The 563,791-nt window shown below is 41.7% G+C and overlaps 2 protein-coding genes and 1 non-coding gene across 4 annotated transcripts; all 3 read left to right on the top strand.

Moving 5' to 3' along the window:
- The first annotated feature begins 89,619 nt into the window (after positions 1-89,619).
- Positions 89,620-103,399, top strand: LOC126267012 (phosphoglycerate mutase 2). Its single transcript, XM_049971783.1, has 4 exons — positions 89,620-90,253; positions 90,517-90,749; positions 102,502-102,766; positions 102,892-103,399. The coding sequence occupies exons 1-4, from the start codon at positions 90,025-90,027 to the stop codon at positions 103,056-103,058; spliced, it is 894 nt and encodes a 297-aa protein (XP_049827740.1). The 5' UTR covers positions 89,620-90,024; the 3' UTR covers positions 103,059-103,399.
- Positions 103,400-168,692: 65,293 nt separating this feature from the next.
- LOC126266688 (M-phase inducer phosphatase-like) lies at positions 168,693-530,821 on the top strand. 2 transcript variants are annotated; one of them, XM_049971117.1, is made up of 11 exons: positions 168,693-168,980; positions 170,191-170,458; positions 299,117-299,159; positions 524,118-524,376; positions 524,785-524,915; positions 525,038-525,218; positions 525,332-525,517; positions 526,005-526,299; positions 526,378-526,543; positions 526,955-527,155; positions 529,107-530,821. In XM_049971117.1, exons 2-11 carry the CDS (start codon positions 170,242-170,244, stop codon positions 529,372-529,374), a joined length of 1,947 nt encoding a protein of 648 aa, XP_049827074.1. In that variant the 5' UTR covers positions 168,693-168,980; positions 170,191-170,241; the 3' UTR covers positions 529,375-530,821. The 2 variants fall into 2 exon arrangements, with proteins under 2 accessions (XP_049827074.1, XP_049827075.1); XM_049971118.1 differs by lacking the exons at positions 168,693-168,980; positions 170,191-170,458; positions 299,117-299,159 and adding an exon at positions 523,435-523,545.
- Trnat-cgu (transfer RNA threonine (anticodon CGU)) lies at positions 219,856-219,930 on the top strand. The gene has a single exon. It is a non-coding gene; the product is annotated as a tRNA-Thr (tRNA).
- Positions 530,822-563,791: the final 32,970 nt, after the last annotated feature.

Here is a 563,791-nt window from a genome sequence, read left to right as displayed (position 1 = left end):
TTTAAAGATTTCAGCTGCTTTTCAGTACCACTGACCCTAATACTTCTACATCTACATTTATGCTCCGCAAGCCAAACATTAAATTGGGACAATTTTCCTGGGTTTTCCTTTGTAAAGGAACACTTGAAAATGGAGTTAAGCATTTCAGCTTTTGATTTGCTACCCTCAATTTCAGTTTCTGTCTCTTTCACTAGGGACTGGACACTAACTTTCGTGCCACTAACACCTTTGAGTTTTATGGAATACCATTCGACAATATTCTGCTACAGTTGTCATTAAAGGTGTCACGCATTGCTCTGGACAGTCAAATGCATTTAATTCGGCATTGTTCTATACACAGGCCTGCACTTTTTTACACCTATAAACAGAAGTTTGTTTACAGTGAGTGTATACCATGGAGATTCCCTCCCATTATGAACTGTTCTACTGGGTACATATCTATACAGTGCATGGCCAACTACTATTTTAAACTTGAGTCATGTTGTTGTTGTGGTCTTCAGTCCAGAGACTGGTTTGATGTAGCTCTCCATGCTACTCTATCCTGTGCAAGCTTCTTCACCTCCCAGTACCTACTGCAACCTACATCCTTCTGAATCTGTTTAGTGTATTCTTCTCTTGGTCTCCCTCTACGATTTTTACCCTCCACGCTGCCCTCCAATACTAGATTGGTAATCCATTGATGTTTCAAAATATGTCCTATCAAACGATCCCTTCTTCTAGTCAAGTTGTGCCACAAATCTCTCTTCTCCCCAATTCTGTTCAATAATACAAATACATTCAGAAACAATTTCCTGACACATAAATCTATACTCGATGTTAACAAATTTCTCTTCTTTGAAACGCTTTCCTTGCCATTGCCAGTCCACATTTTATATCCTCTGTACTTCGACCAACATCAGTTATTTTACTTCATAAATAGCAAAACTCCTTTACTACTTTAAGTGTCTCATTTCCTAATCTAATTCCCTCAGCATCACCCGATTTAATTTGACTACATTCCATTATCCTCATTTTGCTTTTGTTGATGTTCATCTTATATCCTCCTTTCAAGACACTGTCCATTCCGTTCAACTGCTCTTCCAGGTCCTTTGCTGTCTCTGACAGAATTACAATGTCATCGGCGAACCTCAAAGTTTTTACTTCTTCTCCATGAATTTTAATACCTACTCCTAATTTTTCTTTTGTTTCCTTTACTGCTTGTTCAATATACAGATTGAATAACGTCGGGGAGAGGCTACAACCCTGTCTCACTCCTTTCCCAACCACTGCTTCCCTTTCATTCCCCTCGATTCTTAAGACTGCCATCTGGTTTCTGTACAAAATGTAAATAGCCTTTTGCTCCCTGTATTTTACCCCTGCCACCTTCAGAATTTGAAAGAGAGTATTCCAGTCAACATTGCCAAAAGCTTTCTCCAAGTCTAGAAATGCTATAAACGTAGGTTTGCCTCTCCTTAACCTATTTTCCAAGGTAAGTTGTAGCGTCAGTACTGCCTCACGTGTTCCAATATTTCCACGGAATCCAAACTGATCTTCCCCTAGGTCGGTTTCTACTAGTTTTTCCATTCGTCTGTAAAGAATTCGTATTAGTATTTCGCAGTCGTGGCTTGTTAAACTGATAGTTCGGTAATTTTCACATATGTCAGCACCTGCTTTCTTTGGGATTGGAATTATTATATTCTTCTTGAAGTCTGAGGGTATTTTGCCTGTCTCATACATCTTGCTCACCAGATGGTAGAGTTTTGTCAGGTCTGGCTCTCCCAAGGCTATCAGTAGTTCTAATGGAATGTTGTCTACTCCCGGGGCCTTGTTTCGACTTAGGTCTTTCAGTGCTCTGTCAAACTCTTCACGCAGTATTATATCTCCCATTTCATTTTCTTCTACCTCATCTTCCATTTCCATAATATTGTCCTCAAGAACATCGCCCCTGTATAGATCCTCTACATACTCCTTCCACATTTCTGCCTTCCCTCCTTTGCTTTGAACTGGGTTTCCATATGAGCTTTTGATATTCATGCAAGTGATTCTTTCTTATCCAAAGGTCTCTTTAATTTTCCTGTAGGCAGTATCTATCTTATCCCTAGTGATACATGCTTCTACATCCTTACACTTGTCCTCTAGCCAACCCTGCTTAGCCATTTTGCACTTCCTGTCGATCTCATTTTTGAGACGTTTGTATTCCTTTTTGCCTGCTTCATTTACTGCATTTTTGTATTTTCTCCTTTCATCAATTAAATTCAGTATCTCTTCTGCTACCCAAAGATTTCTATTAGCCCTCGTCTTTTTACCTACTTGATTCTCTGCTGCCTTCACTACTTCATCCCTCAGAGCTACCCATTCTTCTTCTACTGTGTTTCTTTCCCCCATTCCTGTCAATTGTTCCCTTATGCTCTCCTTGAAACTCTCTACAACCTCTGGTTCTTTCAGCTTATCCAGATCCCATGTCCTTAAATTCCCACCTTTTTGCAGTTTCTTCAGCTTTAATCTACAGTTCATAACCAATAGATCATGGTCAGAGTCCACATCTGACCCTGGAAATGTCTTACAATTTAAAACCTGATTCCTAAATCTCAGTCTTTCCATTATATAATCTGTCTGACATCTTCCAGTATATCCAGGCTTCTTCCATGTATACAACCTTCTTTTATGATTCCTGAACCAAGTGTTAGCTATGATTAAGTTATGCTCTGTGCAAAATTCTACGAGACAGCTTCTGCTTTCATTCCTTACCCCATTCCATATTCACCTACTACATTTCCTTTTCTTCCTTTTACTACAATCAAATTCCAGTCACCCATGACTATTAAATTTTCGTCTCCCTTCACTATCTGAATAACTTCTTTTATCTCATCATACATTTCATCAATCTCTTCATCATCTGTGGAGCTAGTTGGCATAAAAACTTGCACTACTGTGGTAGGCATGGGATTCGTGTCTATCTTGGCCACAATAATGTGTTCACTATGCTGTTTGTGGTAGCTTACCCGCATTCCTATTTTTTTAATTCATTATTAAACCTACTCCTGCATTACCCCTATTTGATTTTGTACTTATAATCCTGTATTCACCTGATCAGAAGTCTTGTTCCTCCTACCACCAAACTTCACTAATTCCTACTATATCTAACTTTAACCTATCCATTTCCCTTTTTTAAATTTTCGAACCTACCTGCCCAATTAAGGGATCTGACATTCCACACTCTGACCTGTAGAATGCCAGTTTCCTTTCTCCCGATAACGACATCCTCCTGAGTAGTCCCCGCCCGGAGATCAAAATGGGAAACTATTTTACCTCCGGAATATTTTACCCAAGAGGACGCCATCATCATTTAACCATACAGTAAAGCTGCATGCCCTCAGGAAAAATTACACCTGTAGTTTGCCCTTGCTTTCAGCCGTTCGCAGTACCAGCACAGCAAGGCTGTTTTGGTTAGTGTTACAAGGCCAGATCAGTCAATCATCCAGACTGTTGCCTCTGCAACTACTGAAAAGGCTGCTGCCCCTCTTCAGGAACCACACATTTGTCTGGCCTCTCAACAGATTCCCCTCCGTTGTGGTTGCACCTATCTGTATTGCTGAGGCACGCAAGCCTCCCCACCAACGGCAAGGTCCATGGTTCATGGTAGGGTCATATTTCCCCTAAATGCTCCTGCTCTGTGCTGAATGTTTCACGTTCCTCCCTGAGATACGACATTACTGATTTTTTAATCTAGTTTACTGAACATATATATATATATATATATCTTTCTGCTTGTTTTAGTTATCCTTTGTACTTTGGTAACAATTGTTGCCACAAATGCATCCCGGTCACTGACACTAGTTTCAATGTGGAGATCCTCAAACAGGTCAGGTCTGTTTGTTGCCATTAGATCCAACATATTCCCACCATGTGTGGGGTTCCTAAATAACTGTTCTAGGCAGTTTTCAGAGAAGACATTTAATAATGTTTCACAGCATGTCTTATCACACCCATCACTAATAAATCTGTAATTTTCCCAATTAATTGTTGGATGATTAAAGTCTCCACCAACTGTTGGATGATTAAAGTCTCCACCAATAATTTCAGTATGATTTGGGATCTTACGTACAGGTGATTTGAGGTTTTCTCTAAGGCTTTCGGTTACATCACGAGATGAGTCTGGTGGGCGACCAAAGGATCCAGTCATCATTTTATGACTACCCCTGATACTGAAACTTGCCCAAACTATCTCACATGCAGCTCAAATTTCTATCTCAGTGGATTTGAGTTACTTGTCTACTGTGACAAATATACCACATCAGTTTTCCATTTGCCTACCCTTTCTACACTCCTGGAAATTGAAATTAGAACACCGTGAATTCATTGTCCCAGGAAGGGGAAACTTTATTGACACATTCCTGGGGTCAGATACATCACATGATCACACTGACAGAACCACAGGCACATTGACACAGGCAACAGAGCATGCACAATGTCGGCACTAGTACAGTGTATATCCACCTTTCGCAGCAATACAGGCTGCTATTCTCCCATGGAGACGATCGTAGAGATGCTGGATGTAGTCCTGTGGAACGGCTTGCCATGCCATTTCCACCTGGCGCCTCAGTTGGACCAGCGTTCGTGCTGGACATGCAGACCGCGTGAGACGACGCTTCATCCAGTCCCAAACATGCTCAATGGGGGACAGATCCGGAGATCTTGCTGGCCAGGGTAGTTGACTTACACCTTCTAGAGCACGTTGGGTGGCACGGGATACATGCGGACGTGCATTGTCCTGTTGGAACAGCAAGTTCCCTTGCCGGTCTAGGAATGGTAGAACGATGGGTTCGATGACGGTTTGGATGTACCATGCACTATTCAGTGTCCCCTCGACAATCACCAGAGGTGTACGGCCACTGTAGGAGATCGCTCCCCACACCATGATGCCAGGTGTTGGCCCTGTGTGCCTCGGTCATATGCAGTCCTGATTGTGGCACTCACCTGCACGGCGCCAAACACGCATACGACCATCATTGGCACCAAGGCAGAAGCAACTCTCATCGCTGAAGACGACACATCTCCATTCGTCCCTCCATTCACGCCTGTCGCGACACCACTGGAGGCGGGCTGCACGATGTTGGGGCGTGAGCGGAAGACGGCCTAACGGTGTGTGGGACCGTAGCCCAGCTTCATGGAGATGGTTGCGAATGGTCCTCGCCGATACCCCAGGAGCAACAGTGTCCCTAATTTGCTGGGAAGTGGCGGTGCGGTCCCCTACGGCACTGCGTAGGATCCTACGGTCTTGGTGTGCATCCATGCGGTCCCAGGTCGACAGGCAGGTGCACCTTCCGCCAACCACTGGCAACAACATCGATGTACTGTGGAGACCTCACACCCCACGTGTTGAGCAATTCGGCGGTACATCCACCCGGCCTCCCGCATGCCCACTATACGCCCTCGCTCGAAGTCCGTCAACTGCACATACGGTTCACGTCCACGCTGTCGCGGCATGCTACCAGTGTTAAAGACTGCGATGGAGCTCCGTATGCCACGGCAAACTGGCTGACACTGACGGCGTCGGTGCACAAATGCTGCGCAGCTAGCGCCATTCGACAGCCAACACCGTGGTTCCTGGTGTGTCCGCTGTGCCGTGCGTGTGATCATTGCTTGTACAGCCCTCTCGCAGTGTCTGGAGCAAGTATGGTGGGTCTGACACACCGGTGTCAATGTGTTCTTTTTTCCATTTCCAGGAGTGTATATACACTTAAATTTTCCCCAAAATCTCATGCTGTCAATTTCAGGTTTCAACCAGCTTCTTGTACCAGCTTAAGAATGCTTTGGCAGTTTACTATTAGGATGTTAATACTCTCACTTGTGGGAGGCACTTCTTTTGATCTTACACTGATACATCTGGGTTTCCTGCAGCTGTCATTACCTGGATTGGATGGACAGTTGCCAAGTCTAAAAAAAACCACGTGTGCAACCCACACACAGACAGCTACCTGAGTAGCAGCTCTGATGTGTAGTGCAGACATGACCCATTTACAGGTACCCTAAAAGTTCTCAACCCTATAGCGCAAGTGCAGGAAGTCACAGTCGAGCTTGTCACAGAACCTTCTAAGTCTGTGGCTCAGTCCTTCCAATCAACTCAGAACCAGAACCAAAGGGCTACAATCAGTTCTGGATTAGAAGATAGATGTCAATTATTCTGCAAAACCATACCTACAAAGTTTCTGTATTAAGTGAATACTCAGCTTCATAATGTTTCATTCCCTTGGGGTCTGTGAATATGAGATTAGACTCACAGAGGCATTTAAGCAGAAATCTTTCCTGTGTTCCACATGCAACTCGAATATTTGTTACCATGAATATAAGCATACTACTGGTGAAGAGCAAATTGGGTTTTATGGTTGTCAACAACATTGTGAGTGAATGGTACAGGTTTGTTTCCAAGCAAGACATGCAACACATACTGTCATCATTTCCCATGTCGTGAAGATATTTTAAGAATAACTGTATGAGTAATACAGATATACAGATAAATAATGGTAAGAGGTGTAACAGGCCACTAGAGACCAATGGCCTCTCCTACAAAAATGCTCAGAAAATGTCCCTGAACAACCTACAAAATTTTGTCATTGGAGATTGGGTTCACCCTTTAAAAGATCCATATTAAAATAATAAATCTGAAGACAATATTATGGAATGGGAAAAGGAAATGGATAACACAGGGCATGCAGTACTGTGAGAAGAATGTGACAGAGCACTGAGATATCTAAGTTGAGCAGGATGCTTAAGAGAACCAATTATGACAGAACCATTCCACTTTGTATGCAGAATATACAAGTCATGCAAAATATTCTCACACATCACGTAAAATGTAATAATCAGAATTCCACAGAAGGCAGGTGCTGACAAGCATAAGTATATAAGTATTACCAAACCATTCTGTGAGTAACGCTTGCAAAATATTAATATGAAATATCTGCTAAAAATGGAGGTAATGGTAGAAGATGACATGGGAGAATATACATTTTTTTCCCCAAAGAAAGGTAGGAACATGCGAAGTAATATTGGTCCTATGAATTATCGAGTGGAATGCAATCTTTGAAATTGTGAGGTTATCAGGAACGAAATACCCCATATTATTAAATACGTACATAAAGCAAACAGTATATGAAACCAATGAGAAATTTAGAAACAGAATAGCCATTAAGGTGAAATGGTGTCCAAGTTGGCAAAAGACTTATAAGACAGATGAAATAGAACTGATAGTATCTTTGAAAACATTTAAAAAATGAACACCAGCAACAATAAAAAAGGAGGTCATGGTGTAGTCACCAGAAATGCTGAGGCAATTAGATTAGAAAATGGGATCCTGAAAAATGTAGACAAGTTTTGCTATTTAAGACAGCAAAATAACTTAATTATGATGGCAGAAATAAAGAGAATTTGAAAAGCTAACTGGCAACAACACAAAAATCTTTCCTGAAAAAGAGAAATATGTTACAATCCAATATGCTCTACTTCTCTCTTTATGTCCTGTTCTTCACAAAGCAATGACATTTCACTTGGTTCTTCATCAGGTGAATGAAGACTTATTTCACCAGATTCAAAGCGTTTGTGCCACTTAATCACTGTGTCATGTGACGGTGCATTTTTGCCATATACTTCCATTAACTCAGCATAGATTTGTTCAGCACTGTTCCCCTTCAAATATAGAAAGCAAATTAGCACATGATATTCCACTTTATCAATGGTTGGCACCATTTTGTTTTGTTTCCTACCTGCAAACAAATGGAAAGTTATTTACATAACTCTTTTTTTTTTCAGTGGGATGATTAAAACTTCATGACTACCTCTCATAAATAACTGTTAGTAGGTCTTTGCCAAAACTCTTCGGTAATGGAGAGGTACAGTCTGGGGTTGTAGAAATGTAGCAGGAGACCAAGGCAGTAAACAGGTGTAGGTGGACATTGGTTGTCACAGTCCTTCATTATACCTTAGATTTGCTCTTCTACTTCTGCAATTATCCTTTTTATGAATGTTCATGTCTCCTCAACTGAACTATCTGCTGTGGTATTTATTGTCATATTATCTGCAGCCCTAGGTAACTTCCAATGCACATTATTATTCTTCATTTCTCAGTACTCCACTTCATTATATGTTAGTACACCATAATTACAAATACCTGCCGACCTTTCCTAAATTACGATCTTGTTGTGGTTTCCAGTCTGTAGACTGGTTTCATGCAGCTCTCCATGTTAAGTCAGTCCTGAGCAAGCATCTTCATTTCCAAATAACTGCTGCAACCCACATCAGTTTGAACCCACTTGCTGTGATCATTGTGCCATAAACTTCTTTTCTCCCCAGTTTGTATCAGTACCTCCCTATCTGTTATTCAGTCTGCTCATTTCAAAAGTTTCTATTCTCTTTTTGTCTGAACTGCTTATTGCGCACATTTCACTTTCATAGAAGATTACATTCCAGACCAATACCTGCAGAAAAGACTTCTTAACACTTAAATTTAAATTCCATGTAAATAAACACATTTTTTTAAAAAAAGAAGGCCTTCCTTGCTACAGCCAACATGCATTTTATATCCTCTCTAGTTCAGGCATCATCAGCTATTTTGCTGCCCAAATAGCAAAACTCATCTGCTACTTTTAGTGCCCCAGTTTCTACACTACTTTTCTCAGCATGCCTATACATCGTGATAAATATCAACAAAAAACTGAAGAAAGTGCTATACAGAGACAACACACTGCAATTATTTCTATTTCTTCCCAAGAATGGGAGAATGGTACAACATATTTGGATGCAGTTTGATGAATTGTCAACTTACATAAACTGATACACTGTTGTATTTAGTTGAAACAATTTCTATAAATTTAGTGAAATCGGAGTTTGCTATTTCTAAGAAAATTTGTAGTTCACATTTTCAGTAAAGGAAATGGAAGAAAAATTTGGAGTAGGAATTAAAGTTTGGAAAGGAGAAATAAAAACTTTGAAGTTTACCAATGACATTGTAATTCTGTCAGAGACAGCAAAGGACTTTGAAGAGTAGGCAAATGGAATGGACTGTGTCTGGGAAGGAGGATGTAAGATGAACTCAACAAAAGCAAAACCAGGATAGTGGCATATAGTCAAATTAAACAAGGTGATGCTGAGGGAACTAGATTAGGAAATGAGTCACTTACAATTGTAGATGAATTTTTTTATTTGGGCAGCAAAATAACTGATGATGGCCTAAGTAGAGAGGATATAAAATGAAGGCTGGTAATGGCGAAAAAAGAATTTCTGAAGAAGAGAAATTTGTTCATACTGAAGACAGATTTGCATCAAAGTGTAACGTGTATGATAAGCAGACAATAGAAGCTTTGGAAATGTGGTGCTACAGAAGAATGTGGAAGACTAGTTGGGGGGGATCACATAACTGATGAGGTGGTACGGAACAGAATAAAGGAGAAAAGAAATTTGCGGCACACAATCCAACAAGAAGAAGGGATAGGTTGATAAGACATATTCTGAGACATCAACAAGTCACCAATTTAGTATTGGATGGAAGAGAGAGAGAGAGAGAGAGAGAGTGTGTATGTGTGTGTGTGTGTGTGTGTGTGTGTGTGTGTGTGTGTGTGTGTGTGTGTGTGTGTGTGGTAGCAGGGTGGGGGGTAACGAAGAGGTTTTGCACAGGATAGAATTGCATGTAGAGCTGCATCAAACCATCCTTTGGACTGAAAACCACAAACAACATAACTCATTTTCACATTTTTCTTATATTGCTATATCAGCTGACAAACCTGGCATTACCTGGGTATTCATTTTGCAAATTTTCTATTAGGAATGAAAACAAAAAAATGAACAGTTTTTGTAGTGTAATATCTTGTACATTTTCCGTACACTTGCCACAGCTGCTTCACATTTCTACAATGCGATTTTGTAAAGGTCATTACGGCAAAGCCTCATCATAGCTCTATACAGGGTGATTCAAAAAAGCTTTACAGACTGACATGGCACATCAATAATCACATAGGAATGGGAGGTTGCAAACACCCCGAGAGGGTGCTACAGTCACAACAGGGCATTGGTATAAAAACACAGATGGAGTGCACATAGAAATTTGTCATTCATTCTGTGGAAGTGTTGGGGGTAAAATGGCTAGCTACATGTACTAGGAAATAGCTCAGATGCACTTTATTTATGGTATGGCAAGCTGCAATGGATGAGAAGCCATGTGATCGAATCATGCAAAACATCCTGATAGAAAGGTGCCATGCCACACATTATTCTCTACCCTGCATCACCAACTGTGTGAAATCAGCTTGTTCCATGTCACAAGCCAGATGCTGGTCACCTATGTACAAGACAGCCATGGAGTAGAGCACTCTTGAAAGGGTGCAGTGTACACCATCAACAAGCACATGAGTTGTATCCCATGCCACTGATACCGCCAAACCCTCCATCTGGTGCTTGGACATGATGAATGACTGCATCGGTTTTATTTGCAATGGGCCAGGCTTTGCAGTTGGGGGACTACAACAAGCATTTGGGATCAGTGCATCACTTTCTGCAGAAATTCACTGGAGACTGCAGCATCACAGCAAGTATCCTCTTCATTGACAAAGCTGCGTTCTCACTCGAGGGTATGATGAACATTCACAACCTGCATAATTGGGTCGATAAGAACCCATATGCTATGCATTCGCATGCCTCACAATGCAGATTTACCCTTAATGTGTGGTCTGGCATCATCAGTGACCGTTAATTGGTTTGTACATTCTCCCAGTCTGACTTTCACAGTTATCTTGTATTCCTGCAAGACGTTCTGCCGGACATTCTGATGCTGTTCCCATGCCTATTTGTCACCACATTTGATTTCTGCACAACAGAGCTCTTGTGCATTTCAGCCGACAAATGAAGGTACAAACTGCAGGTAACGTTTCCCGGTCACTGGATTGGTTGTGTGTGGGGGGGGTGGGGGGGTGGGGGGGGGGGGGTGCCAGTCATTTGACCGCCACCATCACCCAATCTGCCCCCAATTGATTTTTTCCTGTCCCAGTATCTGAATGGTCTTGTGTATGAAACATGTGTTACTTCACTGGAGGACCTAGTGGGCAGGACTGCTGCAGCACCGGGATGCTTCAATATACACCAGGTATCTTTGAGAGGGTGCACCATTCAATGCAGCATCAATGTCAGGCATGTCTTGATGCATCTAGACACAACTTTAAGCATCTCCTGAAGTGCCAGGAGGAAAGGCGTGCCGGTCCCCAGCACACATCTGGCCGGCAGATTAGTGTCGAGGTCTGGTGTGCCTGCCACTCTGTGGATGGTTTTTAAGATGGTTTTCCATCTGCCTCTACAAATGTAGGCTGGTTCCCCTTATTCCGCCTCAGTTACACTATGTCAGTGATTGTTGCACAAACACTGTCTCCACATACACGTACACCATAATTACTCTACCACGCAAACATTTGGTGTTACACTCGTCTGGTGTGAGACATTTCCGGGGGAGTCCATAGAGGGCCGAACCACACAATAACCCTGGGTTCAGTGTGGGGCGGCAGTGGAGTGAGTGAACTGCTGTAGCCTTTTGTGGGGTTGTAAACCACTGAGAGCTACGGCAGAGACAAAGCCTCTGTCGTTTCTAAGTCCCCAGTTCAATACAATACAATACAATACAATACAATACAATCTCCTGAAGTGGGCATCCATTTGTTTTGTGGAACTAAATAACTGTGATGCCATTTGGTAACCCCATACGGCTTTTGCAACCCTTGGTTCCTATGTGATTACTGACCCCTGTTGTATACCAATGTTTGTAAACTTTTTTAAAATCACTCTGTAGATGGTAGTTGTTTTTACATACAGCTACTTCTGCTTTGCAGTTGAAAGCTGTCAAAAGTGCTGCCATGTGTCAATCATTTTCTTAAGTTGTCTCAACTGTAGGAGTGTCTTAGTAGTAAAGAATACACGTATTAACACTTTGAGCGTGACGTGGCATTTTTTCATGCATCTCGGTGTTTCTGACATCATATCTCTTGAACTACAATATATTTGTGTGTACAATCAGTGGCATGTGTGGATACTATCTGCAAACTGTGTTTCAAACAGAATTAATAGCAAAGAAGTAATAAATTTAAATGTAATGTACAATGTGGCAATTTTTCATGAATATCAGTATTTATGGCATCATATCTCCTGAACAGTGTGTGGTGCAATTATGTAATTTTGTAGGTGTATTTGGGGCTATATGGGGAGCCTGCCTGCAAAATTTATTGCAAGTAGAGTTATCAGCACAGAAGTAACATATTTACACATCATGCATGATGCGGCAGGTTTTCATATATCTAATTGCTTATGACATCGTGTCTCCTGAACTACATTACGTAGGTGGTTCTTACCCTAGCAGCAACTGTTGCTTGACAGTAAGGGATATGTGTACCACGTTTGGTTGAAATTGGTCCAGTAGTTTAGGAGGAGATGTGGAACACGCATTAATTTTTATAACATCTTTGGATGTGATTCATTTAATTTAATGCACAAATATTACTTTAAAAAGTTGCATTAATTCAGTTGACAATTTCTGTTACATCGGTGGTAGCTTCATAGTCAAGAAACATCAAAGAAAAATTTAATGATCTTGTAAAAAACATATAATGCATATGAATATAATAGAGGGAAACATTCCACGTGGGAAAAATATATCTAAAAACAAAGATACTGTAACTTACCAAACGAAAGTGTTGGTATGTTTATAGGAGACAATAAAAAAAAAACAAATTTCAAGCTTTCGCAATCCATGGTTGCTTCATCAGGAAAGAGGAAAGGAGAGGGAAAGACGAAAGGATGTGGATTTTAGGGGAGAGGGTAAGGAGTCATTCCAAAGGCAAAGAGTTTGTGCAGAGATGTCAGTCGAGGCAGAAGTACAGATGCAAACTCTTTGCCTTTAAATATGTCTGCTTGTGTCTGTATATGTGTTGATGGATATGTGTGTGTGTGCGAGTGTATACCTGTCCCTTTTCCCCCTAAGGTAAGTCTTTCCGCTCCCAGGATTGGAATGACTCCCTTAAAACCCACATCCTTTCATCTTTCCCTCTCCTTCCCTCTTTCCTGATGAAGCAACCGTGGGTTGCAAAAGCTTGAAATTTGTGTGTGTGTGTGTGTGTGTTTTATTGTCTCCAATCAACATATCAATGCTTTCATTTGGTAAGTTACAGCATGTATTATGCATATTATGATATAAACTTGGTTAAAAAAGTCATTCCTGGTTCCCCTGTAAAGCATGTTCCAGTTACGAGAAGAACTTCAGTGGTGATTTCAAGAGAACAAGAAAAAGAACAGGGAAAAGAAGAACTTTCCATTTTAATATACAAAGAATATGAAGAGAATCTCAGAATCTCAATAACATTATTTTTGTTCATCTGATATATGTGGCTTCGATCTTAGAACCTGGGAGGCAATTCCTTTTCCAAATCTGCCATCAGCAACATGTGCTATATCTACACTCCAGAAACACTGTATTCTCTTGAAATCACTGGGAACAATGGCTCAGATTTGAATCAGGGCTTTTATAGAGTTGCACACAGCAACAACTCTGACATTCACTTCCACTGAATTAAAGAAATTAGTCATATTTGGGTCTTCCTATAGGGCGTAATCAGAACAGTTAGGTATATATTGAAGGATGACAAGAGTACTGATATCCTGGAACCTCATTTTCATAGAAAAGAGGAGAATTGGAAGTCATCCCATACACCTTTACCTACAACAGTCAAGAGATCTGAAGAAATGCTATGAGACTGTAGCTCTTGTTCTCAGAAAACTACAACTCACAGATCTTTGGTGGTCAACATGGACATTACATAAAATAGTCCTTCTCTTTATGTGAAAAGAACAACAATGGATTAAAAAATAATGTTCTTCCAGAATGAATTTAAAAGCTGGAAGCAAAAATAGTTTGGTTGGACAGAAGGTAGTTGTCCTGTCAGTGTATGGACACAACCCCAGACTTATAGCACAGTTAGAAACATGGTGAATTTTTAAAAAATTGAGTTGTTCAGTTAATTTGAAAGTTCAGTTCACTTCCTCCAGTCACAATTGAACTACTTTTTCTAACACCTTGGTGATGTCAGTGAGGAGCAGAGTGAAGCGTCCATGAGATGGAATACTTACACCATGAAACATGGGACATCAACATAACTGCTGACTATTGTTGGAGTTCCCACAGAAATCAGCTGCATGTTGCAGGAAAGGAGTCCTACAAGAGCTATAAGGAGAAACTAAAAAAGGAAATAATCAATTCTGTTTTCTGAAGAGGTCTCCAGAATGTTACTATTACTGTGCAACCAGTGTTACATAAATCTTGAAATTTAATGCACAATAAGATATCAATAAACTGAAAATAATCAATTTCCACAATTATAATTGGATAGATAAAATATCTGCTCACCACATAGAGGCAGGAGAAAACAGATGAACACATATAAAGGTTAAGGAAATGTGCAAGCTTTCAGGGCCACTGGCTACTTCTTCTGGCAGAAGCACTGAAGAGGGATGAAGGAAAAGGACTGGCAAGGTTTAGGAAATGGGACGACTTTGGAAATGTCTCCCAGAACACCTGATCTAGGGTTCTCCCCCTTTAACCCTGCAATACATTATTACAATTGTTTCAGTGTCTAATAAACACTGAAGAGCCAGAGAAACTGGTACACCTGCTTCATATCAAGTAGGGCCCCACGAGCATGCAGAAGTGCAACAACATGAAGTGGCACGGACTTGACTAGTGTCTGAAGTAGTTCTGGAGAGAAATGACATCATGAATCCTACATGGCTGCCCATAAATCTCTAAGAGTACGAAGGGGTGGAGATCTCTTCTGAACAGTATGTTGCTAGGCATTGCCCATATGCTCCATAATGTTCATGTCTGGGGAGTTTGGTGGCCAGTGGAAGTGTACAAACTCAGAAGTGTTCCTGGAGCCACTCTGTAGCAATTCTGGACATGTGAGGTGTTGCATTGACCTGCTGGAATTTTTCAAGTCCATCAGACTGCACAATGGACATGGATGCAGACGATCAGACAGGATTCTTATGTACATGTCACCTGTTAGAGTCATTTCTAGACGTATCACGGGTCCCACATCACTCCAACTGCACACACTCCACAATGTTACAGAGCATCCACCAGTTTGAACAGTTCCTGCTGACATGCAGGGTCTGTGGACCCATGAGGTTGAAACGAGACTTGTCCAACCAGCCAATATATTTCCAGTCAACAACGGTCCACTGTCAGTGTTGACACACTCAGGCGAGGCATAAAGCCTTGTTGTCATGCAGTCATCAAGGGTACACAAGTGGGCCTTCAACTCCAAAAGCCCATATCGATGATGTTTCATTGAATTGTTCACACACTGACACTTGTTGTTGGCCCAGCACTGAAATCAGCAGCAATTTATGGAAGGGTTGCACTTCTGTCACGTTGAACGATTCTCTTCAGTCGTTGTTGTCCCGTTTTTCCAGGATCTTTTTCTGGCCACAGCAAAGTTGGAGATCTGATGTTTTACTGGATTCCTGATATTAATGGTACACACATGAAATGGTTGTATGGGAAAAATCCCCATTTCATCACTACATCAGAGATGCTGTATCTCAACACTCGTGCGCTGACTATAACACCATATTCAAACTCGCTTAAATCTTGATAACCTGCCATTGTAGCAGCAGTAACCAATCTAACGACAGCGCCAGACACTTGTTGTCTTATGTAGATGTTGACAACTGCAGTGCCATATTCTGCCTGTTTATATATCTCTTCTCTGTATCTGAATACGCCTGTCTTTCTTTGTATATATATATATATATATATATATATATATATATATATATATATATATATATATATATATATATATTAAAAACAAAGATTCCAAGACTTACCAAGCGGGAAAGCGCCGGCAGACAGGCACATGAACAAAACACACAAACACACACACAGAATTACGAGCTTTCGCAACTGGCAGTTGCTTCGTCAGGAAAGAGGGAAGGAGAGGGAAAAATGAAAGGATGTGGGTTTTAAGGGAGAGGGTAAGGAGTCATTCCAATCCCGGGAGCGGAAAGACTTCCCTTAGGGGAAAAAAAGGACAGGTGTACACTCGCACACACACACACATATCCATCCGCACATACACAGACACAAGCTGCTTGTGTCTGTGTATGTGCGGATGGATATGTGTGTGTGTGTGCGAGTGTACACCTGTCCTTTTTTTCCCCTAAGGGAAGTCTTTCCGCTCCCGGGATTGGAATGACTCCTTACCCTCTCCCTTAAAACCCACATCCTTTCATTTTTCCCTCTCCTTCCCTCTTTCCTGACGAAGCAACTGCCAGTTGCGAAAGCTCGTAATTCTGTGTGTGTGTTTGTGTGTTTTGTTCATGTGCCTGTCTGCCGGCGCTTTCCCGCTTGGTAAGTCTTGGAATCTTTGTTTTTAATATATTTTTCCCATGTGGAAGTTTCTTTCTGTTTTATATATATATATATATATATATATATATATATATATATATATGACGATGTAAATAAAACAGAAAGAAACTTCCACATGGGAAAAATATATTAAAAATAAAGATTCCAAGACTTACCAAGCGGGAAAGCGCCGGCAGACAGGCACATGAACAAAACACACAAACACACACACAAAATTACGAGCTTTCGCAACTGGCAGTTGCTTCGTCAGGAAGGAAGGAAGGAGAGGGAAAAATGAAAGGGTGTGGGTTTTAAGGGAGAGGGTAAGGAGTCATTCCAATCCCGGGAGCGGAAAGACTTCCCTTAGGGGAAAAAAGGACAGGTGTACACTCGCACACACACACACACATATCCATCCGCACATACAAATATGTCTGCTTGTGTCTGTGTATGTGCGGATGGATATGTGTGTGTGTGTGTGTGTGTGTGTGTGTGTGTGTGTGTGTGTGTGTGTGATTTGCACTGTACAAGACTATCAGCTTTTCGGAATGTTAAGGCCAGCTTAAAAATAGACAAAAGGAAAATACAGCATATAAGGGAGGCTTACTGTATGTCCAGTATTAGGCCAGACAGTCCTGGTTTTTAATAATCTCTGGGGTAATGTCTGGCATTACAAAAATGTCCAGGGTTTGAGAATTTTATGACTGGTAAGGATTTTCTTTAATTTTAGACATGTTTGACATGCTTTTAAACACTCTCTCAAGGCCCTGCTTCTCTCAGCCAACCTTGGAACAAGAGCTGACATCAGTGGGGGAGAGGGGAGGGGGCATGGCTTCCATTTGCATCATGGCTTTTAATTTAGTCATTTGGCAACATAACAGAGACAGCATGTTTACATTGTTTTTGGGTGGGAAGTATCTTGCCTGCTTATTATTGATTATTTTACCTAAGTCTGTTTTTTGTCTCATTGTTTAGCAATGGGCAAAAGAAAGTGTAAGTTTAATGTAAACCTGCAATGGGAATACAAATTTCTGAAATTGTGTAATGACAGTAACAATGTACATGTCTACTGCACACTAATGTACTGAAGAATTTTCTGTTGCACATAAAGCAAATGGTAATACTACAGACCATTAGAAATTAGTTAAACATAGAAATGCTATTAATGTTACTGCTTCACCTAGTGTAAGACATCTTTTTACAGCCTAAGATGGGAATGGCAGTGACCAAGAGTGTGCTGCTGAAAGAGCTAAATCCTCATACCACACTGCTATACACAGACTTGGTTTCAAAACACCAGATTTCATATCTAAACTGATTTAAAAGTTATATGACCTAAAATTTTCATCTGCTGGAACCAAATTGGAGGCAAAAACATTATTTTGCCCTGCATATTGGATAATGTGATGCATTCTGTGGAAAACATTAATTATGTAACAGTAACATGGACAGCTAAAATGGAAGTGAATTTTCGCGTTTGTTGTAAGATATTTCAGTCTGGAGGAGGGTATTCAAGTTAAAGTTTCAAATTTCAAAGAAGCATCAGCTGAGACTGCTCAAATTTTGACTAGGTATCTTTTGCAGTGTATGAGAAAATACAAACTTGAAGAAAAGTTAGTTTGTTATACTGCACTAATAGCAATTTTGGTGGTGTTTAGAGAAAAGGGAATGAATGTGTTCAGAAAAGTTCAAATTGATATACACGGAGCTATTTAAGGAACTAGTTGCTCAGCCTGCACTGTACACAACTCAGTGCAAGAAGCGTGCACTTCTCTCTACCCATGTACACAGAAGTCTATCTTACAAGAACTATAAATATTTTCATATATACACACTAATGAAACAAAAAGTTCTGTGAGTTTATGGGAACATATTACAAGAAACTATTATCTCATAGCAGTATAAGGTTCCTTGGTTTGTTACCTGCAATAGAAAGAATTCTTTCCCATTTTAATGGTCTAAAATCATTTCTCATATCTTGCTACAAATGTTCAAAATTATTATTTGACTTTTTTGGAAATCTAGAAAATGAACTATTTTCAAATTTTTTATAAATTTTGTCACAGTATCAAAAACATTTCAGACAATTTCCGAATTAATTTGTCAACTTAAGGAAACAAAGAAATCCACACATTTATACCATCTTCTGCCAAAGAATTGCCGTGAACTCAAAAAGAAAATAATGATGTTCAGGAGCAGAAATTCGTCTCAAACATAGGCAGCTTTATAGTTCTAGTATCCAATACTTAAATAGTTGTGATGAACCAGTTTTGATAAAGTCAATAATTTTCAGTGGATTAATATATGAACTGAAATTGTCTGGTCTGATTTAGAAGAGAGTGCACAAGTTGTTAATTAATATGTAAACAGATTCTACAAATATTGATGACTTGTTTGACGAATGTACATTGCTGAAGCAGGTAATTAAAAATCAAAGGGTTTGACTGTGGTACAAGTTCTGAAAAAGTACGAGATAGTATTGAAGAGAAGCAGAAAGCAATTTTTAAGGTGTTTCAAATGATTGACGTTTCATGTTACAGTAATATTTCTAAAATGGTTGAGCTTGCAATGACTTTGCCTGGGACATCTGCACCAGCCAAGTATTTTCAATTACGGGAAACATTTGGTCTGCAGAAAGTGGTAACTTCCAGTATCTAATTTTAACATCTGCTAAATCTTAAAATTAATAATTAGCTAAATCTTAAAATTAATAACTTTCTTGTTGTGTATTTTATGATAAAATTAAAACAAACAAACCATTTCCGAAATTGTCATGCCTAGTGAAAAACATAACTGAATAAGCAGAGTCTATTATTTCAGGAAAACTGTTGAAATTTTTAAGTCATTTCAAAAAAAAAAAACATCCAGGGTTGGTTAAGTCTAATATGAGGTACCACCCACAAAGATGGAATCTACAGCTACAAGGAAAAATGTGATGCAGATTAACACTTTTTCGTGAGTTACCATTAAACTTTTTAATTTGCCAATTTCATGTTCCAACCTGCACTCAGAAGTGTTCATTTACTGTTTGTGTAAAACTTGTTTTTTCCCCCTTTCGCTTGCCTCTTTGTGCGGGCTGGTTAAAAATAAAATAGACGTAAAATTTAAACTTCCTGGCAAATTAAAACTATTCGCTGGACTGGATCTTGAACCAGGTTTAAGTCTCAGTCTGGCTGTTTTGTTATTGTTTGTTCTGCCCTCAATCTTACGTAAACCACTGTCCCCACACACCATCCAACAGTTTTGCCTGCCTTCCTCCATCCGGCAACACCCCCACCCCCTGCCCCCCCCCCCAAAAAAGTCACATCCCCACATAGCTTTCAGCATGTGCACTTCCTACCGGCCATTTCAACTATACCTGCCACCCCTCTCTCCCACATTCTTATCTGGCAAACCAGCCTCCCTCCAAGCCACTAGCCACCCACCCTAAGCACTTCTCCTTACCTCCCTATCTCTCTACTCACCACACCCAGCACTATCCCACCACAACCAGCTCACCAGACATGGAATAGGCGTGTGTGTGTGTTTTGACAAGACTAAATAATTAAGCAGTTTTATCAATGTACTACAGGGAGCGGCAAACAGATCTGACAGTTTTAAAGTAAAAAAACACACACATGTTAAGAGTGACAAAAATGTTTTATTAGTTATTACAGAATGGTATTAATGGAAATTAAAGTAAATCGCATGGGAACAACCGATTTCATCAGTTTAAGATTTGAAGAAGATGACCATTGAAACATGCTCTTCTGTGATGAAGCACTCGTCCAGTCTCACACAAAATCTTTCATCCACCTTCCCTAACATTGCAGGAGACTGGCTGATGATTTCTTGAGTTATGGCCACCTTAAGTTAACCCGATGTGCGGGGCACATTGTGTACACTCTTGATTTCAAGAAACCCCGCAAGACAAAATCACAAATGCTTAGATCAGGGGAGATGCTGGCCATGCAATATCCCCAAAACGTGAGATTACTCAGCCATAAAACTTACTTTTCAAAAAGTCCATCACCTAATTGGTTGTATGGGCAATTACCCCATCCTGCTGGAACCACATTCTACTGCATACTAAGCTTTTTCTCCAAAGTTCAGTGATCAGGAAGTTTTGTAACATCAATAGATAATGTGATTCTTCAATTCCTCCAGGCGTATTTTATGACGAAATAAATCTTGGGTGAACAGCCTCCGACAGGGAAAGTCTCCAACAAGAATCGGACCATCTGAAGACCATGTTTCGGAGGAATGGTTACAAGGAAGGGCAAATTCAGAAGGCTCTACTGCCCACACCTGCAGCACTGGCAGAAACTGAGGATGAACCTCAGGAGGAGGCGGCTTTGGCTATTATTCCGTTTTGTGGGGCCTTATCCAGAAAAATTGGACGCTTTTTATGAAAACACCAAGTGAAAATCATTCTTCTGTCCTCCAAGCAAAACCAAAAGCCTTCTTGGTAGTGTCAAGAACAATCTGATCCCGAGAACATCAACGGCATACTTGACTGCAACAGCCCAGTAAGTTGGCAATTGCTGAGCATTGCCTGTCGTAACTCCACAGCATGGATTATGACCAAACCAAAGTCTTGACGCAGACTTCCAAATACTGGGACTGTGTCATCAAAGAAGCCATAAGATCAAATTAAGGGAGCCACAACTAAATCGTGACAGCAGTTACATCCTTAGCAAGGCATGTGAACCCGCGATCACTCGGATTAAGAAGAAAAAGGATATTTCCCAGAATGTACCGACTTCGGGGGAGGAGGGAAGAATAACAAGAGCTGCACGGGTAGACCCTCCTGAACGAGAAGACCTAGGACGCAGCGCCCAGATGGCAGGAGAATGGACGCTGCACCTGGACCGCACGCGGGGCGTGGACTGCACCAACTCATAGGAAGCTCCCGAGGGAGGAGCGGGAGGGGGACTGTACTATATATACATGGCGCCGTCCCACCACCGGTCAGTACATCAGCGCACCTGATAATGGCAACGTGGTCGATTGCCGAAATATTGTATCCTATGCACACTCATACCAGGCTGTTCACCCGAAATTTATTTCGTCACCAATAGATAATGTTGTGAATTTACTGTAACAGTTTGACCACCCTCTTCCAAGTAATATGGCCCAATGGCACAAGTTTTTGTTACACCACACCACAAAATGACCTTAGGACTATGCAAATGATGTTCATGCAGTTCTTCAGGATTTGTAGCTGACCAATAATGAAAGTTCTGTTTGTTTACATAACAGTCCAGACGAAAATGTGCCTCGTCTCTCATTATGAAAATTTTTTCTGTCATCAACTCAATCATTTGCTCTGAAAATGCTTTTCACTTTGAATAGTCATTGGGATTTTAACTGCTGAACAATAGCCATTTTGTATGGATGGAAATGCATATCGAACCGAAAATTCATCTAACAGGGTGGTCAAATATATGCAAAGCAGCATCTTGTTTAAGGGTCAGCTGCCGAGGCCTGGCTTCCACAGCTTCTCTTACTCTATCGATATTCTCTGGCATCCAGGCTGACCTTGGACAGCCTGTCAACTTCTGTTTCAACAGTGAACCAGTAGCTTTGAAGTTACTCACCCACAGCATAATTGTGTTGCACTTCGGAACTTTTCCTCATGGATCTAAATTAAAATAGCTATGGAACTGCCACTGCACAGCAACACAGGAATCATCATTTTTAAAAACTGCTTCTACAACAAATGCATGATGCTCAATCAACCACTGCTCCATGGGCACTAAAACTGTCCATGTGTAGGCTCTGAAATGCACCTATCCCAACCACCCCTCACCACCTACTCACTGCAAGGACGACTGCTATGAGGCTTACTATGAATATTCATCTTCCCATCTTTGAACATTTCACCCATCCTCTAAAATTGCTGGCACCCATACAGTCATCTCCATAGGCACACTGAAGTCTGAGGCAAATTTCAGCGGTACTTCTTCCTTCTTTAACATGTATTCAATGACAGCAACTGACGAAAAGAGGTATTGATCGGAAGTACTGCCCATGGTCACATGATATACGCTTATGATGTTCAGTATGGCAAAAGGTGGCAGAAAGTTTGTAAATTACAATTCTGCAGTCATTTTTGTTCAGTCTGCAACTGAAATTGTAACCCTTTAACTGCTCTGGCCGTGTTAACGCACACGCCTTTGTACCTGTCCCAAAGGTATGCACGTTAACATGTCCAGAGCAGTTAAAGGGTTAATAATGGGTTGCTCGTAACTTTCTGTATGGTCTTCATAACAAGAAAAAAGTATCCTTAAACCCAGTTTTGGCATTGGAAAGGCTACATATACCACTTTATAATGCTTTTGACAATTTGTGTCAAACTGAAAACACTGGGTGTAAAAACCTACATATCCAAATCTGTAGAATTATTAGAAGAGATAGAAATAACCCTTTTTTAAGTGTCACAAATATGAAGGGTTTGATGCTGAACTTCCCTTAGGCCAACATTCATATCCAATTTGACTATTTCATATGCAATTTGTTGAGAATTGAATCTGATTGGACCACACAGTTAGGTATGTCTTACCGCTAGGGAGTGTAAGTTTTTGTTACTGTTGGGATTTGGTGAATGAAATATTTGTTACGTGTGTTGGCAGTGAGTTAATGTGATAGACGTCTCTGCCTGTAATATTCTTAGGTATCTGTTCTGTGTTATATGCCTTTGTGTAGTATGCCCTTGTAAATTGCCATGAACATATTATGATAGTAAAATATACATTCCTAAATAGCATTTCTCCAACAGTATTATTTTACTGCACAAGTATATAATCCAACAGGTTACGGGTTGATGAAGATTCAATTGAATGAGTTTAACCGGTGGTGGAAAACTTTGTATTGTTTGTGAGCAGTTTATATTTTACAGTAATTGTAACTGCACAAATGGCTTCTGCCCAACAACAAAGACTGAGAAGCTCATTGGTTTAGAGAACTAGGCAACTTGAAAGTTTGTGGTAGAAGTCTATCTACAACTGGATGACCTTTGGGATGCCTCTGATGGAACATTTAGGCCAACAGATTAAGATTCCCAAGAACAAAAATTGTAAAACAAAATCTAAATTAATTCTTGTAGCCCATCCTGTAAGTTACGCTCTTATAGAAAAGGCTGACACAGCGAAGAAAGTTTGGGCAATTTAAGAAGACATTCTGATGATGGAGGTTTAACTAGAAAAGTAGGTTTGCTAAGAGAGCTAATCACCAAACCTTTAGACGAATGTAAAAATATTGATGAACATGTGACAAAATCATCTCCACTTCAAATCATCTAAGAAATATTGGATTTGACATTGCTGAGGACTGGATTGGTACCTGATTACTAGTGTGGCTACCTGATAAGTATCTCCTCATGATCATGGGCTTACAGAGTTCAGAGATACCAATCACAGGTGACAGCAATAAAGTCAAGATATTAGATGATGTTAACAATTCACGAGAATATCCTATCCAGGGCATGTAAACAACTTTATTTTCAAAATACAAAAAGAAAAAACCGGTTCAATGTGATAAATGCGACAGAATGGGAATTTTGCATTCCACTGCACAGGAAAAAAAAGAAAAGAGTCATGTTTCAAAAGGTTCAGAGGAAAGAAAGCAATAAATGCAAAGCACTTACTGCATATTATTCTTATGATAAAACTGAAAGAAAGAGTACAGACTTGTTCTGGATTCTGCGGCATCTACACATATTACCAAGAACCAATCAGTTTTATGTGATGTTTCTCCTAAAACATTTTGGTGTTTTAGGTGCAAATACTTCTCAATTTCAGTGTGAACTGGTAGGAGAGATAAACTTTAATTTGAGCATTAAAAGAGACTGACAAGATATGACAGCACATAATGTACATTATGTGAAGAATGTGGCTACAAATTTACTTTCTGTGAATGAGATACAGTGAATAAGGGCAACAAGGGTGCTGAAATAATTGATATGACTGGCAGTGTGGTAGTCAGAACAACTAAAGAAAGAGATATTTATAAATTAGATGTTCTCCACATTGGAAATAGTTATACAGTGTATTCTGCAAAAAGTTTTTTGTGACATCAAAGATAGCTTAATAGGAAAAGTATGGCCTTGTTAAATGATATGGCCAGGGTACTAGTTGTAACCTACCTTCTAAAATTAGTATAAAAGAAAGCTAGTCAGGTTGCCATTTAAAACAAGTAAAAATAAATCTTTTACAGCTGATAAACAGACCCTTTGTGGGCCTATGGAAAAAGAATCTAGAAGAGGCAGTTGTTATTTCCTTACCTTGATTGACAATTTTTCAAGATGTATCTATGTTTATTTCCAAAGTACCAAGCATAAAGTGAGCAAAATATTTGACAGATTCATGCCACAGATGAAAGACAGACTGGTATGAAGATAAAAGTTCTCTGATCAGACAATGGTATCGAATATGTTAATAAACAGTTTAGGCAACAATCAAGTGAATTTGGAATCAGACACAAAACTACAGTTCTGCTTAAAACAGAGCAGCAGAAAGGGCTAACAGAACAATTGTAGAGGAAGCAAGAAGCATATTAAAGGAAGCACCATTACCAAAATGTTGTTGGGCAGAAGTAGTATCAACTGTAGTGTATCCAAATAACAGATTGCTTAGTAAAGATGAACCAAACAAGATGGCATATGAAATTTGGACTGGAAAGGAGCCTGGTATAGATCTAAGAACATTTGGATGTTATGCCTTGGTACAAGTTCCCAAACAACTTAGAATAAAATGGAACTCTAAATCTGAAACATATGTTTTTAATGGACACTGTGAATATACCAAAGGTTTTGTTGTTGTTGTGGTCTTCAGTCCTGAGACTGGTTCGATGCAGCTCTCCATGATACCCTATTCTGTGCAAGCTTCTTCATCTCCCAGTACTTACTCCCCAAATCTATTCAGTACCTCCTCATTAGTTATGTGATCTACCCATCTAATCTTCAGCATTCTTCTGTAACACCACATTTCAAAAACTTCTATTCTCTTCTTGTCCAGACTATTTATAGGCCATGTTTCACTTCCATACATGGCTACACTCCATACAAATACTTTCAGAAATGTCTTCCTGACAAATCTATACTCGATGTTAACAAATTTCTCTTCTTCAGAAACGCTTTCCTTGCCATTGCCAGTCTACATTTTATATCATCTCTACTTCGATCATCATCAGTTATTTTGCTCCCCAAATAGCAAAATTCCTTTACTACATTAAGTGTCTCATTTCCTAATCTAATTCCCTCAGCATCACCCTACTTAATTCGACTACATTCCATTATCCTCGTTTTGCTTTTGTTGATGTTCATCTTATATCCTCCTTTCAAGACACTGTCCACTGCGTTCAACTGCTCTTCCAAGTCCTTTACTGTCTCTGACAGAATTACAATATCATAGGCGCACCAAAGGTTACAGATTCATAAATCCTAAAAACAAAGAGATAATAACTAGTAGATGTGTAATAATTTTAGAATATGGTGAAAATAAAACAAATGGTGAAAAAGTATGTGTAAATATTAACACTGAAGAACGTGCACAAGAACATACAAAAACACCAGGAAGAAATTGCTCTGGAACAGTGACATATATTTACTGAAGAGGAAATGGATAATGAGGTCCAGGAAACTCCATCAGCAGAGGACATAAATTTATGGAATACATCATGTACACATTACATTCAGATTATGAGATGTACATAATGTTCAGACATTCAACAATGAACCTCTTACAGTTGTCGAGACTTTAGTCAGCCCAAATGCAGATAATTGGGAGAAAGCTACAGAAAAGGAATTTCAGTCTTTTTGCCAAGAACAATACTTACAAATAGGTTGATGCACCACAAAGAAGGAAATTATTGCGAGTAAGATGAGTCTTTACTATTAAAAACCCTGAAGATGCTATATCAAATTTTAAAGCCTGTTTGGTAATTACTGGCTGCTCTTAGATAGAGAGCACAGAATATATAGAAACACACTTTAAGATATCTCCTGTCCCTTGCTGTTGAACAAAATTTATTTATCACTAAGTGGATATAAAGACTGCATATTTCAATGAAAAACTGGAGGAAGAAATTTTTGTGAATCTGCCTCAGGACACCAAGAAAAGAACAAAATTTGGTGTCTGAAATGGAGAATGTAAGGTCTTAAACAGAATGGATGCTGTTGGAATTAACACTTACATAAAGCATTAACATACCATAACATAAAGCATTAACAAGAAAGAGAATGAGTCAGCCAGCAACTGATCATAGTACATATCAGAAAAGAAATGAGGAAGAAACTGTAATTTTGGCCTTATGGGTCGATGATATTTTAATTTTGTCAAAAAGTGAAAGTTAAACGAATAGTTTCAAATACAACTTCAATCTGAATTTGATATGCATCTTTTAAGTGAAGCAAAACTATGTCTTGGTACAAAGATCACAAGAAGTGACAATGGAGAAAAACTGTAGATTGACCAGTCAATTTGCACAAAGAAAATATTAGAGGAATTTGCACAAATAACTGGAAGCCAGTTAGCAACAGAAGATGAAGTGTGTAGAACGCAAGTACCTTATTTGGAGGCAGTGTAAGTTTTTTTATATTTACATCAAACTTCTAGGTCAGGTAGTGCATACTATGAGTAGGTTTCACAAAGACCCTAAAATTAAACTTTGGGTTGCTGTTAAAAGAATATTTAAAAGGAACTGCTGATACAAATTAAGGTACTGTAGGTCACAAAACATTAATGTTATAGCAATGCAAACTGGGGAAATGAACTGTTTAACAGACATTCTATTATAGGTAGTTCTTTCAAGATGGTGAGAGGATTAACACCCTGCTCTTGGAGGAAACAAAGAACAGTTGAGACTGAGTATATGGCACTGCCTTTCAATATAGAAGAGGTGTTATGGTTAAGGACTTTAATAGGTGAAACTGAGGCACATATGATTATTGAGTCGACCAAAGTGTTTTGCAACAACATAGGAGCTATCATGTTAGCTCAGAATCAAATAACAAGTTTGCGATCCAAGCACATTGATATTATGCAAAATTTAATTTTGTACCACTTAAAGCAGAAGAATGTTACTATAAACTATTTGTGTACACAGGAAATGCTGATTTATTGGCCAAGCCTCTCAGTGAAGACAAATTCCAGAAACCAGAAAATTATTTGATTTAACAGCATGAAGTGTCAATCATAGTCCTTTGATATGATGCAGTGTTCAAGGTTATTGCGAGCATATAAAATATTTGTTCAAGAGAAGGTGTTGGCATTTTGGTGAACAAAATATATCTGTTATGTGTGTTGGCAGTGATTCAATGTGTATAGACCTCTCTGCCAATTATGTGTATTCTTAGGTTTCTGTCTTACATGTTCGGTGTATGTCCTTGTGTAATACGCTTTTGTAACTTGCCAAAAACACATTGAATACACTTATGTTCCTACATAGTGTTCCTCCATCAATCATATTTTACTGCACAAATATATAATCCGACAATTAATGTTAGTCATGTCCTTATCCCTGGATAAATAATGAGTGATTATTGTTTATGTTATGTTGTGTTAACATGAAAGTTTCTACTGATGTTTATAGTTTTTTGATGGCTGATTACACTCTAATGAAGTAGACTGACATGCATCTTATTTATGGAGAGGCACAATGCATCATTGAGCAGCAAATCACCTGTATGCAAAACATTTTCCATAGAGGAGGTTACAAGATCATGTCACATTTTGAAGACTTGATGTCATATTTATAAAACAGGATCCCTTAAGCCAGATGGATGGAAAGTGGGTTGATCTTGAAGTATGCAAACTGCTCAGTTTGAGAAAGCTGAGTTACGAGAAATTGAGGACAGTCCCAGCACACAATCCACAGTCAAGGAACAAAATACCTCCAGTGAAAATGAGTGGAACATCCTGCATGAGCCAGATGGGCATCCATTCAAGTATCAGATGGTACAAGCTCTATCACATGATGACTTTCCCCAGTGTCTGGAACTCTGTCAACGGTATCTGCACTGCATTGCAAACATCCATGACTTCCAACTGTGTTTCATTTACTAACTAGGCTCCCTTTACAAGGCCACAACAGTCATGACTGTGAGCTGGAAAATTCTAAGGCAACTTGTGTTTTCCACCATCAACAGATTTATCATAAATGTGTGGGCTAGTATTGTTCAAGACCATCTGATTGCTCTGTATCTTGTGTGTAACATCCTTGGTAGAATAAATTACTGTATCTTTTCCTGTGAAGCACTACTGTAAATGTTAAGAAATGTCCCACTAGCGGTCAGGCAACAGTTACGGTTCCAGTGTGATTGAGTCCCATTATGGATTGGGAGGGGTTAGCCTGTCTGATGGACACAACATTCTCCAGACATCACACCTATACAGTTATTTTTGTGGGGGGTGAATGAGGCATTTGATGTAAGTGACATCAACAGACACTCCAGAAAACCTGGTCTCTGGTTTGATTGAAGCGGCAGCCAGTATTCATGAGACACTTGCTTACTTTGAGAGTGTGAGACGATCATTAGCACACAGATACCAATTGTGCATTCAGATAAATTGACAACATTTTCAGCAACATCTCTACAACAATATTCATCACATGGCAGTTTGCACACACTCTCTGAACATCTCTAAGAGTGGAAACCTCATTGACTTTATTGTCACAAAAAAAAAATCCTTTCATCCCCCCTAAACACTCCAAAATTGTCCATCTGTAGTTTCTTTACACCCTACAAATGCACAAAAAAAGAACACACACACACACCCCAACGGAAGTGTCCAATTCCACCCATCTGCTTTGCCCCGTGACGTATTGGTGGTGTTGTGTGTGATGTCGCTACAACGTGGTGTTTTTTTACTTGATTGTGTTTGTAGATGTAACTTTGTTCTATTTGATGGTGTCCTCTGATGGTGCTTGTGGACATGATGGGTTTAATGTGTGGCAGTAGGTTCATTTGAGTTTTGATTGTCATTGTGCTAGTGTGGTCCTGAGTTTAGGTAGTCAGTGCGGTTACGTGGGTGTTTGTGTATGAATGTGCATGCATGCGTGTGTGTGCGCACATGCGCGTGGTGGCCAACCTAGGTTGTATCGCTGTTAGCTTTTGTTGGTAAGTAATTTTTGTTTTGGTTTTATTCTATAGTAATTGTGATATTTTGTCTGTTGTACATTTATGGTAGGTCGGTTGTGTTTTAATTCATGCAGTGAGTATGGAGCATTCAAGTTTTTGAGTTGTTGGGGTTTTGGTTCCACTTTTCCGAGTTGCAGGTGTTGATTTTTTGGTATCAGTAGCTGCAGTTGAGCTATGTAGGTCAAGGGAAATGTCAGACTCTTCTTTTCGGGGTCGTATGTGATGAGTTTTTGGTTAGTTGCGATTGAGGTATACGGGTCAAGGGAAATGTCTGATTCATGTGGTTTTGTTGGTGTAGAGAAATACTGTGATTTAAATTTTGTTGCTCAGTAAGCTGAACTTGGTATTGGCTTGTGGATTAAGTACTAGCTGCTACAATCTTCTGTTTCCAAAGGAAAGTTCATGAATTTGAAGTTCTTTGAACAGTAATTACTTCATAAATGCTAATATAATTACTTTTTGTGACTACTTGATAAGCAGAGAACACTTGTGTGTGATTGAGATGTTATGCAGAATGCTGCATCGTAAAACTAACTAAATGTGTTCAAATACTTTTTGAAATATGTATATCTACAAGGCAAAAGCTACACTGAATTTCTGTTTTCAGATATTGGTACTAGAAATGCCAAGGTGCTGCAGAGTGGCTTGCTGTTAAAGTAATTACAGATCTCAAAATGAAGCTGTCAGCACATTTTCGTTAACAAGTGATGAGGAACTAAAGAAAAAGTGGCTAGGGGAAGTTCCCACCGATTTCTCAAAGCTAAAGAAACCAGTAATATACATAAAATGTTTTACTGAATAGTGCATAATCAAGACAGAAAAGTCTGTAGTTGATGGAGAAATAAAGACATTTGAAGGAAGGTATCCCAAGCTGAAACCCAAAGCAGTGCCTTCAATTTTTCCAAATTTAACAGAATACTTGACAACATCTGGACCCTCATGTAGAAGATTGTGTGATGTAGAACGTGACATTCTTGGGAAAGCAGTGGCAAGAAGTTTGGAAAATCACAGGCAATATGAAGAACAAATGCTATTAAAAATTTGGGGGACATATGCAATTACTTTTCAAGTGCAAGCCATATCAACAAGAAACAGGAGTGCTGTATCAAGTGTGAACAGAAGGCAATGCTGTGCTTTATTGACATCAGTAATGAATTGCCAACTATTTTAGGCACTGTAAGTGTTAACACTGATTTAAGTGTACTGCTTTCTGTCAGTATATACAAAATTCCCCAGCATAAAGTGCCCCTGAATGTAAGTAATTAAAAACCAAGCATGTATTGATAGATGTTGAGTCAAAAGCGTCTGAAGGAGCCAACTTTGGTGGTTGACAATATAGTGAAAGTGTTAGAAGATAAATTTTCAGGTGACTCATGTTCACAGCTGCAGCTGATAGTTGAGCAGATTCAGTTCCTAACAAGAAATGACAACAGTCGTAGATATTGTGGGAACACATTACTGCCAACTTCTCTGTACGTTCATTCACCGTCAGCATATGCAGTTGTGGACAATATTGGTTACCTATATTTTCCACATCCATGCACTACCAGAAAGCTGACAGATAAGTTCAGTTTAAATAATATAACTGTAGATGACAGTGTAGAGTATTTGAAAGTTAAGAAAACAATTTTGAAAGATCACTTGTGGTAAATGTACTCCTCGATGTAATTTGCATCGAGCCTTGTTTGATCTTTAAAAGAGATACAATTTATGGTGCCAGTACGATTAATAGCAATGATCTTGCCATCTAGCTCAGGTTTTCATGATATCCAGCATATTTTCAAAATTTAAAGATGTTGTGACTGTCATACCATGTAATAATTTAACTGAACAACAGCTAAGAAATATGTTACTAAATATAATTACTGAAGTAGAAAAAGAGGTTTACTGTGTTATCTTCAATTTCAGAAAATAATGCAGTAAATTGGAAAGCTTATGAGTTACTGACCCCTAGTGGTATTTTGCAGCCTTGTGTTCAACATCCTATTGACAGTACTAAAAAGTTGTTCCTAATTTTTGACACAGCACATATACTGAAATGTATCCATAATAACTGGGTTACTAGATTCTTGAAGTTTCCAAATTTTGACAATTTTGAAGTTGTAGTGTCTGCCAACTTTAAGTATTTAGAATTGATGTACAAGAAGGAAATGGTTCATTCGTGAGACACAGTCATTCATTGTCATTTAAGGCCTTCCAATATTCAGCACCAAAACGTTAACCTTGCACTCAAGATTTTTGATGATTGAAATGTTGCTTCTTTAAAGGTCTTAGCTTCACAAGGGACAGATTTTGCAGGCTATGAACATACTTCATCTTTGTAATTGGTGGCACTTTGTTAATGTGAACGGTGCACTTGAAGGTGAAAGGTTTAATGATCAATATAGGCAGCCTATTAGGGTAAACAGCTGGTTACAGTTAGGTTTTTTAAGAAAATGCTTCATGGTTAAAAAACTGGAGGTAGAGTGTTCATAACTCCAATACTTTGAGCTCTTAATCAGTACTTTTGATGGGTTTTTGCTACTGATTCCACATGAATTTGATCATTATAAGCCAGATTAATATATTACTGAGTAAGTTTCAGAATGACAATCTGGAAGATAGTTTTAGTAGTTACCATCAAATGAGTGGGGTAAATTAGTAAGTTACATTCAGATACATGAAAGTGAAAGGAAATTAACCCTTTTACTGAATAAGTTAACACGTGTACCTTTGTACCTGTCCCTGTGTGCTCGAAAATGTTTAAGTGCCACCAGTCCTTCGGCCTGGTACTCTGTACATGTCTGCTCTGGACGTGTTAACTCACGCATCTTGGTACCTGTCCCTGTGTGCTCTTAACGTGTTTACGTGTGCCACCAGTCCTACCTGTTACTCTGAACGTGTCTATGGTTTATGAAACATAGACACATTCAGAGTACCAGGTAGAAGGACTGGTGGTGCACATAAACACGTTCAGAGCACACAGCGACAGGTACAAAGGCGTGCGCGTTAACACGTCCAGAGCAGTTAAAGAGTTAAAGATATGGTACTACTAAATTCTTTGAATAAAAATATTCCTCTGTGTACACTGCCTCCTTGCTCTGGAAGATCCAATAAATATGTGACTGCTGAAAAATATTCTGCAATGTTACGGGAGAATTTTGAAGTGTCACAGGTACCAGAAAATTTCCTGCTGATGCTGATGTACATGTCTGGTTATGCTGTAAAGAAGGAGCTTTTTCTTAAAAATAATATTTAAAAAAAGTGAGGTTTGCATCTCTTTGATGCTTCCTGATAAGGAAGTTGAAATGTCCATCCCAAATTACTTTGTAAGAGAATAAGATCAAGGAAAGTTGAGTGCTGTTACGGTGACTGGCCTTGTTTGATGCATGCTGAAAGCATTTGTATTCAGGTAGTTTCACTGGGGATTCACATCAGCTTCCTGTGTTGCACAAAAAATTTTGCTTAAAGCTGGAGAGCTGTGATCTTGGTGAAGTCGATTTAAGTAATGTTTGCAAATGTCAAAGAACTTTGAAGAACATACCACAAAATATTAACCTCCTATCCTATTAATTAATGATAAACAACCAACTTATAAATGTCAATGATTCTATAAGCAGTAATAAATGTGCCAGGTGGGTAATGAAACTGAGGACAACATAGAGTATTTTAGTGCTGATTTTTTTAAAATTTGTTAACTCACTGCATCAGTGGAGAAGTTTCTACTGTTAATTAATATGTGGTAAAATAAATACAGTTTTCTAACACAGTCATTATACTTTCCACCACAAATGAATTTTACAGTTAGCAAGCTAATGGTGAGCACACTAAGTGGAAAAATGTCAATGACAGGTACAAATAATGTATTATACTACTTTAAAAATCATGGAATGTGTAGTTTTTCAACAAATTACTATGTAAATACTGAATACATTTCTTTTTTAAAATATAATTGATTTCCCCTTCCCTTTACAACAAGTTTTTAGCTCAAATTTTAATGAAGTGTATGTCAAAGAAAGACGGGAGATTTCACTTTAAAGGTTGTATGTTTGACTTATACAGTTTTTGGGGTTAGTTTGTGTAATATTAGGAGCTAAACACTCCATTTCCACAGTGAATGAGTGAAATTTAGTGCTGAGACAGAATATGAAGTACAATGTTTCACATTAAATATGCTATTGTGAAACTGTTATTCTGTTAAGCAACTTGCCACTCTCTCTCTCTCTCTCTCTCTCTCTCTGTGTGTGTGTGTGTCTGTCTGTGTGTGTGAGAGAGAGAGACTATTTAATAAACAAAATGCAATAGTGAAGTATAAAACAATTATTTATGGGTATCACTGTGAATGAGTGCCACGCCTTTTCTTTTTATAAAACGTCGAAACAGTACAGTGTGTTGTTAAATATATTAATCAAACTCTTTTGAAGCCAAAAGTTTGAAGTAATTTAAAGATAATAGTATTAATGACACAAGTATTCCTTTAATATCAAGAGTAAATAATAATCACCAAACAGTAATTTAAAGAAGGAAAAACGACAAACACTCGAGATTCGGTGCATGCAGAGCTGGGTCCCAGAGGCCCGTGTTTCGGCCATAGCACTACAAAGCTGACATGCCTTGGTGTTTATGTATTGACTTCATTGTCACCATATTGTATACGCTGGACCAAGCTGTTTCCGCCAAACTGACGACTTCATGTGTCAAGGCAGAAGGGTGGAACCGGGTGCTTCTGTAATGTCAACAAAGACAAAGAGAGATAGACACACATTCTTTTTCTCTCTGTCTCTCTCTCAAGCACGTGCCCCCCCCCCCCCCCCCCCCACACACACACACACACATGACAAAAGTAATGCACATATACGGATGGCAGTAGTACCACATGCACGATGTATAAAAGGGCAGCACATTAGCGAAGGTGTCACATGAAAAGGTTTCCAACGTCATTATGGCAGCATGACAGGAAACTATCAAAATTGAACATGGAATGGTAGTTGGAGCTGGACGGATGGGACATTCAGTTTGAAAATCGCTACAGAATTCAATATTCCAAGATCCAAAGTGACAAGAGGGTGCCAAAAATACCAATTTTCAGGCATTACCTCTTACCACAGACAATGCAGTGGCCAACGGCCTTCACCTAACAACTGAGAGCAGCCAAATTTGTGTAGAGTTGTCAGTGCTAACACACACGTAGCACTGCACGAAATAACTACAGAAATCAATGTAGGACATACAACGAATGTATCCGTTACGCTACAGTGGCGAAAATTGGCACTAATGGGCTATGGCACAGACCGACCGTTGCGAGTGCCTTTGCTGACAGAATGACAATGCCTGCAGTGCCTCTCCCAGGCTCATGACCATATCGGTTGTACACTAGATGACCACGAAAAACAACTACAGCTACGTTACAGACCAGCCTGATAGGCATCTACGCTCAAATCTGAACGGCATTAGTTCCTACTATCATATTCATACACGATCTCCGCTCGACCTATGTACGTTTGGTAAACAATATGATCTAAACCAGTCCCCCGCAGTAATTAAACCCCAGATAGTAAACAAAACACACGAAAATCCTTTTCGAAACACACAAAACATCGCAGAATCCATCTACGTAATGGACGAAGGCACACTTCCACGAATATTCAGAAGATTCGCATTGTACACTACTAAGAAATTCGGTAACAATGTGATACCCACCAAGTGTGCTTCCATACAAACACTTAAATTGATTTTACATTTTTCCTGTCAGCATCTCAGTATCCAATTTGTCCATTCTTATATTAAAATGAAGTTTTGTAACAATCAGGAAAACAGCAATCTTCACGTACTACAATTCACCAAGACTAATTGGATTACTGGAGAAAGCAACATAGTTTCGACTATTGCTAGAATCTCATATGTCATAAGCTAACCTACTTGTGATATTAAATTCTAAACGCTGAAATTAGTATCTTTCAAATCACACTGGCTATTCGCGCCACCCCCCAGGGGCTCAGCATTCACGTGCTGAGTACAGGCTTGGCGACCCCGGGGTCCTGAGCTGGGGACTGGTTAGCTCCGCCAGTCTCCTGTCACCGTAACCCCCGGACATGCTTCAGCGACCACCATACGGCGCAGCGGTAAAATGTTGTGTGCTGCGGGGAATGGTAATCTTGGCTTGATCGCCTGGATTGCGAGGAAGGCCAACCTCTATAAAAACCCCTCAATCTTTCGGTGTGCTCCGCGCCTAGAAGATGCATGGCTGTTGGGGTGGAACAGTCGCAAGTGGACAACCTCTGGGGCACCTGCCGCACCCCAGTTGTATAAGGCTTACTCAGGCACGTGGGGCTCTGTCTGAGCGGACCTTTAGTTCCCTAGCTGCTCGTGGGACCGCAATGGACCCTTCGACCTCTACATTTCCCCCTACCAGTGGCTTGGGTGGGCCACTGGTAGGAAAACACACCCCATCGAAAAAGCGGCTACACGCTGTGAGTCCTCCAGCGCCTGGTGTTGCTATAGATTTAACAGACTGTCATAACGGAGCACATGCTGATAATCAGAATGTGTTTTTGATTATTAAACGGAAGGAGGGTAGCTTTGAGAGGGTTTCTTCCTTTTACATCCACAAGGGTTTTGAGGGAATTGCAGGAACACTGAAATCTGTGAAGCGACTGCGCAATGGGACTCTGTTACTTGAGACTTCTAGTTCCCGTCAAGTCACTTCCCTTTGGAAAGCAACCTGTCTAGGAGAGTACACTATCAAGACCGAGCTCCACTTCACTTTGAATTATAGTAAGGGTGTTGTGACTTGTAGGGACTTGGTGGATATCCCCATAGACGAGTTAAAATCTGAGTGGGCTGACGAAGGTATTGTTGACGTGCAGCATATTATGAAATGAGTCGATAGGGACCTCGTCAAATCTGACTCATTTATTCTCAGGTTCAGTTGCCCGAGACTCCCAGAGCATGTTAAAGCAGGGTTCTTACGCTTGCCAGTACGGACATATTTCCCCAACCCAATGCACTGTTTTAAATGTCAGCACTTTGGGCATACTACGTTGGGGTGCAATGGGATAGCCACTTGTGGTAAATGTGCTCAACCTGCCCATGACGGAGCCGATTGTTCATCGCCTGTGAAGTGCGTGAATTGCTCTGGGAGTCACCCTGTGTGGAGCCGGATCTGCCCCATCTATCTCGAAGAACGGAAGGTACAGGAGATTAAAACATCTAAGCGCATCCCCTATGGTGAGGCCAAGAAGCTCTTTAAGGCCATACAACCTCCTGTGTTTTCAACATATTTCGCTTCCGCTCTGAAACAACCGGTAAAAATGGCCACTGTTGCTACGCAAACGGAGGTTGCTAGTGTTAGCACTAATACCTGCGTTTGCCAGTGCACTTGTGCTGCTGCGGTTGTTTTGCAACCTGCGGCTCTCCGTGCTACGTCGGACAAGGCCGTGGTTGCTGACATTGGGGTACTTCCTGCCTCTCCCCCTGTGGTGCCTTCTGCCCAGGCGAGTAAAGCTCCAACTGTTGACAAGGCTCTGCATTCTAAGCCCCCCAAGACAAAGCCACAGAAGGTGAAGGTTTTGCCACCTGCGGAGACTAGTCAGCGTCGGTCCGATGATGAGGCCATCATACTGTCTGACATCTCCCGTGGGTCGTCAACGGAGCTTATGGACATTGATGTCGACCGGGGGCAATCTTCTCGCCCCAGGAATAAATCTCCGGCCAGTACGGGCTCTCCTCCAAAGCACAGAGGCAGGGTGCAAGTTCAGCCACCCTGATCACTGGCTCCCATATTACAGTGGAACCTGAATGGGTTCAGGACGCATGTGGCCGAATTACAACTCCTTATATGAGAGTGCCCCCTGTGCTAATGTCTCCAAGAGACACATTTTCGGGCCACTGATGCTCCTTCTTCACGGGGCTATACCATATATCGGAAAGATGATCTGACGGGGGAAAGGGCAAAGGGTGGTGTTGCGGTTTTTGTCTGTGACATGCACCCCTCATCTGAGCTCCCTCTCGTCACCGACTTGCAAGCAGTTGCAGTTGACATTCTTGTGGGTCGGAGGCTCACAGACTGTTCAGTTTATTTACCACCTCAGGATGCAATGGACTCTGAGGCTCTCACAGACCTTATTAGCCAACTTCCCCCCCCCCCATTTCTTCTTCTGGGGGACTTCAATGCTCATAATGTCTTATGGGGCTCTCCGACTACTTGCCCCAGGGGTCGCATCCTGGAAAGCCTCATGATGTCTGAAGAACTGTGCATCCTCAACTCTGGTGCTCCCACTCATTTCTGTACTGCTTCCGGGTCGTCATCGGCTATTGACCTTTCCTTTTGCTCTCCAGCACTCGCGGATTCTGCTCTGTGGGAGGCTGCTGCTGACCTCCATTCTAGTGACCACTTCCCCCTTTGGATTCGCCTCCTGGATGAGGCTGTGGCATTACCAGTGCCGCCCCGGTGGCACCTCTGCAGAGCTGACTGTACATTTTTCAGCCAACTGGCTGTTTTGGAACACCGTGCCAGTGTCCATGAATGGGTAGACCATGTTACAGCCGTGATCTCCCATGCTGCTGAATCGTCAATCCCACGGTCATCCGGTCATCCCAAGAGGCGTTCTGTCCCTTGGTGGACCACTGAGTGCCGCTCAGCCATCCGAGCCCGCCATGCAGCTCTGCGCCGCTTCAAGTGCCGTCCCTCGGCTGACAGTGTTGCGGCCTTTCGGGTGGCAAGGGCCAAAGCGCGGCGAGTGATTAAAGAGAGCAAACGACGGTCATGGCAATCGTTCTTGAACTCCATCTCTCGCTCCACTAGTTCTACGAAAGTATGGGAAGCCATCAGGAGGATTTCTGGGAAACACAGCCAACTACCTGTCACGGCATTGCTGCATCAGGGATGTCTCCTCATGTCGCCGAGAGACATTGCCCAGACATTGGCCATGCATTTTGCGGACTCTACCGCCACTATTAACTGTGATCCAGATTTCTGCCGCTACCGCACTGCCATCAAGAGGGGTCACTTGGACTTCCGGTCTCTAAATTCTGAACCCTATAACTGCCCTTTCACAATGTGGGAACTGGATTCTGCGCTGTCTGTGGCTCATGATACAGCGCCTGGTCATGATCAAATCCAGTACAGCATGCTGCGGCACTTGTTGCTGCAATCCAAGGAAGTTCTCCTGAACTGTTTTAATATGATATGGTTATCCGGGACGTACCCTGACTCGTGGAGGGAGGCGATTCTGATTCCCCTCCTCAAACCAGGGAAGGACCGAATGCATCCCAGTAGTTATCGCAGTATTGCTTTGACGAGCTGTGTTGGGAAGACGTTGGAATGCATGGTCAACCGGCGACTGGTTTGGCTGCTAGAGACCAGGCAGCTCCTTAGCCCCTCTCAGTGTGGCTTTCGGAGATGTCGTTCCACTATAGACAACTTGACCCTGCTTGAGGCCGCCATCCAGCAGGCCTTCCTACGTAACCAGCATTGTCTAGGGGTCTTCTTTGACATTAATAAGGCGTATGACACTACTTGGCGCCACCTTATCCTCAATCAACTCCATGAGTGTGGCTTTCGTGGCCGTCTCCCCATCTTCATTTGGTCCTTTTGAAGCAAAGCAAGCGCTGTATCATGTATAAGATACAGAGGCGAGCGAGTGCACGGGACTTACCCTAGTTCACTGCTAGTAGCGTCACGTCATCGTAACGCGCTTGCATATAGTATTGCACCACATTTAACATAAAAGTAAAAATTAAGATTTGTGTGTAAAACTTTGTTAAAGTATAGTTCTATGTAATAATGTTTCAGGTAGCAAATCTTAATGTTATAAAATTAGTAGTTTACGTAAAATTCACGTTTTGAAAGAAAAATAGGAGGCGCTAAATAATGACGCTAGGAAGCCAAAATTTGGTGAGAAGGTGCAGTAAGAAGTCATTAATGAGTGGTGCTGGTTTCCAAAACCATAAAACTAAAATTGACTCCAGAATCCGCGTTTTTCGGAAAAATCAGAGGCGCGAAATAATAGAGCTACAATATTGAAAATTGGTAGGATGCTTCAGTTCACCCTAATAATAATAATGGAAATACCACAATCAGTTACCTCTTCTAGTTTTTTAGTAATTTAGTAAAAACTACTTTTGTGAGTAAAATGTACATAAGCATTATAGATTAAGTACTTTAAATTTTAATGATAAAACAAATTCTTTAAGACCAATGATCAGATAGGACAATTAACAAAGCTACACCAAGTTTTAGTCTTGTAGCATAATTAACAGCTGATACAAGTCTTGATAAAGCTATGGTTCAGAGGTAACAATCTACCGTTAGTTCCATTGTAAAAATTCTAGAGAGTAAAGTTTTAATTTTAGCGGGCTGAGATTTTCTACGTGCTTCTGTACTGCTCAGATGTATGTATACAAAAATTGAGAAGTTTGTAAAGCTATTATTAAATGTGATATTTAAGATTATGTGCCTGAGATAGCGATCATTTGGAGGCTACAGGCATCTGCATAGGAACGGAAAGAACAGATGCTCTCTTGGCGGTACGCGCCGGAGCTATATAAAAAGAGCGGCAGAGGCAGTAGTAAGCTCACTCCGCATTAGACCAACGCCTAGTCCACGCGAGCTTAACGTCCGATCGCGCCTCGCCTCGGGTGACGTCATAGCGGGCTGTGACATGCGCGTACTTAGCAATGTAAACGGACATTGAAAATCGCGAGGACTGTACACCGTCCTGGATCGTTTAGACTTCGGTAACAAACTGTTATTGTGCCGTCCGTGTGAAGTATAATTCCGCATGGCAAGTGGTGACTAACTCCACTTTTAAGGCGAGCATTAATCTTTTTTTTTAACATTATTGCGAACTATTAATAGAGCACCGTTAGTTAGAGTAATGAACTATTCGGGAGGAACTTGCTGTAGAAGTCGCCTCTGAACTATTAAACGATTGGCTGAATTAACAATATTTAATGTCTTTAGCATTTTCAGAAGTTTCGAGTAATTTGTGTGAGCCTTTAAGATAATAAAATCTTGTTTGGAACTTTAAATTTTATTGAAGCAGCCCTAATCCCGTGAAGAACTATGGATATTTTTCGTTTAGCTGGGCTGTACAGGAATGTGGCCGTGCAGACTGGGAACTAAGGTCAGTAAGTTTCCCTTCGCTTTCTGACTGGCCACCAAATTAGTTGCCAGGCTCGCGTGATTTAAGGTGGCAATGTTCAACTTTCATTCAACATTAAACAACGACTTCTTCGCCGTCCCACATATGTTGCATCGGCAATAGTCTGGTACGTGAAATGAACATTCAAACAACTCATTCGACAACTTCTTCGCCGCCCCACACTTTCTTTCTCACTGCCTCTTTCGGTATCGGGTTGGTAATGTGCTATCTGATTTGTATGTGCAGGAGAATGGTGTTCCTCAGGGCAGCGTTTTAAGTGTCACCCTCTTTGCCGTCGCTATTAACAGTATCACGTCCACTATCCGGAGTCCTGCCCAATGCTCCTTGTTTGTGGACGATTTTGCTGTTTTCTGTTCTTCCTCCAGTCTTGTCACTTCTAGTCGGCAGTTGCAGCTTACGATAAACCGCTTAGAGGCATGGACTGCAAAGACGGGTTTTACCTTTTCTGCAGACAAATCTGTGTGTGTTCATTTTAATCGTTCTCGGTGTCCTTTTACCTCCCCTGAATTGTGTCTGAGGGACACCGTTCTTCCTTTTAGAGACACTGTGAGGTTCCTGGGCCTCACTTTTGATTCCAAGTTGTCGTGGTTGCCTCACCTTAAAGACCTCAAGGTGCGGGCCCTGAAGGCACTGAATATTTTGAAGTGTCTGAGCTATCGGTCCTGGGGAGCAGATCGGGCGCGTCTGCTGCAGTTTTATAGGGCTTTCGTCCAATCGGGTCTTGACTATGCTTGCACCGTGTATGGGTCAGCAAGACCTTCGTATCTGAAGATCCTTGACGCAGTACACCATGAGGGTATCAGGCTGACCACTGGTGCCTTCTGCACCAGTCCCATCCCTAGCCTGTGTGCTGAGGCAGGGGAACCGCCGCTCGCCACCGGGCGGAAACTCCTCATGGTGCAATGGGTGTGTCATTTCCTTGCCTGTCCTACCTACCCTGCGTACGTTACCGTTGCCTGACCGCCTATGGAACGTCTCTTTTTCCAGTCGTCCCAGGGCAACAAGACCATTTGGGATTCGTGCCAAGCATTTGCTTGAGTCCCTTGGTGTGGAGCGTGTGGCCCCCCAATGACAAGGTTTTACTCGCCTGCCTCCCTGGTTGCTCCAGAGGCCCAGCATCCTTCTAGACTTGTCGGAGAACCGGAGGAGCTGCGCTCCAGCATTTGTTTTTACCTCCTTATTTTACGATATTTTAAACCAGCATCTGGACCATGTATCTTTATTCACGGATGGCTATAAACAGGGGGACTCTGTTGGTTGTGCTGTTGTTTTCCCTGATCGAGTCGTCAAGTTACGGCTTCCTGCGGCATTTACCATCTTTGATGCCGAATTGTTTGCAATCTTGCGGGCTTTGAAGCAGATGAGATGTGTTCCCAGTCTTAAGTTCCTCATCTGTTCTGACTCCCTGAGTGCCCTTCAGACCATTCAACACTTGTACCCAGCGGATACGGTCGTCCAGAACATCCATGATGCCCTACTCCACCTGCAACGGCAGAGGAAGGAGGTTTCTTTCTGCTGAGTGCCGGGGCACGTGGGTATTAGGGGAAACGAACTGGCGGATGTGGCTGCCAAAGAAGCATGTTCCTTCCCTCACGTTGTTGAATGTGCCGTCCCCCTCTATGCTCTAACCTCCCTTTTGCATTTTCGTGTTATGCATCAATGGGAAGAGGAGTGGCTGGCAGTTTCTGACAATAAGCTGCGTCTGGTAAAGGCCACTACGCTACCATAGCGTACGTCCTACCAGTCATACAGGCGGGATGAGGTTCTCCTCGCTCGCCTCCGCATCGGGCACAGTCCCTTAACGCATGGTTTTTACTCCGGCGGGAGGACCCCCCAATCTGCAGTGCTTGTGGCGTCCAGATTACTGTCCGCCACATTTTACTTGACTGTCCTTTATTCTCTGACCAGAGGGCGGCGGTTTCTTTGCCACCGGATTTGCCCTCTATTTTGCAAGACGACGCAGCGACTGTGGTTAAGGTCTTACGGTTTTGTGTCCTGTCCAACCTGTTGCCTCCGATTTTAGGGAGAGGGTTTTAATGTGCTGCTGGGGTGACTGGCTCACCCAGGTTTTAGGTAAGAGGTCCGCCAGTCACGATTACCTCTGTGTTTCGCTTCGGTTTCTGTTCTCTTTTCCTTGTGTTTCCTTTCCTTTTTAGTGTGTTCCTTCTCCTCTTGTTTTGCCTCTGTATGTGGGGATTTGGAACTGCATCAGGTCTGCGTCTTTTAGCCATTCTCCTTGATCGCTGTTCGTCTTAGTCCCTTCACTTCATGTGTTCCTGTTTTTATGTGCTTGGACGCTGATGACCACGCTGTTTAGCGCCCGTAACACACACACACACACTATTCGCGCCAGCGGCACTGACAAAGGCGACACTAGTTGAGCTTAAACAGCTATAAGCTATAGATCAATCGATAGTGCAAGCGCTGTTAATATCGCAATGACTATCGATAGTCACATCATTGAAATATGATGCCTCGTAAGTGGCACCACAGTCTAACATAACACTCGCGACACTTTGCTTCGATTTTGTTGCCTACAGCGCCCCAAGTTGCCGGTACTTTGAACTGTGAGTTCGGCGCGTTCGTGAAATGGAATAGTGATTGTTTATTTTGAGTTATACAATGGTTGTTACCATCGGGAGCGTTTGTAGTTCAATAAATTGCAACAGCAAGAGGAAGAAGACACCACAGCTGCCTTTTTCTAGGTTTCCTAAAGATCCTGAGAGGTATATACCATCATGTTACTAAACTGTATCGTCAGGATTCACTTTCAAACTATATGTGAATAAATGATGAATGTTTCGTTTTAGGAGTAGAAAATGGCCAGTTAATAGCAGACGAGAAGACCTTATGGAGAAAGACCCAGTTTACCTACATAATAATATTAGGTTTTGTTCGCTACATTTCGAACAAAACCAGTTCATGAACAAAGACAATAACAAACTCGTGTGGAATGCAGTACCCACACTTTTTGACATTCCAAATAAGCCACCTCAACTGACTATGAAGAGGAAACTTCCACAAAGATTCGACAGTCAATCTAAAGCTGTAAAACAGTCCTATGACACAGAAGCAGCCAGTTCAACTCTCCATGTATCAGTATCAGATTCGTGTGAATCATCAACACAGACCTGCTTTGACGATGAAGTGGTTAGATTAAGTGCAACTGTTCATGTCTTGCAAAAGCGTGGAAAGTGTCAGAATGTGCAGATCGCTAGACTTCGAGCGAAACTATTACAGGACAAAGAAAATGCCTGCAGACAGATTCTTTGAAAATTATTCAAATATTTGATTTTTCGTGAAATGTAATGTAATCAGCTCATTATAATGTTTTCAGCATATTTCTCCTACTATTTGGCAGTTGCTTGTCCCATTTAGAATAATGTAAAGATAAACGTCGTACTTGTGGCAACAGGCGACAATGACAAACACAGTAGGCCTACAGAACGATACGCGAGCTGTCGATCCCTTTTGCATGTAGAGGTACATGTCTGTGCTTCTTACATGTGAATCTGTGTGTTTATATTCTTTTGATATCAACGTGATAAGCTGCAATTCTGTCCAATGTCACAAGTATTTCTTCACGAATGTGTTGTAGCTTGCCACTCGATTCATGGTTTTTGTCCATACTTGCGCTTATTTTAGAATAATACTACACAAGCTGTTGGGAGCAAGAAAATAACTCGAATAATTCGGAAATTACGTAGGAAATGGATGTAAACAAACATTCTGCTTACGACGCGTCTGACGTTCACCTTACCTGCTGCTTGGAGCGCTAGTGTCGCTCCATCTGTCAAACTGCAACAACTTTTACAGCAGTGAGTGTCGCGACTGTTATGTTAGACTGTGGTGGCACGCAAACAGAAACAGTTGTTCTATACGCTTGCCTCCAAGGCGTGAGAGGTACAGAGGGCAAGTGGATAACAAGAAGGTGTTTCATCAATATCAAATTTGGCGGCGCCTCAGGCAGTCTATGGTGTTTTGTTATGTTAGTACATTGGCCGCTGCAGGGGAGGGGATGTGACAAAAGAGATTTTGTTGTTTGCTTCCAGTGCCAGCAACTCACAGGTGTGTGCATCTCGTACCGATTAGTTACTATGGTAAAGATTACACATGTAAATAAAATGGCATAGTAAATGCGCATTATAAACATGGACAACTTCAAATGTATACGCTTACTTATTAGTAGAAAGGAATGACATAGTCGCATCTAAGAAGAATCAGAAATAGCCTCAAAATCCAGCAAATAGCATATTAACACCTAAGAAGAATCGAAAAATCAAGATTTATTCTGACACCCATGCTAGAGGATTAGCAGTTATGGTAACAGAAAGAGGACCTTCTGCGATTAATGAGTGCACAGTAGATGGAATCGTAAAACCAGGGGCAGGTTTTCGATATGTATCAGCATCAATCGAGAAAGACTACAACACCTTGACAGATAAAGACTTAGAAGTTGTAATGGCTGGAGTAAACGACGTCAGTAGAAACGAGAGGGAGACCGCAACACTGAAGAAAACTCTGGAAACATTGACCCACACCAACGTGATTTTGTCAATGTGCCTCATCGACACAACTTGCCTCAGTGGTCCTGTGTTAATAAGGAAGTGGATCAAATCAACCAGGAATACAAAGCTATTTGTAAGTACTTCAAAAAGGTCTCTATAATGAACACTAGTAACTGTCACAGAGATTGTCACACCAAGCATGGCAAAAATTTTAACAAATTATGCAAACGTGTTTGAAGTGACTGAGTTATCAGGATAGTATTACATAAGTTGAGCTGTATTTCAACTGAGATGTCAAAAAACATACAGTGGTAGACCAGGTTAGATACTCCAACATCATTAAGTTGCAACCTGGTAAACTGCTTTATGGTGACAGTATGTTAAGTCAGTCAGGTAAACATGTAAATGAAGTGAAGCGAAAAGAGGAGTTTAAAATAGGTTTCATCAATATACTGGGTATGACAGATACAAACCTAATTGTTAATGAATTTTCCAATGAAAACATGTTTGATATCTAATGTATAAGTGAACACTGGTGCAAAGAGGAAGAACTAGGTTACAATGTACTGGATGATTATACTTAAGTTAATTGCTATAGTAGGAAACACCACTTGAATGGTGGAGTAGCAATATCTGTAAAAGCACCGCCTACACAAAGGTATAGTAAGCGAGATCTCAACATTCCCTGTGAGGAACTGCACTTTGAAACATCGGATATAGTAACTGAGTGCCTTAAACTATTAGTAGTAGTAGTAGTCTACAGGTCACCTAGTGGAGACCCCAGTATCTTTCTTGAAAAATTTGATGACCTATTAATGTCCCTCTGTACACCAAAATGGGAACAATATGCTATTGCCATTGGAGGGAACGTCAACTCAAGTTTTGAAATTCTGTAGGACAAAAAAACTGTGGCAGATTTCAAGAATGTCCTTAGGCAATATTACCTGTACTATACTAACTCCAAACCTACCACGGGCCCTGCTTGTCTTGATAATATATTTCCAAATATTAATAGAACTCGTATGTCTTCAGATGCAGTTAGTTTTCATTTCTCAGACCATAATGCAGTATATATTAGTCTTAGTAATGTAACTCCAGACTGTTCCAGCCCAAAGGCTAAAACTGTAACCACGAGACCAGAGAACAAAGAGAGGACAGATAGATTTAGACTTGCTCTCACTTGCATCAGTTGGGATGCTCTATTTAGTAGACTCTCACATTGTTCCTCCGACATTGTTTTTACTGAGTATTTGTTTTTACTGAGTATTTCTCTATATTTTAAATACATTTGAAAATAATATTCCTTTGAGAAAATGTACTCTAAATATTAAGGATAGTAGTTGTTATAAGAGAAGGAACAACAGGGAATGGTATACTCCACAAGTAGGGAAAATGAAAAACACTGTTATGCTCTATTCTGGTATGTACAACAACAGCAAATCTGAACTACATAAAGAATTATATTCCAGGGCTAAGTGTGATTATTGATGCTAAGAAGCTATATAATATGGCCCCCATTGAAAAGTCTAGAAATAAATGCAAAAAAAGCCTGGAGTATAATTAACTCTGTGGCACACACTAAAGAAAAAGACGTTATTGCCATATCCCCAGATGAATTTAATAAATTCTGCGTCCAATCTATTGAAGAAATATGCAGCTCAATATACAAACCTCCAGAAAAGTCCTTCACTTCATCGATAACTATTTTGAAAGGTCCCGCCAGAGCATTTTCAACTTCACAGAGGTGTGTACCAATACAATCCTGAAAATAGTTAAAAATTTCAAAGACTCAGATAGCGTTGATTACAATGATTTATCATGTAACTTATTGAAAGATATTATTGACCGCATACTTGATCCCTTAATCTACTGTGTAAATAAATGTCTAGCTGAAAACAAGTTTCGTGATGTACTAAAAATATCTAGAGTGGTCCCAATGTTTAAGAAACGTGATAAGAACTGTCTCGCTTGTTACAGACCAATATCGTTAACTCCTGTTTTCTCAAAAATTCTTGAAACAATTATGTATAATCAAGTTAGCACATATTTAGGTAACTTAATAAGTGACAAACAATATGGATTCATGAAAGGTAAATCCACAACACATGCTATAGATTCTCTTGTAAAATTTGTTCTGGATGTGTTTGAGGCTAGGGGATTTGCTCAAGTTACTTTTTGTGAGTGTTTGACTGTGTGGACCATGATGCTTTACTGAATAAGCTATCATATTATGGTTTTGCTAATAGCAGCATAAATATGATTAAATCCTTCCTTGGAAACCGCCAGCAAGTTGTATGCATTAACAAGGAGAAGTCAGATCCGAGTAATGTAATGTCCAACCTGCCACAGGGCTCAGTACTTGGACCTCTATTGTTTTTACTTATTATCTATTTAAAGTTTCACACAATAATGTATGTCGATGACCCAATTTTTTAAAATAAAAGTCCAGATTTAAAAACACTAAAAAATTTAGTTAAAGATACCCTTGCTCAGAGTTCATTATGGTTTAGAGCGAACGATTTTCTACTAAATGAAAGTAAAACCCAGGCACATTCCTTTAGCTTAAGAGAGAACCATGACTTAGAAAGTATAACATTTTTAGGTGTTATAGTAGACAACAACTTGATATGGGAACCACACATCAAACATTTATCTGCTAGACTCTCAAGAGTTACCTATTTAATTAGAAACTTAAAAAGATATGTCCCTAATAGTTATATAAGATCAGCGTATTTTGCTTTCTTTCAAAGTATCGTATCATATGGAATCTTATTGTGCGGCAATAGCAGTCATGTAAAGGGCATTCTACTTTTACAAAAAAAAAGAAAAAAAATTAGCAAGAATAATAACCGACTCAGATAAGTTAGAACACTGTAAACCCTTGTTTGCTAAATTGCAATGCCTGACAGTAATAAACTTGTACATCTATAATTTTCTACTGTATGTTAGGAACATTATTTCAAATATATCATTAAGAAGGGATGTACATAGCCCTAGCACCAGGAACAAATCATGTTTAGATGTACCATATCAATGACTATCCAAGTCACAGAATTCATATTTAGTTCTTGGACTTAAGTTGTACAATAAATTAAGTATAGATTTAAAAGAGTTACCTGTCAATATCTTCAAGGCTAAGTTGTACAGAATATTAGTAAATAGTCCTTTCTACATAGAAGACGAATTTTTTTAAACTGAAAATATTGTCTTTCAACACTGTATCTAGCGGATGGCCTTATGTAATCCAAACTAAATTGTAATTAATGTTAAAAATGAAAGTTATCTTGACATTGTCTATTGCTTTATGAGCTGAAAGAAGAAGAAAAATGACACTTTAAAGATTTGTTAAGCATTTCGGTTTGTAATTGTGTCACATAATGAATGTTAAAATAAATACAATTTTATCATTATTAATTAAGCACACCTACTATCGTTCCCTGTTTCTGAGTCCTCATTGTACTTAAAAGTGTTTTCATTTATACCTTTTAATGCATAAGGTGAATGGACAACACAAAACATCGACACGCTCCTAATGCCAGTATGTCACTTCTGCTTTTGTAGAAGTGCAAATCCCATGCATATATTGGTTGCCTACTCTGTGCTCGAATAACGGAGTTTGTTGCCTCAATGACGCTTCAGTTCCTACAAAACTTAATATTGCAAAGTCATATGATTCCACAACCTGTCAAATTTGTATAGCAACAGGGCATAATCATTAAAATTTACAGCTATATTTACATGCTATCTGCTTTTACAGTATTGCAAAGCATATTCATAAGTAATTCGGATGAAATGCGAATGTTTCAATGGATCTGAGACAAGACTACCTTCTTCTTGCCAGAGGTTGACGGTGAATGTTCGGGAATGTTTTTCAAAATTTCGTAATTATGCAGATAGTTCTTAAGCTCTCGACAGTTATTCAGTTCTCTCCCTTTTTGCTGCAACCCCTTGATGAAACTTGTACAGTGGGTGAATCAACTCACCATTATTTTTATTTTGCAGGTTTGCAGCAGTCTGCGATCGTCACTGGGAAGAATGCTGCCCCTAAAGCTCCTTGCTCTTCGAGTTTTGTAAGAGGTCACTACAGTGTGCCAGTAGTGGCTTCTTCGTCACTCACTTCATTATTTAAAAGCCACACAACAACAGAATTATTCTGCGTCACGCAATTATAGTGCCGCAACTGTTGACTTGCTTGTTTGGCCAGCAGTGAGACAAAGAGCACAGTCGCCATGAAGTGTTTTGAATCATGCCGACATGGAACAATCAGTACTTCTTAGCGAATCGTCGACGCTAGCCAGCTTTTCGAGCGCCACCAACAGTCTCTGTTGACAGAGAACACTCCGCTCTTCCAATATTACTTTGTATATGCGAGAACGCATAATAGAGTTCATTTTGTTATAGTTTTGTAAATTAATCGTAAAAATTAATCACGGGTGTTTTTTTTTCAAGACATTAGATAGTAATAGTTTGTGAAGTGTACTTCTGCAATAACGAATATGAACATTCAGGGAATATGGCTAATTTAAGAGACCGCGTAAAAAGAAAGATTGGGAAAAAAAGTAGAGATCCAAGGATTACTAACAGAAGTGAAAGGCGAGGGATCAACTTACAACTGACATGTAGACAAGTGACAAATGAAAGCATATTGGCCCTGACTCGCCACTTTATAGTGAATATAAAATTTGTTTCACCCATATTAAAGGTGACAAAACACCATCCGAAACAGGTCTTGAAGGAACAATTGCACCGACTGGACACAGAGTCATCCTGAGCCCTTAGGTGTCACCAGATTAGGACACAAAGGGGCATGTGGTCAGCGCACCACTCTCCTGGCCATTGCCAGTTTTTTTTTTTGACAAAAATTGCAGGTAATCACAACATGGAATCTATGGCACATATAAGAAACATTTTTAAAATTTTTCCCTGCTTTAATTTGTCAACGCTATGTCGAGGATTGGTCTCATGCCTCTCATTGGAATATGGTGGTACAGCTTACAAATTGTTCCTTTGCATATTACCCTGCCCCTCCTCCCAAAAATCAGCTGGTTGTGGCGACACAGTTGCTGTGTTGTTGTCTTCCAAGTGTATAAACAATGTCTTGTGGCATACTATTTATGGAGAAGTACGTCCAATTTTGTTTGCGAACTCTAGCAGAATTAAAACAACAGGTGCTTATAAAATGGCGTCGATATTAATGAATTTCCAAAAAAGTGAAGGTCTACTGACCAAACCAAAGTTGTGAATATAGGCTATGTTAACTGAATCACCATGAGACAGATGGGTGACTAAAACTATTGCTAAAAGATATAGGTTTCCGATGGAAAACACTGCATGAATGCAAAGAGGTGTTAGGAAAAGCACACATTGCTATGGTTTGAAGCATTTTCCTGCATAAATATGTGGGTAAATATATTAATTCATATTATACTATCATTAGATAGTGCAACTGATGGTGACTTATTTGACCTCAAAAATCGATTAGTGAAACGATATAAAATTTGTTTACTGTTAACTTAAAAAATTACATCTTCATGGTTTTTCATGCTTTCACTTACTTTCAAACATATCTTTTCCACACTTTGTGATCCATTGCCAGAATGTGTTCTTTATTATGCATAGGTTTATATTATTGCTGTTCAATATATTTGCAGTTATTATGGTAATTGCTGTACATACAATTCATACATACACTATCACTAGCATCCATTGTCATTGATTAGGAAATTGGTATTACTTTTAGCGATATCACTCATCTTCCAACGCTGATTGTCTGTATATCTATGTGCCATTACTTAAAAGTTTCCTTCATTATGCTTTTTAATGCATTATTGCGTGATAGCTTTAATTCGAGAATAAATTCTTATAGATACCTTCATTAATCTACATTTACAAAAGATAATGAAAAACTGTCAGCTAATGTGTAATGGAAGCTGATGCATCGCAACTAGAGTGTAGCCAATGAAATGCTGTCTATAATGATCAGTCAAGTGCAAACTTTGAATGGCCTAGGTACCATATATTATAGTAATACATTGCTATGACCGGTGAAGATGCCAGCACTGCCGTTTCTCTCATACTTTTCTGTAACGTTCACTACCACTGTTTTCTTTCCTCCACTCTGCAAGCTCCCCTTCATGAAACTGCCAAGAAAATTTTGACAAACTGTACACTTTACATAGAAAGCATTACGATCACAAGTGCTGCTGACTTCAACGATCTAGCAGCTGTAGCACTACAATAGAGTGATGACGCTGTCGTTTTGCACTGTATTTTAAATCAACTGAGGATAAATGTAATGCGTGATGAAGCCACTGTTGGTCTCCTTAATGTGCTTATACCAAGCGTCTTACACAATTTCTCCTCAAGGTAGCCCTCTTCTTCTTCCTGGATTCCCCACACTTCTAAGAAGCTGAAGCTCAATTTAGCATCAATAAGTAACATGTTGGCCCGATTTTCATGATAATTAATCTTTTTAGTAATGAAAGTAACTTTTAAGGCCACAACACATTGAGAAAACAGTTCGTCTCTTTTTTAGTGTATAATGCAAGTAGTCGATTTCAACATGACTTTTCTTCAGGTCATGGTCATATCTTATAAGAATACAATATTCATCATAAGAAAGTAGTATCAGCTACAGATAACATTGCAGTTATGAAGAAAGCTGCTGAAATATTAAAGATTCCACATTCACCCTGTTTTGCCCACTGTTTCAACTTTAACAGTACAAGATTTGCTTCAAAGCAGAATCTTTTCCGAAATTTTATTGAAACAAAGGCTATTGTGGCTTTCATTCATATCTCCACACTAGCCAGTAACAAACTGTGCAATGCTCAGAAAAGAAAAAAGGGACTGAAACTGATAAAAGAGGTGTCGTCTAATTGGAACAGCTCATACTACATGCTCAAGATAATTTTGGAAGTTTGCATTGAGATTGTAATTACAATCAATAAAATTTCAAAAGCACTGCCTACATTTGCAGCAGAAAATTACTTAGCTATCCAATAAGTAATAGGTCTTCTTCAACCTTCTGAAGTATCAACAAACAACAATCTCAAGGTAGTCATATGTCATTCCTTCCTTGATGATAACTCCTATATCAGGGACTTCTGAAAGGCTGTCAGACTAGAAAAGCACCTTCACAACTAATAAAGCATGAATTGTTCTGGACTGCTTTTCAAATCAGTCAGCGAGAGACTGAAACCATATAATACATGGACTGTTAATTAAGCTGTTGACATTATTTGATTTAAGGTTCAAAAACTTTGTTTCAGTACTTTTCAAGAGCAAATGATGTTGCACAATTACATCTGTAAGAGTATGCTGCTATCATCACATCGACACCAAGAATAATACCTTAAACAGAAGTATACCTGAGTAATGTTAATATGTCTATTGATATGTCTACCAGTCTGAAATTGTTGATCTTTTGATTTTGCCCAGCCAGCAACAGCGTAACTTGGACTTCTTTGCATTAGTCAGTGATTCTTTAACAGACCTATGTCAGTATTCTGAAAGGCCTGCAATAGATCAGTATGCTTATGTATTTGAATTTTATGCAAAATACGATAGTATGTTTCTTGTAATGGACAGTAAATATTTCTGTTGTCCAGCGGCGTCAGGGCCTGTATAGAAGGTGTTTTCAAAAACAAGAGAAATAATTAATGAAAAACGCGACTGACTCCAAGGACAAGAATTTAAATACATTAGTTTTGATAAAATAAAATTTTGTGGAGCAACGATACAATATAAACATGCACATACCAAAAAGAGACATGCAAGAAAAGATAGATTAACATACATTCGTATTCTAATGTTTTCTTAAGCCAATATCAAAATTTTCATTCTTCAACTATCAATTTCTTTTCTCCGTGACTCTGTGTGAATATATTGCATGTGTACCAGACAAGAATATATATATATATATATATATATATATATATATATATACAATATAACCTCTGCAAAAGGGATGCAATTTCTTTCATTTCTAAATCGCTTCATCCCGAAAATGATGCCTGGATACATCATAGCCTGCAAACTATGGAACACATGGTGGCATTGTTTATGGTTGTACAGATGTATCAAAATGAATCTACCATGAGTAGATGTACAAAACCAGAATTTGGTTGCAATAATTATAAATCTATATTTTGAAACTGGTAAAGAATATTTTATTTAAAATAATCTCCATTGCTATTTATACATTTCTGCCACCTCTCCGGTAGGCTATGAATACCACACAAAAAATCAGTTCTTCTTTTGAAGCAAACCAGTCAGCGAGCCATTTTCGTACATTTTCATATGAACTGAAGCGTTGTTCAGCGAGAGTGTGACCAAGTGTTGCAAACAGATGGTAATGAGACAGAGCCAAGTATGGAGAACAGTAATCGTAGTAGTAGCTTTATTCATCTGTAGATCTCTTTTTACAAGGATATAGGACATGTCAAAGTATTTACAAGTTTAGACGTATTTAAAATAAGCTAATTCGTATTCATATATATTTACAGACTTCTAGTTAGAGACAATCATTGGATTTACTCCTGGTATATAATACTTTTTTACAAATAACTTATTTAATAATTTAATGCCACACTGTTCACTCATATCTCACTATCAGTCACTGCACATACTATACATAGATTGTTTCATAACACTTCACTCGCTACACACACACACACACACACACACACACACACACACACACACACACTGGTGATCTCTGGGCCATTTTCTGTACCGCAACTTCTCATTTGCTATCCTGAAAAAACGAGTCAGCATCCCTCCATAATGAGTGAGATGTTGAGTTCAGAAAGAGGAAGTGGTGTTAGTATTGCACTATGCATAGCTCGGGGGTAAGTATTTCTAGAAAGGAAAAAAGAAGGAAAAAACATAAAGTGGAGGTGTTATGTGGAATGTTGGAATATTTTATATTATTATTTATTTGTATAACATTTTTTATCAACCCTGTACTTTGCTTTATGTAAGTAATCCTTTAATTTATAAAATGTATTGCACAACAGGTACTTTTTAGCTGCCTTTTTAAATAAGTGTATTTTTGGAATTTCTTTAATCTCCTTTGGTAATTTATGGTACAGTTTTATTCCTTGGTAGAAAATGCTGTTTTGAGTTTTTTCTTGGTAACTGTAAGTTGAGTCTATCTCTTGTTGCATGGTCATGGGCAGAGCTGTTTGTACAGTAGTTACCAATATTATTTTTGATGTGTTCAACTGACTGGTAAATGTATTCACATGGAGCAGCTAAAATCCCCAGTGTTTTGAACAGATCCTTACAATGAGTTTGACCAGTATTTTTGGTTATTATTCTTATGGCTCTTTTCTGGAGTTTGAAAGTTGTGTTATTTTGTGTGTTTGTTCCCAAAAAGAGAATGCCATAGCTAAGAATTGAGTGTATATATGAATAGTATGTAACTAAAAGACACTGCATGTTACAGACTGATGATAGGATTCTAAGGGCATAACATGCTGATGACATTCTGTTTGCAGGTACCTTTGTGTGTTCACACCACTTCAACTGAGGATCAATATGCATTCCTAGAAATTTTGCATTTGTTACACAGTCTACAGAGTTGCCATCTACATTTAATTTAAATGGTTATTTTTCCTCTTCAACTGAAATTCATGACATTAGTTTTCCTTATGTTCAATGTCACTTTATTGCTTATTGACCAATCATAAACTTCCCTGAGAGTTTCATTTGCTTTCTCGGTAAGAAGTTCTCTTGTTTTCTCGGTGACTATAATATTGCTGTGTACAGTGAAGAGTATTTTTTCACCATGAGTAATACTAGTGAGAAAGTCATTAATGTATATCAAGAATAGTATTGGTCCTAACATGCTACCTTGCAGAACCCCTATATTAATGTATTTTGGTTCTGATAAGTGTTTTACTAAATGTTTAGATCTATTTGAAGTATGTGTTATCTCTACTCTTTGTACCCTATCTGATAGGTATGATCGAAACCAGTCATTAGCTTCCCCTCTTATACCTAATGCTTCGAATTTATTTAATGGAGTCTTGTGCTCGACTGCATCAAACCCCTTAAAAAGGATCCAAAAATACTCTTGTGACACACTCATCTTTATCAAGAACATCAAGTACAACTTTTGTGAATTCTACTATGGCTGACTCCATACTTTTGCCACTTTGGAATAATAAGTAGCATGTCCTAGTATTTCCCAAATGAACCCCACAGTCGGTTCCCTGACCCGTTTTGCTCTGTGTGATGGGGTGTTATCATGAAGCAATGTGACTTTGTGTTGCCTTCTTCCATATTCCGGTCATTTTTCACGTAATGCTCGATTTCAATCGACCATTTGCTGTTGGTAGCGATCAGTGTCAACGGTTTCACCAGGTTTTAGCAGCTCATATTAGATGACACTCTTCTGATCCCACCAAACACAGAGCATTGTTTTCTTTCCAAAGTGATTTGGTCTCGCAGTGGATTTCGATTGTTTGCCTGGATTCACCCATGATTTACATCGCTTAGGATTCTCAAAAAAATCCATTTTTCATCACATGTCACTATTCGATGGAGAGACGACTTTCTTTTGTATATTGTGAGTAGCATTTCTCAAGCGGTCTTTCGATTTGCTTGCTTTCTTTCATTCAGTTCACGCGAAACCCATTTTTTCACTTTCTGCGCCTTTCCCATAGCTTTCAACCGAAGAGAAACAGCTTTCTGCATCAAATTCGATTGTTCCGCTAGCTCCTGTTGAGTCTGAGTATCATCTTCATCCAATTAGGCCTACAATTTGTTGTCTTCGAACTTTTTCAGTGAATTCCCGCATCAACCATTACTCATGTCAAAATCACCACTTTTGAATTTTTTGAACCACTAGAAACACTGCATTTTCCCAAGAGCATGTTCGCCTAAATTTTCGACAACCATTCGATGCGATTCTGCAGCAGTTTTGTTCAAATGACAGCAGAAAATCAATGCTGTCCGCAAACAATAGCTCGTAGGCACAAAAGCCGACATGTTTACGGATTGCTAACAGATACCGATGTATGGAGCTTCGGTTACTGTATGTTGACAGTCGTCTTCAGCCGTTCCAGGAAGTAGATGGCGCTGCAGACGCAGTCTCACAGGTCCTCCACTTACGGCTAACACCATCTATGGGGAAATTTTGGTTTCATACTTCTACACCTGGTATATTTCTGAAACTAACAGACATTACAATGAATTTTGTTTTCTGATGAATGAGAAACTCTACAAGTTATTTTTCATACCTTTTCAAAGCTGTTCAATACGTCTCCCTTGAGATGTGTGGCATATGTCTATGCAATATTCAAATTGTTCCCACATTGCAGTAAGGTTGTCTTGAGTTACAGCTTCCACAGCTACTGTTATGCGACATCTCAGTTCATTCATTATTGTTGGTAACAGAGGCACATAAACAAAGTATTTTATAAACCCCCACAAGAAATACATACCGTCAGGTTTGATGACCCTGGAGGCCAGTAATGTAAGGCTGAATCATTCGGTCCAGTGCTACCGATCCATCATCCAGTATTCCTTTGATTTAAAAATTCCTGCACTTCCAGATGCCAGTGCTGTGGTGCCCCATTCTGCTAGTAAATGAAGTTGCTCGAATAAGTCTCCAACTGTGGAAAAAAAGAAAGTTCTCAAGGATATCGAGATATGTGTTCCCTGTAACAGTGTTCTTGGCACAGAAAAATGGACCATACACCTTTTCCTGTGAAACTGCACAAAACACATTAAATTTTGGAGAGTTCCTCTCATGTAGTACAACTTCATGTGGTTGTTCTGTATCCCATATTCTCACATTATGATAATTCACCTTTCTATTTCAATGGAATGTTGCCTTGCCACTAAACACTAAGTGTGGAAGAAAACTGTCATCCCCTATCTCGCCAAGAACGAAATTACACACATTGTTATCTGTCACTTTCACAAAGACCTTACGGTAACTGAATTTTGTATGGTTTCACGTTTAAACGTCGACGCAACACATACCAGACAGACATCAGGGGCATGTTGAACTGTCGAGCTGCATGAAGAACGGATTTCTGCAGACTACTTGTGAAACTAAAGCAGATGCGTTCGATGTCTGTATCAGACAATCGGGGACGGCCCGGCGATTTGGTTTTACACAAACAATCTGTTTCTCGGAATTGTTCATGCCATCGTCTAATGCTCTGTGCTGTAGGAGGATCCGCACCATACCTAGTACATAAGTAACACTGAACAGTTATTACTGACCCGCACTGCATAAAACCTAGAATACAAAACTTTTCAGTTATCCCGACACCATTTTTACCAGAACTGAAGTGGGCACCCATTACTGCTACTTAGAGGGAACCGTGTTAGGCTCAAGAGTCTGCTCTTTCCAACAGTACATTGTTCAATCATTTATCTCAAATAACATAATTGTTATGATTTTTTTTAAAAAAATCTTTGTCATGAAGCTGGGCGCTGCATCTTCTTCTTCAAGAAAGAAGAGAGAAATATCACTCTGTTCCAAGGAGAGTTAATATATCATTCAATTTAGATTGTTACAGTGGTAATCATAGCGAGAGACTGTGGAGGTGCGAACTCAGACATGTGAATTGCTGCTGGTGAAAGTATCTGCCAACCACACACTTATAAATAATCCACATTATTCACACCTCCTTATGGCGCCAGTTCTCAAACACCAGTGCAACTGGCGACTGTAAAAAGAATGGTGCCAGGTATAAATAACTAAAGTAATAAAATACATAAAATATATTAAAATTTTCTGTTGTGTTAATTATCTTTTGTTTCCTTGGTTACATGAAACGAATAATATTGCCAAGAGAAAGAGAAGAAGGGTCGCAAAAGAAGTATATGCATGGATAGAAAATAAAATTTGTATGGAAACAACCAGAAAAAAATGTGAAACCCGTCAGAAAGGCAGGAAAATTCTAACTTATAGCTAGTATGGCTGTGTTTAGTAGCGCCTCACTCATACCTAATAGTAGTAATACCTCTTGCCTCCAGTCCTAAAAACTGTAATACTTTAAATTCTAATAATATAGGTACTTAATAAAATTAATTTTTTGGGTGATAATTTTGAGTGAGTGTAGTGCGACAACAATGAATTGAAGTAAATATTCTCAACGCATCAGAGGAAAATTTAGAAAATTTTCTCAGAGTAATTAAGAAATGGATATTCATTTTAAAATTCTGCAATTAATAAATCACAAGAACAGAAATGGATACAGCAGATAAAACCATTGTTGAGTATTTGGTAAATAATGAACAAGAACAAAATGTCGTCGCGACTTATGCGATGACAGATGATATTGAACATGAACATGTAGGCGAGTCAGACGACAATTGCGAGTGTTATTTGAGCTTAACTATGATCAAGGATAGCAATGTTATGATTAATGACATGACTTTACTTGCTGGAGACAAAATGAACTAGCGAATATCATTGGGAAGCATTTTTTTCTTCTGACGCTAGTGAAACGCATGGTAGTGCAGATTGAAGTGGATCTAAAATATCTCTGTCTGGCCGAATGGACCTGAATGTAATGAGATATGGCTCAGTAAGTGTTCAAAATGATACCCCAACATTGATACAATATACGCAAGGGATGATGAAAACTCTTAATGATTTTAGGAATGAACAAACAGAAATGCAGAAGTTTGATCTCCTAAGTAAAACGTTGTTCACTGACCTTTCAAATGATTTAACAAACAAGTTGTCTGAAATGTGAGAAGAATTAAAAGTGGAGTTATTCACAGATTTGTCTTAGGAAATAGGTAAACTAGGTAAAAAGATATCAGATGTTAATCAGGCAGAGGAGGAAATAGCAGGTAAGCTGAAAAACGTGAGAGACTCACTGTTTAAAATAGAGGAGACAGTCAGAAATTAATAACAGTGTAAAGGAGATGTAAGATACCAGTAGCGTGTTGCAAGCTAAATGTAAAGACTTGCCTGGGGAAGTACAGGAACTGCTTGTAGAACGCATTTAAGCATTTTGTGTGGGCCGTTGTACGGCTACTACAAAGCAGAATGCATTGTTTCGTCATACAGAATAACGAAATCACCATTAGTCAATGCTTAAAGATGCAAGGCATCAGTGAAATCCCTGGATGTTGAATCTGCCACGATGCAAGTAAGAAGTAGGGTCTCTACCCACTGCATTTCGCGGTCGACGACCCAAAGAATATATTGATAGCCATCAGACTCTGGGGCAGGTCCTACCAGATCGAAATGTCCTTTTGGGATCTCAAACTGCAAGAGGTGGGTGCATGTAATGTCCCACTTCACTGTTGACAAGGCTTGAACCCATGTGTCCATTCTTCGCATCATTTCATAAAGCCACACAAAGCTATCTGTGATGAGGCATGCCATCGGATGGGCTCCACATTGCCACAAGCTATGCAACTGATTGTAGATGATCATCTGAAGTGACTAAGAGATGAGAGGGTGAGTTTGGTTTTGTGGCGCATCACACAAGATCTCTCTCGTTGCCCCCAGTATCAGGTGATGTTCAATTTTGAGGTTAGTAGAGCGATTGTTTTTACTAGTTCTTCAGCTGTGCCTCCATGAACTTATAGTCGATTCATGTGGAGATAGCATTGATCCATTGATCCGTGAGCCATAGTCCACAACAACCACGTCTGCACCCTTCAGTTGGAGGATGTCAGTCATAAACTGTGCAAAATAGTCCAGATAGCGTAATCACCTGGGGCACATGTCTTTCAATGGGTTTCGGGTTGAGTCCACCAGCGATGGTCCCTATAAATGTGTAGTGGTTTGCCTTCACATCATTTTTGAACCGGTGAACAGCTTCATAAATCGCTATAAGTTGGCAGTCATAGGTGGACCACTTATGCCGTGAAGCTGTCAGTTTATATGAGAAAATTCAAAGTGATTGCTACACACCTTCAGATTCCTGCTGGAGAAGCACCCCAATAGTAAAGTCACTTGCATCATACATAACAGTGACTTGAGCTTCAGGAAATGGATGTGCTAAAGTCATGGCTTGTGCAAAGTAATCTTAAAGTAATCTTTAAGCTAGTCAAAGGTGTGCTGCATGTGTGTGGGGGGGGGGGGGGGGGGGGTGTCCATGCCACCAGCTCTTACGTTTACCAATAATATTCTTGACAATGAGAACCTCCGTGAAAGGAGGCCTGAATTTCCTACATGCGGGTGGTGATGGCGATAGAAATTAGTCATCCCGAACTTTTGGAAGACCAGCACTGGTAGCAGCTGCCAGACAAAAACCTTTCATTGTGGCGTAGGACGAATGTTGTCACCATTGACGACATGTCCGAGAAAGATGACCTCAGTTTGTCATAGTTGGCATTTTTCTTGATAATCACGACACCGTTATAAGCAAGCACATTGAAAACGTGTTTAAGATACAATTAACGTGTGTCCTTGTCTGGGGAGAAAATGAGAATGTCATCTAGGTCGGTGTAGCAGAAAGGGAGCTTGAACAAACTGCTGTCAAAAAATCGCTGCCATGTTTGAGCCGCGTTTTTGTGGCTGTGTAGCATAAACAGGAACTTAAATAAGCCGAAGCGCACGATAATCACTGTCTATGTACGTCTTCCACACTCACTGGTATCTGCAGATACACTTGCTTGCAGTCCAGGGCACTGGAAACAGAAGCACCCACAAGGTATTGGGTGAAATTCTGGATGTTTATTATCAGGTAACTGACTGTTACTATACAAACATTAAGAGTCCTGCAGTCTCTACATAAGCGCACAGTCCCATCTTTCTTGGGAACTGTCTTAATGAGTGAAGCCTACGAGCTGTCTGAGGTTCTCACAACGGTAGCTTTTACGACTTCATTGACCTCTGCTTTAGCGGCACAGGGCTTGTCCAGTAGTAACTTCCACAATCTGTGGCAGGCTAGAGGGTCTACTGTGGTTGTAATCTTCTATACTGTTCTGTTTCTGAAAGCGCACTGCATAAACAACACTCGCTGAGAGACAGAGGGTGCAGAAACACATGGAGTTTCAGTGGAAAAGACATCACCAGAAAGCACGTTACCGATCTACTTGAGGAATGAAGATTGCGTTGAGAGAGGCACTCCCTCGGAGACTGCCATTGCCATGTCAAGACCAGACTGAGATAGAGATACAAAGTGGTCTTGGTTGAGTGGAGGTGACTGCTGTGTCCGATAAATTTGTAGACGCCGCCATGCTGCAGCGAGTTCCTCTGATAAAACATCAGAGGAACTCACTGCAGCACAGTGCCATCTACAAATAGATTCCTCGTCATGTAGCGTCATTTTCCTGCAGTAGGTATAGGGAATCCAGTTGTGTCTCGAAGTGTAGGGTTGGACTTGTTGGATTTTTATGAGTGAAATGACAGGTCTTGCAGTGACAATGATCATCTGTTGGAGTATGACACTGTGTGTTGTCAGAAGGAGACTGTGCTGTGCTGTTGCAAGGACATGGCCAATGACGCTGGCAACAGAGCAGCTGTTGTATCGGTGAGTCAGTGTACTGCTTGCTAAATCCGTTAGTTGTCGGAAATGCCGCCGGCCTTGGTGGCCGAGCGGTTCTAGGCGCCACAGTCTGGAACTGTGCGACCCATAGTGCTCACAGCTATTTGAACCATGTTTTTGTCGGAAATGCCAAAGGGAATCAGTGCCGAATAAAGGTTCACTGATATCCACGATGAAGAAGTTCCATGTGATCGTATCTTTGAGACGTAGATACAGTGTGTGAGACCCAGAACCAAAGAAGGTGATCACAGAGTCGTTTGTCACATAGTGGAACTGCCTAGTGACCCAAGAGGAATGGGAGGAGGTTAGGTACTCACGCTGGAACCTAAATCTATGAGATAATATTGTTGGTGTGAGTGGCTGAGGATTTAAAGTTTGCCATTTTGCAGCAGTGGCATCAGAGACAATTCATTGCTGCGATGTGAGATGACGCGACTTGAATAGCCTCCTTGGTCTGATGCTCCTATTGGTAACTGCATGATTCTTCTGGGTGGTCATACGATGGGCGGTACTTGACGCTCGGTGTTGCTAAAAGTTGTATGAAACCAGCAAAGTCAATTCTGCACAGGTCTGGCTTCGTGACGGGTGTGACTGCCACAGCAAGGGAAGTTGTTGTGTTTGCATGAAGGCCACTGTCCCAGGCTGTGACTGTCACGTCAGATTTGGCAGAAATCAGTTGGGATCCGTTGTACTTGGCTGCAGCGTAGAGGGCGTGCCAAGTTCGGTGCTGCACTCAATGAGCAGTGCTATTATCTTCGATGGTATTAATGCATTGTAGGTGTTGGAGTACTACAAAGATTCTGTCTGCTAATTTGAGCATATTATCCAACGATCCATGTTCACAAGCGATCATGGCGAGTTGCACTTGCGACAATAGTTTGACCATCCATTAGGTCTAAAACATAGGGTCTGGAATCATTTGTGTACGTAAACTACGCCAGAGCTGTGACTGAGTATTGCTCCCTCAATGCTCATTATAAATTACTTGCTGTAGTGCCAGACTCTTTAAGAGCTGTTGCTCGAGAGGCTATTTTACTGTAATGTACTTGTTATCTGCATGGGTGTGAAGATAATATCACTTATCGCACACTTCCTAAGTGACTGAGCACCATAACAAATTTAGCACCATCGCTATTGACATTGTATGTGGTGGAATACCATGGCGCCCTAGACAGCAGGCGCTGAGGACACAGCACTTTTATTGTGCGAGCTGCGGCAAGCTCAGCACCTACAGTTCACACGATGTGTGACTTTGCATGCCTGTAAATCAGCGGCTGGGCCAGCAGAAGGTAACAACAGCACTCCAACCAGGCCACCAGGCGGCGTACACAGTACAGATAGAGGTTGTTGACAAATTGCACTTCTTCATCCATTTGCCATGTCTTATGCCGAAAATAGCCCAAAAGTATCCATCTGCGAGGTGGCTATTTGGGCTGGTGCACAAGCTCTGGACAGCAGTTCCGCTTCAGCCAGCAATTGGAAGACCTTCATCTACACCTTACCAAGCACTCAGCGCCACCTTGGACAGCACACTACCTCCATGGTCACTCCTCTGTGAGCAACATCTGGCCAATACTACCTTCTTTACAAGAGTTCAACAACAAGGTGGAAGTGTTGTCCTGTTACATTGCCTGGTTAGAACAACACTTACCTGTCCATGCCGTCAGAAGTGACACACAGCAATGCGCATTTTTACTAGCCAATGCAGGTCCATCGGTCTGCCAGCTGATCCAGCATTTGCACCCTGAAGCTGAAGCCCGTGCCCTGCTTTACACCACGCTGAGAGCAAGCCTTTTGGTGTATTTTCACTCTCAAGATCATATTACGAACGCCCAGGGCAGGTTTCTCAGTTGTCACAAGTTTTCTTCTGAATCCTATAGGGAATGGAATGTGCGTCTGCAGGGTTTATCTCGGGAGTGTCGATTTTATTGTGGCAACAATCAGTGCAGACAGTCTTATGATCCTCCCTTGTGAGAGATATGCCATTGGTCCACTCCCCCGAGGAAGCTCCGCAGCACAATTTGCTAAAACCCAAAGACCCGTCTTTGGAGGTATACCTCCCTTTTTCCATGTCTTTGAACAGTCCTTACATTCGTCGGGAAGCAGCACAGGGACCGGCACTTGTTTCTGCATCCTAGCTGTCTCACGGTGGTCCTCCCCTGTCCCTACAACCATGGAAGTTAGTCAAAGAGACTCCAGGCCCCCGCCGTTTTCGCTTCCACCATGTAGCCAGTGCATTACTAGCTGTCAAGCTGATGGCGAAATGCACAGAATGTGGGAAATCGAGCCACAAGCAGAGGTCTGTGCGATCTATTTTCCCACATTCGATTAGTTGATGCCGATTACAGTAAAGCTAAAAAAAAGTAGCTCCTGTCGAGTTACAAATTGATATTGGCTCTTCCACTACCATCACAGATGGCCCACTCATCAAAAGTTAGCACTTTGATATGCTCCCAATAAGGACCTCATGGCAGTCACGGGCGCTTTCTCTGCAATAAGGGCCAGTAGCCCTAACTTCCTACATCACTGTGGTCAGTGTGCCCAGCACTTCTAACTTACTTGCCCTCGATCACTTCATTGCCTTGGGTTGGAAAATCACAATACTGGCCTCACCTTCAATACTGTGGACCATGGCCCATACACCTCTGAACCCTTTCCGATGTTTCCATTTACGTTTTCTCACTGGGGTCACTGTCTTGGAGGCACACGTCACCTTATTACCAACGGCTATCTGCAAATTTTCCAAAGCTCGTACAATGCCATTTACTCTTCACAACCATCTCCACCATGAGGCACAGTGACATCGGAATTAAGGTATATTGGTGCCCATCTCCAACAGCTTATGGGCAACCCCCATCACTGTCGTTAGAAAGCCTGACAGAGCCCTATGGATTTTTGATGATTTTAGCACAACGGTGATTTCTCAATCAGTGATAGACTCATACTTAATTTTGAAGGTGGAAAACATTCTGATGTAGCATGCAGGAGACAAATATTTCTGCACAAAATTGACCGGTGTGATGCATATCTTCAACTTACATTTAACGACATGTCCTGTAAAGTTTTAGTCATCAGTACTTCCTTCGGCTTTTGTAGATACAGCTGCTTCCCCTTTGGAATCAAATGTGCACCTGCCATTTTCCAGCAGCACCTTCGACAGTTAATTCGTTTTGTGCCTGACACTGCAAAGTATCTGGACGATATTCTGGTCTCCAGCATATCCTTGCCCATAATTTGGATTAATTATTTTCAATTTTTGATCAAGTGAACTTGAAGTGTAATAAAGATAAGTGTGACCTATTTGTGCACCAAGTGGAATACCTCAGCCACATCTTCAGTGCCTCAGGAATTCACCCAGTTCCACGATATGTTGAGGCAATTCAGAAGCTACCTGTGCTAAGTGATAAGTCCCAATTGAAACTCATCCTTGGGCAACTCAACTATCATCATCTGCTCGTATCTCACGCCATGGCAGTTGCGGAATCTTTATGACATTCTCTGAAAAAATGTTCCCTGGAAGTGATCGCCTAGCTGTGACAAAGCCTTTTGGGACTTAAGGTAAGAGCTGTTGCAACCCAATTGCTTGACTGTATCTGATTCCTCAAAACCCATCGTCTTAGCAGCTGACGCACTAGACTATGGACTGGGGGCAGTGTTATCCCATGTAATTGAAGGTATCGAATGTCCCATTGTTTTTGTGTCCAAGACTCTGATTGGTGCTCAGGGTAATTACAGCCAAATAAAACATGTGGCACTTGCCATTATATTCAGCATCAAGAAATTCCACGAGATAGTCTTTGGCATAAACTTCATCCTTCTTACTGATCACAAATATCTGTTGCCATTATTCAAGTCCTTCACAACCATCACCACTACGATGGCATGCTGCCTGCAACACAAGACATTGTTCCTTTCCTGGTACAGGTGTGATATCAAATATCGACCCATGATGCATCATGCTGACCTGCTGTTGCATCTGCCTCTAGGACAGGATCCCAAATTCGACTTCGTACCAGAAGTTTGCTCCCATATGGATTCCAAGGCAGAAGACACAATGGATTGACATGCATCTTCATCACTCGCACACTTTAGCACTGGGCCCATGATCTATTCCAGGATGCCCACTGGGGTGTGGTCCTTACAAAGAGGCAGGCATGCCAACATGTCTGCTGGTGAGGTATAGACTCCACTATCACAGATATGGTCCACCTACCAGAGCAAGCAGACTACTCCAGCTGGACACTACTCCCAACCAACTCTGTTCCATGGTCACAGCTGCACATAGATTTTGCCAGTCCCTTCACAGAAGCCTCGTGGCTCATGGTCACTGACGACGGAACTGGCTACATCCTCTACCCATACCATCAAAGTCTTTACACCCATTTTTGCCTTGGAGAGCCTCCCTGAGTCCTTTGTCACAGGCAATGGATCCCAGTTTACATCCTGTGAATTCTCTATGTTTCTTGCTACCAACAGAATCTCCTGCATCGACTTGGCATAATTTCATTTAGCCTCCAATGGCCTAGCTGAGCGATTTGTTAGAACATTCAAAAGCCAGCTGGCGAAATTTTGTCGATCACTCTGCGGTTCATGCTCTTACTCTCTTCCTCAACTCTTACCAAGCCACCCTGCAGGATGTCTCTTTGGCCATTGAAAAACTACATGGGCAGTCACACCATTGTCAACTCTCCATTCCCCACCCCCAGATGGCAACCCCCCCCATCCATCACCTCCTTACCGTACAAGATTCTGCTGGGGCGCACACTTTCTGTCAAGGTCACCCCTTGTAGCTTCCTGTTAGCGTTACACACCTCCTCAGCCACACCATAATAAAGGTCGAATTGCAGGATGGCACCTGATGCAGAAAATATATCAAGCAGGTTCGACAGGGTTGTGCTTACATGCCTCATGTGGGAAATCTTGCACAACTCTCTGTTCCAAAAACACAGTCCAGTATGGACCATCCCACCGACACTACGTCTCTGGTACCTACTTTTGCTGACACACATCAGCGCACTGTGGGGTGTTGGATATCACAGTATGACATTCCGTGGTCGCTGACCCATGACCAGTTCAGGATGGAGGACTCATACGTCGCTGAAAATTCCGATGTCTGCTTCTGCCTTTCCTCCTTCACCCATCGTGGGGGAGGAATAGTGTGGCTCCCTAGACAGCAACTGCTAATGACGCCACATAAAACATGTACATCTTGTGGGTTGCAGGAATCTCAGCCCCCACAGTTCAGATGATGTAGGACTCATAAACCCCATAACTTGGTGGCCAGTTCAGTAAAGGGCATCAACAGCGTTCCAGCCAGGCTACCGGATGTCATACACAGTCACCATACTGGTCACTGACATACTGCACCTCTTCATGCATCTGCCATGTCACAGACAAAAAATATCCATTCACGATGCCAGTGCATGCGCTCTGGACAGCAGCCAGCAACCAGAAGACCTTCACCTATGCCATGCAAAGGAATCAGCCACTGCCCTGGACAGCATGGTGCCTCCATGTCCTCCAGACAGCAAGTGTCGGTGAAATGCTCTCTGGGACTTGGTATCATTTGCACTGTTGCTCCACTTACTGACAAGGTAGTGGCAGACTTAAGGTTTTCTGTCCTTGTTGGACTTTTAAGGGGAGTTGGAACACCCTATCATGACAATGTTAAATTTAGTGACTTGGCTACCCTGTATTTCAGGAACCACTGTAGCCATTGACATGACATTTTTACAGGACAGATTCTGAGTCTACTGAACTACAATAATTGCATTTCAGCCACTGCTATTGGAAATACAATTTTGTAATTACACTTAAAATTTTGTGTGCTTTTTTTGTACGTTACCCTAAATAATTTTAAGTATACGTAACTTTATGTTCTTCTTTTAGGTCAGTAGACTCAGGATACGTATGTTATTACTCCCTACTCCATTCTCCTCAGAGTAGTTTCTAAGATTTAGGGAAAATGCAACAGAAAATATTAATTTTCAGGAACGTCTTCTAAAGTTTCAAAAGACAGAAACTCACTTAATATATGCTTAACTTTTTACTTTTAGTCACTCAGAAACACCTTGAATTATACTGTATATCATCCTCTTGATCTTTTTCCAAGTTTTTTTATCTTTCTTTTCTTATTTCTGGACTTTTAGTGGCCAACTGTGCTGCTTACTCTGTTTTATCAATGCGAGCCTTGTCCATCCATTCAAGTTCTCTGATGCAATTTGCTCCAGGATTAATTCCCATATGCTGTAGCACTTTCATACTACCAATGTTGCCATAATTAAAAGCAATAACAGCATCACTGATCCCCCACGTTAGTGTCTTCATTAAAACAAAACCATTTTTTGGTAAATGAGCGCACAAAGATTATTGAACGACTCACTGGGATTTCGAGTCTGACCATGCAGACACTTCTTCACTAATTCTGGATTTGCCAGGTTTCTGTAAATGGGTTTTATGATATACATGACTGCTGCTGGTATGGAATGTTTATGGCTGCATGAACTGTTTGAGTAAGGGCACCATGAATTAGGTCCAAGAGGGCAAAGGTGGTATACTGGCTTTTCATCAGTTGACAGTCTGTGGAAGTAGGTAGCCCATACTGCCTGCCTCATTTTCAAGAAATTCTCAGTATTATTTCTAATGGCCATCCCATAATACTGCTGTAGTTAAAAAATGGTTCAAATGGCTCTGAGCACTATGGGACTTAACTTCTGAGGTCATGAGTTCCCTTTAACTTAGAACTACTTAAACCTAACTAACCTAAGAACATCACACACATCCATGCCCGGGGCAGGATACGAACCTGCGACGTAGCGGTCGTGCGGTTGCAGACTGTAGCGCCTAGAACAGCTCGGTCACTGCGGCCATCTGCTGTAGTTCATCAATCATTTTGTCAGTCAGCCTGCATCTTATGGTTTTTTTTACCATCATAAAGTTTCTTGTCTCTCAAACTTTGTTTCAACTTTCTCACCCTAGTGCCCTTCCTCTTCTGGATATGACCTTCTATGTAAAAAGTTACCGCTTTTATTATCTTGAAGTAATGTGCGTAAAAATTTTAACATATTCAACAGGTGTAGATTATATTTTAAAAAATAAAATATAATACTTCCCATGTGAGTTTATAAGTTACATACATATCATTTTATTAGGAAAACTGCAAATTTTATAATGAGAAAAAATCCGAAATTGTGAAAAAAAATTCCATTCTAATTCCCCTTAAACTTTCCTTACTGTTTCATCATACTTCAGCAAGAGAAGTATCTGTGTACGATTTCGTCAAGTGTTTGTTTTTTCTGTAAACTGAAGTTATCTACAGACCTGTTTACTATATCTGAACTGCGAAAAGCTTTTCTATTCAACTTAAAGTTCTGGATATTGCTTTATTTGGTTACTTAAAGTAATTAAATATTTTAAGTATGGTGAAACTTAATTATTTATTTTGTGAACTTGGTGAAAAAACTTTCAATAAATTTGTTTTTGAGACTTTTATTCTATTCAGACTCACAGGTTCTTGAGAGGTGTCAGATCTGTGTTTATCAATAAATATGTGAGATTGTGACTACCTGTCTTCTTTTGTGGATGTCTCCCTAGTACGGGACACATTAGCGAGGGTGCTTTCGAAAATCTCAAACCAGACAGTGGGATTGTTCAGACAATGTGATGGCATTTTAGGAGAGACAGTAAAGCAGGTGGAGACGAAATCGGTGGGCAGTTCTGCCTACTGCCAGGGCGACATCCATAGGGATATGACGGTAAAATGTTCCATATTCGTTCAAAACACAGTTGAGAGGGGAGAGAGAGAGAGAGAGAGAGAGAGAGAGAGAGGCACAGTAGGAATGTCCAGAGACTGTGAAGACAGTTGCACTAGCACTGGGTAGACCGATTTCACACGCAGCATGAATGACACATCAGCCAGAGCTAACAATCGCAAATCTGACTGGTCGGATTGTTGCGTCTCAGTACGTGTGAGATTTTCATGCGAAGCAGGAGTGGCAACGAAGTTACACAGTAAATCGTTTCCAAAACGCCACTGTCCGACATTATTTTCCACTCTTGAAACACTACAATGATTAGGGTCATTTACACGTTTGCTGAATGTGGGTTGCTGAAGAGTTCAATGAGATACTGAAACCATAGTCTTGTCTTGTGGATAGGGGCGCACAACGGTTGCACAATAGCTACCCTGACGACGAGTAGTATCCGAATCGGAGTGAAAACAGACCAGTACGTGATTGTCATGAATCACTAAGGTAGTGTCCTACCCCAGGTTAGGATCAGGTTGGCAGATAACACTTCTCAATATGACATAGCACTCTCTTTATCATAAGAATTGCCGCAATATAAGATAACGTCCGCGCAAGAGGCAAACATAGAAACCACTCCCTCGCACACAGTTCCAAAGATCACCTGTGCGAGACCACAGGCAATAGTCAGTGAGGTTAATATATTGCAGCATACCAACAAGGTTTTCAATTAAACGAGTGTTTAACAACCACTTGGAGCGTATTGCGTTTAATGCATGACACCAAGATGTCATCACAGATTACATTTGTTGTTGTGGAAAATGGTTTTATATATAAGACAACAAGTGTCTGGCGCAGTTGTTAGATCAGTTACTGCTACTACAATGATAGGTTATCAAGCTTCAAGTGAGGTTGAACGTGGTGTTATAGTCGGCGCATGTGCGATGGGACAGAGCATCTCCGAGGTTGCGATGAAGTGGGGATTTTCCCGTATGACCATTTCATGAGTGTACCATGAATATCAGGAATCTGGTGAAACATCAGGTCTCCGACATCAATGGCGCTGGAAAAAGATCCTGTAAGAACTAAGAAGGAGACCAACAATGACTGAAGAGAATCGTTCAGTGTGGCAGAAGTGTAACCCTTCCTCAAATTGCTGCAGATTTCGATGATGGGCCATCAACAACTGTCAGTGTGCGAAATATTCAACAACACATCATCGATATGGGCTTGGGAGCCGAAGGCCCACTCGTGTACACTTGATGACTGCATGGCACAAAGCTTTACGTCTCGCCTGGGCCCCTCGGCATCTACATTGCACTGTTGCTGAATGGAAACATGTTGCCCGGTCAGACAAGTCTCGTTTCAAATTGCTGTGTACAGATGCGAGCTGAGTTGGCGACCCTACGCTCACAGCCCCAGGCTGCATAGGCTTCTGTCGCACAACTTGAGGCTGCTGCCAAAGGGCATGACTATGGAGGGTCGGACATGGGGACACGAGAGACTTCAAGCACGTCCCATGTGTCTCCACTTTGGGCCACTGCTGTGGCTGCCCCGGGTACTGCCTGCACTGAGGTTGACCCCTCACCCGTGGTCGAGTGGGAGGTGATTCCAAAGTCCGGAAAGCAGCGAAAATCTTTCCTAGGGCCGATTGTAGGGCCTCCCCGGTTCGTTTGACAAATAGGTTTCTGGCGTTATCTGTGACTGACGATGTCTCTGAGCCGGATGCAGTTGTCCACCCTGTTCCAAAGGAAGCGTCTCGGCCTACAAGGTCTGGGTATTCACAGAGGGTGGGTTTGCTGGTAGTTGGGAGCCCCAACATTAGGCACGTAATGAGGCTCCTTAGTAACATGGCTGCCAAGGAGGGGAAGGAAGCCAGTGCGCACTCCGTGCACATACCGGGGGGAGTAATTCCAGATGTGGAAAGGCTGCTTCCAGATGGCATGAAGAGTACAGGCTGCAGGCTGCAGCCAACTGCAGGTGGTGGCTCATGTTAGTACCAACGACACTTGTTGCTTTGGATCAGAGGAGATTCTCTCTGGTTTTGGGCGGCTAGCAGAAATGGTAAAGACTGCCAGTCTTGCTTGCGAGATTGAGGCAGAGCTCATCATCTGCAGCATCGTCGATACAACCGACTGTGGTCCTTTGGTGCAGAGCCTGCTGTGACCGTGTAGGCTGCAGATTCCTTGACTTGCGCCATCGAGTGGTGGGTTTCCGAGTTCCGCTTAATAGGTCAGGAGTCCACTACACACAGGAAGCGGCTACACGGGTAGCGGGGGCTGTGTAGGAGGGACTGGGCGGTTGTTTAGGTTAGAGGATCCCTGGGAACCACAGAAAGTGCGTCTGTCCAAAATGGGGCAGATAAAATACAGCAAGTTAGTTTCAGAAACAATCGGTATTGTAGTTGTAAATTGTCGTAGCTATGCTGGAAAAGGACCAGAGCTCCAAACCGTAATAGAAAGCACTGAAGCTCAAATAGTTATAGGTACAGAAAGCTGGCTAAAGCCGGAAATAAGTTCAGCAGAAAATTTTTCTAACGATCTAACAGTGATCAGAAAGGATAGATTAAATACAATTGGCGGAGGAGTATTTATTGCTGTCAGAAGTAGTTTCCTTATAATGAAATTGAAGTACAATGTTTCTGCAAAATAGTATGGGTAGAGGTTATACTTGACAATCGGACTAAACTATTAACTGGGACGTTTCACCGACACGCCAGCTCAGAAGATATAGTTGCTGAACAGTTCAAAGAAAACTTGAGTCTCATTTCAAATAGGTACCCTAATCATACAATTATAGTCCATGGTGACTTTAATCTATCCTCGATATGCTGGAAAGATTATACGTTTAAAACCACGGCACGCATAAAACGTCATCCAAAATTGTACTGATTGCTTTCTCAGAAAATTATTTTGAACAATTAGTTCACGAGCCCAGTCGAGGCGTAAATGGTTGCGAAAGCATACTTGACCTCTTGGCAACAATTAATCCTGGACAAGTAGTGAGTATCGTGACTAATACAGTGATTAGCGACCACAACCATGAAAAAGAAACGCAAAGTATAGCTGTTTTAAAAAACTGTTAAAAATGCTCTTAACGCCTTTTTAAGAGCCGGCCGCTGTGACTGAGCGGTTCTAGGCGCTTCAATCCAGAACCACGCGGCTGCAACAGTCGCAGGTTCGAATCCTGCCTTGCGTATGGTTGTGTGTGATGTCCTTAGGTTAATTATGTTTAAGTAGTTCTAAGTCCAGGGGACGGATGACCTTAGATTTTAAGTCCCATGGTGCTTAGAGTCATTTGAACCATTTGAACTCTTTTAAGAGACAGTCTGCACTCTTTCCGATATGATCATTTAAGCGCAGAAAAGTTGTGGAATGATTTCAAAGAGGTAGTATCGACACAAGTTGAGAGATATATACCACATAAATTAATAAGTGATGCTATTGATCCCCCATGGTTCACAAAACGGGTCAATTGCTGTTGCAGAAGCAGCGAAAAAAGCATCTCAAGTTTAAAAGAACGCAAAATCCACAAGACTGACAAAGTTTTGCTGAAGTTCAAAATATAGCGCGTACTTCAATGCGACATGCTTGCAGAAGTATCCACAACGAAACTCTGTCTCGAAAACTGGCAGAAAACCCAAAGAGATTCTGGCCATACATAAAGCACACCAGTGGGAAGACACAATCAATACCCTCACTGCGCGGTAACAACGGTGAAATCATTGATGACAGTGCCACTAAAGCAGAGTTATTAAACACGATTTTCCGAAACTCCTTCACCAAAGAAGAAGAAGTGAATATTCCTGAATTCCAATCACGAATAACTGCCAAGACGAGAAACATAGAAACAGATATCCTCGGTGTCGCAAAGCAGCTTATATCACTTAACAAAAGCCAGGCTTCCGGTCCAATCTATATACCGGTCAGGTTCCCCTCAGAGTATGCTGAAACAATAACTCCATATTTAGCAATTGTATACAGTAGCTCTCCCACAGAAATGTCCGTACCTAAAGACTAGAAAATTGCTCAAGTCACACCAATAACCAAAATGGGAATTAGGAGTAATCCGTTGAATTACAGGCCCATATCACTAACGTCGATTTGCAGTAGGTTTTTGGAACATATACTGTATTCCAACATTATGAAGTACTTGAAGAAAACAATTTATTCAAACGTAGTCGGCACAGATTCAGAAAATATCGTTCTTGCGAAACACTTTATTCTCTTGAAGTAATGAGTGCTAACGACAGAGGATATCAAATTGATTCCATATTTTTAAATTTCCAGAAGGCTTTCGACACCGTTCCTCACAAGCGTCTTCTAACCACACCGAGTGCCTATGGAATATCGTCTGAGCTGGGCGACTGGATTCGTGATTTCCTGAAGAAAGGTCACAGTTCGTAGTAATAGACGGAAAGTCATCGAGTAAAACAGAAATGATATCCGCCGTTCCTCAAGGAAGTGTTACAGGCCCTCTATTGTTCCTGATCCATATTAACATCATAGGAGACAATCTCAGTAGCCGTCTTAGATTGTTTGCAGATGATGCTGTCATTTACCGACTTGTAAAGCCATCAGATGACCAAAACGAATGGGAAAATGATTTAGGTAAGATATCTGTATGATGCGAAAAGTGGCAATTGACCCTGAATAAAGAAAAATGTGAAGTTATTCACATGAGTACTAAAAGAAATTAGCTGAATTACGATTACGTGATAAGTCACACAAATCTGAAGGCTGTAAATTCAACTAAATACTTACGGATTGCAATTACAAATAACCTAAATTGAAACTATCACATAGATAATGTTGTGGGTACAGCCAACCAAGACTGCTATTCATTGGCAGAACCCTTAGAAGGTTTCTGGATGAGATATCGAATATATTGCTTCCCCCTACTTATACCTCCCGAGGAGATCACGAATGTAAAATTAGAGAGATTCGAGCGCGCACTGAGGCTTTCAGACAGTCGTTCTTCCAGCGAACCATACGCGACTGGAACAGAAAAGGGAGGTAATGACAGTGGCACGTAAAGTGCCCGCCGCCACACACCGTTGGGTGGCTTGCGGAGTATAAATGTAGATGTAGGTGTAGGTGCAACAGATCTACTTAAGAGACAGCTTACACCACTCTTGTCCGCCCTATTCTGGAGCATTGCTGTGCGGTGTGGGATCCGCATCAGATGGGACTGACGTATGACATCGAAAAAGCACAAAGAAAGGCAGCTCGTTTAGTATTATCGAGAAGTAGGGGAGATAGTGACACAGACATGATACGTGAATTGGAGTGGCAATCATTAAAACAAAGGCGTTTTCGTTGCGACGGGATCTTCTCATGAAATTTCAGTCACCGGTTTTCTCCTCCGATTGCGAAAACATTCTGTTGGCACCCACCAACATAGGGAGAAATGATCATCACGATAAAACAAGAGAAATCAGGGTTCGCACAGAAAAATTTAAGTGCTCGTTTTTCCGGCCCGCCGTTAGAGTGGAACGGTAGAGAGACAGCTTGAAGGAGATTCATTCAACCCTCTGCTAGTCACTTTATTGTGAATAGTAGAGTAATCACGTAGATGTAGATGATGTACTGAGCAGATGGACGCGTACAGGTATGGAGACAACCTCATGAATCCATGGACCCTGCATACTAGCAGGGTACTGTTCAAGCTGGTGGACGCTATGTAATGGTGTGGGGAGTGATATGGACCCCTAATACGTCTAGATACGACTATGACGGGTGGCACATATGTGAACATCCTGTCTGATCACCTACATCCTTTCATGACCATTGTGCATTCCGACGGATTTGTGCAATTCCAGCAGGACAATGCGACACCGCAAACGTACAGAATTGCTACAGAGTGGCTCCAGGAACACTTTCTGAGTTTAAACATTTCCGCTGGCCACCAAACTCTCCAGACATTAACGTTATTGAGCATATCTAGGATGCTTGCAACGTACTGTTCAAAAGAGATCTTCACCCCATCTTACTCTTACTGATTTGTGGACAGCCCTGTAGGATTCATGGTGTCAGTTCCCTCCAGCACTATTTGAGACATTATTAGAATCCATGCCATGTCGTGTTGGGGCACTTCTGCGTGGTCTCGGGGGGACCCTACATGATATTAGGCACGTATACCAGTTTCTTTGTCTCTCCAGTGTGTATATGTGCATACAACATGTCCTGCCATACACTTGGCTCTTTTCACGTTTCTAGTAAATTTGAATTCTGATACATGAATTAACTGTTCTGTTTTTATTTTTGTGTTTAAAAGTGCTGTGTGATGGCGCGCACAAGTAAAAATGCTAAACTTAAGCATAAAACTTTGACTCTTACTGTTAAATGGAAAATTACTAAAAGGTGTAACCGTGTTGATTCTTCGACTTCCATTTCTAAAGCTCTTGATATCGGGTGACCTACTTAGTGTGTGAGATCCTTTTAAGACTTTCAGTTACTGGCCTAAACGTCTCTGAAATAGTATTATCTCACTTCAGCTGTCCTATTTTTAGCAATATATCGCGAATAGTGTAACACACTTCAATGACTTTTCATTCTGTTGACATACTGCATTGTACTTATTTGATGACTGTTAAACATTTTTAAAATTCCGTATTTTTCTTCTACTGAAGGACAGTGGATTCATAATTAATAGCAGCTGTTTAGAAAATCTTTGCTTGAAATCTGATCAATGATCTTTAGTTAACTGCAGATGCCTATTAAGTGACTGTTAATTGTTTTTTAGTTCTTTATTTTCTGTCTACTGAATGTCAGTGGGTTCACAATTAATAATAGCTGCTTAAAACCTGAACAGGAGATTTTGGTTAACTGTAGTTAACTATTTTTTTTAATTCTGTGGCCTTGCTGTCTACTGAAGGACAGGGGCATAATTATTAATGGCAGTTGTTCAGTCATTTAGTTACAAAAATGTTAACTGTAGTTAATTGTTTTTAAAATTTTGTACCTTTGATGTATAGTTAATGGTTTATGGCTCAAAATTAGAGTCAGCTGTTTAAAAGTCATTTTTCTAAAGTCTGCTCACTAATTTTATTGTTGATTGTTTTTGAAATTGGTTTGACTTTAATGAAGACAATATAAGTGGGTATAGTTTGTGTTGTTGCGACAGATGATGATTACACGAATATTTTGTCAGGATTTGTAAGTGGTGGGTCCTTGAGGTATGGCAATAAGCGAACATGAGAAGTAAGTTCAAACAGCTTTATTAACAAAGGCGGATTATAAGACATGCATGCAACACACACCCATCACTGTGTCTGACATCCTAACACCGGCTAATTACGGTCGTATCGAAAGGCTGAGTTAAGAAGAAAGACGTATTCGCGCCTCAGGCCGTGCTAGTTAACACTGCGCGCTACAGACGGGGGCCAATCGCTTACTCCCAAGTTGTAAACCTAATGTGAAGTGAGTTTCACTAAGCAAGTCTAGGGTCAGCCATCTGGGCTCAACAGTATTGTCCTGAATCTCAAATATACCACAGAATGCCCTAGAATCAATGCATCACCTACTCACGAAGATTTTTTCAGAGGATTTGAGATTATAGTATTGAAGCAATGTCAGAAGATCAGTGGAACTGCTTAAAATTCTGTTTAAAAACATTCTCTCTTAAAAGTATACAACATAGTTCTTAGTTGAATGAAGCATGACTGTTGTATGGATATCATCTGTGATCAGACAGCGCTGTTCACTTTTCATTGCACTTGTGAGTAATGATCATAATTTTTCAGATCTTTAATGTGTCTAAACTTTGTGAAATATGTCCCTCCAGTCTATCTTTGTGTGTGTCCAACAGTAGTGTTTCATCTATCGACAAGATGAGGAATTTTGTGCTTATTTCTCGAGTTACGGACTTATTCTCTATCCTGAGATCATCCATCACGGAAGATAGCTTTTATGATGAGTGAAAATTAATTGGCTGTTTTGTCTTTATTTAGCACAGGCTTGTTTTTATTTTTGCCGGCTTACCAGCCTGCAGTTTGTGTCAGAAATTTTGGTGTTGAGTCATTGAGGTTTGTGATTAGAAAACACTATGCTGTGTTCATCAACAAACATTACTGGCCCTCCTTACTCAATGCTTTTGGAGTAAGTCAGGACAGGTATTAGAAATAGAAGTGGACCAAGTGCATAACCTTGAAGAATGCCTTGTTTTAGTACTTACTCCTTTGATTGAATACTTACGCCGTTTTTTGAGTGATTACTACTTTCTGTAATCTATCTCAATAATATGATCTAAATCAGTCATTGTCTTTTCCTCTAATTCCACAACACTGTAGTTTTTCCAAAAGTAATGCAAAAATGAAGATCTGAGTTAGTTCTGCAACTGCTATTGCGTAATAAATCACATTGGTAAAGTGATGTGTTACCCACTGTCTACGTAAATGGAGGAATGCTGTTCACAACTGTTGTGAACAGTTAAAAGTATTTTGACTAATAAAATACTTTGAATTATCAAATTTCCTGGAAGTTTTTATTGTTTGTGGTTGAAAACTGTTATGGATTGACACCACGCATCTTCACGGTGTGACAAAAATAGCAGCTTTACTACACTTCACTATGCCTGCTGGCTTGGCATTATTCAATGCTGCAGTGTCGTAGCTTGGAATATGGGGAGCACCATCGAGAATATGGCATGCCGCAATGATGGAGCTAATATCACATAAGACAAGTGAAGTCTTGCTTGCTCAGACATTAGTATGAACTGTCTTTTATTAACTTCATGCTGAATGCATGTAATGTGGTAGTGAATGTATGTATGTGTATTTTGCATGAAGTATTGAGTTATTGTAGCAGAGGAAGTAATATGACATAGTTTTATTGGAAGTGCTTTCTATTATCTGGCAGAAAGCTGAAGATGATAAAGATGTCCAAGTGAATGCAAGATACACAGTTTATATGTACATTATTTCAAGATGCAGATGCTCAGAACTTAAGAATAACAGTGCTCTTAATCTGAACATAAATATTTCTCACACAAAATCAAGTCAGGTAACAACTCACTGTCAGTGTACCTTTTTGTATTAATTACTTTTTTTGCATAGAGACACAGCAAGGGTAGAATAATCAGTTGTTGAAATAACTTCAAAAAATGGCTCTGAGCACTATGGTGCTTAACATCTATGGTTATCAGTCCCCTAGCACTTAGAACTACTTAAACCTAACTAACCTAAGGACATCACACAACACCCAGTCATGTTGAAATAACCGTTTGGATGGTATTAGTCTTGAACAGTTGATAATTACTGTAACAACTCGTTTTTGTAGAGTGAAGTTGGTTTTCAAGTTTGTCTTACTATGACCCCAGAAGATGAGGTCATAGGTAATAGCAGAATGGATGTGTGCAAAGTAGATAATTCTGCAACACTGTCTACTACAAACAATACTAATTTTATATAATACAAAGCAAGCAGTGCTAAGCTTGTAAGTGAGTTAGATGATGTGAACTTTCCAGTCTAAATTTCTGTTAATATGCACATAAAAAAATTTGATGATTACTCTCTAAATTTTGTCAATAAAATTCTTCTGGGTTCGAGACCGCATTGTCATTTATAAAATTCCAACGTTTCGGCGTCTGTTGCAAGACACCTTCCTCAGGGTATGTTGCTAACTGCTGAATGAGCGCAAGTGTGGGTACATATATACTATGGAAGAGTGTTGTGATTGGATGTGAGGATGAGGAGGAAGGGTACTAGGAGTTCATTTTATTGGCGTTTGCATGGCGTCTTGTTATTGGCGGAAATAGGCGTTTTCCATTGGAGTTTCCTTTACTGCCTGCCATTGGTGGAAATCGGTGAATAGGAGACTTAGCGGCGACTGCAGCGTAGCGTTGTTTACTAACTGCCTAGTATCGACTAGGCCGCGTCAGCGCTCTGTGTACCATCCTCCGCTGTGGCCTACCGCACGCCTGTTGCTTTGCGCGAGCTGTCCTTCCGCAAAGCTGCCACAGCAGGCAGCCAAGACGCTGGAAGTCTGTACCCGTCTTCTCTGTTCGTATTATCGGGTCGCTTGGCTATTTCTATAGCCTCTTTAATCTTCCTCCTCAAACTAAACGGCTGTTTCGCCAGTACTCGGGCCTCTCGAAATTCGATGTTCATCCTGCACTGCTCATGATGATCTGACACCGCTGATTTGCTATATTGTTTGAGGCGGATATATCTCTCATGTTCAGATAGCCTCGTGCTTATTGGACGTCCAGTCTCACCTACATACACCAGTCCACATTCACACTCGATTTCATAAACTCCGGCGGCATGAAACTTGTCAATTGTATCTTTTATCGAGCCCAGAATGTCTTATATTTTGTTGTTGCTACGAAAAATCGGCTTAATACCTGCCCGACGGAGAATTTTGCCCAGACGTTCAGTAACCCCTTGTACATACGGTAGCACGGCGGTGTTCTGTGCTTCGTTTTGTATTTCCCTGTTGCCCTCCTCCTTCGGCGCCATGGTTTTGCGTATCAGACTCATGTCGTAGCCATTAGCTCCAAAAGTGGTCCTGAGGTTCTGCAGTTCAGCTTGCAGGTTATATTCATCGCTGATCCTGTAGGCTCTCTTAGTTAAAGTTCGCAGGGCCGAATTCTTTTGCATAGGATGGTGGTGGGAGGATGCATGCAGGTACCTGTCCGTGTTGGTGGGCTTCCTGTAAACTCTGTTTCCAAGCTTCCCGTCTGGCTTACGATAAACTTCTACGTCGAGAAAAGGCAATACCCCGTTCTTTTCAATCTCCATGGTAAAATGAATTTTGCTTTGCTGCTGGTTAAGATGTTCGTGGAAGTTCTGAAGCTCTTCTTCTCCGTGTGGCCAGATAACAAAGGTGTCATCCACGTATCGTAGCCAGCATTCCGGGCGTAATGGCGCGGACAGGGGTGCTGTTTCTTCGAATGCTTGCATAAAAATGTCTGCTGCAGCTGGCGAAAGAGGGGAACCCATAGCAACACGGTCCGTCTGCTCGTAAAAATCCCCTTTCCACCTAAAATAGGTGGTCGTCAAACAGTGGCGCACTAGCTCGCTGATGTCAGGTGCCATGCGTTCCTCTAAGATGTTCATGGTGTCCATCACGGGTACATTCGTGAACAAAGATTTCACGTCAAAACTGACCATCAAGTCCGTATCAGAGACACGCTTCTCTTTCAAAAGTTGTAGCAACAACAAAATAAAAGACATTCTGGGCTCGACAAAAGATACAATTGACAAGTTTCATGCCGCCGGAGTTTATGAAATCGAGTGTGAATGTGGACTGGTGTATGTAGGTGAGACTGGACGTCCAATAAGCACGAGGCTATCTGAACATGAGAGATATATCCGCCTCAAACAATATAGCAAATCAGCGGTGTCAGAACATCATGAGCAGTGCAGGATGAACATCGAATTTCGAGAGGCCCGAGTACTGGCGAAACAGCCGTTTAGTTTGAGGAGGAAGATTAAAGAGGCTATAGAAATAGCCAAGCGACCCGATAATATGAACAGAGAAGACGGGTACAGACTTCCAGCGTCTTGGCTGCCTGCTGTGGCAGCTTTGCGGAAGGACAGCTCGCGCAAAGCAACAGGCGTGCGGTAGGCCACAGCGGAGGATGGTACACAGAGCGCTGACGCGGCCTAGTCGATACTAGGCAGTTAGTAAACAACGCTACGCTGCAGTCGCCGCTAAGTCTCCTATTCACCGATTTCCACCAATGGCAGGCAGTAAAGGAAACTCCAATGGAAAACGCCTATTTCCGCCAATAACAAGACGCCATGCAAACGCCAATAAAATGAACTCCTAGTACCCTTCCTCCTCATCCTCACATCCAATCACAACACTCTTCCATAGTATATATGTACCCACACTTGCGCTCATTCAGCAGTTAGCAACATACCCTGAGGAAGGCGTCTTGCAACAGACGCCGAAACGTTGGAATTTTATAAATGACAATGCGGTCTCGAACCCAGAAGAATTTTATTGACATTGACAACGGCCGCGGAAGCCTACGGTTACACTCTCTAAATTTGTTTATTTTGAGTTCTGTGGTCCAGGTCATGGTCTGACTCAATTGTTCTGTAATGAATGCAATTAATTTTATAAGATTTGACGTTAACTTTTTCATTTCAAACAGATTTTATATAGTACATTTCAAAATTATGGTTGGAGCTTTTACGAGTACCTGGTTTACAACAGTTGCAACAACATTTGTCTCATTGGCAAACAGAGTAATAGTACTACCATTGATTGGAATCTCTATTTCATTTATATAAATAAGAGGTAAGAGAGGTCCCAGGACACTGCACTGTGGTACCCCTATTGGTGAAGTCTGAATATCAGATTTGTGAACAATATTTTAGTTTTTAATGTTTGTTGAAGTAATTCCTATCGTCTGTCTCCTATTGTGGTGATGTGACTCAAACCATTTCTTCACTGTTTCTCATATAACATAGCTTCTAATTTATTTAGCAAGGTATCATGCTGGACAGTACTGAATGCCTTCAATAAAGTCAAATTTATTCCTATTATCTTGTTGCTTCTGTCTAGTCACAATATTTTCAATGTACTGTATAATAGCTCATTTTGTACTCATGACTCTGCAAATACTCTGTTGATTTACAGACAAAAGACTGAATTTTTTAAGGTAATTTGTAAGGTAATTTGTTACTCTTTGTCTAATGACTGTCTCTATTATTTTTAAAAATATAGATAACAAACAAGGAATAAAAAAGCTAAGTGAAACCATGAAAATTCCAAGTTTAAAGCTAAAAACATGTTACAGTTAGTAGGTCATGTGAGGATCAACAAAAAGACTTATCGTAAATCAACAGCAAAAGCAAAATTACTGTTCAATGACAGATTAATAATGCAGGCTAGGAACAAGTCAAAAATAAAGTGGGAAATTATAAAAAAAGAAACTGGAGTAGAAACAAAAGAACAGGAAATGAATCTCAAAATAATGAAAATATCTCCACAGAAAAAGAAGCTGTGGCAGGGCATGTAAACAATTATTTTGTAGATATTCCTCATATTTTAAATAGTAACTTTAAGCAACAACCAACAGTGATGGCTCCAGTGGTAAATATCAGCTTAATGCAATCCCAGCAGCTGAACAGGAAGTTCTAAAAGTTCTTAAAAGCTTGAAATCCAAAATTTCATATGTGGTGGATGACGTATCTATATTAATATTTAAGAAAACTGCATCATGTTAAACATATAGCGCACATAGCAAACTTGTGTTTTAGTGAAGAGATCTTTCGTGATAACCTTAAAAATCGCCAAAATTATACCACTATACAAAATTAGCAACAGACACAAAATAGAAAATTGCCAACCTATATCTCTTCTCCTGCCTATTTCTAAAATACTTGAGGCATTAATGAAAATCACGATCACAAAATATGTAGAAAAATATAAACTAATGAACAACAGTCAACATGGTTTTCAAGCAGTGTACAGTACAGAAACAGCAATCTTGGACAACACAACAAAGGTAGTAAGCAATCTGGAATTCAATAAGCACTTTGTTGGAATTAGTACAGATCTGTCCAAAGCTTTCGATACTGTGAACCATGAAATAGCAGTAGGCCTACAGAAACGTGAAGCAATATCTGTTAGGGGTAGTGTTTGAATCCTTACTGCAGAACAGGTCATATGTTTTGAGGTGGGGCCATCTCACAATTTTCATCATTTTAAACTTATATCATAACCAAAACAAACTGAAACAGGATGTTCCTCAAGGCAGAATGCTGGGTTCATTATTGTTTCTCATTTATATCAATGATGAACATGTTCCAGACTCATTAGCCAAAATTCTGTTATTCACATATGATACAAGTATCATAATTAGCGATATGAAAGACTTATTGTGTACTACAGCAGAAAAAGTGCTCTCATACTTACAGGTATGGTTTTATTCCAACAAGCTAATTTTAAATACAAAAAAATATCTTTATGGAAGTAAGTGTCAAGAGAAAAATGTGTGCATGACATCGAAAAACAAAAAATATAAAAGACGTTTGCTTCAAAGTTTTGGGGAATACAAATTGAAGAACATTTAAACTGGAACTAATGTGTTGTGTATCTCACTCAGCAATTCTGTTAAAGATGTTTTGCTTCAAGATTAACATACAATGTATGTAGCCCACAATGTACTAGAGCTGTGTACTTTGGTGGTAATTTCCAGTCAGTTGCAAGCTACATAATAAGTGTTTTGGGCAAAACCAAGCCAAGATTAAAAGAGATTTTTTATGCAAAAAGCACTATTTGTATCATGACTCACAGTACACCACAAACACACTGTAGACTCTTATTTAAAGTCACCTAAGGTGACTGGAGCATTGACAAAGTAGTCATTTACATAACTGCTAGAGTTAGATTTCTGGTTAACATTCTATGGCAATCTTTTAAAACATTTTCACCTTAATTTTTAAGATTTTTGTTTATTATTTTTTTTACTGCATTTCATATCGCCTTTGGTTTGTTTCCTCTCACTGTAGTTGTTCTGTTGTTGTGCATTTTCTTATCTTCTCTAATCACTTTCCTATAATTTCTTAATATGTCTTAACATATCCTGCAAAGTGTTGGTCTTTATTGTCTTCCTCGAGTTGATTGGGTTGTGTTAACAGCTTGCATAGATGTTCTGATAGTAGATGATTTCTGCTGACTGCTCTGGTATGACATTGATTTATGTGACACATCTCAAATAAATGTACTAGAAAATGCATTAAATAATTCACCTGTTACTGATTTCGAAAACACATTTCCCCAGTTTCTTTTGCTGAACTTGATCTCATGATGTGTTGCATGCTGATGAGATGCGTGGCTGTTCAGGTGGAAGAGTCATTAGCGGGCAACCTGTGGGGAACCTGCTGCACCTCAGTTGTATAAGGCTTACCTAGGCATGCGGGGCTCTGTCTAGGTGGACTTCTAGGTCCCTAGCTGCTCGTGGGACTGAGATGGATCCTTCGAAATCTTCTTTGCTTCCCCCCAGTGGAAAGGATGGGCCGCTGGTAGGTACCAATATCCAATCCAACAAGAGGGCTCTTGTAGCCATTCCTCCTGATTCAGTCAGTTTCAATAGAATGCATGCTGCTTCGCAGAATGTGTTTTCTGTAGTTAAAAGAAAAGAGGGGAGTTCTGACAAAGTTTCACCATTTTATATACAGAAAGGCTCAGAAGGCACAATGCCTTGGGGAGTTTGCGATAGAAACTGAATTTCGCAACACCTTGAACTACAGCAAAGGTGATGTGACTTTCAAGCATCTCGTTGGCATTCCCCTAGAAGAACTGAAATCTGAATGGTCCCAGGAAGGCATTGTAGACGTGTAATACGTTATGAAACGGGTGGATGGCGCTCTCGTGAAGTCAGACTCGTTTATCCGTACTTTTAACATCACCAAACTACCGGAGCATGTGAAGGCAGGTTTCCTACGACACTGTGTACGGCCTTATTACCCCTATCCAATGCGGTGTTTTACATGCCAGCACTTTGGGCACACTACTCTCAGCTGTCGAGGAGAAGCCACTTGCGGGAAATGCGGCAAAGCCGGCGATGAGGGAGTTGGTTGCTCCTCTCCTCCCAAGTGTGTCAACTGCTCAGGGGAGCACCTTGTGTGGAGCAGGGACTGCTGAGTTTTCCTTGAGGAATGGAAGATTCAGGAGATTAAAAGCACAAAGCGCATTCCGTATGGTGAAGCGAAGAAGCTACACAAGTCCTTGCAGCCACCCACGTTTGCTGCCTCATTTTCTTCCGTTCTGAAACAGCCGGTCCTGAAAACTGGTGCCACTACACAAACGGAGTTTGCTGCTGTCAGCACTAGTACCTGCATGTGTCCCTGCACTTGTGCTGCTGCAGTTTTGTCTAAGCCTGTCTCTCCCCCGAGAACTTCAGAAAAGGCTGTGGTTGCTGGCGTTGTGGAGCAGGCGTTCCATCTGGTACACTGTCAAATGCTGCCACACCCTCAACCGCAGTTGTGGCTGCAAAGTCTACCCAGGGGAAAAAATCCAAGGCAGAACGTCCAACACCGGTGGAATCGGGCAGAAACCAGCCTGATTATGTCGACATCGACCTCTCTGACATCTCAGTCGATTTTTCTTTGGAGGCTGTGGAGCTTGATGTCGGATTGGGGCAACCATCTCGCTCCAAACCTGAGCCTTCACCCATTGCAGACTCCCCTCCCCATCAGAAAGTCAGGATGAAAGTACTACCCCCCTGATAGATGGCTCCCATTACTCAATAGAACATGAATGGATTCAGTACACACATGGAGGAACCGAAACTGCTAGCACAGCAACGCTCTTTGTGCTTCTGTTTGCAAGAAATACATTTCAAAGCATCTGATGCCCCTACACTATGGGGCTATACCCTATATCGAAGGATGACCTGACTGGGGAAAGAGCCAAAGCAGGGGTTTCTGTGTTTGTCAATAATGTGCACCAATCCTCTGCTCTTTCCCTGGATACCGACCTGCAAGCAGTTGCCGTTACAATTTCTTCACGTTAGCGGCTTACAGTTGTTCTCTTTATTTACCTCCACTGGAAGCAGTACAACTCCCCCAACCATTTCTCCTCCTGGGTGCCTTCAATGCCCACCATGTCTTGTGGGGCTCAACGTCTATTTGCTATAGGGGTCGAGTTTTGGGGAGCCTCCTGACATCTCGAGAGCTGTGCCTCCTAAACACAGGTACTCCGACTCATTTCTGTGGTGCTACTGGGTCATTCTCAGCCATCGACCTCTCTCTCTGCTCTCCAGCCCTCACCGACTCCCTTCACTGGGAGGTCACTGACGACCTTCATTCCAGCAACCACTTCCTGATCCGCCTTCAGCTACTCGATGGTGTGTTGCTGGAACAGAAGCCACCAATGTGGATGATTGGCAGGGCTAACTGGATGCTGTTCGGCCAGTTGGCTGTGTTTGAACGCCGAGACAGCATCCAAGAATGGGTGGGTCACATCACGCATGTGATCCATCACGCTGCTGATCTATCCATACCAACGTATTTCGGCCTTCTTCAGAGGCGACCTGTCCCTTGTTGGAGTGGCATTTAGCCACCTGGGACAGGCGTGTGGTTCTTCGACGGTTTAAATGCCACCTGACAGCGGAAAATCTCTCAACCTTTGGAATCGCGAGACTCAAGGCTCGCTGTGTCATTAAAGAGAGCAAAAAGCGGTCATGACATGAGTTCCTGAACTCCATCAATCGTTCCACTTGTTTCTCAAAAGTATGGGAAGCCATCCAGAGGATTTCCAGTAAACACAGCCGTTAACCGATAGCTGCAGTGTTGAACCAGGGGTGCCTCCAAACAAAACCTAGAAACATTCCTCAGATGCTGACCGATCATTTTGCACAAACTACTGCCAATGCAAGCAAGGATCCAGCGTTTCCTCAGTATGTGCTACTGTCGAGAGGGAACAGTTCTGAGGCCTACAACTCCCCTTTCTCGATGTGGGGGCGCGAATCGGCACTGTTTGAGACTTCTGATACTGCACCCAGTCACGACCACATCCGCTACTGCATGCTTCGACAGATGCCAGCGGCGTCAAAGGAAATCTTCCTCGAATGTTTTAATCTAATATGGCAGACATGTGTCTTCCCCTACTCATGGAGGGAGGCAATTCTAATCCCGCTCCTCAAACCAGGAAAGGACTGCACATGTCCCAGTAGTTACTGAATATGGGCTTGACGAGCTGTGTGGGAAAGACTCTAGAACGGATGGTTAACAATCGTCTGGTCTGTCTTTTAGAGACCAGGCAACTCCTTAACCACTCTCAGTGTGGATTCCGAAAGTTTTGGTCCACGGTCGACAACCTGAACCTCGTAGAAGCGGCTATTCAGCAGGCTTTCCTCTGTTCGCTTCACTGTTTTGGCATATTCTTTGATGTCAGTAAGGTGTACGATACTACTTAAAGACACAGTATTCTCGCACAACTGCATCAATGGGACTTCTGTGGCCACCTCAGCATTTTCATTTGGACTTTCCTGTTTCAGCGGTTTTTTCGGACCCGAGTTGGTCATACACTGTCTGATCGATTTGCGCAGGAGAATAGTGTCCCCCAGGGCATGTTTTTAAGTGTTACCCTCTTTGCCATAGCCATCAACAGTATAACATCTGCGGTAAGGAGTTCAGTACAGTGCTCCTTATTTGTAGACGAGTTTGCTGTTTTCTGTTTCTCCTCCAGTGTTGCAATGGCGAGCTGTCAGTTGCAACTTACAGTGTGGTGGTTAGAGGAGTGGGCTGCAAAGACGGGTTTTCAGTTGTGCGTTCATTTTAATCGTTCTCTTCGACCTTTTAAATTGCCTGCCTTGCATATAGGGGACACTATCCTACATTTTAGTGACACAGTGCGGTTTCTGGGCCTCATTATTTACTCTAGATTGTCATGGTTGCCACACCTGCGAGACCTGAAAGCCAGAACCCTGATGGCATTGAACATCCTCAAGTGCCTTAGCCTTAAGTCTTGGGGAGCGGATAGAGCTCGTCTTCTCCAGTTTTATGGGGCTTTTGTGCGTTCGCGGCTGGACTATGTGTGCACGATGTATGGGTCAGTGAGGCTCTCTTCTTTGAAGATCCTTGACGCTGTCCACCATGCAGGGATTCGACTGGCCACAAGCACTTATCAGCCTAGTCCAATACCGAGCCTCTGTGCTGAGGCAGGAGAACCGCCACTTACCATCCGGCGGCAGCTCCTGTTGGTGCGCCAGGCTTGTAAGTTTCTTGCAGCTCCAACCTCACCTATTCACCATACTGTTGCTTGTCCGCCTCAAGAGCACCTTTTTTTCCAACCATCCACGATGCTACTAGGGATCCTTGTGCAGCGCGTGCTGGAGTCCCATGGTGTGTAGCCTGTACAGCCCCAACTCCAGGGTTTTAACCGCCTGCCTTCCTGATTACTGGAGAGGCCCAGAGTGATTTTAGATTTGGTGGATTACAAGAGAGATTGCACTTCTGCCATCCTTTTTAATTCAACATTTTCTATCATTTTGTCTGTGCACGAAGACCATGTAGCTGATTTTACGGATGGGTCGAAACAGGAGGATTCTGTTGGTTGGTGTGTTGTTTATCCAGATCGTGTCCTCAAGGTCCGACTGAATTAAGCATTTACTGTCTTTGATACAGAATAGTCCTTGATCTTGTGGGCCCTAAATTTCTTGTCTGTTCCAATTCACTAAGTACCCTTCACTCATTACAATGTTTATATCCAACAGATAAAATAGTGCAGAACATCCAGGATGCCCTCCTCCAACTACAAGGACTGGGGAAGGAGGTGGTTTTCTGCCGAGTTCCAGGGCACGTCGGCTTTGCTGGGAACGAAAGGGCAGATCTCTCAGCCAAGGAGGCGTGTCTCGATCCGCAAATACTTCAGTGTGCCATCCCCCTGCACTCACTCACCTCGCTATTGAGCTCACGAGTCATGCATCTGTGGGAGGGTGAGTGGTTGGAAATGACTGACAATAAGCTCCGTTTACTCAGGCCCACAACGCCAGTATGGTGTACTTCTTTCCAGCCCTGTCGACAGGATGAGGTTCTCCAAACTCGTCTTCGGATAGGCCACAGTCCTATGATGCATGGCTTCCTACTCCTGTGAGAGGACCCTCCAATGTATAGTACTTGTGGCGTCCAGGTCACTGTGCGACACGTTTTATTGGACTGCGTATTATTTTCTGACCAGCGGGCGCGGCTGACTTGCTGGCAGATATGCCGTCTCTTTTAGAAAATACTGAAACGAATGTGGTTAAAGTTTTAAAGTTCTGTTACTTGTGCAATGTTTTTACCAAGATTTTAGGGAGAGAGTCTTAATTTGTTCACAGGATGACTGGCTCGCCCATATTTTACATAAGTGGCCAGCCAGTGACAATTTCCTATGGCATCCTTGACGCTCCTTTCTCGTTTTCTGTACGTTTTATTTTCTTATACAGCATTTTGCATCTTTTCCCGCTTTCTTTGCGTGTATGCTTCCATTTTACTAAATTAGTCCACATTCTGTTCTTTTAATGTGTGTCTGGACGCTGCTGACCTCGACGTTGAGCGCCCGTAAGCCCCAACACACATATATATGTTTAAGATACTCAAACATTGTCTTTTTCTTTATTTTCGATCGACGGGTTAATATTAATATCTTCATATAATAATAATTTTATTTCATTATTATTAAGAGTATTTAATCGTGCTGCCACTTGTTTAAAAATAAGTTTTTTATCACCCAGTAGTCATCTATGTATGTTAAAACGTTGCTATATCCGTGATTTTGTCAAGGGCAGGAGTAGCCCTCGCACGAAAAGAAAACAAATTATTAAAATACTCTCTTCGGTGTTGAAACACTCCAGATGAAATTATTTAGCATGTTTTTAAAGTTTTACTGAATTATTAATTACGGTATATGTCTGGAAATGTAATTACCTCTGGAGATCACGTTTTATACATGGAATGCCGCAGCGGAAATATACCTGTATAGCATCAATTGTTTCAAGAAATGCTAAGAGGTATTATGATTGTATTTTTTTCCAAAATTATTATTAACGCGCCTTTAATTATATTTTATTGTAGCTTTGAATTGCTATCGAACTATATAATACGTAAATATGGAAGGTGATTCGAAACCTTGAGCATATTTTCGATTCCACCGACTTCGAGTTCAACAATGATAACATTTGCACGGAGGTTCTGTATATGCGATACTTCACGAAGTTCGACCTTGCTCAGTGTCTGCAGAGGTCATTCAAAAAGCAGCAGGATGTCGTGCCCTTGCTCGGGAAAAACCGATCCAAAACAAGCAAAATACACGATTGTTATGGTGAGGCATGGAGAGAGCGAATGGAATCAGAAAAATCTCTTCTGTGGATGGTATGATGCCAACTTGAGTGAGAAAGGTAAGATGCTTCACAAATTGATGTACGTGACACTTGACACTAGCGGCTTTTGAAGTTTTGTGAAGAAGTGAATCAGGTTCATGTAAGTTGCTAATAAGCGAAGAAGTGCTGATGCCACGCGTTGCGCTACGTGGACATTTTAGTAATAGATTCACTGATAAATGTATGTAATTATTGGAATATTGCAGTACTTGTATGGCTTGTCTTCCTGTACATGCAGTGTATGTGTGTGTCCTGTTTATTATTCTTTTGTATTAAATCAGGTCAGCAAGAAGCTGCAAATGCAGGGAAGGCTTTAAAGGATGCTGGTTATAAGTTTGATATCGCCCATACTTCAGTTTTAACCCGAGCGCAAAAGACTCTTGAAGCCATACTGAAAGAAATTGGCCAGACAGATTTGCCGGTGGAAAAGACATGGCGTTTAAATGAGCGGCACTATGGCGGGCTAACGGGGCTCAATAAAGCAGAGACAGCTGCAAAATATGGAGAAGAGCAGGTATGTTGAAAAAAATGCAAATAATGTCCAAATTGATAGTTACATTTGTTACCCACAGGAATCTTAAATTTTCAGAGAGACTTGTCTCTTTTAAAGTACTTTGAACGGTAATGACTTGTCACATGGTAAAGTTTTGGCTTAGTTTCAGTGTATGATATGAAGTGTAATTCCAGCTCGCATCAAATGTTTCATTAAAGGTATATGATACCTCAATATGGCTGCAGGAAAGTATTAGGGGCATAGCTCTGACTGTTTCAACGTGAGGGTTATCATAATGATAGATTCTGCATAGTTAATCATGCGTATGATCGTTGCTGTAATACCTAATCCGTATGTCGATTCCAAAAATATTAATATATTTATTTATTTTATTCTAACTCTGTTTCCCTAATTTATTAAAATTTTATTTTTGCCTCACATTAACTCTGTTAACACTGTTATAAAATTAAAGCAATGTCCCCAAACAGTCTGAGTTTCTCCTTACTCAGCATAAGGTTTTCATCTCCTAAAGTGTCAACAGTGCTGAATACTGAAGGCCTTATTGGTTTATTGTAATGAAAATTGCACAACACTGTGTCAAAACAAAATATCATGCAGCAATTATTTAAACGCAATGTTTCAGCCATGGAATTGAGTTTGCCATTGTCATCCAAAATTGGGCTATTGCACCTATCTAAAACGCATCAATGAATTGTTAGTGATTTTCAGTAAAAAAGGAGTCTCAAGTATAAGTGGTTAATTTTCAACCTACAAATCCAAATATCAGGGTACAATTATTAGTTGGCCATAATATTTTTCACTTATTCCTTCTTTTGTCTCGGACTCATTTTTTCGTACGTGAAAATAAAGTTACTTCACGTTTTCTGAGTCTGTATTAACCTGCTACTCCTTTCATAAGTAGTTAACTCAGTCTGAAGGTTAAACCAACACTAGAGCATACTACCTCCAATAGAACCATGCCTTGGTTGACAGCTGTATCTTCTACCTCATTTAGATATGACAAGTCAGTGAAAATGTCATTTTAATGTTTCTGATATAGGCCTACTGAGAAACTATAGATTGAAAACACACCTGAGAAACAAAATATGGAATTATGAAGGGATGGTGTTAGTGTTCCATGGACCATAAGCACAGCAAGTTGTAATGACATGGAACAAGAGAGTTCAGTTTCCTTTATTTGTAAATGTGGCTACCTGCTGAACATTCATACGTTTTTGTTTATTATTAAGTTTTTGGTCATGAGTTAGTAGTTTCTACCCACCACCTTTCACACATTGCAATAACAGAAATTCTTCTATGGCGTAAGAGTAACTGAGCAGAAACTTTTGCAGTTTGTTTTCAAACTTTAGTTTGCTGTCTGTCAGATATTTTATATAACATGGTAAAGAAAACCATAATGTGGAGTAATGAGTGCCATGTTTTCTTCTGGTATTATTAAAAAATGAATTTTTGTTCCTGTTGAACTGCAGTGGATCATTTACAACAAACTTGACTGAATAAGTGTACTGTGAAGCAGCAATAAAAATGTCGAGCTCCTTATAAATAGGTGTCTACAAGGTAATGGTGGATGGGCACACACATTAATGCACAGTTGTAGGAAAAGAAGGCTTTCTTAAAGTAAAATGATAAGTTTGATATGGTTGAATGAAAATGTACCAATTTAATGATTCATCTTCCCAAGATTTGCAATGATTCTAAGTGCAAATGTGGCTGAACCAAGCTGTTTTAAGAGCTCCAAAATGTGATTTTTACAGTTTAAATTCTCTTTGATGTGGACACCTAAAGTTTCTGCCATAAGAGTAACACTGAAAAGAAAAAATATATTTTAATTTTGCAAGTCTTAGTAATGATATTGAAAGATCAGTGCTAAGTTTGGTGGGGTAAGTTTTCAGTGCTAATAAGCTATAGTTGAAATAACATCATGGTATATTTCTCTGTAACAGTCTTCACCTGTTGTAAAACAAGATTGATTTCACATAACTAAAACTGAAAAGCGGTTACATATCATATTCTATGGTTTCATTTAAGTAGAAGAGCCTCTAGAGCTGTAATGTTAATAGGACAATGAAAGTTACAGTAAACTATTCATGTTATCACATTGCCTGTTTATAGTCTCTGACATTGTTTGACTTGTTACAAGAACAAGATGATTTTGCTTCTTTGTATATTTTGATCACAAGAAAATTTTAAACACGTCCCTCTGATCCGGTGTCTCTCTTTGCGGTGTTTTCAAGAGTTGATGATGATGACTCACCACAGGTGCACTGTGAAGTCCCACTTTCCCTTCTTGTCAGATCAGGGATTTTTTATGAGGAGAGGTGCATACTAAACTTTAAATGTCAACATATTGTTGCGTGAGTGTCTGAATATCCAGCTTTGAGTATATTTCAATGAACACACACATTTAGATACTAGCTCATGATGATCTGTCATGTGAACAGTAAATAGTAGACATTTTTCATGAATGTACTTACCCTTAAACACAACAATGTTCTACTTAATAAGAGGTTGTAATTTTATTATTGCTCAGAACAATTTCGTGGGCAAATTGTGAAGAAAGCTTCTAGAATATGGCCATGGCTATGTCATTGTAGCTTCTGTAAAGGACTGTAGTAAATGTAACGGACAAAACTTCCATGCTCTAATGGTATGTTATAAAGCAGAATACTGCGACTGAGGTGTTTCAGTTGGGAGCATACATCACACTGAAGTTACCTTTCTGAAACATTGCCTCCAATCATTGATGACATTTCCCTGAAGTACATGGTTGTGGTTGGCTCTCAAGAATTGTAACACTCAACATTTCTCTGATCTTTCTTCAGTTGCAACTCTTGAATTAATTGATCTGTAAGTAGCAGTCAAATGAAAATGAGACAGGTGCAAAAAGGCACAAAAACTACATGTAATTTCAAAAGTAATCAGTGTAACTAGTAATTAATGTATCCCACTGTAAGACAAAATGGTTAAAGCCTTCTTGGAAAAATATTAGTGGTTTCTTCCAGAACTTTCATTGCATCCAGGTGCGCCTCTTTGTTCATAGCAAATCTCTGGCCACAAATGTTTTTCTTCAGGGCTCAAAAAATGGGGAAATTGCGTGGTGAGGGATTATGAATTTATGGAGGATGTATAAGGGCTATCCAGCAAAACTTCTGCAGTGTAATAGAAACAACCTTGGCAACAAGTGGACCCACCCACACTTGCCAAGGTTGTTCAATCTCTCCACAAGCGATTTCCATATTTTTGGTTCCATGAAGAGACTTGTTTTGGTTGGAAAGGTACACAGTTGGATACAGTGACAGTTCCATAGGCAACTGCAAATAATATTGTGTGTAGGAATTGAACATCTTGCCTCTCTGTGGGATATTGGTATTAAAAGTTGTGGTGATTGCTTTTGAAATATCAGTTAATTTTTTTCCATCTCTCATTTTCACTTGACTACTGGCGCAGTGGCTGGCACACTGGAATCGCATTTGGGAGGAAGAGTGTTCAATTCCGCGTCTGGCCATCATGATTAGGTTTTCCATGATTTCTCTAAAGTGCTCCAGGCAAATGCCGGGATGGTTCCTTTCAAAGGGCATGGCAGACTTCCTTCGCCATCCTTCCCTAATTCGATGACACCAGTGACCTCACTGTTTGGTCTCCTCCCCAAAACAAGCCAACCCAACCCACTTCACTACTACTTTTACCATGGCAAAGCAGAGTGGGAGGACTACAGTGCATTCATGGACAGGTGGAAATATATTTAAAAGTGAGAGGCGATTTTTCCCTGAGGCCTTGTATTGCAAGACTTCACTAGTGTCTGTTACATGTCCGCATTTTATTCTTTGTATAAATAAGCTGACATTTCGATCAAAAAGCCTTATTTTCTATTAACCAAACTCTCCTACTATCTATTACCTAGTAATTCAAACTCATAAAATTTAATATGATAGATCTGACTACTGTAAAGGAAATTAAAGCAGCAGGTGTGTGGTCTTATTGTTTTTCTGGCAAAAAGACTTGTTTTAATTATGACTCCACAATCTGGCACTTGAAGGAAAGTGCAGTTGAATGAAAAATGGTGTGTATTGGTGATGTAAAAGTTACTTCATTGTAGTTCAAGACTAAGTAGCTATCTCTTGTTTTCAGTGATAAACATGGAGTAATGTAGGGAATAACCAAAATCAAGACATTCGTCATCTCCAACAAAATGACAATTAATCGACAAACCTCAAAGTTTTGATCCCATTCCTCAAGAGTTTATTTTACAGTCAGTCAGTTTATGAATAAAATAACATTAGGTTACAATCTCGTCTCATTCCCTTTTCGACTTGAGCTTCCTTTATGTACTTTGTCTCTTATAACGGTAGTCTGTTTTATGGAAAAGATGCAGATAGCCTTTTTTCCTTATCCCTGCTAGCTCCAGATTTTTGCAAGAAGTGTATTCCAGTAAAAACTATAAAACACCTAGAAGATACCATCTGCAGAGAGATGAAGTAGAAAGACCACAAAAACTTACAGGAAAAAGCATGTGTCGGGTTGAAATTCATTGGAAGAATTTCAAGGAAATGCAGTTCCTCCACAAGACATTTGACTGATTACCATGTTGCAATAATGGGAGAGAAGGTACATTGAAGAACAGCTGGGCTAGTCATAGGATTTTTTCGCGAATGTGAGAGCATTACACAGATGATCTGTAAAATATAGTGTCAAAATATACTGCATAGGAGTAGTGAATTGTAGAACGATTTATGATTGAAATTCATAGAAGAATTGCAAAATAACAATGATGATAAAAATGGATATTGGATCTCGCATAGAGGCTTCGCGTCTGCAATGAGGGAAGGGGGAAATGATAGCTCTAGATGTACCCTCAACACACAATGTGGTAGCTTAGAGTATAAATGTAGATGTTTGTGACAATGCCCTTTGATCACCTTCTTTTCATTTTCATAAGTGCTCAGTTCATTTTTGGGAGTGTGTTTGAATTTTTCATGCTCATTGAAAAACTTCTGACAACTGGATGGTGGTAGTACAGAACTCGTGTTAACAGATTTTTGAGATTTGCAAAGAATGTGCTTACCTGTACTGAAGTGCTGTCAGGAACAAGAACTGTACAAATATGTAGTCAGTTCTTAAAATTTTGGTTTAACACATCTAGTGAAGTAGTGGCATTTTGTCTCAGGAGTAGCTGAATTGCATTTGAACTAAATACATATGCCAGCGAAAGAATGACTGCTAACACACACAGCCAAAATAATTGAGATAATAGTTTCTCTCTCTCTCTCTCTCTCTCTCTCTCTCTCTCTCTCTCTCTCTCTCTCATATCTGAACAAGAAGATTTATTCTGCTTGTCAGTAACAGGAAACTACATACACACTAAATGAAATCTCTTAAATCTAGGGTACTGAGGTAAAGGTGCACTTATGGTGTCTGTGGCTTGTTCGTTTAGTGTTGCTGTTTGTAACAGTTGGGCAGTTCATGGCAAATCAACACAATAAATCAGCAATCAGATGTAGGTAGCCCATCAAAATGCTCATTCATAATTTCTTGTACCTTGACAATAAAGTTAGCTGGTAATCTGTTCAGTTCGGTCAAAGTTTAACCATGTTACCAGAATTGTCAGCTAAATCGGAAGGACGATATATAAGCAGGTTATCGCAAAGACAAACATGTCTGCCTGCATTACATGTCAACTTATGACAATCTTTTGTCAGACTTCATTGGCTTTACCAACACTAAAGTAATTTCATATGGGCTTTGGGCTATGCTGCATCAGCACATCTTGTTTCTTCAGCCACCACAGAAATTCCAGATAAACAGATCACTAGAAGTTGTTCTGGTGCTTTATATATCGAAAACAAATATAATTAGTTCATATCTCCTGCCGGAAAATCATTAGTCAGAGATTGATATCAGCTACTGTATACTATCGTCTGATTAACTATTGCCAATGTCAAGGAACTACCATCATCACATGCAGTACAAGAGCTGCTAACATCATAAGTATACTTCAGCTGAAGTCTGACCTAATAAAGGAATCATACCAAACCATCAAGTATTTGTAGCTGGAATTCTTCAATTTTCACTTGCTTGCAAGAAAAGAAAATTAATAATTACTGTCAATAAGCAATAGATTGGGGACACAGTCTGTAATTAATAGGCTGTGGTGATTTATTAATAACATACGGCTTTTCATTTATTAATATTGAGGTCATAGAAAGAAAAAGGAATGAGGCAATTTTTTATTTGGAAGTAATCGTATACCTAAATCACACTAGTAATCACAAATCTTGTCTTTTCCTCATATGAGACCATACTTCTAATTGCTGTAATTACTCACTTCAGACATTGTTGATGTCCCTGCAAATTTGTTGTGGCTTGTGAAATCAAAGAACTCTATTGTGAATCCTTTCTCACATTCTAATTCTTATGTGGTCTCTCTTAATGGTTTCAGTAAATGTATAATTCATCGTGCAATAATATTACCATGTCCCTGCACTCTGTAAGTGGAATAATTGTCCATCATTAAAATAGCAACTGAGAGAGCAAGGACTCTAGAATAGTTTTACAGTATGGTGGAACTCACACTCATAGATTTTAGATATGAATGCTAAGATGAGAACATGTACTTTGTGTACTATTCAATGAATTTAGCAATATTTATTGTTGCTGCAATGTTTGAGCTGTCTGTAACCCAAAGTTACCTACATTGAAAGTGTGTGCGTGCGCTCGCTGTGTTAATACAGTAAGCAGCACAAGGAGTCTATTCATTGTTTTCCAAAGCTTCAGTTACAGTAATACACTAGTCAGACAAAAACCATTACACAACACATCTGGCGATACATTCCTATGAGTCTTTCTCTATGCCATTTTTTCCATTAATATTAACTACTCTCCTTAATCTCTGGATTTGATTGTAAATAAAAAATTATTCTCGAGAGAAATCTATTTACTTAATGTGCTGTAAGTGTCAAATAGTGTACCTGATTGTACAAATGAAACTCTCAAAGCACACGTCTTACTAATCGTCTTCATTCTTTGACTTAGTATTAATCCCACCTTACTGAAGATTTGGCAAATTTACTGTATTGAACTTTGCAGCCGAAAACCCTTCCTGTTTATGAGGTCTTCAGTTACCTGAGGGAGGGGAGTTGTGTACATGACGTGTCTGTGAATTGTGTAAACTCTGATCTCTGTGTGATGGTATTTTAACTGTTTGGAAAATGTTTAACAGCAGAGGTAGTATATGAAAATAGACTACTAGTTTAAAGTATTTCTGATCATCGTCATATATGAAAGAAGCTGAAATGAAGGGTAACAAGACAGGAACTGCCTAACACCAATAGTATTTACAAAATATTCTAAACAACATATTGAACTGTACATACTAAAACATAAAAAGCCATGTGTAAGATATAGTGATATTTTGCCAGTTGGCTCTTAACAATGCAACGGAATGTCAGCAATGAAGCATATATACATCAGCTATCAAAATTTGACATAAAATTGATGTAGACATGTCATAATGTAAGCCAGTCACACCATGAATCAAAAGATAATAGCTTGAAAGTTACATGAAAAACATTAAAGGCGTACCTCTGAACTTGTGCTTGTAACATGAGCATACTGGAAATATAGAGAGGTATTGTTCGACATTCAAAGTGAGAGCGATAATAGCCATGCGGTATGGTGACAGTAATGGCTTCCGTGAGCTGGTCATAAACAGACTGATTGACATTAAGGTGAGGAAAGTGACAGCAAAGTATAATAAAATTTCGAGTAGTATAATTGTTAATATACAATTAAGTCATAAAATGAAAACAAAAAAGGTTAAAATTGCAATGCACCAAATGCTTGCCTTATTACAACCTTCTTTTATGTGTTTGTTCTGTCACTGCTTGGTGAGTAGACTTTTAATCTATCCAGTTTAATTATTGTGTCAAAAATAGTTTTTGTTGGTGTAATGGTTTAACAATTTACATAGACCTGCATAAAAAGTATTTTATATGTGCATAGGTAAAAGAAATCTTATTAGTATTGACTGCCATAAAAATTACACGAAATATTAAGATGGCTAATGTATGCGCTCGTTATCAATAAGCAGTGTCAACCTACATCTCTACGATGTTACAGATGGAAAACTAATAAACAAAAATAGTGGCAATTGCCATGATGTGTATAACAGCCAAAATCAATGGCTATTATAAAAATCTATATATGTTTGTACATTCCACATTTCCTCCTAAACCACTGGACTGATTTCAGCCAAACATGGTACATTGTATCCCATTCTGTCGGGCAATTATCACTGTGGGAATAACAACATCTGCGTATCATAGTTCAGGAGATAAGACTTCATAAACACTGAGATGTGTGGAAAACTGCTGCATTGTGCTTTTGCTATTACTAACACTATTTGCAGATAGTATCCACATATGCCACTAAGTGTACCTGCTAAATTGTTATTGTACGGCACAAAGATCCAGAGAGCTCTTAAACACTGAAATCTGTTAAAAAATGCCGCATCATGTTGCAGTTTTAATACATCCGTTTTTTACTACTAAGAAAGCCCTAGTGTCAGGTCACTATAAGGAAATCTCTGAAGCCCGGCAACACTTCTGACAGCTTTCAGTTGTGAAGTGCAAATCTATATGTGAAAATAATAGCCATTGATAGTGGTGCCATGGAGATGCATACAGAATCGCATTGTAATCAAGCAAAGCATGTGCACTCAGTGTACAGAAGCTGTGTGCAAGTGTATCACATAGTGCACTACATTATTTCAAAGATGTTCCCAGAGCTAAATAGAAATGAGTTTTCCAAATACTGTTTAATTATGTTTTTGTTTCTAATAGAAAATTGGTGAAATTAATACCCGGGCACTGCCAGGTTTGTCAGCTAGTGTAAAATATGACTGAGACAAAATGTCCCAGCAAAAGTGAAGTTCGTATGATATAAGGCTCTGGTTTAAAAAGTTTCTGTAGCAGACAATAGTGTGCATTGCAGAATATGAGTAGATTATCAGAATTTTTACGTCAACTTCAGAATTTCATTATACCATACAACTTGATGCATTGATCCATTACAATGGAGTAAAGAAAAGCAATCAGTTAAGTGACATTTCTAAAATATAAGAAAGCCTGTTGTTCTTGTGGTCTTCAGTCCTGAGACTGGTTTGATGCAGATCTCCTTGCTACTCTATGCTGTGCAAGCTTCATCTCCCAGTACCTACTGCAGCCTACATCCTTCTGAATCTGCTTAGTGTATTCATCTCTTGGTCTCCCTCTACGATTTTTTACCCTCCACACTGCCCTCCAATAGTAAATTGGTGATCTCTCGATGTCTCGGAACATGTCCTACCAACTGATCCTTCTAGTCAAGTTGTGCCACAAGCTCCTCTTCTCCCCAATTCTGTTCAATACCTCCTCATTAGTTATGTGATCTACCCATCTAATTTCAAACGTTCTTCTGTAGCACCACATTTTGAAAGCTCCTATTCTCTTCTTGTCTAAACTGTTTATCGTCCACATTTCACTTCCATACAGGGCTACACTCCATACAAATACTTTCAGAAACAACTTCGTGACATTTAAATCTATACTTGATGTTAACAAATTTTTCTTCTTCAGAAACGCTTTCCTTGCCATTGCCAGTCTAAATTTTATATCATCTCTACTTCAATCATCATCAGTTATTTTGCTCCCCAAATAGCAAAATTCCTTTACTACTTTAAGTGTCTCATTTCCTAATCTAATTCCCTCAGCATCACCTGACTTAATTCGACTACATTCCATTATCCTCGTTTTGCTTTTGTTGATGTTCATCTTATATTCTCCTTTCAAGACACTGTCCATTGCATTCAACTGCTCTTCCAAGTCCTTTGCTGTCTCTGACAGAACTACAATGTCATCGGCGAACCTCAAAATTTTTGTTTCTTATTCATGGATTTTAATACATACTCCAAATTTTTCTTTTGTTTCCTTTATTGCTTGCTCAATATACAGATTGAATAACATTGGGGAGAGGCTACAACCCTGTCTCACTCGCTTCCCAACCACTGCTTCCCTTTCATGCCCCTCGACTCTCATGACTGCCATCTGCTTTCTGCACAAATTGTACATAGCCTTTTGCTCCCTGTATTTTACCCCTGCCACCTTCAGTATTTGAAAGAGAGTTTTCCAGTCAGCATTGTGAAAAGCTTTCTCTGAATCTACAAATGCTAGAAACATAGGTTTGCCTTTTCTTAATCTAGCTTCTAAGATAAGTCATAGGGACAGTATTGCCACACGTGTTCCAATATTTCTATGGAATCCAAACTGATCTTCCTCGAGGTCGGCTTCTACCAGTTTTTCCATTCGTCTGTAAAGAATTTGCGTTAGTATTTTGCAGCCGTTACTTATTAAACTGATAGTTCGGTAATTTCCACATGTGTGAACACCTGCTTTCTTTGGGATTGGAATTATTATATTCTTCATGAAGTCTGAGGGTATTTCGCCTGTCTTGTACAACTTGCTTACCGATGTCCAGGTTAATGTATGCACCCAGTCAGTGTGTGATGTGCATACTGCGGTCAAAAAAACTATGTAATACTGCTAGTCAGTATAAAAAATACTGGAATGCGTAAGTTTTGTAGAAGTTAAAGAATCATAAAATATGTAAAACAGTGTGTGCATGGCAGAGGCCAGTGACTTACATTGAAACTGACATATATTTATAATTTAACAGTGTAGTATATATTATATTGCTCAAAATTGTATTTGTTGAATTATCTTTTTTCCTATATGCAATCTTACAAAAATAAACATTCATTGAAATAATGCATCACTGTCTGTACACAGACAGTGTTGGGTAACTACAATGTATTTCATCTCTGTTCTTTTCCTTGAGGTGGAAAAGACCCCAGCATTTGCCTTAACGAATGGGGGAGACTGTCAAAAACAACTCTCAGGCTGGCTGGTTATTTGCAATTGTCATGAATTTGCTATGTGGATTCATTATTGGTCTGGCCCACCTTCCTGTCTCTCAAGCTAGTGTGCTGCTTATTATGCTGTTTAAAGTTACTTCGGGCTGTTCTTTGACATCTGTACTTACAGTAGACAGATGTTACATGGCATATGAAATGCTGACCCCTCCATAACATTCCCCAGATCTATTAATTGTTGGCCTAGTTCTTTGTAGCCTCTAACAGAAACAGCATTGGAAAGGTCTCATATCTTGAGTGCACACCGCAGTACATTTTACTGAAATACTACCTTTTATTACTGCGCTGTTATCACTGAAGGAGCAGACTGGGAACATAATAATGTAGAGCAGTTGAAGCATGATACATACCCAGTAGACTTCTTGTCATCTACAACCAACAAATTTATTCCAAATGACACTTTGGACCCCTTCCATTTCTACAGTGTGTACACATTTTGTTTTACTTCTTACAGTGGTGTCTCCTTCTCACTCCATAGTGACCAATAAAAACCACAAATAAGAAGCCTGTGTTGGTTGTAATCACACATTGAAGTGTTTAGATTCAAACATTACCCACAATTTGGCCAGGACTTCTGTCCTTGGCCATCTTTACTTGTGTGGGCAGCCTGTATAGTTATGCTGTTCTCACCCCATCTCATATTTCATGCTTGCTTATTTGGACACACAGCACTTTACTGTGTATACTGTTCATCACCATGAATTTCACTTCACCTCCATGTGAGAGTTGTGTAGTGTCTTGTTATCACTATTAACACTCAGGTCTGCAGTACTAATTATGTTACTACAGGTGCAGATATGGCGGCGAAGCTTTGATGTTCCTCCCCCTCCAATGGATGAAGAAAATCCGTATTACAAGACAATATTGGAAGATCCTCGATATGCGAATGGTCCTAAGAAGGAAGAGTTTCCTATGTTTGAATCTTTGAAGCTGACAATTCAAAGAACATTGCCATACTGGAATGATGTTATAGTGCCACAGCTTAAAGCTGGGAAAAGAATATTGATTGCTGCTCATGGAAATAGTTTAAGAGGAATTGTAAAACATTTGGATGGTGAGTGTAAATATCCCATTTAAATTTGTCTTCCTCAAATTTTGCTGCTTAAATGGTACTGTTGTTGTTGCTACTTGTTTGTACCATCAGTTTGATTTCAAAATATCTTCTTTTTATTTTTATAGAAATGTCAGATGAAGCAATCATGGGTCTGAATCTGCCAACTGGAATACCATTTGTATATGAATTAGATGCCAATTTAAAACCAGTTGTTTCAATGAAGTTTTTGGGAGATGAAGCTACAGTGAAAGCAGCAATGGAAGCAGTTGCAGCTCAAGGAAAATCGAAATAAAATCTATTAACTCATGTAAATTATAAAAGGTAACTTATTTATTTTATTGTATGTATGTGAAATGTGATTGTAAATTAGGAATTTTGAAGGCATAATTAAAACCTGTTGCTGAGCTACTGTCTCATAATTGATATTTATGAAAAAAAGGATTGTTGAGAATAAATTTGATACCATTTTTATGCTCTTCAGGCCACACCTACTAAAACCTTTGTCATGTGAAATATATGCTACCAGATATGTTTTGGTAGATAGAGAAATTGTAAGACCAGAATAGTGAGAGGTAAAATAAATGTTACCTGTTGAAATATTAATTTTAATTACATAATAAAGAGGTCACAATACTTGTGGTTTCATTCTATCTACTATTTTGCCCTTGTTCAAGTAATCTGTTTCTGATTTGATAATGAGATTTCAGATCGAACATGACTCATGCATACAATATTTAAGCATCTGTGTAGTAGGCTTACACATTAATTAAAGGTGCAGTTATTGGGGCTTTCATATACAAGATTCCTTAAACACACACTGAGCAGTGTTTGACTAATTGTTCTGTGGGTAGTCCAGCTTCCTCGAACATTTCTCTCTTCCATGTCCTCTTTTCTTGGCAGTAAAGTTTATCTAAGTATTGAAATTTTGATATGTTGTAATATATTCAAGAGGGATCTTTCAGGTTGAGAAGATTCTCATTCACACGCTAATTACAGATACATTCTACTTAATCACTGATGAAGACACATTGGAGCTGAAATTTGCTCTTTGTAAGAAACACACATTTGTTTGACCTTTAAGAGACTTAAATTTTGATGAGTATGTCATATGCACCAGTTATAAAATAGTAAAACTTTCTTCTTGTCATGAGAGATACATAATGGGTTTCCAGTAAGTTCCAAGAATCATCAGTTTTTTTATAGTAATTATACAGAGTTTCACATTATCTGGCAAATAAGTTAAAAATAAGATTTTACAATGGATCACAGCATATTCCATGTGCACTACATCAAAGCAGCAGGTTTGGAATAAAGCCAAGTTAAAGGCCTGCAAGCCTTGTCTTAGAGGCTGCCTAGAAATAGACTAGGTTGTCTGATCACATTTCAAGGTTACACAATTAGAATAAGGGCTGTTAATTACATTCAGTGCTCACATTCAATTTAGAATGTAGAACTGTCTCATGTTAAGGGGGTTATTTATATCCTGCCACAAGGATATAGAAACAGTTGGTTACAACAAATGGTGATTTGTGTGTTGGCTTTAAGTAACTCATCTAACATTTAAATAAAAAATTCAGTTGAAAGATCCAGTAAAACTGAGTTAGTGGAGGGTTATGTATCCTAAAACATTCACAAAGTAGTGTCAAAATTTGCCCCATCATTGGTGGTGAAAGTTGGTAATAAATTGAACATAAGAAATTCTTAAGTGGCCTTAAGGTCGGCAAACTTGGTTTCTACCTTCAGTAGTAAAGATATGTTACAGGTGCAGTCCCTTGAGAATGGGAATTAAACAATATTGCTTGACAATATACAAGAGCTACTACCTGTTCTGTCACATCTTCAAATATAAAGATATTTGAGCTATGTTACAGACAAAATAAAAAGATGTGAGCTTATGATAATACAAAAGCCATCTTTCATCATCTGAGCTATTCTCACTATATTGACAGAGTAAGTGTGCATTATGTACGCAGAGCAACACACTTAGTGCCAATTATTGTTCCTTTGGAGTATGGTAATATAAACTGTTACTTTCCCCTGTACACCGTGCTGTATGACCTTTCTTGCAAGATTTTCTTTCACCTTTTGCCTTGGTGGGCTACAGTGTTAATTTAAGACTTGTTGCTTCAAGCTGTTGCATACTGGATAAGTGGCAGCGCCCTCTAATGTTACGCAGATGAGTGCCAGTGGCGGCCTGGTGAGCAATGGCGGCGAGTTGGACAGAATCTTCTGGGTGGCATATCTGGTGGGTGATAGACACATTGTCTTTGAGAATTGCTATGAGTGGTTGTGTTTGCAAGTTTCTTTGCTGGTGTTAAATGAGAGTAGGGGCTAAGAATTCAACTTTTGGTGATATGTTGATTCCCATGCAAGCATGTCTATTGAAGAGGCTTGCCTTTGGTTGCAAGTGTTCCCTTATACTGCTTGTTAGTAAATAATAATGGGGGTGACATTGCTTATGGTTACATTGCAGTGCATAGAGAATTGAGTGGGCTTGGGTCACCAAAATTTTCTTAAGTCTGTTTGTGCTTCAGTGGCTTTTCAGATTAGGTTCATCTGGGACGCACTGGTTCTTGAAGTTAAGTAGGGTCAGTCACGGGAGTAGCCAGTGAGAGATGAAGTCTCTTCTAATATTAGTGTTGTGATTATCTCTATAGCTTTCCAATGGTTATTTACAAATTATCTTTGGGGTCCTTAAGAGATTCTCTCTTCAGCTTGTCAATGGTTATTTATGATTCATCTTTGGGGTCCTTAAGATACATTTGAATTGGAGTGGAGCTGACGCATGATACCTTATTTTGGTTAAAATGGCTTACTTGCTGTATTTAGTTGTTGGTCTGCATATCAAGTTATTCCTTAGTGTATATGAAGTTGACCAGGATTGCTTTTCTGAGCACATAGTGAAACATGTATAGTGTTAATTAAGCATTGCAGAGTGGTAATTGGTGTGTGGTGTAATTGTCTTAGTTAATTGTTGGTTCTGATCCCTGACTTAAATGTTGTAATTGGAGGTCATTCAGATGTTGGAAAAGAGATGAATCCCAGCACTCCACTTCAGAACTGCTCGTGGGACCGAGCAGAAGTTTCAACACTATCTTGGCTGCTTTAGGTGTAAGTTTCCTTCTTATGTGTAGAGATTATGGGCCACTGTTCAATGACATTGTTAATTATTCTATACAAAAATTGTCACTTAAGTACCTCCAGTGAGAGGTATTACCTTATTTCATCATTTTAAGGTGATAAATTGTAATATTACATTGAAAATGTAAAAGAAATAAATTTTACATTCTATGCATTTAGATTCCTTCATTGTTCATTGTGAAATTTCTTCCATGAAATTTCTTGAGGCCAGCCCAGCCAGTGCACTGCTGCTGCATCAGTGCTTAGAAGCCTTTGACTTTTCCTTACATTCTTCTTTAATTGTAGATTCTGAAATTAAATGTCTTGTAAATAACTAATTGTTATTTGGTATAAAACTGTAATAAAACAGTTACCTGTAAAGAAACATACAGTATACTGTAATGGAGTATAACATTGGTAATTATAAATGAAAATTAACTGTGTAGTGGACCTAGACAATTGGGTACAGTTTCTATCAAAATTGTGCTGTTCAGGCACATCTTGTGGATTAAATTTCTTTTTGTTGCTGGTTTCTAACCAGTCCTTAAAAGATCCACTGAATCTATGATGCTGCAGAACTAGTGCATCTGGAGGTTGCACATGACAAATAAGCTTGGTTTCACCTGGCAAGTTGCTGAAATGTGTTTCTCAGATATTTGTTGTGTTGATGGCTGTAACTTTTTTACTTAAATAACACAGCACACATCACGCAAAATATGGAAAATCTCCAGATCAAACTTTTCTGAAACTGTGGAGATGTCAAATTTCTCACTAAAACTGTTCTTTCAGTCCCACAACGTTGTAGGACAGCTATGTGAAAATGAGACAACTGTGGCATGTTGAGACACCTTCAAGAAAATGAAACTGCTTGTTAATCCTTGTGTGGTGATGGTTTGTTTTCAGCATCTGTCTTTGGAATTGGGATTACTAAATTCTTTTTGAGGCCTCACACAGTGTTTATTTTTTGTTGTTTTTTCTTTCACATAAACTGTTTCTGATTGCATTTTATGGATGGCCATAGTATGAAGTCTGCCAATGTAGGATATTCTGCCTTCAGGGAACACAGACAAAGGTCTTTTGTTTCTGTCATTGAATATTTATTTTCCCTTGCTTGAGTTCATTTTGTGCATAGGGATATTCACATTTGAAATGGATAGATGAGAGCCAATTAAGAGTTAATCAGTTAATGTCTGTTTAGCACCTACATCATTGGTCTTCTGCTGTTTTGGAAGGAATGTTATTCATTCTAAAGCATCTTATGTCCTTGACATGTGAAGCAAGTCTAGCACTCTGGCCTTTCAGGCCCGGCATGGCCCACGAGCCTAAATCTTGGCCGCCCTTGCAGTAATCTTCAGATTCTGTAGGTATATGGTTTAGTTTATCTTTGGATGTTTTTTCAGTGAAGGCAATGCTTATCTTTGTTTTGCTTTGGTGTTGCTACAGTCTATATATATATATATATTTTTTTTTTTTTTTTTTTTTTTTTTTTTTTTTTTTTTAATTATGTGGCACCAATATATCACAAAGTTCCCGTTCCTCTGATAGTGGATAATGTATGTTAAGGAAGTCTGTAAAATACCAGCTACTCAGAATGAGTTGTTTCACCTCTGTATATTGTATCTCATCTGAAGCGTATAGTGATCAATTTGTTGGTCCCATGTGAAGCTGTTCATGTAATGATGAATTTACAAGGTGCAGTCAGAAAGTAAGTTTCAGTGGCACCCAGAAATGGTATGAGTAGTTAGATAGGAACACACCGGAGTAAAGGTAGTATATATGAATCATGCAGTATGGTTTGTCGTGTGACTGCAGTGGCTACCGCACAGTGATAGGATGAAATGGCTGCTCTGATATTAAGTCCCACCTACTGTGATGTTCGCGTAGTTAATTTTTGTGCGCTCAGAAGCAATCTCCAGCAGAGACTCTTCTCCAATTGTGCCACGAGCAACAGTACAGTCATACAATAGTGGAGGTAGCTCACTGAAGGATGATCAAATATGCACAACAAAAATCGTTGTGGCTGACCATACCAGGTAACACGAGAACCAATGAATGGGCGATTTACAATCTCTGAACTTCCATCATTTCCCCCAGATGTCTTGCTCACTATTACAAGGAATTGTCTCACGGTGGCTTGGTTTGCATACTATGTATAAGATGAATGCCAAGGCAACTGACAGATGAAGACAAAACTAAATGTCTGGCTGCAGCAGTGATATTCCTACAGTGGTATCGAGAGAAAAGTCAAGAGCTTCTCAACTATGTTGTCACTGTGACTAAAATATGGGTGTCACATGTCATACCAGAAACAAAACCACCATCTGGTCCATAGCAGCATAGTGATTCACTTTTGAAGAGCAAACTGAAGCACAGTCTGTCAAATAAAATAATGTGCATTGTATTTTGGGTTTGATGTGGTGTCTTACTGTGAGTTTTTACAGTGAGGGTAGACCATAAATGCTGATCGGTATTGTCACTCACTAAAAATCAGAAGGGGGTGGGGGTGATCCAGAACAAGATGTGGGATGTTGACAAGAGGCGTTACGCTTGTGCATGACAAATGAAAGGTCCCATACAGCCAACATCACATGAAATGTGTTAAAGCAGTTGGGATTTTGGGATGGGTGATCTTGGACCATCCACCTTACAGCCCTGATCTTGTCCCAAGTGAATTTTATCTCTTCCGATTGTAAAGCATTTTCTGGCAGGAAAATGTTAACATGATGGCGCTCCGATGCAGACTGATGTGATGTGGCTCCGAACGTTGGTGGCAGGCTCCTATGACATGGGCATGCAATTGATGGTGCACCATTACGATAAATGCATCACAATGGTGGTGACTATATAGAGATATAGCCTATGAATCTATGTAGATATTCTAATAAATATTTCTTATCATTTTGTTTTCTTTATCAGTCTCACTGCCAGGCCAAGCACATGGTGCAAGGCGTTGAGTTTCTACTGTAGCCACCGTCGACTACATCGAAGTCAACATTTTAAATCGAACTCGGCTCACTTCAGTTTCCAACAGATGAAATTCTATGATCTCCCAGTACCTCAAAACAGTTCTGAGGTGACTCTTGAATCTGAAATGCACATTCACTTAGAAAAGAAACATGTTGAAGTTCATAATTTTCAATATATATTTATTTCCTTAGTCTACATACTACCCATTTAGGCCACAGCATGAGGTTGGGTAATGCTGAAAACTATTTTACCTTCTCCCATTTCTCGTGACAGACAAAAGAAGAGTAATTTGTTAGCTATGGGGTACCTCCAGAGTTTGTATTCTCGTCTATATAAATTTGTTCAAGTATTGGCTCCACATGGGAAGGGGCAGTTCATTTTCCAAGAGTAGCACATTTGTCAAGAGGATTACCAACATCAGCTGCATGAGAGCACTGAAATAATTCACTGGCAAGAGGTGAAAATTTGTGGTGGACCTGGCCTCGAACACAATCTCCCATTTTATGTGAGTGGTTGCCTTAATTGCTTTGGCTATCAGAGCAAACTTCTCATCCTCATGAGGCTGACATTGGTATTTCTCTTTGATTGTGTAAATATTACGGTTGCAGAATCAGGAACGCGTGGTGTCTGTTCTTCTGGACATGTCATATTTCATGATATTTTCAGTGTGGATGCACCCGAGGTCTGACCTCCTAGGGGAATCATGTGAGATGCTACGAGCAGTGAGGGTAATGGTCAGTGGGGTGCTACAGAAGTAGCGTGCAACAAGCTGGGAATTTGAGTTGGACAGGGAGCATGTTTGAATAACCAAAACCGTTAAGGCAATCACTTAAAGTGAGATCTGAGTTCAGAGTCTAAAGCATAGTCAAGTTTACCTGTGCAAATATGCCACCAGTAGTGGCACTTCTGTCAAATCTAACTGAAAAGTGGTTGTCTCAAGTAGACTATTTTAAATGATGTGGTTTACACCAGATTTGCAGGTGGAAAAACTTTAACTGCACTTTGTTGTTCAATAACCTACAGTTTATGGACAGATGGTCTGTTCTTATAACTTACACACAAACACCTGACCACATATGTCATCTGACTGATGTTCTGTAATGTAACCATTTCAATGCAATAACCTTGTGTGGAAGTGATAGAATTTTACATGTGGCAGACATTTAATGCAGTCACTGATTAACATTCTTAAATTTCTGTCCTTGAAGTCTAGCAATCAACCCAACCTGAAAATAATGTGCACAGCAACTATAATTTGGAAATAGCACAGTTCAGAGTCCAATGCTATTTCACAGTCTGCAGAATGCATTATTGAAGGTTATTGGAGTTCCTAAGATGAATTGCAAGAGTGCAATCAATTGTTGAAAACAGTCACTGAATTACCGATTGATCTCCCAGATGCAAAGTTTAGATAAAACTCTGCACATTGTATTAGTTGTAATTTGTGCTAACTCTTCTGCAGTACTTTTTTGGACGCAGATATTCCTCACTTTGAACCCATGGCAGATTGACTAAAATGGCTCGTCAAATTTTCCTTTTACAAGTTTACACTAATGAAAACGTGTATTGTTAATTGCTGGAGTTTCCAAAGATACACTTAAAAATTTACATTCATGATTAACTGAATGATGGTGGTGGATGATGACGACAATTGGTTTGTGGGGCACTCAGCTGCATGGTCATCAGTGCCCATGAATGGTTCTGAGAGATTCTTCTGAATGTGGACTTATAGATACAACAATAATGGCTACTGAATTATACTGTCTACTTTGCCAAAGTATGGTGTTCTATTTCAGTAACAATGTTTTAGGTAAGAATGCTAATTACTCTGAAACAAAAAGAGTGCAATACCTGCCAATATGTTTCCAGCATTCACTTTGAAGATACTTCACTTATTTATGTATACTTTAGCTCTACTTCATCTGGAAAGTTAGCCGTTGGTGTGGTGTAATTGCGTGTGCTGATTTGGACAATTTCAGGATTACAATAAAATTAGTTAATTATGACTAATATAACATGAAGTTTTATTTAATCAGTGCGTTTACTGGCTAATGAATGTTATTTTGTTAAATAAATCTCCATCTGGGAATGTGTAGCAATGTTGTCTGTTAAGCAATGTAAATGTCACTAAGTTCATTCACAAAAAGTAATCATTTATAACCAACAAACAAGCTAAATGTATGATAAGTAATCTGTACTAAAGAAGATTAATGATTTGTAGTGAGTTCGGTGCTGTTGTTTAAAAGACTCTTTGCTAGTTGCAGATAGTTTATCAGAATTAACACTGTTATGTAGAGGTGGCATCACTTTCCATTTAATCAAAATGAACAGTTTTCTCACACAATACCACAAGTACATAACATTAATGTATTTTCCTGTTGAAATATTTCATAAGTTGTTATGAAATTACAAGGCCTCACACATCAACAGACAAGAATTTGTATCACGTAAGATGCTGTTCGCATCGGTAGAAGTTTGATACGTTCAGTCTAATTGGAATTTATTAGCTCAGAGTGGGTTGTCAACCACTAGCACACAATTATTATTGCAATGATAGCCATCAACATTAAAGTCTGTATAAAAAAATTAATTTAAAACTGCCGCTGCAATATTTCACTAAGATGGCGGCTAACATAAGACAATCACTTATTGATTCTGCTTCAAGCTGTATTTTACTCATAATAAATAATATATATTAAATCTTTTATCACCTTTATTATATGCATTAACATTTTAAAATATTTCTCAGTTTCATGAGACACTAATATTTACTATTTACCAATAAACTGTGCTGTAAATAAATAGTACTAATGGCTGTGCTCTTTGAAAGCCAAGCAGAAAACTTAGCTTTTATATAGGATGTGAATTACAATGAAATCAAACTTCAAAGAAGATTCATTTCAGTAACATGCAAACTCTATTTTCAAGTATCAGTTAGCAACATAACAATACTTAAGTACAGTTTTTTACTGACCTCTGTGTTAAGACATCAGTCACATCCTATTAGTACAACAGTTCGAAAAAGGATTATGTTTCTACAAAAACCATAGACAACAAAAGATTAAGATTTTCATTCTTTTTACATGTGTATTGTTGGAGATACTATTTTTTACAAAATAGTAAATTATGTCATTGACGACAATAGTTCTTATTTTATTAACAACGAAGTCCCTTTTATCAATATCACAAGAATACAATCAAACTCCTGTCACATTCCACATACAATGCTGTCTTGAATATTATTTTGATTAAAATATAGGTGTGGATATTACTTCCGGTATATGTTTACTTATGAACAATGACAACGAAGTTTGAAATTACTGGTCATTGTAGTTTGCACGACTGTTAGATACACCAATTACCACTAATTAACCAAATCAATGCAATGGTTAATGGAGTCAAGTTGGTTAAGCCTTGAGTCAATGTTTGAGTTTTTTGGTACTGCACGCTTTCTTAGAAATAACATTGTTGGAAATATGTGCAAAGAAAATAAAATTTTTTGGGGAAGAACAACAGCTGGAAAGAAACCACCTGCTTTGTCACAAGTCCTGTTCCAGTACAAATTTCCACTTGTCGCCACTGAATTATTTCAAAGCCCTTACGTGGCTGGTGTCATCATTTCTCTTTCATCATCTAAAGGTACAACTGTGGAATCGTGAATGTATGATCTATTCTTTTAGACATAACCAAATGAACAGACACCACACATATAAAAACACTGGTCAGTGTTGAAGGCGTTCCTCCAACAGCTCCTAATGCAATGGTGCAGATTTTCTGTGTCTAATTTGGCAAGTGGCAACCCCTGATGCCACTGTGATTCAAATATCACACTGTAATGTGATCAAAGTGGCTCCTGTGATTGGTATATGATAAGCAGTTTGGCAGGGTATGCATCCCACCAAGAATAGGCCAATGCAAATAACATATTTAGTATTTATTTTTTTCCTCAAAAGCAGATGCCTACTTTGGATTTACAATGTCAGTATTGAGTAAGGTGAATGCTGGTAATATCATTCGCCACTTTTTTATGGTGGTAGTTAGAGTCCTGCTGACTTGACTTTCTTTGGTCAGCTACACTAAATGGAAGACATCTATGTTGTTACTCTTTAGGGGACTTGTCCGTGAATAACTGTCAGATAATAGATTTCTTAATTTTTGCCTTAAAATATTCTCTGTAGTTTCCTCAATGACAGAAAGTTTACTAACAGGAAAATGGGCCACAAAGTACCAACATTAAAGGAATTTACAAGTTACTGCACACATGACGTCCCCGTGGCACACAGTCAGCTCTGTTAAAAATAGTTTTTCTCTCATTTCTTCCATTTTTATGATTCTTTAGTCCTGGAATTTGGCTAACCTGCGAAAACTTTACAGTTGCTTATCTTTCGTTTATACAGTGTGTTTAGTCATTGGTGGTGGTTTGGTGCAAGTATTTTGGTTACAATGAGATAATTGAGTGCAAAAGTTTCTTATTGTGTGCAAGAGTTTCCTATTGCACTCGAAAGCAACGGGGAAGAACTAAGAAGTCTGGTGTTCAACAACATAAATTTTATGGAAATTGGTCCACCAAATGGATTAACACTAATACTGAAGTACAATGTTGCGCAACACTTCACAATCAGTTTCAACTAATCCAACCACTTTTAAACTGAAATATTTGGACAATAGGTTTGACAGTATTAATGCTGACAATATACAAACACACACCAACTATTCATTCAGGTTGTATTATTGTTGAACTCTGCTCTATCTGAAATAATAAATAAAGCCTTGCAGTGTAAGGTATGTGGAAATAGTGGTGTGAAGGTAGTTGGAGATATGTAATAGAAGACATTGTGCATCAAAGCTAAGAATTGTTTGAATTTTTGTGGTTTAAGCGAATATGGTTATACTTGGGCCATAACGAAACAGACAACGCATAGCAGAAGTATTAAACTTGGTTATGCTGTGTGGTGTATAGGGAAAGGGTACAGAAGTGCACATATTTTGTATGCTCTTATGGACTTACCTCCATCTAAAATGTTTGACAGGTACAATAAAATTCTTCAGACTTTAGAAGAAGTAGCAAATCATAGTATGAAAAATAGTGTTTAGGAAAGTGTAGAAATGAATGACAGCAATTGTAATGTACCAACTGGCGGGACTCCAGATATCTCAAAACGACAAGGGATTGTACTGTAAGACATCACGATGCCACTGATGTATGGCTTCCTGCTGCGCAAAATTGCTTGAGCAAACCAGTCAACAACTAAAGCAAGAATAAGATACAGTTTTTGTATTGCAGGGTGTATACAACCCAGAGATCCGTAAAAAAAAAACCTGGGAATTTTTTCATTCGGGAGAATCCAGGGAATTTTTTAGAATTCCGGGATCTTTTTGTTTTGCTTTAGTTTTCAGTTATATTTTTGTAATATTGACTGGTAAGAAATAATACTCTAACAAAGGATATTACTGCAGAATAATACTGCAGCAATAAAACATGAACAAGAGAAACAAATTAAAAAAACTTTAAGTTGCAAAGGAAATGTGCCATGTACACAACATAACACAGTGCTCCTACAAGTGTCTGCCAGTTGAAAAATGTGTCAAAGGCTGCCGACTGTCGGCAGGACCAGCCATACCTCTGAAGATGTCAACGTAGTATTGGACGAAATATTGGGAATAGAATGATTCCATGGACCACAGGCATATAACCCAGAATTATCAATGTGTGAGCAGTTGTGAGTGGACCCATGCACATGCACAGTTGAGTCACAAATGTACCTGCTCGCGCTTCTGGCTACTTAAGTGTGGCTGTTAGCTGTATAAGCAAGCAGCAAGATGACCCCCGGAAAATTTTTAATGGCGTGTGCAAGCTGCCATATTCACTGGTAGCAAACCAGGGTATCTGCCTCGGGAGGCAATTTCAGTCAAGCATTAATCGCCTTGCATAACAATGAAGTTATTTTTGTCGGTTTGCTAAAGAAATATGGCTTTATCAATCTTTTCCACTGAGGCAGTCAATTTATTTGAAACGAAGTGTTTAATTCCACACTATTGGCTAGTTTCAAGTGTTTGCTGTATTTCAAGAGCATGTGTTCAACTTATAGTACGTATTGCATTATGCCATAATAAAAATCCAAAAATGAGACAATGCGGTATTGGTACTCCAAGAAAATTTACAACCGAATCTGGACATGTGAATGTGCACTTTTAAGCTGAATTATGTGTTTTAGTATGGTTCACAGAATTCCTCTGATGCCTTGTTTCTTTTATGACATAACGTAAGATCTTTAATGTTTTACACCTATGAACATAACGGGCTTACTGTGTCGTCATAGCTGCGCAAGCGTAGTCACGGATGTTATCTGGCAACTGCTGAAACGAACCTGTTTCTAACAGGTCCCGGAAAAATATTGCGAATGATTGATTGAAAAGCGTGACTTTCAAAGTAAATTTTCTTTTACGCAAGATTAACGAAGTGAGATGAATTTCTTAAATCACAGAGCATTTGACTCTCATTTAAAAATAAAGTATTTGAGGGCGACGATATAGAAAAAATTTTGAGCCCAGAAGATCAGACATTTATGTTGATATTAAAACTTTTACTGGCACATTTGTGAGATTTATCTTAGTGTAACACTCGCAAAAAAAGATCAACATTGTATGTGAAAGTTTAGCTTCTCTTGCAGCTTATTAATCATAGAAACCAATATTACATGTGAAATCTCTACTTTTCTTGTAGCAACACAATGTGTATTAATGTACACCATTAACTTTTCCTATTTGTGTGCACGCGCTACTTAACAGTGATAATGCTATTGGCTGACTACATCACGTGTCCTAAGCTCTGAATATCCGCTGTATCGGCTGGCAAAATCACGTGACATGAGCTATGACTGGCTTACAAAAATGCACCACAATCTCGATTTCAATGCTTCGGAAAGTAACATGCAGTGTTTGGTGGAATTCGAATTTATACTTTCGTAATACGAAAATACAGCGTAAATGGTCTCTTTTCTGAGTTTTGTTTTCAAAATGGCTCAGAAATTCGGCGCCAGTGTATAAAACCATAACCAGTCAAAGGATTGATAAGTTTTAAAGTTCCAAGGAATACTATACTGTCACTTCACACGGAAGAAGTGTATTTTCACCCGGGAGAGAGAGTGTTTTTAACCAGGAAATCCGGGAATTTTTTTTCCTTTTCCTTGTATACACCCTGTATTGACAATCGATGTAATGAGTGTGAATCGCTATCCGATCATAGAAGATTCCAGTAGAAGCCGAGTGCCTAGCAAAAACTTGAAGCCTAGAGAACTATTTTCTGATGTCGTACAGTGGGAACCGTCTACATGTACAAACACACAAGGCCATGCCAACTTTTGCCAGTTAAATTATTGCTTTTGGCCGTCTGGTAAAGTCGATAGCGGGTGGCTGATTCATGTCACTAATGTAGTATCTCTAGAATCAGCAATGGCGAGTTGTTGCATTACTGAAGGCATGCGCGTTTACAACCTGTTTTCTCTGTGGCACATTTGGGTATAATGTTTTATCACCTTTTAATACATCATACACATGTATTACTGTTCTCACCATGTGTTATTGGCCATTTTCTGGATTTGGTGCTCATCAATTGTAATGGCGAATGAAATCTGTGGTTTTGACACGGCACACAATACATGTACACTATGTAATCAAAAGTGTCTGGATACCCCCAAAAACATACATTTCTCACATTAGGTAACTTGTGCTGCTACTTACTGCCAGGTGCTCCATATCAGCGACCTCAGTAGTCATTATACATCGTGAGAGAGCAGAATGGGACACACCGCAGAACTTGCGGACTTCGAACGTGGTCAGGTGATTGTGTGTCACTTGTGTCATACACCCATACGCAAGATTTCCACACTCCCAAACAATCCTAGGTCTGCTGTTGCCAGTGTGATAGTGAAGTGGAAATGTGAAGGGACACGTACAGCACAGAAGCGTACCTTCCGACCTTGTCTGTTGACTGACAGAGACCACCGGCAGTTGAAGAGGGTCATAATTTGTAATAGGCAGACATCTATCCAGACCATCACACAGGAATTTCAAACCGCATCAGGATCCATTGCAAGTTCCATGACGGTTAGGTGGGAGATGAGAACTTGGATTTCATGGTTGAGCGGCTGCCCATAAGCCACACATCGCGTCGGTAAATGCCAAATGATGCTTCAATTGGTGTAAGGAGCTTAAACATTGGATGATTGAACTGTAGGAAAACATTATTTGGAGTGACAAATCACAGTACACAATGTGGCGATCCAAAGGCACGGTGTTTGTTTGGCGAAAGCCCGATGAACGTCATCTGTCAGTGTGTGTAGTGGCAGCAGTAAGATTCAGAGGCAGGGGTGTTACGGTGTGGTTGTGTTTTTCATGGAGGGTGCTTGCAGCCCTTGTTGTTCTGTGTAGCACTATCACAGCATAGGCCTTCATTGATGGTTTTAAGCACCTTCTTGCTTACCACTGCTGAAGAGCAATTCAGGGAATGGTGATTGCATCTTTGAACAAAATCAAGCACCTGTTCATAATTCGTGACCTGTGGCAGAGTGATTACATGACAACATCCCTGTAATGGACTGGCCTGCACAGAGTCCTGACCTGACTCATATAGAACACCTTTGCGATGTTTTGGAATGCCAACTTCGTGCCAGGCCTCACCGACTGACATCGATAACTCTCCTCATTACAGCAGTCCATGAAGAATGGGCTGCCCTTCTCCAAGAAACCTTCCAGCACCTGACTGAATGTATGCCTGCAAAAATGGAAGCTGACATCAAGGCTAAGGGTGGGCCAACACCATATTGAATTCTAGCATTACCAATGGAGGGCACCACAATCTTGTAAGTCATTTTCAACCAGGTGTCAGGATATTTTTGATCACATACTATATGTCTGTAGCCCTGGATGCATCCTGGCAATGAAGAGGCCATAGTTCCCTAAATGGTGTAGTGACAACTACCTTCTTGGACAATGATAAAGTCATTGGTGTGTAATGTACTACCAAGTACTGTCATGGCTATACCAGTGGAACTGAAAATCACGAATGTTTGATTAATTTTAGTGGTTATAGTGGAGGGATGGAATCTGAAGGTGGTGTGAAGATATTTCACAAGTCAATGGAGAAATATGGTGTGATGTATATATCTTACCTAGGAGATGGAGACTCAAAAGAGTACCAAAAGTTTGTGAATCCAAACCTAATGCTGAGACAAAAATTGAACATGTTGGACATGCCCAGAAAAAGTTAGGTACAAGACTGAGGAACACAAATAGGAATTTGAAGGGAAAGAAATTAGCTGATGGTAAGTGCGTAAGTGGATGTGGTTGGCTTACAGATGAAGAAATCTACAGGTTGCAACTTATTATTATTGACAAGCCATAAGACCAAATAAAAATGAACTTCAGGGAACAAAAAAGGCAATACGTGCTACCTTCTTTCATAAATCCTCCACAGATGGCAACCAATGTCATGCACTCTGCCCACTTGGCAGTGATTCATGGTGTGGCTACCAGAGGGCTGTTACTCCAGGTGAGACCTACAATGATAAACATTTGTTGCCATTTGCTATAATGGAAGTTATAAAACCTATATATAGGGATCTTTGTGACACCAAGATTATTAGAGAAATGTTTACATAGTAGGATTCAAAATCCAAATGAAAGTTTCAACAATTGTATGTGGGAATGGATACCACAAACTGTTGTAGGACTAAATACATTGTGCTGGATGCTGTTCTATGTTTGAATGATGGTGCACTGTCGAGATTTAATGTTATGGAACTGATGGGAGTGCCTGATGGACTAAATATGCATAGAACTCTAATAGCCATTGACCAAAGAAGATGCTTTGAAGCAGAAATATTAGTGTTGGAAGCCAACATAGAAGCAAGAATAAGAAGTAGTAGTGTGAAAAAGAGAAGAGAGGAAGAACAACACAGGAAACAAGATGAATATGGACCTGGGATGCATTAGTGCCATACAAGTGCCATAGAAAAAGCAAGTTTTAACTTGACTTTCCCGAAAGAAATTATTTCGTGTTCTGGTACACTTTGGCTAAAAATTATTAAAGACAGAGTGTTGAAATTTTGTATACTGCCTTAAAACACACTCAACTAAGAAGTAAACTACTCTTGTGACTTCACATTGAAAATAAAATCTTTTTTTGGAGGAAAACCTCGAATTCATTTCCAAATTTTTTGGTAATCATACTTAAAACCTGTACCACAATTTATGACAGCACTTTCTTACAGTAGTCTGCTTCAAAGACGTTGTTGTTGTTGTTGTTGTCTTCAGTCCTGAGACTGGTTTGATGCAGCTCTCCATGTTACTCTATCCTGTGCAAGCTGCTTCATCTCCCAGTACCTACTGCAACCTACATCCTTTTGAATCTGCTTAGTGTACTCACCTCTCGGTCTCCCTCTACGATTTTTACCCTCCACGCTGCCCTCCAACGCTAAATTTGTGATCCCTTGATGCCTCAGAACATGTCCTACCAACCGATCCCTTCTTCTAGTCAAGTTGTGCCACAAACTTCTCTTCTCCCCAATCCTATTCAATACCTCCTCATTAGTTACGTGATCTATCCACCTTATCTTCAGTATTCTTCTGTAGCACCACATTTCGAAAGCTTCTATTCTCTTCTTGTCCAAACTAGTAATCGTCCATGTTTCACTTCCATACATGGCTACACTCCAAACAAATACTTTCAGAAACGACTTCCTGATACATAAATCTATATTCGATGTTAACAAATTTCTCTTCTTCAGAAACGCTTTCCTTGTCATTGCCAGTCTACATTTTATATCCTCTCTACTTCGACCATCATCAGTTATTTTACTTCCTAAATAGCAAAACTCCTTTACTACTTGAAGTGTCTCATTTCCTAATCTAATTCCCTCAGCATCACCAGATTTAATTTGACTACATTCCATTATCCTCGTTTTGCTTTTGTTGATGTTCATCTTATATCCTCCTCTCAAGACACTGTCCATTCCGTTCAACTGCTCTTCCAAGTCCTTTGCCGTCTCTGACAGAATTACAATGTCATCGGCGAACCTCAAAGTTTTTACTTCGTCTCCCTGAATTTTAATACCTACTCCAAATTTTTCTTTTGTTTCCTTTACTTCTTGCTCAATATACAGATTGAATAACATCGGGGAGAGGCTACAACCCTGTCTCACTTCTTTCCCAACCACTGCTTCCCTTTCATGTCCCTCAACTCTTATAACTGCCATCTGGTTTCTGTACAAATTGTAAATAGCCTTTCGCTCCCTGTATTTTACCCCTGCCACCTTTAGAATTTGAAAAAGAGTATTCCAGTCAACATTGTCAAAAGCTTTCTCTACGTCTACAAATGCTAGAAACGTAGGTTTGCCTTTTCTTAATCTTTCTTCTAAGATAAGTCGTAAGGTCAGTATTGCCTCACGTGTTCCAACATTTCGACGGAATCCAAACTGATCCTCACCGAGGTCCGCATCTACCAGTTTTTCCATTCGTCTGTAAAGAATTCGCGTTAGTATTTTGCAGCTGTGACTTATTAAACTGATAGTTCGGTAATTTTCACATCTGTCAGCGCCTGCTTTCTTTGGGATTGGAATTATTATATTCTTCTTGAAGTCTGAGGGTATTTCGCCTGTCTCATACATCTTGCTCACCAGCTGGTAGAGTTTTGTCATGACTGGCTCTCCCAAGGCCGTCAGTAGTTCTAATGGAATGTTGTCTACTCCGGGGGCTTTGTTTTGACTCAGGTCTTTCAGTGCTCTGTCAAACTCTTCACGCAGTATCGTATCTCCCATTTCGTCTTCATCTACATCCTCTTCCATTTCCATAATATTGTCCTCAAGTACATCACCCTTGTATAAACCTTCTATATACTCCTTCCACCTTTCTGCCTTCCCTTCTTTGCTTAGAACTGGGTTGCCATCTGAGCTCTTGATATTCATACACGTGGTTCTCTTCTCTCCAAAGGTCTCTTTAATTTTCCTGTAGGCAGTATCTATCTTATCCCTAGTGAGATAAGCTTCTACATCCTTACATTTGTCCTCTAGCCATCCCTGTTTAGCCATTTTGCACTTCCCGTCGATCTCATTTTTGAGACGTCTGTATTCCTTTTTGCCTGCTTCATTTACTGCATTTTTATATTTTCTCCTTTCATCAATTAAATTCAATATTTCTTCTGTTACTCAAGGATTTCTAGCAGCCCTCGTCTTTTTACCTACTTTATCCTCTGCTGCCTTCACTACTTCATCCCTCAGAGCTACCCATTCTTCTTCTACTGTATTTCTTTCCCCTATCCCTGTCAATTGTCCCCTTATGCTCTCCCTGAAACTCTGTACAACCCCTGGTTCTTTCAGTTTATCCAGGTCCCATCTCCTTAATTTCCCACATTTTTGCAGTTTCTTCAGTTTTAATCTACAGGTCATAACCAATAGATTGTGGTCCGAGTCCACATCTGCCCCTGGAAATGTCTTACAACTTAAAACCTGGTTCCTAAATCTCTGTCTTACCATTATATAATCTATTTGATACCTTTTAGTATCTCCAGGCTTCTTCCACGTATACAACCTTCTTTCATGATTCTTAAACCAAGTGTTAGCTATGATTAAGTTGTGCTCCGTGCAAAATTCTACTAGGCGGCTTCCTCTTTCATTTCTTAGCCCCAATCCATATTCACCTACTATGTTTCCTTCTCTCCCTTTTCCTACACTCGAATTCCAGTCACCCATTACTATTAAATTTTCGTCTCCCTTCACTATCTGAATAATTTCTTTTATTTCATCATACATTTCTTCAATTTCTTCATCATCTGCAGAGCTAGTTGGCATATAAACTTGTACTACTCTAGTAGGTGTGGGCTTCGTATCTATCTTGGCCACAATAATGCGTTCACTATGCTGTTTGTAGTAGCTTACCCGCATTCCTATTTTCCTATTCATTATTAAACCTACTCCTGCATTACCCCTATTTGATTTTGTGTTTATAACCCTATATTAGTGTAAAAATCTGACAAGGAAAAAGATAAAGCTTCTACTTTGTTTGTATTTTGAGTAATGTGTACCTATGATGTACATAAATAATTATTGTGGTTTATTTCACTTGCAACAAAAAAATACTATTAAAAAAAGTGTGAGACCTAAAGCTGTGGTTCATACATAAAAATGTTCCCAAAAGAGTCTTAAAAGGTGGTAAGCATTTCATAGGTTTACCTTCTTTCTTTTAGATACAGTGTTAAGAAAACCGACAATTTTTTTGAGGTTTTCCCTGGTATTCATAGACCAGTTCCCTTAAGTTAAATGATAATAATTAGCATAATTTTGGAAGATTTTGAGGTTATACTAATTTCCCTTACCTGTTGTGTGTCCATGATTGTTTATGTGATCGCAACTTATGTTTCAGCCTCACTTTTTCGCTGTGAAGCATAGGTTTGGTGTTGTGCGCCATCATGTATTATTACATTATTAATTACTCATTTATTTTAGAGCATGAAGTCTGATTGGCCATGGTAAAGAAAGTCCAATTTTTTCCTGGCGTACAGTGCAATATATTTCTTAGAATTGTACTGCAGTTTCACATGGTAGCACATGATACAACGTATTGCTCTCCACCAGCAAATTCTGCCTCTGTGTCCTCAACAGAAAGTCGAAAGTGGGGAATTTTATACCACCAGATCTTATTTGAAAAATATTCCATTACATTCTTTTTTCTCACTGCAGCTCTTGTAAGATGCCTGTCAGTAAGCAAATTAATAATCTACCTTAATTTAGCAAACTGCTGAATATTTTACACAGCCAGAACAGAACTGTCTCTCAGATGTAGAGAGCAGCTATTTATACAGACACCAAACATTTCATAATATACAAACTGGTATATACTAAATGAAATATTGGTGGTGCTTGGGTTTGATCTGGCAAACTGCAGCATGCCATCCAGCAACACTAATCACCATGTCACACTGTATCCACCACACCTTGTGGCATTGCTTCCTTTGGTGGGAAAACAGTGACCTGCCCTTTCAGAAGTTTTCGTTGGAGCCAACTATGGCATTCTGAAACTTGATATTGTTAATGGTCTTCTGTATGGCAGCGTTGGTGGGTTCTCACATTCCAGTCACGATTTCACATCCACTAATGATGAGCATCAAAGTCACCCCTTGCATCGAAGCTTTTTGATCATCAAGCGGGTCACCTGTTTCCTTTAACAATAAGTCCATACAGTCCAACTGTGCCTCAGTGCCGTAGCAGCGTTTGATACAAAGGACATGGAAAATGCTTTACACCTTAGTGTTCTAGATGAAGAGTCACCTTCAGCTTCATACGTTATGTTTGACATGTAACAAACAATAGAGTGCATCCCCAAGTAGTGCTTTAGCAACTTTTCCAATAGTCTCACTTTCCACATAGGCACAAAAATCCATACCAAGTCTCCTGGGCTGCATCTCAGTGCCTGGTGGTGCTTCGTGTTATAACACTCTTGGCTTTTTTCCTGAGCGTCCAGGTTACATTTGTGAGTCAACTGTCTGCTTCTTTGGTCCTGGTGATGAAGTGTTTCAGGTAGTAATCCACTGCATGTACCATAGGTCTTGGCAATTTGCCATACATCCAATAAATGGAGAAATAAAATGGCTCGTGTCTACTTCTGTTTGCTTTGTCCACCTATTTAGAGTGTAAAATGCAAGTTTGTTATTAAATTGATCATAATGGAATAATGGTCAGACCCCACAAGAGCCTTCAAGTGTTACAGTCTCATATCAGAGCGAGAGGTATCGAGCAGATGGAGATATCAAAGCTGAGTTTGTTCAGTAAGGTGACAGCACCATTGTATGTGAAAGGTAGTTTAACAATATGAATTTTTGGTCTTAGAAAACAATAGTTGTACCATACCAGTCTGTTGCCTGACAGCCTCATGATGTAACACGATCATTAAGGTCACAGAACATTTCATGTCGCACATAATTTGAAGGAAAAAAAAACTGACTTTGATAGACAGCAAAGTGACATGTTTATAAAGGATCTGCCACGAGCTGAAGTGGTGATCACTGTGTAATGAGAACTGTTTCTGCTGATCTGCTGAAGTTTCATGAGTGAATGGTTCAGTACTACGTAACGATCAAGTCTTCTCAAATTAAGTTATATTTGAAGAATTTGGTCTGTGTGTTAGTCTAGAAATGTGTCCATGCAATCACTAGCATTTACGGATTGATGATATGCGAAACATGAGACAGGCTTTCGCTGTGATTTCTCACTCAGCTGTACACTCCATTGGACAGACTTGAAAGTACAAATGCATCTATCTCAAGTGAATGGTGTTCATATATACACTAAGCCTTGTGCAGCCTCATGTAGTAATGTTTGAATATGGTTGCATATACGCAATATATCGGGTGCTATTTTATTCTGAGTTGGGCCAGTGGCCTTGCCACAGTGGTAATACCGGTTCCCGTCAGATCATCAAAGTTAAGCGCTGTTGTGCTTGTCTAGCAGTTGGATGGGTAACCACCTGGGTCTGCTGAGCGCTGTTGACAAGTGGGGTGCACTCAACCCTTGTTGAGAAGTAGTGGCTTCGGTATCGAAAGCTGACAACAGCCGGGAGAAAGGTGGGCTGACCACATACCCTTCCATATCTGCTTCCAGTAACGCCAATCGGCTGAGAACAAGACGGCGGTCGGTCGGTACCATTGGACCTTCCATTGCTTGTTTGGACGGCGAGATAGAAATTCTGAATAGGACCTAAACTTATTGTCCCTAATTTGCTACATACCTGGCTGATGATTTGTGGCAAGTTATTTTGTTTTCTGTGATATTTGTGAGTACCATACAAGTTTGACAGTTAGGGGCATTGGTCAGTGCGATAGTGAAACTAAGGCCCAATTCACACAGATATGACATGGCACGGATGTCTGGTGGGGATAAGGTGCTATTACTCGCCACCTCCACATCAGAAAATGAAGTAGTGCCCACAGAGGTGGCGTGGCAGAGATGCGTCATTTTGTGCTCGCACCATATCCATTTGTAGCCACGAGTGCCGCACCGAAGAGATGTGTGTTGGAGCCATTCAATTAGTGCAGTGCTCTTTTCATTAATTTGAAATGTCAAAACGCGAAATGGTGCAGACTATTGGAACTGGAGTGTACAAGACAAAGCATGGTGGAATATCGCTGGAGAACTAAACGATAAAGGTTAGTCAGTAATTATGGTTATTAATAATATTATATAATTAAATCATTCACCCAAACAATGTTTTAAGTAACAAAACTATATTTTACAGGAGCACAAGAAAAATGGTTTTACGGTTACCTTTTTGGGCTTTCTTGATGCAGACAGCGTATATGACGTAAAACGCCTTTTCTGCACACTTTTATAATAGTTATTACACAATTGATTGTGTTATCCTTGAAAAAATGAACACTTTATTTATTTTCTTGGACAAACAACGTCGTATCTGCACGGGTACAATGCTGTGCTGCTAAGCCCATTGTTTTTTCTGCAGTAATAGAAGGTTTATTCTGGGACAGTTCAACAGCACAGGTCCAAACACGTAATATTTGTTGCTATACACATCTGCACACAAGACGGGAAGAGGGGGGCCTCTATCGCCAAAAAAATGTAGTGTAATTAACGGTTTTTGTTTAAAGAAAATGATTATAAGTCCGCATTACCCAGGACTTTAAAAGGGCTGGATCTAGAACTTTTTTGTGGCTACTTACAAGTTGCCAAATATTAAATATGCTGCATACCCACAGTTCTTGCCCTTGACTGCACAAGCTACAGCTGAAGATAAGGAAAATTTTAGCACTATTCTTGTGCAGTTAACATCAAACATGTACAATCAACACGACATTTCCCATTGTCAGTAAACTGATTTTGGTAGACAGACGAGCAAGTCAATTCCGTTTTTCAGTTGAGACATACTGCCTTATGTCAGGTAAGGGTATAATACACGCGAAACAAGTGTTAGCTGTAGGTTTCTTTTCCCAAAATGTCTTGACTTCTTTGTAATGCTTTGAAAAACAAATGGTTGCAAGATGTTATGGCCTTTCTTATCCTTAGCGTGGTAGGGTCATCAGATGAAATTTTTAGTCGGATGTATTTAGCTGTTTTGAATAAACCTCTTTGCAACCCTTGATCCAGTGCTCTAAAATCCCTGAAATCCTCTGATTCCCTCTTAAAGAGAACGGATCCGTTGTCCTTGGCGTTAGCAATGACTTGATCCAGTGGCCTGAGTAATATATGTGAAAAGATCTTTTCTTTCCTCTGCGTAAGGGCATAATCTTTATCATATCGTAAGAAACTGTGCCCTGTAACGAAGAATTCAAGTCTACAGCACTGAAATAATTATGGACGACCACATTCTGGAAAAGTGTCCCAATATTTTGAACAACTCTCACAAAATCTGCGATGTTTAGTGTGACATACAAATGAAAATTATATGGGAAACAAGAATCATGATTCGACTATATGTTACACTACTTCACTAGGACTCCCAGATAGCTAAAACCTTTAGGCTATGCTGTTTTTCCATTACGAGATGCAGCTACAACTTTGTTTCACACCATCAGGTAGCAATTTTCCAGGAACTTGGCCATCACTCCTCAGTATATTAGGTTGGTACATAAGTCCACAGCGTTTTCGTTTTGCATCTTGGTGTTCCACTTGTTATGGGCTTATCGATTGTCATTTTTTTATTTGTAGTTCGCTGTTGGTATTTGAGTTTACATATGGTCATTTTGTCATTTGGGGTTGGTAAGTGGTATTATGGAGGCTAGAAAATGAGTACCAAGAAGAGAAATCGTGACATTTCCACATTTTCTTCTGTTTGAGTTCAACAGAGGGGTGACAGTAGCGGAGGCAGCCAGAAACATTTGCGCCATGTGTAGGGATAAGGCCTTTGGGCAGAGCACAGCAACAAAACGGTTTCCTCGTTTTAAGGAGGATCGTTTTGACATTAGTAACATTAGTAATGTACAGTCGGCTTTATAAACATCTTATCTCAAATAACATACTGTCGAAGTCACAGTTTGGCTTTCTAAGACGTTCTGATACTGAGAAGGGTTTCTACACTTACAGTGAAAATGTGCTTAATTCATTAGACAAAAAATTGCAGGCAACTGGTATATTTTGTGATCTGTCAAAGGCATTTGACTGTGTAAATCACAATATCCTTTTAAGTAAATTAGAATATTATAGTCTAATAAGAAATGCTGCAAAATGGTTCAAATCTTATATCTCTGGCAGAAAACAAAGTGTGTTATTAGGAAAGAGACATGTATCAAGCTATCAGGCATCATCCAACTGGGAACTAATTACATGTGGGGTCCCACAAGGTTCCATTTTGGGGCCCTTACTTTTTCTTATGTATATCAATGACCTTTCATCAGTAACATTACCAGATGCCAAATTTATTTTGTTTGCCGATGATACAAACATTGCAATAAATAGCAAAACAAGTGTAGTCTTAGAAAGATCAGCTAATAAAATATTTGTGGACATTAATCACTGGCTCCTAGCCAATTCTTTGTCATTAAACTGTGAAAAGCACACTACATGCAGTTGAGAACTTGTAAGGGGTGTCCCACGAGTATATGTCTAACATACGATGACAAGATTAGATTAGATTAATACTTGTTCCATAGATCATGAATACGACACTTTGTAATGATGTGGAACGTGTCAGGTTAATGAAAGATGTCTGTACACGATATTACATTACACAAAATATTGGATGACACTAATGCTTAAGTTAGTTTTTTTCCCTCCCTTAATTTATATCTAAAAATTCAGCCAATGAGTAGAAGGAGTTGTCATCTAGAAATTCTTTTAATTTATTTTTAAATGTTGGTTGACTATCTGTCAGGCTTTTGATGCTGTTTGGTAGGTGACCAAAGACTTTTGTGACAGCATAATTTACCCTATTCTGTGCCAAAGTCAGATTTAACCCTGCATAGTGAAGATCATCCTTTCTCCTGGTGTTATAGCTATGCACACTGCTATTACTTTTGAACTGGGCTGGATTAATAACAACAAATTTCATAAGTCAATATATATACTGTGAGGTTTCTGTGAGGATCCTTAGATCCTTAAATAGATGTCTGCAAGATGACCGTGGGTGGGCTCCAGCAATTATTCTGATTACACGTTTTTGAGCAATGAATACTTTTCTACTCAACGATGAATTACCCCAGAATATGATACCATACGAAAGCAGTGAATGAAAGTAGGCATAGTAAGCTAATTTACTGAGATTCTTATCACCAAAATTTGCAATAACCCTAATAGCATACGTAGAAGAACTCAGACGTTTCAGCAGACCATCAATGTGTTGCTTCCAGTTTAACCTCTCATCAATAGACACACCTAAAAATTTTGAAAATTCTACCTTAGCTACAGACTTCTGTTCAAAGTCTATATTTATTACTGGAGTTGTGCCATTTACTGTACGGAACTGTATATACTGTGTTTTATCAAAATTTAAGGAGAGTCCGTTTGCTGAGAACCACTTAATTAATTTGTGAAAAACATCATTTACAATTACATCAATTAGTTCTTGGTTTTTGGATGTTATTACTATACTTGTATTATCAGCAAAAAGAACGAATTTTGCATCTTCATCAATATGGAATAGTAAGTCATTAATGTATATCAAGAACAGTAAAGGACCTAAGACCGAACCCTGTGGGACCCCGTGCTTGATAGCCCCCCAGTTTGAGGAATCAGCTGTTGTATTAACATTACATGAACCACTTATTTCAACTTTCTACATGCTTCCAGTTAAGTATGAATTAAACCATTTGTGCACTGCCTCCTCAAACCATAATGATTTAGCTTATCTAAAAGAATTCCATGATTTACACAGTCAAAGAAGATAGAACAAGTGGACAGTGTTAAATTCTTGGGATTACAGCTAGATAATAAATTCAACTGGGAGGAGCACACCACAGAACCGTTAAAGTGTCTTAACAAATCTCTGTTTGCAATGCGAATTTTGTCAGATGTAGGGGATATTAAAATGAAAAAGCTGGCATACTATGCTTGCTTTCAATCCATAATGTCATATGGGATTATTTTTTGGGTTAATTCATCAAGCCAAGCTAAAGTTTTTCGCTCACAAAAACGTGCAGTAAGAGTTATATGTGGTGTGAACTCAAAAACATCCTGCAGAAGCCTGTTCAGGGAACTAGGGATACTAACTTAATGAAATCTGTCATTAAAAAATATCACTTTTTCAAACCAACAGCTCAATTCATGGAATCAATACTAGAAATAAGAATAATCTTCACAAGGATTTAAAGTCACTTAGTCTTGTACAAAAAGGTGTGCATTATTCAGAAATCCACATTTTCAATAACTTGCCAGCAGCGTTAAAAAGCTTAACAACCAATGAAATTCACTTTAAGAGAAGCCTAAAGAATTTATTGGTGGCCAACTCCTTCTATTCCATTGATGAATTCCTCAGTAAAACCAACTGATTTGTGTATATATACAGGGTGTTACAAAAAGGTACGGTCAAACTTTCAGGGAACATTCCTCACACCCAAATAAAGAAAAGATGTTATGTGGACATGTGTCCGGAAACACTTAATTGCGATGTTAGAGCTCATTTTAGTTTCGTCAGTATGTACTGTACTTCCTAGATTCACCGCCAGTTGGCCCAGTTGAAGGAAGGTAATGTTGACTTCAGTGCTTGTGTTGACATGCGACTCATTGCTCTACAGTACTAACATCAAGCACATCAGTACGTATCATCAACAGGTTAGTGTTCGTCACGAACGTGGTTTTGCAGTCAGTGCAATGTTTACAAATGCGGAGTTGGCAGATGCCCATTTGATGTATGGATTAACGCGGGGCAATATCCGTGGCGCGGTACGTTTGTATCGAGACAGGTTTCCAGAACGAAGGTGTCCCGACAGGAAGACGTTCAAAGCAATTGATCGGCGTCTTAGGGAGCACGAAACATTCCAGCCTATGACTCGCTGCTGATGAAGACCTAAAACAACGAGGACAACTGCAATGGACGAGGCAATTGTTCCTGCAGTTGACGATAACCCTAATGTCAGCGTCAGAGACGTTGCTGCTGTACAAGGTAACGTTGACGACGTCACTGTATGGAGAGTGCTACGGGAGAACCAGTTGTTTCCTACCATGTACAGCGTGTGCAGGCACTATCAGCAGCTGATTGGCCTCCACGGGTACATTTCTGCAATAGGTTCATCCAACAATGTGTCAATCCTTATCTCAGTGCAAATGTTCTCTTTACGGATGAGGCTTCATTGCAACGTCATCAAATTGTAAATTTTCTCAATCAACGTGAGGGTTGACTAGAATCCTCACGCAATTGTGCAATCACGTCATCAACACTGATTTTCTGTCAACGTTTGGGCAGGCATTGTTGGTGACGTCTTGATTGGGCCCCATGTTCTTCCACCTACGCTCAGTGGAGCACGTTATCATGATTTCATATGGGATACTCTACTTGTGCTGCTAGAACATGTGCCTTTACAAGTACGACACAACATGTGGTTCATGCACAATGGAGCTCCTGCACATTTCAGTCGAAGTGTTCGTACACTTCTCAACAACAGATTCGGTGACCAATGGATTGGTAGAGGTGGACCAAATCCATGGCCTCCACACTCTCCTGACCTCAACCCTCTTGACTTTCATTTATGAGGGCATTTGAAAGCTCTTGTCTACGCAACCCCGGTACCAAATGTAGAGACTTCGTGCTCGTATTGTGGATGGCTGTGATACAATACACCATTCTCCAGGGCTGCATCAGGGATTCCATGCGACAGAGGGTGGATGCATGTATCCTAGCTAACGGAGGACATTTTGAACATTTCCTGTAACAAAGTATTTGAAGTCACGCTGGTACGTTCTATTGCTGTGTGTTACCATTCCATGATTAATGTGATTTGCAGTGAAGTAATAAAATGAGCTCAAACCTGGAAAGTAAGCGTTTCCTGACACATGTCCACATAACATATTTTCTTTCTTTGTGTGTGAGGAATGTTTCCTGAAAGTTTGGCCATACCTTTTGTAACACCCTATATAAAATATAACGTCTGCACAATTCAGTGCAGTAATGCGTTCATTGTAAATAAGTATTATAGCAGTTGTATTACATGTTTATTACCTCAGAAAAACTTTTTAATTTTAAATTCAGTCCATTAGTATTTGTAAAGTGACTGTTTCACATAGTGTTCATTAAAAAATACGATCATTTTACTTGGGACCTATGGAATGGCACATTAACTTATTTGTTTTAGTTGTAAATATTTGTCATGTCTTTTTTTTCTGACATGTTCCACATCCTGGAGGACCTTCTCACTACGGATCAATTGGAATTAAAGTAAATCTAATCTAATACACATTCAGGACGACCTTTGGGGTTTGATGAAGATCGTTTAAACGCATTAATCCATGTGATCGACTGTGTACTCAAGAACTGGCCAATATGATTAATTGTGATCATTCCACCATTTTGTGACATTCGCATGCAATGGGGAAGGTTCAAAAATCGGATGGATGGGTACCGCATGCTCTATACCAAAGTCACAACAATCAGCAGATAGCCATATGTGCATTTCTGCGTGCTCGTCATCAATTGGCTCATGATCATAATACCAACCATTCCTACTCTATGTCGTTACTGGTCATGAGAAATTGTATCTTATGCGAAAGTAAGGAAACAAAAGTTGAGCTCAAACAAAGCAGCAGCTCCCCATACAAGGCCTGTGCGCATCCACAAATTATATGTTAATGATCTGGTATAACAGAGACAGTGTGGTTTACTATGAATTGCTTCCCCGAGATGTAACCTTCACTGCTGACATTTATTGTTAACAACTGAGACGCCATCTACATCTACATGACTACTCTGCAATTCACATTTAAGTGCTTGGCAGAGGGTTCATCGAACGACAATCATACTATCTCTCTACCATTACGCTCCCGAACAGCGAGCGGGAAAAACGAACACCTAAACCTTTCTGTTCGAGCTCTGATTTCTCTTATTTTATTTTGATGACCATTCCTACCTATGTAGGTTGGGCTCAACAAAATATTTTCGTATTGGGAAGAGAAAGTTGGTGACTAAAATTTCGTAAATAGATCCCGCAGTGACGAAAAACGTCTTTGCTGTAATGACTTCCATCCCAATTCGCGTATCATATCTGCCACACTCTCTCCCCCATTACGTGATAATACAAAACGAGCTGCCCTTTATTGCACCCTTTATTGCACCCTTTCGATGTCCTCCGTCAATCCCACCTGGTAAGGATCCCACAACGCGCAGCAATATTCTAACAGAGGACGAACGAGTGTAGTGTAAGCTGTCTCTTTAGTGGACTTGTTGCATCTTCTAAGTGTCCTGCCAATGAAACGCAACCTTTGGCTCGCCTTCCCCACAATATTATCTATGTGGTCTTTCCAACTGAAGTTGTTCGTAATTTTAACACCCAGGTACTTAGTTGAATTGACAGCTTGAGAATTGTACTATTTATCGAGTAATCGAATTCCAACGGATTTCTTTTGGAACTCATGTGGATCACCTCACACTTTTCGTTATTTAGCGTCAACTGCCACCTGCCACACCATACAGAAATCTTTTCTAAATCGCATTGCAACTGATACTGGTCTTCGGATGACCTTACTAGACGGTAAATTACAGCATCATCTGCGGACAACCTAAGAGAACTGCTCAGATTGTCACCTAGGTCATTTATATAGATCAGGAACAGCAGAGGTCCCAGGACGCTTCCCTGTGGAACACCTGATATCACTTCAGTTTTACTCGATGATTTGCCGTCTATTACTACGAACTGCGACCTTCCTGACAGGAAATCACGAATCCAGTCGCACAACTGAGACGATATCCCATGGGCCCGCAGCTTGATTAGAAGTTGCTTGTGAGGAACGATGTCAAAAGCTTTCCGGAAATCTGGAAATACGGAATCAACTTGAGATCCCCTGTCGATAGCAGCCATTACTTCGTGCGAATAAAGAGCGTTGCACAAGAATGATGTTTTCTGAAACCATGCTGATTGCGTATCAGTAGATCGTTCCCTTCAAGGTAATTCATAATGTTTGAATACAATATATGCTCCAAAACCCTACTGCGAACCGATGTCAATGATACAGGTCTGTAGTTAGATGGATTACTCCTACTACCCTTCTTAAACACTGGTGCGACTTGCCCAATTTTCCAATCTGTAGGTACAGATCTATCGGTGAGCGAGCGGTTGTATATGATTGCTAAGTAGAGAGCTATTGTATCAGTGTAATCTGAAAGGAACCTAATCGGCATACAATCTGGACCTGAAGACTTGCTCGTATCAAGCAATTTGAGTTGCTTCGCAACCCCTAACGTATCTACTTCTAAGAAACTCATGCTAGCAGCTGTTCGAGTTTCAAATTCTGGAATATTCCATTCGTCTTCCCTGGTGAAGGAATTTCGGTAAACTGCGTTCAATAACTCCGCTTTAGCGGCACAGTCGTCGGTAACAGTACCATCGCACTGCGCATCGAAGGTACTGACTGCGTCTTGCCGCTTGTGTTTTTACATACGAGCAGAATGTCTTCGGATTTTCTACTAAATTTCGAGACAATGTTTCTTCGTGGAACCTATTAAAGGCATCTCGCATTGAAGTCCGTGCCAAATTTCGCGCGTCTGTAAATTTTAGCCAATCTTCGGGATTTCGCGTTCTTCTGAACTTCGCATGCTTTTTCCGTTGCCTCTGCAACAGCGTTCGGACCTGTTTTGTGTACCACGGGGGATCAGTTCCATCTCTTACCAATTTATGAGGTTTGAATCTCTGAATTGCTGTTGCTACCGTATCTTTGAATATGAGCCACATCTCGTCTACATTTGCATAGTCAGTTCGGAAGGAATGGAGATTGTCTCTTAGGAAGGTTTCTAGTGACACTTTATCCGCTTTTTTAAATAAAATTATTTTGCGTTTGTTTCTGGTGGATTTGGAAGAAAGGGTATTAAGTCTATCTACAACGACCTTGTGATCACTAATCCCTGAATCAGTCATGATGCTCTCTATCAGCTCTGGACTGTTTGTGGTTAAGAGGTCAAGTGTGTTTTCGCAACCATTTACAATTCGCGTGGGTTCGTGGACTAACTGTTCGAAATAATTTTCGGCGAAAGCTTTTAGGACAATCTCGGTAGATTTTTCTGCCCACCACCGGTTTTGAACAAGTATTTTTGCTAATATATCGAGGTAAGGTTGAAGTCCCTACCAACTATAACCGTATGAGTGGGGTATTTATTTATTACGTGACGCAATCCGAGAACAACGGCTAGGAAGACTGTGTGAAATGATGCTACTCAACGAGAACACCTGCCCTCATTCTGTTAGACTGACAAAAAGCACTATGTAGGAGTTGGGTTGGGAAGTCATTAAACAACCGCCTTATTCATCTGATCTTGCGCCCTCAGATTTTCATCTTTTGCGCTATCGAACAACCTTCAAGGAACCTCCTTTCCTGACGAAAATGCGTTCCGAACATGGTTCAACGCGTTCTTCGCTTCAAAACCATGTGATTACCACAGTCGCGGAATCGAAAAGTTACCCAGGCGTTGGCAGATTGTTTTAAACAGTGAAGGAGAATATATTATTGATGAATAAAGTCTCTGTTATTTGTTTCAAACTTACGGAAAAACGCTATGAGCTTATGCACCATTCCAGTATAAGGGCATCCAGTATCCATCAGTGCCTTGCGTTTATTGTCTGCCCACTCTCAAATGTTAACCATATGTTCCCTTGTTTTATTCAAGCTCTTTTCCGCTGGGCTTGTTGTTTGTTGAAACAAAGAATTTTTTTTTTTTTTGTTGGACCGTGGTGGCACATTTGCTGATGACATGGTATTAGTGGCAGAAAGTGAGCTGACACTGAATAGCATACTGAAAAATCTGAATGAAGCCAGTGTGGAATATGGGATGCAAATAAACACAGCAGAAACAAAGAGTAAGGTCATCAATACAAGCCTCAGAGTGTTCAATATTAAAATAGGACAATCTACCTTTAGCCAAGTAAGTGCATATAAATATCTTGGAAGCACAATAACTGAAGATTTGAGATGTCACCAGGAAGTGAAAGTCTAATTGCCATAGCGAAGAAGGCATGCAACAGAAAGAGGAGACTCTTGTGTGGGAAATTAGATAAAGGTCTAAGGAAATGGCTTGGCAAATGTTTTATCTGGAGTGTGGCACTAAGTTGGGCAGAAACATGGACGTTGAGACGAGAGGATGGAAAAAGGTTAGAAGCATTTGAGATGTGGATGTGGAGGAGAATGGAGAGAATAAGCTGGATGGAAAGAGTGAGTAATGAAAGAGTATTGGAAAGGGTTGGTGAGAGAAGGTGTCTGCTGAAGATTGTAAGAGAAAGAAAAAAGAACTGGTTGGGACATTCATTGAGAAGGGAGTGCTTGCTAGCAGATGCTTTGGAAGGATTGGTTTGTGAGAGAAGACTGAGAGGAAGAAGAAGATAGAAGATGATAGATGACATAAAGGGAAGAGGAAATTATGCAGACCTGAAGAGGATGGCAGAAGACTGGACAGCCTGAAGAACTACCATGTGAAAACGTGCCTTTTGGCAGAACACTGATGATGATGGTGGCACAACCATCCTGTGTCTCTCTGACAGCGCCACTTCGGTGTACAGCGCACTGCTTACACCCTGAGGCGATCACTCCGCGTCCGTGTCTCGCCGCCGCCAGACGCCCGCGCCACGCCAACTCCGTGAGAACTGGGCCTAAATGTTGAGAATAGCTTTGTGTTTTTGCAGAGTCACGGACGCTATTTTGACCTTCTGTCCTGCAGTCAATTCATACCTTTGTCTCACGAACTCCAAAAGGCACGTGTCTGTTGTCGCTTGCACTCCAAGAGTGTAATCTCTGTGCTTGCAGTGCAGGCGATTTCAGACTTTCGAGGTAGCGTTGCGGGCGAAGTGTTGTTGACACGACTGTTGGTCACGACAATCGAAGGGGATAAATTATGTTGAGCGCTTGTAATCGCCCTTTCAAGCGTATTACGCACAGAAATGGCATGGCACGGACGTCTGGCAGTTGTATGGCGGTGGTGTGTTGCGGATAGAGGGTAAGCCGCAGTTCACAAATGTAGCGCCATCTTGACATCACACACTCCTATCGAAGCCCGCAGGAACTGCTGTCGACCTTGGTTAGCGTTCGATGTGGGGTGCTTTGAGCGTCACTAGACTGGGTTGCATAACTTGGTACCGTAAATAAAGAGATGTCGTTCTTGGTATGATTTGTCATAATTTAACATCACAACATTTGGCGGTTAAAGCCTTCATGTAAAGTAATTTACAGTATAAAACCGATACTTAATTAGAACACCATGGCGTAGCAATTACAAGCCAGTGTTTTAAAAGTGAAATGGAGCTGTGTAAGTGGTTTGTGTCCTGCCGTATCCTACTGTTTTTCTGCCTTCGCTTCGCCTTTCTACTAGATTCTCGGACTTCCTTATTAATTTAATAAGAGTACCTGAGAAACAAACTGATTCCAGCTGCATATGAACATTTATCACAGGAACACGACCTTTTCATGAGATCAAATCACGTCCTCAGGAGTACATATGAACAAGATACAAAATATACAGTCCACATTATGATCCAAAAACGATTACTTATCCTAATAACCTAAGCCATATGACAACCAGTATGAAATACTCACGCGCCACAAATACAAAGCCCATAATATGGAAAAGAGGCGACTCAACCTTCTCAAAATGAAATGCTGTTGCGTGCAACAAGCAGAGGTCACAGGTCAAATTCACTAGGTGTCAAAACTGACATGTGAGAACCACTTTACCTACAATGAAAAGAAGAAACAAAGAAAAAGTTCCAGCTAGTAGCACTGAAAGCTCGACGGTTAAGAAAACTCACATCATAGCAGGAAGCGCCTCCAAACGCTTCGCCATACAGGTCAACACTGATAGAGTGGCTGTCACAGAATTTGACACTTCAGGGTCACATCCGCTTCCTGCACTCCACAGACTCAAAAAGCTGTGATTCGTTCGCTTCGTAGCTTTGTTGTCAGGCTGTTTGCAGAACAGAAGACAGCGCCAGCTGAATGTTCAGTGTTTCCAACCGATATAGTGTTCACGTGTGGTTTCAGTCCTCTGTGGAACGGTGATTTGACGTGTATTTCGTAATGAGGCTAACAGTGAAGAAACCAGGAATAATATAATTTTTATGCAAGTTCATAAAATGACTACAAAACCTTGTGGTATTTCGGAATCGACTGTGTTCCAAATTAACATTGCAGTAGCGTCAGCAGAATCTCTAGTATGAGCTCGGGTTTTGATTGTCCAAGAAAGGGATATTAATTAAAACGTATATCTAAGGAATTTAGTTAGTGTGTAGTATGGTACTTAGATATCATGACCGATGAAACTATTTGACGACTAGAAAAATAGAAGGAAATCTCGGTGACAAAATTAATTACTCTGGCTTGAAGACCTCTATTCCTTGTCTGCTCTGTTCACTGGGTTTTTGATTCAGAAAGTGTAATGGTGGACGAAAAGTTGTATTGGATTGCTGAGATACTGTAGCTGCAAGAACGAAGTTTTGCGTACATTGCTGAAGACTATAGTTTTGTAGTATACTTCGACAAAACTTGGCTTCCACAAAACCATATGTACAGTTGAATTTCGCTCGACTTCAATGTAAGTAGCAGCCTGAAAGTACCTACGGTTACTTTCATTAGTCGACAGTGAAAATGTAACCGGGATTAAATAAATGACTATGTCGATTACGCTCATAACGAAACGCCAGGGAAAAATTCGAATTAGCTCTCGTTTTCAAGTTAAAGGGGACGCATTTAATCATAATTTTATTGTATTAGCATTCATTGCTAACCCCTTCCCATATAGGATTAGAAATCCTGCTGATAGTAGACAGAGTGACCAAGTTTCGGGCAACAATAGCTGCCCCGCAAATGCTTAACAGTGCCAACGATTTTTGCTACATTTGCGGACAGGCTACACTGAAATCACAAAGGAGGCCAAGAACGCCATATATTAGAATGGCGTACAGACTGTACTCTGGCTGTGAATTCGGAGACCAGAAAAAGCCCAGTGCTCTTCATGTATGTTGAATATCTTGCATCTCGTGTCTTCATTATGACTGAATCGCAAAAGATCTTCCCCAGGCTTTGCTACACCCATGATCTGGCGAGAATCATCGAACCATGTGAACGATTATAACTACGTTAACATATGGTACCTGCAAGAAGAAAAAGTCTTCCTTGAGAGATCCTACCATCGGCCATGTGTTTCACGGAGACGAACTGCCTGTCCCTGTCCCACATGACCGTGACAGTGACGAGGGAGGTACTGAAACTAATGCTGCACCGTCGCCTTCAGAACATAGTTCTTCGAAAGATACTGATTTTGTGTGTAACGATGAGTGTACAGAGATTCACAAAGCAATGACCTAGTGAGAGATCTGGAATTCACAGAACAATGAGTTAAAGATCTGGAATTGCCGAAAGGTAAAGCTGAACTGTTGGCGTTAAGACTACAACAGCGGCATTGTTTTGATAAGACGGTAAATATGTCTGCGTTCTGTAACCGCCATATGCCATTCCTTCCATTTTTCGAAAGAACTTGGTACTTTGTTGTGGTGTACAGGGATTAAGGGCAGCTATGGGCATTGGCTTTAAAAGTGATCAGTGGTGATTGTTCATCGATTTCTCCAAGATAAGTCTCAAGTGTGTGCTACTGCATCATGGCAATTGTTACCATCGATTCCGATTGAGTATGCACCTTACATGAAAGAAACAAATGGTAGCATGAAACAGTTGTTATTGCGATTGAATTATGACAAGTTTCAATGACAGATTTCCAGGGATCTGAAAGTCAGAGGCATATTACTTGGGCTACGACATGGCTACACAAAATCCTGTTGCTTGCTGTGCCACTAGGAAAACCGCGCCAAAGCACTTCGTTATAGAAAGAAGGACGGTAATAAGCATCAGTCACTTGAACCAGGACTCACAGTGTTATGCACGAATCCAAGATCGTAATTCTTCCTGCTCTACATATAAAACTGGACGTAATGAAAAACTTCGTTAAGGTTGTGGACAAAACTGGGGAAGCATTTCTCCTATTTACACGAAAAATTTCCACGTCTTAGTGAGGCCAAAATAAAAGAGGGGATTTTCTTGGATCCCCAGATAAAAGTATTGTACAAAGATGAGTATTTCAGCACCATCCTGACAGGTGACGAAAAGTTAGCTTGGGATGCCTTTGTTCAAGTGTCATCAAAATCTTGTTGGAAATCTTCTGCCCTACCACAATAGACTGGGGTCCAACATGTCCTTAAAGTTACATTTCCTAGATTCACACTTAGACTTCTTTCCTGACATCAGTGGTGTTGTAACTGACGAGCACGGAGGAAGCTTCCACCAGCAAATTTCGTACGTGGAAGTGAGATACTAGGGAAAGTGGAATGCATTAATGTTGTCTGATTGTGTTAGGCTAAAGAGCTGTGCCTTCAGATAATTTCTTCCAAGGGATAACACCATCATAACTTCAAAACAAGAGCTAATCTTGCATTTTTTATTAACATTTTCCTTATCAGCGTACCCGAAAACATAAAGATTAGCTATTTTCATACCATTTACAGAAGGAAGAAAAATTTTGTTGGCTAGTCTTTTCTATAGTGTATATCGTCGGTTTGGGTGATGGGTGCAGTGACGAACGGTCAGTAAAAGCTGCACATAAAAAAAATTTCGGCAAGTAGGGAATATTCTAGGTGAAAGTAAGGTGAGCAATCGTAAAAAAAAATCCTGGCGGCAGCGTACACGTACTTGCGCGCTGCTGCACACAGTCTGTCGTCAATAAAATGCGTTTGTAGAATGCGCGAAACAATAATGACTCTCAGAAGTGACGAAATTTAATTTTAATTTCTTTAACAACTTTCTCGCTGGAAATTTCTACAGGGTCCAATAGAACACAGACGGAACAGTTTCACACTTCTTTATTGTTTATCTCAGAATACGTGTATGATTGGTTTTCCTGATCAAACATGCATCCCTTGCATCTATAAATTTTCAGAATGTTCATATATTTTTTCAGTCCAATTAAGCCTGTGGTTCTGTTTTATCAACAAGTTGAAGTAAAAAATTATTTTTCTTCAGCACTTCTTGTAACGTTAGTTTTTTTCTCAGTGTAGTTAACAGTAATCTTCTTTTAGAAAGTGCTACATCCTATTCTAGATTAAAAATAGAGACGTCTAATATTTTTTCAGTATTTTTACTTACATGTTAAATTATCACTAACTAGCGATGCTGTAAGACGATGAGATGCCATTGAGATGCCTATTATCGTGACATACTCTACAGTCAACATACTCATGTGTATCAGGGCGGAGGGCATAGCGTCACCATACACATAAGCAGGGGAAGATATAAATATTTCTGCGTGTATCCAAATATCGTGGGGATGATTGAGACCCCCATTACCCAACACTACCACAGAAACTATATAAAATATTTCATTATTAAAACAGACAAAGCAAAATAGAGCAGACGCAAGAGCATATAAGACCAGAATCAACAACCAAACCGTAATGTATTAACTCCTCTTGATTATTAAGGGTGTGTTGAGGATGTAACTTCAGACTCCGCATAATTTCAGTCACTTAAAGAATGTTTAAGGTCGTCCTGTTTTCTTCTGTGTTAAGACCATTAAATTATTAGCTACACTTGTCAGAAAAGTGGCAAAATCACGTAAGTGGTTACTTAAAACAGACTTCGAATTCCTCAGACTTTGATGTTCTTTGCAGGAAAACTGTCCCAACTGATGTGGTACACAAACACCAAAAAACGTTTTGCATCACCTCGGTTCTGAGAGTTCCGGAACTTGTACAAAAAATTGGAATAGAGACCAACATAAACATCATTTCCGCCCTTTTTATTGATCATGAAAACCACACATTGCATGTTGTACCACCATACAGCAAGACCTTCGGAGGTGGTGGTCCTGATTGCTCTACACACCGGTACCTGTAATACCCAGTAGCACGTCCTCTTGCATTGATACGTGCCTGTATTCGTCGTGGCATACTATCCACAAGTTCATCAAGGCACTGTTGGTCCCGATTGTCCTACTCCTCAACGGCGATACGGCGTAGATCATTTAGAGTGGTTGGTGAGTCAGGTCGTCCATAAACAGCCCTTTTCAATCTATCCCAGTCATGTTTGATAGGGTTAATGTCTGGAGAACATGCTGACCACTCTAGTCGAGCGATGTCGTTATACTGAAGGAAGTCATTCACAAGAAGTGCACTTTGGGGGCGCGAATTGAATTCCGTGAAGATGAATGCCTCGCCAATATGCTGCCGATATGGTTACACTATTGGTCGGAGGATGGCATTCACATATCATATAGCCGTTACTGCGCCTTCCATGACCACCAGCAGCGTACGTCGGCCCCACATAATGCCACCCCAAAATAGCAGGTAACCTCCTCCTTGCTCCACTCGCTGGACATTATGTCTAGGCGTTCAGCCTGACCGGGTTGCCTCCAAGCATTTCTCTCACGATTGTCTGGTTGAAGGCATATGCGACACTTATCGGTGAAGATTACGTGATGCCAATCCTGAGCGGTCCATTCGGCGTGTTGTTGGGCCCATCTGTACCGCGCTGCATACTGTCGTGCTTGCAAAGATGGACCTCGTCATGGACGTCGGGTGTGAAGTTGCGCATCACGCAGCCTATTGTACACAGTTTGAGCCTAGCACGGCGTCCTGTGGCTGCACGAAAGGCATTATTCAACATGGTGGCATTGCTGTCAGAGTTCCTCCGAGCCATAAACCATAGGTAGCGGTCATCCACTGCAGTACTATCCTCTTGGCTTCCTGATCGAGGCATGTCATCGACAATTCCTGTCTCTCTGTATCTCCTCCATGTCCGAACAACATCGCTTTGGTTCACTCTGAGACGCCTGGACACTTCCGTTGTTGAGAGCCCTTCCTGGAACAGAGTAACAATGTGGACGCAATCGAATCGCGGTATTGACCATCTAGGCATGGTTGAACTACAGACAACACGAGGTGTGTATCTCCTTCCTGATTGAATGACTGGAACTTATTGGCTGTCGGATCCCTGTCTAATAGGCGCTGCTCATGCATGGTTGTTTACGTCTTTGGGTGGGTTTAGTTCAAAAATGGCCCTAAGCACTATGGGACTTTACTTCTGAGGTCATTAGTCCCCTAGAACTTAGAACTACTTAAACCTAACTAATCTAAGGACATCACACACATCCATGCTCGAGGCAGGATTCGAACCTGCGACCGTAGTGGTTGCCCGGTTCCAGACTGTAGCGCCTAGAATCGATCGGCCACCCCGGCGTGAGTTTAGTGACATATCTGAACAGTCAAAGGGCTGTGTCTGTGATACAATATCCACAGTCAACGTCTGTCTTCAGGAGTTGTGGGAACCGGTGTGATGCAAAACTTATTTTGATGTGCGTACATCAAAAGCATCGTACTTTCCACAAGTGATCTTCTCTCTATGTACAAGTCTTTGGTCAAGAATCTGTGCAATAAAGAACGCTGGCTTCATCTTTTTATCCCTAAGCTTTTTGCCTTCTTTTTGTGCAGTCGTACCAAAGTACGATATCGTTTGGTAACCAATGAACTCGGTCTTCCCGATCGCCCTACCTCCCCAGTGTGATTCCTTCACAATATGATCTCTGCTTAGTCCTAGCGAGTTCTTGTTTACGCAGTATACCCTTATTAATCTTCATTATATAACATTGACATGTACGATGTGGAGAATACGCTGAAATTCTCGATCGTGCACCTCTTTAGACAAGGATACACTGCGAAGGCGACATAACATTGGTCTACAAGCTGTCATCTTGTACACAAGGGGGTGATTAGAACTGCAGTGTATAACGGTATCAGTCATTGTAGGCTTTCTAAAACTATCGTACTCCATCCCTGTATCCTGTAAGGAAAATTTTAAGTCTAAGTAAGGTAATCATCCTCCCTCACTGTGGTAAACTATGGCAAACTATACCTTTTGATGTATAGCGTTCATTCCATGAAAAAAATCACGGCATTCAATCTTAGAATCACTGAACATTAAGAATACGTCGTCAAAGTATGTACCACAGAAAAATATTACTGGCATAGGTGGGAAGCGGAGCACCAACGTCACCTCGAAACTTGGTAATAAATATATTAGCGGCGCAATACGACGTCGGAGAGCCCATGGCCAGGCCATGCTTCTTGGTTTTAATATGTTAGTTTTTATAACTGGTGAATTTGATCTGTGACACCTTACTTGTTGTGCGTAAGAGCATTTTATTTTGAGGTGGCTGATGTTTTTCTGAGAGTACTTCATATTGATTGTCGTATGGTACAGAGTATTAAGATAGGTATGGGATCTGGTATCAGTGAATTAGTCGTGTTCCTATAAATAAAGGTTCATATACATCTGGAAGCAGTTTATTTGTCAGGTACGGATTACTTCAGCTGCGTTGTCCTAAACATAAAATTATTTGTAATAAAAGTATGTTCTGTCTCTCAGGAGTGAGTTGCAGTCGTCGATAATTTACAAATTAAGCATAGAACTCACAATCGTGAATAAATATTCATAACACGTTGATCATCCCGCAAAACAAACTGCCACCCAGCATTAAAAGCACAGAAAAGATTGACACATGTGCAAAAGAATTAAGAGGTAACTTAGTCTGCGCCATCTGTAAAGAGAGAATTTACGATCTAGTTCTTTTCGAACACTTCATTTTCAAACATACTTCATCCATTAAAGCACATCTTTAATCGCCAATGTTTAGTTTTTCGTCATTTTATCGCAACAAATTTTACCGATACCTACGCGTTTTCGAGAGACCCGCAGTGTGTTCCTGTTTCAAAATTGCATTTATTCATTGGACACCATAAATGACCTGCTGTTTTAATTCTTCTGTCGGATGGCTACCCATCCTTTGTAAATACAGACAAATTCCTGAAGCTAGTTTTCATAGTTTCTAAAATACTTCCACAAATTCAGCACAACCATCCATAGTAGCAGAACAGTGGTTTTACTGCCATAGTTCATTGAAGATGGAAGATTTCATTATATAATTATCAACTTACTACTAGAACAGAAGTTTCGCAACACAATAAGAAATACAAATAACTTTAATTCAGTGTATCTTACAAAATGATGCTTAACTTTGGTTCAGTTCGATGTGTGACACTTGCTGTGTTAAACATAATACAATGATATCTAAATGACTCTGCTGTCTCTTGGCTGTATATGAGATTTTCACTGTGACTGAATGTAATTTTACGAACACTCTTATATGGTCCTGGTTTTCTGTAAATGCGGCTGCTAAGTCAAAAGGTAATTTTGCAGGAAGTGTACTGACCTGGCACTGAACTGTGTGCTAAGCGTCCGTAACGCGTCGTATTTTGTGCCTGTTAGTGAAAGGATTGGCATCTCCGCCAATACAAGGCGGAAGATATGTAGTCTGCAGTTGATAGCAATCCCTTTGTCGGCTGGCAATACTACTGCGAACAAATACGACATGCCAAGGACGTGGCATGGTAACAGGAAGTGGTCCGAATTTATGAGTCCCATCTAGACGCTGTTGCTCGGAACTGAAACATGCCAGCCGAGTCGTAGTATGTGTTTGGTGACAGCCTGTCAGGGTATTTGTTGTGTGCTGTCAAGCCTAGTATGCAACATGACAACATCCCTCCCATGGGTGGAGAGGGGGGGGGGGGGGATCTAATGGAGTCAGCTGGCTTCATTAGCGTCCTGTTTCCTTGCTTGACGACGTTTATATTTGGTGCGTGCACCTATGTTACTCCCTTCGCATTTACTCATGGTACCATGAGAAACCGACTCAAAATCACAGTGAGGGGGAGGCTGGTCAAGTGTTTGCCATTTCGATGTCCATAGGCTGGTCTGAGGTGTGAAACGAGGTATCCAATTCCATCGGTTCTTAGTTGGCTGGATGCAGCTGGAGCCTGCTTCTGTAGGTATTGATGGGGATAGCTGCCATTCAGCCAGCTGTATATATATCTCCTGATTATGCAAAAGAAAACAGCCTAGGAGTTCTGCCTATTGAATGCGAGCGCAGCGCACTCTGATTTGATGTTTATAGCACACTGTGATTCCATTTCAATGTTTAACTTTAAACATGACGTTTACCAGCAGCTCTATGAATATGCCCGATATCCATGTTGTTTTCCCATCCTTGTATACCGGTGTGAGTATTGAATCATTCAGTTACAAAAATAAATAAATAAATAAATTGTTTCGACTGTTGTCGAAGCTTGATTTGTGCATGCATAATTGACTTTAAAATTGACATTAATGTTCGATGCAGTCGTCTTTGTAGCTATACTCTGCTCAGAGACAGTGCATTGTGTGGAGTGGCTGTGTACTGAGACAGAAAGATCAAAAAAGTACTGTCTTTATTGCTGTGTTGACCTAGCTTCGTCATGTGCAGCATGAATGTTTGCACGAATCTTTCAGTGGGTCCAATGGCCTCAGGATGAAACAGTGCAGTCCTGAAGTGTAAAAGGTTGTTGGTTTCACAAAATAGTTTAAATTACAGAGGAGAAATTTTTTTGCTATTGTGAGTGACAATAATTGTCGCAGTCCTTCAACAGATAATACCTCTGACAAAGCCTGAATAGTCCTTGTGGAAGATATCGAGGACGTCTAGGAGAAAGCTTCAATGAGGATGAACAAGCAGCTATTGAGAAATGGCCCTGAAAAATCAATATGGAAGTGTGGACAGGGTTCCGATATCTGTGGACACAGAAAATATTATCGAAGAGGAGCTGACTGGAATTTTTCATATAAACGGCATTTAGCCAACATTTCAATATTTGTCAATATTTTTTCAGCTGCATAGGTCTCTGGTAATGTGTCTGGTACGAACTATGTCCCAACGGCATTTGATGTAGCATCTGTAGTACCATAGATTTAAGCAACACACGGATAACCACACGTGCCTCGCCTCATTCTGAATGTACCAGAGTGACACCTTTGTACATTGTCAGTGCACTCCTCATATTCCGATAAGCTATAATTTCCAGGAGTTTGAGTAACTTCTTATCATCCGGCCTTTTGAATACATTAGTTGTCAAAACAGTATACAGTTAGACAAAACAGGATCTTTAGGCATAAGTTTCGCAGTGAAATTTGAGTTTACTTCGAAATTTTCCACGGTGTCTTGCCTACTGATATCTAGTGAAAAACGAACGTTAGCTGGTGAGTCAAAATTTTTATCTAGCCCTGTTGGCACTGGGAAACCAAATCTGCGTTTGCGTATTGTGCTGTGGACCAAAATATAGTTTCATAGTAGTAATTCGACAGGAGTACCAGTAGCTCACAGCGTTGCGAGCGTTGAACTATCTGTGTAGTAACAGTTTTTTCGGACTGAAGACAGCCGCTAAAGATTCCTGGTCTATGATGAGTATAAATTTGTGTCCGTAAACTTGTTGTTGTTGTGGTCTTCAGTCCTGAGACTGGTTTGATGCAGCTCTCCATGCTACTCTATCCTGTGCAAGCTTCTTCATCTCCCAGTACCTACTGCAACCTACATCCTTCTGAATCTGCTTAGTGTACTCATCTCTCGGTCTCCCTCTACGATTTTTACCCTCCACACTGCCCTCCAATGCTAAATTTGTGATCCCTTGATGCCTCAAAACATGTCCTACCAACCGATCCCTTCTTCTAGTCAAGTTGTGCCATAAACTTCTCTTCTCCCCAATCCTATTCAATACCTCCTCATTAGTTACGTGATCTATCCACCTTATCTTCAGTATTCTTCTGTAGCACCACATTTCGAAAGCTTCTATTCTCTTCTTGTCCAAACTATTTATCGTCCATGTTTCACTTCCATACATGGCTACACTCCAAACAAATATTTTCAGAAATGACTTCCTGACACTTAAATCTATATTCGATGTTAACAAATTTCTCTTCTTCAGAAACGCTTTCCTTGCCATTGCCAGTCTACATTTTATATCCTCTCTACTTCGTAAACTTAATCATGTAATTCTTGACTGCAGATATAATTTTCAGAGTCTCCTCAATCTGCTTGTAATTTCTTTGTGCCACCGTCAGAGTATTAGAAGCAAATGCAACTGGTCGTTCAAAACCATGATGTCGATGCTTATGCCACAGGCTAAAGTATATTCAGCAGTTGTAAGCATTTTGGTCGGATCACATGTCGTAAGACATTTGGTGTCAAGCAAACATAGTTTTAATTTGTTAAAGGTATGTTGGCACTCAGTGTTCGAGTCCCATTTGATGCCTTTTCGTAACAATTTGTGTAGCTGTTCGCTGATGGAAACAGCATGTTAGAGGAACCACCGATAATAATTTATTTTTCCTAATACAGAATGTAATTGCCTGACGTCCTTGGGAGCCGGAACGTTTTTAATGACGTCAATATGTTGCGGCGTCGGCTTGATGCCGTGTGTAGTCAGTTTGTGACCCAAGTACTGCACATCGCGTTGAAAGAAGGTGCACTTGTGTTTGTTGCCTTTTAAATTTGCCGCTTGCAGAATTTCGAAAACAAATTCCAAACTCTGTAAAAGTTCCTGCGAAACTGTTCCTAAGAGCTTTCTGAATTAATTTTTATAAATACCGCTTGAACAACCACGGTGCGTTGGCTATCCGAAGCGCAACCTTTCTAACGGTAGAGACAAGATGGAATATTTAACAACATAAATATCCGTGTGTCTTCGTCGAAAGAGATTTGAAAATAAGCTTTTGTAAGATTCAGTTTGGCAAAGTACGTACCAGACAAATTTTACATCAATTCTTAGAGCGTGGAAATAGGATGCGAATCAATATGGGCAGTTGAAAAGGAGACCTTCACTATAACAGTGATGTATGTAATTACAGTGGGTAAATGTTTTTACTGAGAGATGATATGGTGGTTTTCCCAGCTGCACAAACAGAATTATTGGTGTCGCATAAATTTCCTCATTTATGGATAGTTATAGATTGAGAAACAACCATCGCTTGGAAACTGCAGATCCAGAGAGAGCCTTTTGGTTTCTGTACAATTACGATCAGCATTGACCATTAGCTATTTATTATGGCTTCGATAACCTCATTCTTTTTGAGACTGTCAGATTCCTGCTTTACTCTACATTTCGACACAAAAGGAATGTTGCATGATTTGCAAAATTTTGGCACTGCATTCGGTTTCAGTTTAGTGATTGCCTTGTAACCTTTGATACTGCTTGTTGCTTTGGAAAAAAATATCATCATGTTTTTGCAACAGCTGACTAACTTTCCAGTTAGAATAAGAGTTAGAATTTGATTTTCTCACTCGTGAAAGGTGAAGCCCAAAGCATTGAAAAGATCCAATCCTAGAAAATTCGTTACCGGCACTTTATTTGAATTTACAACTACGAATGTAGCCTGTTTCGAAAATTGTTTATACATCACCTCTGTTGAAACAGTTGTTTTATTGCAATCTCCTGACTGCTGTAACTGAACAGTGAACTTCGAAAGGCCTGTTAAGTCTGGTGTTTCTAAATAACATGTTCGTCATGAACATTACTTGACGTTTTGTTTATAACTTCTGCTGCAGGCTTGACCGATTTTTTTTTTTTTTTTTGTGCTTCGTTTTGCGCACCTCAACCCTATGTCCGATCTTTTTACAGTAATTACAAAGTGCACTGTGATAGAAACAATTGTCTCTTTTGTTTTTTACGCCACAGCATGAACAAGATTATTATTTAGTATTCTTTAACTTGAGTACTGACTGTTTCAGCGAAGTAGAGTGCGCGCCTTGTGTTTTCCGGGTCTTGCCATGCTGCTCACTTGATCAAGGTAGCTGTTTACTTGTAGTGAATAAATCTGCTTCTTCGCACTGTGTTGATTCAGCAGATACATCCATTTGTTTGTATGCCCAAATCAATGGCAGCCAGTCTTGTAAGACGGGTTTGTTGGCCAAAGCAGGTCCTTCTTTAATTTAATGTTGCACAGCATGTCCAATTCCTAGGAATGCACACCATTTTTTAAAAATTATTGGATGACTCAGGTGACAGAGAACCAGGTTAGACTCATTGCGTGTGTTACAATCAGTGTCTGAGGCACACAAATAGTGCCAATGTTGCAGAAGGCGGTGCACTCTAGTGAAACATCTCCACACCGAGCCGAGCCGTAATCAAGGAGTGCAAATGGCACAGTATGACTGCACCCATTACGTCATTCTGCAAGTCATGAAATATGGAGTCATAACACGTAACATCCGAACTCAACCGCTCAGTGGCCTCTTAGCGCTGACGGAAAGTGTGAAGGCGAGAGGAACTGACAATAACTGAGACACCAAGGTGGGGACAAGACCAATGACATCTCCCGATACTAAGGGCAAATGACCGCATTGCTGGCAACGGTGATGTTACGTTCAGCTTAAATACCCCTATTTCAGAAGCCCCAGTCTCAGAGCCTCTGCATCTCTGTTTCCGACAGAATCACTAGTTCCAGGATAACCTGGGTGGCGAATTGTGATGTGCTACCTGCTGCCGAGAGTAGGCTTTGCCTCTGAGACCACAGCCAACAGGCTGTAGTGGAACTTAGCTGCTGCAAGCTGCTACTGTTGTTTGGTCACCTCTATGACTGACGGAAGATACAGACGACCCTGAGCCTTTCCCTGACACTGAGTATCATCTCCCTGGCTGTGTGTTCGGTTGCTGATTTGAGTCCTGGGCTACCGCCTCTACAACGTGTGCCATCCATAATATGCTGTTGGTACTCACTTAAGCATCCGCCCATCTTTGAGAGCACTGGGAAAGGACATATAACTTAATGGTGAGCCACAGTAGGCTTGCGCCTGTAGACTGCTGTTGTCGCTACCTACACGACACTGCTGTTGGGTCTTGCAGCTGACAGAGTGCTGCATATGCATTCCTTGTAGCTTCAGAACATACTATTCAACGCGCCTTACACTGTTCCGAAGAAGACAATGTGTACTGTAAAGTAATGAGTAATAAACCTGTTTCCAAGCAATACTGTGTAATCGATGCCTTTGGAAATTTGACAATTATGCTCACCAGTTTCTGAACATGGCCTCCTGCACCTGTAGTGTCACCACCTCACTTGCTCAGTTTTCACACCCACTAAAAATCCTGACTGAAGGGGTGACTGCTACAGCTGGTGTCCAGAAGTGAGCCTAATACCAATGTAGCTACAACTGGCATCTCAGCTGGCAGACCACTGCTACAACCAGTGTCTGATGTCTCCATCATTACCACAGCAGCTTCGTTCATCTTGCTGTCAATGCTTCACACAAAACAGGGCAGTGAGAAGAAGGCTTTTTGTTTACCCATAACTGCCAATTTTCATTGTGTGATTCATTGGCTGTGGTCGGTCACAGGGACATTCATTTCAATCTGAGGGGAGCTCTTGTACAATCATGTGAAGTTCCTGACTTATCGCTTTTTAAGGGTTATTGTTGCGAGTCGTACTTCACACCTGTCTGGACTATATTTTGCAACATTTGTGGGCACGAATTGCCGAGTATGAATGCTGTGCCAGCCATATGTTTCACTTGTCAAAATAAAGGGTCATCTGGGACGAGATTGTAGTGAATACAAGGGGGCCATGATATGTCGTGAGAACTAAGACCTTGCTGTATGTTGCATGCCCTGTAGTGGGGTGCTAGTGTTGATTTCCTTTTGCATTGTATATTCCTTTATGCTTCAGGCAGTAGTAGAATACGCAGGCTGCCAGTAGAAACAAACTCTGATAGTAGGGTGATCCTGTTGCCACTATGACAGAATAGATAGTTAGGTTATAATAAGCATCTGAACAGAAAGGTGGGAAACTGAACTTTACAGGGGCCAGGTAGAGATAATGCATACTGAGAAGTAACAAGCACTAGGGGCACTTGGGGAATTTAAGACCGTATCTAGTATATCCTCGCCTTCTGTCGATCCTGCAATAGCAAATTTGGAAATGCCTTTTTCTGGCAAAACAAGGGAGGACATAAACGCGTTTCTCAATGACATCCAAGTTGGGCAGTTGATCTGAAGAAACTTGCCTTCGATTGTCCAATTTGGTTGGGAAGGTTAAGGATTATGTTACGTACCTTGAGACTTTGTGAGATGTGCAAATATTCTAACAGTTAACTGAGGGATTATAGCATCAACATCATAAGCAGAACAGTACTCCTTTCTTTATGGAGAAATTGAATATGTTAATGAAGAAGCATAACAACTCTGATGAATCATTCTCATTTAGGATCTGAAAGATCAGTTTCCAAATGTGTGAGATAATGCTGAATGAGCTGCTGAAATGTCACGTGGGGTTAAGAGGGAGAAACCTTCTAATTTGGCCACAGCTATTAGGATCTCCGCACAGTAGGAAGAAGTTAGTAAACAGGTGTATTAAAGAACTTGAAAACATTAGGAAACAAATCTTATTACTGTGAAATGCATGTAAAAAGAACTATGAGAGTGACAGTAAACAAACTGAAATAGATTATAGGGAGTCTCTGAAGTATAATTTTTTTATATAAAACCAAGTTGCTTAATGAGGAAAGTGAGTGAATGAAAGGTTTACAGAAACTGCACCAAACAAATGCAAAGTGCCATGGCAAATTATCACACAAGAACACATATTTCCATTACATGAACTGACGACACAGAGGCCGAAACTTCTTGCAGCAGGTAATGAGACATTGCAGAAGGTAAGTACAGTATTGGCGAATGTACCTTTGGCTTACATGGGTTCTGTATGCAGTATCGATGTAAGTGTTGTATACGACATGTGGGATGCGAAAAGGTTAATGCATTGTGTCCATTGCCTGTGACCCCTGTTACCCAACACCACATACTAACAAGAAATGATGGTCCAATTTACAGGAAGCCTTGTCGTTAAATGAGGCATTTGCATCTGTTTCTAGGAAGACAGCTGGTAAAAGGCATTAAAGAACCCAGTGATAGACCCTGGATGGTACATGTGGTCTGCGTCCAGAAAAAAATCTACTGATGGTACCAAAAAAAGGGACACGATAATGCTCGAATCACCACTGATCCTTATCCGATACCTAATATCATGGAGATGTTTGATAATTTGGACAGATGCAAATAATTCTGCATAATGGCTTTATGGACTGGCGGTAGTACGTGAGTACAGATCTTAAACAGCTTTTATGTTTCCTTGACGATATTTTCAGTGCAACACGATGCCATTAATGGTGAAAAAAGCGCCAGCCATTTTCCAAAGATTGCTAGATGGCGTTTTGGATGGCCTAAACATAGAAAACATACAGTATATCTCGATGACATAGTTTTTTCTCAAGATATGAACGAACACGAAAAAAAGTTGGAGGAAGTATTCAGTAGACTAGGGGCAGTCCGTCTTATGCTAAGTACTGAAAAATGTATTTTGCACAGACTCGAGTCAAGCATCTGGGCCATGTTATTTTTGGAGAGGCTATTTAGTGTCAGCAGTCTCCGAATCCTCAAAACCTCAAACAATGAAACAGTTACTGTCTCATTTGGGCCTCTGTAACAGTTATTAAAATTTGTCGAAAACCTCACACAAATTGCTCAATCATTAGATAATTTTCTGAAGAAAAAGTGTTAAATCTGAATGGTCAGTGAAATATGAGTATGCCTTTCAGATGTCAGAATGTCGATGTTAAAGAACATCCTGAGGTGTTTGCATCTGGATAGCCAAAACAGAGTGGAATGCAATTCCTCTACCACAGAGAAGGAAATGTTCACAATGAACTACAGGACAACTTTCTAGTAACATTACCTGTATGGACAAAAATTTTAGGTTGTAACAGACCACGCTTTATTGAAATGGTTATTGGGTTTGAACGATTCTATTAGGTTTCTAAGGTGGGTACTTAAGTTGCACAAGTTCAACTACTAAGTAATTCATAAACCTGGGAAGAAACATACAAACATGGATACTTTAAGCCACAAAATCGAAGTACTATAAGCACTTGGAAAAAGTATGAGTGACTGCAAAGAGAGTTGGAAGATGATACAGACTGTCAGGTATTTAGGTCACAGTCACAGTTCGTAGCACATGAGGCCTTGTTATGAAAGTCAGCAAGAAGTTCACCATGTGTAGCACTTCCTTTCTCAGTGAGGAATGAAGTATTGCAACAGGCACATGACTCTGTATTGTCAAGTCATGGTGGTCAAAGAGCAATGGATAGAAGCGTAGCCAAAAGCTTTTGATGCTGAACGGGATAACATGTTGTTGCTCATTATGTTCAGAACTGTAACCTGTGTGAACAAACAGCCGATTTTAGCCACAAAAGAAATCATATCCAAACATTGTCAGAAGTGTAAAAACCCTTTGAAATGACACGGCTTGATATTTAAGGTCCATCTGAAAGACCCCAGTTGGTAACACTATTATCAACGATTATGGTAATAAGTACATATTAACAATTATTGATCACTTTTTGCAGTTTATATCTATGATAGCAGTTCTTGACCAGCAGGCTACTATGGGTGCTTTGGCATTGATAAATAATTCGATTCCTTAATCTGGTATACCAGAAACTTTACAGACTGATCACGTTACAAACTTCTCATCTGATTTGATGAAAGACATGCACGTTGTACTCCAGGTTCATATGTTACAGACAGGTTCCTTCCCTTTCAAGTAAATGGGACTGGAATGCAGTCATATAACAATCTCAGAGATGATGAGTCATTAGGTTAACATCCAACATACAGACTGGAACACATATCCTGCACTTTTGTTCAGCATGTACAATTCCAAGGTAATGTACTGGTATATCACTGTACAAGGTTGTCAATAGAAGGAAAATGCCATTTCCCTTCAATATATTACAATCTAAGTTAGGTTCCTACTTCAAGTCAGCAAAGAAGCTTATAGAAGGGTACATGAGGTTTGGCAAAGACTTAGATGAGTAAACACAAAAGCTCTGGAAGGAGAAAAATGTATAGACCAGTGTGTAAGTCAGCTTCCACATTTCAGAGTTGGACAGTGGGTAATGACCAGCAATACTTACACATCAGAATGGAAAACCAAAAAATTTCTGACAAAGTACAACAATCCATATCAAGTCACTGAAGTAACCTCCCACGACAATGTTAATATCCAGTTACCAACCTAAACTACTGTTGTATATATACCAATAGAGTGAAACCATTCAATGGAACGTTTCAGTGGTGCAGTCAGTGCATTGTCACAAATTCCAGTACTGGTGGCACAACATTACAGGAAACCAAGGTAGGTAAAGAGGAATGCACTTTGTGGTACACATACTATGAATAAGGCACATACACACTGAGGTAAAAAAACTAGTTCTTTATAAACACATATTACTTAAGTCTTCCACATGGCATATATTTTTTCTCTCCTTTGCTTTGTACTATTACATCTATATTATGTCTTAGGGTTTAGTATGACATTTGTGCAAGTCATTGTTGCGTGGGCATTGTTTGAATATGAGAGGGAGTTGACAGAAGTTCATTACCCTCAGTTAAAGACATGGAAAACCCAAAGACTAATTGTAGTTCTGATGCTAGTGCTCATCATTGCATGAGGAATGAAAGGCGCCATCCTGAACCAAAGCACTGCACTTCAGACTATTGTTTTCCAAGGAATCAAATGAACTGTTGACCAGACACCATTGGACACTGGGACGAATTTTCGAGATATGGAAAGCCAACAAAGAGATTTGTAGACTACTAGACAGATTGTACAAGTTACATAAGGAAGCAGAGAAAGAAGCCATTTTCTCAGAAATTAGTGACAAATATGAAGAATTGGAACTGTCTTACGAGAATCTAAGAGCACAGCTGTTACAGATAGCAGGTGTGGTAACACAGTCATCTGTACAGGGAAAGAAGGGATGGACCAACATGGAAGGGAGCTTGTTGAAAGCCATGTTTGGGACAACAAAAGAAGAAGATATGTGGGAACTGAATACGACAGTGGATCAGGTGCAAGGTGTAGTAGGAAGCATTAAGACCACAGAAGAGCGGCACACCACAGAACTAACGAATCTGTGACTAAATATATTGAATAATACTAAATTAATACTGACAATAGTAAAGAAACTTATGGAATGCAAGTGTAGTAATGAAGCAACAGCCAATAAAAACCTGACAATAATTCAGAAACGATTAAACAGGTGACTATCACTAGACTGTTACAGACACTGGCTGACAGCATTAATGACGAAAGACTTCAAGTGCAGGAATGCAAGAAGTGGTATGTCATGTGGTATGTGAACAACTAAGTTCAGCTTTGGCGCAACCACAACGTTTTCTGGAAGGGCTATGTCAAGCACATTACTTCCCAGCACAGCATCAGCATGTAGTTAAATTGCTGATACAAAGCAATTTGGCAATATTGCGTTTTGTTTGTATCCCACCTGGATAGGTGATATGTGGGTCCGCTCCTGTGAACTGCTTCTGTAATATAAGCTGAGAGTGATGGGAGCTAATGGAGCAGGAGAGATGGAGCACTTCGGTACTGCAGGTAACTTTAACATTTTTAATAGAGTCAAAAACACAAGTAAATATCAAATGCATACATAACTTTGGCTAGGATGAGCACATAGGTGTGAAGCCGTAGTCAATGTCTAATCCTGTGGAATTAGGATGACCGTTCTGTATAATCTCAAAGCTAACAAATACTCGTTGCTGTCCAAACTTGAACTTGAACCTACGTTGTGGCATCGTAACTATCGACGCCACATTGTATCATGTAGCAATTGTCACAGTGAAGATGGATAGAGCAAGACTTCTTATATCGATCCAATTCCTGATAGTAGATAAAAACCCACATTACTATTGCTACCTCATTCATCCACACCCAAAGAGATGGAAAATTATGAATACATTGGTGCAACTACATAATAAAAAAGTCTTACTAATTTCGGAACGAGCGCCACATTGTGTCATGTAGCAACTGCCACAGTGAAGATGGATAGAGCAAGACTTCTTATATCGATCCAATTCCTGATAGTAGATAAAAACCCACATTACCTTTGCTACCCCATTCACCCACACACAGAGAAATGGAAAATTATGAATAAATTGGTGCAACTACATAATAAAAAAAGTCTTACTAATTTCGGAACGAGCGGATGCATGTGCTCTTAACATTAGAGCAATTACGAGAGTGTGGAATAGAAAGGGTTATCATCTGTTCAATCAGAATTGTTAAAACAGATGCACTAACGCGCGAAATTCCGATGTTCAGAGGTGAACGTAATGCAATGCAGCGCCACAGAGAAATGCTGGGACCTCAATCAAATTTTCACACTGTAGTTACTCGCTGGGTTTACATAGCCTTTGTGCTGGAAGCAGTTATCATTAACAGTTGCAAGAATGGGAAATCTAGGAACATGGAAAGAATGCAACTTCGGAACAGTGGTGTCATGGTCAATGGCACGACTTGCGATGTAACACAAGCTAACTGTTGTTTACCTGCAGGCATTATGAGTACAGTCATGATAGATTTATCGATACCAATGTTGTACTTTCCAGAAAAACCTTTGAATATCCTACCTACCAAAAATCTAACCTTTATTAACGTCACTTTGAATCGGAACACTTACACTCAATAGATGAACTGATTATATTGGGAAAGGAGGATATTAAAACATATTCGATATTTTCGAGAAAAACAGCATCAGAATATCACAGTTGTAAGTGTTTCTATCGCTATCATAGCAATGTTTCTTACAGCAACCTATTCTACCTATGCTTGAGATGTAAAGCTGCCAATCCTCCAGACCCACCACTGCACCAGATCCTGAATGGCTTGAAACCATAATAAAGAAGTAAGAATTGAAAGCAATTGTACCATTTAGATTACACCAAGTAGAACAAGAAAGATCTTAATCGTATGAAAGAGTATTAAAGAATAAAAGCTAGATTTAAATGGAACCAAGTAACATAACTTACTCTTGTGAGACGTTAAGCCATATATTTCATATTTCTTTGTCAAAGTTGATATGTCAAATATTTATATCAAAGAAATCTGATGGTGTAACAGGGAACTTCGTCAAATCTCTCCTGCCGTCAAATAAATATGATCAAATCTAGGGCCTAGCCGTAGATTTGATCATGAAAGTCGTTTCTCTTCTGTTCACTGCAATGTGAAATGTAACTGCTTGGAGCACTGGCGTCGCTACATGTATTTGACGTCTTTGTAGTGAGTCTGTAAACATGGCTTCAAAGTTGTTGTGTTCCTCAAACTCTTTTTTTCTTAAATTTGCTTCGAATAGGATGAGGTTGAGCGAGGATCAAAGCGCATACCATTAATTGTGTGTTGATGGGCAGGTGAAATATGCTGCAGGTGACTTACTATCCACAATCACAGCTATAGCCATCCACCACTAAATCTGTAAATATCCAGGCAGCTTTTCAGCTAGCCAGAATAGAAGATGTGGTCACACTCTAAAATAAGAAATTCTTCGCTAACTTGCCATTCTAGTTTGTCCATTTTTGAACTATGGATGCCACAAGTTAAAAATCGCTTCATCTCTTTCCTATGCTTTACTAATTTTGTAGTTGTTGGAACGCTATTTCCATTAATTAAATTATACAAAAATAAAAATAGTTCTTATTGCCCATATAATATACAAATAAATTATTTACCTTCACATATTCCCCCTTTAGAGCTTTATAACTCGCTTCATACGTTTTTAGAATTATTTTGGTTAATATGCAATGTGATATTCAAGTGCTGTGCTGTAAACTAGAGTAGCTGTCTCCTGTATCAAGAAATCGCAGTGTCACAATTTGCCCATCTTCTGCACAATTAGCTTTTTTCAAGAGAGTATTCCGTTTTGTAATATGAGAAGCCACTTTACTGAGAAAATACTGAAATACACTTTCATCCATTCATAAGTAATTTACATATTAAGAGTTGACTTCCTCCACTTACAGCTCTCGTAACAAATTTTACAGAATGCTTTTACTATCTCGACGTAATACCTGTGGCTTCATCCAAGTATGTTTCCTTTTCTCCGCCGCTTTTCTTCAAAATACACACACAATACAACTGTGGTACTAGCAACTGGAGCACATAATAACAAGTTGTTGTCCGCCATCTTGAAATTTCACGAAAAATATGGCGACAGTGTAACACCAATTTTATAGCCACGTCAAAGATTTTTGTCAAAGAAATTTGACCGATATTGGATCATATTTCTTTGTCAAAGAAACATAATAGTATAACAGCGGCCTACCCGGGTTAATACAGTGTAAACTACAGTAAATGTAACCTATGTAAAATGAAGTTGTTCTAGTGTGACACAAAAGCAAAATTTTGGATGAATTTATTGCAGAAGAGAGTACTGTTGCACAACATATCCAATTCTTAGGTGAACACATACATTTTTAGAAATTATTACGTGGAACAGACGGCAGAGAACGAGGTCCAATTCATACCCAGAGTCAAAATCAGAATCTGGGGCAAATAAAGGGTGCCAATGTTGCAGAAGGCAGGGCACCACTCGTAATGGAGCCAATCTGTAATCAAGGACTGCAAATGGAGCTGTATGACAGCACCCAATACATCATTCTGCAATCCTTGAAAACAGTGCCATAACATGTAACTGCTGACCTTAGCCACTCCATGGCATCGTAGCATAGAGTGAAAGTGCGAAGGCAAGCAGGAGTTACAGTAACTGAGGCACCACAGTGGCTATGATGATGTTACATCCAGCTTAAATATCCCCATTTTAGAAGCCTCACTCTCAGTGCCAGGTCATCCCATCTACATCTACGATTCCAATGGAATGACACTCTCACTAGTTATAGGATAACTTAATTGGCGAATTGTGATGTGCTGCCTGCTGACTTTTGAGACCATATCAAGCCGGGTAGGAACATGGCTACTGTAAGCTATTGTTGCTGTTTGGTTACTTCCATGAGTGATAAAGATGCAGACAGGCCTGAGCCATCCCCTGGTGAAGGGCCGTACCAAGTGACTGTAAACTACTGCCTTCAACATGCTGGGCGAATTACCTGAGAACCGACTCCCCGGCTGTACACAGTACTGCCTCCCTGCTGTACACTGTGTTGCTTATCTAGGTCCTGGATTTCTGCCTTCACAACACTCATCATCTGTTGTATGTTGTTGCCACTAACATATGTGCACACCCACCTTCGGGAGCACTGGGGCATTGCACATCAGTTACTGATGATCTGTGGTAAGCTTGCACGTGCAAACTCCTGTTCTGGCTACCTGTATGACAATGCTGTTGTGTCCTAACCTGCACAATGGCCACAACCGACAGAGTACTGTATATACATTTCTTACCTCGCCCAAGTGTGTAATCAGTACACCTTCCATTGTGCCAGAGAAGACAGTCCATACACAATTAATAAATATGTTTACAGACAATGCTGTTTAACTGATGCCTTTAGGTGTATGACAGCTACCGTTACCAGCTCTCGAGAGTGGTATGCTGCAACTGTAGCATCAGCACCTCTCCTACCCAGCCTCCATGCCAATCAAAAATCCTGACCCAAAATGTGACCTCTACATTATAGTCGAGGGAGTGCATGATGAGCATATCGTGATTTACTGAATGTGCATGAAATTTCTTACTCTGATCATTTTACAATGAAATTAACACCTCCTAGACAGGATCTGTAACTGATTAACCCACCTTTTATAGCCTTGATTACAGTTCCTGAAACATCAGAAAAATCTATAAGCAGCAACGTCAAGATGTCAGTCAAAATATTCTCTGCCAGCATTTATTTTGTCAGAATAAGAGAGAGTCCCAGGTTCACAAGTAGGTGTCGGGCTCCGAAGAAGCTGAAATACAATGAGGTCTACATGTGGTAATAAAAATTATTGTTGTTTTACAGGGTAATTATAATTAAAGTTAAACTTGTAAAAGGCTTTATAAATAATACCATTGGTCAGAATGATGTCAAATTGCAATGAAATATTATCAGAGAAGGGGAAAACGTAGGGTAGTAGAAAAAAAATAGTGAGAAAATTGATCAATAGATGGTGCTGTATGTGTCAGAGTACGTAAATGAAAACACCTGTCATGTGCACGACCTATTGAAGTTGGTATAAACACGCTGGGTACACTGCTTTTCCTCCTTTATGTCTGTGATGTTCGCCATGACTGTCTCAATGCAGGATCGCACTCGTATGATGACTGTGCATAAGTCGCTCTGCAGAAGTTCCGGACACTGAAGGGCTTAAAAAAAGGCACTGGTCCGATGACTGCCATGGGTCTGGAGAAAATGATTCGGAAATTCGAAAAGACGGTTAGTAAGTAAAAAATTGCGCTTCTGAGGTTTTCTGTATACTCTCTCCTGCAGTTTTTATTTTTGCTTTTCGTTCTTGTCGATGAGAATGCTATGGGTCTACTTTGCCTCACTGCCCAGTGTTGAGAACTCACGAAAATTTTTCACCAACCTGTAAATTTAATACATAATAAAGAGATGTGGTTTTGCCTTGAGCAAACACAATTTTTCTTTTTTACTACCTGTACATATATCAGAGAGGTTTCTCCGTTTCCATTGGGTTTTATTTATTCTATTGAACAGTATATACAGAGTTTATGCATTATGATATTTATCAAAGTTTTGAGATTACAGTACTTGCATTAGTGGTACCATAAGTATTGACAGAAATATTAAAATGAATAATAAATGCGTGTCTTAGTATTACATATTTGTGTTCACAAGTCTGTTTGGTATTTGCAGCAGAGCTAGAATTATTGGCTTCTAGTACGTCATCTGCATTTAATAAGCGTTTATCATTGTTTTGTTGCATAATTTTTTATAACTTTTTGAGGCCTAATGAACTAAACAGCAGCTGACTGAGACACCAACCAGGGACACGAAACAGGATGGAAATTGTTAGTACAGAAACGTACATAACCCCTCACTCGAAACAGCTCTCCACAAAGAGGTAATAATTTGCTTCATGGCTAGTTTGCAGATGACATGCTGTAAAAAAATCGACGAAAACATTTTGTAATAGTACAGTTCAATTAGCGATGTAATTTTAAGGTGAGTGTCCAAACAAAATGTAGCAAATTGCAAATACTCTATTTCTTCGGCATGCAGCAATTAAATTATTACAAATGTGATATTGTACCTTACAGTAATAAAATTTGACCCACAGAAGATGAGACATTGATGTCTAAACATGCCTGGGTAAATATAAAAAAATAAACTAATTGTGTTTGCATTAGGTTGGTTTCCAAAACCATCGACTTTTAAATCACAAAACAGAAGAAAGAAAAGAGGATCTACAAACCTTGGCAAAATGAGTATTATCGTTTTCTTTCTTCTTTCTATAGCACTATTGTTGTTATATTAATTTGTTTCGTAAATAAAGATTGACTATATTGTGTTATGATCAGCATTTTTTTCATGTTACAGCACTATTTTTCAAAAAAAGTATTGAAACGTATTATGATTGTGATTAGGCTTTGTGAAATGTTGACTGAGGTGGTAGAGCAGACTATGTATGTAAATTTACTTACCTACTTCTTGTAGATCTCGCATTTTCGTGATTCTACATCTCCTTTTTACGTACTAGGAAGCATATGTGCCTAAGGAAAGAACATCGACCACAAAATGATTATGTAAATTTAATCTGTAAAGTTTTTCCTCCATGCCAAATCTTGAATATTGGCATAAAATTGTCAACGATCTTTAAAATTTTTCGTCGTTGCCGGTGTTGGGTATTGGAGAAAATTTGTCAACAATGTTTAAAGCTTTACTTAGTGGCCAAAATTTTGGGACCATTGTAGTTGATGGTAAAAAGGGCAGCATCCTTCACAATACTATGGACGAACAACACATCAGGCAGTTCTGACTCATGATAAATAATAATTAGCTGAGAACATATTAGTTAAATTACTGAGAAACAGCAAAATACATCATCAAAAATTAGTGCTACACTGTGTGATCAAAAGTATCCAGACACCTAGTTGAAAATGACTTACAAGTTCGTGGCGCCCTCCATCGGTAATGCTACAACTGGATATAGTTTTGACCCACCCTTGGCCTTGATGACAACTTCCACTCTCGCAGCCATACATTCATTCAGGTGCTTGAAGTTTTCTTGGGGAATGGCAGCCCGTTCTTCCCAGAGTGCTGCCCTAAGGAGAGGTATCGATGTCGGTCGGTGAGACCTGGCACGAAGTCGGCGTTGTAAAACATCCCAAATATGTTCTATAGGATTCAGGTCAGGACTCTGTGCAGGTCAATCAATTACAGAGATGTTATTGTCATGTAACTACTCCGCCACAGGCCTTGCATTATGAACAGACGCTCGATCGTGTTGGAAGATGCAATCACCATCCCTGAACTGCTCTCCAACAGTGGAAAGCAAGAAGGTGCTTGAAACATCAATGTAGGCCTTTGCTGTGATAGTGCCACGCAAAAAAACAACGGGTGCAAGCACCCTCCATGAAAAACACAACCACACAATAACACCACTGCCTCCGAATTTTACTGTTGGCACTGCACATGCTGGCAGATGACGTTCACCAGGCATTCGCAATATCCACATCTTGCCATCGCATCGTCACATTGTGTACCGTGATTCGCCCGCCACTCCACAACGTTTTTGCACTGTTCAATCGTCCAATGTTTACGCTCCTTACACCAAGCGAGGCATCGTTTGGCATTTACCGGCGTGATGTGTGGCTTACGAGCAGCCATTCGACCATGAAATCCAAGTTTTCTCACCTACCACCCAACTGTCATAGTACTTGTAGTGGATCCTGATGCAGTTTGTAATTCCTGTGTGATGGTCTGGATAGATGTCTGCCTATAATACATTACGACCATCTTCAACTGTCAGCAGTCTCTGTCGGACAACAGGCGAGGTCAGAATGTACACTTCTGTGCTGTACGTGTACCTTCACGTTTCCACTTCACTATCACATCGGAAACGGTAGACCTAGGGATGTTTAGGAGTGTGGAAATCTCGCATACTGACGTATGACACAGGTAACACTCAACCAACTTGATCACATTCGAAGTCCATTCTGCTCTCTCACGATGTCTAATGACTACTGAGGTCGCTGATATGCAGTACCTGGCAGTAGGTGGCAGCACAATGCACCTAATATGAAAATCGTATGATTTTCGGGGTGTCCGGATATTTTTGATCACATAGTGTATAAGCAACTGTATCTAAAGAAACATGTATAAATTATATAAACAAATTCTAAAATATATATATATATAAATTAATTAATACAGAGACAAGCTCTACTTAATTATTCTGGAAAGGAAAAAGCAATTTAGCGATATTGTCTGTTTACTTCATCAAAAAGTAAACAGAAATATGACTGCAACCCACCTTTACAATTTTTTCATGTTTTTCCAAATAATTTGTATATTTGAAGCGCTAAATAAGATGCTTAAGGCACACGCTAAAACATGTATTTACAGTGTAACTTCTATATAACCAACAGTTATTACAAGATAAATATTCTATCTTCACAAGAGCAACACATCCTAGAATATTGTGTAGGGCCTCTATCAAACTCTCCTAACAGGCAATATTGAACTTGTACAAAGAAGGGCAGCACATGTGGATAGAAGTTTGTGTCATAAACGACGATGTTGCAGAATAACCTGAACAAGTAGATGTTTGAAGATGGACATCAAATATCCTCCAAAAATCCTTTGAAAGACTACTTACAAAGTTTAAGGCATCCCTGTTATGTGAGGAATGTAGGAATATACTACATCTTCCCACATATCATTCCTACAGGGGCCACAAATACAAAATTAACTTAATTGTCAGGTACACAGATGCCTTCAGTCAGTGATTTTTCCAGAGTCTTATTAGTGAAACGAAGGATAGGAAATCCTGATGTGTGGTATAATAGTATCTACCCTCTGCCTTGTATTTCACAGTGGTATACTGAGTTGTGGAACCATCTATGAGCTATTTCAGTGAGGCGGCTATAGGGAGAGAGTTCAACAAGGTACTGCTGAAACTAAGTGCAACTTGTATGTAGGTCCCACAAAAAAAAGTGTAAATTCTTAAGCACATGAATATTTCATTCGATTACCATTTATATCAAGTTAACAGCAGGGAATGCTTAGAATGTTTTAAATTTTTAACACTCATATCTTTGGCTAAAATGTTTTGTTTATTACACAATTTTATAATCTGAGTCTGAGCACATGATCATTACTGATCGAAAATAGTAATTAAACATTATTGCCAAAGATTACAACAAATTCAAACACTGTTTCCCTGTAACTTACATTGTGACCATGTTATGTTTCACTCAGATATGAAGTGTACTTAAAGCTTGGGTATACAAATGATTTATATAGGGTGCAATCGGTGTAGGTGTAGACATTCCAATTAGTAGCTGAGGACATTGTACTGAACAACATTATTTTAGTATTTAAGTCATTTGCAGACTAATAATTATAGTTAACAGTATGTTTTGGGTAGGTTACTACCTCCAAGTGCATGTGACAACCCATATGGTGCATTTTCCCTGGGCAGCATGTCAGGTGTTGTAGTGTGGGCATGTGGATGCAAAACGGTTAGTTCATACTGACACAAGTTGTCCACTTATGGTGCAGTTACGATCATGCAGAAAACATCAGTTAGTAACCTATTTGATATGTTTGTGGGAAGACTATTAGATGCAAAGAAAAAATAACTGACACACTGATGTGTGTACATATTAAGGTATCACATATAAAGATATCTGCACTTATAGCTCTGTGCAACCATGCAAAGTAGGCCAGAGTAATTGCATCTACAATCTGTATAAATAGAACAATTATCATATGGACTAGTCATTCAGAAATAACATTTGGAGATTGGTTGCTTGTGTGATGATGATATTAACACCTTTCTACAAGCGATGCAGAAATTTCTGTGCAGGCAATAGATCACTGCAAATGTGGTGAGTTTACATGATACAAGTACCAATGTACTGCTCGCCTGCCATCTGTCGGTGGAGAAAAGAAATTTCAGTGGCGAGTGATTACGCTCTTGTAGCCTCAAAGTTTATTTCAGTTAGTCAGAAATGGAGGAAATCTATCATGGTCTATTTTCTCAACTTGCAAAATAAATAAATACATAAAAATGGCAAGAAACAGAAAGACTGATCAAAATGATCTAGACAGTGACTTCTTAAGAGAAGACAATTTTCGCACTTAAAATGTACTTCACGACTTGCAGGGAGAACCTGAGAACTGACTTAATTATTTGGGGAAGGATCTGGAAATTTGTAAGTGATGTTAAGATTCCTGGCAGCAGGAAGGAGACATAATGTAAAATTTTCTGCTGCAGTTTCGAAACAAGCTTTGAGTAAAATCATACCTAACAGATATGAATCTATTTATGCTTCCCAGAAGGATAATTTTGGGAAGTCAAGTAAAATACTGTACATCAAATCTAATACATTACAGATAGTACTTTTACAGTTTCAGACATGATTGAAATATGGTATATTCTCAGAAATTAGCTTCCTACCGAAGTCCACCAGCATTCTGTTAAAGACTTTTGTATGAGAATATAGATTAAAACTTCGTTCTGAACTCTTGACAGTGATTCATAGTCTATCCGAAAAGTTTTATTTCTAGTATTATGGCATTGGATTCTACGGATCACCTCTAACTCACTCTTCTTATGAACTATATATTATATTATGAAGTACAAAAACATGAGTAATAATCCCTATGTCCTTGAAGACACTGTTGGAAGATGTGCTATTATCAGATTAACACAATAACCTGCCTCAACTTTTATTTAAAACAAGTAGAGAATACTTTTTTTTGCTATATTGTCAGATAAGATTATGCTATAGGATAGTACTGAGTGAAAGTATGCTAGCCGACGCCAGATCGAATGGATTTCGTTATTTTACCTCGCTCTCTGCCGTAAACTGTTCACAAAGATATTTTTTTTGTACCCCTGTTTGCCATAGGGTCAACTGCACGCAGTGTCCCTTCAAAAGGATTATAAAAAGCTGCATTCATACACTCCAGGAAATGGAAAAAAGAACACATTGACACCGGTGTGTCAGACCCACCATACTTGCTCCGGACACTGCGAGAGGGCTGTACAAGCAATGATCACATGCACAGCACAGCGGACACACCAGGAACCGCGATGTTGGCCGTCGAATGGCGCTAGCTGCGCAGCATTTGTGCACCGCCGCCGTCAGTGTCAGCCAGTTTGCCGTGGCATACGGAGCTCCATCGCACTCTTTAACACTGGTAGCATGCCGCGACAGCGTGGACGTGAACCGTATGTGCAGTTGACAGACTTTGAGTGAGGGCGTATAGTGGGCATGCTAGAGGCTGGGTGGACTTACCGCCGAATTGCTCAACACGTGGGGCGTGAGGTCTCCACAGTACATCGATGTTGTCGCCAGTGGTCGGCGGAAGATGCACGTGCCCGTCGACCTGGGACCGGACCGCAGCGACGCACGGATGCACGCCAAGAGCGTAGGATCCTACGCAGTGCCGTAGGGGACCGCACCGCCACTTCCCAGCAAATTAGGGACACTGTTGCTCCTGGGGTATCGGCGAGGACCATTCGCAACCGTCTCCATGAAGCTGGGCTACGGTCCCGCACACCATTAGGCCGTCTTCCGCTCACGCCCCAACATCGTGCAGCCCGCCTCCAGTGGTGTCGCGACAGGCGTGAATGGAGGGACGAATGGAGACGTGTCGTCTTCAGCGATGAGAGTCGCTTCTGCCTTGGTGCCAATGATGGTCGTATGCGTGTTTGGCGCCGTGCCGGTGAGCGCCACAATCAGGACTGCATACGACCGAGGCACACAGGGCCAACACCCGGCATCATGGTGTGGGGAGCGATCTCCTACACTGGCCGTACACCTCTGGTGATCGTCGAGGGGACACTGAATAGTGCACGGTACATCCAAACCGTCATCGAACCCATCGTTCTACCATTCCTAGACCGGCAAGGGAACTTGCTGTTCCAACAGGACAATGCACGTCCGCATGTATCCCGTGCCACCCAACGTGCTCTAGAAGGTGTAAGTCAACTACCCTGGCCAGCAAGATCTCCGGATCTGTCCCCCATTGAGCATGTTTGTGACTGGATGAAGCGTCGTCTCACGCGGTCTGCACGTCCAGCATGAACGCTGGTCCAACTGAGGCGCCAGGTGGAAATGGCATGGCAAGCCGTTCCACAGGACTACATGCAGCATCTCTACGATCGTCTCCATGGGAGAATAGCAGCCTGCATTGCTGCGAAAGGTGGATATACACTGTACTAGTGCCGACATTGTGCATGCTCTGTTGCCTGTGTCTATGTGCCTGTGGTTCTGTCAGTGTGATCATGTGATGTATCTGACCCCAGGAATGTGTCAATAAAGTTTCCCCTTCCTGGGACAATGAATTCACGGTGTTCTTATTTCAATTTCCAGGAGTGTATATCTATCGTTGTATTCCCTGCTCTTAATTTTCCACGAGTATGTATGCCTCCTCCACATCTGGCAATTGACTTTGAAGGACAGAAACGTGTATCTGCCATTTTAAAATTAACTATGCACACACAGACGAAAGACGATTGAGTGACCAAACAACTGGCTCAAACATGTTTCTCTGCTGGATTTGCGGCGATCTCCTGCCCACGTGCTCTAGCTTGCTTGCGCAGATGTGATTTGAACCCACAGATTTGAGCAATTTCGTTGAAACTTCCAACTCCAATTTCCATTTCGCGCAACTCTCCTGTCCACACGCAACGATTTACTTGCACAGATGTTGTGTGTGCAGATATTTGTGCAAACATATCGTATCGTATGTACTGGCCTTTCAGCCTCGTGTAAGAAAGAGAAACGTCTACCACAGTAGCAGGATCCTGGCCTACCAAGATTTTCGTTTACCATTCTGAGATATTGTTGCATGGTGTTCCATGATTGCCATGCGAATGTGGAATTGGTGGGTTCAGGAAGGCCTTACTAACTGCCATGCACATCAGGAGCCCCGAGCGGTTAGCATCCGAAAGACAGAAGTATTTTTCACTCGGATGAACAGGATCTTACAACCTCATCAAGTACCTGGAGTCACGGTGTGGGATTGCTTGCAGTGAAACAAGTATCCGTACTAACAGATCGAAGATGTCTGGAGCACTTCGGACTGCCGGCACGGCGACCATGCTTGCGACTTCCCTTGATGTAGGAGTAAAACGCGTGCACCAGTCAACAACACTGGACAGAGGAGCTTCACTACATCGTTTTAGAAGAGTCATGATTCTGATTACGGCATCACTAAGGATTTGCCCGAATCTGGTAGCTTCAAGGGGAATGAACATCGCCAGATTTCATTCGTTGTCATCATGTCATCTATTATTCCTATTATAATGCTTACACAGAAGAAGTAAAATTTCTGAAGTTCTTTTTTTTTTACCTACGGACATTACAATGAAACCATTGCCATATCAAATGCAAATGATATTACAATTTACGATATTTCCTTGTCTTTTTCTAAAAAAAAATTTCTTTTGTAGCTGTACATGCTACTTGACAGCGAAATGTTGGTTTCAGAACACCTAGCAATAATCTTTCTTGAATGGGGCACATGCAGTTCTTGGAAGATAGTCGACAGCTATTCTCATACCTTGCTTTCTACGACTATAATTTTTATTCGTTACTTATTACATGCTCTTTCGTCAGAGGGAAAAATGACAAACTGAGTGGAATAATCCTATACAATTATCTCTAATGCAACACCATCGGACAGAATCTGAAAATATAAATTTCTCGCACCTGTTAGCATGTGTAGGAGTGACATTTATACCTATTCGTGACATCTTCTTGTTTGTTCGAAAGTCTTTGGTGCGATATTTGAATCGCAATCCAAGTGTGCCGATGTATACATCATCAACAACATTGCGGTTTCTTGGTAAAACCGTGAACATGGGTGGAAAATAAGCATTCAATGGCTGAAGAAACGCCATAAAAGACAAGAAACATGAATGTTCTGTAACATAAAACAAAGGCACTTTCGATTATTGGATTCCTTTGCTGTGAATGAACGTAGAAAGGAGGAACATTAGCTCTGAAGACAGTATTGGATGTTGTGGACAATTTCTTTCCTTCAACTGGGGCAAATAACTAGCCGGTAAGACGAACTTCAATAAAATTATGTGGTGTTTACTCAGATAATCTAGACATATATCTAAAGTTTAAACCAGCGTCTTGATGTTCGTACGTCAATTGGTCAAAGTGCGTTTGTGTGACGATAACAGATGTGCGTACAATTTCTAGCCATCAGTAAGTTCACGTAATTCGATTATTTTAAAGTGATGACTAGTAATGTCTAGAATGGGTTGTCTGTAGAGATCTGGCGCATTGTTTGTAGATTAGGTTGTAAGTGATATACACTGGAGTGTACGAAAAGCCCATAAATTTTCAGTTTGTGTAGAAGTGTTCTACGTGAATTCCTAGAGTCACAGATTAAATTTTAAATAGATTCTTTGAGGAGCAATTTTATTGCTTGCTGGCTTTGCATATGAGATAATGTAGTTATGTTTAGACTTTTGGCTTTCTTGTAGTGAAGTGCGTTTGTAAGCTTCTTCTCCAAAGAATTAACATGTGATAGATACTGACACGTTGTCGTATGCCTGCCAGTCAAGTTTGATTACACAGTGGATACTACCGTATTTTGACAGCTAAGCTGACACACTTGTAGATTGTCAGTTGCACAGATCCCATTATGGACTACTACTTCATTGATATAGAATAGTTGACAAATGTTACTTCCATGATTAATTCCAAATCAGTTAATTAATAGTTGCTTTAATTTTGAGTACTTTAAATTGATTTCTGTTTCAAAGTGAAGTATTCCACTTGTGACCAATATTTAACTTATTTCTTATTTTCAGTTCTTGAGTACATGATAGGTTATGGCTACTCTTTTCTCATGTCTAAATGTTGTAACTCGTTCCCTCCAAATTTTGTTTTTAAAAGTTTCAGTTTAAAAAGATGTGATCGATCTTGTTAGATTTTAGGGCATAAGGACAGGTCCAGCTTTCTAGTCTGTGAGGCATAACTAGCTGAAGTGAAAGTGCACTGGAAGATTAAGTGTGGTTCCAGTCGTACAGTTAAGAGTTTGAACAGTTACGTTATCAGGGAATTTGTCCCATTAGTGAAATTTTGACTCAGAATCAAAATTACTGCAATGAGAGAAAATACTATAGGTGTACCTCATAGTGTTTTGTTCTGTACAATGTAAAAATGTTTATATTATTTTTAATGCTGCATCTGTAGAATGCTTTGAGTTGCTAGTGATGGGCTGAAGTAGATTGTAAGAGATTTTTTTTTATTTTTAGGAAACCTGTGGAAACACATTTCAGAAACTCTGTGATTTTATCCACTGAAAAATGTCTCAGCCAAAATCTGATACTTGGTGTAACGATTCAGAGCTACAGTCCCCTGCTCTAGTGAAGTTGCAAATGGAAGTTGACGAGTGTGAGATGTCACCCGTGGCAGGACTGACAGCTAATATGAGTGGTGCCTCTCTTGGCTCAACACCACGTCGAAAATTATCTGCTATACACAATATCGAGAATACACCTGCTGATGAAACTACCTGTAAATGTGAGTAACTGATTTATCTATGGTTTAGAAGATTTGTGTGATGCCTCAGATTCTGCACCTGTGTGCGCTACAGAGCAATGAGAGTGACTTGTCCACTTTCCTACGTCCTAACATTCTGAGCAAGAGGAAAATGTTTGGAAGTAGACCATGCGCTCACTTGCCCGGGTGAATAATGGGGTCTATTTAAGTCTGTTTTCTAAGACTTATCAGGTAGTATAGGCTGAAGGCTCTTATTCACCTGGCAAAAAGTTTGTTCAAGTTTTCTCTAATTATTTTCTGAATAAGTGCTATTGTGATGTTAGACTTCCACCAAGTGTAATATAAATGAACTTTCTATTGAACACTGATTGTTCTAGACATAGTGGTACGTGCTTTCATAAAAGGACAAGCTCGTTCCTGCCATTCTAAAAGTATTTGCATGCTGCAACTACCTGAGAATCCTAACTCTGACTCGAAGCGATCTGAATGATGTGAATATATTAAATTGTGTCAAGTCTTCAGTGCTCTGATACTTACAAATTTTGTCAAATTCTCCTTTTGTTTGTGTACACGGCATCAGTAACAGCTGTATCAGTAGTATATTATTACTGGTACTGTGCATGCAACTACTGGCTTAAGGCACCAACACTGATAGGATTTTCTTTTCCATTTTTTGCTTTTAATTTGGAGGTGGTGATTGCATTAATGTTTCGCTAGAATTTTCCCCTTCAACATTAAAGCTGGAAATAAAAATGACAGCACTGCTTCCCCGTTGCTTGTCTCACCCATTTCGGGCTTTGTTTGGGCTGCCTACTGTAAGACACATTTGCCCTTTTAACAATGCTGCAGTTTTTAACACTTTTGCTGCGAGTTTTTGGCAGTTGGTTGGAATATGACTTTGTTACATAGAAAAGATATCCATGTCATCATTTCCTGGAATCCTAAAGTACAAATATCTCCATGGAGGGCCTGGGATGGGAATCATTTATACTCTTGTGAGAAGCAATAGACATCATATCGTTAGTCACTTGAATGGTTTTATGACTTGTAGACCAGTAAATTAATAAAATTCATTGGCTTTTTATGGAGACACATTTGTACTATTGGATGTCAGGCATTACAGAAGTTTCAGATTCCGCCCATCTTCTTTGACCCATGAGGTCATCAATATAGCAAAAGGCCACTTCCAGCATATACAAAATGACTGTATTGAGTCACTACATACACACGCCAACATGTGAGAACAAATATAAAAGTGACAAAATAACATATAACCCCAAAAATAACATGAAACTAACGAGACAACAGCAGAAAATTGGGGGTTAAATTCGTGGACACAATAAAAAACACCGCACCATTCCAAAATAAATATATTAAAAAAATTAAATTACAGAATTCCGTTACACCAACAAAACCATAGAAATCTGACATTTGCCTTAACCTACATAGCTCAACTGCAGATACTGATGTGAAAAAACAGACATCTACAACCGCAAAAAGGGGAATCGAACATTTCCTTCGACTTACATAGCTCAATCGCAGCTATATAGCAAAAAACCAACAGCTTCAACTCCGAAAAGTGGGACCAAAACCAACAACTTACAATCCTAAATACACCCTATTCACTATATCAATTAAAATACAACAAACACACTGTGAATATGCAACACACAAAACATCACGATTACTACAGAATAAAACCATACTGAATATTACTTACCAACAAAAGCCTCCGGCAATACCACCTAGACTGGGGCTACCACCTTTCTCTATCTCTCTCCCCCTACACACACACACACACACACACACACACACACACACACACACACACACACACACATTCCACAGCCCACGTTATCGCACCAACTACCTAAACTCAAAACCACGTTAGCATGATAACCAAAACTCATATGAACTAAATACCACACACTAAGCTCAGCGTGTCCACATCCACCACCAAATATAACACAACACCACCCACAAACACAACCAACTCAAAACTCCATGTTGTAGTAACCTCACACACCACAACGCTGTTACTTCTTGGGTAAGAGCCGACGGGTGGAATCGGACGATTCCATTGACCCAAATGTCATGTGATGACTTTGACATTTTAAGGGTATGTAGGCTTATTTACCTTCTAAAGTGGAATATGCTTGTAAGTAGTTATTGTGGGAAAGAAAGTAAAGTACCAGTTGCAACTCTGATCCAGTCAAAAAGATGATTTTTAATTTAGCACACTAAACATTCACAATCCATGAAGTTTAATCACAGGAGGATTAATCGTACATGAATACAAAAATTAATGGGAAGATGAACCCTGTTTTTAGTTAAATTTTCTGAAGTTGGTCTACTACTTGGGGCTATCAACAAAGTATTGCTGCTCCACCCTCTGCAAAAGTTGTTTTCTTCACATCCAGTAGTAAGACAGTTTTAACCGTTACTGAGGTGACAGGTCTAGTTTGTTGTGTTGCATCATGGTGGGACACCAGTGACAGTTCACCCAATCTGACAGGAGTTGCCATCATTGGAAAATGACGCACTGAGCAGGTGGAGTGGCTCTCAAAAAAGAACGGTCTGCCATTCCTTATTAAAATCTCAAGGGATTACTCTTGCCTCAGTATGTTCTTAGTTTTCGACAGCACTCTGAATTATCATTGTCATTTGAGTTCATGATTACGCTATTGACTTCCTTGTACAGATTAGGTGTATGTTGTAAAATTAGTGATTTTCCGTAATATTTGTTTATTTAATTTGTTTGTTCATAGCTGCACTGTTCCTCGTAATAGTGGCAAAAGGCTGTAGCCATCTCTAGCTTTCAACCATTCATCGTGTTTTAATTTTCTGATATAATACATAGAAGAAATGATTGGAAGAATACCCTCAACAAGAAGTGTTCTCGTATAAACATACAAACTGTTAAAGAAATTAAGCAAGATATGGGAATTTGGAACTGCAGTGGTGCAATAAACTGATTGGTGATTACAGTTGAGCTAACAGTGTGAACACATCAAAAAAAGTTTCACGTCACCTCGGTTCCCAGAGTTCAGGAACCTGTACAGAAAATTGGAAGAGAGATCAACATAAACATCATATCCACCTGTTTTATTACTCATGATAACCACACATTGCATGTTCTACCACCGTACAGCGAGCCCTTCAGAGGTGGTGGCTCAGAGTGCTGTACACACTGGTACCCTAAACCCAGTAACACGTCCTCTTGCATTGATGCAAGCCTGTATTTTTCGTGGCGTACTACCCACAAGTTCATCAAGGCACTGTTGGTCCACACTGTCGCATTCCTCAATGGTGATTCAGCGTAGATCCCTCAGAGTGGTTGGTAGGTCATGTTGTCCATAAACAGCCCTTTCCAGTCCATCCCAGGTATGGTCGATATGGTTCATGCCTGGAGAACATGCTGGCCACTCTAGTCGAGCGATGTCATTATCCTGGAGGAAGTCATTCCCAAATGTGCACGATGGGGCCGTGAATTGCCGTACAGGAATACGAATGCCTTACCAATATGGTGCCGATATGATTACGCTATTTGTCAGAGGACAGCATTCACATATCGTACAGCTGTTATGTCACCTTCCGTTACCACCAGTAATGTATGTTGGCCCCACATAATGCACCCCAAAACATCAGAGAATCTCCACCATGCTGCACTCACTGGACAGTGTGCCTAAGGTGTTCAACCTGACCAGGTTGCCTCCAAACATGTCTCTGACGATTGTCTGGTTGAAGGCATATGCGACACTTATCGGTGAAGAGAACATGATGCCAATCCTGAGTGATCCAGTCGGCATGTTGTTGGGCCTATCTGTAAAATGCTGCATACTGTCATTGTTGCAAAGATGGACCTCGCCATGAATGTCAGGAGTGAAGTTGCACATCACGCAGCCTATCGTACACAGTTTGAGTGTAACACGACATCCTGTGGCTGCATGAAAAGCATTATTCAACATGGTGACATTGCTGTCAGAGTTCCTCCAAGCCAAAATCCATAGGTAGTGGTCATCCACTGCAGTAGTAGCCCTTAGGCGGCCTAAGCAACGCATGTCAACAACAGTTCCTGTCTCTCCTTCATGTCTGAATAACATCGCTTTGGTTTACTCCAAGGCACATGGACACTTCCCTTGTTGAGAGCCCTTCCTGGCACAAAGTAACAATTGCGAACACAATTGAACCATGGTATTGACCATTTAGACACGGTTGAACTACAGACAACACTAGCCATGTACCACCTCCTTGGTGGAATGACTGGAACTGATTGGCTGTCGGACCCCCTCCGTCTAATAGCCGCTGCTCATGCATGGTTGTTTACATCTTTGGGTGGGTTTAGTGACCGCTTCGATCAGTCAAAGGGACTGTGTCTGTGATATAATATCCACAGTAAATGTCTATCTTCCAGAGTTCTGGGAACTAGGGTGACACAAAACTGTTTTTGATGTGTTTGTTTCCATTCCTAAATTGCTTGTCTCAACTGAGAGTTGTCAGCAATTGAAATTGTAGTATAGATACTAGCATTGGGGTGAAGCTAAGTGAATGTAATGTGGGTAAGCAAACATACATGGACAAGTGGATCATAATAGGTACACTCACTTGTTATTCGAATTATTATCTAAGACAAATGTCGTCTCAGGCACAGCTATTCTTAATGTTACAGTGGTAAATATGATGGAAATAAGTAATCTGTCATTAGTGGTAAAAGGCATAGTTTCCAGGATACCTTGCAGATGACCATTTCAGAATAGGATAATGTGTGCAGGAATTGAATGTTGAAATTTTTGGAGCATGCAAAGTTTTAAAATCATTGTCTAGTGTGGCAGTTTTTTGGTAAATCTGTAAAAAGGTCCATCAAGGAAAGCTAAGATGGTAGAACAGCTGAACTGTGAATCAATGTTTTATATGATATGTGTTTTTGTAATTAAATCATGGGGCCAGGAAGGTGGGTGGGTGAAGATAAGTGATCAGTTCTTACTGTCAAAAGTAATAACACATTCGCTCATAATCCTACATGCATAGGTGTGGCCAATATCTGCATGTGGGCCGCCCATTGTAAACTTTAGTCAATTTTTTTGTTTGTGTTAAAGATAAAACAAGATGCTGATTTTGAAAAGGCTTGTAACTTGATAGTAATCGAAAATAATAAAAAGGTTGCATTTCATCATCTGAGGAAAGTCTATACTGTTATGAACAGCTCCTGACAAAATTGCTTTTAATAATGAAAGAAATCCTGTCTGTAGTAGCAACTGATGACCCTGCAATTTGATCCCTTTCTCTCCAAACCAGCCAACCTGTCTGTAAGCCTTCCCACTGAGCAGTGTGAATGTTTGTAGGCTTCTTTTGGCTGAAGACAGTGGTTACAGTGTTTGTTTACTTAGTCAAGAGCATTAAACTTTTCATAATATGTGGTTGGGACTCAGTTCTGTACTCTGCTCTGTGTTCATTTTTTCTATTGATATTGCTGCTGTATTCAGTCTTGTTGGTGCCAACAGTGACAAAATACAGAATTGTGTGTTTCGCAGTCCAAACATTTTAACATCAGTGATTATCAGTAACTTTCTTCAGCAAGTAAAACTTCCATTCCACTAGACAGAAATCCACTTCTTCTTCAAGGAAAAATATGCCCTTCATAATTGGAATTCTGTGTGACTTTGTGCCCCCACCCCAATCAGTCTGTTTCTTCAAAGTGGTTGAACACAGGATTTCTCATTGCTGAAGGTAAGCAATGACTACTCCATGTGTCTTATTTGATTGCTGTCATTTTTCCTAATAGTTTAACTCCATTTTAATATCTAAATGGATTGTTTCAGATTTTTAAGCTGTAATTATTCATAAAGATTTATGTGGAAGATACTTAAGATTCCCGAGAAATTTTGATTTATAAATTTCGTCAAGTCATTCGCTTAAATTATTTAGGCTGTAATATCATTTACAGATGTCAATTCAAGATTGAGCCAAGTTTGCAAATATCTATAAAACAATAAATACACAAATAAAGGATAGCATGTTTATGAAAAATGATTTTTCTGCTGTTTAATATTTTCCCCTCATAATTATATCCAACTCTAAGGAAACCAGATTCAGGTAACAAAGATATTTTACGAAACATTGTATGTAGGTGGTAGGTAAGAATACTCCAGAAACAGTGGGTTTAGAAAAGAAATGAACTGCTGCATTGTAAATAGTTTTTGACTAAATAAAACATTCAGTAGTGACAAACTACATATGAAATTTGGATATTATAAACCAAGGGGATATGGGTGTTTAAAAGGACCATGAAAGTGATAAACACCACCATCATAGCCCTGAGCTCATTAAATTAAATGAAGAACAAAATCTTCTAAATCCTACATTGTCCAATTAAAAGTATTTTAGAGTACCACATTCCTTGGATGGTAATTACTGATTGTGCCAAATGGCAAATGCCTCTTCAGAAAAGAATAAATTTCCAGACAACCACATCTCGGCACTTTTCCTTGGTCATTACCATTGTGGTTCTCATCTTGCTACATGCACAGTCATTTGCTACAGCACAGAAATCCAGATTCTATTTAGTTTGAACCTTTGTTTTTTTGTTGTTACTGCAACGAATGACGATTGCTGGTCACAAGGGAAAACCACACTGGTAATGACCTGGGAAAAGCTCTGACGTTGGCGCGACAGGTACTTATTACGAAACTTCCTGGCAGATTAAAACTGTGTGCCCGACCGAGATGCGAACTCGGGACCTTTGCCTTTCGCGGGCAAGTGCTCTACCATCTGAGCTACCGAAACACGACTCAGGACTGGTCCTCACAGCTTTACTTCTGCCAGTATCTCGTCTCCTACCTTCCAAACTTTACAAAAAGCTCTCCTGGTACTTATTACCTTTGGCTGCAAGGTTGATTCCATTTTGCCACCAGCAATGGTGGATCACGTTTTGACAATGCCATTCATGCTGGTGAAACATCACGAAAAAATGTCAAATGTTATCCGAAGAACCAGAGACAGAAGCCAACATGCAGTATGTCAACAAGTGGCCATGAAAGCCTCGATGAATTTCAACCTTACATGTATTACAGCCCATTAAATTTGTAGCACCAAGAAGGATAGCTAATGACTATTTATTGTTGGACAGTTTACTAGGAAGAATATATGCTTATACAGGGTGTGAAATTAAGTACACACAGCTACAATCTCTATGAACAGTGTTCTAATCCAGCTGGGCGTAGTTGAATAGAGCTTGGATGACTGATCTAGGTACATCAGTCTGAGCTGTTTCAACTCTTATGCCAGAGCCCATCAATCTGTGGCTAGCAAGTGGTGGTGTGTTAGTCTCTGAATGCACTCTGATCAGGTGTGTCAAATAGGTGAAGAGATGTAGGATATGCGAGCTAGGTTGACAATCGTTTACTCACTCTCTCTTACATTATTGTGTTAAAAGGTAATGTTACACAGTGGATGCAGTCACTGACCATAAGGTGTCAGAAATGTAATGCCTGCTGTTCGAATTATTGGCTGTGAAAACCAGAAACATCAATGGCACCCCATTTTGTCTCGCCATGTGATGGATGCAGTTTGGCAGTGTCCAATGTTGTCTATAGGCACATTACTTTTGGTGTGTTTATCTCTGCTACTGTCTCAAGAGAAGCCAGAACAATGGTCATTTAGCTGACAGTTTGTGGTGTTGCATACATAGTTGCACTGTCAGTGTAGTTAAACCAGCCCCACGTCATGACCCAAGGTGAGTTGCATGGCTGTATGATCCCCCATGTCTAAGCAGTGTGGGTTACTGTTTGCATTGGGCCATTGAGATCTTGCATGGCATGGCTCTCCTGAAACCACCATTACGTATATGCATAAGTCTTGCAATCCCGAACAACGTGAGCAACACTTTCACGTAATAATAAACTGCAGACTCGATGCACCACATTCCTTGTGATTTGTCCAGACTTGTGCTGGTAGATGTTTATTATTGTTATAAGAGCTACAAGAAGATATCATTTCATACAATAAACGTTTAAATGCTCTTTTTGAATATAGGTGACATTTCCCCTCCCCACTATGTGGCTACTAAAATGCTAATCATTTGCATATCAAAGAGTGTAGTAAACTTTGTTTCAATTTGATGTTTGTTGCACAATCGTTACGTTTAGTTAAAAAAATGGCGGACAGTGTCATAATAGAACCAAAGAATTTTGTTTGCTGAACTATCTGATAGTTGATGCTGAGGTGACCACAGCTTTTAGTTAGATTCTCATTGTATGATATATGGGTCAAGAGACTGTTGTAAGTCATCAGGTAGGTATTTAGTTTCGTGCTCCGTGAATAATTTGCAAGATAAATCTGTGATATGGAATGAGCAATTTTACAGCCAAATACCAAATTTGTAAGTTAATCAGAATGGTTGTCAGATTTGTAGCAACTACTGGTTTACTCTGAGAAACGCACACTGAATGTGCATCGTTGAAGCTCTAACTCCAGTCATGCATGAACATGAGTACCATTCAGCTCAATTGGTCCTCCATGATTGTAATAATGGTACTTTGTTTCATTGATCACTGTTAGACATTGTGGTTGACGGTGATGAATTACAGAGAGCAGGTACCTCAGCTCCATTTCCTGAATTATGATGATGGTAGAAGCCACTATAAAAATAATTTATCAAATCTATGCTGTGTAACAGCCGTAAACGTAGACACCTAGGCTTACTCGGGTATCTTGGCTCTGCATAGGCTGGCTTTAATTTCCTAGCTTGCAAGGTGGAAACTTTATTCACAAATGTAGTTAATTCTTACTAGTTCAAGTGGACAACTGTTTAGTACTAATGTGTAATCACCTAAGATTGTGAGGGGTGCTAATTGACTTGATCAGGACTCTACGAAAGTTAAACTGCACATCAGCAATGCTTGTTCTTCCATATTCAAAGTGTTCTTGAAGGAGTGTATATTTCAATATATAGTTGTTACTGTACATTATAAACTATTTGTCAAATAACTCCATCAGAACAACATTTCAAATTCAAAGGATAGAACTGTTTAAGATCAAGTGTGTACTCTTGATGGTTACAAATGTCTTTTTTAGTGTATTGAACAAACATTGTTACAGTATGTAGCTTAGCTTTTTAATTGAGAGGGCTAGCAATCCGGGTTATCCTGGACTGCACTTTGGCACAGCCCATCTGAAGGCATAGCAGCTTCATAAATTTGTGAGAAGTTATTGTGTGGTGAAAAACTAGGAAATGAAAACCAGCTTTTGCAGAACAAAGCCTCAAATACAACAGGAGAGTGGCATGTGCCCTGCTTCAGCAACCATTTAAACTGGTACATGTTGACTGTGGTTAATTTATATGGTCATGATCACTTTTTATGTATACAACCTAATCAGATTAGAACCTTCTGCCCCCCCCCCCCCCCTCCCCACCACCACCACCACCACCACCATAGGATCAGGGTTTTACACATCCAACACTTTGCACAGCGTTTTAGCGAGTGAGGTGGTGCAGTGGTTAGTACAGTGGACTTGCATTCAGGATGACAGTGGTTCAAATCTGTGTCTGGGCATCCAGATTTAGGTTTCCTATGATTCCCTAAATTGCTCCAGGTAAATTCCTGGATGGTTCCTGTGAAAGCGCATGGCCGATTTCCTTCTCCGCTCTTGACACAACCCGAGCTTGCGCGCTGTCTCTGACATCAGTGTCAACAGGACATTAACCCTAATCTTCTGTCCTTTTATACAGTGTGTTTAGTTAAAAAATAGCTTTAATGTAATTCATAGTACTAAAGTGACAGTAGTAGAATGAGATCGACAGGAAGTAAAAATAGCAAAGCTGGACTGCCAAGGCACGAAATGCAAGGACGCAGAAACTTGCATAACTAGTGGAAAGATAGAGCCACCTATAGGAAAGTTAGAGACCTGGGTTTATGAAAGCCAAGCGCTCAAATACCAAGCCAGTACGGGGGGGGGGGGGGGGGGGGGGGGTGATGTGCTGGGAGATATGATACAGCGAGAAGAATTTGACAGAGCACTGAGATACCAAAGTGGAAACAAGGCCTATGGAGTAGACAACATTGCCTCAGAATTATTGAAATTCCTGAGAGCCGGTCAAGAGGAAAGTACTCTGATATGCAAGATACATGAGAGGGACAAAGTGCCCTTTGACTTCAAGAAGAACATAATAATTCTATTATTAAGGCAACAGGTGCTTACAGATCTGAAGTTACTGAACTATGTTCAATAATTCACATTTACAAAATACTGATACATTATTTACAGAAGAATGAGAAAATTGGTAGAAGCCAACTTCAGGGAAGATCGGTTCGGGTTCCAGAGAAATATAGGAACGTGAGGTAGTGTGGACTCTGACTTAACATGCAAAATATGTTAAAGGAATGCAAACCTACATTTATGGCATTTGTAGATTTATAGAAAGCTTTTGACATTGTTGACAGGAGTACATTCTTTGAAATTTTGAAGGCAGCAGGAATAAAATAGAGGGACCGAAAAGGTATATACATATTGTGCAGAAGCCGAACTTAAGAGGCAAACAACAGATGAGAAGATAGTGAGACAGGGTTGTAGCCTGTCACTAACATCATTCAGTCTGTACATTGAGGATGCTTTAAAGGAAACACAAGAAAAAAAATTGAGAAGAAATCGTTAAAGTTCAGAGAGAAGAAACAAATACTTCTATATTTACCAGTATCATCATAATTTGGTCAGGACCAGCAAAGGACTGGAAGAGCGGTTTAATAGAATGGATTGTATCTTGCTAGAGGTTATAGGATCAACTTAAATGGAATTAAAATGGGGGTAACTGAATGTAATCAAACTGAATCTGGGGATGGGATATTAAGGAGTTAGGTTAGAAAAAGACACCAAAACAAGATGAGTTTTGCCATGGGTACAGCAAAATAACTGATTATTGAAGTAGAGGGATAATAAAATGTATACTCGGAGTAGCACGAAAAGCATTTTGAAAAAACTGGAATTTAACATCTTACATCAATGTTTGTTAAGGAAGTGTTTTCAGAAGATATTTTTCTGGATTGTAGGTCTTCTATGGAAGTGAAACATGGATGGTAAAAGTTCAAACAAAGAGAGAATAGCTATTGAAAAATGCTGAAGTGTGTGTGTGTGTGTGTGTGTGTGTGTGTGTGTGTGTGTGTGTGTGACCAATAACCAATGGTGGTATTGTGGAAAACAAAAAGTTATGGCACAACTTCATTAAAAGTATCGATTAATAGCACTCAATCCTGGGACATCAAGGGTTCATCAGTTTGACGTTGCAGGGCTATGTGGGTAGTAAACATTGTAGAGGGAGCCGGAAGGATGGATGCAGTAAGCAGGTTCAAGTGGTGGATGTAGGTTCCAATAATTACTTACAGATAAAGACTGTTGCATGAAATAGAATGGTGTGGAGAGCTGCATCAAAGTAGCCTTTGGACTGAAGACGATGATGACAACAACAACAACAGTAATAGAATTATAAATGATTAGTAACAAGAATTGAATTCAACTAGTATCATGTGGAATAGTAGTAACAACTAAAAACCAGTAGCAATAATATTAGCAGCACAGGTACTGCCACCGCCGCTGCTGCTGCCACCACCACCACCACCACCATCACCACCTATACTACTAAAAAATGTATTTATTGTGACTGGCTTTTTGTACAACCATCATCAGATAAATTTGATATGCAAGATGAGGCAGCAGCAGCATCAGTAAAACAAAACATAGGTATCATTTATGATGAGCACCCAACTTTTCGACAAGCCTCATCATAATAGAGGGAAACATTCCAAGTGGGAAAAATATATCTAAAAACAAAGATGATGTAACTTACCAAACGAAAGCGTTGGTATGTTGATAGACACACAAATAAACACAAACACAAAATTCAAGCTTTCGCAACCCACAGTTGCTTCATCAGGAAAGAGGGAAAGACGAAAAGATGTGGGTTTTAACGGAGGGGGGTAATTAGTCATTCCAATCCCGGGAGTGGAAAGACTCCTAACCCCCTCCCTTAAAACCCACATCGTTTCGTCTTTCCCTCTCCTTCCCTCTTTCCTGATAAAGAAACTGTGGGTTGTGAAAGCTTTAATTTTCTCTCTCTCTCTCTCTCTCTCTCTCTCTCTCTCTCTCTCTCTCTCTCTCTCTCTCTAACATACCAACACTTTCGTTTGGTAAGTTACATCATCTTTCTTTATATACTCTTTTGATTGAACACACATGCTATGGATTTCTGTTCTGTTCTCCTATCCTAGGAATCGCTGATAGATGGGCAGTGGTTGACGACTTGCTCTGATGTTATCACTATGCCATAGCAGACCAAAAATCACCTGGAAGAAGCTGGTGTGATGAATGCTTAGCTGAATAATATGGTTGCTGCACAGCCAACTATTGGTTTTTAAGTGCAGACTCAGTACCAAAGGTTAAGTGGATCATGGTAAAAGTGTGATACGCTGTAGTATTGTTGCATCTTTCCCAGTCATCAGGCACTAGACTTCCAGTCCCATTCTGGTACTGTTGCTCCACATGTAGATACTGGCATGCACAAATGTGTGTGTGTTTTGTGCAAATGTTGTCCATTTGCAGAGAACTTCGCATCCATTTGTGGTGGCAACAATTAGTATTCTAACAAGTCAAACCTATTGTTTCTGTACTCACGAAATAGTTGAAACAGCTCCATAGAGGTATGGAAAGGCATTGGACAAATTTCTTGTAAGCATATCGGTAGGCTAATATTTGTGCTGAAGCACATCTACCAAAATACCACTTACACATCCTCCAAACAATAACAGATTATTTCTCTTTGTCATTGCATTTCTGAATTAAGGTTGAATATTCTGTTGTCACTGTAACTTGAAGCATTTCTATATCTGGGGACCAGCCGTGTGAACAGCTTCCTCGCAGAGGCTAGAGTCCCTCCACAGCAGATCAGGCACCAACTGCTGCTGTCAGCTATGCGATACATATTTGAACTATTGTGTCCTCCTTCACAGTAGGAGCTCAACCTCACACACAATTGGGCCAGGACTGGAGTCACGATCGCAGTTTGCATACAGTGTCTCTGCTCTGAACTCTAATTTCCTCACAGTCTCCACTTGTTGGGAGTAGTCGTGTATGCCTCATGGTGTCTGCTTTGTCCTCGGACCTGTCTCATCCCTGCTCTTTGGACTGAAAGACTCTGTTGTCCCTGTAGTTCTTCGCTTCATGTTCCTGGTCCACCATGATGCATTTCTGGATGTGGAAGTATAGACTGACGGCACTACAGTTGGTGTACAAACCAGTTTTGCCAACACACATGCGAGGTGGAATGAACTGTGCTCCCTGTCAAATGCATGCAGTGTATTCAATGCAGAATTTGGTGGTCATTGTTTGAGCTGTCAGCCATGCTCCATCTTCCACCAACTACATGTCTATACACGTCAGTGATTTCCTGAGCAGTGTTCAGACTATTGACCAATACTATACCCCCCTGCGGGTGTGGGGGTTAGAATAGGCCCAAGATATCCCTGCCTGTCAAGAGAGGCAACTAAAAGGAGTCTTACTTTTCGGCCCTATTAGTTCAGGTCCCATTCCACGGTTTGATCTGCCAATTTCAAAATTCTACCGAAGTTCGGGCTATATGGGGAAGGATGCTTTACGTGGTGCACGAGTTACCCATAATGCCCATAGGATCAATCTCCTGAACATCTTGTCATGGCTTCGGATCTCCACCTGCAATTCAACTATTTGGGTGAGGCCATTTTCTGGGGTATGTTGTCTTCTTCCGTTGCCTCCTGTCGTCTATCGCCCCCATGGCTATTGGATTTCTCAGCACCAAATATACAGCACGCTAGCCAGTCTGTTGTGTGGGGCCATCATGTACCCATTTGGTGGTAGCCCCCTGACAACACAGGGACCACACTGCTTATGCCTGAGCTGTAAACTCCTCATGTATGCCAAGGAGTAGATGTCTGTCTTCCTGGGGCATCAGGACTCCTTGCAACGGCCATCATGCCAAGTCGCATTTGCTGTGTCTGGGTGGTGCCCGTGGGGGGAGCCCCTGATTGGAGTAGGTGGCCTCAGGGCCTATTGCCCACAATGAAGTGATCTAAGTCACTCATGCTGGTGACCATATGTCTCTAAGGAGGTCAAGATTAAGTACAATGCTGACAGATATGGTCCTAAATTGTTTACCTCCCTCGCTACACCATGGGAGGAATGTAGGGCTACTGAAATACGACAGCCATATTAGACTCAGTATTTAGTCTGTAGCAGAATGGACGGGGACTCCATTCTACCTATGAAGCCTCAGTTTTTTGTTCAACGTCTTGGGGATAAGTTTGGGGAAGTGACAGCACTGTCCAAGATAAGCAGTGCAGTCTTTATTCCGAAAGCATCCCCAGCCGAATGTCAGGTGATAATCACTTGTGATTGGCTGGGTGAGACTCCTGTTTCTGTCACTCCCCATAAGACTCAACATGGTCCAGGGGATTATTTTCCATTGCGACCTCATCTTGCAGTCAGATGATGAGCTCCACACCAATCTAGAACGGTGGGGTGTTCATTTCATCTGGCACCTTTACAGGGGACACAAAGACAACAGGGTTGCTACCAGTGCCTTCATCTTGGCCTTGAAGGGTGATTCATTGCCTGTCAAGGTAAAGGTGATGGTTTACCGCTGTGATGTTAAACCATATGTTCCTCCCCCTATGCGTGCTTTAAGTGCTGAAAATTCGGCACATGTCTTCTCACTGCACTTCCAGCACCACATGTCGAGACTGTGAACATCCACTGCACCCAGATACTCCATGTGCACCTTCTCCCACTTGCATCAGCTGCGGACAGCACCACTCCCCCTTCTTGCCAGACTGCCCAGTATTCCAAAAGGGGCAGAAAATCGTGGAGTAAAATACCCTGGACCAGGGGCTCACTGGGAGGACTTATCTGCAGTAGTGGAAGATCGTGAAGCTCTTCATCTAGCAGCTTTTGGCTCCTTTAGCCACTGGTGAGTGTCTGCTGTGGCATTAGTGGAAACCTTGGGACTCTGGACCAGAGGCTAAATGTAAATTTGAACGATTACACCCCGTTCGGTTAACGTCCACATACGCTGCAGCTACATTACCATCGCCATCACAAGTACCAGTCATACCACTCTCTGTGCCACGAACACTGAGCCCTCTGGGCCTCCAGAGTACATCTGCCCCCTTGGTGGTAGGGGGAAATCTCCTTCAGTTGCTCCCAAAGTACCTATTTCGGAAGTAAGGGCCCCCATCCCCCCCAAATGCAGGGGACATCAGTCCCCTCCCCCCAGTCAGAGAAGCAACAGCCTCCTCCGGCTCCTCTTGTGCGAAAGGGGTCCCTTGGGACCCTTTTTCCCAAGGTTTCCACTAATGCCACAGCAGACACTCGCCAGTGACTAAAGGAGCCAAAAGCTGCTGGATGAAGAGCTTCACAGTCTTCCACTACTTCGGATAGGTCCTCCCAGCAAGCCCCTAGAGAGAAGTGAGAGGGCAAGCAAACAAAGCAGTCTACTAAGAAAAAGGACCCTCCAGTGGCCCCAACACTACTCCCTACCAATTCTGCACCTGCAGGTGAGGTGGAGGTCTCACATCCCCTGAGGACCTGGACCTCACTGATGCCTCATCCACAATAGGAATGGATACAAATACTCAGTCGGTATGCCTGAGGCATAACCTGCCTCCTTGCAGGCTTCGTGCCTTTCTAGCTTCATGATAATGTCATCTTCCAATGGAAATTGCTGCAGTTTTTTCCACCACACGTCTGAGCTACGGCAACTCGTAAGCTTTACACCTGCCTTCTGCATTGCCCTCCAGAAAACCTGGTTCCCAGCAATGAGGACCCCTGGCTTTCATGACTCTAGGTTATACTACAAGAACCATAGCGACTATAATAGTGTGTCAGGTGGAGTTTGTGTCTATGTCCCGAACTCAGTATGCAGTGAACCTGTGCCTCTTCAAACCCCTCTTGAAGCTGTGGCTGTCAGGATAAGGACAACGCGGGAAATAACTGTCTGCAGTGTATATCTTCGTCCTGATGTTGCAGTACCCCTGTACGTATTGACTGCACTGCTTCATCAAGTTCCTAAACCTTTCCTACTTTGGGGAGATTTTAACATGCATAACCCCTTGTGGGGTGGCACCTTGCTTACTGGCCAAGGTAGGGAGGTCGAAAATTTACTTTCACAACTCGACCTTTGCCTCTTAAATATTGCCCCCCCCCCCCCTCCCCCGCCAAATACATTTCAATGTGGCTCATGGCTTTTACTCGGCCATTGATTTATCACTCAGCAGCCCAGGACTTCTCCCATCTTCCTGTCACTCCTCCAGTGCTATTCCCCTGAATGTCTACCAAGATGGGCTTTAAACAAGGCAGATTGGGACACTTTCACCTCTGCTGTCACTGTTGGATCTCCCCCACATGGTACTATTGATGTGGTAGTTGAGCAGGTCACTAGAATGATCATTTCTGAAGTGGAAAAAAAGATCCCTTGTTCCATAAGGTGCCCCCAGTGAAAGTCAGTGCTTTGATGGTCACCAGAAATCGCTGAGGGCATTAAAGAGCGTCGGCAAGCTCTACAGCGACTTAAGCGGAATCCTTCCCAAGAGCTTTTAAATGGCTTTGCGCCCATGTTCACCAGCTTACAAAAAGAAGGAAACACCTGTTTGCAGCTAGGGTGTTGATTTAATTATCATTTCATATAACTTTGCCTCAGTACATCCTTTCCCCCACTCCCTCCTCCTTACCCAGTCCTGCCACCGCTCTCCCCCTACCCCTGCAGTTCCCATGCCCTCCCCTTCTGGCGCTGCCCTCCCTCCCTGGTTGGAGAAGTTCCTTCCCCCGCCCCCCTCCCAACCCATCTTTGGCTCCCACTGGTGATGTGGCTTCTTCTATGACCTGCAACCTCCTTCCCCTCCCCACAGCCAAGTCTCCCAGCCTGAGTCCTATTGACACACCACGACTGTGGGACCCACAGCTCATGCACCACAAGGCCATCTGCTCTCTATTAGTTCCATCTTGCAGAAGCCTGCTCTTTCCATGCCCTGCCCTCCTCAGCCTGTGAAAGAAAAGGAGAAACCTGAGTGTGACCTCTTGTTTAGGGATGACACCCCTTTCTCATTGGTAACTGGTGGTGACTCTGTGGCGTGATTGGCTCCAACTCATTTGCCTCCCAGTTTGAACCCCTTTCCATGCTTATTCACTGGAACTGTAATGGACCCCCCAGGGGGCTCGCGGTCCTTTCGTGAGTACGTGCGTGGCGAGCACGGGGCCCCGAGCTATTGCAGCCTTCCTTCTTTTTCCGGGCTGCATTTCCTTTCCCTTCCCCTCCTTTCCTGTCCTTCATCCTTCCCTCCGACCTCTCCTCTCCCTCTCTTGGTGTCCCTACTTATGGTGTCCTTCCTTATGTTGGCCCTGCTATTCTCCTGGTTCTGTTGACCTTGCAATTCGGCCTTGTTCTGTAATTCCTTCATCCTTTTGGTATTCTCTGGTCCCCTCTGGGGTTTGACCTCCATCACTAAATTTTCTTCCGTAGTGTGAGCCATTTGGGGAAGAGCACCTTACCTAGTGTCTCCGGCGTGTGCCATCATCATTGATTCCATCGTTTCCTTTACGTCGTTGTTTGACGCTAGGGTCCATAGCCAGCACGGTAGCCAGCCCGTGTGGTGGGGTCGCTATGTACCCTTTTGGTTGAGCCCCCTGAAAACACAGGGATCACACGTCTGATACCTGAGCTGTGACCTCCTCATGTAAGCCTAGGAGTGGTTGCTTGTCGTCCTGGAGCATCGGAACTCCCAGCAATGGCCGCCGTGCCAGACGGCCCTTGCTGTGGCTGGGTGGCGCCCATGAGGAGAGCCCCTGATCGGAGTGGGTGGTATCAGGGCGGACACTATGCTCATGAAACGCATAAGAGTCCACAACTCTGGCCGTTCTCCGGCCGTCTCTTTGACTGGAAAAGATTCTTCACGTGCTGCTTCCTCTGCCCCTTCCGCCTTCCCTTCCGTGGCTACCCCCTGGGAGGAGGGCCAGGCTCGTCGGCTTGGGGCGAAACCTTTCCCTCGCTATCTGGTTTGCGCCAGAACTGATGGGGATACTTTTACTCATACGAAACCTATGTTTTTTGTTGAACACATCGAAGACAAGTTTGGCGAGGTGGACTCTATCAGCAAGATGCGGTCTGGGTCGGTGTTGATTAAAACCGCTTCAGCTACCCAGTCTGCAGCTCTCCGTGCCTGTACCCATCTTGGTACGATTCCTGTGTCAATTACCCCACACCAGTCCTTGAACATGGTGCAAGGTGTAATTTTCCATAGAGACCTCCTCCTTCAATCTGATGAGGAACTTCGGGACAATCTAAGCCGGCGGGGGGTTCACTTTGTTCGGCGGGTTCAGAGGGGTCCGAAGGACAATCCCGTTGACACTGGTGCCTTTATCTTGGCCTTTGAAGGGGACACCCTCCCTGAGAAGGTAAAGATTATGGTCTATCGGTGTGACGTGAAGCCATACATCCCACCACCTATGCGATGTTTCAAGTGTTTGCGTTTTGGCCACATGTCTTCGCGCTGTTCGCAGGCCCCCCTCTGTGGTGACTGTGGACATCCGTTCCATGAGGGAAGTTCCTGTGTTCCCCCTCCTGTGTGCGTAAATTGTCGTGGGAATCATTCTTCACGGTCACTGGATTGCCCAGTGTATCAGAAAGAGAAAAAGATACAGGAGTATAAGACTCTTGATCGTCTCACCTATACCGAGGCCCGTAAAAAGTATACACGCCTTCATCCAGTGACCCTGACAACTAGTTATGCTTCAGTAGTATCTTCACCTCCTCCTCCTCATTCCTTACCCCAGTCCCGAACCCCTTTCCTCCCCCCTCCCCCTGCGGTTCCCACACCATCCCCCCCGGGCACCGCTTCCTCTCCCCGGCTGGAGAAGTGTCCTGCTTCTTCGGCGTCTGCCGGTCATGGGCGCCCCTCGCGGGATCCCCCTTCCCGGCACCTTCCAGGCCAAAGGTCTGCTGCCACGCGGCCACCACGAGAACCACGGTCTGCGGGCCCCCAGATCGCCCGCTCTCTTTCTGTTCCCGATCTTGCTGTGGCTGGCTCCATTTTGTTGCACAGCCCTCCACGATCCCAAACAGAAAGAAAGAAGAAGCACAAGTCCCGGGACAAGGAGTCTCTGGTATCGCCAGAGGTCTCGTCCCCATCTTCACAACCTAACTCTGACCTGTTATTCATGGATGTCGCCCCCTCCTTGTCGGTGACGGGTGGTGACCCACCGGCATGACTGACATTAGCCTGTTCACCCCCCAATTGACTCATCGTTCTTTGGCTATCCAATGGAACTGTAATGGCTATTACCGTCACCTACCGGAGTTGCAATCCCTTCTTTCGTTTTACTCTGCGGCTTGTGTGGTTCTCCAAGAAACTCATTTTACTGGTGGTCACTCACCAACCCTCCGTGGCTTCCGTGCTTTCTGTCGAAATCGGGTCGGCCCCCTACGGGCGTCTGGCGGAGTTTGCACGTTGGTCCGAACGGACATTGCCAGCACGTGGATTCCTCTCCAAACTACATTGGAAGCAGTTGCTGTTAGGATCCACCTGGACTCTGGAGTCACAATTTGCAATCTGTATCTCCCTCCTGACAGAACTCCTACACCTGCCTCCTTAAGTGCCCTCCTTCAGCAACTTCCTCCTCCCTTCCTTATACTTTGCGATTTTAATGCACATCATCCCTTGTGGGGCAGTGCATTTCCATCTAGTCGGGGTCATCTCATTGACCAGTTTATTACCGACCACGACTTGTGCCTTCTTAACGATGGCTCCCCTACCCATTTCAGTGCCGGTCATGGTAGCTTTTCTGCCATTGATCTTTCTCTCTCTTCTCCCTCCCTCCCTCCTCCCTTCCCTACAATGGTCACCGCACGACGACCTTTGCGATAGTGACCACTTCCCGTTGATTCTCTCGCTCCCTTCCCGCTCCCCCATGGACAGATCACCTCGTTGGTCCTTCCAACGTGCCAATTGGCCTCTGTATACTGCACAGGTCGTTTTTTCTCCCTCATTGTCGGATGGTATTGATGATGTCATACGTGACATGTCTGACACGATTGTTCACGCTGCTAGCCTTGCTATCCCGCGCTCATCTGGACCATTTCGCCGCCGGCAGGTCCCTTGGTGGAGTTCGGACATTGCCGTTGCCATCCGTGATCGCCGTTGAGCTTTGCAACACCTTAAGAGGCATCCATCCGTTGCCAATCTTATTACCTTTAAACGCCTTCGCGCAAGGGCCCGTTACTTAATCAAACGGAGCAAACGGATGTGTTGGGAACGCTTTGTTTCTTCCCTCGGTTCTGCTGTCCCTCTGTCGCGGGTATGGGCTACACTTCGCTCTCTCCAAGGTTGCCATCGGCAGTCTACCCTCCCGGGTCTTCAACTCCCGGATGGCCTTTGCACGGACCCGTTGATTCTCGCGGAACACCTTGCGACCCATTTTGCAACAGCGTCGGCATCAGCCTCCTATCCGGCTGCTTTCCTTCCCCAGAAACAGCGGGCCGAAGCTTCCGCCTTATGTTTTACCCCCAGCCAGTCAGAATCATACAACGACGCTTTTACTGAATGGGAACTTCTTTCCGCACTCTCCTCTTCTCATGATACGGCCCCTGGCCCAGACTTCATTCATAACCAACTGCTTCAACATCTCAGTGCTCCACAACAGCGACATCTTCTCCGGGTATTTAACCGTATTTGGCTCCAGGGTGACTTCCCTTCTCAATGGAGGGATAGCATCGTGGTTCCCGTCATTAAGCCCGGTAAGAACCCCCTGTTCGTCGACAGCTATCGACCAATTAGTCTGACGAACGTTGTTTGTAAGTTACTTGAACGGATGGTAGCCCGTCGGCTCACTTGGGTCCTCGAATCTCGGCGTCTGTTGTCCCCTTACCAGTGTGGCTTCCGAGAGGGACGGTCTCCGATCGATCATTTACTTCGCTTGGAATCCGCAGTTCGGCAGGCCTTTTCCCAGCGCCGCCATTTGGTTGCTGTATTTTTCGACCTTCGCAAGGCCTATGATACGGCTTGGCGCCATCATATCTTACTTACACTTCATGAGTGGGGTCTTCGGGGCCCACTCCCGATTTTTATCCGCCAGTTCTTGTTTCATCGTTCGTTTAGGGTTAGGGTTGGTACAGTTTTAAGTTCTCCGCGAACCCAGGAGAATGGCATCCCTCAGGGTTCCGTATTGAGTGTACTTCTGTTCCTCATTGCTATAGATGGACTAGTGGCCTCCGTCGGTCCTTTGGTCACTCCTGCTCTGTATGTGGATGATTTCTGCATTTGGGTTAGTTCCTCTTCGATGGCCGCTGCAGAGCGTCAGCTCCAGGGTGCTATACGGCGTGCCTCTGCATGGACCATCTCACACGGATTTCAGTTTTCTCCTTTAAAATCGCGAGTGGTCCACTTTTGTCGCCGTGTGACAGTCCACCCCGATCCAGAGCTCTATCTCAATGCACAACGATTACCTGTGGTCCCACAGTTTCGTTTCCTTGGCCTTCTTTTCGACAACAAGCTCACTTGGCTGCCTCATATCAGACGCCTGAAGATAGGATGTTTCCGTAAACTAAACGTCCTTCGCTTCCTTGCCCACACCTCTTGGGGTGCTGACCGTTCCACTCTCCTCCACCTTTATCGGGCCTTAGTGTTGTCTCGCTTGGACTATGGTTGTCAAGTTTACGGTTCAGCTGCCCCTTCTACATTGCACCTCTTGGATCCGGTCCACCATCGTGGTATCCGTTTGGCCATCGGTGCCTTTCCGACTAGCCCTGTAGATAGTCTCCTGGTTGAGGCTGGGATCCCCCCCCTTTCCGTTCGGCGCTCCCAGCTTCTGGTTTCGTATGCAATCGCTGTCCGTTCCTCTCCCACTCATCCTTCCTATTCTATCCTGTTCCCTGCCCAAGGAAGTCGCCCACCTGACTCCCGCCCTCGGGCGGGTTTACCGGTTGGGCTCCGCCTAGCGTCTCTTCGCCGTGATTTTCAGCTTCCTTCCTTTTCCTGTATCCCACGTTCCCTCCCCAACACACCTCCTTGGTTAGTTCCTCGGCCCCGAGTTCGGATGGATCTCTGCCGAGGTCCGAAAGATTCCGTTCCCCCGATGGTGTTCCGTTGTTTTTTCCGCCGCATTTTATCTGAGTTTCGGGATGCTGTTGTTTTTTACACTGATGGCTCTAAATCTGCTGATCGTGTGGGCTATGCCTTCACCTCCTCTGTAGGCATGGAAAATCATCTCCTGCCAAATGCATGTGGGGTGTTCACTGCGGAATTGATGGCGGTCTCCCGGGCCCTGGCCTTTATTAAACAGTCCAAGCTCAATCACGTTTTGTTATGTACAGACTCAATGAGTGGCCTTCAGGCACTTGACCAGTGTTTCTCCCGTCATCCCTTGGTCTCCTCGATCCATGACCATCTCGCTGATCTCCACCATGCTGCTTGTTCTGTTAGCTTCCTTTGGGTCCCTTGGCCATGTGGGCATCCAAGGAAATGAGCTTGCTGATCGTTTGGCTGGGGGAGCAGTCTCTTACCCCCCATTCCATGTCACCCCTCCTGTGGCGGATTTACGGCTTCATCTCAAATCCCACTTTGCGCAATCATGGGCCACATCCTGGGAGGCTACCTCCTTGTCTAATAAACTTCGTACGATTAAGTTGACATCTGTCCCATGGCGTTCTTCCTTTCGCCTCTCGCGAAAGGACTCAACCACCCTCTGTCGTCTTCGCATCGGCCATACCAGGCTGACCCATGGTTTTCTTTTGCGTGGTGAGTCACCCCCACTTTGTGGTTGTGGAGCTTTCCAGTCAGTGGCCCACATTTTGGTGGAATGCCCCCTTCTTTTAGCTCTGCGTACTAAGTACAGACTTCCCTGCACTTTACCCTTAATATTAGCAGACGATTCCCGGATGGTTGAACTGGTTCTCAGTTTCCTCCGTGAAAGTGGTTTTTATTCTCAGTTTTAAGGATTTTCATCTCCCTCTGGAGTAGGGGCAGGGCGGTGAGGGTTGGGATGTCTCCCACTGTAGGCTGTGCTTGGAGATTCCTGACTCCCCTCCCTGGCCATGTTCCTTCTTTTTTTTCCCTTTTACTGTTTTTATCGCCTTTTAGGTTTGTTTAACCCCTTTTACAATCCGCCCTTTTACACTCTGGCGGTTGAACGCTTTTAAATAGCATGTGGTCTTGCTTGTACTGCATCACAGGTGGGATATTTCCTCTCTTGAGGTTGCCCATTTACTGATTTCCCTCCTTGTGTTTTTATCATTGACGACACAACTGCACTTTTTTAGCCTTTTACCTTTTACCGTTTTTGACTCTTCTGAGCTGTCCCTCTGTCGGAACTGAACGCCTTTGTAACAAGGGACTGATGACCTTGCTGTTTGGTCCCTTCAACCCCAATCAACCAACCAACCAACCGAACGGACATTGCCAGCACGTGGATTCCTCTCCAAACTACATTGGAAGCAGTTGCTGTTAGGATCCACCTGGACTCTGGAGTCACAATTTGCAATCTGTATCTCCCTCCTGACAGAACTCCTACACCTGCCTCCTTAAGTGCCCTCCTTCAGCAACTTCCTCCTCCCTTCCTTATACTTGCGATTTTAATGCACATCATCCCTTGTGGGGCAGTGCATTTCCATCTAGTCGGGGTCATCTCATTGACCAGTTTATTACCGACCACGACTTGTGCCTTCTTAACGATGGCTCCCCTACCCATTTCAGTGCCGGTCATGGTAGCTTTTCTGCCATTGATCTTTCTCTCTCTTCTCCCTCCCTCCTCCCTTCCCTAAAATGGTCACCGCACGACGACCTTTGCGATAGTGACCACTTCCCGTTGATTCTCTCGCTCCCTTCCCGCTCCCCCATGGACAGATCACCTCGTTGGTCCTTCCAACGTGCCAATTGGCCTCTGTATACTGCACAGGTCGTTTTTTCTCCCTCATTGTCGGATGGTATTGATGATGTCATACGTGACATGTCTGACGCGATTGTTCACGCTGCTAGCCTTGCTATCCCGCGCTCATCTGGACCATTTCGCCGCCGGCAGGTCCCTTGGTGGAGTTCGGACATTGCCGTTGCCATCCGTGATCGCCGTCGAGCTTTGCAACACCTTAAGAGGCATCCATCCGTTGCCAATCTTATTACCTTTAAACGCCTTCGCGCAAGGGCCCGTTACTTAATCAAACGGAGCAAACGGATGTGTTGGGAACGCTTTGTTTCTTCCCTCGGTTCTGCTGTCCCTCTGTCGCGGGTATGGGCTACACTTCGCTCTCTCCAAGGTTGCCATCGGCAGTCTACCCTCCCGGGTCTTCACCTCCCGGATGGCCTTTGCACGGACCCGTTGATTCTCGCGGAACACCTTGCGACCCATTTTGCAACAGCGTCGGCATCAGCCTCCTATCCGGCTGCTTTCCTTCCCCAGAAACAGCGGGCCGAAGCTTCCGCCTTATGTTTTACCCCCAGCCAGTCAGAATCATACAACGACGCTTTTACTGAATGGGAACTTCTTTCCGCACTCTCCTCTTCTCATGATACGGCCCCTGGCCCAGACTTCATTCATAACCAACTGCTTCAACATCTCAGTGCTCCACAACAGCGACATCTTCTCCGGGTATTTAACCGTATTTGGCTCCAGGGTGACTTCCCTTCTCAATGGAGGGATAGCATCGTGGTTCCCGTCATTAAGCCCGGTAAGAACCCCCTGTTCGTCGACAGCTATCGGCCAATTAGTCTGACGAACGTTGTTTGTAAGTTACTTGAACGGATGGTAGCCCGTCGGCTCACTTGGGTCCTCGAATCTCGGCGTCTGTTGTCCCCTTACCAGTGTGGCTTCCGAGAGGGATGGTCTCCGATCGATCATTTACTTCGCTTGGAATCCGCAGTTCGGCAGGCCTTTTCCCAGCGCCGCCATTTGGTTGCTGTATTTTTCGACCTTCGCAAGGCCTATGATACGGCTTGGCGCCATCATATCTTACTTAGACTTCATGAGTGGGGTCTTCGGGGCCCACTCCCAATTTTTATCCGCCAGTTCTTGTTTCATCGTTCGTTTAGGGTTAGGGTTGGTACAGTTTTAAGTTCTCCGCGAACCCAGGAGAATGGCATCCCTCAGGGTTCCGTATTGAGTGTACTTCTGTTCCTCATTGCTATAGATGGACTTGTGGCCTCCATCGGTCCTTTGGTCACTCCTGCTCTGTATGTGGATGATTTCTGCATTTGGGTTAGTTCCTCTTCGATGGCCGCTGCAGAGCGTCAGCTCCAGGGTGCTATACGGCGTGCCTCTGCATGGACCATCTCACACGGATTTCAGTTTTCTCCTTTAAAATCGCGAGTGGTCCACTTTTGTCGCCGTGTGACAGTCCACCCCAATCCAGAGCTCTATCTCAATGCACAACGATTACCTGTGGTCCCACAGTTTCGTTTCCTTGGCCTTCTTTTCGACAACAAGCTCACTTGGCTGCCTCATATCAGACGCCTGAAGATAGGATGTTTCCGTAAACTAAACGTCCTTCGCTTCCTTGCCCACACCTCTTGGGGTGCTGACCGTTCCACTCTCCTCCACCTTTATCGGGCCTTAGTGTTGTCTCGCTTGGACTATGGTTGTCAAGTTTACGGTTCAGCTGCCCCTTCTACATTGCACCTCTTGGATCCGGTCCACCATCTTGGTATCCGTTTGGCCATCGGTGCCTTCCCGACTAGCCCTGTAGATAGTCTCCTGGTTGAGGCTGGGATCCCCCCCTTTCCGTTCGGCGCTCCCAGCTTCTGGTTTCGTATGCAATCGCTGTCCGTTCCTCTCCCACTCATCCTTCCTATTCTATCCTGTTCCCTGCCCAAGGAAGTCGCCCACCTGACTCCCGCCCTCGGGCGGGTTTACCGGTTGGGCTCCGCCTAGCGTCTCTTCGCCGTGATTTTCAGCTTCCTTCCTTTTCCTGTATCCCACGTTCCCTCCCCAACACACCTCCTTGGTTAGTTCCTCGGCCCCGAGTTCGGATGGATCTCTGCCGAGGTCCGAAAGATTCCGTTCCCCCGATGGTGTTCCGTTGTTTTTTCCGCCGCATTTTATCTGAGATTCGGGATGCTGTTGTTTTTTACACTGATGGCTCTAAATCTGCTGATCATGTGGGCTATGCCTTCACCTCCTCTGTAGGCATGGAAAATCATCTCCTGCCAAATGCATGTGGGGTGTTCACTGCGGAATTGATGGCGGTCTCCCGGGCCCTGGCCTTTATTAAACAGTCCAAGCTCAATCGCGTTTTGTTATGTACAGACTCAATGAGTGGCCTTCAGGCACTTGACCAGTGTTTCTCCCGTCATCCCTTGGTCTCCTCCATCCATGACCATCTCGCTGATCTCCACCATGCTGCTTGTTCTGTTAGCTTCCTTTGGGTCCCTGGCCATGTGGGCATCCAAGGAAATGAGCTTGCTGATCGTTTGGCTGGGGGAGCAGTCACTTACCCCCCATTCCCTGTCACCCCTCCTGTGGCAGATTTACGGCTTCATCTCAAATCCCACTTTGCGCAATCATGAGCCACATCCTGGGAGGCTACCTCCTTGTCTAATAAACTTCGTGCGATTAAGGTGACACCTGTCCCATGGCGTTCTTCCTTACGCCTCTCGCGAAAGGACTCAACCACCCTCTGTCGTCTTCGCATCGGCCATACCAGGCTGACCCATGGTTTTCTTTTGCGTGGTGAGCCACCCCCACTTTGTGGTTGTGGAGCTTTCCAGTCAGTGGCCCACATTTTGGTGGAATGCCCCCTTCTTTTAGCTCTGCGTACTAAGTACAGACTTCCCTGCACTTTACCCTTAATATTAGCAGACGATTCCCGGATGGTTGAACTGGTTCTCAGTTTCCTCCGTGAAAGTGGTTTTTATTCTCAGTTTTAAGGATTTTCATCTCCCTCTGGAGTAGGGGCAGGGCGGTGAGGGTTGGGATGTCTCCCACTGTAGGCTGTGCTTGGAGATTCCTGACTCCCCTCCCTGGCCATGTTCCTTCTTTTTTCCCTTTTACTGTTTTTATCGCCTTTTAGGTTTGTTTAATCCCTTTTACAATCCGCCCTTTTACACTCTGGCGGTTGAACGCTTTTAAATAGCATGTGGTCTTGCTTGTACTGCTTCACAGGTGGGATATTTCCTCTCTTGAGTTTGCCCATTTACTGACTTCCCTCCTTGTGTTTTTATCATTGACGACACAACTGCACTTTTTTTTAGCCTTTTACCTTTTACCTTTATCGTTTTTGACTCTTCTGAGCTGTCCCTCTGTCGGAACTGACCGTCTTTGTAACAAGGGACTGATGACCTTGCTGTTTGGTCCCTTCAACCCCAATCAACCAACCAACCAACTGTAATGGATACTACCATCATTTGCAGGAGTTGCAATCCCTTACTTTCTTTTGCTTGGGAGCGTGCATTGTTCTTGAGGAATGTCATTTTACTGGTGCTCACTCACGAACGCTTTGTGGGTTCCATGCATTCTGTCAGAACTGGGTGGCCCTTTGAGGGCTCACGGTGGCTTATGCACATAGGTCCATATGGACATTGTTAGTACCTTACTAGAAGCAGTTGCCTTCAGGATGCACTTGGACACTATGGTCGCAATTTGTAGTCTGTCTCCCTCTTGACAGTCCACCCATACCAACTGCTGTAACTGCCTTCCTTCTGCAGCTTCCCCTCCATTCTTCCTCGTTTGGGATTTAACGCTCATCACCCTTTGTGCAGAGTGCTTTTTCATCTAGTCGAGGGCTCCTCATTGACCAATTTCTTGTGAACCACGACCTGTGCCTTCTTAATGATGCTTCCCCTGCTCATTTCAGCACTGCCTATGGCACTTCCTCTGCCATTGATTCATTTTTATTTTACACGCCTAATTCCTTAAGATCAAATTGAGGAGCAAATCTCCATGGCCATGGAACGTGTCTGCAGTGTAAAAAAGGAATTAACGTAATGTTTCAAGGAATTCATCAACAGAATAAGAGTGACCTATGAGGAAACTGTTCAGTATAGTTTTGAAAGCATGTGGATTAGTGTTAAGAGGAAGTGTGATCCAAATGCAGATAGGATTTCTGTTGATTATTAATGGAGTGATAGCTGCTAATTCTTGGGTATAAGCTGATATTTTTAACAAGAAACAACATTAAAGAACACTACGTCCTAAGTGAATGAAAATAAGCAAAGTAGAAAATAAGCGAAGTGATTATGTTTTTCTTGTTGACATTGTTTGCTATCTGAAAACCTAGAATTTGAACTGTCCTGTCTCACTAATTAGGAGCCCATTCTGTGTGATTAGAAAATAGTTTTGTTGATATTTCCCAGGCGTGACTTTGTGGCATAGGTCAAATCCCTTTTTGCTCAGGTGTGGACCAACTGTCCTGGGTTAACCCCATCTGCACTCAGAGAGACGCATACTGCATGACGTTCTTCCCTCTGCCTTTTGCAGCAAGAATCTACCATCCTTTTCTGTCTTTGTATTGGTTATACTAGGTTGACCCATGGTTTTTTTTACTCCACAATGAGCCGTCTACCTTTGTAGTTGCATTCTCCCCCCCCCCCCCCCCCCCCCCCACAGTGGTCCATATTTTGCTGGACTGCCCCCGCCTTTTGGCCCTTGGCACTTAAATACACCCATCCCACCTTTCTTGCCCTGGGTGTTAGCAGACAATGCATGCATGGTTACATCAGTCCTTGGTTTTCTTCGTGAAAATGGTTTGTTGTCTCAGGTTTAAGTACCTGAACTTCCCTCTGGAACTGCAGTCTCTTGGTTAGTGTTCGTAAGGGAGGCCTTCGCCTTGCCTCCACACTGCCCTCCTCCTCCTCTTTTGCATACATCTTGTCTGGTCTTTTATGCAGATTTGTTTCCCCATTTCTTGTCTCCTCTTCACCTGGTGTTGCCCCTGTTGTCGTGATTGTGGTGTGATTGTGGTGTGATGTGGGGATACGGAAGGGTCGGTGGTGGTGCTGGTGGCCAAATGCATGCAGCATCTCTCAGACAACCTTGCTCTCCATCCTACCCTCCCCCCCCCCCCCCCTTCTCCTCCTGTTCTTCACTTTTCCTCCTGGCCTGGTGTTTCTTTTACCTCTTCGTTTGCTTGTTTTCCCTGCCCCTTGACTGGACTTGGCTGTTTGTGTACTTTCATCTTGGTTTCTGCCACGTTAGATCATGGGTCCGATGACGTCACTCTTCATTCCCCTTCCCCAATCGACCAACCATGTGGTAACCTCTTCATCGCGAGGGTATGTATTGTTAAAATGAAAACTATCTAGAAGTAATGACTAAAATGTTGTCACCTTCAAAATGTTTCACTCAGCAGTGATGTACCTACTTCAGTATACTTAAGATTTGTACTAGGCTGCCTCCTGGTGGTGCCAGTTTAAGGCCCAAGAAGCCTCTTGGGATGTCAACTGGAGGGTACAAAAGTCCAAAATTTGTATACAGTCAAAAAATTTAGTAACAAAAACTGATGATGCTGACAGTATGCAATAATTCTCCAGAATCATTCAGTTACGTTCCTAATTAACTGGGCTCAAATTTCCCCCGAGGCCTGACAAGAAACACAATTCTACTTCAATGTATTCCAATCTACTGTAAACTCATAGCTGTTGAAGGTGGTGGTCCATGTATCGTCCTCACATTTAGAGGTAATACTGCATCTGTCCCTGCAGTGAGTTAAGAATTCTGTTAAAAATACCCAGAGTAACTTGTAAATTGTGTTAAGACTGTATAATTGGCTGCTACAGATAAACATTATCAATTAGAGCATTGTACACTTTTCTTCTAAGATGATTCAAGACAGAAAATGTACATTATTGAGGTAATTTGACCCTGAAGACAAAGGTAATGGCCATGTTTGACCTAACAATCTTGGACAGTGCATTAGGTATCATCTTATACCACTAGCAAAATGTCTGTGCCTTAACATAGAGGCACTGCATTCCCCAACATTTTGCAAGGTAAGGTAGACAATGGCTTAAATTTGAGCCCAATTAGATGGGAATGTAATTGAGAAGTACTTTAAAAGAAAGACACTGAAAAGCTTTTACACCTTGATCATTAGATTCAGACCTCTTTGAGGTCTCAAGAAGATCTCAAGGAGAGACAACTTACATAGTAGGGTTGCAGGGGGTATGGGGAGGGGTGCTAAATGATATGTTAATTGTGGGGAAAATGTTGTCAGACCATCCCTGCCTACTAGGAAGACGTTTACAGTAACTTGGTTTCGTACTCCCTTTAGACTGCCTTTGTACTCTAGTTTCTGTGTGCTACATTACCTTGCATATCTTCATTGAAGAATGCAGCTACAGACATCAAATTTGCTGAATGTGCTTCGCAACGGCTGTAATAGTGCTGAGACCAATCATCATTGTGGAAGAGTTCCTGTTCCCTGGGTAGTGCTGCTGAAATTGATGTGATAGTAAATTCTAGTGTTCTCTTCACTGTACTCACAACGCCAAATGTGGAAGCAGTACAGTTCCTCCATCTGAGCCAGTATCAATGTAGATTGTAAGTAGTGTATTAACAGAATGTGACTGCTCCCTAAGATCGTTTACTACTTATATCAACACTCATCATGTGAGTCAACTCTGCTGCCCTCGGGAAGTTGTAAAGAATATATTGTGATTGTGTACTTTTGCTGGTAATGCAGGTGAGTAAAATACTGTAAATACTGTCAATGTTATTAACGTGTCATGAACTTCAAAGCATTGAAATGGTAGCTGGTTAAGGTTTCCTTATAGTCTTGGGTTTTAATGATTTATTAGCCTCCTGTTAGTTATAAATGATTGTCAATGGAGACTATGTATGACTTTACAATATTAACACACATGATATACTTTAGATGGAGGTAGTAAGTAGTTAGAGCATTTGATGGGAATGTAATACACTAACAAATGAATGCTGGTGTTATTACTTAATTGCAATCTTTGCAGTGTTAAATTACCTTCGGGGCGAGGGGGGGTGCCATGTTCATTCACTGTCAACCTGGGAATAAATTTTCTGCACCTTCGCGTCACGTGATCAAACATTTATGTGAGAAGCATTTTTTCTCAGAGTTAAACTTCATAGCTTCATGATTAACTGTTGTAAGCTCTCTTACAGTGTATAACAATGTTTGTCATGTTCCAGTAGAGCAGTGATTTTTAACCTTTGAGACCATTAGCCCTGAATAGCCTGATATTAGCTAGTTCCTCCCTCCCCTCCCCCTCTCCCCAACCCCCTTATCATTATTTCTTAGGGGCTAACTAAACATTAGAATGAAAAATAATGTTCTTTGAATAGTTTCATTTTTAACATAGTGAAATATAAATATTTATTGTCAGTGACTTATTAAATCATGATCTAATGAGCCAGTGAGACAATTGGTACTGACAATTTCTAAACAACCTGTGTTCATAGAATGATGAAGCTATTCTCTGTCCATCAAGAATGCTGCGTACAGCTACTTTCAGAAAATAGAGAACTGAACAATTTGAGGGTAGACACTGGTTTCAAGACTTGCTTCCTGTGCACCACTCATCTCCTTAGTAACACTTGCCTCACCCACACCTTGCAACCTCGTTAAAAATCAACCCTTTTAAAATGTAACCTATACTTAGGTTTACTATTTCTGAGTCATTTGATTCCTGGATTCCGTACATCTGAACTGGCAGAAATTGGAAGACCTCAGGCTGCCAATGTTTTGTGTCTGACCACTGGCAGTTACAATATTATTATTATTATTATTATTATTAGTAGTAGTAGTAGTAGTAGTAGTAGTAAGTAGATAATGTAGGCCATAAACCAGAGCCTTTACATAGTTACTGTTGTGCTGTACTCTGTTTACTGTTGCAAAGTAAATAATGAAGCAAAGTGTCTGTTGTGGGAAGCACCTACAACATGGAGAAGGTGTTTCCATGAGACTTTTAAACCTATGTAAGGAAGGTGTCCGAATTTTACTATCGTACATGGATGGTGCATGTGTATAGTGGTTCGACTATGTAAGAAAGATGTTGTTCGTATATCCGTTTCACAAGCTGTAACCTTCACCACATTGTCATGCGTTAATGGTAGTACTTGAAAAAATAAGGTAATTGTTGTTAACTTATGCAGTCAGTATTATAGTTTTACGAAATAGTGGTATTAGTAGTGATGCTTTAAAAATGTACTTTCGTGATCGAAATACAATGAAACCCTTTTGTTTTTACCCTTCGGAAAATTAAATTTTACGCATCAGGGCGTAATTACCCTCAGGTTGGGAATCAGTGCAGTAAACTAACAGTAAACATCGCCTTGCTTACATGGATGAAATGGCTGTTCGTTTTTCAGGACTACCGTGTCCAATACTCTCTTTACAGTTCTTACATCGTTTTAAGGATCTTGAGAGGAGATAGTGCGAACGGAGCAGCATACTTTTGTGGAAACAGTGTACACGACTTCGATCCGGAAGAGAAGCTGGTCGTCTGTGATTTAAATTACGGCGGCTGTGCGAGGTCGGAGTTTCGGCGTGCGCCTAGCCGCATTGTTTCCGCTGCATCTGCACCTTGCCCTTGCACGGTGACAGCGGTGTAACGGTCTTCGTGATTGCTGGATCCCCCACCTCTTGCCTTGCGCGCTCCAGACGCATGAATGAAGTTGGCCTGCTCTGGTTGCGCCGGGCAGCAAGGCTGGATGTTTTAAAACACCGTCCCCCCCACCCCTGATCCCCTCCCCAGCTCGCCCTTGCCACCTCTCGCCGCGCCTTCACTCCTTCGCCGACGGGGTTCCCCTTCTGCTGCAGACCCCACAATGGGTCGTTTTGCGTGAGAATGGAGTTAAAAAACTTCACAGCACGTGCCACCGTCTCCCGCCGTCGGTTACAGGGTTTTTTGACCGCTTGGGGCATGTGCGCACCTCGCCACTTCGACAAGGAGCGGCAGCTTAGACAAAAAAGGAAAGGGTGCAACGAGTTGATCCAGAAATATCAGGTCTGCACGCCCCCAGCAAATTTGCAGAACTTGAAATTTAAAAAGTTCTCATTAAAGCTTCGTCGAATGGCTCATGGTAATTTACAACGAATCACATGTTGCTGTAGAATACCGCTTTGGATAGCAATAGTTGCCAACAACGATTTCGTTCCCAAGTTGTTTAACTTGCTGGTTCGAGTAATATTAACGAAATCCTTTAATTATGTGACTCTACTTTCCAGGATACTGCCTCCAACAAAACGGAAAGTCGGTTCTTCTTCCTAGCGTAAGCTCTTTGTCAGAATTGATATCGAGTTACGAAACTCTACCTGAGATTATCGTCCATCCGTGCATACTCGTACCATCCTTCGCCTATTGTGGGGGTGGGTCATAATAAGTCTAATATTAGGAGCAATACTTAAAGATAATATCGCAGTTAGAGACTGTTGTTCACAAGAGCCTGATTCAAGTTTGCATTCATACCATATTTATTGGGATTTCACGCTAAATACGTGTGAAGTGCCCCATAGAGGCTGGTCAGCATTGTCACATTGTACAAGACCATCTCAAAAGATTTTAGGAAGTACTTGGTTAATTCTGTTTCGTATGTCCTGGGTCAGACTTTGATAATCAAGAGAACGAATTCCAGGCTCTCTGGAAAAAGTTTCCAACACAGCGGCTCCCAGTTTAGCCGTAGAAAGTTTTATTGCGTGAAAGACAGTATAGTCACTATCACTGATAGGTTCAGTATTACGGCGGAACTACTAATAACGTCACGAATTGTCTCAAATTCTTGAGTTAAGTTGCACTCCACTATATTTATCCAAATACTGGAGACAGCCATGTTAATTACCTAGTAATGCGTCTGAATATTGCGAAACAACTCCATGTCCTACCCACTTAAAACAGTAACAGTACTACATCTCGCTGTTCTAAGTCACTTGAGCGATTTGATCACTACTACTATAGCTTCATAGTATACCGCTAAAATTTCTAATGCCACTGAATGTGCATTTGCTGAGACACATGCAGTTGTAGTAAAGACAGACTTTTCACGGATCAATCAGAGTGACGATTCGTCAGAAAAACTTAAATTTTTCTTTGACTATAAAATGATTAATGGTTATTTACCGCTATGGCTTTTTCTTTTTGTATTAGCAAGTGTCGCGCAAATATTTAAAAATAATTTGAGAATTCCATCATTTGCTACTCTATTTAAAGTAATATCTTCAGTAATTCTCTCCATTAGTCGTGCTACATAATTCCTGCTACATTACTTGTTTTGGCAGCACTACAGGCAGACGACAGAGAGACTAAACTACACTCCTCCCATCTTGCAGATGACTGCGCTTGAAGTCCCAAACAGCTGTGAATTTTACCCTTGTAGTATACACAGTCAAAACGTTCGGGTACATGTACTTCAGTTGAAATTTTTTCAGGCATTAAAACGGTCTTACACTAGTCTTCGTTTCGTATCCTGCCGTTGGACAGCTGAAACCTGTAACCCACAGAACGTAATAATGTGTTTGATCTCGATAAAATTGTGTGTAAACATCACAGTGGTAGAATTACAGATAAAGAGATAAAACACTGGCGTATCAGTGGAACTTTTTTCTGAAGACAGTCCCGCTTAATATGACCTTAAATCCAGCTTTCTGGGTATCTATAACCACTTTAGACGCTTTATGATACACACTGAATCGCCAGAGAAACTGGTATTGTCATGCGTATTGAAATAGAGATACGCATTATTAAAAAGCATACTTGACACTTAATAAGATTTTGTTTTGAACAGTTTTTACTCATAGGGCGACACCAGCGATATCTGCCACTTAGCCAGATGAAAGGAATGGTTATAGTTTCTAGACTACAATAAAAATACAAGTATCAATTAGAAGGCTGTACCTGTTTATTTATTAATAATTTGTTAAATCGTGGTTGTATTTTTGAGACAAATCACCAAATCATTTTCTAGTTGAAGTCTATTTCTCTTAGTTTTTATGTTCACCATTGAAGAGAACGCTAATTCACAAAGGTAGGAAGTGGCGAATGGCACTAATAATTTCAAAGCTTCCTTTGCCGGCTTTGAGTATTCCTCTCTCTTCATTCAGAAGAAGTCAATCTTCGAGGATTAAATTCCGCTGTCATACTTCTATTATCGTTCTGGGGGTCGCTACAATATTTTTACGTGGAAAGGCGTCGCGTTTTTAGAAAGGTTGAAAAGCACTGGTTTAGGTAATCGCGAGGCTCATTTCAACGCCCACATGAAACAGTGTTAATTGTAGCTTACTGAGTTTCAAGGAAGTTGTACACGGTGTCCTAGGCTTTCGGAGGTTTCGATTTCCTTTGAGACCCATCTAAGTTATTTGTGTGATCACTTGAAAACAGTTAGTGTGCGTTGTCAGCTACATGTGATATGGACGGCAAGGATGTTTCGCATTAAAGTTTCCTGTCTGCGTAAAATCACTGTATCGTGGCGCATCTACGGCCTTGTTGATGGTTTCCTCTCTTTCCGTTTGTGAAAGTACTTGCGGCACTCAACACTTTTCATTGTGCACTCACGCTATCGTATGGTATGTATTCACAGGAAACGCGTTGAAAGTTCGACAACCGCAAAGGATCTGCTAGTTGTTGGAATCCCAAGATACGCTGAGTTGGAAATGGCTTTTTGTGAAACCGTATAACCAACATGTAAACGATACGATTCGAAAAGGTCCGGCGACAGGTCAATTCCGTAAAGCTTCTATTGATCCCAGCTGGACAAAGAATGCTCGGTTGAATTCTTCAAACAAAGAGATCGTATGGACTGCCCTCTTAGATTTACTCCATACTCAAAGGATTTGAAGATCAGTGCGCCCGGACATCAGTTTCCTACAGCGTTATATGCACTTCTTAAAACAAGTGTACATTTTGTCATTGAAAATTTCCCAGTGCTGTTAAATATAAAAAATACGATTTTATTAACAGAGCCGCCCGTATCTGTACGCGTGGTGTTCTAGTCTTGTAATCTTGAGGTTGCTGATTCTGATCCCCCTTTTATTTAAATTTTATATTTAATATAAACTGAAATGTCAATTAACAAATATTAAATCATGATTTTTAATAAACATATTAAGTTACAAATCACATAAATGTGTTTACAACAAATTAATTTTTTGTACAAAAATTGAAGTATTTTATTTTCTAATTGATGTTTTTATGTTCCAAATTTTAATTTATTGTGGATAGTAACATTTCCATGCGACAGGTAATGAAGAGGAAATATGTTCCTTCTACGATCAAATTGTTTGACTATTTAATTAACATTTCAGTTTGCTAATAAATACAGAATTAAAGTTGCGTCTAGCTACACCCTGCTACTACGCGAATGCAAGACTTGAACGCTTAGAATGCAGCTGTCGGCGGTTCCATTGCAAAAGCTCGAAAAAGCTTTGAAATCATCAAATTAGATATTTTTGAGGGTTCCGTTGTATTGCCTTAGGAAACTGATGTGCGGGCACATACTTCAGTGTCCTAAAAGTGTGAATAAGTCGAAGATGGTCAGTCTGTAAAGCCTTCGTCTGACTCAGCATCCTGAATGTTAATGGCTCTGGCGCGGGTTATAGAAGCATTAAAGATAAGTACAGCGCTATCCCCAGCCCCTGTTACACATTTGGTGAGTAGCAGTTTGCCCTTCGGCGTCGATTCCTTATCTCGGTCCAGTTCCCCCCCCCCCCCTCCCCCCTTCCCCCAAGTCAGCAGTAGTCAATAATACTGGTCACCGTACAGTGGAACAAATATTTGTAAATCCACATTGAACAACGAGATCGTTTGCAATTACCAGGCAGAAGGCGGTAAGATCGCGGCCATTAATCGAGGGGGAGCGGCAGGAACCATTGATCATCTTACTCGTTAAAGCTCCTCACAATTATTTTACGTTTATCGCGGTACAGAGAAAAATATAACCTCAGAGCACAGCGTGACATTGCAGATTTACCTGCCGGGATGAGTATGTGCGGGATATTCCATTTGCTGCTTTCTGTGGTAGTTTCTTGTTTTTATTATTTCCCCGCTAGATTAATTTACCATATTTGACACCCTAACGTGCAATCCTGAGTGCACTACAACGGAGGTAATCTTGTCAGAAATTTGTACTATATGAGTGCCTTCAGGGCCATCCAGTGCAGTTTACCAGGCAGAGAAGCAAGTTCAGTGAATCACAGACACTTTTTTCACTTAGAAATTTAATGTAAGGATGTTACGTTTGTGCTGGGCGTCAAACTTTGTGAGACTGCAGGAAAATGACACAGTTCAAGCAGCTACAAATGTACACGTACTGCGATACGATATGCTGGCCCCTCCCCCGTATGATGGGATGTAGCTGTTAATGTCTGTCGTCGATGGAAGAGAGACCAAGGGTTGAGGAACAACGTCTGGTTGATAAAACTAGTGACCTCATATGGGACACAGAGGCTGGGTGAATTTTACACACATCTGATAAGGGCAGTACCGTTGTATTCCTTCTCTGCTGTGTAAATTACCCTAGTTCCCTTCAAAGGAGAGTAAATTGTATGAGCGGACGACAAGTTTCATGACTGAGTCTGGCGTGCTCTAATAGCTGGAGGGACTGTCACTACTGAGAAGGTATCAGGTTTGTAACGAGTCTGAGATGTTACAGATTTATTGTAACTTACCTGTTGTTCATTACCAGAACATAAACTTCTCATAAAGCGAGATGGCGCAATTTATCAAGGCACTGCACTCACAGTCGGGAGAAAAGGAGCTCAAACTCCCGTCTGGTTATACAAATTTGCAAGGGCGGAAAAATTCCAACACAAAGAAATAATTAACGTAGAGTAATGAAATTTCGGGAATACATTTGTCTATGTAACGTTTATAAGTTATTGTCGTTGCAAGATGACAATTTAATTAATGTAAGTCCGAGCTAGATAAGCCATTGCAAATGTGAAATGCTGATACATAAACAATGAATCAAAGCTTGCGATGGAGTTCCATGACTGTTGCACTTGGTCGGTCAATACAGGAACAGTTAATGATGGTTGTGTATGACGCTGGAGTTATTGTCCGATGATGTCCCACATGTGCCCGATTGGGCATAGATCTGGTGATCTAACAGGCCAAGGCAAAATGTCGACACTCTGTAGAGCACGTTGGGTTAAAAGAGTGTGTGGGCGAGAGCAGTCCTCTTGGAAAACACTCCCTTGGATGATCATCATGGATGGCAGCATAACAGATCGAATCATCAGACTGAAGTACAAATTCCCAGTCAAGGTACGTTGGATATCCACGAGAGTGTTCCTACTGTCATAAAAATCGCACCGCCAGACCGCAATTCCAGGTGTAGTTCCAGTGTGTCTAGGCTGTAGAAAGGTGCATTGCAGACGCTTACCTAGTCTCCTTTTAACGAACACGTGGCCAACACTGGCACTGAGGAAGTACCGGCTTTCGTCAGAAAACCCAACATACCTGCACGCCGCCCTCCAGTGAGCTATCGATGATACCACTGAAGTCCCGAATGGCTGTGGATTGGGGTTAATGGAATGCACGTTAAAGGGCATCTGCTCGGAGCTGTCCTTGAAGTAATCAATTTGAAACAGTTCGTTGTGCCACTGTGGACCCAACTGCTGCTCGAATTGCCGCTGCAGACTCAGTACGATACCCCACAGCCATAGGCCGAACACGACGGTCTTTACTCTCGGCAGTGCTATGTGGCCGTCTGGATCCCGGCCGTATTGCAACTGTACCTTCCAGTGACAACCGCTGTCAGCAGTCAAGAGGCTGCATTCCTGCGAAGTCTTCCTGTAATATCGCGGAAGGACTCCCGTCCTCGTAACCGTATCACATGACTCGTTCAGACTCATTAAGCTGTCAACAATGGCAAAACCTAATATGCATTCTTATAGTTGCACGACCAGCGCCTCTTACACATGACTGGCGCGAAATTTGAATGATGTCACATCTCAGATGTAGAAGTAGACTTCCCTACTTCGGTTTATCTCCCACAACTCCTCCTTGGGGTTGGGAATTTTTCCCTCAACGTAACTTTTCCGTAGTTTCTCTAAATCGTTGAAGGCGAGTGCTGCAAAACTTCTTCTGAAAAAGACCCAGCCGATTTATTTTCCTTTCCTTGTTCATCCAACCACATAAAAAAAGTATCAGCGATGTCGTCACAAGTCATTAAGACGTGATCCTAAAGCTCTCATGCTCTGTAGGTTTGTAATTTCCATTAACATAAAACGATCCTTTTTGTGAGAGCTATCGTCCCTCAGTTTCTCTATATATTAATGCACGTGGTTGTTGGTGAATCAGATTTTGAGAAAGCGAATGTAGCTTAAATAGTACTCCATATCCAAAGTGGTTTGTACTCAGGTATTGCAACCACTAAAGAGGGGTAGTTTGATAGGACATATCCTGAGGCATTAGTGAATCGATGTTTTATAAAGCGACGAAGAAGCTTGCGTGGGATAGACTAGTGTGGAGAGATGGGTGAAACCACACTTCCGACTAAAATAATAAAATAATAGTAATAATATGAAAATTCTGTCATATGGACGCTAGTAACGGCACTATTGAGCACCAATGCCTGCACCAGCATGCAGCAAAAACATGGCTACGCCTACGTTGGCCTACGGCCATAGAGCATGATGGAGACTACGTAGAAAAATAGGATATGGACAAGACATGTCGATGTATATTGTCACCAAATTCTGAATCTTAACAATAAACATGTTCTGAGAAAAAAATATGGGGCGTTACTTACTGAACGATCCTCGTAGTCCATAGAAAGCAAGGTTCCTTAAATTTTGTGTGAGCATTTGCCATCTGATTGCGGTCTAATTGAGAGAAAAATATTTGGTCACGGATTCCCTCTTGGGTCATTTTATCTTGCTGCATAAGGGTACGTAATATGGGCTAGTAAAATTGAAATTGGACAATCTTGACGATAATTTAGACATTAAATGATTAAGCTATACATTTAGTACACGTCTAGAAGACAGATGTTCCGTAGCAACTAATCATTTGTTTTTTTAAAAAAAAATCATCCAATCGGGTGGTTCAGGCGGATCAGTTTGTATAGTACCTTTCAGTCGGTTCCAAGGAAGTAACCGTGTAATGGACATAACAGTATCGTGTTGTCAAAATGGCGGCCTAGTTTTTCGGGGTTTAGTGATACGCATTGGCGCAATGCCATGGTAGTTACAGAAATTTGTGCCACGCTGTGGTGCTAAAGTAGGGCTGACGGGGTTCATATAACTAGGTAACTCCTGACGGGCCTCTTGCCAAGAATGCTGTGATTTTGTGGAGTTCGCTGTATTGGAGGACCAAATGCTGAACTGGTGCTTTGGTCCTCTATAGCTACGTTATTCAGGAACCTGCACAGCAAAATTTAATGACAGTATAGCTTGCGCATTTTAATAGCAGTCCGACTAGTCTGTATTAGCCTAAAGCCGTGCCCCTCACAGCTCCATGCACATACCGGGATCATTTCTAAAGAGGCGCCGTACGTTTTACATAGATTTCTAATTGTCACAGTCGATGTTGCGCGAAGCGAAGAGATAGAGGGACAAAGCAAATTATTAATAGGTGTAATTGTTAGCTACCATGGCACGAAACTATCCTCATAAGCGACAAATATTTTACATTGCACTAATGTTCCACTTTCGAGACCACTTTAAGAATTCAAATTCAAAATAGTGTACAATATTTGTCGCTTGTGTGGATAGTTTCGTGCCATCGTAACAAATTTCCTAGATAAAAAGAAGCAATCGTACAGTCGCAGTTGCCGAAGTAGTTCTTTCGGCGTAATAACTGCCAGCGTAAGCTGCTTCGTAGATCAGGTGTAAATAAGCGAAGTCAAATGGTACCTTACTAAAGTTTGTAGAATCAATAGGTTGAAGATCGGATGAAGCCACTTTTTTACTTAGTGCTATCTCTACTTCGGTGTCAGAAAACAAATCACGGGAAGCAGATATTTACGGAAAGCATATTTCCGTAAGTATAAACAGTACATACGGTATCCAGGAAAATAAGTGGGTTTATGGAAATAGAACGCAGTTTACGCACCGTTATTGTGTACTTAGGTAAGACAACGTGTAATTAGCTATACGCCCCTCGCCGACTTCGATTTATAGGTTTGAAGAACGTCAGTGAACACACCCGGGGTCAAACACCCATCCGACTCAAAAATGTGTGTGCCTTGAACCTTGATTATGTTTTTTGCATTTGGCCACAACCCCGTACTTTCGCAGGGAAGCCTGCGTTACTCACGAAACGTATGATCGAATATCCAATTCCGGTACAACAGTTCAATGAATTCAGTGTCGGGAAGTATAGTTGCTTGCTGCAGACAGTGAAATATTACCGGGTTCCCCACCTTGTGTAATTCCTTTCGATAGAATTTGACTTTTCCAAGTATTCGCTGGGGACCAGTTTCTAGTTATTTGCAGGCGGTTCTTTATGGTTCTGCAGCGCATGATTTGTTTTAAAGAAGGACATTTCTCGAATAGTCCTCTGGGTAGCAGTTTCTGTGTAGAAAGTGCGCACCCTTTTGTGTGTGTGGTGGGGGGGGGGGGGGGAGGGGGGAGAGAGGGGGGGGGGTCTCACCGCCTGGTATTTTAACATAAGTTCACGTTTATAGAACCTTGACCTTTAAGATGCAAAGCGGGTTTTCTGTGGTATTGTTCTTAACCGCCCATGTGTGTTCGGGGCAGCTACTGCAGTGCCTTACGATAATTGGTTACTTTCTTGTGTGGAGCTTGGGAGACTAATTATTGTAGGCGAGTAGATGCTGTGGGAGCGTTAAACAGCGTTTCGCTATTGTCTTGCTATATAGGGCTCGCCTTTTTTTAAAAAAAAAAATTCAGTTCTCTGCAGCTCAGTAGGATCAAATGAAAAGCTACAGTTCCCTTAGGATAATGAGACCCACAGGGAGGGTTAGCTTTTGTGCCAACGGCGACGGTCAACTCTGAGAGGTCCTACAGCAGGACCATAAAACCCTTTAATCTGTCTTTTTGTGTAGTGCTGCTGCTTGTATAACGTGACAGACGTTCGTGGTTCATTCGAACTATGTGATTCCGAAGAATCGCTCTTAAACATTTCAGAAGTGGATTGAGAGACGAACATTACCCGTAAGGCCACTGATTTGTTTTCAAACAAATCTTAGTGTATTATAGTTAATGTAACTTCCGTCACAAGCCGTATAAAAATATTTCGAAAAAAACATCTACGGCGACTTAAGAAGTCGTCCGTTATTCAGAAACTGCAGATACTTGAGGAATCCTGCTGTACCTACTATGGAGTAAAGTCATTGTGATCATCCATTCCAACAAATTCGCTGCTATCTTCCGTAATTATTTGTTGTGAGTGCATTGCTGTTAATCCGATAACTAAGATAAATATACATTTAACTTTCGCTTCATGATATTTTTGTAAATTAAAGGCAGTTTGAATATTTTGTGTTGTTCAGTATGTGGCACGTAACTGTGCTCTCTCTCTCTCTCTCTCTCTCTCTCTCTCTCTCTCTCTCTGTGTGTGTGTGTGTGTGTGTGTGTGTGTGTGTGTGTGTGTGTGTGTGTGTGTGTGTGAAAAATACCTGAAGACGATGTATGATTTCTGGGCTTGGTTCTTTGGTTTTGCATGTAGTAGATACATTATGAAAACATCAAATTATTTGAATTTAGAAATCTTCCACATTTTCCTACCTGATCTAAAGTAACTACCGTTAATGAGGTGTACCCAACCTTCTTGTAACATCTGGAACTCCTGTGGTGACATTTTCGGTGAGCTGTCTCAATGTCTGTGGAGGAATGACAGCCCATTCTTCCATTAGAGCCAAAACCAGAGAAGGTTGTGATGTTGATTGCTGACCACCTCCTTCTTACTTTGTCGGCACCACACGTGATGGGAGGTAACGTTCTCCAGGTGTTCGCTAAACCAAAATCCTTCCGTGGGATTGCCGAAGGGTGTAGCCTGATTCATCACTCCAACTCGTTTCTAGTCAACCATTGTCCATTAGTCACTCTTAACACCACGCGTTGGCCACAGGGAAGTGTTGCTAATGAGAAAACTGCTTGACCATTGTACCCCATTCCTTTTACCTTCTTCCAGTAATTGTGCAAGCTGGACTGCTTCACAACTCAGAGCTGGTTTCGTGAGATTTTTTTATAACCATCCTCCGCAGACCTCGACAGTCGCTGCCGGTCAGTACTTGTCGTCCACTTGATTTAAGTTTAGTTGTGATCGTCCTTCGTGTTTCCACTTCAGTCACACCACCGACAGTCGGCGTGGACAGTCTTAGAAGGGTAGCAATGTCCCTGATGGGTTTGTTACTCATGAGCCATTCCGTGACTAGTGCATGTTCGAACTTACGGACCATTCCTGATCGACCCATTCTGCTGTTACTGCTTCTCGACTGACAGCACAGTTTCTTTCATATTGGCGAATCGGTCTCTTGACACCTAATTGACAGTTTCACTTTACGTAGGGGTGTCTGGATAATTGTGATCAGATATTACGTTAATGTTCTGCTGCTTTGTCATGACATGGCCTCAGTATAAGTACTCTTTATATACGGCATGACCTCATTAACAAATAAGTCCAAAATCTCTTGCAGTATGTGGAAGAGAGAAGTTGTACTATTTCACATCACTCGTAAATTATTTTGTTCAATTCGACGTTAATTTGCAGTCCAAAGTTTTAGTTCAGTCGTAGCTAAGGAATTTGGTTTGTATGTAAATTGTTACATTGGAGGCACATATGTTTTGTGATTTCCATTGGAAACATATCAGAAGGATTAGTGGCTTACAGAAACAGTAAATACCGCATTTAAAAAAAAATTAGCGTGTCAGTGTAACTTGTCTTAGATGACTGACGAATGGTAGTAGTTTTGGAGCTTAAAGACAATTTTTATTTTGTATAAAGTAACTATTAAACTCGGTTCCCATTTACACGTTTGGTCAGTCTTGACCGAAGAAAAATTGCTGAATTCACATCCATGGTAAAAATACAATGAAATCGGTGACAGCTCTGCCGAATTTAGTATTTCCCAGTCAAACTTTTGTTTTCTTCGGAGAAATAGGACTCAGACAGTTGGTTCCTCAGTTTCGTGTCACCGTTTTAAAGAGGAGCATATTCGCCTTTTCTGTGCTCCTACGGAGCGTTTTTTCCGCCAGTCCCTGACAGCTTATTTATTACTTTTACACATTTGCGTACTTCTGACACAAACAACAAATAAGTACGCATAATATAAAGCAACACAAAATCATTTACTTTACATTTTTTTCCGTATACTTTGCTCATTTGTCGCAATTCATCTAAAAACCCCTGGATTAGGATTTTTATCTTAAGAGTAAAAATGTTACATATTTTACTGAATTTGTAGCCTTTCCGGTTTCAGCATAATTTTTATCAGTAATTTTAAGTTATTTTCAAGGATATAAAGACCATTTCTAGCCCTTCTTTGTCACTGCATTACCACTTTAGGCATATGTTCAGTCATGAAGTGACCATTAAACACATACATCGCTTCGTGGAGATACATTGGTGTAAAAAGTACTAACTAAAACATACGTAGTTTGGTGACCTAATAACTTAAGCACAGAACCCTTGCCGTGTGTTCAGTGCCTCATTTCAAAGAATATTTACACCGCAGACTGGATACTACGTCCACAAGTCTTTCAGCCTCTGTATCTCGTTAATGGACAATTATATCGAAAACTATTCGCCGAGAATGGCGTCCTAAGAATACACAGTAAAAAATTCGACGATCTACCATCAGTACAGTATAAAAGCGGTCTTTCCCATAATTGATACTGTCACTACCCAGAAATAATGGTTTTCGGGATTTTCTCAGTAATCGTGCTGTTAAAATCAGCCTAATCTCCACCAGAGGCCACACCTAATGCCAAGAATCAACCGATTTCCTCAATCTGCCTAGGCCGGAGGAAGCGTTTGTAATGTTGACCCTGTGCTTCAGTATAGCTACTCTGTTCAATTCAAACGTATATTTTGCAATGAAAGCCATCAAACACATATTCAGGACAGTGGAAATAAAAATGTCCTGTGGTGCTTCTCCTGCTCCCAGTCGGCCGGTTTAACATCCTACCCCCCCCCCCCCCTTAAAATAACAATAATGGGTGGGACTGTTTGTGACAGGAAGAATAAGAACTCCATCTAGCAAAAATTTTCCGTCGAAATATCGTTTTCTTGGATACACCGGGAAGATGATACCTAATTTTTCTTCCCTATTATTCCTACAAGTCGTTTGTTTCCTCTTTGGTAGTCTGAATCCATGGATTTCGCTAATAAACAACGCTTATCATTGACACACCCAATCAACCTCATAAACAGCTATTGGCATTAACCTGTTCATTTTATTCGGCTCAGCTCGTGTAATCCCGTCGCCTTTTGTATGCAGGAAAGTTTTTTTATTTCTAGATGCGACGAGGATTCCCCTGGCAGAGACGCACGTACTCCATGTTCGCATTCTAAATTCAATTTATGATTCGTTCAGAAATCAACTTTGAATGTATTAAAATTTTCAAAAACCAACAGCAATGCGTTTCAAAATCATATGAACAATCAGTAGACCAATTGCCATCTGTGGCAGATAACCCGGTTTGGCCCCCACTCTCTCTCTCTCTCTCTCTCTCTCTCTCTCTCTCTCTCTCTCTCTCTCTCTCTCTCTCTCTCTCTCTCTCTGTGTGTGTGTGTGTGTGTGTGTGTGTGTGTGTGTGTGTGTGTGTGTGTGTGTGTGTGTGTGTGTGTGTCAAATGTTTCTCTTTGAGGTTTAATTTTCGTAGTTGACTTCATTGAGTGGAGTGTTATTAAGTCTTTGCAGCCTGTATTGGAAACGGGCTTTTTGTTATATGTAATCGGGTGGTTAGTTTTTGTGTATGGCTGTGCTGCTGGTGGTGATTTTACTGAATATGGGAAATTAATTTGGTTATTGTCAGTGTATTGTGTGTTTAGGGATATTTAATTTTCATTTTCTCTTTGTGTGATAACTTTGTGCTATTATTTGTCATTGTGCAAGTTGTCGGTTGAGAGTGGGTGTTACATCTAGAAGGCTTGTGATGTCAGTATACCATCTTCTGTTATTTGAGAGTTTCTCTGTTAGATATGTTTTTTCTTGTGGTGTCATGTATTATGTTCTCATAGTGATATACGTGTTGGCTAAGGGTCCGTTGACTGGTGACCCCATGCAAAGCCCCTTTTGGTATGGATAGAATTGGTTCTCAGACAAGAAATAGTTTTGCTCTGTGATTAATTGTAAAGTGTGTTTTATTACTTTTATATGGAGGTTTGGGAAAGCTAGTCTGTTGCTCTAATTGCTGTTTAGTGATGTTGATTTCTGTGTGGTGGTGAAACTGGTGTACAGGGATGTGATTTTGAATGAATGTGGGTGGTGATGTTCTGATGTCTTTGATCTGTTGTATCAGCTATGTTGTGTATGTTTCAATTTGTTTCTCTGGCTAGGTGATGAGTAGGTGCAGTCTTGAAACTTGGGACTGGGAGTATTGGTATATCCTGATTTTGGATTTTTGTAGGCTGTTTAGTGGAGGTGCTGTGTAGTTATCTTTTCATTTTGTTTTATGATTATATGTGAGATGTTTCTAGAAACACCAACCCGTTCTTAGAGTATCATGGTCTTCAGTCTCTGGCTAACATTACTATGTTATCTTCTAGAAATTTTAAAGTTCTAATTTGTATTTTTCGTGTTTCATTATTACTACGTGTTTCCCTTGTCTGCTTTCAAAATTTATAATTTTTTTGTATGTTCTATTTTCTCCACTTTCTGTTCCTGACAATATTGCTTTTGTTTTCCTTCATTATGTAGCTAATTGCTTCACTGATCATTGCTAGACGTACGTTGATGGTTAAGTTCCTGTTTTCTTTCTTGTTGTTGTAAAACATATTTAGTGTGCGTGATAAGATTCTCCACTGTCTTGTAATGTGTATGTTGCCATTGTATATAGGTCATTTTTCTAGCAGGTTGTGAGTTGTTTTAGTAAGATTGACATCTTTTATACTGGGTATTCCAGGAGGAATGGTCAGTATCCAAGAATGACAGTACAGTCATTCAGGGGATGTAAAATACATGCCTCAGGAGATACGAGCACTTGTTCATCTCTGATACTGTGTAACACATCGCTTCTACTGAACAAGAGCTAAGAGTTCTTTAGGTATCCGTTTTAGAGCACATGTTTACTAGACTTTCTTGCTTCGAAGGGTAGTTCCTGTCATCACCGACTATTGAACATATTGATCCTTCCTCCTCAAATGTATGTTTGGTTTGCCTTCTACGAGAGTGATGAAAATGGAAACCTTTAAATTGTAACGAAAAATACACGTCATTTCTCGATACTGTATCCCAGTCATTAAATGCATGTATTCCACTACTTTGGAAATGCACAGATACCACGATGAAAGACATATTTTGGTGGTGTGTATAGCCAGTCGTGCACCAGTTTCCACTTCTTCGTCAGTTCAGAAATGCCTGCCTCCCATTGCTTCTCTGAGTGCGTTGAACAGGTAAGTCTCTAGAAGCGAGGTCTGATGGGTGAGGATGAGCCAGAGATACAGATTTACTTTCCTGAATAATGTCAACTGACTTAAGGGCTGTATGCGGGTCATGTGTTGTAATGTAGCAGTGATGTTCACACCTTATTGCAGGACAGAGTTGATTTTTCAGTGTGTCTGTAGTAGTAGTACTGGTTACCGTCACTCCCTTACCCGTTTAATGCTCCATAACTACTCCATTAACAGCAGACGGTTGAGTGTAGATTTTTTTTTTTTCAGTTTTGATGGCGATCTGTGACAGCATTCATTGCGTGACGTTCCCCTTTCTGGTTTGTGATAGCAGACTCTGTCTCATCATCTGTAACAGTTTTTCCCTGAAATGCATGACATACAATGTGGGAATAATACAGTTCTTCACAGGCACTGGCGTGACTGTCTTTATATTCCTCAGTGAACTGATGCGACACCCATCTTGCAGACACCTTATTAAAGAACAGATATGACACCCATCTTGCAGACACCTTATTAAAGAACAGATATTGTGAACAATATTCTACACTGATCCAGTATTAATCTCCAAGCTTGTGGCTATTTCATTCAGAGTTACATGTCTGTTCTCCTTTACAAGCTGCTGCACTAACGTACTGTTCTCGTCAGTTACTATGCTATGGGCCTGCCCTGGTCTTGGGGCATCCTCCGCAGAATTAACACCACTTTTAAACTTCCTGCACTACTTGTACACGTGCTACAGCGACAAATAGGAATCACCGTACTGCGCTGTCATTCTTCGATGAATTTAGATGGTGTTTGACATCCTCACTACACAAAAAACGCATCACGGATCGCTGCTGGATCTCGGTGCATCTTGAGAGCAGGACAGTCATCTTGCTGTGGACGCCGCTGCCATTTCTTGCGTTGGTATAACCCTGTCACCCGTCGGCCACTTTCTGAACCTCAGTGAACCTGACTGCCACCTACCAACTTCATCACACAACTTTTCAAAATTTTATGGTACTTTCAAAAGTTTTCTTATGAATCACCCTTGTATTTCTATATTTGGCAGCTCTGTTTTGTTCCAAAAGTGCGTTTAGTCCTTGTTGATTCTCCCCAGTATTTTTATTAGTGTCCCTACATTTTAATTGACGGTATTTATCAAGTGATTAAACATATAAGATTTTGATGTGATTTCTTAGTTTCAGATAAATTTTGAGTAGCTTGTTTTTATATAGGTACCTAATTTCCTGGTTCAGCCAGCTAATTTAGGCTTTATACTTGGCATATTGAGCAACAGGTGACATACTATTTATATTGACTTGGTGAAAATTTAAATACTATTTTATGTGGAAGTCATATTCTGCTGAACTTTGTTTAAATTAGTTTGATCTAGTTTTGCTGTGGTGTTTCGGAATTCGTTGTAGAGTGTACTCGGAAATGCCTGGCATAATGTTCAAATATTCATATTGAGGTTGAAGCTTATTCATGTCCATATTTGCTGCCAAAATTTTTTTTGGATAGGTTCCTCATTGAACAAACACAATTTTTCTGTATATGACGGTAGTATCTGTTCCCGAAAGAACAGTTACCGTTGATGATCATGCAGCTTTGCTAGGAATAAAGTACATCAACGCCTGTTTGCAGCTAGGGTGTCCATTTAATTATTTCATTTCTAGCAAAGCTGCATGGTCATCAACGGTAACTGTTCTTTCGGGAACAGTTACTACCGTCATATATAGTTAAAACATGGCTTCCTGGCTATTGACCTTCTTGTGTGCGAACGCACACGCTATGCCCGAACTCGTACGGGACTTGGTAGATTAATCTGCCACGAGTATTGAGTATGATGGGCAAACATCTATTAGGCGCACTACGAATGTAGTGGTGTGGGCATATTGGGAATGTGGGTCTCACGGGGAGCGTGCAAGGGATAAGTCCCTGAAGGGCACTATCCTCTGTGCCCTCGGTGGCTCAGATGGATAGAGCGTCTGCTACGTAAGCAGGAGATCCCGGGTTCGAGTCCCGGTCGGGGCATACATTTCTACATTTTCCCAATGAATTACATCAACGCCTGTTAGCAGGTAGGGTGTCCGTTTCATTTCACAATTTTTCCGCTTCTTACCTGGACAAACTTAGCTAACTTCAGTATCGCCAGAGGGGTTCAATTTTCTTACTGTTAAATAACAGGAAAATTGCTCATTACTATCAGTGCAAATAGCCATTTCAGTTTTTAAGACGTATTTACTAATTTGGTAAGAAAACATTTTTTTAATATACACCTTGTTCCGACACGCTGTTTTCTATAGTTTGCATTACTATTGCTTTTCTTTCACGGTTTATCTGCAACCATAGAAACCACCAGTACAGTCATACAGAAAAATTCAAACCATCCAATTGACCATAAACAAGCTCGTTTCGTATACATGCTGCACAGATTGAATGAAAGTTCAGTGAGTGAAGACAACTACAAAAATGAACTACAGATAATCAGACAAATAGCAGTGGAGCAGAGATATAACATAAACATCAGATACAAACTGATTTGCCCGTGAGAAACCAACATATACAAAGTGCAATTGGGATAGGCGTTTACAACTGGATAAAGCAGATACCTCGAACGTTATTTGTCTGTTACATACATCCTTCATCTTTACGTACGAATGTTCAACAGCTGTTAAGTGGACAGGACTCTGTTTTATCATCAAGGCTAAAGTATAAATGAGTGTCATTGTTGTGGGTTAATGATCCAGATTTTCAGGGTGTATGCGCTGTGGGAAATTTGAAAAAAAAAAAAACCCGGGAGTTTCTTAACCGGGAAAACCCGGGATTTTTAGAATTCCGGGAATGTTTCATTGTTTTAGTCTTGGGTTAAATTTTTGTGTTTCTGAATGCTAACAACTGATAGTCTAAAAAGAATTTTTCTGTATCCGCTACTGCAGAATAATACTGCAGCAATAACACGTAAGCAAGAGAATGAAACCAAAATAAAACTTAGGTTTCATAGGAAATGCGTGATTTACAACAAAACACAATGCACACACAAGCGTCTGACAAAAGCAAAATGTGTGAAAGGCTTTAGTACGACTGTGGAATACTTTATAACAGCAAACTGCTTCCGAAGAGCGTGACGTCACAACTGTTTACATTAAATTCGTTTTGAGCAGTTGGCAATGCGCTCTTGCGCATGCGCACTTGAGCTGCGTATGAGCAGCACCTTCTACCGCTTCTGGCTGCTTAGTGTGGCTGCAGCAACAGCAAGAAGCAGACATGCTTCCCAGAAAAACTGTTCTGGTGCGCCAAAGCTGTCAGATATGCGCATGCTCAGAGCAGTTTGGGCTGTAGTGGAGATAGGGATAGTGACACATGTTTACATTTAGCGATTTTGCTGTTTCCTCTTCGTTTACAGTTCACTTGGCAAATGAAAACAAAACGGATTTCTATGGCCGGGAGCTATCAAGTGAATTAAAATAATAAACAGAATTACAGAAGGCTAAAACATGTCATTAGTTAGTTTTCTGATTTAATTTCCAAGTTTGTGGCTGTCAAGCAGTGCTTTGCACAACAACGAAGTTAGGCGGCTTGCTAAATAAATGTGGCTTTTATTAATCTTTTCCGCAGATGCAGTCAGTTTAGAAGGGAAAGTGTTTCATTCCACACTATTGGCTAATTTCAACTTTTAGCTGAATTTCAAGTGCACATTTTCATCTTCTGGCACGTATGGTAAAATGACACAATACAGAACCAAACATGAGACAATACAGTTATGGTACTCGAAGAAAATTTTCATCCCGAAAAGCGCACTGAAAATCTTAATATCAGGTTGGAGCCTGCTTCATTGTGAATATGGACATATGAATGTGTCCTTTCAGCTGAATTATGCATTTTAGTATGGTTTGCGAAATCCCTCTGCTCCTCTGATGCCCTATTTCGTTTATAACGTAATGTATGATCCCCTAATGCTATGTGTGTACAAATATGCGGGCTTCCTACGTCGTCGTAGTTGCCCACACGCAGTAACACCTGTTTCTGACAACGGCTGAAACAAACTCATGTCTAAGAGGTCGCGGGAAAATACTGCGAATGGTTCTTTGAAAAGCTTTATTTTCGAAGGAAATTTACTTGTGCGCAAGATGAATTATGTTATGTGTGACAGTGTGCAAGGAATTTCTTAAATCACGGAGCATTTGACCCTCATTAAAACTTAAAACTTCGCGGACCAGCCACTTCGAATAATTTCGAGCTCAGAAGACCAGACAGTCATTGTTAAACATTTTAGTGGCACATTTGTGTGCTGTATCATAAAGTACAAAACACGCTAAAAAGATAAATATCATATATGAAGACTTATCTTCCCTTGTGGCTTATTAATCTTAAAGACCATTATTATATGTGGAAGCTTAGCTTTCCTTGTGGCTACACTACGTACATTAATTTAAACCATTAATTTCTCCTGTCTCTGTGATTACGCTATTTAAGTGATATTGCTATTGGCTGACTACGCACCTACGCTCTGAACATCTGCAGTCATAGGCCGGCGAGATCACATGACGTGAGCTGCGATTGGCTTACAAAGCCGCGTTGTAATCCATATTTCAGCGCTTCGCAAACGAAAGTGCTGTGTTGGGTGTAATTCGAATTATACTTTCGTAATACGAAAATATGCAGCGTATCGTAATATGAAAATTGCAGTGTACATGCTGCTGCACATCAAAGATTTTTCCAAAATATGTTCTTTGGTTTTTTCCCCTCCTTGCCAAGTTTCCTTTTCTAAAGTACCGGGAAGTTCTACACTGGTGTACAAAACCCTTACCATTCAAAGGATTGACATTTTTACAGCTCTGAGGGAAAGGACACTGTCGCTTATCATGGAAAAAGTGTATTTTCTCCTTGGAAAAGTTTGTTTTCATGTGGGGAAAACGTGCGCTTTTAGCCGGGAGATCGGGAAAAAATCCGGGATTTTTTCTTGTCCGCGTGTACACCCAGATTTTGTAAGAATCGGTAAGTGTACTGACCGGGGAAAAAAGCCAGATACCGAGGAGGGGTTGTGCGAGATAAACGAAAGTTAGTAGGCGTGTTCCTGCATTTGAAAGGTAACATTATTCAAATTTCACACCAGTTGCATAAGATCAAGTTTGCTTTAAGGGCAGTTAGAAAGGAAAAAAATTCACATTTTCGGATTTTTATCTCATGATAAAATTTACAATTTTCCGAATAAAATGATTATATGTATATAGTCATTTGTAAACTCACATGGGAAGTATTTTATTTTTTAAATATAATCTACATCGGTTGAAAACGTCAAAATTTTTACGTGCATTACTTAAAGATCAAATAAAACCGGTATTTTTTTATATAGAAGGCTGTGGATTGCTGTGTTATAAAAGTTAAATAAGTTAAATTACATGTTTGGATTGGTCATGTCCAGAAGAGGATGGGCACGAGGTTGAAGGAGTTGAAACAAAATTTGAGAGAGACGCTGACAGACAAAATCATTAATGAACTACAGCAGTCTTATGGGATGGCCATTAGAAATAATACTGAGGATTTGTTGAAAATGAAGGCATTATGGCTACCTTCTTCCACAAACTGTCAACTCATGAATAACCAGTACACCACCTTTGCCCTCCTGGACGTGATTCATGGTTCAATTACCGCAATGCCCAATACTCAGTTCATACAGCCATAAACATCCCAGCAGCAGTCATAGATAACATTAAACATATTTACAGAGGCCTGGCAAGTACTGGATTACTGAAGTGGTTGCATGGTCAGACTCAAAATCCCAATGAGTCGTTCAGTAATCTTATATGGGCTCGCTTATCAAAAAATGTTTTGTTCAAATGAAGACACTAAAGTGAGGGGTCAGTGATGCTGTTATTGCTTTTAATGATAGCGACATTGGTAGGGTGTAAGTGCTACAGCATATGGGAATTAATCTTGGGGGCAAACTGCATCAAAGATCTTGAACGGATGGACAAGGTTCGCATTGATAAAGCTGAGTATGCAGCACAGTTGGCCGCTAAGTTCATAAAGAAGATGAGAATAAAAAACTTGGAAAAAGATAGAGGATGATACGCAGTGTGGTGCAGGGCGCTTCCAAGTGACTAAAAATAAAATAAAAAATATTAAGCATATATTGAGTTAGTCTTTAGAAGCCTCCTGAAAATTGACATTTTCTGTTGCATTTTTTTCCCTAAATCTGAGAAACCTCTTCGAGTAGAGTATTCGAATTTTCAGGGAGTAATAACATACATATCCTGAGTCTACTGAACTAAAAGAAGAGCATAACGTTATCTATAGTTAAAATTATGCAGGATAATGTACAAAAAAGTACACAAAATTTTAACCATGTAACTAAAAAAGTTGTATTTCCAAAAGCAGTGGCTGAAATGCAATTATTGGAGTTCAGTAGACTCGGAACGTATAGTTTAATGTCCTGTAAAAGTTTCATGTCAATGGCTACAGTGGTTCCTGAAATACAGGAAAGCCAAGTTAATGAATTTAACATTGTCGCGATAGGGCGTTCCAACTCCCCTTAATGCACAGGGGCTGGAAGTAAATTATAAAATCCAAGGTTCGCGTTTAGAAGTGAAGCTTTTGACATTAGATATGCTTTTACCGTGGCAGCTGCCTAACACAACCTTGTTTATTAAAGGCAGTTCTAGACATGACAGCTTGTTACGGCACTTCGTAACACTTCTAGTGCAGAGACTGAAACTTTCTCTTTGCTGCGCTGTTATACCCCTGTAACATTTCTTGTGCTAGCGGAGGTAGGATTTACAAGGAGCGTAGTATAAAAAAAATTTACAAGGAGCGTAGTATAAAAAAACTTCTAAAACTTATACGCCGTGATTATATTCTGTGTTAGCTATTCACAATGTAGACTTGAGTACCATGAACACCCGTAACATCCTTGCACATAAATCCATGTGGGCGCTGAGCCAAATGACTTAAAAAAAAAAAAAAAAAAAAAAAAAAAACTTGGGGGCCCTTTCCCTTGAAGCACTAAACCAGCGCAGATACCTACTGTTAACAGTCGGGATTTTTGCGATGCCATCCCATTTACTAGAGAGGAGGAAACTATGAAATATTAAGACTATGGGGGATCTGTTGTTGAAATAAATGTACTTCGTTTCGTACCTGTAAAGGAGAGTATTAATATTGCCAAACAGAAAAGTGCTGGAGAGAACTACAGTCATCGCAGCTTGAAAAAGACCAGTGAAACAGATATTATTGATTAGTCTATTTTTCATGTGTTAGGTAGAAAATTTTCTGAAATATGACATGGAGTTGGCTTTATAACGAGCACAAATATTTTATCATCACTAATTTGAATGGATACTAGACCATTGTTCGTCGTACGTATTTCCCCCCCCCCCCCCCGTTCTAAAGCGTTAAATATCTGCAGTATTGCGCAGCACCAAGCAGGATGACAATGATAGCAACCAATAGTTAAAACGTCGACATTATCGAATATGATTTTACACTGATTTGCTCTGTGCAACTCTCTTGCAGTTGCTAGTATGACCTGCTTCCAGCAATGAGTTCTGATGGTACTGTTCAGAAGGTCATTCCGTTAGACAGCCTTTCAGTGGAGTAGCATAAAGTTTTCTGTTTATTTGTAGGTACATACCTGCAGCCCAGTTAAACATCTAAATCCCATCTCCTAAGTAACGTAGCACGCAGTTATAGGAGCCAAAACGAAACGGCAAAGTCCATTAAGTGGAGTAAAGCAAGGTGAAGCTGTCCTTAACCCGAAGTTTGGATTGAACACGACAGCGCTTTATTAGTACGGCCCTGTTGAAGGTGGTGTGCTATTGCCCTCCTCCGGCAGTTGAACGGACTTAACTAGCCAGTTATCGGGTGGCGTACTGTTGAACGTGGATTCTGAAACATGGTAAAACATGGCCGGAGGTGAAGAAAAAGACATAATCCTACGACTGACAAAGCTCTGAACCAGAGACATTTTGGTCTATAGCTTGGAACCCTCGTCGTATCATAGACTATCGCACCCTTTCAAATACTCTGACGGTTTAGAGTGCTTTGCAGGCTTCCATGACATGTTGAGTTTCTGCGTTCGTGTGTTCTGCTGTATAAGATGCCCCGGAGGTAACTATCCAAAGGATTGAGGCGGGAGTGGGGGAACCTGCAGGCAATGGAACTGATCCTCCTCTACCTACCCATCTGCCGTGGTAGATACCAGCCAGTGCACCTCGAGCTCTGAAACTGGGATTTCCTGGAGCGCATTCATGCATAACCTACATGTTTCCTCTCATTTACAGCGGCACATCTTCTAATACGTCTTACAATGTGTTCCAAATAATGTCATTGCAGACAGAATCTGGAAGAACGTGTAACCCTAGCAGACAGTCCCCAGCGATCCAGCGCGCAAATTAAACTGATTTTGATGTTCAGCCTGTGCTATAGAATGAGGATTGCAATCGGCCCATGTTTTGATTGTGGATATTTATTATTCTTTCTTTAAAACGTTGCCTCTTCTTTAAACGAAACTGAAGGGTCTGTAGTATTACGGTTCGTGTCTTGGCTGCGCGCGATACGTAGCACCTTAGGTTGGATGACTGGACTCTTTTAGGTCTGGAAACGCCGTCTGATACGGCCGTGCCGCCTTGGTGTCCATTAAGATTCGCGCGGCCCTACATAAAAACCATGTCTGTCAGTTCACGTAATAAATAACTTGTCATTTTCGAATGGAGCACCTTGAGTTAACTCACTACTTCTAGCACATGTACACAGTGACCATGTTGAAGACAAATGATTGACGACTATAAAAACAGTCTTCTCCTGTCAACACGCAACCAACTAGGATTCAATGAATCAGACGGGTGCATAGAAACACAGCTCCACAAAACGTGTACGGCCTCATTTTAAATGTAACGTCCACAGTGACATCTCTGGTAGTGTTCGGTAATCGTTAATCAATGCACTTCTGTACAGAGTGTAGATAAACAGTGTGAGAGTTGTATGTTTTGTTTTGTCGGCTGCATTTTAAAATAATTGGTCACCTCTTCAAAAGCCTGGTATACGAAGCGTGAAAGGTTGCTTCAACGGACTGTCAAACACAGGATAAAAGTGCATGCTTGGGGATGTTTCTTTAAACGCAGTGTTAGAGGATGTTTTTCTAAACTCGGTTTTGGCAGTTTGCTCTTACTTACAGCCAGTTTAAACGCTGAAAAATGGACAGTATTTACCAGAAATGCCATCTGAGATCTGTGAAGAAGCTATATGGTTCTAATGAGACAAACTGGATGCTTCAAGAGAATAATAGCCCAAAACATCGTAGCCGTCTTTGTACAGCGTGGAAACAAGACTGGTGTGTTGACGATGGACTGGCCTCAGTGTCTCCGGATGCAAATCCGGTCGAAAATGTTTGGTCGTATATTAAGATGAGGCTTAAAGGAAAATCAGTATGTACTTCGAAGCAGCTGTCCTATAAAATCGGGACGATATGGAGATCATTACTGAGAGTACGCAGAAAATCTCGTGAAAAGCATACCGAAAAGGTGGCAAACTATAATCGATAATGGCAGCGATTGTATTAACCATTAGATAGCTGTGCAGTTAGTAATAAGTATTTTCATGTAAACATTTATTTGTTATAGTGTCTTTTATTTCATACAGATAACGGCATACACTCTCTTGTGGAACCGACTGTAAGTGAAGTTCTTGCGCTGTACCTGGAAAGCTATCGAACGTCAACTTCCATTAATAACTCGACGAAGAGAGATTTTCGGGCGTACGTTTATATGAACTTTTTTCTTGTTCAGATGTGAGGAACCTGACGTCAAATTTTGTAAAAGTATTTTTGAAACGCCCTGTATATCACATTTGCTTAAATATCCCACGAAAGTACCCTCTGCGAATTCCTGGTACTTAACGCGATAGACTAGAAAATGCTTCATTATTCACTTCGAAAAAATAAACGAACAAATTGAAAACAATACAACAGTAACTATGTGATTCCCACTTCACTGCTGTAGGGCTTAAACGTAGTTGTTATAACTAGTGGCAGGGGTCAGACTGGAAGCATTGCCAGCCTGAAGTCTTCAAATTTCTGCTGTCTCAGAAGCCCAGCGGTCAAGTGATTTACAAACAGTAAGTTAAGTACACACATTTTAACTGGGCTGATTTTCAGTAGTGTTGCACGGTTGGGTACAACAAGTATCGCTCGGGAGAAGTGTTGTAGAGATAAGGAATGTTGGGTACCCAGTGTCCACCCTCAGTGTGGATGGTTACCTTTCGTTTCTGATAGGGAGCTGTATGTACCATACGAAATGCACTGAGACGCGCGTCATTGTATACAATATGTTGTTAGAAAAAACAGTACCAGATGTCTTATTGACAGATTATTAATTCTTGCAATATTAAAACACTAACGAAAACGAAATCATTTGTCTTTCATTTCAAAAATAAATATTCAAAGATCATTCTTTTTCATTCTACAGTTTAATTAGGCGCTAGTGTTAAAGTGGTAGCAGAAATGTTGGGAACCACTGCTTTAGAAGGAAGGTGAATCTGTCTCAACAAAGGATGTCTCTATTTCTCGCTTTCTCGTTACCCTCCGGCAACAGGATAAATGTCTGTACTGTGTAAGTCAGTATGACGATTTGGTGGCGCTAGAGACGAACTGGGATTAAGTCACATATCACTGTGCGCTGATAAGTTAGCGGAAATAGCGCGCCGAAGGTGGTTTGACATTCCTTTACTCTGATAAGCGTTTTGCTGCTTGTTATCAGCTACAGAAGGACGTGGGAACATCGACAAGCAATTTCCGATTTTTACAAGACCTACACGACCGCGCGCGCTTTATCCACTTCTAACAATAGAAAACGATCTTATTCATAACATTTATACGTACTCTGTGCTGATTTTCTTACACTCGCCCTGCTTTCGGGCCGATTTTACAGCATCAGCGTTACTTGTATGAATTAGCAGCTGTCAGTTGATATATCTTGCGCCCATTGATCTGAAATAATGGAAAGTCTTCTGTCTTTTAACGATTCCTCATTCAGACAAGCGGCACGAGCTGGGCCGCAACCACACAGGTCATTGCAACCCAAGGAGGTGCGTGCGTCAGCCGTTATACTTGCCATTGTAGGGGAAGCATGTGCCAAGCTGCACTTTCATTGTTAATTCCGTCCGTGCCTAGGTTCCTTACGCTGGTGCGTCGCAGTGCGACCCGTCGGGCCATCTCTTATTCTAAGATCCGGTGTGCCCTCTATTGAGGCAAGTCGTCGGTACCTGCAGACATCCGCAGCTGCCCCACGGTCTCCTCCCCCCTCCCCCCTTGTCCATATCAACCCCCTGCCACCGACCCAGCCCCTTCCTTCCTTACTTCCTTCCGTGCGGCTGACATTTAAGCTGGTGCCCGCAGGTCACAGCGCGCAACGTTCAGGTTTCTCCCCTGTTGCAGTACAGCCAACGGCAAATTTCTCTGTAGAAACTCGACTGGTTGGTCGACGGTGGCTCTGCAGGTGCTACCAACTTCACTTTCATGCTTGCAGGCACTTCAGTGGTCCGTCTGCAGCACTTAGGAGGCGCAGTCTACTGGCCTCGTCAGAGTTTATATATGATTTTGCCTCTTTCATCTGCAAAGGAAATCAGAAAGCAAAAACCAAAACTTACTTTGCGCAAACGTAGTAGTATCGCAGTTCCGACACGTAGAATACGCACATACGTCGGCTATGACTTCGAATTGTTTGCGAAGATTTTGCATTTTTTGTACGAGCAATAAAGACCTGGTTATCGTAGGCATAAAACCAAAGCATAATCTAAAACTACAAATCCATAAATTATCGTCAGAATGTAAAACTTATACGGCACTGCGGCCTTGCCAAGTGCCACAAAGTTTAATCATCACTAGCTGCCGGCCGAGGTGGCCGAGCGGTTCTAGGGGCTACAGTCTGGAACCGCGCGACCGCTATGGTCGCAGGTTCGAATCCTGCCTCGAGCATGGATGTGCGTGATGTCCTTAGGTAGTTAGGTTTACGTAGTTCTACGTTCTAGGGGACTGATGACCTCAGAGGTCAAGTCCCATAGTTCTGAGAGCCATTTGAGCCATCACTAGCTATATTTGCATGGTAATTTCTGTAAAGGGAAAAAAGTTCAGTCGAAGTCGATGGCGCAACCTTAATTTATTGATATATGAAAAGAACAACAAGCGATAGTTAAAGTACAAAGAGCAGCCAAATCAAAACGACACACGGAAAGCAATATTATATCAAAGGTGGCCGTCATAAAGGTTAATACATTGCCTTCATGCAAAAAAAAGTTTGCGGTTGCCTACGGAACTATGATTGTACCCAGGCGTGCACCTTTTTGTTTGAAGTAAATCGACAGCCACGAATGACTATCTTTCAGGGCTCCAAAAATAAGGAAATATCATCGGGAGAGATCGAAATTGTATAGAGCATGTGTGAGGACTTTTCAGCAAAACGTCTGCAGCGTATTAGAAACAGCATCATTTCGTTGCAGGAGAAAATCCTACCATAAGTTGCCAAGAAAGTTTCGATTACGACACAGAAGTTTCGCCGGAAAGCTGTGAGGCATCCTTCGAACGTCTCGATGTCTCCCCATGCGGTTTCGATAGTTTGTCCTGAAGAAAGACATTCGTGGCTATCGATTTGTTTCAAACGAATCATGGTTCCTTCGGCAGCAGCAAGCTTCGTGCCATGAAGGGACTGATCTTTTTGTCTCACAGCGGGATAAAAGTATTAACAATTTTGAAATAATAAACAGCTTACCTTTTTCCATCTATTTAGTTATCATTTGACTTCCCCTTATAGACGTCTTTCAAGATGTCGAAGTTAAGATTGTCTTCGTACTACCACTAAATTCTGAAACATAGTTACATGAGATGAAACGAAGAAACCACTTCTGCGAGTTCTTTAGCTTAGAAAATCTCTCGTTTGCACGTTCTTAATAAATCATTCCAGATATGGTATTCGTCACCATTTAATAAATTTTCGAACTTGATATTTCATTCCACTAGCGACAGTTTACTTAGTGATTGAATGAACAGAAACTAAGCTCCACCGAAGTGGGAAAGCGGAAATGCATTTATTACGAATGAAAGGAAGTTGTCTATTAATACGTGCAACTTCATTTTCTGATAGACTAATGACGAAAGACTTTGACGGGAGAGTGCAAAACAGCATACTCTGCAAATAAATTTTGTTACACGCTATTCGAAATGCGTTGTAAATATCTTACTTCATCACATTGACTGTTAGGACTGACCAGGGATCGAACCTCAGACCTTTGGACTCGCCATCTGACATTTTAAGACTTATTTACCGCATTTAAAAAACAAAAATAGTAATTTTAAGTCAAAGGCGACATAAATGTCCTTTAAAAACATACCGACTTCGTTAGAGAAAAGCACAGTAATTGTTCCTCATGTAAATTTTGTAATGGAAAAATTTTAAAACTGCAATGTCGCACTCTGCTGCCAGGAGATAGGGCTGCTCCTAGTAACTAGGCCGCTGCAGTTGATCGGTTAGCAAAAAATTACGCCACTGTAGGCAGTTCTGCATTTCAATTTCTTTCTCGAAAGAAGTAATTTTTTCTGCGTAGGCTGTTCTTCTGTTTTGAAATACACTTCCTCATTATTTAATAATTTGATCATTTCACACCCTTGGCTGTCATCAAAGTACTTCACTTGACTTCCTTCAGGGAATTTACAGCGACGGTGTACAAAAGACTCTTTCTCTACAAAATCTCTTTCTCAACAGTGGTTCAGTGCATCTAGGAAATGACCGCCGATCTTTGCAGAAACAATTCGCGTGTATCTTACCAAATTCAGTTGCTTCAAATACGTTGAGAGGCTACTTAATCTGACAAGATGCGTCCCGTGTTGATCAGTAATCATCCACTGAAGGTAATTTTTCAGTGAACGGAAAGTTGCAGTTAACTAACATAATGTGCAATGAATTTAAAACTTCCTGACATTAAAACTGTGTGCTGGACCGAAACTTAAACTCATAACCTTGCTTTGGAAGATAGGAGGCTGGTATTGCTCGAAGGAAGGCAGTGAGGGTTGAATCGTGGCCGGAAGACCCAGTCGGTAGGAGCATTGCCCGCCAAAGCCGAGGTTCTCGGTGTCTCGGTCCAGACACAGTTTCAATCCGCCGGGAAGTTTCACTAGAAGGTACGTGTGCGCACAAACTTCGCCTTCAAGTAAAATGCATTTCTCTTTATGATAATATTCCATACACAAATAAGGAAGCAGAAATGCTAGATCTCGCAATATCAACTGCAATTTTCTCGTAGGACACGACGCCTCGCTGTCAAGAAGTTACTTTTTTGTCATGACCCACACATTACACTCCAGAAATATTAGTCTGTTAAAATATTGGTTTGCTTCCGAGTAATAAGTCTTGAAACTTGTGTGGCGGTAGTTCCGTGAGAAGGAAAACCAAACGAGGAACAACGTCAAGATTGGAATAACAAAGGTGATTATGATGGTTGAAACTGTTCACTCAAGATAGTGACTAAAACTGCTACATACTTATTCGTCAAATTTTTTTCGCTATTTAATATAGTATGCTTCCACATTCTTTGAGTCTACCATCGCGTACTTGCTGTTTCATGTGACATTTTCCACAAGTGGAAATTCTGCTTTATGTACGGAAATCATTTCTGGACAGCTTGGAATGCGTGGTAAAACAACGTGGCTTGCTGTCAGAAGACGAAACTATATGAGCTAGTTTTTTGAATTGTTTCTAAAACTAAAGTTTTCGTAGTGTGCAGTGCAAATCATTTTAAACTGTGAAATAAATGGAATTAATACTACAGAACTTTCTTAGGAAGGGAAAAAACCGTTCAAAGCACGCAGCGGCGATAGTAGCCATTAGATAAGGTCTGTTTGGACGAGGTTGGCGAAGAGAATCGGCCATGTACTTCAAATTATGCGGCAATAGACGTCAACAGTTTAGGGAAGCCTAGGAAAAACCTAAGTGGAAAAGCAGACGAGGCTTTAGAACCTCACTCCTCTCGAATTTTAAGTGCGGATAAGCAAGGCTGGAATCTGCTTATCCTAAGGTAATCTTGATTTGACCGCTGAAGAAAGTCTATAACATTCTGGTAACCACTCAAACCTGCGCTTCTCTCTCTCTCTCTCTCTCTCTCTCTCTCTCTCTCTCTCTCTCTCTCTCTCTCTCTCTCTCTCTCTCTGCCTGTCCAGTTTATCGAATCATCAGTTGCTAGTCAGATGTCGCGATGGCCAGTGTGAATCGTTAGTAAAATTAGTTCTAAAATTGTGTTATTTGCGGTGATGGCCCTAAAGGATTGTAGGCTGATGGCGGAGAGAGAGAGAGAGAGAGAGAGAGAGAGAGAGAGAGAGAGAGAGATTGACATTTAGTTGAACAGAGCAGTAGTCATGTCCTGGTCCGGTACATTGTACTAGACAGATTACAAGCTTTTACCGCATGATTTTATCTAGATGTGACCAATATATCTTTAATATACAGAAACGTGCTCCGAATTGTCGTCGATCTTGTTCCTGTTAATGTGAAAAATCTATGAAGATGGCCTCTTCCTCTCTGTGCCCTACAAACATGATCTTTCGTGGCACATTTAAAATTAGTTCCTGTTTTGGCTTAGCACATCACATTGGTAGTACCGAACTTCAGGTTGTAGGTAGCGTCGCCACCTTAGGACGTTTATGGTAATGATCGAATAACAGTCCTACGGAACTGCATCAGATCAGTCACAAAACAGATCTAATAGGGTGCAGCTTAACGCACTCACCAGATACCAACAAGGGGCAGAGAGGCACGTTGCGACTTTCGGTGGCTTTATGATTCAGTGGCTCATGGCCCAGATTTGTCAGGTGACTAAGATATTCCAGCAAATAGCTTTTGCTTTCGTGACTGGGGAATTTCAGAAACTTATAAAACTATCGTACGTAACTGTAGCAAATTGAAAAACAGCTTCAGTTCGCGTTGCCGGATCTCTGATGTGCTTTATATTCAGAAATATCACACTCACTAATCCCCCTGGAATGCTGTTTCTGAGTAACGTCAAATAGATATCAATCTATGTACAACCATGAACCTTCCATCAATAGTAAAAACCATGCTGACTTCCAGCGAGAAGGTGTAGGGTAGCTGGCGTAAAAAATGGATGGAAATGCGCATTGGTAAGCATTCGCGCTTCTTTTAAATTGAGGATGGAGGAAATTCTACTAAGGACAACCTGAAGACTGCCATCTACCATATGAAAACAGTTACTTGGAGAAAGGGAATGAACACGGAGTCGTTAAAGCCTGGAAACAGTAACTACATAGCTTTGCAATGTACAGACATCTGAAGAATTAAAATGTACGGATATCTGAAGAATTAAGACGAGTAATAATATGCTGCTGTCTTCCATGTCTTGTCTCAACCTGTCATTTTTTATATTTTACAGTAAGGCCACTTCTGTCGAATAGCATACTGCACATTACCGAAAATAGATCGACAACGAAAAGCGCATATGAGGAACTAGTGCTCTGGTCTCTCGGATCCAGGCAATTTCCTCTACACTGCTTCGAGCGAGCGTTCCATTACATCAAATGAGTAATTTTGGTCAGACCTGGCATCCTCTGAGCGTGGATTACATGAGAAATTCCTTTTTGATGCCAAGGAAGAAATCCAAATACCCTTCGCGGTGTCTCTTAGCAGCCTTACTTCATCCCTTCCGATTAATAGTCATCACTGCCGTGATTGTTGCTCCGTCTTTAACGACCTCATTTTTACGTGATTCTAAATTAGAGCCTTAAATCGTTAAACTGTTGCTTGATTTCTAGGCCGTGCCCATGCTTGCGTGACTGTTCGCCTGTTAACCACACAACAAAAATTCATGCTTCCGACTGCTGTTGCAGATCTTGGCACACGATCACAATAAGCTGTAATTAGACTGTACAATTAATGTAGGTTAATTCTTACAGAGAAGAAAACAGCAATCAGCCAATAGTGGCTGGTTGCTGTTTTCTTCTCTGTAGGAATTAACCTACATTAATTGTACACAGCAACAAAATAGCATTAGACTATACTACGTTTCACTTTTTGATTGTCGATCGATCTTGTTTGAAGTTGACCGTAGGAAATTCCATTAATTTCTCCAATTCACAGAATATTTTACATCGACAAGAGAAGCGTCGTCACCTTCACAATTTTTTCTACCAGTCTGGAAGACTGAGATACGTTCTGTAGTTAGTTACGTCCTCAATCGACGCGTGGACACGTTACAGCCTACAGATCCGCTTATAAAACTTCGCCTTCCTGCTTATTTTCTTCCTATTTAGCCTTTCGAAGAACTAAGATTTTCGTTGCTGATTCCGGATTAGGAAATAATTCAACATGCTTCGTTAAATAAAAATTTTTAAAGTAAGAAACTATTAGCGCCGCTTGATGGCAATTTTCCTAGTGGTGACTAGTTTCGGTTCCCCTGTGCTACCCCCTTCAGATCTGTAACACACGTAAGAAATGTAGCCTAAGAAAATCACCTACACTAAAGCACCAAAGAAACTGGTATAGACATGCGTATTCAAATACAGAGATACGCAAACAGGCAGAACACTGTGTTGTGATCGGTAACGCCTATATAAGACAAGTGCCTGGCGCTGTTGTTAGGTCGATTACTGCTGCAATGGCAGGTTATAAAGATTCATGTGACTTCAAACGTGGTTTTATAGTCCACAAACGAGTGACGGGACAGGATTGGGCCATCAAGTGTCAGCTTGCGAACTATTCAACGAAACATCATCGATTTGGGCTTTCGGAGCCGAGGGGCCGTCGTGTACCGTTGATGACTGCAAGTTACCCCTAGCCTAGGCCAGTCAACACCGACATTGGACTGTTGATGACTGGAAACATGTTGACTGGTCGGACAAGGCTCGTTTCAAATTGTATCGAACTGCTGGACGTGCACGTGTGTGGAGACAACCTCATAAATCCATGGACCCCGCATGTCAGCAGGTCACTGTTCAGGCTGGTGAAAGCTGTAAGAGTGTGAGGCGTGTACAGTAGAAGTGATATGGGACCCCCATTACGTCCAGATAAGACTCTAACAGGTGACACGTGCGTAAGCATCCTGTCTGATCACCTGCATCCATTCATGTCCATTGTGCATTCCGACGGACTTAGGCAATGCCAGCAGGATGATGCCACACCCCACATCATCAGCCTTGATAAGAGGAACACTGTTCTGGGTTGTAAAACATTTCCGATGGCCACCAAACTCCGCAGATATGAGCATTATTGAGCGTGTCAGGGAAGAGATCTCCATCTCCCGTATTCTTACGGATTTATGGACAGCCCTGCAGGATTCGTGGTGCCAGTGCCCTCCAGCTCTACTTCAAGTCCACGCCACGTCGTGTTGGGGCAGTTCCGCGTGCTCGTGGGAGCCCTACACGATATTAGGCAGGTGTACGTTTCTTTGGCTCTTCAGTGTACAATCAAGTAGAATGCAAAAACATTGTACAAAAGATGAGAAAAAATTATGGGGGAGCCAATTCTAAAAGTGAAAGTGAACATTCGATAAACCCATTTAAAAGTAATAAAAAATATGTTAATGCTTATCAGATAACATACAGTTCAAAATTTGAAAAGGCAGTGAATAAGCATTGGAAACTGTCATCAGCTATAGTCTTGCAACAACATGCATTCGTAAATACCAAAACAATAACAATACTAAGGTGAAAAAGTCACCTTGAGCAATCGAGGTTGTAGACCTGTCGAAAGAATTTTGGACCAGAAATCTTAGAAAGCTTGACTCTACATCCAAATGAATTTTAAAATTATAAAGATAAAAATGGCACAAAGTTAGTATTACAAGGCAGAGATCTGCATTACGTCCTAAACTGACAACTAGCCGTTCCTAGGAAGCAAATCCTACGTAGTTGGAATTAATTCAAGAATTAAAATACAAGATGCTTAAGGCCAGCTAATTGCAAGACCATAAAAATAATAGGGAAATGATGGTGAAAACTACAAGGCAGAGGAGCTGCCTTATGTAGCTAACGGGCAACATGGAGTATGTAAAAGATCATACGTGAGATTCAAATAGTAAAAACATCAAAGTGCATGCTATGGCTAATGAGGAACATACCATTACCTCGTAGGATGACGGTATGAAAGGAAAATGTCCAGTTGCATTGAGTAGAAGGTGGCTCAAAGGCTCACTACTTGCAGTAGTGTAACAGGTATTATCGTGAGAACAGTAAATGCAACGGTTACAAAAATTATTTTTTCTATAGCTGTAAAAATAAAAGCCAAACAGTTGGTAGTACTTTTATAATAAAGCTACATGATCAAGTCATTTAATAAGAGAAATACCGTGCCCCAATTCACACTAGAATGAACCTTCGTGGCGTATAAAGTAGTCAGCTTTACGAAATGTGTACAGATTGAAGGATAATTTGACTCTTACGTATGGTCTGTCATTTACATATTGCATGTCGCCAGTTATCTATATATGGCAGCTTCCCTACTTTGCAGTTTTCACCATTATTTTCGTAATATTTTTATGGTCTTAACGATTAGTTGGCCTTAAGCACAAGCTTCTTGCTTTTATTTCTTAAATTAACTTCAATTAGGTAGAATTGCTTCCTAGAAACGGGATGTTGCCAGTTAAGGACGTAACACAAATCTCTGCCTTGTGTTGTTAACTTTATGCCACTGTCACCTTTATAATTTTAAAATTCTTTGACTGTTGGGTTACTGTAGAGTTAAGTTTTTTGAGTTTTCGGGTCTAAAATTCTTTCAACCAGTGCACAAACTGGCTTGCTCACGGTAAAGTTTCTGGTATTTAAGAGTGCATGTTGTTGCATGACTATACCTGATCTTTTCCAATGCTTATTCACCGCCTTTCATATTTTGAACGGTATGTTACCTTAAAGCATTAACATACTTTGTATTACTTTCAAATGGATTTGTCGAATCTTACTTTTAGAATTGGCTCCCCATAATTTTTGTTCAGCTTTTCTGCAGTGTTTCTGCATTCTACGTGATTGTATATAATTTTCTTAGGCTACATTTCTTACATGTTTTGCATATCTCAGAGAGGTTTGAAGATAGCAAGTGAAACAACTTACCGAACTTTTGTAAAGTTGCAGTCTAGGTATTAAAAGTTAACTGGAAAAAAATTTTATTCAACAGACCACATTAAGAATGGCGTTACGCAAACATTACATATGTATGCGCTTCTTGCAATTGCTTTTTCTTTGAGAAGAGAGAGCCTGAAGATAGTAGTAAAACTAATTAAAGTCTGTTGTTAGAAATGAACAAGTTCAGTAGCGTAGTAAAACTGTGAATTTTCTTAAATACGTAAACGTTGGTTAACACTAGAATTTAGAAGAAAATATTACTGAAACCACAGATGTTAGCTCGTGAGCAATAATTGGCCCATCTGAGTGAGAGCAGCGTCTTGTGGGGGCATTCTGCGGGAGACTATGGAATTAACGCGCTGCCTCCGAGGACTAGAAATCATGGCTCTCGAGTACTACTCATAAGAATTACTTCCAATGACACTTCTCTTTTTTAAAGAAAAAGAGTGAATATTACACTAAACTGACGTTAGACAGACTGTAGCAATGAAAAACTTCTATTTCCGACCAGGTGAGCTTCTAGCGAAGATGATGGGAGTGAATAATTGAAACATCACGCGATTTCACGAATCACCCAGCCCAAAACGTGAAAACCTTATATCATTTCATCTCGCCGGGGAAGACAGCCAGATCCCAGAGCCCTAATTATTTGATGTACGTTGTTTCTTTCGTCCACTTGTCAGAAGTTTTCAGGGATTCATAGCAGATTAGCGGTTGGCTCTGCAGGATGTGAAAACAGCACGTGCAGTTCTTTAATTGTCCCACGATACAAGCTAGAGCTCTTTTTCAGAACCAACTGCCCTGTTTACTTCAACACACTTTACTCAAAAATATTTGCTTGTGCTCCTCGAAGAGTATTTAAGCAGCCAGCTGCTATGGTCCAACTCTACGGGTTTCAAAACACAAAGTACTGGATTTTGGGAAGACATTAAATTTGATAAATGTAAATAGCTAGAAGCTCGAATGAAACACCTAAATCGGAAATTAATGCATCTGGCAGCTGCATATGCAGATTGTACTTCGCTCCCTAGTCCCCACCCCCATCCCCACACCCATATTTTCAGTCTCTTCGTTAAGTGACCTGAATTCTTAACTTCTGATACCGACCACCAAATTTGCACTAACTTCTTATTTTGTACCTTTGCCATTGCATTGCATTTCTGAACTTGGCAAATACAGTAACAGTAGAAATCGACCTATTACTTCAGTTTTCCTTTCCCGAACTTAGTCGACGTTCGCACCCTCAAAACACCTACCCCCGTCATTGATTTGTGTGTGTTGAATCTTTCAGAGCTTACTTTAATAACAAATTTTATAACGCTGATGTTAATTCCCGTAGTTCAATCTACCTGCGTAGCCATCATCATAAACAGTTCACTCAGTCACGGTAAATATGTGTAAGCTTGAGCGTGCGCGCCTGTGTGTGTGTGTGTGTGTGTGTGTGTGTGTGTGTGTGTGTGTGTGTGCGCGCTCTGGGTGTTGGAAGGGGGAAAGATTTTTGGAAGAGTGTTTAACACTACAAATTGGCTTCATTGTATTCACCTGTTTTACATTCAGATACAATTTTTTTCGCAGACTCCTGTGTTTTTTGTTGTTGTAATAAATTACAAAATCGTTATAATAGAAGTTATCGTGTGACATAGACGTCATCATGCAATCTAGTTTTGAGACAAGCCTGAAAATCAGCTTCCCCATCATGTTAAATGTGTCCTCATCAAGTAGGCAGGACAACAGACAACGAACGAATTTAGAGACGCATTGCTAGGATCATTAACAGGTCGGCGTTCTCCATGCGAAAATGACAGAAATGCTCGGAAAACTTAATTGGGATCCCTTGGAAGAAACATGACGCATTTCTCGTGAAATCCAACGTAGTAATTTTAGAGAAACTGTATTCGAAGAAGACTGAGAGACCAGTGGTATACTCCATGACGTGGTCTTGAGAATAAGGTAAGAGAAATTAGTGCATATACAGAGGTGTTCAGGCAGTCATTTTTCCCTTGCTCCATACGCGATTGGCGTAGGATTGAAGATAGATAATGCTGGAGCGATGTTCCCTCTGCCATGCACCGTACAGTGTTATGCGGACTATTGTTGTAAATTTAGAAACCATTTCGTGGGATGAAATACATGCCAAGTATCAGATAATTCCGTCTTCGGTTAAAGTAGCTTCCGTCCAATGCAGACTCGTATCGTCTATTCCTCTTTACAGAGGAGAGCAACTTTAAGGGTTGGAATGACGTTAAGATTACATCATAGCTAATGACACCATTCGTTCAAAAGTAATGTGATATTCAAACAAATCTTAAACATTACTGTTAAGTTGCTAGTCTGCTGACATTGGCTGCTTCTGCAGTCTAGTTGTGGGAGCAGCGGTATTTACCCATAAGCAAACAGCGTTTACACTGTGCAGTCATGTGACCGTCTGTCAAAAGCCTCAATAACTGCCTTTGACAACACAGCCGTTCTGTAAGTAGTTCAGTGAGGTCCTGGAAGGTATCGCCACGAATGTGGAACCATGCCGACTCCCGTGCCGTTGCCAGCTGCCCTAGGTTCCACGGCTGCAGCCCGATTGAGGTGGTTCCGCAGATTCTCGATTGGGTTAAATCCAGTGGGTTTGGTGGCCAGTGGAGTACAGTAAACTGATCTGGTGCTCTTCGAACCGCGCAGGTAAATTGCGAGTTGCGTGACACGTTGCTTTGTCTTGCTAGTTAGTGCCATCGTGCCGAGGGAAAAACAAACTGCATATGTGGGTGGAAAAGGTTCCCAAGGGTAGATGCATACTTTTTTGATCCATTGTGCCTTCCAGAAAGACGAAAACACACAGGGAATGCCATAAAAAACATTGCTCAGACCATAATGCTTCCGTCCTGTACACTCCCAACGATTGCTGCAGGACCGTACAGGCCAAAAGCCATCTGTCCAAAGTAGCATAAAACGTGAATCATCTGAAAAGGCAACCTGTCGCCACTCAGTGTATATCCAGTTGCGATGTTGGCGTGTAATATGTAGCCTTCGTCGTCGATGACCAACAGTGCGCATGCTGCAGAGGCACATGCGCAGCAACGTTCTCTTAACGGTTGTTTATAGCCCCTTGGTCCATGTGGGTGGTCAGCTGCTCAAAATTTGCACGTATATTCGCCCGCACACATCGCCGGAGGGCCAGCCGCGGTGGCCGAGCTGTTCTAGGCGCTTCAATCCGGAACCGTGCAACTGCTACGGTCGCAGGCTCGAGTCCTGCCTCGGACATGGATGTGTGTGAGGTCCTTAGGTTAGTTAGGTTTAAGTAGTTCTAAGTTGTAGGGGACTGATGATGACCTCAGACGTTAAGTCTTGTACTGCTAAGAGCCAACATCGCCGGAAGCATTGTTCATCTCCTGTCATATGTGGCCCATGGCCGGTTTTGGATAGCACCATTTTTCCACGCTTTGTATACTTCCACGCTTGGTATACTTTCACCAAGGCGGCACGCTAACGGTTTACAAACTTCGCCGTTTCGGAAATGTTTCAACCCTAGTTCGAAAGCCAAGGATCAGGCCTTTTTGGACATAAAGTTAACACTCTGTTTCAGCATTACGTCAACGACTGCACTATTTAAGTTTATGTTCCCCCCCCGCCTCCTGCTCCCGCACCCTGATGCCCTTTATATAGGCCGTGATCACAAGAGTGTGACCTAACCGTGTACGTGGGGTTGCATTCCGTTATGCTGGCAAGGTGGGAAAGAAACAGGGCTTTTCTCTATAATGCGGGCGAGAGAACGTTTTTCTTGAATTTGGGTTTACAGTTGGGGTCTAGATCAGTTGAGGTCTAGATCAGTAACCCAGTTTCTCACCAAAACAGGCATTTTTCTGCATCCTGGTATTTCAGTATTTCCAGGATGAATTCTTCGTTATTCACTATATTTGGATTTAGCTAAATACTACGGCATTAACATAATTATCAAACCTAGCATGCAGGTTTGTGAGTGCAAAATAGTGATCTTTATCCATGTCTTTTAAGACGCTCTCCGAATCTGCTGTTAATCCACCGGTGTTATCCATAGTCGCATTTGGTCCTTTCAGAATTTACTGCATTAGCTTAGCTTCTAGATGACCATACTCACACTTATGGAACTTGATTGTTCTGACAGTTTCGTTGACAATCCTCTGCCATTACCTGAACGAGTAGAAGGTTGTCTATCGAAATGGATAGTGCAGCATCCCACCACGTCTTCCGTTCCTGTGCCAATCTCTCCACCATAACCTGTTATGTATACCGAAGGTCCTCAGTCACTTGTAGGATACATTCTATTCCATGTCTAACACACAGGTTTTGCTCTCTGCGGCTCCCACGAGTAACGTGGAAGTTAATCTCCGACCTTGCTTCTAGTGTTCCAGCATATGCTTTTCCTAATTTATTCTTCGTAAGACCTCCTTTCTTACTTAATGAGTTCACTTAACTTTGACTAATACTGTAACACCATATCTCTTAGTTTCTTCTCCATTTTTCCGATAGTCCATTATTCACTTTAGTGCAGTGCTTACTGCAAACGTACGCTCCCTTAAATTTGCCCGTCAAAATAATTCCGTATTTCCTACTACAGTAAGACTTCTCTGACGAGGAATGCCCTCTTTGCCTGTACTATTCCTCTACATTTTCCTTGCTCCGCCCGCCATCCCTTATTTTGCTTCTAAGGAAGCATAATTCCGTCTCCAGTTTTACAAACGGATCCCAATTTTTACGATTGGTTTATTACTAATTTTGTTTGTACCTCTTATTACTTCCATTCTTCAGTTTACTACTAATCTTTATTCTGTGCTCATAAGTCTGTTGATTCAATTAAATTGGTCATGTAATTCTTCACTTTTATCTGAGGATATGAATGTCGTCAGTCAATCTTATCATTGATATCCTTCGATCCTGAATTTTAATCGCCCTCCAGAATCAGCTACTATCGTTGCAGAACTCCATCATAGGTGACTGAGTCTGACAGTTTGCCGGGCATTATGTTGGGCACATGCGCCATATATACGCAAGGACGTTGATGTTGTAGCCCTCAAGTTTTAATAAATAGAGGAAGCTAATTAAAAGGTAATTAGGAGTAAGTGGGTAAGTGTACGCACTACTCAAGGATTTGAGGGCCACGTGTTTCTCTCTCTCTCTCTCTCTCTCTCTCTCTCTCTCTCTCTCGTGTGTGTATGTCGACTTCAGTATCCCTCTCGCTCTCCCAAGGCACCAGGAGCTGGAAGCAGTGTATAGGCCCATAACAGCTGTCTCCACCAGTTTGTCGCAGTAGACTTACTGATTTTAACAGCAATATGTGTTATATGAAAATGACGATATTTCTCCCAGAACACTTCTGCAGTGTGTGTTATGCTGATCAACGAAAATCTTCGTTCAGAAAATGGTCAGCTCACTATTAATGCAGCACGCGAATCTGCTTCTGAACTGTCAGTCTTAATTACGAGAGTCGCAATGTGCGTTCAAAAATCGTTGTTGAGATCTGCAGTCTTAAAACTGCAGTTGCCGACAACGTCTTGTCGCACTTGCTCCGTAAGAGACTCACTGATAAGGAACATCTGCTTACAGTGCTGATTCGTATTGACTCTTTGATGTTACGCGGAAAATTGTCTGCATTATCCTCCGTGCTATCAGTGGGCGGCCCGAACAGTAGACAGAACCGGCGTTTCTGGGCGGGAATCGACGCTACATTCTACTCTCTTGAAAGCTCTAGTTTAGACATATTTTCGCAGTTGTCCGGAAAATACAGCTGCCTGTTTTACAGCCGCCTCAGTGCCGATACTTAGGGCTGGCGAAAGTTACTGTCTCTTATAGTAACCACGTCCTGCATATCTCATTCATGAGACCTCGTTTTTTCGGAATGCATGATCAGCTAGCTGCCTTTAGACAGTATGAGTGTCTTCCTCTCGGAATACGCTTCGCTGTTCATGAAATACGTGTTTCATATCTTATTTAATGATCAATGTAAAGTGGTATGTAGTGTGCGAATTATTTTTGTGACTATTTCTTCTTATCTGGTAACCCACTCTTCAGTAGCTTTCTCAGGAAGCTTTTAGGAGGTGGTCAATGAAACATCTGATACAGCAAGCGCTACTTGTCTGGGCTCCGCACTGACAACGTGTCTATTTTCGATAAATAGCATGTCGGGAGGATTTGCTCATAGTCACGGCCGTGTCGATTTCACTAAAGCTTTGGGAGGGATGTATGCGTCACTCTTGTCAGCTTAGCTCAGCTGTGCTCGACATCGGTTGACAGTTCACAGCACAGAATATCGCACCTTCCTTGCACTGATGGTGTCCTCAGGTTAGCGATCTTCCGTGTTCCATTTAGGCTTTCTTGTGATGCTGCAGATTTTTCTACAAATGACTGCAAGTTCACAATATCATGGCAAGGCCGTGTTTTCTGTATAAAAAAAGTCTCAAATGATACATTTTTAGCGCTGCAGCTTTTTTCAGCTATCCGCTTGTGCAGTTTTAATGCATTTCTGAGTAAACACGTCGTTCAAGAATAGAGCGCGGTGTCGCAGTGGTAAACACGGAATCGCATTCGATAGAATGGCTGTTGAAATGCAGGTCCGACCAACCAGATCTACATCTCCCACAGTTTACTCGAAACTGGTGAAACCAACTTCAGCGAAGTGTGCCTTGAAGAACAAACGTATATTTCCTCCCTCTCCCCCCCTCCTTCCCCAGTACAAACTTCTCCACCTCCATCGGTGATTTCATCGTCGTGGCGTTAAATCCATGTATGTCTTCTTTTTATACTCTAAGTGTCTAAGACTGTCGGTCAAAAATTTACGACTCGGCGATAGAAATAACTGTCGTTACTGATTAAATATGCGCATACCGTACAGAAAATTAGTTACCCCCCAGGAGATAATACGCTGATACGTTGAAACATTACCTCGAGCTTTATAGTCGCAATTCGGTGAGGAAGAAAGGCCTCACGTTCCTTGAAATAAGTCTATTAAAAAAATCCGTAACATTACTTACTTGGCACCAATTGTATGATGGAGCTAAATGCGGTTTCCATCACTGCACACACGTGTGTTCAATGTGTAACTGCTGAAAGTGTCGGTTATCGTTCAGTGCTTTATTGAATAGAACGTTGTCGCACAGTTTGCGAATTTCGAGGTGACATAGTCAGCGGAGCAACGCGTCTGCGCCCCCGAAACTCAAGAAAACCTTTACAGAGATACACTAAATGATGCAGGAAGCTTACGGTCATGAGTGCTTAACCGCTACTCGGTGTTACGAATGCTTCACACGGTTTAAAAATGGCCGGACGGAAGTTAAAAATGACCCTCGTTCAGGGTGTCCTTAGACGCCTACCGACGGCGCTTCTGACAGGAACGTCAAAGAAATTGTGCCTGCAAATTGAAGGCTTACTGTCAGAGAGATTGCACTAGAATGTAACATTTCAGTTGTATCATGTCATGAAGTGCTGACACACATCTTTGAATACATCGTGTTGACACTGAGTTCGTCCCAAGGCTCATGAGTCAAGACAAAAAGCCTTCGCCTCGCAATCTGTGAAGAACCTTTGGATCGCACAAATGAGAACGATATGTTCCATAATAGAATCATAACTGGTGATGAGACGTGGGTCTACGGTTATGATGATAATACCAAGGTTTAATCTTCAAAGTGGGTCGGGAAAGGTTCGCCAAGACCGAAAAACACAATTCAGATCAGTTCAAATGTCAAAGCCATGGTGATAACTACGAAGATTGAAACGTAATAGCTGTGGATGATCGGATGTCAAGACGCAATCTCACGCTCAGCAGTGGCACGTCGACTGCATGTTGATGGGCTCTTTGTCTGACGACTAGTACATAGTGTTTAGTAGACACTCGTACGTCGGCTGTCCCATTTGCGATGGTGCCAAGATCATAGTGACTGAGGAATACGTAATGCACTCACGAGTATTTTCCGAACACGATGGTTTCGGTGCTCTAGGTATTAAGGTGTGGTCTAGGCATAGTGGGGACGTGGGGGGGGGGGGGGGCTGCATTCGTCCGGACTTAATTTTTATGCATAACAATGCGCGACCGTACTTAAAAGCACAGGTGGAAGAACTCTTGGAGCAAGATGATATTTGGCGAATGAAATTGTCTGTCCATTCCTCCAGCTCAAATCCCATTGAGCACCTCGCGAATACGTTGGGGAGACGTGTTGCAGCACGTCCATGTGAACAGCGACCATCCATCCGTTGTCAACCGCAGTGGTGGAAGAATGGAACGCCCTACCACGAGAGCTTCCTACCAGCCTTCTGGCAAGCATGGGAGCACGCTGCAGAGCATGCGTTGCCCTCCGTGGTATCACCACGCTATTAAGAGCCAGATCCCATCTTCTGTAATGGCCAGGGGACCACCATAATTGCGGTGACTCCAGTGTAACTGTTTTCGAATAAATGCTAGTACTATTAGTCTCATTGCGTATTTCTTTGTTACCTTTTGCGGTATACCGTAACAGGTCTTTCAGTGTATGGTCGAAGTTGCTTGGCTGTGACTCCTTATACGAAATATACTTTGCTCTTTAAGTTTTGCACACTACTGTATGTTCGACGCCTATTCTTCTTGACTGTCTCCTTATTAAATGTTTGCTTGTATAGCCAACAATCTTACAAATTATCAGAAGTAAAATTAAAAATAGATATGAGTGAGAAATGGGCAATTCGTGTGAACTAAAAGAAATACTGGGGAGAGTACGATGCACTTCTTGACGTGGAATGGAAATATTAGATACATTGTTCTACAGTGCAGTGAAGGAAGAGAGGAAAATGAGATCTATGTATGGCCAGTTCATTAGTGGGAGCACAGACCGAGGCAGCAAAAGAATGAGGAAATCAAGTGACCGTGCCGTTTCAAACAACCATTTACACATTCGCCTCAAGGGTTTTTAGCAAATCACAGGAAAAATACACTCCTGGAAATGGAAAAAAGAACACATTGACACCGATGTGTCAGACCCACCATACTTGCTCCGGACATTGCGAGAGGGTTGTACAAGCAATGATCACATGCACAGCACAGCGGACACACCAGGAACCGCGGTGTTGGCCGTCGAATGGCGCTAGCTGCGCAGCATTTGTGCACCGCCGCCGTCAGTGTCAGCCAGTTTGCCGTGGCATACGGAGCTCCATCGCAGTCTTTAACACTGGTAACATGTCGCGACAGCGTGGACGTGAACCGTATGTGCAGTTGACGGACTTTGAGCGAGGGCGTATAGTGGGCATGCGGGAGGCCGGGTGGATGTACCGCCGAATTGCTCAACACGTGGGGCGTGAGGTCTCCACAGTACATCGATGTTGTCGCCAGTGGTCGGCGGAAGGTGCACGTGCCCGTCGACCTGGGACCGGACCGCAGCGACACACGGATGCACGCCAAGACCGTAGGATCCTACGCAGTGCCGTAGGGGACCGCACCGCCACTTCCCAGCAAATTAGGGACACTGTTGCTCCTGGGGTATCGGCGAGGACCATTCGCAACCGTCTCCATGAAGCTGGGCTACGGTCCCGCACACCGTTAGGCCGTCTTCCGCTCACGCCCCAACATCGTGCAGCCCGCCTCCAGTGGTGTCGCGACAGGTGTGAATGGAGGGACGAATGGAGACGTGTCGTCTTCAGCGATGAGAGTCGCTTCTGTCTTGGTGCCAATGATGGTCGTATGCGTGTTTGGCGCCGTGCCGGTGAGCGCCACAATCAGAACTGCATACGACCAAGGCACACAGGGCCAACACCCGGCATCATGGTGTGGGGAGCGATCTCCTACACTGGCCGTACACCTCTGGTGATCGTCGAGGGGACACTGAATAGTGCACGGTACATCCAAACCGTCATCGAACCCATCGTTCTACCATTCCTAGACCGGCAAGGGAACTTGCTGTTCCAACAGGACAATGCACGTCCGCATGTATCCCGTGCCACCCAACGTGCTCTAGAAGGTGTAAGTCAACTACCCTGGCCAGCAAGATCTCCGGATCTGTCCCCCATTGAGCATGTTTGGGACTGGATGAAGCGTCGTCTCACGCGGTCTGCACGTCCAGCACGAACGCTGGTCCAACGGAGGCGCCAGGTGGAAATGGCATGGCAAGCCGTTCCACAGGACTACATCCAGCATCTCTAAGATCGTCTCCATGGGAGAATAGCAGCCTGCATTGCTGCGAAAGGTGGATATACACTGTACTAGTGCCGACATTGTGCATGCTCTGTTGCCTGTGTCTATGTGCCTGTGGTTCTGTCAGTGTGATCATGTGATTTATCTGACCCCAGGAATGTGTCAATAAAGTTTCCCCTACCTGGGACAATGAATTCACGGTTTTCTTATTTCAATTTCCAGGAGTGTAGTTCTGAATGACAAGTTTGGTATCTGAGATCAACGCCTGCCGTATGGAAACACAGTACGTGAAGTACTGCACCATATCGCACTGTTTCTTATTTTTTTATTTTTTTTTTCAGCAGTAACGGGTAGTGGAACGTGATGGCTAACGAATGCTGAAAGTATGACACTTTTTCTACAATTCTTGCTGCTGTGGCAGTTGAGACTGCACATTTACGTATCGTGCCTGATCAAACGTAAATAAAATTTTACCCAGACATTAAAAGAATTTTTGAATAAGCTGGCTCACACGGGTATAAAATGAGTGAGATAGGTGTTGCTATGACGGATGAATTTGTAGTCGGTATAATATCGTGCTTCTGTCGGTGTACGCGATGGGTAGTGTCATTCCAACAGTTGCCTTAGTCTTTTCATAGTGGCTGAAGCAGTGTCGGTGACCAGTAGCTGTTTCTCCACAATTTGCGATGTTTGGTAGTTAGGACACACATACGAACGATGCACGATAGTCAATCTACAGGTCACAGGCCATAAAAGGACGAATAGCGCTTTTTGCAACGTCAGTCTTCAATAGTCAAAGCATTAACAAGGAAGGTAAAACTGCCCTTGCACAGTGTGGCTGTCTTTGCCCATTTTTCATACCGAAATAAGCTTCAGGCGATTCATGGAAGCCTCTCGTACAACGTAATGTGTTGGTCCACTTCCCCAGCTTGACAGAACAACACGGAAAGGTGTTCAAAAGAAAATTTGAATTGTACGTGTGAGTTGCGTGAGTCAGCTCCCAAGGCAGCTGAATTCTGATCTTTTATAATAAACCATTCTCAAAGAATTGTTGATGAGAGAGAGAGAGAGAGAGAGAGAGAGAGAGAGAGAGAGAGAGAGAGAGAGAGAGAGAGGGAGGGAGGGGGGGGGGTGGTTCGGAGAGGTCACCATATGCCTGATACCTCAATTATCGTTGTGGACATGGGAGAAGAGTTACTTCGAAATTCATGCAAAGCTCTTCGTTCTTCTGCAAAGTACCGTGGCTGTTTCAGATATGGAAACATGATATTGGCTAATCTTCTTAGATGGAGGTGGTTCAGGTATGAACGTTAGGGGCTAAGTCTTTCTCAAATCTGTAGTGTCCCTCCACACTCAGCGCTGCTACTCTGTAAATATTTGAAGGATTAGTTGGCTAGGAAGGTCCTCGGACCTTTATCTTATCTAGTAAGTGTTGTCCCGCCTTGCCCCTTCCGCGAACCTTGGTAGCGCTACAAAGTGGTTTCGTAGGACCAGTGACATAAATAGTCTCTCTTGACGACGGATTCATATTAACAGAAGGCAGCAGCTTATGCCCCTGTGCTGAGTGATTAGATTGCAGCTTGCTTGCAAATTTATTGATTTTTTTTTCGTTTTCTGAAGTCTGACTCGATAGATTTTTTTTTTTTTCCGTGAATGCCACGTCTATCAACGTCTATCAAGATATCTTTTTCGATTGGTTAGAGTCAAGTGTTTCTCGCTAATTTTTTGCAGTAGTTATACATGACTGATCGACAATTCGTGCAGTACAGCAGTTATTTAACTAGTGTTAAAACTACTAAAATATAAAACTGATAAGACCATTAGTACGTTGCAGCTGTGTTTATATAAGTTATTGGAGATCCACGCACACGGTATTGCAACTTCTAAGTTCCACCTTCTGGTGTATATAAATACTATATCGTACGACACAAAGTTTTTACAGAATGCCGCAGAGTAACCATTGGCGTGGCTAGACAAAGTTCTGAGCCCTCATCATTTGATAAAAACTATCACCGATAATGAACGTTCAGTAAGAGCTAAAAATCACGAACAGTCATCACTTTAACTATTCTCTAGAGACACTGCTACAAATCATTTTAATCGGTACTTACATTTCTTCTCAAATAGTTACAGTTGTAAGTTACTTGGTCCTGTAATAGATAAAAAAATCATTGCGTGCAATTCTCTCACAGACTTACACAAAATGAATGTCTTTGATTCACCAATTTTGCAACTTCAGGTTGGCAGGTGTATAATTCATATCGGGAATTTATGGGAAATCCTTTGTCATATTATTTATCGATCACAGCATAACGCGGAGAAAATATTGTGAATGACTATGAAAATAATTTGCTTATGGGACACGCGTTTTCTGAAGCTGTGGCACTATTGTACGTAATGAGTGATCATGCATACGCAGCATCCTCATATTAGCAAACCAAATGTCTCTCAGGCTAAACTAGTTTGCGGGTTTTGGTATTCGGATACCAATTGAATAACAACAAAGTTCGTAGCCTCTCAGTTGGTAGGTGGGAAACTTATCACCATGGCGGATCAGCAAGTGGCTAGAACGGCGACGACCACCAGCTGAGGTGCACCTTTGTTTCGCAGGCGGCTGGTTGCCTACCAAACTCTCAGGGAACAATATGCTGGTTTCTTCCCCTTCTACCCCCTCCTCTCCTTTTCCCTCGCCTCGCCACGTCGGCCAGCGAGCCAACCGCTTTCGTAGTGCCGCGTGAATGATATTAATTTAACTGATAGGACCAGAGCGCGTGGAGCGGAGGGTAGTTTGTATGGGCCAGGTGGCCGGGCTGAAAGCGTTCTCCCCTCCACAGTGCCGGCGACCACGATCGCCTGGCCTGGCTCGTGCCAGCAGCGTGAGGCATAATGCCGTTGCTTTACACTCTGCTGCCGATCGATGACGTGCTACCAGCAGCTGCCGACGGAGCGGCGTACGAGCGAAACAAATGTTAAACTGCCGCTGCCATTTAGCTCACAAGAAAATTTCATAAGGCATAGATTTCGAAAATGTTCTTGCCGTGTCTATCTTTTTAACGAGTACAGCCCACGTTAGACTTCAGAGCTCTCCGCCTCTAATCGGACCATTGCTTGTAAAGCAATTTTCTGTTAAGACCAACCTTCTTGTAGTCAGCTTCACCTCGTACATCGATATGTGGAAAATTACCGCTGTAGACCATCACAAATTCATTCTATGTTGCCTGCCGTTTATTGAGATAACGTACTGAGGTGACGTAAGTCATGGGGTGCCGTCTAATTTCGTGTGGGACCTTTTGCACGGCGTAGTGCATAACTTGACGCGGCATGGACTCCAACAAGTCGATGGAAGTACCCTGCACGAATATTGAGCCATGCTGCCTCCATAATTACGAAACTTTTGCCGGTGTAGAATTTTGTGCAGAAATGACCTTTCGAGTATGTCCCATAAATGTTCGATGTTGTTCATGTTGTTCATGTTGGGCGATCTGTGTGACCAAACCATTCACTCGATTTATCAAGAATGTTCTTCAAACCAATCGCGGAGATTTGTGGCCCGGTGATGCGATACACTGTCATCCATATGAATTCCATCGTTGGGAACATGAAATCCATGAATGGTTGCAAGTGATCTGCAAGTCGCCGAACGTAATCATTTCCAGTCAATGATCGCTTCAATTGGACCAGAGGACTCAGTCCATTCCATGTAAACACCGCCCACACCATTATGGAGTGACGACCACCTTGCAAAGTGCCTTCTTGACTTCTGCGGCCCACGGCTTCCCGGGTTCCGTGCCACACACTAATCCTACCTTTAGCTCCTACCAACTGAAATTGGGACTCACCTTACTAGGCCACGGTTTTCCAGTCTGCATGGGTCAAACCGATATGGTCACGACCCCAGGAGACGTACTGCATGCAATGTCATGCTGTTAGCATAGGCGTTCCCATAGGTGGCCAGCTGCCATAGTCCATTAACGCCATATTTCGGCTTAGTGTCCTAACGGATAGGTTCGTCGTGCTTCCCACATAGATTTTTTGTTGTTCTTTCAAGCAGCGTTGCTTGTGTTAGCACTGATAACTCCACGCAAACGCTGGACGTTAAGTAAAGACCGTCGGCCACTACGTTGTCCGTAGTGAGAGGTGAAGACTGAATTTTGATATTCTCTGCAGACAGTTGATGTTGTGGGCCTTGAATACCCTACAGATTTACGAAATGGAATGTACGAGGCTTGAATTAAAAGTAATGCCTCCACCTTCGTTAATTGGGTTTGGATGGGAATATTTTAATAAATCAAAGGCAGCTGCCAAAGATGAAAAAGTTCTCTGAAGCCGTCACGGAAGAAATTGACACTGTTTCCGCAACCACAGTCTCTCAGTTCTCTCAGCGTCTTCATCAGAAGCCTAATGAGGTCCCCGCAGATCGTCTTTCACTATCGGGAGCAGATGGAAGTCAGACGGTGCTAAATCTGGACTGTATGGAGGATGCCGTACGGTGGTGAGATTCAGTGTCTGAAGCTGTGGTGGCACGTGAAGTGTGGGGCCAAACAAACCAATAATGAGACCCACACGTTCTTGTGAAATGCTGATTGTGCTTGCAATTTCTCTCTGTGGTACGACAATCGTCCTAATTCAATCTGCCAAAATTTTGCTTGTGAAACTCTGTGGCTGCTGTCACAGGACGTCCAACTCTTTGTCGCGCATGTCAGATGTTTCCGCCTCAACATCTTTAATCTTAAATTTTCTCACCCAAATGTAGAGTTGGTAGTTAGGTGGGACATAAGTCTGTGAACAATAAGATATGGATATCAGATTGGTGGAAGAAGTTCGCAAATCATCCTCTGTTTGGTTTTCATTGTTTCGAGTTTTGCTCAGAACTACTCAATAATACTCAGTGTGTGTAACTGTGCATTATACTTCGGGATGGGCTCACGGCATATTGGATTGGTGGAAGATTCGACGAAAGAAACACGTTGTGACCTAAATTTGTCTTAAACCAAGTGTTACTCTGTCGAGTCTGTTGATATTTACTTCAGTGTAACGTTATGCTTACAGTGACAAACCGCTTAGTTTTACTGCGCGTCGTCGCCGACTAGATGTTACCAGACCGGCTAGTGACAAAAATCTGCGTTGTGTACGTGGTGAAACCAAGGACGGGGATGCGCCATGACATCTCTCTCACGATGGGGAAGTTGTCTAACTAGAGCAGCCTTATGTAGCCCTGTCTGATATTTTCTAATTTATTGCACAACTAATGGAAAAGTGTTTTGTATATATGCTGATAGTTTACCACGCCCATGAATTTAAAATTGAATTTCCACGGAAATAAATCTTCGTACAGCGAAACCTTCTTATATGCGATTCATTACGTACACCAAAAAACTAAGCATATCAGTCGAAAATTCGTTGTGTGTTTTGTTGGACTCCATCTGTAGATCTTACCACCCTTCACGGACCGTATTAGACCCGCAGACCCTAGCAGTGACACGCTCCTGTCCAAAACCATCTCCCCGCCACACCTCCATGTACTGTGGACATCATGTCCCGATACCAGTAATGCTAAATAAAATTCATTCTGTACAGTGCAGTCTGAGGAATCAAGTTAGATAGCATAAACTTGTATTGCGTGCCTGTCAGTGGCGTTGGAAATAATGGAAAGGCTTGCACCTAGAAAATATTCTTTGATGCCTAATTGAGCGATTATCATTCAGTTAACTACTTTCATCATATTATAGTACGGGTTCTATGCGAACAGTCATTTACGATACAGCATTAAGTAGTGTCCTGCTTGACGCAGTGACGTGTTTTAATATCTGGCGGTAACGTTACGAAGCGATATGAAACGGAAATAGCATGGGAGGATTGTGGTAGAGAAGGTGAGTGGTTGACTTCGGTTTGTTGAGAGACTTTTAGGAAAGTGTAGTTCATCTGTGAAGGACATATAGGACGTTAGTGCGGCCTATTCTAGAGTACTGCGAGAGTGCTTGGGATCCGCACCAGGTCAGATTGACGGAATACATGGAAGCAACTCAGAGGCGAGCTGCTAGATGTTTCACCGGTAGGTTTGACCAACATGCAAGTGTTACGGAGATGCTTAGGGAGTTCACGCGGGAATCCCTGGAGGCAAGAAGATATTCATTTCGAAGAACACTACTGAGAAAGTTCAGAGAACCGGCTTTTGAAGCTGACTGCTGAACGGTCCTACTGCTGCCAACGTACATTTCGAATAGAAACCACGAAGATAAAAGAAATTAGGGCTCATACGGCGGCAGTCATTTTCCCCCCGCTTTATCTGCGATTGGAACACGAAACAAAACGACTAGTTGTGATACAGGGTCCTCCCTGCTACGCATCGTACAGTGGCTTGCGGAGTAGTTACGTAGATAAAGTGGGGTGATGTTAAGGGAATTAGATTAGGAAATGAGGCACTTACAGTAGTAAAGGAGTTTTGCTATTTAGGGAGAAAAATAAGTGATGATGGTCGAAGTAATGAGGATATAAAATGTAAACTGGCAATGGCAAGGAAAGAGTTGCTAAAGAAGAGAAATTTGTTAACATCGAGTATAGATTTGTCAGGAAGTCGTGTCTGAAAGTATTTGTATGGAGTGTAGCCATGTATGAAAGTGAAACATGGACTATAACTAGTTTGGACAAGAAGAGAATAGAAGCTTTCGAAATGTGGTGCTACAGAAGAATGTTGACGATTAGATGGGTAAATCACGTAACTAATGAGGTGTTGAATAGAATTGGGGAGAAGAGTATGTGACACAACTTGACTAGAAGAAGGGACCGTTTGGTAGGACGTGTTCTGAGGCATTAAGGGATTACCAATTTAATATTGGAGGGCAGCGTGGAGGGTAAAAATCATAGAGGGAGACAAAGAGATGAATACACTAAGCAGATTCAGAAGGATGTAGATAGCAGTGAGTACTCGGAGATGAAGAAGCTTGCACAGGATAGAGTAGCATGGAGAGCTGCATCAAATCAGTCTCGGGACTGAAGACAACAACAACAGATAACAAAAAAATTTACTTTAGAATCGAAGATCTTTCTTAAGGCTGGAATTCACGTGGACGCCGCTGTGATAATATTTAAATCCTTTTTTTTTTATCTGGACCATTAATATATACTTTCATAACGTTTTTCTTTCGAAACTGGTCATAGCACTAAAAATGGCAAAAGCCGTGTAAACTCAGAAAGGAAAGCAGATGATGTGAAATCATAGTTTGATGTGTCCCATCATTTTTTCGTGAGTGCGTCCGGGATATTGTTAATTCCTGTTCCAGTATTTCGCCTGACAATCTTTCAACCGTTCTCAATAAACACACAGTTCGATGGTTTGAGATAATAAAGTGTAGTCTTTCCTTAAAAACATGTAAAGAAGTTGAGAATGTTTTAGTTAAAGTATTCAGAATGTAACGAATCGCACATGACATTGCGTACACTTGGTATTTAGGATATTTCGTTCCATACATTGAGTTCCCTTTAACTAATGTGTTTAAAATAGGCCTACATCTGACGGCTTCAGGGTTGTGTATCTTTCCGTAGTCGGCATCAACGTTATTTTATACCATGCGCTCATTTTTTTAAATTCGAGTGAGTAATAATATACTTCACATGTGGAATAATCGGGTCTACTGCCGGATGTTTGTGTCGCTTTGGCACAATATTTCGGCCACGTAACTCGTTGCTTTCTTCAGGTGCTACTTGAGGATGCCGTATTGGAGGATCTTCCCCGGGGAAGAGACAACACATTACATGCAGCGCCAGGCGGGCGCGAACGGCAAAGAGAGCACCCAGCGCCCTCTGGGCATAAATACTGGGCAAGATCCTCCAATACGGCAGTCTCAGGTAGCACCTGAAGAAGGCAACGAGTTACGTGGCCGAAATGTTGTGCCAGAGCGACACAAACATCCGGCAGTAGAGCCGATTATTCCACATGTCAAAATCTCGCCGGGAAAGCTTGAACAGCTACAATAATATATTTGCTTCATTACTAATTTCATTTCACATCTTCAAATATTCATTACCCTGAACATCAACACACCGTTTATCCGTAGATTAATTACTAACGGTCGTATTGTCCCTTGCAGTTGATGACTGTTCGTTGATTCCCCGGTGTGTTCATCACCTCACCATACGTTAAAAGACACACTTGAAATTACATTCTGCTGTATTCTTAGGATTTTCATCGTCGCGTGTAATATTCCTTTCTTTGTCCCCTCCATAAACGAATGCAGGGCGTGAAAGGAAGAGTATTGCTGGTATGTTATTCGTCCCCACAGCGATGAAGTGGTCGAATGTAGTAGTAGAAACGGTCACCCCGCCCACTTCCTTCCACAAGCGTGCGCGTGCTTTGTGTAGGGTGGCCCACGGGCTGGGCGCACGTGCTCCTTTGGAGTTCATTCATGCCTCAGATGGGTTAGCATTGCTGCAGACGTACGCTAGACAACGCTACGTCAATAGACGTATTCCACCTGCAGCCCAACGGCGGCAGTGCGGGCGCTCGCCCCTGCGGCAGCGGCTGGCGTGACTAATTGCTGCCGCCAGTTGGTGGCGCCGCCAGCACGTGCCCCGCGCAACCGCCGGCTTGCACCGGGCACACAGTCACAGTTCACTGTCGTGGGTGCACGGCTAACTGGAGCGTGTTGCAGGAGTAGTCGCTACTACGCTGCACAGCACCTGTCAGAAAATACTGCTGCACATACAATTCCCGTTTTCGAATGGTTTTCTTGCGACGTTTTGATGTTGACTTACCAACTCCTATCTCATGTAGCGTAAGATGACCAGATTTTCCACGTGGAAAAACGGGACAATTGTCAAAAATTGGGGTAAAAACGGGCCACTAGACAAAACGAAACTATTCTGCCTATATGACTGCATCGCTTTACTAAAATAAATAAAAGCTAATTTTTACACACATAAGACACATATTTTTACAAGGCACTTCAAAACATGCTTGTAATGGCACTGCATCATATGACAGTTCATTGCTTTTCCGAGAACTGGTTACAATTCAAAACATTTACAAACTGATAGAATGAATTTTAAGAAATGAACACTAATTTAGACGTGAAAAATCATAGACCGTTCAGCTACTGTATCAGGAACACTGCTACTAACTTCGTACTTAACAGAAGACCAAATATCTTTCAGAGTCTTAGACTTGGTTAATAGCAGATTGTAGAACCCCTTGCAGGTAAGGTCTTGACAGAGAGTCTTAACTATTACAATTGCTTCAGTGATAAGAGTGATACAATGGTTTTTCTCATTAATCCAAAGGGAATTCAAAATACCTTTCCACGGCAGCATTTTTGCCTGATATAGCTAGAGCAAAACTCGCAAGCGTCTCTATATTTTTACAAGATGTACCTCTACTTTTAAGTGTATGGAATACATCATACAATCTCTCATGTTTCCAAATTTTTTCCTATTCCTAATATTTCTTCCATACAATGTTGTCCACCAATCCTATCTCATCACACAATACATCTACATCTATATGAAATGTTGCACCTGAATCTACTGTCGTAAGAATTTGCAGACAATTTAAAAGTTCAGCTCAAGAAACAGAATTTTTCACTGTTAAATTTTTCAGTGCTATCCAATGAAATGATTTCAGAGGTTTCCAACATAAGGCATAAAAGTGTAAAATAAATTATCTTCTTGTATTTTGACTGAGTGAAAATACCTTTCTTTTTCAAGTTAATTTAAATTGAAGAACTAACTGAAAGTTTCAAATTTACCAAATTTCCTGTTACTGATTTTTTTAATGTAACAGCTCTAATTCCTCAGCTGATTCTGCAGCTGAAATCGTCCTTTCCAACTGTCTGATTGAATTTGAAAACTTTTCAATTGGCTTTGTGGGAAACGAAACCAAAGAAGTTACTGTGGGTTCTCAAAAATACAGTTTCAGCAATGTAGGACACATGTCCTGAGGCAGGAAATATTATTTCCAAAGTTCATAGAAATCAGTTACTCTTGTAACTCCTAGCAACAATGACAACCATCTAGTTTTAATACTACCTAGACCTTCGTTCTGTTCAGTATCAATGAAATCATAATATGATTTAAGTTCCTCCACACAGTGTACATGTGAAAATTTGATTTTTTAAATTTATTATTGTTTCTGTGCCAATGAGAAGAATGTCTGCACTTGTTAAAACACCACTGTGTACCATTTGGGTTCCATAGCCCATGCTTGTAATGTTCATCTGGAGAACACTGTTCGCTTTGGAATAAACAGTTTGTTCCTACCCTCTTTTACCCACCAAAGTTGGTATTAGTTATTTGCACAAAATGTGACAATCTTGTCGCCTAGATCGACACGAAGCCCACTCCTACCGCAGTAGTACGAGTTTATATGCCAACTAGTACTGCAGTTAACGAAGAGATTGATGAAATGTATGATAAGCAAAAGAAATTATTCAGATAGTGAAGGGAGACGAAAATGTAATAGTCATGGGCGACTGGAATTCGGTAGCAGGAAAAGGGAGAGTAGGAAACGTAGTAGGTGAATATGGACTGGTGCAAAGAAATGAAAGAGGAAGCCGCCTGGTAGAATTTTGCACAGAGCACAACTTAATCATAGGCAACACTTGGTTCAAGAATCATAAAAGAAGGCTGTATACATGAAAGAAGCCTGGAGATACTGACAAATTTCAGATAGATTATATAATGGTAAGACAGATTTAGGAACCAGGTTTTAAATTGTAAGACATTTCCAGGGGCAGATGTGGACTCTGACCACAATCTGTTGGTTATGACCTGTAGATTAAAATTGAAGAAACTGCAAAACGGTGGGAATTTAAAGAGATGGGACCTGGATAAACTGACAGAATCAGATGTAGAGTGTTTCAGGGAGAGCATTAGGGAACGATTGACAACAATGGGGGAAAGAAACACAGTAGGTGAAGAATGGGTAGCTTTGAGACATGAAATAGTGAAGGCAGCAGAGGATCACGTAGGTAAAAAAAAACGAGGGCTAATAGAAATCCTTGGGTAACAGAAGAGAAATTGAATTTAGTTGATGAAAGGAGAAAATACAAAAATGCAATAAATAAAGCAGGCAAAAGGAATACAAATGTCTCGAAAATGAGATCGACAGGAGGTGCAAAATGGCTAAGCAGGGATGGCCAGAGGACAAATGCAAGGATGTAGAGGCTTATCTCACTAGGGATAAGATAGATACTGCCTGCAGGAAAATTAAAGATACCTTTGGAGAAAAGACAACCACTTGCATGAATATCAAGAGCTCAGATGGAAACGCAGTTCTAAGAAAAGAAGGGAAAGCAGAAAGGTGGAAGGAGTATATAGAGGGTCTATACAGGGGCGATGTTCTCGAGGACAATATCATGGAAATTGAAGAGGATGTAGAGTAAGATGAAATGGGATATGATGCTGCATGAAGAGTTTGACAGAGCACTGAAAGACGTAAGTCGAAACAAGGCCCCGGGAGTAGACAACATTCTATTAGAACTATTGACGACCTTGGGAGAGCCAGTTCTGACAAAACTCTACCATCGGGTGAGCAAGATGTATGAGACAGACGAAATAACCTCAGACTTCAAGAAGAATATCGTAATTCCAATCCCAAAGAAAGCAGGTGTTGGCAGATGTGAAAATTACTTAACTATCAGTTTAATAAATCACGGCTGCAAAATACTAACACGAATTTTTTACAGATAAATGGAAAAACTGGTAGAAGCCGACCTCGGGGAAGATCGGTTTGGATTCCGTAGAAATGATGGAACACGTGAGACAATACTGACCCTACGACTTACCGTAGAAGATAAAGGAAAGGCAAACCAACGATTCTAGCATTTGTAGACTTAGAGAAAGCTTTTGACAATGTTGACTGGAATACTCTTTCAAATTCTGGAGGTTGTAGGCGTAAAATACAGGAAGCGAAAGGCTATTTACAATTTGCACAGAAACCAGATGGCAGTTATGAGTCGAAGGACATGAAAGGGAAGCAATGGTTGGGAAGGGAGTGAGGCAGGATTGTAGCCTCTCCCCGATTTTATTCAATCTGTATATTGAGCAAGCAGTAAAGGAAACAAAAGAAAAGTACGTAGTAGGCATTAAAATCCATGAAGAACAAATAAAAACTCCGAGGTTCGCCGATGACATTGTAATTCTGTCAGAGACAGCAAAGGACCTGGAAGAGCAGTTGAACGAAATGGATAGTGTCTTGACAGGAAGATAAAAGATGAACAACAACAGAAGTAAAACTGGGATAATTTAATGTAGTCGAATTAAATGGGGTGATGCTGAGGAACTACATTAGGAAATGAGACGCTTAAAGTAGTAAATGAGATTTGCTATTTGGGGAGTAAAATAAGTGATGATGGTCGAAGTAGAGAGGATATAAAATGTAGACTGGCAATGGCAAGGAAAGCGTTCCTGAAGAAGAGAAATTTGTTAACATGGAGTATAATTTAAGCGTCAGGAAGTCGTTTCTGAAAGTATTTGTATGGAGTGTAGCCATGTATGGAAGTGAAACATGGATGATTAATAGTTTGGACAAGAAGATAATAGAAGCTTTGGAAATGTGGTGCTACTGAAAAATGCTGAAGATTATATGGGTAGATTACATAACTAATGAGGAAGTATTGAATAGGATTGGGGAGAAGTTTGTGGCACAACTTGACCAGAAGAAGGGATCGGTTGGTAGGACATGTTCTGAGGCATCAAGGGATCACCAACTTAGTATTGGAGGTCAGCGTGGCGGGTAAAAATCGTAGAGGGAGACCAAGAGATGAATAAACTAAGCAGATTCAGAAGGATGTAGGTTGCAATAGGTACTGGGAAATGAAGCAGCTTGCACAGGGTAGAGTAGCATGGAGAGCTGCATCAAACCAATCTCTGGACTGAAGACCACAACAACAACATCATTTTGGTTTTTTTAAAGTATCCAGAATATAGGTAGCTAATAATGCAGTTCCTGCATCACTGTTCTGAAGACATTACTTTGCACTGAACACCTTCTTAGGATTGAAATACCTATTTAGAATCGCCACTAGCTTTAAACTCTAGTGATTTGATGCAGCAACCATCCCAGACACATACTGAGAACCTGTTATGTTGTGTCTGAACATCATTACGTACGGCAATACAAACGTTCACTAAAATCAACCCGCGTGAATTTCTTCTCAAATAGGTTTCTGATGTGAAGAGTCGTGCAGTCCATTGAACGGAAAGAATTTTTTCTTTTTTTTTTTTGCGGTATGGAACGCAAACAGCCCTTCTACAGCGATACTTTTATCTTCCTCTGTTTGCATTTCATTCATACTTCTAGAGAAAGTTTTGCTGCTAGAAGTTCACGCAGAAACTGCCAACAGATGCTTCTTTTTCTTTGTGTGCTGCCTTATATCGACACGTCCTCCATGTTCAATGAAAAAAAGAACTGAATTTCATTACGTACATTCTATCTTTGTACTCGTGGTTTACGAAAGGAACTGCCGCCTACTTCTCAGTGGTTTCTGTAACAGTCTGAAGACATCATGTTGGTTGCATCTCTTGCAAGTGTGCGATAGCCCTATAACGTTCTTTAACGAAAACATTTAACATCTGTTCGTCATTTCTGCAGTAGCAAATAATCGATATGAATCGCGGAGATGACGCAGGTCACTGGCGCTGAGCATGGTCTGTTGACACCTCTCCTTGTACCGTGATAAAAATGCTTCTTTCTTCCAACTTTGCGTTCATGACAATGCAGGACTCCCAAAGCAGGACTCCAGAAAACGTTAAAAAGCTATACATATAAGAGAAAATGAAGCAGAAAAAGATCAGGTTACTGCTGATTACAAAGAAAGAAAAACGGGACATGTGGCGAGCCGTTGAGTATTTTGCGGGAGAACGGGACACACAAACGATAAACATGGACTGTAACGTATAATACAGGCTCAGCTGCTTAGGAGAAATTACCGTAATTCAAAGGCTGGCTTTGAAACTCGGTCGTCCCTATGAGACTGCCATTATTACGCCACTACGCCATCGCCTACTAAACAAAATATGTCGTGATGGAATATCGGAATAAATATGCGATTTATGATTTCTTATGAAACAGAACCAAACACTTATTTTTTTGTTGGGGAGCGTCGTTTTCAGAAACTATGGAAACGTAGCATGGAAGCAGGTGGTAGGTTTTAGTATCTGATAATTAAACTTCAGCCCACAAAAGGTTGCGTGTATACCCAAATTCTTTTAGCTGTGTCCCGATATATCGTTATCGAATCAGTGGGGCAACTGACGGCCAGCTGGATGGCTTGGTTAGTTCATCAACGTATTTACATGGTCGTGTTTGCGTGAGTTCGTTGTTTTGCTGAGACTGACCTCAAAGAACGTGTCTCTTGAATTCCAGAATTTTGCACCAGATGTTGACGCAATCTGCTAGAGACATCGCTTTAGCTCAGACAACTTAGGATAGGTATAAACTTTTCAAAAACTCGCGAACTTTGATGACGACGACCGTTCATTTGACTGTCAATTGACATCACAATAGAAAATCTTCAGACAGTTAATAGTGTAATTCTGCAATTCGTAGGAAGACTGTCGAAGACTGACGCTTCATCTTGAAAATAAGTAAAGGTACATTTGAACGAATTCTGTCCGTAGATTTGAACGCTTGAATTACTGCGAAGTTTATGCCACGGCTGCTACAAAACTGGACCAACACCTATTGTTAGATGTATTGAATTTCAGCCTCCAGTTTTATAAGCAAAGAAACTTTATGTAGGTTTCGGTTATAATAATGTAGCCTTATTCAGAAATCGTAATACTGACTTAAAACCAGAAAATGTTAACTGAGGTTATTGTGGAAAATAGTTTATTACAATAGTTCGGACTACCAATGGCATTAAAACGATAAGTCACTGAAATTACCATTCCATAAGAGACAAGACACACAATTGCTTCTGCTACATTTGTGGTAACGATACCGTTAAAAAGCAACCATGAAACGTTTCCGATTTTGTTGAAAAAATACATTTGGCATATTTTGGTATAAAGTTAGGCGATCAAGATCAGCCATGGGCCACACACAGTTTGTTCGGTGTGTGTTGAAGAACTAAGGTAATGGTTTCAACGTAAAAAGAGGTATTTACGTTTTGGAATGCCAATGGTTTGGAGGGAGCCCAAAAATCATAGTGATGACTATTTTTGTTCTTTCAACGTACGAGGTTTCAATTTGAAAACAAAAAGGATATTTCTTACGCTAACATTGTCAGCCATTCACTCTGTTTCTCATGGACCTGAAGTACCAATACCATCTCCTCCAGATTGTTTGGATGATATAGGTGATCACGAGCCATTAGCTCAACATGATGATAGTGAAGAAGACAGATTGCTACGATCATGGCACAACCGATCCCATTCCATTCACACAATCTGAACTGAAAGATTTAGTTAAAGAATCAGGCCTTTCTAAACAATCGGCAGAGGTTTTGGGATCTAGTTTGAAAGATAAACATACGTTGGCTCCGGGTACATCCTTCTGTGGTATCGATGGAGGGAAAAGGAGTTTTTATCTTTCTACTGTCAAGGTGGTGACCTCCTGATGAGTGGAGACTTACTATTGATTCTTCAAAAAGAAGCCTTAAAGCAGTACTTCTACACAATGGCAGTAAGTATGCTTCTATATCAGTTGATCAGTCGGTTCACTTAAAATTATGTTACGAAAACCTTGAACTGGTTTTAAGCAAACTCTGCTGTTCAGACCACAAATGGTCACTATGTGGTGAGTTAAGTGATTTCGATGCTTCTTGGTAAACAAAGTGGATATACAAAGTTCCCTTGCTTTCTCTGTGATGGGACAGTAGCGACAGAAAGCAACACTACATAAGAAAGCTTGGCTCATGAGAAAAACCTTAAAGTAGGGGTTAAAAATGTTGAGAGGAAAAGCCTTGTGGATCCCAAAAAGGTGTTACTTCCACCACTTCACATTAAGTCGGAGCTGATGAAACAATTCTTTAAGGCATTGCCAAAAGAAGGGAAGTGTTACAGATATCTTTGAGGACAGTTTCTTGGTTTATGCGAGGCAAAGATAAAGGAAGGAATCTTCCTTAAAGTTACAGAAAGTAGCGATTACGTGAAATGCGCATCTAAACATAAAGAGGGCATTGGCATCGGGCGACATAGAAAGTCCCCCATCATCATGGTAGACAAAGCAAGGGCTGAAATCCTTCGAAGAAGTTCTTATTTTTCAACTGCAATTGATCATTAAGCAAGTTGTCTTTATCATAAAGGTGGTGGTTGAAAATTAGCATTTCTTAGAGTGTATCTAGCCTGCATCCTGTAGCTTCATGATTTAAGAGCTCTGTGTTTATAAGTTGGTTAGGGGCATGGGCCATTTGGATTAGAAGTTCTGCAAATGTCGAGCCACGGGTGCGATTTCCACTTTTTGTGGGTAAATGCTGTTTGTGTCTAACCGATGAAGCTCTTTCTGTCTGATCTATGTAATGACTATAGCAATTGCTACAGTTAATTTTGTGAACACCTGATCGTGACAGTTTATCGTTAGTGTTACTTAGAGATCGGATAACGTTCTTTTGGAGGCTATTATTTGTGGAATAAGCGTCTTTAAATCCCCGACTCAGTTAAAACTCAGCGCCCGCGGCCCACCTGTCAGACCCGTTTGTGTGGCCTATCGGCAAAACGTTAGTAGAAGCGACGCAGTCTTATGACTTCGTACTGTAGTACTAAAATTGTAAGTTTGACAAGGCCAATATCTGGCATGTTTTAATTTTATATTGTGATATTTCTGAAGAAGGCTACATTATTATAGCCGAAACGTAGGTAAAGTTTCTTTGCTTATGGAATAGGAGGCTGAAATTTAATATAATTACATTTTACAGTTGCTGACTCTGCTGTACCATGCTAAAAATATCCAAACCTCTTGGTAGTCTCCGGGGGACTTCAACTGCTTAAAGATGATACAAACCTTCTTCCGAAGTTTGTCATTGGTGACGGAAGTTAAGTTTGTGGCTATGACCCGGAAAACAAGTAGCAATCGTAGCAGTGGAAAAGACCTTCACTTTAGACGAAAAGCTCGACAGATCAAAAGCAAAATTCACACCCTAAAACAGAAAGGCGTTCAGGATGCATTCCGAAAGTGGCAAAAATGTTGGTATCGGCGTAGTCAGCTCTAAGGCGACTCAGTTGAAGGTGGTAATGCAGGTTAATGTGTAGGTAAGACACACAGAGTATAATGAATATATAAGATCCGCAACACAGCTTACATCATACAAACCTGGGGACGATGATGTAAGTTGGGTTTCCTATCCTATGGTGCATGAAATAATTTCGTGACCAGTTTTACTCTGCCCGCCGTGCAGTTAAGTTTTGTCATGTTTCGTATGTCATATTTGCGACAACCCTCCTGATTCAAGCGTATCAATAGGTTTTCAAATAAAATGGATTTTCTGTATGAAAACATGGCTAAACACTGGGCATTTAAGTAACTGATTCTTTTTCAAAATCTTAATTGCAGCAAAATTTTATAAACGAAACAAAACCACGCCCATCAATTTACTCAGAAATTCTTCTATGGAGTACGTAGTTGTTAGTTGGATATGACTTTAAATTTATTTTCAAAGTTTCAGTCCCTGTCAGCAATTTTTATTCGTAAGGAAGGTGATGAGTTCCACTCGTTTCTGCGAGAGAGTGGGCTTGGAGGCTATTTTTTGTCTAGTGGTGGGCATACGAATTCTACTATTTTCAAATTGGCGTATTCTTCTCAGCAGCTTCAGAAGACTGAATGTATTGCGAGGCGGCTGTTACCAGATAATAATCTCAAAGCACGGTTCTGTGCACTGAATACTTTGTCAGTGTGTGGAATTGCCCCAGAAAATAATTTCGTATTGCATCCATCGGTGGTGTACTAAAATACACAATAACTGCTCACTCAGTCGTATATTGCTTTCATAGTTTTAACTTAGCGCTTCAGTCGACACCGCGTGAGGATTGAGTCATTACTGAGATAGACCAGTTGAGATCTCCTGTGACGCATTGTACTAGTAGTTCCTATCAAAGCAAGACGGTAGGTTGCTTCTTCTGTTGGCGAAACTCTCACAGCTTCGTTACTAGGTAGTGCGTTATACGCTATATTTTCGAATTTAATCGGTTAGAAAATTCATAGATCCCAAAGGATGCTACTCACCATACATGTTTGTCACATGCTGCTCATTCGAATTATTTCACTAATCTCCAACCAACCGAGAAGTAAAATTTGCGGCTGACCTGTTTTAATGCTCAGAGCTATTGACAGTATTTCTCTATTGCGTGCTCCGTAATCCAGACGCTAAGACTGTCACTACAGTCGACGTTTCCTGACAGCTTGCAGCGCTGTTGTCAGCACTGAGCTGCGAAGCGCAACACACTGCTGTCGAAAACTATAATCATATGTAGAGGTGCGACGTCACTATCGCGCTACCATTAGAGACGTTCGCAAAATCTCTTTACATGATTGCTTGAGGTAGACGCACGAGCCAACCACGCCAAACTCACAGTCTGTGCAAAGCGAATTGTGATCTTTTTAAGTAAATTAAAATTACATAAACATGTATAATCTGCAGACCACTGTGAAGTTCATGGCAGAGGGTACGCCCCATTGTACCAGCTACTAGGGTTTCTTCCCGTTCCATTCACGGAAAGAGCACGGGGAGAAGGAGTGTTTAAATGCCTCTGCGCGTGCTGCATTTAACTCATCTTGTCCTCACGATCCCTACTGGAGCTATATGGGGGTGAAGTACATTGCTTGAATCATAATTTAAAGTCGGTTATTCAAACTTAGTAAGCAAACGTTCTGGGGATAGTTTACATCCATTTTCTAGAGACTGGCAGATCAGTTTCTGCAGCATCACTGTAACACTTTTATACGGCTCCATCAAACCTGTGACCATCTGTATACGTTCAGTACCCATTGTTAGTCCCATTTGGTACGGGTCCCACACACTTAAACAGTGATCTAGGAACAGTTGCACGAGCCAGTTGTAAGCAATCTCCTTGGTAGACTGATTGCTCTTCCTCAGTACTCTACCAATAAACCGATGTGCACCACCTGCTTTACCCACGACTGCACCAGCGTGATCATTCCGTTTCATATCGCTACGAAGTGTTCCACACAGATATTAGTATGAGTTGGCCAATTCCAAGCGAGTCATTTCTATTATAGTCATAGGATACTATGATTTTTCGTTTTGTGAAGTAAAAAATTTTACATTTCTGAACATTTAAAGCAAGTTGTCAATTTTTGCACTACTTCGAAATCTTGTCAAGATCTGACTTCAATATTTATGCAGCTTCTTTCAGACAAGATTTCATTATAGATAACTGCATCATTTCCAAGAAGTCTGAGGTACTATTAATATTTTCCGAAAGGGACCCTACACACTTTCATAGAACACAGCCGAAGTTACATCTAAAATTATTGAAGATGCCATTCAAGATAACATGTTGCGTCATCCCTACCAAAAAATCCTCAACCCATTCATAAATTTCGCTTGATATCCCGCAGCATGATCGTACTCTTCACAACAAGCGTAGATGCGGTACCAAGTCAAACGCCTTTCGGGAATCGAGAAACGTTGCATCTACCTGATTGGCTTGATGAAAAGCTTTCAGTATGTCATGTGAGAACAGTACGTATTACGTTTGACGTGGTAGATGTTTCCGGAACCCTTCCTGGTTGGCATGGAGTAGGTCGTTCTGTTGCAGACACCTCATTATGTTAAGAGTTCAAAGTATGTTCAAAGATTCTACGACAGATCGATGTCACGTATATTGGATGGTAATTTTGTAGATCACTTCTACTATCCTTGTAGCCGAATGTGACCGGTGGTTTCTTTTAGTTACTAGGAACGGCTTTTTGTTAGAGGGATCTGCGCTATGTTGTAGTTAGAAGAGGGACCAACTCATCCACAAATTCAGTATGGGCCCCGATAGAAATTCCATCGGGCCCTGGCTCTTTGTTCAATTTTAACGATTTCAGCCGCTTCCTAACATCACTGACACTACTACATATTTTACTCGTCTTTTCTGTTGTACAAGGATTAAATTGGAGAATTTATCCCGAATTTCTCTTTGTAAAGGAACATTTGAGTTCAGAATTACAGCTTTTGCTTAGCAACCTTGAATTTCAGATCCTGTTTCATTAGCGAGCGACTGCACACTAACTTTGGTGTCACTAACAGACTCTACACACGATCAGAACTTCGTTAAGTTTTGGAAAGGATCATTTGACAACATTCTTTACGGTGTTCAGTTATTGCTTTACGCATTGCTCTCTTAATAGTCCAGTGCGTTTCATTCTGGATCTGTTGCCCTTTGTTTTGTTTTACACGTATTGTGCAGAAGTCTGTTTCCGTAGAAATTTTTTTGCAGTGACTCTATACCATGGAGCCCCCCCACATTATGATATATTGGGTATATAACACACTACAGAATCAACTATTCTTCTAAACTTGAGCAATACACAGCGGAAGTAAGCGGAATTGATAACACCAAAGGCGACGAATTCGTGTGAGCGTTGAAGACGGTGCAAGATAAGGTAATTCCAACATTTGTTATGATGTCCAAAGGGATTAAAATTCCTTGGAGTCTCGCCCTACAGTCTTTTAATGCGCAGAGCAAGGCAGGCGAGACGATTCTGCCAGAGACCCGTAGAAGAAACAGAACGACAAAGAAGGCAGAGTTTATGACAGCCAAATGACAAGATAAAGAATTACTACACGGATGAATGATGACGACAGGGGGTGAAACATCTGTGCAATACCTACCAAGAACCTTGTTGGCGGACGACACAGCGGTGGAAGAGACAGAATACTGTCAATATCTTCGTTCTGAGATAATGCCGCCGCCTGACATACCACAGAGAGGTGATAGGCACGATACGTCTGCAATACGGTTTCAGAAAAGAGAAATCCAAAAAGGGTGCGACACATCACACAGGGAATGTTGTGAACACATTAGACAAGTTAGCTATGGACATAATTATCGATACGGCTGGGGGAGTTCATAAGTCATGGTGGCCTCCCCCGTTTAAAAAGATAGAAGCAGGCTGACTGCCCAATGTATCTTTTTAGCAGTATAAGAGATTATCATACAAGTGGTTCTCTTTTCTCCAAAGGTCTCTTTAATTTTCCTGTAGGCAGTATCTATCTTACCCTTGCGAGATAAGCCTCTACATCCTTAAACTTGTCCTCTAGCCATCCCTGCTTAGCCATTTTGCACTTAGTGTCGATCTCATTTTTGAGACGTTTGTATTCCTTTTTGCCTGCTTCATTTACTGCATTTTTATATTTTCTCCTTTCATCAATTAAATTCAATATTTCTTCTGTTACCCAAGGATTTCTACTAGCCCTCGTCTTTTACCTACTTGATACTTTGCTGCTTTCACTACTTCATCCCTCAAAGCTACCCATTCTTCTTCTACTGTATTTCTTTCCCCCATTCCTGTCAATTGCTCCCCTATGCTCTCCCTGAAACTCTGTACAACCTCTGGTTCTTTCAGTTTATCCAGGTGCCATCTCCTTAAATTTCCACCTTTGTGCAGTTTCTTCAGTTTTAACCTACCGGTCATAACCAATAGATTGTGGTCAGAGTCCACATCTGCCCCTGGAAATGTCTTACAATTTAAAACCTGGTTCCTAAATCTGTCTTACCATTATATAATCTATCTGAAATCTGTCAGTATCTCCAGGCTTCTTCCATGTATACAGCCTTCTTCTATGATTCTTGAACCAAGTGTTAGCTATGATTAAGTTGTGCTCTGTGCAAAATTCTACCAGGCGGCTTCCTCTTTCATTTCTTTGCCCCCGTCCATATTCACCTACTACGTTTCCTTCTCTCCCTTTTCCTACTACCGAATTCCAGTCGCCCATGACTATTAAATTTTCGTCTCCCTTCACTATCTGAATAATTTCTTTGATTTGATCATACTCTTCATCAATTTCTTCGTCATCTGCAGAGCTAGTTGGCATATAAACTTGTACTACTGTAGTAGGTGTGGGCTTCGTATCTATCTTGGTCACAATAATGCGTTCACTATGCTGTTTGTAGTAGCTTACCCGCATCAGTTTAATACGTCACAGCTGCAAAATACTAACGCGAATTCTTTACAGACGAATGGAAAAACTAGTAGAAGCCGACCTCGGGGAAGATCAGTTTGGATTCCGTAGAAATGTTGGAACACGTGAGGCAATACTGACCCTACGACTTATCTTAGAAGCTAGATTAAGGAAGGGCAAACCTACGTTTCTAGCATTTGTAGACGTAGAGAAAGCTTTTGACAATGTTGACTGGAATACTCTCTTTCAAATTCTGAAGGTGGCAGGGGTAAAATACAGGGAGCGAAAGGCTATTTACAATTTGTACAGAAACCAGATGGCAGTTATAGGAGCCGAAGGACATGAAAGGGAAGCAGTGGTTGGGAAGGGAGTAAGACAGGGTTGTAGCCTCTCCCTGATGTTATTCAATCTGTATATTGAGCAAGTAGTAAAGGAAACGAAAGAAAAGTTCGGACTAATTATTAAAATCCATGGAGAAGAAATAAAAACTTTGAGGTTCGCCGATGACATTGTAATTCTGTCAGAGACAACAAAGGACTTGCAAGAGCAGTTGAACGGAATGGATAGTGTCTTTAAAGGAGGATATAAGATGAACATCAACAAAAGCAAAACGAGGATAATGGAATGTAGTCGAATTAAGTCGGGTGATGCTGATGGAATTAAATTAGGAAATGAGACACTTAAGGTAGTAAATGAGTTTTGCTATTTGGGGAGCAAAATAACTGATGATGGTCGAAGTAATGAGGATATAAAATGTATACTGGCATTGGCAAGGAAAGCGTTTCTGAAGAAGAGAAATGTGTTAACATCGAGTATAGATTTGTCAGGAAGACATTTCTGAAAGTATTTGTATGGAGTGTAGCCATGTATGGAAGTGAAACATGGACGATAAATAGTTTGGACAAGAAGAGAATAGAAGCTTTCGAAATGTGGTGCTACAGAATAATGCTGAAGATTTGATGGGTAGATCACATAACTAATGAGGAAGTATTGAATAGGATTGGGGAGAAGAGAAGTTTGTGGCACAACTTGACCAGAAGAAGGGATCGGTTGGTAGGACATGTTCTGAGGCATCAAGGGATCACCAATTTAGTATTGGAGGTCAGCGTGGCGGGTAAAAATCGTAGAGGGAGACAGAGATGACTACACTACGCAGATTCAGCAGGATGTAGGTTGCAGTGGGTACTGGGAGATGAAGAGGCTTGCACAGGATAGAGTATCATGGACAGCTGCATCAAACCAGTCTCAGGACTGAAGACCACAACAACAAGAGATTATAGCGCAGGAAGGGAGTTGCAGTTGGTATGTACTGGAAAGAAGATTGTTAAAAACACCATGAAATGTTGCCCGCAGGTCTCTCCATCGTTCTGGGATGTAGAGCCATTACCGAACCACCTTCAGAGTATAACAAATAGCAGACGATGCATCACCGACGCAGACGAGCTGCTAATTATTGTATATGTCAAGGCGAGGGCTAAATTAGAGGAAGTAGAAAGGAAATTGTTGAAAGAAACTAACGATAGCCGCACACAAAACAGTTGAAAGTTACTAAAAGAAACATCAGAGATCGAGAAACTTCCCAATGCAAATAAAGCCCGACATCTGGAGAAAAAGCGAAAACGAAAAAACCATAACTCGATAGACAGATTTACGAAAAGTAAAACTTTCATGCAGTTGGGGTATGTGCTGTAAGAGTGGCATTAAAATGCTCAACAGAATAGTTTGTCAAACAAGCTCTCAGCTGCCTCGAAGTACATAGAGAACGTACCAAAGTGCAATATTAATTGGTTTCGTCTGCTGCGGGTCGAGCGTTTGGGGTCGTAGAACTATAAAAGTGAAAACGGCACAAGTTCTACGACGAGCTCAGAGAAATGTGCTCTTGCTCCTCGCATGCGCTTGTAGAACATAGACTGAGGCGCTGCTGGTGATAGTAAGTAACGCACCGACTGGCGGTACTCAAGATCAACTCAAAACAAGGGATCGTACTGTACCAACGTCGCGATGCCGCTGATGTATGGTTTCCTGCCGCGCAAAATTGCTTCAGCGAACCAATCGACTACTACAGCAAGCATTAGGTACAATTTTTGTATTGACAATGTTATGACTGGATCGGTATCCGATCACAGAAGATTCCAGTAGTAGCCGAGCGCCTGGTAAACACCTGAAGCCTAGGTTGTGCAGTAGTTGCACTCTTAGACAAATTGGGGACAGATCAGCCCTTTGGTGATTAGCAACTGCAACGATAATAAACATTGACGAGGAAGCAGACTCAAATTCCAGATAATAACAAACATCATTTTCACTATACGTAAATTCGAGATCGTACTACACCACAGATAGATACACCGAAAAATCCAAATGACACTGACAGTCGCTATCTTCCAGCAATGACGAGACTAGCAGAATACAGCGACAACACACGTTATCTCCCTATCGTCCAAAACATGACACGTAAATTATTTCAATTCGATACCTGTTTATATTATGTCAAGCTAAAAGGTAAATCCAGCTTGCAATTGTCCTCACAAGCAACAACTTCCTTTCAACTCAAAACAATCTCTCTGGAATCGCCACGTAATCTTTTAATAACTTTTATCATTCATCTCAAATATGAAGTGAGTGCAAAGAACGATTCATATTAAACTCGTATTTGGGCAACGTTTACACCGGGATCTACATCTACATGATCACTCTGCAATTCACATTTAAGTGCTTGGCAGAGGGTTCATCGAACCACAATCATAATATTTCTCTACCATTCCACTCCCGAACAGCGCGCGGGTAAAAGGAACATCTAAACCTTTCTGTTCGAGCTCTGATTTCTCTTATTTTATTTTGATGATCATTCCTACCTATGTAGGTTGGGCGCACCAAAATATTTTCGCATTCGGAAGAGAAAGTTGGTGACTGAAATTTCGTAAATAGATCTCGCCGCGACGAAAAACGTCTTTGCTTAAATGACTTCCACCCCAACTCGCGTATCATATCTGCCACACTCCCCAATTACGTGATATTACAAAACGAGCTGCCATTTTTGCACCCTTTCGATGTCCTTTGTCAATCGCACCTGGTAAGGATCCCACACCGCGCAGCAATATTCTAACAGAGGATGAACGAGTGTAGTGTAAGCTGTTTCTTTATTGGACTTGGTGCAGCTTCTAAGTGTCCTGCCAATGAAACGCAACCTTTGGCTCGCCTTTCCCACAATATTAACTATGTGGTCTTTCCAACTGAAGTTGTTCGTAATTTTAACATCAGGTACTTAATTGAAATCACAGCTTGAGAATTGTACTATACCGAGTAATCGAATTCAACGGATTTCTTTTGGAACTCATGTGGATCACCTCACACTTTCCGCTATTTAGCGTCAACTGCCACACCATACAGCAATCTTTTCTAAATCAGCTTTTCAACTGATACTGGTCTTCGGATGACCTTACTAGACGGTAAATTACAGCATCATCTGCGAACAACTAAGACAACTGCTCAGATTGTCACGGAGGTCATTTATATAGATCAGGAACAGCAGAGGTCCCAGGACGCTTCCCTGGGGAACACCTGATATCACTTCAGTTGTACTCGATGATTTACCGTCTATTACTACGAACTGCGACCTTCCTGATAGGAAATCACGAATCCAGTCGCACAACTGAGATGATACCCCATAGGCCCGCAGCTTGATTAGAAGTCGCTTGTGAGGAACGGTGTCAAAAGCTTTCCGGAAATCTAGAAATACGGAATCAACTTGATCCCCTGTCGATAGCGGCCATTACTTCGTGCGAATAAAGAGCCAGCTGCGTTGCACAAGAACGATGTTTCCTTAAGCCATGCTGATTACGTATCAATCGATCGTTCCCTTCGAGGTGATTGATAATGTTTGAATACAGTATATGCTCCAAAACCCTACTGCAAACCGACGTTAATGATATAGGTCTGTAGTTAGATGGATTACTCCTACTACCCTTCTTGAACACTGGTGCGACCTGCGCAATTTTCCAATCTGTAGGTACAGATCTATCGGTGAGCGAGCGGTTGTATGAGTGCTAAGTAGGGAGCTATTGTATCAGCGTAATCTGAAAGGAACCTAATCGGTATACAATCTGGACCTGAAGACTTGCCCGTATCAAGTGATTTGAGTTGCTTCGCAACCCCTAACGTATCTACTTCTAAGAAACTCATGCTAGCAGCTGTTCGAGTTTCAAATTCTGGAATATTCCATTCGTCTTCCCTGGTGAAGGAATTTCGGAAAACTGCGTTCAATAACTCCGCTTTAGCGGCACAGTCGTCGATAACAGTACCATCGGCACTAAGGAGCGAAGGTATTGACTGGGTTTTGCCGCTTGTGTTTTTACATACGACCAGAATGTCTTCGGATTTTCTACTAAATTTCGAGACAATGTTTCTTCGTGGAACCTATTAAAGGCATCTCGCATTGAAGTCCGTGCCAAATTTCGCGCGTCTGTAAATTTTAGCCAATCTTCGGATTTCGCGTTCTTCTGAACTTCGCATGCTTTTTCCGTTGCCTCTGCAACAGCGTTCGGACCTGTTTTGTGTACCACGGGGGATCCGTTCCATCTCTTACCAATTTATGAGGTATGAATCTCTCAATTGCTGTTGCTACTGTATCTTTGAATTTGAGCCACATCTCGTCTACATTTGCATAGCCAGTTCGGAAGGAATGGAGATTGTCTCCTAGGAAGGCTTCTAGTGACACTTTATCCGCTTTTTGAAATAATTATTTTGCGTTTGTTTCTGGTGGATTTTGAAGAAACGGTACTGAGCCTAGCTACAACGTCCTTGTGATCACTAATCCCTGTGTTAGACATGATGCTCTCTATTAGCTCTGGATTGTTTGTGGCTAAGAGGTCAAGTGTATTTTCGCAACCATTTACAATTCGCGTGGGTTCGTGAACTAACTGCTCTAAATCAAGACAACTGAAGCGATAACTCCATTTCTTTCTGTGTAGTCTAACGTTGCCACGTAAATAATACGTAATGTATTACACAAATTAACCACAACACCTTTAAGGCACTTACGAGACTTAAACACTGAAACCAAAACTTACTAATACCAGTTCTATATTATGTTAAGCAAGACGCTAGTAATATCTCTTAAATTCACAACAAAGGACCTTTTCACTACCTATTGGGATATGCCCCATATCCTTGCTACATACTGAAAACACAACGCACCACCAATGCTTCTGAATGTGGAGCAGTCGGTCTCTTGGACCACATTGCGTGAAAGTGTATCATTAGAAAAGGCGTTACAGCCCAGGATATAGGAGCTTCCTTGGTAATACAACAATCTGTAACATAATAAGGAGCGAGGGGCTGTGAAACTACCTGAACTGCCTGTCAGCCAAAAATCAAAATGAATTGGAAGCCTACAGGGCTGAGACACAATCAAGTAGAGGCTATACATTATCACGTAGACGCACAACGTCAGGACTTCTACCTACGATAGCCTTCCGGAGGTAGTGATTATATGTACTTTGAGGAAGACCAAGAATAATTTCCTAAGACCCTTACAGCCATCTGTGTCGACAGAATAGCACCACAGCCCTTGTGAATCCCGAGCTGCAACTCACAATGCCGGCGGGCGTACTATCCAGACAAATGAGATACCTAGCTCGGTTCTGATACCAAGTACAGTAATGTGGTGCTGTGTAGTGTTGTATAGTAGTGCAGTCCAGAATTATGAACTACGAAGTTTGTGATGTAGAGTATTAACATAGACCAGTAGTATGTGCCTTCTGGATTCCGGATGAACACACATCTGTGCTGCAGTTGTCCAATGGATAATATGTAGACGGCTTCGAAAAATGCTTTTTATGTAAATTTTTCCCTTAAATGTCGTAATGCTTAGTTACTTAAAGTATTTGAAATTGTTAAAATATTAAATGTTATATTCATGTCACTACATGTGCAGCATTTCGTCTGTGCATATGTTTCGATGAAACTAAGAGTAAATAGGTGAATAAATGAATAAATTTCAGGGCTCTTCTCTCGTATCTAGCGAAGTGGCGCAGTTGTTAACACACTGGACTTACCGTTTGGGAGATCGAGGGTTTAAATCCTTGTACAACCATGGAGATTTAAGTGCTCAGTGACTTCTGTAAATCGCTTAAGACAATTGCTGGCATTGTTTCTTCAAAAACCGCACACCCTACTCCCTGACCTCGCCAAACCGAGCTTTGTTCTCTGTTTGTAATGAACTCGTTGTGGAGGGGACGTTAATCTCCCTTCCTAGCTTCCTTCCTTCCTTCCTTCCTTCCTTCCTTCCCTCACTGACACCACTGTAGTCAACACATGAGGCGCGTTATACTACATTCATACTTTCAAGCTAAGGTCGAACTTACGACACATGACAAAGCTACATCGTCCACATCTAACTGTTGGGATCTCTATATCACTATTGGCGGAATGTGTCTTCGGGCCTTCGTCGCCGCCGCCAGTGCGAATGAGTTAACGGCAAAGAACATCGGAAATTCACTTCACAATCCAGTATGATTAGTTACTTTGCCCTTATATCCGCTGTCATAATTCGCGACAGCCGATGGCGGCCACTGTCATCAGAATCACTTCCGCCCACGGAAGGTCACGGGATGACTGTTTCCACGAATCGAGGTAGTCTTCGTATATTGTGACAGCATTTCATCAGACAAGTCCAGTGCATAATCGACCTTAAAAATTGAGTGTTCTTTGTGTGAGGTGCATAAAATGCTGCCTCGGTGCGATCTTAGATCTCACGTCTGTCACGCTGGTACCCGTTACGAAGTCAGTCGATCTTTCCATTGACATGACGAATTATTCTCATCGCCGTGGCGGCAAGTACGTGTACGAGCTTTCTCCAACCCAGCAACCATCTGATCGGTTCGCCCCCTCCCCCCCCCCCCTCCCACACACACACACACACACACACACACATACTGTCGTTTCACAGATTTCACATAGTGTAACGGATGTACCACATAATTCAGAAAAAACTTTGTTGTATTCATGTTAAATGATACTGGCACATCGCTAATCATATGAGTCAGCTAAATTCAGCAGTCGGCAAATCTTACCGCTGTTGATAAATGTTTGAGAGGAACAAGAGCTACTGATATTACTTTATATGATTAGTACATACATCATAAAATTAGAAATACCAATGCGTTACGTTCTAGCATGTACTGTACAAAGAAACATACCAATATTACTGTGGTCCGGCAAGGACACTAGATCGCGTGTTTTCATAGCTATAACACCAGGAGAAAGGATGATCTTCACTATGCAGGGTTAAATCTGACTTTGGCACAGAAAGGGGTAAATTATGCTGCTAAAAAGGTCTTTGGTCACCTACCAAACACCATCAAAAGCCTGACAGTCAACCAACATTTAAAAATAAATTAAAAGAATTTCTAAATGACAACTCCTACTCATTGGCCGAATTTTTAGATATAAATTAAGGGAGGGAAAAAACTAACTTAAACATTAGTGTCATGCAATATTTTGTGTAATGTAATATCGTGTACAGACATCTTTCATTAACCTGACACGTTCCACATGATTACGAAATGTCGTATTCATGATCCATGGAACAAGTATTGATCTAATCTAATCATTCTGATTTAACTATAACTTTCTTATTTCTGTGGTAATGAATAATGCTTTCATCATAATTCATATAGTGTTTAATTTTTTGTCTTGCCATTATTTTCAGTATGTGCCTTACTTCGAAAAGGTGGCAATTTTTCGCACAAGTTTGATGTTGGGGGGGGGGGGATTGTGGAAACAGTTGTACTTAAATATGAACTAGCAATTCTCAACACAGCACGAGTGTTTACGTCTACTCCTGGGATGGTGTAATCTTCTATAAACTATGAGACTGTGGGTCAGAGTTATTCAAATTCTCCAGAATCTAATTAGAAGCGTCTGTTCGCTTCTTTCTAAACTTCAGTTACGTCGCAGTAGAATGACCGCATAAACTAAACTGCCTTGCAGTATATGTGATGAGATACTGTTTGAAGGCACAAACGCAAAAAGGTTATATACTACGGAGATTTCTCCTATTAAAGTATTAGGTAGGTTGAAGAACTCCATTTTTAACCATCAGCTGTTGGGATTGCTCTTCATTCATTACCGGGTTCGGTCGTACCGACCATCGTCACAGAAAGAAAAACTGGTACGTCAGATAGAAAAGCACTTCATCTAATCTACTACTTCTTCTTCCGGTGATGGTCTGTATGACAGAAACCGGTAAAGAATATACATCGTCGTTCAGCTAACTGCTAATATGCGGTTCTGAAAGTCTCAAATAACTGTAAAGTCACCTCACTAAAATATTAGTTTTAGGTAGGTCCCATAGGCCGCAAACAACCACGGTCACACGATAAAGGGTAGACTGTGTTATTGGAAAGACATGTGGAAAAACACCAGCAGTCGAGAGTCGTCACATAATTAACAGTTCAGTCGAAGACAGATTCCTTCGGTAGAGCAGTATTTGATCATGCAAAAATGTGCGTAATTCTTGCCCTTAATTATCCCAATTTTGCAGTATTTTCCTTCATTGTTGGAAACATTTCAGTGCTCAGATGTTCTACATTTACACTCTATTGTAAGACGTGTGATAGCATTGTTTTGGAAGCTGAGCGGTGTAAGATTATGGAGGCGGACTATATCGCGACCGGTAGTCGGCAGTAGCACCCCGTCGCCGGAAACACTCATGCGGGTGCCTGTTGTTCTTGGTGAGAGCGTTCTCCGGGCTTTGACCCACAAGCAGCTGTGCCGAAATTCGAATTATGAGGAAGCCTTTGTTCATGTCGCCCTGGCGGCTTGTTGTATTAAAGTGGTAGTAGGGGGCACATTGTTCTCACCGGTTTTGTGCTGTCTTCTGGCGGATGGTTGTGATATGAATACGACGCCAGGGACAGGCGAAACCTCTTTGAGACCAGCACAGATTAATGACGCTTGGAATCAACACTGCAAACATTTTTATGAACAACTCGGTTCCTCCTCTAAAAAGGCTAAGATAGTTATAAGCAGTAAAGTACGCTAATGCTATTCCTTTCCCATAATAGTTTAGCAGCTTCTACTTCAACACAACTGAGTCTTACGAAAAGTGTCGACTTTTGACAATTTTGACATTGAATTCATGTGCTAGGAAATCGGAGAGAAACAATTGATCAGAGATACGGTCAGAACGATTACTGAAGACGGAAAATAATGTAAAACATGTGAGGTGTTCGTAAGTAGTTGTTCCCCGTTTTTTAGTCATCAGTCTTCTGACTTGTTCGATGCAGCCCGTCACGAATTCCTCTCCTCTGCCAAACTTATCATCTCAGAATAGCACTAGCAACTTAAGTCTTCAAATACACTCCTGGAAATGGAAAAAAGAACACATTGACACCGGTGTGTCAGACCCACCATACTTGCTCCGGACACTGCGAGAGGGCTGTACAAGCAATGATCACACGCACGGCACAGCAGACACACCAGGAACCGCGGTGTTGGCCGTCGAATGGCGCTAGCTGCGCAGCATTTGTGCACCGCCGCCATCAGTGTCGGCAAGTTTGCCGTGGCATACGGAGCTCCATCGCAGTCTTTAACACTGGTAGCATGCCGCGACAGTGTGGACGTGAACCGTATGTGCAGTTGACGGACTTTGAGCGAGGGCATATAGTGGGCATGCGGGAGGCCGGGTGGACGTACCGCCGAATTGCTCGACACGTGGGGCGTGAGGTCTCCACAGTACATCAATGTTGTTGCCAGTGGTCGGCGGAAGGTGCACGTGCCCGTCGACCTGGGACCGGACCGCAGCGACGCACGGATGCACGCCAAGACCGTAGGATCCTACGCAGTGCCGTAGGGGACCGCACCGCCACTTCCCAGCAAATTAGGGACACTGTTGCTCCTGGGGTATCGGCGAGGACCATTCGCAACCGTCTCCATGAAGCTGGGCTACGGTCCCGCACACCGTTAGGCCGTCTTCCGCTCACGCCCCAACATCGTGCAGCCCGCCTCCAGTGGTGTCGCGACAGGCGTGAGTGGAGGGACGAAGGGAGACATGTCGTCTTCAGCGATGAGAGTCGCTTCTGCCTTGGTGCCAATGATGGTCGTATGCGTGTTTGGCGCCGTGCAGGTGAGCGCCACAATCAGGACTGCATACGACCGAGGCACACAGGGCCAACACCCGGCATCATGGTGTGGGGAGCGATCACCTACACTGGCCGTACACCTCTGGTGATCGTCGAGGGGACACTGAATAGTGCACGGTACATCCAAACCGTCATCGAACCCATCGTTCTACCATTCCTAGACCGGCAAGGGAACTTGCTGTTCCAACAGGACAATGCACGTCCGCATGTATCCCGTGCCACCCAACGTGCTCTAGAAGGTGTAAGTCAACTACCCTGGCCAGCAAGATCTCCGGATCTGTCCCCCATTGAGCATGTTTGGGACTGGATGAAGCGTCGTCTCACGCGATCTGCACGTGCTGCACGAACGCTGGTCCAACGGAGGCGCCAGGTGGAAATGGCATGGCAAGCCGTTCCACAGGACTACATCCAGCATCTCTACGATCGTTTCCATGGGAGAATAGCAGCCTGCATTGCTGCGAAAGGTGGATATACACTGTACTAGTGCCGACATTGTGCATGCTCTGTTGCCTGTGTCTATGTGCCTGTGGTTCTGTCAGTGTGATCAAGTGATGTATCTGACCCCAGGAATGTGTCAATAAAGTTTCCCCTTCCTGGGACAATGAATTCACGATGTTCTTATTTCAATTTCCAGGAGTGTATTTACTCTCTGTAGCTTCCTCTTGTACCATGGAAATTATTCCGTGATATCTTAACATGTCCTATCATTCTGTCCCTTCCTCTTGTCAGTGTTCCATATATATTCCTGTCCTCGCCGATTGTCCGGAGAACCTCTTTGTTCCTTATCAGTACACATAGTTTTCAAAATTCTTCTGTAGCACCACACCTCAAATACTTAGATTCTCTCCAGTTCCTGTTTTCCCATAGTCCATATCTCACTACCTTACAGTGCTGTGCTCCAAACATCTCAGCGCTTTCTTCCTCAATTTAAGGCCTGTGTTTGATACAGTTCTTTTGGACAGGAATGCCCTTTTTTCTGGTGATAGTATGCATTTTGTGTCTTGTCGCTCCGTCCATCAGCGGTTATTTTGCTGGCTAGGTACTAGAATTCCTTAACTTTGCTGCGTAGATAACAGAATTCCTTAACTTCGTCTACTTCGTGAAGATAAGCTTCTCGCTGTTCTCATTTGTGCTAGTTCTCATTACTTAGACTTCCTTCGATTTAGTCCCAATCCGTATTCTGTACTCACTAGACCGTTAATTCCATTCAACACGTTTTGTAATTCTTCACTTTCACTGAGGATAAGTGTCATCAGCGAATCTTATTATTGATTTCCTTTCACCTTGAATATTAATTCTACTCTTCGACCTTTATTTTGTTTACGTCATTGCTTCTTCGATGTATGGGTTGAACAGTACGGACGAAAGACTACACCCCTGTCTCACGCCTTATTGGCTCTTGTACATATTTTTGTTACCAGTTTTTTCCTACAGCTTATCCCTATTTTTCTCAGAATCTGACATTGTCGTACGCTTTTTCCAAATCGACAAATCCTATGATCGTTTCTTGCTTTCATTATTAGCCGCAACGTCAGACTTGCCTCTTGGTGCTTACACCTTTTCTGAAGCCAAACTGACCGTCTAACATATCGTCAGTTTTCTTTTCCATTCTTCTGTACATTATCATTTGTAAACAACTTGGATGAATGAGCTGTTACGTTGATTGTAGGTTAATTCTCGCACTTGTCGGCTTTTGCAGTTTTCGTATTAGCATGGATGATGCTTTTCTGAATGTCAGATGGTGTATCGCCAGCCTGATACATTCTATACATCTACGTGAATAGTCGTTTTGTTGCCACTTTCCCAATGACTTAAGAAATCCTGATGAAATGTTCTCTATTGCTTGTGCGTTATTCGATCATAAGTCGTCCAAAGCTCTTTCAAATGTTGATTCTAATACTGGATCCCTTACCTCTACTATATGGGCTCCTGTTTCTTCTTCTATCACTTTATCAGACAAGTGTTCCTTTAGTCTTGTTTCCAACATCTGTGATAGGTCTTTTTAGAGTTGTCAATTTATCTTCAGCTGAACTACCTGCTTTCTTGTTACTTACCGCAGTATCTATAGCCTCTGAGAACGTAAAGCGTATCTTTTCATTCCTTAACACTTCCGTATTCCACTTCTTTGTTCATTGATTCTTCCTGGCTAGTCTGTTAAAATTCAGCCCACTTTTCATCGCTACTAAATTGTGATGTGAGACTGTATCTGCTCCAAGGTACGCCTTAAAATGCAGTATTTTATTTCTGAATCTCTGCCTGATAACTATGTGACGTAAATAAAACCTACCCATATCTCCCGGCCTTTCCCAAGTATACCTTCACCTCTTGTGATTCTTGAATAGAATATTCGCTATTACCAGCTGAAATTTATTGCAAAACTCACTTTCTCCCCTGTCAATCCTGCTACCAAGTCCATATTCTCGTGTAACCCTTTCTTCTACTCTCTTCGGTTTGCGACGCCGGCATGCATACGTAAACTATGGTTCTCGTGTTGGTTTGCTGTCGATTCTGAGAACAACCACCTTATCACAGGACTGTTCGCATTAACTCAATATCTACCCTACCTCCCTGTTCATAACGAATCCTACTTTCGTTATAAAAAATTTCTGCTGCTTTTGATATTGCCCTATACTCATCTGACCAGAAATCTGTGTCTTTTTTTCCATTTCACTTCACTGACGCCCACTATATCTGGAACAAGTTTTACCATTTCCATTTTCAGAGTCTCTAGCTTCCTTACCACGTCCAAGCTTCTGATGTTCCACGCCCAGATTCGTAGTTGGTTAATGAATGTTTTTGTCATGGTCTCCTCCCCTTTTGGCAGTGCCCTCTTGGTGATGCGAATGGGGGACTAGCCCGGAATCTATTGCTAGTGGAGAGATCATCATGACACTTCCTCAGTTACAGTCAAAATGTCGTTTGGATACGCTTTATGCCTTTCAATCAGTGGTTTCGATTGCTTTCTGCGTCCTCATGCCGTTGACCATTGCTGATCCTTCCGCCTATAGAAACAGATTCCGAATCCAAGGGCAAGAGGGTGCCCTGGACCTCTATCCGTTCCTCCGCCCTCTGGAGTAGTCACTCTGATCATAATTGGACGGGAAGCGAACCATCATACAACACGTTCCACCGCGAAAGATCGTAGAATAACGTTTCTAGGAGGTGTGGAGAAAAACATGAGGCTAGTGTTTAAGTACCGAAGATATTATTTTTAAAAATAAGTTTTGTCCTTTTCACAGTAATTGCCTCCGGCAGTTACACACCGACAAAGTCGTCTTTCCCGTTCTGGTAGGAGCGCTGAGAGGCTTCAACGGGTAGGACCTTTTATATGTCGGTCACATTCTTTTGAATGTTCTCCGGAACCCAAATATGACGTTCTTCAAGACACTTTTCAGTCTCGCGGAAAGAAAGAGTCACTAATACTCAGCTCATGGGATTAAGGGGGCTGTGTAACAACAGGGATGGCTTTTGAGGTAAAAAAAAATCGGTAATGGAAGTTACCACATGACGTGGGGCGACATGTTACACCATCCACGTGCCATTGTAAAAAAAACTTCGTTGATAGTATGTCCTGAAGGAAAAAATGTTCTATGAACGGGGTTCTAGGTTTTCGTTGGTCTTCGAAGTTGGTCTCCCTGAGCGAGGTTCATCTTAAACGTGTTCTCTGCCTTCCAAAAGTGATTTGTGCCAGCGAATAACTTGCGCTCTTTGTAAGGAATATTCCCCCCAGGTCTGTTTCAACTTTTTAAGGGTCAGACCAACGGATTTCTCAAGTGCAACACAAAATTTGAGGTCATATCGTTGCTCTAAATTCCGCAATTTCTTTTCGTAGCACACAACAAAACACAACTTCACTGATGGCGCACTCAAAAGTCACGTAATGGCTGTACAGAGTCGTAAAAGCGAATTGGTGTGTTCGTTCTAGTTGGCTCTAAGGAATCAGATGGTAGAGATGGAGACGTGAAATATGTCATATAGGAGCATTCGTATTTAGACGAGCCCATGACCACACTGTGCGTAAAGTTCCCCGATTTATTGATCTAGTAACACGAGCTGTACGTTTAGGAGTAGTGATGTTCCACTCGCATCCACATAACGTGGTGTAAGAACAGTAATCATAAAAAGATCCTGAAGCGGTCCTCTCATGGGACGCGAAGCGAAAGGCTGCTGACATAATGTGGAATTCCACGTTCCACTACGGTGTGGAACCTGAAATAAAGAATCTGTACGTGCAGATTTTTGCCTCGTGGACAGGAACGTGGCCAGCGACATGCGAGATCGCATTACGTCGCCTACCGACCATAGGAGCCGCCATATGTATTGAGTTAAACATCGTATTTGGTGGATTTTCTTTCTCATAGAGTACGTGGTATGAGTACAAGCTATTTCAGAGCATCAAAAAATTGAGGATCTGTCGAAAAGGCAATTAGAATGCGAATTCCGGTGTTACGTTTGGAATGCTCATTGCCGTGTTAATTTCAGCCTCTTTTTTCCGACGGCAGAAAGAAGTGGGTCATCGCAACTTTCTGCCATGGATTGTTAGCTGCATAACGAGTCCTTGTTATTGAATAAATCTCCCACTGTTAGAAACAGTGTTCTCAGTTACGATGTGCAACATATTACAGAGCATTTTCTATTATTCTCTATTGACTTCACTGTCAGCCGATTACCGTGCGACATACTATAGAGACTCGCGTTGCGGACATACTGACGCCAGTTTTCTAACTTAAGTGCCCTTGTTCCATTCTATAAGACTTACTGCACTGTCACACTTAATCAACGCCTCACTCGCTAATCGTTTCTTAACTAGTATAGGAAGATGTTATGTATTCCTTGTCACTGAATCGTCAGTTCTTCAGGGACTTTAGCTATGTCTGGGTGATTGTCATAAGTATAGTAGTCTCCGAATGTAAACTGCTGCAGCTTCCATACACTACTATTAGCTTACGATGTACTCAAGCAGCAAAGTAATCTTGATGCTGTCACTATATTCGCAGGTGCTACTACTTTCGAGGAAACCTGAAACTCTTCTTGATTTAGTGTTTCTGATGCCATGGCGACGCGTGTAGACTCGGTTGCATCCGCAACCGGAATTTCCATATCGGAGAATATTCTTCCTCCCCTCCCCTACGTACCTCTCTTGCAGACATCCAACAGATAAAATAGGCAAATAACAGCACGCGCATAGACAGCGATCTTTCCCAAGCCTCATTCACGAAAGGAGCGGAAAGAAAACGTAGTGTATGCTACAACGGAAATGGGTACCTCTGACTTGCAGAGTGTGGATGGAGGTTTTATTGCTCACTTGCTCATGCGAACACTCATTTCTAAGTGCTTGTAAATGATTTGTTAAGACAACGACCTGCAACATTGAATTCTTACCATAGACATTGTTGATCCTATTATGTCTTGTTATTGGGTCGTCATCCCAACATAGGGATACTAAGTCTTTAGAATTAAACTCAGACTTGAGCCATTATGCACATTGAGAGTTATTATTCCAGTGTTGGATTTACCTCCTTTCTCAAGATCTTGTTTTCATCCACCAAGTAGTCTGTTTTGTGGCTAGTGCAAAGTAACGCATGTCCTGTGTAACGTTATCATATACGCTATGTAATCAGAAATATCTGGACACCCCCAAAAACATGAGTTTTTCTTATTAGGTGCATTGTGCTAAACAGGTACTCCATATCAGCGACCTCAGTAGTCATTACACATCGTGAGAGAACGAGAATGGAAATGCTCCGCGGAACTCACGGACTTCGAACGTGGTTAAGTGATTGGGTGTCACTTGTCATTCGTCTGTACGCGAGATTTCCACACCCTTAAACATCCCTAGGTCCACTTTTTCCGACGTGATAGTGAAGTGAAAACGTGAAGGGATACATACAGCACGAAAGTGTACAGGCCGACCTCCTTTGTTGACTAACAGAGGCCGCCGAAAGTTGAAGAGGGTCTGATGTGTATGTATTGGTTAGATATCTATACAGACCATCACATAGAATTTCCAAACTTCATCGGGACCCAGTGCAAGTACCATGACAGTTAGGCGGGAGGTGAGAAAACTTGGATTTCATGGTCGAGTGGCTGCTCATAAGCCACACATCACGCCGGTAAATGCCAAATGACGCTTCGCTTGGTTCAAGGAGCGTAAACATTGGACAACTGAACAGTGGAAACACGTTGTGTGGAGTGGCGAATCACGGTACACAATGTGGCGATCCGGTGGCAGGATGTGGGTATGGCGAATACCCGATGAATGTCATGTGCCAGCGTGTGCAGTGTCAAAAGTAAAATTCGGAGGCGGTGGTGGTGTGATAGGGTCGTATTTTTCATGGAGGGAGCTTGCACCCCTTTTTGTTTTGTGTGGCACTATCACTACAAGCCTACATTGATGTTTCAAGCACCTTCTTGCTTCCCACTGTTGAAGGGCAATTCGGGGATGGAAATTGGATCTTTCAACACGATCGGACATCTGTTCATAATGCAAGGCCTGCGGCGGAGTGGTTACACGACAATAACATCCTTGTAATGGACTTGCCTGCACAGAGTCCTGACTTGAATCCCATAGAACACTTTCTGAACTCTGTGTTGTATGGCAGTGTATTTGTAATTCGGAAAACAGTTTGGTTGCTATTCTCGATATGTAGTCAATTTACAGTAATTAAATAAAATTAGTAGCATTATGAAACTTCCTGGCAGATTAAAATTGTGTGCCCGACCGAGACTCGAACTCGGGACCTTGCTCTACCATTTGAGCTACCGAAGCACGACTCACGCCCGGTACTAACAGCTTTACTTCTGCCAGTATCCGTCAGTACCGGGCGTGAGTCGTGCTTCGGTAGCTCAAATGGTAGAGCACTTGCCCGCGAAAGGCAAAGGTCCCGAGTTCGAGTCTCGGTCGGGCACACAATTTTAATCTGCCAGGAAGTTTCATATCAGCGCACACTCCGCTGCAGAGTGAAAATCTCGTTCTAGTAGCATTATTGTTTCCTTTCTAATTTGTGAAAGAGTTATTGCTCATATTTCAACAGACTTTGGTTAAGCTCCTTGAAAATTGTTCCTTGACAGTAGCTAGTTTGAAATACTACATATGTAACAATATTTGCATACATAAGTGTATATTCATTAGACGAGCGTAACTTGATTTTTGGATGTATCACCTGAGTGTCTCTGTTCGACTGTGTAAAGATATTGCCGATATCGTATTCACATAGGATGGTCACTAATGGTTGTGTTAATCTGAAACAGCAGACTACAATTTATACGGTCAGTCAAACTGTGGCCATCCGTCCTACTTTGCACACCTTGCTATTGTACTCACCAGACAGGTGTCTACTTGGTCAATCGCGACGTGTATTTCACTTTGCAAGTGGCTAACTATCATTTTCACTTCGAAGTATAATTAGACACGCATTTTATGGAGCCTTATTTGTGTTAATTGGGAGTCTGACACTCGCCGCATGCCTTCAGTACACTGTCAGACCAAATTACTGTAGAGTACGGTTGCGGCAATAATGTAGCGTAGTGAAAGCTCCAAATGTTGCAGACTATCAGCTATCGCCCCTCAACCAGGCGCGTATAGCCACATCGTGTGCGCGAGCGTTCGAAATGAAGGCAGTGAAGCCTAACAGCATAACTTCTACAGTACTCCAATAATACGTCGGCGACTTGAACTTATCTGTGCAGAACAAATTATGAAAGTTTTTTGTCACCTATTATGAAACTGCCTCCGTAGGCCTGTAAAGGCGAAACCTTGTTCAAAAACGCAGGGTACCCCCTGTTATTGTTGTTGCTATATCATTTCTATCGGCAGATGTTGCATTTCCTGTGGATGTAAAGCGTTTGGACTAAGCGATACAGACTTCGCGCCCTTACTGCCCTAGAATTAAGACACCTCGTTAGCACGTGCCGATGCGTCCCAAGGTGGTGGTCGTCGTGGAGAGGTCTGCGACCCTTCTGGCGAGGATTTCCGGCGGATGCGGAACTGCGCCAGGCCAACGCGTGAGTCCGTCTCCCCATGCGCCGTGTTCCCTCGGAATAGCACAGCTGTTACGTCGGCCCACCTCACTGCGTCGCGACAGGTTGCACAATGGAAGTGCCGCTTGCAGCTACTACGCCAGCGTATCCCGAATCCCAACAGGAACACCGTCGAAGTCTGAAACTGCTAATTCTTAAATCTTGCTGTTGTTACACTATTACCGCAAATTTCTACAACAGACATCGCCATTTCATGCGTAAACTAGAACGGCGAGTGTATCGGAAATGCATTAGAACGTCTAAATGTACCACTCGTGGTACCTTAAGATATTATTAGGCAAAGGCTTACAATGTTCGTCAATCAGTGAAGCTGTTCACTTATTGAAGTGACGTAAGTGTAAGGTACCTGTGATAGACGACGCCATCGGTCATTGCGAACTCAGAAATTATAAAATATCACCTACCGCACTCGAGGGTCAACCTACAAGCCGTACTGCAGCCAGTGTAGTTTCAAAATCGACGAGAGTGGTACTTTGATTAAAAAATCAAAAGCTGTTGCTCCTGCAATCCTAAAGATGCGCCTGTGACAGCAAAGACGTACCGGCAAGAAAGTCATCAGTTTGAACTACAGTTGTTGATAAATTGAACTAGAGGATAATCTTCCTTTGCTTTTTTTTCTTTTCGTCGAACTGGTGTGAGCGGATTTATGGTCGCTTATATATATTCTAGTTCATGGATTGATTGGATAACTGATAGACACTGAACCGAATCTGGAAGAAAAGAACTTAGTCCACAATTTCACTTAAAAAGGGTAAGTTGATTGTACATATTCTGGGACATCAAGACGTAGTAATAAAGGGAAGTCTAGTGTTGATGTGGAGGGGTTGGGGGGGGGGGGGGAGAGAAGAGAAAAGATCATCTAAAATATAGGACAACTACAGCAACAGCAGTCGTAAGAGAGACCCTTCACTGATATCAATAAGTATTCCTCCTTGCGGATATTACATGCTTAAAACTGGCTTCATTGAGACGGAGGTAATTTTCAGGAGGACACAACTACAAGCAGTGCCAGCCAGTAATGGGAAGAGCACAATGGAGGCATACATCATGGTCAGAGATCCCTCACATTCAGATACACAGCCTGCATCAGCTGTGTGTTTTACTACAGGTGACTGGACATAATTACCCCCTCTTCTTAGCAGAATAATGCACTTCACGTATACATTGTTCATTCACATTACTGTGAGTGCCTAATAGTATAGAGAGGTACCAGAGTTCGGGGTTGACTATTCAGACCAACTGAAAGGATAATAAAGTGCGACAGGTCTCTGCAGCTGTCAAGAGCCGTTATGAGGACACTGTCTCACACACATTGAAGGGTCCACGACTAAGTATTCCCACAGGTAAAACGGCGATCGAAATGGTCCCAAAAGTGTTCCGCTGGTTAAGATCTGAGGGATATTTGGTTCAGTGAGGGAATCGTGTTACTCATTAGTCATTTCGTGTGTCAGGAAAATCATTGGTTTCGAGGGAATTTGTTATAACCGAATGTATTTGCAACCGACGTGTCACAAGGGAACGTACGGATGGATACGTGTAGGCAATGCCACGAACATGGTCATCAAACCACAGCACGGTCCCTTTGTTCTTCGAGAAATGGTTGCAGAGTACTGGCCCTCAAACGTTCTAACCACAGACACCTGCGTTGATCCTTCGTATTAAACACACAAGTTTTGGATATCTGCAATCAAATGAAAAGCACTGAAGGATGAATGTTTAACACGGATAATGTGGAACATCTTCGTTTTTATGCTTTCCGTTTGCAGATATGAAGTGGTTCTACTAAGCAGCGGCGGAGAAGTCAAACATAGTTAAATTACCGTTTTCTGTCGATGACAGTGGTAATGACAACATTTATGTACAGTACTTAGAAACTCCTACAAAACAACGTTTTCTGAGCGATGGGTGGAAGGCCAGTTGATGCTTTCTTTACTGAGATGTTCTGCTGCGTCATACTTACTGGGCTTAAGAGCTCATGTGATTATAGAGTATTGCTCACTACGAAGACACTACTCTTAACGATGCACAGAACACGTAAACAGTTAAGGAGCTTTATTTCCATCGCTTCGCACGTGACGTGCTCATAAGGTCAAAAATTACGCTTTCCGAATGTTATTTCCCTGCGGTGGTTATAGTAAGGTAATTCAATGGAGAATTTAAATACCTATTTCCATAATGGTCGAGTTTTGAGTAAGAGGTTTTCATTCTTGGACTGGACTTTGTGATTCAGTGCCTCTATTCAAGTCCACGTCCAAAACTAGGGCGATTCGGAGTGCCGTGCAATTGAGTAAAGTTGAAGGCACTCAACACTATTACTTAGCAGTCTGTCACGAGGTAACCGCATTGCCGAACAAAAGAGGCACTAATTATTAAAAATAAAAGAAATACTGTTAGATTTCACAATTGTGTTAGTCGGTGGAAAACAGTAACTCAAAAAATAGTCCGCCAGAACGGCATTCTGTAATTGATTTAACAAACAAACAATAGCATATCAGAGAAAACAAGTAAAAATGTGCAAACAATTCTGTATCACTCCTCTATTTTAACCCCTTGCGGTATTTCGACCACTCCGTCTCGTGGAAACGTATGCGGATCGAACTTAAACATCACGACACACACTTCTGGGAACGAAAATCGGGCCAAACTTTGTGTCGAATGTGGCTCTATTTAATATACGATATCAAAAATTCTATACGTGGCTGGAGAAACATTGATCACCTAATAAATATAGCAAAGGCAATGTTAAAAAAACGTTAAATTGCCGGACTACGAAAAGCTTACACAGTTATCACTAGATGAAACACCGTTTCGATTCAGAACCCAATATTGGGCCCTATTTCCCGAAACATATCGATCCTGTGCTTAAAAGAAGGGATGTGCAATGTAATCATGAAACACAAAGAATCGAAAGCACCTGGGCATACACCATGTGTAAAGTGGCGTTACATCTACTACAACGCTTTAGGACCTGCCATGCCATGCAGGAAAATTAATTTTTATGACTTTTAGGCGTCGTGTTATTACATTACTTCCGAAGCAGTCACTCCCGAAAACGCTCAATAAAATTATAATTTGTTATAGAAATGTTGGTGTAAAAAAAATTATATTTTGAAATAATACATGGTACAATAATTAAATAAGTGTTAGGGTGTACAAGAGCAGATTCACGCGTAGCTGTGCATTACGGAGACAAACCATGGGATACCTGCTAATATCACCTTTTGCCCGGCTTAGTGCAGTAGCTCGACGTGACATGCACTAAACAAGTCGTTGGGAGGCCCCCCACAGACGGATCCATGCTGTCTCTAAAGCCGTCCATAATTGCTAAAGTGTGGCTGGTGAAGCATCTTCTGCACGAACTGACCTCTCGATTACGTCCCATAAATGTTCGATTGGATTCATGCCGTCGATCTGGGTAGCCAAATCATTCGCTCGAATTGTCCAGAATGTTCTTCAGACTAGTCACGAGAGATTCAGTGACATGGCGTGTTGTCATCCATAAATCTCACGTTGTTTGGGAACATGAAGTCCATGAATGGATGCAAATGGCCGCAAAGTATCCGAACATAACCATTTCCAGTCAATGGTCGGTTCAAACCCACACCAATATGGCGCCGCCACCAGCTTGCAGTGTCAAGCTGAGGGCAAAGGCACTCATGTCGGTCGTCGCACTGTCCTCACCGATAGGTTCGTCGTGGGTCTCGCATTGATTTCTGCGTTTATTTCACGCAGTGTTACTTGTCTGTTAATACTGACAACATTACGCAAACGCTGTTGCGGTCGTTATGTGAAGCCCATCGACCACTGCGTTGCCTGAAATTTGGTACTCTCGGCACACTGTTGACACTGTTGATGTCTGAATATTGAATTCCCTAACGTTTCCCGAAATGGAAAGCCACATGCGTCTATAACCATTCAGTGTTAGAAGCCCGTTAATTTGCGTCGTACGGTCGTAAACACGTGTGAAACCATTTAACATTAATAACGGAGTACAAATGACAGCTCCACCAGTTCAGTGCCCTTTCGTACCTTGTGTACGCGATACTACCGTCGTCTGTACACGTGCTTATCGCTAACCCATGATTTTTATTACCTCAGTATAAACAGGTATCCGCATGTCGGCTTGTATTGCGCTTGTCTCGTGTATCATCGCATGCGTCGTCTCGAATCGCTTGGGCACGGATTTCCCGAACTAAAGGTTACGGCAAGGGATAATTAAGTTTCCCAGAAATTATAAACTTTGCTTGGTAAACAAAAATCTAAAAGAAATCTCTTCTAAGTAAGAAATTCGTAAACATGGCCTGTGGCAGAACCAGAAAAGTAGGAACTGGAGACATTGGAAACGTTTGCAGAAACCAGTATTACGTTGTTAGGTACACTCCTGGAAATTGAAATAAGAACACCGTGAATTCATTGTCCCAGGAAGGGGAAACTTTATTGACACATTCCTGGGGTGAGATAAATCACATGATCACACTGACAGAACCACAGGCACATAGACACAGGCAACAGAGCATGCACAATGTCGGCACTAGTACAGTGTATATCCACCTTTCGCAGCAATGCAGGCTGCTATTCTCCCATGGAGACGATCGTAGAGATGCTGGATGTAGTCCTGTGGAACGGCTTGCCATGCCATTTCCACCTGGCGCCTCCGTTGGACCAGCGTTCGTGCTGGACGTGCAGACCGCGTGAGACGACGCTTCATCCAGTCCCAAACATGCTCAATGGGGGACAGATCCGGAGATCTTGCTGGCCAGGGTAGTTGACTTACACCTTCTAGAGCACGTTGGGTGGCACGGGATACATGCGGACGTGCATTGTCCTGTTGGAACAGCAAGTTCCCTTGCCGGTCTAGGAATGGTAGAACGATGGGTTCGATGACGCTTTGGATGTACCGTGCACTATTCAGTGTCCCCTCGACGATCACCAGAGGTGTACGGCCAGTGTAGGAGATCGCGCCCCACACCATGATGCCGGGTGTTGGCCCTGTGTCCCTCGGTCGTATGCAGTCCTGATTGTGGCGCTCACCTGCACGGCGTCAAACACGCATACGACCATCATTGGCACCAAGGCAGAAGCGACTCTCATCGCTGAAGACGACACGTCTCCATTCGTCCCTCCATTCACACCTGTCGCGAAACCACTGGAGGTGGGCTGCAAGATGTTGGGGCGTGAGCGGAAGCCGGCCTAACGGTGTGCGGGACCGTAGCCCAGCTTCATGGAGACGGTTGCGAATGGTCCTCGCCGATACCCCAGGAGCAACAGTGTCCCTAATTTGCTGGGAAGTGGCGGTGCGGTCCCCTACGGCACTGCGTAGGATCCTACGGTCTTGGCGTGCATCCGTGCGTCGCTGCGGTCCGGTCCCAGGTCGACGGGCACGTGCACCTTCCGCCGACCACTGGCGACAACATCGATGTACTGTGGAGACCTCACGCCCCACGTGTTGAGCAATTCGGCGGTACATCCACCCGGCCTCCCGCATGCCCACTATACGCCCTCGCTCTAAGTCCGTCAACTGCACATACGGTTCACGTCCACACTGTCGCGGCATGCTACCAGTGTTAAAAACTGCGATGGAGCTCCGTATGCCACGGCAAACTGGCTGACACTGACGGCGGCGGTGCACAAATGCTGCGCAGCTAGCGCCATTCGACGGCCAACACCGCGGTTCCTGGTGTGTCCGCTGTGCCGTGCGTGTGATCATTGCTTGTACAGCCCTCTCGCAGTGTCCGGAGCAAGTATGGTGGGTCTGACACACCGGTGTTAATGTGTTCTTTTTTCCATTTCCAAGAGTGTATTTAAAGAACGAATGTGTGCACAAGCACACATTGATACAGTTGAGGTAGTATTGTATGATGCAGGGAAAGAATATTGTGAGGATTAACACCCCGTCTACACCATGGACAGTTGAAAATATAAAAATCTGAAAGAAACTTACAGCGCAGCATTTCGCCAGTCGAAGGACTGCGGTAGTCATACCTGCCTCCATGGTAACAAACTACCCGGAGATAATTCTACAAATTTTGGTAGAATCAGTATAATAAAGCCAGCAAGAGGAGACTACATGATAACTTGTAGTATTTGTACAGCATAAAATTCACCAATCCACTGGGCACAGTTGGAAATGCTTGTGGAGTTTCATGAGAGCATATGCCAGATTGATGATCTGTCAGATGGCAATGCTTTCATTGCCAATATAAGACAAACTGAAAAGCTAGCTCCCTCCCTCTCCCCCCTCACACACTTCCCCCACCCTCCTCCCACCCTGATACTTCTCCCTCTGCCGGCAGTTGTGGCCGTGCGGTTCTAGGAGCTTCAGTCTGGAACCGAGTGACCGCTACGGTCGCAGGTTCGAATCCTGCCTCGGGCATGGATGTGTGTGATGTCCTTAGGTTGGTTAGGTTTAAGTAATTTTAAGTTCTAGGGGACTGATGACCACAGATTTTAAGTCCCATAGTGCTTAGAGCCATTGAACAATTTTGAACCTTCTCCCTCTCCTCCTCAGGGTGTATTATGTTTAGCTGGCTTGGTTTGCTGTTAAGGCGAAACGCGCGAGAGCGGACAATTTTAGGGTTACTGCTCTGCTCATATGTTTTTGTTCTTGTTCAGGCATGCATTGCGCTGTTTGGGTTATCGTTCCGTTTCATAGCTCTTGGTGGAATTTTTCGTCACGTCTATGGAGCTTCCGTTGCATCTCGCAATGTCCATTTCGCGACCGCAGTCAGAATTCAAGCAGTATCGTAGCGATGTGCGGCGCATTTACAGGAAAAGTCTTATTTGCCAGTCTCGCCCGACGTACGGAGCTAATGGTCAATCTTCTTCCAAAAGACCCAAAATTCCCACCACTAGATCGGAAAACCAACAGTACAATAGTTACTACAGCGTCCCCAAATATTCTGGATTCATAGACAAAAGATAACAGTTTAAAGTGTGCATGACTGCAGATACGTGCTTTCTAACCAAGCAATAATTACAGAAATTAATATTTTCGATATGATGATTAAATTTTTCACACCACCTCGTATGTCGGCAACTGCATGACAGCCACTTCAGTCCGGAAGACTGGTTTCCCCAAAGCATAATTTAAATTGTAATCTTGGAATCTCATCACGCCATTTGCTAACCAGCACAAGGGTGGAAGAATGGGCAGAAAACGGTATGCGCTATATAACATAAAGTTTTAACAGTTCGGATCTGGAAATGGGGGCCATTTGTAAATGAGGCTATTTTCAGTGTGTTTTAGCAGCACCTGGTTTCCCATTTTGGGCTGAGTGAGTGAGTGAGTGAGTGAGTGAGTGAGTGAGTGAGTGAGTGAGTGAGTGAGTGAGTGGGGGGGGGGGGGGAGGGATGTCCGAATTTCTTGCATTAGTTGGGGAGTTTTACTCCTCAGATCTTAATAGTATCTTGTTCTGGGTCCCTTCTGTGTTTCAAAGAATTACAACCTATCAACTTAAACTCGAGAAATATCTTCGTTTACTCATTTATCAGCTTAGCCAGAGTAATAGCTCTGAAGAGTTCCACATTGCTGTAATGGTAGCATCAGGCTATAGCGTGAAAAACACCTGCCGGTAAAAGAAATAATCTGCTTAAACTTCCGTATGATTATTCTCGTTTCACTCTAAAGTGGGCCTGTATACTTACCACTAACGGCAAGATGCTTGCACGGAGTTAGAGGCGCGGGTCACCGCGTCAGTCGAGAGCTTTCATACAGTATGAGCTCCTGCGTATGTAAATGGGCTCTGATTACTGTTTCTCGCTCTCTTGATGTTAGAGAACAACAAGCGACATTCCATATCTCCTGTAACCTCTCCTTCATGGTTTACAAACAGTAGGGAAATGTTCGCAGCAGTGAAATTAGCAACACAAATACTGGATCAGATACGGTAAATTCTTTCTGGGAGTGAAACAGGAAATAAACTACTGGATAAATTAATACGAAAGTTATGATGGAAAACATTATAGGAATAGCGATGTAATATTCGTCTGTGAAGCTTCTTAACTGCCATTTTTTTTTTAAATTTCCTGAGAAATTCTGTATATTTGTGTAAGAGATTTGAACCTGACATCACTTTTATCAACAGAATACGTTTTTCAAAAGTATAGCAGTGTTTTTTTCAGAAAGTCCCAAATGGATATCGTGGCAGATGACATGAAAAAAAAGAATTGGAAACAAATATTATTTGCGATAATATTTTAGAGTTCTGTTTATTTTTAATTATTTGGACATAAATTACATTTCGTGTGAACTCATGTTTTACATTTCTGTAAGTAAAAACGTATTTATATATTCTTGTTTTGCAAATCAATTGATGCCATTGTTCAATAAATTCCATATGTAAGCCTACATTACATTTTCTATGTTGTTTTCTTACGTTCCTCATGCATATCGCACGTTTTCTTCCTCTTCTCAGGTTCTTTTTACATAATGTCCCAATGGATTTTTTCTCACTGTTTTTTCTCCCAATGGATTTCTGGGTCTTTTTCTGCATTGATGATCTACCAAGACTTTTATGATTAGAAATAGACTGTGTTTGTAGGTGGCCTCTAGTTATTTGCCCCCTACACTCTAAAAGGGGTATATTGCTGGTAGCATGACAGTGCAATACATAAGCATTCACTACTGCAGTGTCAATTACGTTTGTGAATATGGGAAAATACCATTTCCTTCCACGTATTTTTATTCTATGTTTATTTATATACCAGTCAAGTTTGTCCACTCCACCCATGAATTTATCGTAGAGATGTGTACAGAGAGATTGGGACATTTTCGTTTCTTTTTTCTCTCCAATCTGTATGATCTACTTAAGTTACTCCCTGGATATATTCCTTGATGGTTTGACAAGACTTACACACGTTTTTTTCCAAGCAGCACAGAATATTTTGGTTTTTACGTCAAATCTGTAATCCATAGCTCCACGAGGGTGTTTTCTGAATTCTTCATCTGACTTCCGGTTTGATCGAACTATTCCTGTTGCTGCTACATTTCGGTCTGTTAAGGTTTTCATTTGATCAAAACTAGTGAAAAAAATCAAGAAAGAAACTGTGGTTCGAGCGATTGTTCACCATAGATATTTTGCTCATTATAACTGATGCACCCAAACCTTGCACCTCATTGGCATCGTTCCTTCTCCCACTGTACAATTCCGTATGAAAGTAGTATCCTGTTTCTGCACAGCACATTGTCCACTGTTCGAATCCAAACCGTATGGGTTTACCCCGAATAAGTTGCGTAAAATAATGGTGCCCGTAATATCTGACCATTTGCTCATCAACGCTTATATTTTTTCGAAAAAACAAACTTCGTCTATTTTTGGTTCATTTTGTCAATGAGGGGGCGTGTCTTGAAATCTGCGGTTGCCAAATTATTATCTGTCTATTTAGAATTGGCGTTGAAGTGCGAATTTTTTCTTTATTTCAAAATACCTGTTTCTGGAGAAACATTTTTCGGACACTTCTAATGCCGAAGTATTCATCTTCGCACTTTGCTCCTGAGGCAAAGAATGGAAACGTGTATGTAAATCTATGCTTGTTATTCTGTGCAGCATATCTACCACTTTCTTTGACAGTGAAATCCATTATTTCTTGGTTAGATAGCATTTCGAAAATTTCGATCGCTGATTTTCCTTTGAGAGAAGTTTCTTATTCCACAGCTATGCTTAGATCGTCATTATGCCCAAATGTCTTCCAGTAATCAGGCTGAACCTTTTTGCCAATCTGAAGCTATTTTAACCATTTTCAAGTCACACTGCTTTGACCGTTTGAACCGTGAAGTACTAGTCTTTTTTGGTCAGTGGTTCTGTGTCGGTATCGGCATCGGCAACTGCATTTTCATTTCAATGAACTTCCAGCCTACCATAAATGTCGTTAGGATAAGTGTGTTCCAAAATGGCGTCATCGAAATCTTCAGCGTCGGAAACAGGATCCACATTATCAGGGGAGAAGTTCTACACTGTCACACCATCACCACCACCTTCGGTGAGAAAGTTAGGAACATTTATCATATCTTTTACTTCGGTTAGTGTGAGGAACTTCCTGGTTCCCATGTGTGAAAAAAGTAAAATAAATAAGACACAGTGCTGATTGTATGAAAATACTTGGTATCAGCCACGATCCACGAATGGGTATCGCTTTAAAACATATAATAAAAAAATATTTTCTAATAGTAAATGAACGAAGAAACGTTTGTGAGCTACTGTAACCTACAAACTTAAAATATGATAGCTTCATTTGAAGGAGTGATAAAAATAATGCAAAGCAATTCAGCATTACAACAAAGACTCCAGTGCCAACTGATGGGACAAAAACAATGCGGTCCCTAAATGGGGATCGTGGTAGTTAATGGTTAAAGTTCCTACAGTGTTCCCATTTGTTTATGAAATATCCTGGCAGATTGAAACTGTGTGCAAGACCAAGACTCGAATTCTGGACTTTCGCCCGCGAAAGGCAAAGATTCCGAGCTCGAGTCTCGGTCAGGAAAACAGCTTTAATCTGCCAGAATCTTTCATATCAGCGCGTACTCTGCTAAAGAGTGAAAATTGCATTCTGGGTTTGATACGTTTCGTAGGAGACAAGGCAGGACAAGATGTTCATGATTATGTTGGTACGTTAAAAATATTCGTTGTAATTGTTTACGTATAGAATTTGAGGCTTTTAGTTGACTGACTTGAGAACTGTGAACTTTGATATTAAATGTAGAAAAGATAATCCATGCATATGATTATTTTGAAACACGGAAATCTCTCGGTTTCAGATCCCGGTTGGTCTGCAGGCATATCTCCATCCAAAGACCGCAGGTAAGATTTTCCCCCATGAAATTCTCACGTTTTGTGTGTTATTCTATTTCAGCGTGCTGATCGTTTGTCTAGGGAGGGATGAGTTGTTTTAGAATTAAGTCAGCTCATTGATAATGTTTTGACATTTATTGACGTAATTGGCGTGTAGAGCTTGTCATCCCCTCTACACTTCCTGACAACAGAAGTGAAGCACCGAGGAGGGGTGTATATGGTATTACTACATTGAAATGACGACAAAATGTGCAGTTTATAAAGAACTTCAGTATGAGCCCACTTAAAAGTATGGCATTGTACTACGTTTGATCTGTATGCATGCACTAACCCAATTGGGAGCGGTGTCTTAAATATGTTGGGCACGCTGACCCTCAGCTGTTCCACCTGGCCCTTGATAACCTGGTTACTGTCCGCGTGATGGAGTTGACGTCTGAGCTAGTCTCACCAATGTTCTATCGGAGACATGGAGGGGGGGGGGGGGGGAAGAAGGGGCATTTTGCTTGCCATGGGAGTACCTCAACACGTGGCACACAGTTCATAGACTTATGAGCCAGGTTTCGACGAGCACTGTCCCCTTTAAAAATAGCGCCACGATACTGCCATATGAGTGGTGGCACAGTACGCAGGACGTCCATGATAACATTGTGCCGTCAGATTTCGCTCAGTCACTGCGAGCCGTGACCTAAAACCATATCCGATTGGTTCCCACACAAAGATGTCAGGAGTAGCACTGCTGTGCCCCAAAGCGTTAGAAGAGTAGCCGTCACACAGTCTGAAGATAATCATCCTGGGTAATCCAGAAACGCAAATCGTCATTGAACACAGTAAGACACACCATTCATTAATAACTTGGCAACCACAGCATCATTGTAAATGCTGTCTTCTGTGTTGTGGTGTTAATGGTAGCCTACACATGGGACGGTGATTTTCTAGTCCAGCCGCTGCTAGGCTCCGGCCAGTGGCACAGAACGCCACAGAATGTTGCAAGAAGTCAATTACTTTTTTCGGATGGCAGATGCACATTTGAAGATACTACGTGCCTGGTGCACAATACGGCGATGCTCCTTCGTATTCAGACGTGATCGACCGGAAACTTGAAGGTGAATGACTACCCTCATGTTCCCATGCAGTCCAAGTGCAACTTTCCTATCTGAACTCCCCACAAATCTGGATATTGCACGATTCGACCAGGCGGCCAAATGGAGACCCTAAACGAGCCCCCTTTCAAACTCTCAAGTGCTAATAAGACTGCCTATAGCGAGTACGTGGCATTTCCGTGTTCTAAACAGTCATCAGTCATCAGTCAACATCTGACGAGTTCACGCCTCTTTCACACTTTACCAGTCTGGATAACAACACTACACACGAACAACACTAATGCCCCGCTGACCGTTATACCTGTTACACGGAACTGTAACTCCTCCTTTACATGCCGGCAGAAGGTGTGTACGTGTAGAGTGAGTGACATCCGACCATGTTTTCGGGGTGCTTCACTTTTTTCATGCACTGTATATGGAGATGGTTCTATTGCAGCGGTATACTGTAAGGTGTACGCAAAATTTCGCAATGTGAACAAACCTCATTTTTGCATTCAAGTGTGTGCTTGGACCTAGAGAAAAGGAGTTAGGTAAGTGAATTGAAAATACTTCTCCCAGCGATTGTGAATTTATTTGGACAGAAGAAGAATACTAGGTAAGTGGCAAGTGCTCTCTATTACAACACTGTCTTTGTATTCAATACGAGGGTCGTTCAATAAGTAATGCACCACATTAAAAAAAAAAGCCATTAATGTACATAGACAATCTTCCTAGTTGGTGCTTCGCATTTGATGTTTGTTCTGTGTGCCAGTGAAGTTTCGAACCGTTCAGTTAGGTAGCAGAGCCGTAGTACAGCGTCAAAATGGCGTCTACATACTACTCAAGTTAAAAGCAGCGTGGTGGTGTTGAATCCTTGTGTGCAGAGAAAGAATCTTTGGTGAGAATCTACGAACGTTTGTGTGCTTTGTATGGCGATGCTGCATTTGAAGTACAGATAAGAAAGTTAAAGCCTCAGGAAATGCAGAAACAGAGCTCCATGATCAGCCACTGCTCCAGACATCCTGTCACGGCCACTGCTCCAGACATCCTGTCACGGCCACTGCTCCAGACATCCTGTCACGGCCACTGCTCCAGACATCCTGTCACGGCCACTGCTCCAGACATCCTGTCACGGCCACTGCTCCAGACATCCTGTCACGGCCACTGCTCCAGACATCCTGTCACGGCCACTGCTCCAGACATCCTGTCACGGCCACTGCTCCAGACATCCTGTCACGGCCACTGCTCCAGACATCCTGTCACGGCCACTGCTCCAGACATCCTGTCACGGCCACTGCTCCAGACATCCTGTCACGGCCACTGCTCCAGACATCCTGTCACGGCCACTGCTCCAGACATCCTGTCACGGCCACTGCTCCAGACATCCTGTCACGGCCACTGCTCCAGACATCCTGTCACGGCCACTGCTCCAGACATCCTGTCACGGCCACTGCTCCAGACATCCTGTCACGGCCACTGCTCCAGACATCCTGTCACGGCCACTGCTCCAGACATCCTGTCACGGCCACTGCTCCAGACATCCTGTCACGGCCACTGCTCCAGACATCCTGTCACGGCCACTGCTCCAGACATCCTGTCACGGCCACTGCTCCAGACATCCTGTCACGGCCACTGCTCCAGACATCCTGTCACGGCCACTGCTCCAGACATCCTGTCACGGCCACTGCTCCAGACATCCTGTCACGGCCACTGCTCCAGACATCCTGTCACGGCCACTGCTCCAGACATCCTGTCACGGCCACTGCTGCAGACATCCTGTCACGGCCACTGCTGCAGACATCCTGTCACGGCCACTGCTGCAGACATCCTGTCACGGCCACTGCTCCAGACATCCTGTCACGGCCACTGCTCCAGACATCCTGTCACGGCCACTGCTCCAGACATCCTGTCACGGCCACTGCTCCAGACATCCTGTCACGGCCACTGCTCCAGACATCCTGTCACGGCCATCCTGTCACGGCCACTGCTCCAGACATCCTGTCACGGCCACTGCTCCAGACATCCTGTCACGGCCACTGCTCCAGACATCCTGTCACGGCCACTGCTCCAGACATCCTGTCACGGCCACTGCTCCAGACATCCTGTCACGGCCACTGCTCCAGACATCCTGTCACGGCCACTGCTCCAGACATCCTGTCACGGCCACTGCTCCAGACATCCTGTCACGGCCACTGCTCCAGACATCCTGTCACGGCCACTGCTCCAGACATCCTGTCACGGCCACTGCTCCAGACATCCTGTCACGGCCACTGCTCCAGACATCCTGTCACGGCCACTGCTCCAGACATCCTGTCACGGCCACTGCTCCAGACATCCTGTCACGGCCACTGCTCCAGACATCCTGTCACGGCCACTGCTCCAGACATCCTGTCACGGCCACTGCTCCAGACATCCTGTCACGGCCACTGCTCCAGACATCCTGTCACGGCCACTGCTCCAGACATCCTGTCACGGCCACTGCTCCAGACATCCTGTCACGGCCACTGCTCCAGACATCCTGTCACGGCCACTGCTCCAGACATCCTGTCACGGCCACTGCTCCAGACATCCTGTCACGGCCACTGCTCCAGACATCCTGTCACGGCCACTGCTCCAGACATCCTGTCACGGCCACTGCTCCAGACATCCTGTCACGGCCACTGCTCCAGACATCCTGTCACGGCCACTGCTCCAGACATCCTGTCACGGCCACTGCTCCAGACATCCTGTCACGGCCACTGCTCCAGACATCCTGTCACGGCCACTGCTCCAGACATCCTGTCACGGCCACTGCTCCAGACATCCTGTCACGGCCACTGCTCCAGACATCCTGTCACGGCCACTGCTCCAGACATCCTGTCACGGCCACTGCTCCAGACATCCTGTCACGGCCACTGCTCCAGACATCCTGTCACGGCCACTGCTCCAGACATCCTGTCACGGCCACTGCTCCAGACATCCTGTCACGGCCACTGCTCCAGACATCCTGTCACGGCCACTGCTCCAGACATCCTGTCACGGCCACTGCTCCAGACATCCTGTCACGGCCACTGCTCCAGACATCCTGTCACGGCCACTGCTCCAGACATCCTGTCACGGCCACTGCTGCAGACATCCTGTCACGGCCACTGCTGCAGACATCCTGTCACGGCCACTGCTGCAGACATCCTGTCACGGCCACTGCTCCAGACATCCTGTCACGGCCACTGCTCCAGACATCCTGTCACGGCCACTGCTCCAGACATCCTGTCACGGCCACTGCTCCAGACATCCTGTCACGGCCACTGCTCCAGACATCCTGTCACGGCCACTGCTCCAGACATCCTGTCACGGCCACTGCTCCAGACATCCTGTCACGGCCACTGCTCCAGACATCCTGTCACGGCCACTGCTCCAGACATCCTGTCACGGCCACTGCTCCAGACATCCTGTCACGGCCACTGCTCCAGACATCCTGTCACGGCCACTGCTCCAGACATCCTGTCACGGCCACTGCTCCAGACATCCTGTCACGGCCACTGCTCCAGACATCCTGTCACGGCCACTGCTCCAGACATCCTGTCACGGCCACTGCTCCAGACATCCTGTCACGGCCACTGCTCCAGACATCCTGTCACGGCCACTGCTCCAGACATCCTGTCACGGCCACTGCTCCAGACATCCTGTCACGGCCACTGCTCCAGACATCCTGTCACGGCCACTGCTCCAGACATCCTGTCACGGCCACTGCTCCAGACATCCTGTCACGGCCACTGCTCCAGACATCCTGTCACGGCCACTGCTCCAGACATCCTGTCACGGCCACTGCTCCAGACATCCTGTCACGGCCACTGCTCCAGACATCCTGTCACGGCCACTGCTCCAGACATCCTGTCACGGCCACTGCTCCAGACATCCTGTCACGGCCACTGCTCCAGACATCCTGTCACGGCCACTGCTCCAGACATCCTGTCACGGCCACTGCTCCAGACATCCTGTCACGGCCACTGCTCCAGACATCCTGTCACGGCCACTGCTCCAGACATCCTGTCACGGCCACTGCTCCAGACATCCAGAATAGTGTGGATGCCGTTATTCGTGCCGACAGGCGCATCACATCTAGACAGTTGGCTCTGTAGTTGTCTGTCAGCGTTGGAAGTGCGTCAGCGATGATAGAGACTCTCGGATATTCAGAGAGGTGTTCTCGATGATTTCCAAGAATGCTCACAGCGGACCACAAGATTCAAAGAAAGGTAATCAGAATTGTCGGAGCGTTTTGAGACCGGCGGAGAGCACTGTCTGTCACAGATCGTCATGGGGACCACAGCTAGGCGCACCACTTTGCCCCAGAAACAGAAACGCAGTTCATGGAATGGCATCATCCTCATTTATGACAACAGAAGAAATTAAAGACAACCCCTTGTGCCGGAAAAGTCGTCTGGGATTGTGAAGACGTCATTCTCGTGGATGTGATGCCAAGAGGGTCAACCATTAATTCAGAGGCACATGTAAAGTCTCCGAATAAACTCAAGAACCTTTTCCGACGTGTTCGATCGGATAAGAATCCAGCAGAAATCTTGCTCCAACATGATAATGCACGCCCACACACACGTCTGAGAGCTCGGGAACATTGCGCCAAATTTGGTTGGACATCATTGCCTCATCCACCCTACTGTCAAGACATGGCACTTTCGGACTTCCATTTCCTTGGACCGCTTAATAATGTCTCTACAGGGGACGCAATTTGAAGATGACGAAAGTGTGTCATGCAGCGAAAACATGGTTACGCCTGCTGGACTAGAGCTTTTACTAGCAGGGGGAAAAAAATGAAATGGTCGTATGGCATTGTTGGCCGGGAGGCCCCATTCGGGGAATACATGCTCTTCCACAACGTTGGCGTACGGCCATAGAACGTGATGGAAACTACGTAGAGAATTAGAATATGGACAAGACATGTTGATGTATATTGTCACCAAATTCTGACTCTTAACAATAAATATGTTCTGAGGAAAAAAATGTGGGACATTACGTATTGAACGACCGTCGTATATGACAATTGTTTCAGTCGGAGATGAAAGTTTCGTAGAGCGCTGGTATATATAAAGTGAAGATCGAGGAATAATCTGTGTCACATTAAACTTGTTGCAGTGAAAGGCCTACTGTTCGTAACGGTGATTGCGTTTACCTTCTCGTCTCATTCCGTAACATTTATCCCGACAGCCGAAAACTCAAGCCAGTAGTCTAAATACTAATGGTTTCCGGAGGCATTAATGAGCCATACAAGTTCTACTTACACACTGAACAACAGAATTAAAGAATCATTTTTCGAAGCCTCTCAGTTCCCACCCATTGAGTCGCTTAAGTTTGAAATTTGATTCAAAGATGCGTACAGCCTTCCGCTAGTAATGCTGAAGCTTGGCGACCTGCAACGCTCGACGTCGTTTCAAACAGCAATGTAACGACACGTGCGAAACAGACCACAACTCAGAAGGTTATGTGACGTCTAGGTTGGATTCATGATGTCGCATCCAGTGTCCTCGTGGACGTGTCACACGACGAGAAAGTTGTCACAACCCCTCTTACCAACATTTTGCCGATTACTTTGAAGCCTCTGCTATGATGATGAGCACCACGACTCCCAGCATTTAAATCTCTAGGAGTGTCCGAGGAAAACATTCCAGACGAACAGCCGCTCAGAGTCGGCACTAAAAGGCCGCAGGGAATGGCATATAGGGCGTCAGTGAAGCCACCAGTTTGTCTGGGGCGTTGATTCCCACATATTTAGTCGTCGAAAACGCCAGTTCGCGTTGCAGTGAACAACATGACGTTCCTGACAACGTTAGACATTGCTGACGACGTCGGGCGTTTAATCCGTTCTTTAAGGACATTGTGGGCTGCATCCCCATCGAACGAGATCGCATCTGTTTGGAGTGCAGTGCTGCCGCAGTTTTTGGCTCACGTGTACAGGTTGAAAAAGTAGGTACTGCTCAAAAACATCCGACAAAATTTGAAGGTGATCTGTAGCAGCTAGGGGCCCTTAAGCTTACTCAGCGCTCCTATGTTGTCCTGTGGCGTGCTCACAGAGTGCTGCGACATTGACACATGCGTGGATAAAACTGGAAAGGGACCCTCTTAAGAGCTCCCAGTTTGGCAAAACTCTCGATGACAGCCGTCCAGCTTTATTGGGAATTTTTAAAATCTACCTGTGGGCGAAGTCCTAGGCGTTTGCAGACTGGCAACTTTTTAGACACTCTCAGATTGCAGACGGCTTGATATCAGGCGCAAGAGGAGCAGCAGTATAGCCTGCTTCCTGGCGCTTGGGACTCTGGTCGCAGTTTCCACAGGTGATTTTTAAGATGCTCAGCAGAGGCAGATGGGTTGCACTAAGGGTTTTGCCGAACTGGGAGGCCATACGACCTTTTACCATTTTATCCACACATGTAAATATCGCAACTCCCCTCTGCCCCCTTCCCGCTCCATCGCCGTGATCACTTACGCTCCAATGGGGTCAGATCATGTTTGATGGGGATGTCCTTAAAGAAGTGTTGAAATGTCCTAGGGTGTCAGCAGTGTCAAAGGTTATCAACAATATCTTCCTGCTGCTCCTTGCACTGCGTACTGTCGCTTCGACCGCGAAATGTGTGGGAGTCAGTGCTGCAGGGAAATGCGTGGTTTCACTGAGGTCTTCCTGCCACCCCGAGAAGCCCTTTCGTACCGATAATGAGTGGCGGTGTGTCTGAAAATGTTTCCTACGGCGACTCATAAAAAACGGCTTTATTTTAGTGCTGTGCGTCGCGGTTGTAACTTCCACCGCAGAAGCCCAAAAGGAGGGGAGAAATGTAAGAGGAACTGTGATGACCATCCTATCGTATGAAACGTCGACGGTGGCGATGAGCAGAATCGTAATGAAGTTTGGTGCCAATCTGATATCATGAACACACCTCACACGTCACAAGAGCTTCTGAGCTGTGGCCCTTTAGATTGTGTTGACATCTTGCTGTTTGCAGCGTTGTCGAGCCCGAGGGCGACGTCGCAGGACGCCACGTCTTCGAACCATTACAGAGCCAAATTTCAGATTTCTGCGTCACAATTTGTTGAGAATTTCGGGGTTTTGAAAAAGTGTTCCTTCGATTTTGTTGTGCAGTATATTTAGAAAGATTTCACAAATCATTTCCCATCAATGACAGGAAAAAATGATAGTATGATGTCGGCACTTCATTACATTTTTAACGGTTATTATATATGGATTTGACACACATCAGAGTACACCTGTAGCAGTTCTGTTTGTAACTTCTTAAATGAAGGGTATTTGGCGTCTTCATACTCCAGAGAGTTTTCTTGACATAGATTGATGTGCACGCATGTTTACCTGGAGATGAAAGTATTTAAAGGTTTGTCTTCTTTTTTAAACAGTGACTTGCTTTACCAAGACGCAAAAAGAAAATGTTTAAAGATAGTGCGTGTAAGAGAACAACTCAAGTGAAAATTGTAGATTATCGTTACCTTGTGTGTGGTTACTAACCCTTTTAAATGAGACACTAAAAATCCATCTTTAGATTGGGTAATTTTGATAGTTGAAAAACTTTGTTCTGCCGAATTTCGAGCAACCTGCAAACCATTTGTGGCAATTCTGTTTGTACAACTAAGTGAATATGTATTACGGATTGATACAAAGCCTCAGCCTCCACCGACACTCAGTCTTTGGTATTCATTATAACAAATTTCAGAAATAAGGCCAATGAGCGATCAGAGGAAATCTACTCTTGGATTGTCTAGCGAGTAAGAAGTACCCTGTTTCACAAAAAAAAGCTTTAATGATACTGATTAAGGTAGAATTTCAGATACAGGCTTTTTGTTTCGATGAATATTTGACGACTCAAACATTCGTAACTAAGCGATTCGGGACTTTGGTGAAGCCACTACATCTCTCGCTGAGGAGAAACTGAGTTCACACTCACGTTTGCCAATTCGAAGTGTAGGTTCCCCGAGATTTCCGTAAACCGACTAAGGCGAATTGATTCCAGCAACATCCCTTCGACAAGGCCATGGACAATTTCCTTCCACACACTCACCGTAGACTAGCTTGTTTCGTGTCTAACAACCACATTGCCTTTGGAACCCTTTTGTGTCCAGTTAGCGTATACATTAGTAATGGTAAACAGTAATATTATGGTTCGTTTCATGGCCGTCTTTCGCAGCAGCTGTTAAAATCTATCAGCGTTATTATGATTATTAAAGGTTTTTCCGGATTTAAGCTTACTGCAGTTAAACAATAGTTTCAGCAGAGGTATTTTGCTTTTATTTATGAAGCATTCTCTGTGTTCTTCCTGGAAATATTGATACATAATAGGTTCGTTTGAGCAGTTACCAGAAAGCGCCAGACAACAGGCTGTACTGCGCATGTGCAGTTACGATGACGTTGGCAGCCCGTGCTTGGTGCTTGCTCTGCTCTTGACGCTTTTCGTTGTATTTCTGGTGGAATTTCGTGCGTGGTGGGGCATCACGTGACCATGAGCAGCCCTGCGGCATGTTGTTGAGAGGACATACTGAGTTGTACTTAGAGCAATTGTTTTATCATATCCCATACTGATATTTTGCCAAGAACTGCTTCCTTATTTGCATCCTTTATCTTTTCAAAATTAGACTCCACAGCTCGAAGTACCATAAAATTTTTCTAAGGGGTGACTTTGACCGATTTTGTTTTTTTAATTCGTTCTCTGCAATATTGTTATGTAGCATTTCCAACAGGTTTACTTCTACACAGCACTGCAAAAAGCTGGAATACAATTTTATTGCAAAAAAAGCTTTTGTGTAGCTTAACCGGAATAAAGGACTATAAATTTCATGACTATTTCAAAATGTGAAAAAATGAACATGGTTGTCTGTGTGGCAAAGAAACTATACAACTCAGTTTAAATTCTACTCTAGGAATGAATATGAAGCCATGTGGGGAGTTAAAACGATAAAACACGGTATGATGCCAGTCTAAAATTTAGCATAGAATGGCATTCTATAAATTTAAGACCTAAAAACAAATTAAGAAATAACTTCCGGCCTAGAGGAAGTAGGAGACAAGTGCCTTGAGACCGAAAAACACTGTTTCACAGAAGGCAGATTTGTAAAATTCTGCTACAGCTGTCATATTTAAAACAAAGTATTTAGTTTAAAATTACTGACCAAATTTGCCTACTTAGTCAGCTTGAAGTCAATGTCTACGTATGTTCGTATATAACATTAAGAGATCTTACAGTGTCATAAAAGGAACAGGACATCAGAGACTACTCCAGCAGCCGGCCACGGTGGTCTCGCGGTTCTAGGCGCGCAGTCCGGAATCGTGCGACTGCTACGGTCGCAGGTTCGAATCCTGCCTCGGGCATGGTTGTGTGTGATGTCCTTAGGTTAGTTAGGTTTAAGTAGTTCTAAGTTCTAGGGGACTGATGACCACAGCAGTTGAGTCCCATAGTGCTCAGAGCCATTTTTGAACTACTCCAGCAGCGTCATAATTTCATAAACCATACTAAAATGCTCCATTCCGCTCTAATTGCACATTTCTATGTCCAGATGCACTCTGAAGTACCTGACGTACAGCTTTCCATGTCGGTTTCGTGATACCAATTTTCTTGGAGGTCCAGTACTGTATTCTCATGTTTGGTTCTTTATTGTGGTATAACGTCATTCGTCCCAGAAAATGAAAATTTGCACTTTAAATTGAACGAGGTTGAAAGTAGCCAATAGTGCGGAATGAAACACTTTGTTTCAAATAAACTGCCTCAGCGGAAAAAAAATTAATAGAAGCAAATTTCTCTATAAAACAGACAGAAATACTTTCATTAAGACATTAATGGTTGACTGCTAATAACGTGGAAATAATGTAAAAATTGAAACTACTAACTTATTTTCGTCCTTCATGGTTATGAGAATGTATATTAATTCACTTCATGGCTCCCGGCCACAGAAATCTGTTTTGATTTCATTGGACGTGAGAGCTGTAAACGAAGACACGAAACAAATACACGGGTCACGTGTGGAAGGACCCCCCGCTTACCCCCCCCCCCCCCCCCCCACACGCACGCACACACACACACACACACACACACACACACACACACACACACACACACACACTATAACTCAGCTTGCTGTGCGCATGCGCGAATCTGGCAGCTTTGTCGCGCCAGAAAAATTTTTCCGGGTAGCTTCTGGCTACTTGGTGCTTGCTACTGCTCATACAGCAAACAGCCACGCTTCAAGTAGCCAGAAGCGGGAGGAAGGCACTGCGCATGCGCGCGAGTCCGCTGTCAACTGCTCATACGAACCTAATGTGTGTGTCTATATTTGCGTACCTATAGATGGATAAATGTATTTCCTTACAAAGTTGTAATGTAATCTGCTTTATTTTTGCCTCTTGTTTATAAAGTCCGAAAAATCACTGCTTTTTCCTTTGTTAGTGGAGGCTGTGGTGGAAAGATACTTCGTAGGACATAAACATGGTGTGTTGGACAACAGTGATTGCAATTTAACATCATTTGCAGATCTAATAATGTTCTGCCATTGCACAAAAAACGACACAAGTAGTGCAAAAACTTTGGCGAAGCAACGAAGTGTAGTCTCTTTATGCCAAAAAGAAAGCTCTAAATTAGGAAGTGTATATATAGTACGTCTTAGTCTTACGCAAACTCTGAAAAATACTGGTGTTTTTCCCATCTTTTTAGCAAGGTTGAGAGCACATACATAGTAATAGAAAAATTATAAAAAGCACAGAAGGAAGATTACATCTTAAAAACTAAACGAACACCTAACACAAACCACATATTGTGTAACGATACACGTCAGTTCTATCACACACTGATAAACCTCACTGATAGTGTGTTACATGAAAAGGAATAAAACTACTAAAAAAGAACTGAAGCACAATGCCAGTACACACATACACGGGAAATCAGAGTTGAGTCAGAAAGCATTCTCATACAGCAAAAGAGAAACGGAATAAGTAAGATGAACATTGGTCTAACGACGCCTTGTGTCAATCCGTCATGCCTGTTCTCGTAGTTCAACAAACAGGATTGCCAAAAATGTCTTGCTGGCAGTCAGAAATTCGGCAGAACAAAGTTTTTATTATGTCAAAATCATCCATCCCAGAGATGAAAACCAAAGCACTACAGACTTACTAACATTGACAACATAATGCTGTTACGAAAACAGGTAAAGGAAACACGTTGGTACGCGTGGATAAATAACACTACATTAATCAGACACGAAAGTGCATCACAAAAAATAAAATTACAAAACTAAAATCAAATACAACCAATAGCTTCCAGACGAAGGTGAGAAACATTCTGAACGACGTTGATATTCACAGGCAACGAAAAAAGGAAACTGTTACAAATAATTCTGATTGCACCTTCCCTTCGAAGCCAACTGAAGTTAGGCAAGAAACAGTTCCCAGTAAGGGCGACTGTGGAACTGTAGATATGTTCCCATATACTCATTTGCAAAACACGTGTTGAAAATGTTAGCACAAAACTACAAGTTACAAGAAGAGCGAAGTATAAGAAACGTTGCATAATTGCTGAAATACACAAGACATGCAAGATCCGGACACAGCAACCTTCCTCTCATTTTGTGCAGAGAATAATGTATTTTAATATTCTTATACCCATACTAATAACAGAAACAGTGAATCCCACATAAACACATCAAAGAAACAATTAAGCTCCCAGAGTCAATAAAAGAATGTAACTATTTCCATTTACAAAGTGAAATATTATCAATGGGATTGCCGGAGCATGGAACTATAGAAAACACAAAATAGTTTCTGCAGAGTGTATATACTACGGGGAATCCGGGAATTACCCGGGAATTTTTCATTCTTTTAGTTTTGGGTTAAATTTTATAATACTGGTTGGTAAGAACTGATACGCTAACAAAGGATTTTACTTTAGCTTGCTACTGCAGCAATAAAACATAAACGAGAGCAAAACACCAATATAAAACTTAAGTTGCAAAGAAACGCCGCCATTTACAGTAGCTGCAAGCAGCCAGATATTACCCGGAAAAATTTTTCCGGTGCTCCCAAGTTCAAAGATTAGCGCATGCGCAGAGCAGCCGTAGTGGGGAGTAGTCTCCACGTGACCCGCTTTTACGTTTCGCGATTTTGCTGTTCTCTCTTCATTTACAGCTTTCGCGTCAGATGAAAACGAGACTGATTTCTGTGGCTGGGAGCTACCAATTGAATCTGTGTGGACAAGTGTAATGTGCTGCGAATATATAGTAAGAAAGATCCCTTATCATTTAGCTACAATATAGCAGGTCAGCAACTGGAAGCAGTTAATTCCATAAATTATCTGGAAGTACGCATTAGGAGTGATTTAAAATGGGATGATCATATAAAGTTGATCGTCGGTAAAGCAGATGCCAGACTGAGATTCATTCGAAGAATCCTAAGGAAATGCAATCCGAAAACGAAGGAAGTAGGTTACAGTAAGCTTGTTCGCTCACTGCTTGAATACTGTTCGGCGGTGTGGGATCCGTACCAGATGGGTTGATAGAAGAGACAGAGAAGATCCAACGGAGAGCAGCGCGCTCCGTTACAGCATCATTTAGTAATCGCGAAAGAGCTACGGAGATGATAAACTCGAGTGGGAGACTCTGCAGGAGAGACGCTCAGTAGCTCGGTATGGGCTTTTGTTGAAGTTTCGAGAACATACCTTCACTGAGGTGTCAAGCAGTATATTGTTCCCTCCTACGTATATCACGCGAAGAGACCATTAGGATAAATCAGAAAGATTAGAGCCCACACAGAGGTATACCGACAATCTTTCTTTCCACGATCAGTACGAGACTGGAATAGAAGAGAGAACCGATAGAAGTACTCAAGGTACCGTCCGCCACACACCGTCAGGTGGCTTGCGGAGTATGGATGTAGATGTAGATGAATTAAAATACAGTGACATAATTACGGAAGACTAAAATGTGTTGTTAGTTTTCTGATTTCATTTTCACGCTTTGTGGCAATCAAACATTAATCGCTTTGCAGAAGAGTTATTTTTGTCGGTTTTCTAAAGAAATTTGGCCTTTATTAATCCTTTCCTCGGAGGCAGTCAGTTTATTTGAAATAGTTTCATTCCACACTATTAGCTAGTTCCAACTGTTCGCCGAGTTTAAAGTGCACGTTTTCGTATTCTGTCACGTGTGGCATTATGGCATAATAAACAACAAAACATGAGATGATAGTGATGTTACTGCAAGAAAATGGGCTTCCCGAAAACCGCTCTGAAAAGCTTCAGCAGCGTTTTACATAAATGCCTTCAGTGAAACAATGTTTCTAAATCATAAGACTTGTTTCAACACTTGTTTTGTACTTCCTGTAGGCTTGACATCATTTCTTAATTTGTGTTGTCCATGTCTTAAATTTACAGGAAGCCATTCTTCAGTAAAGTTTAGATTGGCAGAACACCGTGTTCTGTCATTGTAACTCCCCACAAGGCTTTATATTTTCTCCTGTAGGAGGCTTCACAAGTAATCTTGTTAATTTTTACATAATTTGGAAAAGTCATGAAAAGCTTACTGTTCTTAATTATGGCGTATGCAAACACTTTGTTTGCGAGAAATTTTTATTCCCTCTTAATAGCTTTTTAGTTTTCAGTAGACGTAAGCTTGTCTGAAAATGTTACATAATAGTATTGCACAAGACGACTAAGGAAAAAAGAAAAGTTGATGTCGCCACATTGCAAAATATTAGGGTACTTTGAGTTACAGAGTCTTGTTTCGAAACGAATTGCCCTTACGTGGATATGGTATGATATAAACAATTGTCCTAAGTCCAATAACTCTCTACGTCTCCTCCGAACAACATGCCGCAAGGCTGCACATGGACACGTGATGCCCGAATAGACACGGAATGCGACGAAAGGTGTGTAAGCAAACAGCCAGCACAGGCTTCCTACTTTATCGTAGCATGTGCAGTATCTTTCCTGGGGCATTGTGGAAACGGCTCATTGTCAGATGAACATATTCTTTAACAGGTCGCGGGAAAATATTACGAATGGTGGTTTGGGAACCGTTACGTTCGACTGTCTGAGTTTCGTTACGTGTGAGAATGTGCGATGAATTTCTTTTAAATCACATAGCGTTTGAGTCTTATTCTTATTTCGAGCCCAGACGTCAGAAATTTCTCTTTCAAAGTTTTACTGGCACTTTGTGTTTGTTATATCTGAAAGGGTAACACACGCAAAAAAGAGCAATTTTCTATATGAAAGCTTAGCTTTTCTTGTAGCTGTATCATACATAATTTAAACCATGAAATTTTCGTATTTGTGTTCGCCCCACTAAACAGTGATGTTGCTATTGGCTGATATCATCACGTGTCCTATGCTCATTTGTTGGCGAGATAATGTAACATGAGCTATGATAGACTGAGAAAAGCACATCGTAACCCTGATTTCAATGCTTCGGAAACTAAACGTGCTGTGTGTCATGGAATTCGTATTTATACTTCCTTAATACGAAAATATGCAGTGTTCATATTGGTGCACGTCAAAGATCTTTTCGAAAGGCTTTATTTTTTCTCTGCGTTGAATTTCCTAAAGTTTTTGGAGTTTTTAAGCCGGCGAATTTAAATTTTTCGTAAATAGTACAGTTCCGAGGGAAAGTGTACTGTAACTTAACACAAAGTGTGTATTCACCCGGAAAAATATGTATTTTCGCCTGAGGAGAAAGTAAATTTTCACTCAGGAAGAAAGTATTTTTAACCTGCAAATCCGGGATTTTTTTTTCCTTGTCGATGTATACACTCAGGTCAAATACGCACATTCACAGCACAAAATACTAGCCATCCCTGAATTCAAACGTGTAGGCTGCACCTGACTGTATGTAACCAACTTAGCATAGCTGTGTCTCAGGTCCTCTACACCGTATGCAGGAGTTGTTTGACTATAAGCAATGGGTATGACACGAGAATACTAGAGAACACTGCTGTTGACGGCAGTCAGCCCAGATGCAAACCAGTACCATCATACATCAGGTGTTAGAAAACATGTTATTAGAGACGAGACAGTCCCTGACACTTGTAAATTTAACTTCCGCACAATACCTGACACTTCAGAAATCTTACAGATGTAATAACATGATAAGTTGATCGTGATCTGAAATTGAATCCAATGTTAACCAAACAAAGCTTGTGTGTCTAATCAAGAGACTACTAGGCATGAAGGGATGTAAAATATCAAAGTGTTGGCCACCAATACCAGTTTACACGGCCGAATGTCCGAACATGGAAATCAGTGAAGATACGTTTAGCACTGGGAACAGTATGAAGCTTAATATTGCCCGTGAGAAGTAACGAAGAAAGGTATGTATAATCTGCAACGCGCAAGTGCAGAAGTTGTGGCGATGGAGGAGAACAACCCAATACCCATATGAATTAACTAAGCACAATCAGAAGTCAGATATTAAATATGATCTCCAGTAATGTGATATTCGAACCTGAAACGATGACAGAAATGATTTTTGCCCAGTAGGGATTCGAACCCGGCACATTTTTCTGTTGTGTTAAAGTTTCTTCACCAGTAGCGAGATGTGCACATGTTTGGTTAGAGGTAACGCAAGGAACAGTTGTGTGCTTCCTGGGACTCCAGTCTCGTTCATACCGTCAGTGTTGACCCCCACATGTAGTAGTACCAACTATCAAATTCTCTCCAACTAGTAGTTGGGATTTCGCCGGCAGTACATACCTGGAGGAGTTTGGTAATGTGAGGAAACAAAATGGTAGGACAGCATCATCTCAAAAGGTTCGAATCCAGAGAAAAATTGGAATTGTAATTCGAATTCCAGTCCAGTGCCAATATTTCAAAATCCCAGGCTCACTTAAAATAAGTGAAGGTCTTATGACCTTACGTGACTATTGATTTGTGAACTAAAACAACATCAATTACGTAACAAAACTTGCTAGAGTGAGTATCTGCAACTGGCTACTTCCGCCCCTGACTACCAAAACTAATCCAACTCTTTTCCAGCCAGTAGTGAATCGACATGTGTAACGTTGATGTGGAACGACGGCACAGTCCTACGTTCTTTACTTGGCGTTACTGGAGGCGAAGAGGGTGTGTTTGTGACTATAAAAAGTTGGCACCTACAGCGGGAAACGAACCCACACCTTAGCCATCACGAGCTAGCCCCACATCAACCAAACAACGAATTTGACGTGTTAGCATTATGTTTTTGTCATAATGGAGTACGCAGTAAATGGTACGGGAAGTGTAGCTGTTGTGACTAACCTATTAGCCGTGATATCAAACGTATCATTTTCCATAGTTTTTTAAAGCCGTATTCGATCTGTCTGCTGAGAGCTCTGAGACAGTTCCGTCATTGTCTACCCTACCATTATTACAAAAATCTTGGAGAACGTTGTTTGTGAGAGGGGTGTCTTTCATGTTAAGACCAATTTCAGCACCATCAACCAGCGACGGCTTCATACAGACCAGCGTCCGTTCGTATGATCGCAAAGCATTGGGCGTAGACCCTATGATGTCAGAGGACTTTCTTGTGCTCGAATCAGCAAGTATAACATGTGTATCGTAGCGTATGATACAGTACTATGTTTCACCATCCTCCGTGGCTGTTTTGTATGACATGTTGCTATAAGCATATTTAACTATGGTCTCACTTTGTTCGAGTTTGTGGTACGGCTCGTGACATGACATCTTAAATATTTCACATTTTTGATGTTATGAGGAGCGTCGTTTACTCGTTAGAAAATGGAGTGCAGTTTTAACATTTGTGGCATCGTGTTCTGTTACTGTTGAATGCGAGGGAGAAAGCAGTGGATGCAATTCGAAACCCCTGTGCCCTGTTAGAGTGAAAGGTGTCTGGAAAGTCAAGTTGTATCATTTCAAGTACGATCATTATGAGCTATATTAATCATCACATTAAGGAAGACAGTATTCATGTGAATTCACAGCATTCATGTAGATGTGGATGCAGATATCAAGGGGGGAGAGCAGAAGGAGGGTGGAATCCAGGAGTACCGTAATCCTTTTCGTTCATTAACCTCAATACGAATACTGAAGGCAAGTGTCGCACGAAGGTAAGTGGTCTTCACTCCTGTCAATTATCGGATACAATGTCGCTGACCGTAGTAGTAAATCGCAGAAACGTCATTCATCAATGCCTGTTTATCTTCCTTAATGTGGTGATTAATTTAGCTCCTAACAATCGTACTGGAAATGATACAGCTTGACTTTCTAAATAGCAGTCACTCCACACAGGGCACAGGGGTCTCGAATTGCATCCACTGCTTTCTCTTGTTTAAACAAAAACAGAACACAATGTCAAATGTTAAACATTACTCCATTTTAGACAACTTTTTCTAACGCGTGAACTCCTCTCTTTATAACGTCAAAAATAAGAAATATTAAAGTTGTCCTAGCACGAGCTATACTACGAACTTGAACAAAATGAGACCATAGTTAAATGTGCTTCAAGCAATTACATACAAAATCGCCACGGAGGATGTTAAAACATAGTATTGCATCATACGCAACGTAACATAATTTTATACTTTCTAATTAGAGCGCAGAAAAGTCCGCTGGAGATCACTGGCTTTATGCTCAATACTTCTCGATCACTCGGACGGATCCCGGTCTGTATCAAGCGGCCGCTGGTTGATGACACTTAAATTGGTTTTACCATGATAGTTATCCACGACCCCTTTCACAAACACCTTTCTTAAAGATTGGTCTGATACTGGATGGATAGAAAAAGATAGAACTACTTGTGAACTTCTGTCAGATTGATGCTGTGAGCAGACAGACGGAATACAGCGTACAAAATTAAAGATGGGTTTGACATTACAGTTTAGATAACTAACTGCAACTGCTAAAGTGAAAGTCTACACTTCTCGTACCACGTATTGCGTTCCCTATTACGACTTACTACGGTACCCCATTATGACAAAAACATGACGCTAAAAGATGTGAACATTGGTGGTTGGTTGTCCTGTGGCTAGCTTGTAATGGTCAAGGCGTGGCTTCGATTACCGCTGGGGCACCAGTTTTTAGCAGTCACGAACTTACCATCATCACCAGCAGGAAAGCCAAGTAAAGAACATAAAGAACACAGGATTCTGCCGTGGTTCCAAATCAACATTAAAAATGTTCATTCACTATTGACGGAAACGGAGTTGGACTGGCGGAAGTCGCTGCTTGCAAAACTATCTAGTAAGCTTTCTTACAAAGTGCTGTTATTTTAGAACGCGAATCAATTATTATGTGAGTTCATAGGACCTTCATTCCTTCTTCTAAGCGACTTGGAGATTCTGAAAATGTTGGCGCTGGACTGGGATTCGAGCTCCAGTTCCAATTTTTCTCTGGACATGAACCCTTAAAGATGATACTGTGCCATCATTTTCTTGTTTACTCACTCTGTCAAACTCCCCCAGGTGTGCATGACCGGCACAGTCCTGACTACTAGTTAAAAGAGAATTTGGTAGTTGACACCTCTTCGTGTGGCGACAGTGACAACGCTATGTGCGAGGTTGGAGTACCAGGGAGCACAGAACTGTTAGTTGTATTATCTCTAACAAAAAATGTTCGCATCTTTGTACTGGTGAAGAAACATGAAATATTTCATGTCTATTTATAGCTGTAACACAATAGTAAAACGTGCCAGGTTCGAATCCCTGTTAGACAAAAACCTTACGTATGGGTAGGGGGTGGTTCTCCCCGTTCCTCACCATAACTTTACTTCATGGCATTCCACACTTCACGGTTGCAGTTTACATATACCTTTCTTGATTACTTCTCAGGGGCAATATAAGCTTTATATCGTTTCCACTGCTGTGCTAAACGTATCGTCACTGATTTTCATGTTAGGACATTATGCCGTGTTAACTGGTACTGGTGGTCAACGCTATAGTATTTTACATCGCTTCATGCCTAGTAGTCTTCTGATTACACACGCAAGCTTTGTTTGGTTAACTTTGGCTTCAAATTCAGGTCACAAACAAATCATCGTGTCATTAAATGTGTAAGGTTTCTGCAGTGTCACTTATTGTAAGGTGGTTATATTTACAAGTGCCAGGGACTGTCTCAACTCTAATAACATGTTTTCCAACATCTGTTGTATTATGGTATTGGATTACATCTGGGCTGACTGCCATAAGACGCAGTGTTCTCCAGTAGTCACTTGTGGTGCCCACTGTGTATTGTCAAATGACTATACTGCAGAGGGTGAAGAGGACCTGCAACGCGGCTATGCTATGTGAGCTGCATTCACAAGTGGCTCACTTTTTTTGTTGTCAAGGATACATTTTCTTTTACTGGGTTTGGTATATGGACGACCAGCTGTGACTGATAGGTGAAGCAAGCAATTAAATTGACTGGTTACATACAGTTAGAAATTCTATTCATGGTACGATTAATTTTACAACAGAAGAAAAACAAAACAGCTAAATTTATGTGACATTAACCTAACGATTCGAACAACCAACTACTATTAGACATATGCCACAAACCTACAACAGAGTTCGTGATATTCAAAGCATGAAATCACCCAAATTCACACAGAGCAAGCCCTCAGGTACATGCTCTTCAAACTGAATACACTACCATTAGACACAGGCAATTACACAGAAGGAAATGAATACTGTAGTACCAGTAACCATTAACAGTAGATACAATGAAAATTTAGTAATGAAACTGAACAGTAAAATCAAGTAACAGAAAAGAGGAAATACCTAGCTGTCGCCAACCCTCGGAGAAACTCGTGCAGAAACATATAAGACAGAACAACATGAACATCGCAGAGAAAGAAAAACTAAATAAAATATACTATACAGTTACATACAATCATAAGTACACACATACACACACACACACACACACACACACACAATACTTAACATTTCCAGGAAAAATATCTCAACAAATCATTGATTCAGTTCAGAAATATTTCCCAAAAGCACTATTAAAAAAATCTGTCAGAAATCACGAGTATACCACCACAAATTTAATGTAATTGGCGGAAATTTTATAGGTCAAACCAGTAGAACATTTGACATCAGATACGAGGAACATGGGAAAACCATGGGGGTGCTGAACCAATCACTTTAACTTTTGACGACCACTTCCCTAAAAACCAACTTAAAATTACCTGCAGAGACCCAGGCATGGAAATTGTGAAGATAAACAACAGAAAACAGCGTATCATATTACAAAAAGACTATCGCATTCATAACAAAATAACAGAAAAGAAAGAACTTTCAAAAGATAAGACCACATAATACAGGTAACGTCAAAACAATCTATACAAACTTTCAGCTGTAACAGAAAATGTATTTGCTTTTGTACAAAGTTGAATATCTGGAGTTTGTGAAACATTAAAGTATAATTTGAACTGTCTCTTTCTTTCTGATAAATGTTCAAAATTATGGTCTTCAGCGTCAGTACATGACTGAGTACGAGTCACAATTGATATCGGATATCATACCGAAGTGTCTTGTGGGTTTTCTGCGTGCACCGCTTGAATCTCATTTCAGTGTGTATCAAGGTTACATATTATGCATTTGTAAACAATATCTTTTACTGTGGCCCATAAGAAGAAAATAGACGGCGTAAGATCTAGAGGGTGTGAAGGAAACTTTATTTGTCGTATCTACTGGCCTGGCAAATTTTGATCCAATTACGCTTGTTCGTGCTTACGCTTGTGCGGCAGGGTGCCATCTTGTAAGTAATAAAACTTGTCATTACTGTACAGCACTCAAAAGACATCAAATATGGAATCAACTAGTTTCGTTGGGTACTTTAATCCACTTTCATTATCTTCACTGTGGGAAGGCCCAATGAGTCCGCTTGCAGACAAACCATACCACACATTTACACCAGGAAAATTTACAACTTTTTAGCTGTAATGTTTGGGTTACCATCAGCCCAGTACATGCAAATGTTTTTACTGATAATTACAGTAAATTTGAATTTGTCTTGATCTGATCACATTACGCTACCTGTAAATCCCAGTTCACATCCCACTATCTCCTAAATCCATTAACAAAATTCAAACCATCGATCTGGATCACCACAACTTACATGTTGCAGCAGCCTTGGGATACACATACAAAACATGCCTTCCTTCAGTATGCAGCACACCACTAGGACTTCAATTACCCAAACATGCCCCTTACACAGTATACGTAAATTGTATATTTTATAAGGAAATCCATAATACCAAAGTGTAACAATGTTATCTATAAAAATTTCCAGAATGGTGACAGAAGTTACTTCATAAATGAAAGCAAAACCTTATTAGTGAAAAATACTTTTTAATTGCAACAGACATTAGAAATAACAACCACTAATACCGACCTAATGCTTTTGTTTCCCTTTCTACTTTCTAATGTTATCAAGCATTTGATTATATTGTTAGTCACATTGCCTTGGTGACTAGTGCTATAATACAAGACAGCAGATCCAAAGATCTGTTGAATCACCAACCAGTCCTAGGATTGTTACCTGATACCTTTGATTCATAGGTCAGCGGAAGAAAAAATCCTACCCCTCTAACAGGGCCATGCCTAATAAGTCAGTATGGTGTTCAAACTAACCTTCACTTTGATAGCAGCTGTATTTTTTTTTTTTTTTTGTATGTATAAATCAGTAGAGTACAGGGCTGGTTTTAGCTCAGATAGCAATATTATCTCAAGTTCATAGTGGACCCTGATAGCCCACCCACACGCCTCACAATTGACATTAAAGACCAGGATGTATCCCGATAAATATCAGGTTTCAGCCGATGCCTCTCGGGGAAACTATAGACCAAAAGGAATCAATATCCCTCCCTTCCCTCCGTTTATTACTTATTAGTGTGTATGTTTTCTCGTTAGTTTTCATACACTTCAGTAATAGGATCACGAAACACCAGAACATCAGTACATTGGTAGATCTCAGGCACCGCCTCTGCCCAGAAGAAAACAAGGAGGAGACTTTAACATTTGAAAGTACATAATATTCCATCAATCCCTTTAATTATGAATAATTTATTAATGTGCATTATGTTTTCACGATTTTTTCTTCCTTCCAACAGAGCATCGTGCTCATTCTGTGTCACTAGTAGATACTTTGGACCAGGACACGCCGATGTTGGACATTCTACCGCGTGCACCACCCCAGCAACAGCACATACTTACAGTACCGGATCAGGAAACTCGGCCGGTGTACGCACTCCAGCGACAGTGGTACAGCGATTGGCTATCGGCATAGTTGTTCGAGTTCCATCAACCCGCTAACCCACAGTTAACTGGATCAAGGGTACTTCTCTTTGCCAGTACTTTGGACATCAAAACTTGGGGATGTAGGTGTAGCAGTGCACAGTGACTTCGACATACTAATTGAAACTGCATTAAAGAGCAGTATCCTCCGATGGCGTGGGGCTACCTTGTTGCATGAAGTAGTTCATCGATGCTCAGGTGACAACCCGCTAGACATCTACCTAAGTTACCATGCCTAAGTTACCACAGGACGAGGGATGCAACACTCCTGCTAACGTGTGGACACCAGTCTGTCATTCTGCTGCAGTAGACTTCGGTAGCCTATTAAGTATCTTATCGATTGCTACAGACACATCGAGTCGCTGGTGTCCATATGTTAAATCTATGTTCTATAATTTAGTAAGCTAACTAATTGAGCACCGAAGGACATTTGGGAGATTTAGAACAATATTCAAATTCATGTCTTCATGCATTACTGGAATACGCTACTACTGCCCATGTGTGGTATAGTTTTAGAGATGTTACCCACCAGAACGCTTCAGAGGACATATTTTCAAATAATTTCAATGAGTGTTGTGTTCACGTAGGCAGTGTGTATGGTACATCATCAGTACCTGAAGTGTCTGAAAAATTATATGCATATTTCTACATATAAATATACCCTACAGTGTTACTTGCAATTATAAAAGAAACTGATGTAGCCAATCTGCAGTGTATTATGTAAACAAATGAACTCCTATATATCAAATTAACGAGGAGCCTCTCCCTACGCTATTAGTGAGTGTCGGTATAGGGTGTTCAAAACAATGGTGTTTTCTGTAAGCACTCCAATGTATGACACTCTTAGACTGTTGTTTGCAATTTATAACATTCCTTGACAGACGTTCCTCTCCAGCATTCCATAGACGGATGTATATACGGGACTGAACAACTACCATGGTTCGACATTTTTAACAAATTCACTAGTATCCCACATTCAGCTATTAACACACTCAACAAATACTTCTGTTACTTGCCAAGCTTAAGGGGTACTTACTCTTGCATTGTTAGTGGGTTAAAATCAATGATACCACTTTGAGACTGCCATAGCAGCACATTAAAAAGCGGGTTAAATTACATTGTTAACATTTTCCTTCTCCTGTGCTGTTACGACCATCATTGGCGCTGCATAGGAGTGCACTTCATTTAAAACTAAGACAGCTGTATTCTAGAATGTGCTCCATAAGTGCGTGTGGCTTCCATCCACACCACACTGCTGTGTGCACAGTTATGACACTATAATGCTGTTGGTATGTGAATGAGACAAAGATTAGAAGCATCCTACACGCCTGACATAGAATGCTACCAGAAAGTGAGGAGGAGAATACCTTCTACCTCTGTCACACCGTCAAATACCCGAGAATTTTTTCATCTGGGAGAAAACTGGGAAAGCCCCGGGAATTTTTAGAATTCCGGGATATTTATCAGTTACATTTTTGTAATTTTGACTGGCAAGAATTAATACCCTAGCAAAGGATATTACAGTATCCCGCTCCTACAGCAGCTGTAGCAATAAAACACGAACGAGAGAAGAAAAAACTAAAACAAAACTTAAGTCGCAAAGGAATTGCGCCATGTATACAACAAACCACAGTGGTCATACAAGCGTCTGCCAACAGCAAAATGTGCCAAAGGCTTTAGGAAGACTATGCAATGAACGCTTCATAAAAACAAATTGGGTGCGTTGAGCGTGACGTCACAACTGTTCACATTAGATGACTTGTGAGAAGTTGCGAGCGGGCCCGTGCTCATGCGCTGTTGAGTCGCGCATATGTAGTACATTCTCCCGATTCTGACTACAAAAGTGTGGCTGTTAGCTGTATAAGCAGTAGCAGCTACCCGGAAAAATTTTACTGGCGCGCGCAAGCTGCCATATTCACTGGGAGCAAACCGGGGTATCTGCCCCGGGCCGCAATTTCAGTCAAGCATAAATCGCCTTGCAGAACAATGAAGTTATGGCTTTATTAATCTTTTCCGCTGAGACAGCCAATTTATTTGAAACTAAGTATTTAATTCCACACTATTGGCTAATTTCAACTGTTCGCTGCATTTAAAAGAGCAGGTTTTCATTTCTAGTACGTATGCCATTATGCCATAATAAAGGACCAAAAATGGGATAATACAGCACTGGTACTCCAAGAAAATTTACAACAGAGTCTGGACATATGTATGTGTACTTTAAGCCGAATTATGCATTTTAGTATGGTTTACGAAATTCCTCTGATGTCTTGTTTCGTTTATGACATAATGCAAGATCATCAAATGTTTTACACGTACGAACATGCGGGCTTCCTGCCTTATCGTAGCTGCCCAAGCGCGGTGACGACTTTTACCTGGCGCACCCTGGCAACTGCTGAAACGAACCTCTAACAGGTCGCGGGAAAATATTGCGAATGATTGATTGAAAAGGTTTACATTCAAAGTAAATTTTCTTTTACGCTAGATGAACAGTGTGCGAGAATGTGCAGTGAATTTCTTAAATCACAGAGGGTGTGACTCGCATTTAAAAATCATGTTTGAGGACGACCATTTAAAAAAAAAAAAAACTTCGAGGCCACAAGATCAGACATTTAAGTCGGTATTAAAAATTTTACTGGCGAATTTGTGTGATGTATATTAAAGTGTAACACAAAAAAGGTCAACATAATACAGCCATTTGCAGCTTATTAATCGTCGAGACCAATATTATGTGTGAAAGCTTTGCTTTGCTTGTAGCAACACTGTGTATTAATTTAAACCATTAACCTTTCCTATTTGTGTGTACGCTTAACTTACTAGTGATCATGCTATTGGCTGACTACATGTGTCCTATGCTCTGAATATCGGCTGGCGAGTTCACGTGACATGAGCTATGACTGGCTTACAAAATCGCATCGCAAATTCGATTTCAATGCTTCGGTAAGTAACATGCTGTGTTTGGTGGCATTCGAATTTTAACTTTCGTAATACGAGAATATACAGTGTACATGGTTTTTTAACTGAGTTTCATTTTCGAAAGGGCTGGGAAATTCTTCATCGGTGTACAAAACCATAACCATTCAAAGGATTGTTTTACTGTTCTGAGGAAAAGTATACTGTCATGTAACACGGAAAAAGTGTATTTTCACCCGGGAGAAAGTGTATTTTTAAGTGGGAAATCCGCGAATTTTTCCCTTGTCCGCGTATACACCCTGTAGATACCTGCCAGCTGGAAGTAGCTGGCTGAGCCACATCGTCACGAGACAGCCCAGATAGGAGGATACGGGCCTAGCATCAGTAAGGTGCAACTCGCCAGATTGCTGGCTGTATTAATGACTCTATAAATTGCACTCTAAAACCTAAAAATATTTCCCGTAGTGAGTGTTCATTAGAAAAATATCACAAATGAGCAATTGTCCATCAATTTACTCTTCCATTGCCCACCTCCCCCCCCCCCCCCCCCCCCTCATAGCTTTAAACTCGCTCCTCAAGTATGAAATTGGTGGATTCCTAAGATTTCCACGTGGATTTGACACTGTGTAACACGTTAGGCATACATAGGGGTAGGAGAAATCCAGTATTGGTCTTGTACACTATCATTGGAAAAAGCTGTTACTGTAAAATACATAGACGTAACCCACCTAAAAAAAAGTGGACGCGGAAGTCAGGCTTCCAGAGACATCAATCACCCTCGAAAGATGGAATTCGCAAAAGAAACACTGCTACTGATAAAAATAATTTTCCTTGATTTGTGGAGCAGCTGCGTCATATGGATGTTGCGATATAATACTCCATTCGAATATATCACAGAAAGAACCTTGTGAAAAAGGCAATGTATTTCTTGTAAAATATAAGGGATATTAGGACATGTATGGAGGTACTCGTACATTGGTAACTACTTGCTCCATACATAAGAATGATGTGGTAGGAAAGTCGTTAATACTCCTACCATTGACCCACCACCGTGCACTGTACAGGTAGCTGGATGTTTGTTTGGACGTAAGGTATTAGTTGGTGATGCTGGTGCCTGGAAGAGGGCAGTAGCCAATTTCAGGAATACCTGTTCAGTATTGGTGATTGCTCGTGTAGTTTACCTGAACGTGTATCAATGTAACTATTGCTCCTAAAAAGGCATATAAATCCTCCAATGTACAATTATGCTATCGCTGCAAACATCAGCTGTGGTAGAATATCTGGGAGTAAATATCAGGAGCTAGCTGAAATACGGATCTCGTTCGAATTCAGTTGCAGGAATCTTGCATGATGGTACTTAATCATCCAGGAAAGGAGTGTGCTACGGAACACCTATTGCACTGATCTTTGTTATAAATATTTGGTCATCGGGCAGAGAGCATTGCCAGGGTTGATACTAAAAGAGAGGAATTTACTGATAAGAGAAGTAAAATCCAGAAGCGTATGTTGCAGGCAATACATTACTTCGTCCTGCACATGCCTCGTGAAATGACTGCAGAGAGCAGTTGGGGGTGTTTCCCGACAGTCACTCTTTTTGCGTGGATAGAGCATGTTCATGCACACACTACCTCACACCGTAAGGCTGTATATGGGTGTATCTGACCTCTTGATACAGTTCACGGCATAACACTAACCAGTATCGTCTTTGAAAGCTATTGTATTTCAAATGCTGTTGAAGTTTCTAAAAACATACGTAGATCACACAGTGTCAATTCACAAGAGAGGATAGGGGCTAGAGTGTGCGATATGCTCTACACTAATCGAAATCTGATACCGTGCAAATACTATAGTAAGCATAGCGTAACACCTGTGTTGCTCTGGATAACTATAAATCTACGCCCATCTGTATTCTCGGCATTAAAAACTGTATACCGAGCGGGGTGGCGCAGTGGTTAGACACCGGACTCGCATTCGGGAGGAAGACGGTTCAATCTCGCGTCCGGCCATCCTGATTTAGGTTTTCCGTGATTTCCCTAAATCACTCTAGGCAAATGCCGCGATGGTTCCTCTGAAAGGGCACGGCCGACTTCCTTCCCCATCCTTCCCTAATCCGATGAGACCGATGACCACGCTGTCTGGTCTCCTTCCCCGAACAACCAAACCAACCAACCAACGAAAAACGGTATCTTGTGTAGCAGTCACAAAAATGATGGTAGCACACACAGTCTGATAGACAGTGGTTAAATAATGTAAGTGGAATGGATGGGAAATCAGTAGTACTGATATGAAGTACAGTGGCTTGCGGATGTGTGTTCATATGTTGGCTGTTACCCCTATAGGAGGAATACACCACTAATATGTTGTGTCGATGTACATCAATATGCATCTTTTTATTTCATAGGTCTTAAGAATAAAGTATTATGAAGTGATGCTGTCATTCCTAAGATTTTAAGAAAATAATTCAGTGTATCGAACAGACTTCAGGAAGCCCATGTTAATGAAACTAATAGGACTTCAGCAAATAAAATGGATGTTTACTAGTCTATGCCACAATAGAAGTATATATCAAGAAACTTATTGTAAATGATTCAGATAATATTCATAGGAATACGTTGCATAACTTCTGCATAATATTTTTATCACGTTAACGATCTCCCCCTGATTTATATGTACACAGTTACAGACTGGAGGGAGCAGAGAACATTTATAACATTAATTCAGTCTTGATTTGCAGGAAAGCGTACTTGTACGCTAACCAACTTTCATGTGCTTTTATCACCGCAGTAGACAAATTCCAGCACGAGAATAGTGCTACAAATGATTCCTACAAAAAAGGGGTCAAACCTAATATGATCATATCTATATTTTTATGGTGCTGTAGAGAACAAATTCCAGGACTGAGAAAAAGATGTATTTCTCTCTAGCTTTAATACTATGGGACTGTCCATGCAGTTGATCCATTAGAACACATATTTTGACGACAGGTGGTTTCACTTCATAGCAAATCAGATTTGTTTGTTTTGAATAACATACTGCTGTTAAAGCATGGGACACTGACAGGCTCTCACTGGCTGGCTGTTGAATAACATTTCACCTTGACATTGACAGCTGTGGCGAGTGGGGGGAGGCACACAACAAGGTGATGCGGGTGGGATTCCTGTGGACCAGACCTTTTTCCGTCTCTAAGGAAATGACTTCAGAATCTGTAAATGAGTTTTCTAACGCATTGCAAACTATGCATAATATTCAAAATAGCGGCATATCTTCTATGTCCTTCACGTTTTTAGTATCATGTAAATTTAGAAGGGTTAAAATTATGATTACTGGTATAAAATTAGGCAAACGCTGGACAATAATATTACTTGCTAGTCTTAAGTCACGGAGAAGTGTGTAGACAAAATGTGTATATTCGTTACAGTCCAGCCACTTAGGATGATAGTAACTTACTTTTTATGAATTCATTTGAATCTTATTTCCATCAGTTGCAGTATGGTAATGGGAGTAACCTATTTTTTGCTCTGCAGTGCAAGATCTTACCGCTAAGTTATAACATCTGCACGGTTTTGTAGTACTTATGGATGCGGTTTCTCTCTCCAACAATACGTAGTGACCTAACAGAAAAGCGACTATAATGGTGGTGGTTTTATGGTCTTCAGTCCAGAGACTGGTTTGATGCAGCTCTCCATGCTACTCTACCATGAGCAAGCTTCATCATCTCAAGAGTACCTACTGCAACCTACGTCCTTCTGAATCTGCTTAGTGTATTCATCTCTTGGTCCCCCTCCAAGATTTTTACCCTCCACGCTTCCCTCCAATGATAAATTTGTGATCCCTTGATGCCTCAGAACATGTCCTACCAACCTATCCCTTCTTTTAGTCTAGTTGTGCCACAAATTTCCCTTCTATTCAATTCTATTCAGAATCTTCTCATTAGTTATGTGATGTACCCATCTAATCTTCAGCATTCTTCTGTACCACCACATTTCGAAAGCCTCTATTCTCTTATTGTCTAAACTGTTTGTCGTCCATGTTTCACTTCCATACATGGCTACACTCCATACAAATACTTTCAGAAAAGACTTCCCGGCACTTAAATCTATACTCGATGATAAAACATGTCTCTTCTTCAGACACGCTTTCCTTGCCATTGCCAGTCTAAATTTTATGTCCTCTATACTTCGACCATCATCATTGCTCCCCGAATAGCAAAACTCATCTACTACTGTAATTTCCTAATCGAATTCCCTCAGAATCACTCGACTTAATTCGACTACATTCCATTATCCTCGTTTTACTTTTGTTGATGTTCATCTTATATCCTCCTTTCAAGACCCTGTCCATTCCGTTCAACTGCTCTTCCAAGTCCTTTGCTGTCTCTGACAGAATTACAATGTCATCGGCGAACCTCGAAGTTTTTATTTGTTCTCCATGGATTTTAATACCTACTCCGAACTTTTCTTTCGTTTCCTTCACTGCTTGCTCAATGTACAGATTGAATAACATCGAAGATAGGCCACAACCTTGTCTCACTCCCTTCCCAACCACTGCCTCCCTTTCATGTCCCTCTACTCTTACAACTGCCATCTGGTTTCTGTACAAATTCTAAATAGCCTTTTGCTCCCTGTATTCTACCCGTGCCACCTTCAGCATTTGAAAGAGAGTATTCCAGTCAACATTGTCAAAAGCTTTCTCTAAGTCTATAAATGCTAGAATCGTAGGTTTACCTTTCCTTAATCTATCTTCTAATATGATTAGTAAGGTGAGTATTGCCTCACGTGTTCAAACATTTCTACAGAATCAAAACTGATCTTCCCCGAGGTCCGCTTCTACCAGTTTTTCCATTCGCCTAAAGAATTCGTGTTAGTATTTTGCAGCCATGGCTTATTAAACTGATAGTTCCGTAATTTTGACATGTCAGCACCTGCTTTCTTTGGGATTGCAATTATGATATTGTTCTTGAAGTCTGAGGGTATTTCGCCTTTCTCATATATCTTGCTCACCAGATGGTAGTGTTTCGTCAGGGCGCTCTCCCAAGGCTGACAGTAATTCTAATGGAATGTTGTCTACTCCCGGGTCCTTGTTTCGACTCAGGTCTTTCAGTGCTCTGTCAAACTCTTCACGCAGTATCGTATCTCCCATTTCGTCTTCATCTTCATCCTCATCCATTTCCATAATATTGTCCTCAAGAACATCGCCCTTGTATAGATCCTCTATATACTCCTTCCACCTTTCTGCTTTCCATTCCTTGCTTAGAACTGGTTTTTCACCTAAGCACTTGATATTCATACAAGTGGCTCTCTTTTCTCCAAAGGTCTCTCTAATTTTCCTGTAGGCAGTACATATGTTATCCCTAGTGATATATGCCTCTACATCCTTACATTTGTCCTCTAACCAACTTTGCTTAGCCATTTTGCACTTCCTGTCGATCTCATTTTTCATTTTTCTCATTTTTCAGATGTTTGTATTCATCCTTGCCTGCTTCATTTACTGCATTTTTGTATTTTCTCCTTTCATTAGTTAGATTCACTATTTCTTCTGTTACCCAAGGATATCCACTAGTCAATGTCTTTTTACCTACTTGATCCTCTGCTGGCTTTACTATTTCATCTTTCAAAGCTACCCTTCTTCTTCTACTGTGTTTCTTTCCCACATTCTTGTCAATAGTTCCCTAATGCCCTTCCTGAAGCTCTCTACAACCTCTGGTTCTGTCAGTTTATCCAGGTCCCAGCTCCTCAAATTCCCACCTTCTCAAAGTTTCTTCCGTTTTAATCGACTAGATTGTGGTCAGAGTCCACAACTGCCCCTGGAAATGTCTTACAATTTAAAACGTGGTTCCTAAATCTCTGTCTTACCATTATATAATCTATCTGAAACCTCCTAGTATCTCCAGGCTTCTTCCATGTGTACAACCTTCTTGCATGATTCTTGAACCAAGTGTTAGCTATGATTAAGGTAGACTCTATTCAAAATACTACCAGGCGGCTTCCTCTTTCATTCCGCGCCCCCATTCCATATTCACCTACTTCGTTTCCTTCTCTTCCTTTTCCTACTGTCGAATCCCAGTCACCCATAACTATTAAATTTTCGTCTCCCATCAGTATCCGAAAAATTTCTATTATGTCGTCATACATTTCATCAATTCTTTCATCTGCGGAGCTAGTTGGCAACTAAACTTGGATTACTGTAGTAGGCGTGGGCTTCATGTCTATCTTGGCCTCAATAATGCGTTCACTATGCTGTTTGTAGTAGCTTACCCGTACTCCTATTTCCTTTATTCATTATTAAACCTACTCCTGCATTACCCCTACTTGATTTTGCTTCTCCTGCCACCGAACTTCACTAAGTTCCACTATATCTATATTTAACCTATCCGTTTCCTCTTTTAAATTTTCTAACCTACCTACCTGATTAAGTGATCTGACATTTCACGCTCCGATCCGTAGAATGTCAGCTTTCTTTCTCCTGATAACGATGTCCTCCTGAGTAGTCCCCGCCCGGAGATGCGAATGAGGTACTATTTTACCCCCGGAATATTTTACCCGAGAGGACGCCATCATCATTTAACCATACAGTAAAGCTGCATGCCCTCTGGAAAAATTACGGATGTAGTTTCCCTTGCTTTCAGCCGTTCGCAGTACCAGCACAGCCAGGCCGTTTTGGTTAGCGTTACAAGGCCAGAGTAGTCAATCATCCAGACTGTTGCCCCTGCAACTACTGAAAAGGCTGCTGCCCCTCTTCAGGAGCCACACGTTTCTCTGGCCTCTCAACAGATACCCCTCCGTTGTGGTTGCACGTACGGTACGGCTATCTGTATCGCTGAGGCACGCAAGCCTCCCCACCGACGGCAAGGTCAATGGTTAATTGGTGTTATTAGTATGAAATTTTGGTATTTGCTCATGGACCACATTTTTCATACTCCATTACATGTTTTCCATATCTTTCCAGATTCTATGTGTAAATATACAGGAATGTTCGTGCTATTTCTGCACATCCTAACAGGCTTCTTTAGCACTGAGCAGTGATTGAAATTCATTCAACACTGATTCAGATTCCATCACCAAGACAAGAGAATCTACAACGTGTCTGCAAGATCATTTCTACTTCGTTTTCCCAAATATCCATGCAGGAAAATAAAATAAATCCATCTACACACAGTGCTAATTACGCCCCCCCCCCCCCCCCCCCCCCGCACACACACACACAAATTGTAAACATCATTACCACGTCCCTGGTAGTCTTCCTCTTTTACACAGAAGTTATGGTTTGGTATTATGTAGTTGCGTAACTACATTTTGTTAAGAAAAATCCAAACAAAGTCTTGATTATATTCTCATACAAGCTGACTCTTGATCCATTAGGACATGCATATTAATGTCAGCCAACTTCTCTTTATATGAAATAGCCATAGGTTTACACTACAAATGGTTATCCAGCAGTTCGCTCGAAACGGCCTTTTCCCAATATGCTCGTTGAAGTATGCACACATTTGTCTTGAGACCAGCTCTCTACAATGTCCCACCTTTCAACAATGAAAGGGTGTGCGTGTGCGCGCGCGCGGTGACAAGTCTTGCGATACGTCCTTTTGCCTGGAGTAGTGTACCAACTCAACGTGGAATGGGCCCAATGAGTCATTGACAGTTCCTTGCGGAAATACTGACCCAAGGTGCCTCTAAGCTGTCGATGGCTGCGAAAGCAATGCTGGTGCAGGATTTTGTGCATGAAGTGAACTCTCAACTATGTCCCGTAAATGTTCAGTGAGATTAATGTTGGGCGTTAAAGGTGGCGAAACCATTCGCGCGAATTGTCCAGAATGTTCTTCAGACCAGCTGCAAACAATTGTGGCCCTTTGGCAGGGCACATTCTCATCCACAAAAACTTTATTGTTGTCTGGGAAAATGACGTCGATAAATGGCTGCAGACGGTCACCAAGTAGCTGAACGTGCAGAGGATATCAGTGATCCATGTAAGTACAGGCAACAGCATTACCGAGCCATATCTGGCTTGCACAGTGGCTTGATGACATCTTGGGACCTTAAACTCTGTGGGGTCTGTGCCACACTTCAACGCTACCATCAGCATTTACAAAGTGAAATGGGGACTCATTTGACCAGGCCACGGTTTTCTAGTTGTCTATGTTTCTGCTGATATGGTCGCAATACCAGAAACGGTGCTGCATGCAATTTCGCTCTATTAGCAAAGACAATGGAATCGGTGTTCGGCTGCCGTATTCCGTTAACGTCGTATTCCGCCGCACTGTCGTAATTCGTTGGTTTGTCATACGTACTACATCGGTTTCTGCTTTTATTTCAAGCAGTGTTGCTTGTCTGATAGCGCTGACAACTCTACTCTAACGCCGCTGTTTTCGGTCGTTAAGTGAAGGCCGGGGGCCGTTGCGTTGCCCTAACGCCTGAAATTTGATATTCGCGACACAATCTTGAGACTGTGGATCTTGGGAAATCAAATTCCCAAACGATTTTCGAAATGAAATGTCCAGTCCGTCTATCTCCAACTACCATTCTGTGTTCAGTGTTCGTTAATTTGATTCATGCGACCATAAAGATGTCGGAAACCGTTTCACATGAATCACCTGAGCACAAATGAGAGCTCCGCCAACGGACTGCGCTTTTATACCTTGTGTACACGGTACTACCGATAGTGTATATGGTTACCGTTACCCCATGACTTTCGTCACATCAGTGGAAGTCCTACTGCGGATGTCACGAACTTTGATTACTCCTTCTGTATAAATTATAAATACAGATATTAAATATTCCAATGTAGTATGTGGAGTTAAGTATTTTTTTCGTATGTGTAAGAATACATTTCCTGTAATTGCTTTCCTTAGCAGCTCTCTTTAACATCTAACAGTGATTCGGAATAACATTATCATTTTATGATTTTTTTCCTTAATACCTATGAAACAGCAAGAAGCATATTTAAATACAACGTACATTGCTGCAGCCTACTAGTGTTACATCCATCGTGCAGAGAGAGCAGCCAACATCTACTCACACATTCCACAAGCCACTACATTTGATAATAATATTAACGATTGCCCTTCCATTCCGCTCTCAAACACTGTTGGATTAAGCAATGATTGTGTATTTGCCCCTCTGTGTGCCCTAATTTTTTTCATACTCGCTACACCAGATACAGTTTTGAATGGCGAGAATGTGGGTGGAGGCAGATTTTTACCTCTCCAGAGGAATTATCAAAGAAGCCTTGCTACAGCATATTTCATGATAGTAGGCTAAGTTTAATATCTGCATAATATCAGATTTCGAGTAGAGTAGAGTATATCCCCCCCACCGCATCACATGGGCACTGTAAACTCTTCTTCTTAAATTACTTCATATGTTTTTTTAGGAACTTCAACAGAATTCGAAATGCAACAGCTTTCTGAAACAATCAAAGTTAGCGTCAATAGAGGGACTGTACCAAGAAGTCAGATTAATAACAATCACTTACTACCTCGTGATGGGTGGAAGAGATTGACGTCCATGCTGCTCCATTGGGGTGGAAAGTATGGCTGGCAGTAAACATCCGTAATAACTCGTTTTTGTGATCGCACGAGACGTGTACGCGAGGAAATACGAAGAGAGGAAGTAAAAAAGTAAATAAACTTTTGCCGTTTTTAGCCGTAGAGTTAGGTAACACTGTTGGTATCATGGGCGCAAGTATTGTCATCTGAAACAATTCTATATGACGCCACCATAATTGGCGCGTTAGTAGTTTTGTAGCAGGCCGCGAAACATGGCAGCTCCATTGTCGACAAGCACCAAATAGGAAATAAGATTAGTGATTCGCGTTTTGTATGCGGAAGTAATTGAACGTGCGGAAATTATTCTTAGAATGCACCCGCGGTGTGGTGACAGCTGTTTATCGCGAAACAAGGTATACGAATGGGTAGAGCGCTTGAAACAGGGAAGAACTACTCAGTGACGAGGAAAGATAGGGTAGGCCATCGGCGTAAACAGCTGACAATTTGGAAGTCGTTGAGGGTAAGGTCATGGAAAACAGACGAGTCACAGTGGATGAAATCGCCACTATACATATCAGTCGTGGTTCAATGTACTCCATCTTACACGAAAGCCTAAGTTTCCGGAAAGTGTGTGCAAGGTGGGTACCGAAAGAATTGTCAGCGCTGCATAAGGCGCAAAGGATGGACACCTCTCGGAAATATTTGACACATTATCATCGCGAGGGAGACGGGTTTTACAGCAAATCGTTACTGTAGACGAAACGTGAGTGCTTCATTATGGACGGGGAAATAAGATCGCGGCCGTGGTTTGGAAACACCCACCGTCACCAGCAGTTAAGAAATTTAAAACATCAACCATCAGTTTGTAACATCATGCCAACACGACATAGAAGGTGTGGTAGCCGTTGACCTCCCCGAAAGAGGCGAAACTATGAACAGTGAAAGCTGTTGTGATGTGGTGCGAACTGAACTGAAACCTCCAGTGAGGTTCCAACGTCGCGCAAAATGCGAATAGGTGTCACCCTAAAGCAGGATAACGCTCGCCCACATTCTGTCAATCGGACGGCCGAAACAATGAGTTAGGATTCGAATTGCTGGAACACCAGTAATGCAGTCCAGACCTGGTTCCAAGCGATTTCCATATGTTTGGAACATTCACCGGAATACTTGGGAAGGCAGGGGAACCAGATCTGTCATTGACTATATAATAACAGATCAGGAATTCAGAAAGGCTGTGAGGGACACGCGTGTATTCAGGGGATTCTTTGATGGCACTAGTCATTATTTAATCTGCAGTGAAATTGGGATTGAGAGTCCGAAAGTGCAGGAGGTCAGGTCCATATGTAGGAGGATAAGAGTGGGGAAACTTCATGGTAAGGAAATCAGGCACAAGTACATAACAGCGATCTCAGAAAGGTACCAGTTAGTTGAATGTAGTCAATTACAGTCGTTGGAAAAGGAATGGACAAGGTACTACAGGGACACAGTACTAGAAGTGGCTAAAGAATGTCTAGGAATAGTAGTGTGTAAAAGTAGGATGAAGCAAACAGCTTGGTGGAATGACACAGTCAAGGCAGCCTGTAAAAGGAAAAAAAAGCGTATCAAAAATGGCTACATACTAGAACTCAGGTAGACAGAGAAAGTAATGTTGAAGAAAGAAACAAAGCCAAACAGATAATTGCAGCATCCAAGAAGAAATCTTGGGAAGGCTTTGGAAACAGGTTGGAGACTATGGGCCAAGCTGCTGGAAAACCATTCTGGAGTGTAATTAGCAGTCTTCGAAAGGGAGGTAAGAAGGAAATGACAAGTATTTTGGACAGGTCAGGAAAACTGCTGGTGAATCCTGTGGATGCCTTGGGCAGGTGGAGGAAATATTTTGAAGAGTTGCTCAATGTAGGTGAAAATACGATCAGTAATGTTTCTGATTTCGAGGTAGAATGGGATAGGAATGATGATGGAATTAGGATCACATTTGAGGAAGTGGAGAAAATGCAGTGCAATAAAGCAGCTGGGGTGGCTGTAATTAAGTCAGAAATCATCAAATACTGTGGAATGTCGGGTCTTATATGGCTACACAGGATAATTGAAATGGCCTGGGAGTCGGGACAGGTTCCATCAGACTGGGCAAAAACAGTAATCAGACCAATCTTTAAACATGGAAACAGAAAAGATGGTAACAACTACAGAGGTATCTCTTTAATCAGCGTTGTGGGTCAAATCTTCTCAGATATTGTTGAAAGGAAACTGCGAGTATTAGTTGAGGACCAATTGGATGAAAATCAGTGTGGGTTTAGGCCTCTTAGAGGTTGTCAGGACCAGATCTTCAGCAAATAATGGAGAAGTGTTACGAGTGGAACAGGGAATTGTATCTATGCTTTATAGATCTAGAAAAGGCATATGACCGATTTCCTAGGAGGAAGTTATTGTCTGTTCTACGAGATTATGGAATAGGAGGCAAACTTTTGGAAGCAATTAAAGGTCTTTACATGGATAGTCAGGCAGCAGTTAGAGTTGACGGTAAATTGAATTCATGGTTCAGAGTAGTTTCAGGGGTAAGACAAGGCTGCAACCTGTCTCCACTGTTGTTCATATTATTTATGGATCATATGTTGAAAACAATAGACTGGCTGGGTGAGATCAAGATATGTGAACACAAAATAAGCAGTCTTCCATATGCAGATGACTTGGTTGTGATGGCAGTTTCTATTGAAAGTTTGCAAAGTAATATTACAGAGCTAGATCAGAAATGTAAGGACTATGGTATGAAGATTAGCATCTCCAAAACGAAAGTAATGTCAGCGGGAAAGAAACATAAACGGATTGAGTGCCAAATAGGAGGAACAAAGTTAGAACAGGTGGACGGTTTCAAGTACTTAGGATGCATATTCTCACAGGATGGCAACATAATGAAAGAACTGGAAGCCAGGCGTAGCAAAGCTAATGCAGTGAGCTCTCAGCTACGATGTACTCTGTTCTGCAAGAAGGAAGTCAGTACCGAAACTAAGTTATCTGTGCACCGTTCAATCTTTCGACCAACTCTGTTGTATGGTAGCGAAAGCTGGGTGGATTCAGGTTACCTTATCAGTAAGGTTGAGGTTACGGATATGAAAGTAGCTAGGATGATTGCACGTACTAGTAGATGGGAACAATGGCAGGAGGGTGTCCACAATGAGGAAATCAAAGAAAAACTGGGAATGAACTCTATAGATGTAGCAGTCAGGGCGAACAGGCTTGGATGGTGGGGTCATGTTACACGCATAGGAGAAGCAAGGTTACCCAAGAGACTCATGGGTTCAGCAGTAGAGGGTAGGAGGAGTCTGGGTAGACCAAGGAGAAGGTACCTGGATTCGGTTAAGAATGATTTTGAAGTAATAGGTTTAACATCAGAAGAGGCACCAATGTTAGCACTGAATAGGAGATTGTGGAGGAATTTTATAAGGGGACAATGCTCCAGACTGAACGCTGAAAGGCGTAATCAGCCTTAGATGATGATGATGATGATGATGATGATGATGATGATGATGATGATGGAACATTGCAGCAAGTGCAGAGGGGAAGATAATTTGAAACCGATGAAGTCTTTCATGCTTGCAAAATTAGTTACAGGTGCAACCAGAAAACTTCTTTTCCGACGGAATCAAAAAACTTGTGAAATGTTGGACAAAGTGCGTTAGGTGCAGGAAGGTTATGTAGCAAAAATATTTTTTCTGTCATTAAAGTAAATACTTATTTTCTCAAAAGTCCTTTTACTTTTGGATTTCCGTTCATATATTGACCCCAACGTACCCCGATGAATTTTTTTATGTCACGGTAAGTACTTTTCCCATGATACGTAACGCCTTCTCGTAGCATCTAGTACAGGGGGTCGTCGTCTGTGCTGTTGGGTGTCCCCGTAATATTCTTGTGATCGAATGACAAAAAGTTCAGCTTTTATTAATCCAGTCTTATAAGAGTCTTCAGCCTGCGAGCAAATAATTGTACAACAAGTCGGTTTAATGGGTGTTTTGTTGCCTACTTCTTTCCTGCAAATGAATCTGAACATGAAATTCGTTTCAGATCGTTCCAGATGCATACTTCTACATAATTTACTCTGGTTCCTGCTTCCAGTGATAGTGTAGTTGTGCTGTAGAGGATTTCTAAGCCTATTTATGTGCAATAGCTACATTTATTTACGTTCAGGTCAACTATGTCAGCAGTGGCCAATCGTTCACAATTTCTGCAACTGACTACTGCCCACTTCCAAACGCCAGCTTCACCTGCGAACATCATAAATCTTAACAAATACTTAGTTGTACAGCGCATGATGGAAGGTACATGGTAGCAGTATTAACGACTTCCCATTCATATCACTCTCAAGCACGAAACAAGTAATTGCCAATATACCTCCGTTCATATTCTAACCTCTCTTACGTTTAAAGAGAAATACGTCGCCTTTTCCCCCGAGGTTTTTCTATGACGTATTTGATGTAGTATTCGATCCTAGTATCCAAAGGATGCAGCTACTCCGCCAGTGGTGTTTCCGTTACCCGATTTTTGTTAGTGGTGGTGGTGGTGGTGGTGGTAATGGTAATGTTTTTCTTAATTATTCGCGCCTTTCTTGGATGATATACGTATCTCTCACCTCGATATCTGCTTCCACCTTTTTAGATCTATTACTCAAAGGGATTTTACATGAACCACTGTTGTCAGTGATAGCGAGCTAAATCAGTATTGGATTTCTTCTTCCCCCATGTATGCATAAAACGTTACATCCAATGCGAACTCAATTCGAAGAATATAGGAAACCAACAATTTTGTAGTTGTGTAAAGAGTTTAACACTGCAGCAAAATAACGAAGCAATAGCAAACTTACGGACATTTGACCACTTGTCATATGACGGTTCTAATGACGACGAATTACTGGAAATTTTCTCAGGATTTAGAGAGCAGCGTAATAAAAAATATAATAGAGCGGTTAATGCAACCTGCATTCTGTTGCAACTTACTTGGGCTGGGCACGTATTCTGTGGCTCGCGCTATGTCACTCGAGAGACGCCGTTCTGCCGGCTGCTTCCTGCTCGTTGCTATGCATCGTATGTGGGTGGATTTTTGATTGTTGGCGCCTTGTTCAACAGAGGCTGAAGATATTGTCCTCATTCCCGCTCCTGTGTGTTCATGGGATGCTCAGGGCCATTATCCGTGTGAGGTTCACGTGGCGATGTGCGATAAAGATAAAAGGAATTCTTGTTATTCGCTCGCCAGTAGCGTTATACGTGAGGCGTGTAGAGAGTTTCCAACCATTGTTAGTCTCTTTGGCACTTGTGGTGAGACTACGACACCAGAAATGTGGTGTGGATGGAAACTGCCACTCCTGTGGAGCAGTTGGAGTATCTTTCTCTCTTTCAAATAATGTGGATTCCTATTCAATGCCGGTAATGGCGGTAATAGCGCAGGCTAGGGAAATTGTGTGCAGGCGATTCAGCCTGTATTAATGTAAAATACTGGTCCGTAAGGCAATCGTATAGAGACATTGTTGTTTTTAATCCACTAAATATCCTTAAATAAGTTCCTCGTACACTTTCCGTATAGGGAGAGCGTATTTGTTGCAGTGTATTATTGTTTTAACATTGCATGTTGGTGCATTTGTTAAATATCACACTCTGCTAATTATTTAACGTTATATATGTATTTGTTAATATATCGCTTTGTGCTAAATGTGTAATGTGGGTCAGAAGTGTAGTTGTTAACATATCGCTCTTTGCTAAATGTTTAATGTGGAATATCACACTGCGGTAATTGTCTAGTCTGTCTTTGAAATACTGAAGAGGTAAATCAGTCGTGTGATAAATGAAGCCGCGTGGTCTCGAGCGCTGCAGTCATGGACTGTGCGACTGGTCCCGGCGAAGGTTCGAGTCCTCCCTCTGGCAAGGGTGTGTGTGTTTGTCTTTAAGATAATTTAGGTTAAGTAGTGTGTAAGCTTAGGGACTGATGACCTTAGCAGTCAAATCTCATAAGATTTCACACACATCTGAACATCTTTTGATAAAATGAAAACGATTAGTCGGTCGTAGATTTGAGTGTGTAAAGAAGACACCAGTGTTTTTAACACACTATACCGTCAAACATTAATAATGTAGGGCAAAGTTCCTCGTTAACGTGACATTTAGTAAGAGTTTATTTTAAAAGCATACTGCACATTGGATAAAATAGTTTTTGTTTAATTGTAACTAACATCGTAGAGTATAATTATATGTCTAAATATGCATGTAATTTTTTAGCTACTTCAGGTACCAATCATGCATCATACATACTGCCTATATAAACCCAACATTCCTGGAAAATATTTGTAAAATTGTCCTCTGAAATGTTCTGATAGGTAACATCAGTATGGATGTACTGTACGTTTCTGAACCTAAACACATTGCCTATCACCGTAATAGTTCAAAAATTTCATAAAATAATTATTATCTGTATTTCTTAAATGCACTCCCTATCGCATTCAAAAGTATTACGCCTGGAAATTGTGCTTCAGTGGATACTCACGGGGACAGTAATAGCATACTTCAGTTACGCATGAACATACGAATTTGTACATTGTTCTAAGTCCTACAAACGTACACGATGCTCACTTAGTTATGTTATGAAGATGCAGAAAGCAGCTTTGACATACAAACGCCAGTGACTCAACTTGTCTGTCCCAATCGATAACGCACTTCATAGGCTATCAAAGTCCATTGCACTAGAATGACGGAGTAGTGTCCATATGTTAGCTGTAGTGTTTGATCGCGGGTCATGTGATCATGGAAGCTTTCGTATTAATGATGCAGATGTCTAGAATAACATGAGACGGGTCGTCATCTGAGCGTCGATGTACTTAAACATGCAACAAGGTATTCCCACGCCATCAGAGGAAACTGCACTATAATTCCACGTGGAACATTCTCATTTTCTATTCCTACGTCAAGTCACTGTGTACTGGTAGACCCATGTTCACAAGTGTCGATCTGCTGGCTGTTACTTCCTAAGTACTGGCAGATAAGCAGTATCCTTGAACTAGTTAACCGTGGGTCAGTGGGTTGATGGATTTCCGACTACTGCGCCGATACCTCATCGCTGTACCATTGTTGTAGGAGTGCATACGCCGGCTGAGTTTCATGACCTACTATTACGAGAATATGCTGCTGCTGGGGTAGTGCACGCAGTAATATGTCTAAAATCTGCATTTCCTGGGCCAACATATACTGGTGTAATCTCAGGAGTCTTTGCCCTGTTAGAAAAAAGAAAAATATTAAAAGACGTGTACATCATTAGTAAATCTTTAATAATGAGGGTGATGGATGGATTAAAATGAGATTACTAATGTGAGAGTCTCCTTATTCTGGCCAGGGGCAGTGCCTGATCTTTGCTGTCGTTTCATAATCCTTTCACTTCCACGTACGGTCTACAGACGACAAATAGTAATAGGGTGGGCGAGGGGGGCGATTTAATTCCTGTTGATCTAGGGCCGTTAAAACACATCTCGAGAAACAAAAAAGAACTTGAAAGTAGTGTATTTTATCGAGCAAACGCCGTTTTGGGAGCGAGAAATAGTTGGTAACTGAAAGTAATGACACATCTTTATCTTTCGCGACTTTATTTGCCTATGAAAATATTGATAAGTGATGCATTCCCTTTAAGCGGCCCACTCGCGGATGTGAAAACGCACGTGAACGAGGAGCTGGTGACGTCAGAGCGTGTCCACTTTCCATTACTCTTCGGAGACTGAAATAAAGAATGTCGTTTGTCAGATTTTTGCCTCGTGTAGAGGAACGTGGCCAATGAGGTGAGACCATGTTTTTACCTCACAAGCAGAACTGAGTAGCCACCATATTGTATTGAGTTAAATTACGTATTAGTGGGTTTTCTTCATCATATAGTACGTGGAATGGATGTAAGCCGTTTCGAAACATCAGGAAATTAAAATCTCTTGAAAACACGTCTAAATGCTAAAATGCTACGATTTGTTATAACATGACAGGAAACGATATACTTCCTGTATTTGAATTTCTTACATTCATAACTTGGGTGGTACGGCACAATGATGATCCAGTAACAATTTCGCGGCTACCAGGGCCGAGCGTCGTGGCTGCCCGGCCGACTGACTGGAGGAAACGCAATGTGCGCCTGGCCAACGGGCGGCCGACTCGCCCATGCGGTCGCTGTAGGCTACGGCCACGGCAGGTCTCCCGCACGTTCCGGCGCCCACAGAACCACAGTTCAGTAGTGTTCCTACCCTGTATGGTCACCGTCGTTATAGTTTCTGATAACCGGGAAAGAGATCGTCGAAACTAACGAATGCTTTCAGATATATGTTAATTTTGGGCTGAAAAACAGTTGGTTTAGAAAAATGATGGAACTTTTGTAATAGTAATTCCTGTAACTTGAGACTTCCACCGTCGATGTATGTGTCTACTACATATTAAAATTTCATTAACATCGAAAGTGAACAGTGCTTAGTGAAAGCACCCAAATCTCGGACAGTTCTTGCTACTAACTTAAATAAAAAAAAAATTACAGAAATTTGAAACCAAATTTTGTCATGTATCCGGACTCAAGAGTTAAACAAAGAATATATCTGGATAACCCATTTTGCGATAGGCCATGGCTTCGTTTATATTAAAGCCTAAAGGCGATTCTCCACAGTAAGAAATGGGATAGCAAACGTGTACCTTCTTGCTCGCTGTTTCCTTTTTCAGTTTGTCACGTTCAGTACGGTTTACTTCAGTAGTTTTACATCCTCATTTTTGACGCAGGCTTTGGACTGTCGCTGGCTGAGTTAAAAATCATTTCTTTTAGTTTTATTTACCTTCCTTTACTTTAAACATACAGTTACTAAAACTTCCTACTATTTGTTTAGTGTGTGACATTTTTCGAAACATGGCACCATGCAGAGAGCCACACCACACTTCCTGCATCTTACGCGTGTCATTTTTCGTTGTGAATTAGCAGTGTATACGACATAGCGTCTGTGGGGAATCTCGTTTTTTCCGTTGCTAGGAGGAACCCTGGATAATGTTCCTCTTTATTCAGCAGTCGGAAAGGGGTTTCTTCTTTGCTTGTCCGTGGGATCGCACTTCTACACGTTTGATTATGAAATTCATCAAGCAACTGACGGATTATTTCAAAGTGGTATTTCGCTTGTGGTATCATTCGTTGCTTTTGTACTTCAAAAATGTTTTTTCATTAAGCACTCCCAAGTCAGGCAAATGAAAGAATACTTTCTTGTACCATTTCATTGTCTTTCGGATGCGCTGTACAGAAGGTAACAGCATTTCTGTCTCATCAACAGCTCTTATTGACTTATTCTAACTGACAACACAGGGCCAATTTGTTTAGGAACGTTCTGTGTTCTTTTTTCTCTGTTTCCACAAACTCTGGTCCATATACGGTGGAAATCATCCAGACTTCTTTCTTGTCCCTCCATTTTAGTGCCATTAATGATTCACTGGACTTGAAATGTATGTCCCTACTTTTCAGCTTGTCTGTCAACGGTGGTAGATGTTTCCTGTTTTTGCGTACTGTTAAAATAGGTCACATGGCTCTAAGCACTGTGGGACTTAACATCTGAGGTCATCAGTCCGATAGACTTAGAACTACTTAAACCTAACTAACCTAAGGACAGCACACACAGCCATGGCCGAGGCAGGATTCGAACATGCGACCTTCGCAGCAGCGCGGTTCCAGACTAAAGCGCCTAGAACCGCTCGGCCAAAGCGGCCGGCTTTGCGTACCGTTACGACAGCGTTTGTACATTTATCATGGAGCCACGGGAATAATTCGGGACTCGAATACCAATTGTCGAAATAAATGGTACGAACTTCGCTGAGGTATGGCAGTAAGGAATTCACAACAACATCGCCTGATTTTTCCCCAATCAAGATTTCCAGATTATATTTCCGTGGCGGCACTAGTCTAGACAATAAAATCCAAAATAAAATTGGTTTGTACGTGACAAATCAACTTCGTTTACTGGGTATGTACTGCTTAAATCGGAGCCTTCCTTTGAAAAGGAGCAAACTTTCGTCGTTCCCTAGGTTTCCAAAGGGTACTACTGCCTCACGGAATATTGTGTGTGATCTACAGTGAGATCTATTTTTACAAGAATATTTTGAAATGCTGTGGAACTGACACTGAAGTGCAATAAACACAGGATCAACTTGTACCGGTCTCTGGCCATTATGTTAGAAAATATTGTTGAAGCGAAGAATCTGTCGACCAATATTCATTCACTTCTAACTTTTTACTTCTAGGCATAAGCACAGAACACGCTAGGAAACAATAACATTCTGCTTGCTCTATATGCTTCCAGCGTGCTAACCTCCTGGGCACTGTCGTCAGTTTTTCAGTAATATGTGTACAGATGGCAGACACGAATTTCATGGACATGTAAAAAAAAAGACTTGCTGACTATTAAGTCTGCTTTTAACCTGCTAAATGTTTTCACGAAACTGTCGTTTCGTCACTGGATGATTCCCCGTCCAGTTTTCCGTCTTCAGAGGAAGAACTTGTGTTCGTGATGTCGAGAATTCCGCGATACGTCCAGACCCATCCAGCTCTCGTCGGAAGAAAGTTCCGAAGTATCACTACAATCTTCGTCGCTACTATTCATAAGAATGTTCATATTTCCTTGTCTGATAAATTGTGTCCCGACATGGCAAAGGCTACACACGCGAACGCTGTCGTCTTTCCAGAAGCGAAAAGATTACTGGCCGAATGTTATACACGTAAGCAGAAAGGGCCCAAGGAGGTGAAAACCAAAGCGCTTTCCTATATTACAAACAAGACCACATAATGACACTGTTCTCAGAAATGCGGACAACAGCGAGTAGCTGTTCTATTGTGTACGTTTACCTGCTCCCGAGCTCGGGCGTATATGAATACTGTAGCCGTCTGGACTTCCCGACTACTGGGCGTACACCCGTAGCCGTCTGGTCCCTACCTGCCTGGCATACATGTGCGCCCGTCGCCGCGAAAGAGTTACAAGCGTGTCGCTTTGATACACTTCGTCGTAGTTAAGTATTAAATAATGACATTTGTAGGTAGTCTTTCGACAGTATGTGTCATGTACTGAGGACTGCCATATTGAAGCCGTAGCAACGTTGACAGCGTCGTGAGCTGTAAAGCGAAAGGTACCAGCTTCACGTCCTCGAAATTCAAATTTTCTCACAATTTTTTTTTTCTAAAACTTTGTGGGTCTGCCTTATTAGTTTAACGGAAGTGTTACCTGCAGTATTCGATGTTACTTATTATACGTAATGTGTCTGCAGCTATTATTATTGCAAAGCTCAATGACTGGAATGTTTCCCCACCGCCCAGAAATGGTAACGTAACTACCAGTCTGTGTTAAAAAGCAAACCCAAATTACATACTGGACGTTTTTGCTTTTACGAAACGTGTAACAATATGTAGGTTTTATGGACGGCCTCTTGTTTGTATCTTAGTGGTAAACTTCTTTCAGTTATTGTCAGCGGTATCGAAAAAAGTCTCCCCTTCCATTCAGACGAAATAACGAAACGAATCTCGGCGTTGCCAACTAGTATGTGTGTCATATCCGTTGTACAGCATTTTTCTCTGTTCATGGCATCGACGAGCCCAGAACCTTCTTCACGATTTGCTCTGCCTTTTTTCCCGACGATACGGTTGACGCAGCCGTTGGGCGGGGGATTTTCGTAAATAAAGTAGATGATTCACGTGTCAAACTCCGCAGACTGTGGTCGCAAATCACGGTGAGGAGCACGTTCGATGAGATGAAATGCAGTAGGTCGTTCCATAGCTTGCAGCAACCACGACGGACACCACCCACGTCTGGCGTGCTTCGCGGTGAGAAACACCTCACTTGTGAGGGCATCTTCAGCTTATTCTAGTGCGCTGTAGCGAGACTTGTAAGAACTTCGCATGCCTTTACTACAGTGAATAGAATGGCCGACGCGAGGAACTAAAAAGCGTCTTGGACACTACAAAAACATACATATTGAAAGTCGATTAATGACATAGTAAAACAGAATAGAGCTAATGAGAAAGGGTCTCGAGAGGAACAGTTCAGTCCCCCTGATAACAATTCGTTGTAAGCAGCGGAACGTGAAAATCATGGTGGTGGTTCGGCTAGAAGACGTATAAGCGTTGAGCTTAGTAAAACCATGCCCTCATTCGTCTCTGCTACGGAGGTAACTGGAGTTTAAATGCTTAGCTGCTATCTGTTCGAAAAAACGTATGTCGATATCAACTGTTAGCAAAGGGCAGACTTCCATTATTCAAATTCCATATTGCTTTATTAAAAAGTAGATAGACGCCATGCTTCTCAACCGAAGTTAAAGAAAAATCTTCTATCACCATTGTTTTCCGTACCTGAATAGGTAAGGAATGCGTGCAGGACATTTTTTAGTAAACTCATATTTCCTAGTCAAGAAACATAAATGAAACCTATCTAAGGAATAAGTTGTTAATGCGAAAAGCGAAATTATCAAATCCGTATATCCTAGCCTAGTAAGTTTACACAAACATCCAGTCGTTTTGAATTGACTATATCATCGTCGGATGTTTTTGCCACTTGCGAGATAGCAAATTTTAAACGAAATGCACAGTCCTAGCAGTTTGAAGAACTCAAAAATGCTTGGCACCTTGGAGTCTCCATTTAGACACTATGGTAGTGCAAGTGACAAAACAACAAAGCATCTCTAAGCTTGTGCTTATCTAAAATTGTTGAAGTTATGACCTAGAACCAACACTCTACAACACTTACAGTTAATAATAATTGGGACATCCTTTCATGGACGCGTTGTGTATTTTTCGTAGTGGTTTGACTTAAGAGCTTTAAACTGACTGCCATAGCTAATACATTCGTGCGGACGCGCGCACACGCACACGCACACATTCACTCTCAGAGAGAGCTACTGCCAAGTGTCTTCACCTGCATGTATTGACAACCCATACCTTGCACACAACTCCTCCTCGTCCACCCCCACCCCAGTACATCTCATCTTTCTCATGCTCCTTTTCCATGTTATTCCCTCATCTCTCTGCTGCCCTCCCTCCCTCCTCCTCCACTCTCCTTTCCCTACAGCTCATCCTTCTCCTTCACTCTCCCTTCCCTACAACTCCTCTTCCCCCCCCCCCCCCCCCCCATTCTCCCTGTCCTTCAGTTCCTCCATCTCCACTCTCCGTGCACTCATGCTCCTCTTCCCCTGCATACACCCTTCACCCCAACTCGTCTGCTGCTGCTTCTGCTGCTGCTGCTACTGCTACTCGTCCTCACACCTCACCGATTCCTCTCACTGTCCTTGTCTGTTCCCTTCTCCATCCATCCATTGCAAGTCTACTTCAGCTGTGCCTATCAGCACATGTAGGCTACTGTGCAAAGGAGATCGATAACGTAGGCCAATACTAGTCTAACACAACACACATCGCTTAAGGCAACCTGTATTGGAGGCTGGAAAATTGGTCTCTGCCTGTGATGTCTAGGCAGCACTGCAAAACCCGTTAAGGTGCGCCAACGCTAATCTCACAAACATGTGTCAGGCAGGGCAGTCTACACGTCAGGGGCTGCAGTAACCGGTTACTGCACATATCCCTGCTCCTGTGGGCGTTAAGAGGTTATAACCCTCACCTTGCTGATAGTCTCGAAGCATACTGTTTTATGCCAAATTTGGTTGAAATAGACTTGGTGGTTTAGGAGCAAATGCTAGGTGTACACACTACATGCTATTTCATTTATATCGGATCAACCCCAAAGATATATTGAAACAGATTTTCAGCAATGTGTTGCGTATTTAAACGATTAGGAAGTGTTCGAATTATCTTCCACAATCATATTTTAACTAGCCAATGGACGTAGAAGAAACGCTATTAGGCAACAGGTACAAGAATCCTCATTCAGCGATGTGTACATGTGCTGCATGGTTCAGGAAATGCGTATGGGTTTCCGTTAGAATAATCCAGTTCAAGTGTTCAATTTTGATTCTGTTTTTTTTTTTCTGATTTTGAGCTGCCCAATAATATAGTTGAAGTCAGTGTTCCTTGAACGATATATATCTTGTGGTTATAGTACTTAATGTTAACTGTAGCCGTTCTTGGTCACATGTGTCAATGAATAACAGTGATCATTTAAAATGAATCACCTATCACAGGAAGTAAGAAACTATAAATGTTATCAACGTGGAAGTGTTGAACATACATACTACATTCAATGAGAGCGACCAGTTGACTGAAAGCCGAAAACGTAATTAGCCGTTACATGATGATGAAAATTACAAGCGTTAGCTAAATTGCCTGTGGATTAGATTACTAGCAGTAGTGATGACGTAATGTATTATAGAAATTTGATTAATGTGAAAAAAGTAAGCTTGATACTGGGTACTAAACGATGAACTGATGAACATAGGGTGACAGGGTTTAAAGGAGGCTGGGTTTGAATGTAATTGATGAAGCATTGCGAAGGAACATGCTTCGTGATGTATTTGGCATTGTTACAAGTAACTACCCCGGATTTATTATTATTAGTAAATTCTTTCCAGAAATGGAAGACTTTAAGCAAATAACTCGATCAATTATTCGTTGCGTTCTTCTTGTTCTTCCAATAGGCGTTCATTCTTTCCGAAGAGACCACGTTGGTCTCTACTGTTTTTCTTTTGGTTGCTCTGATGTAACTTCCCATTTGTCTGCTTCATGTCCGAAGGTGTCTTTTTCTAGAATATCGGCTGATCTTACGTCTGCAGTACTTAGGTATTTTCGAATGTCATATAGGCAAAGTGTGGAATTCTTAAATGAGGTTACATAATTTATTCTTCTCATCGTCAATCAATTTTTTGGTAGTCTGCTGAGATGACCGATAAATTTCATTCGCCTTTTCCTAATATCAGTTTCGATGTTGGAAACTTTTCTGTTTTGATTCGAACCCACTATAACCGTGGGTACGTCTTTCTCCTAGAATTTTCCTGCTCCTTCTCATTTTTTGTCTTCAAGTTGTTTTCTGTTAAATTAGTGTTTCACTTGCTTAGAGGATTGATGGTTTTATGACAGTACTGCAATGTCGAATTTTTGCCGCTCGTGACATTGATTTTTTGTTGCAGAGGTTTTGTGTTAATCCTAATCCTTTTTAATTTTTTTGAGGGGGATGTTGCTGTGAGATTTTTCAATGCCTTTCGGATCGATGAATTCTCCAAGTTATTTAAAGTATGGTACCCTTTTACTTTTACCGTATTTTGCTTTCAAGCTTGCGTTTTCTGTTTTTTAACAAAATAATTCAGTTCACTCAAATGAAATTTGAAAACATGTTTCTGCACATTCTTAGAGATTTCCAGCTGTTTGTCTGCAGTCTGCTCATCCTCTGTTAGTATAGCCAGATCGTCCGCAAATGCGAGATATAGTATGTAGAGGTTGTTTTTGGCAACGCCCAGTCGGATTGGCTTCCAAACCCGACAGTTCTTCAGTTCTTTTTCCCATTCTTCCGTATCTTTATCTAGAAGTATGTTAAACAGAATAGGAGACAGTCCATCACCTTGTCCCACACCTGTTTGAATGTCGAAGGGCTCTGTGATCTCTCCCATAAAATTTACTTTAGATTTCGTGCCAATTAGTATTTGTTTTGTGATTTCTTGTGTTTCGGGATATAATCCCCTCTCCTAAAATTTGGAATATTGAGGGGCATGTCTATTCAATCGTATGCTTTTTGAAATCGACAGTTGTTCATACTACAGGTTTTTGTCTGAGAGTTCGCGTTTTGAGTATGGTTTTGAGGTTGAAAATTTGCTCTGAACATAATCTGTTCGGTCTGAATCCTGCTTGATGGTCTGCTACTTTGGGTTCTAATTGCTGTGATGTTCCTTTCAAGATGCAAGCTGATAGAACTTTGTAGTGACCGGTAATAGAGAGATACCCCCTGTAGTTGCTTACATCTGATTTATCACCTTTTTTATGTAGTGGATGAATCAGAGTAACCTGCCAGTCATCTGGGATTTTTTCGGTTTCCCAGATGTTTTGGATTGAGTCATTTCTTTGAGTTATTTTGGGCCTAAATTTTTCAAGAGCTCTGCTACAATTCCGTTCTGTCCTGAAGCTTTTAAGTTTCTTGATTTGTGCATAAATTTCTTCTACTGTTGGTGGTGACGTGTTCTGTGGTGAGATTTCTGGCTGCACTTTCGAGAATCTCTCTTTGGATCTTGACAATTCAAAAGCTGTGAAAAATATGTGGCTAGTACTTGGCAATTTTCTTTGTCACGGACAATTTACCATTTTGTTTTCGAAAGAAAGGTTTTGTGCTGAGTACCCTTTGATTTGCTTTACGAAGGTCTTACAGAAATCGTGTGTGTTGTAGTTTTGAAGTTTTCTTCGATTGACTGCATTTGCTCACTGACATTTTTCGTTTGTCTTAAAATCTTAGACTGTTTGCGCGTTTCGAAAAATTTCTTCTGTGTTTCTTCAGATTTGTGCAGTTTTAATTTTGAAATGCCTTTCTTCTTTATACTAGTGCGTTGTCACATTCTGGTTTCCACCAAGGGTGTTTTTGTTTTTTGTGAAGAAGGATCAGATCTTTTGTTGTTTTGTTGATTTTAGTTTGAGATTTCTCCCAATCTTCTGCAAGTTGTCATTCCCATTTTCTTGTGGTTTTGGAGTCTTTGATTTTGTTTAGATCAAATTTTGGGATCAGCGGTGTTTTTCTTTTGATTATCCTCTTAGGTGTGAATTTTTATTCTGGTTGAATAATGATCCTAATCGATATTTGCAACTCTACGTACTTGCACATCGTGAATTTCTTTTTGGTAGTCACATGATACTGCAGCATGATCCATCTGAAACTCTCCCAAATGATGTGTGGGTGATCGCCATTTTTTTTTCTTACCGATGTGAAGTTGACATAATATCTAGGTTGTTTTGTTGGCATAATTCAGTGAGTCGTGTGCCATTTGTATTGGGGTAAATTTATCTACTGGATAGTTTCCTACTGCCTTCTTCTGTATGTGTTCTCTGTCGATTTGTGCATTGAAGTCACCGAGTAGAATTTTGGCCATCTCTCTTTCAAGCTCTTCCCAGAAACTTTCTATTTTTTTTTTCAGGCTCTTTATCACCACCATTTGGTGGTGCATGATTCCTACGGTCATTAGTCGACTGTCAATAGGTTTCAAATCTGTTAGTCCAGCACTTTTTTTGTCTACGATAAAGGCCATTCCAAATAGTGCTGCTTCTGATTTTCTTGTTTGTTTCACTTGTGCACTTTTGAAGATTCTGTATTATTGTAGTCTGTTTCTTGCAAGGTGAGATTTTGAATTTTCTGCTTCGTGAGTTATGAGATCGTGTAATTTTCCTGCTTGAATGTGTCTGAATATTGAAAGTGACCATATACGTGTGTTTTTCCTGGTAGTTTGCCAGAGCACTCTGACTTGTTCTCTCGTATAGGTCCAAGCTTCCCAGAATCAGAATGCTTGGTTGCCACTTTAGAGTGGGTGGATTGTCCACCTGGGATAATTTTGTCGTGACTTGTACGAATCATGTTCGGCTGTTATCAGTTGCCTAGCTTTGCTAGTTGTGTAGAACCAGTGAGTGTATGTGTTTACAGCCGGACGCCCTAGTGAACAGACGCCGACCATATCGCCACTGGCATGGATTCTGGTTGTCATTTTGATCGAAAGGTGGTATTTTATTTCCCACCTACCGGTATATTTACAGAACATTCCCCTATTCGCCACCTGCGGACGCTCCAGATGGAGGTTGACAAACCCTCCATCTTTATTGTTACTATTGCTACTACTATTAATACTTCCACTACTGTTAGTACCACTGCTTTTGGCGGAAGCAGTAAAACTGAAAAAAGCTGACATTGAACTGGAAAAGGTAGAGGGATGTAAATATCGAGATAACATAAATACATGGTGTGTGTCTCTTCGGACATGTCCGAAGGAACAGACACCACGTGAAATCGGCAACTGTGATAACATATTATGTAAATTGAAGGTGAAAGGGGGAGAGAGGAAAGAAAAGCTAAGGAACTGTCTATGTCATCTGCTTCGGGATTTCACGGAGAGTCAGCGCAGCAGAACACAATGTTTATCGAAATTTCGCCGAGTGCCTCGGCACACCTCGTGGCCTACCCACATTCTCACCTAGCGCCAACGATCTGTACTAACCATCCATGTCCTCCATGATCGCTAGTTGTAGACTCCCGCGGAAGGTCGAACATAATTGTGCATCTGCACTGAAAAGTGTGGATTCATTGCATGTTCTTTCGGATATTTTTCACTCATTGCTGCTGATTCTGCATAAAGTTCCATTGCAGCTGACATCAGTAGTTCCTCCCCCCCCCCCTCCAATTTATGTAATAAATATTGAGAAGCTAAATACGTCTTTAAAGGTGGAACAATAAAATAAAAATTGTACTCAGAGTTTTGTGTTGGTATTAAATATAAGTTCTTTGTAGAAAATTGCTGTAATTGCTATATAACGATTACGAACCCAGATATCATTTCATGCTTTCAAGGAAATGAAATAAATTTTGACCTAGGCCCGGAATCGAATTCTGGCGTCATAATGCAAAACTGTAAATATTGCACTAACTATGCAGCCCAGGCGGACACAGTTGAATGAAAATACTTGTCTTAATTTGATTAGAGATTGCCAGATAGTCGTTTTCCTCCCTCCATTTTCAATTGAAAATGTGCATTGGCCTAAATACTGTGACAGACATTTTTGCACTGTTGTTATGCGAGGAATCACACTCTGTTGTTGAGTGGGCAAATTACGGTTGACCGTGTATGTATTGGCCATTCCAATTGTAGCACCAGGAACGACAACAATAGTGTAGCTGGATTCAGTCTGGAACAGATAAACATCGGGTAGTAAATAACTTTCGGTGATGATAAGCAGTAAGTTATCGGTAGGTTTCAACACATGATCTGGTTAAACCTATTGGTTGTCTCAAGATCGCTGACAGGGATTCCCGGTGCTGGTTACACGCTTTGAATCATGGGCACCGCTCACTGCCTTCCCTCAGGGGAACCCCAGTACAACTGAGGCAATTGGACTACGGATATTCAGGGTCGCCCAGGGAGAACACCTGCACAACTCGCCAGAAGCTGGGTGTACTGCGAACAGGACCTCGTGTTTATCTGGTGCTCCGTAGGTACTCAGATTAGACTGATGCTGAAACTATCACCAAGATCATATAAAATGATAGATTATGCCATTAAGCTAATAAGCTGCTTAAAACAATCAACGGCTGTACACATGGGAAATATTACTTGTTAATGTCATGAACTCGTCAGGGGCCTGGCCTCGTGCTTACGGTTGAACGACTCACGCATTTTAATTGAATAATTTACTTTAATGGCTGCTGAACGACAGTGTTTGATCTGGTAAAATATTTATTCAAACAGTGTGTAAAAATTACTCATGAAACGTAAACATCGAGGTTATAAAATAATTTGAAAGTGAATTTACATAATTAAAACAGGGCATGATGCTAGACAATTGCGCTTGAGAGGTGCCCAGAGAACACAAATTACGTTTTCAGTCGTGATATCAAAACTATGTAATTACACAAAGAGGTATGAATTCGAACAGAACATACCACAGGTCAGTGAGAAAAGGAAGAATCAGAAACATTCATCCCTACCCCGGCGAGTTCCAATGAATTAACTCGTCGAAAAACAAACTTGAAGGGTTACGAGAAAAATCCCCTTTGAAGCAAAAATTTGATTTGCAAAAAAACCTGGGTACTAGTGCGTCAAGCGCGTAGATCAAGTTAGGAAGACTAAAAAATGGAAACCGGGAATGAACTCCTCTTCCCTCAATCTATCGCGATTCCTGAAGTGGGGAGTGTGCATTGCACTTGCGGTCTTACCATGACCGACATTGAGTTGGTTGGTTACAAGTTGGGGGTGCGCTAAAACTGCAGCCGATATTACCTGCTGCTGTGCAGAGCCGATGTGAAGAGATGACGAATTGTAGCTGTCATCATCATCCTGATTACTCGTCGGGGATACGAGTAAGTTCTAAGTGAAAGTTCGAAAACTCAGCAGATTGCCGAATACAAAAGAAACACGTAAAAGTGCAGAGTCCAGAGTAGCTTCACCTGTTAGAAGTTCGAATCGGAATGCCTTCCTCCAGATCTCTCAAAGGCACCCCAGACAGTATTCTGTAGCCAATCCCAGAAAGGGTCTAAGTGGTCTACCAATCAGAGACCTGGAAGTCCGTTCCCTAGCTCCCACCATGAAGTTAAAATGTATCCGCCAGTGATATACGTGTGTGTGGAAATGAGGGCATGTGTCGCCCTTTTCCTACGTCCAGACGTTGTTGACGGACACAGCAGCCTAACGCTAAGTGAACAGCTGAGGAATCCACCCGAAATTTGCTAACAAAGCAAAGTTCTTGCCACTTCCACAAATGGTTTCCCGTTCTGCTACCAAGGACACCGCTCTTTGTCTGCGGAAGCTGGGCCAGGAGGGTAATCCCGGCAAATGCTCCCTCGATTGTCCTTGCGGTCCGCTAGCGTGAGTCCTGCTCTCCAAATGCCCGGCAGGTGGAAAGTCGACAGCTTAAGATGAAGTGTAAATTAAGTGAAGCTAGAATGTCGCGTATGTAAAGTCATTACGCAGACGGGATTAAATATAGAAAAAGGTCTGAAACAGGCCGCCGCCACCATTCGCAGTTGTGCGAGACATGAAGTAAGTTGATACCGGCTACGTGATACAAAATGGGTGGAAAACCCCAGAACCAATTCGAGCACACTAAAATAGGGGTAACCTCATGGGTCAATAAGAAACTCTCCCTACTCTTCCACATCGTTTCTATCCTAGCTCCGCTGCGTAGGCCTCTTCGAGGTCTTCGCAACATGGGGGAGAGATTAAGGCTTTGTTATAAACAAATTGTTAGTAACAATAACTCTACAGTAGCAGGGGTTCGAAATAAAAATGTTATAAAAAATTACAAATAGTTTATCCTTTTTGCACTATATTATTTACAATCATTTTTTATTAACTCCATTTCGTTTTACAGTGCCATTTTTTGCACGCACAGTGTATTGTTTTGTTCAGTTATTTGCTGTTACAAGGGTTTTTCTTTTTTAAAAAAGCTATTTACCTAGATAGAAAAATTTTTTAAAGAATTGTGTACTAACACATCTACACAGGGTTGAATTTACAAAGCGTCTTTGTTATTTCTTATGAAGACTTAAGAAGCGTTACGCATTATGTCTGTTTCTATTTTAATAGTTTCCTCTGAATTTTTTAATCGTCATTACTTAAATTTAATCAACACCTTCTTTTCCAATATTTACATCACACAAAGAGCACAGTCGTCTGTATGGTACACACAATTGAACAACACCACAGTGAGAATTGTCAGTGGTACACTAAAATCAACTCCTGCTGAGTAGCTATTCATTTGAACCACATTCCGTCCCCTGGACTTCGACGAAAAGCAGACCTTCCCGTGAGTTTAAACGCATGTAAGACTACCTGCTTTAAGTGCATACAGGGCTACCGAGTACTCTCTGTCCATTAAGATGCGATTATCCGGAAAGCAACTGGCTTTAGTCAATAAAACAGCTATGGAACTGCACAGTCTCAGTTCAGCTTAACTGGCTTAGGGGAATGAGACTGGACAGAGGCTAGCGTCCCCCCCCCCCCCCCCCTTTCCCCGCATTGCCACAACGTGCCATGCGTAAGAAACACACACCCTGCCTTCGACCAATCACACAGAACATGGACAATGTTTAATAGAATACTCACCAATCGTGGCAGAAGCATGTATTCTATTCAGAGATGGGATAAAGCTCTATCTGCAAATTGCGATTGTCGAGCCGCCAGGCAAATCGTTAATCACATTATTACAGAATGCACCATCAGGATCTATCATGCAACTTCGACGATTCCCTGATGGCAACGAAAGACGCAATTGATGGTATTGAAAATTTGTGTCTGTCTGAAAATCACGTGTGTTATTGTTCGTATTATATTTAATATTGTGCTCAAAAAACATACAATAAATAAATAAATGCGGATGATTTTGCAATACTTCTAAAAAAACCGACAGAAGCAGTTATTCAAATAAACCTTCTGGAAAAAATAGCAGACAGAACTGGTCTCAAAATTTCAGCTGAAAAACAAAATTCATGACAGAAAATGTGCAAAAATTCATAGAAACACAAATACGTAAAATAGAGCGAGTAAATAAATTTAAATATCTTGGAGAAATTATTCAACAGAAGGACTAGAAATATTTGCAAAAGATATAAGAATTAACAAAATGGAAAGGGCGTATAGTTTGGCCAAAAGTATTTACAACAGGAAATGTATATCTAGAAAAACAAAACTGTAACACTACCTCAGTGATACGACCAGAATGTTTATGTAGATCTGAATACATAACGATAAACTATAAGACGTACAAAGTAGAGGTACTGGAAATAAGGATTATTACAGAAATAATTAATGCAATAAAAACTGCAGATTGTTGGAAAATAAGTAGCGAGGAAACCTACATAAATATGGAGAAAATATCTGAAGTAATGGCCAAACGAAGATTAACCTTTTTCGGGCACCTCTACCGAGTGGATGTAAATGGACTAACAAAACAAATACTCCTATATTTCTGGAAGAAGAAATCGAGACTAGCATGTATTTCAGAAGTAAGGAGAGGTCTAGTAAGAAACAACATCAAAGAATCAGAAATAGCAGGGAGAAACAGTTTTAAAAATAAAATACTGAATTTGGCTTTCAAAGCAGAAATAAAAAATCGGGATCAACACGGACAGAAAAACGGGACTTCATGCGGAAAAAATGAGGGAATACTGGAAAAATAGGAAAGAACAACAAAGGAAGAAGGGGAACTCAAGTTGTAATCTGATCCTAGTTTGTCAATACGATTGTTAAAGAAATAAATAAATGTGTAAAAAATTAGGCGAGGTGTCCACGTGCTTAAAAAAAAGTAATTCCCTTCCAGCTTCTCGCCAGTTAGCAGCAGTGATCAGCAGAATGTTACTAAAGTGAAAAGTGAGATGACGTCGAATCTAATGAAAGTGCTGTTGTCTCTGCACCTGAGATACTATTCTTCAGCGCTGGTGTCCATTTCGGAGTACCGCAAGTCTCCCGCTTGATTGCCTCGGCAGTTTTCCTGGACAGGATTCCCTGTTCAGCAGAGCTAACAACGTTCAGAACCGGTGGCGCCCTCGGGGTGGGACCGAGCGGGTGTGGCAGTGCTTGGCACACTGGACTCGCATACGGCAGGACGACGACGTCGGTTCAGACCCGCGTCCGGCCATCCAGATTTAGGTTTTCTGTGATTTCCCTAAATCGCTTTAGGTAAATGCCGGGACGGTTCCTTTGACAGGGCACGGCCGATTTCCTTCCCCCATCCTTTCCTAATCAGATCCTGCGCTCCGTCTGTAATGGTTTCGTTGTCGACGGGACGTTAAACACTAATCTCCTCTTTGGGGTGGGCGCGAAGTTCAGTCCCTTCCCCAAAGACCGAAACTACCGCGTTCCTCAAAGGTTTGTTCGTTAAGTTTTACACGACCGGTCTATGAAGTTTGTCTTCTAATATTTCTTCTGGAGAAAAACGGTCTGTGAAGCGAAGCCCGCGATGTACTGTACGGCGTGGAGGCATATTGACGTGAGTGATTATGTATCAAGGTGAGGCAAATAGATTATAATACGAACATTGGTATGTCGAAAATTGTTGCATGGACAAAATGTGTTTCACGGTGGTCAACTTGATTTTGCTTTAGCCGATAGTCAAGTTGCTCTTAGACGAGCCTGGTCGAAACTGGTTCATCTGAACTTCTTGATTTGCACATTACGTTTATGACTGAGCAAAACGTCGAACTACCGTTCTTGGCAATGTTGTAGGGGAGGAAAGGGATGGCACCTTTCGTCACGCTGTCTGCCATAAACCTACATGCACGTGTACTTACAGGCCACCAGCTGCCACCATCCTTTACTATGAAATGTCGTACTTAGCACGTTGGTCCACAGGACATGAAGCATATCGAATTCAGACCAGCCAGCCTTCGTACATACCGAATTCTTACAAAATGGATATTGCCGAAGGGAGATTCACCACGTGCTGGACAAAGTGAGGAACTGGAAAAAAGTGAACAAAGAGGAATGGTCATCTTGCTCTTCAATTATTCTTTCTCTTTGAAGAAAAGGCACCTCAATTTCTGACAACCCTTTTCCAGAATCCGTTAACGGAAGCGTACCTGTGGTTCCTGCATAGTCAGTTGAGCGTGTTTCAGAGACAAATACTTAAGCTTGAGAGAGTAGACAGCAGTGTTACAGAAGTACCTGCGATGATGGAAAATACGAGCAGAATCATAGAACGTCGTAAAGAAGAAAATTTTATTCAATTCAAAAGAGACATCTCTTGCTGAACAGTGAGTTTGCATTAAACAGTGGAATTCAAAAATTTCATGTTGATGTACACGTTTCCTAACACTGTTCTACAACTTATTTAGAAAAATGGTCAACAAATCTCGATGAGTTTTCCATTTTTAAATGGATGTTGCTAGACGCAGAACCTGAGTGGAGGCGGGTGACAAGGACATAATCATTTGTACAAGGTAGAGGATTGTCGGTGGGTGAGAGTTGATTGTTTGACCAGTTTTCCTTATTCAAGCAGTTCTCTGAATCAGAAATCAACAACAGTAGCCATAACTGGGGTAGTAAATCATGTCTAGAGAAGTGGACCTATTTCTTTCCACAGATTCGTCTTCAGTATTCCACGGCAGAATGCTAACATTGAACGTGTATTTTCTCCCATGAACGTGCAATGGACTGAGGAACAAATCAGATTACAAGTACCTACGGTCGAAGCAATAATTAAATGTCTTTAATTATCGAATCAGTTACTCTTTTTATGAATACGTAATACTTAGGAAATATCTTGTTTCTCGTATTAAAGTTTCAAAATAAATTCTTGTTACCAGTAATATTGTAAAATGTCATCATTTGAATGCCCTCCCTTCGGCTTCATAAAATTAATTATAGTATAAAGTGTTCGTTTATTTTACTACATCAATTGAATGCAGCAGTAATGTACACAAGTATTTCACTTATTTTCATATCAAGAAAAGTGTCCCAAAATGTCCTGGTTTATGATTCACAAATTATGGCCGTTTTTAGTTAATTTTAGAGAAACGCCCCAGTTCGCTGGCAACATATTCTGGCAACCCTAGTCAGGCGTCTTCACTTTTTTACACGGAACAAACGTTACTTTTACCATACTTGTCTCTGTAGCCCCAAAGTCCTCCCAGTGGTGGTAGTGTTAACATTTTTTACGCACAGCCGTAGTAGTGACGTCCTATCGGCAAACATCAGTTGTCTCAATGTTAGAGTAGTAAGTGAGCCACTGATGAGCGCCAGCTGACAGTCCTGCAAGCTGTTCAGACCACGTTCATTCACAGAAGCAGCTGTCCTTAATTCTCATACCACCACAGCCCCAAAATCAATAACCGTTTGGTTGTAACTGCTTGTCATATTGAAAATACCTGGCTAGCAAAATTTACTCCCCAGTTCCCAGAAGTTTTTTTTTTTTTCAAATTATGCTAAAGGATTTCGTAGTGCAGTTGATTATCTGTATTATACTCCAACTTTAAGGGTTGTTAGTCTGCTCGTGCTTTAGTGCGAGGCGCGGTAAAAATAAATACTTCCAAATTTTGTCCAGTCTCTGTGACGAAGCTGAATATCCTTCTCGTTAGCGGTATAAGTCGTGTACACCTATTGTAAACACAGTGCCACGATACGGAAGACAAGTTGTACACATGTAGAAATGCTGTCTATACTTACAGTCGGTTTATTACAATTATATATTTTGCGCAACGAATTTGTGCGATGCTGCCATTTCTATAGAAACAATTAAATAGGAATAAAGTCATACTGCTTAGGTCAATGCTTAAATGTTTGATTTTTAGGGAAAACTTTCGAATTTTCAGGAGGCAACTTTCTGGAAAATGTGTGGATATTGTTCGTGTGAAATATGTATTAATATTAAATCAATAAATTTAAATGCTTAAGTAATCAAAGAAAGTAAAATATACAAAAAGGATCTAGTGATCCTTCACCGATGATCCGATAATGGACTCCTATTCGTGATACCTGCGGTTGACGAAACTGCCTGGCAACCCTGATTGAGGTTTTCCGTGATTTCTGTTAAAAGCGTAAGGCAATAGTCGTGAAGTTTCCTATTAAAGGAAAAAGACTATTTCGTTCCGTATCCTTTCACAGTTCGATATTGTGGTTCGTCTCTAGTTACCTCGTCGACTGGACGTTAAAGGCTACTCTCTTTTCACCACGGTAAGTAATCCGTAGAAAACATGTTTCAATAATTAAGGCATAAAAATTGAATCATACGGGGGGGGGGGGGGGGTGCAGGGAGAGGAGAAACTCTCATGAACCAGCTGCTCTTTTTCGATCTGAAAATGTTATATACGAGGGAAATTCCAAAATTAAGGTCTCCTATTTGTTATAAGTACATAGACCTGTTTATTTCTACAATGGTTTACATCAGTTTACAGCTTGAACATTTAGCTATTTTTCGACTTAATCTCCATTTATGTCGATGCATTTTTGTAGACGCTGTGGCAGTTTTTGTATGCCCATGTCATACCAGCTCGCCGCCATGCTCTTCAGAAAGTTATGAAGCTCTTCTTTCACCTCGTCGTCGGAGCTGAATCGCTGGGACCACAATTAACGCTGACAGGTACTGTGAGACTATGAAAAAAACTCAAACAGCCAATTCAGAACCGGAGAAGAGGAATGTTGGGCAAGGGCGTACACAATCTCCATGATAACGCTCGCCCACACATCGCTCGGCAAACCGTTGCTCTCCTGCAACAGTTTCAAATCACCCACCCACCCTATAGTCCTCACTTGGCGCCCAGTGACTATCACCTGTTCCTTAGGTTAAAAGAACATTTGGCCGGAAAGCGATTCGGCTCCAACGGCGATGTGAAAGAAGAGGTTCATAATTTTCTGAAGAGCATGGCGGCGAGCTGGTATGACATGGTCATACAAAAACTGCCACAGCGTCTACAAAAATGCATCGACAGAAATGGTAAACTGATGTAAACCATTCTAGAAATAAACAGGACTGTGCACTTATAAAAAAAATAGGAGACCTTACTTTTGGGATGACCCTCATAGTATAATTGCAACAGGGAGGCCCATTGATCATGAGGAAGAGTTTGTTTTAGTAGGAACAAGCTTGATGGTAGTGTATGTGGCTGGAACACGGAACTAGAGAACAGAGGTATCTGTATCCAAGAACTCTTATGGGGGAAGAGGTAGGCGGTAGCACCCCCTTGCTTATTGTGATCTTCATGTGTACGCTGTGTATGGATAGCCTACCATCAGTGTCGCGGGGATTCGGCCAATGGCGGCGCACAGGGAAGAGTTGGAGGGGAACTGAAAAAAAAAGCCTGCCGTGCCCTTCATAAGGCAGTGGCAACTCGTGTATAGTGGGGAGGCGGCGTGATTGCTTGCACTAAAGCGAGGGCAGTCTGGTGTCGGCATCAACTCCGTCGTGCGGGGAGGTTGGAGGATCGCGCGAAAACGCCCATGCGTACGGCTATAGTCGCACAGCTTCGAGAAATATCATTTGACAATATTGTTTGCTTCGAAAAATTCTATGGTGCTCCGTAGTGTTACATGCAATACGTCTGCATTAGTACCCATATAGCTCTTCAAGGTGTAGTGAAGGTTACATCGTATACTACTAACCACTCTCTCTCCCCACCACCCCCCCCCCCTCCTCAGCCCCCCCCCCTCAGCTCCACCCCTTCCACCTCAACCCTAGCCACAATCCAAATCCATTTGTGTTTCGTTCGGGGAGGTAAACATATGTCTAAACTCAAATGTATCTAATTGGTAATTTCGTGAGATGTAGACGGGGAAATCAATATTTTGCTTCGCTTTTAATTGAACTCTCGATTTGCGAATTTTCAAGTCCGTCGGGAAAATAAAACCCGAGCAGGCGAGACGCCACTCCCTTCCAAGCTACAAGGAACACCTGCAGTATGTTTCACATAGTAACTGACCGTCTCGTACTGCGCGCCGTTTAAATCGATGGCGACGCAGTGCACCGACATCGTAGAGTGTGTTCATTTTTCACTAAATACGTTCACACTATACGGAATAAGAAGTACGTAACTAAGATAACGAAAGTAATGTACACTGGCAGAATTCTCACGGGAAAGGTGGTATTTTTGAAATACCTATTAATGTCGCAGTGACGCACAGCGTCTCTTGTATTGTCGTTGGATGGGCATCTTCAGAAAGATTCCGTACTAGTTAAACGAATCCGCTGCGAAACACGCATTCCTTCGCCGAACCTTTTCCATCTCCTGTTTTAATGTTTGCGTGTTATAGATCGCATAGGGTCGATACTAAATCGGTCGATAGGATTTTGTAAACTACTTTCTTCCTGAATAAAGAAAATTTTCGTAGCGTTATTATAAGAAATTTCAGCCTACTATGTAGTTTCCTCCAACTATTTTTGTAGATAGTTTCCAGTAGCTTGAGATCCATGATCCTAGATGTTTTACAGCTGCGTCAGTGATGTAGGAAAGTGGAAATGGAAACCGTTGTCAGATCATTGAGAACGTGTTCGTTATTGTCTTCGTTACAAGCAGTGCTTCCCGGTGGAGTTCAGAATACCTGTATTTAGCATTGTATGGCTTGAATAGATTAAAATTTTCGGTGAGTAAGTGTAGTGTTTTTATCTGTGACAGATTTTGGAATTATAAACAAAGAAAAAATGACTAGCAAGACCTTTGTCACACAAGATTGTTGAGTCACCTAAAACTGTGAACCCATTTCAAGTAGTTCCAATGCATACATCTGACTTCTTTGAATTTAAAACTGCTGTTGAAACGTTGGTGTCAAGGCAAGAGTGTAGTATCTCCAAATGCAGTATAATCAAGATGTCTCATATCGATACATCTCAAGTATCTGTTAAACATTCTCGCTCTGAATCAGAAAAATGGAAAATGTTAGTGCCTTCGAAAGAGGAAAGACCACGGGAGACGTGTGCTATGCCGTACTTTGTCCGAAAGACCAACCATGTTTATTAATTGCAAAACAGAAAAATTTGATGATACTATTTCTTCAACAACAAACTTCGCTACATCTGATTCCTAGAAAGAAAGTGTGTAAGAAACAGAAGTCAATGCTGAGAGACCTGTTTTTTTTTTTTTTTTTTTTTTAATTTAAGTTCGTTATCCTCTTGTAAAAAAAATTGAAAAGAAATTAGAGATGGTTTTAGTTGACTACAGTTCTTCTAGATAAGATATTCCAGCTGTATTTTTGTGCTTGTCATCAGACATAGAACGTAGTGCCTTTGTGTTAGTGGCATTTCCAGGAAAAGATACCTTACTGCCATTAAGACCCTATCTGTTCGCTCTTATGGCACATAAAACGGTATTAATAAATAATTTTTTCTGTCATTTTTTTGTAGCGATGAGATGAGTAGCATAATGTTTTGTCACTGTGTTCTGTTAAAAGATCTCTCTTCGTGACGGCATGCTGGTCCATTTTTTCTAGTGGACAGAGAATCATTGTTAAATATGTGCGAACATTGCATCTGTCGTCTACAACAGACTAGAGTTTGTGCTCGGGGCATGGTAGCATTTTCAGTCTGTCTCCACGGATGCCGTTAGTATGTTCAGCGATGCAGATCGGTACTATGTTTTGTTCCCTGAAAGAAATTGTGTGTAAATCAAGGAACATGGTACAGTAGGGATCAGCCGAATCTTGTTTGGCCACTGACCACTTATTCAGGAGGGTGGTTGGAGTTATCGTACCATCCTGGTTTGAATTTTCTGTGGTTTCCCTAAATCACTAAGGGAAACGCCGGAATGGTTCCTTGATCTAGGGCACGGCTGACAACTAGCCTTACTCCCATAGACCACCACTCATATACTTATAAAGCATATTTCGTATTGTGTGTTACTGTTGTAGTCGTCGCCGTCGTCATTAGGGGGCCGGGGGGGGATGGAAACGTGATTTTCGACAGTTGGCCGCAGTTTCCGATATCATTTTTTCTCCAATGGAATTAAACAAAATGTAGAAATTATCAGCCCCATACCACATACAGTTATTCAATTGTTTAATCTACAAACGGTTATCGGACTCACACAAGAAAAGAGGAGTTTCTGCGACTACGCAATGAATCGAGGTCAACTTGCGCACGAGGAGGAGGAAAGTAATTACATACTCGTTCCGTCAGGTTACAGTGTCCAAAAGTACAGTTGCTCCCACAACAGCTCAGTACAAATTAAATATGGTTAAAAGGTTCACGGAACACTTCTCCCCATCTCTGTAGCACAGTAGCTAGTGCCCACGCGGTAGAACTGAAGTTCGCGCTACGTAGACGTGATCGGTCAGTGGGCTACGCTGCTTCACCTCAGTTCCCGCCTGACGTCATCAGCATCTGTGCGACAAAAGTGGCAGGACACGGCAGCGCAGCTGTCAGGGCGGCACGTGCCCTGGCTCACAGTCGCCCCCCGAGCGCTGGCCCCGCAGCGTGGCTGATGATTCTGTCCAAACTCTGTCAACTGTCCTATCGTTTCAGATATTTAATACTTGCATATTTATGTATTCGCATTTTCCATCTACATACATGTACGTTTGACATAGCATGTGTCACATCGTACAAATATTTTAGTATAAAAACATATACATGATTACTCACCAATTCACAATTCAATATCTGGCAGAGGGTTCCTCAAACTACCTTCAAGCTATTTCTCTACAGTTCCACCCTCGAACAGCGGGCGGAAAAAACGAACATTGAAATGTATCTGTGCGTGCTCTGATCTCTTTTATTATGGTGACCATTCCTCCCTGCGTAGGTGGGCACCAAAAAAAAAATATTTTCACACTCTGAGGAGAAAGTTGGTGACTGAACTTTCAAGAGAAGATCCTGCCTCAACGAAAAACGCATTAGTTCTAGTAACTTGCACCCCAGTTCGCGTAATAGATGCGTGTCGCTCTCTCCCCTGTTTCGCATAAATACAAAATTATCTGCCTTCATGTGAACTTTTTCAATATCCTCCGTCGATCGATCATGTATTCTGTGGATCCCACATCGCACAATAATTCTCCAGAAGAGGAAGTACAACCGTAGTGTCGACAGTATTTTTAGTAGAACTCTTCCGTTTTCTCAGTGTCCTCCCAATAAATCGTACTTTGGTTTCTTTTGCCCGCAACATTATCTGTGTAATAGTTCCATTTTAAGTGATTCATAATTGTAATCCGTAAGTATTTTGTTGAATTTACAGCCTTTTATGTGTGTGTAACCGAAATTTAGCGGAGTTCTTTCAGTATTCATGAGGATGCCTTCATACCTTCTATTAGATAGAATCAATTGCCCTTTTCACACCATACATACATCTTGTCTAAATCATCTTGCAATTGGTTTTGAACATCTGATGACAATTTACGACGGTAAATAACAGTATCATCTGCAAACAATATGAATGCTACTGAGATTGTCTCCTAAATCGGTCGTCTATCTCAGGAACAACAGAGGGCCTGTGACACTTCGGTAACGCCAGATATTACTGCTGTTATACTCGATGACTTCCCATCAATTACGGCGACCTGTGAACTTTGACTGGAAGTGATGAATCCAGTCGCACAACTGAGATGGTAGTCCATAGCTACGTTGTTCGATTAGGAGTCGCATGTGATGTACGGTGTTAAAACCCTTCTGGAAATCTAAAAATACGGACTGGAGATACGAATTACAAAACGCCTTCAGTCACAACTTTTCGTGTTTTATTAACTATACACATTTACAATTAGCAAATATACTAAAACCAATAGAACTAAAAGCTGCTGAAGAGTATGTTGAAAGAATTGAAAACAAAATGCAACTCACACACAGGCACCAAAAGAAATTACAAGCCATGCCACTAAAACTGCATCGACAACAGGACAACCAGCTATCCAACAAAACATAGTTTCATCAAAGAGTCATTCACCAAACTGATATCACCTTTAGTGAAAAAACATTCACTCAAGAAAGGGCTAAAACACAATGTAAAACCCGGATTAAGTAACAATAACCTAAAAAACTTGATCACACACACCAAAAAAGCACCTTATTTAGCCGACCTAAATAACACTGAACAAACTGTTCTAGCAAAAAGCATAAATAAAATTAGTCAGAAAAGCGTAAGTAACCATAATGAACCCCCCCCCCCCCCAAAAAAAAAGCAGTTTATCAAGAGCGAAAACTATTAAGCAGCATAAATATGAAACTCAATAATAATAATACCGTGATTCTGAAAGCTGACAAAAGCAATTCTTTAGTAATTATGAACAAAGAGGAATACATCACTGAAACACTGACGTTCTCTTCTGGAAACAACATGAGAGTTCCAACAAGATCCAACTATAAAATTCCAGAACAAAATCAGAAAAATGGTTAGTAAACATGATTTCTTCTTCACAGAAAAACACGCAAAAACGTGCATTTTTATGAACCCCACAGCCCCAAGACGGAGAGCTCAACCTAAGACCCATAAATGCCAAGTTCCATTGAGGCCTATTGTTTATTCTAAAAATACACCTGCCTCCAAAGTCTCCCAATTACTGAACAAAATTGTGAAACACTACTATACGTTTGATAAATCATACTCCGTTAAGAACACAAATGATTTAGCAATTAAAATATATAAATATTCCTGCAGGTGTCAGGTTTGCCTCTTTTGATGTAACTAACTTATTTCCCAATGTACCAACCGAAGAAACAATAGACATAATCTTTAAGAACTTAATAAAATATAAAAAACTGTCAATTGCAGAAATGTCAGAAATCAAGCAAATGTTGCAGCTAATATTGTCTCACAATTACTTTACATTTAATGGGAAAGTTTACCAACAGAATGTGTCTTACCATGGACAGTAGCATATCAGGTTTTCTGGCAGACATATTTAAGTGATCTGGAAAGTAAGTTCTTTAATGAAAACAATGGATTCAAAAGTGAAATAATATATTACTGGAGATATGTTAATGATAACTTGCTACTATTTGATGGAACAAAAGATGATATCGAAGAACTATTAGCAGTATCCAGTTCTTTCCACAGAAACATAAAATTCATAATTGAACATGAGGGCAAGAAACTCATATTTCTTGGATCTTAAAATCACCACCATCAACAAAAACATGAGTTCAGCATACACAGAAAACGTTCATACACAGACGTAACACCGGACAACCATCCCACCACATAAAAACAGGGTGCGTTTAGGCCCATGCTACACAAGGTACACTCTCTCGATTTCAAAGAAAACACACGCAAGAATGAGATGGATACAATAAAGAGCATTGCCATAAACAATGGCTACACAGCCAAAACAATTGACAGTTTAGACAGACAAATGCACAAAAGCAAGACAACGAATGGCCACGCTGTGAAAGAAGAGAAAATATTCGCCAGTATCCCATACCGCGGCCCCAGGTCACAAAAAATTTCTAACCTTTAGAAAAACAAATGTAACAGTTTCATTCTCAACTAATAAAAAGTTAGGAAAATTACTCGTCCATAACATAAATGAAATATGCAAACGTACAACAGCGGAGTGTAAAAAGTGATGATGCCCCAGTTGTCCTGCCTACTACGTCGGGAGAACAGACAGACACTTGAAAACCCCTATTAAAGAACACGTAAATGCTTTCAGGGTCAACCACGTCGGAAAATCAGTACTTGCACAACATACGTTGGAAACGAAACATGTCGTCAACAATGTGGAAAGCAGTTTAGTAGTACTATATAAGAATCCAATGATAAGACCCTAAATCTGTTAGAGCAACTAGAGATATACATCGACAAAATCAAAAAACGAGAATCTATGTTAAATGAACTTCACCGTACCATGTACAGAAACATGTGTAAAGTATCCACAAACGTGTGTATGTGAATGTGTCTCTTGAATGAAGTGATGTGTACGAAGACGATGGAGAAAATAATGTACGCTGGTGCTAAAAGTTAAAAACGCTTTTCTTCGATTATTTGGTGTGTTTACACAGTTCATCTTTTCCACTATTTCGCACATATTTGCCCGGTTCATAACCTAACATAAAACTTTTTCGTGTCAGGAATATGCATTTCGCCTCATTCAACAGAAAAATGTATTAAGAGCCACAGGGTCCGAAATGCGTCGTGTACTTAATAAAACAAAAAAAAGTTGTGTCTGAAGAGGTTTAACTCATACCTCTAGTGATTGAATACAGTCAGGTTTGAAGCTATGAGATATGGATAAAATAAAAATATGGAGTCAATTTGACATCCCCTGTCAATAGCTCTTACTGCATCTTGAGAATAAATAGCTAGTTGTGTTTCACGATTTTTTCTGAATAAAAAGTTTTCTTCCGGATAACTTATGATGTTAGAAAACATATACGCTCCAGAATCCTTATGCAAATCGACGCCAGCTATATGGGTCTGTAGTTAAGCGCATTACTCCGGTTTCCTTTCTTGGATATTGGTGAGACTTCGGCAACATTCCTATCTTCAGATACGGGTCTGCCAACGAGCGGTCAGTTGTATATGACTGCTAAATACGGACTGTATCGGTATACTCTGAGATGAACGTGGTAGTCAGGTCCAGATGCCTTGCCTTTTACTGGTTTAAGCCGTGTTACTACACCGAGGACATCTACTTCTATGTTACTCGTGATAGCAGTTGTCTTTGGTTCTAATTCTGGAATATTTACCTTGTCTTCTTTGGTGACGGAATTTCTGAAAAAATATTTAGTTACTCTCCTTTAGTAGTACTGTCATGAGTAACATCACTATTATTATCGCGCAATGAAGGTATTGACCGTTCCTTTCGGCTTGTGTACTTTACATACGACAGAATATCTTTGGATTTTCAGACACATTTCGTTGTGGAAATTGTGAAAAGCACCTCATTTTAAAGTTCGCGCTATATTTCGACCTTCTGAGACCCTTAGTCACAATAGCCCTCGTTACGATTTCTTTGAATTTAAACCATATCTGGTCTACACTCACACATTCAGATTTGAAAGGCCGGAGACACTCTCTTCACAAGGTCTCAAGCAAATTTTTATTTACTTTTTTACATAGATGGCGCTATCGTAATTAGGTATGCCAGACGTTGGAGAAGCCTCCGTTTCCTACAAAGCACCGCCAAACCAAATTGTGAGATATTTGCTATTAAAATGTCTTGATCACGGTTTATTTCTCAAGGTGATATGTTTCGACCACTACTGTGGTCATCTTCAGACAGTTGAGTAGGAACCTCTTTCTGTTGGAGAATAACAGTGATTCTCCAACAGAAAGAGGTTCCTACTCAACGGTCTGAAGATGACCATAGTAGTGGTCGAAACCGGTTACTTCGATAAATAGATCGTGATCAAGACTGTTTTTAATAGTAAATATTTGTAGCACATTGATCACTGTGACTCCCATAATGTATTTAAAAGTGATGTGAGATATTTGCCTGGCATAACGCAGACGTGTGGTTGAATGGCAAGAACATACCACTTAAAATTAATTTACAACCTCTTCCCACAACCAATTTTAATTTTATCAACAGCGATTTCCCTTATTTGAAGGGATGACGGTACTAACAGTAAAGCAGGCTTCCTCATCCACCACATGTGATTCATTGCATGCAGATATAAAATAGTGTGCTTTCTTGGACAGTGTACGAAATATTAGCAGGACGTTTGACATTCAACGAGAAGTTCCACAACTAAAGCCCAACTTGAACTCTGGAGATGAATAGACTTTAATGAAGACACCGTGCTGCAAAAATGTATGTACCTTCAGTGCAGACAGGATATATTGTCTCTTTAAGAATACTGCATCTTACCGCTCAGTAATTGCCTTGTTAAGAGTGTTAGCTCAGTTACGTAGTTCCGATGTAGCTAGAACTTGTTGAGACAAAGGTTCGGAAGAAAATACAGCAGGTTTGTATTTTAATTTGGGCAGGGACTGTATTTCATGTGGTTGGTTGCAGTGCAAGACGTGGGGTGCTGTGGGGTGCCCCGAACCTCCTTGGCTAGAGGTGTTACCTTTGAAGCAGTGACCTGATGAGTTGGTTTCTTGTGATCTGTAGTGGACGTATAAATATATGTTGACTGTTGAAGTCACTGCGCACAAGTTTCCGGTTGGAGTTGTGTAGACTTTCTGTTGACATCAGGTATTTCTCAGTGCCATAAATTTAGAAGTAGTAATGCGAGAAATCTTGGCAGAAGGTAACAGTTTCCAGAGAACTGCTTTTAGTATGACAAAACGACGACCAGTGTCAGGGCCTACATTTGAGTCAAACACCAGTCATAGAATTCTTTCAAGGAGCGTTACTAATAACGTCCACTAATGCGATTAGACCACAGGTCGTAGACGGGTCTGATGACTTGTGAGGTTCGAGCATCGGCATTTTTTTTTTTTTTTGATTGATTTTTGTGTAGTATTGAACCATATGATGTCAGCGAAGAAATCAATCAGCCATCTTTTTGCATAGTTCTCACAATGCAGAAGAAATCGGGATGGATTCCATATCTAACCGGTGCCTTTCCATGTTTTAAAGCTTTAAGAGCAGTAGGAACTTCAGATACAGAGACAGTTCTTGAGAACCCAAATTGTTCACTAGTGTACGTTTTGAGTAATGTAAGTTTGCGTCAGATACATCATGTATTGGTTTCCATAGAAACAACCATATATTTCATATGCACCTCCTGATTAATGTGTGGACTAGAGGTCGAGTATTTGACTAGTACTATAAGCGTCCTGGGTTGGAACCCAGCCATTCCTTAAATTTCGCGTAAAAGTCATCAGCAATGGCAGCCTGAGACAGCCGGCATAAGAAGTCACCCGCGTTCTGCCAATGGCCTAGTCAAAGAGGGTGGAGGGTCGGGCAGAGGGGTGTGAAACTGCCTCTACGATGCGGAAGAATCAGCGATGATTGATGGTATGATGGTGTAGAAGGCTTAAGGTATGTCCACTGGACATGTGGCTCTAATAGAAAAAGTGTTGTTATAGTCTCTCTGTTGGCAGAAGATTCCGGATTAGCCCCCATTCGGATCTCCTGGAAGGGTGTGCCAAGAGGGAGGTGTCCATGAGACAAAAAGGGAATAACCACCGAAAGGGTAACACTACGAACCGGAATGTGGGTTGTCAGAAGTTTGAACTCTGTAAGGAAACAAAATAATACCAAAAGGGAAATTTCATATTGTCTAGACCCAGTGGGGATCAGTCAAGTGCAATGGCAAAAAGACCATGGGTTCTGATTCGACGATTATAGGATAATATAAACAGCAGCCAGAAATGGTATAAAGCAAGTAGGATTCAAAATGAATATGAAGATCAGGCGAGAATGACATCTGTATGCAGTTCAGTGATAGTGATATGGCCGTTCTCGTCAGATAAGACAGCAGACCAGGACCAACGACGATAGTTAAGGTAGACATGCAGACGTCACAAGTAGAAGATTATGAGACAAAGTGTATGATGATACTGAACATGTGATACAGTATCTAAAGGGAGATGGGACTCTAATAATTACGGAGGATTGGAACCCGCTTGTAAAGTAATGGAATAGAAAACAAGGTTACGGGAGAAAATGGCCTTGATTGACAGTAGGAATGAGAGAGAAGAAAGACTGATAGACCTCTGCGATACATTTGAGATTGTAAAAGTGAACACACTGTTCAAAAACCACAAAAGTAGGTGGAACGCTTCCAGAAGATCCAGAGACCCTGAAAGATGTCAGGTGGATTACGTCATGGTCAGACAGTGTTGCCGAAATCAGAAACTGGATTGTGAGGCGTACCCAGGACCAGATACGGACTCAGATCACGATTTATTAATATCGAAGAGTAGACTGAAGTTAAAGGGAACACAGGCAGTTCAGTACAAAGGAGATTGGATGGGTGGACATTATCTAAAAATGGCTGTCACAGGTGTTGGACAGTCAAACATAGGTACATGGAAGGCCGCTCCGAAGAAACTTCGGCTAACAAAAGAAGTGCTTCACTTCAGACCATAGAAGGAAGTCCAAAAATTTTGAAAGACAAAGATACACCAGAATAAATCAGTTACAAATGAAAAAAATAGGAAGTGCAGGGCAACCAAGACGAAAAAAAGGAAAAATATTAGTAATCCAAAAAGAAATGATTGTCGGGAGGATTGACTCGGTATAAAGAAAAGTCAAAAGAACGTCAGTGAAATTAAAAGCAAGAGCGACGACATTAAGTGTGCATTACGAATAACAACGCCCAGTTCACAGGAGAGAACACACAGATGGAAAGAGTACATTGAAGACTTCCCTGTGGGTGGAGGACTTGTCTGATGACCTGATAGAAAAAGAAATGGGAGTCGATAAGTAAGACATGAGGAATTAAATATTACAGTAAGAAATCAAGAGAGCTGGGAGACAAAAGACAAATAAGGTAGAAGCAGTAAATAACATTGCAGTCGAATTTCTAAAATCGTTGGGTAGTGCCAACAGAAAAAAAGTTCTTGTTAGTGTGTAGAATGTACGGGACGGACGACATACCAACAGACTTTCGGAAAAATATGACACAATTCCGAACACAGAAAAACAGGCAAGTGCGAGAAGTGTCGCACAATCACCCTAGCAACACGTCTATCAATCTGCTGGAAAGACTAATATACACAAGAATGGAAATGGAAACTGAGAGGCTGTGTTATCAGTTTGGCTTCAGGGAAAGTAAAGTTAAGACGTAGCACTTGATAACAGCAACAAGACTAAAGAAAAATCAAGACACGTTCGTAGGATTTGTCAAACTGGAAAAAGCGTTCGACAAAGTCAAATGGTGCTGGGGTAAGCTATAGGGAAAGACGGGTAACACACACTATGTACAAGAGGGAAGAGAGAACCACAAGCGGAGGACCAAGAACGAAGTGCTCAGATTAAGAAGGGCATAATACAGGCATGTAGTTTTTCATCCGTACTATTCAAACTATACATCGAAGAAGCAATGACTGAAATAGTTAACTTGTGGGATTAAAATCCAGGGCCGTATTAAATCCGTCAGAAGACTGTCTACGCGAAAAACAACTTTTGTGAAAACTATTCAGTAAACAATTCGTCGTTGAGAGTACGATCACACGTGGGTCCCTTTTAACCACAAACATTGTTGCCGGTGGACCAAAAGCGCAACCGACGTTAAAGCTGTGAAGTTGTGTCTTCATGAATTTTCCGAAGATTAGGTGTAACATTGCGTTCCCCGATAAGTCATAAGGGGGGGGGGGGGAGAGGGAGGGACTTATTTACCTCAGGTAACGACTCCTATCCCAGTGAATGGTGCCACTTACCAACTTCCCGCTAACTGAGGGAGGAAATATTGCTTCGTGAGCACATGGGTAATAAAATATTAGCGTCAGATAAAAGATAAAAATAAGTGATACATTCACACTGGCCGTCAATAAATTTAATTGGTGTATAGACGCAGGACGCAGGAGGGGCCAGCCACTCTTCGCGAACAGCTGAGCGTGTTGATGGCCGCAGTCAGCCGTCTTCAGTCTGCTGCCTCGGAGTGTAGCGGCAGTGGGGAGTCTGGTGCGTCGCAAGGTACACCCCAGGTGTTACATGCTTCACCCACTGTCCCTGCTGTCGAGACATCTTCGCGAGTACCGGGCGCGGTTGGGCCACCCTCTCCCCAAGGGGAGTGGCGGGTTCAGCGGCGTTCGCGGCGCACGAGACGGAGGGTCAATGTGGAGGCTGGCCGTGTGGCATCGCCCGCTCTGCCTGTGAGTGGACATGTGGCTGCTCCTTCATCAAGGTCCGAGCAGGCACACGGGGGGAGGGGTTTATTAGTTATTGGGAGCTCCAACGTTAGGCGGGTGATGGAGCCCCTTAGGGAAATAGCGGAAAGGTCGGGGAAGAAGGCCAGTGTCCACTCTGTCTGCTTGCCGGGAGGTCTCATCCGAGATGTGGAGGATGCCCTACCGGCGGCGATAGAGAGCACTGGGTGCACCCGACTGCAAATTGTTGCTCATGTCGGCACCAGTGACTCCTGCCGTCTGGGTTCAGAGGTCATCCTCAGTTCGTACAGGCGGTTGGCGGAGTTGAAGGCGGAAAGCCTCGTTCGCGGGGTGGAATCAGAGCTAACTATTTGTAGTATCGTTCCCAGAACTGATCGCGGTCCTCTGGTTTGGAGCCGAGTGGAAGGCTTAAACAGAGGCTCAGACGATTCTGCGGAGAGCTGGGGTGCTAATTTCTCGACCTCCGCTATCAGGTGGAGAAATGTAGGGTCCCCCTGAATAGGTCAGGCGTGCACTACACGCCGGAAGCGGCTACGAGGATAGCGGAGTACGTGTGGAGTGCACATGGGTTTTTTTTAGGTTAGAGAATACCCTCCCTAGGCCCGACAAGACGCCTCCTGAGACGCGGCAAGGCAGGAGTAGGCAAAATGCAGCAGGGAATAACAATATTAATGTGCTAATAGTAAACTGCAGGAGCGTCTATAGAAAGGTCCCAGAACTGCTCTCATTAATAAACGGGTACAACGCCCATATAGTACCAGGGACAGAAAGTTGGCTGAAACCACATGTAAACAGTAATGAAATCCTAAACTCAGATTGGAATGTATACCGCAGAGACAGGCTGGACAGTGAAGGGGGAGGCGTGTTTATAGCGATAAGAAGTGCAATAGTATCGAAGGAAATTAACGGAGATTCGAATTGTGAAATGATTTGGGTGAAGGTCACGGTTAAAGCAGGCTCAGACATGGTAATTGGATGTCTCTATAGGCCCCCGGGTTTAGCAGCTGTTGTGGCTCAGCACCTGAAGAATAATTTGGAAAATATTTCGAGTAGATTTCCCCACCATGTTATAGTTCTGGGCGGAGATTATAATTTGCCGGATATAGACTGGGAGACTCAAACGTTTATAACGGGTGGCAGGGACAAAGAATCCAGTGAAATCTTTTTAAGTGCATTGTCTGAAACCTACCTTGAGCAGTTAAACAAAGAACCGACACGTGGCGATAACATATTAGACCTTCTGGTGACAAACAGACCCGAACTATTTGAATCAGTTAATGCAGAACAGGCCCTTCTTGCAGCGGTGTACCGTAGGTCTCTAGAAGAGCGAAGCGTTCCAAAGGATTGGAAAATGGCACAGGTCATCCCCGTTTTCAAGAAGGGACGTCGAACAGATGTGCAGAAGTATAGACCTATATCTCTATCGTCGATCAGTTGTAGAATTTTGGAACACGTATTATGTTCGAGTATAATGTCTTTTCTGGAGACTAGAAATCTACTCTGTAGGAATCAGCATGGGTTTCGAAAAAGGTCGTGTGAAACCCAGCTCGCGCTATTCGTCCACGAGACTCAGAGGCCCTTAGACACGGGTTCACAGGTAGATGCCGTGTTTCTTGACTTCCGCAAGGCGTTTGACACAGTTCCCCACAGTCGTTTAATGAACAAAGTAAGAGCATACGGACTATCAGTTCAATTGTGTGATCGGATTGAGGAGTTCCTAGATAACAGAACGCAGCATGTCATTCTCAATGGAGAGAAGTCTTCCGAAGTAAGAGTGATTTCAGGTGTGCCGCAGGGGAGTGTCATAGGACCGTTGCTATTCACAATATACATAAATGACCTGGTGGATGACATCGGAAGTTCACTGAGGCTTTTTGCAGATGATGCTGTGGTGTATCGAGAGGTTGCAACAATGGAAAATTGTACTGAAATGCAGGAGGATCTGCAGCGAATTGACGCATGGTGCACGAAATGGCAATTGAATCTCAATGTAGACAAGTGTAATGTGATGCGAATACATAGAAAGATAGGTCCCTTATCATTTAGCTACAAAATAGGTCAGCAACTGGAAGCAATTAATTCCATAAATTATCCGGGAGTACGCATTAGGAGTGATTTAAAATGGAATGATCATATAAAGTTGATCGTCGGTAAAGCAGATGCCAGACTGAGATTCATTGGAAGAATCCTAAGGAAATGCAATCGACAACAAAGGAATTAGGTTACAGTACGCTTGTTCGCCCACTGCTTGAATACTGCTCAGCAGTGTGGGATCCGCACCAGATAGGGTTGATAGAAGAGATAGAGAAGATCCAACGGAGAGCAGCGCGCTTCGTTACAGGATCATTTAGTAATCGCGAAAGCGTTACGGAGATGATAGATAAACTCCAATGAAAGACTCTGCAGGAGAGACGCTCAGTAGCTCGGTACGGGCTTTTGTTAAAGTTTCGAGAACATACCTTCACCGAAGAGACAAGCAGTATATTGCTCCCTCCTACGTATATCTCGCGAAGAGACCATTAGGATAAAATCAGAGAGATTAGAGCCCACACAGAAGCATACCGACAATCCTTCTTTCCACGTACAATACGAGACTGGAATAGAAGGGAGAACCGATAGAGGTACTCAGGGTACCCTCCGCCACACACCGTCAGGTGGCTTGCGGAGTATGGATGTAGATGTAGATTAATTAGGGATAAATTAAAAAAATAAGCCACTTGTCGGTGTTTCCTTATTTTCATTTAAAATGAAACCGAATTCTGCTTCGCCATGTTTGGCCATTAACCACAGCACAAAACGCAAATTTCCAGCAGTACGTCATCATATGCTTTGATAACAACCTACGTAGCTGGCCTCCTATTTGAAATACTTGTTTATAATGAACACTGGTTCTCTGATAAAACAGTTGCATCAGACCCGGATTATTTCGTCTCTATACCGCCCGACTTGAACCTTCTGCGACTGTAGTGGCTTGATAAACCACCTGAGCCTATTGGCTCCTGCCTACACTCGTCAGGGCAACGTCTGAGGTGACCTGATCAAGAAAAAACAAAGATTTCGCTTTAATTATCATTCAAGATGAAACATTAACCGTAAGGTTGTTAGAGCGTCTTGACTAAAAGTGTTTGAAGTTGTTTTAGGAAAGATAGGAAGATAGCTGCTTTCTAAGTTTCCAAAAAGTATTTCTAAAAAAGTCATATCTTGAAACTGAAATTTGGAATACCTGTGGATAAAATGCAGAAATCTTGTACAGCGCGCTTTGTATACCCATGTACGGACCAAGATGTTGGTAGACGGAATAGACCCATTGTGGGATCAATAGCAATATTAGAATGAAAACTACATAATAGAACTGTTAGAGATTGTTGATAAATAAGAACGAATCAGCCACAGGAAAGAAATGCAAGAAGCTTTCGATGAATTTGAAAGCCACACCGTACGAAGAGAGACTAAGAAAGAACCGAAAGTTTAGGCCATCCAAGTCAGTGAACGTACAGTCACCTACATACAGTTCATTTCCGCTTTGATGAAAGGTCGTGTCGGGCAGATGCGCTTAACTACACTATCAAGTAGCTGATAAAATATCATGATGCCGATGGATTTTGTACGGATAGCATAGGATGGTACGCCTCAGTGCCAACCAAACAGTAGTGTATGGAATGCCGGTGCGACGTTCTCGGCACGAGCGCTGACTTCCCGTGTGTAGACGAACACTCTACTGTCTCGATTTATTCATGAACTGTCTCAGCAGCAATACGTCTTGTGCTCGGTCGGCCTCTACGGGGTCTAAACAACCCGTGGCTTCGAACTTCGAAATCATTATTGCCACAGCTGCATTTGTCAACAGACCTTTACCCGTTCGAATCCCTTTCCTATGGCGATAGGATCGTAGCGCTGAACTAGCACAGTCCCCATTCTGATAATACAGCTGCACTGAAAGCGAGCGCCATCTGTCGAACATTTGGTGAACTTTATTTTTGTTCTAATAAAGCCCCATGTCATTGTAAGTATGTGTGTCAATTTTTACGTCTCTATCTACATTATTCCGTGGTTTATTAAGTTTTCAAATTTATACTGACTTTTTGATCACCCGGTATTTCAACGCAGTCTCGAGGGCAGTAGAGTAAATGGGACTTCCTCGTGCTTGGAAATTGCCGTCCTTCACTAGAGTTCTCTTACATCTGTACGGCGCATGCAGCCAGCATACAGAGATTGCTAGAACAGCCAACATATTGCAGTATTACTCCCTGTACAGTTGCTAGTATGTGCTGTATCCTCACCGTTGAAGCCCAGAGCAGTGCATCGCTGCGAAATAGAATGGTCGGAAATGACACACAGTAAGCTGCGGATGGTAAAATAACTACTCACTCCTGCTGCACCCACATGAGGGCACAGCTAGATGACACATGGCTATCCTCCAAGTCCTTTGCTGTCTCTGAGTTACAATGTACGAGGGTGAGTCAAATGAAAACTTTTGTAATAAGAAATCGAAATTTTGCGTCATTATTCTGTACGTTGGTAAGCGTGCTGCAGTGTGCAGAATGGCCTGTAGGTGGCAGCATAGTGCAGATGCACACATACCGTTGCAGTATCAGTATAAAGATGGCCGCCCTACTTGCGACTGGCACCAGGGAAGAACAGCGTTCTGTTACTCGGTTTTTGCGTAGTGAAGGTGTGAAACCTATTGAAATTCATCGGCTAATGAAGGTTCAGTACGGTGATGCATGTTTATCACAGCAGCAAGTCTACGAATGGAGTAGGAAGTTCGCAAATGGCGTGTCTTCAGTGGAAGATGCTCCTCGTCCAGGACATACACAAAGAGTTGTGACTCCACAGAACATTGCAGCAGTTGAAGCCATAATGAAGGAAAACCGCCGAGTGACACTGAATGACATTGCAGCATGTTTACCGATTAGTCATGGGTCAGCACACCACATTGTGCATAATGTGCTCCAGTTTCACAAAGTGTCTGCAAGATGGGTGCCACGGCAGCTGACGCCTGAAATGGGAGAACGACTCGCTGATGCTTTTGAAGTACTTCTTCGGCGCCTTGAACGAGAAGATGATGGTTTCCTTGCAAGAATCGATACTGGGGACGAAACCTGGGTTCACTTCAACCAACTGGAAACTAAGAGAGCGAACACGGAATGGCGCCCTTCCTCATACCCAAAACCTAAGAAGTTTCGAAGAGAACCATCAGCAGAAAAGGTTACGCTGACTCTCTTCTTGGGACGAAAAAGGTCTCATTTTGGAGCATTACATACCTAGAGGGATCACTGTCACCAGTGCATCATACACAGACCTCCTAAAAAATCATCTGTGGCCTGCAATCAAATAAAAGCGACGTGGATTGCTGTTGGCAGATGTCCTTTCGCAACATGACAAAGCAAGGCCCTACACTGCCCGTACACCAGTTGCAACAATCACAGACCTGCATTTTCAGTGTCTTCCTCATACACCATACTCACCAGACCTTGCTCGAAGTGATTTCCACACGTTTGGACTACTCAAAGACGCAATGATAGGCAAGAAGATACGTTCAGATGAAGAGGTACGCCACGCGGTGCATGAGTGGTTGCGCGGACTACCAAGAGAATTTTTTTTCTAAAGGCATTTATGCACTTTGTAAGCGCTGGAGGACTTGCATTGAGTGTGGGGGAGATTATGTTTAAAAGTGATACAGCTTTGTACCACTTCTGCACAATAAATAATATTTAAAAAATATATAAGGTTTTCATTTGACTCGCCCTCGTAATTAACAAACCGCTAGAGTTCTCCCCATTCCAAATATTCCCTTCGTTTCGTTCATATTTGCTCATTATATAGATTGAATAACATTGGGAATAGGTTAAAACCCTGCCCCCACCCTTCTTAACTACTTTCATGTCATGAGATTCTTGTAACTGCAATTTGGTTTGTGGCCTAGTCGTGAATTACCTTTCGCTCCCGGTATTGACTCCCTACTAGTTTCAAAATATCAGGCAACATATTGCATTCAACAATGTCAAAAGCTTCCCCTAAATCTTCAGTTGCTGTAAACTCAGGTTTGAATTCAAGTTTTATAGTTCTTCTGCTAATAATCAGTGCCAATATTTTGCAACCATGACATATGGTTCGGTTTTCACACTTGTCAGCACATACCGTTTAGTATTCCAATTACTGCATTCTTCTTGAAACCTGGTGGTATTTCGCCTGTCTCGTATGTATTGCACACCAGTTGGAATGGTTCTGCATGGTGAGCTCTTCCAAATATCTCATTAATTCTGAGCCATGTTTCGACTTGGCTCGTTCAGTGCTCTCTCAGGAAATTCTATCATCTCAGCATCGCTTACTTTCTCTTCTTTTTCTATAATATAATCTTTAAATTTATTTCGTTTTGATGCCCATGTGCGTTCGTTTAGAGTCCGCAGCTCGTGGTCTAGTGGCTAGCATTGCTGCCTTTGGATCACGGGGTCCCAGGTTCGATTCCCGGCCGGGTTTGGGATTTTTTTTTTCTGCACGGGGACTGGGATTTAGTGTTGTCCTTCTCATTGCATCATCGTCATTCGCGACAGTGGACTGTCAGCAAAATTGGGACTTTGTACGGGCGCTGATGATCGTGCAGTTGAGCGCCGCACAAACTAAACATCATCATATTCCTTTAGAGTTTCAGCATTTCCTTTCTCGCTAACAAGGAAAACTCCCCATCTCATCTCCTCAGATTTAGTGGTAAGATAGCTGATAGAAAGCATGATAACAGGAAGAAAGCGTACTAAACAGTAGAAAAAAGAAGCAAAATAGAAACAGTGAACGGCCCATGATCAATGTGTGCAATGTCGACTGAGCGAAGGTTACCTTTTAATCATCTTCATATGAACGGTGTTGCACTGCGATGGAGGAGACCCGGGTTCAAATCTTCCTCGTGGCCCATATTTTTTTTCATTAAATTGTGGACAGTCCGTCCACTAACTAACGTGGGTGTTCGATGTATTCAAATGTGTGTCTGTGTCGTGGTGTAACGCTTGTTTGCAACGGCGAGGTGTTAAGAAGGGAATCCAGACATACGTACATCTTTCTTGTTCTAAACAAGTACCATATGTTACGGATCTTTCATTACTTTTTGGAAGTTTCGTCGCTTGCATTCCATAATTCTAACATACTTAACACTTGTTCATTTGTTGTTTTCATTTCTGTGAGAGGTCTATGCGGCATCACATTTATTTACGAGAGTAACATAGTCATACCATATGATTCATGTTCTGCAATGAGTGTATAATAGGGCAATTGCCAAGAGTACAAAGGACGACGACACGCCAGTGACCAGACGGACAGTCACAAATTTGTGAAACAAAAGAAAATATAATAAAATAATAGTTAGGCAAGGAGGGAGTTTCGAACACGGGTCTCCCGCTTCGCAGCCCACGCGGTGCCAACACAACCACGACGCCATTGCACTTGCAACCAGCTCGATGTTGCACATCTAAAGCTGGGACCGTTCACTGTTTCTATTTTGCTTCTTTCTCCACAGTTCAGTACATTTTCTTGATCTTGTTCAGTTTTTGACAGGCTATCCACTGGGCCATTTTACCACTAAATCTGAGATATGATGCGGAGTTTATCCTATAAATAATGGCTTGTCATCTGAAATCTTAGTAGTCATGTAGCTGGTTATCTTTCGTACAAGATTTTCTTCAGTTTTTGTGTATGCGGCATATTTCTATAGTCCCCTTTTTCTCATTTTGGACGCCTTTATTTCCTTTTACATGTATCATTTGCTGCATTTCTATATCCCCTCTCTTCGTCAATTTCTTGTATCTCGTTTGTTACAGAAGATCAGATGTTGGGCTTTGTATTGTCTATTTGATCACCTGGAGCCATCACTATTTCATCTTTAAAAGCTGTCAATCCTTTTCTCGATTGGTTTTGTTTCCTTCATTCAGTCAACTATTGCCCAATGCTCCAGCTCGTTTGATTTAACCTGGTCCAACCTCCTTCCCTGCCTCTGTATTTCTTAATCAATAAGTCGTGATGAGTCCACACCTTAACCTAGTGCTACAAACTGTGTTCAGTGATAAAACGATACGCATACCAAGACAACAGGGTCCCATTCACACATCAGGAATTGACCAACTGATTTAATGAAGAGTATGGGTACATCAGAACTTCGGGATCTCTCAGTCCGCTGACCTGGATGTAGTTCTTCCGTTAATTTTGGAGGACTAGACACGAAGTCAATTTCTTCACCGGAGGATAACGCCCACAGCTGCAAAGAAGTCCAATCGTACTGTGTGTGCCGGGGGAGCCTCATTAGAGATAAGGAAACGACCCTGCCAGCGGCTATCGATGGTGAAGGGTGCAGTACTCGCCAAGTTGTTGCTCTTGTCGGTACCAATGACGCCTTCTTCTTGCGTTCTGAGACCTTCCTAAGTACGTACGTACGTACGGGCAGCTGGCAGAAATGGTAAAGACTGCTGGCAGCGCGTGGGGTGGAAAAAGATATCACGCACAGTTGGCAGCGTCGTATTCAGAATTGATCGGACCGAGTGGAGGGTCGTAGACAGATGCTCATAAGATTATGTGACGGTAATTGCTGCAGATTTCAGGACCTGCGTTATGGGGTGGAGAGTTGTAGGCTTCCGCTTGGTAGGTCAAGGGTGCACTATGTAAAGGAAACAACTGCTCGGGTTGCAGAGTTCTTGTAGGGTGCACATAGGGATACGCAGAAAGCGAAATCAGATCGCGTGCAACTTACACACACACACACACACACACACACACACACACACACACACACACGTGTGTGTGTGTGTGTGTGTGTGTGTGTGTGTGTGTGTGTGTGTGTGTGTGTGTGTAAAAATTGATTGAATAAGCTATTGAACTTGCAAGAAAAACGAAGTGGGAAAGGTTGCCGGGTTTTTTTTTTTTTTTTTTTTTTTTTTTTTTTTTTTTTTTCCAAAAGCATTCTGCGGTGTAAGGTACCTACTGTGACGAAATATTCCCCCTCTGCCTTCTAGTTCCATTGCCGTATATAATGCGTGAAGGTAATGGGCAGTACACTCTCTTGCTATTTATGTGTTTTTGGCACTTGGGACGCTTCCAATTTCATGGGGGTTCTCCTCGAGAGACGTTGCTTTGTCTCCCACTGTAGTCCGTCGAGCCTTCCAGTGACTCTCTAGTGCTGGCCATGCTAACATATAACGAACAGTAAAGATCTGGGGTTAATAGCACCATAGTAATCGTTCGATGTGTGTTCCGTTGAAACTCAGTGAGCGAGACGTGCAATCCGTTGTTGAAACATCAGGCGGAGGCGACGGCCCTGTCCGTAAACGTGACGAGTCGTCTGTGTATCCGCGCAGAGCTTACGCCGCCGGCTACGCTGCGAGGGTGACGCGGATGACGTCACGACGTAACAGGCGGAGTGGTCTTTGGCAGAGTGCAGATGCGCTGGCGGCACAATGCGTGCATCACCCACTGACGTAGTGCGCCCGACCAACAGGCGCTGGCAACGTCGCAGCCGCTTCCGTCCAGATGGACCCGCGCGCTTTGCTACCGCGTAGCATCCTGATACGGTCAGCGTTTGAAGTACCCGTTTGCTCTGCTAGCTGTTAGCCTCTACTAACGTCGAATGCTTCAAGCATTAGGGTGGAACAGGGAGAATGAATTGAATTTCGCAGGAGACACATCGTATGTCTTGTCACCCGTTATAGCCTTTTGACAAGATGGGAACTGAGGGGCAGGTGGCCTTATTTTCACTTAAAAACCTTGTTTTATTCGTCAAAGTTGGGACACTTCTCCACTTCTCGATAACGTTTCAGCAATAGGAAACCTGTTCGTCTGTTAAGTTAGCGTAGTATATTGAAAAGAAATCTAGTTCCTATGTTACGTTGCGGTAGTATATTTAAAAACATCAAGTTCGTTACCAAGAATTGTCATTATATGGCATATCGCGTTTGTTTCGTGATAATTATACAAATAAACTGGACTTCATTCCGTATTTAAATAATACGAGGGCTATCCACAAAGTACATTACGTTTTGGAATTAAAAATAAAGTATTGTAAAATTTTATTATATACAGATGAAAGCCACAGTTAAATACTACTTTTCTACATAGTTGCCATTTAAATTAAGGCACTTATCGTAGCGATGGACGAGCTTGGAAATTCCTTCGTCATAAAATTCGGCCGCCTGCGCCTGCAACCACGTAGTTACCTCCTCTTGAAGCTGTGCGTCGTCATTAAAACGCTGCATAGCCAACCACTTCTTCATTGCTGGGAATAAGTGGAAGTCGCTCGCTGCCAGGTCGGTACTGTACGGCGGATGAGGAAACAACTCCCACTTAAAAGATTCGATAACTTCACGAGTCGCATTTTCCGTGAATCAGCAAGATCTTTGAGCCCAGCTTTCCCCTGCGCTTGTTTTGTATTGCTCTTCTGAGGTTGTGCAGAGTTTGGCAATACCTTTGAGAGTTTATTGTAGTGCCTCTTTCCAGGAAACCCACAAAAATCACACCTTTTCTGTCCAAAAAGAAGAGGTAACCACGTGGTTGAAGGCGCAGGCGGCCGAATTTTACGACGAAGGAATTTCCAAGCTCGTCCATGGCTACGATAAGTGCCTTAATTTAAATGGCAACTATGTAGAAAAGTAGTATTTAAGTGTGGCTTTCATCTGTGTATAATAAAAAAAATTTCCAATACTTTTTTTATTTTTAATTCCAAAACGTAATGTACTTTGTGGATAGCCCTCGTAAGTTTGATCATCTTGTTTAGTGATCACTAGGCATCGTGTGGTTCAGTCCGTCGAAGTTTTTAGTCAACTTTGTGGGCGGCTTTGACTGTGAAAATTCTTATTCACGAAATCCAGTCCGGTCACGCGGTCGTTGTCACACTAATACGAAAATTGTGCTCCAGTACATGTCTACACATTATAAATATCTGACGTATATTCGCCATCACGTCCACTTCCACCCGTGCCAGTTCGGGATACTAATGTTGATGTGCATTGTGCGCAAATCTTGCGCTTGGGAGACTGGCGTCCCTCTCAGCTTGGCGCTGCAAGCAGCGACTCATGCCTTAAACCGGCGTCGATGGTGTCTATAGTCCACGGATGAGAACGTAAGATATATCAAATATTCTGTCATTGCAAAAACTAAATAAAAATGCATAATTAGTTGAATATTTGTAGAGGTTGCAACGAGGGATTTGAGATACCTAAAGTAAACGCACGTGTAAGTTGTAGACGATAAAACAACTGTCATGGGGATATTGTTTACAAGTTTTCAAAGTCGTTCGTGTACGTTCTAAGATAGACAAAACGTACTTCATCACAATGTTCCAACAGATAAATCAAACTTCACACAAAGAAGTACCCATAAGGTTCGGTTTGTTGTGTGACGAAGTTGATCGATGCTGATCACTTCCAACAATATTTTCTTCTCTGGTTGGAAAGCAATTTTTGTTTGCTACTATAGGATATAGGAGACGCCCATAACTGCAGAGGTGCGTTATACATTAGCTGTTCATGAGTGTTACAGGCCTTTTATTAAATTCCAGTATATGCTTGAAATAAAGTTTTGGTTTCAGTTACAGAAACTAATATCACAGTGCTACTTTCCGCGACACTTACGAAAGTTCCATTACAGCGCATGACCTGACAGGCCTAGTGACTAATTATCGGCTACAGATCCAAAGTTGGTAGATCAGGTCACGGGGTCGATGTAGGGTAGGACATACCATATACAATATGCCAATGCTTAGTATACTGAGCGAGACGATGTAATGAAAAGACAACTAACTCGTATTGGGGACGATAGGTGTTCGAATCCCCCTGCGGCCATCCAGATTTCGGTTTTCTGTTATTTCTCGAAATCACTTTCATCTAATGTCCTGGGGGTTTCTTAAATTGGATAGGACCAGTTCCCTTCCATATCCTTCTCCCGTCAGGGCTCTAATTACCTCTTCGTCGATGGGGCGTTAAACCATGTTTTTTCTTCTTTTCTGTCCGCAGCTCGTGGTCTTGCGGTAGCGTTCTCGCTTCCCGCGCACGGGGTCCCGGGTTCGATTCCCCGCGGGGCCAAGGACTTTCTCTGCCTCTTGATGACTGGGTGTTGTGTGTCTTTCATCATCATTTCATCCCCGTCGACACGCAAGTCGCCGAAGTGGCGTCAACTCGAAAGACTTGCACCAGGCGAACGGTCTACCCGACGGGAGGCCCTAGCCACACGGCATTTCCATTTCTTCTTTCCTTCCACGCTTAGTAAAGAAGTAGGGGTGTTCAAACAAACTATATTTCACAATCGCTATAATGGTTTCCGCAAGCCGTACCTCAAATTCCTGGAAACCTCACCTTGTATGCGATGTGTGTTAGATTCAGCAGCTTTCGGCATCAGAACTGCAATCCTCCAGCGTAGAACGAATAAAATAAATTACTTGTAAAGAACGTGTTTCGATATCTGTTTGTGCACAGTATGAATGAAAAATCACACGGCACTGGTTCAGTGTTGTACAATATTTATTATTTTGTTGCACAAAGCGGTTTTCGGCTGTTAACGCCATCATCACAGAATCAATGTTACTGTGTATCCTTCCGGGGAAACCAGGTTGCAGCTTTATGTATTCTTGTCGTTGAAAAAAAAAAGTAACTTCTTATTATGCTAAAACACGAAAATTTCTTGATCTATCTCAAGATGGCCGAAGGTCGAAAGTGCAATCGTGGACCTAATACATAAATTACTTAAGACTGTAGGTGGCACTGATGCCCATAAAATTTAGTTATTCTCTAAGTGCTTCTTACCCCCCCCCCCCCCCCCCTCCCCGGCGCTCGATTATTGCATTTGCCGTCGTCTGTCACTGTTCCATGCAAATAGCTATCAACAGTCATTTCTAGTTTCCGGTGTCCATAGGCGTACCATGAAGACGAATGATTTTGTGTACGCTCAAAGGACACCACGAACTCGAACTGATCTTTTTATAAACCTACAGTGTACTAAAATAGCCTTCCGTATATGTGACGTCGAATCTCACACATTTGATGTGTTGCTGGAGGGATAGCTTGACTGTCAACACTTAGTCACTTAATAGTAGAGGACACTGTCAAGCCAGTCCGTTACCCAGCGACGTTGTATTCATTTGTATCCACTGGCTACACGTCGAGAAAAATCAGTCACTCGCTAGAAACATTTCGCTGCTGATCTTAGAGCATGGCTTGGCCGTAGTGTGGTTACTCGTCTTGGCGAAATGTGCATGCCAATGTTTTCAAGTCCAGTCAAGCAACTTAACCGAGGTCCCTGTTAAACTATCACTGATAAACTACGGTTCGGGTGCTCACACGATCACGCCTGCCTCATCAGTTTACGGGAATGCGGTCGAATTGTCATTCATTCTTGTTTCAGTATTTCGGTTGGTAACCGTTCAGTCAGCAAGGCCAGGAGGTCCAGATGTTTTGTTTTAATTTTTACAGTTTTAAATCGTGAGACGCCAGTGCACATGATGTAAAGATGACTTCTCGCATTCGCGTTCTTCGATGAAATTTCATTCTGCGTCTTCATTACTACTCCTCTGATGTTCTGACTGTCGCTCCAGTTTCTTAGTTCACAATCAGATTAGAAGTAGGCTTACAAGGCAGTGTATAACGAACCTCCAGATTTCTATGAAATCAAAGATAAAAGTTTGTGCTTAAAACAGTTTATATCTATGTAATGAATTATCATATTTCTAAATTTTTGAATGTAGTTTTCTTTCTAAAAAATGTGAACGACGGTGTCATGTGTTTAGCTTTCGAGAATTATTTCCAGTAAAAGTAATTGTAACTTAATTAGGTTTCATTTGATTATGATAAGTATGACCCTCTGATCCTCTAAATGATGAAATCTCAATGTATTTTCCAGACGGTAAATTAGTTGAGAGTGATGGGTATGGTCACGCAACGTCATAAGCGCGCCATTGTTTCCAAATTTCAACGTACGTCATTTAAGCCTGCAGTATATAATGTTAATGAAGCCCTATCATTATTACTATTATCATGTCCGCCTGCTTAGCCACATGGTAACGTGCTTCCCTCCCATGCAGCAGGACCGAGTTCGATTCCCGGCCGGGTTGGAGTGTTTCTCCGCTCATGGACTGGGTATTGTCATCATCATCATCCTCTTCACCGGCATGCGAATCGCCCAATGTGGCGTAGACTGCAGTAAGACTCTAACTTGGCGGCCGAACTTGCCGGCCGAACTTGCCGGAATGCCATTCGCTCATTTCATTACTATTATCATGCAAATTACTCTTTGGTTTGAAACTCAAACAAAAAGCACGCTTTCGAGTCAGCAGACTTTTCCACTCTGCAACGACATCAGTGCCCGATACATAACGTCACAGACAGCAGGTATTAGAGTAATAGGCGCTGTAGGAGAAATTCCATTTCAGCTATTCTGAAGCTGAAATTGTTTATTGCAGTTATCAGTGTGATGCGGCATTCTTTCGTAGACACTTTACTTCAGATTCTAAAAATTTAACAAAAGCTACAACGGGGCGTAGTCAGAATTCCGTGCATCGTAGAAAACGAGTCGCGATATAGTGACATAAAGTTGTTCCAACTCATTTTAATTGCAATTGCAGCCATTATACAAATACGTAGCAAAGAAGGATTTCTCAATTGAACAGAACTCTTCACAGGTCTTGCAAAGTAGTCCGGAGTACATGAGTGTTTCAGGATATAAACAAACGAACAAATGATATTAGAGTAACAGACCGGGTTCTAGCCCAGTGTCATCGATGACTCAAGGGATTTCCCCAACCCCCACCTCACCCCCATGTAACAAAGGCAAAATTATGCTATGTATAAAATGGAGAATTCAAATTTTGGCGCGAAATTCATTAGTCGCACATTTTGATCTTCAGTCTCTTTGGTGGAAGAATCCTGGTAGGCTGGGGCTATGGGTCGTTGTTTTATTTCGTTTAAGGAAAGCTTATTTAGTCATCAGACTGTTCTCAGCAAGTGGCTATAATTTTTTTTCAAAATTAGGATTTTTAGGTTGCTGTTATTCACAACGTTTGGAAACTTCACCCTTGCTTACTGACCAGTAATGTAGGAAATTATAAGGATTCTAAGACTCTTTCAAGTCGCAGCATATCTCATAACTTCTTAGGCGGCCGAAAAGTTGTCTTGAGTCTTGTGTGCCCATTACCTTACCTGAGCCCCAAAGAAATGGAGCGCAGTCGGTGCATTATAGTGTTAGACATCTTAATTTTTCCATTCTTCGGAGAGCGCTAACTCAATATTTTCGTCCTGATAGCCCTCGAATCGGAACACGTGCTTCAATTTTTCTGTTATTATTTTTTTCTTCAGAATCCAAGAGCTGCTTCTAGGAAACAGCTGTAGTTCAGTGGCAACGTATTTGAAATCTATCTTTTGCGCTGTGTGATTGGTGGAAACTCTGCGCACTCAGATATGTTAGTGTGCTTCCACTTGCGGTATACGGAGTGGCAGTCGTCCATACCGCTCACATTCTACTAAAATGTAAAAAAAAGTGTAGTTCGCTTCTCTCTGAATCTCGACTGTGATTTGGATGTTAGAGTACATAGTGTTCATGTGATAAGCTGCTGAACAGCTTCAAATCCATGTGGCCACATCTAAAGACGAGTAGCAAACAATTATATGCCATAGAAACTCTATGAGGCGTTAGATTCTACTGTAATGAATGCTGGTACCACAGTAGGTAGTCCAGTTGAGATTGACTGGACACCTCTAAAAAGGTTAACCACTGGTGTTACACAACTAAATCTATAAGAAGGGTAACTTTAAAGGAACTATGGGTCACAGAAGAAATATTTTAATTGATCTGTAAAAGAAAATACAGAAACGTTTAGGAAAATAAAGGAAGACAGCAGTCAAAGTCAATGTGGGTCATGGCTACTAATCCAGTTGTCTGAGATTTGATTCAAGTCGATCATAGGATTATCATTAATCATTTCTTTCATATCTGGAAATAATTTTCTAAAGTGAAAAACGCTCCGTAGTTTTTAGTCCACCTTATGCTAGAAAGCCCTTAACAACTGGCTGGATAAGTCTGAACAGAGTTCGGAGGAAGCCGGGGCCGTGCCATTTCCAATAGAACAATGCCTAGTAAAGCAGTACGTTGTTAATAGTTACTTATCGGTTAAGGACAGTGTTGCTACCAAAAAGATTACAAGAGCACAGAAGTTAAATGAAATTAGCTACATGAAAATTATGAAGTAGTCGAAACTGAAACAGTCAGTGGGGGGACAGATTTAGGATGCCGAAAAAGTCAGAATTACTCTCGGGGAATTAGAAAGCAAAAGCGTCCATTTTTTTTTTTAAGTGAATTTGGCTGGTAAAGGTAGAGAAGAGAGCGGATAGGTGGTCACAGTTCACCGACATCCTCCAAAGGAGGAGGAAATGTCGACGTGACAAAAGAAAAAATGCATGTCGCTTGGGAAGACAGTGGGAATAAAGTATTAGTTTTTGAAAGGTTTTAGGTCAAACAACTTCCGTAAATACTAGGGAAGTGACGATCGACGTTTCTTCAGGTCAGTCTGTGTAACCTATGAGACTGGAGCCATACTATCGGGCTTGCGAAAGAATACTATTCAGCAGTCCAGAACGTGCTGAGAAGAGATCAAGAAGTAAATGCGAGAATTATTGTACCATCAGCTTTACAAGTTTCTAATTAGGGTAATAAAAGAATGGGAAAGAAAACAGAGGGCAGTCACTTTGCCTTTAGGAAAGGCAAATGTATCGGTAAAGCAGTTACGACATTATGCTTAATAATGAAAACAAATCTTCGATAGTTATATTGGAATATACAAAATCCTGTTTTTGCTGTAGGTTCCAACCACCCCAACAAATGTTCGCGATCATCAAAAACTAGAAGATCTTGGGTGTTTAGCAAAAACTAATAAAAGTATAAAAATGAACAGTTTTCTGATGTCCTGTCTATTGGAAACCAAATAACGGCGTTATTTTTCAACAAATAGTACTATTAGCAGTGACTAGTTACTCATTACTTTTTTTATAAGAATAAACGTGTATTAAATTGTTTGCGAGTTAGGAATGTTAAGATTACTTAAATGAAGCTGTCATAAACTCAAAGTACGGTATTGCAGTGCCTGTGTTTTTCAGAGGAATGCTGTAGTGTTCCTTCGGACATTCATGCATGCGTATCGTACTACCAGCTGACACTGGGCAAACGACTTTCAATAAAAACGTTTCCCCTGTGCGAGAATATACGTAATGGATGTAAGAGTGCAGGTTTTAGACACATAGTTGACGACGTATGGAAGTTTGGGTGTTACCGAGCGGCGTGTTTGGATATCCTAATGGTGAAGCGACTCCTCGCGATAAGCGGGAAATCGGGGTTCGAGTTTCAGGCCGGCAGAAATTTTCATTGTCGTCATCCATTATACAGCTGATGGTTTTCTGTATTGGCAGCTGCGAATACATGTCATATAAACTCTGATTGGTTAGAACACCATACTGCTTACTATCCATGTTTCTCAAATACTCTTCTCGGATTTGCCGTCAGCTCATACTGTGAATCTCCCGCAATATTTTATCGATACAGCAGTTCGACATCTTCAGGTGGTGGTAGCTGCTCTTGTTACCGCTACAAGGCGCGACTTGCAGCTGTGAAGACAGCAGCTACCACCCCTGAAGATGTCGAACCGTTATATTGACGAAATATTATGGGATTTTAATGATATAACCAGACGGCAAACTCGAGAAGAGTATTTGCAACAAATTTGTAGGGAAAGTCTGAAAATTAACATCCATTACTCTATTTGAGGTGGTATGCCGCTGCCTCCTTCTGAGCTTGGAACTCACCCAGCCATTTATTGGGTGACCTACAGTTTACCGTCGATCCCAAACAACGGCGTAACGCGACATTTTTCACATTAATAAACATTGCCAGAGGTGAGATATGCTATGACACGTAAAAATCCTAGGACTGATCTAGTTTCTGTGACAGTTGCGTAGCACAAGAAAGCTACGCGAATTGCGCAGACCCTAGAACTCATCAAAGTTTTCGTATTTTTTCGTAATACTGTTCTTTTCTCTGATTTATAAAAAAGGCTGATAAAATTAAGACACGTTACAACGCGCTATTCATTTTTTTTTCCTTCTTCGGAGTTACCTCAAGCACACAAGTTATTGCAACAGTCCTGTTAGCATGTCTCTATAGTAACCTGTGAAGTTTATTAACAAGTCTCACATAACTGAAAATCGTCACATAGAGCGAAACGAGAATGTTTTGAAGAGGGTTGTTTATTTACGTGTATATATTTCAGATATTTGCTATGTTTGTCTCTGTAGCAAGAGGAATGGCAGAACTCTGTGTGAAAGGGACAAATGAATACAAGAGAAGTGGATGTAGGAAATCACTCCTAACTGAGCGACATTGCAGAAAGTTGATGGTCTCATTATGCTGTCCTGAGACAGTCGCGACATAAGGCAATCAACAATTTCTGGGCGTCCAAGCACTAGTTGCGCTGAGTGTAACGGGTATAGCCCACACTTGGCCGGAGCCCAACCAAATCAATACGATAAGCGTCTCCGCTGCCTGCAAGCTGCAGCAGCTGCATGTGTGTCTACCTGATGATAGGTCAAAGCGCAAAGCATATGTAATTGAGATTCTGAGTCGCATGGATGATTACTCAGACCATTTGAAAAAAGATGGTGTTGATGGACAAAGCTTGATTTCATGATTTCGGGAACATAAATACACACAGTTAGAAGTTCTGGGACTCTGAGAACCCCCACTTTAGCATGGAAATAGTACACGGCGGTTCAAAGATAAATGTATGGTGGTGTTTGCTTCACTGTATATGAGTGAGAGGGAGGGTGAGGGATGCGTTGCTTTTGGTATCTGAAGGTGTACAGTCGAAGTAATACGCCGCTAATGGCATCAGGAATAACCATAGTACGCATCCCCCACTTTGGTCACAATGTGTAAACCGTTCCTTTACTGCATCGCCTTGATGTCGTCTTGTCCACAACACATCACTTCAGCAGGGTTCGAACAATTACTGGTATCTAGTCTGAACCGTTCAGAGTCCTGGCATAACTGGGTCCATTGTCACAGAGGGGAGTAGGGTACAAAATGAGCACTTCGCGTATAAGGTTACGGTATAACAAGTGTGTATCACTAACGACGTGTGACATGAAGTTAGTTTTGTTTGGGTTGGGCAGAGATGGTTCTTGATTCATCCGAAGGCATTTAATTGGTCTGAGAATATGTCTCGTTAATTATACGGAGAGTTTGGGGACTGTCATGAAAATATACCTGCAAAAAAATTAGAACGCAACACACAAATTCCTTATTTCTAAGTACATCATCACCTGCGCTGAAAAACACATGAAAAATATCTAACACTAATTAATGCAACGCTCCGACAGACCACGCCATTACTTTGGTTACTATGGTATCATACAATACAACCAAAATGTGAAAATGCAGATTCATTTAACACTGTGAGCTCGTCTGAAGTAGTCACCACAAAATGCTACTACCTTCACCACCACCGTTTCTTTAAGCAAGATCGCTTGTTTCTGAGAGCGCCTGGAACGTAGGCTTGCAGATATCACAAGTTCGTAGAACAAAAGCGTCTATATCCTATGCAACAAACGGATCTTGTTTTTCGAAGGCTAAAGTCATTGACAACAGCTGGCAAATGCCTTTGTTTATTTTGTTTTGTTTACACGCGTGCCGTTAAAGAGACAAACAGGAAATTCCATGGCGGGAATAACGTGAGGAAGTAGCTGTGAAGGTCCCGGGAAGGGTGAGGAGGCGACGCGGGCGTGTAGGGGAGGGGGGGGGGGGGGGAGGAGGAGGAGGAGGAGTGACGGGCCGCTATTCAAGAAATAAGCGTTCACTAGCATGAATGTTACTTACTTTTCAACAAACAGCTTTGGCAAAACGAATGCAGTATGTCATACGTGGTTGACATCTACATGCTGTCGACGTTAACATTACCCAAGTTAAATCAAGGGACCGAATTCTGCAGAAGATATGTTACTTTGTGAAGAAACTATGAATCGTAGCAATAGGTCTTAATGACTGTACTGATTTTCACGAACTTCTGCGAACCTTACACATTTGTCATAGGCGATCAGTATCCTCTACCTGCAACCGCCCACCATCCTGACTCTGGGCGGCAGATAAATTGCCGAGCACCCCACCCCAAACTTCAGAGTGAGGAAATCAACCGAAGATTTATGTTAGAGAAATATTCCAACAATTGTGACCGAAGTTCAACTGTTGTGCAAACCTGACGCAGAACATAAAAGCTTTAATATATTAAAAAAGATGTACTTGATACTAAATCCAAACGTGTGGAATCCAAGCTCTAATAAGCACATTAGTAAAATGCAGAAATTGTAGTGGAACAAGTATCGTACCACGTATTGTTTCTGTACTATACTACACATAAAACGCATATGGAAATAAAAGGAAGATTTTTTTCATAGGGTTACTATGTATTAAATACGGTTTACACGAAGGATTTACTCAGGAACTGAATGACGACGAACAGTATACCCCATTTCTTTAACGCATTGTTTCCTAGGAGGTGGCTCATTGGTATTACTCTTCGAATTTTAAGTAATTAAACAACGAAAAATTAATGATATTTGGATTTCCAGCCGAATGAGTTCTTCAAAATAGCCCTATGTATGGTGTCACTCCCGTCATAGCGAAGGCAGGAGAAAGGAGTGACATCGATACGCCTCGCCTTTTTGACGAACTCACTCGACTAGAAACCAGTCTTCTATCAGTTCACCTAGGCAACAAAGATAACGACAAAGTAACTACGCAGTCCGAAAATAATAGTTTAAAACAAACCGCCCCTCCCCCTCTAAATCTAAGCCACACTACAGCGATAATGAAATGAGTGGATAATATGCGAAACATTACCAAGCTAATTTATAGTACATGGGTAGCACAAAATAAAATTAACTCCTGACTTTGTCTAGGGCCACGCCGACATCCGTGGCAACCTGAACTCTTCTAGGCATCAAAGCACACATTATTAGTGATACACACTGGGAATTCATGTCAATCCCAGCAAGGAAACTAAACTTAAGGGTGGAAAGGAAATATTAGCAATTCCTAGTGATCTTTTGGAAAAATTGTTAACACACTAATGACTCAGTGTTTGGTGTCACAAAGATATTACTTCATGTGAGTAAGAAATGTTTACAAGTGAAAACCAGTTACGCACTGGAAACAATGCCTGCAGCTTTAAATGAACACCATAGAAAAATTTCCTTTTAGTGACATCGCTAAACCCACTGAAAACCATAGTATGACTGCCTCTACTTCTGCGATGTCTGACAGGCGAAAGTAGATTGCAAAGTACTGTACGCCCGCCAGACAAGTGTAGGATTGCTGAACTTCAACGTATTTCCACTGGTTGACAATTGCGTTCTGTGCGCCTTCCGTCACTTAAGGCCCTCTAATGTTCGTAGGTGGCTTGACGGTGTCCGTTGTACCACGAGTATTCGTTTTGGCATTATGCCTATCCGCGCCATTCGCTATCTTACTGAAGGGACGAATTCTATCCAACGACATCTGCTACTTTCATTCTAATTTTTGTTCCATTGTAGTGCCTTGTATCAGTGTAAACTCTGTATACTATATGGGAGTGCCATGAGCTGCAGAAAACCTCATTATAGCTCTGTTCGGTAACTGACATGTACACTTAGCGGGCAAATTTTGGCCATTTTACATCTAACTACCTACATGTTGCCTGGTTACAACAATACCATGACGGTGTCCGCAACTTGTGGTCTTGTGGCTAGCGTTGCTGCCTCTGGATTGCGGGGTCCCGGGTTAGATTCCCGGCCGGGTTGGAGATTATCTCTGCCCGGCGACTGGGTTTTTGTGTCATCATCATCATCATATTGCTCGACAGTGGCTCGATTGGGCTGCATAAAAATTAGACTGCGTAAAAATTGGGACTTAGTACGGGTGCTGATAAATGCACAGTTGAGCGCCCCAGAAACCACTGATCATAAATATCAATACCAGGACGATCACAACAAAAGCAACGACTGAAGACTTTCAGGGATGTTATAGTACTAGTGGATAACACCAGGCAGCGGACTTGTCACGGTAAGTCTAGGCACTTTGTTCTAAATAAGAAGTTTGTGGTACAGTGTTCATATTGTTTTGCAAAATCCCTCTGTTTCACTTGAAGATGGGAAACTACATTTGTGTATACAGACATTCGGAATGTGACATCGACAACGAAAGTTCCTCGCGTAAGCAAAATCATTTAGTGGAAGTGTAGCAGTTGAGAACAGCACACTTTTGACCTCTACAACCTTTCCCTTCCCGCTTGTAACAGGAGAGCGGAAAATGCCAACAACATGGGATGCTGCACAGGCCGGGCCCAGGCACTGTGCGACCTGCGACGGCTCCTCTTTATCTGGCCCACAAAAACCGCCCTCGCTTGCGGCGGCCCAACCTGCTCCAGCGCGGCCTTGGCCCCACAGAAGGCAGGCAGTGGTGCCTTCGCGGCGTGGCGCGCGCGGGCGTGGGGGATGAATGGGCCAGGCCGCCCCCGGCAGCTCAGGAATCCGGGGCCTGGGCCTGGGCCTGGGCAGGTGTTTACTGTGTCTGTGCCGCGCTGCGCAGGTTTCAGCTGACAGAGAGCCGCCCTACCTGGTCGCCATAATGAAACGCCTAGTGCAGGACGTCCTTGGCGACGCTACAATGGGCACAACCTTTGTGGCCACGAGGGAAAACCAGTGGACACCACTGTGGCGCCATTTTTTGAATCTTGGGAGTAACGGTTTTGGCTGTCTCCTCCTGTCCTGCTACCTCCAGAATTCTAGAAGCTTGAGATAAGGACCTAAACTATTTTGTCAAGTTTCAAGTATCTTTGGCTGAATGGGACAGTAAATTACCGCCAAGTCTCTCAAAAGATTTAAATGCGTTAACGTTATCATCAGGTTTATCTGCCTTACATCAGAAATTTTAACTGGAAAAGAACATATGTCCCTGACACACAAAAGGTGCATAAAATAACTCCGATTTATAAAAAAAGTTTCTAATTTGCAGCGCAATATCTTGCACTTACGCAGTTTTCGATCATGGAGACTGGTTTCTGCAGGGTGAACCCGAATTCCACCGACAGTATTTCTACAAGCGTTCTGATACACCTAATATTTCGGTATAAGAGACTCATTGTCTCACTCAACTCGTTACTAACTAATAATATAGTTATGATGTATTCGGACTGTCTGATACGTAGTTCGCATATGGACGTAATTTAAAGAGCAGAGGAGATGTAACTTGTAATCGCAGTTATCAAAAATAAAAAATAATTTTGTGAAAAAGAAGGTAAATATCATCTACGAACTTTTATTCGATGTTGGATCCTCGGACCTTCATAAAACGATTAGTGTGTTTAGCAATCCAGTGCATAGTGATTTCTTCGCAAATTAACACGGGGCGAATCTGCTACTATCACAGGCCTAACGACGCGAAATATTTCTCCGTCAGTTTGTGTGTTTAAGACGTTCCCTAAGCGATCAGTTCGTTACTAAGAAAATAACACTCCGCCAGTGTTGTCCAACCTTCTCATTCTAAATGTGTATCCAGGAAGTCTTAGGACGATTGTGAGTACTTCAGCTGTCACGAGAAACGGTGTTTTCATCGCGAGTTGCAGCAGGGTTCTCCGACTTTGCCTGGCGTTCTCTGAGAACCGGAGAAACGGAAACCTCTGCCCGCCAATCATCCTGTACCTAACCCGTTCCCTCCTTATAGCAGCCACGAAGAAAACATATTCATCTATAGGCTTTTTTTCACTTTTAAAATCCACGCCTACAGGAAAAAGATCAAGAGAATTAAATGCAGTACCTGTCGTACCTCAGTCAGAGGTCAAATTTATATATATCAGCAGTTCATTATACGTTAAAGCTTTTTACAATTGACTTAGATGAGATTTGCTTCTCAGCACAGATCATAGTGTACAGCAAAGTTGCTCGATCACATGTACTGCAGCTCATTAACACACATTCTTCGTAGTGAGATTTGTAACCACGTACCACACGGTGGCATTTTTAAGAACGAAGGCTTTGTTGGGAACGACAGCACTATTAATTTGTCTATCAGTTGTAACGCAATCAGTGGAATATATACGCGCTGTAGCCTAGCCAGTTCGAAAATTGTTTAAACATTAACATTGCAGTTCGCAAGTTCAGGACAGCAATAAGAGTTAAGCTAATGCCGTCGGCACACACGTCGAGGAAGGTATCGTTGACGTGCACGCAGACGGGATGCCCCACGTCACGAGAGAGCGCCGTCGTCACACGGCATGAGCTGGTTGACGTGGTCGTGCGATCTCAGCGCCGATTGTCGCATTTATTTGGGTAGCAAACGACACAGTTTGTTCAGAAAAATGTACGTGCGTAGAATCTCTACGTTAGCTCTATTAAAACGAACATTCCCTTACTTGACGTATGCTAGTCATGTTGTTCTCACCGGACATGCATGAAAACCTTAATATTAGTGAATGTGTAGTAAGACAAGAACAGAAGACACATGTGAACTTAGAAAGACGTCAGCTTATAAAAGTTTACCAAATGAAACACACTCACTTCTGACGGAGAGTGCACTTACAATATTTAAATGACATCTAATGTTAGAGAAACTATTTCTGTTAAGTTAACAATAAAATTTCTCAACGTTTTAGAAAACGCGAAGGTGGGGAAAAAATTGGATGTAACGGGACGCGAACCCTCATCTGATTGTCATTTTATAGTGCAGTGCCTCAACTAACTACGCTACGCTGAGAAAGTCGTCACTGATTATCCCCATTTTCTGAACTTTAGTCTTAGAAATGTTAATTGACAATTGTATAATAAATCATAATAGGAACCACACATTTTCATAGCTCTTAAATGAGCTTTTGCCTTAAAACTGTTTACACTTATTATACGCGAGTTATAAAGCGGAAATAACTAAATACGAAAATTCTTTAACCACCAGTACGACGTTCTCGAGACTTTGAACGTGTTGATGTTTAGAAACAACATATATTCATAGGGTGTAACGTATAACATAAAACCCATCCAGTATGGTGTTCTGCTGAACACGGCAAATATAGTATGGCGTCTTTGTTTTCTGCTTCTAACGCAGTGAGCGTTCTTGCTTCCTGTTGGTTCTACTTTGTGTGGCACGCTGCGGAAACATCGCAGATCTTAATCGTGTTTCACGTGACGACATGGCTTCTCAACGAGAAATACCAGGAAGTGCGTCACAAAACTCATAGAGCGCCACGTTAGCTAACTCTTACCGCGTGCCGACGGCATAAGGCACAACATTTTTACTGACATTAGGCTCTCTTATTTTTGCGTTCTACATTATTCTTCTCGCGATTTTGCTGTTCTTTGGTGGTAAGAGATGTGGATATCCTACCCTACATTCACCCAATCGATTTTTTCGTAAAACACATTCAGGAAATAGTGGTGAATTCACTTCGTTTGCTATTTTTGTATCAGTGATTTGAGAAATTCCGGCTGTTAATGGATATTTTATCAATAAACAGTTAATTGTCTCTTCATTTATTCATTTATTTTTACAGTAACTTACTACCTTTGAAGTGATACTGCCATTTCCGAATGTCAATTAGAACGCATACACGTGCTTACAATTTTGTTTCAGATTTTTATGTTTTCTAACTTCTCGAAGCCACACACAAAGATTTCTATTTGATTAAAATGATTACCATCATTTTGATAACCAAGATTTTTATTTTTTTTTATTTTTATAGCCCATGTCAACTAAGGACATCCGAAGAAGGGAGGTACCATCGAAATATGCCATGACAGAAATAATTTTAGTTAATGTGACTACTTTCTTTTATTGTGAGGCATTGTGTTCCGAAATTATCTTCACAACTTCTATTGCGTGTATTTTAGAAGTCGAGATAGCTAGAAAGGTGCGGTTTACGCCATGATGTTCCCACATACCTCAAGTTTTAGTAGCCGTTTCAAACAGTTCAGTGTGTGCGCTATTTGTAACACGAAGGATACCTAAGCGTTATTTCAGTCCCTTGTCTGGCATAGCTTGTCCTCATTAAGCTTGGGAATTGCTACTCTGATGCACCAGTTCCTGCAGATCCCGCACCAGGGTATGAGAGACAGCATCCTTAAGGATAGAGGAGGGTACTTTTAAATGGTAGAAAAATCGAAATTTGTTTATGCCTTTATTAAATTCTATAGTCTTCCCTAATTGCATTGATACGTATATTATAGGGTTTCAAATGAAAATTCACCTATATATACCAAATATTAAAGTTACGGTCATGTATGCCGCCACGCCCCCTTTTTACAGAAACCAGTGTTATTTCGAAAAGAACAGTGGAGTTTCTGTTTCCAGCGATTATACGTATGGTACATTATATATGTTGGATAACAGTGTAGATTTCTAGTGTCTGTAAATGATTATCATTATCATTTACTTTTGTTTCTCTTAAGCAGATTGTTCACGTGTTACTGAATGTACGTTGCCCAAGTGCTACATATATTTGTAGAAGTACATATCCTTTAGTACGCTATAAATACGAACTATGCCACGCATCAAGAAATTCAATAAAAGGAAATTACGTGGTAACAAGCTCACAAACAAAGCAAGCCACAATGTTGAAAGTAACCGATGGATCAGTTCTTCAGGGAAGAAACTCCCACATGGCACGCTTCCTGGTGATTCAGATTTCTGAGTCAACAATGACTCTGTTCGTAGTGGATTTATTGTTGTTGTTGTTGGCATCTTATCTTCTTTGATAAAGGAATGTAAACAATGTGATGATGCAGGCTGTCTGGAAATAACTGAACAACAAAGTAGCAGGAAGGGTTTAGCGTCAAAATTAGTTGTTCTGTAGCCGACCACTGTGGTCGAGCGGTTGTAGGCGCTTCAGTCCGGAACCGCGCTGCTGCAACAGTCGCAGGGTCGAATCCTGCCTCGGGCATGGATGTGTGTGATTTCTTTAGGTTAGTTAGGTGTAAGTAGTTCTAAGTCAAGGGGACTAACGATCTGATGTTAAGTCCCATAGTGCTCAGAACCATTTGAACTTTTTTGTGTAGCTTCTCCAGTAACTCTACCTCGAAAATGATTCGAACATTGTGCATAATTCATATGATGTGAATTTAAAGTTAGCGTATGCAATGCGTGCGATAGGAAAAGGAAAACAGGCTGCTCAAACTTTTTGTGGTTTGATGGACCTTCCTCCTCCCAGTAGGTTCAGGAAGTACATAAAAATGCTTTTTCGTGCCTTGACGGTTGTGTCTAAACCATCTATGAAACGTGCGGTAGAAGAAACTGTAAATATTAGTGGAACCAGGGATAATGCTGTTGCACTTGATGGAACATGGCATCGTCGAGGACATCGTTCCTTGAATGGTGTTGTAAGTGCTATTTCTCTGGAGAATGGACAAGTTGATGTTCAGTGCTTATCTAAGTACTGCCACACCCACCATGGTAACACTGAGGTGCCCGTTTATAACGTTAGATATACAAATTACCTAGGCGATGGGGACTCTAAAGCTTTCAATAAAATTAATGAGTTCAGTGTCTATGGTGATACCTTGGTAACAAACTGGAGTCTTATGGACATGTGCAAAAGAGGATGGGTGCTAGATTGAGGAAGCTACGTACGAATGGAAATGAAAGGAAAGTTGCTATCTGATAGAACATCTCTGTCTGGCCGAGGCAGATTGACAGAAACTGAAACAAACCACCTTCAGAGTTATTGTGGACTGGCCATAAGAGGAACTGTACCTCTGAATGATGTTACAGTAAGGAGAAAAGCTGTATGGGCCACTTATTTCATAAGTTGTCCACAGATGACCACCTTGTTCACGGACTTTGCCGTACAGGAGCAGATTCTTTGTGTGGTTACCAAAAAGCAAAAGAAAGTGGTCAAATATACTATCATAAGCATTCTCTTCCTGAGCCTGTCATGACTGAAATAAAACCAAGTTTTAGAGACGTGATTGGCCTGTTTTGCTTAGTAAATGTCTTCGTGGGGGCGCTCAGAATAGATAGGAAAGTTTCAACCATTGCATATCGGAAAGATTACCGTAGAATGTTTTTGTAAGACGAAATACATTAAAAGTTGGTGTACTAGATGCAGTGATGTGTTTCAATGATGGAGAGATTGGAAGGTTGTAAGTCCTGAGAAATTTAGGCGTAAAATGTGGCTCTTACATGGAAGATCAATTACTGGCATTTGATAGACAGCGGGAGCATAAAGCTGAAAGATTCTCTCTTGAAGTTACCAAAGCTGTGACCGAGCGGTTCTAGGCGCTTCAGTCGTGAACCGCGCTGTTGCTACGGTCGCAGGTTCGAATCGTGCCTCGGGCATGTATGTGAGTGATGTCTTTAGGTTAGTTAGCTTTAAGTAGTTCTAAGTCTAGGGGACTGATGACCTCAGATGTTAAGTCCCACAGTGCTTAGAGCCATTTGAACCATTTGAATAATTTGTGTTCTTATCTAATGCAACACACGTTTGTAGAGAGTAAATTAGAATGTTTGCAAATAATAATATACTCAGAACTAACGGAAATTACGTTCGTACATATGAAAATTTTTCAAGATATTTTCTGCTGCCGGTGGCGATGTTTTTATCATGCGCACGACGCATTTGTGCGAATGGTTCCGACGCGTTCGTTTTTCGTGTATTATGTCGTTAATCCTCAATGTTTCGATGTGTTAGGTGCTGCACCGTTCTGTTGTCTTCACTGTAATATATAAAAGCGCAGTTCGATTGTTAATGATCGATATTTATATGGACTTAATGGAGAATTTGGTAAACTTGTAATCCATTAAACTGAAAAACTGTCACGTGCTTCCACAGTTTACGGTGCACAGCACACGTTGAAAACAGCAAATTAACGAAAACAAAATTCAGAAAGGTACTATTACATGTAGTGAACAGAGATACACTATGCTTTCGTGAGGAGGGTGGTGTTCTCATCATTATTAGCTTATACAGGTGTACACGGTCCAGTCACAGTGTGACCACCGCCTGTATTGGACGTCAACGTGCAATAACCACCAACAGACGACTGGTGGCAGCCCTAGCAGAGGAGAGCATGTAAAACATGTCAGGGGGACGCGCAAAACAGTGCAGTCGTTGTCGTAATGTAGTATCGGAACAATTTATCTGATGTCTAGAAGGACATGATTATTGGCCTTCAGGCCAAGGGTGTAAGCATTTCCGCAACTGCTAAGCTTGTAAACTGTTTGCGTGCCGCCGTGGTTAAAGCAGACCGTACAAGGCAAAACTGAACCAATAGCGAATCTGTGGGACCATCTCAGTCGGGCTGTCACATCCGTACAAGTACCCACCAGAACCGCATTGTCTTTCCTGCGGTCCGCGCTGCGAAAGGTGGTTATTCAGACAGGCTGTCATCGAAGCACCTGAAGAAATTCACGGAGTCACTTTCCAGTTTTTCATTTAGCAATTTGTCTTCACATTTTATTGTGATGGGAATAAATATGTTCTTCGAATTCTAGCGTTGACGGTGTGTAAGAAATACATTCGTGACACTTCTGTTTTTGCACATGTGCTATTTTTAACGTGTTGTGTACACTGTAAAAGATGTTAATATGGTTTGTATAACTGGGGTACAAAATAACCGAAAGTAAAGTTGTTTCTTCCAAACTCGCTAATAACTCTAGACAGAGATCGATCATTAATCACAAAACTGCGCGTTCATATGTTACAGTAAAGGCAACAGAACAGCGGAGCACCACACACATTGAAAACATTACGAATAAATGGCGTAATATAGGTTAAAAGGCGTTTGAGAATGGGAATCATTTTCCAAAACGTGTCGTGCAAGAGAAAAAATCGTGATACGCAGCGGAAAAAGTTGTATTCTAAGCAAACACGTTGTTTCTACAGTCGCAATCGTTCATCAGCCGTTTCTAAATCTTCGATTAGTGTGTTACCGGTAAGCATTTCCTATGGTATAACAAATAGACCCTTGTATCAATCTCTCTCTCTCTCTCTCTCTCTCTCTCTCACACACACACACACACACACACACACACACACACACACACACACACACACACACACACACACAATCTCAACAGTGACGCCCACGGCCCGACGATGTAGTTACGGTTTTTTCCACGAAGAAAGCCGTCAAATAATTTCCTTGTCGTGAAAGGCACATGTTGAAAGCAACAGTAATCTCTGTTTTCGGTGATTCTCTTTTGCCAACTTTCATCATCGCTTTCATGTCAATGGCAGACTAAAGGCGAGAGACTGCACGACTCGGGGTACTAAAACTTGGGACCAGAAATAACAATTCAGTGACATAGGAGTTCTACAGAAGTTTTTGGTATACCGAATTCTGGATTAATATTTGCCAAATTTTGCGAATAATAGACCAATAATTTTTTAAATAAAAGCCCTTTGCCTCTTTCTGATGCCACTTTGATGCCAAATTTTGGCAAAGTAATAAAATACTTGAAGAATATCGTATGATTAAGGGGGGGGGGGGATAGAAGCGGTGTCTGCATAACGATAAATATATAAATAATCTAACTTAACCATTTATGCACGCTGGTGACATTCTGGCAACGACTAAATATTGCGAGAAAATTATTGATTTTAGTGTTCAATTTCATTGCGAATACGTAAAAGCCCACCCATGAAACAGGTTCTCAGTTCCAGGCGTTAGTATTTCTTTCGGGAGAACGGTAAAAAGCAAGCAAGCTTCACGCCACAGGAGGGAATAATACGAAGGAAGGTGCACAGAGTACTTTACAGCGAATGGGGACGACAACCCGGAAAGCGACTAACGATGGCTATACCTGCATGCGATATACATATGCATATATAACTGAGTTCTAGTTACATCGTAACAAATGTTGATATGGATGTAAATATCGCGTGAATCAAAGAACTTGCGGGTATCATAGGCGCAAAAAAGTCTAGCACAAATGTTAAAGCACTCATTACACAAGGCAAATTTTAAAGAATTGAGCCGCTCGTTTTGGGATCTCCTTCCGGGAATTCACCAGCAAGCGTAAGAAAATGGAAAAATAACCTGATGATGTCCCCTAGTCGTTTACAGCAGACCTTGAGTTCGCAAAGTCAAAATAAGAAAATGGCGGCACATATTTCCTAATACGAATAAGATTGTTATGGCATGGATGTTAGTCCAGTAGGTTGCTCAGAATTCAAAGTTTATTGTTCTGAACGTGCGTTTACATCAGTAAAAGGCGACCCGATCTACTAAAAGATTGATAGAGTGTGCGTTTGCATGTGCTTCTAGCATGCGACTTTCTTAATCCGATGGAATAATTTTTGATATTGTGGCAGATATGGTGCAATGTAGCTTCTAAGTACCAGCATACACATCAGACCTCAACTGTGGTTGGGAAAATGTTAACAAATCTAGTTTTACTAAGTTTAAAATTTTGCTGGCTAATATGGAGTGTACTTGCACAAGAATTCCTAATAATACGGTCACAAATTGCCGAAAACGAGGTGAAAATGAAAGTCAACTGTCTTCAGAAACACCTTTTGAAATTCAGAGATGCATTTTTGGTTTTCTTGTACAGTTCGAGTGTTAGTTTCTAACCAAATGATTGGTCAACAGGCGAGCCATGAAGGTTCAGAAGGAGGTTTTACACAAAGATAACAATTTACTTCAGGTGTTGACAGCCAATAGCTGGAGTACAGGCAAAGAAAAAGAACATTTTTTGTTACATGCGAGATAGTGTTCGTTATTGATTATACAGGGTTAGCACGAAGTCTTGCCCTGATTATAAAAATTTATAACAGAATAACCGTTTGACATAAGACGTTTCATTTGATGCCGTTACATAGGTTAGTGTTATTAGTTGTTGTGACCAATAGATGGCGCTAGTGCTCTAAAACACCGACGCGGTCTTTTAGGTCACGTTAGTTGCTGGAGAAATGACGTCGCAAAATTACCTATCAATGTTCAGCGTAACTCTCGGGCTTGTTATGGACGCAGCCATCATGACGTTAAATCATTAAAGCGATGGTATGCAAAGTTTAACGAAACAGGCAGCGTTGAAGATCGTCCTCGAAGTGGTAGGCCTCGTGTGAGTGATACAACTGTTGTTCGTGTTCGGCAGTCGTTTCAACGGAGTCCGTATAAATCAACTCGTCAAGCATCACTCGAACTTCAAATACCGCAAGCAAGTGTGGTGAGGATTATTCGTAAAATGCTTAGGTTGCATGCTTGTAAAGTGCAAATCGTGCAGTCCGTGCAATCGAATGATTTGCTGACAGGTGCTGAATTTGCAACTGAGATTCTCAACGGGACTGATGGCGCTAACGATTACGTAAATCACATATTCTTTACCGAAGAATCCACCTTTCATGTCAGTGGAATGGTAAATAGACATAATGTCCGTATATGGGGTTCAGGGTCTCCAAATGATACTGCACAGTTACAGCGAGACAGCTAAAATGTGAATGTTTGGTGCGGGCGCATGCATAACAATGTTTTTAGACCCTTTTTTTCACGGAAAAATCAATTACCGCTAACATTTACGTAGACGTTTTGCAACAGTTCATTGCTCCACAGTTAGAAGAACATCAACCAAGGATACTTTTCGTTCCAGCAAGATGGAGCACCCCTCCTCCCCCACTAGGCTTTGATAGTGCGTGATTTCCTGGATGAAACATTTCCGGGTCGGTGGGTTGGAAGGAAATGGTCCAACACCCTGGCCACCCCGCTCTCCACCATTATACGCCCTTTGACTTCTTTTTTTCTGGAGCCGTATCAAGGACAGAGTCTTCGTCGCACCAGTTGCTGACGCCGACGAACTGAAGGGTAGGATATAAGCTACTGTGGGTACTGTGACAGAACATATGTTACGAAACGCCTGGCGGGAACTGGAATATCGCCTCGACATTCTGCGAGCTACCAAGGGAGCACATGTTGAAATTCCTAACGTAGGTGGTCTAAAAAAAAAAAACTAGTAACACTAACCAATGTAACGGCATCAAATGTAACTTCTTATGTCAAACGGTTATTCTGTAATAAATTGTTATAATCAGGGCAAGGCTTTGTGCTCACCCTTTACATTTTCTCTCTCTCTCTCTCTCTCTCTCTCTCTCTCTCTCTCTCTCTCACACACACACACACACACACACACACACACACACACTGCTCCCGCCCACCTTCCTTTCCCTCTACTTCACGGACAAGTGCAAATAAAACTCCAGTTAAAACGGTTCCGTACAAACTTAATTATGGCTATAGAGGTCTCATTTATAGGTTTCGACTAATGAGTTCGCGAGTATCCAAATATGTGATATGACTGGCCGTATCTTTTGATTGCACTGACTTTTGAAGCTTAAATTTTCTACACCGCCAAGGGACTGTAGATTTTCGTATTTGGCAGAGATTTCAACTTTCCATTTCTCCGTTGCTGTGAAAAATGAATCTTGACAGACAATATAATAATCTTATAATGGTTCCGTTCCCACAGAGGTATGGAAACCTAGAAGCAGCGACGCCACTAGCATGGTGGTGTAGATTCTTCAGCATTTTCTGTTTTTAGATCCGACCGAAATTTGCGGCGTGAATGTCCTGTTGGTTAAATGTACGAAGCGTATACATAAGATTCAGAATCATCGCTCAGTTCTGTGTGTTTGGGAGATGTGGTCTTACGAGCAGTTAGCCTTACTTCGAAACGGAAACGAAGTCGGTGCGTTTGTTCCAAATTGTTCTGTTGCTGTAAAGGTTTGGGTACTGCACCAGCTGCTGCGTTCTTGCAGTGTCGCACTTCGCTTTCTCCTCCGCTATCGCTTATTGCGACGTTGTCATCTTGGGAAGCACGTGGATACCGTTGAGAAGCGTTGCTCAGTCATTCCGACAGACTGCTGAGCTTCATGAATTACAATGTCTGCGTTTGTCGCGCTCATCGTCTCTCTTTGCTGTTACGTCTCTGGTAGCACTTAAATAGTGCGGCGAAGTTTTGCAGTTCCTCTTTATTCCTACCCGCGGTAGCTTGCTCACTTCGCTGCTGATTGGCCTGGGAGGTATGACTGTCATCACAAAGATAATTTGCAGACAGCGTCTACATGGCGGGTGATTGTAGAGGGGTAGAAACGTAGTGGCGCACGGTATTTCAGACGATGACGGAATGGTAGCCTAGTGAGAAGAGTGAACTGGCCAAGGCAGACTCGCTTGCTGCCCGCGCTATTGAAGGTCGCGCCGGCGCGTGTCGCTGCCGAGGTGGCGGGAAAAACACTGCAGTTGCAAGACAGTCCTGCAGCCTGCATGTAGGTTCTCACAAGACTGTGCGGCAAAGTTAACCGGACAAATTTTAAATAAGAGGAACAGAAACTGTAGTCCTTCCGTTCGCTGAGAAAGGTAGCATAGCATTGCATTTCAGAGTTTTTGCAAAGTGCCTATCCTTCAGCTGCTAAATGTCTGCATTCGTATTCCAGTTAGGCACCACGCTGTATGCAATCATTGTTAATGAAGCCTGTGACGTTGCTACCGTCCTATCTTCCTCGATCACAAACAATGAGATAATGTCATTCCTAGGACTATGGCTTTGTACATGGGAAGGCCTGGGTTCAAGACGACGTTCTATAAGGTTTTTCGTGCTTACGGTAAATCATTTTAGATGAAGGTAGGTATATTTTCTCAAGAAGAAATCGGTTGATTCATTTACTGCTTTTTATCTAACTGAAATGATTCCTCTGCTTCAGTGACCTTTCTTTTTTGCGATGGTGTGGAAGTAGTGGCTTCTTTCTGATAAAGATTGTCGGCATGCTTGGAAATGCACAGACCTGAGTTTCGTGAACCAATCTTTAATGTAAAATATTTAGATCAGTTGATTTTTAAACATCGACCAACAGCTCCTCGCAAGTGCTGCGAGCCTTCCTAAAATTGGCACACGGGCGTTCTTTTTTAAAAAAATAATAAAAATAATGTTGCAGTTGTTTGTGTTACTGTAAAGAATTGTACCATGGCCAATCTTTCGCATGGACGACACCGACGCAGAATAAAACTTGTTACCAGCATCATGACATCGTGACTAACGGACTATGGTCACGCGGCGATTGTGATCAGTTTTAATCCACATTTGTACTAGTGACAAATAGATCATTCTATGTTGGATGGGCGAAGTCACCATATGTAAAATAACGACAAGAAAGACTGGATGCTGAATCGTTTCAACTATATGGGCACATGTATGCCTCTCTCATCTTAAATCATTCGGTTGTGGCTGGAGCTGGGTTTAAGTATCATTCCGAGATCCTGACTTTGGTTTTCCATGTTTCCAATCAACCATGTTATACGAAAGCAATGCGTTCGATCTATTCCTCTGCTTTATCTGAGGTAATTGCTAGTCTTAAATTTGAGGTAATTGCTAGTCTTAAATTATCCGCCTGACCAGATCTAAGCAAAATTAGCCTCTCTTCCGAAAGGTCTGGAGTTCGATCCCTAGCCAGTCCTAGGACTTTCATCAGTCATTTTGCAACTTGCCTTTCGTGTGTTCTAAAGAGCTTCTTCCGTGGCGTCGGGCGAAGTCACACTCGCAGCTGCGGTCTCATTCTACCTACTGTTGGCTTTGTAGGAGGCACGAGACAAATTACGCCACTTATTACTTCACAGATTTAATGAGAAACGTTTATTGAAGGATCCGAGTCAACCATCTGCACCACCATACCACCGAATCGATGTAAACAGTCGCCACCATGGTTTTGTCTCGCAAGACAGTGTTGAACTTAACGACTCAACAGTCCGTAATTAAAGGTCCTGTAGCTACCTCACCACTTCATGTAATATTCAGAGCTCCGACCACCGGACTGGAATATTTTCACCTGTGACAGTTCTTACCAATGCCTTCAGCTGGTTACTAGCAACTCTGGCCGATAATAACCACAACAAGAATACAGGAATAGAGTTAAAAGTTAACACAAAACAACTACAATCAAATTAACACGAAACTAATGAAATTTGTTAACGCTAACCAGGGCCGTCATTTTTAACTACCAGCACCTTCAGCTAGGTAGTGGTGCGTGCTATGGTCTGAGGCCTCTTTCGACCGAAAAACTACACGTTCATCACTCTGCAACACTCGTCGGGAAAAACAGGAATGTGCCTGATCAGAATGCCACGTCCAAGTCAGGCAACGGCCTTAGAATTCCTCCAATCTTCCGTATTGCACCAAGAAACGTGGTTGATCGAGAAGGATCTCCACTCACGAACTCCGCCCTAGCAGCACAGTAGTCTGGGGAAATTACATTACATGGAACCGGCTTTGTGTGCTCAGGGACGTACCCATTAAGAGGGATTAGGTTGGGACGCAGGCCATTACCTCCAGGCTAGAGGAAACCTTGTTGCCTGGCGTACACAATAACAATCGAAACTTGTAAACAGGCGCGGTCCAAAACTATGCTAAGACTTATCGCTTCTCTCATCTCTGGCAATGTTCAGAGTTGCACCGTGGTTTGAAGTCCACTTTCCGCTATAATACCCCCTGTAAGTTCATAGGTCGTAGGAAGACTTCGTGACAGGTTGTCTGAGTATTCGTTAAAGACAAGGATATTATCAGGAGTGTGATAGGACCACTCTTATTTTCTGCATACATAAATGAAGTGACGGACAGGGTGAGCAGCGACTTACGGCTGTTCGCTGATGCCTCTATGGTGTACGAGAAGATGTCGTGAGTGAGTGAAGGATGATACAAACAATAGGATCGTCAATAGTAAATCATTGTGATGTTTAAACCGACCTTCGGATTGAAGGTACCTTTACTTCTTGTAAATATAAAACCGATACACAGTGAGTTGGCGAATGGTACATGTAAAATCAGTCTCCCACTGTCTGTCTGTGCCAAGTGAAGCCGTAACGGATTTGTGAAAGAAACTAACTTCCAAACCACCGTTCCCTTTATTCAGCAGTTTTAGTATGTTTCATTAATTTTGGTATAGTGACAATGGATGCTGAATGGCCGCCACAAAGTTTCGGAGTCACTCCTTGAGCGGCTGAGTGGAAGACTGGGTAGCTGTCTAATTGAGCTTGATACTGCCGGCAACTCTCGCAAAGAGAACATGGGAAAAATGAATGTCTAAAGGCCTCCGCACGAGCCCTAATTTCTAGCTTTTTTTGTGTGTTCCGTATGCGGAATGTTTGTTTGCCGGCAGCAGAATCGTTATGCATTCGGTCTAAAATGTCGATCGTTTGAGACTACACGCTCAAATTTCCCTGGTAGTGCGTCGCGAAATGAGCGGTGTCTTCCTTTGCAGGATTCCCGTTTGAGTTCACGAGGCACCTGCGAAATTTTTGTATGCCGATCGAACCTATCAGTAATAAATCTGCAGCGCGCCTCTGAATTCCTTTCATACCGTCCTTTAATCCGACCCGTCAGGGATCCCAAACACTCACACTAGTGTTGTGTGTATATCGTCTCCTTTATAGGTTAGCTACGCTTTCCCAAAATTCTGTACCGTGCGGGATAGCGCAATGGGTAGCACAATGGACTCGCGTTCGGGAGGACGACGGTTCAAACTCGCATCCAGCCATCCTGATTTGGGTTTTCCGTGGTTTCCCTAAATCCCTTAAGGCAAAGGCCGTGATGGTTCCTTCAAAAGGACACGGCTGCTTTCCTTCTCCATCCTTCCGTAATCCGAGCTTGTATTCCGACATCGTTGTCGACGAGAAGGCCTTCACTACTATCTTCCTTTCGTGATCATTCCATTTCATACCGTTTTGCAATGTTACACCTCCGTATTTAATCGAGATGATTGACTCTGCCAGGCAGCAATCTACCGATACTGTATTCCAACATTACAGGTTTGTTTTTTGTACTTAGCAGCTAACTTACATTTTTCTACATTTCGAGCAAACATCATACCAGCTGACTATTATGTCTAAATCATCCTTCACTCACTCACGACATCTTCTCGTACACCACAGAGGCATCAGCAAACAGCCGCAAGTCGCTGCTCACCCTGTCCGTCACTTCATTTATGTATGCAGAAAATAAGAGTGGTCCTATTACACTCCCTGGGGCACTCCTGATAATATCCTTGTCTCTAACGTATACTCAGACAACCTGTTACTTACGAAGTCTTCCAGCTATTACACATCTGGGAACCCAAACGGTATGCTCGGACATCCAACAGTCTGTAGTGGGGCACCGTGTCAAACGCCTTTCGGAACTGTAGGAATATGGAATCCGCCTCTTGCCCTCCATCCATGGATTACAGGATATCACATGAGAAAAGGGCAAGGTGCGTTTCACACGAGCGATGTTTCCAAAATCCTTGCCAATTTGTGGACAGAAGCTTTCCTGTCTCGGGAAAATATATTATATTCGAACTCAGGATGTGTTCAAGAATTCTTCAGTAAACCTGTGTTAACGATATTGGCCCGTAGTAATACGGGTCTTTCTTTTATCTTTCTTATACAAAGGAATCACATGCGCTTTTCCAGTAGCTTGCGAATTTGGGCTGGGTGAGAGATCGTGATAATTGCAACCTAAATAAGAGACATGTGCCGCGGAGCAGTCTGTAAACGCGAACTGGGGTGCCATCTGGAGCCAGCTTACTTGTTTTCAACTCTTTCAGTTGCTTCTCTACGCCATGGATGCCTATTCGGCTTTTCTCCACGTGGGAGTCGTGCGGCAGTCAAACGAAGGTACGTTTGTACGATCCTCCAGTGAGAAATTTCTTAAACGTGAAATTTAAAACTTCAGCTTTCCTTTAGTTGTCTTGTATTGCTGCTCCAGACTGGTCGACGAGTGATGAGTTAGTTTTACACATGACCAGAACATGTTGGCTTCCCAGCAAGAGCTTTCGTTAAGAATTGACGGCAGAACTTGGTGTATGCTTCGCGTATTGTGATCTTATTACTGACGCCCGAGTTCCTACTAACTTTTGCTTGTCGACATATGCGCGTTCCTTTTTTTAACCGGGAGTGAAGCAATCTCTGTTTTCTGAGCTTTTTCCGAATTTGATTATTAAATCGCGGAGGTTCCTTTCCATCCTTAATGCACTTGCTTGGCACACACATCTACAGAGCGTTATTGCAGTAGGTCTTTATGTACGTCATGTTGGAGGTAAATGCTGTCCATTTATTGTTAAAGTGAGGTCCTGTTGTTGTTGTTGTCTTCAGTCCTGAGACTGGTTTGATGCAGCTCTCCATGCTACTCTATCCTGTGCAAGCTGCTTCATCTCCCTGTACCTACTGCAACCTACATCCTTCTGAATCTGCTTAGTGTACTCATCTCTCGGTCTCCCTCTACGATTTTTACCCTCCACGCTGCCCTCCAATGCTAAATTTGTGATCCCTTGATGCCTCAGAACATGTCCTACCAACCGATCCCTTCTTCTAGTCAAGTTGTGCCACAAACTTCTCTTCTCCCCAATCCTATTCAATACCTCCTCATTAGTTACGTGAGTGAGGTCCTAACAACAGCTTATTTGCCCTTTCTAGCAGAAATTCTCCTACCTTTCTTAATTGGTTTTAGTGACTTAGGTAACGATCATTTATGTATCGTGGTCACTAATCCCTCTCTCTAACGACGCCGTTCATAAGGTCAGATCTGTTTGTAGCTGCAAGATCTAAAATATTTGTAGGACGTGTGCGTTGTGTAAATAGTTGTTAAAGGCACTTTTTGCAAAACACATTCAAAATTACTTCACGATACTGTTTGTCCGTATCAACTAAAGTGAACTCACAGACGTTGAAGAGTGTACACCGTAGGTTCAAGTCGCCTCTAGATATTTCCGCACTACTGAGCGTAGACTTTCCCTAAATGAATGTGGAACTGTTACGGTGGAATATGGTGGTCGGTAGAAACATGCGATAATTGAATTCAGTGAGGCCAGCTGCTAGTGTCTAGGTAACATAAGTCAGACTGAATGTCGACCTCCATACACACGACATTTTTTTCTAATGCAATGAACACTCCCCCTCCTATGGCGTCTAATATGTTTTCCGTACACGTTCTATGCCTCGCTAAATATTTCGGAGCTTTCAACTAAGCGTTTCAACCAGCTCTCGGTACCGAGAATATTTGAGCTATACTACTTCCCTGGAGGGCAGTAAATTCAGGAACTTTGTAACGAATTCTTTGGCTGCTGACTGTTAAAATTTAGACAGGAAAATCTTGGTAGATGATTGTTGCAGTGTCTGTGTGTTTATGGGTTGCATTTTTTCATATGACTTGTCAAGCTAATGGCAGCACGGCACCTCTTGCCGCAATTGTCACAAGTGTATCTGGCTGCTGAGGTAGGAGCAGTGGTAGCATTGCGAAACCTTTTCTGCCTTAATCTGTCTAACAAGCCTTCATCATGCTTCGACATTCCAGATGATATATCATCACGCCACTCTGGTCTCATGCAAGCCCGTGCCTCCCATCTGTTTGTGTCGATTCCAAAGCTCTCCATATCTCGTTTACAGGAGTCCTTGAACCTCAATACAGGACGTCTTATAGGTCTTTTGGCTATATAGATCTCTCCAAGCATCATCTCACGTGGTAATCTGTCAGGATCCATACGGTGGACATGTCCCAACCAGTGGAGTCGTCTCCGCTTCAAGATAGCTGAAATACTGTTGCAGTTAGTTTTTGATAGCACTGCTTCGTTGGTCACGCGGTCCTTCCACGTCACTCCGAGAATGGATCTCAGGTACCACATGTGGAAAGCATTAAGGCGACGTTCTTGTTTGGCATTGGTAGTCCATGTTTCCGATGCAAGCAAAAAGATACTGAGGACGCAAGTTTGATATAAGGGATTGGAATAACGGAGAATTGTGAAGGTGGCTCGATGAACCCTCTGGCAGGCACTTAAATGTGATTCGCAGAGTATCCATGTAGATACAGATCCAGAAAAAGAAAACATGTGCACATGTGCATTGCGCAAGTACTCTGCTACCCGAGCATCTGCTTCCTGTTTGTACTGCGGCCCTGACCTATCAAGGGGAGCCCTACAACTCTCCACCCGGCAACGCAGGCCCAGAAATCTGCAGCCATGACCGTCACAGAATCTATGGTGCCTTTGGTTGCGCCACGAGCGAGATCAGGAGTCTTCACCATTGCTGCCAGCCGCCCGTAGGTATTGAGGATGGCTTTAGAAGGCAAGCGACAGGCATCATTGGTGACTACTGCACCACGCCCTCTCGACAGCCACATCTAGCCCTGGACGCTACTTCCGTAAGAGACGCCATAACGCGCCTAACGTTGGAGCTTCCGATAACTAGTAAACCCGTCCCATTTTGTGCCTGCTCCTACCCTGAACTGACACAATCGCCCGAGTAGACCGATCAGTCATCGGCAACGAAGCGACTTCAGGTACACACGATCGAGGCGGGAACTTGGCTGGCGGTGCGGGCCGTTGTCGCGGCAGATAGCGAACGCCGGCTGCGTCCCCGGGAGTGGCCGGAAGCGGCGCGGCTCCTCGCTGAGGGCAAGGCCCTGTGTTCCCGCCCGCCGCCCGCCGCCTGCCGCAGCGCGCGGTGTCAAGTGCCCGCAGCCCGTCTGCTGGCCGGCCGGCCGCGCGGTCGTTCACGCTCCCACGCTGCCTGCACCTCCACGTGGATCGCCGCGATGTGCCGTGGCCTTCGCCGGCAGCCAGCGGCCTCGCTCGCGCGCCAGGTTAATCTGACAGTGCACTGCACAGTCGCTCAAAGTCCTGGCGCCAGGGTCAGGGACAAGGCTGCCGATGCATTCCCAGCTGTTCACCCGTCACTGTGAAGGTGCCGATCCGCCACTGCTTCTCCGTCTCTGTCTATACCTACACGCCGCAAGCCACCTTGCGGTTTGTTGCGGAGTATACTTTGTGTACCACTGTAATTTCCAGTCGCGAATGGCCCGCATGAAGAGCTGTTATTGGCAAGACTGTGTTAGGGGAAATTTATTAAATTTTGTCTTTATGGTCTCTTCCGGACATAACCGTCATAGGAAGCAATATATTAGATTAACGTTCTAGGAACGTACGCTCTCGGAAATAGTAAACCACATGATGATGCACAACGGCTCTCTTGTAGCGTCTGCCATTAAGACTTGGATGAGGATCTCAATGATGCTTTCCCGCTTACTAAATGATCCTGTGGCGAAACGTTCTACTCTCCTTTGGAACTTCTCTCTTTCTTTCATCTGTCGTCAACGCTTCTTGGTGTACCCCGAGGCTACTTTTCCATTTTCAGTTTGAATGACATGCTGTTCTATTTGCTAGGAACTTCTCAATCCAACCACGAACCGATAATCTGGACTTACGTGTTTTTTTCGTTAGGTGACTCTGTAGAAATGCAGCGGACGCATTCCTAAAGTAAAGGAACACGACATCGAGCTGAGCGCCAGTGTATACTTGCATGTCTTGTAAACAAACAGTGCTGTATTTCACACGATCGTTCTTTGAGTCATACGGAGGAGGCATTCGATCTCCAGAAAAGTTGTAATACAGAAGCTAAACGTATTCCAGCAGCACTAGATTTTTATTGACAAAAGTATCCATGCATTTATTCTTTACCTGGGAAGCCTAACACACAATTTTGCACTGAACTTCGGGTTGTATTACAATGGAATATTGTCATTTGGGACTTCACTAATTACAGTTTGTAAAACGTCGCGTGATAAGTACTCTCGTGCAGAGCTTTCATTTTAATGAAACGTCGGCGGTTTGTATAAGTATTTCACTTTTTATTTTATGGTTATTATTATTATGTCATTGAGTTTATGGGGCTGAGTAGATTCCGTTTCAGATCTTAACTAGTTCGTAAAAATGTGGGGTGATTATTGGATATCCGAAGCTCTTCAAGTGACTAGTGATAACGAAAGATGTCAGTCCAGTTAGACTTGTACTGCGCATCTAGGTCACGTATTCTGCGATAGCAGTGAGCGTTCAGTAGTGTTGTTAGCTCTCTGTTGTAAATGTCGTACCCGGTGCGAGCGTTAAACGTGATCGTAGTGTGTTACTCAGTGAATTTTTATTCCACTTGTTGCGACTTTCACCGCTGATAACGGTGGTAAGCGAAAGATTCACCACAAGCAACCGAGAGACATACTTTCAAGCGCAGAGCACAACTTTGCGCATTCCGCAACCGTCCGGTCTACAGATTACGGAGGCTGCAACGTATATGAAAGAATGTGACGTGATTACCAGCCACGTAAATGTTTCCTATCTTCCATTTTGATGCCGTCTGATACATTTATTTCTCTTAAAATATTGAAAGATAACATTTTCCAGAAGTAAGTCGTAATGCAGACTTTGTCTTGTACAACACACCTGCAAATCTTCACTAAAATGCTTAATTGTCATATTTACACTGAACAATACTCACATCGTTCGCAAATATATAGTTTCTCTCTATTAAACAGTGTATATATAAGTAAACTGAATCAGTATAGGTATTTGGGTCTGGTCGCCGTTACTCGAATCTCCTGGCCAGGCGCCAGTTTCCTAGGTACAGATTTTGTGGTTTAGTTACTTCCTTTCTGCGTTTAGGGTTCGAGATAAGTCAGTGTTCTTGGTAAGTACTACCTGCACAACTGATTATAAAGTCCTTCGGATTAATCATCCGACAGTATCTCGCCCCCAACTTGGTTATCATCACAGGATTGGAACTCAGACTTCCTGCGATCAGGTGGATACGGTTACCATTGTTCCTGTTCCTCTCGATGGCGATGTCAGAGGGGAGAGGGTCTAAGCTTACCTCAAACGGTAGCGTTGGCGCACTTGGTGTTGGTGTAGGCCAGAGCCGTGGAGACAAAGATGCGAGCGCGGGAGGAGCCAGCCGGTCGACCGGCCGTTGGCTGTGTTTGAATCGCGGCGTGGCTGGGCGCGGTGCGGCGCGGCCGAGCGAGGCGGGCGCAGCTTCTCTTGGCGGGAACGTCCGCCTCCCCACGTCGTCACGGCGGCGGGACGTTGGCCCCGGCGCAGCACGGCGCGAGATCTCTCTTGGCCATCAACTTGCAGTGTAGGCAGCCATGTGGCACCGCGAACACTTTAGCTGCTGCTTGCCATTTTCCGCAGCATCTAAAACTTGAGCTCAGTGATTAATGATGCGACGTAAGTCACACCGCTGTTACCGTACGTTTCATCGGCACTGTACTTGTCGATGCCTCTTTCCTGTTTCGTGGCTCCACTTCCTTTAGATATTAACGGGGTTTGGTACTTCAGGAAAGACACCCATTTGGGCCAAGCGCCTTTTTCGGGGTCGAGTCGTAGTCCACATTTCCGTGTTAATCTCTAATCCGTACAGTTATTTGACTGGAGTTTTGTGCACATCACCAAGATACATTTTCCTTTGCAACTGCTACAGCTGCGGTGCTTTATACCGATTTCGGCATCTGCAATCGCTACAAAAACCTGATATGATGTAATGGCGTGTAGTGCAGGCGATTAAGAGAGGCCACTACGTAGACAGTTAGTTCTCGATATTCCATAAATGTAACCTCTTTGTCAACATACTGGCCTACTAAATACAACAAAGACGAGACTGATTTAATGGTTCCATACACAAAATTTAGGAGCCTGTGTTCTCAAGTAGGCCTACCGTGAACTATTTTACTCCAAGGTGGCTTCTACTGCGCGAGCGGTAGGCCGACGGCATGCGTTACCGTGCTGAAAGTTTGGCTGGAAGGTAATATCTCTCTCTCTCTCTCTCTCTCTCTCTCTCTCTCTCTCTCTCTCTCTCTCTCTCGTGTGTGTGTGTGTGTGTGTGTGTGTGTGTGTGTGTAGCACACTCATATTCGGGAATACATGGACCAAATTCCAACCGTATCAGTATTACGCGACAGAAAATTTAGGAAGAGGAATGGAAGCACAAGGACAGACGAAGCTCTGAGGAAGACGTGAAAACAGCTGATGGAATGAATGTACACGGCGTAAACAGCACGGAGTACCGTGTAACGATGGTCCAAGCGAAGACGAATATGTTGCAAAGTAATAGCAAGGAGAATCATTTTCTTAACATCTAAATCCGGAGCGACACGGCAATGGAAGAAGTCAGAGTTCTCAAACCTAGGAAACTAGGTTACACGGAATGGCTAAAGCAAGAAAGATACGAATAGATAGACATAGAGGTGGGAGAGATCTAATTGTATAAGATACCGAAATCGGGAAAAAATTTCTGAAACTACTTCTCCAACCCTGTATTGCATGAAAATGGTACGCGAACCATCCGAAAGTAGCAGGAGGATAAACAGGAAAAATTTGAAATTTCTGCTATCGGAGAACGTTAAAAATAAAGTGGACATATAAAACACGAAATGAAGTTCTATTACGAAATCCTGTAGACTTTCCAGAAGAAGGCACACATTAAGACACACGCCGCGCCATCGATGCGTTGTTAACTTGGCTCTGGAAGATACAGCATCGGAGAAAAAATACTTCAGTCTGAACAAAGTAGAATACACACAAATGGATTATCAAGACTGTAGTAATTACTCGTAGATGAAAAGATGAGCACATCACACGAAAAATTTGCGAAAATTTGAATGCGTTAACAGCTCAAAAAACCTGCATTGTTCATTAAACTACAGCACCCATTTCCTTCTCCAACCGGCTAGTGCTAATCCTCCAGTGATGTCACTGGCAACGAGGTGTTATACACCTCAATATTACTTATACGCCATTGTTTGAGAATAGTTAGATAAGAACGACCACATAGGTTGCAGTAGGACGAGTTGGACAGTCGCGCAATTTCTTCCCGCCTAAGGAAAGGACTGGCGCGCTCACTTCACGAGCATTGTACCGTAACAGGCTGCTTGCTACCTGGAACCAGTTCGGCTGCGCTGGCGGCGTCGGCGGGAATCACTAACCACCGACCGACACAGTAGGCATTCCATCCTCAGGCGGCCAACATTTCCACTTTGATAGCTATTTCAGCTTCAGCATTTCTCTCTCTCTCTCTCTCTCTCTCTCTCTCTCTCTCTCTCTCTCACACACACACACACACACACACACACACACACACACACACACACACAAATCTGTAATGGATAGAGCTCTTAATTTCAGGCAAGGACAGACTACTGTTACTCCTCGTACAAATTCCAGAGAGGCTCCTTCGTGAACTATTGAAGGATTAACATCTTTCGCAAAAAGCGTATCGTGGACTACAGTGAATTGCCTCTTCGACGAAAGTGTCCACTTCAAACAAAATTCCCGTATAACTGTTTGGTAAGTTGGTTCGGAGGTCGGGGAAAGGCGAGGGTATACTATCTTGAAATGGACCATGCCTAATAAAGCACAGCAGTGTTAAAGCCAGCCTTCGGGTTCATGGAGGCTGTACGTTACTCTACAAACGTAATTATGTCCAGGCCATCATAGGGAAGCCAGCGAAGCTTACTGGAACGGATCATAAATCTGTGCTTCTTGGGGTATCGTTACTGCTTGTGAGCCTGTAAAGATTCAAACTCCGATTGCTATGAAGGCAGATTGAGAGTAATTCCACTCGTACTCTTTCGAATACCGTCGTGTCAACGACTTACTTCCCGAGTGGTAACGCAACAACCAAGATGGGAGTGCTTGTATCATTGAGGAGTTACCACCCATACGCATACATTTGATTTGTTGAACAAATGTAGTGCAAAATACTAACACGAATTCCTTACAGAGGACTGAGAAAACAGCGGGAGCGAAAGACTATTCACAACTTGTACCAGATGACACTGGTGAAAGACAGGGAGGGGGTATGAAAGGAAACCAGTGGTTAAGAAGGGAATGACAAAGGGTTGTAGCCTATTTCCGCGACGAGACTGTACGATAAGCAAGCAGTAAAGGAAACCAAAGAAGAATTTAGGCTAGGAATTAAAGTTCAGGAGGAAGAAATAAGATCTTTGAGGTTTTCCTGACGACATTGTAATTCTGTCCGAGAACGCTAAGGACTTCAAAAAACAGTTAAATAGAATAGATGGTGTCTTGAAAGGAGGACACAAGATGGACATCAACAAAAGCAAAACAAGGATAATGGAATGTAATCTAATTAAATCAGGTGGTGCTGACGGAATTCGATTAGAAAATTTTTGCCACTTGGGCAGCAAAATAATTGATGTTTGAAGTAAAGAGGATTTGAAATGTAGAATGGCAATGGCAACAAAAGCGTTTCTCAAAAAGAGAATTTTTTAACACCGAATAAAGACCTACGTGTTACGAAATCTTTTCTGAAGGTTTCTGTTTGAAGTTTAGCCATGTTTGAAAGTGAAACAGTTTAGACAAAAACAGAAGAGAAGCTTTCGAAATGTAGTGCTACAGAAGAATGCTGGAGGTGGGTGGATCACATAGCTAATTAGGTACGGAATAGAACTGATGAGAAAGTAAATGTGACACAACCTGACTGGCAGAAGGGATCATTCGAGAGGACAAACTCAGACGTCAAGGGATCGCCAATTCGGAGATGAAGAGGCTTGCACAGAATATAGTAGCATGGAGAGCTGCATCGAACCAGTCGTCGGAATGATAACAACAACAGTGCGGAAAATGCTAGGAAACTCGGAGCAAGGGTTATAATGTGATGGCTTTGTTTATCGTTTGCTATGATAGTTGTCATATTCAGTGTATGTCGTTAACAGTATATTTCGATGAATCGCTGTTAAGTACTGAGTGATTTGATAATGTAAATCTATTGGAATCTCAAACGGCGGCTGTGCTGACGGCTGCGTATATTTAGCGTCTCCCAGATTGATGTTTATGGACAGTTCCTAATGTTTCCCGCGGATATTTCCTCGTGTCTCTGACCGCTGCGGAATCTGTAGAGTACAATTGACGAAGCCTAAAGAAGTCTTATTGCTTCGGCGAACGGGGGCGGTGCAAGCCAGGCGTTTGGTGGTGGGCGTGCAAGCAGGTTTGTGTTTCGCGCGGGAATCGTAGTAGTCCTGCTGGCTGCCTCCTCAAAGAAACAGCGTACGCCCTGAAGAACTGTGTTTCACATCACTGGTAAAGGACGGATTTCCCCAACTAGTTGTACAGTTAACTCTTCTTTTTCCAATACCGCTTGTTTACTTCGATGTACACAGTATGCGAACTTCTATCACGACGTCTTTATGACTACTTAGTCTTAATGTGCTGAAGTTGCTATCCTGTAGTGTGCAGTCTAGCCTCACTATAACAGTGTCAGAAAAACTGTCATTTACTTCATCACTGTGATCTTAACAATGTTGAAAACTACTTGTTAGGAGATTTACGTATTTGGATTCATCTTCCTGTCTATTATTATTGGTTTAGTGCTGGTTGCACTTGAATGTCTGGGCAGTTGTTAGCATGACTTCATAACAACTGAGAGCGATATCACCATCAGACGTTAAGTGGATACTAATGTCTCTTCTATGGTGCTATTGTTAAAGTAATCCAATGGATATGGCAGAGTCCATGGCAGTCACCGGGATGTTCAATGAATGTTCGGCGACTGCAGTTGGAGTTCCAGTGTTCCGTTATGGTAGAGCAATGAGCGTTAAATCTTTGTACTCGAAATTGAGTAGGCAAGTTTTATAGACTTTTCTTACAAAAATGAACTCAATAGAAAACACAAGAAAGTACGTTGTACAGCAGTGTTTACTAGTAGAATTAAGACTTACTTGTTTATGAAGCCGTGATGTTACGATAAATTTTGAGCCACGGAAATATATGCTGAATCTCCAGTGTGCGGCATGTTATTAAGACGCTGATTGTAAAATAAAAAATAATTGATGGTTTATTCTCGAGTCTGTAAATTTGGTTGCAATACTCAAAAGGCAGCTAAATTTACATAAAACCACGTTGAATTGAGTAGCACGTTTGTTTGGAACTTAAGTGAAGACCATTCTTTCGTTTTAGTGGGAAAGAAAGCTGTACATTGAAAGAAGTTTTTGAAGAATTCGTCATATACATGAAGCTGAACACTTACACTACTTCTGCAGCAGTTCTAATTTAATAAGCCAGGATTACTTACAGCAACAGCAGTTTCTGGAAAGTGGTCTCATTTGTTTTTCCTTGTCATGCGTCGTGCATCTTGTTCTTCAGACAGCTGTTAAATCTTCATTTTGCTCTTGCTGAAGCTGTTAATCCGAGTAGTGACGATTTCTGCTGCCACAACGTGTAATTTGACGAGCTGAATAATAATTCTTGTAATCACATTTGGCACGGACACATCGATAGTCGAACATTTTATCATAAAAGCAAGTATGTAGATTGGAATTTGGAGTTATCCAGAAGCTTTTGTTCAAGGAATGGCTGTTCCCATCTCCACTGATGGGAAATCACATGGAGTCGCTGTTTCCATGCGCCATTCGCGACAGGAACAGGAAAAGGAGGAAGTGTCGGTGATACTCGAAGTATATATATAGTTAAGGCCACCGGCCACTTGACCTTCTTCTTCTTCTTCTTTTGAGCGAATGCTCAACTCTTATGGGAATCAGCACGCGCCGCGAGTAATGAGTATCATGGGCAGGGCCACTACGAATGTAGTGCGGGACAATACGTTGAGAATGTGGGTTTCGCGGGAGGCGTGCCAGAGATAAATCCATGCAGTCGCGCTATCCTGTGTGTCCTCGGCGGCTCAGATGGAAAGGGCGCCTGCCATGTAAGAAGGAGATCCCGGGTTCGAGTACCGGTCGGGGCACACATTCTCATCTGTCCTTGTTGACGTATGTCAACGCCTGTAAGCAGCTAAGGGTGTTCATTTCATTGTAATACTCGAAGTACCCTGCGTCCTTCACACACGTCTGAAGGTGGCTTGCCGAGCTCAGAAGTCGAATAAGTAACAATTAAAACATTGGTCTTCTTTATTTTACTCGTCTAGTTCCTTAGGGCCAAATTGAGCTCACAGTTGAACCAGCCAGTATGTGTAATTAACATAGATGAAAAAAACGTAAATTGTAGTCCATCTCATACATAATTACACACCTGGTGGACACCCAGAATTTGCGATATTGGACACTTCGATACAAGTCCTATGTGGGCCTACAGTTGTGATCGAAGCCGCCTTCGTCGCGGACTTCCTGTTTGTGGGATGTTAAACATCTGAGGTGAGGTGTCCTTAGGTTTCTCAGTTACCATAAAATTTCAAAAAGTAATGAGCTTGTTAACATGTATAAACTTCCAGAATAAGTTGGAACATTTTAGGTTTTTGTTATTATTGTTAATATTATTTTTATTATTATTGTCACTGTCGTCTTGAATCATAGTCTCCACAATTTTATTCGGGATTGTCGCTGCTTATTTTCATAAAATTACTTACAAGATTAACGCAGCTATTTCAGGCGTTTTTATTTTCGGAAACAAATTTTGTGTCTTAAGAGCACCATATGCAGTCCGTAACTATGGTGGAATAGAACTGCAGCTGCAGATGACGTTGACAGGCGTACACCGCAGTCACATTCAGAAACCACGTCGTAGTAACACAGGGTAGGTTGACAGGTTGCGAGACACATTGAAGTACTCCAACTTGTGGGAAGATGGTTTAAGAAGTGGAACACATGAACAGTGGAAAAGTTTGTCATAGGTTTGTTTTTATAATGTGAAGTTACAGTTGTCAGGGAACATGCGTATAGGAAATACACTTAGTTTTAGTAACAGACGAAATGCAGCACATAATTTGTAAATTACGAAACCTGTCATCTTAAGACGAACCTTCTGTCTATAGGGGGGGGGGGGGGGGGCGGCGATCAAAAAGTTTCCGTATGAGGACGTTGCTGCAGCCTAAATGCAGCGTAGCGCGACTCCGATGGGGTATACAAGCACCGACATGGGGGCGTTTTTGCAACGTACTTGGGGTAAATGCCGGAACGCGAACTGCGGCGACGTTACTATCACATGCAACCAAACAGGACAATCGTGCTGGTACTGATTCTGCCGAAGGACAAACACTAGGAAACTTCTAACGGAGAATAGAAATTTGTGGTAAGTTCCTATGGGCCAAACTGCTGAGGTCATCGGTCCCTAGGCTTACACAGTACTTAAGCTAACTGAAATTAGTTTACGCTAAGGAAAACTCCCACACGCCAATGCCCGAGGGAGGACTCGAACCTCCGACGGGGGGAGCCGCGCTAGCCGTGGCAAGGCGCCCCTGACCTCGTGGCTACGGAGACTCAAGAATGTGATGGGGCAACGTGTCTGTCGAAAATTGCCGTTGTGGAGTGGTACGCAAAGTTCCGTACTGGTTGTGGTGGAGTGGTGCGCCAAGTTCCGTACTGGTTGTGATAAGACACAAGACGCCTGTCGATCAGGGAGGCCAGCAGAAGTTACGCCAGCTCAGCTGGGAGACACTGTTGAACGCGCGCTATACTCCCCATGCATTTGTCACCACTTTGCTCCTTAAAGAGAGCCTTAAATCGTCGAAAATTCCTGTGGATGAAGATGAACAGCAGGCAGTTAAAGATTTCTGCACGCAGCAAGGCATGGCGTTTTGCCCAACGGCTCTCTTCAACCTGGTGTGTAGGCGGATTCTGGACTGTAATGCCTTCGAACGGAAGTTTTTTGATCGTGTCCTTACAGGTAGGGTAATCGACTGTAGCAACACTGCGAGTCGGCCTTTTTGGGTATTTAATAATAGACGACAAAACAGTGTGAGGATGAGTATCCCTGGTGAAAGGAGATTCCACGTCCATGAGACAGTTAAAGTTGACGGATCATGCTGAGGGACACAAGAATTCGCCAAGATGGTGTGTGCTCAGTGACATTCTACATAATGTAATATATTATAAATCCTGTACATCAAATTTTCATTCGAAATACAAATTGTATGTAATTTGGTCACACATCGGCAAAAATCGTTCGTGACGTTGCAGTGTTAGCTCCACGTCTTTGCAAAGCAAAACTGTAATCTAATGGTGAAGCCAAAGTCGTCGAATTGAGATGGACTAAGGATAGGAAATATAAAATGTGCGACTGTCAGCGCTTTCCTGTCTGAACTCCGCCTAAGCTATTCACGGCTCTAATACTATCACAAAAAATATTTGTTTTCAGTTAATAATACGTGGCAGAAGTTTTATCGATTTTGAGAGGTGACCCTTGTTCGTAAATGACACATTTTGAATTTCGGTGAAGTGGTGGTATCGCTGGTGGGGAGGACCGTGCAGTGTTTCCGTGGCGGTGGCCGGGTCTCATGCTTGCGGGTTCCACACGCATTCCACTTCCGGTCGATGCACCTGATCACGTGCTGAGTGGTTGCTGAGGAAGTGGCCTAACTGCCGCCCGCATTGGCGTCAGTGACCACATCGGCCAGCCCGGCCGACACCTGTTCGCTGTAGCGGTCTTGTTGCAGTGACTATATACTGCGCTAGTGTCAAGCAGCCAGAAATTAACCTTAATATTCATTTTAAAAATTCACGGATATAAGTAGTATAAGCAACAGGATGACGCTCCTCGTGATTTGCAACGTAGTTTTCAATGTCATCAGTGCAAGAGAGTCAAGTCTTACTAATACCTGAATTGTGTTTGTTTATGAATACATAATCAAATAATTACAAATTTTTCCCCTCAGGAGTGCGATTAACTTGAATGTTACGTGAATATTCATTTTTTTCTTGTTTCCTTATTCTTTTTCTCTTCCCAAAACCTCTTCATTCTTTGGCTGGTTGCTTGTTTCCTTTCCTGTCAATATTTTGCATATTTTCTTCCTTCTTTTACATCTAATTTCGTGTTCGTAATTTTGTTTCTGAATTTTTCATTTATCATGATCCCTCCTTGTTTTAGATCGTCGTTTATTTCTTTAAACCAATTGGTTGTTTTGACTGAACTGTTTACTACATCAAAAATCCTCATTTTGAATCTGTTCTTCATTCAATGTATTTGGAATAGAATGTTAGTCGGCGTTTTATGGTCATGTCTGTGAGCCTATCTGTGTGTGTTCATATAATTCTTTGGCTGGTCTCTTCATCCGTATACCGTCTGTGCGTGCGGCGCCAAAAGATTTTATGGAGATTTTGTGTTCTATTTTGGCTGTCTCTGTGATGCCTGATGCTCCGATTGTGTTCATTTGTGATGGGTAGAATGCTTCTGGTAGTACAAATGCACGGTAGTGCCAGAGTTTAGCCTGTCTTGACATATTTCCTTTATTGTAGTACGTCCATGTCAGTTTGTATGCTTCCTGAACTTTTTCTGTTCTTCGTATGTTGGATGCCTTGTTTGATCCTCCTGTTTGTATAAATTCCCAAAACTATTTGCATTTTCCACTCCGTTAACCTTTCCATAATTTGTGTACGTCGTTTGGCTGTTGTTCTTGCTTCTTTCCATGTGCGTCTTCTCATACGATATCTATAGACATGTTTTCGCAATGTATTCCAATATTCTAGTGCTTCTTGTCCGTTGTTTATGACTATTGCTAGGTCATCTGAAAATGCCAGGCAGTTTCTGATAGTCTTGTTTGCGCACGTTCTTCTTAACTGAATTCTTTTTGCTTTTTCTTCCCATTGTTTGATAATTTTGTCGAAGTTTATGTTATATAAAAGCGTTGACAGACAATCTCCTTGTCTGACCCCTGTATGTATCTTGAATGGGTCTGAGATTTCTCCGATAAATTTGTTTGGATTTGTATCTGTCTTCCATAATCTTCTGATGTGTCAAATAGAATCTGCCTGCCTATGGAGTCGTAGGTCTTCTTAAGTCCATGAATTTAACTGCAGTGTTCGTCTGTGTGACCTTCTTGAGAGCTCGTGGGTTCCAAATTTGTTCAATACAGGACCTTCCTTTTCTGAAGCCTGCTTCGTGTTCACCTACCTTAGTATCAGCTTGTGGTTCTGATCTGTTAAGTAATGCCTTGTAGAGAATGTTGTAGGTGACCAGTAATAATGGGACATCTCCCTAATTACCTGCTTCTGTCGCATCGCTCTTCCATACTTATGTACGAATTTCAGGGATTTTCTTTGTAATGGTTCGGTCTTTGAATTTCCATATCTCAGAGATAATGCCGCCTTCTCCTAGGGCTCTGATTTTAGTTGTTTTATAATCACGTCTACCTCCGTTACTGAAGGCGACTTTGAATGTGAGTTAGGTACTCTTTTCGTGAAGAGTAATTTTTCTTTAAGCTTCTTGCAGACGAGGGGTCCATAAAAATAGTTCTTAAAAATTTTGCAGTTTCCTGTACAATTTTTTCCAAAGACACGTCTGTTCTTTTGAAGCACATATTTGGAGGCTGATAACCCTTCATATTTTCCGTGAGAATTCTATAGAAATTTCTCATGTTATTTCTCTTGAAGTCTTATTAGCTTTCATTTAGTCTATTTTCGTCGTACGACCTTTTCATTCTTCCAGTATCTTTCGAGGATTGTTTCTGGACATTGTGGAAATCTTTCCATGTGTCTGTAGTTCTGCTGCTGCTAAGCTTCTTCCAGCCCTGGATTCTATGTTCAGTGGCGTGATCACAAGTTGCATTCCACTACCCACGTTTTCTTTTCCTAGGAGGTTGACCCCAACGTATTGCATTCTGAGTTGTCTTCGGGAGGTCTGACCAATTTTCTGTTGAATTTCCATTAATTTCTTCAGTATTTATTGTTCACATTTAAGTATTCTGGGTCCGGTCTTGTAAATGTTTTCTGTGTTGTCTTTCTGTTTCTTGGGACTAGCCTAATTTTTACTTGTAGCAAGTGATTGTAGAGCTCGAAGTATAGTCTGCGTATTCTCACAGTCGAATTTCGGTTTTATTTTTGTGAGGGCTACGTGATTTACTTGGGTATCTCCCGATACGTTTCTGAGCATTTTCCGTGATTTGAAATTTCGTTCTGGCATTTGAAATTGCGTTGACATAATTCTTAAGCTAAAATTTTGACGAAGTATGAGATGTTACCCATTCTTTTTGGTGCGTTTGTGTGCTGTTTATGGGCCTGTGATTTGCTTGTATTTCTTGACCTTGCCTAGTTGCGCGTTGAAATCTCCTAATACAATTCTAACATGTCCCTTACGAACACATTTAGTTACCGCTATATCAAGGCAATCCGAAATAGCGTTCAAAACCACGAATCTTCGTGCCGGACTAAAACTGTGTGCCCGACGCGACTCGAATTCGGGACCTTCGCCTTTCGCGGGCAAGTGCTCTACCATCTGAGCTACCAAAGCACGATCACGACCCGTTGTCCCAACTTCAGTTCTGCCAGTACCTCGTCTCCTACCATCCAGACTTCACAGAACTACTACTCCTTTCTTTCAGAAGTTCTAGTTCTGCAAGGTTCCCAGAAGAGGCTCTGTTATGTTTGGGAGGTAGGAGAAATATATTGGCAGAGTTGAAGCTGTGATGATGGGTCGTGAGTCGTGTTTGAGTAGCTGAGTTAGTAGAGCACTTCGCCGCGAAAGGAAAAGGTCGCTAGTTAGAGTTTCGGTCCGGCACACAGTTTTAATCTACCAGGAAATTTCGTATCAGCTGAGTGAGAATTTCAGAATCACTTTGCCGGTGGTTATTGGCATATAGCCTTTTTCGGCGGTAGTGAATTCACAAGTTTCCACCGCTTCCTTTGGTACTTGTTCTCGGAGGCGTAGTGATACATTAATAGTAAGGTCAGAGATGGCTATGTGTATTCCTGAGGAAATGTCGAAATAGAAGGAACTTCATGCAGGCATATAAGTTTTGAATATTACTGTGCTTCCCATCCACTCTTAACTCGTGTTCCACTTTCCTTCATAGTGTATTCTTCCAATTTTCTGACTAGCTGAAACCTTGGACACTCGATTCACAGAATACACATCTAAATGTAAACAGAAACTGAAGAACGGGAGACTGCCATACAGCGAGCCACAAATGTTTCAAGAAGCTGGCAGTAACGCTGCTGCACTTAAAGGTCACTGGTGTGCAGTTATCGCTGGACAGTGGGGTGCTATCTTCCGTTGGTTCAACAAACAACTAGAAGGGATAAGAGTTTCCACTTGGTCGTATACAGGCGTTCAACAAAAATGTTGAAACAACGCGAGAAATCGATGATCGAACATCAATGCAGATGCTAGCTAAGCAACAGGCTGTGTCGTCGTATTTGACAAAGAACGGCATGTGTGCAGCGTCCTAAATACGTTGCAAGAGTCAGTCACGGTCAGAACTGTGTTCAGTGTAATTATCAAGTGCATGAATTCGGAGATAATTAAATATAGGCAAGTTTTTGGTGCTCATACCGTGGGTTCTTCGGTAACCATGGTAGCCGAAGTGTTCGGTGTGAAGAGGGACCGTGTCTTAGATTTATAGCGCATACAGAGAGTGGAAAAACTTCATCCGGTAAGTCACCACGAGAGTGAAAGTGTGTGTTGAGTGATTGTGACGGACGTCAAGGAAGAGGATTGTGGCGAAAAAATAAGGGACGACAGCTGCAAATAGTCATTGCAGAATTAAATCTCGCACTCGAACCGAAACAACATGGAGCTCCATAAGCAGGTAGTTGTAAGACAAGCTTGAATTCCAAAACTACTCATCAGTCATGCAAATACCAGTAACAGGAAAATTTTGTGCCAAAGCTATAAAACATGGACTGAGTAGCAGTAAATGAAGCTAATTTGTTAGTATGAGTCTTGTTTCACGCTGTTTACAATTTCTGTCGGAGACCACGTCTCCGAAAGTAAAGCATGGCGGGAGTTCGGCGGTGATTTAGTCAGCAGTATAGTGGTACGCCATGTGCCCTGTGGTTACTCTGCAAAATAACATTACTATCAAGATTTCTGTGACTATTTTGACTGGTGAGATCCATCCCATGGTACAATATTTGATTCGGCAATGATGATGTTGTATTGAAAGACGCCAGAGCCCCTGTTCAAACAGCTCACTTCCTCCAGGACTCGTTTTGTCAGCACGACAATGAATTTTCACATTTCACCAGGCCACAGCAACCACCAGATCTCAATGTATTAAGCCTTTTTGATCTACTTTTGAGAGAGAAAGCCACTATTTTACAAGAGGAATGTTACAATATTCCCTTGAAAATCAAACATGACCATATTTATCCTCTCAGGGACGATTGGAAGTTTTTCGAATTCGATCGTTATCCCTGCACCTTATTAAGCATGGTAATGTGTTGCGTTTGTAGTGATTCCATAATTTTTATCCACCCCCCTGGAACTTTGCTTTGGCATCAGTGCATAGATAACTAGAGAAAAAAAAGTAAATGCCCGATTTCAGAACGTACCTCAATGAGCTTTTTCCTATCCAGAGTTATGCCGGTGATAAGTCAGAGAGGGGTAGCGCAAATTGTATCAGATGTTCTGGAAAGAAAGAAAAGTCTTAAACTAAAATTACCTTCTTAGACTGAGGAAAAGCGGTAGCGTATTGTCTCAACGAAATGGCTAACAAACGCCTACGTGTCAGTACTGTTAAACAGAAAGTCCTCTTTGTTCATTCTGAGCGTGACTTTTGTAGATGGAAAGAGAGATGTCAGAGCGACGGAAGATCGACGTGAAATAACGGCGACATTAAATGATACAGTCGGAGTTCCTCTGGAGCTAGGTAAGCCATTTAGTGTGTGCGTTACTGTTTTGCCCGATTGGGCTTTTGATATTGCAAGCGATGTAAGTGGAAAAAAAGTCATAGCTTCTAGAAGTTGGCTTGCTCGCGTAGTAAATATCATAAGATTGTATCTAGAATAATTGAAAAACATGCAACGATAAACTTTCCGGAAAAAGGAAATAATTAATACGGAACGGACAGAATCCTTTGTTACAAAAGCAAAGACATAAACCACTGCTTTTTAGTGAAACTTTATCTACTGCAGATCAGTCGTCAGGTTTCGGTGATCTCCAATGCCCCCCAAACTTAATTGACAATGTAGTTTGATCAAGATGACTATACATAGAGGTCGTCTGCTGCGGAGCCTCTTGATCAATAATTTTCTCCGACACATTTGCCTGTTTTACAGAGCAATCTAGCCTCTGCCTGCATGTGCTGTGATAATGCAATGACGTACATCACTTTGCTGGCCCGCTTGTAATGTCACAGCCCTTCAATTACTTTCTATAGCTACAGTAGCACCCGAACAGCTAAGCAGTTCCCGAGATGCTCCTCACCAGTCGCCGATCCATAACAATCTTCTCTTTTCCAAAATCGCTATTTCAGTGGATTTCCCTGCCCACGTCACGCACCAGCAACGCCAACAGTGTCGTTGTCAGAATGTATTGGCGTACAGTGTGTATACAGAGGTAGCTGCCATGTCCGTGTCTGCACGTACACGTTTATATAATAGAATGCCTGTGATGTCTGGTTGGTTGGTTGGTACCTACATTATATGTTGACCAGAAACTTTTTATCCCACATATAAAACGACCAATGTACTGCTCAGAAAATCGTCGTGTGGAAGAATGCCTCAGGCGTTCTTCTTCTCTGATTAAAACCAATTCCTTCTTCCCTTAGATTCTTGCACGGGTCATAAATTCTAAATCGTCGTCGCCACATTCCGAACTCACATTGACAAAGAAATACTGATACTTGAGATTCGAATGAGTACGGTGTAAAGGAAACAGCCGTCAGAGATATTCCATCAGGGGAAGGCATTTCACAGACGATTAACGAACGCATGCTAGAGCGGTGTTAGCTCTATGTGCCTGGCAACGAAGGCAGCAGCGTTGCCAGCGTAGATGATGCTGGACGATCCTGTTCTGCGTATAAACAGGCGTGAAAGAAATTGCAGCTGACATATCCCATCAGCGTTGGGGTAATGTTGTAGCGCACTTGAATATAGTTTGGTGTAATTTAGGTCTCCGCCATGTCATTGCTTTTGCCGTGTAATTGGTAAGTTCTATGCATGTGGCTGCGAAAAGTTTGCACATAAATCTCGATCAGTCGGTGATAGCAGCGCTCTCTCTCTCTCTCTTCAGCGAAGTTAACATTCAGCATCATAATGGACCGAGAACGGTGTAATTAGTTCGTCAGAGATGAGCAAATGCCTGAAATCCAGAAGTGAATGACCTATGGCCAACTTGACGGAATGCGGGAATATAGACGGAGGTGGTCATCATGAATGAATGGGTTGAAGGACTCTCATATTCTTGGGGTAAAGGACTCAAAGATTCTTGGGGTAGAGGTGAGTTACTACAAACCACGCGCTGTTAAACCATAAACTCGTGAAGACTGGGAACATACATCAGCGCTTCGCGCAAGTTTGGGCGGTCACTTCTTCAGAGGTTCGTTCTTTCTGTCATTAACTGCCGTTAAAAATATTAATTCTATACTTCTCATAGAATTTTAGTAGATATTGTACCAGGTGATTTCTGAAACAGTGTCTTCGTTTCTATCGGAAGGACTTAGTGGGTCAACTTCCTCTCTACAGACTAAGCCCGGGCGTTTGTTTTTACAATTTCGTTTAGCCATATGGCAGCACGTTACAGTTGTCTGCATTTGTTTCTAAGCAGACGATCAAAGCTTTCTTTCACATCCGCATAGGCGAATGTCTCCACTGTGATACATACGTCAGACACAGTATTTCTGTCATTGCGTACCCAAATATCTCTCTATCGTTTGGCGTACAGTAGAATCAGTCTACATTATTGCACGACTCTTTTCAAAGAAGTGCAGAAAGAGTTTTGATTAAAGACGCATTGCTAGAAGCTTGGGCCGTAACACTATGGTCTTTTAGGTGGTGTTTTGCGACATCGTTCTAGCTACAAAACATATGTATTGCACTCGAAGTGGTGCACCATGTATGAAATGGTGCGCCACAGAATACCGATTGGCGTCTTCGTCTTCCGAAACACTAAGGGTTTATCAGAATGCGTAAGACTTGACCTGTAGCTAGATACACTACACACATTGGCCACGAGAGCTACTGAAAATGAATTACGGTAGAGAGAGAGAGAGAGAGAGAGAGAGAGAGAGAGAGAGAGAGAGAGAGAGAGAGAGAGAGCGCTCTGGCAGTAGTAGGTTTCACACGGTTTTTGTTAGTTATCTCTAGAATGACAGGCTATTACAGCAGTTAATGTGATATCATTAGAACATTTGAACACTTTGCCATTTGTTCCGTCCCTTCGTTCGAGTAGATGCTCGAATTCCTCTTTGCTCGGTATCGTGTGCCCCCCTTCCGTAATTTGTACCTAGTCAGCTTACCCGACTTCAGTTATTTTGCATACACGTTCTCGCACCTTCTTCGTCGTCAGTGTAACCCTTTATTTCTCACCGTCAATAGTTTTAATAGCAAGGAGTGGAGACTTTTCCCGAACACATTTCTCGCCGTCACTTCCCTGCTTGCTTTGACCATTGCGAAGTAGGAACGCGCACGCAGACTAACTACACTTAAAATTTGGAGGCAGGACACGTCCAAATACAGTCAGTAATACTGTCATGATCAACGCTGAACGTGCTATTCGTTTATTAGCCACTCGTAAATAACGTAGCTTGAGTTCGTTGTCCGCATCATTAGACGCAGGATTGTGTGCTTCATTAATATTGTTACCCTTGAATATAAATGAACCAACGCACTATGTTTTCTGCAGCAGCTATGAAATCGTCCGTTCGCATGTTGTCTTCAACAAGTGAATTTGGTGCACGGAAGTTCCTGTAGACTTCCCAAATTGGCAGAATAACTTCATCGGTCATTGAGAATCACTCACTGCAGATTCAGTAATGGCACACTTACAATATTATCACCGCCGCCTCACAGGACTCATAAACTACTTGGATCACAGAGATGCTGACTCATCATCTTTAGGCTGAACAAACCTCATCTTCCAGCTGATTCTGGAAATAGAGGACAACGCTACTCCGAGGCCGACAATGGAAGTCGAAGTCTGATTAAAGATGTTAAAAATACCTGTCGCCTCTAACAAGGACTGTTTTCCGCTTCATCCTCTGAATCAGCGAAGGCAGGTTTGTGGTTGTACTCCAGTGCCCTGTATAAGCTGAGAAGCAGGTGAATGAACTTTATGGCTGTATCTGGACGTGTATACAGATATTCCAGGCAACCAAGTTGCTTCCATCTGCGTGAGTTTGAATCATGTATCTCCACAACAGCTTACGGTGAGGGGGACATACCAAAAGCGGTGGTACTTGGCCACATTCTCCATCAGTTTTTAAACTCGGAGCTTCCGTATGTAACTTGGAAATAAATCTCAGCTGGCTGACAGCTATCAGAAGCGAGGAAGTCATCTTAATCTTCGGGACCCACTGACGAAGATAATTAAAATCTGATCACGGCACCTCCATTGTTCTGGCAGAAATGATGGTTCACTGCTGAGAAATAGTATCAAGTTCAGTAGAGAGGGGTCTAGTTCGTGCAATGTACCCTCGCCACAGTGATAACACAATAGGACTCGCATTGGGCAGAATGGTGGTTAAAATACCGTGTGGCTGTACAGACTTAAGTTTTGGGTTGTCTCTCAAGATCGGTTAAGGCAGTTGTCGGGATGGATACTTTAAAATGACACAGTAATTGCTTTTCCTATCCTTTCTCAATCGGAGCTTTATTACAGGGCTCCGTTGCAAGGACCTCGTCTACGGAATGGCGAGTATCTCACTCTACAGGATCGCTGAGGCTGTTGTGGCCACATCTTGCCCTATTGCCTGTTGGCTTTTGTCACTGCATCTGCAGTCCAGTTTGCATTTTATTACACTTACTGCAAATGCACTGTCCTGTGTTGGCAGGTGAGAGTAGCACATTGTAGTTTCATGTAGCAACAAGATCATAAACTTGGGTCTCCCTCTCTTACGATTTTGTAAGTATAACTGTTTCTGTTTTCCTCCTAGTTGTTGAGAGTGAATAAGTTACTTTCGTATCTCTTAGGTTTCGCGGTACTCCAATTTTAATAGTTCTGTTATGTAAAACATAGATGTCAAGACGGTTGTAAAATGAAGATATTACGTAAATCAGCGAACACAAGTCTGTCATATAATTTTCAAGAATATAAGTGTACGTCGGTATGTTTTGGATGAGGGTGACTGATTTTTGTGGATGAGGATTACTGCATTTTAGTATACTGTAATACGTGACGTCTCACACGTAGGTTGTCCGTCTGCGCCTGGTTGATTTTCGAATCACCACCCGCCTGACGTGTCGGGCGTCGGGTAGCCTGCGTTGCGTTCTGTAGGCGTTACCATGCGCCAGGAAATTTGTCGCCGTATGTTAGGAAATACGCCTATCACTTGGCACGGTTCCTTGCCTGAGACGCATAGAATTTTGATGTACTTGCATGTTTGAGTTAAAGATAGTACCGTGCCTCACTGGAAATGTTCGGGGTCCAACCCTTTAAGAATGGTACAGAATTGTTTAAAGAAACGTTGGCAGAAATGGCTTACACCTATGGGTAACGCGCGGTGCGTAGTAGATAATAAGCTACAGTGACCTACTTCCAGCGTGTTGTTTCGGCGCCTGCACGAGCAGACGGGAGATGCTAATGCTGTGATGACGTACTGCGTACGCAGCGTGTTAGCAGTATTTCAGTAAGCCAGCCCCGTTAGTGAAACGTGTAAGTAACCGGAATCTGCATTGTCAGCAAATTTTTGGCTGCTGTAGTTCGGATGATAAAGTAAAATCAATGTGTGAGTGTTTTAACAAGGGAGTATTTTGATGACACAATGAGATTCACATTCTGAGAAACGTGCAACCAACACTGTTTTATTTCGAGGTGAGTCCTCTGTGCGTTGATGATTTTTGATTATATATATCTAAATTTAGTTAAAACTGTAAAGAACTTTAAAATTTGGTTCTCGGTACATGGAGAGCTTTACTCCAGCGTTTTTCACAACGTAAGTAAGAACAAAACTTTATTTAGGAGTGTTAGATCTGGAAGTTCGGTTTGTGTGGAAATTTCATTACGGAATAATACCGCAGCCGCCCATGTGTACCCCCTCAGGCCGGTTGCCAGATGTAAATGACTAGACATTTTAGCTCTAAAACGTTAATGGAAATTCGTTGTCTGGTGTCATTGTACTCGGCATCTTTCATTGAGTGTGTGTCAGAGATTGCTGAAATAGGGGACGAGGTCGTAAACGCAATTACTTAGAGTAATTAGCTTTCTAGACTATGCATTAGATCGTTGCGAATTTTGCAAGAAAAGTAAACTTTCTCTCATTCGGGCTACATAAGTTTCAAAATATTAAAACAAACATGTATAAGAAGTGTTCTGTCGCATATCAGCAAGCTCACGTCTGATTAAAGGGTATTAGTACAACTGATTGATACCGCTATTTGATTAAATCAGCCTATTTGTCAACGTGAGTATTTTTCGCGTTGACACCATAGAAATCTTGTATTTATTCACGAAGATTAATAATCCCATGAATGTGGTGTACGTAGAGAGAACGGCTTTGTCAGATAGTGTAACCGCTACCAAGTTTCGAACATGATTCCTTCGAGGAGTGTGTGCTTCGTTGTGCTTGTCTGTTACTACGTTGGCTGTATTTTTTCGAGATAACTACGTAATTTATATGTACGCCTCGTCTTAGACAGTTGCTGCAATCCCCAGACGCACCCATGATCTAATATCTTTCATCTTTTTTGTATTCCGGGTTGTCAAACGCTTGGGAAAAACGAGAAAGCTAATATAATGTTAAGTGTTCCTTGTGTTCCATTACATCATGCAGAAGATTGGTGGAATCATTAAAACTATCGCCCTCCTGAAGTTCATTAAAACTATTTCTGACCGATGGAACGACAGACGATAAATTTTCAACCATACACGAATGTGTGATAACGAGTTCACAGGAAATTAAGCTAGATGTTTTAGGAGTCTTCATGTTTGCTTCAGTTGGCTTGTGGCTCTACAATGTTTTTCCAGATGTCCCCCTACTTTATTTGTACAGGTAAATTCGCCGATAGACAAGACCTCATATTTAGCTGTCAAAGATTTGTTTTCACTTTGATCGAAAGTACATACATTTTCTGGGCATGGCATGTGAGAGACTAAGTTAGTGTGAAATAAGGTAACCTAAAAATGTGCTAACATTCAGAAGTATCACAATCTTTCAGGACATGACAATCGCTAGTAGTACCTTTTCTCCACCCTCCTCCACCTTCCCTCTAACATAGTTAACAATTGTCGTACACACACTATCTGCTTCATAATTTTTAAATGACGTCTTCCACAAATACTACATTACTGCAAGAAACATCAGCGAAACTTCAACACCTTGCAGGTTGCATCAGTTACAGGAAAACTTTTGTCTGCCTATGGATGGAAACTTGAGTCTCCTGTGTCAAGTCAAACATAATTGGAAGAATTAACAGGTAAGAATCGCAAATCCGAGAGACCCATCTCAGAACTGCAGCAAAAAAGATGTTAGCGGGCAGTATTAAGAGCCTAGTATAATTAGTTATGTCAGTAACATTATAAAAGTACATGTTACACGCTCCGCTCTTAGAAAATTTTCAGTGCAACCACGAGTAACAAGTATAGTAATGATAATTTATGTATCTCTTCAGTCTTGTGCTACCAGACCTAAATATGGGGCTACTACTACTATCACCACAACCACTACCATTACCACTTGATTTTTTCCCTATCTCATATCTTCACTGAAAACCATTTACAAAACGTCCTTAACAAGACCATATAGCTATAAAAACACTCCGTGTCTATAATGAATCAGTGAAACTCACGTTTGCAACATCAGTACCGTAATTGCGTTAGGTCTGAATAGAAGAGTAGAGTACTTGAGAGTGCCACTAGAGATAAAGAGTGCCATTCGTAGCACGATTTTTCGTGGGATGAAATAGATTTCAGAAGCGTCGCTAATGTGACCATGTTTACCGTCTGTGGAATAGTGCATAAAGACAGCTCCAACAACGGCTGCACGGTAAAATTTTTTCTAAACGCACACACTCAACACCCTTCCCCTCCTGCGTGTAGAAACCTAGTGATGTAATGTAAAAAATACGTCGTGTGACTAGGGCCACCTAGGCTACCATTGTGCTCACCACGTAAGCATCTCTCTCCCAGTCCAGCAGCCAGTACCAGTCAACGGTATAAGGTGCAAGATGTTGTCGTAGTATGGGTAGTTAACGCTGTCCTGTCGATAAACGGCTTCAAATGTAATTGTGCGGCATTTTAGGTACTACAAATGAATAAGTCTTCACTAGATACCGCCTCGTTTTCAGTTTCGGAATCTCATACTCGTGCTTAATGTCACGCAGATGAACATTTTTTCATACTGTCTGTATGCCGCTGTTTACGCCTACAAAGACAAAAAATAGCTGTACTGAGAGAGACTCTATTAGAAAAGCATTTTTGGCGAGAAGCAACGTTAGCAAAGAAACCTGTTCGCATCTGGGATGATCAACTGGCAAAATAGCGAGAAACACCTACAGTTTCTGACAGTGTGTAGAGCCAAATATATACCATGAGCTGTGGATTTCAAATGAAATATGATACAACACGACGTTTTCCTTGAAATGTGTTTCGAAACGGTGTACTGTGCCACAATAAGTGGAAAAATGGAATGGATGTTAGCACATTACCACGTTTATTTCAGCAACATGTGCTTCAGTTGAGTATAGTGAGAGAGAATGGTTCGTGCCCAAAAGTATTGAAGGCTTACTTCCCTTGTTAATCGTGTACAAATGTTGTAGAGATTCATACTTGGTATCTGACGAGACGTATTGACTGCCTGTTTTGAGCTAGGTAAATCGCATATGTAAGCGCATTATTATTATTATTATTATTATTATTATTATGGTTGAGGCCTTCATTTTGAATCTAATCTCTTCATCGTCTATGTACCATTACTTCTCCCTCCTCCTCCATGGCACCAAGTATATGTGGTGGCAACTTGACTGTAGCGTGGAAATCGGGGAAACTGGATTTACTTGAAAGGTAAGGGAAATCACACGGAAATCTGAAAGATGATGTTAGTAGTTTAATTGATCGTTGATGAAAAAAAGCCTCTCCATTAATTTTATTACAAGTGATTCAAGAGATCCTGCTTTGGAAACAATCGGTTGTGAAGTCGCATAATGAAATGTAGAGTACGCTGAATTGTTGTATGTTGCTCTATCGCGGCTATTCATACGCTTTCGCCGCCCTCAATAAATGTCATTGTTTCCTATGGGTTCTCGTAGTCCACATTACCCATTGCGTGTTTGTCAGTGTGACGTATTGTAACGAGTACGTGGCGAATTTCTCCAATGGCTACGAATTCGTCATTAGCAAAACAAAAGTTTGTATTTTTATAAAATTAAAAAACTAAGATTTATCGTTATTAGACGACGCATGTTTTGTAGATCAGCATTGAAATCCAGGCTTCCTGTTAATTTCAGTCTAAAAGTAGTACTTTGACCGCTTAGCCTGTATCATGTTTAAAGTTATTAACAGGCATAGTGTAAAGAGGATCCTGTTTAAAATACAACGCTTCATTGCTGTCAGTGTCCCTAGATGTTACAAGAATGTGACAACATTTCGAAGCGTGTTCCTGTGAGGATTTAGTACATTCTTGAGGTTATCGCAGAACGACACTGCAATACCCACAGTGGTGACGGGGAACGGTAGCGAACGAAATTCCTGGGGGCTAGCAAGACATAATCGTAGTTGAACTTGTAATAATCCCTAACGAAGACCTGACAACTCAAAAGTTCGCTTGCAACCGTGATAAAGCAATAACCTAAAACTTGCTCTCGCATACAACAAAAATTGGTTCAGCAAAATTTGGAACTTCGACTTGGAAAAAAGGCTTGGTGACTTTAGGGAAACGTTGTGGTGGAACAGTTTGTCTTGGTTAGTTTTGAATCACTGCGATTCACTTGGGTGTTCGCTTCGAACGATGTATGTGCAGGTAAATTTTATAGGATTGCATGTGAAAAGACCAGGGGGCCAGTGGTTACTGGAGTGGACGCGGATAGACATCAGGGGAGGAGGATGAAGAGAAGGGAAGAGGGGGACAAGGGGGGCCGGGAAGAAGTGTTTTCCGGTAATCTCTAGTTTCCCATTTGAATTCTTAGAGCGATTAACTTCTTAGGGTGACATAAATTCGTAGCGTTTTTGTTTTGCGTATTGGCATTCCGTTTCCTGTTGATTCATTTGTCGATCCTCATTTTTTTTTATTTGTGGTTCACTGTTGCTATTTGAGTTAACATGTCGTCATTCTGTCATTTGGAGATACCGAGTGAAGCTGTGGACGGTAGAAAATTGAGTGCCAAGTGGAAAAATCGGAACATTTCCGACATTTTGTTCTCTTAGAGTTCAGTAGAGGGGTGACAGCTGCGGAGGCAGCCACAGACATTTGCGCCGTGTATGGAGATAACCCCATTGAAAAAAAAAAAAAAAAGCAAGGCAAGAAAATGGTTTCCTCGTCCTGAAGAAGATAGTTTTGATATTAGTGAGCATGCACGTTCAGGAAGACCTTCGGGGTTTGATGATCACTTAAAAGCATTAATCGGCAATGATCCACATTGGTGTATTCGAGAATTGGCAGGTGTGATGAACTGTACTCATTCCACCATCATGCGACATTTACATGCAGTGCAGCTGGCTCAAGAATCGGGTGTACGGGTACCGAGTACTCAAAGCTAAAATGACAAAAATCTGCGGTTGGCATTACGTGCATCTCTGCTTGCTGGTCATCAGTTGGCTTGTGAAGAGCACCGACTACTCCTAACTCTCTCGTTACTGGCGACGAGAAATGGTGTCTTTATGCTAACATACGGAAAAGAAAGAAATGGCTGAGGCCATACGAAGTAGCAACTCCCCATATAAAAACATGCGTGACCAGGAAACATAAAACCATCACTTTGACATTTATTGTTAACAACTAAGACATATTGCAGACGCATTCCAAGAACTACGACCAGGAAGTCTGCGTGAAGTGACGCTACTCCACCATAACTCCAGCTCGCGTTCTGCTAGATAGACAAAAAAAACACTGTAGACCCTATAAAAGTTCAGTTGGGAAGTCATTCGGCACCCATCTTATTCACCTGATCTCGCGCCCTCAGATTTTCATCTATTCCGCTCTCTATCGAACAGCGTTCAAGGAACTTCCTTCCCTGATTAAAATGCGCCCCGAAGGTGGGTGGATGAGTTATATGCTTCAAAACCACGCCATTTCTACTGTCACTGAACTGGAAAGACATCGCCGCGGTTGCAGAGTATGGTCAATAGTGAAGGAGAATACATAATTGACGACTAAAGTCTGTTACATTTATTTGTATGTTTATTCAACTTCCGGAAAAACGATACGAACGTGCGGACCAAGCTAATATTAGAGCGTTCTTACGCATCCGCAATAGGTGGGTTGAATTTCCTGAGATAGACGGAGTTGCTCGAGGTCCGGCTTCACACCGGAAGTAGTGTGGAGCAGTGTTCCTCTCGCTACTGTAGTTACAGTGGGCTGCGCCTGTTCCGGGGTCGCACAAGGGCGTGTACGGGAGCGAAGCGGCCCGCTCGACCACAGAGCGAGTCAGCGACCCGGGCGCCAACACAGTGAGGCGTCGGCGGGCGGGCAGGCGGGCGGGCGAGCAGAGCGCGCGCGCGGGATCTCGCCTGCCGCCATGCCGGCTCACCCACTGCGAGGGAAGCCAAGCAAAGCCGCGCCGGGGGAAGGCAGAGGCAGGGCCAGGGCCAGCTGTCGCAGAAGCGGCGGCCTGCCGGGGGAGGAGAGCAGTGCGCGGTGGTTATGGGAAAGGGGAAATCATCTTCTGTTTCAACGTAAGTTACTGCACGAAGCATTCTGTCGACAGACCTATTTCAGCAGCGATGGATTTAGAAGACAACGTGTAGAAAGGGGTTCCAGTCAAAGGATACAATGGAGTTTGAAAGCCCACATCGCGCTCGTTTAGTTACTGAAAATAGTCCTTTCGTATCATTATAGTGTTTTTTTTTTTGTTTTACATGTTGGTGGCACTGGCACTAACAGAACCTACTCTTGAGGTGTCTAATGCGAGGCTGTCTCGACGCAAAACATAGTTTTGGATTTCATTATACAGTGTGGTAATGCGATACCTCCTGATATCGCGCCGAACCTTATTTTGCCCAGCTTAGTGCAGCAACTCGCCGTGGCACTGACTCAACAAGTGGTTCGAAGTCCATCGCAGAAATATTCAGCCATGTTGCCTCTACAGGGTGTAACAAAAAGGTGCGGCAACTTTCAGGAAACATTCCTCACACACAAATAAAGAAAAGATGTTATGTGGACATGAGTCCGGAAACGCTTAATTTTCATGTTAGAGATCATTTTAGTTTCGTCAGTATGTACTGTACTTCCTCGATTCACCGACATGATGTCATACGGTATACTCTACCTGTGCTGCTAGAACATGTGCCTTTACAAGTAAGACAAAACATGTGATTCATGGACGATGGAGCTCCTGCACATTTCAGTCGAAGTGTTAGACGCTTCTCAACAACAGATTCGGTGACCGATGGATGGCCTCCACGCTCTCCAGACCCCAACCCTCTTGGCTTTCATTTATGGGGGCATTTGAAAGCTCTTGTCTACGCAACCCCGGTACCAAATGTAGAGACTCTTCGTGCTCGTATTGTGGACGGCTGTGATACAATACGCCATTCTTCAGGGCTGCACCAGCGCGAGCAACTGGAGCCCAGTGACGTGGCGCATTATCGTCCATGAAAATTTCATCGTTATTTAGGAACATAACGTCCACGAATAGCTGTAAATGGTCTCCAAGTAGCCGAACATAACAATTTCCAGTCAATGATCGGTTCAGTTAAACCACAGCACTCAGTCCATCCCATGTAAACACAGCTACCAGTCCATCCCATGTAAACACGGCTCAATTCAAGTGGGAGCTATCACCATCTAGTACAGTGACTTGCTGACAACGTGGGTTCGCCGCGCGGAGTGGCCGCACGGTTTCAGGCACTATGTCACATATTGCTTGGCCCCTCCCGCCGGAGGCTGGATTCCTTCCTCGGGCTTGGTTGTGTGTGTCGTTCTTAGCGTAAGCTAGTTCAAGTTAAAGTAGTATGCAAGTCGAGGGACTGATGACCTCAGTAGTTTGGTCCCTTACGAATTCACACATTACAACGTGGGGTCTACGCCACACTCGAACCTTACCATTGGCTCGTACCAACTGAAATCGAGACTCACCTGAACAGGCCATGGTTTTCCAGTAGTCTAGAGCCAACCCATATAGTGAGGAGCCCAGGAGAGGCGCTGCAGGCGATGTCGTGCTGTTAGTAAAGACACTCGAGTCGGTCGTCTGCTGCCGTGCCAAATTTCGGCGCACTGTCCTGGAGGACACGTTCGTCGTAGTCCCACAATGATTTCTGCTGTTGTTTCACGCAATATTGTTTGTTTGTTAACACTAACAATTCTATACACAAACGCCGGTGCTCTCCGTCGATAAGTGTATGCAGTCCGTGGTGGGAGTTAATGCCTCTAATACGATATAGTCGGCACGCACTCGAAATATTGAATTCCCTAACGATTTTCGAAACTGAATGTCCCATGCGTTTAGCTGCAAATATTATTTGACGTTCAAAGTCTGTTAATTCCGTCTTGCGGCCATAATCACGTCGATAACCTTAGTACATGAATTACCTGTCAAGGGAAGTCTCTCGGCTCGAACAGGAAATCTGAGTTCCAGTTGTAATTAAGAACTTGCATTCGATTGTTTTGGTTTGCCTGTTACCGGGCTTAAGTTGGCACATTTGCCAAAAGCAGAGTTAGGACAATCGTATAATTTCTTTAGCGGCGAAATCAAACGCCAGCCGAATCACATTCTTAAACTCAGCCACATGTGCGGGAGGTTTTCGCCCAGCCACTCTCGAGGGGTATTGGAGCATGGGCTGATACACTGGAGAAGAAAAATGCGTATGGATAATAGGATAATGTGATCATTCTCATTACGAATATTCTGTTACCTAATTTAGTATCGAAGTCACTGCAGAGTGTCCTTAAAGAATCTGTTATCCTTTTTGCACATATTTTAACTCTGATGCCACAATATTTTAAAAGTTCCAAACATTAATGGTTACGTCGAATTTCGCTGTATATGTATGACAGTACTGAAACAAGTATACAAAACATGTCAACTACTTGCTGGCGTAACTGACTGACTGGCGTGTTAAACCCCGTCTCCCTCCTTCAAGACTTCAAGAACTGTTGCGTACAAACCAAGAGCAACACAATCACACCCCATCGCAGGTATGGTTAGAAATCTGGGAGACTGGTCTGGCTCCACATGTTTAATTACAAATAAGTGCTCGAGCGACAAATCAATAAATTTCGGTTACTGTCTTTTCAGGAGCGTATTTTACTTCGCCAATGTGAACTTCGAATTCAGAGCATAACCATCAGGGCCTGAGTTACTATGTGAGGACCTTCAGTTTGATGTCAAAGAGCCGCGTCTACTGTAGTTAGTCACTTAACGATGTCTGTCATACTTACATTCGTTTCCGTTGCGCCAACGATTTTAAAATAATTCCAAGAAACCCTACTTGTATTAGAATTTATCTTTAGGGTCCTTAATTTCTGTAAAGGTTGAAAGATACCCTTCTTGTATTATAACTACAAGGTGTAAAACTTGGCTGCCGCCGTTTGCCGATAGTTGGCGACAACGGTAAGCAGTGGTCGAAAGAAACAGATCGCGGACATCAGGCAGTTGGCTTGGACCTCAGTCAACACAACCTCATTCAAAAATTAGTCGATTTGTGTCTGTATCATAAAGTTATTGATTGAAAATATCAGTTTACGAGCCCAATTCTCCTCATGTGCGGGAAGTGTTACTGTTTTGTTTAAATGTGAAGAAAACAGCGCCTGAGTCTCATCGAATGCTTTTAAGTACGTATGGTAAGAACACTATTAGTGAAAGAACTTGTCGTGAATGGTTTCAACGCTTAAAAAACGTGATTTAAACGTCGTAGACCGTCATAGTGGTGGAAGAGAGAATGTTTTCGAAAAGGCAGAATTGGAGACATTGCTGAGTGACGACTCGAGTCACTCAGGAAAAATTGGCACGATTAGCGGGAGTGACAGAGCAAGCCATTTCAAAACGTCTCAAGCCTTCATGAGCATGATTCAGAAAGAAGAAACTTGGGTCCCGTGTGAGCTGATACCAAGAGACGTTGAACGGCCTTTGGGAGGACTATGATTAATTTCATCTCCTACGTAATTTAACAGGTACTCCGTTATCTGTAATCTCCTTGTCAGTTGGATATTAAATACTGATTTTACTTCTTTGGCAGTCTCTCTCTCTCTCTCTCTCTCTCTCTCTCTCTCTCTCTCTCTCTCTCTCTCTCTCTCTCTCTCTCTCTCACTATTGCTGAAATTCCTTATCATACCGAGGAGTATATACCGTCTCTTTCTCGGCGACCATAAGCTAATGGAACAGGGAAAAAAGAGGATTCTACACTCTGTAACCATCACTACAAATCGCATGGAGGTATGTAGAGTACAGTTGTAAATAAGGATTTAGAAGCTCATATGTTCTACGCTAGTCTGTCTTACTGTAGCTTAATAGCTAGTTATACAGCCTGTTATCACCATTTCGAAGCGTTCTGAATCTCGAGAGAACGACAGTATTTACTATTCACCAATGTAACGGTCCGCTTAACGACGTGCTTGGTTCCTTGCTGAAAGGAGTGTGGCAATACGTAGTTCCGCGAACCCTATCTGATGACAGTAACTGATGTTCAACGGTACCATTACAGAAACTGCTGAAGTCTGAACGTAGAGTTACTCGATTACTGTGGAAATACGAATTTGCTTCGAATATAATGGTAATACTGTTTCGTTGAAATGTGGCATTTATGAAATTTACGGAAAAACTATTACTTTACATGCAAAGACATAAAGCGTAGAAATTAGCAGAAAACTTTTAGATTGTTTTCTTAAATACAAAATTAATTCCCTCGAACATTGCATTTCGAAATATCTTCTACATGAATGGATCTTCTCAAATCTCATATAGATTAGATCCTGGATTTGTCCATTGTTTAAATTAACAAAAGAAGGCTCAGTCGTATGTGGATAATATTTTCTATCGACTAAACTTGGGCTGAACGGCGGCTAGGAGGATGATTAGTTACTACACCTCGCTGCATGTATTTTAACTTTGAAGTTACGTTATACCTTTAGGAGTAGACATAAAATCACAATCAGATGCCCTAGCGATTAACCATGTCACTCTACCAGGAAGCGAAATATTCCTCCGCTCTCGTGACTACTACCGGCAAAGAATGGAACTCAGAGGTGACATTTCTGTGTACATCGTATGTCCGAAATATTCGGAGACAGATTTTATTTATAGCGTAAAAGCAACGTCAGCGCAGTACTTGTAACTACGCTGTCAGCTTGGACTAGCAACTGTAAACAGATGTCCGTTTGACCAGTTAGTTGTGAGCAGGCAGTGTTTAGCAGTGGATGACTGTCGTACTGCGTCAACGTTCTTGTCAAAAATCACAAGAGAGCGACATCTTTAAGTCAAGTCTTCCAACCATTCTCCAAAACGTTACGAAGAAGACAAAAGCTTGTGGAAAATTTGCCCCGTACACCGTGACTCCCGAACAAAAACGGCGACTCGTGGCAGCTTCCCGCGACATAAGTAAAATGTAGGCCATTCTTTCCTGAGAAAAATCATGACGCAAAACGTGAAGATGCAAAAATTCACGTGAAGGGTCAAGGCTTTTACAACGTAACAGACATTCAAGGCAGTGTGACACGCGAGTTGAGTAAGAAAAAGTCTGGCTGTGACAACTCAGAGACCTGCAAGTTACATTAAATAAGACTACAGTAATGGACGAGAACAGCCTTTTGGAGATTTTTGTTACAAATATGTAACGGGTAACGTTTCTTCCACTGGAGAAGAAAACAGTTGTATACAATTTCGATAAGACTCTTTTAATCGAGTAGATTAATCCGGATTAAAATGTATTCATTATGTTTGTCGTGGGATTAAGCGTAACCATCTTGAATTCGTTTGGCGGTAAGATCTCATTTCACTCCAAAGGCAGGCGAACCGTTTATGTCCGTATGAGGGGAGGGTGCACGCAACTGCAAAGTGTGTCAAGTTCAAAGAAGGTCTTTGACATAAGTGCTGCCTGCTGAGATCCATGGAATTCTGCCAGTAGTGGCTGTGTCAGCGCCCACCACGGAACGAAGCATGATGGATCGTGAGGAATGCACTGCGGGTGGAAACGTTAAGAAATCGATCGCGTTGGTACGAAACTCTTGTCTCCCGTTTATATCGCCATTAATCGCCTGTGGCTCTATATTCCTTCCTTGCGCGTACACAGCCTGGTGTATATTTTAAAAAGGGTATTATAGTTCGTAGACTTAGAGAAAGCTTTTGACAATGTTGACTGGAATACTCTTTTTCAAATTCTAAAGGTGGCAGGGGTAAAATACAGGGAGCGAAAGGCTATTTACAATTTGTACAGAAACCAGATGGCAGTCATAAGAGTCGAGGGGCATGAAAGGGAAGCAGTGGTTGGGAAAGGAGTGAGACAGGGTTGTAACCTCTCCCCGATGTTATTCAATCTGTATATTGAGCAAGCAGTAAAGGAAACAAAAGAAAAATTTGGAGTAGGTATTAAAATTCATGGAGACGAATTAAAAACTTTGAGGTTCGCCGATGACATTGTAATTCTGTCAGAGACTGCAAAGGACTTGGAAGAGCAGTTGAACGGAATGGACAGTGTCTTGAAAGGAGGATATAAGATGAACATCAACAAAAGCAAAACGAGGATAATGGAATGTAGTCCAATTAAATCGGGTGATGCTGAGGGAATTAGATTAGGAAATGAGACACTTAAAGTAGTAAAGGAGTTTTGCTATTTAGGAAGTAAAATAACTGATGATGGTCGAAGTAGAGAGGATATAAAATGTAGACTGGCAATGGCCAGGAAAGCGTTTCTGAAGAAGAGAAATTTGTTAACATCGAATATAGATTTATGCATCAGGAAGTCGTTTCTGAAAGTATTTGTTTGGAGTGTAGCCATGTATGGAAGTGAAACATGGACGATAACTAGTTTGGACAAGAAGAGAATAGAAGCTTTCGAAATGTGGTGCTACAGAAGAATACTGAAGATAAGGTGGATAGATCACGTAACTAATGAGGAGGTATTGAATAGGATTGGGGAGAAGAGAAGTTTGTGGCACAACTTGACTAGAAGAAGGGATCGGTTGGTAGGACATGTTTTGAGGCATCAAGGGATCACAAATTTAGCATTGGAGGGCAGTGTGGAGGGTAAAAATCGTAGAGGGAGACCGAGAGATGAGTACACTAAGCAGATTCAGAAGGATGTAGGTTGCAGTAGGTACTGGGAGATGAAGCAGCTTGCACAGGATAGAGTAGCATGGAGAGCTGCATCAAACCAGTCTCAGGACTGAAGACCACAACAAAAACACATTATAGTTCGTGAATGCTATCGGAGTTTTTCTCCATAGACTTACGACATCTGTTCGTCTACAAATGACGTTGAGGCGGACTGTTTTAATATCTGTTTTACAAATTTTAATTTCTGACTAGGTCAAAGCTTTAACTCAGGTCCACCTGTCCAGGAGAGATTCTCCCTTCGTTGTCGTTGTAGATGTCACGTAAAATTGAATGCTAATTGACGAGACTTCTGCTTCTACAGAGCGTACGGCTTCTGACTTCCGTATAATAAAACGTTCGTCATGTAAAGCCTGACTTTCCATAGTCAGTATAAATTACGTCTGTGTTTCAACGCTATAGAAAGCAGATGATTGCTGAATACCAGAGAGGAGAAAGTTTTGGTGTGTGTGTGTGTGTGTGTGTGTGTGTGTGTGTGTGTGTGTGTGTGGGCGCGCGCGCATGAGGCTTACGATCTGCGCTTAATCAGTTATTTTCACTGGGGAGCTTTGTACGTATGAAACAGATAAATTTTACGTTGGTGACACATCATCGTGCAACTCTGCACATCTGTCTTCAGATTGCTGCCTTTGCAGAAACGTGGCCGAGTATTGTCCAATCACGCTACCAGTAACGCATAAGTTGATAGTTGTACCCTACCGGTCCCAGAAATAGCAGCGTTATTCATTGCTGTTGTACACAAATTTTATGCGTGATGGAGAAGTCTTGCAGTAAACACCGCGATAACCGAAACATGAGAGACCCTTAATGTATGAGAATCGAGGTGTAACACCTACTACAGATGAATTATTATGTTTGTGAAGTAAGATGTGCAGTACAGGTCTTACATTGAGAAGTTGACCGATGAAGCCAGCAACACGTGGGTAGCTGCCACAAGGATATCAAGCATGTCGTATTCCCGTTTATTTATAACTCATATATACTGACATTTACATATTTAAAGGTCTAGTTTGACAATTAAGTTTGCTAACTACTGCCTTATATTCGGAACCTTTCCAGCATTTTCATGAAGCAATATAGGTAAACCAGAGAAAACTTTAATGTGGAAGGCCGGAAGACGGATAGAGCCGCCATTCTTCAAATCTGTTAAATTGACGTTGCTGTTTGGTTTTTCACAAGACTGCTTTGTTCAAATATTTTTGCAAACAAAGTATTCTTCGTGTAGTATGCCAGTAGTATACTGCCCATTCAGTTCATAAGACAGGTTGCGATACAGTTTGTCATTTGACATTAGAACCATGACGACAATATTTCGTTTCTCTTCGTGAGAGGCGCAATTCCCACTGAGTGTGCGCTCATTATGAGGCGCCGTATGTGCGTCGAGAGATAGGTCTCCGTTTTTAAACGACAGTTTATACTCATAGCAGGTTTTGAAGCTAGTATTGGAGACTTGGCATAGAAATCGTTAACCGAAAGCGTGTAACCCAGGCGGGGAAAGTTCATTTGATTTTGCAAGTACGAGGGGTGTTTATAAGATTGTAATAACAACCTGCAGAAAATAGAGTTGGTATCAGTGACACTTGGTGATGGGATCACTCCTTTCGTACATGTTCACCCTTCAGTTTGAAACGTTTATCCTGACGATTGTTTATATGGCGGAGGACTTGGTTGTAGACGTCGGAATTTTGGATCTTCAGGAAACGCCCCACCTCGAAAATCACCTCGTCGTGGTAATGGAAATGGTTACCATACAATACCTTCTTCATGCGAGGAAAAAGGAAGCAGTCAATATGTGTCATGTCACAATTGAATCAACATACGTTAATCGAAAGAAGCAACATGTGTGATTGTGCCTTGCGCGGAAAGATCTGGAACTAAGTCGTACAGCGTCCCGTTACATCGTCAGAAGATTGCGGCAGTGTGTTCCTGTGACGGTGTGACCCTTCCAAACATAATTGTTAGCCGCAGACGATGCCAGTCCCAAAAGAAACTTATCAAAGAAACTTATCAACATTTATCTTGCCTGTGGTTTTCGGGCCGGCCGGTGTGGCCGAGAGGTTCTAGATGCTTCAGTCTGGAACCGCGTGACCGCTACGGTCGCAGGTTCGAATCCTGCCTCGGGCATGGATGTGTGTGCTGTCCTTAGGTTAGTTAGGTTTAAGTAGTTCTAAGTTCTAGGGGACTGATGACCACAGATGTTAAGTCCCATAGTGCTCAGAGCCATTTGAACCATTTTGTGGTTTTCTGCGCTGGTGAAATCGCATGTTTCCACTGCTTGCTTTGCTCCTTTGTCATGCGGTCATAGTGATGCCACCCAATAGCAGTCGACGGTGATGATTGATAAGTGTCCAAACAAACAACCGCATTATATCCATTGCTGCCTCGGTTCGGCGGACTGATTTGAATATCTGTGAGCATTCGCGGAACCTTTTATCAGGTTCAAAGTGTAAGGTGTTGAAAACTGAACCATGAGTGATTTCTCACTTTTTTCACTTTCGCCCCAATTGTGGTGCACAGGTTTTTTCGAGCGCCAGAGTCTTCAGTTTCCTTGCAATTCCTGGGTCTTGACAGAGATGGTCTGCGATTTCGCTCTTCATGATTCAGGTTGGTTTGACAATGTTGGAAGCATATTCGTCACCTAATCACTGTGTCACATGGTGGTGCGTCGTCGTACCACCTCCACTATCTCAGCATGGATGACTGTTGCAGCGTTATTCCTCCTCAGAAACAGAAAACTAGTTAACGCACGATGCTACACTTCATCAGTGTGCTGTTCCATTTTGTTGTGGTTCATCTAGCGTCGTGCTGCGGTACCGTGGCATGGGGATTTTGAAGTGTACCAGGACTTAAGAACTGTCAGTCCTAACAAAAAAGTGATTATATTTTTGTTGCGGGGGTCCTACAGCTGAGTCGCATTCCGCGTATCTGTAGCTAAACGCCGCGATCTTGACATTCTTCTTAATACTCTTCTCTCCCTTGCTTCTTGGATGCCACTTAGTCACACTTTCCGTCGTCTCCCTCTTCTCCTTTCAGGGGGTTGCCATGAAAGTTTCTAGGACCGACTGCTCCTGTAATTAGAAAACTCTTACAAGATAATTTCTTACATTATCAAGCTTTGTGTGTGTGTGTGTGTGTGTGTGTGTGTGTGTGTGTGTGTGGAACATGCGTAAGCGTCATTCACATGCTCCACTGTCTGTCAGTGTGAGCTTCCCAGAATACAATACGAAGGGTAAATTGTTACCAGCATAATGTCTCATATTTCTGACTTTCCTGTCGTGTTGAATTGAAATACAAATTTATGGAACGATAGTAGTTACTGCTCGACATCGTTTCAAGTGAATACCATGCAGTACCTCAAGTACTGATCCGGACTTCAGACCGATGTCGGTACCCCTGAGCTTTTCGAAGTATTATTGCTGTCGGCGTAATACCAATTTCTGATTTTCGACCTATCATTGTATGACCTAGGTAGCATGCAGTTCTCATGAATTTTGTTATAGTTCCTTTAAAGCGAATATGAACTATTTTCTGTGAAACTTTCCCTGATTTGTTAAAAATCCGTTTTTAATGACGTAGATGGGACTTTGTTTTTCGACTACAACACAAAGTTGCATAAAGTGAAATTAGGACTGTTTTTTAACTGCGTAGAGATTTGCAATCTTCAGTTCATTCATTGACACTTAGATAGCTGCATTAGAGGTGATGGAAACTGGTTGTAGTGGTCTCACGTTCTGAGGCATGCAGTAAGTCTGCTTTGCCCCGAAACATGAGCTGGGGAATGACGTTGGAAAGCAAGCGATGTTAGCGCTAAATGCCATCTGCCAAAAACTGAACAGAAATTTGCAAAACATCGACCTAGGTAGGAGAAACTGTGTGAATCTTACTTTACGACACCTGTTAGTAGACACGAACAGCGTCGTTTGGTTGTAATCCTACGCAGCCAAAATGAGAAATATCGCTTCTTTGCCAGAGCACAGTTTACATGGCGTGTTCTTACCAAGAGAAAGGAAGAGACGCGATTAGTAATTTACCGATCAAATGAAACAAAACTTCCTATGATTTACTTCGGAACAGGACATTGCTACCTTTCACAGTGAATAATGGAGATTACGTTAAATATTCGTGCTACGAGAATAACTTTTGTTTTATAGGTCCAACTGAATCTGTTGCGTAGATTTATAGTCGAGTGTCACTAACGTGGTACGAACCAGTTTCGTAAAGGTGGTTTGTTCACTAGCCGTAGATTAAAGAAGCGTTCGGAAAGTTTTTCTTTAGACGTCATGTTGTTTTCCGTTGACATTTTGCATTCATGTAGTCATATAAAGTTATCCGTAATTTCCTGGCTGCGAGTTTCGAGATGGAGACAAGTTTAAGATTCCTTTATTGTTAAGAGGCATGCCGCCATAAATCACACGCGAACTTCATTACAAGAACTAGATCAGTCACGGTAATGAGACGAGAACAATTGGCTGCTGCATATAAGAAATTGCAGAAGCACGCGTGGCAAGTTCCCAGAATTAGTCACACTTGTTAACTGTAATACCCTTTCATTTCTCTAGTTTTTATCCCTTCCACTAAAGGGTCCACCTTTTCAGGATACGGCAAACTTGATCATATTACTTAACTTGGTGGCCTGACGTCAAAGTCGCCCAAGTAACCTAAGGGAAAGGAAGTTGCGTATCTCCTATCTGTGAATAGTGGAATCTTCGTTCTATTGGGAATTCAAGGACTAGCTCAGCATTTGCTTAAACGAGCGTGGTAAACCGCCTAAAAACCACACCCAAGCTGGCCGGAGTACCAGCCCACAGTCGCCACGCACTGCGTGGCTTCGATCCGTGTCTGGTACTACTCCGTCTCACAGGGTAACGCTCTGCGCCTTGGGTTATTCAAGTGGGTCTGCCGAGGCTAATAATGCCCACATGGTATTACGACAATACTTATTGCCGTAAAGTAGGCGAAGGATTTTAGAGAGATTGTAAAAAATTCAGAATGTGAAATAATTTGAGTGAAGTTACATATCAAAGGCGAGTCATTTGCGGTGATTGGATGCCATTATATATCAACTGCTAAGAGATTTACTGCTGGTAGAAAGCTTCAAAAAATATAAAAAATCTCATGTACACTTTCTGATTGTTTTGCAGTAACGCGTGAAGTTTTTAACTTCATGGCTACTGATACGTGTGCTTAAAATAAATTTCAGGGACTGGGAATTTGTATTTTTTCTGAAACTTCTGGATGAGAAGTTAGGGGACCGACTTGTGAGTGTGTAAGATCTCTTGATGTGTAACAGACCGGAATTTGTGATAACATGGCTTTTATTTGGTGTTAAGAAAGGTATGAAAGTATTTATGTAGATTGTCTGATTCAATCAACACCAAACACTCATATCTGGAAATGAAAATATGGAATATTAGCGGATAAAAGTCAAGAATATTGTATAGTTCGCGTTAGGCATACATGTGTCGAGGTTTGAGTGTATGGGATGGAGGAGACTGTCGATGGTTCAATAACCATGGTAAAAGAGGACTGTGAACATCAGGAGAGAAATGCTAAAAGCGTTAGACAAATTTCAAAGTTAACTTCCAAAGAAAGATGTGACAAAAAATTGTGAATCGTTGTGCTGATAGGAAAAATCAGCGAACAGATAAGAGTAAACTATGCAATCGCTCAGACAAAACCCTAACACCGAAACGGAGAACAACTCAGAGGAAATCGAAACATGGAGTTAGCTCTTAGAAAATTAATTACTGGTGAAGATCATACTACGGTTTCTCCCCAAAAGTCTTCTCTATGCGAATTAACATGAATTTTGTAAACAGCATTATTGTGCAAGTCGAGTAGCTCTGTTCGTGCATGCGATCGTGAAGGCGCCCAGGTAGATGTGTTTCTTGACTTTCGGAAGGTCTTTAGTACAGTTTCTTCTTGGTTACTAGTAAACCAAGTTCTAGCTTGTGGAATACAAAACGAGGCGCAAGGATCAGCTCTTGGTGCAGGGACTGCATAGTGCTCATTAACGTTATTAGCAGTATTGCTAGATTATGCAACTGACTTTTAGTTACTGCAAACAGTAACAACAGTAAAATATCTAGGAATATGCGTTCGGACTGACTGAAATTGGGAGACTGTCTAATACTATGTCAGACAGATTCATTGAAAGGATTATAGGAAAACGTAATAATTCACGGAAACGGTAGCTTACAAATTCCTCAATCAACCAAATCTTGAGTAATTCGTGACTGCCTAGGACCGTTGATAGATAGAATTAACGGACAAGATCCAAAGAAGAGCGGCGGCTTTCGTCAGGGGTTCGTTTAGAACGCGTGAGAACGTCAACAAATTCCATTGGCATACAGTGCAAAAGCTTTCAGAGTGCGTACGTTCCAGGAAGAGTTAAACAACATGTTGGCTCTTTCTAAATATGTCTCGCGAGATAGATAAAGTAGATAAATGAAATCTTGTGCAGAGGCTTCTTCAATTCGCGTTGCAAGATTCACGTAGGACTTGATGATGATGATGATGATGATGATGATGATGATGATGATGATGATGATGATGATGATATAAACGACGCTATGCCAAGTATAGACGTAGTGGTTTTGACCTTCTTGCCAATATGGTCAGCAGCATTTGAGTGCCGTTATGTCAACACGAGGTGTCGGGTGATGCGTCACTTCCATAATTAGTTCAACGGAATCTTGTAAGCGATGTTACCCCTCCATAACGAGAATCCTTCTGCACAAGAAGGAAACACATGGCATGCTAATGCATACACATTCCTTTAGGGCTAGTCGCTTCTTACATACCTTACATGATTGGTTAGCCTCGACATGTGAACAGTTACTTCTCTTAGAATCTGAAAACTGTCAAAACAAAGTCCCATATAGTCAGTAAGATATCGTTAAGACCTGCGATCGCTTGTTATTTTATTTTTTATTTCATTATGGATGACTACTGGCGAACGAAATGGTTAATTCGCATTAAAGCCGTAGTTCATGTTGAGATGATCTTCAGAAAATAGCAGTGTTGCTTTAACAAGAAAAAATTACAAATTGTGCAATTTAACTTATGTTGATGCTATCTTTTTTGCACCGCAAAAATAACTTACAATCTCGCTTACATCTGTGATTTTCGGACTAGACCTAAGGCATCTCGCGTTTCTCCTGTGCTGATATACCGAGTTTGCCCGTAGAAATTTCTGGCGCCTGTATGCCTGATGATTTATTAGTAGTTCATGGATTCATTCGTGTGTAAATATAAAAAAACTTTGTAACTGTATTTATGAACTTTAAAAAAATTATTAGAAAAAGACATTTTTGCGTGTAATATAATGCGAGAGTTCATTAAAAACTATGTAAATTCATTGGTGTTCAGTTATAGGCAAAGTTCTCAGTTTTCAAAGTCTGAGGTATCACTACAATAATCAGTAGGTTGAACATTATTGAGTAGCGATAACCGCGTGTCGAGAAGAGGGGTCTCACACCTAGACACCTTGATTTTGAGGACAGAGAAGTATTTCCCGTGAAAGAATCTGAGCCCCCCCCCCACGCCCCACTCAAGACTGACTTAGAACGACTACTCGTTACTTTCCAACGTTCAGACGTGGCAGACAGGGAAGAAGATTATCACAGCCCCGGGCTTGTTACTAAGACGAATTTTTTTTGACGCTGTCAGTGTGGTTAGTGGGATGGCTGTTGGTGAACAGCAAGAAAATCTGCTCAACTCACACCACCTTTTTGAATTTCCTTTTCACCCATTGAAGCAAGTTACCGGGTTCGAGTTACTGTCCTACACACACACATGTGAAAACGAATTTTTTTTTTATACAAATGTTTTAGAAATTTTGTTTGTCGTTACGGATAATGTACTTCAAAGTATAGTTTACCAACTGTTGTGACTGAAGCCAAACATCTGGGGTAGAAAAGAAGTAATTTCCAACGTACGTAAATCAGTAGCGACATAAAAGTGTCAAGGATGCTAAGAGGTTAGTCCTCGAAAGTTAGCGAAGGAAAACTCTTCCTTCAGATAATATTGAACTCAGGTTATAATGTTAACATTAAAGAAACCGGAGTGCTAGAACTTCAACTCTTTCTCTAACTCAGTTGATTATGTGAGGTCGATCGCTCTCGTTAAAATAGCAAGGCTTTCCCCCTACCAGAAATGGAGCACTTAATCACTTCGGTAGATAGTTCACGAATTGAGTGCGGCTGTGATGGTGACAAGAACAGTTCGAATTCTCGCTTCGCCCGTACTGCATCGCTCGAGTACTCCACGAAGGCATCGTTTTACTTAACCGACCACCATTTCCCACCAAGCTGTAAGATGAACTTCCAGGTGCTACTCCTTTGGGCGATACACTGATGCGTTCGATGAAATGTAAGGGTTGTCCCAGTTGAGATTTTTCTTTGAAAGGATTTATTGTTCTCACACTAAATAGTGTGCGGGATGCCTCGACTACTAACAGGTCTTTGCATGGCTAACAAGAATGTACCTGCTGTGGCGGCGGTAATGAGGTGAAGATGGATGGCTCTGGTTACTGCAAAGGTAATTAGAACAATTTAACAATTGATAGCAAGGCTTTCTTTTTCAGTGAATAAGTGTTCTGCGATCTATCCCGAGGCTTAAAAGGGTACATGTGGCGTCACTCCGACTTTGATTAGTGGAGCCTCTATTACTTGACCTGGAACGCAACGAACTACTTTGCATGGTAGACAGTGATGAACAGCTTTTATTACACGGCAGAAGACACTGACAGCAACTTTGTGCAAAGATTTCCTTCTAGGATGAATTGATGTTGCTCTTCAAAAGTTAGAGTATTGCAGGCAACTTCATAGACGTTGTACCCCTTCATGTAAGTATGGTTTGCATTTTTAATTTTTGAACCTTTGGACAGTGGGAGATTGTCCATGAACATTCTGATTTCCGGAAGGAAGCATTCCGCAATTGGATCCAAAAAGTGCGCCCTGTTGTCATTTATTCTGTAGTAAATTCTCCCGGGAGATACTGTTTGTTGACAAGCGCTACTTCAGAATCTAAGAAAATAGGCATTGTTGCGTAAAAGCTTCCAGTTACATTATAAAGCCAGAAAGAGATCCCACCAGATCCAGTTCTGAGTGAGTGAAAGTTAGGAAGTGTTCTAAGACGTCTTATATTTCGACAAGAAAGCACATAAGACAATTCGTGTCGGTTATGTGGCCATTGAGATGAATGCTGAGATGAGCTCTTCGGTCCGATCCGCCACGTAGTGTTTTTGGAGGGATGCCTCTCGAAAGATAAGCTGGTGTGTATTTTCCTGAGCAGTGTCTCCACTGAGATGGGATGTATGTTTGAATCTAGGTAACTTAGTTACAAACAAATGCCTCCCACGTGTTGGGTTCTGCTCTTATCCATGCTGGGGCTTTTGAGGAGCCAATCCAAAGCGTCCAGCTGTCAATACCACAGTTGGTCTCTCTCTCTCTCTCTCTCTCTCTCTCTCTCTCTCTCTCTCTCGATGGTTGAGATCCATCCGGGTGTAAATATGATGTTAGGTAGGTCCGGAAGCGACGATAACTACGTGCATAATTTTGAGGCAACCCGATCAGGCAGAATTTAGTCTCAGCGCAATCCTAGTTGCCAAAATATCAAGGAATAAAATATATCTGGTGACGGATAATAGCGACAATAAACTCAGAGGATCGTAGAAGCTTGCTGTAACTCACAGCATATTTCGTTCGGTTTCTGTATGTCTAATATTATACCAGTGACAGCCGTTTGACAGCCATTTGGGCTCAAATAGCTCTGAGCACAATGGGACTTAATATCTGAGGTCATCAGTGCCCTAGAACTTAGAACTATTTAAATCTAACTAACCTAAGGACATCACACACATCCATGCCCTAGGCAGGATACGAACCTGCGACCGTAGAACCGCTCGGCCACTTCGGCCGGCCGCCGTTTGGGGTAAAGAAAGCATACAGTTCGTTCTGTTCCGTAATACACACAGTACTGTAGCGTTCTTTTTTATGTCTTGTCTTTGGCCTTCAAGCGTGGTGAATTTGTTCCCCATTCTGAAATCTGCAGTTATAGTTGTTCATCAACTAAACTGCATCACAGTAGCCGCGACAATATCCATGTACATATTCTGATGTATTAAAGCTGGAGCCGTGAAAAATTCAGACTTAAGAGTGGTTGTCAATTTCCTGAGAACGATCCATAACAGGAAGGGACTACATGTTAAGACCGAAAGCAAGGCGACTGAAGTAGTAAACAGCTTTCTCTTTTGTTTGAATTGATTCTGAAGTTTCATTGATCCGTACCATATAGTACCATCGGACTCTTCTAAAATTTCGGTCATACTACTGAAGAGAGAACTCAAGGAAATTCTGAGTGATATCGGCTGTAATGGAAAAACGTCGTAGACGGAATCGTAGAACAAAGCTATTATTCTGGTAGATTAAAACCATTCTCTAGAACGTCTTCAAGGGATGGTGAACCCTCTATATGAGATCGATGGAAAAACAACTCTTTCTGTTGTGATTTGTGAGTAGCAGTTAAAACGTGTCTACACGTGCGTCAGAAGAGGCTAACTCAATATGTCCCTTTCTCATGTATTCTAACATGAGTCTCGTAAGCCTGTCTGAACGCTTTTATTTTCTAGCAGATGTCTTTGCACGGCAACGAAACATCTTTTTGCGTTTCGGAAGCTACTAGGAACAAAAAAATGTACTCAGGTGGGAAACCCTCGCCGATGTTGGATGAGGTAAGACGACTGAATTCTTTCAAAATTGCGGAATCTGTCGCCCATTGATGGTTCCTGTTCACAGCTAATACTATCTATTCCTAATCCCAGAAACACCTGATGTTGTCATACGTTGACTCTTACTATGCAGGTTAATAAGGTTAACGGATATCTGGATAGTCGAAACTTCTGGTCGACTTCCGATAATTTAGCCGAACTTGGAGGATTTTAGAACAAAGAGACGGAGGTATTCGTATGGGTTATGAGTCATGAACAATTTTCCAGTATTGACTGGCTCCTAGAAGTAAATCAGTGTTCATTATTAGGGTCGGCCAATGGTGGGTTACACTAGTATGCCATAATTTTGGCATTTCGCGGTACAAATGACTGTCTGATGAAGGGACGTGAGCTCTCAAAGGCGTTGAAACATTTGTTCGTTATTCCATATACTTCTTAAATACAGACAAACAAATCTGCTTGATTCAGAGTTGCAGTAACTGTGGGCTCAAATGTATAGACTGTCTGGGCTCAAGTTTGTCACTTTTCAGTTTTCAGAATGGAAATCGAAGGCCTGTTAACAAAGATGACTAGCTGCCAGCGTCTAGAATACATTTGTATTGCTCACTGAACTAGAAGAGCAGTTACACCGATATAGTCACGAGCATCCTGTGCTGACCTTCGATATAGTCTCGAAATAAGTTAACAGTAGGGAGAGAGTTGTTGTTGTCTACTGATCTTTCATATTGTTCCCAAAATCAGGGCCAGTTCTTGACGTCTCCTGATAAGGGCTCTTAATTTAATGGACCATAGCGTTAGTCGTAGGGACGTCATTCTTTCTTCAAGTGTGTTTCTTTTCGGTATCTTTGGGCAAGATGGAAAGGAAGCGCTTCGTTTTGTCAATATCATTATTATGTACAGCTGTATCAGTGTTATACTACTTTTGACGAAAGATCATGTACTTGGTCGCACAGCAGTATGACAAGTAATAGCATGGTCTTAGAACAAGCCATGTTGTGTCTAAATTCGGTGAGTGGTGTCCCAGCTGATAATGCTCCGATCGGATGACGAATCGAATAATATTCGATCTCCGATGAATTCGTTTTCATCTCATACGTAGTTTTTCCTAGTGTCCTATGAGAATTTAATAAACTTCTCACAAGACAGTAATTCCATGTACAAACCAAAGTTACAGCAGCAGCAAGTAAACAAAAGATCACAGTATTGGGTGACAAAATCAACCAGAGATAATAACAGTCGCGAGTTCGGTCGATCTTCAGTACACCAGTAAATGTTCCACAGCAGTATTAATAGCAGTAATCGAAGGATTTTTAATTTTGCTCGAAAAGCAGATGCAGACAATGTGTATGATAGATGAGAAGGAATATCTTTCTGCTGTGTACATCTGCATCTACACGTCGTACTCTGCAAGAAAGTGTATGTGGCTGAGGGTCCTTCAGGTTCCACTAACTGCCCCCCCCCCCCCAAAAAAAAAACCTATTCCATTCGCGAATGGCGCGTGAGAAGAATGATTGTCGGTAAGCCTCTGTATTGGCTCTTGATTTCTCGAATTTTCTCTTCATGGTCATCACGCTAGATGTATGTGGGAGGAAATAACATTTTATCCGACTTCACCTGAAAAGTGTTCTCGAAATTTCAGTAATAAACGTCTACGTGATGCAAAGCGCCTCTCCTGTAACTGGGGTTCGTCGAAGATCTAAGTAACGCTCTCGCGCTGACTGAACGATCCCGTGATGTAACGCGCCGCTCACCGTTTGATCTTCCCTCTCCCATCCATCAGTCCTGCCTGGTAAGGATAGCATATATAAACGATACACACGAATCTGTTGGACAAGTGCCTTATAAGCCACATTCTTCGTGAATGAGTTAAATTTCCTCAACATTCCTCCTATGAATCTCTGTCTGGCATCTGCTTTTCCTTCTTGCTAACTCTTCGATTCCTTGCATATATGGGTGCCGGAAAAGCGGAAGTGCCAGATAAAGGGTGTCTTAAATTTAGTATAAAGACAAAGGATTATATCATATTAAATCCAAAGATACATCAATTTTCATAGAAAACTTAGTCCTTGAATGTGTTCATATGCAGTACTCTCGCTCACTATGAAACATACCACAAATATTTAGTTGTCGCATTGATAATACGAGACAGTAGTATGTTTCGTCTCACTCCGGCTGTACAAGCATTACATTCTGAACAGAACGTGTGTTAATTTTCAGTCCTCCTATACGACTAGGCCGTTATTATTGAACTATATGAAAAATAGTAATTACTTACAAACTGCTGCGTGCAGACGCTTTATTCAACATGTAAACGTCACTACAGATAGTCGGATTTAGGTTATGACGTATTCGATACACCTGTCATCATTGGCGATGATGTGGCACAGACGAATAGCGAAATTAATCATGACCCGCCGATGTGTCGGAACGCCGATGCTGTCGATGACGTGCGGAATGGCTTTTTGCAACTCAGCAGTTGTTTTGGGGTTATTGCTGTACACTTTGTGTTTAATTTAGCCCTACAAAAAGTTGCATCTGTTCACATCCGGATAATATGGCGGCCAATCGAGGCCAATGCGAGGACCTCTGGGTATCCCAGAGCCAGCATGCGGTCCCCAAAGTGCTCCTCTAGCACATCACTCTCCTGCTTCGATGGGGTCGAGCTCCGCCATGCGTGAACCACATCTTGTCGAAATCAGTCATTCTGGATAGTGGAGATGAAATCATCTTCCTAAACCTTGACGTATGACGATTTTGTTTTCATATGGTTAAATAATTGTCGCCCTGTATTTGCAACGGACGTACTTCGTAGGCGCAGGAATAGTAACTTCATGTTGGGGTCGCGTGCAGATGCTTACCCCCCCTCCCCCTTTTCGGTGTGTTTCCTTAGTTCGAGAAGGATTTCAGAAGATTGTTACTGTGGTGACTAAGGAAATGAAACTAATTCCCACTTACTGTAATAGCTTTGTGTTATTTCTTTTAGGTAAATAAGACTTTGACTCTTGTTTCCAGCCGAACGATGGACTCATGTGGTATAATCTTCTTCGGATTTTCCTTGTGTAAGGAAGGAGCAAGATGCATCCTATTTTGGCCGTCGTGGTATCCGTTTTTCCTGATTTCCAGAAATTCCTGAAAGGGAATGCCTTCTTTTTCCCTTTTCCAGTACACGGCTTGTTTCTTCCTCCAGACCTACAGCTCTGGGCTAATGCCAGTGATCTTGATACCGACGGAACGTTAATCAATGAAACTACACTTCGTTCATCATTGTTACGTTTATGGCGTCAGAATGTTTGCTGGCGCGCCTCAGGAGGAATGCGCCATGTGGGATGTTGGAATGAACGCACCGCGTAGCCGAGGATGGGGAGAGTTCCTTTGTCCTGTGCGGTGCGTGCGAGAGGCCGGAGCAGAAGGGGCCCACGGCGGTCTGGCACGCATGTGTCCGTCGCGTCGCACCGCACCGCACCAGGCAGAGCCGAGCCGCGCAGCTCCCAGGGTGACCGAGACAATGGCAGCCGTGAGAACTGAGCCATCGCCCAGCCGGACTTCCTCTCAGTATCCGATTGCTGGCCACAGAGGCGCAGGCACGCCTGCGATCATGAATTATGTACGCCTGCCTTGGCTTCAGCCCGTTCTTTGGTCCTCGCCCCCGTTTAGTCTCACGTAATAAAAAGAAAAACCTTTGCCCTCCGCTCAGCATCTGTTGATTACCTGGCCGGGAGCGCGATGGGTACACTATTGGCCGTGGCAGGCGCAGAGACGCTTTATGCCTCGTCGCCACGTGCGTAGATGTACTACACGCTGTACTCGTGTAGTGTCTTCACAGGAAAACACATACACCACTGCACAGACGGAGGTGACGCAGTGGTCAGACACTGAACTGAAATACTGGAGGCTGGCGGTTCAAAATCTCCGTCTAGCGAGCCAAATTTTTTCGTTCCTTGATGTCCCAAATCGATTAAGGTGAATGCTGGAATGGGTTATTTGAAATGAACAAGCGACACTTCTCACGTATATTTCGCCACCTCGCGAGCGTGTGAACTTCACAAATGACCTTGTCGTCGATAGGACGCTAAACCCTATTCCTTCATTTCTTACTAACTGCTGGTACCCGAATTGATTCAGTTTGTAGGTTGTAAGATTTTAAAGAACTTGCAGATCTCATTTCATTAATCGATGGTTAAGGACAATGGGAGTGTCATTCCTAACGAACGAGTCCAGTGACCGAATAGTAGTTGTAGTTAAACAATGTTTTTTCTCGTGAGGAACGAGAGCCTTTCGCCTATTCAGGGGACGCCAGTAATTGTCTTACACTAGCTGAAGATTTTGAAAACATGAGCTGAGTTTGCGAGTAATAGGGAAGACAGATAAATACAGCAATATGAAACATTTGTAAGGAAATGCACGTGGAACGGGAAGATCATTGCTTCCAGTATGAGTCAGATTCACAAGGTTCTCCGTGACACACTATGGTTCCTGAGATAAAGCTATATACTACTGTCTCTGTAATGCTTGTCAAGGCAGAACTAGAGTAACGTGTTGTGTGTCAGCCAGACGTACGTTCATTAAAGGAATGTTAATGCTGGAAGCATTAACTAGCTCCCCCTCCCCTTATCCAGTAATTTATTATACGAATAAATTTATTTCATGAACTTCGTCCTCATCTCTTCGTCTAATTGTTAGCGCGCGTGGCCGAGGGTTCGATTCCCAGCGAGTGTGTGTGCGTGTCAGATCGTTCACACGCTTTTAAAATGCAGTTTCGGTATACTATATAAAATTCTATAGTTTAAATTTAGTGTACCGTAATTAAAATTTATTATATTTCGTTCAGTCACCGAAGTTGAAGTGTTTTTCCTCACCAAAAGGTTTCGTTACTGGACTGTAAATATTTTCTTCCGGCTTACATATTATTAACAATGGGAAATAACGTGGTCTCCATCAGTAAACTGGTAAAAGTGCAGCTTATCCTCTTGTTCAAATAATTATTTTCCCGCTCAGCGAGTCTGATGTCGCCTTTCGAGGGTTTTGCTTATTGTCATTGTGACTGGCTCACCCATGGTTTTGTAAGCCCAGCCACATTACCCTGTGCCTTTGTTTTATCACCCCTTCGTTCTACTCATGTAGCGAGCGCGCGCGCGCGCCCAATTGCTCATTACATGTTTTAACACTGATAGTCACAAAATATAAAAAGGATTAAATTTTGTGTAGGTAATGCCTGAATGTAAGCGACATTCCATTTAGATACGCTAATCTGGTATTACAATAAAGGAAATAGAATCGGCGTAATGTATTTTTCGTAACGCTTACAGTGTGGAAGGAATGGTTGACGGGTTTCTTGGCGTGTTAGATAGTAAACTGAATAATTACCCTTTTTACTGACTTGGAAGCAGCGGGATTATTTATTTGGATTTGCAGTCTTCTCTGTGACTATAATCGCTGGCGTATAATTTAAATTGGCCTGACCACAGGCAGTATCGAAGAATCCGACTATATATTAATGTAATCGCCTAATGATATACTGCTTTTCATTCGGCCAGATGACCTACTTGGCTAAAAACTTAATTTGCGTACAGATCCGGTCTCCCCTCGTTTTAATTATACGCAGAGGGGGAAGGCAGAGCTATGTATCCGGAGCGGGAGCAGGCCGCGGCATTGAGCGCAGGGAGTCTTTCCGGAGTGGGAAACGCCGCCGTTCTCAGACTCCTCCGCCACGCTGCCCTCTGGTTCCCAGAGCCCCGCAGGCGGCTGCAGAATCTGCACATGCAGCTGGAAACCGTTCCGCGCCGGGTTTGCGCAGTTGGGCCTCGCCGGCGAGCGGTGCACCCTGCACGTCTCTCACTGTGCAAACGGAAGTGGTTACCAAAATTAGGCCGTAAGATAAAGAAGATAGAGGAACTACTGTTCATGACAACCGCGATTCTCACAACAGACACGTCTCTCTCTCTCTCTCTCTCTCTCTCTCTCTCTCTCTCTCTCTCCTCTCTCTCTCTCTCTGTGTGTCTGTCACTCTCATCAGTAGTTTTGGGACGTTAATGTAAGTCTGTGAACCAGTTAATTTCTCTAGTTTTGCGAGAGATGGATGTTAACCCGGAAACTGAGCGACACTTGCGTTAACGAAACTGACAGACTTGACCATATATATAAAAGCTATTAGATGCGAACCTAGAAACCTATATTGCCGTCATTACACAATACGAGTCCTAAGCCATGTGTGGCCACATCAGTCGTAAAAAGAACAGACGTTTTACGAAGGCTCGTAATAGTGTGGGGAAGGTGGTTGGGGGGAGGGGGGGGGGGGCTCTAGGGTGGCAACTGCTGTTCCTGATTTCTGGGTCGAAATTATATTACGAAGGAATGGGTTGAGTTTATTGTAGGGTGAGAAATAAAATCAGATGCTTTGCTTTATGGCCACGTTAAACTTTCTCGTATTAGACCTGATTTTTCTGATCCATATACTGGCTCCAAAAACCACCGTAAGGTGCTTGGCGGCGAGTCCCACTACTGCTGCTAGTCATTCCCATTCCTATTCCACTCTCTAATGGAAAAAGAGTGAGACTGTCTGTATCTTCCGCACGAGCCCTGATTCCCCTTAGCTTGTCTTCGCGTTCCTTGGGTGACCTGCATGTTGATAGTAGCATCGATCTGCAGTTTTGTCCAAAGTGTAAAAGTGTTTCCAAAGAACGTCTTCTTCCCTCCAGGCGTTAAGAGTTCTGGTTGTACTTCCTAACCTCAGATTGATCACCTCGGTACACACAAGCATTTTATAACATTTTAAATCTTACATTTGTTCTCGCCATAGCCTCAGTTTGTACTGCTGCCGTTGTATACCGTTATCACCTTTGCATATACCCTCTCAGACAGAAAGAAAGACGATCCGTGAACGAATTACCCGAATGGGGCGCAAATTGGTAGATACGACGGCCATGTACAGAGATAGAAATGATTAAGACTTCAGGAAAACTGGGTGGTTCATTGAAGAGAACGAGCTTTACAAATTAAGCGAGTCTGTAACGCTTTGGTTCATCCCTGACCCTTATACAAGCTGTGATTCAGCTTGTCATTGATACAGTTCTTGAATCTGCTTTTAAGGAATATTGTGCCAGATTCTATGCAATTGGCGTTTTAGATAGATAAAACACTGAGATCGTTTGAGTGCCCTGCCTATAATGCTCCAAACGCTTTCAATTGGGGAGAGATCAGGCGATCTTGCTAGCCAAGTTAGGGTTTGGCAAGCACGAAGACAATCCATAGAAACTCTAGCCGTGTACGTGCGGGCATTATTTTGCTGAAATGTGCCGCGGATGACAACCAGAGGAGTCCCGATACGAAATGATTTGGCACCCCGGCCAATCACTCCAGTTTGTCGGGCCATATGGCGGGCAACAGTCAGCTGCGGGGGCGGCTCCAGACACTTCTCCATCCTGGAATCTTACTCTGTCAGTTAGTGCCAAGCCGTATAACTGTTTGCATAAGGGCCAAGAGGCAGACCAAAGCGATATTGAGCTGGTCAGTTTGTGAAACTGTTCCTCTTCAATAAATTTTCATTTTTCTGAAACTGTAATCGTCTGTCTGTACTTGCACATAACATTTAGTGATTTCCGTCCCATTCGGATAGTTTCTTCGTTGTGCGTCTTTCTTATTTTTCTTAGAGTGTACATTCCTTCAGATCTATTGCCATATTATTTTTACATCTCTCTTGTGTTTTTTCGCACGTTATCCGATTTCCACTCGGTCAAGAACATTTTGCCGTGTCCGCCCGGTTCGCCTGTGACATTGATGCGCATATATTAAAAATGTCAAGTTTCACTTAGCTGGCCAACACTGTGTTCAGATAAAACAAGTCAACAGTACGGCTGTCCTGTGAGAACGAAGGTCTATAACCTATGTTTGGCGCTTTACTGTAGACAAATTTTGCATATAGCCATTGGAGTGCAGTCTGTGTTCTCCGTATACCAGCTTTCGGTGTAGCGTATAATTGAAGCTGACAGATAATGCTGCTGTAGGCCTTTGTGTTATTTCCAGACCCGCTCTACTGCTTTCGGTTGTAGTTTTTGTTCCTACAATTATTGTTACTAAACTTATCAGCAACTTTAAGTGTAAGCTGATGTCATTTCCCATTTCTGCAGGAAAAAGGTGAAGGTACAGTGTGCAACATACGCGAGTAAATAAGGAACGCTGTCTGTTTTATCCATGCACAATTCAGCTCGTACAGCTACTCGTTCTGGAGATGCAGAATAGGTGATCTGTCGGGGCTTGAACTTATCACTAGATTCAAATGGGTCTGAAAGTACTAAAGCGACACTGCTGTGTCTTGTTAGGCAGTCTGACCTTGCAGACAGTACGATGGCTGTTAGAAAATCAAGATCCGATTGGATGGAATGGAAAGGACAGTGAACAGTGTACAGTGTCTCTAGTATGTCTGCCGATCGCGTCACGTCGCTCTTTTCAGTTCTGAATATACAGTGAGTACTTAAAGATAGCTAGAACAGTACTGTCTCCCGCTGAGACGTTTAGCCTGATTTCATGCAATCCCACATAACGTACCTGTCCTGCATTTCCTCCTTAATGACAGTTCTCAGCTGTGAGGGCGCCCCTGCAGAGCTTTCTGTCGGAAGTTTTCGGCGAATGTAGGTTTTAGTAGTTATTCAGAGACGAAAATACTTCCACAGGATAATCTGGGAATGTGGAATATACACCACCACCTGCGTAACGCTCTCGAAATGATCGCGAAGACATGGTTACAGCAGCAATAGCGGACAATCAGGCCTTCGAACTATTTCTGCGCACACTGCTTGAATGGAACGGAAAGAAGCCATAATAACGCGGGCAGTGGGAAGTGCCGTCTGCCATCCACCAAGCGGTTTTCGTTGTGTAGATGTGGATCAATCGTGGTCTTCCATGCGAAGCAGAACAGAGTATTTTATACACCACGTTTCTTGCATTATAGAAGAAGAACCTTGGAGATCCAACGGTACCACTGATCGCCGTGTCATCCGTAGCCAACAGGCGACATTGGGTGCAGATAAGGAGCAGCATGTCATCAGGCTCCGCTCTACGGGAGAAACTGTAGCGGGAAATAAATTTATAATATTCTCAGGAGTGTCGAAATGTCATATTTCTTTAGGCTGCTTCGGGCTAAAGATGCACAGCGCCGGAACTGAGTTAGCTATCAACTGTGTCACTCGCGTCACACTCTCACACTCTCACATTTACACTAACTACCGTATAGCTCTCTTTCAGGACCCTTGCGACGACCATAAGGCTAGCTTTCCGCTCTGTTACCCATGTGAGACCGTCATCTGGACAGGCACCAGGAAAAGTTAGCGCAGATGGTAGTCAGCCTGTTACGAGGCAGCCAATTACCTCTGTCCGCTATCGCTTTAGGTACGTAGTCAGTACGAAAGGCGTCTAGGGATGACGGGGGCAAGGGCAGAAAAAAATTCCCACCTAGATGAAGCGTAAAAGCCTTGAAAAAGACTTATGAAATGGTCATAGCGCTGACACACTTACATTGCTGTTTACAGCATGCTATTGAACATTTCAGTTAGAGAAAGCCTTTAACTATGGCTTTCCATGTCATTTAATGTGCTGCTACGTGTTTCTGTTGCGCAAGTACAGTCTTCGAATGTCTTAGCAAGATACGCTTCTAGATAACAAGACGAGCTTAGTCTTGCAAATAATTGTAAGCGCTGCAACGAAAGTTACCGGTAGATTGTCAAAATTGTTCGTCCCATGTACTACTAGGATGATGGCTTTTCCAAAATGTTTGTAGCAGTCCAGGCTGGTCCTTGTAGTGAGAGGTAAGTGTGCAGTAGCTGGCGTTGCCAAATGTCCTCTGTTCTTTAGTAATTAGTAGACGTACCTTCGTTTTGTCATTTGATGATCAATCGGCGCTGCACCATCATTGGAACGGACGGCGCACAGGAGGTACGCAATTACAAATAAAACTGTGCTGACTTCTGCTACTTCGTAGATTTCGATAACAGCTCAGTGATGTCGGAAATTCCTGTGCTGCCTTCTATCGTAGTGTGTTCTGATACGAGGATCATTTATTTGACTAGGAAAGGGACCTACTTCTTTCCGCCCCATGCGCGGATTAAGGTGTTAAAATTGTAAAAAAAATTCAGAGTTTACCGGTTGTTTGATATTTATCCGGCAAATGATGATGGATCAGTGATAGCCGTATGAAGTATACATCATTAAGGAGAAATACTATTGAGTTCTGAATGACACAGTAGGTAAAACAGTTACATCAGAGATGTTTTTACGCCGGGGAAACAAGGAGCTTTGGTGGTGGTGGTGGTGGTGGTGGTGGTGGTGGCGCATATGATCAGCGAAGCGAGGAGCCCGCTTAAACTCGTAGATAATCAATCTCGTGGCAAAGTTTGTGGTAAATCCTCAATTTTTCTTTCAGGAAAGAAGATTATTGAATCGTTCATGTTTGCTCACTAAAGTGGCCCATTCTTTAAGATATTGCTGTCACTGAGGTGTTAGACGTTAAAAAGACATTTTATGTTTCTTCTTTACTGACAAATAATATGAGCCTCAGGACCTTTCGACAAGAATCGTTGATAATTTCATTGCTCTTGGCAGCACACAGAGAAATTAAAAATCTTAGAAATTATTCTAACAAATCTTGGGCTTTCAGTTTATTTATTTAAGAAACCTACTGGCTGTATTCTAGTAATAAATATTACGTTCCCTTCTGTAAAATACTCTTCTAAAATAGTGTATATATCTAAGGCCGCTGTGACCTGTAGGGTTATTTTCCAAGAAATGAGTGAATTGTTTGTTAATAGCTACTGAACTGTATCATTTAAAATGAACACGAATCGCAAATGTGCAATATTCAGTCACTGAGACACTAAAAAATCGAGAGATAAATGAACTAGCAAAATAAGTGCTAAAACGAACGATGTTGTGACGTTGTAAATTGTCACTATTCTGATAGACGAGAGTCTGAATCCCAGAACGTCATCTCGCCGGCTGCGGTGACCGAGCGCTTCTAGGCGCTGCAGTCCAGAACCGCGCGACTGCTACGGTCGCAGGTTCGAATCCTGCCTCAGGCATGGATGTGTATGATGTCCTTAGGTTAGTTAGGTTTAAGTAGTTCTACGTTCTAGGGGACTGATGACCTCAGATGTCAAGTCCCGTAGTGATCAGAGCCGTCATCTCACTTAACTTAACGGTGTTTCCATAATGCTAATTGTGGAAGGAGCACGTAATTCCGGCTGGTGTGGCCGAGCGGTTCTAGGCGCTTCAATCTGGAACCGCGCGACCGCTACGGTTGCATTATTCAGTCAGAGCCGCTATATTTACGCAGCAAATTTTGACCTCGTCTTCTAATAATTCTACGTTGTATTAACATCAGTAGAAAAGAAAAGTGTTTTGTTGGACAAAGCGGTTCGCGAAGGTGGTCAGTTGCGTTAGCTATAGCCATGTAAAATCGATGAACAGAATTAAATCGTCTGTCCCAATACCCATTGCTAAACATGGGATTGGAACGGGAAGACATAAAATGGAGACTAAATTACTTCCCATATTACTTCGTTGAAGCAGATAACAACGCCGTTCCTCCTTTCGCTAGTCGCACTTAGGCGAAAATTCCAAATATAAATATAAGCGAGTGCGGAATTGCAAGTCAGTTGAAATCGCTCGGTAGGTGAAAGGCCACATGATGTAATGAGGTAGCCGAGAGATTCTACACTATCTGATAAAAAAGTGAATCACTTAGAAAGGGAAGACGAAATTAAATGAAACGAAACTTAATAGGTGTAGAGGGCACATGATGTTATTTCAGTGATTACAAAATGGAGTCAAATTTACAAAGAACTCGACAGAGTGAGCCCTCTTCTTAGTATGATTTCGCACTGTGTATGGCCTGGATGCATGCAGTGAGACGGCTGAGAAAGTTGTCATGAAAGTGTTGTATCCTCTCCTAAGGCAAGCTGACTCACAACTGTTGTAATTGAGCGTGATACCCTATATGCTGTCATTGGGAAGGTGTTGACGTTCAATCTGGTCCAACAAGTGTTATATCGCGGACAGATCTGAGGAACTTACTGGCCACGGCAGTAGCACGACATAGGACAGACAGTTCATAAACACATGTGCGGTGTGTGGACGACCATTATTCTATTTTTTTAAAAAATGTGACGCCACGGTACTGTCACCTACAGCTAACAAACATATCAGGAGGTAGGATGTCTGTCGTGTACAGTTCTGGCGTCTGAGTTCCCATGATAAAAGTGATAATTGATTCTATATAATGAAAAGTATGAAGTCAGCCACATGAGTACTAAAAGTAGTTTGCTAAATTTCGGTTACACGATAAAGCACACGTATCTAAAGGTTGTAAATCAACGAAAGACTTAGTTGCAAGTAACTTTACCCGCAACATTATCTACGTGATTGTTGCGTTTTAAGCAACCCAAAGACTGCGATTTATCGGCAGAAACCTTAGACAAGAGATACACTAAAGAGAATGCTTAGGCCACGCTTATCCGCCCTCTTCTGGAATATTGCAGTCCGGTGTGGGATCCGAATAAGACGGGACTGACGGAGGACATCGAAAAGGTTGAAAGAAGGGCAGCTCGTTCTGTTCTATCACAAAGTAGAGGGGAGAGCGCCACGAAATTGTGATAGTAATCATTAAAACAATGGCGTTTTTCGTAACAGAAGAATCTCCTTGTGAAATTTCAATCACCAGCTTTCTCATCAGGGTAGAAAAATATTTTGTTGGCGCCCTCCTACGTAGGGAAAAATGATCATAATAACGAAATACGAGAAATCAGAGGTCACACGGGAGGATTTAAGTGTTCGTTTTTCGCGTGCGCTGTTAAAGAGTGAAACGTAGAGAAATAGCTTGAAAAGCGTTCGACGAACCCCCTCTGCCTGGCACTTAATTGCGAATTGCAGAGTAATCATGTAGATGTAAGTAGATCACTACCACCCGTGACCTGAAGTCAAATCCGATGGTTCCTTGACACCACGACGCCAGAAGTAACATCGTTGCGAATCTTCAGAACTTTGAAAGAATGGGACCTTTCCTCAGGTCGCCACCATACCCACCGACGATGGTCATGTGTACTACAGAGCCGCGTTTCATCGCTGAACACAGAGACGTCATTCATCTGCAGTCCATGTTTCCTGGTTGTGGCACTACCTCAGACGCAGCCGTCCATGTTGTGTTAACGACATCTTACGCTTGGGACTGTAATGTCCTGGCTAGCTAGCTGGCATCCGACCAATGGAGCGGGATAACGCAGAATTTTGCAGAGAGTCGTATTCCTTGTTCTCAGTTAGCAGGTGCAGATGTGAATGGGTTACGACGTGGTCGACCGTAACCTTGACAACGAATACACCTGCCATTAAGTCGCCGCGCTGTTCGGCATCAGGCCACTGTCGTATCCAAAGGCCCGACAAATCTGGATATTGCAGTATTCGATCAGCCGGCCAAGTGGTAACCCCCAGTGAGCCTTTCTCAAAAGCTTTTCAGGTGCTGATAACGCATACAAATATGCAGCATCTCCATGTCTTCCACAGTGAATACTAAACATCTGGTTCTGTTCACACCCGTTATATACGTAGCATGTCTGGTAACAATAAGCACAAACACATCTTATGTATTGTGGTGGCATTTCTATGTCACGGAGAGTTGCAACTCCAATAATTTACATAATCAATGATTGTGTCTATGTGTACGAAGTTTCTTTGACATCCTACCATTTGTTCTCGGTGCTTAACCTTTTTTGTCAGGTAGTGTACATTGAATATCCGGAGGAACTGGCCCTTCATCCAGCATCAGCATATCATTGCTCGCTGGTATCTACGAACATACCATGTGAATGGAAAAAGACGAAGTAGTCGTACCAGTCTGTAAGGACAGCAAGACGAATGCACGGTACTGTAGACCAGTTTCATTGGCAGTAATTCGTTGCAGAGTAATAGACCATATATTCGGATTTCCTGGAGATCGAAAACCACCTCTTTAGGAATATGTAGAGATCTCACCACCACCGTTCCTGTCGAACTCTGCTTACTGTACTCTTTCATCGGTTCCAGAAAACGGCTCATACGAGTCTTGGTGAAGACTTCCTTCTTGACGTCCAGAAAGCCTTCCATACAATTCTACGCCGTCGCCTAGTAAATAAAGTTGTTAGTAATTAGTACCGGACACTTAACGCGACTGAATTAAAGATTTGACTGAGTCCGTTCTCCTTGAATGGGGGACATTGTCAGAGCGTAGGTAGCTTCCGGTGTACCTCAAGATAGTGTGACAGATCCATATGTAAATGACCTGGCGGATAATGCTTGTATCTGTCTATTAGCAGACGACAGATGTGTGTTCAACGAAATTATATCGTTAAAAACTAGTTAAGAAGAGCAGAGACTTACCGATCATTCAGCGCATGAGGAAGAGATCGCCAGTTATCTCTAAACATTGATTTCCTTTAAGGCTTCCAAATAAAAAATGAGATTGGATGTCGTTTAACGCTGCGATTGTCTATCAGCCACAACAATAAAATATCAAGGAGTCCCTGTGGAGAGCAGTTAAAGGTGGAACGACCACATTAATTTAGTTGTAGAGAAGGCTGGTGCCAGAGTAAAATTTCTTGGACGAATTCGAAAAATGTAGTTTACACACCAAATAGGCAGCTTACAAAACAATTATTGGAACAATTATTGGATCAATTCTTGAGGAACAGGAAAAAAGAGGATTGTACACTCAGCAACCAGCTCTACAAATCGTATGGAGGTACGTAGGGTACTTTCATAAATAAGGATTTAGAAGCTCAGATGTCTTACTGTAGCTTAATAACAAGTTACACAATCTGATATCACCATTTCGGAGCATTCTGAATCTCGAGAGAATGCCAGTATTTACTATGCGCCAGTATAACGGTCCGCTTAACGACGTGCTTGGTTCCATGCTGAAAGGAGTGTGGCAATACGCAGTTCCGCGAACCCTATCTGGTAACAGTAACTGATGTTCAACGGTACCATTACAGAAACTGCTGAAGTCTGAACGTAGAGTTACTCGATTACTGTGGAAATACGAATTTGCTTCGAATATAATGATAATACTGTTTCGTTGAAATGTGGCATTTATGAAATTTACGGAAAAACTATTACTTTACATGCAAAGTCATAAAGCGTAGAAATTAACAGAAAACTTTTAGATTGTTTTCTTAAATACAAAATTAATTCCCTCGAACATTGCATTTCGAAATATCTTCTACATGAATGGATCTTCTCAAATCTTCTCATATAGATTAGATCCTGGATTTGTCCATTGTTTAAATTAACTAAAGAAGGCTCAGTCGTATGTGGATAATATTTTCTATCGACTAAACCTGGGCTGAACGGCGGCTAATAGGATGATTAGGTACTACACCTCGCTGCATGTATTTTAACTTTGAAGTTACGTTATACCTTTAGGAGTAGACATAAAATCACAATCAGATGCCCTAGCGATTAATTATGTCACTCTACCAGGAAGCGAAATATTCCTCCGCTCTCGTGACTACTACCGACAAAGAATGGTACTCAGAGGTGACATTTCTGTGTACATCGTATGTCCCAAGTATTCGGAGACAGATTTTATTTATAGCGTAAAAGCAACGTCAGCGCAGTACTTGTAACTACGCTGTCAGCTTGGACTAGCAACTGTAAACAGCAGATGTCCGTTTGACCAGTCAATTGTGAGCAGGCAGTGTTTAGCAGTGAACGACGGTCGCGTTTTTCCTTAAAAACCACTGGCCCAGGATTCCCTCCACAAAACCTTTTACGGAAGAAGAATCTGGCTGTTCCAGCTTGTAAATAAATAAAATATGCATGGATGTATTCGTGATTTTTGGTTGCAGCTGAATTGTATCTAAATGCAGATACTCCATGGGGGGGGGGGGGGGGGGGGAGAGAGAGAGAGAGAGAGAGAGAGAGACAGAGAGAGAGGGGGGGGAGGGAGAAAGGGGGGGCGTGGTTCACTTGTCACTTACTCTGATTGACATCCGGTTCCTTCAGGCAACGGATTTGCGCCATCAGGGAGACGAAACAGTGTATAACGGCCGTTCCCGTAATATTATGTGGGCGGCCGGTTGATTCGCCTCGCCGTGCTTTCCTCGTGGTAGTGCCATTGCTCATTCGTGCGACTTGCCCGCACAACGTACCTTTTAGTGCAAAGGCGGCTAGCTCGTCGACGAGGCGCCGGGAACCAGTCTGACCTGTCTCTCTTGTCCACTGAGCGCACAACGCACCGACTTACACTTCAAACGAGTCGTGAAAGGGTGACCACGGCGCCAGCCCGTAAGCGGCGCCTGGATCCGTGCATTTCTTCTGCGTCGAATCGCTTTGTCGCGGGACGGGGGAATGAAACATAATACTTCCAGCAGGGAAATATAGATTAACCCCCCCTACTTTCAATATATCTTTACACGAACAGTGATAAGTTTTCCAGTCGCTCAAGTGACTATTATATTTTGCAGTTACTTGTTTTTACGTGCGCAGTAACGTGTTATGCTGAGCAGTACGCGCATTTATCTGAAGTTTGCATAAAAACTAAAGATGGGAACTGAAACTAGCATTGGCGAGCTAGGTAGTTGAGCTCAAATGTCATCCTAATTAACAAATTCGATGCCTTCCACAGCACCACAGAGAAGGGAGTCATAATTCTCGGCAACGAGAGCAACGTCAGAACCATGCGGCCTTATTTCGAGTTATTCTTCAGAAACTCGTGGCAGATTTACAGCCTGTTGGTACTGCATAACCCCGCACGTGGTACGTTTCGAAACAGAGGTGAGCCAGATTTAGGGTATTCAGACCCCCGTTATTCCAATAATTTGTTCACGGTTTTCTGTGATAACTTGAGGCGAACTCTGAGATGATTACATGTGTGTGCCTTCTTTCTCACTCCTAGCCACTCTTTGTGGCTTCCAACGGAAGTATTGTTCCATCCTCATGTAGGTTTTTCGTGGTTTCCTCAAATGTCTTCAGACGAAATACCGACTTGGAACCCCTCTAGATAGCGCCGACAATTTCCGTACCCATCCTTCCATAATCAGATATGGTGCTCTGTCTCCAATGACATTTTTGTCCATTGAACATCAAATCATGATCTCCATGCCATTTCTACAAATACGAAGTGGTGACATTTTTAACGCCAAGTCGGAATGTCATATCGAAACAATCTTATTATCAGTCAACATCTTACCTTACACAAAACGCCCTGTACAGTATACTGTAAGTTGCGCGAAACAGTTCCCTTATTTTGATTTGTCACAATTTTTGGTTGATGTTTAGGTTGTTGTTGTTGTTGTTGTGGTTGTTGTGATCTTCAGTCCTGAGACTGGTTTTATGCAGCTCTCCATGCTACTCCATCCTGTGCAAGCTTCATCATCTCCCAGTACCTACTGCAACCTACATCCTTCTGAATCTGTTTAGTGTATTCATCTCTTGGTCTCCTCTTACGATTTTTACCCTCCACGCTGCCCTCCAATACTAAATTGGTGATCCCTTGATGCCTCAGAACATGTCCTACCAACCGGTCACTACTTCTAGTCAAGTTGTGCCACAAACTCCTGTTCTCCCCAATCCTATTCAATACCTCCTCATTAGTTATATGATCTGCCCATTTAATCTTCAGCATTCTTCTGTAGCACCACATTTCGAAAGCTTCTATTCTCTATGTTTAGGTAACATCACTAAATCACAGGCGGAATAGACACACAGTTGCCAGTGCTGCTTGGTTTCGGTTCCGATCTGTATGATTTACACAGAGGGAAGCGACGCGTTACCCAACAGTTGGTGGTCAGCATTCATGAGGAAAGCTGTTCGGATTGAAATTTCCCATGATGTCCTTCAATAATCTGAGCCGTTGCTGGAATGGTTCCCTTGAAGGGCACTCGACGCATTTCCCTTCGTCCTTCTCCGGCAGAGTTCGTGTCCCTGCTCCGAAGTTTGTCGTCGATAAGCTGTTCGAATGATATCGCCCCAATAAGAAACTATTACGTGCACTGCTATTTAGTCTAAAGTGCCTTTATTATTGAAATTTAAAAATGGCGAATTCCTACCATCAGTTCATCAAAAAAAAAAATTGACGTTACTACTTACGATCTGATAGTCCTATCTTGCGACTGCTGTTAATGTTCATTTTGTCATGTAACATAATTTTGATCATCGCAGGAAACTTAAATCATAGTTGGAAATCGTCATAAATTGGCGTATTGCATAAAGTAGATGCGAACAGCAATAGGAAAACGTCATGCTTTTTAATAAACACAGTAATCATCAGTGAATGGTTATATTCACATTCAATAGGAACCCATTTGTATGATTGACGCATTGTCAAGTGGAAAATCACAATTTGTAACATCCGAATCGCTTACTATGAAACATTAGAGAAATCAAGTGTTCATTTTTTCAGCAAGTTTTGTTACCGACATATCACGCAATAATACCAATTTGCGAGATCAGTCTTCGGTACTCCAGTTAGAGAAGTATCACTTCAGTAAAGCCTCACTACAAACAGGAGTGCGCATAAGGTACATCTAGAAGTTGAGTATTTATGGAATTTGACGTATTCAGTCTCTAAACAACGAGCTGAATACGTTAGTTTGAGACAGTGATGTTGAATATTAACAAAGGTGTCTGTGTGTCAACGATAAACGATCGTCATTTGTTTCACATGACACTAGGAAAACGCAGTAGTCCTGCTACAATATAGACCCTGTATTAGTATGAAACTAAGCAATGCGTTATTCAGCTTTGTCTAAATTTATTTGGTTGTAGCAGTATCTCATTTTCTGTTAGCAGCGCAATGTTAAAGGACAAACAAAGTCAGCCATGTCTGTTTATAATACAAGAGAAAATCATTTATTGTCTCATTCGTTGCTTATTTGATACAGAAGAGCAGAGTATTTCTGATTGACACCACCACCATGGAAACCGTCGACGCCCCAAGGAATGCAGATAAGTTCCCGTGAACTTGTAAAAACCGGATAAAATAAATACGTACAGGGTGTAAAAAGTTCAGAAATTACTGTCGGTGACTGAGGAGGGTATACTGAACAACATTACATCTGTATTTAAATTTGCAAATAAAGAATTATAGACATTGCAAGGCGTATGTTTTTTGTAGTCCACTTCGTGGTGCAAGTAGTACCGTAAGGAAAACATCAGGTTGTAAATTGTGACGCGTGTACGGGAAGACTGGTTGAGGCAAGAACAACCAATCAGCACCTTGTTATTTGTACATATTAAGTTACCGCATACAAAAATTTAGCACTTACATCCGTTACACGCTCTAATAGTAATTGCGTAGGTCTCGGTAATACCCGTTGCTCTCTGTAATGTTACATTTGCGGTTTAAGTCGCAGACACGGATTGCTAGAAATTCTGTATTGAATAGAAAGCCTGTATTCAGATTCTCTACCTTTAGGTCGCCTGTGAATACAACCGACATCACAGAATTTAAACATCTAGAAACAGCTTCCGGTGAGTAATGCGCTGTTTCTGTAAACAACGAAGTTCGATGGCTTTCGCCAGATATTCATCACTTGGTCGTTATTGCATTACTGCCTTTCTACCGTTGGCCAAGAAGGGCTTAGTGAGTCACCTTGGGTAGTATACCCCCTTCTGGCTTTCCCTCAATGCTTACCAACAATAACATGTCGCTGAGTCAGCACACTGTGATGTCTAGTAAGTTCAGCAGATACAACTAGGGTGGTTCTTTTACATGAGTAACGCACAAAGTGCTTTTTCCTCTGTGCACTTGGAGTTCTCGTCAAGCATTGCAAATCTCGGCGTTGTCTTGAACTCATTGTAACAATTTAGAACAACCGATGAATACGTCACATAACATTATCACTTGATACCCAGATCTTTGAATTCAAAACTAAATTAATGATTGAGGTCTTGCAGTGGCTAAAGAATTGCATTCGGCTTCCAGAGGAGGGGATGTCATATCCTGGCTCAGTCACCAAGGCGAATGTTTTCTATTAACATGAGTGCTATATTGGTTTCTTTGAAAAGAACACAACTGGTATTCTTCCTCATAATTGTCCTATTCTAACTTAAAGTTTGTCGCTAGTGACAACGTAATCGACGCGTCATTAAAATCAAGGCCCCGTCCCTCCTGCTCTTCTAAAACTAAATCATTTTTTTTAATGTCCTAATTAGTAAGTTAGTTTTGTATCTACACTGAAGAGCCAGAGCAACAGGTACACCTGCCTAATACCTTGTAGGACACCCCGGACCACGTAGAAGTGCCGCAACACGACGTGTCATGGACTCTACTATTATCTGAAGTAGTGCAGTAGGGAACTGACACAATGCATTCTACTAGGCGTCCACAAATCCGTTAAAGCACGAGGTGGTGGTGGTGGTGGTGGCGTTTGGTTTGTTCGTCACTCAACTGCGCGGTCATCAGCGTCCGTACAATTTTTACATAATCCAGTTTTTTCACACAGTCCAATCTAGCCACTGTGACGGGTGGTGGTGGTGGTGGTGGTGGTGGTGGTGGTGGTGGTGCTGGTGGTGGTGATACAAACTTCCAGCCCCCGGGCAGAGAAAAGTGCACGAGGGGGTGGAGATTTCTGAACAGCACATCGCAAGGCATCCCAGATATGCTCATTAATGTTCATGCCTGGGGAGTTTGGTGGCCAGCGGAAGTGTTTAAACTCGGAAGCCTGTTCCTTTGTTCCTGGAGCCACTCTGTAGCAATTCTGGACGTGTGGCGTGTCGCGTCGCATTGTCCTGCTGGAATTGCCAAAGTCCGTCCCGCATAATAGACATAAACCGACAAAGGTGATCAGACAGGATGCGTATGTACGTATCACATGTAGAGTCGTATCTAGACGTATCGGGGTCCCATATCACTCCAGTTGCACATGTCCCACACCATTGCAGAGCCTCCACCAGCTTGAACAGTCCCCTGCAGATATGCAGGGTCCATGGATTCATGAGGTTGTCTCCATACCAGTACATGTCCATTCGCTCGATACAATTTGAAACGTGACTCGTCCAACCAGGCAACATGTTTCCAGTCATCAACAGTCCAATGTCGGTGTTGACGGGCCCAGGCGTGGCCTAAAGCTTTGTGTCGTGCAGTCATCAAGGGTACACGAGTGGGCCTTCGTCTCCGAAAGCCCTTATCGATGTTTCGTTCAATGGTTCGCAGGCTGAAACTTGTTGATGGCCCAGCATTGAAATCTGCAGCAATTTGTAGAAAGCTTGCACTTCTGTCATGTTGAACGATTCGCTTCAGTCGTCGTTGGTCCCGTTCTTGCAGGATTTTTTTCCGGCGCAGCATGTTGGGGATTTGATGTTTTCTCGGAGATGTTTTGTTCCATCGCTCATGTGCCAACTATAATAACACGTTCAAACTCAAATCTTGATAGGTGGCTAACCTGCCATTGTAGCAGCAGTAACCGATATAACTGTGCCAGGCATTTGTTGCCTTACACAGGTGTTGCCGACCGCAGCGCCTTATTCTGCCTGTTTACATATCTCTGTATTTGAACATGCATGCCTACACCAGTTTCTTTGGCGCTTTAGTGTCTATCGGTACTGAATAAGTCAGTGTATGGCGGATGACACGTCGATATGACGCTCTGTTTCCTATTCTCTTCGCCTTTAAAGCAAAGAAAAAACTGTGCCAACGCATTGTGACTTACTTCAAAGCGCCCTGTACAAGATACACCATGCCTTACGGTGGCGTCGTTACACAGTCAACCTCGAACAACCTTTTTCTAAGTTTACTCACGAGACTTTGTCTCAGGCAACTTAAATGGAAATCGCAGTTTCTCTCTCTTTTTAAGAGCCTTGCAGGAAACCTCTAAATTCCTCCGACGGCTTTAAGAATTTTTTTTGCCCAAGTTGTTTTCCGAGAACCTTGCTGAATCTTCGTGAGAAGCATAATGTCCTAGTGTTGAAGCTTTGAATATGTTTTGAGACTCTACATGAAAACATTTCAAAACGTAACCCATATTAATGCATGCCATGCCCCTCCAGTCGATTTATTATGTTGCTGAATTCGAGAAAATATAACCTTACTCTTCATTTTCTTATTTACGACAACGAAATATTCTAGAGACGTGCCATTGGAAGTTCATATCAGTCGCATTCTCCCGGAGTAATTTTGTTTCACATAGCTTTTAATTGCCCAGCTATTGTAGTTGCAGTGGAAGGTGCTACATTGTTGTCGCAAATTTTGTTGAATCTGATTTACTGGGGCAACAATGTAACAAAGTTGGGAAAATATTGGTCAGATACCATATAGAGTGAACGTTTGCCAGTATTATCTTCAACGTGGTGACGATGACGAAACGTTCGTGAAAACATCTTAGGAGGCGATTGCTGGATTTAAGATTACGAAATGTAGTCCGAACTCCCGTTGTTGCTATGTTTAACCAAAAGGCTGCCATACTATCGGAACAAAAGAACACAGCAGTTTGTGTGCAGTATCAAAGTAATACGCGAAGTTTTGTCTTATGTCAGTGGGATAATGCAGTTAACGGCTTTTGTGTCAAGGTTAGTTGGCAGTCGTTATTGTATATGAAGCACAAGGTAATTTGCAAGACTTCAGATTTCTTCGCCATTGCAATCCGCTTGTTCACTCAGTTTTATCAGTTTGAGTTCTTTGTTATAAATGAATGGCATCTCAATGCACTCCCCCAGAAGTAGCCTCATGAGTTTCTAAAATTGAATTAGAGCTGAAATTGCAGCGTATCGACAAAATTGATAACATTAACAGAATTGGTTGTGAGCATTGAACATTCCAAAACAAGCTTCGTATTACTGCGATGGGGCATGGAGACAAGATTGGGCAAATGTACGAATAGAGGAGGGAATACATTCAAGGAGAGAATAACTTTACGTATGTAACATCAATTAAAATATTAATAAAAAGTTTGTTTTTGAGGAGACCTCGTACAGGTTTTCTGACGTTTTATTGCATGTCCCGCTTTGGACTGTCTTAAAAGGCCATCGTGGTAGTGCATCATCAAACTGCCTAGGGCATGGATGTGTGTGATGTCATTAGGTTGGTTAGGTTTAATTAGTTCTGAGTTCTAGGGGACTGATGACCTCAGAAGTTATGGCGCACAGTGCTCAGAGCCATTTGAACCATTTTTCGAAACTTCCTGTAAACAGAACAGAATATTCCCGTTTTCTGCCTTGCTAAGCCACTGTGTGCAAAGCGGTACTTGCTTTCAAATTACAGGCTAACACGAGAGTTTTAAAATAGCGAAAGGGTGAGGACATGCTCTAATAAGTAGTTTAATTTAGTATCATGTTGGATAGCGGGAATAGGTCACATCAGAAAATCTTCGTACTCCTGCTGCACGTTTTTATTAAAAAAAACTGTTTACTGTGAACCAAACTAGGAATAAATTATTCTTTAACAATACCGTTACTGTCACTGATAGCACGTGACCTGAAAATGTTAGCGGAGGCCTTTCAGAAACTGTACGGTTTATTAAGGAAGTTACAGTACGTTTGAAGCTCAGTATGATGGGTGGACAGTATGATTGCAGATCAGCCCCCAAGTATAGATGTGAAAAGACTTGGGTAGTGCAGTTCTGTGTCTGTTTAACACTGAGCAGTTTACGCTAACACCAGACACTCATGTGAGATGTGCACAAAAGGCAGAGTGTTACGGACTGCGCATCTCACTGCAGCCCAAGACTTAGAACTTGATATTAGTGCGTCTACCCGAGAAAATCAGAGGAGCGCTTTGTGCCAAAAGAATTCACAGACTACGTTAATGGCCGGAATTTCCCAGCGGGCTGTCCAGGTAGAATGCAGACCGTCCTCTGAAGTTTGTTCCCTGCCCCGTGCAGGGTTCTCCCCCTGTACCTGCTCTCGGTCCATGTTGCTCAAATTCCTATTGTTACCGCTGCTCTCCCTTGAGCGTTATCTCCGGAGAGAGAAGGCATCGTGCTGCAGAAGGCTAACGAACTTATGCAGCAGTTTTCCACAGTATACGTACTAAGTGAGCAACTAACTCTTCCACAAATCGCCGCTCGGTGAAAAGCTGCCAGGAACAGTTTTTCCTTTCAGAAAGAGATACAAAAACGGTAGACTCTACATTGTAATAATATCTTTAAGAGCGTACAGAACAAAGGACAGTAAATACGAAGAAACTTTAGAGTAACGATTCACTGAGAAATGTTCAAATGGCTCTGAGCACTATGGGACTTAACATCTATGGTCATCAGTGCCCTAGAACTTAGAACTACTTAAACCTAACTAACGTAAGGACATCACACAACACCCAGCCATCACGAGGCAGAGAAAATCCCTGACCCCGCCGGGAATCGAACCCGGGAACCCGGGCGTGGGAAGCGAGAACGCTACCGCACGACCACGAGATGCGGGCTGAGAAATGTCAGGCCGACTTAATTCAGGGGAAAGTGGGGTCTACGAATGCGTATTAGGGACACCAACGTTTGTTAACCGTTCGTGTTAACTGAAAGAAGAAAGGAGGGTGTTGGAGACAGTTACAGGACGATCCTTGTACGTAGCTAGTGTAAAGAAAATAATTGGGTTATTGCTTACTGAAGCAAAAACATAAAGATTCCACTAGTAAATGGCGATGCGTGGAAAGCTGGTCGCATCCTGCCAGTAATCGTAGGTCAGGAGTATTTTGTTACTCTTACGGGTTTGGCGATATTAGTGTGTTACGGGAACAACCTAAGATTCATGGCGGGAAAAGGCTGTCAGTAAGACGTTATACACTTTAAAAATAGCGCTACAAGTTTTATTTGTAGTCGTTACGCTGTGATTTTTATATAAAAGATTAATAAATTAATAGACTAATCGATTCTTGTATTTAGACGCTGTCAGTTCTATTTTAGAATGTTCCACATGTTGGTAATACAGTAGTGTTGTTTTTACCGCAAGAAATAACTGTCTTTATATAATTTGCCTTGTCTTATTGTATTTATGTTCTCTTTGAATTTAACCAAATAAAACTTGCAGTAACTCAAAATGAGCTCTTGAGGGTTAGTACATTCTTCGCCTGACCCCTTGAAGTAACCCATGAAATAATCCTTTCGCTTTCCAGTGCGGAGGATATGAATTGCACACTCACTTTAGACGAGCTTGCGAAACATTTTTCACCAATTCGAAACCTAACTCGGAGCGGGTTGTGTGCAAAAGCTGCGCACCATAAATTATGAAACTTAGCCAGATATAGCTTCCAGTAAACCGAGGAAATGAGGTAATTAAGACCAGTGCAGCTGCATTATTGGCATGAAAGCAGTACTTGGTAAACCATCTCTCACCTTTGTCAGAATTAGGGCAGTGCTTCGTTTTGATCATCACACTACGGGAAGTAGGTGCAGTCCTCGCAGAGGTCGTGTCATATATCGCTGTCTACGGTTGCACAAAACCACAAACTGTAGGAGTTGGTTCTTGTTAATATTTGCAACATTCTTTCTCAATTTTATTACAATTAAGTTTATGATGAAGATACGAGTCCCGTCGTCTGAAAGTAAATTCTGACAAATAATACATATTCTTATCTACACAAAAACATAATTGTAGATGTTACCTTTGGAGGCTTCCATCAACAAATCTGACAAAGGCAAAAAATATATAAAATAAAACAAAATAGTTATTTCCTTTTACAACACTGCGTTAATTTCAACGCGACGCATTTGGACCATGTACTCTCTTTCTCAAGGGGAAAAATTTCCAGAACTGGTGCTTCAGTGTTCGCGAATACACTCTAGATGTAGCCAGTTACCTGCATTAAATTTTGCTATAGTGGTATGCGTTTAAGATTACCCATATAACTAAAACACAGTATTCATCGTGAGCGCAATATAGTTTAGTGCATACATTTTAAAACTCTTTAACAAAATGTAAAATAATCGAAGTATTGTTTGCTGAAACCACGACGTACGGAAATGTTACCGCTCAACTCCATAGTTAATAGCCATTTGCACTGTCGGTCCTCTAGAATTGTGAGTTGCAACTTTCGAGCTTCCACAAATTACGTGTATGAGACAAGTCCGCCTTTCGTACCACACAGAAAGCTGATCTGCGGAGTATACGTGCAGTTCTTAGTGTGTAGTATGTAAAGCGCTGGTTTTGTGGTGTCTTACCAATTTTCCTCTACACCTCTTACAGCCACATTAACCTAAGAAAATTTGTAGCTCATGGTGTAACCAGAATCCCTGAGTTACATACTTAAGGTTTAGCAGTACAGCAGCAACCAACTGTGCGTTTGCTGCGGTGCAGACCAGCAAACATGACTCATCGATTAACCCGTAAATGACAGATTGGAAAGGAAATATTCCTTAATATGAAAAGATCCTCTGCGTGTGATATCGTTACATACCCTGCACATAGTCATTAGGCTCAAAACTGTGAGCTGGATTTGTCGACTGGTATGTACGGTCTGTGAAACAGCTAACCATCCAGTATAACAGTACTCAGCAAACAATTATTAACAAGCTCCCCACAGTCTGCCATAACGTTTGTTCTAATAACCACAGAAACTCCGAAAATACTGCGCTGGACTATTTCAAGGGGAGATTCAGAGACATTATATGCATGGGAGGTGAGGCATTGGACTGCTTCAGTCGAAGGATCTGTTCCGATCACGTTAAGTACCGTAGGTTGTGGGAGGGTTTATTAGGGACAAGAATTGGACACCGGCTTCCTCATCTCTCTTAGACCTCTCATACTTTCTCTTCTGTAGTCATTTTTTCACTTCTTTCATATGCGCGATCACGAACAACAATTTTTATAATACAGAGATGCGACAAAATGTAGGCAGCTGTCTTAAGCCAGCAGCAAATGTAAACTAGTATCAAATTTTCTTCCCCTTTTTTCCAACTATTTAACTTCGAGCACTTGGTATTTGTAAAAAATGCAGCAGTCTGTAAGACTTACCTAAATCCACAGGTAATCTATAGTGGGCACAAAGAAATGTTTGTTTGTGGACCAATACATCTGAATTTTTCGCATAAAATAATATTTTGTGATACTGCCATAAGCAGCGGTAGGAATTTTCAGCGCATCATAACTTTAAACACCATTGTGCTTATGTTTGCGTAGTGCAGCCTACCTTAATGCATCGATCAGGTTACTTATTGCTGCGAAGCGTTGAGGAACCAGTTAGCGATTGACAATATCTCATGAATATTTAGTCAGCGAAAGTGTGGCCAACAGGCAGGTAGGTTGTAAAGAGGTACCTGCTCCATCGGGAAGAGAAGAAGCGTCTTGGTAGGAGCGGTCTTGATGGATTGCAGCACTAGAATTGCACGAAAGGAAGACCGCCTGTCAAGTACCTACAGCATTCCTGCGGCAAAGTGCTATGTGGTAAGGTAAGAAGAGTGAGAGTTACAGATTGTAGCAACCAGGACCAGCAGTGTTCACTAGTCCGCGTTTTGTATCATAATGCCGACTGCTCTTGCAGTATGATCCCCAAGAACGGATGTTAAACGCGATGTTCATCGCGATATCCCCCAGTACATCGATGCGTGATGGTTCTCTTGATTGCAAAAAACGGGTGTTTCGAGAGGATTTAGTTGACAGTATAGCCGTCGTTAAAGAAATGTAACTGTTAGAATCCAACGCAAAGTATCCCAGAAGGTGTTCAACAAAGGCAAATGATTAAAATGCAGTTTCGAATCCTCTTGACAGCATCACGTGTCGATCTTCTGAGGTCGTACTTGAGTTATTTTTTGAGGACAACATTATTCTCAATCCAACGCACAATTCGTCTTTTAGGTTTATTTTTTCTATATAAACTTCTATCAGCAGTGCCTAAGGCAAAAATCTATGGCGTCAGGGTCTGGGGCCTTAATGGCCAAGCAAAGGTGACCATACCTGTCGCTCTGTATTGTAGGCGACGCTGGCTTAGATGATAAGCTACCTGATCACTAGAATGTGAAGCGTCCCATGATGATGGGAGAACATATTCATATTCGTAGTCAAAGGGATCTTTACTGATGTTGGCGGAAGCAGGTTTTCAAATAGGGCTACTCTAAGACGAAATGGTAACACAACATGGGCAATCAACTGATCTATCATAACTCACTACATATGTACAGAGAAGCGTTCTTAAAAATGTCTCCCCAAAGGCATATGGGTTTTCGTTGGACGAACGATGTGAATTAAGTGTCACTGGATACCGTCATGAGTGATAGTGGATTCATCAGTAAATAGTATTATCAATGCGATTTGCTTCTAGACAACGACGAAATTCCAATCTTTCCCTTTGTCTCCTCCTTCATCCAGTTGTAAATAAGGAAAGAGGCAGTGCGTACATACCGTCCGCTATGTTCTTGTATATTGAACACCGATATGTGTAAAAATCCTGTGTGTGATTGTTTATGACTACGTTCCAGAAAATGAACATCATCTTCTAGTTACTCCACACTCAGTCTATTTTAATTTTCGTTTTCGGGTGAGATACGACTGCTCGGCGCTACCCCAGTTTCACGTAGTTCAGTGAAATCACTAATGAGCATTCCTGAATCTGCTACCCTGCTGTTAAAAAATCCTCTACCTTATTCTTTACAAGCAGTAGCAGCAGCAGTGTGTCCTTCAGAAAATCCGTACACAAATACCATACTAGCATGCTCAGAAAACACGCGCGGCACGATTAAACGACGATTAGAATTCACAAAAAAAGTCACAATCACAGGCGAAAACTTTAAGTATATAAGTTTTAGCACGTCTCCACAACTGAAGCTTCGAAGCAAAAATGACAAACAAAAAGGAACCCATAGCAACTGGAGTATCAATAAACGAAATGAAAGCTGATCTTTGTAACCAACTGTAATCAATGAAATTTGAATACAGATTATTTGGAATGTTTTGTATGAAATAGTCTAACTACACCCCCCCCCCCAAAAAAAAAATACTATTCGTCCGTAAACACCCTATACGGCAAACCATTGTCATTTTTCATGTGACTAAAGCAGTGTGAGGCGTCAGTAGTACGACGACCATTTGAAAATCTTATGAGGTTTATTAGTCTTTTACGTAATAGGCACACCTCTTAATTCTACATCAGTCGGATTGATTTTTTTTAGTTATTTATCTTACTCTTTCGATGCGGTCCGCTACGAATTCCTTCCTTGTGTCAAACTCTTCACCTCAGAGTAGCACTTTCACGCTTCGTACTCACTAAAATTGTTTGATGTATTCCAGCATAGGTCTTCACTAACAGTTATTACACTCTATAGCTCCCTTTAGTACCATGCAAGTCGCTCCCCGATTTCTTAAAACGCGTCTTATCATAATGTCACTTATTCTCGTCAACCTCCTCATTCCTTGCCTTATCGGTTCACCGAATTTTCTGCTTTCTCATGTTGCATCTCATCTCACACGCTTCGATTTTCTTCTTTTCAACCTCCCCCCCTTCCTCCCTCCCTCCCCCATAATTCGTAGTTTATTTCGTATTGTGTTGTCCTTTTCCAGATGTACGCCCATAAAAACTACTTCCTACGATGTTCAATGCGATTAGACGTATTTTGGCCAGAAATACCCTGTTTGCCAGTGTAAATCTGATTTTGTGCCCTCCTTGCTGCATCCGTCATACTTCATTTTGTTCTCAAGGTAGCAGAAATACTTGTCTACATTTACTTCGCCGTCAACAATGTTTATGTTAACTTTATTACCAGTTGCTTTTCCGCACCTCATTTTCGACTTCTTTCAGTTCAGTTTCAATTCACATTCTATGCTCTCCAAACCCATCATTCCAGTTAGTACGTCCTGTAACTCTTCTACACCTTCACTGAGGATAGCAGTATCATTATCGAACGTTACCGTTAATACATTCCTACTCTATATTTTAATCCAACTCTTGAACCTATGTTCTACACTTAGGTGATAAAAGTAGTGGGATAGCGATAGGCACATAAACAAATAGCGATAGTATCGCGTACACAAGGTAGAAAACGGAAGTGCAATGTCGGAGCTGTCATTCGTACTCACGTGATCCATGTGAAACTGTTTCCAACGTGATTGTGGCCGCACGATGGGAATTAACTTCGAACGCGGAAGAGTAGCTGGAGCCAGACGCATAGGACATTCAGTTTATGAAGTCGTTCGGGAATTAAATATCAGAGATCCTCAGTATGTCGAGTACACCAAATTTCAGGTATTTCCTCTCACCGCTGATCACGCAGTGGCTGACAGCCTTCATTTAACGACCGAGAACAGCGGCGTTTGTGTAGTTGTCAGTGCTAACAGACAAGCAACACTGCGTGAAGTAATCGCAGAAATCAATGTTGGCCGTACAACGAACGTATCGGTTAGGACAGTGCAACGAAATTTGGGGTTAATGGGCTATAGAAGCAGACGACCGACACAAGTGAATTTGCAAACAACACGATATCGCCGACTGTACGCCTCTCCTAGGCTCGTGAACACACTCGTTCGACCCTAGACGACTTGAAGGCCGTAACCTGATCAGATGAGTCCCGATTGCAGTTGGTGAGAGTTGATGGTAGGGTCTGAGTGATGCGCAGCCGCTACCGAGCAATGGACTAAAATTGTCAACAAGGCATTGCTCAAACTGTTAGTGGCTCCCAAATGGTGTGGGCTGTGTTTACACTGAATATAGTGGGTCCTCTGGTCCAAACGAAACGATCATTGATTAGAAAATCTTATATTCGGCTAGTTGCAGACCATTTGCGGTCATAAAGTTCATGTTTAATGTCATGTCAGTGGTACATAATAGGGTTCTTGACTGTTTTCTGGAAATCATCTTAGATAGTTAAATATATAATTTTATGCCCATAACATGCTTATTTCTTCTTATATTTCAGTTTTCTTTAATAAAAACGGAAATGAAATTAAAATAATTTGAAAGACCGCTGAAACGCTCCATTCGAGTCATTGGATGCCTTGCGTCGTCGCTGGCTAGATCGCTGCACCTATCGTCACGAAACTAATTCACAGTGATGCCATTTAAATTTCGGAAAAGGCTTACAAATGCACAAATACATCCATAAAAAGTCTTGAAAAATTTATCTTTGAGTGTGTGTTTCAGGGAATGAGAAGTTGCGTAGTAATTCGTTGCAGTGTACCGTCAAAATGCCACAACGTAGATGCCCAATTTCCCTTACTTTAAAAATGTTTCGCATTCTGAGGTTAATAGTAATTTTTTCTGCGAGATACGCTTTCCTAGCGTTACAAAGGATAGCGTCAGTCGACGAAATTAAACTCTTGGTACAAATTATCGTTATACCTGCTTGTGTGTACATTACTGGTAGTTCAGTTGATAGAGCGATGGACTATAGAATATTAGCAGAATCTTAGGTCCCTGTTTCGAATGTAACTTGCAACAATATTTTAATTTAGTTATAAAACATAACGAAAGTACTTTCATATGAAAACCAAATAACAATTATGAAACTTCGCCAAACCCATTAGAAGCAGTGTTCCATGGCATTTACATGCACTTGCATTTGTAATAGCTGTTCACATATGTCTTGTTCAAAAAGACGTTTTCTAGTTAATATTACCACACCTTTTTCTTTATTAGTGACAATTTTCTTTTTTGTCCATCTTCAAACTGGCCAGCTAGGATTCTTATTATTTAAGCTTTTGAAGTTTCGTCACCTTACATAAGACGAAGTGAAGTCTGCCCCAGAGACTGTCGTTAGTTTACTCTCACAAACAGCACATCCCTTACGTTTCTGTTACTTCCATATTATACTTGCTTTATATCTCTCCGCATACGTACCTGTCATACACCTCGTTGTACTACAGGAGTGTGGTGATAACTTCAGTATTGACAATGCTTTCAAAAAAAATAATTCTTGGTAAGCATAGTAGAGGCACTTAAACTCAGTTGTCCATTTCTGAGACAAAAGTTGATGTGAAGCTATGTGCAATACACCCACCATCGGAACAACTGCTACAATGAGTTCTTGCTAACGCTATTATTATATTTCATGTAAACTTTTTAAAAATTTATAACTTTTCCAGCTACGCGCGCTATCCGTTGCGCCACAGAGCCCGTGCTTCTGGTATCACCTCCGCTGAGCTTCTTTTATTGCGAAATTATCACTAATACTTGTGAAGAAGAATTTTATTGTGCTTTGGGTCTTATTTCTTGCATGACAGTCGACAATCTGGATATAAGATACAATCTAGATATAAGATACAACCTTTTCCATATTATGCTTACACTATTCACCTAAATAAAAGACGACAGTACGAATAAATAGGTTATTGATGTTACACGCTCGCAGTAACATTGTATTCCTGAGCAGGCGTGTTCCAATTAAGTTACCACAACTTCATGACGGATACCTGCTACACTCAGATTATAACATGGGTTCGTGCTGTCAGCAGAAGGTAGGGTCCAGCCCTTTAGTTTCCCTCAGGCACACAGTTTAAAGGTGCCAGGAAGTTTAAAAACAATGCATATTTCTCCTCAAAGATGAATCATAGATTTTCGTAACATTAGGTAACTTTTTAAGCCTTGTTCGATGAAGATTGCTACCTTCCGTTGCGGTTTGCACGACCACCACGGTTCACCGTACTAAGCTGTCATTGAAGAAGTCATTTCAGCTTTACCTGCTCCCAGGTTGCGAAAAGTATTTAAATCCTCTCCCTCAAGCAAGACAGTTTAGCGAGAGGCGTAGTCTTTGTGGGAAAACGACAAACTTAACGGATGAAGGTTGTTTAGTATCGGAAGTACTGCTAATCATATTTTAATAATTGAATGCTAATCGTGATTTACATGCTCATATTGAGCTGTGTGGCGCTTTGATAAAGTCTACTTGTTCACACGGAGCGGACCTGAAACTATCGACCAACCACGTCTTAAAAGTTTTTCTCTTTTTTCGAGTGATACGCAAATACAGTGATACTGGTAGTTTCTTAGCACTGCTGACTGTGTACCGAAGTAAATAGCGTATTAAGTAGCAGCAACTCTCTCTCTCTCTCTCTCTCTCTCTCTCTCTCTCTCTCTCTCTCTCTCTCTCCACTTACGTCGCCATACGCAGTGTCGGTGGCTTCACTGCGTCGACCGTCCCCAGTAGGCGTAAGCAGTTTTTGCTGGAAGGCCGGCTCGGGATATCAAATATTTGTCCCGCGGCTGGCTGCAGGGGGCGCCGGCTGAGGACTATCAGCTGTGTGCGGGCAGCTGCGCGGCCCGTTCGCTTCGTCTCAAAAGTCGCGCCCGGCCCGCCTGTCCCCCTGTCTTGGCCTTAAAGGAGCCCTGACGCCGGCTGCAGACCGCCCATTGCCATGGCACGCGCAAGCGCGCACGCGCCCTCCCGTCAGCCGCTATCGTGCTGTGCCGAGTCGAATAACGGGCCCCCGTATCGCTGATTACAGCAGCTGTCCGGGAGGCGGGGGAGAGCCGCTTCGTCGTTCCTGTTGTGTCCACCGGCATGTTCAACTACAAAATATTGGTCATTGCTAGAGATTTCACTGTGTAATGCAACCGCACTGTCCTTGTCCTTCGAGGTTGCCCAGGGACGAGGCACTGGTCTAGTATAGGGGCAATAATCCGGCATATTGACTGAAGATTTCGAAAGATTTCCGTCGTTCTCTGAATTATCGTAGGAGAAAGCTGGGGTGGTTTGTTCTCGAGGCGAAGGTCAGTTTGCTCCTTTCTGCTTTGCCGACGGGACATCTAACCGTATTCTACATACCGTTTTCGCGCTCCAGCCAAAGATTTTGTACTGCTTCAGCAGTAAAATCCTTTGGTCGACGTTTATCACTGTTTTTTCTGTAAAATAGCTGTATTTCACTTTTTTCTGCAAGGATTGCAGATGGTAAGATTTCGAAGTTACACTGAAGAAATTCATACTCACATTCTCGGAAATCTTCAATATTTTTTGTCGAATAAGCCCAATTGTGCCTTGCTGACAGAGAAAAGGTGACTTTCTAAAAGATCAAAACCAAGCCAACTTCCACAGAAACGGTACTTGTGTAAGAGTTTTTAAAGGTCACTTGCCTTCACGTATTATGCAGTTAAATGTGGTGATACCCCATCGTCAGTTTGTAAAAGTGGACGTATGTACAGGGCGTCCTTGAATTACGTTTACAACTGAAGTCTTAAATACATTAAAGACTGTATTAGATGTCGACAAATGTTTTTCAGCATGTTATGTTTGTTTTCTCGTACATGCACATCAGTGCGTTACCCTAGTGGCGTGGATGATATGTAGCCAGATTTCTTTTTCTCTCCATGTACGATTCAGGACCTCCGCGGTGATACGTTCAATTGCATTGGAAATGCGTGTCTTAAAGTCCTTTAGATCTCTAACCTTCGTTCAGTACAACAGATAATTCGCAAAACGCCACAGGAAGAAGTCTAGTGGTATGAAGTCGGGGGATTGTGGCATCTATATGAACCGGGCCATGCACTGAGCTTTCTCCTGTGGCCTCCACATTTTATCAAGTTCAATTTTGTGTCAAAATTACGTCACGTGTAAGGTAAAAAAAGGTTACCTTATTACATACTGAGACCCATTTGTTAAGATGTAGTATAGTCTTAAAGTTATTAAAGTCTTAAGTTGTAAAGATAATTTATGGATACTCTGTGTTGACAAAACAATCGGTCATCGGAATCTCAAGAGCTTCTGTCTGATGTATGAGTACTTGTATTGAGGTAGGAGCCATTTTGTGACAACAGATCGAGTTTACAGGTACTGCCAATAAGTTTCTTCCGCTTAGCACTTGTACATTTGTATCAGCAAAGACAAAGCGAAATATTAGGGCATCCATCTGGTACGAAGTACATACTACGAAGGCATTAGTGTACGTCGATAGTATGCTCCTAACCGTCGCCGACCGTTTTGGTGGTGATACGCTTTTTCCATTACTTTTGCGATTCTCCTCAGTTTCTGTTCGGTTACTTGGCAAAAAGAAGAAAAAAAAACATAAAGGCAAATTATAATTTAAAACAAAATAGCTGCCGACGTGCGATTGGAGTGGTGTCAAATCCTGAAAAATCCATGTAGCTAGCTTGGATACAGCTGTTGTATCTCAAGAAGACGGGTGTTAAAGAGGAAATACAGGCTACTGACAAGAGATCGTCATGTTTGAGTATGACCTTAGCTGGGGACTATGGTGGATCTTACACTTCTTAAGCATCCAGTTACTTGTCCTTGAGGTGCACCCATTCTCCTTTCCATTTTAGCTCTATGCCGTATAAAAATGAGCTGTATGGAATATTGACTCAGTAGGATGAAGCAAAAGGATGCCCCTGGGCCTTCAAAATGGGAAAATGTAGAAAAAATCAGTTTCGCAAAACGTTTGCCATGACCAAACCAACTTATTTGTTTTATAACTTTACAAAGGTGGCCACGATGTCCTTAAAAAAAAAATACTGTGAACCCCCTAGCCACTAGATATAAATACAGTCACTGATCAAACGAATGTTCTTGGTTTCTCTTAAAAATATTAATTTTTTTAATTATTTGCGCGTCAGAATGGCACACGAACTGTGGGAAATGATGATTTATAGGAGGAAACACTAATTGACACGAAGCGAATTTTGGTGTACAACTTCAAAAGTAGCTGGAGGATCGTCATAGTGTCAGTATTATACCGCAAACAAGGAAACAGTTGACCCCCCACCACATAGGGTTCATTTTGGAGCTATAGGATCTAGTGATTGATGTAGAAAAAGACAGGTGAGTTTCGTCGCGAACGAAAAGTGTTGCCAGAGGATTGAGTGGCACTGCTCGGCGCGCTTCCCTCAGCAGCCGCCCCCAGCGCTGAGCCGCGATGCGTGGCGTTGCTGGGTTAAATTTATCACTTGGCGCGCATGCGGGACGAGGGGCCACGCGCCCGCCGGCACATCTGCCGCAGGTTTCTGCGTACACCGGGCGAAGTACAGCACAGCACAGCACACTTACTGCACTACATGACTCATAACCACGGCACCCGCCACCCAGACGACAGCTGCTGCTCTTCGGAAAATCAATATCGCAACGTACTGAGACCACTCTGCAGCCCCCTGCGCGAGCCGCTCCACCACCACCACAGCAGCGCGACCGCGTGGACTGGCGGTGGATGTACTGCTAACCGATCCAGGACATCGGCGTGAAGGACGCTATGCTTATTGCTTGCGTATGTGGGCGGAAAGGAGTGAGTGCCAGTGCACTTGAAATGATTCGGTAGCAACGAACGCGGCCGCAGTAGAGCACCATAGTAATGTAGACTCTTAGAGTTACTTCAAACGAGCTGCTCCTGAGAATTTTTAGCTGTGTCTGAAATATGACCACCTACATCTACATCTGCATCAATACCGCACGCTGCCTTGTGGTTGTTGCTTGAGAGTACTTTGTGTCCCACTGTAACTTTCCTATTTCCTGGCCCAGTCACGAATAGTGTGGGAAAGAAAGATTGTTGGTAAGGTCGAATCTCTCTAATTTATACCTTCACGATGTTACCACGAGATACACGTAGCAAGAAGTAATACATTCTTGACTCTCCTAGCCTCTTCAGTTTCGAGGTATCATTATGACACCTCCAGGTTTTTTTTTTCCTGGGCGCGTACGTAGCTTAACCTTTCCTAGCCTGTGGAAGCATCTACGATACACATCGAACTTCTGCAATTCATTTGTTCGTCCTTCTGCACCCCGAAGTATCAGTATTCATTGCAATCTTTGGTTTCTCAAACTACACAGCATGCATAGGCGAAACAGAGGTGAAGACATATCTTATTCTAATTAAAAGTTTTTCCACATGCACCAGTAACTCACTAAAGCCGACATTCGTCAGTTAATAGCTAACTGTAAATTGTTTTAAAGTATATAGAAGCCTCAAACATTCGGGTATCATGTATGATACAACTGAATTCAGTGCCAACTTTGTTTACGCCAGCGTAAGTGTGGTTATATTTCCTTTTTGCTTGATTACCAGGCTTGACTGCCATGTTCCGAAGAAAAGGTCAAAATACGGGGCTTAAGGCTACAGAGGCCTTAACTTTGTACGGTGTGAGCAGTGCAAAGTGTTTGTTTGCTTCGCTACTGACAGGAATTACTTTACACATTCCCCAAAAACATGAAAGTAAATTCGGACAAGTTATGTTAACTTAATACCGATCAATGTGATTTTATCAGGAAGTACTTCGCATTGGTTACTTATATTTATTGAAGGTTTCGATAACAAGTGCGTATTTTGTCCAATACTGAAATCCTCAGCAAGTATGAGGAATATGTATAATGTGTATGACTGTCTTTTCTAATAAAGCAACAAGAAGGTGGAAAGTTCTCCTGCGTTAAGCTGCTTTCATATATGATAGCAGCTATAAAAAATCACTAGGCTTCCATTTTTTTAGCGTCATTCATTGTTACCTAGCACTTACATAACGCAGTTGACACAATAGTAGCCCCCCTAGTACTTCTAATATGTGCTCGGGAGCGAAGAGGCTAGGAACTATGTTCCTTAGAGTGCTAACCAGAAACCAAAAAGTTATGCATAACGCCTCTCTCGTAGCGTTTGCCACTGGAGTTAGATGAGCATTTATGTGCCACTATCGCGCTTACTAAACGAACCTGTGTCTATACGCACTGCTGCTCTGTGGATCGTAAATATTTCATGCGTTAATTCCATCTGGTAGAGTCAATTTAGTGAGCTATTCTGAAGCAGCGGCCGAACGAGAGTTTTGAAAGCTATCTTCTTCGCCGGTGGACTGCACTCTGAGGATTCTTTCGGTCTATCTGGCATTAGGCCCACTAGCGATTAATCTTATGAGATCGTTGAACTTCTTGCCCTTAGTAAGCATGCTCAAAGTTATACACTGAAGCGCCAAACAAACTGGTATAGGCAACGCCTATGGAAGACAAGTGTCTGTTGCAGTTGTTATATCGGTTAATTCTGCTACAATTGCAGGCTATCAAGATTTAAGTGAGTTTGAACATGGTGTTATAGTCGGCGCACGAGCGATGGGACATATCTCCGAGGCCCACTTGTGTACTCTTAATGGCTGCACAACACACAACTTTACGCCACGCCTGGGCGTAACACCGACAGTGGACTGTTGATGACTGGAAATATGTTGCCTGATAGGATGAGTCACGTTTCAAAGTATGGAGCGGATGGACTTGTACGTGTATGGAGACAACCTCATGAATCCATGGACTCTGCATGTCTGCAGGGGACTGTTCAAGCTGGTGGAGGCTCTGCAATGGTGTGGAGCGTGTGCAGTTGGAGTGATATCAGACCTCGATACGTCTAGATACGACTCTACAGGTGACACGTACATAAGCATCCTGTCTGATCACCTACATCAATTCATGTCCATTGTGCATTCCGACGGACTTCGGCAATTCCAGCAGGACAATGCGACACGACACATGGCCAGAATTGCAAGGATGACTCCAAAAACAAAGGAACAGTCTTCTAAGTTACACACTTCCGCTGGCCACCAAACTTTCTAGGCATGAACATTACTGACATATCTGGGATGCCTTGCGACGTTGTGTTGAGAAGAGATCTCCACCCCTCGAACTCTGCGGATTTATGGAAAGCACTGCAGGATACATGGCGTCAGTTCCCTCCAACACTACTTCAGATATTAGTCGGATCCGTGCCACATCGTGTTGCTGCACTTATGCGAGCTCACCGGTGCCCTACTCAGTATTAGGGAGGCGTATCAGCTTCTTTGTCTCTTCAGTGTGTATTGGACGTGGTTGCTTTCAGTGATCTGCAATCGTGTAACCATACAGTAAGGGGAATTCCTGTCTGTTTATGCGTAATACGTCACATTTATGTTGAGGATCAATTGCTAATCTCAGTACTAAGTGTCCATCCTCTGCATATCTTTCTGCATTTCCGTGCAGTTTTCTAGCGTTGCTGCTTTTTTGTTTTCTTTTTTTTAATAATAATAATAAAACATCATTCACGAACAGTCTCATATTTCGGAAAGTAATTGGTCCTGTAAAACTTCGTTCGGATACACCCAAAGTCACTTTTACATATGAAGATATCATTCAGTTCAGAATGACGTGTTGTGTTCTTAGTGTTCGGAGCTTTCCTAAAGTTGGTCTCAAATGCCGCACGCTCGTATACCTGCCTTCGTTGTTACTGATGTGCTTTGACATATGTACGTATCGTGAATGATAACGCATGGAGAAGGTAGGTAAATTTTAGTTTCACACGAGCTTCACTCATTCTCAAAACGAAACAGAAAAAAGAAACGAGTGGTCAAAATGCCGAGCTTAGTTGCGTGTAGAGCAGCATTGACTAATCTCCGTTAGAGTTCTACTTATTTTTAATTTCTACCGACCGAGGCGGTGCAATGGTATGAGACTGGACTCGTATTCTAGAGGACGAGGGTTCTAATTCCCGTTCTGCCATTTTAGATTTAGGTACAAACTTCGTGGCAGATTATAACTGCACGCAGGACCGGACTCGGAAACGAATAGAAGCACTCCTCTTTGCCACGAGTGCTAGTGCAGCCACATATACTGGAGAACTTCGATGTAGCGTGGAAAGGTAGACGTGAAACTGTGAGAGCGAGTGGTGAGTCTTGGCCGGACAGGTCAGTCTGTAAAAGCATTGCTGTCCGGCACACAGTTATAATCTGAGAGGAAGTTCAAGATCAGCGCTCCCTCTCTGCCAGAGTGGCTCTACTACTACTCAACACAATTAGGCCTTTCTTGATTTACCAAAATCAACTAAGGCATAAGCTGGAATGGTTCTTTTGAAAAAAAAAAAAAAAAAAAAAAACAAAACAACAACCGATTTCATCCCGGACACTAAGCGTGTGGTCCACCGCTAATGAAGTAGCCGTCGAAGGGATGTTAACCTAAGTTTCTTCCTTTTTCCTTTGTTACGATTTTCGTACATTCGCCTTTTAAAGATCCCAATGTCGACGTTAGAATCATTTTCCTTGCTTCATAGAACAGGCGAAACAGTGTTAGAGGCGTTACAAGGCTGTCGTCGTACAGTCAGTGAACAGAATGAAAACAGCACAGAACTCAAAGCGTGGCTCTGATACGAGAAGTCTTAATTAGATGAAATCTTAAAGAAAACATTGATTCAGTTTTTTGACACACAACTTCTCCGCTACAGTGTTTTTTTAATACCAGACAACGGGATTTATTTCGAAGCAACGCATGATGCGTATATATCTTGAATGATGACAGAAATAAAGCGGTTAATACTGTTCAGAGTGTGAAATTACTAACTGAAATCTAAACACATCTTTTCCTATTATGTATTCGTACGTGCTCAGTGGTAGACTGGAATGGAAAGTTGAACGTTGTGGAGAGCACGTTTGCTAACGCGAAAAAAGTGTTTGTTCACTGTACAGCTGGAAGTGTTCCTCTCTACAGTAATTAACAGGGCTGTAGGGTAATTTAGTGGTATGACACTGCACATAATGATGCCAGGAGATAATTGGCATATCATCAATGCCTGGCACAACACACTACCATGGTTACATGTTACACGAAGCTTGACAAACGATCAGGCACCAGCATGCGATTACTGGTGTCCCCCGATGACATTTAAGCCTTACTGTGTATTGTGGTCTCCACACACTGCTGCTCAAATTCGACGGTCAAATCATGAATATGTATGCAGCCATCGTTCAGAACCAGGACGACGAGCTCTTGCAGCTTCATTGGACTATCAGCACGGATGGGCAACTGAAACGTCATTTTCAACGTAATTAGCAGGTCTTCAGAAGTACCATCCAGTCTCCTGAAGGGCGACAATACGAACTGACTGAAATTCAATTGATTGCAGGAATAGTACGTGTCTGCGCCATAGCATGTCCAAGACGTTATCAACCCCATAGAATTATCGATATGGCAGCCCATTCTTGCCATAACGTTCATTTAGATCGCTGCGTTTACTTTACCCTTCACTTTGCCTCGTAAAGATTCTGTTTCTAAATCTTGTTTCTGTTTTCCAAGTGTTTGCGACCGTTCTAGGTGGCCCAGTGGTTAGCACACTGGACTCTGATTCGAGAGGACGGTAGTTCAAATCCACCTCTGGTCATCCAAGTTTAAGTTTTCCGAGGTCACCGTAAATTGCTCCAGGCAAATGCCGGCATGGTTTCTTTCCTTACCAAAAGCAGCCCGAGCTTGTCCTCAGTCTCTGATGACCAGTTTTGGTTTCATCTGGTTTCATACTGCTCAGCGCCGTTTATGATTGTTATGCAGTTATTTATACAAACACAGCTGAGAGAGAAATGGAGTGTACGTACAGTATTGAATTTCTTTGCGTTACATTTATCTATAGAAAATGAATACAGTGAAGATTTGTCAGCGAAACTTACAGAAGTTACAGTGAGTTTCTGGTTCTTACACGCCAATTAGAGTAGGATGTAGTGCACAAAGGTAAACAAGCCATATAACACAATTCGGTAGTATTGTAATGTACACATTGTGTGTACATTTCAGTAATACGAGATAATAACACAAAGTAGGCAGTATGTAGTAAGGCTTTAGTTTCACTCGATTTTCGTTGGTCGTGTGCCTCATCCAATGCATGAGAGATTTTGAAGATTGTTCCGAAACATGTGATCGGGGGAGTTCCTCCTTCACTGAAGTATTTGAGTGAGATAGTTAGGTTCAGTGCTTGATTTTTAAAGAAGAGGTTTCGGTACTGTGACCTCCCGGGGGTGTTTTTTAAGAAATAGACGCCATAAAACGATATTTTAATGCTTTCTTTTCGTCATAGGCACCGTTACGTAGTACCGACGCGTTCCATCACAAATCAAGCAATGATTAAGCTCATCATTGTAGAAGTGAAAGGCGTGGAGGAAGGTGCATCTTTTATTTTGTTGGTCACACAAGCGTGTAGTTGAGCTGTTACTGTACAGAATTCTTGGTAGTGGGACACAGTAGCTAATATTCTTTATACTGTTGTAATCCTGCTGTGGCTTCTCTTTTCCCTCGATCGGAGTTTGCCGATTGCTATGGGAGTTACCGCAAACTGTTCATTTGAGCAGCTGACCGAACTCGATTTGTCTGCTCCACGGGTCCTTTCTCGTTCGCAGCTTTTGTTACGAAGTGCTGTTGTTGGCCAGGTGGAGGGTTCTTGCCTGAGAGAGAGTGAAGAAGGTAAGAAAGACGGCGGGTGATGTGGATCGGGGTCGGCGTAGCCACGTGAAATAGTGTGACAAGAGCGGAGCGAGCTGCGACTCGGGGGAAGCCCTGGGTTCGGCCGCGCCAGACGCTAGGGAGAGGTGGAGACGGGGCAGGAGGGAGGGGTTTTAATGTGCGCGCTGCCTTCTCGGCACGTGCCGGCCTACAGGCAACGGAAAATTCGCCCTTGTGCCCGTCGTACAAGAAGTCCGATTTCGACCCAACAGCGACGCATCTCTCCGTTGCGCAGGCAGCCACAATGGTGAGCGAGTGTTGGCCTGGGGGTGCGAGGGGCACGGTGCAGAGCTCTTTGTGCGTAACAAGTCATATCCCCTCTCCTTCCCCATTTCCTCCATACCCCTCCGTCCTTTCCTAGCAACACCCGTATACCGAAGAGCGCCATCGACGGCTCCGAGACGGCGAGCTGCCCAGCCAGAAAGGCAGCTGCTCTGTTTCTCTGTTCTTTCGTTCCCTTCTCGGCAGGAACACATGGCTGAGGGTCGTTCCCCCAGCTTCCTTATGTACTGATTCAGAGTATCGGCTGCACGATCGATCCAGAGTATCGCCATCGGTTAGAGGCTATCAGCTTTGCATCACTGAAAGTTGTGTGCTAGAACTGATAGTCCACTGTAGTGAAAAGAACAGGTTACAGTAGGTGTGTCGAATGGCAGATAAGTAATAGAACTCGCTCAGCGAAGACTACAGTTATTACACCATTCAAGTGATAGCTGAGGATAAGCTGTGTATCAAAGAGAGGCATATTTTGCTTTCTTAAGCATAAGCAATGAATGCAGCAACTTTGTTTAAACTTTGATCTGTCGTTAAAAGGGATAAGTTGTTGAACTCGGGCCTTGCAGCTTTTATTGCAACATGGTAATACTTCCCATACCTTCACTATGTATTCTGCAAGAACCAATTTTTATATGCAGGGTGATCAAAAAGTCAGTATAAATGTTAAAACTTAATAAACCACGGAATAATGTAGATAGAGAGGTAAAAATTGACACAGATGCTTGGAATTACATGGGGTTCTATTAGAATAAAAAAATATCACAAAATGTCCGACAGATGGCGCTAGATAGAAAAACTGCTACCGTGACGGGTGAGAGGTACGCCGATATGTTACAGAATAGCATCATCCCCAGCCTGGCTCATAAACACTTGCTGGAACGTACGACGTTTATGCAGGATGGCGCTCCACCCCATATTGCTAGACGCGTGAAAGATCTCTTCGCGAGCGTCGTTTGGTGGCGATCGTCTACTCAGCCGCCACTTTCGTCATGCTTGGCCTCCCAGGTCCCCAGACCTCAGTCCGTGCGATTATTGGCTTTGGGGTTACCTGAAGTCGCAAGTGTATCGTGATTGACCGACGTCTCTAGGGATGCTGAAAGACAACATCCGACGCCCATGTCTCACAATAACTCCTGACATGCTTTATAGTGCTGTTAACAACATTATTCCTCGACTACAGCTATTGTTGAGGAATGATGGTGGACATATTGAGCATTTCCTGTAAAGAACATCATCTTCGCTTTGTCGTTCTTTGTTATGCTAATTATTGCTATTCTGATCAGATGAAGCGCCATCTGTCGGACATTTTTGACGTTTGTATTTTTTTGTTCTAATGAAACCCCATGTCATTCCAAGCATGTCTCAATTGGTACCTCTCTATCTACATTACTCCGTGATTTATTCAGTTTTCAAATTTATACTGACTTTTTGATCACTCGGTATTGTTTATAGTACTAAATAAATTATGAATAATCCGCCTCGATTGCGAAAATTCCCGGTGTTTACCCTGGTTTCAACGTGGATAACCACGCCTTCTTCAGAACAAAATAAAAAACAGCTTGCCTAAATGGGCATAGTTGGCAAGCTGTTTTTTATTTTGTTCTGAAGAAGTCGTGGTTATCCACGTTGAAACCTGGGTAAACAAAGGGAATTTTCGCAATCGAGGCGGATTATTCATAATTTATTTAGATAATTAAGATTGCTGACGCGCTGCAATGCTGAAAGTTCTTGTTTATAGTACCTTGCTTGCTATCCAGTTGCTCTCATTTATAAAGCCCAAATTCTTGTTTAAGATAATCTTTTACAAAAGACTGCGACTTACTATTAAGCATAAATAACGGACTGAAGCACAGAGGAGTGCGTGTAGTGTTCCAAACATGATAGCAACATGGCATCAATTTGTACATGTATGCATAAAACTTCGGAGCCGGACAACAGCAGTTCTTCTTTGAGATGTGAGAAGGAAGAGTGTTCAACTGATATCCAAAAAATGAACACTCTACTTTGGTTTTTACTTTACCTCACCACGACAACTCTAGCTGCGACTACACTTTTCAGCGTCAGTTGAAGACTCGACACTTTCGACAGAAATACTTTGAACTTAGTTTTTATCCTGCTGCTGTTCCCTGATCTTGAGAATTGCTGTAAATGGAACTTGATAAACTTAAAAATGTTGTGGTGAAACTGGCCGTGGCGACCACTTTTCAAGTCGAGATTTCAACTGCCTATTGTCAGTCGCTAGCGCTGACATAGGCCAGTCATCCATTCAGTGATATGGCAGTTGAATGCTAGCAACATTGTCCGGCTGTTCCATGTGGTGGAACATTTGAAGACAGAATTCAGCATTTCGACTTCGATCTTACAAATATCTGTTTAGGTTTTTGTCATCAGTAGGTCCATGGACGCTAATTTTCGGCCACTGACAGCCTTAATACGCAACAAATTTTAATTCCATGTACGGAGACACTCTGCGAAAGAATTATGATAAGATAGACTTAGCGCGTTGGAAATTTTCTAGTCACGAGCACTTCGTCTTAAGATCTTCTATGTACAATTTTGGAAGTCAATAATGGTGGCGACTGAGACGCTGTCGAACACTTAGAAGTGTTTCGTAATTTTGGTCTCATGATGATGTGAAAAGCTAAAGCTTAATTCTTATTCACCATCCTACTAGTACGCTGACTTACAGGGATTTTTTTAAATCATGAAGCAATTATTCTTTCACTGTTTTTCAGTACCGTGCTCGAGTAAAGGAGTACGGTTGTTCAAACACTAGACTCAAACGTGAGGAGCGGGCTCACGTCACAAGAGACCAGTGTCTCTGTCACCTATCCTAACCAGAGGTCGCAAATGCAAGAACGTTTTCTTAAATAATGCCACGCCAGACTACCATCCGCTCCGTCCAATCCAATCGTATGCTGATTCAGTAGTGACAAAAACTAACTCACTCACGAATAAGAAATTACCGTTGTAGCACATCGGAAAATAGTTTCAAATTCCGATACTTCACCTGCATTGTGCTATAAAGAATAAAGGGAGCGTTATTTGACTAACATCTTTGGTCCACTCATTCTTTTTAGCTATGCGAAGGAGTGGAATGCATTCTCTCTCCGGCAAATATATTGTCAATTTTCGGGTGTCCAGCCAAGCTGGCAGTTTCATTCCTACACACAGTATTTCCTCTTCAGATGACACGATCTTAAGGACTCCAGACACTGAGCACTCATTGTTCGCAAGAAAACATGACTAGTTATCAGACTACCGTGCCTAGAATGGAAACAGCGCAGCTAGAGATTAGAGAAGAAATCACGTACTCTGTCGCCACCTGAATAATGTTCGTGGTACACAGTTAATTAATTTGGTTTCGATATTATCCGTACATTGGCCGAACACGAAATAGATTTTAATGGTTGTGGTGTGATATTAACTGCACGTGCCATTCAGAATTAGATTCTTTATAGCAGCCTCTTCCATCAACCGTTGGTTAATGTGCCCTTACTTTGGTATTTCTGAAAGACGACGTAAGCGACGAAGAAAGGTAACTAATTGCAGAGGCCACATAGTAAAGTAATAGTTTCGCTGAGAGACTTGCAGAAATAGTTACTTGCTTATAGCCCACGTGGGGGGAAGCTACACAAATTTCTAATCTGTGTGGTGAGAGCCGGAGGAAGCTAGCGGTTTGTTCGCCGCTTGCGCTATCGTCTTGCGGACCTGCCTTCCTCCTCGGCGTGCCTACGCAGAACGGCGCTTACGTACGCATTCTTTCGTTACGTGCAGGGTGTAGGCCACACTGCTTTCCCCAGTTTGGAGGTTTGCCTGCAGAGATCATGGGCTTCGGGCAAGTACCGCAAGCATGGTAGTGAAAATGCTGTGTTCCCATGAAGGGAAAATAATTTTATTCTTTTAGCATGCCTAGTCGTACTAAGCCGGCCTGTGTAGGCGCTTCAGTCTGAAACAGCGTGACCGCTACGGTCGCAGGTTCGAATCCTGCCTCGGGCATGGATGTATGTGATGTCCTTAGGTTAGGTTAGGTTTAAGTGGTTCTAAGTTCTAGGGGACTGATGACCACAGCTTTAAAGTCCCATAGTGCTCAGCCATTTTTTTAGTCGTACAAATTGTTGATATAGCGCGAATTAGTTTAGTTACAATGTTTACATTATATGCAGATCCTGCTGCGTTGTTAATTTATCAAAATCTAGTACATTATGTTGTGCAATATAAAATAATAATTTTTTTCAATTCATGATACATTGTGTAGTTAATCATTCTGAAAAAAGTTTCTACTTATTGTTGAACAACGCTAAGACTGAAAATACTGCAGTCGTGAAATACACTCCTGGAAATGGAAAAAAGAACACAGTGTCACCGGTGTGTCAGACCCACCATACTTGCTCCAGACACTGCGAGAGGGCTGTACAAGCAATGATCACATGCACGGCACAGCGGACACACCAGGAACCGCGGTGTTGGCCGTCGAATGGCGCTAGCTGCTCAGCATTTGTGCACCGACGCCGTCAGTGTCAGCCAGTTAGCCGTGGCATACGGAGCTCCATCGCAGTCTTTAACACTGGTAGCATGCCGCGACAGCGTGGACGTGAACCGTATGTGCAGTTGACGGACTTGGAGCGAGGGCGTATAGTGGGCATGCGGGAGGCCGGGTGGACGTACCGCCGAATTGCTCAACACGTGGGGCGTGAGGTCTCCACAGTACATCGATGTTGTCGCCAGTGGTCGGCGGAAGGTGCACGTGCCCGTCGACCTGGGACCGGACTGTAGCGATGCACAGATGCATGCCAAGACCGTAGGATCCTACGCAGTGCCATAGGGGACCGCACCGCCACTTCTCAGCAAATTAGGGACACTGTTGCTCCTGGGGTATCGGCGAGAACCATTCGCAACCGTCTCCATGAAGCTGGGCTACGGTCCCGCACACCGTTAGTCCGTCTTCCGCTCATGCCCCAACATCGTGCAGCCCGCCTCCAGTGGTGTCGCGACAGGCGTGAATAGAGGGACGAATGGAGACGTGTCATCTTCAGCAATGAGAGTCGCTTCTGCCTTGGTGCCAATGATGGTGGTATGCGTGTTTGGCGCCGTGCAGGTGAGCGCCACAATCAGGACTGCATACGACCGAGGCACACAGGGCCAACACCCGGCATCATGGTGTGGGGAGCGATCTCCTACACTGGCCATACACCTCTGGTGATAGTCCAGGGGACACTGAATAGTGCACGGTACATCCAAACCGTCATCAAACCCATCGTTCTACCATTCCTAGACCGACTTGGGAACTTGCTGTTCCAACAGGACAATGCACGTCCGCATGTATCCCGTGCCACCCAACGTGCTCTAGAAGGTGTAAGTCAACTACCCTGGCCAGCAAGATCTCCGAATCTGTCCCCCATTGAGCATGTTTGGGACTGGATGAAGTGTCGTCTCACGGGGTCTGCACATCCAGCACAAACGCTGGTCCAACTGAGGCCCCAGGTGGAAATGGCATGGCATGGCAAGCCATTCCACAGGACTACATCCAGCATCTCTACGATCGTCTCCATGGGAGAATAGCAGCCTGCATTGCTGCGAAAGGTGGATATACACTGTACTAGTGTCGACATTGTGCATGCTCTGTTGCCTGTGTCTATGTGCCTGTGGTTCTGTCAGTGTGATCATGTGATGTATCTGACCCCAGGAATGTGTCAATAAAGTTTCCCCTTCCTGGGACAATGAATTCACGGTGTTCTTATTTCAATTTCCAGGAATGTAGATGTACACATGTTGCTTAACTTCAGTTAGATAGGTATCACGTTCTGATACATAGAATGATGGTTCAAATGGCTCTGAGCACTATGGGACTCAACATCTTAGGTCATAAGTCCCCTAGAACTTAGAACTACTTAAACCTAACTAACCTAAGGACATCACACACATCCATGCCCGCGGCAGGATTCGAACCTGCGACCGTAGCAGTCCCGCGGTTCCGGACTGCGCGCCTAGAACCGCGAGACCACCTTGGCCGGCCATAGAATGATGTTTCTATTATACTTTCATGCTGCGTCAGTCACTGTTCCAGCGTGCCGTGTTATCTGAAACTTCATTTTAACTTATCTCAGAGAGTTGGATAGAGACTCTAGAATGATGATGTCCGTGTTACTGCCACAATTCCGTTTAACTGTATTTTCCAACCAGTCGGAATTACACTACAATCGTTATCTCTAGCGCAGCGCTCACCAAACTGTGCGTCGCGGGGAGTAAGTACTCTGCGGAAGACTACTAATGACATGGGGTTTTCCGGCATGTTGACGATAGTAATCACTTTAAAAAAATCGACTCCTGTATTATTAGTTAAGGTTTAAAACTGAAGTAATTACTGAATAAAACAAGTTATTCTCATTTTTAAAGCTTTCTAAACCTTACAAATAAAAAGGTGTTCCATCAGAGTTCCAGGATTCTCAAAAGTTTTCTGTCAGAGGAAATGTCTTTGAATCCCTTCTCTACTACAATAACAGAACTGTTGTCAGAGAACTATTTTGCGGATTGTGGTCCTTCACTAAATGAAAGGTTAATAGTACGTCAGAACTCTCATTATATCGTACTAAGGCTTCTGTGTAGAAGATCGTAAAAGGGATAACTGGAAATATATTTTGACGAGGAAAAGTGTGGGCTCTTAGTTTCTGATATAATGGTTCGGGGTAACATAATGTCAAGGCCCTCGGGAGATAGTGTGAAAAAGAATATGAGTTGTTTTTGTGATTATTCTTAAATGTCTACATGTCTACATCTAAGCCTACTTGCTGAGACTCTAAATTTAGCCATTGCTCAATTTTTTCTTCTCTCTTGGCGAAATTTTGTGCTGTCGTGCATCTGAATACATGGAAATGCTATTTCTTTAATACAGTGGTCGTCAAACTTGCGGAATCAAATATTCATGCGGCCATGATTTACAATAATAGGCATCTAGCCCTTACTATAGTCAGTCTTCGTTGGCTCATACCATTTTATGTAGGTTACCAATTAATGATAAGATAGGAACAAGAGAGACTCGAGGTGCCGCCCCACAATGTCTGTATTGGCTCTCGAGCAGAAAAGTATGACGAACACTGCTCTAAGAAGTCACTTCACTTGTTCCATCCATTTGAGACCGTCAGTCCGATACAAAGTCAAAGCTTTATCTTGAAACAGCTAACTTTCTGTCGACGATATTGGCCATAGTAAGTCGGAATGTGCTGGAGTAAGAATCCTTAAAGAGAAACACATTATTGGGTACTTTCAAAATAAAGGTTAGTGTAACATTATGATAGTAGCTGGAATAAAATGGAAGAAAAGAGGGTAATAGGCTGCTGATTCTAAACGTGATCACTTCGCAGTTTAAAATGCCCCGATCATATGTTGAGTTAGCTGTTCGATATGGGCAGCAGAGAATGACATTATTTCAGCGCTTACTAAAGAACTACTGCAACGTGATCTCCATGGATGTAGCTTGTATTTCTGGACGCAGGCATTGCGAGCGTCATGCCAGACAGAGGTTTCTCGTTGTTTTCGTTCCGCCGTCGTCCACGAAACGCGTGTCGTAACGCACATTTTGGCAGCAACTCAACTTTCAATATACAGAAACACACAAAGAGAGACAAGGACGCACAGTGAGGGGTTGCTCCTCTGGCCAAAGAGACGTGCTGACTGAACGGGCGCTGGCGGCGGAGTGCGACGGTAGCCCGCGGCGCGGCGCGGCTCCTTGTCGCGTGCCGAACAGCTGTCGGCCTCCCACGCGGGCCGCAGCACGTGACACGCGCTATTTTGAGCGCGGCGCACTCCCCCGCGGCACTGGAGGCCAGATCTCGCACCCGGCACGCGACCATCTGCCGCCCTGGAGGCGATCGCGAGGCGACTTGAAAAGAAACACGGTGGACGACTGGAGTACTTTGCACCAGTGCCAAGTGGCAAGTAGCTCAAGGACAACCTGTAAGCAGGGGGCAACAGTCGTTTCGTCACGAGGTATTGCCGTTGTATTAAGAAACGTAATTCAACTTGAAGGCATAGCTTTGTGACTCGCATGTCCGAAACGGGTGCACGAATGGGTTTCCATTATATGTACCGCGCCAGGCGGCCGCGGTGGCCGAGCGGTTCTAGGCGCTTCAGTCCAGAACCGCGCGACAGCTACGGTCGCAGTTTCGAATCCTGCCTCGGGCATGGATGTGTGTGATGTCCTTAGGTTGGTTAGGTTTAAGTAGTTCTACGTTCTAGGGGACTGATCACTTCAGATCTTACGTCCCATAGTGCTCAGAGCCATTTGAACCATCTAACGGGCCTGTGGCACGCACTCGAGCGATACTATCCTAGTCATTTCCCTTTTGGAAGCAAAAATAAGCGATTCTGGCCGAAGTTGAGAGAATATGAAAAGCGGACTGGCACTAGCAATAACATGATTTCTGATCAAGAGAAATCAGTTACTACTCGTTTAACCCACCTGGTATTGATGGCATATACCATGAGTTCCTTTAACATGTTGGTCGCCCGCATCTCGTGGTCGTGCGGTATCGTTCTCGCTTCCCACGCCCGAGTTCCCGGGTTCGATTCCCGGCGGGGTCAGGGATTTTCTCTACCTCCTGATGGCTGGGTGTTGTGTGATGTCCTTAGGTTAGTTAGGTTTAAGTAGTTCTAAGTTCTAGGGGACTGATGACCTAAGATGTTAAGTCCCATAGTGCTCAGAGCCAAGGGGCAGTGCAGTGGCTAGCTGCACTGTTCAACCAAATCCCCGTAACAAGCAGACCGCCAAATCTTTTGAAGAGAAAGAAGATAATTGCCAACCTGAAGCTGTCAAAATACGGTAACGGTCCTGAAGAATTAAAGACCTATTGCACTTCTGTCTGCTACAAGCTGTTGGAGAGAGCACAATAGGATAGCACCAACTATCTTAAAAAACATTACTTTAGTACAGGCTGTTTTTAGACTAGACCGCAGCTGCAGTGATCAAACGCTAGCATTGTCAACTTCAGAGAGAAGGGCTTCGAAGATTAGAAGAAATCAGTGGCCATATTTATTGACTTGACATAAGCATAAGATACAGTGCGACGGAAAGGCCTGCTTGTAAAGTTCTTAAGAACAACTCCACGTAAAAGAATCGCGCTACTACTCAGTAACATGCTGGAAATTCCAAGTTCACCTAAATGGTCAAGAAAGCAGGGTGACAAGAAGTAAAATTTAAATGACGAACTGCCACAAGGAACTGCATCGGCGCCACTACTCTTCAGTTTATTTGTTGTCGACTTACCAGTAACGAAAGCAAGAACATTTTTGGTGACATAGCTGTGGTGGCGCAGTCTAATGATTTTCAACCTCAGAAATGACTCTCACGCAGGATTTGCCAACGCTATATGAGTTGTTTTAATGTATGGCGACTCAAAGTAAATGAAAAAAAAAAGCTGAATTTTCCAATTTTCACCCGAGTATCAGTCATGCTGACTGTAAACCGCAAATTGCAGTTAGAAATCAGCTGCTGTCATATAACGCATTCCGAAAATGTCTTGGCGCGACCCTGAAACGCTCGCTAACGTATAGAAAAAATAGCCTTTAAAATGAGAACAAGAAACAATGTATTACACACACTCTGTGGAACAGTTGGGGAGCTAAGGCTTCCGTTCTGAAAACAACTGCCTTCTCACTCGTTTATTCTGTTGGTGAATATTGCTGCCCAGTATGTTTGAATGGTGTTCATATAGATACGGTTATACACTGCTGAATGTGATCATAGAACTGTATCTGCCACAATAAAATCTACACTCACAGAACGGCTACCTGCTCTGTCTAATATCTAACCTTCGAAGATACGTCAAGCTGCGATGAAAAGGGAATGATGGAAGAAATGTTCCCCAAATACCGAGCTGCTACATCATCAGGACCGTGATGTCATTCAAAGGCAACGGCGTAAGTCAAGGAAACCCTTCTGGAAACATGGCAGAAGGTTCACTTCTGAAGAATTACAGCCAAACAGCATGGGGAGATGAGTGGTTCGCAGCCAGTCCTCACTCCAAAGGTCTCGTAGTGGATCCTACGCGAGCACCTCCTGGATTCCATCTACCTAGGAAGTTGTCTGTCACCCTAAATCGCTTACGCTCCAAACACGGGAGATGCCATGATTTAAAGCGAACTTGCTCAAGTATAGATACGTGGTGAATAATGTCTCACTTTTTAAAGCTCTAACGAGCTATATTACATCATTGACGTCAAAGTCAAGTCGGCTGCCCCTTGGTGCAGTTATATGCACTGTTGCATTCAGTGTGACAGCGCCGCATTGTATACTATTCGTTTTCTCTACATGATCTACCCAAAACAAGACACTACACTACACGCTCACCTCATCGCGGTCGGTGACACGATATGAAAATTGTTAACACACCTGACACGCACCGGCTGAAGTGGTGACAACTAGAATGCCTTGCACCAAGCCTTCAGCCACACGAGTGAAGAGGAAGACAAAGAAAATAAATTGGCAACCTCCGTATCTTCATACAGAAAGAAGTCAGTCATCTCAACATAAGACAGATGAACGTGGAGGACAAGATATCGGTCCACCTTCGTCCATGTACTGACCCGGACATTTTGCGTGTAGGTGCATTCCGTCACATACATTAAATGTGCAAGAGCACAGTCTTTCACAAGATGCATCCTATGTACTTAGGGTACGTCTCACAACTGGGATCGATGTTGATATAAATGTCTTACTTTTGCTCGAGAAATGCTTAAGTATCAAGCATTCTGTCGATGCAGCCAGTATGTAAATAATTTAACAGACACTGGCGCAGCTTTCTAATACAGTTAACGAATGACGCTGCTGATGGGGAGAGAGCAGGATTTCACTACAAAAATTCAGGAAATTGTGGAAAAGAAACATCTGATGGAAAGGCATAGAGCTGACTTGCAATATGCGCAGCTACGTTTTCATGCAAGCAGATGGAAATTCGGATCCGTGGTAAACTCGTATTAAATCACAGTAGTAATATATCTAGGCCTGACGATACCATTCAGGGTTCAAATGGCTCTGAGCACTATGGGACTGAACATCGATGGTCATCAGTCCCCAGAACGTAGAACTACTTACATCTAACTAACCTAAGGACATCACACAACATCCAGCCATCACGAGGCAGAGAAAATCCCTGACCCCGCCGGGAATCGAACCCGGGAACCCGGGCGTGGGAAGCGAGAACGCTACCGCACGACCACGAGGTGCGGGCACCATTCAGGGAACGTCAGAATTTTCACAAGACTGATATAGCGGAAAACCGTATAACAGATCAGATTTATATGTAAATTCTGAGTGTCATGTAGGATCTCGTAGCTTCTGATGCGACTCATTACAAAACACCGAATTTTTAAAAGTTTTGTCGCATGTTTTTTCAACACTAAGTTTATTAGAAACAATTAGTGCTGATTCTAGCAATTACTTCCATTTAGTTCAATAACATCTACATGTTTCTTAAAATACAAAATTATCGCCATTTGGTATTTTTTGTGATCCTTCCAAGGCATTTGACTGTGTGGATCATGTCACACTCTTAGAAAAAATCATGTTTTATGGAATTCAAGGCTATACATACAGCTAGTTTGAATCATACTTAATGAACAGAAAGCAAAAAATTATGCTGAATAACACAGATAATGTTCGGAGGGTGGTAAATTCTAGTGAACGGGGAGTTATCACAAAGGAAGTCCTACAGGGTTCAAGTTGACGTCCTCTGGAGTTCCTGATTCACATGAATTACCTCTCACTTAACGTTCAGTAAGCGGAACTAGCACTTTTTGCAGATGATGCGAGTGTAGTAATAAATCCCATTCCAGAAAAAGCAACTGAAGATATTGTTAAGGATGTCTTTCAAAGAATTATTAAGTGATTTCAGAAAATGGACTCTCCCTTAATTTTGAAAAAACTCACTATATCTAGTTCTGCACACCGAATAGTGTCATACCAACAATTTATGTAGCACATGAACAGGGTTCAGTTAAGAGGGTAGATTTATTCAAATTTTTGGGTGTTCACATTGGTAACTTGAACTGGAAGAAGCGTATTACTGAGCTTCTCAAACAATTAAGTTCAGCTTCTTTCGCTCTTCTTATAATCACTAGTCTTGGTAATAAACAGATCAGCCTCCTAACGTACTTTTCCATATTTTCATTCAATAAACTCCTATGGAATAGTTTTCTGGGGTAACTCACCACTTAGACATAAAGTATTGATTGCACAAAAGAGAGCAGTGAGAATAATTTGCGGTGTTCACCCAAGGGCGTCATGTAGGCACCATTTCATTGAGTTCGGTATTTTAACCGCACCATCAGAGTACATACATTCGCTAATGAAATTCGTTACAAATAACCCATCTCAAAAAACGTAATATTAATGTTAGCACTATTCATGAGTGTATAGATATCTTGTAATCTGACTTGTTCCTCATCATATCGATACAATAGTCGGGAAAATGATCTACGGAACATGACATAACTAAACTAAACAATATCTCGCACAAAAAATTTAAGCAATTGAAGCACAATTACTAAAAATAAACAAAATAATGTCTGTCTTTTTATAATTGTTCTATTTTTGTAGGTATATACTTAAATTACTAGAAATAGTTCCCTTAGCAACATTACGAGTATCTTGCTACATTAAATTTCAAACTTTCTATTCATTGGTTTCCTGAACCCTTCGGTGGGCGCGCCTGCGGCAGATTGCCGCAAAATTTAGTTTTCTGTTAGTATCACAGATAGCGTTACAGTTACGTCCACGTCCAGATACATATTTCTTGTTCTCTACGGATGTCACCACCTTCTACATTTGCGCTATTCATGCTGTCAGCAGTTCGGTCGCTATTGTTGTTTGCAAGAGTGAGTGTTGTGTTTGCGGTGAGTTAGCCGCTACGCGCCTTGCGATGTATTTTCTATACTTGTTTTTCTTTCGCCTCAAGGCAATCTTTATGTTAGTATATAATGATTATTCGAATCTAATCAGAGTTCCCATATGCAATTTTAATTACTTTTTACAGTCTTGGATATTGATTTGCTACAATATATTACTTTTACAAAAACATGTTCCATTAGGTCTCATAAAAGCGTGGAAATTGAGAAAAAGAAGGCATTTGACAGGCATCGTCTAATTGTAAGTCCTGAAGACCATGAGAAAATACTGCGAGAATTGTCAGAAGAAGAATTAAGAGTTGTCAGTTTCAAGAAGAAAACCACAGCAGTTACTCCGAACAAACCACAGAGGAAACAGATGACCAGGGGAGACAACAAACATAGGATTACCGATTTTACGTAGGAAAAGATGAAGAAACTATTTGGATTAGTGAATCGCTTCCTCCTCCTCCTAAAACCAAGGCCAAGAACACCCTAAAAGTTTTGCCAGGTCCAAAAGCAAGTGCTGTAATTACGGAAAAAGAGATTGATGCATTATTCGTATTTATTACTGATGGGATGATTATTTTTCTGTAGGTTAAAAATGTAAAACTAATTGCGGTGCAAAAGACGCAATGCGCCCACTTATGTAAGTATGAAAGCCGCACCCACCGAAGGGTTAAGATACATTCATCTTTGCTTTTCTTCTTCAACGCTGACCAATAGCCGGCTATCACATTTTCATTCCATCATCACTAGTACTATTTCACCACCTCCTTTATGTGTTGCTGTAAGCGTCCTGCTTGGACTTCGCTGCAGTGTCCCAGTTTTTAAGTAAAACAGAATGTGAGTGTAGTTACAGCTCAAGTTCTCCAAATTTGCTAACACAAATGTTCTGTGATTTTGCTGTTGCTTATCCTCTAGGAAGTTTCCGTAACCGCCATGAAGGCAGTAGGTGGATCTTTTTCTCTAACATTCATTATATATTGAAATGTGTGATCCTTCAGCAGTTCATGAATTTCAGGTCCAAAAAAATTGCAGCTTTCAATTTTCTTGACTGAACAAGGGAACTTTCAAAGAAGGGTACTTCAGTCAGGATTTATCTTATGGAAGATTTCAGGCTCAAAATATATCCGATTTGGCCAAAACTTTACGGTGCAGTAATTGTCCTTGGCTTTTATTACTCATTCATCTAAAAACAGGACTTTTTATGTTTTCAACTTAATGCCCTCATAATATCTCTATAATTAAAAATAAATTTAACACTACTTCATTGTGTAAAAACGCGCGATAGAAGAAAACTAAGTACAATTTCGAAAATAGCATTAAAAAGTTATTTACGTTCACATATTCACATTCACTCACCAGATATCGTAATAATAGAAGTTACATTAAGTCATTTATCTGTCTGTGGTTATTTCCGAACGGATCTTAGCAGGAGGAGGGGGGTAGCAGAGAGAGAGAGAGAGAGAGAGAGAGAGAGAGAGAGAGAGAGAGAGATACGAATAATCACGACATAAACTTTTCATTATATATGACGATCAAAACTATTTTAATACTTCGTTCTCAAGTCATTGCTTTCTTGATCACTTTCCTCCTTGAACTTACATGCTAGAACAACTAAGTAAAAGAATTAGGTGTGCAGCCTATATATGTCTGCAATCTTAACAAGCAGTTCTCGTCTGAATATTCGTCTTCCAAGAGACCACTGCTTGTGCGTTCCTTCTGAAGCCTCTCATTGTGGGTCAATGTGGTAAACTTCTGCATCACCTACTTTTCTTGTTATTCCAAAGTGGCTGGAACCAGGCCTGTGCTAATGACGTTAAGAGATAAGAGCCCCTCGGATGCCATTTGCCTTGTACCTGGGCCCTAAGCACTATTGTGTTTGAACATGCACAGACCCTTGGCCGGATGAGTCAGTTTTACCGTACAAATCACGTGGACAGCGGCCGGGATTTCTCCCACTAGCGAACGGAGAAGCCGTTCTGCTCTGAGAATATTCACGGACATTTTATATTACGAACAAATTTAACTTTAACGGTTTCAAATCTGGACCTTTTAACTTCAAACAGGTCAGGCAGTTATCAAGCGGTAGAGGTGCCGTAATAGAGCCGAAATATCGGACACTGAAAGTACTTCGATACTTCGCTCAAATTTCACTTCTTTGCTTCTGCTTCATATGCCGTGGTTTGACGATATGTTTACCCGTTTCAATATAAATTTCTGAGAGGTATGAAGAAGGCACGAGCAATACGTATCGTTCTGTTACGTGTATAAATGGTCGTTACTACTGCAAAAAGTGTTTACAGTGTCATTAAACTTATAAATACGAAGATTTTTGCCATCTTAATCGGTATCAGACGGTATTGGATCACACCTTTTGCGAATTTACTACGATGTAATAAAAGACAAGGAATGTAAAAAATATGATAGAGTGATAGAAGTTTGCACAATGTCTAGTTCGGAAGATTCGTGAATTTCCCCAAAATGCAGTTCACTGCAGATTATAAGAGTTATTCTGTGCCAACTGTAGCTTGGTTTATGAAGAGACAGTGAGCCGGTAATTCTCCAACATTGACTAGTAACAGAGCCATTTGTGGTCAGTTGAGTTCGTGTAACTACTTTCCTTGCAAAATTGCCAAAATGGCACACAAGATTCAAGACACTGCCTGGAGCAAGACGCATGCCCGAATCCTTCTCTCTTGCGGACTACTCTAGAGCACTTCCTGGCACATGAGATTAACCTGATAAGTCGTAAATCGTTACGTAGATCGTTAACGAAGTGTTCGCCAGTGAGTGAGTATTTCAGTTCGCATAATCAGTGTGTGCACTATTTAAAAGGATAAAAGTTACCTTTTCAGATGAAGACCTGCGATCAAATGATAATGATTCCTTAAATATTTGTATTTAATGCTTTTCTACTTGAGGAGGACTGCGTATGTGCTTAGATATGGCAGCTCCTTTAAAATTAATTATGTATTGTAGCGAGTATGACATACTTCGAAAAAAAGCACTCATTTCCAATGTCAAGAGCTCGAGGTTCTACACTTTTACCGTAGAACACTGATGCTTTGTTTTTCACGAGCAAAGTTTAACATTTTATACTTCGTCTTTACTCCAGTGTAGCCTGCAGCGAAACACCTACTTGGAAATAGAAATAATTTTCGAAGCATGTGGTGCTTATCATAGAAAATAAGTAATGATATCATAACTGGCTACGAAAGTATTCATTGTCGATGAGGGTAACATTGCAAATCCTTACTCATCCGGCGTTACCATCGTAAATCGTTCACTTCTGTCCCCTTTTTGGAAATATTCCCGGATGGGTACATCGATGAATTCCAAGTTTCCTGCTTTGCAGCCGAGTTGTCAATTCCAGTTTCGCTTTATTTTTGTCGTTCGACAGTCGTCTGCGCGTACTCTGAACAGTGGTCGTCTGCTTGCTGTCTGGACTCTATCCAGACAATGATCACCGCTGTGGCGCCTGCCGAGTGGTAGGAAGTGGAATCCACAACTCTGGTGGAAAGTTGAAAACATGGTCAACCAAGGACCTAGAAACAATCGCAGGCTGTTTTGAGGCCTCGTTGTCAAGTACTAATACATACGTACACGTCGCTGAACATCCCTTCACTTCTAGGCTGGTATATTATTTCAAAGAAAATTAGTAAGTAGTTTCATTGCCTGGCTTGTACCTTACTACTAAAAACGTTTTTATGGGAGCTTTGTAGATATGTATACGCAGGAAGAGAAGTGTAGGCCACCCGCGGATGAATTAACTTACAGAACAAATGAACGACCGAAAAATTAGAATAGATTAAAAGAAGAGCAGCGTGTTTCGTCACAGGTTCGCTTAGCAAGAGTGAAAGCGATAAAAGAGGCGCTTTGCATGACTATGTGGTTTATTATTAAAATTTCGTGGACGTGCTTTCTTAAAAGGGTCAACCAGTATAACCCGTGCTCTGATCCATATATCGCGAAAAGACCATAACGGGAAAAGGAGAAAGATTAGCACTCTTTCTTCCCGCGTGCCATTTGCGACTGGAGTAGGAAACGAGGGAAATGACTGTGGAACTCGAAGTAACATCCACGCGCCCTGAGGTGGCTTAGGGAATGTGGATGTAGAAGTCAAATATGGCCTCAGCAATGCAAGTGTTAGGAGTAATGTCGGAGGTCAGCACTTAACAATAGTTTCAATAATTACAGAATGTACGTATAGCCACATACGCACGGTTGCTGGACTTCAGCCTATAACAATGTTTAAAATTTCAGTATTTGCCCTAATTGCACATTGTTACAGTTGTCGTCCTCGGATGCTTCCGCAGAAGCGTCACAGCGAGACCCGAGCAGCGCAAAGCTCCGCCCGATAGGAAGTGTTCGTCCTAGTTTCCCCATTGTGTGGCGCCGTAGTGGGGTGGCGCGCCTTTTGTGCGGAGCCCGTCGCGTCGCGCCAAAAAGTTTTGCGCCTGCCGCCGCGCCGGCGGGCAGTTCACACGGGGCGGCCGCATCCCCCTGATTCCCAGGCCGTGGCTTACAGGTGACAACCCCGCAGCTGCTGGCTGCCACACACTGGGGCACCTCACCTCCTCTGCCAGACTGGCCCTGCTACTTGCAGTCGGCGGCTCTGCCAGCTGCTTGAGAGACAAGGCGCGATAACAGCCCACGTCTACATGTGTACTTCGCAAGCTGCGGTATAGTGCTTGACATCGGGTACATCCGCTTATGAGTGTGTGAAGAATTACTGTCTGCCTGCCTCTGTACGCGCCCTAGTCTCCCTTAACTTTTTATCGTGATCCGTACCCGAGGTATACGCTGATGGCAGCAAAGTGATTGCACGATGGTCATCGCATACAGGTTTTCTTAAAGTTGCCCACCAAGGTCTCTCAAAAACTACAGTCATTCAAGGATTCCCATTTAGTGCCTCGAACACTTGTTAGACTTTCGTATGAACCATACCAACGCGTCTCTGAATACGTTCCATGCATATTGTCATGCCTACTTGATGCTGAATCCGAACACTGGAACAGTACTTCAAAATCGGCCGGACTATCGTTTTCTTTTACAGGCGCATTGCATTTTTCCAGAACCTTTACTATACATCTAATCTTCTATTCATCTCCCGTAATACTCATTTTACACGGTGATCACATTTCATATAGCTTCTTAGTATTAACCTAAGACGCCTAGACCACGTAACATACTCCAGTAGTTCACCACTAACCCTACAATCAGCTACTATATCATTCTTTCTACTCGTTGTAAGTATTATTTTACATTAACCTAAATTGAAGTGTAGCTTTTGTCACACCATGTGGGAAATTTTGTCCAAATCTCCCTGCAATTCCTTTGTGATCGTCCAACGACGTTACTTTTCCCGTGCACAACAGCATCGTCAACGAACAGTGTTACAGTACTGTTAATCCTGCCGATAAATCGTTCATGTATGTTCGAAACGGTAGAGTCCTATTACACGTCCTTGGGAACACTAAATGTTCCTTTCTGTGGACCATTCGCCGCCTAGTCCAGCGTACTGATATCTGTTCGACAAACGCTTCTCCAGACAACCAGAAATTTGCGAAGATACATCCTTTTACATAGCCCCAACTCAAGTTTAGCCTAATCCTTTTTAAAATGTATCACAAGCTTTAGGACATCTTACACAGCTGGGCTAGCTTTGCTTCATTTACTGCCACCAACACAACAGTACCATTTTGTTGCAAGACACGTGTACCTAACTGGCTTTCGGACCAATGCTAGCTGTTTATCATCCATAAAGCCATATTCTTTGCGACTTGGTCCGATAGCTAATTAGGCACGCGGATCACTAATGATTTCTTTCTACAGTACAACATAGCTTTCAAGAAATTGTTGAGATAAAACTTACGTAGTTCCAGTTGGGTCTAAGGGGAGACCGACAAAATTATCTAACGAGGACAGTCCTGGAGGCTTCTCGACCCCTCTCACTAAATGTAATGTAATTCCGCTAATCATCAGAGAAAAAATTGTGATCATGTGTTGCTATTCGTGTAAGACATTCATCAGTTCTTCTATACAAATGGTATCGCTTGGTCAAGTGTGTCACTTAATCTGCTTGATAGTACGTTAGACATAACATTACTTCATTCAGGGCGGTTATTTTCTACTCCAGTTTCTGAGGAACGTGAAATTGCTTCGCGTCATCAGCACCATAATCTAAACCGCATATGTATGAATATGCAGTTGAGAAAGTTTTGTGAGCAGTGTAGTGTCGGGTAAGTTCAACACCAGCTGCTTAGCAAGCACGGTGGTGCAATCAAACCTTACGTTCGGTCTAAAGTTGGACCCGATTTAGTATATTAATTCATATTTATATGATTTTACGTGGGGAGAGAAGCAATAATGTTGTCAAGTACAAGCACTGGACCAAAAATAACAAAATTGGGGAGTGTGGACTAAACGATTATCAGACGAAAAGTATATTCTTTCTTTTCTTTTACAGCTCCTACGAGGAACAGGAGATCCCATTGTGATACAGTTTGCTGCTGTGACGGCTAACCTTTTTTGACTGAAGATAGCATGAACGCTCTCTTCATACTATGAAATGGTTATTCAGTAATCCATATTGTTAGTGTGTAAAGTTGGGCTATAACAACACAAAAATGAAACAGCGCAATTTTTGAGTTTCACATTAAAATTACAACCCTCTGAATTATTAAGTTTGTTCATAAATTGAAGTTTATCTATTTGGAACGCATAGGCTTTCAGCGGTGTATTGTTTCGGGATGGTTGGGGTTGGGTTTTACAGTGTAATTTCAATGCCAGATCTGGTTCATGGCTTCTAGTGCCATTTTTTTTGTCAGTGATAGTTTACCTGAAACACTATGCATGTTCTGACATGTCTGCAAATGACTTTTGCTGTTGTTAACATGTTATCAACGTTAACATTGGTATCGGCTCCGTCGGCGGAAATAAGTGCTACATATTATTGAAGACAGAGAGCGATGAAACAGATTTAAAACCAAATGTAACCCATGCATTGATATCATGCAAATCAAATGAATAACGTTTCATAAAATGAAACTAAAGAAATCGTTATTTCATTTTGCTGCTGGAAATCTTGAACAGCGTAGTTGAAGCAATATATGTTGTGTGCAACAGAGAACGCTCTTGAAGTTTAACAGTAAATCACTTCGGATGATACCAACGAATTATTTCGGAAACGGAAATAGTCGAGGATATGCCATATTCTTAGTGCAGTGGACTTTTATGCGAAAAACGACGATCACCGCCTTGTCAGTGAAAAGAATGGTCAGGAAAATACGTACGGCTACAACGGAAAGTAATGTGAATCGTATTGTGATTAAATTCTGTACACCCTGTTTCGCTGCAAAACAAAACACGCGCTAGTGTGTTTACGGGATTCAGCCTTGGACTACGTCGGTTCGTAAACCTTGTGCGGCATACTGAGCGGGTGGGAACATTGCCCCGTCGTGCAGGTCGAAGACTTCTCAATTATGTACACTCAGTTCTTCCGTAACTGAGATATGATGTATCTCATCGGGTTTTTCGTTTTCCAGAGATGTTTAGCTACTGCTTAGACATAAACGTAGTTACTGACAACATGGTGCAGACATCTGTATGTAGCTCCTTAGTGCATGTTGGAGATACTGACTACTGCTTTGCAAGTTGTTCTGTGCAGTTCACGTGATACGAAAAGGTGTCTCCATTCTTGGCGGGCATGGCGTAGCTCGCTGCCTCCTGATTGGCCACTGCGGCGTCACGCTCCCCACCACGCGTAACCCCCACCTCAAGGCATTTCTCGCTGTGTTTTGGCGGCTCTGTTCTGACAGAACACCGTCAGCGCCGACGGCGGAAGGAGCTGACGTTCTCAAGAACTACTGCAAGATGATGAGGGAAACTTCACCGGAATGCTGCGAGATCGGCGATTGTTGCAGGTCAGATATCTCCCACGTTAGGACGTCGCTAAAGATTCAACAACATTCAAATCATAAAGGGCATTATTTACCTTTTTTCACCAACGAATTCTGATGAATTCAGTGTCGCTTGGGAAGCTACTCACCGAGTCAACAATGTACATCTCTCATCTGTTATGTTTAAAAGTGTGTGATCTTCGAATAGTTAGTGTAAGTGATGAATGTCTTCAACGTCGGCTGCCACATCATAGAACACATTGAAGTTGTGATGGCCAATTTGTTTTAATTTTCTTCGCTCAGGAACCGAAGAATAAATTTTTGAGTGTTTGTGAAACTTGCAGTTTTCCATATAAAATGTGTTCCAAAAGTGTTGTTTGCAAGACGATTAGAAATTTAGCCCGGCAAGGGGATTGTGAGACGTATGTGTGTACTCGTTTCATGTTGTGTCGTTGAACAAAACGTTTGATACACACTGAACCAAAATCGCACCAGGTGTATCAAACCGTAGAAAAAACGGAAATAACATGGAATGCAAGTAACTCTTCTCGTGTGCTGTTTCAAGAATCCTACTGATGGTGCTCTTCTTTCCACAGGTTAATGAAAAACGTGATGAAACTACCAGACGCAGCGTTCGGCAACTACTCGACCGGCAATCTGCCTGTGTACAACAGCAAATCGCGCGGGCTATGCCGCAGGATAAGTCTTCAGCCTTTATCCCTTAACCACGATGACAGAAACAAGGCTTCTGGCGCAGGAAACAAGGAGAACGGGTCACCAAATAAAGATCGCACGAGTCAACATTCGCAGCTTTCGTTTGGAAGCCCGTTGAAGCCATCAGTCAGCCCGTCAAAGGTACGTACACCCATGGGTCTTTCAAGAAACATGGTTTTTACACAATTGAGGCGGCCCCCGTTTTATTCCTCTCTCGCTCACTTTGATGGTTTCCGTGTCTTTCCATGTTGAGTTCCACATTTGAACGCCAAAATAAACTGTCTCCGTTATTGAAATCGTCCTCTATTATCCGGTTGTCGATGGTAACTCATCATTTGCACCACCTTAACTTGTAGAAACAGTGTACGCTTAATAATAAGGCTATTTAAAAAATAAATTCTGGTCGTCCAGAAGCAGTCACACAATGATCAAATGTGCAAATGGTCAGATACAACAGAAATGTGGAGTACAGTCCCTGTATTTTTGGCATGGTGTATTTATAGCAATGTTACCTAAATTGTAGGTTGTAATAACATTTTCTTTTGACAGTTTGCAGTGGTTAGACAGGCTAGCAGTGGTAGTCTGAGACCTCGCCACCCACTAGAAGACTATGATGCAAATTCTCAGGATAGTGGTTGCTGTACAGCAACTGTTGAAAAGGATGTTGCTGAAGCCTTCAGGTACGATTTTACGCTTATCTGTTAATTTAATATTATTTTTGGAAAAATAGTTTGAATACAGTTAAAACCTTACAAACTCTTTGAGAAGAGTAATTGGCAATGGCTGGGCTGGGCTTTTTCAGATTCACTGAACCACTTGGAACTGCTCCTCGCCGTTTACTTGTGGAACAGTCACCGCGGAAAGATTTATTCATTTCTCCAATGAAATCTGCAAGAGGTGCTCTTTTCCATAGTTTCTCATCTAGTTCTGGAAGTGAATCAATTGATGATGGTTTTATGGAGCTCCTTGAATGCGAAAAGCTGGTATGAATTGTGTTTTCTTCTCAGTATTTTCTTTTTTTCTTTTTTCTTTTTTTTTTCTATACCAAGTGACCCTGAAGTTTGTCATGGTGTGTATTGTGTTCATTACTTTGCAGGATGAAGATGCTCAGCTTCCTTCAGGAATGAACACACTACTTTCAGGAGCCCTAAAAGAAGTTAACAGAAGAAGTCCATTAAAGGAGAAGGGGAACAGTCCACAAACTTCACCATTCAAAATCACATTGAGGCCACCAGAGCAAAAATACTTTGGCAGAAGCTTGTCTTACTGTGGTCAGCAAAAGGTACAACAATTGACTTACAAAGCATGGATTTCAGTGTTTTTCTGGCAGTGAACTTGGCTTGGGTGTTTGATGTTCTGTAATAAAATTGTTACATTAAAATACATCTTTGTGAACAGGTGAATGATGATAATGAAGTTGGTGGTGTGTCCTGTGTTATTAGTGTGTTTGAGACTAAAAATTTTCTCCATATTTGTTTTTTATAGTGACATCTTATGTAAGCTGTTTACAGTTTTACAAATTATTAATAATTATTGATTCTAAAGCAGCTGATATTTTTCAGCTGTCCTGTTCCCGACTCTTCCTCCCTAAGAGAAACAATAATGAAATACCTAAGCATGTTACCCATGAATAATTACTGCCCACTGTTAGGTTCTTTGGAGAACTCCATTATTTGTCAGTCCTTTCTTACCTATTTGTTTTGTGGAGTTGTAAATTTTAAACTTGAATATTCAGAATTTTTTAACATGTGTAACTATTTTCTTCACAGGTCCGTAATTCCTTATTTTCATCACCGGGAAGTAACTCCTCAAGTCCTTGTGTCTCTCCAACTGTTGAAGCTATTAGAGCATTTAAACGACCCGAGCCCCCTTGTGGAATTATTAGTCCACTTGAAATAAAAAGACACAAGTCAAACACATGCATGTCTATTGCAGAGAATGAAGCTGTTACACATACAGCAGTGAAAGGCACACTTTTTAGTTATGGATTTGAGAGACACTCAGTCAAAATACAGCGGAGTTTTTCAGAAACTGAAGCTACTATAAAGCGTGCCTTACAGAAAGGTTAGTAAATCTTAAAGCTATGAATTATTTGTATTTAACTTCAGGGGAATGTTTATAATAGAGATTTCTTTATTGCAGCATCGCAGGAGCCTGATCTCATTGGTGACTTCACAAAGCCATTCATATTACCATTAATGGATGGCCGCCATCAGGATTTGAAGTCAATTTCACCAGAAACATTAGCTTCACTTATCAGGGGGCAATACAAAGATTCTGTAGCATCGTACACAATTGTCGATTGTCGGTAAGTTTTATGTCTGCACGTACAAAAGTGCAAAATTATCTTTATTTTATTTATGTGCCCTTTTTTGTTTGGAAGTGTTAGTTACTGGTTTGTCATCGGCATTTAAGAACATGGCTCTTCCCCCTCCTCCCAGTTAGATATAATTCACTATAGTGAGGAGCAGCACAGTTTTTCTATCTTCACAAAGTTGCAGCTTGGTTGTGTTCAGTAATTCCTTAACCATTAGATTTTTTGTGTGTGGCATAGCTTACGTGCAGGTATCAAAATGCAAGTAACTAAGAGATTGATATAAAAATTGTAATTTATATGAGAGGCAAAAGTTGATTTTCTAAACTGTAATTGTCAGATGATTTTTGTTCTTGGCATGTTGCTTATAGGTAAATGTTAATTTTGCAAACATGTATTTTCCAGGTATCCATATGAGTATGATGGAGGACACATACAGGGTGCTAGAAACTTGTATACGAAAGACCAGATATGGAAGGAATTTGTTGACATTCAAAGACCTTCCACCCGCAGCTCCAATGGAGATGATCAAAATGTATCTTCAGATGAAAAACGAAATATACTGATATTCCACTGTGAATTTTCATCAGAAAGGGGGCCTAATATGTAAGTATCTAATTCTTCAGTTTAGTAAATACTAAGAATTTTTTCAATGAAAGTGATATGAAGCATATACTTCAATTACATTATTGTTGAGTTGGCATAAGAAGATCCCCAGCAGTTCGCTGCTCTCAATAGAGCCATGTCAACACCTCAGTGTTGCAGTAGAGATGTTTACAAAATCACGTTTCGTGATTGATTGAGTAGGTGCATGAATCAGCTATCCCCAGCCGTCTGCAACTGTGGAGGATCTTCGTATAAGATGGTATCTGTTCTTTCGGACATGTCCAAAAGAACAGATACCAGCGGTGACCATGCAGCTCGTTAGAATAATGGGCGGGGGCACTATGAATGTAGTGCGGGACAATATGTTCAGAATGTGGGTTTCGCGGGTGGCATGCCAGAGAGAGGACACAGAGGAAAGTGCAACTGCAGGGATTTCTGTGTCCTCGGTGGCTCAGATGGATAGAGGGTCTGCCATGTAAGCAGGAGGTCCCGGGTTCGAGTCCTGGTCGGGGCACACATTTTCATCTGTCCCCGTTGACGTATGTCAACATCTGTAAGCAGCTAAGGGTGTTCATTTCATTGTAGTTAACTTTAGGTATTGTGTACTGTAGCTTCCATAATTTGTGTGCCTTTCTGAAGAGGAAAATAAAAGTTTTAAATGTTACCAATAATAACTTGATCAATATGAACTGTTTCTAAGAAAGGTATTTGGAGGTCAGTGCAGGGTAGACTTGTAACAAATATTCCCGAGTAATCATTGTTATCGTTTGCTTGTGGCAAATAGATGGAAATGGGAATGAACCATGCAAATAATGATAGACACAGAGTATCAACTCTAACTTTCCGCAAGTTGTATAGGCGGGCAGCAGCAAGATGTTTCAAACAGCAGATAAACAAAAATTGCCAAACACAGGTCTGAAATTAGAATTCATAAGCATCTCACTGATTTATGCCCGCTAAATAGCAGTAAAGTTTTCTGTATAAATTTTCATGGTTGCTCTGTTACTTTTCAACAACAGTACATTAAGTAACAAAGCATGTACCTACAGGTAAAAAATGGAATTATGTCTACCAAAGACATGTGTTGTCATCAGCTCATGAGATTTGGCATTTATAGTTGAGTGAGTATAAGTGGGTCTGCGTGGTGCCCAGTTCAACTGGAAGTAATATCTTTCTGTGTACTGTCTTAGTAGAAGCATGAAAATTTCCTCCTGTTGCTGAAAAGCATACTAATTATGCAATCACTTGCTGATAGCTCTATTGAAGAAGCTGTATGAGCAGATAGGCAGTTTTGCATTTAAGGGCAAGTTCTGTATGCACACTTTAGAAGTACTTGCATCTGTGCTTGAGCTGTATTTTTGTTAACCAGACGTAAATTTTATCTTAGCTTTGACTTCACTCATATGTAATGACTTCATTGTACCACCATCTCTCTGTATACCACTCAAATTCAATTTGTATAGTTTGTTTGCTACCATTTGTGTATTCAGGAGATGCATGCTCTAGATACATATGGAGTCAGCCATATGTAAGTTTTTGTGGTATAGAACCCTGGAAAAGTAATAGTATTACAGCTTCCTCCTCCGTTTCTCTACAATCTTTACATAATGAGGCTGTTATTGTGTGAGGAGGTGCCTTCAGTACTGATCCCTCCCCCCTCCCCAGTTAAGATTCTTCCTCCAGTTTTCTTCTTCACACTACTATCACAGTTACTCTTTGTTTCTCCATGTTTTGTCTCTGCTACAGTAAAAAAAATCCTGAAACATAGGTATCACTGGCAATTTTCTTTACTTCTGACTTATTCTCTTAAAGTTTTATTTCTCATTCATCTTTTAACTGAACACCAGCACTAATTCAGCTAAATATAAAATAAAATTTTAACCTGTTTGTGTTGTGCTGTTCTTAGAGTTCAATCATTATTTTAATCTCACTATTTTTTTCTCCCCCACAGGACAAGATTTCTGCGCAACTGTGATAGAACAAGGAATAAAGACATTTATCCAGCACTGAATTATCCAGAGATCTATTTGCTGGATGGCGGTTATAAAAACTTCTTCGAAAACCATAGTGACTTATGTGAACCTCGTGCTTATCAACCAATGCGTGATCCAAAATTTGAGTCTGATTTAAGATTATTCCGGTCCAAATCGAAATCTTGGAGTGGTGACAACAAGAATCGGCAAACACTTCGTAGCAATTTAAAAAGGCTTGGTCTATGAGAAACCTTGTTGATTAGGAATTAAAATGCAACAAAGTGTGGTGATGCAAAATGCATCAACTTCATGGCTTAACGTGCTTATTGGCGGAGTGATAAGTGTATCTTCGAAACTTTCATAAGAGTGGTCATACGTTTTTTATTTGACCAGTGATAAACAAATAATGGATTATGAACATTGGCAGAGCACAGTGCGAGGTGTAAGATTTGTGCAAGCCTTTATGGTTTTCTTATTCCTTTTTTTAGCTAATAAGTGATTTATTGAATCAAAAATGAGGAACTCCATTTTTTAACACAAAGATGAAAAATTTTGAACTTGATATTGGACGATGACCACTCATTTACCACTGCCAAGACTTTAAATTGTTTAAATTAGTTGATACTTGAACGATACAGATTACTGCCATGTTTTCCAATTTTTTTGTTATTTTATTAACTTTTGTGAAGTACAAAATTATGTTAACAGTAAGTCACTTGGCACATTCAAATGAAAACTGTCATGGTTAACGATTCACAGTGACAAATACGGAAATGGGTGCCAGTAGCTTAGTGCATGAATACCTGCAATGTGTTCAAATATTAGTATGTTATAGAGCATGTGTATTCTATGTCACAGAGAGCTGTAAAGAATTCTTTCAGTGACGTTTTAAGTGCAATTTTTTCTCCAATATGGCTGAGAGAAATCGGGCAAAATTTCTGGATGTGGCATTATTAAAGCATCTTTCAAAAATGTTAAAGTTTTAAATCTTGCAGTATTGTAATTAGTGTACTTTCTGGCATGTTGGTTGCAGTTTTGAGATACAGTCTTTATATTTGGGTTTCTTATTTAACTAGACAAAATCAGTTTTGGACATGAGGTCTACATTCTCATGTACCTCTCCATGTTTAGTGTTTCGTCATAAAAAATAAATTGTATGTGGTGTCAGTTCTTCGAGTAATCATATTAAAGTTCAGGAGGTGATAGCTCAGCAGGATTATAAACAGCCATATTTTTTACTTCTATTCCTATGAATACACACAGTTCAAATTTTAAATGTTATGAAACGCTTAATTTTTTATTGTTGTTACTTTTATAAGATATGGTTTTATTTTTTATTTGTATGGGTATAAATATATGGATACAATGTAAAGAACCTATGGAAATTACAATAAAAATTAGTATATATATTATATGAATATATATATATGCAAATATATAAATAATTCTGTGCAATTCTTTGCTGTTTTTTATTTAAATATCAATTTACTCAAAACTGCTCATATAATTAAACTGTAAAACATTTGAAAACTCAAGCTGCAAAATTTTAATAATGAAAATTGGATTGAGACAATTTTACAGAATAAATTGTATTTGTGAAATGCAGCTTGCACAGAATAATCAGCTTATTTCAACCTTGATTGTTGAAGGGGCATGTAAACATTTGAAACCTAATTAAATTTTTCTTTTTTTATGTTTGTAATTTTGTATTTTCACATTCCATACTACAAATTAATGTTTTCATTAGAATATAATTTCTGCATCTTGACTTGATATGTGTTCCTTTATTGGTGTGCATCTTTTTCTGCCCTGTGCTGTACGGTAAACCCTATATCATGTTTTGCATCAGTGAGGCAATTACTATAAATGCCACGCTGCTATACTGTCTCGACAGTCCACTGTCCTGTCAGTGATAAGTCACTCCGTGCGACACACAACTTATATTGCAGGTGTGGGTGACCAACATTGTGGTTTAAGTTTATTTACAAAGGAGTCCCAGAACATTACTCCTTGATTGACATTACATTGTATCTCTGTGGGCCATAGAAGGTGTGTGTGGAAGGAGGTGACCTGTGGCCGTCAATTTAAGAGCATAATATGGAACAGAGGATTACCTTGGGTTTTACAGAAGCCGTATGCTCCCCTCAGGCAAAAATAAGTAATAAAAGGATAAGGGTAGGGGCATGATGATGATGATGTGGGATTTATTTGTATTCTTAATTTCCAACAGCTTTGCATTGTTGAATACTCTGGGTCTTGCGAGGTCAGGGAAGTTAAGAATTATTGGATGTGGCTGGTACTTGAATGGAGAACTGTTTGGGTATGCCACATGCTGTTGGCTGCTTTCCCTTTGCCTAAATGGCAAAGGAGAGGACTGGTATCACAAAGTTCCTGAGCAGCAGTTTTTGCATCAGTGCCCTGAATTAAATTCCAAACCTCTCCACAGTCTCTGATGTGGGGGCTTGTGGTGCTGTTAATGGCAACAAGTTCATCGGATGCAAACGTTAGGCTCAGTAGTCACATTGGTGCTATTTGAGAGGAGCAACCAATCTGCTAGCTCAGATTTCACCCTTTTCCTCCCATATACATGACACCAGACTGCATGCATTGATGTCACCTACATTTATCAGATTCGCTTAAGTACACTATCCTTGCACTTGGTGGAGGAAAAGTATTAATTTAGGTGAAAGACAGAGAAACAGATGGCTGAACTTTCCCTTGAGAGTCTTCGATCTGACAGTGCCATTCAACTTTACTTGTCTTTACATATTCTAGTCACTATCTTACATGTGACACCAACTTCTTGTATATGTAGACGTTAGTGACATCATAATGTGGTATTATATATTTTTGTTATAAAGATGTGGAACTCAAAGTTTCTTGAAGTTGGGATGCAGTGTGAATATGTACACAGTCATTGTAATGTTAACTCTATGAGCGTTGTTCAGTGCTACCTTAATTTCAGATTATAAGGTTTTCAGTAGTACTGATAGCAGGTGCTTCCTGATAAGCAGCTGGATCATTGCAATTCAGTTTTCATTTCGTATTTCACTTATTATTTCAAGCTCTATTTGTATGAAGCTGTTCTTTCATATAGTCTTCTATTCACAATGTCAAAAGTGTTTTTTTCTGGCAACTACAAATTCAACAGATGTAAGTCCTGAGTTCTGAGAATGTTTATCACTGTAATGGAGTAGAGTCTCCTTTACTAAGTTTTGAAATAATGGCACTGAAGACAGCTGGACTCTCTTCGAAGTCCTCTTTTACTGCGTCCTGTGACTAACACTGTCATTTATTGTGTTCCTTTTATAGTAATTTCACAGTATACTTAATATCTTCTGACACCTTTACTGTGTGTTAGGTAGGTGTATTTACAATTAAGTCACTTTTACATACCCCGATTTTTGCTGTTCATGGATACAATATTTTATGGTAACACTTAGTTCACAACACTGGAGGTGAATGTGTCATTTTGACATTATAAGCTCTATCAAAGGTGGCAAGAAGTGTATATCAGTGTTAGTGATAATTTGGGAGATGCCAAATTGGATTCTGCCATTATTAGTTGATTCTTGTATTTGGTGGGTTTTACATTGTAACTTGCACCCTATGAGTGTGTGCCGTTTCAAAACACCAGGTGCGTTGAGGATCTCTCAGAAGTGCATCACTGTTGGTACAATATATTACAATTAAATGTCAGGATATGTTGTGTTAGTGGTTAACCCTCTCAGAATCGGGAGGGGTGGTACTCCATACCCACCTGTTGAAAATGTTGTAATTTAGTCAGCTACTTTATATTTTAAATTTTTGGAAAATGTTATGTTTAATAATTTTTTCTATCAGATTCCATAACTCTTTTAAATTTTTCACTGCAACTTGATACAAGATTTTCAAGGCTTAGCAGCAAATATCACTTTACCCAATGAATGTCATATTCAATATCTGCAGGTATCTGATGTATACATCAGTATCTCATAAAAGAAAGTCGTAGAAATTGACAACCATCAATGAAATTTGCATTTTTAAATTTTTTTTAGGAGTGGGCTTAAAGAATCTTGTTTACCTTACTTACACATCAGTATTTCTTTCAACAGCACATGGTTAATGCAACTGAAGAATGATTAATGATTTAAAAAAAAAAAAATTCTTTGTGTTCCTTAAACATTCTGTGACTTCTTAATTTAATAAAAGTATGTTGTGTAATATTTGGTCTTCAGTACTTACAACAATGCTCACTCTAAGGAATGAGTTGTCATTGCCAGTAACTTATAAATTAAGTATGAAACACACAAATGAGAACAGATTTTCAAAACATGTTGACATCTGGCAAAACAAACTACTATTAAGAATGAAAAGCATAGAAAAGACTGATACAGTTGAAGATGAGCCAAAAGGTAACTTAGTCTTCCAAACAAGAATTCTTCATATATACATATGCAGATAAAATGTTTTCTGGTATCAATACAGACAGGAATATTGCTGCTGCTGTTTTCTTTCTTGTTGTTTCAGTTACTTTTAAGTGCAAAGGAAGAAGTTGATTATTCTAGAAGCGATCTGTAATGTTCCGTACAAATTAGAACATACACTATGTGACCAGAAGTATCCGAACACCTAGCTGAAAATGACTTGAAAGTCTGTGGTGCCCTCCATCGGTAATGCTGGGATTCAATATGGTGTTGGCCCACCCGTAGCCTTGATGACAGCTTTCACTCTCGCAGGCATATATTCAATCAGGTGCTAGAATGTTTCTTGGAGAATGGCAGCCCATTCTTCATGGAGTGCTGCACTAAGGAGAGGTATCTATGTCAGTCAGTGAGGCCCGGCATGACGTCGGCATTCCAAAACACCCGAAAGGTGTTCTATAGGATTCAAGGCAGGAGTCCGTGCAGGCCCTTAAGCCATTACAGAGATGTTATTGTCATGTAACCATTCCACCATTGGCCGTGCATTATGAACAGGTGCTCAATCTTGTTGAAAAATGCAATCACCGTCCACGAATTGCTCTTCAACAGTGGGAAGCATGAAGGTACTCAAAACATTAATGTAGGCATGTGCTGTGATAGTGCCTCACAAAACAAGAAGGGGTGCAAGCCCCCTCTACGAAAAACACACCACCACAGCCTCTGAATTTTACTGTTGGCACTACTCATGCATGCAGATGACGTTCACTGGGCATTTACCATACCCACACCTTGCCATCAGATCGCCACATTGTGTATCGTGGTTCGTCACTCGACACAACGTTTTTCTACTGTTCAATTGTCCAATGTTTACGCTCCTTACACCAACAGGGACGTCGTTTGGTATTTACAGGTGTGACGCGTTGCTTGTGAGCAGCCGCTTGACCATGAAATCCAAGTTTTATTACCTCTCGCCTACCTGTCATATTACTTGCAGAGGATCCTAATGCAGTTTGGAATTCGTGTGTGATGATCTGGATAGATGTCGGCCGACAGTTGAAGAGGGCCGTAATGTGCAATAGGCAGTCTCTTGTGAGGCAACAGACGAGGTTGGCCTGTATGATTTTGTGCTGTACTTGTCCTTTCACATATCCACTTCTCTATCACATCTGAAACAGTGGACCTAGGGATGTTTAGGAGTGTCGAAATTTTGCGTACAGATTTATGACACAAGTGACACTCAATTACCTGACCACATTCGAAGTCTGTGAGTTCAGTGGATCACCCCATTCTGCTCTCTCATGATGTCTAATGACTACTGAGGTTGCTGATAAGGAGTAGCTGACAGTAGGTGGCAGCACAGTTCACGTAATATGAAAAACATATGTTTTTGGGGGTGTCCGGATACTTTTGATCACATAGTGTATTACAGAACCAGTCTAACTATTTATTACTCAGGGAGCCTATTGTTAAGTACCAGTACTTTTTGTAATAAACGCGTAAATAATGAAGCGGGCAGGTCCCTACTTTTCAAAGAAGTGGAAGATACCAATGGTTTCAAAAATTGCAGTGAGTGTACCAACTGAGGATACAATGAGCTGCTGCTTTAATTCACATGCAAGAATGGTGACCTAGCGTTTCTAATTATAGATCAACTTTTGAAACTAATTTCGAGAGTTTCCAAAAATAAACTTACATTGTTGAGACACAATCAATCCTGTTGAATATATGTGACTGGATTAAATGCTCCCTGGCTTGAGCTTTTCTTGGTTGCAAATCGGCAAGATATCTCACTAACAGGGGTGATAGAGGCAAACAAAAAAATAGTTCGTAAACATTTTCAGCAAGTTTTCAAATAATTCTCGCAAAATTCAACCTCACCCTTATCCACAACCCTGTCCTTGTGAATGCAGAACTTACACTATGTAACCTCCAGTTCACTCTGAGACGAAATGATATTGTCTTTAATGTCACGTTCACTGTGTGTTGCGAATCAAATGATCATGAGTCAGTAGATGGCTCTTTCCATCTTTGATGCAGTTTGAGAGATCAAAATGGTGTCACATTTGTCTTAGATGTTACTGGATATTTTATGACACAACAATTACCAACCTTGATAGTTTTGAAAACTGTTTACCACTACCACACTACATTTTGACCAAGGAATAGAACTGTAACATACTCCTTTGATATGGAAACGTTGTTCTTCCTGCTGCTAAGCAGTAAAGTGATGAGGCTAATCTACCCCCTTTTTCCCTCCACAAACAAATGACTTGACCTTGTTCACTGTTCAAAATTGATTCTCTCTTTGTTTCATTGTTTTTTTCTCTTTCTTTCATTGTTTTTTTTTCCTTTATCTATCTATCTCCCCCCCCCCCCCCCCTCTCTCTCTCTCTCTCTCTCTCTCTCTCTCTCTCTCTCTCTCTCTCTCTCTCTCTCTCTCTCTCTCTCTCTCTCTCTCTTTGCCCCTCCCCCCCTTCAATAAGGTTTCACAGGCTGCTTGTGCTCATAAATTTGCTTCTAATAATGGTATTGGCTTTGGAGAAGTACTGAGTTAATCAGATGTGAAGGTACCTGAACGATTTAAGTAATGCAATAAAGAGTAATCTAATGGTATTTGCTATATTCCTGTTTCGATTTGCAAATTATTTTTTTTTTTTAAATACTGTTGTCTCCGCTGGCTCTTTGGTAAACAGCTAGTTGACATTAGAATGCTTTATATGCTTATTAAGCAGTTCATACATAGACTTTATACACTTTTCGTATGCGTAAAACTGGGACAGCGGTTGAATGGACTGTATTGGTAGAACTAACATTTTCTTCAGTTTTAACACATAGTTATCAGAGAAAATCTTTGTCTATGAAAATAACATTCAAACTCAAGTACAGCAGTTTCATTTGCAGTTGATCACTTCTCTTCCTGAGTTTACAATACAAAGTAAAAATGTGTTTTGTTATCAGAGACCTGAGTGCCAACAATGTAATGCAGAGATACAGAGTACATTTTATGCACACAGGTTTCTTGATGGTGTCACATACATCAATCTTCTTGTTCTTGCATTTGGACTCATTACACCACCATCAGTCGTTCTTGCTCACTGGTTCATTGTCTCACCCATTCGTGATAGTAGGAAACTCCTTTTGGCACCTATGTTCATGTATTGATTCTTAGCAGGGATCCTGCATGAACTGCTTACAGGTGATATTTTTCTTTGTAACCACTCTGTGAAGATTCCGTACACCTACTACGGCAATGTTCAATTTATTGTAAAATATCTGTACTGGCCAATTTCAGTGATGTAGTTTTCGTTCACTGTTTTCTAGGTATTTTGACCAGTATATTCAATCTGTGTTTTATTGTACAACAGAATTCTATAGCTTATCCAACATGTTCTGAATCATTCCTTATTTCTACACCTGAGTGATGTGTGCATAGTGAGAACATTCGTATTTTTCTAGTCTTCGCTCTTTACTTCATTACAGTTGTTTCATATATTGGCATATGACATTTTTATTGATATATCTTTGTAAATAGTTCACTGGCCGTGCTTGGCTTATATCGTACTCTCCAATATTGGAAAAATGTGAAAAATATTATCTGATGTTAAATTCCTTCCATTTCTAAGGCTCAGTGCATAAATGTTGAAATAACATCTTCAGACAGGTTTTGATTACCTGGTTGTTGTTCATGTTTCCCCACCTTTGTAAGCTGCTGAATAGACATTGTTCCGTACATCAACTGCTAATCAAAATTTGAAACCCTAGTTCAAGATACTATCTAAAAACCTCATCATGCGCCATTATTTATGTATTCCAGATGACGCACAAAAAATTTTTCGTCTGCTGTATTGTCATCCCTCCTTCAGTGATTTACTGATTTTGAAGGAATAGTTGCTGCCATAACAGTCAATGTTACAACATTTGTGGTAACATCACAACTACTTCCACTTGTCACCACAGTCTGGAATACCTACTTGCTTCACCTTCTCTTTCAGTTTCACTGTGTTCAGTCTGCTGTTCTGAAACTAAGTGCAGACATTCAAAATATTCAGTTACTTTTTTGCTTGACAGCTTCAGAGTCAATATCTGTAACACAACTTGCACTCAACCAACCACTCCAGCTATAGGGAGATCCAATAATCAACTTACAAGCTTCAGCACCTATTGCTACGTCACATGTAGCATAACTGGGCATTAGCAGTACTGTCAGGTTACACAGCTGTGTAACAAAATAAGAGGTCAGACAATGATCAGTGAGTATAGTTGTAAGTCTGTAAATTCTGCAGTATAACTTCCAAAATTTTGTGACTTATTTCTGTATTAGTTAAAAAAATTACATTACAAATGGATTGAAATTGAAAATAGTCAATTTGACTGCCTGATGTATTTATCAGGCTCTGTACAGTATTTTGATGACCAACCCTAGCATTGTCTTCAGTTGCAGTTAGTTGGGCTCCGACCAGACTGAACTATCGTTAGTCCCATATCGCCGTTTATTGCAGAATCAGGTCCTGACAACCCCTATGTCCATTGATGAAATGAAACCCAATGAGACCAGCATCTTGGTGCATGCTCTAAGCTTTTGGATTAGCGTAATTGCTCAGTCTATCAAGGCAAAAAAGAAAAAAAAGAGGCTATAAGCAGGAATGAGGGTTTCAGTTACAGCAAGATTTTGTTGTGGTACAAAATTTATTGAGATCTCACCCATTATCACATCGACTAGCGCTGAAAGTGCTGTGTTTGTTTTGGTTCAGATCTGTGTGTGGCCATCGAAATTAAGTTTTCTATGATTTCCATAAATCACTCCAGGCAAATGTCGGGATGGTTCCTTTCCTTCCACATCCTTGACACAACCTGAGCTAGTGCTCTGTTTCTAATGACCTCATTGACGAGTTGTTAAACCCAATCTTCCCTCTTCTTTAGAATGTGCATTTCGTGGAACATCACTGTAGGCACTGAAACCAAAAGAGCATCAAAGAGTGCAGTGGGTATTGGGAATTAAATTCACAGTAAGCTATAAATAGCAGTGCTAGCCTCACAGTAGCTCACAGTTTGGTTGGAGTCCAGGCAGTTAGTACACATTACAGCACCACTCATGGCATCTGAAGATGACGACGGATTTGGTCATTGAAATACTGTGCATAAAACTCAGCTGAACACTTGAAAGCACACCATTAATCAATTACACCTAGAAAACCTAAGAGATCAAAAGTTCATTTCCTGACTTCAGGCAGGCCGCTGCCACAACACAGCTGGCCAGAGCAACAATAAATGTTCACCAGTAAGTCATTAACAGCTCTTGTTCTTGTACTTTAATTTGTTCGTGGACTGCACCCGGTGGTGTGACAGTATTTATTCCAGCTGATGGTCTAATATTGGTCTGAGCAGCTTCAAATTCACCAAGCAGCATCATCAGCTAGCTGTTGCTCTGAGCTGGCAGCTAGACCTGATGGTTCTGGGTCTTGGGACCAGTGCCGCCAAGTGGAGGTCACATCCAGGGTGTCATCATCTGACGCTCAGAATCCTTGGTTCCACACTGGGCACCTGTGTATCTGCTTAACTGTTGAGAACTGCCAGCATTCCAGTGAAGTGAAGCTTTTCTACTTCAGTGCTGACACCATCCTTGTTCCAGCCAATACTGTTGTGCTGTGGAGTAACCCACTGCTTAGTGCATACTTGTGGGACCACGTATGCTGCTGAGGTAATATGTTACTGTCTCCATGACATGACAAGCCAATAGGATACTGATACCGACACCGACATTGACTTTGATCTCTTGTGGTGGTGGTGGTGGTGGTGGTGGTGGTGGTAGAAGAAGAAGAATGCAATCCACAGATCCTGCACATGACATTCTGCAACATAAGCGACCTTTTATGGTTAATACTGGCGTCAGCATCAATAATGTTAGTGCATTTAGTGTCAAAAGGCCCAGCAACAATGAATGACATCACAAAGAAATGATCTGCAGCTCTATTTCGGTGTGGTGGATGGAAGTAAACTATTTTTGCCATACAGTTGGGTTGATCATGCCATGTTTAATTGCCTGGATTGGAAAGTTGGATGGAAATTTTACCTTTTTAAAGGGGGTTAGTCAGTGCTTTTAGAGAGCATAGTTGGTGGTTTGCACCCAGTTAGATGGATACAGTGTAACTTGTTGGGCACAGTATTCCATGTGCCTAGTCATCTACAGTGATTAGTTTTAAGTGTATGGGGCTTGGGAATTATATCAGGAAACATAGAGAATCTCCATGCTAAACACTCGGACATAAGAATTAGAGGTTTTTAATGTCACAAAATGTGACTGTAATATAGGTCTTGGTTCCTTTCTCATTATAGCTTTTCCTTTAATTATGATCACAGGCTTTGCAATGGTCAAATCAGGGGTGGAGGGGGTTACCACTGCAGAGACAGTTCAGATGTTGTTAAAACAGATCTTACAAATGCTGGAAGGCAATACAGAGTTATGTAAGCATCTAGATGCAGTAACAGAGGCTGATTTCTCATCCATTATGTCAGTACCCATCCTAGATGCTCTTAGCACTAACCTAATTGCTCTTTTTCTGGTTAAGGAAGGGGAGGATGCATTGCCGGCCGGTGTGACCGAGCGGTCTTAGGTGATACAGTCTGGAACCGCGTGACCACTATGGCTGCAGGTTTGAATCCTGCCTTGGGCATGGATGTGTGTGATGTCTTTAGGTTAGTTAGGTTTAAGTAGTTCTAAGTTCTAGAGGACTAGTGACCTCAGAAGTTAAGTCCCATAGTGCTCAGAGCCATTTGAGGATGCATTAGTGTTCATTGACAACTTATTAAAAACCATTAAGCTTGGAGTTGGTTGGAAGAGCAACTGTTGCATATGGCCAAGTTAAGTTTTGTGGCAGGTGCTAAAATGGGTGTGTTGTATCATGAGGAGTTGAGGAATTCTCAGACATTTGAAATTGTGGTGGCAGTCTTGTTACAGTGACAAAGGAGGAAGAATGGCTGCAGGTATTACAAGAAACAATTGAATACTGTATTGCAAAAACAGTGTGGCCGCTGAAAATTTTGTGTACAGGATTAGGGAGCTAAATGTCAATGCATATGAGCTGACAAGGAGCAATGATACCAATAGTATCCTGCTGCAAGAGGTAGGATGGTGAGCTTTGGATGCATATTTGTCTGAGTTGTCACCCAATTTATCAAGAACATGAAACAGAGACATTAAAAAAAAAAAAAAAAAAAAAAAAAAATCACTGAAGCCATAGGAAGTGCAACACCACTTGGAAGAACTAGATAGTGACCATTGTGCAGTAAAAGAGGAATTTTTTTGTGCAAGTCAAGTGTTACCATTGTTTGCAGTCAGGCCTCACATCGCAAGAGTTCTGTCAGCTATAGTGTAAGAAACATGGGCAAGCTGGAAGTTGGGAATGGGACTGCAGACAGAAACCTTTAAATGGCAGTGTGGGCTCCAGGGTTGCTGAGTGGCATTGCCAGTAAATACAAGCTCAATTAAAATGTGCAGGGCTGGAATTTTGCATACATGGCTTAGTGAATGGAAGAGGTTCTAAGTTTTTGTTAGACACAGCTTTGTAGGTGTATGTGGTAAATTTGAATCTAATGGGGGGGGGGGGGGGGGAGGAGGAAGGAATTTGGGTCCACCATGATATACGTTATGTGAGGTGGGTGGAAGTGATGTGCATTCACTAAGTTCAGTGACTTTGTGTATCTGGGATGGGGCAAGACATTTCCAGATATACACAGAAGTTTTGCCTCATATAGATGATGCTTACTGTGCAAACTTGGGGTTAAAGTTTTTAGCTGAGCATCAAGGAACTGTGGGTAGAGCCACACTTTCACATGCTTCATGAGTGATGCACGCATAACCAATTATATGGTGTGCAATTCAACTAAGGATTAATTCATGCACTATTGTACCACAAGATACAGGAAAAACACGGTGGATGAGCACAGGAGATAATTTGCTGGTAAATGTATGGTGTGTGGTACAGCCACTAAAGTGAAATGAGGAAGTAGATAGGGTACGAGGTTTCATATGCATGAGTGTGATACACACGCGCAGGAATTGTACAGGAGGAGATACTGCCCAACAAAACAGGTAAACCCACATCTAAGTATACAGGGTGCCCCATGAGAGATGGTCAATATTCGGGCATAGGAGAGGAATGCTCATTTGAAGTGAAAAACTTCATACAGACATATGCCATATTCCAAATGGTTTTCAGGATCAAACTTATTTAATGTACATTTCATTAGTAGGCAATGAGAACCTCAAAACTCCATTATGTTAAGTTTTACAGGAGAAACAAAAACAGGTCTTAAAAATTAATATAAAATGTTGCAGGTAGAGTTGCTACATGTGTAACTATATAGTAGGACATTGGTTATTGACAGATTAGAGAAATCCATGCTCTTTAAAATCTCTGTTTGTTAATGGTGTTGCTGGGTACTGCAATTCTGAGGTTTTCAGAGATAAAAGGGGTTACGAGGTTTTCACTGCCAACCATTAAGTTGTTTTTGAGATAGAGGCACCCATCTATGTCTTATCCATCCAGTCTCTTTGGCATTATATTCCAGACCAACCTATCTCATTGCTTTCAACCTCTTTGCTGGCCCAAAATTCCGGAGTTGGCAGTCCTCTCTCTCTCTCTCTCTCTCTCTCTCTCTCTCTCTCTCTCTCTCTCTCTCTCTCTCTCTCTCTCTTTCTCTCTCTGTGCATGTGCGTGTGTGTGTGTGCGTGTGTGCGTGCGTGCGTGGGTGTATGTGTGCGCGTTTGTGCTTGTGTGGGCGTGTGTTGGCGGGGGGAGGGGTTGCGGCAGACGTGCGTTACTAGTGAAGACTGCGGGGAGGGGAAGATTTGCATGACTGTCTTGTAGTTGTGCCTGTCTGCAACTTGATAAGTCTTCTTTACAGTAAGTAGCAATCTGTCTTTTCCTACATTGTTGATATTCTTGCATAGAGGTATTGTTTGGTCTTGGCTTGAGATATTTATCTGCCACTAAAGCAGTCCGTTAAGTGTGCATTTGTCCAAAGTGTGTTGTGAATGAAGTAGTATGGTGGATTTAGAGTATTTGAGAGAGAAGCATTGGTTGACTGTGTTTGTACACATATCCACACTAAAGAAGACTATGGCAGTACAGTGTATGTAGATGGATTCTACAATGATAGTGCTCTGCTGCTGCTGTTAAAGAATACCATTAGTGTAGTTTGCTCAATGAATTCTGTATTATAGAGTGTTCATCAGAGTTTTTAGCACACTGTGTTGAAATGGCTGTTCTTCCAAATTCTCACTTTTCTTCTGAACATTTAGTTAAGCAACCTGTGAATGAACAGCATCACAAAGTTGAAATGGTGCAGTGTAGTCTTACTACTTGCATATGGTGACTTTCTGCACTATCAGTGCCCCACAAACATGTGTATAGTGAACATTACATGCTGAAAATTTGTGTGTCCACAATCTTCACATTGACAAAAATATCACATAACTTGAATTTTGTCCTGGTTAAATGATAATCATAATTTTCTTCCATTAATACATTTCACTGATGTACATTAAATGTGTTCTGTCTCAGAACCATTCAATATAGGGCATATCGATCATTCCTCTCATATCCCTGAATATTGACCATTCCTGCTGGGAGACTGTGCATACTTCGCAAGCCACTGTGTGGTGTACCACTACTAATCATTTCCTTTCCTTTTCTTTTCTACTAACAAATTGAGCAAGGGGAAAAAATCACTTTCTGTTTGCCTCCATACAAACCTCAATTTCCCTTACGTCTTTGTGTTCCTTCGGTGCAATGTACTTTAGGGGCAGTAGATTATTCTGCAGTCAGCTGCAATTGTCTGTCCTGAAAGTTGTGTGAATACTATAAATTGCATCAGTAGTGTTTCAGGATAAGAACACGTCTTCCCTCTCATGGATTCCTACCTGAGTTCTTGAAGCATCTCCATAACACTCAAATGTTGGGTGAACCTTCTACTAACAAATCTACCAGCATGCCCCAGAATTGATTCAATGTCTTCCTTCGATCTTTTAAACTTTGGGTTCACGGACATGTTGTCTGGAGAGTTAACAGTTGCCAGTTTGTAGGTTTTAGAAGAAGATGATTTGGATGGAGCAAACTTGGATCCTGCGCATAAGCAAGCCACAAATTTAACCGAATTATGGGAAAAGTTAAAATTCTTGGAAGGAATGAAAAAGTTAGAAATGGATTAGTAGTTATTAAAATTTATGGATGTGTTTGATTCTCATGGATATTTGCTAGTGATCCCTGGTAACAGAGCATAGAATCCCACATGGGAATTAACTGCCTGTGTGTTGTAAACTGTACAGAATATCCCACCATTTGCAAATGATGCTGGAAGAGTTCCTTAATCAGCAATTATGAGATTGTGTTAATGGGGAAAATACCAGACTTTATAGGATACCAAGGGTGATCAGTCTGAAGAAGAGTACGGATGGCACAAAAAAATACCTGTATTGTTGTGATGATAGATATTTTAATAGGTGCATGGTTACAGACATTTATCCAAACCCAAATATAATAGAAACTTTGGTTAATCTGGGGCAGTGCCGGTATTTGTCTGTGATGAATCTGTGGAGCGAGTTATCATCAGATAGAAGTATCTTCAGAAGACTAGCCAAAAATAACATTTACAGTTCCATCAGGACATTATCAATATCGATGTATGCCATGCAGATTAAAGAAAATGCCAGCCACATTTCAGCATTCATGAAACACAGTTCTGTGAGGATTAAAGTCAAGACACTGTGGAATATGTCTGGATGACGTAACTGTCTTTACAGAGGACATGAAAGGGCATGTGTTATGAAAAAAGGGAGGTGTTTCAATGTTGCGTGCCATGTACCTAACACTTGGTGTAGAGAAATATCACTTTACACTACAGGAAGTCCAATATTCAGTGCATATGACTGTGAGGGAGTCTGAATGAACTGACTAAAAGTGGTATAGGATCTTCTGACACTGCATATGGAGGAGAGGTTGCAAACTCTTTTAGGCCTAGTGAATTATTATCAAAAGTTTGTACCAAAATTGAAGAAATAAGTGAAATTTAACTGGTCATCAGAAGAAATAGATGCATTCAATAAATTGAGAGAAATGTTGACAAAGTGTATTGAGTCACGAAGCTGATGGAGCAGAACAGTCATCTACCAATGCTTCCTATCAGCTGAATAGAGTGGAAAAGAGCTACTGTACGAAGGAGGGGAAATACTGAACCCTGTGTATGGTGTAATGTATGATGGTCTAAGTCGGAAGATAAATGTATTGCTGTGGGTAGATTCCACTACTGCAGAGTGGCCCAAAGTGCAAGCAGTACAACCACAATTCATTGTACGCACAACAGAGTGCTATATAAGCCTTGTGTTGTACCAACTGTGTTGTGGGATGAATTATTGAAACAGGTACACAATTGTATGTTAGAAGAACATGGAGCATGAAGAACCATAGAATGTGTATTCGTAGGATTTCCCACTGAATATGCTGCTTAAAAAAAATCTTGTGGGTGTGTAGCTGCATTGATTGATTGTTGTAGAACAAATATTCAACAATGTAACATACCATCATCATCAGGCTACTCCTGCTGACTGACAGCCTGGACCCTCGGGTATGGTATATATTCTGGTCATATCCCCCTTCCACTGAACCCACATATGGATCGCGTGATGTGCAGGCAGCAGTGCTGGGTTAGCTCGAGCTCAGGATTTGAGTGGCAGACCTCAGTCTGCACTCCGCCTTTCCCATACTCAGTGTTCTGTTTCCACTGCTTTTGGAGATTTTCAATGCTGGATCCCTCGCTTGACTAAACTGAAATCTATTGTTGTTGTTAACATGGTTCTCATGTAGCCAAAATTCAGTAGCCTCCTTGTACGCAATCCCAATAGTGGGACATGTTTAGCAGAATTTTTGTGTCTTCATATTTCATTTTGTGATTGGTTTCAAGACAATGTTCAGAAATTGCTAATTTTGAGGGTTGCTGGAGTTCAGTGTGCTGTTCTATGCACTTTTCGTAATTTGTGTGAATGGTTTATCTGACATGTGCTGTCCCATACTTGCTTGGTTTGTCATACACTCCAGATTTTCAGAGTCCCAGATCATTTTTTACTGTCCCTAAAATGGGTTTGGTTTTTGCCAGCAGGTGGTTCACCCATCTCCTTCAATTGGTCTTTATTGAGTTTTAGCTGTGATGTGGTGTTTTGTTTGAAGGAGCTTTCAATTTGATGGTCACTATAGCTGTTTTTCGGGAATGTGTCCCTGAGGTGGTCCAGTTCAGGTCTTAGGCTTTCTTCATAGGAGATCACATGAGCTCTGTGGTTCAGTTTGTTTAGCACTCCTTCCCTCTGTGGTGGGTGATGACAGCTAGACACATGAAGGTACTGTTTCATGTGAGTTTTCTTCCAATATACAGTGTAGTTGAGTGTTCTTTCCAGTTTTCTTTGTTCCAGAACATCCAAGAATGGCAGCTGACCATTTTGATCTGGCTGCACGGTGAGCTGAATTTGATTGTGGATAGAAGTTCATCTTTTCTGTGAGACCAAATGATGAACATATCATAAACATATTTGTAACAGATGATCAGTTTTAATGGTGCTGAGTCTAGTGCCTTGTCTTCCAAGTACGTATTGGCCACCACAGGTGACTGAGGACTACCCACAGGTACTACCCACCATCAGTCTGTTCATAGTAATGTCTATCAAAAAGAAAATATCTGGACATAAGGACAGAATTGAAAAGTTTGGTGAACAAAGGCCCAAATTTCTTCTCAGTTAGCTCCAGGACTCCTTGAGTGGAACTCTGGTGAAAAGTGACACAACACTGAAACTGACCATTGATCTGAGCTGGCCATTCTGAGTTCCTGTAAATGTTGCATGAACTGATCCGAGTTCTTGATGTGGTGCTCACATTTGCCAATCAACAGACTCAAAACTAATATAAAGTGTTTCACAAGCTGGTATGTGGGTGCTCCTACTGTACTCACTACTAGATTCGATTCGCCGTGGAGGTGGAGCAAAATGGTCAGCTGCCATTTTTGAAAGTTCTGGTGTGGACCAGTACCTTCATGCCCTTACCTGTCCTCACCTGTCACAGAGGGAAGGAGTGTTAAACATGCTGATCCACAGAGCTCGTGTGAACTCCAATGAAGTAAGCGTAAAACCTGAACTGGACATGTGCCAGAAAACAGATATAGCAAGTGCCAAATTCAATGTGCATTCAAACAAAAGACTACATCACAGCCAACATCCAGTGGAGACCAGCCGAAAAGGATATCTTACATTCCATATGTAGGCAACATACCTGGTAAAATAGGTAGAATTTTACGATGAAAAATATCAGATGTGTGTACCCCCACTGGCAAAGACCAAATCCCTTTTAGGAACAGTAAAAGATGATCTGGGACTCTGGAAATCTGGAGTGTATTATATATCATGCAAGTGTGGAAAAGCATATGTTAGACAAACTATTCACACAGAATTCACACTGACCTCCAGCAGCCTACAAAATCAGCAATTGCTGAAACCTGCCTTAAAACCAACCACAAAATGAAATGCAAAGACTCAAAAATTCTGCAAAATGCATCCCAATATTGGAACTGTGTATACAAGGAGACTATCAAAATCTGGCTACACTAAAACTTAATCAGAAGAGGATGATGGATTTAACCTAGTCAAGCATTGGCCCTAATACTTCAAAATTCTTCAAATGCAGCAGAAACAGAACACCAAACACAGTGAAGGTGGAGTGCTGACTGAGGACTGCCTCTCAAATCCCAAGCATGAGCTACCTCCACAACATTGTGCAGTCCATACATGGCATCAGTGGAGGGCAAGAATGAGTGGTATATGTACTGCATTCTCTGGTTCAGGATGTCAATCAGCAGGAGTAAGCTAATGATGATGGCACATTACACCATCAAAAATTTCTTCTACAATGATAAATTAATCTGGCTGTATGCCCAAGTGACTTTCAAGTAACTACAGAGTGATGTACAGCCAAACAATATTGGCAGTGAATGTGTAAGCCAGACATAGTACAGTATGTGAAGAAGTGTGTACCGTAAGCACAATGAGCTGAATTGAGTCATCAAAATTTTTGACTGCAAAGGTTGCTGGAGGCCAGTAAATCAAAAGAGATGATTAGTTTGGATATATTAGTTGTTTTGGGCAAATGCCAACAGAAAATCATTAAGTATAAACAATAATACACCACTTTTCACTCTACGTAGAAATAATGGCTATTCTGAATCAGCAAGCCAACACAGTGACTCAAGCCATGGTCAGTAATTGGTTATGTCTGTTTGGTACTCCAGAGAGACTGTTTAGAGAGCAAGGTACTAACTTCATGCTGGATTTAATGAAACAACTTTGTTGCTTATTACAAGTTTATAAATTAAGAACAAATGCATTACAGTCACAAGCAAATGGAATGATGGAATGAGTGCACCACACAACAGGTAAGGAGTAGAATCATTGTGTCACAAACATCAGAATGACAGGGATATGCTTTTATCTTAGACTGTGGCAGTGTATAATTTCAAGGCTAATAGGAGTAGTGATGCATCACATTGTGAGGTAGTGTATGGCTGGTAGATGCCATCACCATTGAAGCCCAGAGTAGGAAAAATGATTGGTATAGAATTTTGTGAAAACTTTATGGAAAGATAGATTCAAGAGAAAAAATGAAATATGAAGGCTGTGGAATGATAGAAGTGAATGGAACAATGGAGTGCTTAGTTTTTAAGGCAGTGGGCGACTGCCTGAAGGGAAAGAAGAAAAAAAATCTTTACTCATTATCAAGGTGTACCAGTAGTGAGACAACTTGCTGGTAAACATGAAACTGCAACGTCTTACTTAACAATTCCCAATACTGGGTGTACTTAACTTTTCCAGGGTGCACTGAAATCTTCACCACCATAACCACAATTGGTCCCAAAAATGGGGCAGGAGGCAGAAAAGAAAGATGGCACAGGAAGTGGAGCGAACTACTCCTCACGGTCTATGTGTATTGTGTCCTACACATAAAGACCTAGAGTTAAGATGACGTAAAGAGGAGTGAAGAATGATTGGAGGTTCCCCAATTTGGGTAGCATCAATGGTGGAGATGATCACAAAGAGCAATGCGCTATTGGTGCTGCAGCCATGGAAGCATTAGGGTACTAAAATTTTTTAGTGTTTTATTAAATGTATTTTTTGTGCACCGCAGGTCATGTACCATGGTAGTGATGTGAGTAATGCGCACATGATGAAGTGTTTTATTGTAATTTTTATAGATATGTATTTTGCTTGAGGATGTACCAAATTCTTTTAATATTAGCAATGCTGTGCCACTGTATGGCTGCTGATTGATATGAGCTTATAATGTGTGGATTGATTTCATTTTTATAACATGTCAAAATTATTTGAAAGATATAATGTGGGTTGGTTATTTGAATTGATTCTAGTGTCTTGTTAGTGTAGTAACGTGTGAAGCTGTCTTTGTTTTGCCCAAAACTTAGGATGATGGGGGTTGGTGTTTGTTTATTTTGTGGTACCAAATAACATGAGGAAAGTATGGCTATGAGTATCACCAATGATCATTTTACAATGAAATAGGCTTTATCATTGTTGGGTAATACACAATGTAGTAATATTTATGGTACATAATAATAAAATGTACTAATGTCAGTTAACTCTAGCATACATATTAAACACTCCAATAATAAAATATGCTACCAGATGATTTCTAAGAGCTACTGTCCATAAGTTATACTACACTATAGTATCGTACAAAGACTGCAATAATAATTGGGTATGGATAGAGTATGCAAGACATAATTATGTGAAATATGGAAGCATAACTATACAAAACGTAAATGCAGGATATACTGATACAATAGACTATAGGACAATTTGTTAAATACTATCCTCCACTGGCTTGTAAAATGGCTGATCTGATAGCCAGCGATAACATTTAATTTTAAAGATTATTAGATCCATGGACTGGATATAGGTTGGTAATTTACTGAAAATTTTGAGTGGGCTCACTTTGTGAGACTTTCCAGTTCTTACTAACCTGTGCACTGGTGTATCTAAATTAGTCTTAGTTCTGGTGTTCTGTTTATGAATTTCCTCCCAGCAACAAATTTTGAAATACTATTTTTAACATAGAGCACAGACATACATAAGCATAAATTTATAATTGTGGTGTCTTGAGCCTCGAAAAAAAGAGGATGACAGTGCTCCATGTGACTGTTTTACACATTATAAGTAGGACCTATTTTTTACTTTTAAAGTATTCTTGAGAGGAGAGGAGTGTCCCCATACAATTAGACCATATGACGTGTGTGTGGAATAGTCCAAAGTATGTCACCTTAAGATATTCCAAGTTCAGTAAATCCCTGACTTCAAAATGAGGTATGAAACCCAAAATATTTTTTGACAAGCACAATTGATATGTTCCTCCCATCATTGGGAGAGATTCTGATATCTGAATGGTTTTGGTGTCCAGTAATTTTCTCATATGTTCCATTTATGGTTAGTCAGAAAGAAAGCAGAATTTCATCATTAAGTTGCTAGTAAAAGAACTGTGGTAATGCCAGAGGGAGCAGGTTACAATATGCCCCCTGATGGTGGTCCAAACTGTCACATAGACGTGGAAGAGAGAGCTATTTCTAATGGAGGCAGACATGGGAAGATGACCAGGGGACCCTCACTAGGAATTCTCAGTAACTGACCCAGTTGTAGCTATCGCCACCTGGTATGAGGAGGGATGCTCAAGGGGAACAGAACACCTGGAACAATGGAAAAACAGGATGTTACTGAATAGAATTTGGTGTGACATTTTGTGACTAGCTACTGGCATTGGTCAACATTAACAGTGTCTATGACTTTGAATGTAATGTATTCACTACTGTATTTACCTCATAATTTTTTTAAATACCACCAACAAAAAATACATCCTACCTGAACAGTACTCTGGATACCATCATACCCAGTTCTCTCTAAAAGCTACACAGAATGGATGCATTAGTGCGGAACATATGTTTCAGCATATTCAACAACATCACAGCAGGCATCAGCATTAGACTGTGGTAATATGAATTTTGTCATCAGGAACCATCTGAATCCTGATCCTCACTTGTATGGCTTATTATGTAAATGGCAGAAAGGCATCTGCTAACCCAAACTTTCAGTTCATTACGTATCAATCCAGTGGATAGAAACACTGGTCTGAAAAAGTGTGGGCATGTCAGTCACCACTAACTGTATGACGGACTGTGTAGAGGAGGAGGACAGTCAATGTAGGAAGTGTAAATAATGATGTGAGAAAAGTTGCATCATAGGATCAAAGGAAAAATGTTGACACAATACTATCAAGTTGTCTTAGTAGTTCATAGGTTTCAATGTAGGAAGTGTAAATAATGATGTGAGAAAAGTTGCATCGTAGGATCAAAGGAAAAATGTTGACACAATACTACCAGGTTGTCTTAGTAGTTCATAGGTTGAGCAACAGCTGAAGTTTAGGTGACCAAATTCCCCCAAAGGTGCAAGAAGTGTTGTGGCATCAACCACAGATCAGACATCACAACCAGTCGAGAGGCACGTAGGTGAGTAACGAGCAAAATCCTGCTGATGGATGCTAAAATACTGTTGGCATAGCATTTTGCATTACGGCACTTCTGTACTGGTTGGCTGGGTTTCCTCATGCCATGGCACACCACTGCACTTCCACAGCCACTTATGTACTAGATGGCAACCTGATGGTCCAGGTCTTGGGCCGATGGCACCGAGTGGAGGTCACCTTCAGGGTGTCTTTGTCTGACACTCCGGTCAGCTCTAATCCTGGGTTCAATGCTGGGTGCATGCGCACCTGATATACTGTTACGAGCTACCAGCAGTCCAGCAAAGCTTGGCAAGAGATGCGCTGATGCCAACATTGCATCAATGAGGCTCTTTCACTGGTCATTGCAATTTCACTTTAGCCAACCCACTGTCTAGTGTACACACTTGCTGCTTCAAGGCCATGCACACCATTGTACTATTGGTGCATTAAGTTGAGGTAATATGCAGCTGCCTCAATGAGCACACATGCCGCTGGGACACTGTCATCTGCGTCTTCTATGGAAGTCATTTTGAATAAAGGATGTTTACACTGAATGCACTCTCCTAACTCCACACTTGCTGTGGTACTTGTAGAGTGCAACTCACAGTTCCTACACATGCTATTCTGGGGCAGAAGCAACCTTCCTGGCTTATTTTGGTGTCAGCATTGCCAACACTAGTACACTGCTGAGGAATCATTCTATATTTCATGTCCTACTTTTGGACTGAAATCAGACACTTTTGTCTTACTTTAGGATTTGCTGTTATTTATCAGCTTCTATAGCTCTTTGTACTCACCTTCAACCTCTGATAATTTTTCTATATCTCATGTGATCTTATTAACATTTATTCCAACTTAACTAACATACCATTGTAATTAATAGTTCTGTAATATACTCCACCTGAATGGGAAATAGTAGAAGTGATTGGATATATAAGGTTTATGTTATTGTCTGTTCAGCCAAACTTCATGTGGGTAAAGAAGCAACTGCACATGTGCCATGGCCCGAAGCAATTCTTTAAGTAAATACTTTCAAGTTGCAGGAAATGGTGGCGTAGACATTTTTAATATAGGTGCTTGTCTGAACAAGTGAAGCAGATTTCCTGTTCAAAAACTTTTGGGGTGGAAAAGAAACTGTTAGTGTGCCATGTCTTGGTCAACCATTGAAATGCATTATGGCAGACAACAAGGAGCAAGTCTGACAGATGATGGCACATAATTGGCAATCATTCAGAGGTTGATATTATAATGTAAATAAAATAGAAAGAAACTTTCACATGGGAAAAATATATTAAAAACAAAGATTCCAAGACTTACTAAACGGGAAAGCGCCGGTAGATTGGCACAATGAATAAAACACACAAACACACACACAGAATTTCGAGCTTTCGCAACCGGCGGCTGCTTCGTCAGGAAAGAGGGAAGGAAAAGGAAAGATGAAAGGATGTGGGTTTTAAGGGAGAGGGTAAGGAGTCATTCGAATCCTGGGAGCGGAAAGACTTACCTTAGGGGAAAAAATGATAGGTATATACTCTCGCGCGCGCGCGTGCGCGCGGGCTCTCTCTCTCTCTCACACACACACACACACACACACACACACACACACACACACACACACACACACCCATACATACACAGACACAAGCAGACATATTTTGAATATGATATTAGATGGATTTGGGAGTAGCAAGAACAGTATTAAAGCTAAGATCTGTTCCCAGTTTATCTAATACAGATTTGCTGTTGGCCGAAAACTTCTGGAAGTTTCATTGATATGTGTGGCTGATGATTTTCTTTCTTTTTCCTAAAAACTTTCTTTACAAGAGAGAGACCTTGAGTTACCATTTCAAGCAGAACTAGGTCAGGCAACTACAAGCCATAATGCATATCTGCCAGCATATCATGATGATCCAAGTCAAACAGAATGTGACTCAGAGCTTTAATTGGTTGTAAAAGGAGCACTTCCAGTAGCTTCTTGAATGTTGCTAAATTTGTTTTGCTTGGAGTGCAAATAAAAGTGTTTGGTTCATATGTTTTTAAAGAATAGAACAGTATATCATACAACATAAAAAACAGAAGAATCTGCATAACTGTACAGAACTGTCTCACTGATGTTTACTAGTTACAGAATTTTTGAACATTTTCTGATCACATGTGATGACTTCTTAGAAAGTGATCAACTTTTGTGTGAGAGTCAACAGGGACTCCACAAGCATTATATGTGTTAAATTTTTGGTTTCTTGATTCAATCCATCCAGAAGATTGTATATGAATCCATGTTGCTATCTTGTTTCGTGGGCTGTGGAAAATCATTGAAACAGTCCTGCGTCATTAGTTAGTAAACAAAATACATGCTTAATGCCCAGATCTCAGCTGTCTGCAGTTATTGCCAGTGGTTCCCATTTCCTCTAATGAACGGGCCACACTCCTTGTCATCGTTAAGAAACCCCACTGGTAAATTGTGCCTTTGTGACGATTTTAAGGCCTTTGTGAATCACAGTCCATGGTTGACACTCAACCATTGCCACATCCTGACATACCATTGAAATATTTAGAAAAGGATCAATTCTCCTCCAAACCTGATATCTATGAAGCATATCTGAATGGTGCGAAAAGTGGCTGTTGACCCTAAATAACGAAAAGTGTGATGTGGATGACAAAATTAACTCGTTAAACTTCAGTTACATGATAAATCTAATCTAAAAGCCATAAATTCAGCTAAATACCTAGGTATTATAATTACGAACAACTTAAATTTGGAAGAACACATAGAAAATGTTGTGGGAAGGCTAACCAAAGACTGTGTTTTATTGGCAGGACACTTAGAAAATGTAACAGACCTACTAAGGAGACTGTTTACACTACGCTTGTCCGTCCTCTTTTAGAATACTGCTGCGAGGTGTGGGATCCTTTCCAGATAGGTCTGATGGAGTACATTTTGTATTATCGTGAAATATGGGAGAGAGTGTCACAGAAATGATACAGGATGTGTGCTGGAAATCATTAAAAGAAAGGCGTTTTTCATTGTGACAGAATCTTCTCAAGAAATTCCAATCACCAACTTTTTCCTCCGAATGCGAAAATATTTTGTTGACACCGACCTACATATGGAGGAATGATCACCACGATAAAATAAATGAAATCAGAGCTCTTACAGAAAGATATAGGTGTTCATTCTTTCCGTGTGCTATACAAGATTGGAATAATAGGGAATTGTGAATGTGGTTTGTGAACCCTCTGCCAGGCACTTAAATGTGATTTGCAGAGTATCCATGTAGATGTAGATGTAGATGTAACCTCTGGATGATGAATACAAGCTTATCATGGTCATTAACACACCATTTGGGCTTTAACAATACCATGGTTGATGTTTGAGGTGGCAAGAGCCCCCAATCACACCCTCCCAATTTTTCAACGCCATGTAGAACAGTCACATCCCATATTCTGTATTGCTTTAATTACCTGGATGACATTGTTGTCTCAAGGTGTACTATGAGCAACCACCTGCATGCCCTCTGTGCCCTCTTTTAAAAACTCCAGGCTGTGGGTCTTTGTTGCAATCTGTAGAAGTTCAAATTTTTCCAAACATCTCTTGAGTATCTGGGCCATGTCATCTTGAAGTAGGGCTCCAATGTCATGGAAAGTCTTGTCATAGTCATTATGGATCTCCCAAGTCCCTCATCATTGCATGAACTGCATGATTTTTAGGTAAAATTGCCTGTTACCATCGGTTCACCCCTGGAGCATCCACCATCGTGCACTCACTGCATTTCCTTCATGGCAAAGGTGCTCCCTTCGTCTGGTCTCCAGTGTGCAGCTTGGCCTTCAACACAATGAAGTAATGCCTCCAGTCAGCACTGTTCAGTTCTGATCCCAACAAACCATTTGTTTTGGCTACAGTGCCCCACAGCAAGGCATTGGGGTAATCCTCACCCTTTAGAATGCAGATGGCTTGAAGCAGCCACTGGCGTTTGAATCCAAACCCCTCAGTCCAGCACAGGTACAGTGCTCTCAGGTCGGGAAGGAGGCTCTGGCCATTGTGTATGCGGTCACCAAATTTCATGTTCTCTTGTATGGCATCGAATTTCAACTAATAAATTTCATTTTTTACTCTGTCTGCATGGGTCCTTAATAAGGTGGCTCACAGGTTGCAGCGGTGAGCCTTGTTCCTCTCCAAATAAAACTATGACATTCATTTTCACCACTTTGCCATGCCCATGCAAACACATTATCCTGGCTGCCTTTTGGCCCAGACCCTGAGTTTGATCAGAAGGAGCTTGTGTGTCTGCATTTGGATATCTCTTCCTGACAAGTGGTAGATGATTTTCTGATTACTAGTACCAAAGTCACCAAGGCAACAGTGGCTGGCTAGTCGTATTCAAACTCCACATCAACATTTTGATAAGATGGAGAAGGTTGTTACTATCATTCCCCATCTTCAGGCAGTTAGTTCGCCTTGTCCAACAGGGTTGGTCTCTCATCCTCTGGGCCACTCTCTTACCTGAGAGGCACTGGGGTGCTTCTCACACCAAAGCCCTGGTTTGCAGGCATGTTTACTGGCCCAGCATTGATCGAGAGCTGGAACACTTCGTTGTTACATGTCCCCAATATACTAGTTAACAGGTGGCTTCCAGGTCATTGTTCTCTCCATGACATCAAGGAACTCAGCCCTTTCCTGGTTGATTGTCATTGATATGTTTTTGCATTTTCCACATATAGTCCTGTGCCCCTCAGCCACTACTGCGGTCAGTATTCAAAATCTCTCCAAATTTTTTTCTGTGGCAGATCTTCCAGTTACCCTCTTTTCTGATAATGGGACCAGTACCTGTCTCAGACATTTCGTGATTTCTTTTTGGGGCAAGGCATTCACAATGTTTGCTCCCCTTCCATTCACCCACAATCTAATGGGAAAGCAGAATGCATGGTTTGCACCTTTAAGGCACAGATGAAAAATATCTGCAAGACGTTCTCATGAAGAGGCTTACGTTTTGTTCTGACAGCCTACTCGACAACTCCTATTGGTTCGTTAGCTCCATAAGCTTCTCCACAGGTGCCAGCCGAAGACATTACTCCATTTCCTCCATCCTGAATCTTGCCCGCCATTGTGTTACGGTGTACTGGGTTTTCCACCAGGGCATCAGCCTGGGTGCATGGTTTTGGTCAGCATCCCTGCTGGACATTTGCAGTTGTCGTATGTCAGACCAGCTGCTGAGCCTACACACTATGGGCAGATGGGGAGTGGACCAGGAGGTTCAGCACTCTTGCAATCAGATTTGCATCTGAGTGAGCATCCATCTCCCCTCCAGGCCGCAATACTACCTTCTTAGGTACCCTGGTCACTGGGTGCTACCTCCTCTTTCACATGGAGCAGTGCCTCGGCCTGAAGAGCCTACACCTTCACAGCCTCTGGCAGCAGCTCCGCTGGCACTCCAGCCAGAATGCATACCCCCATGCTGGCTCAATGTCACAGTAGCAGCCTTGGACTGCAGTGGCGTCTCCTTCACCTTTCACACCACCACCACTCATCACCTTAAAAGCTCCATTTGAACTGCCTGTTGCTGGTTCTGCCATCTTGTGCTCCAGCAGGGTGTGTGTGTGTGTGTGTGTATGGGGGGGGGGGAGGTGGCAATCAGGGCTTTCCTTGCACTATTTATTCCCAGCTTTCTAGCAACTGGGGGTTGCACATTCCTGTCAGCTCTGGGCCTCTGTGGACATGGACACTGTTTCACATAACAGCCACACACAACTAACTCTGGGAATCAGCTACACTCCATCTCTCAAGGAGGGAGGGGTTTAGTGGTCCATGTAGATCCACACCTGACATGTGGACACACAGTCATAAGGTGCACCACAGAAGTTGTCTGATGCAGGTAGAAGTATGACAACTGTCAGAGGCCATCACTCATGAATGCATGTACAGCCTCTTGTTTATGCACATGACCGACTGCTCAGCAACTTTTAGAGATGGGTCCAGCCAGCTCTAACTAGGTTAAATATTTACCTCTGCATATGTTATCAGACTATTATTGTGAGCCACTCCATGACTAGTGTATCTTTTAAAATAAGTTGTTTTTTAGACTTAATAAAGTTAGTTGTCAGTCAGTAATTGTGTGGTGTTCTCTTGTGAGATAGAACATTGATACCCAACAAAAATAAACATAATGCAATGTGCACAAATAGATGAAGAGACTGTCTTTGGGCTACATGGTAAACAACCAGTTACTGGTATCGATTAGATTAGATTAGATTTACTTTCATTCCAATTGGTCCGTAGTGAGGAGGTCCTCGAGGATGTAGAACATGTCAGAAAAACAAAAATACATGACAAATTTTTACAACTCAAACAAATAAGCTAATGTACCATTCCACAGGTCCCAAATGGCATGGTCATCATTTTTTAATGAACGCTATATGAAAGAATCGTTTTACAAATACTAATGCACTGAATTTAAAATAAAAAAGTCTTTTATTTATTTATAAGGTAATAAACGTGTAATTCAACTACTAAATACTTATTTACAATGAACACATTACTGCACTGAACTGGTGCAGAAGTTAGATTGTACTTACACACACACACACACACACACACACACACACACACACACACACACCAGTAGGTTCTACTGAGAAATTCATCAATGGAGTAGGAAGAGTTGGCCACCAATAAATCCTTTAGGCTTCTCTTAAACTGAATTTCATTGGTTGTTAAGCTTTTTAACGCTGCTGGCAAGTTATTGAAAATGTGTGTTCCTGAATAATGCGCACCTTTTTGTAAATGCTAAGTGACTTTAAATCCTCGCAAAGATTATTCTTATTTCTAGTATTGATTCCATGAATTGAGTTATTGGTTTGAAAAAGTGATATATTTTTAATGACAAATTTCATTAAGGAATAAATATATTCAGTCTTGCATATGCGATGTCTGATATGTCTGCTTGTGTCTGTGTATGTATGGATGGATATGCGTGTATGTGTATGTGCGCGAGTATATACCTATCCTTTTTTCCCCCTAAGGTAAGTCTTTCCGCTCCCGGGATTGGAATGACTCCTTACCCTCTCCCTTAAAACCCACATCCTTTCATTTTTCCTTTTCCTTCCCTCTTTCCTGACGAAGCAGCCGCCGGTTGCGAAAGCTCGAAATTCTGTGTGTGTGTTTGTGTGTTTTATTCGTTGTACCTATCTACCGGTGCTTTCCCGCTTGGTAAGTCTTGGAATCTTTGTTTTTACTAAATAATTATCTGTATTATATATTATGGGTAAATCACATAACTAATGAGGAGGTATTGAACAGAATTCGAGAGAAGAGAAATTTATGGTACAACTTGACTAGAAGAAGGGATTGGTTGGTAGGCATATCCTGAGGCATCAAGGGTCACCAGTTTAGTATTGGAGGGCAGCGTGGAGGGTAAAAATCACAGAGGGAGACCAAAAGGTGAATACATTAAACAGATTCAGAAAGATGTAGGTTGCAGTAGGTACTGGGAGATGAAAAAGCTTGCACAGGATAGAGTAGCATGGAGAGCTGCATCAAACCAGTCTCTAGACTGAAGACCATAACAACAACAACAACAATTATCTGTACCAGAAGCAGGAGAATAGATTATTTTTAATTTTAAAATCATAATGCACTGGAAAGTTTTATCAGACACAAATACTTTTATGGGGTTCATTGCTCTGTTGCATTTCAGTATGAACTGTCACTGATTCTAGACATTTTCAACTCTCTCTCAGTGCTAAAATTGACTGAATTGGTCCATCCTACTGCCATTGTGTAATAATAATAATAATAATAATCCATCATCATCTATGGCGAGGCCATGGAGCCAGGATAGCTCCTTCCTATGCCAACCTTTCCATTGGTCGCTTGGAGCGGACTTTCCTTGGCTCCGTGAGTCTTCAGCCTCTAGTTTTGTTTAGATACATTGATGACACCTTTGCCCTATGAACTTATGGTGAGGTTGACCTGTTGAAATTCTTGAATTCTCTAAATATATTCTCCCAATTAATTTTCATGTTGTCCAATTCTGAATCTCATGCCACCTTCTGTTAAATATCTGGGAGTATACATGCGGAACGATCTGAAATGGAATGATCATATAAAATTAATTGTTGGTAAGGCGGGTACCAGGTTGAGATTCATTGGGAGAGTCCTTAGAAAATGTAGTCCATCAACAAAGGAGGTGGCTTACAAAACACTCGTTCGACCTATACTCGAGTATTGCTCACAGTGTGGGATCTGTACCAGATCAGGATGGCGGAGGAGATAGAGAAGATCCAAAGAAGAGCGGCGCATTTCGTCACAGGGTTATTTGGTAACCGTGAAAGCGTTACGGAGATGTTTAGCAAACTCAAGTGGCAGACTCTGCAAGAGAGGCACTCTGCATCGCAGTGTAGCTTGCTCGCCAGGTTTCGAGAGGGTGTGTTTCTGGATGAGGTATCGAATATACTGCTTCCCCCTACTTATTCCTCCCATGGAGATCACGAATGTAAAATTAGAGAGATTCGAGCGCGCACGGAGGCTTTTAGACAGCGTTCTTCCTGCGAACCATACGCGATTGGAACAGACAAGGGAGGTAATGACAGTGGCACGTAAAGTGCCCTCCGCCACACACCGTTGGGTGGCTTGCGGAGTATGAATGTAGATCTAGGTGTAAATGTAGACCTTCCTTGATGTTGACCTCATTCTCACAGCAGGTCAGCTATACACTTCTTCTCACATTAAACCTCCTAAGAAACACCAGCACTTACTTTTTGACAGTTGCCATCCTTTCCATATCAAATGTTCCCTGCCATATGGCCTTGGCATTTGAGGCAAACGTATCTGTTCAGATGCTCACACTTTACAGCAATACACCATCATTCTCACCTAGCCTTCACTGGATTTAATTACCCCATCAGCCCACTTCAAAAGCAGAGTTCCCAGGCTATCATATCCAATCCTGGTACTGCTGATACTTCCAAAAATAACCTAGGAGTACATCTCTTATCACTCAGTATTATCCTTGTCTTGAATGTATTAGTCAAATACTTTGACAAGTCTATGACTTCCTAAAATCATAACTGAAATGTGGCCCATTCTGCCTGACATTTTGCCCGCCACAGCTACAATAGCTTTTTGTTTCCCTGCCAATCTCTGCAATATCCTTGTCAGACCCTATGCTCCTTCTGCACCAATTTCCATACCCTATTGCTCCTACCGTTGTGGTTGTCCCCACTGTAAGACTTGATCTATGTACCCTCCTGCTGCTACCTGGTCTAATCCTGTAACTGTCAAAACATACTATCAACACTGTTTGGCCTTTTACATCGGCATGACTAGCACTAAGTTATCAGTTAGGATGGATGGGCATAGATCAAAGGGTGTATACACAATATCCTATTGCAGAGCACACTCTACAACATGACAGCCGTGACCTCAGTGCCTGTTTTACCTACCATCTGGTTTCTTCCCTCAGACACCAGTTTCTTGGAACTCTGCATTTGGGAACTGGCATTACAACATGTCCTCAGTTCTTGCCACCCACCTGGCCTTAATTTACATTAGTTTCTTCAGTCTCAGTAATTCTTCACAGTAACTATTCCTCTCCTCACTTCCTTTTATTTTTCTATATCTTTCATTTTCTAACCTGTTTATCCTCACCCCCCCCCCCTTTTTCTCCCCTCCTCTCCTCTCACCTCCACCACACACAAAGAACTTGGCTTTCTGCTCTTATTAACTTATGCTTGCTGTTTTTCAGGAATCTCTATCTTCTGTATTATCCTATCTTCCACCCTCTCAAGTTTTCAAATCTTATCTATTGCACTCCCAAACAATCAGTCTTTCCTTTTCATCCTGTCTGGTAAGTGTCCCATGACTTGGAGTTCTGGATGACTTTTCCGAACTCTCCCCATTTTCTTAACTCCACTAGTCCATTTCCTTCACCCCCTTTCTACTCCTTCAACACTACTGCAAGAAGGAGGAGCCACTGGCTCTGAAAGCTTGTAAATTTTAGTATCTTTATATTTGTGTTCTCCTGCCACTACTTGGTGAGTAGCTTTTTATCCATCCAATTCCATTATTGTATAAATTGAAGGTGTAGGAGGGGGGAGGGGGAATTCATGTTTTCAGCAGCATTGTGACTATGTGGAGTCAGCTGCGATGACTAAAAGTGTGTGCCTGACCAGGATCTGAATCCAGGAGTCCCTGCTTACTAGGCAGTTGCATTAGCTACTGCACCACCAGAACACCGTGTTTATCACAATTGCACAGACTATTTGGGTATGCCTCTTGGCCGACCCACTTCCCACCTAAAGCCACCGACTCACAGTCCTGTCCATGTCCCCCTTGCTTGCTACTATGAGATTCCCGCAGGAGGTCGGACATGATTGTGCATTCACAATGAAAGTGATGGATTCATAGTGCAGTGAGGTGAATTAGTTACATGAACGCATGACGTCTGTTCTTTCAGACATGTCCAAAATTACAGACACCATATGGAATCCACAGCTGTGATTCATATTATGTAAACTGAAGATGATGGAGGAAAAGAGGAAAGGAAAGGGAAGGAAGAGAAGTCAGCTGCATTGGGACTTATGCAGAGTCAGCAGTACACATTTTCATTCATTACTGCTGACTGTGTGAAGTCCTGCTGCAGCTGACCTCACAAATCCCTTCCCTTACCTTTTCTTTCCTAGCTCCCCCCTCCACCTTCATTTTACATAATAAGTGTCACAGATGGAAAGTCAATGTGGTGTCTGTCTCTTGGATATGTCCGAATAAACAGACACCATGCATTCAAACAATTACATTATGTTGTCAAAGATTGATGATTTTCATTGTAATGATATTCTTAGTCTCATCTCCCTCTTACTTATTTCTTGTGTCTAGCCTTCCATCTCCATCTTCTTAACACAATCTTGCATAAACTCCACAATAGCGGTCTCTTTTTTTTTTCCCTATTAATTGTGCAGAATAGTTATCATGGAATCAAACTCATGGCATAAAAGATTAATAAGCATGAATAACAATAACGGTGGGTAAATAAGCTAACATATGTTTAAAAGTTTAATATAATACTTTTTTGGATAATAAGGCAATTAGTAAATGAATAATTTTCACAAACAATACTATGTACAATACTAGCAGAATAATCTTAGCATCTGAGGTAAACAGTTTCTTAAATCCTTTTCCATTATTACTACTGTAGTTAAATTACTTGACTGCTTGATGTACAGGCCACAAATACAGCTATGTCAGCTGTATGTGATATATGTGTCATAATGACTAGCACCTCAGAAACACACAAGTGTTTTCATCATGATGGTATAGATTCATGATTATTATAAAAACTGCAAAGCATTTTCATAAATGTGTCATCTAGTCTGGAATAAAATAGATGATTAGCAACAAAGAAAAAGTTCATTATCTGATTGATTACACATTAAATTGGTTGACATCCCTGCCTGCTCTACATACTTATTTCTAAAACTCTTCCACTTATGCATATAAATTTATTCTTTACAACATTAGTGAATGAAAGTGGTTTTCATGACATACTAAATCAAAGTCTCAATATATCCATGTGCTTTTCATGTATGTACTGTACCTACAAAAAAAAAAAAAAAAAAAAAAAAAAAAAAAAAAAAAAAAAAAAAAAAAAAAAAAAAAAAAAATGTTTAAGCAACAAAAGTTTTATAAATTGCAACTAAGTAATAACTTACACTAAATATAAAGCAAGTTGTAACATAACTCAGACATGTGACCACAAAGTACATGCTGTTAAAGAGTGTTAATTAGTAAAATGTAATTACATCATGTAAATCATTCCATAGCAGTCAAGGTTTACCAAGTAATTCCAGTGGAACTTCAGCCCATCCTCAAATTATCCACTAATTGTTACACTTTCATCTGTCAGAACTTATTGCTACTTTACATTAAGATAGTACTCTTTTGAGATAGTGATATTATTACTTCATGAGTAGTTCATTATCACAGGAGAAAGAACAAAGAAGCAAAAGCATCTAAGGAGCAGGATTTTTTGTACCAGCTGGTAAAAAGAAAAGTGCCATAGAAAATCAAAACATTAACACAAATATTTCTAATATAAAAATCTTGCAGCAGAATGTACAGTACACATCCAGCAAATTAGAACAGATAGAAGTACTAGTAGCTCCAGAGTTACCACATGTATTTATTATGTCAGAACATGGGCTGAAAGGAAATGAGATTAATGTTTACAATTTACAGGAATGTAAAAAAGTTGCTAATTTCTGCAGATCTGAACGTAAGGGTGGAGGGGTTGGAGTCTATTTTCACAGTAAAATAGAAGTCAGTAAAAAATGGTCAGTAAACAACTGTACAGGTATGCTGTTTGAAGCCGCAGCAATACAGACAACATACTATGGGGAAAAATGTGTGATAATAGGTATGTACAGATCATCAACAGTCAGATAAATGGATTTCTAAAGGAGTTAGAAGTACTGTTGGATAAAGCTAGCAGGGAATTCTCTCGTGTAATTGCAGCTGGTGACCTGAATATTAACACACTAAAAGACAACTGTCACAAAAGGAGTTTTAAAGAGCTGATTAAAACTTATGGACTTTATTTAGTTGTAGAGAGTCTCATGAGATACGAGGAGGGACCCAAAAGAAACCGGATTGTTGTCATGAAAAATTTATTGATG

This window comes from Schistocerca gregaria, chromosome 4 (assembly GCF_023897955.1).
Source record: "Schistocerca gregaria isolate iqSchGreg1 chromosome 4, iqSchGreg1.2, whole genome shotgun sequence".
Taxonomy (NCBI): Eukaryota; Metazoa; Arthropoda; class Insecta; order Orthoptera; family Acrididae; genus Schistocerca; species Schistocerca gregaria.
Note: the sequence above shows the minus strand (reverse complement) of the source record. Positions and strands in the feature narration are given on the sequence as shown.

Excerpts from the sequence above, each read along its gene's own strand:
- LOC126267012 (XM_049971783.1), top strand. The coding sequence starts at position 90,025 with ATGATAACATTTGCACGGAGGTTCTGTATATGCGATACTTCACGAAGT. Across the intron at positions 90,254-90,516 it reads TGCCAACTTGAGTGAGAAAG|GTCAGCAAGAAGCTGCAAAT; the intron begins GTAAGATGCTTC and ends GTATTAAATCAG. Across the intron at positions 102,767-102,891 it reads AATTGTAAAACATTTGGATG|AAATGTCAGATGAAGCAATC; the intron begins GTGAGTGTAAAT and ends TTATTTTTATAG.
- LOC126266688 (XM_049971117.1), top strand. The coding sequence starts at position 170,242 with ATGTCTCAGCCAAAATCTGATACTTGGTGTAACGATTCAGAGCTACAG. Across the intron at positions 299,160-524,117 it reads TCTCCATCCAAAGACCGCAG|GTTAATGAAAAACGTGATGA; the intron begins GTAAGATTTTCC and ends TTCTTTCCACAG. Across the intron at positions 525,219-525,331 it reads TCCTTGAATGCGAAAAGCTG|GATGAAGATGCTCAGCTTCC; the intron begins GTATGAATTGTG and ends ATTACTTTGCAG.